This window comes from Pseudonaja textilis, chromosome 1 (assembly GCF_049901715.1).
Source record: "Pseudonaja textilis isolate UNSWEBS1 chromosome 1, rPseTex1.2, whole genome shotgun sequence".
Classification (NCBI taxonomy): Eukaryota; Metazoa; Chordata; class Lepidosauria; order Squamata; family Elapidae; genus Pseudonaja; species Pseudonaja textilis.
In genome coordinates this window covers 328,533,752-328,938,032 of record NC_141990.1, presented here as the reverse complement: position 1 = coordinate 328,938,032, position 404,281 = coordinate 328,533,752, and the positions used below count along the sequence as shown (strand labels likewise).

Here is a 404,281-nt window from a genome sequence, read left to right as displayed (position 1 = left end):
ACACACACACACACACACACACACACACACACACACACACAAAAGCAATCGATCTGCCTATCCTGCCCTCATGGTGGCTTTCTTGTAGTGTTTAATTCATGGGCACAAACACTTAGGTGGGAGAGAGAAACCAAAAACCTAAAAGTTGCAGCACTTGCTGCTTGAATTAAATTGAGAAAGTTCATCAATCAACTTATAGGAGGCAGCAGAACATGGCAAAATCTCTCGGCATTAACAGTGTGGAAAAATGGATGGCTTGCCTAACCCTAGAATAGAATAGAATAGAATAGAATAGAATAGAATAGAATAGAATAGAATAGAATAGAATTCTTTATTGGCCAAGTGTGATTGGACACACAAGAAATTTGTCTTGGTGTAAATACTCCCAGTATACATAAAGAAAATGTACATTTGTTAAGAATCAAGAATCATAACATACACACTTAATGATAGTCATAAGGTACAATCAACAATTGGATGTGATTCCGCCTAGCTTCACCTGCTGCTTCCTGTCTGTTAGGAAGCTTATGATCCACTTACAAGTGTGTTCAAGTACCGCTAGTTGGTTTAATTTGCTTAGAAGAGTGTCTGGAATGATGGTATTGAATGCTGAACTGAAGCCTACAAAGAGGACCCTTGCGTAGGTATTTGGAGATTCAAGGTGTTGTAGGATGTAATGCAGAACCATGTTAACAGCATCATCTGTCAATCTATTTGCTCGGTATGCAAACTGCATGGGATTTAACAGAGGATCCATGATGGTTTTCAGGTGGGACAGCACAAGCCTTTCAAAGATTTTCATAACTACAGAAGTTAGAGCAACTGGTCTGTAAACCCAACACCTTGGAAAACAAAGCAGTTTGCTAGTTCCTGTATCATTGGTTTTCTTTCCAATGGCAGCAGGTTTCACAATCCTGATAGTCCAGAATTGGTGTACAGGTAGGCCTCGACTTACAGCCATTCATTTAGTAACCACTCAAAGTTACAGCAAGATTGGAAAAAAAAATAATGGTCCTTGCAATTGCAACCATCACATCATCCCTATGGTTGGATCCAAATTTGAGCAGTTGGCAACCAGCATTTATTTTTTCTCCGTTGCAATGTCCCAGAGTCATGTGACTGCCACTTGTGACCATCCCAGTCAACATCCGTCGAGTAAAATCACTGAGGGAAGACAGCCTCACTTAAGACCATGTGATTCACTTAACTGCAATGATCTGCTTAACAACCATATCAAAAAAGGTTATAAAACTGGGTGGGACTCACTTCACAGCTGCTTTGCTTAACAATGGAAATTCAGGTTATAAGTTGAGGACTACCTGTTCCTTAAGCTGCAGTTTTCCAGCTTGGTGCCCCCTGCAAGCTTATCAGTACAAATAATTACTAGCTAATTCCAATTCATTGATCCACTCAGTGAATGAGTTAAAGGACATCAAGGATGAAAGAAATATTACTTGCCCACTGGGAAAGTCCAACTGTGTCAAACCTCTTTAGGTCTAGGTTTATGGAGATTCTCAGTCATCCAGGTCTAGAAGAACCTAGAACCTTAGTTCTAGGTTCTTCTTTCCTTCATTGCCATCCATTGTTTCTTGTCTTGCCTTCTGATGCTCAGGAAAATGGATTGACCACCTCTTCTTTGTGGCAGTCCTTCAAAGAAGAGGGAATCAACCTATTTTCCAAAGGACCAGAAAGTAAGACAAGAAACAATGGATGGAAACTAATCAAGGAGAGAAGAACCTAGAACTAAGGAGACATTTCCTAACAGTGAGGGAAATAAACCAGTGGAACAGCTTGCCTTCAGAAGTTGTGGATGCTCCATCCTTGGAGGCTTTTGAGAAGAGACTGGACAAGCACTTGTCTGAAATGATATTAGGTCTCCTGCTTGAGTGGGGGGTTGGACTAGAAGATCTCCAAGGTCCCTTCCAGTTCTGTCATTCTGTTAAACCCAACATTTATTTTGTCCACAGAGACCAGATAGAATTCTGGGAGTTGAAGTCTACAAGTCTTAAAGTTGCCAAGTTTGGAGACCTCCAAGCTAGATGTTTCTAAAAACTTCTAAGCTGTACACTGAGGCAAAGTCTGGTCAAAGACATATTGCTGTTCAACATGGAGATGCCTCTTTCCAATAAATTGACTTATTCTCTTCTTTAATCTAACCTGGGATCCATTGCCACATCCTGGGACTGTGAGTTCCATAAATGAATGATATTATTTGTGACAAAGGCCTTCCATCTGATCAATTCCATTTCATAATCATGAGGAGAAGCTAGGGGAATAAAATGTATGAAGGTATTATTCTACTGACATCCCATTTTTGTCAGGATCCTGCATTTTATTTTAAAAATGAATGAAAAATGAGTCCAATAAGCCACATTTTTCTTTAGTTATGGAAATGAAATGGAATTCAAATGAATGAGTTCTAAATAAAGCATTAATTCAATGGTCTTGGAATGAAATGGGTTTGAAAATCAAGAAGAACCTCCAGACCACAAAAAGACTAAAGGAAGAAGTTAAGAAAGGGTGTGAATCTGCATCTGTATAAAACTTAAAATAGAAACTCTTTGTCTAATCCACTGTTTCTCAGCCTTGGAGCTTGAAGATGGGTGGACTTCAACTCCCAGAATTCCCCAGACAGTTGTGAGGTTGAGAAGGAACATCGAATCAATGAGCCTTATTGGATTCATTTTTCACTCACTTTTAAAATAAAATGCACAATCCTGACTGGTCTATATTATATACTCAAAAAAGAGCTGGAAGGGACCTTGGAGGTCTTCTAGTCCAACCCCCTGAAAAAGTGGGAGATCCTATACCATTTCAGACAAATGACTGTCCAGTCTCTTCTTGAAAACCTCCTGTGATGAAACACTCACAACTTCTGAAGGCAAGCTGTTCCACTGGTTAATTGCTCTCACTGTTAGGAAGCTTCTCCTTAATTCTAGGTTGCTTCTAGTACTTTTCATCCATTGATTCTTGTCCTGCGCTCTCTGGTGCTTTGGAAAATAACTTTGGAAAATAACTTTTTTGTGGTTGTTCTATATTAACATTCTCCAAATCCTAAATCCTGATTGGTCCGCACGGACCGCAACCTGATTGGCTGACTAATCGACCGTGATTGGCGCGCTAAGAATCTACCACGATTGGCCGAGCCGATAGCGGGAGATTCAAGGCGATGTCATTGGCCGCTGAGCCACGCGCTAGCTCTATATGAAGAGCCGCCGCGAAGCGCAGGTCTTGTACAGAACTGTATATTCAATAAAGAGCTGACTGTTCACTTTGGTCTCGCATCTCAATGGGACCGATCTACCCGATCTAACACTGGCGACGAAGATGGGATTGTGAGACAAAGAGACCAACCAAGCACATGGCAAACGGCGCAAAACGACCACCAAGATGGCCAGCAGCACCTCACCACCCGCACCCTTCAACCTGGCCACTGAGGACTGGGAGTCTTACACCGATAGGTTCCAGATGTTCCTGGAATGCAGCAACCTCAAGGATGCCAACGGGCAGAGAAAACGGGCCGTGTTCCTGACACACTGCGGGCCCGCAGTGTTCAAGATGGCCAAGGCCCTGGCAAAGCCCGCAGATGTAAAGGAAATGGACTGGGCCAACCTCGAGCCCATCCTATGCCCCGGCCGTGCCCACCCTCATCCGACGGCATGAGTTCTACCGATGGGACCAGCGCGAGGGCGAGGGCATCAGTGACTTCGTGGCTGAGCTGAGGGACCTCGGAGGCCTGTGTGGGTTCACTGATCTGGACGAGGCTCTACGAGACCGAGTCATCCTCGGGCTCAGAGACCCCATCCTACAGAGCAGGCTGATGGCCAAGGGCGACATCTCCCTTGCCAACACCATCGCAGAAGCAACCGCGGCCGAGGCCACCCGCAAGTCAGCGGCCCGGATGCGGCAAGCGAACAGACCGCCCAGCAGCCATCGAGATGGGCCCAGCACTGGAGAAACACATGGAGACCAGCCACCGGCGACCACCACCACCCACCACGGCGACGCCGATTCCCCCTCTGACACCGACGAGGAGGAGGAAGAAATCCACCAACTCCAGGCGGAGCGCGATCGGCAAGACCGGAGAGGACGTAAGTCGGGGTTCCAGTGTGCTGGCTGCGGAGGCAATCACCCCCGCTCTGAATGCCGTTTTCTCGATGCCATTTGCCAGCATTGGGGAAAGCGGGGGCACATTGCCAAGGTATGCCAGAACAAATGGAACCACAGTCCCCGGCATCAAGGCAGCAGCCCCAGGAGACGAGACGGCACCCCCCCCAGGAACTGAGACCACCAGACAGAAAGCCGATGGAGCCGGGACGGCCGGAACAGACGACTCAGCGAGAGAGGAAACCCACCAGACGGTCGTCATCAGCCATTCCTCAACCATCGACGCCCGGAAGGTACGCGTGGAGGTAGGCATCAAGGACCAACCATGTGAGATGGAGGTGGATTCTGGGTCCTACCTCTCCATGGTCTCCTGGCGCACAATCAAACACCTGGTGCCTACCATCCGCCGCCACGAGCTGAATGACCAAAAGCTGACCCTGAAGGACTACCAGGGAAACCGTATTCCTGTAGTTGGCATCGGACATTTTAAAATAACTTTCAAAGGCCACACCAAGGCACTGCCACTCACAATCATGGACAAAGACCGTCCCAGCCTGCTCGGACTACAATGGTTCACGCCGCTGGGAATCGAGGTGACGGGCATTCACCACACTGACAAGGCGGACTGGGAGGCAACTCTCATAAGGGACTTCCAGGAGGTCTTCGACGACACCCTAGGCAAGTACAAGGGGTCCCCAATCTCCTTCAACCTTTAGCCCAAACGTTGGCCCAATCCACCTTAAGCTGCGGCAAGTGTCATTTGCGCTCAAGCCCAAAATCAATGAGCAATTAGATAAGCTCATCACGCAAGGGGTCTTAGAGACAATTGACTATGCCTGTTGGGAAACACCCATAGTCACCCCCATCAAACTGGATGGCTCCATAAGAATCTGTGGTGACTATAAGGCCACCCTCAACCATGCCCTGCAGCAAAGTGCCTACCCCGTCCCAGTGGTACAGCACCTTCTGCACTCACTGGGGGGAGGCCGGGTCTTCGCGAAGCTCAACCTGGCTCAAGCCTATCAGCAACTGCCGGTCGATGCCGAAACCGCTGAGGCACAAACAATTGTAACACACTGAGGGGCATTCCAATGCAACCAACTCCAATTCGGAGTCAGCGTCGCGCCAGGAGTCTTCCAAAGCCTCATGGAAAAATTGCTGCAGGGAATAAAGGGAGTGGTGCCTTACTTTGATGACGTACTGTGGTGGCAGCCACCAACAAAAAACAAGTGGAAACCCCCCTAAGGGCGGTACTGCAAAAATTCAAAGACTCTGGTCTTAAAGTTAAAAGGAGGAAATGCCAACTCTGCACCGAGAGGGTCAAATTCCTGGGGTATCTCCTAGACAAGCACGGAATCCACCCCACCAAGAAAAAACTCAGAGCCATCAAGGAAGCCCCTAGACCAAAAAATAAGGTGGAACTGCAGGCGTTTTGGGGACGTATTAACTTTTATAATGTTTTCTTACCCCAAAAGGCAACCGCGGCGGAACCTTTGCATAGGCTGTTGGACAAAACAGCTGCCTGGACTTGGGGGAAGCGGGAGGAAAATGCATTCCAACAGACCAAAAACCTACTAACAGCTGACACAGTCCTCATTCAATATAGCGAGACCCTGCTGCTGACAGTAACATGCAACACATCACCCTTTGGTGTCGGGGCGATCCTCAGCCACACGTTACCGGACGGAAAGGAAGCACCCATCCCCTTCTTTTCGAGAACGCTGTCCAAGCTGGAAAGAAACTACAGCCAGCTGGACAAGGAAGCCCTAGCGATCATCTCCGGAGTGAAAAGGTTCCACGAGTATCTCTACAGTAGGACCTTTTCAATCGTTACCGATCACAAACCCTTACTAGGGATACTGGCAGGGAACAAAGCCACCCCAAACATCCTGTCACCCAGGATGACAAGGTGGCCCAAGTTCCTTGCCGCCTACAGTTACCAGTTGACACACTGGCCTGGCAAGGACATCTCGCATGCAGACGCACTGAGCCGCTCCCCCTACCAGACCTGGAGGATGACCCAGCACCCACAACAACCCTGCAGATAGAGACTTTACCCAGCCCACTCCTGACCGCGCCAGACATTGCCCGAGAAACAAATAAAGACAAGCAGCTGGCGCGAGTCTTGAGCTTGAGAAAGGATGGCCAGAAAACGATGGGAACAAACACTTCAAAGCGTTCAGAAACCGACAAACTGAACTTTTCTCGCAGAAGGGGTGTATACTTTGGGGAGACCGGGTGGTAATACCAGAAACATTACAAAAAAGGGTACTAGCCATGTTGCATGAGGGACACCCGGGCATTGTCAAGATGAAAGCCCTGGCCAGAAGTTACGCTTGGTGGCCAGGGATGGACAAACAAATCGAGACGTGGGTGGCCGCATGCAAAAGGTGCCAGGAAACACGATCCACCCTCCCCCCTGCCACACCAGTCCTGGAATGGGAGACCCCTAGAGGCCCCTGGTCACGAATCCACATAGATTTCACTGGGCCCACCAAGGGACACACATTCCTGGTCACAGTAGATGCTTACTCCAACTGGCTGGAAGTAAGCACCATGAAAACCAGAACAGCAGAAGCCGTCATAAAAAAACTGAATAAACTCTTTGCCACACACGGGTTGCCAGATGTCCTAGTGTTGGACAACGGACCACAGTTTATGGCACTAGCGTTCGAAAAATACCTGGCCGAAAAGGGCATAAGGCATGCCCTAACATCACCTGCTCACCTGATGGTGAATGGGCAGGTGGAGCGAATGGTTCAGTACACAAAAAACCCATACAAAAAATAGAAACCGGCGACATACAAGAAAAAATAAATAGAATGCTGCTCATACAACACATCACACCCCACATAACTACAAATAAAAGCCCAGCAGAACTACTGATGGGTAGAAAACTAAGGTTCCCACTAGACCAATTACACCCCACGTACAACCCAGAGAAACCCCCAAGCTCGTCCAGTAAACACCGAACATTTAATGTCGGAGACACTGTCTACGCAAAAAATTTCATGGGAGACCCACTCTGGGTACCGGCACTGATAACCCAGGTAATGGGCCCCCGGTCATACCGACTGCAAACCACGACGGACGGAGCTGGAAGCGGCACATCGACCAGCTACGATCAAGATTAGCCGCTGACAGCACCAACACCCCGCAAACAACCCTGAATGAAGAAATCAGAGGGGGGGGGGGACCCAAACGCCAGACAAGGGGAAGAGGAAAGGCCTAAAACACAAGCAGAATACCCCCCAACCAGAACAAGCCAAACCCAAACAATAAACCAGCCATACTCACCAATAGACCTCGAGCCGTTGCAGATGGGAGCTTCACCTGGAAGGAGCAGCCGAGCCAGCTCAGCCAGCCCGGAGAGACCAGGCGGGAATGGTGGAGCCGACAACTCGACCGACCCAGGTAGACTGGGTGGGAATTGCAGCAATGGGCCCAGCTCACCATTCCAGGCGGTTCCATCGAAGGGTTTGAGAGCAACGCAGAGCCCGTCCGAACCGGTCGACGACAAGACACCTTGTTGGGTATATGGATACTCCAACTGGTTTGGGTTGAATAAATATGTAAACCTAGGAATAAAGTGCTATGTAGCTTTAAAGCTAGAAACTGCAATGTCATTGTGGGTGCGGTTGCAGGCAGCCATAAAGGTAGGAGGGGAAAATAATAGCCCCGGCTTCTGGATGCAACTGTCTGAGTCCGGCTTCTGGATGCACCTGGTTACTGTTCCAGGTCTGCTGTCTACTGTGTGCTGTGTTGGTCTATCTGCTTACTTTGGAGGCTACTGTGCCAGATACCAAATTCAACTGAACACAAGGACTGTTTACTGGTGAGCTGAGGATTCAGCATTGTACTTGAGAGAAAGGTATCTTAAGAAGAAGATATACAAGCAGATAAGGACATTGTATTTACTGTTTAAAAGACTTGATAACTGGATTGATAAACTGGATACTGACATATGGACTGAATGACTATTCTTAATCTCTGTATGAATTAAATACCTATTTAAAACCACAAACAGTGTATTTGTCTCAAGTGTGTGTATACTCATGGGCCCAGCCTCTCTCTCATTTGGCTGCCTGGCTTGACTGCTGCTGCACACTCTGCTAGGGGGTTTATCCCCAAATACTAACATTGGTTATGGGCCCAGCAGTGTGCACAGTCTAGCTAACCAGGATATACCACTGAGAGTTTTTGGTCAAGAGTTACACATTACTGTAAAGACAAACTGTTTGTTGAATAGTTATTTTTCTGCAGAGCTATGGCACAAGTAAATTTGCCAAGTCTGTCCATGATAGCCAGGTTAGATGGAACAAACTATGTTTCATGGTCAATGAAGTGTAGTTTACTGCTACGAAGAGAAGGTTTGTGGGACATAATTACAAACCCACCAGATGTATCAAACTTAAATCCTAATGATGAAGAGGATTATAAACTGATACAGGACTATGAAAGAAAGAATGAGCAGGCTTTGTGCATCATAGGTCTCACCCTGTCTGACCAGCAACTGATTCATATCCGTGGAGTGGAAAATGCTGCAGACTGCTGGAATAATCTTAAAAGGATTTATGTTCAAGACAGTGTAGGAGCTCATATCAATCTTACACGGAAGCTGTTTAGAACACATCTTGAGATAAATGGAGACATGTTGACTCATTTAAACTGTATGAAAAACATTTTTCAACAACTGCAAGAAAAAGAGCTTGTATTTAATGAGTTGCAACAAGTATACATCATACTGTCTTCTCTGGATCGAAGCTATGATGATTTTGTGACTGCATTAGAAGTATTGCCAAAAGACAGTTTATCAGTAACTGAGATTACTGGCCGGCTATTAGAGGAAGCCAGGAGAAGGAGTGAACGTTACCAGCTGAGGGAAGATAAGAATAAGGAAGAGAAATTATCTTCAAAGCCTGAGAGAAACCAGCTGTGTAAAGGAAAGCACCCGGAAGAAGAGAAGTTATCTTCAACGGCATACACAATTAAAAAGTGTTTTAATTGTGGAGGCAGAGGACATTTGGCAAGATTCTGCAGAAAAAGAAAAAGCCAGAATGTAAAGAAGCCAAAGAAATCCTTTGAACTGGCCATGTTTAGCAATTGTGATATGAAGAATAATAAGTGCATACTGGAGAGAGATAGCAAAAAGGTAACTGCAGCTTTAAATGGAGCATTGTATGTCTTACATGATAGTAAGAAAGGGGAGGCACAAACTGTATTTAATAATATCAAGCCTCATGATGAATGTATCCATTTATTGCATAGACGTTTGGGGCATGTAAATTTTAAAATGCTAAAACGTACAGTAGAGTTATCTGAAGGAATAAGGTTAAAGCCCTGTGATAAGTATTTGCGTTGTAATGTCTGTTGTGAAGATAAGAGTAAAATATTGCCTGCAAATAGGCTAAATGGTTTTAAAACCACAGAACCTTTAGAGGTAGTATTTGCAGACATTATAGGTCCAAAGAAACCCAGTATGGGGGGTGCTCGATATATACTGAGCATTATGGACCATTACTCTAGATATGGGTTTTGCTACCTAATGAAAAGCAAAACTGAAACATATCAACATTTCTTCAACTGGTTAAAGTTTGCAGAAAGAAAAAGCAAACGGCAACTGATAACCTTGGTGACAGATAATGGCACGGAATTTGTTAACAGCAAATTCCAGAATAGGTTAAAGGCAGCTGGAATAGCTCATAAGACATCTGCACCATACAGACCACAACACAATGCATTTATAGAAAGGCGAGGCCAAACATTGCAGGCGATGACCTGTACTATGTTAACTGATTCTGGATTACCTGATTCTTTGTGGGGGGAGGCAACAATGTGTGCTAATAATTTATTAAACAATGTGGTTAACTCAACCACTGGTGAAATACCATTCACCATGTGGCATGGCAGGAAGCCTGATTTGAGTTACCTGCACACATTTGGTGCACCAGCATGGGTGCATATCCCTACACAACTCAGGCGTAAAGGGCAACATAGAGCTAAACAATTATTCTTCGTTGGTTACCAAGCTAACCATAGGGCATACAGATTTTGGGAGAAAGGCACATCTAAGGTGTTATGTAGTGCTAATGCCCAATTTCTAGAGCACGTAGGATGGGATAAGTTAGAGCAGGATAACAATAACGAGGTGGTTATTGAATCCTACAGAAATCCCATTAAGTATCCCTGTAACTTTAAAAATAATGTAAAGGAAGAAGTACAGGAAGAAGTACAGCCCCTAGAGGAAGAAATAGCTGAGGATGAGGAACAGGTAGTAACTCAACCAAGCCCAGTAATACCCAGAAGGACTACACGTATATCTAGACCGCCTGATAGATACCAGGCTAATACAGTGTGCCAGGTAAATAGAGTGCCATCTACTGTGGATGAGATAAAAAGATATCCTTCTAAAGAGAAAGAAAAATGGTATGCAGCAATTAATAAAGAATTGAAGTCTCTGAAGGATATGCAGGTGTATGAAAATGTGAGATTACCTAGTAATGAAAAACCCATTGGCTGCAAGTGGATTTTTAAAATAAAAATAGACAAGGATGGAAACACAATCCATAAGGCAAGGTTAGTAGCCCAAGGCTTTAGACAAAGTGCAAAAGACTATGATGAAGTATTTGCACCTAGTCTGAAAGCAGCAACTTTAAGGGCAGCATTAGTGTGGGCAGCAAGCAAGCAATATATAGTTAACCATTTAGATGTGGAAACTGCTTACTTGCATGCTCCACTAAGACATACTGTTTATATGAAAAGGCCTAATGGATTTAAAGGAGACAATAATAATGATAATGATTGTTGGTTATTAAAGAAGAGCCTTTATGGTCTTAAACAATCGGGCTATGAATGGAACCAGTATATTGTAAAGGAACTGACCAATATAGGATTTAAAGCTGGTTTAGCTGACCCATGTCTATTTAAGAGAGAAAAGAATGGGAAGATATCATTATTATTGCTCTGATAACTAAGACTAATGATGAAGCAAATGAAATAATTGCATCATTAGCCAAGAAAGTAAAAATCAAGCAATTAGGTGAGATAAAGAGATATCTAGGTTTAAATATACTGAGAACACAGAAAGGGTATAAGATATCTCAGGAAGATAAGATATCTAAATTGCTAATGGATTATAAAATGGAACTTTGTAAGCCTGCAAAGACTCCAATGAGTCAGGATATTTGCAAAATTGATACTCAAAGTCCCAAATGTGATAAGGAACTGTATCAATCTTTGGTTGGTAGCTTATCATATATTAGCAATTGGTCAAGGCCAGATATTGCTTTTAGTATTAATCAGCTGGCTCGACACAATAATGACCCACTTCAATGTCACTGGAATGCATTGAAAAGAATCCTAAGATATCTTAAAGGTACATTAAACCATGCACTGTATTTAGAACCAGAAGGTGATCTCATATTGAGTGCTTATGCAGATGCTAGTTTTGCAGCAGAAAGAGATACTAGAAAGTCGACTTCAGGAACAGCCATAATGCTGGGTAAGACATTAATTGGCTGGAAGTTAATTAGACAACAGCATATAAGTTTGTCTACTATGGAGGCAGAATTCTCCTGTTTATCACTATTATGTACTGAGTTGATAATGTACAAACAAATGTTGCAGGATATGGGTATAACTGTAAATTACCCTGTAGTTGTACATGAGGATAATCAGGCAGCAATTAAAATGGCCACTAATATTGCAGTTAAAACGAGAAGTAAACATACAGATTTGAGGTATCTTAATGTAAGAGAATCTGTACAGAGTAAATTGATACAGCTGGAATACTGTATGTCGGAGGACAATGTAGCTGATCATTTTACTAAAGCCCAAGGTGCTATTAAGCATCTAGAGAATTGTGGAAAATATGGGTTAAGATTGTGAAGGCATTACATATTTATGTCACCCAAAAGGGGAGAATGTTGGGTATATGGATACTCCAACTGGTTTGGGTTGAATAAATATGTAAACCTAGGAATAAAGTGCTATGTAGCTTTAAAGCTAGAAACTGCAATGTCATTGTGGGTGCGGTTGCAGGCAGCCATAAAGGTAGGAGGGGAAACTAATAGCCCCGGCTTCTGGATGCAACTGTCTGAGTCCGGCTTCTGGATGCACCTGGTTACTGTTCCAGGTCTGCTGCCTACTGTGTGCTGTGTTGGTCTATCTGCTTACTTTGGAGGCTACTGTGCCAGATACCAAATTCAACTGAACACAAGGACTGTTTACTGGTGAGCTGAGGATTCAGCATTGTACTTGAGAGAAAGGTATCTTAAGAAGAAGATATACAAGCAGATAAGGACATTGTATTTACTGTTTAAAAGACTTGATAACTGGATTGATAAACTGGATACTGACATATGGACTGAATGACTATTCTTAATCTCTGTATGAATTAAATACCTATTTAAAACCACAAACAGTGTATTTGTCTCAAGTGTGTGTATACTCATGGGCCCAGCCTCTCTCTCATTTGGCTGCCTGGCTTGACTGCTGCTGCACACTCTGCTAGGGGGTTTATCCCCAAATACTAACACACCTACTGAAACGCGCAAGTCAACTAGGCAAGTACGAAGCCCCACCTACCTGTGCGACTACATCACCACGCTCCGTCGGGCGAAACCAAGAGGGAAGGGGTGTTCTATATTAACATTCTCCAAATCCTAAATTCTGATTGGTCCGCACGGACCGCAACCTGATTGGCCGACTAATCGACTGTGATTGGCGCGCTAAGAATCTACCACGATTGGCCGAGCCGATCACGGGAGATTCAAAGCGATGTCATTGGCCGCTGAGCCGCATGCTATCTCTATATGAAGAGCCGCCACGAAGCGCAGGTCTTGTACAGAACTGTATATTCAATAAAGAGCTGACTGTTCACTTTGGTCTCGCGTCTCAATGGGACCGATCTACTCGATCTAACAGTGGTGGCCCCTCAAATATTGCAATACTGCTATCATCTCATCCCTAGTGCTTTTTTCCTCCAGGCTAGCCATGCACAGTTCCTACAATCATTCTTCATGTGTTTCAGTCTCCAGGCCTTTAATCATCCTAGTTGCTCTTCTCTGCACTTTCTCCAAAGTCTCAATATCTTTTTTGCAATGTGGTGACCAAAATTGGATGCAATATTCCAAGTGTGGTATTGTCTAATCTGTCTTTGGCCCAACAAAGAAATTAATTAGTGCTGGTCAGAAAAATTCACCGGCATTTGTTTTTTAAATTTTCTCATTCACTTTAATGCAAGGGAGTTTAATATAAATATTAAATGTACTTTCCAAGGGAAAGAGAAGTTACAAGAAATTATTGTGGGTGAGTCTAATATTCTTTAATTTCTTTAATTATAAGGTGGTAAGGGGTGGGTGTGAATGTTTTACAGTTCATTGCACAGCCATTTCTCCAACCGTCTGCAACTTTTCCTTGTGCTGCATTAAATCCCAGGAGAAAATCTCTGGAGGTAATGCCTCCCATCGGGCTTTTTCATGGGGGAGGGAAGTTCTGTTCTTAGATGTGGTTGGAGAATTTCTCAGAACAGAACAGAATAACAGGGTTGGAAGGGATCTTGGAGGTCTTCTAGTCCAACCCCCTGTTCAAGCAGGGGACCCTTCACCATATCAGACAAATTATTGTCCTTAAAAACCTCCAGTGTTCTGGGATCACCCACAACTTCTGGTTTCCAGGTTGCCTGGAAATTTAATGGCATTTTTTCATGGCCTCTGCTCGAAGGACCTATAAATTCATCTCTAAAGATCCATGAAAAGTTCTTGTGTTGAAGATGTAACTCAATGCATCTTAGTGTTCTTCTAAGTGAGACTTATTGAGTCTTCATTAGCCTTCTTCCTGACTGTAACTTACTAACTGAAATATTCTGCCCAAATACTAGACTCAAGCCAGAAGACAGCATGTAAGTTCTGCTGGCTAGGGAACACTGGTGTCAACTAAAAAAAAATACTTCTTTGGTCTTTTTAGTTGCCAGCAGAAAGGGAGTGGGGAAAGCCGGGCATTCCTTAAATGCTTCAAATAATTGCTAGGCAGCGCAAGAATATTACTGGAGAGCATGATTGATGACTCTTGGCTATGGATGTGTCCCATTGCACAATATACATCCAGGGGTGGGGGGAAGACCAGGTCAAGGGGAAAATGAATGATGTATTTTAGTGTTGGTTGCACCCAGCAAACGCCGACATGGTCACTCCTAATAAATCAATTTTTTTACTCTGAGAGATGCGGCTAGAGACTTATGATTTGAATGGGGGTGGGTTTGTTGGAGCCCTGACAACTGGTAGTTGAAGTCTACCACCTTAAATTTGCCAATGTTGAGAAACATTGGGTTGTGGGATGACAGGAGAGATCTTCTGATTGACTGGCACCTGCTTGGACAACCCAAAACAGACAATAGGAATAAATGGGCAAGAAAGGATCTGCTTGGAGCTCAGGAGTTGATTGGGTGTTAACCTTTGCAAATAAGAATTAAAGAGGTGAAGAAACAAATGGGCTTTAATGAGTTCCAGAAGAATCTCCCCAGCCTTGGTGAGGAGGACACTAAACAGCAAATTTAAATTTTGTCAGCCAGGGTGAATGATACTCAAATGCAGAAGGAGTTGATTCTCCATTCAGGGGAATCATCTGCCTAATTTCTGTATCCCAAAACTTGGTGGTTTAAAAAGGCTTGTGTATTGATCAGTAACTTAAAATGTGGTAATTGTTTATTGTACCCTATGACTATCATTAAGTGATGTACCTTATGATTCTCGACTCTTGATGAATGTATCTTTTCTTTTATGTACACTGAGAGCATTTGCACCAAGACAAATTTCTTGTGTGTCCAATCACACTTGGCCAATAAAGAATTCTATTCTATTCTATTCTATTCTATTCTATTCTATTCTATTCTATTCTATTCTACTCTACTCTACTCTACTCTACTCTACTCTACTCTACTCTACTCTATTCTATTCTAAACCGAAGAATCATAAACAGATTTGCAAAGCGGGGACCAACAGATTGAATTACCCATGGAAAAAAATGAGAAGTTTATAAAATGAGGTTATCATTTTTTTTATCAAAGTTTTTATTTTTTTCAATAAACATACAAACAAAACATAAAAACATAAAACCCTCTTTCAATTATATACTGTATATACAGTGTGTCAGTTGGTTACAATCTTTTGTGCTATCCTTTTTTTAACCATTACTCACAAGTTATATAAATTCTCACCTTATCAATCTAGCTTGTGCTTATATACTATCAATTATTAAACACTCATTTGACTAAACTATTTTTCCATCATTTTATATGAGATATTCTAAATTTCATTATGATTTAATCTTATACATTCATCCAATTGTTATATATTTTATATTGTATTCTATATCAATCTATTGACTTTTATTGTAAGGCTTACTAATCTATTTCTTTACCATGTCTTTTTATCTAACCATTGATAAAATAAATCCCATATCATATAAAATTGTTTATCCTCTTGTTCTCTAATTTCAAATGTCAATTTACTCATTTCGGCACAGTCCATGATTTTCTTAATAATTTCCTCCTGCATAGGTATTTTTTCATTTTTCTGATTCTTAGCAAATACAATTCTAGCCGCTGTTAAAACATTTACAATCAAATATTTCAATTCTTTATGATATATTTCTGGTATGATTCCCACTAAAAATATCTCAGGTTTAAAGTCTATGTGTTGTTTTATCATTTTTTCCAACCATGTGTGGATTATAGTCCAATATCGTTTTGCATCCAATCATGTCCACCACATATGGTAATACAAACCAGGTATCTGATGATATTTCCAACATTTATCTGATTTATTCTTGAACATCCTCACAATTCTCATCGGAGGTAAGTGCTACCTGTAAAACATCTCATACAGATTTTCTTTATATGCAGTTGACATTGTCATTTTATAATTTTGAGACCACAATTTTTGCCATTTATCTAAGTCAATCCCATATCCAAAATTTTCCCCCCATGCAATCATTGTTTCTTTTATTTGTTCTTCCTCTAATTTAAAGTCCAGCAAATGTCTATAAACTTTTTAAATTATTTTTTCATCCAGTACCTGTCAAAATTTTATCTAAATCGGTCAGCATATCATAGATACCTTCTATTTTAACATCTTTATCAAATCTAGATTGTATTTGCAAATATGAAAACCAATTCATTTTTACATCTTGTTCTTCCAACGCTTGCATAGATTTAAGTTCACCCTTTTCATTCAATATCTCAACATATCTAACTGTTTGTTCCTTTTTATATACAGTATTATTGGATAGGAAAAAGCTTCAATAGTAGATAACCATAGTGGAATTTTTAAATAATATTGCTTTTTTATCTTCTCCCAGTTTAGAAACAATGTTTCTTGAATATAATGTTTTCTAAAATACCCCTGCATTTTAGTTCCCTTATACCAGAGGAAGGCATGCCACCTTAACAGCAAGTCATGTCCTTCTAAATTCAAAAGTCTAGTATTCCTTAGTGTTATCAACTCCTTTACCCACATCAAACTCATCGCCTGGTTGTATTAATTCCCAATTGGGCAAAGCGAATCCTCCTCTTATTCTTGCATCTTGTAACAATTTAAATTTTATTCTCGCTTTCTTCCACTGCCAAATGTATTTTAGCACTATTTTGTTTAAATCTTCAAAAAATTCTTTCCCTAATCTGATTGGAATTGTCTGGAATAAGTATAAGATTCTGGGCCATACATTCATCTTAATTGTAGATATTCTCCCAATCAGTGATAATTGTAATTTTTCCCATTTTATCAAGTCTGTTGCAATCTGTTGTTTGAGTTTAAGATAATTATCCTCCTTAAGCGTGCTACATCTTGGTGTTATATGTATCCCTAAATACTTAACCTTATTTGTGACCTGGATCCCCAGAACTTCCTCCAATTCTTTCTTTCGTCTTGCTAACATGTTCTTTGTTAAAATCTTTGTTTTATCTTTATTTATTTTCAAACCTGCTACTTTCCCATACTTTTCTATCTTTTCTATCAGTTCCTATAGGTGCTGACTCCAATGGATCCTCTAATATGAATACCAGGTCATCTGCAAAACCTTGTAATTTATACTCTTCTTTTTTAATTTTCATTCCTTTTATTTCTTTTTCTTCTCTGATGTTCCTATTCAGCATTTTCAGTGTTAATACAAACAGTGGTCTGCAAACCGATAACGGACGGAGTTGCGGTAACATTTGACTGGCCGCTGTTAGAGGCATAACCCTGGGCTAAGGAGGAACCTTTGATCTGAGCCCAGCACGTTCTGTTGTGGAGCAGCTCCTCCTAATGGGGAGCAGAAAACATTGCAGCAATAAAATATGGTTTCTCTAGTCAAACAATAATAAATAATTTCTTGAGTTTAGTTCCCCACTCAATGAATACTGAACTCAGAGGAACGTGGAGAAGGGGATATCACCATCCTTTCTGAAGATTATTTTTTCCCAATTTCCTAATCTAGTTGATGGTCAGACTTGATAACAAGATTGATTAAAAACCATCAAGTCAGTGTTGACACTTAGCAAGTCTATTATTTTACCCAGGAGGATCTGTCCTCAAGGCATCCAACGATGTTATATTGGTGCTATAACTGAGTCCCTTACTATCAGTCTGTAAGGCATCCAGAAAGTATCCATGATATCAATCACTCCGAGACATATTCTCTCCAATTGATTTATTTAGGAACAGATCTGGTACTCTAAGGCAATTTCCCAAAGTGAAAGTATTTTCGTGTGTTACACAGAATCCACCTTCTCTCCTCCCACTTCTACACTTCATAAATCACGAGAACCAATTAACTGCAACTGGACTTTCTTAGTACCACATACAGAATAACCTTGAACTTTTCAACTCCTCCACCTCCCTTCCATTATGTGGTAGCTGAATTTCAAAGCTGACACAGTTATTCTCTTCTGTCTCCTTCCATCAGTGATAAGACCTTTGCAGAATTTCCCAGAGGTTCAGCTTTGCACATTTAAGATACTGATATGCACAACAGGGCATATCTAGATAAGACTTGAGCTAGAGCTATTATCTAGAATCTAGATTGTAGAACCTACTAATTACCTACTGCCAACATTAGGGGTCTTCAAACTTGACAGCTTTAAGACTTGTGGACTTCAACTCCCAGAATTCCTCCTCCAGTCATGTTAGCTCAGGAATTCTGGGAGTTAAAGTCCACAAGTCTTAAAGTTGCCAAGGTTGAAGACCCTTGGTCAACATGAAAGAGCAATTCACTTTTTATATCCACTAAAATTTAATTCTGGGGTTTCCTTTCTTCAACTTCATTCCTAATTGCTTAACAGACCTTGCACTGTGATTCTCTCCTTGAAGAAGGGCACCTGTTGGTTGTTGACATAACAGACATACTGGACTTGAGACACAGTAACTCTCAACTTTTACATCTTACAGTTCCGGGATATCCCTGGGTGCAGTAATATGGTCAGCATTTGGAGGCAGGCTAGATCAAGGAACAGCCATAGCAGGAATTCCAAGAAAAAATTCCTTGTTATTGTAGGATAGAATCGGGTGGGATTCTACCGGTTCAGACCGGTTCTGGCAAATCCCTAGCTCCAAAGATCAGCTGGGAGAGAACCAGTTTGCTTTGACGATGATATTTATCATCCCAACTGATCAGCGTAGGAGAGCAGATTGCTGCTCTTCAGCTGTGTTACTCCCCCAAAGTAACATAGCAGGTAGGGATTTTTGCATTGCTGTTTACGGACATGCAGCGTGCATCAGCCAAGCATGTGTGTGTCGCGCAAAGCATGCGATCACCAAACTGGTTGTTATACCGGCAGCATCCTACCCCTGTATAGAATAACAGAATCTTGAACATCTGTCCATGTTTCTTCCACATTATTTTGAGTTTCTTTCTTATAGTCCCCTCTTTGTGAGGACTTTGTTGCCTTTTCTGCAAGTTTCCCCCTTAACTATCTCATTCCTCCCTTCCCTGCTCCCACGGCCAGCTCCAAATTCCTTTACAACAGGGGTCTTCAAACTTGACAGCTTTAAGACTTGTAGACTTCAACTCCCAGAATTCCTCCACTGGTCATGTTAGCTCAGGAATTCTGGGAGTTGAAGTCCATAAGTCTTAACGTTGCCAAGTTTGAAGACCCTTGCTTTACAAGATGCCATCTCCAACTAGTGCTGACTGTTTTTCCATGCTTTGTGGGTTCCATCTTGATTCTTTGACACCATGGAACCCCTATCTCACATCAGAATTTCAACCAGGCCTGACTATTTAGTTTATAATTTTTATCAGTCAGAGTTGGCCGGATGCTGCCGCCTATTATTTCATTTATGTAGTTCTCACTCAAGGCACAAATGGCCAGGCTCAAATTAGCCTACTTCAGACATATTATACAAAGACCTAATTCTCTCTAAAAGGCTCTAACGATGGGAAAGGTGGGAAAAAAGGGAAGAAGAAGATTCAGTTGCAGTGGTGATGGGGAAACCATATTAAGGACAAATCATAATGGAGAAAATCTATGTAGTCACTAGAAGTCAACAATAAGTTGATGATGCTCAATCAATCAATCAATCGACCAATCAGTAGGGAGATAAAAAAATGAGGTCACTTGAATGGTCTGATATTTTCAGCCTGCTTTTATATGGACATTGGAATGATGGAAAGAATAGGATGTCAAGGTCCATTTGATTACCAAATCCCCAAACATGTTGAAATATTTGGACCCTGATACTGATCAGATAGGATTTGTAAGAGCTTCATCAATCCATTTTTCCTTACGTGAACCAACTTCATTCCTGAATTTATGTTTATATGATTATATGCACTGGTTTTCTTTGGTATTATGCACTTCTAGGAATTTGGCTAATGCACCTTGTGGACCCAGAATCCTGTGCAACTTTGCAAATTGGGGAAGAAATGTGTATTTTAGCATTTTTAATATTTCAGATTTTTTAAGGGAAAGGGCTCAGAAAATGTATATTTTATTTTAAACAGATGTAGAATTTAAATGCAAATGTTCATATTTTCGAAGTATGAATATTTGCATTTAAATATTTTTTTAACCTCAAATGGATGTGAAAAAAATTAGTTATGACACAAGTTAAATCAGGATGAAGAATCTCTAAAGTATTGTTTCTCAACCTGGATGACATTAAAATGTTGGACTTCAACTCCCAGAATTCCCCAGACAGCATGGGGATATATCATGACATCACAACCCAAGACCCACCCTTTTGGATAAGTGCCCACATTTTGATGTATTCCCTTCCACCACCATCCCAGGTTTGCAGGGCTGTTCACAGAGGGGAATCAAAATATGGTGGCCCAAATGTGTGAGCACAATTGGTATCTTGACACTCTCTCTCTCTCTCCCTCCCTCCCTCTCTCTTGTATACACACGCGCGCGCACACACACACACACAGACAATCTGGGAACCAATCAAAAAATCAAGTGGAAAAAAAGAACACATCAAAGAATTGAAAGGACAAAATTAAGGAGAAAAAGATTTGTTCATGGCTAATGAAGATCTCCAGTGGAATAGTATGAATCCTATCTCTTGAACGTGGCTGTGGGAACTCAGGTGAGGCTATTATGTAAACACCTGGAGGGCACCAGGTTACAGAATATAGAATGACAGAGTTGGAAGGGAATTTATATACTTAATTTAATATATATATTTAATATGTTGTTGGAGCTTCCTTAAAACTAGATCTGAAAGACCTTTCCATACTTACGCACAGAGAATAACTGATGCTTGCTAACTGGAGCTAAAGGATTGAAAGGACTGTGTGGTTATATACAATTACAAAGGACTGGAAAATAACAGTGCAGTTGGATTAACGCTGGCAAGGAGGGGTTGTCACCTCCCACCTAACTGGAGTAAGGAAAATCTCTTGTACCAAGGTTGGTGAGGAGAAGGCAGAGCAAAGCCAGAGAGATGAGGCTCTTCCGGGCAAACATATTTCCTAAAAACTGTAAGACGAGATGCTTAGCTGCACCACCAGCCAAGGATCCCGGCAGGCTGATAGTCCTCAACCTACAACCACAATTGAGCCCAAAATTTCTGTTGTTAAGTGAGACATTTGTTAAGTGAGTTTTGCCCCATTTTACGACCTTTTTTGCCACAGTTGTTAAGTGCATCACTGCAAGTTGATAAGTTAGTAACCTGGTTGTTAAGTGAATCTGGCTTCCTCATTGACTTTGCTTGTCTGAAGGTCGCAAAAGGGGATCACGTGACCGTGGGGCACAGCAACGGTCATAAGTATGAACCAGTTGCCAAACATTTGAAATTCTGATCACATGATCACAGGGATGCTGCAAAGGTCTTAACTGTGAAAAATGATCACAAGTCACTCTTCATTGCCGTTGTAAATCTGAACAGCCACTAAATGAACTGTTGTAAGTTGAGGATTACCTGTACTAGGAATTAATACCCATCAACCAAATGCTGACTAACTAGGATTGAGAACAACAGCCCAATTTTGTACTGTCTTCCCAGAATCTGATCACTGAGCCAGGGGTCTACAAACATGGCAGCTCTAAGACTTGTAGACTTCAACTCCCAGAATTCTTCAGCCAGCCTTAAAGCTGCATGAGGAATTCTGGGACTTGAAGTCCACAAATCTTAGGTTTGCCAAGTTTGGAGACCCCCTCTCTAAGCTAGACTACTTTACAGATTAACAGAGTTGGAAGGGACCTTGTAAATCTAGTCCAACCCCCTGCCCAAGCAGGAGACCCTACACCATTTCTGATAAATGGCAGTCCAATCTCTTCTTGAAAGCTTCCAGTGATGAAGCTCCCACAACTTCCGAGGGTAAGCTGTTCCATTGGTTGATTATTCTCACTGTCAGAAAATTTCTCCTTATTTCCAGGTTGGATCTCTCCTTGTTCAATTTCCATCCATTATTCCTTGTCTGGCCTTCAGGTGCCTTGGAAAATAGTTTTACCCCTTCCTCTTTGTGGCAGCCCCTCAGATACTGGAAGACTGCTATCATGTCTCCCCTGGTTCTTCTCTTCACTAGACGAGCCAGGCCCAGTTCCTGCAACTGTTCATCGTATTTTTTAGCCTCCAGTCCCCTAATTATCTTTGTTGCTCTTCTCTGCACTCTTTCTAGAGTCTCAACATCTTTTTTATAGTATGGTGGGCAAAACCACATGCAGTAGTCTAGGTGTGGTCTTACTAAGGCTTTATAGAATGGTATTAGTACCTCACTTGAGGTTCTTCTCTATATGGCAGTTTCACTTCCTAGGTCATCTTTTTAAACTGGTGATAGATCCATTCTCTGTTAAAATTATTATCTTCTTTATCATCAGGATCATCAGGATTACAGGTTCGGGTCAGAGGTTTTACAAAATGGCCACAGAATGCACCAAATGTGGAGCGTCTGCAGTTTGGCCCCTTAGTTTTATATTCAAAGGTAGATTGTCTCTGCATTTGGAGGTTCTATTCTTGACTATAATGACTAATAAAAACATAATAAGGAGAACTTTTCTGACACTAAGAGAAATCAACCCATGGAACAGATGTTGCCTTCGGAAGTTGTGGGAGCTTCATCACTGGAAGCTTTCAAGTAGAGACTGAGCTGCCATCTGTCAGAAATGGTGTGGAGTCTCGTGCTTGGGTGGCGGGTTGGACTATATGAACTACAAGGTCCCTTCCTACTCTGTTAATCTGTTAATACTGGATTACGTGAAATTTCCATCCAGCCCCAGCATCCCTTTTCTATTCAGAGGTTGTTGGAAGAAATGTCCGACTGGGTTCAGTTCCAAGCGGGAAGAAAGACACTGGAAACATGGAGGCTGATTGAAAAGATGATTTAATGATGAAACAGAACCACCAAGTGTTGTAATGACGAGGCAGTCGAGTTGTTTGATCATGAACAACTGAATCATGATGATGATCTTTATTGGAGTATAGTCTTGTATTTATATACATTTTTAGTTATCCTCCATCATTGGTTAACTTGGGTTACTGCTTAACTTTCGTTACTGTTTAGTACAGTAATCGATACAATTTATTATCTCTAGTTAAAGTCTAACATATGTTTACTTCCCCTCTCTAATCCTCCTTTATCCATAGATTAGTGACTTTGTTTACCTGAGTTGTATTTGCTTGGAAACATTCTTTATCTGAGGTTTGCCATCCGAGATTGGAACATTCCTGCAATTACAATTCTACAACCAATCACATATGATTCTGGGAAGCTGACCACATGGGCTTGAGAGAGAGATTTATACCCTCTCTTGGGCCTTGCCCTAGAGCTTCCTGCTTCCTGCGCCTGTGCAAGAAATGTATCCTATTGGTTGTTGTAGGGGTCACTGCTAACATTGTGGGCTGTCTGAGTCAAGCTTGGTTGAAACTTGGACTGATGCAATGCAGTTCCTATTGTGGCTGAATGGCTTTGCCCTGAAGGCGAATCCCATCACCCTGAAGCTTGAAGTCTTGTAGGTAAGTTGGCACCCAAATATCTGCTGGGGGCAGGGAGCTGGGGCGGAGTTTCTGTCTCTAAGAGCATGTTTCTCAATTTCTCATCCAGGAAAATATAATATTCTGCCTTTTTAATATTTCCTAAAATATTTCATTCTTCTAGGAGAGGGGCGGGTCCTACATTTCTACAAATTGTCTTCAGCAACTGAATCTTTAGCAAGCCATCTATAGAGTATTCCCATATCTTGTAGCAATGAGTTCCATAAGCAAAGCACATATGTGCAAATGAAAGTACTGCCATTGGCCTGTTTAGTGAATGAACATTTCATTTGACACAATTTACAAGTAGTCCTCACTTAACAACTGTTCTCTTAGCGGCCATTTGAAATTACAATGGATCCCCTTCAAAGCTACATATGACCATTACCAGAATTCTGATGGCGCAATATTGCCCCCCCCCCCCAGTCACACGACTGCATTTCAGAAGGTGGGCATCCAGCTCAGCTTTATGGCCAGTTGTAGTGTTCTGTAGTCGCTTGACTGTAATTTACAAAATTTCATTGCCCATTTTCAGTCTTTCTCAGCCCATTTCCAACAAAAAAATGCCTGTAGAAATATATTAACTCGCTTTATGACCACAGGGTTCGCTTTACAACCACAACATTCATTTTATGCCCATTCCCCAAAAAGTCATTAAATTGGATTGGTTATGTGGGTGCCTTGACTTATGACCGTCATGACTTGCGATGGAAATTCTGGGCTCCATTACAATTGTAAGTCTAAGGCTATCTTTACTATGAATCAGGAACAGATCTTAGAAAATAATATCAAATATATAATAATATAAAAATAAGTGGGGGCCTCAACATTGGAGGTTTTTAAGAAGAGATTGGACAAGCATTTCTCTGAAATGTTATCGGATCTCTTGCCTGAGCAGAGGGTTAGACTAGAAGACCTCCAAAGTCCCTGTTATTCTGTTAACACATCACCCACTCCAAAAACAACCATTGCTTTTATTTTCAGTATTCATGCTGCTGCTTCTTCCTGGGAAACCCTTGTGAGCAACCAGGATATGTAGACTATTTAGCCCTGACAAAGTCATGTTACCCAGGGATGCACCCCAAAGCGGCTAGTCTACATTGCACCCATTTAATTGCCCTTCATTTAATTTTATTCATAATTTTATTCATCACTCGTACTGCGTGCTTTTAGAATAATTCACTGCTGTGGTGTTTTATATTTTGATACCCATTTTGTATGTCATTTTGTATGTTTCTGTGAACTTTACTCGCCATGCTGCATTTTGCTTTCACCCGCTCCTGCAGCCACCACCATCATCCAAGGCCGATGGCCGATAACTTAGAGGTTGTTTTTAAAGAGTTAAACAAATGATTGGCAGAGGAAAGGAATCAATAAGTGCAGGCCATATCAGTGAATGGAACCTCTCTGTTCAGGAACAGGCTATCTGAGGGCACCATTTGCCATGCATTTGGTTATTTGTCAGAAACAGGATGTCTTTGGTGTGATTTATATATTGCAAAAAGAAGCATTTGGAGACCACATCCCCCCCACCCCCTCAGGAATCCTCCATCTCAGCCTCCATCTAAAACCACATCTCATGTGCCATCCGAAACCTACTCCATACCCTCTTATTCATTCAAATATAAACAGGAGGGGAGAGAGGGAAAGACATATTCCACAAACCAGCTATTTGGTGTATGTTCCCTTGGTTATTACACCTCCTCAGAGACCCAACCACCGTGTCACACAGCCAGCCTGAAACTTTTGGCCACCCACAAACCAAGGCAACTTTGCCTCTGTCCGTTCCTGCGCGACGTCTTTTTTTATTTTGACACGGAGGTTTTGTTTTTTAAATCTGCTCCGTTACTTGTTTTGGGTTTGGTGTTTTTTTTTTTTAAAGGGGGGGAAAAAAACTAGAAACGCTCTTAAGAGACACAATCGGTTTTTGTTTTTTTTAAAATAGTTTGGAAGATTGGCCATTCAATTAAACTTCCTTGGAAGACCACTGGTTTCATTATTGGTCTAATTTTATTTTTGGTCTCTCTTTTCTTTTGATACCTTCCTGCAACGGAGGGCTTGTTTGATTCAACAAAGGATGAAAAGTGACCAGACTGTCATGAATGGAAGTTTTCTTCCCAAGGATGCTGACTAAAATTGTCCAGCTGTCCAAGGTGACCTCACGACACGGTAACCCTGGATTGGTTTGGTTCATTGGAGAAGCCATCATCCTGACCGTCATCCAGTGGAATGGAGTTCCCAAGACCCAGTGGGGCAACTGGCCAGACTGGAGAGAGCACAGTGAAATGGCAGTTGTGTTATGACATGGCAGCCAAGACTTGGTGGATGGTAAGTAGCTGGCAGTCGTCAGGTCTGGGGAGCCTCTAGGAGACTGCATATTCTTTGGGATTAAAATAGTTTCCATTTGAAAATTTTATATCGAAGAGTCTACTAACATTTCAGAATTTTAAAGAAGAATCATACTTTTTAAAAAATGCATACACTTGGGAAGAGTGCTTGGGAGAAACAAGGATAATTCTACACTAGATCCTTAGATTTTACAGCTGGGATGATGAAATGTTGTAATGTAAAATCCAGTAGACTAGCTCTGTTCTGTTGAGTTATTTTAGAATAACATGGACGCATTGATTTTGATGAGTTTTCTACATGAAAAGATCAGATCTAACTCAGCACTGACCCTTTTTCAGTTGGATTTAAAATAAGTTTTTATCTGTGGAACTGAATTTCACAGGAAATTTGAACTATATATATGGTAATTTTCATGTTTGAAGTATTTCTTTCTGTATATTTAAATCAAGGAATATACTGCATATATGCTATCTTTGGACACCTATAGAAAAGTTTGGATATTCTATCTGTTCCCTACTCCTCTCCCCCAAAATATTGGTATCTATCCGCACATTTATTTCTCAAATTTATATAGCTTCCCATCTCTTCAAAAATGACTTGGGATAGCACACAACAATGAGCTAGAACAATGTAAGAAACCACAGATGTTTTTAATCAGAAGTGTTCTTCACTTAGAGATGATATTTATTAATATGGATTCCCCATTTTATGGGAAATTCCCATAAAATGGGGAATCCATATTAATAAATATCATCTCTAAGTGAAGAACACTTCTGATTAAAAACATCTGTTTTAAAGTGAGCATTGCAAATATGGCTACAGTTTACAAAGTTTCGGGACTGTTTTACTGTTGTTAATTATTTATATATGTAATGCATACATATATATATATAGGCATATATATATATATGCATATATGTATACATGTATAGTTTGATAAATTTTAAAGGCTAGCATGAAATTGAAATTTGCTGTGCAGCTTATCAGAAAGAAACACATCTTTGATTACCCCCCATATATTTAAAACACAAAGTGGGGAAAAGGATGTCAGAGAATTTCCTTGCTACCCCCATGGGAAATAAATGCATGTTAAGTATCCATCTACAAAAAGTTGGAATATCTGATAAATAGAACCCCTTCCAAGGTATTCTAGACAGTCCTTGTTTCTTGCAAAATCATTTACCAATCTTCTCACAAAAAGGGAAGAAAACTGCATATAGAAGCAGACTTTGGCTAACTATTAGAAATCGCAACAAATACAAACAATTCAGCCGTAAAGTAGGTAGGCAGATAGGCTGGCCAAGTGAGAACAGGTTGTCTTCTGCTGAAACCACATGAAAACATGCTAGAAAGGTTGTGTTAGAATAACAAAATAATAGTATTGGAAGGAACCTTAGAGGTCTTCTAGTCAAACCTCATGCTCAAGCAGGAGAGTGTATACAATTCCAGACACATATCTATCCAATCTTTTATTGAAAACCTCCAGTAATTTTGTTGTGATTTATTTATAACAAATAGATCAATATATAATAATAAAGAGCTAGACTGGAAACACTTTTCTAACTCAGTGGTTGGGTTAGTAGATAGCTGCTCCCTTGCCATATTAACATACTTAAGTATTATGGTTTGCAAACTAAGGCTTATGACAATGATGAGCCAACCTTAAAATAAGTCACGATTTTGCAGCATGTGGGATCCCAGCCATCGGCTAACCTGGAGTTTGTTTAAGAATGATTTGTTGAAAAAGCTACAGCAGCTGGGTTTGCCCATTACGCTCAACTACAAGCCACAGTTGTGGCGGTTCGTCCAACATACAAACCATCGTTCTTGGATGAACCCAACGCTAAAAGCAAGAAAAGTGGCATTGTGGTTTCATGCAACAGCCTGTCCAGGACAGGGTCAGGTGTGTGTGTGTGTGTGTGTGTGTGTTGAGGTGGTGACTGTAACATGACTTTTTTCACCATTGCTGCCTGAGATACCGCAGGTTGGTTAAATAGAACTGGGGGGGGGGGGCACTGAGAAAATGTTTTAGGAAGCAGATTGAACATTTTAACATTTAAAGCAGCAGCTTCCCTTTTGGATTTGGATTCCCACCCACCAACCTTTTTTTGGGGGGGGGGAGGGGTAGATGATCATAGATCTCTTTCTTTCTTCTCTCTCAGCTCTGAGAAGAAAGAGGCAAGGACAAATCTCTTCCAAATATGATGAAAGAAAATTGCTTGGACATGTCCAGACATTTGCCAGGAATCAAGTCTGATTCAAACACACTAAAAACTAAAACTAAAATATTAGAGCCAATCCTATATTTTGCTCACTAAATAAGACAGGAAAAATCTGTCACACAGAGCCACTCATTTTTGTTTTCTATGGGAAATAGCATGAGATGCTCTGACTTTTCTAAAACGAAAATAAATTTTATTTTTTTCCTTTGCTTTTCCTTCAGTTCTACACCTGGCCTTTCCAGGGTAAAGGAATCAGACTGGTCCCAAACCAGTGATGCCAAAATTCTGCTTTTGAGTAAAAACAGAAACATTAAGAAATTCTGTCACAACCATTCTAGTACTGGCTTCTTAATGAACAGACCCAGCCCACCAATCTGGGGCTCTAAAGTCACTTAATCTTCCTTCCTTCCTTCCTTCCTATAAATAGCTCAAGGCAGTAAACACCCACAATTCTTCTTCCTCCTCCTATTTTTCCAACAACCCTGTGAGGTGGGTTGGGCTGAGAATGACAGACAAAAAGCCATCCAGACAATTTCCGTGCCTAAAGCAGGACTAGAACTTGCAATCTCCTGGTTTCTATCCTGGGAGAGGCCACACAGGAATATCCAGCCCAGATGTAGGCTTCCAGATGGATTTGGGACTCATGATTGGGGTTGCGGGAAAGCACCATTTGTAAAGCAAGAAAAAGTCTGGATCTGCTGTTCCAAACTGTTGATCTGTCAGTTTGCCAGGACTACAATTCCCAGGATACCTTGCTTGTATGGCTAGTTGATGAAAGGCTAGTTCCAGGCTACTTAGACTGTGTGGACCATAGTTTGTGCACCAGTTGTTGAGCAATCTGTAGAGCAGTGTTTCTCAACCTTGGCAACTTTAAGACTTGTGGACTTCAACTCCCAGAATTCCCTAGCCAGCATGGGCTAGCTGGGGAATTCTGGAAGTTGAAGTCCACCTGTCTTAAAATCATCATGGTTAAGAAACATGCTGTGGAGACAATACTTATATATACCTGCTAAAGATATATATATACCTGCTAAAGATATATTTAAATTGGTGCTGTAATCCCTTCCTATAAAAACAAACAAAGCTGGAAATGGGAGCAGGTAGCACTTTTTAAAAAACTAAGTAAAATAAATAAAGCAATTTATTTTTTTAAAAAACTTCAAACTGTCTGAGAATTGGAAAAACGTCTAAAATTCAGCAGAATGAAGGTCCCATTTCTGGAGTAAGTTTTTGGCGTGTCTGAGGTTGTGGACTGTGGGAGTGGGGCAGTTAAAGATGGAGATGATAGCTGGGATCTTTTGGGGAGACCAATGGTTAGGCTAATGTGCTAATCTAGGATAGGCCTGGTGTTTGCATTTGTTTTTATTCTGGGTCAAGGACAACCACTTTGTCTCTGACCAAAAGTTCTCTAGAAATAACTGGAAGAGTCTTGCATTTTCCATCTCGAAATTCCAATAATAATAATAATAATAATAATAATAATAATAATAATATCATCGTGGTGGTGGTGGTGGTGGTGAGGGATTTTGGGCCTGCCTCTTCCAGTCATTTCTAGAGAACTTTTGGTCAGAGACAAAGTGGTTGTCCTTGACCTTGGGGGGAAAATCCACAAAAATCAGTCCTGTGCTGGATTAGTACATTAATCTAACCATTTACTCTTTACTCTTCTCCCCCCTTTCACATTTGGTAATAGAAACAGGAACCCTGGAGGAGCCTGGGAACACCTTTTTCCGGCTAACATATTTTATTAAAAGGCCTAAGGCTTAGACCTTTTAATAAAATATATTAGCCGGAAAGGATATTCCCAGACATCCTCTGATTTTTGCCCACCATAGCTGAATAAAACTTTCCTTCCTCAGGAGGAGCAACATGGTGATTTTATCTTCCTGGCAGGCAGGAACGAAAATATCTATCTTCCTTCATGCAAAATGCTTCCCATCTCCCCAGTGCCCCAGTCAACTCTTGGGGAGGGGCTAGCCCTTGCGCAAGACCCCTCGGGGTTAGCCCGTTCCTCATTCTTATTGGTGAAAGCTTGTGCTTCCTTGAAAAAAAAAAATCTTTTCACCTTCGAGTGATAACTGAATAATAAATTGGACATTAGGGCATCTGGATGCATGCTTTCTGGTAAGTTCTTTCTGTCCAGCTCATCAATATGTTGCCTTAATGCTCCCATTAAGACAAAATAAACCATTATTTTCTTTTGGGAAATCTAATCTTCAGGAGGAACCGCCTGGCAGCTTCCCACCTCAGAAATGTACATTCCCCTTCAACCAATAAGAAAAGCTAAAAGGAGGAGAGGACCAAAAAAGTATTTGCAACTCTCTTTTCTATAATGACTTTTGGGCCTGCCTTTCTCTAATTTGTGCCTCTGAGATTTTGTTTAAACTGTGCACTTTTTAAAGGTTACAAATGATAGAATTACTGATAATTAAAAGGCAGGTGGTTTATTCGGCATAGACATTTCTTTAAATTAACAAAGCGGGTTCTTTACCCTTTTTCTCTGTTTTTCCATTGGATCTGCTCTCTCTTACACGCCTATGTGCATATGATAATGTACACACCAGATCTCAGTCTTCTAGATCTCTTAAGGAAGGGGTGTCAAACTCAAGGTGCTTAGAGCTGGCCCACGGGGCCACCCTGGAAACAGTGAAGGACCAGCCTGGACCAACCATTTCTGACTGTGATGGCTTCCTGCAACTCTCTGCCAGCGAAAACAGCCCTCCCAAGCTCCGTTTTCGCTGACAGAGGGTTGCAGGAGGCTGTCACAGCCAGAAATGGAGCGCGGGAGCCTGTTTTTGCTGGCAGAGCACTCAGGCTACCACAGGCACACACATACCCCTGACATGAGTGACATCGAGCAGGCCACACACACCCCGGGACCCCCAAGGTCAAACACAACCATGATATATGGCCCTCAACGAAATCGAGTTTGACACTGCTTAAGGCAGTGGGGGTTAACCTTTTGGGGCTTCTGTGCCAAAAATTGTGCATGCACCAGCGCACATGCACTCGCGTGCCAGCACTCAGAATGCAATGTGCACCCCCTCCCCACGCCCCCCGTGCATGCGTGCGCAATTCTCACCCCACCCCCTTACCTGCCCTTGACCTCACCACTGATTTTTCGGCTGGTTTGAGGCCTTTTTCGGCCTCCCAGAGGCTTGGGAAAAGCCTCTGCGAGGCTTTCCAGGCCAAATTATAGGCCTGTTTCGTCACTTCCAGTATTATAGGAAGTGACGAAATGGGCCTGTAATTCATCCTGAAAAGCCTTGCAGAGGCTTTTTCCAAGCCTCTGGGAGGCTGAAAAAGGCCTCAAACCAACTGAAAAAAATCAGTGGTGAGGCGTGCGCATGCTCAGTGAGGTAAGTTTGCCTGCGCCTCATGTGCCAGCACAAATGGCTCTGCGTGCCACCTGTGGCCCACGTGCCATAGGTTCGCCCTCATGGCCTTAAGGAACCACAAAGCAGTATGGTTTGGTCAGTGAACATGCTCCTCTTTTAAGAGGAAGGAGTCAACTTCAAGGAGGATATAAGAAATAATATTAAAACAATTTTATTTTTAATATTTAAAAAATGGAATGCAAATGCTTGTTTATAGATCAAGATGCCCTTTGGAATTCTGCATGACTTCCGATTAAATTTGTAAGTTGTGTCTGGCCATGGGAGGGAGAAACTTTATGTATCTTTTCTATAATTCTGCTCTGACTGCTCTTCTTGCCTTTGTGAACTTCCATGTCACAAAATTAGTCCCTTTTCTATGTTTTTTTTCCTGAATTTACCCCTTTCAGTGATTTATGAAAAAAATATACAAAGGGAGTTCAACTCCGCTCAGAATTAGCAGATTAAAAATAAGGGAAGAGCCTTTATCACATTGTCATCATCTTGATGATTTTTTTTTTTTACCATTACCCTACGGCAGGGGTGTCCAATGTTGCAATGTTAAGATTTGTGGATTTCAACTCCCAGAATTTCCCAACCAGCATAAATGGCTGGGGTACTCTGGGAGCTAAAGTCCACAAGTCTTAAAGTTGCCAGATATGGACCTTATTGTCCTATGGATACATTTGATGTAAACACAGGGCAGAAACCCCCTCCTTTTAAAAGTGAGTGGATCAAAAATGTGCAATGCATTTTATGGGGGGTGGGGGATTGATTTTAGAGAAATTTAAACTTGCAGTGGGAGGAGTTTTCAACAGATTGGAAAAAGAAAAAAAAGTGAGATGAACAAATGAATGTATTTTGGGATATTCAGTTAGTATGAATAGTATGGATATAGATTAAACATTAAAATTGCACCACAGGAATCAGAAGTAATGCTAAGATTATTTCTTGAATATTTTGCCATCTCTCCCCTTTTACTGAATTGGTTTTTTACATGTTCTTCAAAAAGACTTCTATTAATCTTAGTTCAGGCAGTCCTTCAGTTATGATCGCAATGTTGCCAAGCAAGATAGTTGTTAAATGGGTTTTGCCCCATTTTACATTCTCCACTGCAGTTGTTGAGTGACTCTTATCGTTGTTAGGAGTGAATCTGGCTTCCCACATTGACCCTGCTTGTCAGAAACCAGCTGGGAAAGTTCCAAATGGTGATCATGTGACCCTGGGACACGCCAACCATCATAAATACATGCCAGTTGCCAGGTGTCTGAATTTTGATCGCATGATCATGGGAGTTGCTGCAATGGCCATGAGTGTGAAAATGGTCATAAGCCACCTTTTTCAGTGCCGTTGTAACACTGAACAGTCACTAAATGAATGGTGATTAGTTGAGGACTACCAGTATTATAAATTTGAGCATCCATGTGTATGTTGTAGGAGAAAATATAAACAAGAGGATATAATTGTTTATATTACTATGAGAGGGATCTTGGAGTCTCAGTGGACAACAAATTAATTATGAGCCAGCAGTGTGCAGAGGCAGCCCAAAATCCCAATGCAATCCTAAATTGCATTAACAGAGGGATACAATCAAGATCAAGTGAGGTACTAAAACCACTCTATAAAGCCTTAGTAAGACCACACCTAGAGCACCGCATCCAGTTTTGGTCACCGCACTATAAAAAAAGATATTGAGAGTTTAGAAAAAGTGCAGAGAAGAGCAACCAGGATGATTAGGGGACTGGAGGCTAAAACATATGAAGAACGGTTACAGGAACTGTAACAGTACAGTTTAGTGAAGAGAAGGACCAGGGGAGACATGATAGCAGTGTTCCAATAATTGAGGGCTGCCACAGAGAGGAAGGGGTCAAGCTATTTTCCAAGGCATTTGAAGGCCAGACAAACAATAATGGATGGAAACTGAACAAGGAGAGATCCAACCTGGAAATAAGGAGAAATTTTCTGACAGTGAGAGCAATCAACCAATGTTACCTTCAGAAGTTGTGGGAGCTTCATTACTGGAGGCTTTCAAGAAGAGACTGGACAGCCATCTGTCAGAAATGGTATGATGTCTCCTGTTTGAGCAGGGGGTTGGACTGCATGACCTACAAGGCCCCTTCCAACTCTGTTATTCTGTTATTATTCTGTTAATTGAGTTCTCAGATTTTCAGAACATAGCAGCAAAGAGCTGGAGTTTCCTATATTCCATTGTTACCATCTAGCGCAGGGGTCTCAAACTTGCGGCCCGCGGGCCAATTGTGGCCCGCAGGACGATATCCTGTGGCCCCCACCGTGATATGAAAGTATAATATTAGTGCGGCCCGCAGGGGGAATGGACCTCTGAAGGAAGTCCCACCCGCTGTTCCTCGTTGTGGCTTCTTCTCCAACCTGAACTTTAACAAGTCCAAGTACAGGTCCAGACTTACTGACGATCATCTTCAAGCCATACTGAGGGTCTCAAGTGCCTCCTCTCTCAAGCCAAATGTGGCTCAGATATGTGAGAGGAAGTGCTGTCAAGTCTCTGGCAGCAAGGAGTAAGCTGGAGAAGCCATGTTCTGAGGAACTGTTCATGACCTTCATTCAATGTTCCATTCATGTGTTCAGGACAGTTCATGTATTGGAGAAATCATTAACTGTTGATGACATTTGAGGATATTTTTTTAACAACGTTTTTTGTGGAATCCCTTATGTGCCCCAGCCTCACCCAGACTCTGCCTCCAGTGGCCCCCAGGTAAATTGAGTTTAGGACCCCTGATCTAGTGGCTATCCAGATTTTTGCAACCCCAATCTGACAGCCCTAGCATCCGGGGAGCATAGGGTTAAGGTTTCCTGGGGCAGCTTCCTTTGGATGTCTGAAAGGCCAAGGGAGGGGTGGGGATTGAAATAAATAAAGAAAACTGGCAGTTCTGCCACAGAAGCTAACAATTTGCTAGGCAAGGAAGGTTTGTGTGTTCTAATTGCTGGTCTGTTTAGATCTCAGCTCTCCGGAGAGGTCTTGATGGGTGGGCTGCATGCCTTGCGCCTCACTGGTTTGAATAGAGCTGCTAAGTCCCAGCAGGGCTGGATAACCCAACCAAATTGTTGCATCCTCTGTTGGTTTTTTGAGAACATAAAATTGGCTGAGTTCAAATGAACTCCCGTCTGAACCTCCTTAAAAATTGAAGATATCAAAGCAGGGAGAATCTATGTAAAATACAAGCTACAATGATACCAAAAGGTCAGCTGGGACGTATATCATGATATCATTGTGCAAATGTTGTAAGGAGGTAATTCGTGTTGTTTGTCCAGTGACATCATTACTGGGAAATTATAGTGGGTTATTCCCAGTTTATTTTGTCCCCAGCGCATTCCCAGGCAATCCCTGTAAACATTGTTTCTCAACTTTGGCAACGTTAAGAACCCAGAGGTGGGTATTCAGCAAGTTTTGACCAGTTCTGGAGAACCGGTAGCGGAAATTTTGAGTAGTTCAGAGAACTGGCAAATCCCACCTCTGACTGGCCCCGCCTCCATCTATTCTCTGCCTCCCGAGTCCCAGCTGATCGGCTGGGTCTTCTTTGGTTGCCCTGCACAGGAGAATGGAGCTGGAAAGCAGGTTAGTGGGGTGGGGAGAGAATGGAGATTTTGCAGTATCCTTCCCCTGCCACGCCCACCACGCCACACCATGCCCACCAAGCCACTCCCACAGAACCAGTAATAAATTTTTTTGAATCCCATCACTAATTAAGAAGTATGAACTTCAACTCCCAAAATTCCCCAGTCAGACACATCACCAAGTTCAGCTAAGAAAAACAATGGTGTTTATTTATTAAAAATCAACATGAACTTGATGTTTATTTATTAAAGTTCAACAAAGCTTATGTTATCAATTGATGTTATTTAAATGTTATTTAAATTTATGTTATGAATTGAACAACTAATCATTAAGAAGCCACAGGGCTTTCCAGAGCCACTAGAAACAATACTGTGGTAAGTACAGTCCCAAAAGGAGTGGCCTTTGGTTATTCCAGCTGTATATAAAAGGAGAGTAGAGAAGGAAAGGAGGACACCAGGTGACCCCTCCTCTATTTTGCACAATTAAAAAATAATTCAATAGAGAGGGATGTATCCGCCACCAATGCATATGCCCATGACAATGGCAGGGCCCTCCATGGCAGTGTTCTGTCGATGTTCAACCTAATATGTTGCTTCAAAACTGACAAAGGAATCTGAAGGAACATCCCATCATGCCACCTGACTTGCAGTGGTAAAACTAGAAGAGGCAGATGATATGTGGGGTTTTAAAATCTCTGCCCACTTGATTGGAATTCAGCTTTCTGAGATTGCGTTATACCGGGGGTCTTCAAACTTGCCAACTTTTAAGACTTGTGGACTTGGACTCCCAGAATTACCCAGACAGCATGAGGAATTCTGGGAGCTGAAGTCCAGAAGTCTTAAAGTTGACAAGTTGGGGCTTCTGGTTTGGGCTTCTTTGGTGACGGACCGAAATCTGCGATCGTGTGTGGTTTCGACCCGTGCTCGTTGCCGGAATGCCCCAATCCTTTGGATTAGAGGCTGAAGCCACTCCATAGAGGTGACAAAGAGAGGGGAGACTGCTAGCTGAATTGTATTTGTATTTGTGGTATTTGTATACCATATATATATATTTGTAGGTTTAGGTGAGTACGGGTCTTTTCCCATGTAAAATTAAGGGTATCTTGGTGACATTTCAGTGAGGTCCCACTCGCCATCCTCAGGCTGGTGCTTTCGGCTTCGTGCCAGTGCAAGCAGTGTGTGATCGGAGCTGCCGTCTCTCTATAAATACAATTTGAATCCCACCCCTGTCTATATCTACATCTACCTCTATATATCTGTTTTCTTAAGTTTTCGCGGGTACTTACATGTATGGTATTCAGCTTTGTTCAGGTATTTTCCCACGTCATTATAGTTGTGCTTTTAAAGTTGTAGCAACGTTTCGTTCGACAAACACAATACAGAAGCCTGATGATGGCAGATGAGATTCTGCCAAAACATTGCTACAACTTTAAAAGCACAACTACAATGACGTGGGAAAATACCAGAACAAAGCTGAATGCCATACATACATACATACATACATACATACATACATACATACATATATGGATCTTTGGTTATTCAGGTTTTCTCCCGCATAAGATTGGAAGTATCTAGGCAACGTTTCGATGAAGTCTCATTCATCATCTTCAGGCTTGTGTCTTCTGCTCAGTGCTTCTCGGAGTAATGTGAGCTTGCAGCTGCTTCTTCCTTTTAACTGCTAGTGGGGGTGTGACTTGATTGGGTGGGGTCTTGGCTGTGTTCTGATTGGGTGGGGGGGTGTTCTCATTGGTTGGGGGTTTGGCTGTGTTCTGATTGGTTGGGGGGTTGGCTGTGTTCTGATTGGCTGGAGGTGTGTTCTGTTCATGTGGGGGCTTGGTTGTGTAACTAAGACTAACCTGAGCACAACCAAGACCCCACATGAACAGAACACACCCCCAGAGTAACCAGCCAGTAACTAGCTGCAAGCTCACATTACTCCAAGAAGCACAAAGCTGAAGACACAAGCCTGAAGATGATGAATGAGACTTCATCGAAACGTCGCCTAGATACTTCCAATTTTATGCGAGAAAACCCGAATAACCAAAGACCCATATACATATTTATATATATATGTATGTATGTATATATACCGTATATTTCTATTTCTTTTTAGAATTTTGTGTGTATTCCCAAGGGAAAGAACCAAGCGGAATTTGGTTGATGAGAGTTATATGATATAAAATAGATATTAGAAACTGAATGTTATAATTCCATAATGTATAAATTAAATGTTTAATGAGATTTTATATGATTATATAATTATATATATAATTATAAGATTCAAAGGTGCCACACTCTAATTGGCAATTACAGGGGGAATCTTGCTTTTCAAGGCCTGGAAGGGGAGGGAATTATTTTTTTCCCCTCTCTCTTTCGGGGTAATGATGGAAGAGAATATATGAAATTGTAAAAAGGACAGATGAAAGTATAAGTATAATGAATAGAAAGATATAAAAATCTAGGAAGAGAAATGTAATTGAATTAGAAAGAAATGAGATAATTATAAAAGAAGATTAAGCAAAGTAAGGGAAAAAATATTGAGAAATTGAAAAAAATAGTGATAAGATATGAAACTGAATATATAAGATGAATATGTATTTGAGATTATGTCCGTAAGGAGATGTGATAACCTGGAATCATGCTGTTCTCAAAAAAAGATGTTTTATTTGTTATGTTTTGTTGAAACCCAATAAAACTTTTACAAAAAAAAAGTTGCCAAGTTTGGAGGCTCCTGCTTTGTACTCTCAACAACCCTGTGAGGTAGCTAAGGCTGGAAATAACCAATCGCGTATTGTTCAGTGCACGTTATTCAGTGAATGCCAAAACTAGATGGGACTATGTATCTGTGACTCAATAATCATAAGCCACTATTAGGAACCACCACCTGGATTCATTTTGAAGTGGAGGCCTTATAACTCCATCAAATTAAATGAAATTAAATTAATCTTCAACCTGTCTCACTGCACCTTTTAATAAAACAAAGCTACCAGGAGTTTTGGAATTATCTTCTTTCAGCCTATTTGTCAAACTAGTGTTTCTCAAAGTTAACAACAGGAAGATGTGGAAACTTCAACTCCCAGAATTCCCCAGCCAGCATGGAATTCTGGGAATTGAAATCCACACATCTTCAAACTGCATAGAACATAGAATTACATGTTTGAAAGGGACTTTGGAGGTCTTCTAGTCCAATCCCCTGCCCAAGATAGGAGCCTTATACCATCCCAGTCAAATGGTCTATTCCTGAAAATCTCCACCATTTCCATTGTTTATCCATTCATGAAAAGTCAGATGGTTTAGGAGCTTTTTAACCCCATGAGATACCACATTCACAGAGTGTGATCTAATGTCTATTACCTCCACCAACCCTCCAATCCAGCTGGTCATAGTTGGGATCAGGTTGCTGGAAGTGATGGGCTCGCATTCCCTAATTCTAGAACTTCCATTCCCCATCTGCAAAGTTCTGCTGAAACACCCCCCCTTATATCCCTTTCAGAAGCGAACTGTGAACAATTCAGTTTTGCCCCGAGGCAGACAGAACCATTGAGGCTAGCAAGGCATTCATTTAATTTTCCAGCAACTTCCACGGTATAAATGCTTATTGCCTTTGTGCTTCTATTGGAGAAGCGAGGTTGCTTTCTGGAAAGCTTTAAGCTTTGCAGCATCCACAATTGAAATATCTACAACTGAAATACAAGAAAGAGATCAGATGGTTAAGATTTATATCATCCAGGGTATCCCAGGGATGGGTTAACACTACAAAAAGATATGCCTCACGGACTCAGTGGTGGGATTCAATTTTTTTTTACTGGGCGTGGCTTGGTGGGCGTGGCAGGGGAAGGATGTTATAAAATCCCCATTCCCTCCTCACCCCACTAACCTGCTTTGCAGCTCCGTTCTGCTGTGCAGGGCAACCAAAGAAGACCCAGCCGATCAACTGGGATTCGGGAGGCAGAGAATAGATGGGGGCGGGGCCAGTCAGAGGTGGGATTTGCAGGTTCTCCGAACTACTCAAAATTTCTGCTACCGGTTCTCCAGAACTGGTCAGAACCTGCTGAACACCACCCCTCCTCATGGTGTGGTTTCCATCGTACACTTAACAACTGTAGCAAGAAAGATCATAAATGGGGCAAATCTCACTTCATAAATGCCTTGCTTAACAACAGAAATGTTGGGCTCAATTGTGGTCATAAGATGAGGACGACCCGTACACAGAAAATTCCCGTATTGTGATTCAGTATTTGCAAAATTTGGTAAAGAGTTTTGATAATCATCATTAAGACCCAAAGGTTTGCTTGCATATAACAGCAAGTTTGGGTTCATTTCCAACCATCTGAAAAGTTCCCTAGTACAGGTAATCCTTCACTTACAACCTTTCGTTTAGTGACCGTTCACAGCACTGAAAAAAAGGGACATGACCATTTTCACACAACCGTTGCAGCATCCCCATGGTCATGTGATCAAAATTCATGGCTCACAATTATAACGGTTGCAGTGTCCCAACGATCACCTTTTGAGACCTTCTGACAAGCAAAGTCAAAGGGGGTTTCACTTAAATAACTGTTTTACTAATTTAACAACCGCAGTGGTTCACTTAACAACGGTGGTAAGAAAAGTGGTAAACTGGGGCAAAATTAAGTTGACAACTGTCTCAATTTGCAATGGAAATTTGGGGCTCAATTGTGGTTGCAAGTCAAGGACTACCCGTACAGTGTTTCTCAACTTCATCAACTTGATGGACTTCAACTCTCAAAATTTCCCAGCCAGCTGACTGAGGAATTCTGGGAGTTGAACTCCACACAACTTGCTGAGATTGACAAACAATGGTTTAGTGCAGTGGTCCCCAATCTTTTGGGCATCAGGATCTGGTTCCATGGAGAGAGGTTTTTCCATGGACTGGAAGGGGCATGGTTTTGTGTGCTGCCTGCAACCCACAGATGCAACTTCGCTTGTTTGCACAGACCGGTTTCTGGCATGCTGCAGCCCAGTGCTGGTCTACTGAAACAAGGCAAAGATTCCAAGTTAATATAAGATAAGGCAGAGGTCTCCAAACTTGGCAACTTTAAAACTTGTGGACTTCAACTCCCAGAATTGAAGGGGACACCTGAGATAAGTCAATGGACATCATCCTGTATCGTGTTTGTAAGCCACCCAGAATCTTATTTTGTGAAATGAGCAGCTATATAGATTTGCTAAGTAAATAAAAAATAAATGTTTTAAAAAGAATTAGTATATTCTATTATTATGGTATATTAGTATACCGATGAGAGAACTCATTGGTTGTAACTGGAACAGAGCAGTTAAAATAATGCATTTTAATCAGGAGTGGGATTCAAATTTTTTAACAACTGGTTCTGTGGTCATGGCTAGTTGGTGGATGTGACTGGTGGTCATGTGACTGGATGGACGCAGCTTGATGGTCATGTTACTGGCTGGGCGTTGCTAATTTAACATTACTCACATCGAGGCACGCATCTCCTCTCTTGGTCTGTCGTGATTGTGGGGATGCTGCAACAGTTGTAAGTGTGAAAAATGGTCATAAGTCACTTTTTTAGTGCCATTGTAACTTTGAATGGACATTCCACACAAGCAAATTACTGGCAAGGGAGGGAAAAAGACTCCAGAGAAGCTCCAGAGAAGTCTAGTCCTGCCAAGAATGTAATAAAGGTTAACAGAGAGGCAGTTTCTGTAAGCAACACCAGAATGTTTGCTTCCTGCCTTCCTTACAGGATTAGGCTAGTAATTTCTTCTAACAACCGGTTCTCCAAACTGCTTAGAATGTTAACAACTGGTTCTAGCGAATAGGTGCAAACTGGTAGAATCCCACACCTGATTTTAATCCGAGAAATAAACTTTAAACAAAATCTGTTTTTCTTACAACATGCTCCAAAATTAAATCCATACCATATAAATCCATACTAAAGTGTTTATATATCACCATTTTAATGTTATATTTTATTATTTGTATATGTTTTAGCTATTTTGTTTTTCCTTTGCCACTGTTTTTTTTCAATGTCCTTGGACTTTGGTAATGGGTGGTTTAAAACTCATATCAGTCAGACAAAATAGTTATATAATCCCAGGTTGCTATATCACAAGCACTGCCATACTCCCCTTGGTAGTGTATTGAGAAAGTGGGATATAATATTTTTAAAAGAGTGAGAATTGCTCTCTGTCTCTGGTTTGGTATAATACCACTAGGTGGCAATGCAGGAACATATAAATAATTCGAAAATAAGAGAATGCTTAAGCTGTATCAAAGAGTTCAGAGGCAGGTAGGAGTCCCACACAGGTGATATTTGCTCATCATCAACATATGGAGAGTCAGGCATGGGAGAAAATGCTACAGAATCTTAGTCAGTAGGAGGGAGCAAATCTTTTGACAGAAGAGCAAAATTCAGAAGAGATGCTGTATTTGTAAAGTGTATTAACTTATTTTTGAAAAAAATCTTTATTGAAATTCAAAATATGAAAAAGTTTACAAAAATTTCTATAATAGAAGATGTGTCAAAAAGGAAAATGTATTAACTTCAAACAGAATTGGAAGCGACCTTAGGGTTTTTCTAGTCCAATCCCCTGATGCCATTCCAGCCAAACAGGTTAATCTCAAAAACCTAGAATTGTTAGTTCTCACTGTTAGAAAATTTATCCTTAGTTCTAGGTGGCTTCTCTCCTTGATTAGTTTCCATCCATTGTTTCTTGTCTTGCCTTCTGGAGCTTTGGAAAATAAGTTTAACCCCCCTCTTCTTTGTGGCAGCCCCTCAAATATTGGAACACTGCTATCATGTCAACCCTAGTCCAGCAGTGGGATTGAACCGGTTGTTATGATTCTGTGCAGTTTAGAGAACCAGTAAATCGTACCCCTGGCTGGCCCCGCCCCTCCCTGCCAGCCCCTCCCTTCCCCAACCAGTCAGTCCTTATCGCGTATGCCTGACATCGTATGCATGCCTGACATCGCTGACTGAATTCTCCCCCGCTCAGTCACTCCTTAAAGTATTTCTTCCCCTCCTCCTGATGATCAGCTGTTCTGATGATCAGCTGTTCTGATGATCAACGGGATCCCACCTCACTATCTTACTGCTTCACCCGGGAGGCTTCCCTGAGGCCCAGAAGGCCCAAAAATGGAGGGCCCCATTTTTTGCCTTCCTGGGCCCCAGGGAAGCCTTCTGGGAGCAAAAACATCCCCCCGAGGCTTCCCTGAGGCCCAGAAGGCAAAAAGGGGGGGTTCCAAAAAAGAAGCCACACCCACCCAGTCACATGACTACACCCAACTAGCCATGCGCACAGAACCGGTTGTTAAAAAAAATGAATCTCACCCCTGCCCTAATCCTTCTATTCATTAAACTAGAGATATCCAATTCCCGTAACTGCTCTTCATGTGTTTTTATCTCCAGCTCTTTTAATCATATTTGTTGTTCTTCTCTGCACTCTTTCTAGTCTCAACATCTTTTTTTGTAATATGGTGACCAAAACTGTATTTTAAGCATGGTCTTACTAAGACTTTATAAAGAAGTACTAGTACTTTACATGATCGTGATTCTATCCCTCTGTTAATGCGACCAAGGATTGCATTGGCTTTTTTGGCTGCTGCTGGCTGACATTTAAGTGATAGTCCACTAGGACTCCAAGATCCCTCTTACAATTACTGTTTTTGAACCAGATCTGTACCTGTACATTTGTTTTTTCTTGCCTGTGTAAAACCTTTACTTTTCTCTACACTGAATTTCATTTTGTTAGATAGGGCCCAGTGTTCAAGTCTGTGGAGATCCATCTCAATCTTGAGCCTATCTTCTGGAGTGTTGACTATCCCTGCCAGTTTAGTGTGGTCTGCAAATTTTATAAGTTCCCCTTCTATTCCCTCATCTAAATTGTTTATTAAGATGTTTAAGGGCCTAAAATGGAACCTTGGGCTACCCCACTGCTTACTTCCCTCCATGTAGATGTGGTTCCATTAAGTACTACACATTGAGTGCAGTTTGTCAGCCACTTACAAATCCATTTGGTGGTGATGCTGTCTATCCCACAATTTTTTTTAGCTTACCAAGAAATAGGTTGTGGTCTACTTTGTCAAATGCCTTACTGAAATGCAAGTATATTTTATCTGCTGCATTTTGCTAGTCCGCTAATTTAGTCACTTTGTCAAAGAATGAAATAAGATTTGTTTGGCATGACTAGCAATATCACTTTGGAAGAATATCACTGATAGCAACTGATGAGTTGTCCCTTCACTACATAATTCTTAGAAAACCTCTGACCATCAAGCAAGACAATATATTTGAACTGACAGAACCCACACTTACAATTTTCACATCCAACTAAAGTCATTCTGCAACCACTTGGCTGGCCAATGCAAGAAGGTGACCTAGTCAACTTTTTCTCTGGAGCAGAAAATTTCCAGTTATTGTTCGTTTTTAGGGCAAATGGTTATTGATTAGAATAGCTAAATAGAGCCTCCATGCCCAGGAATAGTCTATACTTGATTATTTGAGGGCGATTATTAAAAAGAAACTAAAGATGTTACATACTAGTTGGTACATGGATTCTTTTTCCAGGAAGCCCATTTTGGTGGAGAGTCTGATGATCTGGTTTCATTCATAAATCTCTGTAGTTGGTAAAGTATCAAAGATCTCATCCTTCAGAAAGGAGGGAGCACAATAGGAAGCAGGGGGAACAGTAAGTCTAAAAGAGACAGTTAATGGTTAAAGCCCAGAAACTGAGAGACAGTGGGTTCTAATCCCGCCTTAGGCATGAAAGCCAGCTGGGTAGTTCTGGGCAAATCAGGAGACTGTGAGTTCTAGTACTGCCTTTCATGCCTTAGGCATGAAATCTGGCTGGGTAACTTTGGGCAAATCACCAGGACAAAGTGAGTTCCTGTCTTGCGTTAGGCATGAAAAGTGACTGGGCAACTTGGGCCAATTACCAGGAGACTGTGAGTTCTAGTCCTGCCTTAGGCACAAAAGTCAGCCAGACTTTGGGCCAGTCACTCTCTCTCTCTCTCAGCCCAACTCACCTCTCAAGGGACAATAAGAAGAGGAAGGAGTTTTAGGTATGTTTGCTGCCTTGAGATATACGTAGAATAGAATATAATTCTTTATTGGCCGAGTGTGGTTGGACACACAAGGAATTTGTCTTGGTGCAAATGCTCTCAGTGTACATAAAAGAAAAGATACATTCATCAAGAGTCGAGAATCACAAGGTACAACTCTTAATTACAGTCATAAGGTTCAATAAGCAATCAAATCATACTAGGAAACAGTCAATATAAATCGTAAGGACAAAGTTACAGTCATAGAGTTACAAGTGGAAGGGGATGGGTGATAAGGAGTGATGAGAAGATTAACAGTAATAGTAGTGTACACTTTGTAAATAGTTGAACAGTGTTGAGGGAATTATTTGTTTAGCAGAGTGATGGCGTTTGGGAAAAAAACTGTCCTTGTGTCTAGTTGTTCTGGTGTGCAGTGCTCTATAGCATCGTTTTGAGGGTAGGAGTTGAAACAGTTTATGTCTGGGATGTGAGGGGTCTGTAAGTATTTTCAAAGCCCTCATTTTGACTTGTACAGTATTTATTTATAGAGTAACAAAGGCAGGATAAAAATCTGGTAAATAAATAATGCATAGATAATAAAAGTCCTACTGGATTAGTCCCTAGGTTTCAGTAATCTGGAATTCGGTGTTTCATCCATTCAAGGAATTCACAAAGGAAAAAAAGATGGCCTTTTCGGCCATTCTGTCAAACAAGACCACAGAGGATAGGACTCAGCTACGGTAAGATAGTTCACGATCCTGTGTCTGATCAAACAGGTCTGAGGTCTTGCGATGAGCTGGAGGCATCATACGAGCTGAGCAAATTAAGCAGGTGGGCATGGAGAAGGCCAGCAAGGAAGAACAGTGCAGGAAGTAAATGCCACCGGCAGAGGTCAGAGACGTGCCACTAAGCAGCAACTAGGACATCTGCCAAAGAGGATTCCAAAAAGCAAGTTTTTGTGTGAGTTTTTTTAAAAAAAATAACTATGGGGCCTGTTGTTTCATTCAGGGGAAAGTAACCTTCTCCCTATTTAAAGAGAGCTGAGAAACCAAGAAGAGTAAGAAATACAAATGAACTTGTGTAGATGGGAGCTGATATTCCCAGATAACTTTTTATTTTTTAAAAAAATAGAGGAACAGCTCCCACCCGCTTGTACCAGGGCACATGTGAACAGTATGCAAATCCATTTGGATTTACAACATAACATCTAAAATGTTATACAAGCAACAGTCAAACTTGCAGGCAGCATCTTTGGGATTCTAAAACGCCAGAGCAAATCCAGACTCTTTTCAGATTCCAGCTGGCCTCTCAGAATATTTTTCTTCCTTTTAAGTTTCTCCCATAAGTTATCCACTTTCATTTCTACTCTACAAGCCGCTTGTGAACAAGAGGTGGGAAGTTAAGAAACTAAATAATCAAATACTCTTCGTGTCTACGGAGGTATTCAGTCATCCAGGTCATGGTTGTCCCAAAGGTGCTTTTTTAAAAGAGGCAACTGGACTTTCTGGTTTTTCTTTGAAGAAGTTTCGTTCCTCATCCAAGCAGCTTCTTCAGCTCTGACTGGATTCCATCCCCACTATCCTGTCAGAGCTATAGAAGCTTCTTGGATGAGAAGTGAAACGTCTTCAAAGAAAAACCAAAAAGTCCAGTTGGACTTTTTTTTCCTCATGGAAAAAAAAGCACCTTTGGGACAAATACTCTTAAGTGCCTAGAGTTGCAATATCTCTGTATGAATCTGTTCTCCACCCTCAGTCTCATCTGCGCCATTTGACTTTGTCTTTTTCATCAAGAACAACCAAAGCATTCATTCCTGTTAGAGAATGATGCCTGCCACATATCTGCATGAGTTCCTGCTCTGATCTTCCTTCTATCCAATTAATGTTTGCAGAATAATTTTTCTGGGTTCTGCGCACCTTTTCAAATGCACAGATGCATACAAGCCTTCCCTTCTTCCAGCATTTCCATTGTAAGTCAGTTGTAAGGCAAGGCTTGACATGGAACCAGACCCAAATTTATGACATTTTTGCACTGGTCATTAAATGAATGCCATGGTCATTAAGTCAATCAATGTATTCTTAGGTGTGATTTTTGCCGAAAGTGGTTTAAAAAGGTCAAAAACTAGCAAAAACATATAATCTGGTCACAGAAGACTGCAACCATCTTGTAAAAGCGAGCTGCTTGCCAAGCACCCGAAATGCAGAAATGTGACTGTGGTGTGTGTGTGTGTGTGTGTGTGTGCAGTCGATGTAACTCTGGAATTGGGTTATAAGTAGAATTTGTGCAGTCTGTCATAGCTTCAAATGATCATTAAGCTAATGGTTATTAAGCGAGGACTACCTGTATCATTGCATCCAACATGGTTTCAGTGGTGGGATTCAAATTTTTTTTACTACCGGTTCTGTGGGCATGGCTTGGTGGATGTGGCATGGCTTGGGGGCCTGGCAGGGGAAGGATACTGCAAAATCTCCATTCCCTCCCCACCCTACTAACCTGCTTTCCAGCTCCGTTCTCCTCTGCAGGGCAAATGAAGAAGACCCAGCCGATCAGCTGGGACTCATTGGGAGGCAGAGAATAGATTGGGGGCGGGGCCAGTCAGAGGCGGTATTTGCCGGTTCTTTGAACTACTTAAGATTTCTGCTACTGGTTCTCCAGAACTGGTCAGAACCTGCTGAATATCACTTTTGGTTTGGCTCCCTAAATATTCCAAAGAACGATCAGAACAATCTGCTTTCCAGGGGAGCCTGCCCGCGGCAACTCTGAACGCACTGCATCTCCGCATGCTTTGGCCCCCCGCCTCTTTCATTCACCCACCCTCCTTCTGAAGAAGGGGGCAACTCTGTTGATCCAGATCGTGTTGGGGGGGGGGGGGCTGTTTCTGTGTTTTTTTAATCCCCACACTCCCTTTTCATGTGCCATTTGCTTTCTGATCCATTCAGAACAGCAACTCACAAGGAGTGGGCAGCTTTTCCTAGAAGAGATTGCCTTCAATTTGGCACGTTTAAAATTATTCTCCCCACCCACCCACCCTCTTTTCCTGCCTAAGCATGAAGCCGGCCTCCAGTTTCAAAAGCGGGGCGGGGGGGAGCGAAGGAAAGAGCCAGGAGACCAATCTTTTCTTTGCTCCATTCGGTCGAATGCACAGGAATGTGTTCCTCCCCCGCTGCCCCCCCCCACTCCCCCCCATATCCTGTGCCACTGGGCACAGGCTCTGAAATCTGGCACGGGTTCAACTTCCTGATGGGAATCTACCGAACCCTCAAGCAAAGCTTGGAGTGCTTACACACACACACACACACACACACACAGGGAGAGAGAGAGACAACCTCCACAATTCAATTGACTTTCCCGCCCCCTCCATCCAAACCAAGGTTCCTTGTTAAAAAGTACTTGGCAAGATAAATAGTGATCCAATAAAATACTGGAAGTCTTTGCTCTCCATTCCCACCCCCTGGAGAAGGCGAGCTTTTGGAAAGGGACCAGCCATCCCTGGGAAGGGGGAGGGGGGGTTGGACACCACTTCTGGGAGGGGGGGTGCGCAAGGGAGGGGAGCCCGCCTGTTTAATGAGCAACAGCTGTAGCCAACCCTTTAATCCGTGCAAGAGTTTGAGGACAAGCTGTCCTGCAGATTATATAAACCGCCTCTCCTCTGTTTGTTTAATTCGGTGGCTCTCTCTCTCTCTCTCTCTCTCTCTCTCCCTTATAACATTGATTTACCGGCAGGGCCAATGGCAGAGGGGGGAGTGGCAGGGCACCAGGGGGCAGGGAAGGGCACAAGGGAGCAGGGGGTCGGCCCCTCTTCCGTGTTCCCCCCCCCTCCTGCTCCAGCTGTTTGTGACCTCTTGCTGCACCCTCTGAAGGCTTTTTCCAAGGAAACCTTGACAGCTGCCTAGAAACCTTCTCCCTGCAGACAATAAACACCGCAATGATGGGGGCCATTTGCTCTTTCTCCCGGATTGCAACATTTCCTGCTGGTGGGGAATGGATCCAGATGCAAACAAACACACAGACCGAGGCCATTTGAGGCCTGGCTTTCCGTTAATCCCAGACAGAGAATACATCTGGACAAAGCTGGCAAGAAAATCCTCACTGACCGGGCATCAGAGCCAGTTCGGTATAGTGCTGGCCTAGAAGCCAGGGGACTGTGAGCTCTAGTCCCGCCTTCGGCATGAAAGCCAGCTGGGTAGTTCTGGGCCATTCACCAGGAGACTGTGAGTTCTAGTCCCGCCTTGGGCATGAAAGCCAGCTGGGTAGTTCTGGGCCATTCACCAGGAGACTGTGAGTTCTAGTCCCGCCTTAGGCATGAAAGCCAGCTGGGTAGTTCTGGGCCATTCACCAGGAGACTGTGAGTTCTAGTCCCGCCTTGGGCATGAAAGCCAGCTGGGTAGTTCTGGGCCATTCACCAGGAGACTGTGAGTTCTAGTCCCGCCTTAGGCATGAAAGCCAGTTGGGTATTTCTGGGCCAATCACAGGAGATTGTGAGTTCTAGTCCCGCCTTGGGCATGAAAGCCAGCTGGGGTATTTCTGGGCCAATCACAGGAGGTTGTGAGTTCTAGTCCTGCCTTGGGCATGAAAGCTAGCTGGGTGACTTTGGGTTAGTTATTCTCACTCAACCCAAGTTACCTCACAGGATTGTTGTTGTGTGGAAAATGAGGAAGGAGTATTAGCAATGTTTATTGTCTTGGGTTACTTATACCAGGGTTGTCAAACTCAAGGCCCGGGGGCCAAATCCGGCCCATCTGGTGCTTAGATCTGGCCCACTGAGCCACCCTGGAAACAGCAAAGGACTAGCCCACAGTGCCTCTTCCAGCAAAAATGGAGCTTAGGAGGGCTGCAAAGCTCCATTTTCACTGGCAGAGGGTTGCAGGAGGCTGTCACAGGCTGGTTAGATCTTGGGTCTGGGTTCTGCTCCTGCTTGCAAAAAAAGGTTTCCCAGTTTACCCTCACAGTAATGGGGTCCCTCCTGGATCCTGATGTATAGCAGCAGGGCTGATTCTAACCATTGTCAACTCACAACTAAAGCCCAATCTTTACTTTCAACCTGACAGGGGTTCCTTTCAGTCAGATGGTCTTTTTCAAACTGAAAGCCAGAATAGTGGGGTATGATGTTGCCCTGGGACCCTCTCCCCTCACTTTAACTCCCTAAAAATAACCCTGTGGAGTAAACTGAGGGTGAGATTGGCAAAATTTCATCCGGAGATCTTTTTCAGCTCTACCCGGCTTCATTGATCCGTAGCCTGCCTTCCCACCCTGTCTGCCTCCAAAATGCCTCCTAACGAACCTCTATTTTTGAACTTTTGCAATCAAAGCAACTTACAAACCTATTCAGCATGAATACCTTTATGCAAATATAGAGTGCTATTCCCGTAGATTGCAGAAATACCACAGCTGTGGCTTTCAACTCTGCGTAAGTTTTGGGAGATTTTGAGGCATCTGTCTTTCTGGGAATGAAATTCTAGGGTTTCCGCCAAACCTCTCTTCTTTGAGTTAGGCTTCCTTGCCAGACTGCTTGCGTTTGTGGGACTTCCTCCTTCCTTTTTCTCAGAAAACCTTCCACTTCCACCCGTCCACGCACCAACATTCCTCCCCATCCTTGCTGAAAGCTGCTATTACAGGAAATAAAAAAATGGAGGTGGGTGAGGAGGAAGCGTCATCTGGAATTAATAAGCTACTTCCTGCTTAGTCCATTGCTGTGAGGTGTTTGCCGCTTTGTTCTCACAAGGGCTTTGTTCTCACAAGAGATATCCTCACTTCCCCTTTGACTGTATCAAAAGTATCTTCGGAAATTGCCCTTCTCTCTCTCTTCAAGGTCCTCATGACTTTGTCTTCCTCTTTTCTCCAGCTCACAACCAAAACAATTTAAAGTTGTCCTCAACTGTTCCAGTTTGAAAGGAGAATCCTTCCCTTAACCCCATCACAATGTTTGCTGGATATGCAAACAAGCACACTTCCTAATCATTGGGGTTATTGACAGGTTGAGGTTGGGTTCTGTCCAATTTCTGTTGGACACATTAGGTCATCTAGTAACTCCATCATCTCACTGGTCAATGAAGAATGATATCAGTAGCCATTTTGGCTTAAGCTGCGGGAGGGACCAGACACCCAACCAAGTCTGTTTCAAGTGTTCCATCGGCTCCCTTATAAATCTGCATTCCATATCACCAACCTTCCCATTTTAGGAAAGACTATTGAGAAGATGCTAGGATCAGAGGTGGCATTCAGCAGGTTCTGACCAGTTCTGGAGAACTGGTAGCGGAAATTTTGAGTAGTTTGGAGAACTGGCAAAATACCACCTCTGACTGGCCCCGCTGCCATCTATTCTCTGCCTCCCGAGTCCCAGGTGATCGGCTGGGTCTTCTTTTGTTGTCCTGCATAGGAGAATGGAGCTGGAAAGTAGGTTAGTGGGGTGCGGAGGGAATGGAAATTTTGCAGGTAACCAAGGTTGGGAACTGAAGTGTCATTGGTCATCCTGATGAAGATCTGGATGGAGCCTGAATCTGTCCTGATCTTATTTGATGTCTCAGTGGCCCTTGATCCTATGAACTATAGCAGTGTTTCTGAAACTCAGCAACTTTCAGATCAGTGGTGGTATTTAATTTTTTTTACTAACAGTTCTATGGGCATGTCTTGGTGGGTGTGGTGTGGCTTGGTGGGTGTGGCAGGGGAAGGATACTATAAAATCCCCATTCCCTCCCCACCCCACTTTCCAGTTCCGTTCTCCTATGCAGGGCAACAAAAGAAGACCCAGCTGATCAATTGGGACTCCAAACAGCTGGGACTCGGGAGGCAGAAAATAGATGGGGGCAGGGCCAACCAGGGGTGGTACTTACTGGTTCTCCAAACTACTCAAAATTTCTGCTACCGGTTCTCCAGAACCTGTCAGAACTGGTTGAATACCACCCCTGTTTCAGATGCGTGGACATCCATTCCTCAAATGCCCCAGCAGATTGCAAGACTCTGGGCCTGTTTGATCACATACAACTGGTGCAGGGTTGTGATGAATCCTGCAATAGCTAAGCTCTATCCTCTGTAATGATCTTCTTGGGGATGGCATTCGTAGCTACATGAAGAGAGCTTCCATAGCCCCCAAATCTCCAACCCTCATTGATTCAATATTTACATCAATGTTATATTTGTCTATCCAATTGAGACCTTTTAGCCAAGCTGCCTAAAACTGATAGGATCCATGGGGGGCAGGGGAATAAGAGCATGGAAAAGCAATTTGGGTGGAAAAGTTTGAAAGAAGCAGAGTTTCTCAACTTCAGCAACTTTAAGTTGCATTGAGTTCAATGCCCAGAATTCCTCAGCCAGTTTTCTGTCCATACATTTGAAAGTTACTGAGGTTGAGAAACGCTGGACTACAGGTAGTCCTTGACTTACAACCATTTGTTTGGCGACCTTTCAGTTACAATGGCACTGAAAAAAGTGACTTAAACACTAGTCCTTGCATTTACAACTGCTGTAGCTTTTCTATGGTCACATAGCAATAGCATTTAGACTTATATACTTGCTTCACAGGGCTTTACAGCCCTCACTTAAGCGGTTTAAAGAGTCAGCATATTGGCCCCAACAATTTGGGTCCTCCTTTTACCAACCTTGGAAGGATGGAAGGCTGAGTCAACCTTGAGCCTGCTGGGATTTGAATTACAAAACTGCAGGCAGCCAGCAGAAGTAGCCTGCAGTACTGCACTCTAACCACTGTGCCACTGTAGCTCCTGTTTGATCACATCAACGAAATTCAGGCACTTGGCAACCAACATGTATTTACAATGGTGGCAGTGTCCTGGGATCTTGTGATTGCCCTATGCAACTTTCCCAGACGCCATGTGACAAACAAAATCAATGGGCGAAACCAGATTTGCTTAACGATCATGAGATTTCCTTAATAACGAACAACCATGGCAAAAAAAAAAAGCTCACTTAACAACGATTTTGCTTAGCAATGCAAATTCTGGTTCCAATTACAGTCACAAGTTTAGGACTATCTAAATAAAATCCTTCTGGATTGCTTGTGAGCATTGCAGTCTTTTAAATTGGTCCTGTTTTTTGAAACAGTAACTGAGTGATTCAAATTTATGGTAATAGAGAAAGGTAGATCAATTGTAGGGCATCCTTCCTTCTCTGAAGATCTCCCTTTTCCCATATGCCATTTAAGGGTATGAATAAGGTGCTAGAAGGTAGTATTTTCAATATTAAGCAAATATCAAGAACACTGGGGCATAACCTCAAACTGACGGGAGGGAAGTTCAAAGTAACATTAGAAAGTATTATTTCACAGAAAGAGTAGTGGAAGCTTGGAACCAACTTCCAGTGGAGGCAGTGGGCCAGTCATCAATAACTGAATTTAAACATATCCATCTTCCAACAAAAGTTAAAAAATAAAATTAAAAAATAAAAATATAATGATCAAAAAATGATAAATACATAAACTGACCAGAAAACAAAAACAACAAACCTCAGAAGGCAGACTCTATGGATCAGGGGTCTTCAGCCTTGGCAACTTTAAGACTTGTGGACTTCAATTCCCAGAATTTCTCAGCCAGCAAAGAAAAGGAAAGGAAAGCTGGCTGAGGAACTCTGGGAGTTGAAGTCCACAAGTCTTAAAGTTGCCAAGGTTGGAGACACCTGCTGTGGACCACTAGATCTTTTCCTGCCTTCAGTTTTCTATATTTCTATTTAACACTTACAGGACATTGACTTTGCTTTTATTTAAGGCTTACATGACTTGGAACAAGTCATCCATCAATTCACAATGCAATATCCTTAGTAGACCACTGATATCCAAATGTACCATCCATGACACCTTGAGCCAAGCACGAGGCACTACAAAAGTCTCAACCATAAGAGTTGGAAGACCTTCAAAGAGAGTTGATGGCCATCAAATCCAGCCTCCTAATCAGCACAGGAATCCAGATTAAAGCTTCCAACACAGGTGGCTCCCTAACCTCTTTGTTCAACACTTAGCAAATTTCTTCAACAACAAAAACCCAAGATTCTCTCTGGGATTTCTTTAGATTGAAGAGAATAGAATAACATTTCTGAAATTTCAGCATCTGGAGAGCTTTCACATTAGAACCCCATTTATCTCCCAAGCTGCTAAGGTGAGACTTTTTCAGTTTTTTACTCACAACCTCTGTGTGAACAGCAAAGGAGGCTGTTCTGTAATTGCTAAGAGAGGGCTATTCAGATGTGTATCTCTCTTAGGATCTGAACACACCATTACAGTTTGCCTGCTCCATTGAGATACCTCTAATGAATGGAACCCACTACTTCTCTAGATAATGGACTTCACTGTTGATCACTTCTTGCTCTTAGGAAGATTTTTCTGATATTAATTCTCCTTCTCTTTCTTCCATTATTTTGTATGTGCTGTTCTGGAATCAGGGAGAATTTGGGCTCTCTTCTATGTGACATCCTGTCAGGTATTTGAGGAATGCTTTCATATCCACACCCCAGTCCTTTTTTTCCTCAGAGTTGTAGATACCCTCCTTTCTTCAATTTCTCTTTATTCAGTTTAGTCTCTAGTCTCTGATTTTCTGATAATGATAATGAAGACAATGTTCCAATTTCTCTGAATCCTGACCAGAACAGGGGACAAATACTTGATATGGGTCTCACTAAAGCAGTTAAATTGCTTCCTGTGTTTTGGAAAGCATACAATTGCATTTGCCTCTTTTGCAGCAATATTTCACTGCAGTTTGCAATCAGCTACTACTCCCCTAAATACTTCATTTTTTGAAATCCTGTTATCATGAGCCTCAGTGGTGCAGTGGTTAGAGTACAATACTGCAGACTACTTCTGCTGACTGTTGGCTGACTGCAATTTGGCAGTTCAAATCCCACCAGGCTCAAGGTTGACTCAGCCTTCCATCCTTTCGAGGTGGGTAAAATGAGGACCCAGATTGTTGGGGCCAATATGCTGACTCTGTAAACCGCTTAGAGAGGGCTGTAAAGTGGTATATAAGTTTAAATGCTATTACTATTTAATGTTTGTTTTCTAACCAAAGGCTTTCACCTTCTCATGAGGTTCACTGCAAGCCCCATTCTCCAACTTCTCAAAAGAATTTTGAATTTTATTTCTGTTTTAAAGGGGTTTAGTTACTCTACCTAACATCATACAATTTGAAAAATTGACAAATATTCCCTTTATTCCATCCACATCAAATTGGAAAGAGGTAAGGGATTGGAGGCAAGGATCCAAGACTCACTTTTATTGCATCCCGTTTGATGTGTCTCATCAGTTTGATATGGAACCATTGATGAATGTACTTTCAGTATGAACTCAGCTCAGCAATCCTTCCCTACCACAAACAATTTCATTGATTAATTTTTCCTTCTACCTCCTGTTTGATCTCCATAGCAAACTCCTGTTAGCATTCCCTGTTTACTTTCCTCAGGCATGTATTTACGAATTTTCTCTTCCTGTCACAGAACAAAACAAAATTTAATGTTTTAGAGAACTTTGAGGGCAGAACATAACATATGGGGAGGTGCATATGGTGCTTTGAGCCTTGTTTTGTGCATCAGTGTTTTAGGAAGAAGAGTGGTTGTAAATAATAAATGTGCACATAAAAAATGATAAATGTAGGCACTGACTTCTCCTTCACAACATTTCTCAGCCTCAGTACAAGGAATGCACTTTACTATTGTGGAAAGCAAGACCTTTCTTGGTGGAATCCCACCCTGGTTTTTCAGGTTTCTAAAACTTGAGAGTTAGAGGTTTCCAAAAATAACATTTGGGGGCTGTGTGTGTGTGTGTGTGTGTGTGTGTGTGTGTGTGTGAGAGAGAGAGAGAGAGAGAGAGAGAGAGAGGACAACCTAATTCACTCTTTGCAGGAATTCACTGCAACACAACTTGGTCTCAGGCTTCCTTAGATTTTGCAATGCAATTCTCAAATCAAAAATCACATTCAGAAATATGTACATCAGAGAACTTGCTAATAACAATCTATGTATCGGGGAGCTGGCTGATACAAGGTCACTATTAAAGGGAGTTGTATAGCCAAGGGCATATATAACTGGAAGTTATATATGAAAAAATGTGATTTTATCATTTAAAAAATAATAATAAATTGTGCCTATCAATGTGGAAATTTCATGGGATATGGTTTTATCTTGTATCTGGGCCTTGGACTCAGAATATTTTAAGGACCCCATTTCTTGGCCCTCCTGTTAATTGATTAATCTGCTGTTTGTTTTTATTTATTTTGTGGCTGTTTTAATGTTTTTATCATTTTAGAGTTGTACACTGCCAGAGTCACTTGGTTGAATTGTGCAGCTATAAAAATTGAATTAGAAGATGATAGATGGATGGATGGATAGATAGATAGATAGATAGATGGATGGATGGATGGATGGATGGATGGATGGATGGATGGATGGATAGATAGATAGATAGATAGATAGATAGATAGATAGATAGATAGATAGATAGACAGACAGACAGACAGACAAAAAATAAGAAATGACATAGAAGGTAGTTTAAACCACAGAACATAGGCACAGAGTTTGTTGGGAGGTGGGGGGAAAACGGTACTGTAAATCAGTCTTAGCGAAAGTATAGCTCACTATAGAAAATGAGTCAATGGATCAATACATTCTGTGCAAAACAGCAAATTATATCAATAAAAATACAGCTCCTAGTCTTATTTCAACCTAGTTCCTGGGCTAGAGGCTGTAATGAAGAAAAAGCAATGGAGAAAAATATTGTATTGACGTAAGACAGCAAAAAGCAAAAAGACAGTACAGTAAGAGGATAGTCTTCCAAATATCACACTATTCCCTAAGAACTTCCTTGTAAATCATATAGATGACTAAAATGGTGAAGGATGCTTGTAAAATAGACACTTCTTTGCAAGGAGGAATCACCTGAGAATTAAGGTTTAGGAGAGTGAAATCTGTACATCAACTGAAGCAATGGTCCTGTACGCCCTTATCTGTATCTTTTTTTTTCTTTTTCATATTACTGATATTCACAAGTGCCCTGTGGAAAACAAAGGGGGAAAATAGGATCTGGGGTGTGATGGTGAATATATGACAGCATGAAGATTCCTTTTGTGTGAGGTTTTACTTAATGCATTGCTGCACTCCTGAGCATTGGTGTCAGATCGTGCACATGAAAAAAATATGTTACAATTGTAGGTGCAATCCGATAAATTGCTTTTGGGTAGTGTTTTATTTATGGAGAGGAGAAAATACACAGAGGAAACAGATGGAAAGCTGGGGAAAAATGTACATGCCACATCCAAGTATAGAAATAAAAAATAGCATGATAGCAAAATTCTAATGCATCAGTTTCATGTTTAAAATAAGACTCTTGTATGGAAAAGAAATTTAGAATAGGATAGTATTGGAAATATAATGTATTGGATACATAAATGAATTGAAAAACACTGCATTTCTGCTGGTAAGATATTAACAATTTATTGAGAATCATTAATTTGGAATGAACATTAGTGGACGTCTTGTCAAAGTCCCTGTGGATAACAGAAAATTGCTGTTAGAGAGTCCCTATTATGGGATGAATCAACCATTGTTTAAAAACTTCTAATGAAAGAGAGTCGACAACCATCTAAACAGTTTATCCTGATTGTTAATCTACCAGCTGGTTTGGCTTCAAGTCCAGAACAAATTTGATCCGTTATTTGCACGACATATCTTCAACTATTTAAAGATGTCTAACAAATAATCTTTTAAACTGTCTTTTCTCCAAACTTTGCACAGATAGGCCTATTGTGAGTTTCTGAGCTTCTTCACACATGCAAGTGACTATTGGATCAAATCAAAACTTTTAGGCCAAAGCATAATATAATAAAAATACATAAGCGTCTAATTAATAAAACTACAAACTTGACATAAAATACACCAATACAATTTTAAAAGATAAAGTAATACACTAACTATCCTACACTTTATAGTACCACAGATTTTATAATATACAGGGAATCATCTCCGTTTGTCTTATTAAGTCATCATGTGGCCTGGAGCAGGCCCTGTTTTCTCAGTTTCCCTGATCTGTGAAATGGTCACAATGTATGGCTACTTACAAAGCTGAAAGAAAGAAAAAAGTCTGGATAGTGGACATTGTAACATCTGGAAACAGCAGACGTAAAAAGAAAGAACCGGAGAAAATAATAAAGTATAAAGACCTGAAAACAGAAATAGAATGACTATGGCAATAGAAAGCAAAGACCATACCTATAATAATAGGCTCAGAACTTCTGAAGCACCACTTGAACATTATTGGAATTGACTAAATCCCCATCAGCCAATTGCAAATAGCATCTTTACTTGGAACAGCTTATATCCTTCAATCATACAAAAATGCCAAATCTGGTCTAAACATTTGGCTGACTATGTGACCAATAATATTATATTAAATTTATATGCTGTCTGACACCCAGCAAGTCTAAGCAGCTGATCTTGTCAGAACATTTAAAAACACTACAAAAAAATACAGAATAACACAAGACAAAAGAACAACAATGGCAAAAAAAGCCCACAAAAGGACAAGAATGACAATCATCAAAATTAGTATTACAGGTAGTCCTCGACTTACAACATTTCATTTAGTGACAGTTTGAAGCTACAGTGACATTGAAACAAGTGACTTTTGACCATTTTTCACACTTATTACTGTTGCAACTTCCTTACAGTCACATGATCCAAATTCAGGTGCTTGGCTGCTGGCTCATATTTATGACAGTGTCCTGGGGTCACGTCATGTCATCTATTTTTGCAACCTTCTGACAAGCAAAGTCAATACAGAAGCCAGATTCATTAACAACCGGGTTACTAACTGATCAATTGCAGTGATTCACTTAACAACCATGGCAAAAAAGTCATAAAATGGGGCAAAACTCACTTAATAATTGTCTCGCTTAGTAACAGAAATGTTAGGCTCAATTTGGTCATAAGTTGAGGGCTACCTAACAGGCCACAGATTGGTACTGATCCATGGCCCAGGGGTCGAGGGCCCCTGGGATAGTTATCTATCAACAAAGGAGCATGTGGCATAGGGATTTTACCAAGCCATCTTTACATGTACATAAAAGCTGTCGGAAAGGAATGTTTTGATAGCTCCCCATAGGGTTACTGCGAGTAGGGCATCAACCTGGCTAAGGCCCCACAACATTTCAGAATTACAGCTGAGGAGAGAGAAGATTGTATGCAAATTGTTTAAATCGTTTATATGACCTATCTATTAAATTTAAATAATTATTTAAAAAAACAGTTTACATTTGTAAAATGTTATTTTAAATAAATTTATTTAAATGCATTTAAATTCAGGATTTGGAATGCTTCCCTTTTTATATCGATTTTATTAAAAATTACAGTTAAAAAGATAAAAAACTAATACAATTTGTAAAAAAAATAAACAAATAAAGAAAAAACAGCTGGAAAAAAACCCCTAGCTGGTATCCAGATTAGGCCTCTTCCACTGGATCAAGTGGGACGGGACAATCCTATTGGAATAAGATGGCTCCTCAGATACCTTGACACTTCCAACCATAAACCTACTTAATTAATAAATAAATAATAAACTACTAAGGGATTAAGTGGGTCAGACTTATGTTAAGTGGAGAGTTCACAATCTTGGGTAGCTGGACTAGCTGTCACCTTTGTTTTCTCTACAACAGGGGTCTCCAACCTTGGCAACTTTAAGCCTGGCGGACTTCAACTCCCAGAGGACTACCTATGCTTTGCTGGCTGGGGAATTCTGGGAGTTGAAGTCCACCAGGCTTAAAGTTGCCAAGGTTGGAGACCCCTGCTTTACAACAATTGTCCCCATTGCAGTTCTGGACAATGCTAGTATGAATTCCCCAGTAGGGAATCGTCAACCTGCTTGAAATACTGTGTCTAGTTCTAGTCACCACGACACAAAAAGAGATGCTGAGACTCTAGAAAGTTTGCAGAGACGAGCAACATTGATAATAAGGAGTCTGGAGGCTAAACTGTATGATGGACGATTGAGGGAACTAGGTATATCCAGTGTAACAAACAGAAGGACTAGAAGTGATATGATACAGTCTTCCAGTACTTGTGGGGCTGTCACAGAGAAGAGGGAGTCAACTTATGCTCCAAAGCAGCTGCGACAGGACAAGAAGTAATGGTGGAAGATCATTAAAAAGAGATCCAAGCTAGAGCTAAGGAGAAATTTACTGACAGTGAGAACAATTATTCAGAGGGACGACTTGCTTCCAGAAGTTGTGGGCCCATCACTGAAGATTTTCAAGAAGAGACACATATTTGTCTGGAATGGCATAGCCCAGGGGTGTCAAACTGAGGGGTGCTTAGATCTGACCCGTGGGACCGCCCTGGAAACAGCGAAGGGCTGGCCTGCGGTGCCTCTGACAGTGAAAACAGAGCTCAGGAAAATGGAGCTCCGTTTGCTGGCAGAGGGTTGGAGGAGGTTGTGGCAGCCATAAACTGCACAAACACACCCTGACACAAGTTTTCAGCATTCCAGAAAAACTCCATTCCACCCAATAACTCTGAGACAGACATCTCTCAAAGGTTCCTTTTATTTGGACAGTAACTGGCACAACTGTGGAATCCCGAATCTGAAAGTTCTGGGCTTCCTTACACCCATCAATCACATCGCATGGCCCAATCACCATCCGTCCCAAGTTAAGACTTCCTTTCACTATGCGCAACATGACCTGACCTTGAATCAGAAAAAGAATGTTATTATGTCTAACTAGATATATTCCAATAAATTTCCCCTTCCCACTTTCCCAGGCTCAATTGTGGCAGCGTGGGAGCATCGGATCTCAATATGGCTTCCAAAGCTGACACTAGTGACGTTATGCTGGTCCTGCCCCCTGGCCCCGCCACACCCCGCCCCGGGGTCAAATACATCCCTAATGCGGCCTTCAATGAAATCCAAGTTTGACACCCCTAGCATAGCTCTCTTGCTTGAGCAGGAGGTGAGACTGCAAGACCTCCAGAGTCCTTTCCAACCCTATCATTCTATGCTCTATGGTGCCTTACTATTAATCAGGGAGGGGCAACAGGCCTACAAGCCTGAGTTGACCGTAGATGCCTTCTACAACTTTCCACTTCCAGGCAGGGAAGAAAAAAAAAGGAAGCAGCTTTTCCCTTTATCTATTCTAGAGGATCCTGCACTAGCCAGGATCAAGAATGAGGAACATGGCAAAGGGCCGAGGAGTGGGGAAGGGAGAGGCAAGTGCTGCAGGTTGTCTAAGCTTGCTGCTCTATGTCAGATAACCTGAGGGCTCGTGCATGCCACATCATGGTCAAATTCCAGGAATTTAGTACTGATTTATAGTGCAGGTGGAGAGTTTTGTTAAATTACGATGAGATATCTTAGAACCGGGTGTAGGCTATCTTTTGGCAAGAACCGAACTCTTTTGCCTTCTATTTTTGGCAGTTACCAAGGCTGATTTGGGAGGAATGAGATGGGTGCAGTGCTGGCTTGCAGCGTATATACCTCCTGGATTCCTTCTAATAGGAGAAACTTCATTATCTCAAAAAATATTTGTGTGGTGAACAACAGGGAGATTTCCCTAATACAGTGTTTCTCAACCTTGGCAACTGAAAGGCGGGTGGATTTCAGCTCCCAGAATGGCTGGCTGAGGAATTCTGAGAGTTGAAGTCTGTACATCTTTACGTTGTCAAGGTTGAAAAACATTGCCCTAATTGAATACAGAGCTTGATGGTCTTCAAAGAGCACAAATTTGTGAAAATCTATATGTTGGGTTTAAGAGGAATATGGATCTCTATGTAGCAAGTCAAACAAACAATTGGCTTCCAATTATTTTGCAGCTTTTGGGGTGGTTCAAACGAAAGCAGTAATTTATGCAAAATAGTGCTTCCATTTCTCAATTTTTGGGTGGTGGTGATGGGGATGACAATTATCATATTATTTATTTGTGTGTTATGTTTCCAGACTGCCACTTGCCAAATGACTGCTAGTAGTTTAGACGCTCTTAAAATCAGCCCAAGCCTAACCACGTCACTAGAACAGAACTGAATATTGCTATCTTGGCACATCCTTTCTGTCAAGAATCTTAACAATTAAGATCTCTTTAAAAAGATCTCTATATATCAGTCTTTTCCTGATATTTCTCCTAAATATTAGAGGAAAGGGACCCTATGAATCTCCAGGGGAAAACTGTTTTAAGGGTGATGGAGACGAGCTGAGAAATTATTTTTTGCCCACCCCGCAAAACTCACACAGGGGAGAAACCCTCAATTTCTCTATCCAGGACATGAGGACCAGATAGTTAAGTTTTCCCTGAAGGAGATGGTCTTGAACAGGGCTCTCCAAACTTGGTAACTTTAAGACTTGTGGACTTCAACTCCCAGAATTCTTCAGCCAGGGGAATTCTGGAAATTGAAGTTACCTGGTCTTCAAGCTTTGTAGGCTTTATGAATCACACTTACAGATTACAGATTACAGATAATCAGAGTTGGAAGGGACCTTGTAGGTCATCTAGTCCAACCTCCTGCCCAAGCGGGAGACCCTACACCAGGGGTCTCAAACACAATTTACCTGGGGGCCGCTGGAGGCAGAGTCTGGGTGAGGCTGGGCCGCATAATATTATACTTTATATTTATATTATACACTAATATTATACTTTCATATCATGGTGGGGGCCACAGGATATCGTCCTGCGGGCCGCAATTGGCCCGCGGGCCGTGAGAATGAGACCTCTGCCCTACACCATTTCTGACAAATGGCAGTCCAATCTCTTCTTGAAAGTCTCAACTGATGGTGCTCCCACAATTTCCGAGGGCAAGCTGTTCCATTGGTTGATTGTTCTCACTGTCAGAAAGTTTCTCCTTATTTCCAGGTTAAATCTCTCCTTGTTCAGTTTCCATCCATTATTCCTTGTCTGGCTTATAGGAGCTCCTCTCTTCCCTGTGGCAGCCCCTCAAATATTGGAAGACCGCTATCATGTCTCCCCTGGTCCTTCTCTTTACTAGACTAGCCAAGCCCAGTTCCTGCAACCGTTCGTTGTATGTTTTAGCCTCCAGTCCCCTAATCATCCTGGTTGCTCTTCTCTGTACTATTTCTAGAGTCTCAACATCTTTTTTATAATGTGGTGAGCAAAACTGGATGCAGTACTCTAGGTGTGGTCTTACTAAGGCTTTATAGAGTGGTATTAGTACTTCCCTTGATCTTGACTGTATCCCTCTGTTAATACAATTTAGGATTGCATTAGCTTTTTTGGCTGCTGCTGCACACTGCTGGCTCATATTTAGCTGGTTGTCCACTAAGACTCCAAGATCCCTCTCACAGTTACTGCTATTGAGCCTGGTTTCACCTAGTCTATATGTGTACTTTTGGTTTTTCTTGCCTAAGTGTAGGACTTTACTTTTCTCTATATTTAATTTGAATAAAATGAATTTCATTTTATTAGATATGGCCCAGTGTTCTAGTCTGTCAAGATTCATCTGGATTTTGAGCCTATCTTCTTGGGTGTTAGCTATTCCTGCCAGCTTAGTATCTGCAAATTTGATACGTTCCCCTTCTATTCCCTCATCTGTCATTAATGAAGATATTGAAGAGTACTGGGCCTAAGATGGAACCTTGTGGCACCCCACTGCTTACTTCCCTCCATGTAGACTTAGATCCATTAAGGACTACTCGTTGAGTACGGTTTGCCAGCCAATCCATCTAGTGGTGATGCTATCTATTCCACATTTTTCTAGCTTACTAAGAAGTAGGTTGTGCTCTACTTTATCTTGCTGAAATCTAAATATATTATGTCCACAGTATTTTGCTGGTCTACTAATTTAGTCACTGTGTTGAAGAAAGAAATAAGATTGGTTTGGCATGATCTGTTTTTAACAAACCCATGCTGACTGCTAATTATTACTTTACTTGTTTCTAGATGTTGGCAGATCTGTTTTTTTATTATCTTTTCCAGTATCTTCCCGGGTATTGATGTTAGGCTGATTGGTCTATAGTTTCCTGGGTCTGGGTTTTTTTTTCCTTTTTTGAAGATGGGAACCACATCAGCTCTTTTCCAGTCCTCTGGTAGTTCCCCGGTGCTCCAGGATTTTTGAAAGATATGGTGCAGTGGTTCTGAGATGACCTCTGCTAGCTCCTTTAAAACGCTGGGATGTAATCCATCAGGCCCCGGTGATTTGTTTTCATCAAGATCAGACAGGTGTTCTCTTACTATTTTTTTTTGCTTATTTTAACTTTTATTTCTGGTCTGTTTTTTACAGTTACGTTTTTGGTGGGTTGAGCTATAGTTTCTTTTTGTGTGAAGACAGATGCAAAGAATGAGCCAAGCAGTTCTGTTTTCTCTCTGTTGCCTGTTAGTTCCTTGCCATATTCTCTCTTTAGTGGACTGACTGTTTCCTTGATTTTTTTTTCTTGTTATTTATATGTTGGAAGAAACTTTTTTTTATTATCTTTGACTTTTGTTGCAAGTCTTTGTTCGTTCTGAGCCTTTACTATCCTGACTTCGTCTTTGCAGATTCTGGCTGACTGCTGATATTCTGCCTTAGTTGTATGTCCTTCTTTCCATTTTTTGTACTTGTCCTTTTTTTCTTTCAATTTGCCAGAGAGATCTTTGTGTAGCGATTCTGGTTTCTTCTTGGATTTCTTGTTTTCTTTCTCAGTGGTATGGTGTTGGTCTGGGCTTCTATGACCATACTTTTTAGAGTTTCCCAAGATTCTTGAGTTGTTTTCCCCTTTAGGATTTTCATCTATGGAATCTTTCCCAAGTTCTCTCTTGAGTTTATTGAAATCAGCTCTTTTAAAATCCAAGACTCTGGTATTATTATGTTCTGTTGCTTGTGTTTGTGTTATGCTGAATTCTAGTATGACATGGTCACTCTCACCCAAGGTTTCTGTAGTTTCAACTCCCTCTATTACTTCTTCTCTGTTTGTAAGAATTAAGTCCAGTATGGCTGTCCCTCTAGTTTCACCCTCTACCTTTTGGACAACAAAGTTGTCAGCTAGGTTGGTTAGGAACTTATTTGATTTCTCTTTAAAATAAGGTTTAGGTTTTGGGAGGGAAATTTAAGTGAGAAAAGAAACAGGTGGCTCAAATCTTGCAGGGTCTAAAGAGAACCCCACAGACCTTTAAAATCCCTGAGAAAAACCAAAATTTTTAAAGAGCTGAATAAATTCATTTTGGCCCTTGCATCTTTTCCAAAAAAAGAAAGTTTAAAAATTTATATTCCGCAATGTGATCAGAGAACTCCAGAGAAAGTTTCAAGCAACAAGTGGTCCTTTGATTGCTCCCTGCTGCTTTAGAATGATTAATTCTGGTTTTTTTCCTATCGCGTACAATAAGACAATCTCGTGGAAAATCAGCCAGATTGTGCCAGCGGATAGATATGAGCCTTACAATTTTGATTTTTTTCATGAGAAAAGGCTGCTATACCCACCTGCTTTGGCCTCCAGCTTAAAGAAGCTGGTAATATTCTCCCTGGCAGTGGTTGACTTACCTGAGGATTTCAAGATGCCCATTGTTGCCAGCGTGCCTTTTTTCTAATCAAGCCAGAGATTTGATTTGGGAAACATCTGTACCTAACTCTGGAACAATTTGTTCTTATGCATGGGTTTTTCTGTTTCCTAAATTCCTTGTGCTAAAGAAAATGTCCCCAGAATTTGCACAACTAGAACATCTGCTAAACAACAACCTTTGGGTTGCTCAACAAAAAAAAAGCCAGGCATTATACATTTAATTACTTCATCTCGTTTAACAATGCACATCTGGGGGTGGGACTCAACTCTACATACAGCTGGAATTGCAAGTACTTGGCAAGGGTGTGAAGGAGCCTAGCATCTATCAGAGACGTTTGGCTGTTTTTGCTCCACAACTTCTCTTCGGTTTAGCAACCAGATCGGTAAAACCAGACTGGAAATGGTGAACCATCCCCGATCAGATTCAGGCTATTTGACAGATTTAGCCAATATTTTCTGTACAGACTGAGAGTAGTTTGCAAGGACACTGCAAGGCGGAGGTGCATTTTGCTACCCACAATTACCTGGATTTCTTCCCATTAGAAATGGTGGCAAAACGTGCTTTATTTGTTAGATTTATATCCCACTTTCCCTCCAAGAGCAAAGTGACACACCTAAATGAAGGCAAATGTAGGTGTCCGAAGATAATGCAGCAGGATTCAATCTGGGTCAGTCACCAGGACTAGAGGTTTAGATATACACTCTGCTAGAGAGAAGATCCCCAAGGGTGGGCTCTAGTACAAGTCTGAAAGCTCAGAAGACTAAACCTCTGGTCCCGGTATCCGACTCAGATTGGATCCTATACAGAGGTGGTATTCAGCAGGTTCTGACCAGTTCTGGAGAACCAGTAGCAGACATTTTGAGTAGTTTGGAGAACTGGCAAATCCCACCTGACTGCCCCGCCCCCATCTATTCTCTGCCTCTCAAGTCCCAGCTGATCAGCTAGGTCTTCTTTCGTTGCCCTGCACAGGAGAACGGAGCTGGAAAGCAGGTTAGTGGGGTGGGGAGGGAATGGGGATTTTGCAGTATCCTTCCCCTGGAGTGGGGAGGGAATGGAGATTTTACAATATCCCTTCCCCTGCCACACCCACCAAACCATGCCGTCAGAATTGGTATTAAAAAATTTTGAATCTCACCACTGATCCTATAACACTCTGTTTTCCAAACGTTTCCCATAACAATAGCTCTGTGAGGTGGACTGGGCTGAGAGAGAGTTTCTGGCCCAAAAACAACCAAGAAAGGTTTTATAGCTGGGGATGGAAGTGAATTTGGTTTTCTCTTAGTCCTAACCTAATATCTTAGCCATTATGCTACATTGATTTTCATGGTACTGTGTCTGAATCCTATCTCTTTTTTGATCGTCATGGCTCAGTGTAATCCTCTTGCAGCTCATTGACTTTTATCCACAATTGAGCTCATCTACTGGGGGTGGAGGTGGGAGAGAACTGCCTAGGTAAGCCAAAATCTGGAGCCAATTTGGAAATGCAGCCTAAAATCCCCCTGCAAAATGGGACTTTTTCCATGTCAGACATTTTCAGATATCTCCAAGGACAAGTGGGACAGCAAAGAAATGACATGAGATTTGCCCAAAGGCCTTAGGAAAGCAATTCTTGTTTTCAGTTAACTGCCTCAACTGTTCCCTCCTCTAAATAGGGAATATAATTCTGAGGTACTAGATCTTCTAAAGGCAGTTGTGCTTATTAGAAGGGATTGTACCTGGAGTACTTTTTAAACATTTGAGAATGCTTGTAGGTATTACTAATTTGGATATGTATTAAAAATATGATCATTTAATGATGGATCTTAAAGTGATTAAATATTAAAATAGTTCTTGGCTGCTTGTAATATTTTAGTTCCTCCCTCTTTAGAAGATGCTAATGATAAATAATTATTAAATCAAACATTTTTGAAGGTGAGAAGAAATTGTTTTGTGAAATATTTTCACAATGTGCACACATTTTATTTGGGGGATTCATTTTATCGATTATAATTTTCATATTCATTTTATTTGGGATTAAAATTCACTGGATCTGAAGAGCATTGTGCCTTATTATGCATATATAGGATGGTACAGTTAATCTGCTTTCTTCCCTTTCCTGCAGAATACATATGTGTAAAAATCTCAGGGTTTGCTTTTGAATAAAAAAAGTAGGGTGACTGTTTTGCAATTTATAATAGAATAGAATAACATTGTTGGAAGGGACCTTGGAGGTCTTCTAGTCCAACCCCCTTTCTCAGGCAGGGAACCCTTTACCATTTCAGACAAATGGCTGTCCAATCTCTTCTTAAAAACCTCCAGTGAGGGAGCCACAACCTCTGGAGGCAAGTTGTTCCACTGATTTATTGTTCTAACTGTCAGGAAATGTCTCCTTAGTTCTAAGTTGCTTCTCTCCTTGATTAGTTTCCACGATTTGCTTCTGGTCCTGCCCTCAGGTGCTTTGGGGAATAGCCTGACCCCCACTCTTCTTTGTGGCAGCCCCTCAGATATTGGAAGACTGCTATCATGTCCTTCTTTTCATTAAACTAGACATATCCAATTCCTACAATCGTTCTTCGTAATATGTTATTTTGCCAAAAACTGACAGTTCAAAACAATGCAATACATGTTTATATGAGAAAAGGGATTTTGAAATCATTACTGTCGTTTTGGGATATAATGACTGAAAAGAGAAGACACGCTTTTCAAGACACACCTTAGTTTCCCGAATCTAGAAAGAGATACCTTAAGGTAAAGAGAAAGAGAGAAGAAGGATAGATGGATGATGAACATATAGATAGAACGGATGCATCAGAGCAGTAGATAATATAATTAAAAGGTAGATTGGAAACCAGAGGCCCCTGCTGAAAATGTATGGCTTTAACAGGTTTTCATACTTAAACAAATATTGAACCCTAAACCATAGGGAGAAAATTCTGCAAAATCTCAGAACTAACCCTGGCAGGAGGAGATTTTATACTGCTAATTATTAGTCCCCGAGGCAGACTAAAAACTATTTCCAAATTTACATTCAAGAACAAAGAAAGAGGGATAATTTACACAGTGAAAGTCATGTTGTGCTCAGTAGTGAGATGTAATTGTAACTGAGGAATGCCACATTGTTCCATGTGTTGTACATCTGGCTATGGAATTCTGGGAATTGAAGTCCATGGGTGCTAAAGTTGCTGAGATTGAGAAACAGTGAGCTAAATGATCAGGGAAGTGTGCTGATTTGTACCCACTGCAAAGGTGGTTGCTAGGAATAAAAGGAAAACTGTTTGCAGGACAAGACAATAACAAAGTTGTAAGGGATGTAAGGGCTGCTATCTGGGTAAGATGCCTGGGAAAGCCAAGGGAAATAATCAAAACCATAAAAAAGGGACAGTTAGAATATTTTGGACATGTGATGTGACACCCAGAAAAATATGCCATACTTCACTTAATCCTCCAAGGAAAGATTGAAGGCAAATGAGGTCCAGGCAGAAGAAGAACATCATGGCTTCAAAATCTAAGAGACTGGTTTGGACAAAACTCAACAGCACTTTTCCGTGCAGCTGTTGATAAAAATAGGATTGCCAGCTTGATGGCCAATGTCCGATGATGGATATTGCACAAGAAGAAGAAGGGTCCTTGGAGGTCTTCTAGTCCAAACCCCTGCTCAAACAGGAGACCCTATACCATATTAGAACACTGCTATCATGTCTCCCCTAGACCTTCTTTTCACTAGACTAAACATGTCCAGTTCCTGTAACCGTTCTTCATACATTTTAGCCTCCAGGCCCTAATCATCTCTGCTGCTCTTCTCTGCACCCTTTCCAGAATTTCTGTATCTTTTTTATATTGTGGTGACCAAAACTGGATGCAATATTCCAAGTTGAAATCCACACATCTTCATGTGGTGAAAATTGGGAAACACTGGTTGTTCTATCCTTTATAATTACTGACTGAGTGTATAAAGGCAGACAGATAACTCTACAAAGGCATCCATACAAAGTTTCTTTATTGGTTCATCAGGTATCCTCATATATAACTCACGGTTACGTCGAGATTCATCTCAATGTCCAAATCTTTGCATAGCTGAATTCATAGTGTAAAAGGATAGTGATCTTTTCATCCCCATAATAAAGGAGCAAAGGGCTGAGGCACCAGCACACTGCTGGGGTCCAGGCAAGAGTGAAGGAACCCCCCCAACCCACCAAGGGTCAATTCAGTGACCAATCAGGATTATAGATGTGACCACATGATATGGACTACATTTCCCAGGATGCCTTAACTACATTTACCATGATGCATTCCCTTAAGGCGACAGTTCCCAATTCCTAACTAACTATCCCAATTCCCAATTAACTATAAACTGTCTGGACAGCACACTGGTTTAAGCCTCCTATCCCCACTCCCCCTTTCCAAATTTTCCAGCCTTGATACTGGAATGCATTTTCTTGAGGTTTACCCCACAGCTTGCTCTGGCTTGAGCAATGCTGGCATCAGCTTCAACTCTTAGCACCACTTCTAAAATTGATCAAGCCTGAGAAAACCAGGGTACTGCCTTACTCATTCCTTCTCCACAGCCATAATTTCTGATGAGAAATTAGAAGATTTTAAAAGGTGTTGCATTGTTTGAGCTGAGTTTGACTTCTGACAATTTCATAGACAAATAATGTTGATTATTTTTTAGGGGTGAGCAATCATATGAAAGTAATTTCACAGGGACTCTTTGGTGATTTTTAAAAAAACCTTCCCTATCTAGTTTATTAGTGCTGGGATCCCCTGGTGGTCTCCCGCCCAAGTGCTAACCAATCTGATGCAGTTTAGCTTTTGAATATAAGCAAGATTAGTTTGGTGCTGCCACCTAGCCATGTGCTCCACAGGTAGAGGGTAATAAAATAATGTAGCATGCAGGGATATTCCCAGCTCTGTATCTTATTCATCCAGATGTTGTTTCTTTCATGGGGCATAGAGGGAACCAAAAGAAATATTTTGGCACCCTCCCTCCCCTATTTTATCTTGTATATTGATTGCTTTAAATTGTTTCTATGCTGGGTCTAAGGGCAGAATTCTTCCAAGGTGACTTATAAGTGGATGAGAACATTAAACATTCATAAAACTCAGCATTAAAACCAAAGCAGGACAAGATTTAAAACAATCTTTTTTAAAAAAAAATACATCGGAGAGAAAGGTCTGATGGAAAAAGCCCCCATTTTAGCCATTCTAATAGCAAATAAAAAGAACATGAGAGAAAAGCCAGACATTCCCCAATTTTAAAGGACAGGCGATGTAAAACAGAAGAAGGAGAGCCTTCAAAAGGGTTAGCTGCAATCTTATAAAGAAGTGAACATCACAAAAATGGCTTGAAAACATGAAGGATCACGTAGAATAGATGCTGTAATAACACTCCCCACCCCCATCCCTTTTGCCAACATTTCCACAGTCCTCTCTGCAGCAACTGAAGTTTCTGAATAATCATGAAAAATGGCACCACACTGTACACTTTTTAAAAATAAAGTTTATTAAGATTATGAATACAGGATAAAAACTAACAAGAATGATGGGGGAAATGAAAAGAGCAAAAACAAAAATGCAGTAATCAAATCAAAGAAAAGAAAAAAGAAAGAAGAAGACAAGGGAAAGGAAGAGAAGAGGAAAGAAGGAAAGGGAAGGGAAGGGAAGAGAAAGATGACAAAAAAGTTACTTCCAATTAGGTTCTTATTCCATTACTATAGCATTGTTTACATTTTTCCATGGTCTATTATTTTTATTCTAATCCTGGTATATAATGATTTCATCCCCCCCACTTCCCAGAAAATATTAGTAAGGAGTCTCCAATCATCATTAAACTTAGGCAGGGTCCTAGCTCTAATTAAAGCAGTCAAATTAACCATCTCAGCAAGTTCCATCATTTTCACCATCCATTCCTCCACTGTGGGTGAAGTTGGATGTGTTCACCTCTATGCATATAATAATCTCACTTCTACGATCATATGTTTATCAATCCCCAAAGCAAAGTCTCTGGTTTCAATTGGATATGATGGGATCTCCAGACTCCCAGAATTCCTCAGCTAAGGCTGGCTGGGGAATTCTGGGAGTTAAAGTCCATAAGTCTTAAAGTTGTCAAATTTGGAGACTCCTGGTATGTGACACGTCAAGTGCTTCACAGTAATCTAGACCAGTGTTTCTCAATCTCGGCAACTTTAAATCAACTCTTACAATTCCCCAACTAGCCATTTCTGTGACAGCCAGAGGGATAATAGAAACTGTAGTACAAAATACTGGGCAGGCACCTAGTTGGGATGGATCTGAAAGTGAGTATTGATTGTGGATATGAGAGGAGATATGCAAGACCAAGGATTTGGTCCACAAAGTATTTTGCTCTGACGAAACCCAATAATGTAGATATGTACAATCTCTGCTTCCAGGTTCTTCACACCACACCTCATCCTCAGACATTCCTTGGGAACCAGGTTAGTCAGTTCAAGAGCAATTGTGGCATGGTTGTGAAGGTGTTGAACTAGAAACAGGAGGACTCAGTTTCCATCCCTGTTCAGTCACAGAAGCTCTCTAGGCAACTTTGAGATAGTCTCAGCCCAAGAACCACTGTGATTCAGATATGAAGGTGCTGAAATAAAACAGGTCCCATCCCAGCCACAGAATCCAGCTAAGTAATTTTGGGACAGGTCCTTCCTCCCTTTACTTTAGCTTTTACCTTCCTCCCAGCCTTAGGCTGTTGATCCAAAAATGTCCTTCTCCCAATCTGTATTGAACTAATGTGCTAGACCAGGGGTGTCAAACTCATGTTGTCACGGTGTCATCATGTGATGTATTGGGACTCTTTTCCCCTTCGCTAAACTGGGCGTGGCCAGCACATGATGCATCTAGCTCACAGGACGCGAGTTTGACAGCCCTGTGCTAGACTGTGGTCCATAACCTGCAATGGACTGGTTGGGGCTGATCATCATCACCAACCATCATCGTTGTGCTTTAGCTGGAGGAATGTATTATTTCACTGTACTTTTGTCAGAATAGAGATGGAAGGGACCTTGGAGTCTTTTAGTCCAACCCCTCTGCTCAAGCAGGGGTCCCTATACCATTTCAGACAAATGACTGTCCAGTCTTGTCTTAAAAACCTCCAGTAATGAAGCATTCACAACTCCTGAAGTCAGGCTGTTCCACTGGTTGATTGTTCTGTTAGGAAGTTTCTCCTTAATTCCAGATTGCTTCTCTCCTTGATTAGTTTCCATCCATTATTTCTTGTCCTGCCCTCTGGTGCTTTGGAAAATAAGTTGATCCCTTCTTTGTGGCAGCCTCTCAATACTGGAATATTGCTATCATGTCACCCCCTAGTCCTTCTTTTCTCTAGACTAGCCATACCCAAATCCTGCACTCGTTCTTCATATACTTTAGTCTCCAGGCTTTTAATAATCTTAGCTGCTCTTTTTCCAAAGTCTCAACATCTGTTTTATAATGTGGTGACCAAAACGTGATGCAGTATTCCAAGTGTGGTCTCACTAAGGTTTTATAAAACTTCTCCTAAGATACTTTTATTTCATATGTGGCAGGGACTAGGTGGAAGTGAAGGAATGTGCAGAATGCCTTTTGCAAAGTCTAGATTATGGTTCTGTGCAACAAATGAATACAGCCTCACATGAGCCAGACTTACTAAGGATTTTAGCATCTGGAGCTTCTGGTGTTCCAATCTCCTCTATCCTCCTTCTCTTGTTTTTTTCTACTCTGCCATTCCCCTGAGTTCTGGCCTCAGCTGGCCCCACAGCCCAAGATCTCTGCAACTCTATGTCGGTTCTTAGGAAGCTCCTCCCTAGAGAGATATAATCTGCTTGTTACTATTCTCCCAGCCAGGGGCGCGAGTGGGATTCTATGGGGCAAGAAAATGTGGCGGGGCCATATAAAGAAAAAACTTGCAGAAAAAAAAATCTAGGAGCAAAAGGTAAGGAAGAAGTCATTGTGTATGAGAAATGAAGAAAAATGTCATTTCTGGGGCTTTGGGGAAGTGATTTTAATGATCACGTTTACATAAACACCACCCAGGAATGTCCTGAGGTCATGTGATCACCATCACCCAAGACTAGGCACGCACGCCCCTAACTACCTCAATTTCAACTACTGCTGGCCGTAAATGCAAGCTACTCAATGCAAGAAGCCTTGCGAATAAAATACCCGAATTTCTCCTCTTACTAAATATGGCTAAATTCGACATCATATTTGTCTGTGAAACATGGCTCAACGCGTTTCTCCCTGACTCCATTAGCACAGTGAGAGACTATCATGTTTACCAATCAGATTGTGAAATTCGTAGAGGAGGTGGTGTTGCTATCTTCTATAAAAAGTCCTTACATCTAAAAAACATCCAAGTTACCCAGGAGCTTGCTCTTCCTGAGACCATCTTCTGTGAACTATGCTTAAATATCACATTTCAATTCTTACTATGTTACAGAGCACCTGATTATGACATCGAACATGTAAACAAGCTAAATCCACTACTAACATGGGCAGCATCCTGCCCACACACTTTTATCTTTCTTGGTGACTTCAATCTACCTCATATTGACTGGACCCTAAACGAACGTACAACTGAACCCATACACGCATCCTTCTACAATGCTGTTACAAATCTGGGACTGGAACAACTAGTAACCAACAACACTAGACTAAACAACTGCCTCAATCTCATCTTCTGCAATAGTTTGAATTTAATTAACGGAATACAAACTAAAGAACCCTTTTCCAGCAGTGACCACAATATGACCGACTTTTGTCTCAACATATGCCCACACAAAAATCATCACAATGATGTAATCCCCAATTATAACTTCAAAAAAGGCAACTATGATCTTATAGACAATGATCTCTCATCCCTTGATTGGCAATCACTGGGTGCAATACTGTTGAAGACCATTACAACATATTTTTTCTTGAAGTCAAAAGAGTCATCAAACTATATGTACCAACAACAACACCCAAAACAAAAAAAAACAGATTACCCATAACAATAAGGAAACTTCAGTCCAAAAAGAGAATGCTCTGGTGGAAAAACAAATCTGGTCACATTGCCAATTTCAAAAGCCGATACAAAAATTTATGCCACCAGATAAAGACTGAATGCACCAATTATCACATTAAACAAGAGAAAAACCTTCTACGCACCAATTCCACCCGCACTTTTTACAATGTTGTAAACAACAAACTAAAAGACTCAAGGTCCATCCCACCCCTGATAGGACCTAATGGTAAAGACTGCAATGACAACACCATTAAAGCCAACATCTTTAACACATTCTTCGGCTCAGTATTTGTAAACAGCAATGGATCATGCCCAGTATTTCCTAGCTGAACCACAGACAACTACAATGATCTAATACATATCGACAATGTTGAAAAAGCACTATGCAATCTAAAACCATCTCTATCTATTGGACCGGATGGAATATGTGCCTACTTCTTAAAAAAGCTATCCACTGCCATAGCCGAACCTCTAAGCATAATCTTGGAAAAATCTTTCAGGACCAGCTCCTTGCCTAACCTATGGTCACAAGCCACGGTCATCCCCATCTTCAAAAAGGGAGACCCCAGCCTAGTTGAAAATAACAGACCAATCTCTTTATGCTGCGTCACCTGTAAAGTCATGGAATCAATTATTAACCAATCCATTATCCTCCACTTAGAGACAAACAACCTACTCTCCAATAAACAATTTGGTTTCAGGAAAAAATTATCATGTAATCTGCAACTCTTACACTGCAAAAACATATGGACTACACAACCCGATCAGGGCAAAGCAATAGACGCAAACTACATAGACTTCTGTAAAGCCTTTGATTCAGTGGTACACGACAAACTACTCCTAAAACTAAAATCTTATGGTATCTCTGGACAACTGCATAACTGGATAGAAGCATTCCTGTCAAACAGACAACAAATGGTCCAAATTGGGAGTGTCCTATCAAATCCTGTACCTGTCAACAGTGGTGTCCTCCAAGGCAGTGTTCTAGGACCAACTCTCTTCATACTCTACATAAATGACCTCTGTGATCATATTAAGAGCAACTGCGTTCTTTTTGCTGATGATGTAAAGCTGTTCAATACCACAGACGTTGCTACCCTTCAAAAAGATCTTGACTATGTATCAGAATGGTCAAACAAATGGCAACTTCAAATCTCAACAAATAAATGCTCTGTCTTATATATTGGCAAAAAAAATCAGAAAATAAAATACAAGCTGAATAGTCAAGACCTTGTTGATGATCCAAGCTCTGTAAAGGACCTTGGAATACTCATCTCTAATGATCTAAGTGCTAGAGTCCACTGTAAATACATTAAAAAAAAGGCATTAAGAGTTGTTAACCTAATCCTACCTAGCTTTTTATCTGGTAATAAAACACTACTAACTAGAGCATACAAAACATTTGCTAGACCAAGACTCGAATACAGCTCATCAGTCTGGAACCCACATTACGTATCTGATATTAGCACAGTTGAGAAAGTCCAGAAGTATTTCACAAGAAGAGTTCTTCACTCCCCTACTCGTTGTAGAATACATTATGCCACCAGACTTGAAATTCTAGACCTAGAAAACCTTGAATTACGCCATCTTCGGTCTGATCTAAGTATGGTATATAAAATCATACATTGCAATGTCCTACCTGTCAATGAATACTTCAGCTTCAACCATAACAATACAAGAGCACACAATAGATACAAACTCAAGGTTAACCGCACCAAACTTGATTGCAGGAAATACGACTTCAGCAACAGAGTGATCAATGTCTGGAATACTCTACCTTCCCCAAACCCCAAAAACTTTAACCTTAGACTGTTTACTATTGACCTCACCCCTTTCCTAAGAGGTCTGTAGGGGGTATGCATAAGCACGACAACGTGCCTACCGTCCCTGTCCTATTGTTTCTTTTCTTTCTTTCTTTTTGTGAACTTCTGACCAGCAAAATCAATGGGGAAGCCAGTGTCATGCCCCTGGTGGAGACTGACTCTGAAGGAGAGGAGGAACAGCCGACAGGGAGTGGAAGTGTGGCTCCAAAGGTCGTGGAGGAGGCTGGGGAAGGGCAGAGGCCGGCTGAGAAGTTAGAGGAAAACCTAGGCCCATCCCGTATCCATTCTAGGGCACGCAGGGAGGAGAGGATAAGGGAGAGATGTGGTCATGGTCTTCTCGGGAGGAGAGAGGCTTGATCCTCTTCATGGGCTGCAGGTGTAAGAACTGAATAAGAGTTTGGACCTGCATACTGGCAAACGCTGGAAACAAAGTGTGTTTTATTTTGGTCTGAAGTTATTTTGGTTGGCATCCTTCTAACAGACTGTGCCTTGTTATCTCCTTGAATTTGGTAAATACTTCTCCTGTTCCATTGTGGAAATTTCATCATTGTAGTTTATTTGGTTTTTTATTTCACCTCTATCTGCTCATGAAGTTTGGACTGTATTGTTTTCTTTTGAAGATTATTTTTGAGTATGTTTTATCTCCAACTGAGTATTATTGAACAGTGGGGCCAAGTTGGAAGCATTAAAGGACATTTATTTACGTTTTGGATTTTGTTATGTTTGTGTTACATTCTGGGTCATCACAGCCGGATTCACTTTACAACGGTATTACAAACTTAACAACTGCAATGATTTACTTAACAATTGTGACAAGAAAGGTGGTAAAATGGGTCAAAACTGTCTCACTTAGCAACATAAATTTTGGGCTCAATTGTGGTCGTAAGTTGAGGACTATATTGTCCAATCACCTTCTCTGCAAACTTGTCCACAAAAGGAATGTTGGAGACTGGGCAATAATTGGCCAGAATGGAAGGATCTCACAATGGATCTTGAGGAGGCAGGGAGATCTCTTTCAAAGAGGCATGGATCTATCCCTTAGTTCAGGCCAGGCCATCTTAACAAACCAGGAGGGTCCAAGTTCTAACAAGCAGGTAGCCAAATTAATAGGAAGGACCTTAGGCACCAGAAACTCAAACTCCTTGCAGATAATTTCACAAGATTGTGCCCTGAGCCAGAATGGGACAACTTGGTGCAGCCAACTTGTCATAGACAACTCACTGTGGGGCAACTTGCTGCAAGACAATTCAATAATTCAAGTATTTAAAATAATTAAAAAATATTTTAATTTTTGTAATTAACATTTCATTTTGTCCCTCCTTTTGCATCCTTTTAAAATGATTCTATTCCACCATTTCTCCAATATTAGTGTAACTCTTGTCCTGCAGCGAGTTGGCTGCGTCGAGTTGGCTACACTGAGTAAACAAATCTTCATCCACAAGATCTGAGAATATTCCTCATGCAGCCTTGCAGATGATCCTGTGGCCTAATGACCCCTAACAGGAAGTGGGTCACTCTAAACAGATTTGTGGGTTTATTGCCATGGTACTTATTGCCATGGTGCAGCCGGTCTGAATAGAAATAACAGAGTTGGAAGAAACCTTGGAGGTTTTCTCTCCCTGCTCAGGAGGAGACCTTATACCATTGAATAGCCATTAGAATTATTTGTTACTGTGGAAAATTCTTTTGGATTACTCTCAATCTTTTCTTACCAAAGTTGTTGGTAGTGTCACTTTTATGAGGGTGATGGATCTTCTTGAGTTCAATCAGCTTTGAGTTTTTGTCTTCCTGGATCTTCCCCATTAAGTCATTCCTTATCATCATGTGAGGTGCACTTCTTTTATTTCTCTAGTATAATAACTAGCAGAGGGTGGCGTTTTATCAGCAAACTAGAATCTGTCAGTTCCTTCTGAGCCTCACTTGTTAAATCAATTGTACTCTGAATGTTTTCGAAACAATAATTTTGGAGATTTTATCATATTAGCCATCTTGAGTACAGAGTACTAATCCACATTTTAGCAGTTTATTTAGCTACTTTAAATTCTGTATGTGTTTTAGCAAAGAGAGACACAACCTAAGCATCTAAGGTTTCTCATAGCTGTTCAAAATCACGGGTACAGTTTTCAGGGACATTCCTGAGGCTGGCACCAAATTTGGTGAATGACTGTTGTAAATCCACATTCAGCAATGAGCCCCTGAGAGGGATAAAAATGTGTGGAATGCTTGTAGATATGCACATGTGGTATTTGATTGTGCAAAATGTAATGAGATACCTTTTATGCCGTGTTTCATCAATTTTGCACTGATGAAATGCAGCAGAACAACAATGGGGCTTGCATGATGCTTATAGTTGTGCAGTGATAATTATTTTGGAAGTGTTTAAAATGCAATTGTTGAAAAACTGTTAAGAGTTCTGCGCATTGTCTTTGAGAATCAGCTGTACAATGAATCTGATTCAGAGAGGAACAAGAGGGGAGGGAGGGAGGGAGAGAGGGGGGGGAAGGGGGGAGAGAGAGATACTTTAATTAGATGGGAGAAAAGACTCAATTTGATGCATTTTCAAAAACAGCAGAAGGCTCTTATTTTCTCCAATGAATGAATCCTCCATGTGCAGAGGCAGCTTACCTGTGATTATCGATGGGAAATAAGATAAACGGTTGACTTTGGGCCTTTTCTTTGGCTTTCTGGCGGCATTTATCAGAATGCGATTGGAAAATGGATGCTTGATGGACCTTTGGTCTGATCAGCATGGAAGGGGGAGGGGGGAGCCTGCATTAAAATTAGCTTGTAAAAATCTAATGTGATTGTGTTAAGATTTCTCTCTCCCAGGCGGCAGAATCGGGTGACGCTTTGAAGGATAACTGTGTGCATTTCTGCTGAGTCCAGCGATTTGAAAGTTCATGCTAAGTGGTTTGTGTCACCATAAATAAAACTGAAACTTCTACTCTCTCTCTCCATGGTTATTTTTTAAATGAAGTTTTTTACAAACTGATCTGGACCTTAGTCTTTTTTTGGTTTAAACCCAGATGCAGACTTGTTGCTGAAGGTACAAAAATACTCTGCTTGGTTTGCATTTTTGTTCTTTCTCCCTTTCTTCTAGGAGGAAGAATCAAATCATCTTGTTATTTTGCTAAGAAAAATAATTTGGGTGCTTAGGAACACCATGATCATTTGTTTTCTGTGGCATTTTTCCATTTTTTTATTTGTTTGGCTTTTTAGAGTTGTTTTGGGCTCAGTATTTACTGCATAGGTAGTCCCCAATTAAGGATTACAATGGAATCTGGAATTTTGGTCATAAGTCATTACAGTTGTAAGTCGAGGCACCACTTGACTGACCTCAATTTTATGACCATTTTTATAATGGTCATAAAACAAGGCACCTCAGTCAACAAGCAAATCACATGATTCCTAAGCAAATCATGTGGTAGCTAAGCAAATCCAGTGTATTCAATGGGCATTTTGAGACATTTTCATTGCTAGAAAATGGCAAAAAAGTTGCTAACTGCAGTCGCATGATTGCAGGGTTCTGCAACTGGTTGTAAATGTAAACGGGTTGCCAAATGTTCAAAATGCAATCACATGGTTGTTATGCAATCAGTCATAAGTCAAAGACTACCTGTAATGAGGGCTGTGGAGTAAAACTAAAACTGTTATTTTTTTCATTACTGTTTCTGGCTGTTTATTTTATTATTATATTATTTTCTTACCATATTTTATTGTGTTTTATTTTGTTCTAGGAGACAAGGGGTCTGAATAATTGGGCAGCAGTCTAAATTAATTAATTCGCTGATTTAATTGTCATTTTAATAGATACTTAATGTGTATCTTAGAGAGCACCTGGCTGATCATTCTTGCAACCAGGGAGCATGAGATGGATGTCTCATTTCATCCAGTGGACTGTAGCTCTTTTGTTCTAAGCGGAGCAACCTGATGTGTTTTATGTAGCCATTATGTTCCACAGAGGGCAATGGAGAGCAGCCATTTTGTACTTCAAGAAATTGGAGTTGATTAATCTGGTGGTTAACTAATTGTTAGAAGATATTGATAGATGAATAAATCCACATCTCTGAAGCAATAACACTGCTTCTTCTCCCCTTCATAATACACATCCCTTATGAGTTTTGATCATAACAACTCAGAACTAGCTCATAATTCTGTAATGCAGTGTTTCTCAACCTTGGCCACTTTAAAATGGTGGACATGCCAGCTGGAGAATTCTGGGAGTTGAAGTCTACTCATCTTAAATGGCAGAGGTTGAGAAACACTGGATCCAATTTGCAATGGTTGGATTCATAGCTCAGCCATTTCTAATTTCCTCATTGCAACTTTCAAACTAAACATTGCCTTCTGCACAGCAGTGAACCCCTCTTTTTTGATAGCTGAGGCATGGATAAGAACAGTGGTGGGATTCAATTTTTTTACTACTGGTTCTGTGGGCATGGCTTGGTGGGCGTGGCAGGGGAAGGATACTGTAAAATCTCCAGTCAGAGGTGGTATTTGCTGGTTCTCCAAACTACTCAAAATTTCTGCTACTGGTTCTTCAGAACTGATCAGAACCTGCTGAATACCACCTCTGGATACGATGCTTGGGGTCAGGCAAGAACCCATATTGGTCAGGCTCATGCTACATTGTGGGTAGAGATACATAATGCATGGTACTGACAACAAGATTGTCTTGCGTTTTTTTCTCTTTTAAGTTATTAACACGGTGAAGTGAATTTGGGTCCCCACCGACTTCGCTTGTCAGGTCGCAATGATCCCAGGACATTGCAACCATTCCTCCGGAGCTTCTTATCCTCTACCATCTTCTGGAGTCCATTTAAGCTCACGCCTACTGCTTCAGTGACTCCATCCAGCCACCTCATTTTCTGCCACCCCGTTCTTCTATTGCCCTCAATCTTTCCCAGCATTAGGCTCTTCTCCAGTGAGTCCTTCCTTCTCATTAGGTGGCCAAAATATTTCAGGTGTTAGGATAACAAAGCCCAAACTCTTATTATTTTTCTAAAAGTCTTCCCAATAATTATTTGGATTTCTCTAGGTGAGCAAGTAGGATGCATGGGAGTGTATGGGAAGGAAATGTATTGCTCTTGTTGGGGCATATTTAAAGGTGTTAATGCTAATTGTGACCTTGGAGTGCAACAGCACAAAGAGCTCTGCCTGAACATTATCTGATCTAAATGACCCCATCTTCTGGATTTCACTTGTGCAGCACAAATGTCTGTCTTAAGGGAGGGTTTGCACAGACGTTTTACTTGTACAAGCCTGAGTCAACTTTATGGGGATTCTGACTCATGGAGAATCCAGGGCCAAGGACCATGCGAAAAATCCTGCAGGTGCCTGTGCTTTCACAGCAGGTGTCTGGAGGACTCTGCCCCCAGTGTGAGGTGGAAACAGTGATCAACACATCGCTACCCTGCAAACATGTTGCAGGGATGTGTCAGTTGTTGTTGTTTTTCATTTAAAAAAAAAATCTGTATTCAGGTAGTCCTTGACATACGGCCACAATTGAGACCAGAATTTCCACTGCTGGATGAAGCAGTTATTAAGTGAGTCACGCCTGATTTTAATGTCCTTTTTTGCCATGGCTGTTAAGTCAATCCCTGCACTTGTTAAGTAAATCATGTGGTTGTTAAGCAAATCTGACTTCTGCCCTGAAATTTGTCAGAAACCAGCTGGAAAGGTCGCAAATGGCGATCACGTGACCCCAGGATGCTGCAAACGTCCTAAATGCATGCCAGTTGCAAGTGTCAAAATATGGATCATGTGACCATGGCAATGCTGCAACAGTTATAAGTGCAAGGATCAGTTGCAAGTCATTTTTTTTCAGAGCCATTGTAACTTCAAACAATCAGAATAACAAGAGTTGGAAGGGACATTGGAGGCCATCCAGTCCAACCCCCTGGGAGACTTTTTATCATTTCTGACAAAAGGCTGTCCACTCTCTTCTTGAAAGCCTTCAGTGATGGCACTCACAACCTCTGAAGCTGTTCCAATGGTTGATTGTTCTCCCTGTCAGAAAATTTCTTCTTATTTCCAGGTTGAATCTCTCCTTGGTCAGTTTCCATCCATTCTTTCTTGTCTGGCTTTTGGGGGGCTTTAGAAAATATGTTGACCACCTCTTCTTTGTGACAGCCCCTCAAATATTGGAGCAGTGCTATCACGTCACCCCTGGTCCTTCTCTTCCAGCCATACCCAATTCCTGCAACCGTTCTTCATATGTTTTAGCCTCCAGACCCCTAGTAATTTTGTTGCTCTCCTCTGCACTCTTTCTAAAGATTGAATCTAAAGATTTAAAGATTTAGTCATTAAATGAATGGTTATAAGCCAAAGATGGCCTGCATTGTAGAACTCCTAATCTGATGAAAATCAGAAGGTGAGAGCTTTTCATTGTTCCAGATTTTCCTCCTGGTTATGTTCTGTCCAGAAGGAAATGCTAAGATCAGTTTAACAAAACTTTTACATCATTGCTCCCATTTTAGGTATAACTTCGTGTCCTTTTTTAGAGATGATTCATTGCTGCAAATAATTAAAGGGTAGCTTAGTGATAGACAGGAAACCAAATAGTTCTAATTTTATATTTCCTCCTCCCTCCCCCTAAAGTAAGACACTAACTCTAATTTTGCATTCATTAATACAATGGGGCAACCTGTAGATACTGAGATGTTTCTGGGCACAGGGCAGAAATGCTATATGGGATAAACCTTGTATAATCTGGTATCCTGCAGATGTATTATTCAATCATCATTATTCCTGTTACTTAAGTCCATGTATTCCATATCTGACACTTTGGTATGATAGAGAATACCTCTTGGGCTTTGTCTATGAGATATATTTTCAGGTACCTGACAAAAGCTATCATATCCCCTTCCTTCCTTCCTTCCTTCCTTCCTTCCTTCCTTCCTTCCTTCCTTCCTTCCTTCCTTCCTTCCTTCCTTCCTTCCTTCCTTCCTTCCTTCCAGGGTATGGTCAAAAAAGTCAAGATAATATTTATTGCAATCTAATTGAAACGCTACCCATTTTACCTGTGTGATGCATTTTGATTTTTTTGACCATATCTTTGAACACCCGTTCCTCTTTCCTTGCATAAAAATGAATGTAAGTATGAATAACAATAAAGTATTTTAAAAAGCAGTGCTTCGGAAATGCAGGAGCACAAGGATTATCATAGAGCAGCTTCCTGCAAGCACAGTTTGAAAACTGAATCCCACAAGCTGGCAGCCATACTAACCCATCTCCCAGTTCCCTCCATCTGTCTTTGCAAGGCTTAGTTTCCAGTCTCCTGATTTTCCTTCTTGCTTTTTTCTTTTTGAACCTGTCCAAGTTTCTCTGACTCCTTCTTAAAGGGTGTGATCTGAAAACAGATGCCATATAGAATATAAATTGTGGGCAGGTTTCCATCAAACATGGAAGCCTTGCTTAGTGTTATCCATGGTAAAGAATATATACTCGTTCTGCAGCACAAGCAATCACAGAACAGAATAACAGAGTTTATTGGAAGGGACCTTGAAGGTCTTCTAGTCCAACCCACAAGTCCTCCCTGTCCACTACCAAGGCATCTTTGTATTTTAGGGCCGAATAGCACTTCCTGTTGTTGTTATCTGACAAGTATAGGTAGTTCTTGACTTATGACCACAATTGAGCCCAAAATTTCTGTTGCTAAATGAGAGTTGTTAGGTGGGTTTTGTCCCATTTGACAACCTTTCTTGACATAGTTGTTAAGTGAATCACTGCAGTTAAGCTAGTAATATGGTTGTTAAGTGAATCTGGCTTCCCCATTGACTTTGCTTGTCAGAAGATTGCAAAAGGGGAATCAGTGACCCTGGGACACTGCAATCGTCATAAATATGAGTCAGCTGCCAAGCATCTGAATTTTGATCACATGACCATAGACACGCTGCAATGGTCATGAATGTGAAAAATAATCATAAGTCATTTTTTCAGTGCTGTTGTAACTTTGAAAGGTCACTAAATGAACTGGTGTAAATTAAGGACTACCTGTGGACAGTAGGCTGATCCAGATCAGAACTACTGCCTATATGTGGTAAAAGTTAAACTTTTTAAAGTCTAGTTTCACAAATAACACCCCCCCACACACACACACAACAAGATGTGTGTCAACTTCCTCCTAGAATTCTCAGTAATGACTGCACATATGTGTTTGCGTATATCAGGTCTTAGGACCTAAAGAGAAAATTCTGCTTTGTACTATTTTTTTTGCAGTAATTTCTGCATTGTTTTCCAGGAGGACTGCTTGATACTACTGAGTAAATGTTCTCTTCCCTGCTAGCAATTCCACAAATTAAACAAAGGGATTAATTTGATTCACCAATCAGAATGAAATGTACTTGAATGGATTTGATCAACCAAGTTTCTGCATATGGACATTTGGATGGCTTGAAACTGGATCTGATTCAGACAAATGAGCCAATTGTCCACATCAAATAGAACTGATCTTCTGAATCCCTTTGAATCTAATTGGATTCAGGTGATGCACCTCTATGACTTAAACATAAATCACTATTAATCCACATTTCAGCAATATGGGAAAATAAGCTATGGTTATTGAAAGTAGCGATGGCTTGCTGCTTAGTTATCCTTTGGTTATACTATTCATTAGGGAAACACACTAACCTTATCACAATGTGACTTAAAGCAGCCTACCTCAACCTTGGCAACTTGGTGAACTTCAATTCCCAGCATGCTGGCTGGGGAATTCTGGCAATTAAAATCCACATGTCTTTAAGTTGCCAAGGTGGAAGAAGCACTGACATAGAGGATTGTACAGGTCACATTTGTGAACATTACGCATGATCCCAGCAGTTCCCTTTGCTCTCTCAATTATATACTGCAATATACCTCTTTGGCTCTGAAAACAGCGTATCAGTTCTCCAAAGGAATGGGTGGATTAAAACATAAATAATTGGTCAGAGCTGAACTTTAGTAGATCTGTCCCCCTGGTTACACAAATGCCTATTTAAATCATGCCTTTCTTGTAAGTCCTTAGCCCAACATAATAGCAACTTAGTCATATTATTCCCCATAATACAGACATTAATTTCCTGTTCCTTTCCAACACACACTGCTATTTCCATTCCATGTTTCTAAACCCCATGTATGAAATTGTCCACTGTAAAGAAAAAGAGACTAGAGAGGTATGTTTTCATAAAATGTTGAAACTCACTTTCTCGCTAGTTGCAGCATGACTCCAGTATTATTTCACATTATTAATACTGGTTCAGAGGTTAGGGGTCAAATTATGTGTAAAGCTGTGTGCTATAAATATGTTCAGGGACTACTGATAAAACCAGAGTTCACACCCCAGTGTAGAGAAAAGGGATTTTTCAAATAACAGAGTTAAGAGCCCATATTTTGTACAGGTAGTCTTCAACGTATGACCACAATTGAACCCAAATTTTTTGTTGCTAAGTGAGACAGTTGTTAAGTGAGTTTTGCCCTATATTATAACCTTTCTCACCACAGCCGTTAGTGAACCATTGAAGTTGTTAGGTTAGTAACGTGGTTGTTAAATGAATCTGGCTTCCCCTTGACTTTGCTTGTCAGAAGGTCGGGATCACATTTCCCGGGGGGGACGGACATTGCAACTGTCGTAAATATGAGTCAGTTATTGAGAGGCTGAATTATGATCATGTGACCATGGGGATATTGTGATGGTTGCAAGTGTGAAAAATGGCCATTAAAACTTCAAACGGTCACTAACCAAAGGTTGTAAAGTCGAGGACCACCTCTGCAGCAAGACACTTACCCTTTTTCTGTATTGAGAAAGGATGCGCTTATAAGAACTCCACCCTTAGGAGAAAATAACCTTGCGTATTTCAAATAGGAAGGGGCATCCTTGCAGCCTCTCTGGCTTATTCTGCTGAATGAGACCCAGTGGATTCCCTTGCCTCCCCCACCCAAATCTTCCCCTAATTGCTTCCACAGCTGTGCTCTCCTCTGGTCCCCGAGGGGTCATCTCCTGCGGTTATCTCCTGCAGTGGCGTAGCTGGGGAGGGGGGGTACAGTCCCCTTTATCCGCTGATGCTATTCTTTGAAACAAAATGTAATTTCAATCGAATCGAAAGAGCGGATGCACAGAATTTTCCAACCGGAGGGGAGATGTTATCTTTCTTCCTCTCTTCCTCCTCTCTCCCCCCCACCCTCGCTCCTTTGATCCTAAGGACTCTGGGTACCATCCCCGGTTTAGATCTTCGGGGTTGGGGGGGGTGAGCATCCTTTCTCCTGCCCCCCTACAAACCCCATCCTTGGATCACCTTTGCAAGCCAACAGGAGGCGGCAGGGGAGGTTCGCTAACCAGACCCCTTGGCTCCCCTCCTCCTTGTAATTCAAGCACCCCCACCCCCACCCCACGTTAAGGAGGAGGAGAAAGGGGCGGAGTCTAGCGACTTGGGGGAGGGCGGGGAGGAAGAGAGCAGGAGAGGTCGGTCATGGGTGCCGCGGGAGCCGTGCTAGCCCGGAGGGGGAGGGGGGAGATGATGTGAGGGTGTCCTCTCCCCCCACCCCCCATCCCCGGTATTTTATTTGCAAAGGGGAAAATGATATTGTGGTGCTTTCCCTCTCGTGCTGAACAAACCCTCATCACCTCTGCTTTGACAGGCAGCTTGGTTTCCTCTCTGCACTGGGCAGCGAAAGAAGAGATTTTTTAATATTTTTTTTGGCCATTTCCCTCTCCTTCCCCGTTGAGGGTGGGGCGTCCCAGGAAAAGTGAGGTGTCTCTGTTCTCTTTCTCTCACTCCCCCCACCCCACTACTCTTTTGCCCCGTTTCACCAGCTACCTCTTCCTTATTAAGACCTCTGTGCGTTGCTCTAGAGTTACAAGCATCCACCAACCCTCCCCAGCCCGGGAAGAATTTAATCCTCGAAGTGAGCCACCAACTACCCCCCAACTGAAGATAAAGAGGGTGGGGGCTGTACAAAAAGGACATCATCACCCCCCCCACCCCTCTCCTTAGCCCCATTTTCCATCGGGGGACGGCGCCAGCTGGGACCAAAACACGAGCCTGCCTGCCTCCCCTTTAAGATGTTAATCCCGCTGATCAAAGCGCCCGAGAGATGATCAAACGCTGCAAGGACGGAAGATTGCACTATTTTGACCCCCTTCGACTTCCATAAATACATTTTTTTTTAAAAAAAGAACTTGGTGGGACCTTAAAAAAAAAAAGCGCCCACTCTTCCTTGCCCCCAAGCTTCGCTTCCGTTGGCATCAATCCGCTCCTCCGCCCTGACCAATTTCGTTTGGGTGATGGTAAGTTTCGCCTCACTTTCCAATCTTTGGGCTTGGTTGGCGGGGCCCCAGAGAAGTTTATGGGCTTTCTTGGAGGGAGGGCGGGGAGGGGGGACGAAGAAAGTCCGCGGCAGGTGGATCGGGGCAAAGAGAGGGGAGTTCAGCCGGGAGCAAAACGAGAGGAAAAAACTCAAGATTTTACAGATCCGTAAAGCTGGGGGGGGGGATTGTACCGCCCATAGGGTGAGGAGGGGGGTTGATGGGTTCTGATTTAAGTGGGGACCCCCCCTTTCTCTTTTAAGAGTGCGCCGGAGACTCGGTGCACTTCTTAACCATTGTGCCTCCTCCCGAGGAAGACCCGTCTCTCCCCGTCCCCCCACCACCCACCCCGGTTGCCGCAAAGTGCTGCTCGTGTCGGAGTTTAATGCGGGGGAGGCGGGGGGGGAAACGAGAGATTGAGAGGGGGAGAGAGAAGCGGAGACCCAAGGCGAGCTGCGTCTGCGGAGTGTCTGGATAGCTCTCCTCTCTCCGGTGCGCTTTTACGCATGGAATTGGGGAGGGGGGGGGAAATGCGTAAGATCTGTGCAGGAGGCGGGAGGCGAGGGGCGAAAGTATGGCACACGCTCGTTCGCTCTCGGCAGCAGCCAGCTTAGCCCGGGCTCGAGGTAGCGGAAAATGGCCGCTCTGGCGAGGGGGGCGGAGAAGGAGGGCGGGCGAGCCGAGCTGAACTTGAAAATGACGCCCAGCGGGGAGGGAGAGCCACGGCGTCTGTGCAACGCCAAGGCTGCTCCGGCGGCTGCCTTTCCCTCCGGCCTCCCTTGCACCAGATAAGCCTCCAGTCTCCCCACACACACACCCCCGCCCTCGGCCCGGCCTTCCCCGCCCAGCTCAGGAAAGGCCGAGCAGGAACTCCCTCTCCAGAGCGGCTCTCCCGCCGCGCCCGGCCCCGCCTCGCCTCGCGGTGCCCCAGCCCTTCGCGCGTCAAAATTCGCTGTCTCGCGGGCGAAGCGAGTTGGGCCCTGCGGCAGGAGGCGACAGGCCGCCTCGTCAGCAGAAGCTGCGAGGTGCCGCTGCGGAGCACCGGCTGGACGAGAGTGGGGGGAGAGGCGGCGCGCAGGCCGCCCGGCACACACATACGCAGCCTCGGCTGCAGCTTTTGCGGCAACGGGCATCCCTCCCTCCTCCCCTTTACAGTTCTTGCTCTTCGACCTTTTACTTCGCGCGCGCACACGCACACGCACACCCCGATCAAAATTCATCTCCGTATATACAGATACCCATTGAGAAAGCTGCCTCATCACCCCAGCTTTAATGTTGGAGAGGGGGGTTGTATTGTGCGCGTTGCGGGTCCCGCGTCCGCCGGTTCTTCCCCAGTTGCAGCCTTTAGACCGGAGCCTCCGCACGGGGCAAGCGGGCGCCTTGTGGCCGAGGCCGACTTCTGCTGCGTCAAAGCAAAACAGGATGGCGTTTCCTTGCACGGATCTCCTTCCTTCCCTTCTGGCGGACGAATTGCGACCGCCGGACTCTGACTCTCTCTCTCTCTCTCTCTCTGTGTGTGTGTGTCCGCAAAAAAAGAGGCTCGGGGCAATTCCTGAAATTCAGAAGTAAAGTCAGTGGCGCTTTCTCCCGGCTAAGAGGTGTTTGGGATCGCCCCTTGGAAGGGCTAAAGATGATTGGGGAAAGGAAGGGGCGGTGAATTGACGGACTGGTGTAAGAAGATCTAATGTCATTCTTTCCTTATGTTAAGATCGCCGCCTTTTCTCTCGGCCGGGATTGTTTCCAATTAACTGCGTAAATCTTGTCCACCTTGGAGAAAGAGGGGGAGTCGACCCGGTTGTCAACAGTCACTGGGAGTTACTCCCAAATAAATGTGACCGGTTCCGGAATCGGCCCGAGTCCTTTTGCATGTGGAGTCTTGCTCCTCGGGAGTTTTTACGAGAAGAGAATGTGGCGCTCCGGAGAAGTGAAGAGATGCTGTGTCCGGGTTCGTTTGAACATCCCGACACGTAACTTCAAGAAAGAAATTCTGTTTTCTTGGGCCCAGTTTACGCCTTGAGGTGCGCCTCAAATCCTCTGCACAGCCTGTCTTGGCCTCATTTAAACCAGAGACAGGCTGCTTTTGTTTTACATACACACTCATTCTCACTCTCTCTTTCTGACGCGTCAGTTACTGTATAATTTCCCTCACGACTTTGCCGGGCGGCAGGAGCGACGGTGCTTTTATATAACCTTGACTCAAACCGAGCGAAAATACCTGTCAGCCAGGAGAGAGGGCATTTCTGTTTTTTTTTTTTTAATCCAGAGAGTGGAATGAGCCTTTCTGAAGGGTGGGGGGGGAGGTCGGCCGGGTGGGAGTAAAAATTTCAAGGGCATCCCAGCAGAGAAAGAGAGAGGTATACTAACTTGAGACAAGTCAGGACTCCACTGAGGCACGGCAGAGATTGAGTCTTCCAAGCATGGCTATGTCGGTAGATCAAGAAGGTGCCGAGAAGGAAACCTGCCGGGAAGCACAAAGGGCAAATCCTATAAAAGGTGAATTGGCTTGAAGAGTTCAGCCTGCCTCGGAAAATCATTGGGGTCGGCCGTGGCCGAGTTCAGACTTCTGATTACACTCTCGCCTTAGCTAGGGAGTGTGGGGAGCCCTGCGTATTAGCGGCTGTGGTTCCGGGGAAGATGCTTCTGGTCTCTTAAATATCTTGCCTCGGGTATCTTGTGACAAAAGAGCTTCTGGCCCACTTGGAAGATTAGCTGGTAGAAAGAGCGTCTGGAAGCGCCAGCTCTGCCTGGTCGAGTTTCTGCATGCAGGATGCCTCTTGGGGTTTATGTTCTTCTTTTTGTTATCCACCCCTTACCAAGATAGAAACCAAGACCTGGGCAGCCGCTTCCTCTTGAGGTCACTGACTAGGCCAATCCTTATTTTCGAATAATTTCGAACTGGTCTTTTATCTCATGCCATTTTGGTAAGGTGGGCAGGAGGTCCTTTCTAAATGGCTTAGACGAGAGAGGGCCCGTTTTCAAAAGCCACCAATTATCTCCGCGATATAGCCTTGGGGGCACTGTCAGTTATTTACCGACTTAGTTATTACTCAGTCCACTGTTAAAAAAAGAGTAACAATTATTTATGATTATTCCTCCCCCTCCCTCCCAGATTCACTTTCTATTTAAATCCTTCAAGATGCTAAATAAGTGGACGTGCGATTTGCGCGCGCACATTTTCCGTGTTTGAAGAGCGTGGTCCCGGCTCTCCCAGTTCAAAAAGTAAATCCCATTTGCTTTTAGTGACCTTAATTCCAGATTAAAGGGCCTCGAGGAGTTCCGTAACATAGATCTTGCGTGTGATTTGCTTTGTGCGTGGGTGGGTGGGTGGCTGGATGGCGGGTGATCTCCCCAAGCCCACAATTTGCTAGTCTTCATGGTGACCTCATTTTTAAAGTTCCTTTTTTGGGACAGGGGAAATCTCTAGCTGCCCAGAGATGAAGAAGGTTGAGTGCCAGGCGCGTTAATAACAGGACTTCTTAAAACTTTAGATCGTCACTAAATTTCAGCCAGTTTGCCATGAAGCGGCCTGCCTAACCGCGGGAGAGTACTTGCGGCTTTTGACGCGTAACTGGCAGCCTTGCCAGGGAAACGTTTATTTCCTCTTCTGCTACCCACCCCACCGCCTGTTCCAGAGGCGCCCGTTCTTCTTATTCCCCTAGTTTCTTTTGATTCGCTTCTCAGTCTCGATCCTACCTTTGTGGAGAAACTGGTGATGTGTCGAAAACTAGACTGGAGGGCTGCGCTTCCGAAGTTGGGAGCGCTGGGCATTTTCTTTGGGTGGGCCTGCCTGGTAAGCGGTAGAGTCGCCCCAAAGCCTCTGTTGACCAAAGAGAAGAGCTGCTCCCAGAAAGGGTGGCTAACCTTTCCCCTCCCTTTCCAGTGTGGGGAGGGCTGAAGAACCGAAGGAAAAAGAGGATTTGAGAAGGGAAGAAACTCTCGGCCTCTCTCCATTCATTCCACTGCCTGGCGCTTATGGCCTGGCTGCGTTATGAAGTGGGAGGCATAGAAACCTCATTATTTAGGAACAAACGCCGAATATCAAGGAGGAGGCTAGATTTCTCTGAGCTAAGAATTCCAGCGTCTGGAGATCTACATTAAGATTGCTTTTTCAAACTGTATTTTGGAGCAGTGACAGCCGAAGCCTGTTCCAAGATAGGAAGTTGGAAAGTCCTGGAGAAAGAAAACGCGTTGGCTCTGTTTTTATTTTAATACTACCCCACACTCATACTCACTCACTCACACTTTTCCACTTCCAGTTGCTGAGTAGATAATTGATTCAATTTGCTCTTTTTTTAAAAAAAATCTGTTTTCCTAAATTCCATAAATGCTGCATGCTGGACGTGATGAGCATTTCCCACCGAACTCACGGGGACTGGTGAATAAAGGTGCTTAGCATGGCTGGAAAAACTTCACAGTTCTCTCCCTAATATCCTTAGCATTCCAGAGAATACATGTCCAGAGAAGCAGCACCTTATGATTATTGTGAACACAATTTTTAAAATGAATTTCCCACATCAGGTAGACAGAGATAGAGTTGTACTGTAATTCCCTTGGCGAAGGAGAGGCAAACCAGGACTTAAAAGTTTTATAACATGCCCTAAAGTCGGTGGATGGCAGTGACATGCATGCCTGTACCCCCTTTTAAAAACTACATATGTTTGTTTGCAGATGGGAGATAAAAAGTGTTAATAAGGATGGTGGTTTTTTCAAAAAATAAAAAAGGGAAAAGTGTTTCTCTAAATTAGAGCCTTGTCCGCCTGTCTTCTTTGCTTGCAGAAAAACGTATGTGAAAGTTTCATACAAAAATTTGGATAGCTTCTGCTACCTTACAGAAGATGAGGTCGCCACCACCTCGTAGGCAAAAAAAGGAGAACTCGAATTGATTTTACGGGGACGGTCTCCGATCGCGTTTTTAACTCTCCTTTCACTTTTTCCCTCCTAGTCTCTTCCTGCCCGCTGGACAGGTTGTTTCTAAAATTCCACTCTTTCCTTCCTAACATTTCACTCGGGATTTTTTTTTTTAGCTTTTTCAAGGACAACTTTAGTTGGCTTTCCTCCAAATTGTCACCTCCCCAGTCTGTACACGCTTACTCGGAAGTAAGGCCCAAGAACTCTTCCTTGCGCCCCCCACCCCTCCAAAAACCAGGCCAGCCTTGGCTGCCTGCAGACTTGCTGTAGGAGCTGAGCCGCCTTTCGCTTTACCCTTCCTCCTTCTTTTAAACTGTGCTGTTTTATTTCAAATTCCCTTTTAGGCCTTTGATTGCCGTTTCTTTCCCCCCCCCTCCCCCTCCCCCTCCCGCGGGCTTCTTAGGAAAACTTTTTAAAAGGCAGACTTGTTTTTGTCCTCTGTTTCCCAACTTGTTAAGGGCTATTTCCAGCCGCTTAAAAAAAATGAAGAGTTTGGGGAGCGACTTGCAATCCTCTCTCTTCCCTCAACTCTTTAGTTGAGTAGTAGTAGTAATAATAATAAAAATTCTATCCCTTCCGGATAGGACGGATCTCTTCGGAAGAGGATGGATCCAGCGTTTCCTTCTTTTCCCGGGAGGTTGTCGGAGCAATCAAGTGTTAGTCCATCTGTTTCACCCCCATTTTGAAAACTGCGACCGTAACCGCGCGCTTCTTCGGGACTTAAAAGTCTCTTCCCAACTCCGTGGGGCACCAACCGGGTCACGCTCCCACGGCTTCGTGTGAGTCGCTGTGTTTCCCCACCACCACACCCCGTCCCGACCCGCTTGCACTGAATTAAAAGAAAATTTAAAATTATTACTTATCCCTGAGTCTATAACAGACGCCTGCGGGTAATTCTTCCGGCGGTTTGATGCGATTCTCGCGCCCTTAATTGATTTATTTTTAAACAACCCCCCACCCCCACCTCTTCCCGATGCTCTTTTAAATCCGCTCCTCTTAAATGCATTTCTCTCCCCACCCTCTTTGGTCCCACCCTCTGCTCTCTCCCTCCCTCGCCGTCTCCTCCCTTCCCTCTGCCGCCCCCCCCTCCCCGCGCTGATCCATCGCCAGGGAAAGAGAGAGTGAGAGGGTGAAAGAGAGAGAGAGAGAGAGAGAGAAGGGAGGGAGTCAAGAAAACTGTTCCAGCCGCCGCCAAAATGACTCAGTAACTTTTGCGCTTGGATCTGCTTTTTCAAACCTTCCCCCACCCCTCATCATCATCATCGCCACTTCTTCCTCCTCCGCCGTTTGTTCCGCTAAAGCTCGGAGATGTATTCTTCACCCCTCTGCCTCGCCCAGGTAATTAAAAAAGCTTTCTCAAACCCCCCCGCTCCCAAAAGGAGAACATTCTCCTTCGCACCCCCTCCTCCTTTTTCCTTCCTTCCTTCCTTCCTTCCCGCCCTGCTGCGCTTCGCTTCACTATTTTGCTTTCTCCTCGGCTTTTCCTGCTTTCTCCCCTGCAGTTTGGTCACCCCAGATCGCCTGCGTTTGGTCGCGAGGCGGCTGGGTTTACGGATCCCCGCTTCTCTCCCTTTTCTCTCCACCACGCTGACCTCCCCGCACACCCCGCCAGCAATTAATTTAAAAAAAAAAGAAGGAAAGAAAGAAAGAAACCGTAGTTCTTCCAATTGCAAAAAGTGTGTGCGCGTGCAGGTCTGTCGGCGGGTGTGTGTGTGTGTGTGTGTGTGTGTGTGGAGAACGGGGAAGGAAGGACAGGACTGGCGTTGTGTTCTGCAGCCCCTCCGGTGGAGGCTGCACTAGCCGTCAGATCTTTTTTTTTTTTTCTCCCTTCCTTTCCTTTTTCCGGCAGGTCGTTTTAATCCTTGCTAATTACTTTCTGTTCTTCGCTTGCCAGCTTCCTTCCCACCCTCCTTCCTCTACCACCCCCCCCACCCCCCGCGTGCGCCTCCCCGCTTTTACTCCGAAACAGTTATTATTTTTTTTCCTCTCTGCACGGCATTCGCGCGCGCGCGCACGCGCGCGACCGCTGGTCTTTGCCCGCCGAATGTGGCTGAGGCAAAAGGGTCGGATCGGGTACCGGGTTGAGGGAAGAGCTGGTTGAGGGTTGAGGGTGGTCTTTTGATGGACATATGTTTGTCGGTGGGGTGGGGGCGATGTTACTTCTCCCATATCCCATGTTGACAACTTGGTGGAAGGTTTGGAAAGGAAGCAGGTTTGGCTTGGTGGCTCTTTCTGTTCCAGGTGCACGTGGGAATCCCCCTGTGGGTCTACCAGCCGTTTGAGCCAGACAGGTGGTTAAACGGGAACGGGTGGAGTTTTTTTCCCCCTCCTTTTAAACCCCTTTTCTGCAACCTAAGTTTAGAGGGATTTAGGAAGAGTGAGGAAGTAGTGATTGCTTTACCTGAAAATCCAAGGTTAAGAACAAGTGCGCGCGCAAAACCCTGTGTTTTAGACAGTGTTAGAGAAGGCGAGTGCCCCCAGAAATGTGGGATAGACAGTGTTAGAGAAGATGAGCGCCCCCGCACATGTGGGAATGGGTTTCCAGTCTCTTGGGTTTTGGATCTAAGAATGCATCCAGAGGTTCTTACATTGTAGGCCCTATTGGTACCATCCAGGGTTCAGGAAAGCAGGGTTGGAGGGGTGGGGGGAAATGTGCCTGTACTAGAAAAGGTGTGTAAAAATGTGTGCAGCTGGCTGTGGAGTGCAGCTGTCAGAGTGAGAAGGTTTCTTGGAGCTGTTGAGCATATGGGTCTTTCTTGTATGCTCTTTCAGTGAGAGTGTGTGTGTGTGTGTGTGTAAAAATGTCGGAATGCATGTGTGAAAAATGGTGCTAGTGTGTAGCCAGATGGGAGGGAAGAGTGTGTGCCCTGCCGTTTGTTCAATCCCAAGTGTGCATGTGCACGTAGTTATTTGCTACAACTGTGCAGCTCCTTCATGCCTTAAAATATTCACACCTCATGCTGGGTATGTTTTATGGGAAAGTTGTCAGGCGGATTTGCTAAACTATGAATCCAGAGCGTTCATTGCTTGTGGAAAAGTTTCCAGCAAATATATTCTGTAAAATGCACACAAAATGTACAATGTCTTGGCTTAGATGCTGTCCTTTGCATTTTGAATTAATAGCAAGTGAAATGTATTAACACTCATGGGAAGTAGATAAGCCATGAATTCTACTGCAGATTGGGTCCGCTTTCACTGCGTAGAGCAAGCCAGTTGTGTTAACAAGTACATGGCCTGTATCACACCTTCCCATCAGTGGCCTTTGTTTTGCTGTGATTTGGGGACTACAGCTCCCATGTGCCACTTAGGGTACCATGCTCCTCCACCTAGGGTAGGCATTGCAACTTCTTCCCTAGTTCTATGGGTTTTCATCTTTTCCCTGTTGTAAGTTCTGTAGCAGGCATGCCTGATGTTGTGGTGGGTCAAATATTTGAGCAGGCACATTTTGCCTTGGCACAGCCTCACTCTGGACTTTCTATAGTTATGTCCCCTGGAGCGTGGCAGGCTATTCTTTCTCTCGCTCTTATCGATTCCTGATATTTTATTTAATTATTGAACACTAAGACTCCTCGTCCCAGTGTAACTCGTTCCTTACTGCAAATGAAAAGTGTATATTCTATAAAACCATTTCCCCAAAATACAGGGATCTCAGCTTGCAGCTTCTTAGTTCTGGGCAGGCCGAAGACTGGATGTGGGAAGCAAATGGGGCTGATTGCAATTTTATTTTCTTTCTTTTTTTATTGGGAAAGGCTGCATTTAGGCCATTTCAAAAGGATGGGGGCCTTCCTAAACTCTTGGCGTACCCCAGTTGCCTCCAGCTTGTACAATTGAGAGTGGCAGAGAAGCAGAATTATTTGGCGAAAGTCAATGGATACTTGATCCAGTTTCAAAGCTCAGCTGAAGTGTAAAACTTTTGAATTCCAAACAGTTCCTTTTTACAATCTACTTTCCACGGTTACCCTGAGGAAGCACTGTAATTTTCTGAATGAATACGGAAGGCCTTTTTAAAAATAACAATGTATTTCCTTAAAGTTAGTCCTTAGTTGAGAAAGGGCCTTAAACTGGAAAACAAATGACATGACGGTAGATACAATTGTGAGATCTATTTGTTTATTTATTTCAAATCAGACTGTATACAGAGGTGTATACACAGGTGTATAGAAAGTATGGTCAAACAAAGCTGAAGTTGGCAATTAAAGTTCTGCGAGCGCATTAAAAAAAGTGAGAGAGCTTTGATTCTGACTCTTCTTGCCACCATTTTGACTTTTTAAACTTTTGTCTGAAAAATTCTTTTTCTGTAAGGCTAATATTTTGAAAAGAAAAAAAAAAAGGAAAAAAACCCCAGAAGGACTGTAATCTGCCAGAATCAAATGTAAGGGTTACGGTGTTTCAGCTAGCCCAATAGTTTATCCAGCCATGCGATACAGGTGCCGTTTTTTCTGAAAAGACTCATTTTATTAAAAGTTCCTAACTGAGCTAAGGAAAGTCGTTGCTATAACTCAGAAGAGTTTACATTTACATTTCGCTCATTAGACAATGTATACAGTAGTATCTAGTACGATTGCACCTTGTAAAAAAATATTCCGATAAACAGAAAGAATGGAATTTGGAGAGGGCTGCAGAACAAGTTGAGTGCATTCTCTGAATTTAGGTGTGCTCTGCTAAGATCCAGAATGGGGTCTCTTAAGATCATGTAGCTTTTGGTCTCTGAATTATGCTTCTATCTGGAATTAAAACAATGTGGTATGTTTGTTGTTATGTTACTGTGGCTTTTAGATTTTTATCTGTTTTATGTTGGCTGTTTTATTTATTGTGCACCACCCAGAGTCCCCTTTGGGGGATATGGATGGCTATATACATTTGATTCATCAATCAATCCGTAATACACCCTGTTCTTATTATTCCCGCCAAAAGCCACCCTCTGCGGTAAGCTAGGCTAACGAAGGACTGGCCCATAGGAGTCTTCTAAGATTGAGGGGGGGGTGGTAGATTCTGGCTTCTCCAATAGCAATAGCAATAGCTGTAGAGTTATAAACTGCTTCACAGTGCTTTGCAGCTGTCTCTAAGTGGTCTACACAGTTAGCATATTGCCCCCCAAATCTGGGTCTTCATTTTACCAACCTCGGAAGGATGCAAAGCTGAGTCAACCTCAAGCTGGTCAAGATCAAACTCCTGGCAGTCCTATTTCTTTCCTTCTCCAATCCATTTCAGAATTCTAAATCCAAATGTCTGTGGCCACAGCAGACTAGAGATTGGGGAAAAAAAGTGGGGGAAAGATTTGTTCTGCTAGCCAAAATCCCTTTCTTAAGAATTCTCTCCCCCACAAATATTCACGAAGATTAAAAAATAATAATGATAAGGGATCTCCGAGCATGGGAAAAGTTTTCTTCCTTAAGAAACAGAAATGTAATTAGCCAGCGGTTTGGCTTGAGTCAGCTTTGTAAGTAACCATACATTGTGCCCATTTCACAAGTCAAGGAAACTGAGAAAACCAGGCCACTTGATGACTCGATGAGACAAATAGAGATGATTCTCTCTATATTGTATCATGCTGCTTTTTGACAGGGTGCATAATGAAATACCCCCTCCTTTTCCCTAGACCAGGGATGTCAAACTCGATTTCATTAAGGGCTGCACCAGAGTTGTGTTTGACCTTGGGGCAGGCTGGTATGTGTGTGGTTAAAGTGGGCGTGGCTTGCTCGATCTCACTCAGGTGCCTGTGGCAGCCGGGTGCTCTGCCAGCAAAAACAGGCTCCCAAGCTCTGTTTTCAGCTGCAACGGCCACCTGCATGCCTCTGCCACTCAAAATGGAGCTCGGGAGGGCCGCACGGTCGCAATTTTGCTTATGAATCTCTACAGATTTCTTCCGGAAATTGATCTAGAGCAGAGGTGTCAATCTCAAGGCCCACAGGTTAGATCCGGCCCGCGGGGCCATCCTAGAAACAATGAGAGACCGGCCCACGGTGCCTCTACCAGCAAACACGGGTCCTCCCGAGCTCTGTTTTCATTGGCAGAGGGTTGCAGGAGGCCAACGCAGCCAGAAACGGAGCTCGGTAGCCCGTTTTCACTGGCAGAGGCATCATGGGCCGGTCTCTCATTGTTTCCAGGGTGGCCCCCGTGGGCCTTGAGTTTGACACTCAAGGCTTGGAGAGGATTTCTTTTTTAAGAAATTCACGCCCAAGGGATTATAGGATGGTAAAATGGGAGTTACCTTGGAGCAAAAAAAAAAAAAAAAAAAAGCTCTGCAGGGGATACTCCCTTAATTGTATCTTCCTCTCCTTTCGTTTTCAATATTCCTCCTATTTCTGTGGAATAGACTGGGTTGAGCGATAGCACATTAAATGAAGCTTCAAGGATTATTGACCTGGGTCTTCCCAATTGCAAGCCAGGTGCCGTTCTCACTTGCTGCTTCTGTAGCAACGGTTGTGTGACAAGCTTTCTCTCCCAAAGGAAGACGTTGCATGCCCCTGTGCGATGCAATGTGTCACTTGGTTCTTCTCCTGAGCTTCGCATCCACCTTGGTCAACATCAATCTAATAAGCAAATTCAGCTTAATTTGTCCTAAGGCTGCTTCTGGCACCTAGTTTTCAAAACGCCCATGTAGAAAGAGTAGATTTAAAGCCTGTCTTTGAATAATGTCCATCATCTGGTTAGAGAAGATTGTTCGTGCCCATTTAATCACGAGAGAGTTAAGAATTCATTCATTCATTATTTGTCTGATTAATTAAAATGGGGGCCTGCTTAGTCTGTGGGGAAATAATCAAATTTTGGATTTTAGACATGATTTTACATCCTCAACTTAACAACCATTTCCGTCCAAAGTGACCGTCCAAAGTTACAACAGCACTGAAAAAAGTGGCTAATGACCATTTTTTGCATGGGCATTGCAGTATCCCTGTGGTCATGTGATCAAAATTTGGAGGCTTGGCAACTGGCATGTATTTAAGATGGTTGCAGTGTCCTGGGAGTCATGTGACCTTCTGACAAGCAAAGTCAATGGGGAAAACCAGATTCACTTAAACACTGTGTTACTAGCTTAGCATCTGCGGTGATTCACTTAACAACTGTAACAAACAAGACCATAAAATGGGGCGAAACTCACTTAACAAATATCTTGCTTAGCAGTGGAAATTTTGGGCTCAATTGTGGTTGTTAAATCTGTATGTCACTTCAGAAGTAGTCCTATTTTCTTCTTATTATACCACAACTTTTTCTTTCTAACTCTTCTAAAATACAGTGTCTTTTTTCCTTTCTTAGAGTGAAAAAAATGTTTTTTAAAGCTACTGCCTTCTTTCCATCTGCAGATAAAAAAGCAGATATTTATGCTAAAAATATGTCCTTTACACTTCAATCAAGATACATTTTTTATAAATTTAACTGTCTAACTTAATTGGAGGCATGTGCTTTTTATTTGATCAAAATGTCTATTAGTCTTACCACTTTACAAAGTAAATATAGCAATGCTGACTCTAAAGGAGGTTTTAAATGACTGGGATCACAAAAGCGTCCAAATTAAATGAAATCCCTCCCCCTAAGATAACTTTGATAAGCCAGGTATCATTTTTCCTAATGACAATAACAACAATAGCTTCAAATAAATAAGCACTAGTTTACAAATTCTCCATAAATTCTTAGGCCAGTGATGTCTGGCCAGTGACATCTGTAACAAGCCATAATACATCACAATGATGATTCAAAATGACAGGATGTCATCATGGACAAAATGCAACTTAATACTTGCCTGATGACATGTGACACCAGGTATGTAATGATATCATGGCACATATTCCTTTACTTGCCACCCTTTTCAAGATTCCCATCTATTGAGATGACTTCTTCGTTATGTTTTACATGGAGCTGCTTGAATCCATTTTGGGGGAATAAAGACTGGAGTGGATAGGATGGAGACATAGGCTGGGTGTGGCTGGGTGATATTTGTGGGAAGACTCACAATTCCTAGGATTCCTAGGTATAGAGAGAGGTTTCCAAGACATTCTTAATTATTTAAAAGGTATACTAAGCTAAGGTTTGCATTATATCTTGTCTTTCATGCATTACAAAATAGCAAGCAATTAAGCCATGGACTTCCAGAAACTGTGGGGAGGGGTAGGTTTGATAATCACAAAACCGAAACAAAAAGAACAGGTTGGAAGTGTCGTTATAGTGCTGTTGTACAGCCTTAAGGAAGGAACTCCTATAATAGGTAAACTCTAAACACATTGCAACCGCAAACTGCAAACAAACAGCGTCACAACTGCCAACTAACAAACCGCATCATGGCTTAATGTACTGGCCTCATTCACATAACTTTTGATATCAAGGGCTGGGTTTTCACAACATGCTGAATTGCCAATTTCTTGACACTTTTATTGGGTTAGTCACACTCTGTTGTTGTTGGGTGGTTAGAGTGCAGTACTGCAGGCTACTTTTGCTGCCTGCCGGCTGCCTGCAATTTGGCAGTTCAAATCTCACCAGGCTCAAGGTTGACTCAGCCTTCTATCCTTCCGAGGTGGGTAAAGCGAGGACCCAGATTGGTGGGGGCAATAGGCTGACTCTGTAAACCACTTAGAGGGGGTTGTAAAGCACTATAAAGCGGTATATAGGTCTAAGTGCTATTGCTATAAGTCCAACCAAACTGTTTGCAATTAACTTATCTGAAAGGCTGAGCTGCCCACCTTTGAGAACTGTTAGTGACACTTAGAAGGGAAATGGTTGTTTTCAGTGGGCACATCAATTTTATTTTTTACGATGCATCCTTCTCCTGAAGGCTCACTTGCTTAGCAAGAAATGGCTTTTAGCATTGTCCCAAGGATGCTTTTTCAAAAGGCAACTGGACTACTTTTGTTATTCCTTGAAGATGTTTCACTTCTCATCCAAGAAGCTTCTTTAGTTCTCACTGAATGGCAGAGAATGGAAGGATTTATGTTCCTTGCAGTCATCTGGTTGTTAGTCCTCTTTCTGAGAGTCATTGAGGCCACCTGGAAGTTTATCCGTGCCCTCAGGGTCACCTGAATAATGCAGATGGAGATGGAACTGTCTATAAAAGGACTGTCTATGGAGATTCTCAGGCATCCAAGCTGTGGTTGTTCCAAAGGTGCTTTTTCAAAAGGCAAATGGACTTCTTTTGTTTTTCCTTGAAGAGGTCTCACTTCTCATCCAAGAAGCTTCTTTAGTTCTGACTGAATGGCAGAGTGTGGAAGGATTTATGTTCCTTGCAGTCATCTGGTCATTAGCAGTCCTTCTGAAAGGGCTGCTTTGTTGAAATTGTAACTGTAAGTCCAGTTGCCTTTTGAAAAAGCACCTTTGGGGCAATCCTGACCTATCTGACTAAGAAACTCCGTAGACCTTTTAGCGCTGATTTCCATCTGTAAAATTCTGCTGATCTGAGTCCTCTTGCTTTGTTTTTATCAGTTGTTCTGTCGTTCACTGGGTTTTATTTGGAAACTAGTCACTGAATTCCTAGCAAATTCCTAACCCCAAAATTCCAAAAAACAAAGACCTGGCATACAAGGAAATGCCCAGTGTTTTTGCATTCAGGAATGAGTTGGGAGAGGTTTTCAAGAACTGGCATTATGGTTCTTTAGCTATAATTTTGCTCTATGTCTTTTATGGAAAAATATCCTTAGGGGATTTTAAATGGTTGATTTAGTTCTGAAAAGAAATCTTTGCTTCAAATTTCCCCCTTGCTGTCACCCCAAAATTGCTTCTGCTCTATTCCAGGCATGCACAGAATGTCACCATCCAGCTGAGAGATAAATCTGCTTCTCTGTGAATTCAGAGTGGCATGGAGGGGTTTCCCCCCCCCCTTCTCTTTCTTTCTCTCCCGCTTTGCAGTTCCCCAATTAAAGATTAAAACCCTGGCAAGTATTTCTCTTGGTGCTGTTGTTTGGGAGCGGGCATAGCACACAATACGGATTTGGGAACATCCGTATTCCTGGCAAGGTGGCCAAGGCAGCTGCTGGTGCCACTGTAGCTTGGAGGAGTTTCCCAATGTGATCCGAAAAGCTCAAAATAGCCCTGGCAAACTTTGTGCCACTCCTAGCCAGGACTTCAGAGTGACCTGCTTGAGTTGTATCCAGGTCCTTGACTGCTTCTCTCTCTCTCTCTCTCTCTCTCTTCCTGTCTTCCTGGCTGCTTCTCACCACTCCAGAACTTCCCTTTCTTCTCCTCTCCATTCAGAGTCGCTTTCTTGCTTCAACTGGGGACTTGCTGTCTGTTCTGCTATGGTTTCCTGGCTGCTTTTCCCTTCTGAGAACAAAACAAAACAAAAAAACCCAATTTTCTTTGCTTCACCTTTTGGTTTTGGTTTTTTTTAAAACTTATATCGAGCAGCTTCTGGGGTGTTGTGGTTGTGAGTTTGGAAGGCAAAAAATGAGGGGGGAAGGGGTCAACCTATTTTCCGAAGCACCAAAAGGCAAGAAGCAATGGATGTTAACTAATCAAGAAGGGAAGCAACCTGGAATGAAGGAGAAACTTCCTAACAGGACAATTAACCAGTGGAACAGCTCGCCACCAGACATTGTGGGTGCTTCTTCATCACTGGAGGCTTTTAAGAAGAGATTGGACAGTCCCTTGTCTGAAATAGTATAGGGTCTCCTGCTTGAGCACGGGGCTGGACTAGATGATCTACTAGATCCTTTCCAACTCTATTATTCCATGTTCTGTGTTCAAAAACGGGTGAGTTGGGAGGATTGATTGATGAAATATATACACCACCAATGCTGCCAATCTTTTTTTTTTTTTTTGCCAAAAATTGTCTCCTATAGATATAAGCCCTGAGGATATTGGGAGAAAGGTTCTCCGATCCCCAATAACTCAAGCATTGTTTCCAACTGCCCATTTTGCAGTTCTCCAAAATATTCACATTCTTTTTCTTCTGTTGCCAGGTGTTTTCATCTCTCCCTTAGGCAACGTAAATGAATCTACTTGGTAGAATATAAATTAATTTCAGGAGTGGGCATTGTGACCAGGAATTTATTTTGGCAGTAGCACCAATATATTAGAAAAAGAGTTTTTGCCATTTCCCAGACTAGAACAGTTTATTCCAGAGGCTCACAAACGGTGGTAAGTGGACTACCCTTGATGTGCAATCCTGAATTCAATGGGTTTGCAGAAAAGTTGCCAAACCGTTTAGATTAATATTGGAATTTGTCCCTGTTCTTGATCAAGCATGTGCTTTTAAGAACTCAGAGTACATTATCAAGCAGAATGTATCAAACAGGATGACAGTATCTAGGATAAAGGCCAAGGGAGCTGGTCTTCGCATTTTCTGTTCAGAAAATAGAATTTCTTTGATGCACGAATGCAGAAGCCAAAGACCCCAGCATCAAATTTATTAAATATGAATTATATCTTTACTTCTTCAAGTGAGTCCATTGAGGTTGCCCTGCTTCAATTTTCAAGGCAAAGAGATTATTGAAAACCACTGGTTCATTCAACTACAGCATCTGTGGTCGCTTTTTTTCTGAGGGTCCCATTAAACCTGGAATAAGGGTGGGATGGGGTAAGGTCTTAGCTGTAAAAATCTGGTTGAGCAATAGGAGGCAGCAAAGAATGTTTTTGGCCTCCCTTTCCTGCTGTCTAGCTGTTATTTGGATCATTTGTCCACTTCAGCATCTTTAAGATGTGTGGACTACAACTCCCAGAATTCTGGGAAATTCCAGAAATACCGGCTGGGGAATTGTAGGAGTTGAAGTCCACACATCTTAAAAGCTGCTGAGATGGTGAAGTTTTCTGCATTTTGTATCTGGTAGTCCTAACTCTGAGCATGCAAAGCCAGGAAAGGAAAGGAAAGAAGGAAAGGAGGGGAGAGGAAAGGAAAGAAAAGGAGAGGAGGAAGGAAGGGAGGACCTTTGTAGAGAAAAAGGAAAGAAAGGTTTATTGAGAAAATATCTGTAAAATGGGGAAAAAGCAGAGAAAAGAACAACAGAGATCACTGTACTAAACTGAACTCATTGAATCTTGTGCTGCAAAGCTTCAGTTAAGACCAATTGCAATTCAGACTATCCACAATTGAAATATAGGAGTTGTCACCTGACAGGTACCTTGCAGGTATATTGAGAGAGAAATATGCTGTTGGTAATGAAAATGACTATCCTACCCACCCCAGTCCTCTAATGACAAGTCTTTAAAGTCAGAAGTGAAGACACCCTAATTCAGCCCTTGATTTTCTTTGCACCAACTTGGAAGTGCCAACCTTTAATTAACTTACAGGGTTTCTTAGTGGTCTCCCATCCAATTGTTAAACTAAATCTGGCCCTGCTGGAACCAGCCAAGGTCAACTAGATGCTTCCAGCTGCTGGGACAGTGCTTGGTCAAATTAAAAGTTATTTTCTGGGTTAAGGAGACAATCTAAGTTTTACAGTATTTACTCAACCCCTGCTACAAACACGTCTTCTGAAGACACTTTGAACATCCTCGGAATCTCCTGTCAAAAGGTCAGATCTGGGAAATATTTATTTTGGGAATGATGAATCCATCTGAACTGGTCAAATCTGAAAGTAAATACAGGTAGTCCTCGATTTACAACCGTTCATTTAGTGAACATTTGAAGATACAATGGCACTGAAAAAAGTGACGACTGTTTTTCACGTTTACGACCATTGCAGCATCCCTTGATCATGAGATCAAAATTAAGATGCTTGGCAACTGATTCATATTTATGACGGTTGCAGTGTCCTGGGGTCATGCAATCACCTTTTGCAAACTTTTGACAAACAAAGTCAATGGGGAAATCAGATTCATTTAACAACCAGTTACTAACTTAACCATGGCAAGAATGGTTGTAAAATGGGGCAAAATTCACTTAAGAACTATCTCACTTAGAAACAAAATTAGGGCTCAATTGTGGTCGTAAGTCAAGGACTACCTATACAGCAGAAGACTTTACAGTACTAGTTCTCAGATCTTTTGGACAAAATATTCCTAACCTTGGCTGCCAAGTAATTCAGCTTTCATTCTCTGCAATGAAAAGCTACCATTTAAAATGGTGTTTCTCAACTTTAGCAGGTTGAAGATGTGTGGATTTCAACTCCCAGAATTCCCCAGCCAGCTGTGCTGCCCAGCTGTGAAATTCTCAGAATTGAAATCCACATATCTTCAACTTACCAAATCAGAAACACTGGCTTAAAGGGAAAATGCAACCAATGAAGAAAAACCCCATATTGATTTTGATTTGTAGTCATCAAGAGTCTCGAGAAATGTAGAACCGAGTTGGCTGAACTCTTGGTAGTCACCCTTCCCAAACTGAATGTATGTGCAAGTAAGCAGGGCAGTTTGCAAACGGAGAAGAACATATTTCTCCGTATCTGAGATAGAGAGAGAGTAGCAGAGCGTGTGCACGAGGAAGGTTACTTGCAAAGAAAGGGCCCAGTGTTTTCTTTTAACAATGCACAGTACTTGACAGGAACACTGAAAAATGTGTAATCTTATCTTCCCTCTCTCACTTTTTTCTTTTCTTTTCTGTTCTTCCCCACCCCATACACCCTGGCCAAATTTAATGCAGTGTTGGGGTTATTTTTTTTTTTCTTCTTTTCTTTGAGAACCAGCTGGGGCAACGAGAAGGGGAGATATTTTTTTACGGCAAAGAGAAAAAGAAGAAAAAGCTCTCTTGTAACCACCCACAACAAAAGTAGTCTTTGATAACTACTTCAGCCTTAAAAAGAAACCTCAACCGTATAATTCTGCCTCCTTCACCCACCTTTCAGATGTAAATGGTCAAGTTTGGTTCCTTCTGCTAGCTAGGATGGATTTAACGCTGTTGAGGCAGGCCATGTTTGTGACAAGGGACAAGAACATCCATTCAATCTTTCTCCAGTGAAAACACAAATATTTATTACATTTTGATCCCATGTTTTCTTCAACGACCTCTCTGTGGTTTCTCTACCTTCCCCTGTTATCTTCCCAAGCCACTCACTTCTTGATAGGTGAAGCTGCATAGGAGCGATTAGTCTAAGCTGAACGGGTTTTTTATTTTTAAAGAGACATTTAAACGTGAACTTAGGCGCTCCCTTTGCAGTCTAATGTGATCTTGTGTAATGTCCACTCACCCATAATGCCAAGCCAGGATCTTTTAACGAGGGTTTGCTGAGCAAGTCATAATGAATTGCTCTGCACATCACTCCTAAGGCTGAAAAGAAACAAGTGGCACCCTGGCTTAGCTTCGTTTTTCAGGCAAGCCACTTTTTCTCAGTCCTTTAATACTAGGCCAGAGGTAGAATGTTAAGGGAGAAATATAATTTTGGGGGGATTTTTGAAGCATATTTTTTTTAAAGAACATGTTTCGCTGGGTCAGATGGCATTCAACATCCTGTTTTCCACATTGGCAGTCCAAAGTAGTACCTTCCAATCTTGGACATAACTGGATTTGTGGATTTCAATTCCCAGAATTGTACTGCCAGCATGGCCATGGATAAGAATTCTGGCAGTTAAAATCTATACCCTCTAGAAAATTGTATTTATTTATTTGAATCCTGCCTTTCATATTTTTACAAATAACTTTAAGTGGCAAACACATTCGGTAAACCTTCCTTCTATTTTCCCTATAACAACCCTTTGAAATGAGTTGGACTGAGGGAGAATAACCAACCCAAGGTCACCCCAGCCGCTTTCATGCCTAAGGTGGGACTAGAACTCACAGTCTCCTGGCAGTTGACCCAAACTCACCCAGCTTGCTTTCATGCCTAAGGCAGGACTAGAACTCCATACTTGCCTAGGGGGGCTGCTGTGTTCTGTAACTGTTCCCTCCATTCAGTGGAAATGGTTGTTGACCCCGTCTCACCAGGTCCAACTGGAATCCAATATTGTTAGTCCCCTCATTTAAAGAATGCCATCTAATGGGATGAAGGAAGTGAACCCTTTCTGTCAGAGCCCCTGGAAGATCAGACTCAGCCCAATCCAGTCAGTTCTTCACAAAATACTGGAGACCTGGTTGTATTCCATGGCACAGAGATTGAACTTAAGATGGCCCAAGAAATGATACTGCTTTGTTGAATGTTTCCTGGATTTATTCTGGGTGACCATTGCAGTGTTTTAATTTCATAGATTATGGACTGTCAAGTCATTTTCAACCCCTAGCATAACAATTTTATACTTATTTTTGAAAAAATTATATGTTTATATGTTATCTTCAAACTTGTTCTTCATACATGCTTGACAAAATAAATAAATTAAATCCATTCCTAACCTCATCTTTCAAATCAGTGGTGCCTCCAACACCACTGTAAAGTCCATTCCCCTGTGCTGCTAGTCACCTCCTTTCTTCTCTTTCCTTCCATCATTCCCAACATTACGGATTTCTCTGGCGAGTTAGATCTTCTCATAATATGTCCAGAGTAGGATGATGCGAGTCTGGTCATTTGGGCTTCAAATGACAAGCGTGAGTTGAAGGGTTTTTTTTTTTTTTAAAAATGTCCTGTTAATATTGTGCTGTTGTTTTTATTGTGTATCCAGAATTGCATCTTTGAGATGGGCAGCTGTATAATCAGATCCAACAAACAAACAAATATTTGGAGATTGGCAGCCTCTTAACACAGTAGTTAGGTTTGTACTTCATGAATAACAGCCAGTTGTTGATACTATAGATGCGTGTATTACTTAACTGCACACACTTTATGTTATCTATCTGTGTAATACAATACAGGTAGTCCTTGACTTACAACCACAATTGAGCCCCAATTTTCTGTTGTTAAGTGAGACATTTGTTAAGTGAGATTTGCCCCATTTTACGACCTTTCTTTGCTTCTCAGAAGGTTGTAAAAGGTGATCACAATGACCCCTGGGACACTGCAACCGCCAAAAATATCAGTCAGTTGCCAAGCGTCCAAATTTTGATCAGGTGACTATGGGAATGCTACAATGGTCCTAAGTGTGAAAAACGGCCATAAGTCACTTTTTTCAGTGCTGTTGTAACTTTGAACAGTCACTAAATGAGGACTACCTGTAACGAATGTATCTATTTGTAAAATTTACATCCTGAGTATATTGTTGTTTTTTAAACAATCACAAAATGAAGGGTTGAATTATTATTTTTTGCCATCATTCCACATTTGTCAAGGCAGTTTTAATGCCGTTGAAGCTCCTTTTCATGTCTGCAGCTTGTGGAAGTCGGTTCCGTTCTTTTATTCCTTTTTCTTACTCCGACTGAGTGGATGGCTTTACAGGAAGGATCAGTAACACGCAGCAGCCCTAATGAGTTTACATCCACCGTGAAGGAATCTCCTGTGCCGAGAGTGTTAAGGATCCATACAGGCCTCGATGCTTTTGTACCACAAATAGATAGCTTAAGTGTTCAGTGCAGTAAAAGTGCATTAATATTGAATTGCCTCTTTCACCTCACTCTGCCTTTCACCACTCCTTTTCCTGTTCCTGAGTAAACCACATGAGCCATATAAGAAAGCAGCAGCATCTGATTCCAAAAACCTTTAGAAAATAAAAATGTGCAGGTAGTCCTCGACTTATGACGACAACTGAGCCCAAAATTGCTAAATGAGATGTTTGTTAGGTGAGCTTTGCTCCTTTTTGTGACCTTTCTTGCCACCGTTGTTAAGGGAATCGCTGCAGCTGATGAGTTAGCAAGCTGATTGTTAAGTGAATCAGGCTTCCCCATTGACTTTGCTTGTCAGACGGGTTGCAAAATGGGATTACATGTCCTTGGGACACAGCAACGGTCGTTAAGTATGAACCAGTTGCCAAGCATCTGAATTTTGATCACATGATCCCGGGGATGCTACAAAGGTCGTAATGTGAAAAATGGTCCTAAAGTCACTTTTTTCAGTGCCATGGTAATCCAGTTTTGGTCACCACACTATACAAAAAGATGTTGAGGCTCTAGAAAAAGCACAGAGAAGAACAACCAGGATGATTAGGGGACTGGAGACTAAAACATATGAAAAACAGTTACAGGAACTGGGCTTGGCTTGGCTAGTGAAGAGGAGGTCCAAGGGATACATGATAGCAGTCTTCCAATATTTGAGGGGCTGCCACAGAGAGGAGAAAGGGGTCAAGCTATTATTTCCCAAGGCCCGACAAGGAATAATGGATGGAAACTGAACAAGGAGAGATTCAACCTGGAAATAAGGAGAAATTTTCTGACGTGAGAACAATCAACCAATGGAACAGAAGTTGCCTTTGGAAGTTGTGGGAGTTTCACCACTGGAGGCTTTCAAGAAGAGACTGGACTGCCATCTGTCAGAAATGATGTAGGATCTCCCACTTGGACAGGGGGTTGGACTAGATGACCTACAAGGTCCCTTCCAACTCTGATTATCTGTTATCTGTTAACTTTGAATGTCATGAAATGAACTGTTGTTAAGTCAAGGACTACCTGTACTAATAAAGTTTGTGTTAATATATATCACAGATCAGCAACTCCAACCCTCCCCCATAAGGTATTTCTTTAAAATAAAACATCAAGCTGTGATTTCATTACGGATCTCCCTAAAATCTTTTGGAGATCCTGCCCATTATAGGAGCAAATACTTGAGTGTATAGAGTGGCACTCAAGAATCCTACTAAAGATATTTACCAAGCATATACTTTCCTATATTTAAATTTCACCTTTGTGAACTTTCTGGAGGAGGGCAGAATTCAAACCCCCGAATTATTAGAAAGGCTTTAGTAGAAAAGTCGTTGCTTTGTATACAAGGAGAGCCAGAGTTTCCTTCTCGAGGGCTCTTAGTTGAAGGAGAACTGCGAGGAAAGATAGTTTATGCAGAAACCCTGCGCATATCTTGCTCCTTAGGATCAGGGGCAAAATGGTTGAAGGAATACAGGTAATCCTCGACCTACGACCACAATTAAGCTCAAAATTTTCATTGCTAAGCATTGTGAGCTTGCCCTATTTTATAACCTTTCTTGGCACCGTTGTTGAGTGAATCACTGCAGTTGTTAAGTGAATCTGTTTTCCCTATTGATTTTGCCTATCGGAAAGTCGCAAGAGGTGATTCTATGACCCTGGGATGGTCATAAATACAGCTCGGTTGCCAAGCGTCCGAATTTTGATCACATGGGACCATGGGGATGCTGTAACAGTTGTGTTAAAAAAAAAAAGGTCACGTCACTTTTTTCGGTGCCATTTGAACTGTGAACAGTCCCTAAGTGAATGGTTGTAAGTCAAGGACTACCTGCTTATTGCCTCTGGTCCCATGCGGATCAATCAGCAGGCTTGTGTAGTTCAGGATGGCTTGCAGTTACTGGAGGCTTCTTCCCAGCCTTGCTCTTCACACGGAAGTTGGCAGGGCTCCACCTTCCTTCTTGAGTTGGCACCAAAGTGCTTGGCTTGAAGTTGTCCGTCATCCTGGCAGATCCCCACTCCAATCACTCCAGCTTCTGTCCCCAGCCACTGCCAGTTTCCTGACTTCCTTCCAAGCTGATGGATGACAACCATGAAACGATATTCTGACTTTGTGATTGTCCAGGGGTGATGTCAGAAGAAGAGAAGGCCTTGCTTTAAGCCAAAGCAGTGAAGGCAAACTTGATTAGGTCCAGGGGTGGGATTCTACCAGTTTGCACCTATTCGCTAGGGCAACAGGCTGACTTTGGAAAACAGCTTAGAGGGGGCTGAAAAGCACTGTAAAGCGATATATAAGTCTAAGTGCTACTGCTATTGCTATTGCATTCCTTGTGATTCTAAAATAGGGGTAAGGAATTTTTTAAGCCATAAGACTGAATGGGCTCGTTGCAAATACTCAACTGTCTCCATGATGTCATGCTGTCCTATCCATGCGCTTGTACAATTGATTCCCATAAGGGCATTTGTGAACACACAATATAAAATAATTGATCGATTGATTGCGTCCCAACAAGTCAGTGTCGACTCTTAGCAATCATATAGATAGATTTTTCTCCATGACAATTTATCCCTAACCTAGTCCTTCAGGTTATAAAATAAAGGGCCAATTAAAATTAAACCATAAGAATGTGCTCCCTTTTGAGTTAGTCCATTGATCCATAGAGCTGGCATTGTTTGTATTGATGGCAGGATTTCTAATATTCAGAGAACAGAGGTTGCAATCCTTTTTACAGAAATCGTTGTGTTTCTTCTACAGCAGCATGCTTATGTTAGTATATATGGTAGGCATAGGAGTAATTCTTTGTTTAGTGACCTCAATTGGAACCAGCAACTCTGTCATTAAGCGAAGCAGTTGACAAGTGAAGCTGTGACTGTGCCTTCAATCTTACTTCAGTTTTCCTTTACATGTAGTCCTCAATTTATGGCCACAATTGAGCCTAAAGTTTTATTGCTAAGTGAAGCATTTATTAAGTGAGTTTGCCCCATTTTACAATCTTTCTTGCCACAGTTGTTAAGTGAATCACTATAGTCCTTAAATTAATCAAACTGTTGTTAAGTGAATCTGACTTCCCTGTTGCTCGTCAAAAGGAATCAGGTAACTCCAGGGCACGGCCACTGTCGTACAAATGAGTCAATTGCTAAGCATCTAGATTTTGATTACACAATTGTGGGAATGCTACAATGGTCATAAGTGTGAAAAGTGGTCATAGGTCACTTTTTTCAGTGCCATTGTAATTTTGAATGGTCACTAAACGAACTGTGATAAGGTGAGGACAATCTGTACTTTACAGACCTTGTGAGGATTGTAAATGAGAAGACTGGTTGCCAAGTTACTTTCTCATCACAATTGTTACTTGGAACAGTCTCTAAATGAGGCAGTTGCTAAATGAAGACAACCTGTAATCCAAGTTCAGCCCATAACAAAGTGGTGGGATTTCCACAGTATGTTAGCCTAGACCAGAGGTCTCCAAACTTGGCAACTTTAAGACTTGTGGACTTCAACTCCCAGAATTCCTCAGCCAGCATAGCATAGCTGGCTGAAGAATTCTGGGAGTTGAAATCCACAAGTCTTAAAGTTGCCAAGTTTGAGGACCCCTGGTCTAGACCATGGGTGTCAAACTCAAATCTTAAATCTGGCCCGTGGGGTCACCCTGGAAACAGCAAAGGACCAGCCCTTGGTGCGTCTGCCAGCAAAAGTGGGCTCCTGAGCTCCGTTCCCAGCTGCGACGGCCTCCTGCAACCCTCTGCCAACGAAAACGGAGCTCGGGATCCTGTTTTTGCTGGCAGAGCACTTGGGCTGTCACAAGCACCCCTGACATGAGTGACATCGAGCAGGCCACGCCCTCTAAGGCTACACCTCCCCTCCCCTCGAGGTAAAACACAACCTTGATGTGGCCCTCAATGAAATCAAATTTGGCACCCCTGGTCTAGACTAAATTGAGGATGGCTTTCTTGTGACTCAGTCCATTTGGGGCTGATCAGAGCTGATTTGGAATCAAAGTAAGCAATTAAATAAATAAATCCGTTGTAACATTTGGGAACTAAATTAAGCTATAATAAAACATGCTTGTTGAGGGCATTACATCTTATGTGAACCAGACCACCACGCTGAGCCATCGTATGGTTGGGTTGGCCCAGTGCTTTTTGTGGTCTAATTCTTATAATTGTGTTGAGCTCACCTGGGTTAACTGTGTGTTGACATAGCCAAGGAATGAATGAAAGCCTTGTGCAGAAGCCAAAATGATCCGCATATGGAAAAGGGAGATAGTTGTAGTATCTGGATTGTCGTTGGATTGTAAGTTGAGGGTCGGGAAAAGAAAGCTGCTTTTTTCAAAGACATCCGAGATGTACAGTTAGCCCTCAACTTTCAGCCATTCGGTTAGTGACAAAGTCACAATGGAACCGAAAAAAGTGACTTTCAACCATTTCACACTTACGATGATTGCAGCATCCCTGTGGTCATATGATCAAAATTCGGAGGCTTGGCAACTGGCATGAATTTATGACAGTTGCAGTATCCCGGGGTCATCTGGTCACCTTTTGAGACCTAATGAGCAAAGTCAACAGGGGAAACCATATTCACTTTAACCACTGCAGTGATTTCTTTAACACAACTGCTGCGAGAAAGGTTGTAAAATGGGGCAAAAGTCACTTAACTGTCTTGCTTAGCAGTAGAAATTTTGGACTCCATTGCAGTCCTAAATCAAGGACTACCTGAATATATCCGTGGCTGGAATTCAGTGGTGGGATTCAAAAAGTTTTACCACCGGTTCGGTGGGTGGGCGCGCTTTGCACGCATGCGCACACTTTGCATGCATGCACCAACACTGCGCAGGCGCAGAGGTGTTTGCACAGGTGCAGAGGCATTCCAACTCACCTCCTGCAAGCCTGCACTCTCCCGGTTGCTTCAGTAGCTGCCGCGCGGCATTCTTCTGTGCCGTGCAAAGCAGCTGCTCTTCAAAAGCAGAGGGTAAAAGTGAGTATGGGAGCCCAGGTGGGCAGGTGGGCCCAACAACAGAGAGGCAGAGAGAACCGGTTTGGTCTCCACTGCTTATCGTCACTACCGGCTCGGTAGAACTGGGCCAAACTGGTAGAATACCACCACTGCTGGAATTGCTCAGGAGAACTTGTGTATTTGTAAGCAAGGCATCTCTGAAGGCCCACCCCGCTAAGGAGAAAAAGAGCAGTATTTGTGCCTTTGCTGTGACTGGACTGGTGCCTCCTTCTTTGAGAAATGGATAAGGCCCTCGTGACTCAAAGTCTTGGCCAGGCCTAGATTAAATTACAACAAGCAAGCGCCATGAGGGATGACACTACTTGGAAACGGCCATTGAGATGACGTGGAGCAGCCAGATGGATTTCCAGCAAGAGCTTTACACTGATCTTATCTCCATTCCTCTGGCTTCTGATTTGTTTCTAGGCCCAGTTCAGGCCTGGTGTTCATCTGTAAAATCCTAAAACAGAGCTGGCATAGGTGGTGGGGCCATGGGCCATTTAGCCCCTCTTAACAGGATCCTTTTTAAAATCCATCGGCTTATCGGAAGACATTAAAATATAAAGAAAGCAGGAAAGAAAAAGGCAAGTACCAAAATACAGAGAAAGTAGAAGTAAAAAAGAAGAAGAAAAGCAAGATGATGCAAAAATACAGTGCTACATTTAAAGTTTTAAAAAAGTAATTAAAAAAAGAAACAAAAGGTATTTTTTAGTGATATATCTTTCCCTTTCTTTCCATTTCTGTCTTCAACTAACCAGCTGTGGTTTAAATCGTGTTTCTCAACCTTGGCAATTTTAAGATGGTATGACTTCAACTCCCAGAATTCCCTAGCCAGCCATGCTGGCTAGGGATTTCTGGGAGTTGAAGTCCCCTCCCCCCCACATCTTAAAATTGTCAAGGTTAAGAAACACCAATTTAGCTGTTTGAACTTTGCATGAAACAGTAATTGTTGTTGGCTTCTATTTGAGTCCTAAAGGCCATGTTTCATGTTGTAGAATGTAGATATATACCTGTGATAGCGAACCTATGGCACGCATACCACAGGTGGCACGCAGAGCCATTTGTGCCAGAACGCGAGCTGCAGGCAAACTTACCTCACTGGGCATGCGCACGCCTCACAGCTGATTTTTGGCCAGTTTGAGGCCATTTTCAGCCTCCCAGAGGCTTTAGGAAGGCTTCTGCAGGCTTTTCAGGACGAAAACTAGGCCTGTTTTGTCACTTCCTGTTTTTCCAGAAATACCAAAAGTGACAAAACGGGCCTAGTTTTCGGTCTGAAAAGCCTACAGAAGATTTAAAGCCTCTGGGAGGCCGAAAAAGGCTTCAAACCGGCAGAAAATCAGTTGTGAGGCGCAGTGCAGGTAAGGGGGCAGCAGGGGAATGGGTGGGTGGAGATTACGCATGCATGCGTAGGGGGCATGGTGGCGCACGCATTGTCTTCTGGGTGCTGGCACACGAGTGCAAGCGCGTGCACAATTTTTGGCACAGGAGCCCAAAAAGGTTAGCCACCATTGATATATATATACTGTCAATTTTGCCATTGTGGGATATTCTCCAGTTTAATTCCCCCATGCTCATACCGCCAGGAAAGATATCTTTTTTTCCAATGTTGTGCTAGGCTAAACAGGATTGTTGAGATGTGACAGAATGGTTTCCCCGCAAATCTGAGACAGAGCTACTGTTATGTAAATCCTCAAATAGGCTTATGGGAGGTTTAAAATACAAAGACCTTCAGCCCTCTAAACATATTCAGCTAGGGTGTTAGGTTCTGAGCAAAAATGAGGTCAACCACTAGAGAAGAGAAAAGAAACGCAGAAAATGCATTCACTGCTGTCCTCTTGTGGTTGCCCAGATTTTGGCAGCCAAGATTTAATAGCTGAAGTCCAGGTGATTTTCAGCTTAAGACTACAATCGGAACCAGAATTTCTGTTGGTAAGTAAGGCAGCTGTTAACTGAATCACAGCCAACTTTACAACGCTTTTTGGCATGGTGGTTAAATTACCGCAATCGTTAAGTGAACAGGCAGTCGTTAAGCGAATCTGGCTTCTCCCCCTTGACTAGAGGGTAGTTAACCATGACTGGAGAGGGGTAGAAGTGTTAGTAGACCACACTGTAGGTAGTCCTTGACTTACAACCACAACTGATATCAGAATTTCCATTGTTAAATAAGTGGCTGCTTAATGAGTTGCGACTGATTTGACAACCTGATTTTTGCCATGGTTATTGAGTGGATCCTGCAGTTGTTAAGTGAATCATGTGGTCCTTAAGTGAATCCGGCTTCCCCCATGGACTTTGCTGGTTGGAAGCCAGCTAGAAAAATCACAGGTGGCAATCTTATGACCCTGGGTCACTGCAGCCATTGTAAATACATGCCGGCTGCCAAATTTCTATCATGTGAGTACAGGGATGCTGCAACGGTTGTAAGTGGGAGGATCAGTCATAACTTAAGTCATCTTTTTCAGTGTCACTGTAACTTTGAACAGTTGTTAAATGAATGGTTGTAAGTTGAGGACTTCCTGTACAGGTTTGTGACAATGATTGGGTTGGAGGCACTCGGTAGGCAGCTATAGCTATGTTAAATTGATCCTACCCTTCCTAATATTTCCCCCCTGTGCAGGGTTGAAAATAAACCAGGAGTAGCAAAGTGGTTTTGTACAACTCGGTCTATTTTGTTGCTTCTCATTTCTCACCTCTTGTTTGTGCAGTAGTGGCTTCTCTAAACCATAGACAATCAGCAGCTCTTATTCAGATGACTAGCTAAATATTGGTTAAGCCATGCTAATTGTCACTAGGAAGTACACCTTGACCACATTCTGGCCATAGTCTGGGTTGAAATTATCATTAAACCAAGCAACCATGGACTTGGTGGCTGGTCACAGAATGGGCTAGGCTAGGCTAGGCTAAAATGAGGTTGGATAGTTTGCATTTTAGCATAATGGGAAGGCAGCCAGGTAAAGCTATAGTATAATATGGCTGGTTTGTTTGGACATCCCTTGTTCTGTGGAACTAGGAATTGGGTTTACGGAGATACTCAGTCATCCAGGTCATGGTTGTCCCAAAGGTGCTTTGCCAAGAGGCAACAGGACTTTCTGTTTTTTTCTTTGAAGACGTTTTGCTTCTTGGATGAGAAGCGAAATGTCTTCAAAGAAAAACCAGAAAATCCAGTTGTGTCTTGACAAAGTACTGTTGGGATTGAAATTGGGTTGTTATCCAGGATAGGGTGCTGTGGGAACCCGGTAAACCAGGTCAGCATACAGGCCTCTTGTAGATCCACCAGAAACACTCCTTGTTCAGAGATAAAGCATCTGCTTGGGGGTTTTAAAGCAGGGGTCGCCAAACTTGGCAACTGTGGACTTCAACTCCCAGAAGTCCACAAGTCTTAAAGTTGCCAAGTTTGGAGACCTTTGTTTTAAAGGTCCTCAAACCGACAGGCCCCATAAAAACAATCTTGGCAAGCAAACAATGGGGAGATGAATTCCCATCTGTCTGGAGTGCTGCTAGTTGGAGTTCATGGGATGAACTCAGTGGAACAAGTTCAGGGTCAACCGTCTTCCTATTTCTGATCTTAATGAGGTTCTACAACAGAGGTGGTATTCAGCAGGTTCTGACCAGTTCTGGAGAACCGGTAGCGGAAATTTTGAGTTCAGAGAACCAGCAAATACCACCTCTGACTGAAGATTTTACAGTATCTTTCCCCTGCCATGCCCATCAAACCACGCCCACAGGACCGGTAGTAAAAAAATTTGAATCCCACCACTGTTCTACAGCAACCCTCAACAATTCTTTCTTGTATAATTCAAGCGTTGATCCACCACTGCCATATATGCCATACTGTAGATGTCTCAAGGAATTTTAACAATTTCTTTATTTTTTTAATTTTAAATTTTATTGGTTTTTAAAAACAAACATAAACAAACAAAACATAAAAACATCAAGCTATCTTCCATAGGTGTACATACAGTGTGCTGGTTGGTTTACAAATTGTTTTGTGCTTCCATTTCGTAGTCTTCAATTACAGTTACATTACATATGATCTCATAATTGTCAATCAAAAATTAAATACCTTAGTATCATTATTAATCAATCATTTGACTATACTTTTATTCATTCATGTTTTACAAGATAACCATAATTTACTTAGATCTTATAACAGTTCATATTACCAACCCAAATCTATCCTAAAATCATTTTGTAGATTTAATAAGAAAGAAGTACATCTTTGTATATTTATTATTTTCTAAAAGTCTATATAATTCATTACTGTACTTTATTGTCTAACCATTGATAGAAAAGATCCCAAATTTTATAAAATTGTTTATCCTCTTGTTCTCTAATTTCAAATGTCAATCTACTCATTTCAGCACATTCCAATATTTTCTTAATGATTTCCTCCTGCGATGGTATTTTCTCATTTTTCCAGGTTTTAGCAAATACAATCCTAGCCGCTGTTAATACATTTACAATCAGGTATTTCAAGTCTTTACTATATATTTCAGGTAAAATTCCCAATAAAAATATCTCTGGTTTCAAGTCTATATGATTTTTTTTTGTCATTTTTTCCAACCACATGTGGATTTTAGTCCAGTATTTTTTAGTATCCTCACAAATCCACCACATATGGTTATATGAGCCAGGTGTCTAGTGACATTTCCAACATTTTTCAGATTTATTCTTGAACATTCTTGCTATTCTTGTCGGGGGGGAAATGCCACCTGTAAAACATCTTATACAAATTTTCTTCATATGCTGTTGACATTGTCATTTTATAATTTTGAGACCACAATTTTTGCCATTTCTCTAAATCGATCCCATATCCAAAATTCTTCCCCCAAGCAATCATAGTTTCTTTAACTTCTTGTTCTTCTAGTTTAATTTCTAATAAATATCCATACAATTTTTTAATCACCTTTTCATCAGTACCTGTCAAAATCTTATCTAAGTCAGTCAGTTTATCATAGAAACGTTCTGTTTTAGAATCTTTATCATACCTTGAATGTATTTGCGCATATGAAAACCAATTCCTCTAGTTTTTGCATAGATTTAAGTTCACCCTTTTCATTCAATATTTCACCATATCTAACTGTTTGTTCCTTTTTGTATATTATAGGATACAAAAATGCTTCAATAGTCGATAACCAGACTGGAATTTTCAAATAACATTGTCTTTTAATCTTCTCCCAGTTTAACCACAGAGACTCCCGTATATGTCTCCTAAAATACCCTTGGGTTTTAGTTCCTTTGTACCATAAAAAAGCATGCCACCCCAACAACAAATCATGTCCTTCTAATGGCAAAAATCTAGTATTTCTTAGTGTTATCCATTCCTTAACCCATATCAGATTTGTAGCTTGGTAGTACAACTTCCAATTAGGCAAACCAAATCCTCCTCTAATTCTAGCATCTTGCAAAAGTTTTAACTTTATTCTCGCTTTCTTACCTTGCCATATATATTTCAACACGATTTTATTTAAATCTTCAAAGTAGTCTTTTCCAAGCCTAATTGGAATTGTTTGAAACAAATATAAAATTCTGGGTAATATATTCATCTTGATTCTTGAAATTCTCCCTATTAGTGACAGTTGTAAGTTTTCCCATTTCTCCAGATCTAGCGCTATCTGCTGTTTAAGTTTAATATAATTATTCTCTTTTAATGTACTACATCTTGCTGTCAAATATATCCCCAAGTACTTGATCTTATTTGTGACCTGAATTTTCAATAGGTCTGCCAGTTCTTCCTTTTGTCTTAATAGCATATTCTTTGTCAAAATCTTTGTCTTATCTTCATTTATTTTCAAACCAGCCACCTTTCCATATGTCTCTATTTTTTCTATCAGTTTTGATGCTGTTTCTAAACGGTCTTCTAAGATGAAAACCAGATCATCTGCAAGTGCTTGCAGCTTAAATTCTTCCTTTTTGATTTTCATTCCTTTTATATTCTTTTCATCTCTAATATTTCTGTTTAACACTTCCAAAGTTAACACAAACAACAAAGGTGATAGTGGGCACCCTTGTCTTGTTCCTTTTATTATATTAATAGAGTCTGTCAGTTCTCCCTCTATCATTACCTTTGCCGTTTGCTTATAGTATATAGCTTCTATTGCTTGAATAAATTTTCTAGCAAAACCCATCTGTTCCAACAGTAATAACATGAATCGCCAATTCACATTATCAAATGCCTTCTGTGCATCTAGAAATATCAGAGCCGTTTGTTTTTCAGGATGTGCCTCGTAGTATTCCAAGGTGTCCAAGATTACTCTCATATTATCTTTAATTTGTCTCTTTGGTAGAAATCCATTTTGATCAGGATGGATAAAATTATTTAAATATTTTTTAAGTCTTGCTGCCAATATTGAAGCAAAGATTTTATAATCTGCATTTAGTAGAGAAATGGGTCTATAGTTCTTAATTTGTAATGGGTCGGCCTCCTCTTTTGGAATTAGTGTAATGTAGGCTTCTGACCATGATTTAGGTATCTTCTTCTTTAACATAACTTCATTCATAACTTCTAGCAATGGAAGATTCAAGGATTCTTGTAATGTTTTGTAAAATTCTGCTGGAAGTCCATCTGGGCCTGGTGCCTTTCCATTATTTTGCTTCTTGAGTGCTTCAGTTAACTCCCTCATCGTTATATTGCTTTCTAACATTTTTTCAGTCTCTTTAGGTATCTGAGGTAAATTAGCATTCTGTAAGTACTGCTTAACTCTTTCCTCATCAATATTCTCTTGCATATATAATTTCCCATAGAAGTCTCGGATGATTTCCTTCTTCTCTTTACTACCATAGCAAACTTGGCCTTGGTCATCTATTAATTGCAACATTTTCCTTGATTCTTTCTCCTTTCTCAATTTGTATGCTAACCATCTACCTGGTTTGTTTGCGTCTTCAAAGTAGTTCTGTTTAGCACCTCTAATTTTCTGTGCTAATTCTTCTTTTTCAATTTGACCCATTTTGTGTTTAATTATATCCATTTTTAGCTTGATGTCCTTTTTCTGTGGCATTTTCTGTAGCTCTTTTTCAAGTCTTTTATACTCATCCTCTAAGGCCTTAGAGGCTAGTCTTTTCATAGTATTCCTTTTCCTTGTATAGTCTATTATCAAGCCTCTAACATATGCCTTCATTTATCCCATACATTCTGAATTGATGTTTCTTCTTTTTTGTTTTCTCTAAAGAAAAAAGGCAATTCTTTCTCCATCCACTGTGTGAATTCTTTTTCCTTTAAAATAGTATTATTTAATGTCCATCTAGATCTTCTTTTTTTGTCCTTTCCATTTAATTGTCATTGGATTGTGATCTGCCCAAGTACTTGTTTCAATATTTATTTCTTGAATGTTAGATATTAATTCTGTTGACATTCATGTCATATCTATTCTGGACCATGATAAGTGTCTATTTGAATAGAAGGTGTATTGTTTAGTTTTAGCATTTCTTTCTCTCCATGTATCTTTTAAGTTTATTTCATCTACCATTTTAAAAAAAGATTTAGGGAGAGTCTTTCTGTTTTGGTTTATTTTTTTCTGTGCTGTATAGCCCAATTTATTGTCTACAATTCCATTAAAATCTCCCATCATAACTATATTAGCATAGACCAGTTCAATTATTTTCATATGTAATTTTTTGTAGAATTCTTCTTGTTTGTCATTCGGAGCATAAATTGTAATCAGGAGTGTTTTCATATTATTGTCCATTATTTCCACCATTAGTATTCTTCCATCATCATCGGTATAAATCAATTTTTCTGGGGTGGTCTCTTTAATATATAAAACCACTCCTCTTTTCTTACATTGAGTCAAGGAAGTAAATATTTTCCCTAATTTTGGCTGTACCAACAATTGTTCATATTGTTTTTTAATATGTACTTCTTGTAGACAAATTATATCAAATTTTAATTTCTCTAATTTATGAAAGGTTTTCCTTCTTTTAATGGCTGAGTTAAGTCCATTTATATTCATTGTAATCAATTTTTTCTCTTCCATGGTTATATTTTATAGTTAGGTTTAGCAGCTCTCGTAGATCTTAGTTCACGTTGTTCTTTGGCTTCTACCTTTCCACCTACTGCGCCTTCTTCTTTTTCAATTGCCATTTGGCAGTCCTCTTGGAATTCAATTAGTGAGATTTCTTTTTCTGCCTCTTCCTCTTTCCTTCCAAAAAATTCTGTATAAAATAATTCTGCTTTCTCAATTGAGTCAATTCTATGTCTCTGTTCTTGCCATGTGAACATTAAACCTTCTGGAATCAGCCATCTATAATTCACCTCTTTTTAAAGTAGCATTTTAGTCAGGAATCAGTATTCTCTTCTCATCTCTCTCACTCTTCTGGGTATTTGTTTCAAGACCACAATCTCCTTGTCTTTATATTTCAATGTTTTCTCTTTTGCCACTTGCAATATTTGCAATATTAACAATTTCAATGAGCAAGGAATGCCAGAGAAGTTTATTGGATTTCACATACCTCATGGTGTTCTTACATTAAAAACAGCCTTCTGTCTCCTCATGACATGAAGAAATGAGCGCCACTGAACATGTGCAGAGTATGTCTTCCCACCAAAGCTGTCCCTTACCCCCAACGCCACTTAGGAAAAAGAATATAAAGTTAGGTTTCTAGGCTAGTATTTCTCAAACTTGCAAACTTTAAGATGTTAAGATAGTAAACCTGGAGAACCTTAATGTTGCCAAGTTTGAGAAACACTGTCCACCAGGTTGTTGTTGTTGTTCTTGATTTTTAGGAATTAGAAAAAATAGATAGGAAAAAGACAAAAATGGTTGAGTTTGATAGCCATCATAGCTAAAGGAAATCCTCCATTTTCACAAACGTTTTACCTCTGAATGCCAGATGCCGGAGAAAACACCAATTATTTCTTCATCATACAGGTAATCTTTGAATTATGCCCACAATTTCAGTTGCTACGCAAGGGAGTTGCCTTCACCTTGTGAATTTTTTGCTACAGTTGTTAAGCAAATCAGTATAGTTGTTCAATGAATTGTGCAGTGGTTAAGCAATCCGACTTTCCCCAGCTGGGAAAGCCACAAATCACATGACCTCAGGATCACATGACCCAGGGATGCTGCAACTGTCATAAATACATGCTGGTTGCCAAACATCTGAATTTTGGTCACATCACTGTGGGAATGCTGCAACGTTTGCAAGTGTGAGGACTGGTTATAAGTCCCTTTTTTCAGTGGTGTTGTAACTTTGGATGGTCACTAAATGAATGCTTATAAGTCAAGGACTATCTGTTACCTTCTTCCTTCGCAAGGCTGGATGCAAGGATATTTGGGGAGAGAGAGAGAGCCAGTTTATTATTATTATTATTGTAAAATGGAGGCTGTTAGGGATCACGATAATCTGAAGCAATGGTTTGAGCAGAGAGATCTGACGGGGGGACAGGGGGCCCTCCAGGTGATGCCGGAATGAAGGAATGGTGCCAGCGGAAAAGGATCAGAAGATCCTTCTGTGACCAGCCCTGATCATTTAATCACATTACTAAGTCTGGCTTCTTTATCATGAAAAAAAAGCAAGCGGCAGCTCAGCTCACGGCTATAGATAGCTGGCCTTCAAAAGCATTTTGCAAAGCGCCTGTAACACTCTCCCTGCCCAGATGCTTGCAGAGTGGAGTCACCACACTCTGACCATGCAGGGGTGAGGCCATGACACAGGGGTGGGGTGTGGAGCACGAAGAAACCTAAGAAAGAAACTGCAGACCACAGAGGATGGGCTCCTTTGGTGATCCTTCCTCTTCTTTCCAAGGCTGTCGGGCCCTGAGATCCTAAGGCTGTCTTAACAATCCAAGTTACAAAACAGTTTATTGGGTCTCCCTCGCGGATCCTAGAGAACCAGATTTGCAATTTTTGGGTGTGTGTGTGTGTGTATGTGTGATGGTTTTCAAGAGGATCATTTGATGTTGAAGTTCAGTTACTCCCAGGCAAGCTAGGAAGGAGGAAGGGGGATCAGCTCTGTTTACCGGCCGGGGTTTCTTTCCCTAGAACTGGGTGTCAGTTATGGATAGGGCTGGGGCGGGAGAGGGAGGCAAAACAGCCAAGTTTCGTGGGGCGTTTTTATTTATTTTCTAAACAGCTGGTCGCCTCTGAGCATGCTCAGAAATGGTTTTCCTTCCTAATTACAACCAGGTTTTTGTTCACTTGAAATCTGAGAGTTGTTTGTGCCCAATCTTACTCTCTTTAGAGCAGGCTTTCTCAACCTTAGCCAAGAGACTGGGGAATTCTGGGGGTTTGTCCACATATTTTAAAGTTGCCGAGGTTTAAAAAAAAATACTTTAAAACAGAGCTTTCCAATTTTTTTCCCTCAATACCCCAAACTGCTTATCAAAAATGATCTTGGAGGACCAGTTATGTAACTCCCTTCCTTCAGCCTTGTCATAACTTTTTATGGTTGCTGAATGAACGGTCATAACTTGAGGTCCAGTTGTAGTTTAAAAACAATATCATTGAATGATCTTTAGGTCATGTCAACAAATTACCATTGGTAATTTGATCAATTTTTATCTCAACGGGAATACTTTGGGAGATTTTCAAATATATTTTAGTACAATCTTTAAATCAATTGAAATGTCCCTATTGTGATGGGTAATGGGTTTGTGTGTCATTATGTTGGAAGAAATATCCATCTGGTTCAGTTCCAAGCCAGGAGGAAAACGCTGGAAACATGGAGGCTGATTGGAAAGATGGTTTAATGAAGCAGAGCCATGGTTCTGGTGCAGCTGACCACATGGAGTTGAGAGTGAGGGGTATTTATACCCTCTCTTGGGCTTTGCCCTTGAACTTCCTGTTCCTGTGCAAGAACATGTATTCTATTTGGCTGTTGTAGGGGTCATAGCTAACTTTGTAGGTTGTCTGCGTCCCAGATTTGGTTGAAGTTTGCTGGGTGATGCAATGTCCCCAGTGATTGTGCCATGTGGTGAGCTCTGCTGCTAGATGGGTTAATCCTATTATGTCCTGGAGGGTCATGTCTTAAATCCCTAGAGCTGGAGGTCTTTTGATAGACTGGCCCAGTCTTTCTCAATGGACACAAAATATCTGCTGGGGGCAGGGAGCTGCTTTCTGTCTTTAAAACATGTTTCTTCTTTTATCAACCAGGGAAATATAATAATCTGCCTTTTTAATATTTCCTAAAATATTTCATTCTTCTAGGAGAGGGGTGGGTGCTAACTTTCTACAATTACTCAAAGAACTTTCACTCAATTTGGGGTAATTTATTAGTATGGTTCATCACACAGTCAGCCAGATGTTTAGACTATATTTGGCACTTTGCCCAGCTACCGACTCCTTCCTGAGGACCTAGATGGGCAGATATGGATGTTAAGGGTATTACGGCAGGATGGAATCCGTTCCAAGTAATGCTGCCTTTTGCAATTGACTGATGGGGATTTTGTCAATGTCGACAGTGTTTAAGTGGCGCTCCAGGTGTTTTTGGATTGCACCCAAGCTACCTATGACTATTGGCATAACTTTTGCTCTCTCTTGCCATAGCGGTTCTATTTCTATTTACAAGTCTTTGTAGTTTATTATCACCCCCCTCCCCTTCTCAGCCTGATTTTATCTGGATCCAGATACTTTTTAGGTGGGAAAGAGGTTTGGATGTGATCTGGTTTTCGATGGCATCATGGCTTGCTTTCTTTTGTGATATATCCCCTCCCCTCCTGTCCCAATAATAATAACAACTCCCAGCTCATAAAACTACTGATCCGTTTCAGCTGACTTTCTACTAAGGCTCTGCTTTTGCCCTTGCTATGCGGACAGTTTGTTCCAGCTTTGGGGTAAAGGCTGAACTTGAATCTAAAAACATCGGTTTGCTTTTCTGTAGGGTAATCAGATTGCCAAAGTGTACCCATAGATCCCACATCAAATACCAGATCCTACAGCATTGTTCATTTATCTGGCCGGCAGTTCACTAGAATGTGTTCACACCTGCATTGCCCCATCTCAAGCAAGAACATGCTTGGGCAATAGGCATGTCGAAGGCGAAGTCCCTGGCCCAAGTAAAAATGTTTCAGTTAGTTGGAATATAATGCAGAATTCATGATTTGCTGGAACCAGGTGAGCTACCCAGTCAGCCTGCATTGAATAAATTACAAGTAGTCCTTGACTTATGACCATGTGGGACCCGAATTTCCATTGCTAAGCAAAGCAGCTGTTAAGTGAATCACACCCAGTTGTGCCGCGTTTTTTTTTTGGACATGGTTCTTAAGCAAACCACCGTAGCGAACGGAATCGTGCAGTACTTGAGTAAAAATCCAACTTCCTCCATTCACTTTGCTTGTCAGAAGTCGGTTGGGAAAGTTGCAAATGGTGATCATGTGATCCTGGGATGCGGCAACTGTCATAAATGCATGGCCGTTGCCAAACACCACACGATTTTGATCACATGACTGTGGGGATGTCGCAACGGTCATAAGTGTGTCTTTTTTTCAATGCTATTGTAACTTTGAGCAATCCCTAAGTGAAGTCGAGGACTACCTGCAGACCATCTCAGACTTTTGACTCATATTTATTTACTTTATTCTCCAGTATCAGGCCAATAAACAACAAAGTACAAGAAAAACAAACTTGAAACAATTAGTAATGAAAGGGAGGTGGTGTACCACCTGATCTGGCCAAATTATAGCTATTGCTATGAACCTGACAACCTTTTTGATGGTCGTCCATGTTTGAAGGAGATTAGCATCTTCTTGATCAGAGACACAACTGAGACAATTAGATTTATGAGTGCCAGACACCATGAGTAAGTACAAAAGACAGCTTAGTAGTACGTAAGTTACTGACTTGAGCTGTACATCCGATCACATACAAATAGAATGGGACACTGGTCCTCATTTATTGTCTCAATAATGGGCAGCGTGCCAATTTGAGCCAAGGTGAAAAAGATTTGTGTGAAATTTTATAAAGAATATCTAGGGATTTTCCTGTGGAGAACCTGCAATCCACACCTTTGTAAGATTGAGATATTTTGGAAGATCTTAATTCCAAATCTTTTGTTTCAGTCCAATTAAGGCCTTCTCTGGGCCAAAATGATGATATAGGCAGGAGTAAAAAAAACCACAGTTTACCAAATCAGATTTTGTTTGCCTCCTCTTAAAAAGTTAAATCTCTTTAATTAAGATAGATCAAGGATTCGCCCTGAAAAATCTGTTTCAATCAGAATCTGAGACAATAAGGCAAAATCTTCAGGCAAATCTTACAAATTAAGCCTAGATTTGGGTCGAGAAGTCAAAGGATGGATGCAGTGGTGGGATTCAATTTTTTTTACTACCGGTTCTGTGGGTGTGGCTTGGTGGGTGTGGCTTGGTGGGTGTGGTGTGGTGGGTATGGCAGGGGAAGGATACTGCAAAATCACCATTCTCTCCCCACCCCACTAACCTGCTTTCCAGCTCCGTTCTCCTGGGAAGGGCAATCAAAGAAGACCCAGCTGATCAGCTGGGACTCGGGAGACAGAGAAGAGATGGGGGCGGGGCCAGTCAGAGGCGGTATTTGCCGGTGCTCCAAACTACTCAAAATTTCCGCTACCGGTTCTCCAGAACTGGTCAGAACCTGGTGAATACCACCTCTGGATCGATGTATATATATATCAGCTTAGATCAAAGGGCAGAAAAATGCAGGGTTTTTAAAAGATCATAAATTCTGGAGGTGGACTGATTGGCACCGTTGACCAGTGTAAACCAGGGCTGTCAAATTCAAGGCCTGGGGGCCAGATCTGGCCTGCGGGGTACTTAGATCTGGCCCGTGGAGCCACCCTGGAAACAGCAGAGGACTGGCCCGAAGTGCCTCTGCCAGTGAAAACGGAGCTTGGGAGGACCGTGTGTGGCTTTCCCGAGCTCCATTTTCACTGGTAGAAGGTTGCAGGAGGTCCTTGCAGCCAAAAACGGAGCTTGGGAGCCCATTTTCACTGTCAGAATGCTCGGGCCGCCACAGGAGCCCCCAACACGAGTGACGGCGAACTGGCCATGCCCACCCTGGTCACGCCCACTCCAGCCCACCCTGAGGTCAAACATAACCCTGAAGCGGCCCTCAATGAGATTGAGTTTGATACCCCTGGTGTAAACTAAACCTTCTAAAGTACAATTGCCAACAACTCCAGCAAATATTGACCGTGGGAAAATGAGGAAGTTATTCCCCTAGATTTTTCCAATCAATCTACACATTCCTTCATAAACAGGAGGGACAATCTGTCCATCCCAGACTAAGAGTTTGGAAAGTTTTGTCCCTGAAAGTCTGAACCTCTCTCTGTACATTCAGCCCTATTGATGGTGTTGAGTTACTGTTCTATGCTTGCCTGTCTCTCTTTTTATGACCTTCTTCCTCCTTTTTAATAACCCTTGTTTTTGCAGATTCAACATAGCTATGTCCCAGCTACAAATAGTTGTGAATGGGAGCAGTGTACAGGTAGTCCTTGACTTATAGCTGTTTCATTTAGCGATCATTTGAAGTTACAACTCGCACTTGTAACTCACACTGCAGTATCCCCATGGTTGTGTGATCAAAATTTGGGTGCTGCTTGGCAACTGGCATGGTTGCCAGTTATGTTGGGGTCATGTGATCACCATTTGCAAGCCAACTGAATGAGGGAAGCTGGATTGACTTCCGAACTACATGATTCACTTCCCAACTGAAGCAGGTCATTTAACAACAATGGCAAAAAAAAAGAGTTTACATAAAATCGAGCGTGACTCACTTCTCTTGCTAAACTGCCTTGTTTAGCAATGGAAATTCTCATCCCCGTTGTGGCTGCAAGTCGAGGATTCCTTGTAGATCCTGAGAATTTTTCTGATTGATTGCCTGATTGGCTTCTTAAAAGATATTGACAAAGATTTGCAAATTTTGTCATATACCAGGTAGGAGTATTTTTAAATTTTAAGACTTTGACTTGCCAGAAAGGAAAAGGGTAGATGCAACCAAACCTCACTCTCCCCTCCCTTCTAAGCCAGTCTGTTCATCTATGTATGCTCAGAAATCCTTGAATCCCTCCCTCCCTCCCCCCTCCCTCCTTTCCTTCCCTCTCCCTCCCTCCCTCTCCCTCCCTCCCTCCCTATTAGATCTTTTCACTTCTCCAGCTTCGATTAGTGGTCTCCCACCAGTCTGAAGTTTGCCCATTCATCCACACCTTATGGAAGAGATCTTGCGAGTTCTGACTTTCCTAGTGGCCTGAATTTTCCCCTTGCATGGAGGCTGCTTTGGGGTGAGGGGAGTAACTGGGCGACAGATGGCTCTGCCAAGGCTGAGTAAGGGCACAAAGGGTGAGTGATGGCAGTTTTGCTGGAACTAGCCAGGCGGTGACTTTGATGCAGAACAGTAAACAGCTTGTCATGTAAATGGCGTTTCCCCATAACCTCTGTTTTCCTCTGTGACTTGGCTGACTGGTGCCAATCTGAACTTGTCTCCAACATTCCTGTCCTCTGTGTGTTTGCGCATGTGTGCACGCTGCATGTAAGAAGAACAGGCAACTGCTGCTTGACTGAACCTGATTACTAATCTCAAATACAGTAAGTCCTTGACTTACAACCACAATTGAGGCTACAATTGCAATTGCTAAGCTAAGCAGTTATTAAGTGAGTCGTGCCCCATTATAGAACCCTTTTTTGCCATGGTTGTTAAGCGAGTCACTACGTTTGTTAAATGAATTCTGCAGTCGCTAAACAAATCTGGTTTCCCCCATTGATTTTGCCTGTCAGAAGTTTCCTATGACAACCTCAGTGTCCCGGGATGCTTGCAAACCATCATAAATATCATGCTTGTTTCCAAGCACCTGAAGTCAGATCAGTGGGGACGATGCAGTGGTCATAACTGTGAAAACTGGCCGTAAGTCGCTTTCTCCAGTACTGTTGTAACGTGGAGCAGTCATTAAATGAGTTGCTGTAACTCAAGGACTATGTGTACTCATTTCAGACCTGGGGATGTTCATCCATTTCTCTGCCTTCCCCTCCCATCTCCACAAAGTTAGGAAACCTTATTATGAACTGTGGGGTGATATGTGAAACTGACCTCCAGTGTGGAAACATTATGCTTATATTCTGGATTGAATCATGTGCAGTCAAAGAATTCTTGGAGCGCGCACAAAGTGTTTTTCCTTACATCCTGCCATGATGTAAAAAAGATGCTGAGACTCTAGAAAGAGTGCAGAGAAGAGCAACAAAGATGATTAGGAGACTGGAGGCTAAAACACATATGAAGAATGTTTGCAGGAACTGGGTATGTCTAGTTTAATGAAAAGAAGGACTAGGGGAGACATGATAGCAGTGTTCCAATATCTCAGGGGCTGCCACAAAGAAGAGGGAGTCAAGCTATTCTCCAAAGCACCTGAGGGCAGGACGAGATACAATGGACTGAAACTAATCAAGGAGAGAAGAAAACTTAGAACTAAGGAGAAATTTCCTGACAGAACAATTAAGCAGTGGAAAAACTTGCCTCCAGAAATTGTAAATGCTCCAACACTGAAATTTTTTAAAAAGATGTTAGATAACCATTTGTCTGATGTGGTGTAGGGCTTCCTGCCTAGGTAGGGGGTTGGACTAGAATAGGGGTTGCCAACCAATGGGCCGCGATAAAATTTTGGTGGGCCGCAGAGAAATCTCACCCCCAGGAGCACCCCTCCAAAGCAATTAATCCAGGCGGCACAGAAACACAAGGCTGCACTGCCCACATGGCCCGCGGGAACCCTCCCCGCCCACTCGCTCCTTACCTAACAAACTTTCCTGCTAAATTGCTCTTTTTCCAACCATTGCTGTTCTGCGGTGCTGGGAGATTTAGATTAGCTAGGAAGCAGGAAATGGTTGGATTTCTTGCTTTCTAGCTAGTCTTTAGATCTTCAGCTCTGCTTTTAAGCACAGCCGAACCTCCCTTAGGACTGAAGGTTCTATTATTCAGGGCAGACTCATGGCAAGCAAATTTTATGTGACAGACTGAGCAAGCCGATGGCAGATAGATAGATCACTGAATGATTCTGTGAGCAGCTCAATCTGCCTGCCTGCTTTGCCTGATTTTGAGTAAAAGTTGCTCTTTTTTATAAAAAAAATCAATATTTACATACATGGTGTGTTGTGAGTTAATTTTGTGAGTTTGCTTGTAAGCAAATTTTATGTGACAGACTGAGCTAGCCGATGGCAGATAGATAAATCTCTGAATGAATCTGTGATTCTGTGAGCAACTCAATCTGCCTGCCTGCTTTGCCTGATTTTGGGTAAAAGTTGTTCTTTTTTTAATAAAAAATTCAATGTTTATCTAAATATTTATAATATTTACATACAAGCCATGCCCAGCCATTCACATGACCACCAAGCCACAACCACAAATTAGGCCATGCCCACAGAACCGATTAGTGGTCCCTGGGATTTAAAATTATGAGTTTGGTGGTCCCTGAGGTCCAAAAGGTTGGCGACCCCTGGACTAGAAGATCTTCAAGGTGCCTTCCAACCTCTTCCCTTCCCTTCCCTTCCCTTCCCTTCCCTTCCGTTCTGTTCCACTCCATTCCATTCCATTCCATTCCATTCCATTCCATTCCTCTTTGGCTCTTCCAAAGATGATCTTTATAGTTTGAATGTTATGAGAAAGGACCCTTCAGTGTGACTCTAGATGTGATCCACGGAACATCTTGGGAATGCAGTTACAGGTTGTCCTCGGCTTATGATCACAACTGAGCCCAAAATTTTCATTGCTAAGCCAGACAGCTGTTAAGTGGGTTTTGCCCCACTTTACGACCTTTCTTGCCACCGTAGTTAAGTGAATCACTGCAGTCGTTAAGTTAGTAACATGGTTGTTATGTGAACCCGGCTTCCCCATTGACTTTGTTTCTCAGGAAGTCGCAAGGGGTGATCACGTGGCCCCAGGACTCTGTAACCGTCATAAATGTGAGTCAGCTGCCAAGTGTCCAGATTTTTCAACCATGTGAGCATGGAGATGTTGCAGCAGTTGTAAGTCTGAAAAACGCTGATGAGTCCCTTTTTGCAGTGCCATTGGAACTCTGAAGAGTCACTAACCGAATGGTTGTAAATTGAGGACTACCTGTACTACCTGGAAGAGGTTGGTTGTACTTGTCTGAGTGACAGGACCAGATCCAGGCAGTTCAAATGGCAAAGAAGGAGGTTCTCTTGACAGAGGAACATCTTGACCAGAGCTGGCATTCAGCAGGTTCAGACCAGTTCTGGAGAACCGGTAGCGGAAATTTTGAGTTGTTCGGAGAACCAGTAAATCCCACCTCTGACTGGCTCTGCCCCCATCTATTCTCTGTCTCCTGAATCCCAGCTGATTGGCTGGGTCTTCTTGGGTTGCCCTGCACAGGAGAACAGAGCTGGAAAGCAGGTTAGTGGGGTGGGGAGGAAATGGAGATTTTGCAGTATCCCTTCCCCTGCCATACCCACCAAGCCACGCCCACAGAACTGGTAGTAAAAAAAATTGAATCCCACCACTGATCTTGATTATACAAAGGTTCTGCCAGTGGAACAGGCTGCCACTTGAAATCGGGAGTTCTCCTTCGTTAGAGGCTGGATGGCCATCTATCAGGAATGCTGTAGGGCAGCGTTTCTCAACTTTGGCAACTTGAAGATGAGTGATCTTCAATTCCCAGAATTCCCCAACCGTCAGTGTTTCTCAGCCTCAGTAGCTTGAGGATGTGTGGACTGCAACTCCCAGAATTTCCCAACCAGCAGTTGAAATTCACATAACTGCCGAGGTTGAGAAACACACTACCGTCGTGGTTCCTGCGCTGAACAGGGAGCTGGACTGGATGACCTCTGATGTTTTCCAACACATGAGGATTCTCTGGCATGCAATTACAGTCATGTTGGAGCCACGGAGCACCACCAGGATACGTCGGGTATTGGCACCTGTTGGATGACGTCGATTTCAAATGCTTTGCCTGGGGCACTCAGAAAGGCAGGTTTTGCCTACTGATCAGTGATCGGTTTGAGTCCTTGAAAGAAAGGTAAGGGTGAGGCTAGACCTGGATCAGATCCTAATATAGATTAGCAAATACAAAAACATTTTCCCTTCTGGAAAAGCCCTGGCTTGCAAGGGATTGGAGAGATTAATTGGAGAGAAATTATCCCAAGTCTCCGTGCTACTCGAAGAGAGTAAAAACGTGAGATTATCGCTGCTCTGGGAGAGGAAACTGTAGCTCAGGAGTTTAGCATCTGCTTCGTGTTTTGCACGGCAGCATCCAGGAAAGTCTTTCCTTGGCTGGAGATATGAAGATCAATTCACTAGGTAGCTTTGCATTAGATTTGTTTCATATTTTCTTGAGGACTAGTAACCAGATTGATAAAACAACTACTTTCCCTAAAGTGATGCAGGGTATCTGGGCTGACCCATCTCTCTGTACTCAAGCCTTTGAATAACTGGGACAGAAAGGCAATTATAGGAACTCCCATTAAAGTAAATGCAGGAGGGCTATAAAGTTGTGTTGTGCTTTATTCATTTCAGCATTTAACACAAAGGCTCGTAAGTCCTGATAAAGCATTTGTTCTGACCAAGGCTTCCGAGACCGTAATTATCCACACACTTAGTTTAAAAACAAGTCTTGGTTTATTGCAACACTGGGAATTATTTTCATTCCCAGCTGGTAATGAATCTCAAACAGTCCCTCAAGATAAGCACCCACCTTTCTTTCCTGTGAAGTGCTGCCAATAACAAAAGTGTCAAATAAACTAGAACAAAAACCAACCGAAGTACAAAGAGCTTCAAGAATGAATCTGAACCGAATGAACTACTTTGCTTCCTGCAAAGGTTTCATCACTTTTGCTTGTCCTTTATACCTTATGGGAGGGGCAATCACCTCCCAGCCTTACTCCTGAGTTGCTCCTTTTGTTTCAGCTGCTCTTTCCTTTTAGCAGCTCTGCGCATACGCGCACTGGGAACAGGCTCCACTTATTCCTCGGCCTCACTGCTGCCAGACTCAGGAGGCTCCGGAGGCAGCACCCCACGCCCAGATAGTCCTGGCCCCATCTCTGCATTGGACGCAGGACCCTCATCCAAGTCCTCTCCAGATTCCCTAACTGGTCCCTGTTCTTCCCCACTGTCCGATTCCGCTGCCATCTGCACAGGCTGCTGGCAAACCACAACAGCACCACAACAAACCAGTCTTGCATTCTGAGTATCACAGTTCTTTTTTTGAACATGGAGATGCCTTTCTGAGATGCCTTCAAAGTACAGGTAGTCATGAGAATTGGCACCCAACAACTCAGTCATTCAGTAAACTGGTTGCTATGTGAACCTCAACTGTGCTTACAATCTTTCTTCAGCTTTTCCTTTTGCTTTACAGAAAGCAAAGGAAAGTTGTAAAAACATGGATTGGTTGCAAAGATGCTTTTTAAAATGAGCATTGTATCTTTGAATGGTCACTAAGTGAGGCAGTTGCTAAACAAGGACTACCCTTAGAAATGAAAGGGGAGAGACCAGAATAAACTAGGAAAACTAAACTTTGTGTTAGAGCTGAACTGCTCAGCACCCTGGCTGAAACAACAAAAAGGAAAGGATTTTCAATGTATTAGCTCCATTTTGGAAATGAGAACCAATAGCAGAATAATAGAGTTGGAAGGGACCTTGGAGGTCATCTAGTCCAACCCCCTGCTCAGGCAGGAAAACCCTATACTATTTCATAGGTATAGACAACCATTTGTCCAAACTGGTTGTCCAAAATCTTCTTCTAATTGTAAGTTATCACGTTGCCAACTTCAAAAGCCGATACAAAAATTTATGCCACCAGACAAAGACTGAATGCACCAATTATCACATTAAACAAGAGAAAAACCTTCTATGCACCAATTCCACCCGCGCTTTCTACAATTTTGTAAACAACAAACTAAAAGACTCAAGTCCATCCCACCCCTGAAAGGACCTAATGGTAAAGACTGCAACGATGACACCATTAAAGCCAACCTCTTTAACACATTCTTTTGCTCAGTATTTGTAAACAGCAATGGATCATGCCCAGTATTTCCTAGTTGAACCACAGACAACTACAATGATCTAATACATATCAATTTTACAGAAGACAATGTTGAAAAAGCACTACGCAATCTAAAACCATCTCTATCTATTGGACCGGATGGAATATGTGCCTACTTCTTAAAAAAGCTATCTACTGCCATAGCAGAACCTCTAAGCATAATCTTTGAAAAATCTTTCAGGACCAGCTCCTTGCCATACCTATGGTCACTAGCCACAGTCATCCCCATCTTCAAAAAGGGAGACCCCAACCTAGTTGAAAATTATAGACCAATCTCCTTATGCTGCGACACCTGTAAAGTCATGGAATCAATTATTAACCAATCCATTATCCTCCACTTAAAGACAAACAACCTACTCTCCAATAAACAATTTGGTTTCAGGAAAAAACTATCCTGTAATCTGCAACTCTTACACTGCAAAAACATATGGACTACACAACTCGATCAGGGCAAAGCAATAGATGCAATCTACATAGACTTCTGTAAAGCCTTTGATTCAGTGGTACACGACAAACTACTCCTAAAACTAAAATCTTATGGTATCTCTGGACACCTGCATAACTGGATAGAAGCATTCCCGTTGAACAGACAACAAATGGTTAAAATTGGGAGCGTCCTATGAAATCCTGTACCTGTCAACAGTGGTATCCTCCAAGGTAGTGTTCTAGGACCAACCCTCTTCATACTCTACATAAATGACCTCGGTGATCATATTAAGAGCAACTGCGTTCTCTTTGCTGATGATGCAAAACTATTCAACACCACCAACAATACTGCTACCCTTCAAAGAGACCTCGACTATATATCAAAATGGTCAAACAAATGGCAACTTCAAATCTCAACTAATAAACTCTCTGTCTTACATATTGGCAAAAAAATCAGAAAATAAAATACAGGCTGCATAGTCAAGACCTTGTTGAGGATCCAAACTCTGTCAAGGACCTTGGAGTACTCATCTCTAATCTAAGTGCTGGAGCCCACTGTAACTACATAGTCAAAAAGGCATTAAAGAGTTGTTAACCTAATCCTGCGTAGCTTTTTCTCTGGTAATATCACACTACTAACTAAAGCTTACAAAACATTTGCTAGACCAATACTTGAATACAGCTCATCAGCCTGGAACCCGCATTACGTATCTGATATTAATATAGTTGAGAAAGTCCAGAAATATTTCACAAGAAGAGTTCTCCACTCCTCTACTTGTTGCAGAATACCTTATGCCACCAGACTTGAAATTCTAGACCTAGCAAACCTACAACTACGCCGTCTTCAGTCCAATCTAAGTATAGTATATAAATCATACATTGCAATGTCCTACCTGTCAATGAATACTTCAGCTTCAACCATAACAATACAAGAGCACACAATAGATACAAACTCAAGTTAATCGCACCAAACTTGACTGCAGGAAATACGACTTCAGCAACAGAGTGGTCAATGTCTGGAATACTCTACCTGACTCTGTAGTTTCTTCCCCAAACCCCCAAAACTTTAACCTTAGACTGTTTACTATTGACCTCACCCCTTTCCTAAGAGGTCTGTAGAGGGCATGCATAAGTGCACCAATGTGCCTACCATCCCTGTCCTATTGTTGCTTTTGTATTCATATCCATTTCATGTATTCATAACCATGCTTATACTTGTACTTGTTATCCTATAATCACTTGACAAATAAAATAAATAAATAAATAATTCAGAACTACAGGCGTTCCTTGAATTGTGACTGTAAAGGAGCCTGCTCATTTAGAATTTCGAATCTGGTTATAAGCAGTTTTTTGGGGAGTCCATTGTAACTTGAAATGGTCTTACGTCGAGGACTACTTTTACAGATTCCAAGGAAGCATCCCTGAAGCCATTGTTAATAAACAAATCAAAGTTAAGGGTCATTTTCCTTCCCCACTTCATCCAAGCTTATTTTTGATTTTTATTTATCCTTCCGAGGTGGGTAAAATGAGGACCCAGGTTGTTGGTGGCAATAGGTTGACTCTGTAAGACCACTTAAAGAGGACTATAAAGCACTGTAAAGCATAGTATTTCCTCCAGTAATTTGATCCCTACAACAACCCTGTGAAGTAGATTGTGTTGAGAAAGAGCAACTGATGCAGAGTTGCCCAATGAGGTTTTATTGCTAAGAAGGGACTTGAATCAAAGATGTTAATCTCAATGCCCTTAAAGCTAATATTTCTCAACCTTGGCAACTTTAAGATTCCCCATGGCTGTCTGGGGAATTCGGGGAGTTGAAGTCCACAGATCTTAAAGTGCTTCAGACCGAGAAATACTGCCCTAACCATTCCATCATTCCATTTTGTTTCTCTTACATTAGTTTTCATTGGATTGCAACCTATTTTGTGCTGGGGATGAATAGAGGTAAATTACAGGCTGTCAGATTATGTTATTGATCTGAGTTGGTGAGAATATGGATGGGTGAATGTGGCAACTTAGATTTCACTTGCTTCTCGTTATACCACAACTAAATCCAGTTTGGATTATTGTTTCGGCAAATTTAATTAAATAAATGCCGCAAAAAGAAAAGAAAGGCGTATGAAAATTCATACCCATTTCCATGGACTTTTTCTTGTAAGAGACATCTTTGGTTGACCTATTGTTGACTATTTTTTGTTAGCAGCTTTTCATACGGTTGTGTGAGTTCTTAGCATTTTTAGTACCACATCACTCCATTCTCTTTTTGTTGTGTATATTTTTGAGCTGTGTGCATCATTGAGAAGTTCTAGAAAAAAATGCAAAGGTAGGCGTACCAATGTTTTCTGATTTTTTTTGCATACACTTTGGACTAGATAGACTGAAAAAGTTCATATGAGAACTTGAATTCTCTAATGGAATCCATGCATGCCTGCAGATTCTTCATGTTGTAACGAAGAAACTTTGATGATACGTTCATTTTATTCTGTCAGGAATATTTTGTCTTTGACGATTTTTTTGCTTCTATTCTGTAAATCACCTAGAATTGCTTTGAAATGAGATGAGAGGCAAATAAATTTAATAAATAAGTAAATAAAAATAATTAAAATATGATCTTTTCCCTTGAATGGTGCTGGATCCCTTTTACATATAGAAGCTAAGATTTGAACCTGAGGTCTTTTGCATTCAAACAAGGTATTATTGACTTGTACAAAGATAGATAATTTTTCATAAAATGTTTGCTTTTATTTATTTTTTCTGGAGAGTAAGTTTCTCTGCTTGATAAGTATTTGAAACAGCGTACAAAATCATGTTATAAGTAATCCTTGTTTAGCGATCATTTGCAGTTTGGTCACTGATGGAAATGTAAACAGTTAACAACCTTCACAGCTTTGTAAAGCAAAAGGAAGCTGAAAGAAGATGGTCAAAGTCATGGTTTCCTTTAGTGACTTCACTTAACCGAGTTGCCAATGCCAACTGTTGTCACTAAACAAGGACTGCCTGTATTTCAACGGAGTCATAAAGCAATCAAGCCTTAAGAATTGTAGCCTTTTAAAAAGTAAAGTTCCCTAGTTAAAAAAATGGTCTGGGAGATTAGAGAACTTCATATTGGTATTATTTATTTTTATCCTCCTTTGATTTATATTTTTCCTTTTCTTCTGGAGTCCAAGGCAGCCTCCAATTTAATTCCAAAATCAGGAAATTTTTGATAGGCTAAACTAGCATTTCTCAAACTTGGCTGCTTTAAGATGAGTGGGTTTCAACTCTCCGAATTCCCCAGCCAGCCTTGGTTGGCCAGGAAATTCTAACAGCTGGGGAATTCTGGGAATTGAAGTCCACTCATCCTTAAGGCTGCCAAGATTGAGAAACATTGGGCTGAACTATAAAACAGCGTTCAATAGATCATTCAGAGGAACCTCATTGCTGAATAGTCTGCCTGTTTCTATCCTACCTCCTTATCACTAGCCCAGTGTTTCTCAACCTGGGGTGGGATTAGTACCGGTTCGGCGAGAGTGCGTTTTTTGTGTGCGCGCATGTGCATAGAGGATTTCAAAAAAACTATCAGCTGTGCCGCCCGGACTGCAGAAAAGTGCTGCGCACAGGTGCGCAGCGTTTGAAAATCCTCTTCTTTCCTGCCTTTTCAACCTCAGCTGTGCCATGCAACGCAGCTGAGGTTGAAAAAGCAGGAAATAAAGGACAGCCAAGAGCCCGGGCAGGCGGGTGGGCCAAACAGACAACCAAAAGGTTGTCACAGCGAACCAGTTCGGTGTCTGCTGCTCTTCAGAGCCACCGGTTCTATAGAACCGGGCCGAACTGGTAGTATTCCACCCCTGTTCTCAACCCTAGCAACTTTGAGATGCATGGACTCCAACTCCTAGAATTCCCCAACCAGCAGCATGGTTAAGGGAATTCTGGGAGTTGAATTCCACACATCTCAAAAGCTGATAACGTTGAGAAAAACACTGTGCTAAACAAAACTGAGGCTTTTCTTACTTTATTGAGCAGCTATCTAAAGGAGCTTGTGGAGATTCTCAGTCATCCAGGTCATAGTTACCTCAAAGGTGCTTTTTCAAAAAGCAGGTGAACTTTTTTTTTCCTCAAGGAAGATGAAGACAGCACAACATCTTCCTCAAGAAGAAAATAGTCCAGCTGCCTTTGGAAAAGCTCCTATCAAGACTAGATAGGAGCTAAAGTGGCCTTCTGGGTTGGAGAATTCTCAACTACCAATCAAAAGTTCTAAGCAATGGCTAGACTGGACTTGATATATATATATAGCCTTACAAATATAAATATTTTTTTCAAATATTCGGCCTGCTCTTTTGTGATCTCTTCTCTCCTTGAAAAAAATGGATGCAGGTGGTGAGACCTAATTAAGCAAAAGCAGTTGCCGGAGGTCAGGGCAATCCCCCGCGATAATGCAGAACAGCAACATTTAATAAAAGCTTAACCACCATATTTCTTTCCAGAACTTGAACATGAATCCGACTGAAATATTCACTGTTCAGATATTTCAGGGCTGGTTTTCACTGCGGCTCACAAATACATTGCTTTATGGTAAAAGGAGTTCATCATTTACGGTCCTGACATCTACACCTGTTGAATTATCCGGTGACACTGGGAAAAATGATCACATTAATGTACGAATTGGTGCACATACAGCTATTGTCTTGTCATTTGCATCTCCCCCGTTGCTCTTTATGACTTCTGTACATGTGCTCATAGATAATATATTATTGTGGGTGATAATCAAAAACAAAATTGTTGTTTGATTTTTCAAACAAGGCTGTTCTGTTTCAGGAGCATCTTCCTGAAGCCTCATGCATGCCTTTTTTGTGCACTGCACTACTTCTCTTGCTGCAACTGTATTTTGGCAATTGTGACATAATCAAATGAGTAATTGCATCAAAATTCACTCTGTGTAGGGTTTTGCTGGTACATGCATGCATTTTAGTAAAATTGCACAACCAGAATCTTGCATACAATCATCATAGGATTGCTTTCGCATGTGGGAGGACAGTGTGTCAATGTCAATGCAGTTACCCATATGGTAGAAAAGCTTACCCTGACCTCTGAGAATATGCTGAAAAGGGCGTTGGTACTTACCTGATATGCCCGTTCTCTATGAGCTGTGAAGAGCATCCAGAAGTGGGAGGTGCTTCAGTCTCTTCTGGAAAGGCTGGGCTTAAAACTCTGGGACAGTCCTCCTCCTCCACGGAACACCTCCTCAGCGTCCCCAGTTTTGCGAAGACTGAGTGCCAAAGTCTGGGACTCATCACCTAATCTGGATCCCTGACTGGAACGTAACCCCACCAGACGGAAAGAAATGGGTGGGGCTGGATTCTCTTCACAGCGCACAGAGAACGAGCGTATCAGGTAAGTACCAACACCCTTTCTCCCATGAGCTGTTCAGAGCATCCAGAAGTGGGACATACCAAAGCTTGGCCTGTCCTTAGGGAGGGACTCCGTCTGGATCAAAATCTACTCCTAAACTCTGTGGACCTCTGCAGGACTCTTCTGCCAAATGAAGCGTCCACTGAGGCATAGACATCAATTTTATAATTTCTGACAAACGGAGATAGATGCTTAAGGCCCTTTGAACATCAAGTCGATGCCATTGATGCTCCAGTCTATGAGATGATTTTGGACAAAAATTTGGAAGGACCAAGTCCTGCGCTCTGTGGAAGGCTGACTTTACTTTAGGAGTGAACGATGGATCCAATCGGAGAATCACTCTGTCCACATGAAACACGCACAGGTCCTTTCTCATTGATAATGCCGCCAATTCGGAAATTCTCCTAGCTGATGTGATTGCAATTAGGAAGGCCACCTTATATGTTGGGAATTTAAGACTAGTGGTTCTTAAAGGCTCAAATGGGCCAGTTGTAAGTGCGGTTAACACCTTGTTGAGGTCCCAGGTGGGATAGTGGGGAATTATAGGAGGTTGTAAGTTTGCAGCACCCTTAAGAAAGCTGCGGACATGTGGATGGTGCGCTATGGAACGGAAGTCACCCCAGGTTATCACCGAGGCTAAAGCTGCTACCTGTCTGCGTAAAGTATTTGGAGATAGGCTCTTGGTCAACGCCTCCTGTAAAAAGTCCAATAATTGTCTTATTGATGGGGCAGTTGGGTCGATCTTAGACCCCTGGCACCAGCAACAGAAGGCAGACCACGTGGCCTCGTATATATGATTTGTTGAGGACCATCTGGATGTTTGAATGGTGGCAATAGCATCTTCTGAAATCTGTCGGGCCCTTAAATGGCTCCGCTCAACCTCCATATGGCTAGACTGAGCCATTGTGGGTCCAGGTGAAGTACTGGCCCTTGGGAGAGAGAAACCTTCGACGATGGAATTTTCCAAGGTTGCTCCCTCGACAGGTCCTGTAAATCTGTGAACCACTTTCGCCTGGGCCAGTAAGGGGCGGCCAATATCAATTCCGCTCGTTCCTCCAATAACTTCTGGATCAACCTGGGTATTACCGGGAGTGGAGGAAATGCATATAGAAGTCCGGGAGGCCACTGACATTGTAGGGCATTGACGGCCTCCGCCCCCTGAGTCGGGTACCTTGAAATATACCGGGGCAATTGGGTGTTGAGAGGAGAAGCAAATATATCCATCACCAGTTGCCTAAACCTCTGCACTGCTTCCTGGAAGACAGACGGGTGTAGGCGCCACTCTGCCTGATCTATAATGGCCTTGCTGAGCCAGTCCGCTTGTGTGTTTAAGGCCCCTGCTATGTGTTCTGCCTTGAGTGAAAACAGATTGGCCTCGGCCCACTTGAACAACTTGGCCGTCTCCAGCATCAGAAGTTTGGAATGGGTACCCCCCTACCTGTTTACGTGGGCCTTGGTTGTGATATTGTCTGTCAAGACCAGAGCGTGGCGTGATTGGAAAAGGGGTAGGAAACTGCGTAAGGCCAGGTGAACTGCTCGCAGCTCCAACAGGTTGATGCTTTGTGATTGTTCGGAAATAGTCCAAATTCCCTGCGTAGTGTGAGATTGGAAGTGAGCTCCCCATCCTACCAGGCTGGCATTGGTTGTGATCGTTGCCCTGTAAGGTTCCTTGAAAGGACACCCCTTGTTTATCATTTTTTCCGACCACCAGCGGAGCGATCAGAGCACATTGTGCGATACCTTTATCCGGACGTTGGATGTGGCTTTTCCAGATCGCTGGAAAGGTAGCAGGAACCATTGCAGCTCTCAAGAATGGAATCGAGCCCAAGGCACAATGGAAATACAAAAAATCAGTTTGCCTAACAGTTGAGACAGCACTGCCAGGGAAACCCTCTTTAAGGCTCTGATCTCTCTGGCCAAAGACTGGATACTGTTTAACCTGTCCTGAGAGAGAAAGATCTTGCCTCCATGGTATCTTTCACTGCCCCTAAATGAACTAACCTAGTTGAAGGGATCAAATGGCTTTTATCCCAATTTATGGAAAAGCCATGACCCTGAAGGGTCTCCAGAGTAATCTTGGTATCCAAGTTTGCTTGGTGTCTGGAATATGACAAAATTAAAATATCATCCAGATAACATTGTAAGCGAATAGATTTGATCCTGAGTGAGGCAGCCAAAGCCACAAGGACCTTGGTAAAAGTCCTGGGGGCCGAAGCCAGACCGAATGGTAGGGCGATATATTTGTAGTGCCGATCACAATAGCAAAATCTAAGATATTTGTAGTGAGCAGGTCTAATTGGTATATATAGATAGGCCTCTGTGAGATCTATAGAGGCCAGGACATCGTTCTCTCTAACGCTGAGCAGAATGGACTGGAGAGCAGTCATCTTGAATTTTCGATAAACCAATGATCTGTTCAGACGTTTGAGGTCCAGAATTGCCCTCCAGCCCCCCGAACTCTTTGGGACCACAAACAATAGAGAGTAACAGCCTTTATCCCGCTGTTCAGATGCAACCTCTCTAATGACCTGAATATGTAGGAGATGATTGATAGCCTCCTGCATCAATGCCCTCTTAATGGGGTCCGTGGACCTAGGGCCCCTAATGAAAAAATTTTTTGGGGGGGAGGATTGAAACTCTAGTGCTAAACCAAACCTAATAGTGTCCCTGACCCACGTATCAGAGGTGGAGTTGTTCCATTGATCAGCAAACAATTTTAGCCACCCTCCAATGGGAACTGCTGTGAAAAAAAAATCAGCCTCCAGTGCTTCTGGGGTTTCGTCTGTTTTGACCTCCCCGCTGACCTCGGTCGGAAGATTCAGATCTATCCTGTCTAAAACTGGGCCTGTAACGATGTTCTCTGAGATCTGGGAAGGTATGGGCCTTGATAGTAGGGCCGAAAGGAACCCCTTCGAAACGACTGGGGCGTTCTGTTTTCAGATCTCCGAAAAAGAGGGGGAAACACTTTTTTCTTGTTTCTATTCTCTATAAGGAGGGGGTCCAAGACACTGCCAAATAATTTATCCCCCGATATTGGGGCTGATGCCAACTTGCATTTATGCTTGGTATCCGCCTGCCAATGCCTGAGCCATAGTAGTCTCCATGCTGATACGTGAGATGCTATGGCCCTAGACGAGAATTTGACTGCATTAAATGTGGCGTTGGTGGAGAATTCTGCTGCTGCAATAATTTTAGCTATGTCCTGGTGGGCTCTGACATTTGACTCTGGCAATATATCCCTCAAGTGGAAGAGCCATTGGAGGGAGGACCGTGTAAAAAAGGACGCCGCTGTAGCAGCCCTAATGGCCCAGGCGTCAGAAACGTGTGCCCTATGGAGTGCCAACTCTGCTCTCTTTTCTTCCGGTCTCAGGGCTTCCTCAGCCTTGTTGGGAAAGGTTGAAGAAGACGCCAGTGCCACAGTAGGCTCATCCACCTCCGGAGAAAATTTGAAAACTCTGGTGCCAAATTATAATATTGTTTATCATACCCTGTTGGGGCTGGGTATGATGCTGCTGATGCCCATTGATTTTGTACTAATTCAGCAAACATACTAGGGACAAGAATAGTTTCCGCCTCATTAGCTAGTTGTGAGAATATTAGATCCTCAGATTCGTCCAGAGACCCTGTTGACAATGGATGAGGGTTTGATGTGCCTAGTTTAGCGGTGTTCTTTGCCTTGAACAGTAAGGATTTAAAGAGGTGCGGGCGAAAAAGGCCAGAAAAAGTAGGTAGGTCCGGAATGAGGCCTTCGTCATCCGACATTCCCTGTTATAGTGGGTCAGTCTCTGACAATCCCAAGTCCATCTGATGCATCGAACCCCCCTCCATGGGAACATCCTGATCCTCAAAGTCCGCCTCCTCCCGAAGACCCTGGGCTGGTGTGTCGGGAATATTGGGGAATACCTGAGATTGATGTTGTCCAATATGCATAAAGGATCGAGCGGACAGGGATCCCGCATCCGAAGCGGCTGAGGAGTGTCTGGTCCTGATGGATTGTTGAACTCCAGCCTCAGTGCCCCTTTGAATTGCCATCTCCATCCATTGCCTCATTTCGATGGGGATAGTCCCAGGTAATCCCTCCTCCTGTCTTAGGCCTGCGGCCATAGGGGTGAAGGTTGCCTCTGGGATTGGCCGGGCAGTGCTCATTGGAGGAGATGTGCCTATGGAAGGTTGTCCAGAAAGAGCCTGCCTGGGCTGGGTAGATAAGTCCAAGGGCCCCATCAATGGGTTTGGGTTCTGATCAGATTGTTGTGTCATAGCCATCTTGTCTGCCTCCCTGGCTCCTTTCTGCAATTGCCTTTCCAAAGCTAGGTGCCATCTACGGGCATCCTTATTCACCGCCTTGGAGGCCTTTTTGGGGCCCACTGGCTTATCTTGGGACTTATTTGACTTGGAGCGGAAAGTGTTGTCACCTTCCATTGTGGATGACTGATTGGCCTCTGACTTTAATTTTATATTTTCTTTTTAAAAAAATTTAAATTATGATGATGATGATGATGATGATGATTGTTGTTGTTAATTTTGTACTTTGGGGTGATGCCTTCCCCTGCGGTTGAAAGTAGAACGCTCCTCCAGGAGACTAAGATTTATATATATAAACATATGCCTATATCTATATATATAACTGTGTATATGGTAAACAGTATCTAAGGGTCCCCAACAAGTGCTCCAAGTGAGAAAAACTCTGGATCCCTGGTCCCCAACAAGGGAAACCAGCTATACAGGCTCTGAGGTGAATCCTTTCCTGTCAAAACCAAACATCCCGCAATTTAAATGGCACTTGCAGTTTCAGTCCGAAGAAATGATCCAAAGGCAATTGCAAAGAAATGCTTGTTTAATGACTAGCCTGCTTTTCCAACGTTAGCCAGACAAGGGAGAGCTAAACCCAGGGAGAACAAAGTGGAAAAGTACTGCCTCGGTCCCCAGAAAGGGAAACTAGCGAGGAATGGCACCTGTGATAGTTAGGTGCGAAGTTGAGCCAGCCATTGGAAAGGGCGGGAAGCAGAATCACCATTGCTAATGTCTAAGCCGTCAAATGAGCCGCTGCTGCTGAGGCTCTAACTTGCGAGTTAAATGCTGCTGTCCGACGAAATGGCAATGCGAAGTGAGCCGTGGCTGCAAGCGCTCCGCTCCGATCGCAGAGAAAGCGATCGGAAAGTTAGATAAGAGAATTGCCTGAGGCGGTAGCCTCAAGCTGCCTGCGGAGTGGCAGGCTCCGCTATTTACAAAGGAACTGTTTGTTTTTTTAAACTAATCGAGGTAACCTAATACAGGGACAAGCCTGAAAAAGCCAAATTAAATGGTGAAGAATTTTAAACACCGAAATGACCCAAGAGCAAACCTGAATCAGAAAACCATTCCAATCAGGGAGTGCACAACCTCTTACCACGAAGGCTGAGCTAAAACTGGGGGACGCTGAGGTGGTGTCCCGTGGAGGAGGAGCGTTCCAGAGTTTTACTGCTTTGGTCCACCTGCCATCAGTTCTTCTTGCTATGTGACCAGCCCATTTCCATTTCCTTTCTTTTACTCCCCTGATGATATCCTATAATTTTGTTTCCTCTCTAATCCATGTGCAGGTCTTTCTATCTTGTCTTATGATGCCGAGCATGTATCTTTCCATGGCTCTTTGCACCACTCGTAGCTTTGTGAGGTTAGTGTCCATGTTTCACCAGCATATGTTAGAGCCGGTAGCACACTCTTCTCTCTTCAGACATAGGGGGAGGTTGTTTCTGAGCGGAAACTTACGGATGTTAAATGTGCCATATTTTTTGGACTATAAGACGCTCCAGACTGTAAGACACACCTAGATTTTGGGGAGGAAAACAAGAAAAAAAAATCTGTCTCTGCTTCCCAGCATACATCCGGTATTTATCTGGCCTGTTCGCTGCGGCCCATTCACCGTCTCCACAGCCCATTCTAAAACAGCTGATTGGTGCCACACCAACCCCCTCCCCCCACCACAATATTCACTGTATAAGACCCACAGACATTTCCACTCACTCCTTTTGCTAGGAGTGGGGAAGTGTGTCTTATACTCCAAAAATATATGGTATTTCAATGCATAAAATGAAATAGGTAGATTGCATTACAAAGGCAACCAACTGGGCTTGAATACAGTTATCAAAAATATTAGTAGCTTTTTGGCTATTTCAGAACAAAAGAACTTTTGAGGTGGAAACTGGGTTAATCATCATCGATTACAGGTAGTCCTCGAATTAAGACCTCAATTGAGCCCAAAATTTCTGTTGCTAAGTGAGACATTGGTTAAGTGAACTTTGCCCCGTTTTACGATTTTTTCTTAACACAGGTTACCAAAGGTTGTTAATTGAATCACTGCAGTTTTAAGTTAGTGGCATGGTGGTTTATGTGAATCTGGCTTCCCAATTGACTTTGCTTGTCAGAAGGTCAAAAAAGGGGATTGTGTGACACTTGGATAAAAGCAACCGTCATAAAAATGAGTCAGTTACAAAGCATCTAAATTTTTATCATGTGACCATGGGGATGTTGCAAGGGTCTTAAGTCATTTTTTTTTCAGTGCCATTGTAATTTCAAATGGTCAGTAAACAAACTGTTGTAACTCGAGGACTAGTTGTCTTGTCGCCAAGAAAACTGCACTTTTGGAGAAAAAGATACTTCGCACAACATATTTATTTTTGTTTTGCTTTTTTAGCGTATAATAATTTGTAGGTGCCTTGCTGTAATGGTAGAAGACACCAAGTTAGAAACAGGACGGTGTGTTCTAGTTCTACCATAGGCATGAAGCCATCTGGATGGATTCAGGCTTGTCACTCTTTCTCAGCCCTAGGAAAAAGAAGGCAAGGGCAAACAACTTCTGAAAAATTTGCCAAGAAAACTGCAGGGACTTGTCCAGGCAACCGCCAAAAGTCAAGATGAAGTTGAAGACACATCACACAAAATAACATTAGGTTGGAGGAATGGGAAAAGACAAGTATTATATTAATATCAAAAGTAAGAGAACAGACTTCCAGTTTGAGCTTCTTCAGGACAGACCGAAACCTTGTCTCTGCGAGGCTTCGATCTGTGCTTGCCGCTGGAGTGCCCTGAGCCGGCTGGTTTCAGGGCTAAGCCACCCTGTAGAGGTGGTGAAGAAGAGGGAGACTGCCAGCAGGGTTGAGGAGAGCTGCATCTCTTCTCCCCAGCTGGCCATTACTCCCTTTCCCAAAGGCGGTTGCAGCGGTGGTCAGAAATGGCTACCACAAAGAAGAACTCAACAGGAAAGGAATGTGCAGGAGGAAGATAAGAAGAGAAAGATTTGGTTGACCGGGTTAAACTGCAAAAGTAACAACATAAGGTACCCTGGAATTGAAACTGTTAAAAAACAATAACATTGTTCCCTAAGAAGATTTTTAAGCTGCGAAGGAGAGAGAAAAGGGAAAAGATTTGGTTTTCTCCTTTTCCTATACTGACAGCTAAGAGACTTAAGCAAGAAATTGGAAAAAAATCCACTTTGACATCAATAGGCATTTAATGCTGAAAATCAAAAATCAAAGGGATAATAAAGATTTCTGGATAATTAAAAGCTTTTGAAAACAAGAAAGGAGAGAGGAAGAATAAAAGGGCAGGAGACTGCCTGGAATTAAAAAAGGACTTACAGCAAAATCTCAACAAGACTTCCAAAAGATACATTCTAACTGAAATATTGCAACAAAAACCCCAGGAAGAGAAAGTCGAAAAAGAAATAAGAAGAAATAATTTGGGACTATCTGGATTACTTGATGATTTCTGGATTCTTGGTTATTGTTTTGAATGACTAAAATCAATCAGGTGGTTGTTTAAAACTGTTTAAAATGGCTCCACTTTAAGAAGAACTGAAAATGGAACTTAAAAAGTACAAAGAAGATGCACAAGAAGGGAGAGGTTCTTTTGGCTTCGTATTTCAGTTTTTAGAAATGGAGATTTGGAATTATGAGAAACAAAAAGAAATGCCTGCAGAACAAGAAGATTGCGAGAAAGAAGAAGCCATCTTTAATGAACAAGCAATCTTAGATGGGGGGGAAAAAAGGAAAGGGGAGAAAGAATGGAAAGTTTAAGATTGGGAAAAACAACTCCAAAAAAAAAAATAGAGTGAAAAATAAGTATAAAATCAGAAAGCAACAGAAGAGGGAAATGCAGAAGAGAGAATTAGAACTAGAGAGATAAGGGAGTAAAAGGGGGAGGGAGAAGATGAGAGGGAAGAAAGAAAGGAAAAGAAGTTATAAAGGACAGAAGCAAAATATAGAGAAACAAGGTTATTTAGAGATAATGGGTGAAAACTTAATGGAAAAAGGGATTCTGCAAAGGTACATAAGATAGTTATATGGTTATATGGTTATATTAGAAGCAGAAATAATTTTAGAAAATATGAAACAATGTATGATTAAAATGTCTGATAAAATAGCTATCGTAATTCAGTGGAATGCTTGTCAATAAATAAATGTAACAAAAGGTATATTTAATGATTTATAAACATATGAGAAGAGAAATAAGGGAAAAATTAATTATGGAGATTTCATGTGTTTTTAAGGAAGTATGATATTTAATTGAAAAGAAGTATTAAAGATGTTATGGTTTTAATGATTATTAATGATAGAACTGAACTGGAATGGAATGAGGGTTTATAATTACATATATTTACAATCTTTCTTTTTTTTGAAAGAATATAGTGTGTATTATAAGAATGTGCCAAGCAGAATTCGATTGGAAGTTATGTATTGTGTATTATATTGAAGGTCATAAACTTAAGGTATATATTGAAGTTTAAATAAGAGTTGAATGGATGTAATTAAAAGATATAAAGGTGTCATACTCCAATTAGTAACTGCAGGAGAAAATTTGTTTAATGAGAAAAGATAATATGAAATTGAAACAGAACAGACAAAAGTATAAATATAATGATTTGAATTGAGATGAGATAATCAAAATAAAATTGAGAAAATTAAAAGAGGGGAAAAACTATATCGAAAATGTAAAATAGTATAAGATATGGAATAGAATTCAAAAAGGAGCATGAAATTGAGTTTTGTGTCTGTATAAAGAAGTTCAACCTGGGGCCGTGCTATTTTCAAAAAAGATGTTTTACTTGTATTTTGTGTGTGAAAACCCAAATAAAACTTTATTTTTTAAAAAATAGTAAGAGAACAGATGTGCTTATTTTAATCGGTGCACAAAATTCCTCCTTCACCTCTCATCACCATAACTCCCTCCACAACAGTAAATATACATTTTTTTAGATCTTCAAATTAGTGCTGATCCTAAATGGTTATTATAGGGAGCTAGTAAAATTCCAGAACTGGAGAAAGAGATAGAATCTAGAGACAGAAGGAAATCTCAAAAGTGATCAACTGACAACCCTTTTAAGATAATTTATATAACATCTATTAGAATCTCTGCTTAAAACTTCTGACGGACAGCCGACTGCTTTTTTAAGCGAATTTCTTCCATTGTTTTTGCATCCATCAGCTTTCCTTAGATTTATTCCAATTTTTTTCCCCATTGCAATTTGAGTGTAGTTCTTTGCACTGATAATGTATGCCTTCTCTAGGAAAAATAATCTGTATTGTGAGAATACTCCTGTTATTCACTCTTCCTAATTTTCCCTAGACTTTTGAGTTCTGATTTTGGTTTATTTTAAAAATGAAGCATAGGAATCCTCACATGTTTTTCCTTTTGTTCCAGTTCACATTCTATGCAGTGTGTTCTACATCCGTGTTTTTCAACCTTGGAAACTTTTAAGATGTGTTGTCTTGAGCTTCCAGAATTATCCAGGCCGCACCAGCTGAGGTATTCTGTGTGTTGAAATCCACACATCTAAAAGTTACCAAGTTGAAAATGTTGTTCATGTATATTTTGCCTTCGCTTTCAGTTTCTTTGTAATTTTCCCTTCCTGTAATTAATGTTGCAGTTCTAAGATACGAAAAGAACAAAAAGTAGTCTTGATATGACTGTGTATTCAATCAGATAATCATTTTCAAATAGTATTTTTTACCTGTATTTGGGGCTCCATTTTTAGATTAGCAAACTGCAGTGCAAAAAACATTTTGACTGTGCTTCTATTTGCATCAAAGAACCACTACAACAAAATCAATGTGTATAAAAGCAAAACATGATGATTTCTTTAGACAGAAAAGTGATGAACTTGTAGGACTTCGCATGTCAGGAGTTCTGTGCAGGTATTCTTGTGACAAAGAATTAAGGTGGAATAGAAGCAAGTAATAAGTAAAACAATAATAGAAAGAAACCAGGAAAATAAGTCTAATCTTGGACTTCCGGTTTGAAAGGCTTCGGCGACAGACAGAAATCTGTGATTGTGCGCGGTTTCTGTCTGGGCTTGCCGCTGGAGCGCCCCAAGCCGGCTGGTTTGGGGGCTAAGCCACCCCGTACAGGTGGTGAAGAGTGGGGGGACCACCAGCAGGGTTGAGGAGAGCCGCATCTCTCCTCCTCAACTGGCCACTACTCCCTTTCCTGAAGGCGGTTGCAGCAGTGGTCAGAAATGGCCACCAGAAAGAAGAACTCGGCCGGAAAAGAATGTGCAGGAGGAAGATAAGAAGTGAAAGTTTTGGCTGTAAAAGCAACAACTAAGGTACCCTGGAATTTAAACTTACAAAAAATAACATCGCTCCCAAAGAAGAGTTGGAAGCAGCGAAGGAAAGTGAAAAGGGAAAGGTTTGGCTTTTTTTTCCTTCTCTCTCCTTCCCTATACTGACAACTAAGAGACTTAAATAAGAAATCAGAAAAATCCGCTTTGACATCAATAGGCAATTAAGCTGAAAATAAAACAAAATGCCAAAGGGATAATAAAGATTTCTGGACATTAAAAATTTTCTTTTTCATAAGCAGGAAGGGAGAGAAAAAGAATAAGGGCAGGATCTGGAAGAGGGAGGAGACTGCCTGGAATTAAAAAGAATCTACAGTAAAACTTCAACAAGACTTCTAAAAGATACATTTTAACTGAAACTTTGCAACTAAATAGTAACCCCAGGAAGAGAAAGTAAAAAAAAGAGCAAAAAAGAAACAGCTTGCGTGTATTTGAATTATTTGGTGATCTTTGGATTCTTGGTTATTATATTTGAATGACTAAAATCAATCGGGTGGTTGTTTAAAAATTTATACAATGGCATCACTTCTGGATGAATTGAAAATGGAACTTAAAAAGTACAAAGAAGATGCACAAGAAGGGAAGGGTTCTTTTGGCTTCATTTTTCAATTCTTAGAAATGGAGATTTGGAACTATGAGAAACAACAAGAAAAGACTGCAAAACCAGAAGACTGGGACAAAGAAGAAGCCATCTTTAATGAACAAGCAATCTTAGATGGGGGAAAAAAAGGAAAGGGGGGAAAGAGAATGGAGAATTTAAGACTTAAAAAAACAACCAAAGAAAAGAAAAATAATTCAAAAAATAAGTATAATACTGGAAAGCAACAGAAAAGGGGAATACAGAAGAGAGAAATAGAGGTAGAAAGACAAGGGGGTAAAAAGGGGAGAGAGAAGAAGAGAGGGAAGAAGGAAAGGAAAAGAAGTTACAAAGGACCGGAGCAAGATATAGAGAAACAGGACCTATTTAGAGATAATGGGTGAAAATCTAACTGAAAAAGGGATTCTGTAAAGGTACATAAGACTGTATATTAGTAATAGAAATAACTTTAGAAAATTGGAAACAACGTATGATTAAAATGAGGGATAAAATAGTGTAATTTAGTGAAATGTTTGTGAATAAAATAAGTGAAATAAAATAAATGAGAAAATTGAATTAGGAAGGAACGGGAACATTTTAATTAGTTAATGTTTTATAAAATATAAGTGAAGGGGGGGATTATAATTTTTCCCATAGAAGTATGATATTTAATTGAAAAGTAATGTTAAAGATGTTAAGACTTTAATGAATATTAATATTAATGATAGAATTGAATTGGAATGGAATGTTGTTTTAATTATATACATTTATAATTTTTTCTTTTTTTAAGAATACAGTGTGTATTTTAAGAATGTACCAAGCAGAATCTGAATGGAAGTTATGTATTATATTGAATGTTACACTTTTAGAGAAAAGATATAAAGGCGTCATACTCCAATCAGTAACTACAGGAGAAATTTTGTTTAATGAGAAAAGATAATTGATAATTGAAACAGGACAGACAAAAAATATAAATACAATGATTTGAATTGAGATGAGATAATTAAAATAAAATTGAGAAAATTAAAAGAGGGGAGAAGCTATGCAGAAAATGTAAAATAGTAATAAGATATGGAATAGAATATAAAAATGAGCATGAACCTGAATTTGTGTCTGTACGAAGAAATGTAACCTGGGATTATACTACTTGTTGAGGTAATTCCCCGTTAGGAGAATGAGCGCATACAGGGAGTCGTATAGAGAGTAGTGTTGGAATAATACACACAGAGCACACAGATACACTGTACAGTAAATGTAGGTTTTTACTTCCAGAAAGGTTTAAGCAAAGTCCAAAATAAGCAATCCAAAGTCATTCACAAGTTAAATCAGTCAGTTTTCAATCCAGGGATAATCCAAATATCAAAGTTCAGTGTCAAAAAACAGTTCAGTAACAGACATATTAAATCCAGTAATATCAGTCAATTAGGAAAAAAGGAGGAACGGCAATATTTTCCAACAGAAGGAAACAGAGATACTCACTCAGACACACTCTCTTCTCAGACTAAGACTAAGACAATCCAGGTTTCTGCCCCCATTTTATGGCCGTTTCAAAAACCACACCCAATTGCAGTTTTTGCAATCTCTTAAAGACATAGTACTAAAATGTTTATCCTGGTTTATATATTTCTAACCCAAATACCTGTTAGGTGACTTATATTCCTAACACTACTTTCAAAAAAGATGTTTTATTTGTATTTTTTTTCTCTTTGTGAAAACTCAAATAAAATTTAACCCCCCACCCCCCCAAAAAAGAAAAAGAAAATAAGTCTAATCTTTACTGCAGGGGTGTGGTTGGGACTGATGGCCCAGCTGTTAAAAAATCCTAAAATAGGGTGTGTGCTTTTTATCCCACATACATATTTGAAGCTACTTCACATTTTCGTGGCTCCTGCCTTACTCAGCTTTCTGTTTTCTTTGATCAAACACCACCAACCAGCTGCTGTGAATTATCTTTTTTACCAACATCGATTGGACTCGCCTCTCTTATTTTTGGAAAACAATGTTGGACTTTCAGCCTTTATCTTGCACTCTTTTTTAAATTATGGAAACTCTGCTTCCAGAGCCAACCTTCAGAGTATCCATTTCTAAGTACAGGTAATCTTTGACTTACAACAATTCATTTAGTGACCCTTCGAAGTTACAATGGCACTGAAAAAAAGTGACATGACTCTTTTCCCCACTTACAACTGTTGCAGCGTCTCCAAAGTCATGTGATCAAGTTTGGATGATTGGCAACCGGTTCATATTGTAATGTCTGGGGGTCATGTGATCCCCTTTTAATAAAAGTCTCGCTTAGTAGTGGAAATTTGGGGCTCATTTGTGGTCGTAAGTCAAGGACTACCTACAGAATGTCTGGATTCTAAGTCCACTTTTCTATCTACCTTTGGGTGATGGTTTTGAAACTTGGTCACTTTTGTTGTGCAGAAGACATGGCTATTAACCCTAGGAGTTTATAGATGTTAGCTGAATAGAGCTATGTTTTTCAACCTTGACACCCTGAAGAGGTGGCCACTTCAACTCCCAGAATTCCCCAGCCAGTTTACTTCTTCTTCTTCAAGATGTCAAGGTTGAGAAATATTAAAACACAGCATTGGTTTTGAATTGAGCGGGAGTTGAACTGCTTTCAAGGGGTGTTAAATCAACTGTAATTGAGTCAGTATCTATTTCCTATCTGTGTATTGAAACCTGCCTGCCAGACATATCAAAGCTCTGTATGAGCCAGTTCTTAGACATTTTCTTTTTTAAAATATTTTTATTGTACATTTTTTGTTATTATATGCCACATTTCCAGTTTTATAATGGCAGTGTACTGACCACATCTAGTCCTTTTTAAATATACATCATAGTATGCACCCTGGTTATAACCATTATTCTCATAGTCATACAGTGTAGTCTCTTTTAAATACATAGTATTGTATGTCATCATTATAATAACTATTTTTTTCATAGTTGTACCATAACACTCTATTACATTTACGTTTTAAACTATAATCACATACAGTCCGATAGTGATATTGCTTACATTGTGTATTCTTACATATTTCTTTTTAATTTTTAAAAGCTTTTATTGAAATTAAAATATTAAAATACAAATATATCTATAAAAAGAAAATAAATTGGTACAATTCACCATCGTTTTCTGAGAGTACAAAAACATGTCTTGGCTATATTCATACATTCCAAATGTTCATCCATTTCAACAGATTCTCATTAATCATATACAGGGGTGGGATTCAACCGTGGGGGATGCTGCAATGGTCGTGTGAAAAATGGTCTTAAGTCACTTTTTCCACTACCGGTCACTAAACGAACTGTTGTAAGTCGAGGACTACCTGTATGTTTTAAATCTGTACTGCCAAACTTTTGCCTTTTCTGTATAATTCAGCAAAGGACGATCGTTTAGTCTCTCTTTGCAAATTGTAAGAAAAGACAAGGAAGGAAACAAAAGATGTCAATCACAAGTACGCTCGGATGGTTTTAGACTCTGGACTTTTAATGGTCTTTCCGTCTCCCAGGTTTCCTTCCTCAAAAGTTTTTAAATCAGCTTTTTTGAGCCAGCTGCTGTCGAGTTACAATTTCTAGCATTCACACAGTCAATATATCTTTGTATGTGTGAACTGGGTGCAGACCAGGGAAGAGGGCTACAAACTTGGATGTGCTTTATTTTTATTTTGCTGAAAGTTAGTAAACCATATCTACTGCATATATCCATGATGGCGAACCTATGGCATGTGTGCCGGAAGTGGCACGCAGAGCCATTTCTCCTGGCACGCCAGCCGTCACCCGGAAGAGTTGCATTGCGCATGTGTGCGCGCCTCCCGAGAGCCAGCTAATTGTCAGGTATCTGCCACGCATGCGCGAGGAAGTGAAGCGCATGCATGAGATGCGCGCGCATGCACGGAGGCATGCAGTGCGCGTGGGGGTGTTACATGCACGTGCAAGGGGGCAGGGAGGTGTCGTGCGTGCGTTGCATTATGGGTGCAGGCACCTGCACACACTTTCAGCACGTGACAATGAAAAAGTTAGCTATCACTGGCATATACAACCAGGATTAGACTCTCCTGCTCGAGCAGGGGGTTGGACTAGATGACCTCCAAGGTCCCTTCCAACTCTGTTATTCTATTTACTAATATTAACTAATAATATCTGCTCCCAAATATTGTCCTTATGCCAAGGTTTCTCACCCTTGGCAATGTTAAGAAGGTTGGACTTCAACTCTGGGGGATTCTGGGAGTTGAAGTCCACTCGTCTTAAGATTGCCAAGGTTGGGAAACACGGCCTTATGCAGGACTGCATTTCTAATGTGAAATATCACCAGTCATTCCCTATGTATACAGCTGTTTATCCTGGAAGAGCTGGCATAGCTTTGTTGTTAATGATGGATCAGAAAGATGGCAGTTACACACTTCACTTCTACCATGGACTTAGAAAACAGTTTTAAACACGCTTCCCTCCTGCAGCTCCGTCTTGGTAATATGAAGAAAACAAGCGTAATTTATTCTTAAATGTGGTGAAGCAGCTAGTAAGCTAGTAAGTAAGTGCATGAAAGATCCAGATGAATATTAAGCAATGTTGCTTAACGAAAATATATTATTGCTTCACTTTGGATCCTGCCCTGTTACAAACTAGGATTTTTTTTGACGAAGGCCAGCTGGGATTCTTTTGGCAGCCTAGATTTTGCTCCTGTTTCTAGATTATCTGAAGTCTGGACTTTGGTACATTTTTTATTTTCTTCTATTTTTTTCTTTATTTTTTCTTTTTGCAGTGGTATATTATCAATTTACAGTTGGCCAGGATCACAGAAAGCAAGGACATTCATCGTGCTGAAACTGGGGAAAGCTTTAAAGAGGGGAAGGGAGGGGGCTAATCACAAAACTAGGGTGGGTGTGTACAGTCATGGATGGTTGAAATCCAATCAGGGATTATCCGAGACCAAACACAGATGTACACTGGGGCTAATGAATTACTCCCACAGAGACCTCACCTGGCTTGACCTCTTCTTACCTTACATGGTCCTTGTGGAATGGTGTCCTCTTCTGACTTTGCTGTGGAAATTGCAGCTTTTTGTACGGGGGGGATGGGTGGGTTCTTCTTTTAGAACATAGAATAATGTGGGGTTGGAAGGGACCCTGGATGTCATCTAGTCCAACCCCCTACTCAAATAACAATAGCAGTTGCTCTTAGATGTATATCTAGCTTTACGGTGCTTTACAGCCCTCTCTAAGCGGTTTACAAAATCAGTATATAACCGTGATGGCGAACCTATGGCACACGTGCCACAGGTGGCACACAGAGCCATTTGTGCTGGCATGCAAGCTCAGGCAAACTTACCTCACTGCACATGTGCGTGCCTCACAGCTGATTTTTGGCTGGTTTGAGGCCTTTTTCGGCCTCCCAAAGGCTTGAGGAAGGCTTCTGCAGGCTTCTGCAAGCTTTGTAGGCCGAAATCTAGCCCCGTTCCGTCACTTCCGGTATTTTCGGAAAAACAGGAAGTGATTAAATGGGGCTAGATTTCGGTCTACAAAGCTTGTAGAAGCCTGCAGAAGCCTTCCTCAAGCCTTTGGGAGGCCAAAAAAGGCCTCAAACCAGCCAAAAATCAGCTGTGAGGCGCAGTGCAGGTAAGGGGGTTGGGGGTTGGTGGGGGTGGGATTGCGTGCGCATGTGTAGGGGACATGGGTGGTGCGCGCATTGCCTTCTGGCTGCTGGCACGCGAGTGTGAGCGTGCAAGTGCATGTACAATTTTTGGCACAGGAGCCCAAAAAGGTTAGCCACCACTGGTATATAATATATAACAGTATATTAAACAGTATAATATACTGTTTAATATAATATACTATTATATTGCTATATCAGTATAACAATCTGGGTCCTCATTTTAATGGATGGAAGGCTGAATCAGCCTTGAGCCGGTGAACTGCCAAACAGCACAACTGAGCCCAAAATTTCTGTGGTTAAGTGACACTTGTTAAGTGAGTTTTGCTCCATTTTATGATTTTTCTTGTCTTCCCTAATCAATCATTGCAATTGGTAAGTTAGTAACCCGGTTGTTAAGTGAATCTGGCTTCCCCTTTGACTTTGCGTTGTAAAATGTGATCACATGACCTCAGGACACCGCAACAGTAATAGGTATGAACCAGCTGCCAAGCACCTGAATTTTGATCACACAATCATGGGGATGCGGCAACAGTCGTAACTGTGGAAAACGGTCAGAAGTCACCTTTTTCAGTGCCGTTGTAACTTTGGTCACTAAATGAACTGTTGTAAGTCGAAGACTACCTGTACATTCTAAACATTTCTCTATACTGTGGTGGCACAGTGGTCTCTAATAGCAGACCCTGTCCCTTTCCAGCACTGACCAGAGAATTTAATAGCCTGCATGAAGGGTAGGAAAGATTGCAAAGAAACGAAAAAGGTGGGATTAGCAGAGGTGGTATTCAGCAGGTTCTGACCAGTTCTGGAGAACCGGTAGCGGACATTTTGAGTAGTTTGGAGAACCGGCCAATATCACCTCTGACTGGCCCCGCTCCCATCTATTCTCTGCTTCCCAAGTCCCAGCTGATCGGCTGGGTTTTCTTTCATTACCCTGCACAGGAGAACGGAGCTGGAAAGCAGGTTAGAGGGGTGGGGAGGGAATGGGGATTTTACAGTATCCTTCCCCTGCCACGCCCACCAAACCACACCCACCAAACCAAACCACACCCACCAAACCACACCCACAGAACTGGTAGTAAAAAATTTTTAATCCTGCCACTGGGACAACAGTTTTCAAAATTAATTGGATGCTCTCCGTTGTGAGGGAGGCATGTTAGAATATTTTTGGGAGCTGCTGCTGAAAAAAACCAGGAGTTATGTAGCACCTTTTTGAGCTAACAAATTTTTATTAAAAGGCGTATGCTTTTGAGAAGCATATATAGCTCATGTGCATTTTGGAACCGAGCCTCTCTCTCCCCAGCTTAACCATTCGGAATCCATACAGTGTTTTTATGAGATTCCTTCTTGGCAACATATCTGAAATACGATCATTATTTTAAATTCAAAGAAAGCCTATGTTACCGAGTAAAATTAAATCTATTTTAGCAGCAACAGACATGCCCAAACTGGATATTTGTGCTGATTAGACAGGATGGTTTGATTATCCAATGTAACCTCAAGAAGAGAAACAGACTAAATGGTGACAGAAGAGGGAAGTGATTTCTGTTTGTTCTCCTATTTGCGAAATGGATCTAGTTCTAGCTCATATGGAGCTATCCAAATTGGTGCCGTGGGGGCTCTGCGTTGCTCCATGATTAACTACCAAATGTTTCCTAACTGTGGGATTTGGTTTTTTTAATTTTTTGTCCCCAATAAATCTGCGACAAAAATATCCTTGGAAAAAAAAAGAAGCTAATTACGATAGCTCAAAGTGAAAGGGCCAAAGCCTGTTTGGATGACACATTGGTGATTTTATGGATACTTCCATGCAGCTTTGTTGATGATAATGCAGAAGTAGCAATTAACACTTTGATCATTTAAAAAAAAAACTTTCCAGCCTAGTCAACAGCACGGATATAATCTCCCATCCAGGTCGTAATCGCTCTGACCCTGCTTAGCTTTTTGAGATAGCCAAAGATGGATAGATGCTACCTGTTTGGGAGTTATTTCTATCTTTTGGTTCTCTGGAAAGCAGAGAATTCAAGTTCTCAGCGCATACTATACATTAAGCCATAATCAGCCAAACCACTGGCTTAGTACATGTGAATACAATCAAATCTTTTCCTTTTCCCGGCTTCTATCAGTTACTTTTCACAGGCCCTTGTTCTACATTCACAGTGTGTAATATCTTGAAAACCATGTTTTTAATTGTGCCCTTTTATTTTGGCATTGTGAACTGCTCAGAAATTGCTTTCAGGCAGCTGTATATAGCTATGGAAAGTAAATAAATAATGGGCATTGATAAAACATTCAGCAGAAAAACACATTGATGCAATCATTGGTCCGAATGCATCAAGATTATTTTTGGTAGCATTTTCAGAGAGGTAACTGAGCAAAAATAACAAAATGTATTGTGTCATCTTGGTTAATGCATTGGGAGTAATTTGTGAAAGATGATACCATAATACATGTTGGGCTTTGGGGTGCTGTGAAATCCTTCATTTTGTCTATAGGTTGCTTATCTGCACGAATAGAATAGAATATAATTCTTTATTGGCCGAGTGTGGTTGGACACACATGGAATTTGTCTTGGTGCAAATACTCTCAGTATACATAAAAGAAAAGATACATGAGTGAAGAATCATCAGGTACAACACTAAATGATAGTCATAGGGTACAATAAGCAATCAAATCATACTAGGAAACAGTCAATATAAATCGTAAGGACAAAGTTACAGTCATAGAGTTACAAGTGGGAGGGGATGGGTGATAAGGAGTGATGAGAAGATTAACAGTAATAGTAGTGCAGACTTTGTAAATAGTTCAACAGTGTTGAGGGAATTATTTGTTTAGCAGAGGGATGGCATTCGGGAAAAAACTGTCCTTGTGTCAAGTTGTTCTGGTGTGCACTACTCTATAGCGTTGTTTTGAGGGTAGGAGTTGAAACAGTTTATGTCCGGGATGTGAGGGGTCTGTAAATATTTTCACAGCCCTCTTTTTGACTCGTGCAATTGAAGGCAGGTTGGTAGTAATTGTTTTTGCTGCAGTCCTAATTACTCTCTGAAGTCTGTGTCTGTCCTGTTGGGTTGCAGAACCAAACCCGACAGTTATAGAGGTGCAGATGATAAAGGACCTCATTTGGCAATCGGCATACGAAAAGAACTTTAATGCATCTCCTTAGAAGAATATGTCAAGAGTTCTTGCTGTGTTTTTTGATTATGCATTTACTATATAGGTGGTCGTTGACTTATGACCACAGTTGGGGCCAGAATTTCTGTTGCAAAGCAAGGCAGTTGTTAAGTGAATCATGCCTGATTCTCTTGCCACGGTTGTTAAGCAAATCACTGCAGTTGTTAAATGAATCATGCAGTTGTTAAGCAAATCCAGCTTCCCCCATTGACTTTGCCTGTTGGAAGTCTGTTTGGAAGGTTACAAATAACAATCACATAACCCCAGGACATTACAACTGTCCTAAATATAAGTGCCTGAACTTTGATCATGTAACCATGGAGACGCTGTGATGATTGTTAAGTGGGAGGACTGGTCATAATTTCAGTGCTGTTGTAACTTTGAATGGTCACTAAAGGAACTGTTGTAAGTTGAGGACTGCCTGTATTGTAAATATGTTGGTAAAGTTGTTTCTGGGCTGGATATAAACAAGAAAAAGACAGAAAAGTGAATGACCAATGGAAATAGAAGCTGCATCATAGCTCATATGTTTCACATCGAGTGCACGTTTCATATAATGCTAAGAGAAAGATAGGAAGAGAAGAGAATGAAGAAAAATGCATCATCAGTATGGACAATAACAGGGAATACAGACTAGCGTTGTTTTTTTCCTCATATTAATGTGTGTGTTTGTGTGAGTGTGGGTACACATAAGCCTACATGATTGCCACGTAAATAGAGATACATTAGACTTAGTGGAGCACTTAAAACTTCCCCTACTTTTTATTTGTGGGGAATAACAAATTCCTCCAAATTAGCCTCATATACAAACCAAAAGGGATTGAAAACATTTATTATTCCACTGTTAAAATCCCAGATAGTACGGAGAAGCTACGAAAAAATATGAATGCTCTTGGTTAATCAATATTTCCCAAACTTGGCAACTTTATGATGTGTGGACTTCAGCTCCCAGAATTCAATTCTGGAATTGAAGTCCATACATCTTAAAAGTGGCCACGTTTGAGAAACACTGGACTGTATGCTTTCTTCTTTCGGGTTTCCCTTCTTAAAAGAGACTATTTTAAATTGCTCAACAACCATTGCCTACATTTGGGCACAACATACTCTACATCTGGGGACTCAGAATTATGTCGTCTCTTACAGGAATTGTGAGATGAGTCTATCAGCTCTTTCCTGCCGTTTTGAATAACCGGAGATTACTGGAAATGAAAAATTCATGTTTCATTTCATTTATATAATCCAGCCCTTTTGCAAAATTCAATTTTGGTTAGTGTGGTTACATTAATATTTTAAAGTTGAAATAAGTCAGCAATGAAAAACAGCTGAGGGGCTGGTGGTTGTAACTCAGCTTCCCAAATTTTGGAAGGCAGAAGGAAACTTTCAAGCGGCAGGATTTTGGTCTCCAATTTTCAGCGACTTTCTTTTTTAGGATATTAAGGTTTGCAATGGAAGTGGGAAGTCTCCTAGATATTTCCTTCCCCACCTTTAATTTATGAAAAGCAAAACATGGTGTTCTGACTTGGCCACTTTGCAGCCCAAATTCAATGGGGCAATCTCAGGATCCTTCGGGATCTCATTCAGTCCATGGCTTGGCATTTCTATTTAAAACTGTGTTTTCAAACTGGACAACTTATATCACGTGTGTGGACTTCAACTCCCAGAATGCTCAAGGTGGCTAGGGGATTCTGGGAATTGAAGTCCCCACATCTTAAAGTTGCCAAGTTTGGAAAACACTGATCCAGAGAGTGAAATTATTTTAATAACACATTTCTTCTCCCCTGAAACAACGAAGGGAGGTTTTCTTACATTTGTACCTCTGGATGGATTCTTTTATTCGTGCTCGCTCTATCACTGCCAGTTTGTGTGTTGTTGCACAACTTAAATCAGCAGTAGATTTTTCAGTGCGGAAAGCAGGGTCATGTTGACCTTTGATTGCTATCTCCAGCTGCATGAGGAAGCCAGCCATGCCAAGTAACTTTTTGCAGAGGCCAAATCATTTTGGCACTGGGGTAGAGTAGTAATGCTGGCTGTTGGTGGAATATCTTCAAGAGTTCAAAAGGAGAACCAGATTTTAAGTAACAACATCAGGAATGTCATCTTGATCCATTGCCATTGCTTTTTGATTTATCTGTCCACACAGAGAAACCTCAAAAAAAAAAAAAAACCCTGCTTAGGCTCTGAATCCCTTGGCTTTAGAATCATTCTAAACAACCCAAGGGAGATATCATAGTAGCTTAATGGTAGGAATTGTCTACATAGCTTCTGGAAGACAAGGGTGGGACCGGCCTACCTGATCTGCAGCAACCGAAGAAAGGGTAGTGTACCAGGCCTCCGGATGATTAACCAGTGGCCAAACCACACAGTGACACTAAAGCACCCACAAATTTGTCAAATTTCAATTCCACCGGGTTAATGGGTCACAGATTTTGGTTGCATTCTGTAAGTTAGCAACCCTTTGAGGTACCTTGGTTCAAAAATGTTTGCCTCACAATTCAGAGAATACCTGTCAATGACTACTTCAGCTTCAACCACAACTATGCATGAGCACACAATAGATACAAACTCAATGTAAACCACTCCAAACTCGATTGCAGAAAGTAAGACTTCAGCAACAGAGAGGTCAATGCCTGGAATGCACTACCTGACTCCGTGGTTTCTTCCCCAAACCCCAAAAACTTTCACCTTAGACTGTCAACTGTTGACCTCACCCCATTCCTAAGAGGTCTGTAAGGGGCGTTCATAAGCGCATCAATGTGCCTACCGTCCCTGTCCTAATGTCCCCTTTTATTCGTACCCATTTTATGTAATCATAATCATGTTCTAATTATATCTGTTATCTACATGCTTGACAAATAAAATGAATGAATGAATAAATAAATAAATAAAAGTTTTGTCCAGTTAAGGGTTACAGATACAAGAGTTTTTAGTAGTATATAATGCCTTTGAGAGGAAAGTATTATATGATCAGAATGAACATTAATTTTTAGCTGGCCGTATAATTTTTTTATCATCCCAATGTAGGAGAATCCTGTGATCATCCAAGAAGAATGTATATCATCAATAGAAAAATAGTTGTAGTGGCAAGCAAATATTAGTCAGTAATATTCCGACTTCCTGCTGTCTATCCTACTGATTTTTCTTGTGGGAAACTTGCAGGAAGCATCGGAAATCGCAATCACGTGATCGCAGGGATTCCTCAATGGCCACAACTTTGTCAATAAAACTGGTCTGAACATCAATTCCACAAGAGTCATGGATCCCGGATTTTTTTGTGTTACACATTTTTTAAATTAGCTGATTTTAGGTACTTTGATTCAAAAATTACTGCAAAAAATAATGCACTGTTTGGGCTAACCAATCAGATAATCACAGATAATTACAATGAGACTGTAGTAATGTTTTATCTATTTATTTATTTATTTATTTATTTATTTATTTATTTATTTATTTATTTATGTCAATTGCTTACAAGATAATAGGTATAAGTAAAAACATAGTTATGAATACATGGATACATATAAGAAAAATAAAAAAAATTAAAAGAAACAATAGGATAGGGACGGTAGGCACATTGGTGCGCTTATGCACACCCCCTACAGACCTCTTAGGAAAGGGGTGAGGTCAATAGTAGAAAGTCTAAGGTTAAAGTTTTGGGGGTTTGGGGAAGAAACCACGGAGTCAGGTAGAGTATTCCAGACATTGACCTCTCTGTTGCTGAAGTCTTACTTTCTGCAATCGAGTTTGGTGCGGTTAACCTTGAGTTTGTATCTATTGTTTGCTCTTGTGTTGTTATGGTTGAAGCTGAAGTATTCATTGACAGGTAGGACATTGCAATGTATGATTTTATATACTATACTTAGATCAGACCGAAGGCAGCGTAGTTGTAGGTTTTCTAGATCTAGAATTTTGAGTCTGGTGGCATGAGGTATTCTGCAACGAGTAGAGGAGTGGAGAACTCTTCTTGTGAAATATTTTTGGACTTTCTCAACTGTGTTAATATCAGATACATAATGTGGGTTCCAGACTGATGAGCTGTATTTGAGTATTGGTCTAGCAAATGTTTTGTATGCTCTAGTTATTAGTGTAATATGGCACAATTTCCTACCATTATCATACCATCTTGTATGCGTTGGAAATTAATATCTTTCAGACTAAACCCACTGTAATCACATGATCTCTCACCATAATTTAAACAGAATGACCTAGTTGAAAATCATACTGGGAGCAACATAGGGCAATAAGGTTCCTGCTGTAGAAGTCTATCCTTCGCTATAGGGAGGGCAGGGCAGGGTGTGGTGCAGGAACACAAGAGAGCTCCATAGCCTGCCCTTTTAATCTTGTGAATACACTTTTAAGTGTATGACATGGTTGTATCTGAGCCAGGTAAAATTCTGAAGACAGGGCAACAGAGTTTTGCGGGGGCCTTGCTTTGCCTTACACACTGGTCCCAGATTTAATTGTTGATAGCTCTTGGTTCAGCTGGGAAAGGGCTCCAGATTGAAACCAGGTGCAGGGAGGTCAACCCAGGTGCAGGGATGCCTCAACTTAAAATAGGGGTCCCCAAACTTAGCAACTTTAAGACTTGTGGACTTCAACTCCCAGAATTCCTCAGCCATGCTGGCTGAAGAATTCTGGGAGTTGGAAGTCCACAAGTCTTAAAGTTGCCAGGTTTGGAGATCTCTGACTTAAAACCACAATTGCACCCGAAATTTCTATTGCTAAGCAAGACAGTTGTTACAACTTCTCCTCTCCCCATTGTTAAATGAATCCCTGCAGTTGTTAAGTTAGTAACACGGTTGTTAAATGATTCTGACTTCCCCATTGATTTTGCTTGTCAGAAAGTCACAAAAGGTGATCACCCTGGAACACTGCAACTGTCATAAATACATGCTGGTTGAATTTTGATCACGTGACCACGGGGATGCGGCAACAGTCATAAGTATGGGAAAAGGTCATAGGTCGCTTTTGTTAGTGCCACTGCAACTTTGAACAGTTACTAAATAAATGGATGTTAAGAGCCTTGATTGCATAGTGCAGTACTGCAGGCTACTTCTGCTGACTGCCATCTGCCTGCAATTTGGCAGTTCAAATCTCACCAGGCTCAAGGTTGACTCAGCCTTCTATCCTTCCGAGGTGGGTAAAATGAGGACCCAGATTGTTGGGGGCAAGAGGCTGACTCTGTAAACCGCTTAGAGAGGGCTGGAAAGCACCATGAAGCGGTATATAAGTTTAAGGGCTATTGCTATTGCTAGTCAAGGACTACCTGTAAACAGCCCTGGGCTATGTAGATCAAAGGTTTGATTTTTTTTTATGTGTGTAACATCTTTGAAATTGAGTTGTCTTTGTAACCTGTATAACTTGTCTATCCAATCTCCCATGAATTCTTCACTCCATCCAGCAAGGACCTTTCTGTGATAGAAATGGGGTGCAAATAACTTTTATAAATAAATAATGTCAAAGGAACACAATGAAAATAAGTACATCAATATGATAACCTAAAGGGGTGGAGAGCAGAAAGCACAGGGCATCAATCTAGCAGCCTTCTCCAATGTGGAATTTCATGCTGATCCCATGAGGCTGCCTGTGTGTGTTTGTGTGTGTGTGTGCATGTGCGTGTGTCCCTGTGCCCAGCATGAGGTGGTTCCCTTTCCTCTCATCGCTTTTGCCTGAAATCAGTTTTCTGGATAAGAGAGTATCTGTTGTTTGTCTTTTCAGCTGCTTCTTACTCAGACCTTCCAGCTCAATTTGTTGCAGCCCATTTCGTTTCCTTTCCCTTTTCCTGAAAGGAAACTCTTTAACTGTCCTCTCTCGCTGGGGTTGGAAGGCTCACTGGGGAAATCTCTGTTTCTTCAGTTGAAGCAAAGCACGTGGGACAACTGCCAAGAAGCTTGGCTGAAGCCAAAAGCTGGAGAATCCACCTCTTCCTGGGTTTCAATCTTGTGGAGATCGGAGCAGATGCTTACAGGGGCATTCCCTTTCTTTTAGACCAAGGATCTCCAACCTTGGCAACTTTTAAGACTTGTGGACTTCAGCTCCCAGAATTCCCCAGCAAGCTGGTTGAGAAATTATGGGAGTTGAAGTCCACAAGTCTTAAAATTGCCAAGGTTGGAGACCCCTGTTCTAGACCAGGGTGTCCCACCTTGGCAATTTTAGGACCTGAGGACCTCAACTCCCAGAATTCTCCAGTCAGCTGGGAATTCTGAGAGTTGAAGCCCACAGGTCTGAAAGCTGCCAAGGTGGGACACCCCTGTCTAGACCTACTTATATAGTTAGGTTGAATTTTTGCAGGTAGCCCTGAATCTGGTGCATTGTGTTTCCTCTTAGGACATAGATAACCTGGTGTCCAAGCACTGCTATCTTTGTTCCTGCAAACGGATTCCATGACCCATCGACTCCTCAGGGCATCATGGGTGACAGACAGTATCTCTGCTCAAGCTGGAGAAATGGCTGACAGGCAGTATCTGTTCAACTGTGGAGCCTCCTGAGGCAGATTTTCCTTAAAAGAAAATACAGCAATTTGTCCTCTGTGCTTGTATGAAACACAGAGTTTTAATGTACTGAATTCCGTGAATGAAAGAAAGATAGTATGGAACATCGGGTGGCTTTTATGATAAGAAAAATATTGAAAAATACTTACTATTGTACAGTATACCTGTACGCTAGACTTATAACCATTCATTTAGTGACAGTACAAAGTTTAAAAAGTGATTTATTACTGGTCCTCATACTTAGGACTATCATATCCTACCCGTGGTCATATGATCAAAATTTAGGAGCAACCGGCATGTATTTATGATGGTTGCAATGTCCTAGGGCCATGTGATCATTATTTGTGACTTTTGCAGTTGATTTCCAACAAGCAAAGTCAATGGCGGGGGGTACTGGATTCGCTTAATGACCACTTGGTTCAATTAACAACTGCAGTGATTCACTTAATAACCATGCCAAAAAAAGGTAAAATAAGAGTATGACTCACTTAACAACCAACTTGATAATGGAATTTCTGGTCCCAATTGTCATAAGTCAAGGACTAGTGTGGCTGCTGTTGCGGTTACTGTCATTCAATTACACAGGCATTCATCTAAAAAAAAATGCTCAAAAGATTTTAATCAAATATAATCAAATGCGTTAATAAGACCAAGTGAGGATAGTATTCCCAGGAATGACCTCAAGGCTGCCTGATGGTGAAAACTACTAGAGAAACATCCTTGGGCATTGACACTGCCTTCTATAAATAGGTGGGTAGGCCTGGCTTCAACCCTGAAAGAGGCCGCATATCTCTTTCAGTGCTCTGGAGAGATAGCACTAGCACTTAGACTTATACAGCGCTTCACAGTGCTTTTACAGCCCTCTCTAAGCAGTTTACAGAGTCAGCCTATTGCCCCCAACAGTCTGGCTCCTCATTTTACCCACCTCGGAAGGATGGAAGGCTGAGTCAACCAGTTAGGATCAAACTCCTGGCAGTGGGCAGAGTTAGCCTGCAATATTACATTTTATCCACTTTACCTCCAGGATCAAGTGGTTGAGCACCCAATGTCCGGTCATGTGATCATGGAGGGAGGGGTGACCATCAGAATCCACATCCTAGATACCCAATAACAGGTGGGATGCAAATAGTTTTACTACCGGTTTTGTGGGCGTGGCTAGGTGGGCCTGGCCATGTGACTGGGTGGGCATGGCTGCTTTTTTTTTTGGTGCAGCACACCATCCCCTCACACGCTCCAGGTTTTTTTTTTGTCTCCTGGGGGGCTCATTTTTGCTCCCAGAAAGCTTCCCTGAGGCCCAGGAAGATAAAAAACGGAGCGCAGGGGGGGCACAGCACTCCTCCGTGCTCTATTTTTTGCCTCCTGAGTCTCTGGGAAGCCTCCTGAGTGAAGCAGTAAGACAGCGAGGGAGATCCTGGCACAGCTGATCGTTGGGAGTGGGAAAAAAAAATACCGGTTTGGCTGAACCAGGCCAAACCGGTCGAATCCTACCACTGCCCCATAAGTAGGTTTGTCAGAACTTTAAACAGTTGTTAAGGGACCAATCACAAGTCGAGGACTATCTGTAAGTTGACAAGATGAAGAGTAGGGCCTCAGGTGTCTGATTATAAAAATCAGGCAGGTTTCTATGAACTTGGCAATCTTAACACCCGCCCTTTTGTCAGCTAGATACAATGCTCCCAAGCACAGCTTATGCCTGTGAACAATGCTCCCAAGCACAGCTTATGCCTGACCACTATTTCTTTTCTTTTTTCCTTTTTTTTTTCTTAATTTCTTACCTTCAGGATGAATTCCATCCTTTCATTGAGGCCCTCCTCCCTCATGTCCGGGCCTTCGCCTACACCTGGTTCAACCTCCAGGCCCGGAAGCGCAAGTACTTCAAGAAACACGAGAAACGGATGACGAAAGATGAGGAGCGGGCTGTCAAAGATGAGCTGCTCAACGAGAAGCCGGAAGTGAAACAGAAGTGGGCTTCGCGCTTGCTGGCCAAGCTGCGCAAGGACATCCGCCCTGAGTACCGGGAGGACTTTGTGCTCTCCATCACGGGGAAGAAGCCCTCGTGCTGCGTCCTGTCCAACCCTGATCAGAAGGGCAAAATGCGCCGCATCGACTGTCTCCGCCAGGCTGACAAAGTCTGGCGCCTCGACCTCGTCATGGTGATCCTCTTCAAAGGAATCCCCCTGGAGAGCACCGATGGGGAACGCCTTGTCAAGGCCGCACAGTGTACCAACCCTGTCCTCTGTGTCCAGCCACACCACATCAGTGTCTCGGTCAAGGAGCTTGACCTCTACCTGGCATATTTTGTCCGTGAGAGAGGTAGGCTTCCAAGCTGGTTGTCACCTAGGATTGGGACCATTCAGGGGGGAAGTTTTCTCAATAGTCCTTAGCTGTGATATTGTAGGAGACTGATGGAGGGGTCAAACGTGTCATTAGTCATGAGTCACTGCGCGCCCACAAGAGATCTAACTCCAGCCCACTTTGAATACCTTCTTAATTCCTGCTCATTTGCCTTGACTGTTAACACAGGTAGTTCTCGACTTACAACAATTCACTTAGTGACCGTTCGAAGTTGCCACGGCACTGAAATCAAGTGACTTATGACCATTTTTCATACTTATGACTTCTGTAGCATCACCATGATCATTTGGATGCTTGACCATCGGTTCATAATTATGACGGTTGCAGTATCCTGGGGTCACGTGCTCCCCTTTTGCGATCATCTGACTAGCAAAGTCAATGGGGAAGCCAGATTCACTTAACAAGCATGCTACTAATTTAACAACTGCAGAGAATCATTCAACAAATGTGGCAAAAAAAGTGGTAGAACTCACTTAACAAATGTCTCACTTAGCAACATAAATTTTGGGCTCAATTGTGGTGGTAAATTGAGGACTGCCTGTAGCTCCAATTCTTGTAGATAGCGTAAGCTTCCCATAAATCTTTATACTCATTTGAACTGCTCCAATCTCCCAATTTCCCTGGCACTTGACGGACATGGAAAGGAACTTAGGGGTTCAGAGGACAGGGCACTATGAATACGGGCAGTCCTCAACTTACAACCACAACTGAGCCCAAAATTTATGTTCGGTCATAAGTGGGAAAAGCAGTCATAAGTTACATTGTTCAGAGCTGCTGTAACTTTGAACAGTCATTAAATGAAAGGTGGCAATTCAAGGACTGCCTGTACACCAGGGCAGCTCGGTAATGTTATGTGAGGCCCAGAAGAAACGTGGTTGACATTGTGAAAAGGAAGAAGTTTGGTTGCACGATTCATGAATCAAATCTAAGTCTAGTGATCCTCCTGTCCTTATTAGGCATGACAATTGGTAATGGGGTCTCTTGGTGGAGAGGTTGTCTGCTGCTGAATAAGAAGCTAAGAAGAAGCATATCCAGACAAGATGTTTTTGCGGCCCCCTTTGAGGTCTCCATTTGATTGATCATTGTTTAGAAGCAGCAGATGGATTCAGTCGTCTAAGCCAGCAAGAAAGACAACAGCAATTAAGCCATGACTGTTACCTAAAGAACTGTCATGTTTAGTGGTTGTGTCTCTTACGTACTGAGTATGAAATACAATTGTGGCCCTTTGCTTCCTATTCAGTTGATGACCTTCTACAGCAGGGGCCTCCAACCTTGGCATCGCATAGATGGCTGGAGAATTCTCGGAGTTGAAGTCCACAAGTCTTAAAGCTGCCAAGGTTGGAGACCCCTGTTCTACAGGTAGTCCTTGACTTACAACCATTGGTGGCCTTCCCAGGTTCTGACAAGCAAAGTCAATGGGGGGAAACCAGATTCGCCTAACGATCATAGGCCTCACTTCATTGCAACGATTTGCTTAACAACCGGGGCAAAAAGGTTGTAAAATCAGACAGGGCTCACATAACAACCACCTTGCTTAGCAACAAAAATTCTGTTTATTTTTATTTATTTATTTGTCAATTGCTTACAAGATAATAAGTATAAGTAAAAACATAGTTATGAATACATGGATACATATAAGAAAAATAAAAAATAAAAGAAACAATAGGACAGGGACGGTAGGCACGTTGGTGTGCTTATGCACGCCCCCTAAAGACCTCTTAGGAAGTAGGTGAGGTAAATAGTAGAAAGTCTAAGGTTAAAGTTTTGGAGGTTTGGGGAAGAAACCACAGAGTCAGGTAGAGTATTCCAGACATTGACCACTCTCTTGCTGAAGTCGTATTTCCTGCAATCAAGTTTGGTGCGGTTAACCTTTAGCTTGTATCTATTGTGTGCTCTTGTGTTGTTATGGCTGAAGCTGAAGTATTCATTTGCAGGTAGGACATTGCAATGTATGGTTTTATATACTATACCTAGATCGGACCGAAGGCGGCATAGTTCTAGGTTTTCTAGGTCTAGAATTTCAAGTCTGGTGGCATGAGGTATTCTGCAACAAATAGAGGAGTGGAGAACTCTTCTTGTGAAATATTTCTGGACTTTCTCAACTGTGTTAATATCAGATACGTAATGTGGGTTCCAGACTGATGAGCTGTATTCGAGTCTTGGTCTAGCAAATGTTTTGTATGCTCTAGTTATTAGTGTAATATTACCAGAGAAAAAGCTACGTAAGATTAAGTTAACAACTCTTAATGTCTTTTTGGCTATGTAGTTACAGTGGGCTCTGGCAGAGTTCATTAAAGCCTTCTAAATAAAAACTGGCGTTTACTTTAGAATTTGCAAATCCATATAAAAGAAAGGGTACTCGGTCACATTTCAGCGTAGAGCCTATAGAAATTAGGACTTCTGCGTTTGCTTTCATCAAGAACTTTTCTGCCTTCTTTATAGACATAACGGGGTTGGACTAGAACAGTGGTTGCCAACCAGTGGGCCAGGGACCACTGGAAGTCTGCGATAAAATTTTGGTGGTCCTCAGAGAAATGTCATCCCCAAAGCACACACCCCCAAAGCAATTAATCCAAACTGTGTGGGAACACAAGGCTGCGCCATCCACATGGCCCACGGGAACACAAGGTTTGCGACTCTTGCGTTGCAAACAACACGAGGTAGTGAGGGGAGAGGGAAAGGGCGGAGGAGGGGAACTTGCTCCACACACCTCACCTGGCCACCGGGCTGCTTCTTTCTACTTCTTTCTTCTTCTGCTGTTGGCTGCAGGCAAGGAAAGCAGCAAAAGTCTTTCTTTCTCTCCCCCAGACTCCGCCAGAAATGAGTCTTTGGGATCTTATTTATTTATTTATTTGATTTATATTGCCGCCTATTCGTCCATGGCGACTCGAGGCGGCTTACACAATGTAAAATCACATTTAAAACAAAAAATAAAAATAAAAACAATAAAAACTAACTAAAAGAATCAAATAAATTAGTAAAGTACAATAGAACAAAATTTGGGAAAACAAAACAAAAGAAAAGAAAAAAACAACTCCCACCCTCGACCCGATGACAGCAGATCACACTAGCCATTTGATGGGTTTTGCCAGGCCCGCTGGCAAAACCAGGTCTTCAGTGCCTTTCGGAAGAGTATTAGTGAGGGGGCCATTCTAATCTCTGGGGGGATGATGTTCTAGAGAGATGGAGCCACCACAGAGAAGGCCCTTCTTCTGGGTCCCACCAGGTGTATCTCCCTCAGGTGTATGTTGCAAGGCACCCTGCTCCAAGATGCTGCACCGGCGCAACAAGTCTCACAAAGACTCATTTCTGGCGGAGTTTGGGGGAGAGAAAGAAAGACTTCTGCTGCTTCTCCCGCTTTCCTTGCATGAAGCCCAAAGTCTCTCTCTCTCTCTCTCTCTCTCTCTCCCCTTAAGAACGGAGCTGGAGATGGTATCCTGTGATCCCAAATAAAGAATGATTGATGAGTAGGAAAACGGGGTGGGGAATTTTCCTGCAGACTTTTTTGGGGTTTTCCCCAGGGTCTCTGGTCCACGGGATTTAATTATGAGCTTGGTGGTCCCTGAGGTCCAAAAGATTGGCGACCCCTGGACTAGAAGATCTCTAAGCTGCCTTCCAACTCTATTCTGTATTCTGTAGCATGAAGCAAACCAACATTTCAAGCCTTAGTGAGGTTGTTCACCAGCTGCAGGTGTTGGAGGGAGCATTGGTGGTCAGAAACAGCAAAGGGGTGAGTGGAGTGTCAAATCCCACCCCTGATGTCCATGCATCATTTAAAAGGGGGCAGAGCTTGCACTGTGATACTCTTTTTGCCATCCTGCTGAATTTAACCCTCCCAATGCCATATATATCACAATATGTGGAAAAAAACCCATCTGACTTTGTTAGTAGTTAAGATAGACGTGTCCTCTGGTTGGATAATAATGATGGTGGCTTAATTTATGTCACCCTCAAGATCTTAGGTTTGGTCCCCAGCTTCTCCAGGTGGAAAGGAGACAAGGAGAAGCCCCTTTGTATCCTGGGGAGTCAGAATAACTGAGTTGGAAGGGACCCTGGGGGTCTTCTAGTCCAACCCCCTGCTCAAGCAGCAAGCCTTGTATCATTTCAGACAGATATTTGTCCTAGTAATAAAGGAGAATATTTGTATCTCAGGGTTTACATGAGAGGTCCTGGGTGCTTGTTTTCTTGCAGATGTTTCATTACCTAAAACTAGGTAACATCATCAGTGTTAGTGAGGAGTGTAGTTTGCTGTCAGTTTATATTCTGGTCTCTTGCCTGTCAGTGTTAGTTGGGCTGTTTATTGTTGGCTGTTCGGCAGTTTCTTGATGGGGGTCTTGTTTACTTGATTCTTGGTCTGATGCTAACCTTGGAGTTAATCTATGCTGATCTGGGTGCTGATTGATGGTGGAGAGGTTCTTAGGACAGATACAGATTAACAGAGTTGGAAGGGACCTAGTCATCTAGTCCAACCCCCTACCCAAGCAGACCCTACACCATTTCTGACAGATAGCAGTCCAGTCTCTTCTTGAAAGCTTCCAGTGATGAAGCGCCTACAACTTCTGAAGGCAGCTTCTGTTCCATTGGTTGATTGCTCTCACTGTCAGAAAATTTCTCCTTATTTCTGGGTTGAATCTCTCCTTGTTCAAGTTTCCATCCATTATTCCCTGTCTGGCTTTCAGGTGCCTTGGAAAATAGTTTGACTCCCCCTCCTCTTTGTGTCAGCCCCTCAAATATTGGAAGACTGCTATCATGTTTCCCCTGGTCCTTCTCTTTGCTAGACTAGCCACGCCCTGTTTCTGCAACCGTTCATCTGCCTTTTTTGTTCCTTTTTGGGCTGGATAATAGTCTTTTTCACCCAGCCCAGGTATTTGTCCAATCTCTTCTTAAAAACCTCCAGTGTTGGAGCATCCACAACTTCTGGAGGCAAATTGTTCCACTGATTAATTGTTCTATCGGGAAATATCTCCTTAGTTCTAGGCTTGGTCTCACCTTGATTGGTTCCCACCCGTTGCTTCTTGTCCTCCTTCAGGTGCTTTGGTGAATAGGTTGACCCCCTATTCATCTTTATGGAAGCCCCTCAGATTTTGGGACGCTGCTATCATGTCACTCCTAGTCCTTCTTTTCATTAAACTAGACCAGGGGTCTCCAACCTTGGCAAACTTTAAGACTTGTGGACTTCAACTCCCAGAGTTCCTCAGCCAGCCTTGCTGGCTGAGGAACTCTGGGAGTTGAAGTCCACAAGTCCTAAAGTTTGCCAAGATTGGAAACCCCTGAACTAGACATAGCCAATTAGTGCAGCCGTTCTTTTATATGTTTCAGCTTCCAGCCCTCTAATCATCTCTGTTGCTCTTCTCTGCACACTTTTTAGAGTTTCAGTGTCTTTTTTATATCATGGCGACCAAAACTGGATCTTTTGATCCGGGTGAAAAGACAGATAGTCTCACATTGCAGGAGGAAGCGAAGTGCCTCTAAGACACGGAAAGTATAAAAACTGCTTCAACCCAGTTTAACTCCCCAAACTTCCTCCAATAATTTGGCTGGGCTACTCAATCCAACATTCCCAATCTTCTCCCGCCCATCAAAATGCTGGCTGAGACGGATGAGAGCACGTTGCTATCCAGCCTATCTGGGGAGCCGAAGGTTGGGAAAGCTTGACCTTGTGGTAGTTTGCAATGCCGCTTCCCTGCCTGCTTTCTCTTCAAATTACATTTCAGAATTCTCTGCAGTATCTGGAGGAGAGAACGGAAGGAGACAGCACCGTATTCCTTTTCTTGTTTCCCCAATTCGCACAACAGCTATAAAGGAGAGGAGCAATAACTTTTAAAAGGGAAGGAAAGGAAAAGAGGAAAATCTGCTTTATTTTTATACTGAGTTTGGGAGGACATTGGCTTGTTGGGGCCTTGCGAGCCTTCAAGGCTGCCTCCTGACCTTGATACCTTTGTGTGGGTCTACAGGCAGCCTTGAAATCACCTGATCCCTAATTGGTAGTAAATAGGCAGCTGATAAGGTTTCTAGGAGCTGTCACTTTGTCTAGGCGGAGCAGAGTTGTGGTTGAGTTTTTTCCCCCAACCTTCCCTGTTATTTAAGGTGGCTCCTTAGTATTATTTAAGATGGGCTGTGTGGGAAGTTTGCTGTGTGGATCTGTGGTGGCAAACATTTTGAGAAAGCTTCTGTCTTTTAATTAAATTGGTTAGGCGGAAAACGTGCTGCCGGATTCCTGATTTGAAGATAGAATGCAAAATTCTACCTTCAAAAGAGAAATTCTTCTGTTCTACCTCTTGTCTGCATTTTGAAATCCCAGGTAAATTGCCCCCTCCTCCTCCTCCCCCCTCTTCCTCCTTTTCCCTCTTCCATTTAATTGTGTCCAATTTTAGGACACTGCCTCCTTAGGTCCCTGCAGTTTTCTTGACCAGGTTTTTCAGAAGAGGTTTGCCTTCCTAAGGCTGATGGCCTATCTAAGGCGGAACTAGAAGTCACAGCCTGCCAGTTTCTATCTTAACTACTTAACTACTGCTCAAACTGGCTATCCATCATCTTATACTGCTTATGACATAAACTGACCAAGGTGGTTCAGCTAGGTAGCATACAAAAAAATCATGGGTGGCACTTAAAAAAATCTGGGCATTGACAAATCTGTCAATTACTAAGGGCCACATGCTTTGGGTCAGCACACGTACTATACCAATATATTACGACATTCTAAGTTGTGAGAAGAATTCCATGGGAGTGAAGGCTAGCCTGACCTAGAGCAGGGGTCTCCAACCTTGGCAACTTTAAGATTTGTGGACTTCAACTCCCAGAATTCCTCAGCCAGCAAAGCTAAGGAAGTCTGGGAGTTGAAGTCCACAAGTCTGTAAAGTTGCCAAGTTTGGAGACCCGTGACCTAGAGAACTGGCAGCTGTGATTTTATGCTGCTATGTATAAGAATTTACTGGTTAGCTATTAGGCCATGTCAGACTATGAACTATAAAATACAGAATAGTAATGAGGACATATGCTAGAAACTACAGTAAAGACATAAGTAAAAGAAAATGGGTTATCCATGAAGTTTATGGCTTGGGAGAATATGCATGTTCGGCCAATGTTGGCATAGAGTATAGTTAAGTAAGCCCTTGTTAAAGTGCCGTATGTGAAGCGAACCTGTTCACTGAGTCACTGCAGTTGTTAAGTGAATCACAGTCATTAAATGAATCAAGCTTCCTCCATTGATGATGCCATTTGTCAAGTGCCTAAATTTTGATCTCACAGAGATTCTGACGGTGATAAGTGCAAGTTACATTTTTCAATACTGGTGTAACTTTGGAACAGTCACTAGGTGAATGGTTATAAGTCGAGGACTACTTGTACAAGTAGTCCTCAACTTATGAGCGCAATTGAACCCCAAATTTAGTAAATTGGTAACACAGTTGTTCAATTAACCTGACTTTGCTCGTCAGAAGGGTCGCCAAAGGGGCACTGCAACCATCATTACCATGAGTCAGTTGTCCAGCATAACAAATATAAATCACATGACCCGGATGCTGCAGTGGTCATAAGTGTGAAAGATGATCGTAACTCACTTTTTTTCAGTGCTGTTGTAACTTTAATTAGAATTAGAATTCTTTTTTATTGGCCAAGTGTGGTTGGACACACAAGGAATTTATCTTGGTGCAAATGCTCCCAGTATACTTAAAAGAAAAGATACATTCGTCAAGAGTCGAGAATCATAAGATATGACACTTAATGATAGTCACAGGGTACAATAAGCAATCAAATCATACTAGGAAACAGTCAATATAGATTGTAAGGCTACAAGCGACAAAGTTACAGTCGTACAGTCACAAGTGGGAGGGGATGGGCAATAAGGAGTGATGAGAAGATTAATAGTAATAGTAGTGCAGACTTAGTAAATGGTTGGACAGGGTTGAGGGAATTATTTGTTTAGCAGAGTGATGGCGTTCGGGAAAAAACTGTCCTTGTGTCTAGTTGTTTTGGTGTGCAATGCTCTATGACGTTGTTTTGAGGGTAGGAGTTGAAACAGTTTATGTCCGGGATGTGAGGGGTTTGTAAATATTTTCACAGCCCTCTTTTTGACTGGTGCAGTATACAGATCACTAACGGGTCACTAAGCGAACTGTTGTAAGTCAAGAACTGCCTATACTGTTTTGGAATTCTTGGGCTCTTTACCCGAGTGTCAAAAATTTACTGCTTGGAATCGTGAATTTTCAGTCGCCTGCGAACCTTTTGCCTGATGCCTTTGCACTAACAATGCAATGATGCTCTGTGTTTAGTTCTTTTGCAATATGCTGTTCCAAAGCAGTTTTGCTTTTGACCTCAGAGCAGAATCAGTCAGCTATCTCTTCTTTTAAATAGATGTTGTGTACATTTTGCTCTGTCCCCTGACTGACTTCTGGGCATGGATGTCCACAGAGGAAAGGCACAGGCGGGGGCGGGGGTGGGGGTAGGGGGTGGGGTGGAGAAATGATTAAATATGTATCACAATGTCACGGTACAAATCATGATGACTGACGCACAAGCGTGCAATGACAAGTTACAAGTGTGTCCGGCCGAGGCTCGCGTTGTGATTCCCCTGATGCACGTGTTATGCTTTTCATGCTGTGGCTGTTTGTTAGCAGAGGCCCGTGGTAGTGTGCCATTTTTATTTTTACCACCTTTGTTTCTTTTTAAGTCATGCCAGCCAGTCAGGGATCCCCGAGTGATTGTTATTCTTACAGCAGGGATTCTCAAACTTTTTAAACAGTGGGCCAATTCACAGTCCCTCAGACTGTTTGGGGGCGGGAGTGGACAGGCTGGCTGGGTGTGGCTAGGTGATCATGTGACTGGGTGGGCGTGGCCAGTTTAACAGCCCATTAAACAATGCACACAAACGGTGGGGGCCAGTGGGTGGGCGGGGCAGCCTCGTGGTCTTGCGCGGGTCAGATTAATGGCTTTGGAGGGCCGTATGCGGCCCATGGGCTGTAGTTTGAGGACCTTTGTTCTTATAGAGATATAAAAGTCCTAACTGACATCACAGTGATGGTGCAAGGAGACTTAAAACTGGCAACACCTATGAAAGGGGCATATCAATTCATTTAGGGATAAGAAAAGCCCAATTTAGTCTGCAGGTAGTCTTCGACTTACAACCATTCATGTAGCTACGGTTCAAAGATAAAACAGCACTGGAAAAAAAAAGTCTTCTGACCAAACCTCACATTTACGACCATTGCGGTATTCTCTACAATCATGTGAATCAAAATTCAGGCACTAGGCAACTGGCATGGATTTACACTCTGGTTGCAGCATCCCAGGGTCATGTGGATTGCCCTTTGCAACCTTCCCAGTTCCCAGCTTTCAACAAGTAAATTTAAATAGGGGAAACCGGAGTGACTTAATGATTAACGGATCCACTTCAGAAGTTGTGGGTGCTCCATGCTGGAGGCTATGTGAGTTTGACACCCCAATTTAGGGTCTCCTGCTTGAGCACCAGGTTGGACTAGAAGACCTCCAAGGTCCCTTCCAGCTTTGTTATTCTGTTAACAAACACCTGCAAGGAGTCACTGCACAACCATGGTAAAAAGATCATAAAATTGGGTGTGACTCACTTAACAACTGCCTTGCTTAGCAATGGAGATTCTGGTCATAAGTCAAGGACTGCCTGTATATGGCTTTCTTGTAAAATACGGGAAATTATTTGATTTGATTTATTTGTTTGTTTGTTTGTCAAACATGTACAAGGTAACAAGTATAAGTATGAACATAAACAGGAACAAAGGAAGTAAATACAGATAAACGGGGACAGCACAGGGGCGCTACTAGGCACGCTGGTGCGCTTACACACGCCCCCTTTGAGGACCTCTTAGGAATGGGGTGAGGTCCACGGCAGACAGTTTGAGGTTGAAGCGGTGAGGGGTTGAGGCTGTAACAATGGAGTCTGGTAGGGCGTTCCAGTTGCTGAAATCGTATTTTCTGCAATCGAGTTTGTAGCGCTTTACCTTGAGTTTGTAGCGGTTGTTTGCCCGTGTATTAGGTATTGCGATTGAGGCTGGAGAAGTCGTTGACAGGCAAGATGTTATAGCAGACAATTTTATGAACTATACTTAGATCGGACCGCAGGCGGCGCAGTTCTAGATTGTCCAGGTTCTAGATTGTCTGGAATCAACCATTGCCTCCTCCTGCACAGTATGAAGTGATGCTGTTGCCGTGATCATGTATGGCCAGTAAGAACCAACATTGACTTGATGGGACATTGTCAGTCAAATCTACTCTAGCCTTCACACTGGATGCCCTGCAGATATCGTAAACTCCCCACAGCAACCAAGCTTCTGCAAAACTCTGTGTTCTGAAGCTCAGAAGAGTTAACTTTTTGGGTGACATTGAGTAATTGCTGACTCTGACCTTGGAGATAAGGCATAACCATTAGGAGTAGCAGGCCCTGAAGCCTAATCTTCCATGAATCCATTGCAAGCCTTTTTAAAGCCAACTAAATTGGTGGGCATGTGCTGATTCCACTAAAAGTAAATGAGGACCATTTTAGAGTGAGGATAATATTTGGGGGGGCGGGGGAGGAGAACACAGCCGCCCAGCTAATCAGGAATTAAACAAACCATCAGAGGAAACTTCCTAAAAATGGGCTGCTGAAGGTTTTCAGTTTTGAGCATCTGTGTAGAAAACCACGTCTGTCTTTATTAGCCTAAACTGCGCCCGGTTTCATTGCACCCAGTGGAGATAAACTTTTCTGGATTTGGAAAGAAGATGTCTGCATTAGACCAGAGTCTCAATTAGAAGGGGAGGCTGGAAAAGTTTTCGAGCCTCATGCTTGTCAGCAAGCGGACACCGAACCCCAGACTTATCACTGCAGGCAAAAAACTCCAGAGTTAGAGGGAGGCGAGCTGGCAGCCTTGCCGTTGTTAAGATGCTGCTGCCGTTTGTCTCTGACATTATCAGTCTGGAGCAGTCACAGCCTCTCCCCCCTCCCCCCCCCTCCCCCCCGTGATAATGCCTTTTTTTTCTCTAGCGTCAGCAAAAAAAAAAAAATCGTAGCCTATTCCTCTGCAACGGCCACGCTGCTGGAGCAGGCGCAAAGTCTGTGCCAGACCGAAGCCTTGTTGCTGTTTAGCATCTCAATCAGACACCATTCCTTCCTCACGGAGACCCGGATTTTTTTTTTTTTAAAAAAAAAAGCAGGGATGGGACCTCAGAAGGCCATTTAGTCAAGCCCTTGCTTTTGCCATGGGGGCAAGACTACCCCATCTCTGCCCAAGATCCCAGCTGTAATAATCTCTCTAGCGCAGGGGTGTCAAACTCAAGGCCCATCCTGGAAACAGTGAGGGACCGGCCTGCGGCTCCTCTGCCAGTGAAAACGGGCTCCCGAGCTCCGTTTCTGGCTGCGATGGCCTCCTGCCAGCGAAAATGGCTGTCATGTGGCCTCCCGAGCACCGTTTCCGGCTTTGATGGCCTCCTGCGCCCTCTGCCAGCAAAAATGGAGCTCGGGAGGGCCACATGAGGGCCGTTTTCGGTGGCAAGAGGGTTGCAGGATGCCATCGCAGCCAGAAACGGTGCTCGGGAGCCCATTTTCGCTGGCAGAGCACTCGGGCTGCGACAGGCGACCCCGACATGAGTGACACCGAGCAGGCCACGCCTACTCTGGCCATACCCACCCCAGCCCTCTGAGGTCAAACGCAACCCTGATGCTGCCCTCAATGAAGTCGAGTTTGACACCCCTGCTCTAGCCCAAGCAGATAGAGCAGGTGTAAAGAATGTGTAAAATTTGGACATCCGACCACCCTCCCCCACTCTTTGTTGTTGTTGTTTTTGGCCTCCTCAACTCTACCAGCATCCTCTGTATTTTGCACAGGACCTAAGCTGTGACTGCAGTGGGGGGAAGGGAGGAAAGGGGATGGTGGCAGCGTGTGTGTGTGGGGGGGGGTGGGGGAGGTTTCTCCCAGTTGCACAATAGGAGGTCAGTGCTGAAAGTCAAAACCATTGCAGCGTAATAGTAATCAATCTCTCGCCATCGATCAAATTGGATCTCGCCTCAGCTCAGCATTCTGGCAAGAAAATGTCCATCCGTGTTGGTGTGGGGGAGGAAAGGAGGAGGAGGAGGAGGTGGAGGTGGCTATTCTTTGTGTGTGTGTGTGTGTGTGTGGCTGGGGAGGGGCAGGTAAAACATGATTCGAAAAGTTGCTGAATTGGCACCGAAGCTGGGACTCTTGTCTTTGGCTGGACGGCTGGCTTGAGAAAAGAGAGAGCTAGAGATAAAGCTGGTTGGGAAATTGGTTCTCCAGAAGATCCTGTTGAAAGGATGGGGGCAAACTGGGTACGTGAAGCAGCCTCCTTCCACTGAGCCCCAAACTGTACCCTTTTGGGGGGAGGGGGAGGTTTCTTCAGATCTTCCCAACCCTGTAAATTGGGGGCTGAGCTTAGGTGCTGAAGTGACCATTGTCCCTTTTTACTCTGGGGTCAGCAGCATCCTGAGTCTCTGACAGAGACCAGTATTTTCCAGCTGGGGAATTCTGGGAGTTGAAGTCCACACATCTTAAAGTTTCTAAGCTTGGGAAACATTGGACTAGACTTTGGCATTATATTCATGAAAATTCAGTTCAAATGTTCACTGGGCCAAGAAATTCCCTTAGTGCCTTTTGGCCAATTATTCTTTTTTGTTTGTTTGTTTGTTTACCTGATCTACTCCACCGAATTGTTGCATGGATAAAATTGTGATTGACAGAGATTACCAACCACAGGTACTTTGAATTTATGGTACTCTGTTAAAAAAAAAGGGCGGATTATAAATGAGATTCTACTTCCCACACTAAGGTGCAAATACAAAAAAACAGTTACCATGCCACTTTGGTACTTAGAATTTCTTACCTAGTCAAAAGAATAGGCAACAAGCTGTCCTTGTTTAATAACTGCAACCGTTTGCAGTTATGACAGTGATGAAAAAGTAACTTTATGACCAATCCTCACATTTACAACCTTCACAGCTCTGTAAAGCAAAGGAAAGCTGAAATGAAATCATAAGCACAGTGGGGGGTTTCACTTAGTGACTGCTTCATATAATAACCGAGTTGCCAGTCCCAATTGTGGTGTTAAATGAGGATTACCTGCATGTTAACTTAGGGATGAATATGGTATGGTCCTCTACTTATTAAGAAGCTACAATTCTAACTGGGTCTACCCAGTTCAGCCAAGGGTGAAAGACAATAGATGTTCCAACCCAACAAATTTTGAAGAGCTAGATATGGGTTCTTTTGGGGGGGGGGCAAGGGGTGTCTATGTAATCTTGCTGCCGTCTTACCTATATACAGGTAGTCCTCAAGATAGAATCATAATTGAGTCCAAAATTTCTGTTGCTAAGTGAGACAGTTGTTAAGTGAATCTGGCTTGTCTTGTCAGAAGGTCTCACAAGATGATCACAGGACTCCAGGACACTGTAACTGTCATAAATATGAGACACTTGACAAGCGCCTGAATTTTGATCACATAACCAAGGGCCTGCTACAACAGTCAGAAGTGTGAAAAGCTGTCATAAGTCACTTTTGTCATTGCCGTTGTAACTTCAGACATTTGGCATGCGTTCATAGAAAAGTACACCTGTGTAGCCTGCATGCAAAGATGACGTCTGTGCCTGAGGATCAGGTGCAAGAGTTAATGTGAAAACTACAGGGGATTAAGTTTGTTAAGTCTGCTTAGGAATGTGTTTGGGAGAATTCCGATTGAAAAAGTGCAAAAGGTGTCCATGAGCAAAATTTGGGAGGTGCAGCATGGTTTTTATGCCAACAGAATGTGGGCAGAACAGATTTTGCTCTTCCGCAAGTCGTTGAGGAATAATCTGAATCCAAGAAAGAACGTTTTGTTGATTTAGTGGGGGGGAAAAAACTTTGCATGATGTTTTGATAGAATTCCTGAATGTGTTAAGAGAATATGTGAGGGTAATAAAGAATGTGTGAGAATAAATAGAATGCTTAGCACATGGTTTAACGTATTTATGGATGAAAGTGTAGGAATGCTTGTGGTGTAATATTGGAGGTGTGTTGGTTGAGGGGATGAATGTGCGTGTTCTTTTCTGTGCAGAGAACATTAAGTAATCGGTTGAGAACCTGAATGATTTGCAGTGAATGTTAGAAAGAGCGTGTAATGCAGCAAGAGCGTTTGGATCAGAAAATCTATGACCTTCTAGAAAGGGAAAACGGAATTAACGATAATTAGTTATACGTAGATGGTGAAAAACAGACCACGTAGATGAATGTGTGTACCTTGATGTAATATTTACTAAAAAGGGTACGATAGAGACATTCTGAAATGTAAAACTGTTCAAGAAAAGTAGGATATGTGGCCTATTATGAGGGATGAATGAACATTGAGAGAAATAAAAAAAACCAGCCTGTCTAAGAGTGTTTTCCTGCCTACTTTTTACATGGAAGTGAGAGTTGGATCTATCAACGCAGACAGAACTTGAACAGAGGGCATGGGATATTTAAGAACTGTTTAGGGCAGGGGTCTCCAACCGTGGCCACTTTAAGACTTGTGGACTTCAACTCCCAAAATTCCTCAGCTTTGCTGGCTGAGGAATTCTGGGAATTGAAGTCCACAGGTCTTAAAGGAGCCAAGGTTGGAGACCCCTGGTTTAGGGAACATAAGGTACAGGGTCAAGAACGAAGGGGTGCTAAATGAATGAATATGGAGTGTTGATGTGGTTTGGTCATGTAGAAAGAATGAAGGGGTTTTTTTTCCCCTTCTGTTCAGCCATGTCTGATTCTCCAGAGAATCTCTGGATAAGTCCCTGCAGATGTTTTTTGGCAAGGCTTTCCTAGGTTGAGAGAGAGTGATTGGTCCAAGGTTACCCAGTTAGCTTTGTGCCTAAGGCAGGACACATACAGACTGGGTGAGTCCTAGTGGATAACCAGTTAAATATGAGCCAGCAGTGTGTGGCGGCAGCCAAAAAAGCCAACACAACCCTAAATTGTATTAACAGAGGGAAATAATCAAGATCAAGTGAAGTACTAATTCCATTCTATAAAGCCTTGGTAAGACCACACCTAGAATACTGCATCCAGTTTTGGTTATCACACTATAAAAAAGATGTTGAGACTCTAGAAAAAGTGCAGAGCTGAGCAACCAGGACGATTAGGGGACTGGAGACTAAAACATATGAAGAATGGTTACAGGAACTGGGCATGGCTAGTCTAGTGAAGAGAAGGACCAGTGGAGACATGATAGCAGCCTTCCAGTATTTGAGGGGCTGCCACAGAGAGGAAGGGGTCCAGCTGTTTTCCAAGGCACCTGAAGGCCAGACAAGGTATAATGGTTGGAATCTGATCAAGGAGAGATTCAACCTGGAAATAAGGAGAAATTTTCTGACAGTGAGAGCAGTTAACCAATGGAATAGATGTTGCCTTCAGAAGTTGTGGGAGCTTCATCACTAGAGGCTTTCAAGAAGAGACTGGACTGCCAATTGGTAGAAATGGTGTAGGGTCTCCTGCTTGGGTGGGGGGCGTTGGACAATGACCTGCAAGGTCGCTTCCAATTTTGTTAATCTATAAGGACTAGAATTCATGATTTTCCAGTTTCTAGCCTGATGCCTTAACCATTACACCAGATTGGCTTTCTTAGAAATAACAACTTGAGGTTCAAATTGCAAATCAAATATATGAAGAAAGAGTGAATGGACTGAAGGAAATGGGATCACCAGAAAGTCATAGTTGAGTAGCAGTAATGAGATCCTCAAAAAGAGAGGATTTAGAGTTTCAATGAACAAAAGCAGTGCATGAAGTGGAATATGGATGTGGACACAGCAGTACGAATGGTGGTGCAAATGATGTTGGTCTAAAGCAAATTTTGTGATGTTTACTTTTCTCAAGCCTTCACTTCCTTTAGCTTATTGTTTCTTACTTCTTTTAGGCACCTTGCATTATGTTGCTTACCCTGAAATGAAAAGTGTGATGAGTAATATACCTATGTATGTTTGTAGGCGTTCCTAAGAAGAAATCCTTGCAAACATTTTCATCTGCAAAAGTGGTTCCAAAATGACAAGCAGCTGCAGGAATGAGATGGGGAAACGGTCTTCCAGAAATTTTGCCCTCTGGACACTGAAGTAGAGTCTCCCATCTCTATAAACAATGTGGAAAGGCTGAACATTTTAGATATTATGGCGAAACTTGTACTTGTTCAGGAAACTCTAACTTTGATGCCAAGAGTCATGGCTGGGAGGTAAGGAAGGTGTTCAGGTTCCTTTTCAGGTGCACAAGCATTATAAGAAATCAGTACGTGCAACCAAACCACTAGGTCAGCCTTAACTCAACATACATAAGATTTTGGGGCAGAGTTTCTCAACCTTAGCAACTCTGACATGGGTGGGCTTCCACTCCCAGAATTCCCCAACTAGCATGGCTGGCTGGGAAATTGTGGGTGTGGAAGTCCACCCATCTCATAGTTGCTAAGGTTGAGAAACTCAGCTTTGGAGAATTGCCACCTATTGTATATCATTCTCCTGCTCTTCAAATTGGCAAGAGGTCTACTCCTCCATCCCATCTCCACCCCCGGAAAGATGAAAAGCAAGCAGATGGCCACAATCTGCCGATTTCTGTTTATATGCCAGGCTTTGCGTCTGTGCCATCCTCTCGTGCCAAGCTCATGGGCAGCCTACTCTACCCCAGTGGAGGGAGGTGCCCAGTGCCAATATAGTTGGGTTTTGGGGGCTTTGCAATCTCATGAGCAGGCGAGAAAGCTACCCATTCCCTTACTTACAATTGGAGGCAAGATGGAAGTGGGAGGCTGATTGTATCAGCTACGGCCTTTGGGTGGTGAGAATTCGGCTATGGTTTCTTAAGGAGTCATTCATGTTTCTTCCAAGTTTTAGGCACTTCCCTACTTCTCTGAGTAACTTTTGTTGTTAAATGACCATAAGATTACACCCAGTTTCTCCGGCTCTCTGAAATGAGTATAGTCATAAAAGCTCATTTGGCACCTGAAATGTAATCTCCGAGTACAGCATGTCCATCACACCCAAAAAGTTATCACGTCTTTTCAAGTTCTTGAAAACTCCCCAAGATTGTTTTATCCCACGATGATTTTCCCTGCTCTTAATAGTCCATTTTGAGCTTTATTTGAAAAGACAGCCCAGAAATGTCTTACGCAAGTGGAAAATTTCTACTAAATTTCACATGTTGTAAGTTGCTCAGATTTCCTCTGAATTTGTAAGGTATTTGCTTTGCTTAAAAAAAAAATGACTGCCAGAGTTACTCTTTGAAATTTGCTAGAAGCAATCGAGAGAGTCATCCCCCAAAGCATCTGCTGGGCGAAAACATCTAAATGTTGTTGAAAGCAATAAATCAATGAGGATGCCTAAAATGTAAAAAAAATGATTTTGAATAATCAATTTTATTAATTAGATTATATTCTACTTTCCTTCAGGAGGTTAATGTAGGAGCTTAATTCAGGAACTTAATGTAATTTTTCGCTACAACAACTGTACCCTTGAGATAGGTTACGATGAGAGAAAGTGATTATTTAAACCAATAAGTGAGCTTCCAAGGCTAAGAGTAGATTTGAGTGTCTTCCTGATCCTAATCCAACAGCTTCACCACCGTGCCTCAGTGGTTCTTTAGTAGCAGAAGTGCTTTGTGATGCTATCCGGTATCCACCTTTGCTTCAGGATGGTGTCAGAGCTGTCTAAAAATGGTCCATTAGAGGATGGGCCTTTGGTGACCAGAGACCTAAAAGTAAAAACGGATAAACATTGATTTGTATACATTTACATATTTATTAAAGCTCATCTTTATATTCAGGTACTGATGCAGATGCAATTAGGACAACTGTATCTGGACTCTAAAAAATCCAGGTAACTACAGGTAGTCCTTGAGGTGCAACCATTTCTTCAGCTATCGTTGGAAGTTATGGTGGTGCCGAATGAATGGTAGTTTTGCTTAGTCTCCAGAGTTATGACATTCTCACAACCCCTTTGGGCACATGGACAAGGCCAACGGGGGCAATGAGGCCCGCGAGCACAGGGCGTTCAGGCCAGTAGAAGTGGCAGAGTGAAAGGCAGCCCAGAGCAGAGATTGGGGAGTGTGGGGAGAGAGAGAGAGAGAGAGAGAGGCAGGTATGGGGAGTGAAAGAGGAAGCAATCCCTTACTTTGTTAAGGCTGAGCTGGGAGGGACCAAGCCAGGAAACACTTGGATCACGGTGGGTCCTTGGTTAATGACCAACGGATTTGGTTAACGATAATAGGATTTCCACTGCTAAGTGATGCAGTCACATGACATCACACTTTACAACCAAATCACTTAGCAATGGAAGCTCTGGTCACAATTGCCGTTGTAACTCGAGGTCTGCTTTACTACATAGAAGCAAAGATTGATAGAATATGTGCCACCAAGTCATTGTTGACTCTTAGCAACCACAGAGATAGATTTTCTCCAGGATGATCTATCCCTAACCGGGTTCTTCAGTCCTTTCAACAATTCCCCCATTGTTACTATAACCAAATCCATCCACCTTGCTGTTAGTCATCCTTTTCTCTTTCCTTCCACCTTTTCCCAACATTATGGGCTCCCCCAGAGAGCTAGTTTTTTGCACAATGTGTTCCAAGTAGGGTAATTAGGACCTGATAGCAGCAGATATATCACCAATTCTCTTTGCTTTTGATTAGTTGGCATCCAGCATCTTGCAGCCCTGATCTTGTAGTCCTTGATGCAATCAATGGCCAATGTGATTTTTCCCCCCCCAGGCTGGTGGCAAGTTTGTTCCTGCCCTTGCTATTAAAGTTTCCTGCTTTTCACTCTGCTTTTTCCTCTGGTTAGGTGGATTGGGCTTCTGCAAACCATTTTTCTGCATTTGGATATATCTGGTCATCCTACATTAGACACCCCCCCCAAAAAAAGAACTACCATTGAGGGGAAGGGTAGAATAAGGGCAATCAGAAACTCGGGGCCATGTATGTTGCTTCTCTCTGAGCTTTGCTTTCAGCTAAAGCCACAGACTGAAATCTTAAGCCGATTACTTATTTATTGTGGTGGGCTACTGGGTGAGAAAGTAGTGACCACAAGGCTCCAGAACATTTGTATTTCTGTGTGTGTGTGTGTGTTTGTGTGTGTGAGTTTTGCTGCATTGCTGGTTTTCCACTGAAGCCTTACTGAAGCTTTGGAGGTCTGGTAGTTGAACCCGTTAGCCAGCGGCTATACCCAGGCATAATTCCTCTAAAACCTTGTAAAGGATGCCGGTGTTCATAATATTTATATTTTAATGCTGGCGATCAAGACAAACATTTCGAAAACTCTGCTCAGGTTTGGGTGCCAGATTTCAAGGAGAAAGTTGACACGATGGAGTACATCCAGGATGAGGGATGCCGAGTTTATCGTAGGCCTGGCAACCCCGTTGTGGGGAGAGAAAAGCCTGAGGCCTTTGGACAGTGAGAGGAAGCGTGGTCTCTCCTTTCCACTCCCCGAGGAGTTGTAGGAAGAAGAGAGAGAGAGCAGACTTTATTTATTTTGCTTTTGTTTTGTTTTGTTTTGTCAAACATGTACATGATAACAAATATACGTATGAACATAGACAAGAACAAAGGAAGTAAATACAGATAAATGGGGACAGTAAGACAGGGACGGTAGGTGTGCTTACGGACCTCTTAAGAATGGGGGGTGAGGTCCATGGTAGACAGTTTGAGGCTGAAGCTGTAAGGGGTTGAGGCTTGCTCTTGGTCTTTTGAAATTCAGTGGGACTGGAACAAATGGGCGGAGATTATGGGGATCTGGGTTGTATTTAAATCCAAGGAAAAACCTTCTAGTAATGCAAGGCCTTTGGTGATACAGTTGAACTGGGATTCTCCACTGGAGATAGGGAGGTGAAGCCTGCCTAGCTGTCTGTCACAGAAAGAGTATAATAGCTTCCAGTCCCGCTGCCCCGAGCTGTGAGCTTCTCTGGAACTTTGTTCTAATTATGTGATCAGCATAATGCTATGTGTTGGATTGCTATTACAGTACAACTGAATCCACCTCCTCTGAGTCAGTGGAAGAGGAAGCTCTTGAGTGTCCCAGAACTTGTCCAAAATAGGAGAAATGTGTCTGGACCCCAGGCAGCATGTGGTTTCCAGCAATGGGCAGCCTCTGAAGAGTTTACAAGCAACTTAGGAAGGCAAATTGCTTGTCCCATTCTTTGATATGTGGAGACAGGGTGCCTTGGCTTATGAGGATCTACTTGATGAAATTACGAATTTATTTACTGCATATTTACACTGCCCAGTATTCTTCTGGGTTCATAAAACATCACGGGATAAAGCCAAGAGAAAGTACAAAAAAATCTGAAAGCTACCCAAGAGCCTCCTAAAAGTCATGGTGAGGAGACATGTTTCCATCTGGCACTGAACAACAACAAAGTCATTTAGGTACAATGCAGAGCTGCAGAGAGCAATTAGGGAAGGGGTTACAGGCCCAGGGGTACCTGCAGGGGCATCAAAAAGGCAATGTGGTGGCCACAGCCCTGTTGCTGAAATCCTGCTCCTCCCTTTTCACGTTTTCAGCAGCTGCCATATTCATCCCCCCAGATTTCCCTCCCCTCCGCAGTAGCCTTCCGTTACATTGTGGGAACCCCTCATGTAGGGCTGAGATGGTAACCCTGGATTTGGTTAGGTCAACAAAGGAGAAACTGGTTTTCAAAGAGCCTGGTTCCAAGCCACTAAACCCTGCAAAGGTTAAAGTCAGCATTTCAGATCACAAGGGTCCAGACTTAAACTCCTGGAGAATTGGCATATGGATTAGTGGCAGTTGACAGTCTAATAATCTAACCCAATCTCATTTTGGATTAATGGAGTTTGCAGATCATTCCAAAGGCAGATAGTGATCTGTTAATATCTGTCAAGAGGGTTCTTTGTGAATTCTCTGTCTGACCCTTTCCTTTCCTTTATCTTTTCTTTTATATACAGTGAAAACATTTGCACCAAGACAAATTCCTTGTGTCCAACCACACTTGGCCAATAAAGAAATTCTATTCTATTCTATTCTATTCTATTCTATTCTATTCTATTCTATTCTATTCTATTCTATTCTATTCTAATTCTTTCCTTCCCTTTTCCTTCTCCTCCCTCCGTCTCTCTCTCTCTTGAAGCAAGTAGCACTTGACTTTGCTTGTGGCAGGAATTTCCTTCCGTTAACAGGGCACCAATAACACTTTGTCATTTTCGTTAGAAAAGATGGAAGAAAATACCTTCCTTTTCAGAACTGTGCCTTTGTAACTCTATAAACTCCAACTGTCATTCTTTTAGACGGGTGGAACAGATAAAAACAACAACAAAATAATAGCAACCTTAGAAGAAGTGCATCTTTTCTGATGCTCTGTTGGGGGTGTTTCGAATGCTGGAGGTGGGCTCTGAGGATTCTTGAGCTGTACTGATGGATTGTGTTCTCTGTTTTATTTTATTTTTTGTTCTCTCTATTCCCTATTCTCTCCAGGGACGCTTGGCAAGGAGTTTTTGATGCCCAATTTGTAGGCCGGAGGGCTGTTTGCCAACCATGGGTCTGAGTGTGCTAGACAGTTGTGGGCAATGACCTTTGGCAAGCCAAGGCCCGGAGCAAGGGGCGGCTGTGTCACCGGGAGACCCTTGGCTTCCAAGTTGTGTGGGAGGGAATGCCTCTCAGCTGCTCCCTCACTCTTTGTGGCTGTTGAATTAAAGATGAAATGGGAAATCTGGCACGCACCTGTTCCCCTCCCCTGCTCCTTCCCGCTTTGGCAAACTCCTTGCCCTCTAATGGGTTTGCAGTTACCCGGTTGGCAGCAGGCCTGCCTTCATTCAGTGCCACGATGGCGGCAGCTGCCAGTGCTTCCCCTCCCCTCCCCAGCCCTCCCCAGCCCTTCTCTCGCACCGAGTGTCTCTGCCAGGAACTCCATTAGAATCGCTCGGCCTATTTTGGCAGGCAGAAGGAGGCCAGCAATGATTGTCTCTGGGGACACCGCTTTCCAGCTGCGGGGGCGTTTGTGGAGGTGGGGGCCTGGGAAGGGATCTATACTTGGGAAGGGTTTGAGGAGCTGAAAAGGAGCTGGAGGCAGAGAGGGATTCCCCAGGTAGATCCAAAGGGAACGCATAAACTTATTTTCCTGGATGAGAGGAATGGCTATTTGTGCCCAGCGTTCTGTTTCTTCCAAGAGTTGACTCAAAAGATGTTGAACAATGTTGGCTTCCTTTGGGGAAGATTTATAACCTTGAAACACCCTCTCCACCCCACAAAACATATACACAGTAGAATCAATCTCCAGATGTTTGAGGATAACAGTACCTGAGACTTCTCAGTCACTATCAGGAATCTTTACAATTATTATTTTTTAGTTGACAAAATACAATTACGTTGTAATTTAGACTTCTTTATGACCCCCTTCAAATCCATTAATTTTGTTGGCCATAGGAATGATCTCCAAAATAGGTGACTTCCAGATGTGTTGACTTCAACTCCCGAAATTCTTATCAATGGCCAGACTGTCTGTAGAATTCTGGGAATTGAAGTTCGCGTCCCTGGAAATGGCAAAGGTTGGGAAACACTTCCTTTAAAATATATCCACTGCCCTTCCCAGAAAGGATAATTTAAAACATTCTTGCCCTAAACCAATTTTATGTAAACAATGTCAGTCTTTTTTGGAAAAGGTTCCTATTATTATTTTTTTCACCTTCTTTTACTCACAAAACAACTCTGCAAAGTAGATTAGGTTAAGAAAGAACAACTAACTCGGGATTGTATTTCCATGACTTTTTAAGCTAATATGTGATTGTTGTTTTCCTGTATTGAAATCCAGAACTGGTGCTCAGACTTGGAGTCTACAAAGCAGCAGTACTAGGAGAGAATGTCTCTGAGAGGAGCACTCTAAGGGAGAGGAGAACACTACCTCAGTTTGATTTAAGCATTAGCACCTCTTTCTCTTTAAAAATTGAACAGCACTGCCAAATGTTCAGATTTTGATCACATGACTATCGGGATACTGCGATGGTAGTTAAGCATGAAAAACAGTCATAAGTCACTTTTTTCAGTGCTGTTGTAACTTCAAACGGTCACTAAATGAATGGTTTTAAGTCAGAGACTACATGTATAGTATTAATAGAATTGTTATTTGTGGGACATATCAGAGAATGTTCATGAAGGATGGTTGTTAGCCCTCAGAATCAAAGTGTAAAATGGTGGAGGTCAATTTGTCCTATTTTTGCTCTGGTTTGGCTTCAGTGTCCATCAATTTGCGACTCTGGTTTTAGAAAGATTCAGTTTAAAGATGTCAGTGTGATTTTCAACTAGTAGTAGAAGAACTCCAGACTTATAAATCATAGGATATAACAAAAGAAAAAAAAAAAAGATGACAGATAGTGCTACCCCCAAGTTTTACAATCTCGGATTGATGATCTGTAGTCACTTTCTGTTTACAAACTTGGTTCTTTATTGAGATAATGGAAAGACTGATCAATATTGGTTAGTTCAAGATTTAATACTGTGTCTAAAAACTAGGTTGTTTTTCCTTTTACTGTTTTAGGGGTGCGTACGTGCATATGTGTCCTTTTTCTGCATGCTAAAGCAATTTTAAAACATGTGTTTCTCCTATTGCTTAGCTTAAATCAGCTCCCTGGTTATTTCAACTTTCTAATTCTGTCTTCTGCTACGAGGCATCTCGACTTTCCAGTAGCATCTTTCGGTTCATGTCTTTAAAGCCGAAGAACAATTTTAAAATTGTCTGAAATGATTGGATCAAATAATCATATCCAGGCATCCGCTTCTTTGTTCATTGCTACTGTAGTTTTGTCATTTTATACTAGTATTTGACCAAAATAACGATTGTTGTTGAACTCCATGGGACAAGCTTAGAATCTGGGAGCTTGTTACATCAGACTGCAATAAAGCAGAAGATATTCTAATTCCACCTCTGTCAGAAAGCTAGCACTTCAGGCAGAGATAACCTCTGAGCCATTGTTGTTTTTATACTTTTCCACTGGCAATGAGATCAGTTGTTTTCCTTGTGGAGAAAATTTGGTAGATTCAGTCTTCAGTTCGCTAGTGGTCAGAAGAAATTAGGTTTAGAATTCTACCATCTCATCCTACATAACATATAAACCTTTTAGATGGTTTAGATAGATCTGGGTTGAATAGGAAAAAAAGGCATTTGGCTTTCTTAAAGGAACATACGTTAACTTTTGAAAAATCTTAAGTTCTGGGAGATGGGGAGTCCATAGAGCTTGGAAAATGTATTTCATATCAAAATGATAAAAAAAGGAGCTGTTGACCACCATAACAAAACACAAAAGCCAACATTAAATTGGTAAACTAATTTTGCTTTGCTTTTATCATTCTGTTCATTTTATTTTTGATGTTTTTGTGTGTGTACTTTTTGTAGTAATAAAAATTTAAAGAATAAGTAAAAAGGCAGCAATTACGGTGTTACCGCTCGTTTCACAAATACTTTCTTCATATTTGGCTGCCTACACTGAATTCTTTTCGAGGCCAGGTGAAGGCTTTTTCCCATTCTCCTTCGTTTTCTTTTAAAATGACTTTCGTACAATTTTACTGTTGGCTTACTTAAATTTATTCAACAGCCATTTTGAATTGGGTTTGCGTAATAGATAATGTTAATGGATTTTATACTTTTAGCCTTATTTTGTGAATTATGTCAGGAGGTTCAGCTCTTCAGTGGTATAAAAACGAGGTTAAGAATGGAATAAGACAGCTATTTAGTACTGCAGGATGCATCAGTTTTGTTATGAATTTGTTCATTTTCATCCAATGAATAACACCCTCTTTTTTAAAAAATTGCCATTGTGTAGCAACAAATGCTTCAAATTTTAAAAAGGAATGGCATAGATGTCTGGGAGTAAAGGAATACAGAGATGACAACGGATATTTATTGGGGAGGAAGAATTTAATCTGTACTGTATTGGGCCTTTCATAATGCATAATTTATTTATTTGTTTGATTTTTGTACCCGTCCATCTCAGCAAATGACTCTGGGAAGTTCATAATTCAAAACATATATTACAATTAAAATTTTAAAAACTTTTTTAAAAGCAATAAAAACAGTAAAAAGCATTAAAACAATAAAAAAATTAAAAGATCTAATTCAAAGTACTGCACCTACAAAGCAAGATATCTTAATAATGTGAATTGCATGATCAGACTTATAGGGGTGAGATTCCAGAGTGTTACTATTTTACTTTTTTAATTTAAGGAGGCTTCATAAATAATGAAAAAAATAACATCTGAAAGGCGCGCAGTTCAGTATAGCTTGGCTTTTTAGCTCTCTGCCTTGCCCAGCCCATCACAAAGACCTCTTTGCAGTGCCCCCCTCCTGTCCCATCCCTGGCAGGACTGAAGACCCCTCCTCTCCATCTGAATAAAAGGGAATCCGTTGCTTGCCACCAACCTCTTTTCTTATACCACAAAAACAGGCAGACAGACGGCTCCTATTTGGAGCAATCCTCGGCATTGGCATCACCACCGGCCTGGGAAAACCCGACACCAGCTGTCTCCTTGGCGCTTGTGGGCACCCTGGTGATGAGGCTGAGCAGATGGCAATGCCAGCATTGGGCAGATGGGCAGGCAGGTGGCAATACGCCCCAAAGCCAGCTCTAAACAGGAAGAAATGGCCTGGGTGTTGAGAGAATAGTACGGTGCCTCATTTGAGGAGGGGGTGGTGGAAATCGGGGGTGGGGAGTGGGCTCCAGATGGCTTCTTGGCAGCTGTGGGCAACTCTGCCCACTGTTAACTGGCAAGGACTTTTGTGGCCTCCTTGGATGATAGTACTACGGTGTTGTATTTTGCTGTTGTTTTTGTCATTTCGTGCGGGAGACTCGAAACAGGATTTGAAATTGTGTGTAAAGCAGATTTGCCACAGAGTGAAGTCTCTAAGCTTCCTTACTTCAGCTTAAAAAGTCATTCCAGCTATGTAAATCCAGTCAGTGGAAAGGAATCCACTTACACTACTCTCTCAAATTAGTCTTGTGTCAATAAACACCCAGACTAATTTTTAAATCATTTCATTATCCTCCCTTCTATTTTCTCTGCATTTTTTAAAAACTTTGAACCTGACAAAGTGTTCTGGAAAACTCAAAAGCTTGCACCGAATTATAGATTAACAGAGTTGGAACTTGTAGGTCTTTAGTCCAGCTGTCACCAACTGGTGGTCCGTGGACCACTGGTGCTCTGCGAGAAAATTTGGGTGGCCTGCAGAAAAAATATTTGCATTTTTTATATTGCACTAAATCAGGGGTCCTCAATCTATGCCCCCCTGATCTGGATATGTGCAATGAACGTTTGTGTTGCTGCAGAGAGTCTCCCCCATCGGGGTCTTTTTGTATGGGTCGGAGGGGGGTAGAAATTCCAACTTGGAGTCTGTTTCAGCCTCCTGGTGCAGGCTTTGGGCGAAGGCTGGAATGCCACTGGTGGTGAAGAGCCAGAGGGCCTCGTTCCAGGCCTACTGAGCCTCCAGGTGTCGGTACCCGGCCTTGCACTCCCGCAAGTCTTCCTTCTGCTTGGAAGCCTATGCTCGTAGTCCTTGGTGAGGTGCTTCTGCTGAGCTTCTTTCTAGATCAGATCCAATTTGAACTGAGCCAGCTGTTTTGCCAACTCTTTCTCCTGGTGGCTGCTTAACCCCAATAACTGCTTTCTGTTGGGGCCCTAAGGAGCCCAGGCAGGCAGGTGAAGAGTGGCTGGGAGGGGAGGAATGAGTCGAGGCTGGTGAGGCACCCCTTCTTGACATGAGTGACATCAAGTTGGCCATGCCCACCCAGTCACATGATTATCTAGCCATGCCAACCCAGATGGTCATTAGGCAGATCATATTAGTGGTCCGCAGGATTTAAAATTATGAATTTAGTGGTCCCTGAGGTCTGAAAGGTTGGTGACCCCTGTTCTAGTCCAGCCCCCTGCCTAGGCAGGAAACCCTACACCATTTCAAACAAATGGTTGTCCAATCTCTTTTTAAAAACTTCCAGTGTTGGAGCATTTGCAACTTCTGGAGGGAAGTTGTTCTAACTGCCAGGAAATGTCTCCTTGATTAGTTTCCACTTTTTATATTAAAGAACTCATCTGAAAAAAGATAGCTCATAGGTAACTTTGGGAAGGATTTTGGATTTTTTTCCTTATCCTGTGCTACTCCAGAGAGGTGTGGAGTCCGGAGGAGAAAAATAAATAAATCAGATCCACAAAATCTTGCACTGACTGGAGAAAATTGGCAGGCAAGAGGGACCTTTTCTTTAGAAATGCTAGAACGTTGAGTCACCCAAAGGCATTCATAAACTGTAGACACAACCTGTCTTTAATTTATGACATTGGCTGGCATCAAATGGTTTGCTGGCCACTAAGGCTAATTGGCTTTGAAAGAAGTGAAGCAAACTCGGAGAAATAGGAGAAGGGGAAGGAAAGAACTGCAGATAAACAACAGGGGACAGCTGCTTGTGAGTTTTCTTGGAAACAACTGTTCTTGGCCACTGTTGCAAACAGGATGTGCAACTTATGGGCATTTGGTATGATCAAACAGGATTCAACCTCTTCCTTTCTTCCTTTCCTTTCCATTCCTTCCCCCCCATCCATCATCAAATACTGCATTCCCTTCCATTCCCTTTCAAATGATATGAAAAATAATTCAAGAGTACTGATGCAGTCCAGTATATAGGCAGGCACCTACACACTCACCCTTAAGGACCTCTTTAACTATGGGGTGACATCCACAGAAATTAAGTTGGAATTAAAACTATAGTTAGTCGTTGAGACAACTGGACCAGGTAGAATATTCCACACTTTTGACAACTTTTACTACAAAACTCAAATTTCCTTCCCAAAGTTCCTTCTAGAATTTGAAATTGCTGGTGTGTTTTTCTCATTCCCTTGCTTTGGAATTTTCCCTCCCAAAATGCCTTGAGCTTTTGCCACGTTCAGGGCGAGCAACTGGAGGAGAGAGGGAAAGTGAGATGTCCTGGTGTAGAAATAAATACCAAAAGGATTTGAGGGTGTCTCTCTCGAAACAGCCAAAGTGGCCCCCACCCACTCCCAGAACAGGGAGTCAAGCTATTCTCCAAAGCTCCTGAGGGCAGAACAAGAAGCAAAGGGTGGAAACTAATCAAGGAGAGAAGCAACTTAGAACTAAGGAGAAATTTCCTGACAGAACAATTAATCAGTGGAACAACTTGCCTCCAGAGCTTGTGAATGCTCCAACACTGGAAGTTTTTAAGAAGAGATTGGACAACCATTTGTCTGAAGTCGTGTAGGGTTTCCTGCCTAAGCAGGGGGTTGGACTAGAAGACCTCCAAGGTCCCTTCCAACTCTATAAAGGGAAGAAAAAAAAAACCTCAGGGTATCTGGGGAAGGAGAGCCTTTTTTTAAGCCAGCCTTTCTTCCCCGCTAAGTCTGCTTTGCTTCTCTTTCTGTGTTCTTGATCCCCGGGCTCATTTTTTCCACCTCCTTTCCCGCTTTGCTTCCTCGCCCTGGCCAGGAATGTGGGTCAGGCCTGCCTATGGAAGAATTGCGGTTGCTGCCATCCATGCGCCAGGGGTCAACCGAGGACGAGGCTCGGCAGACAGCGCACTTAAAGGCGCAGCACCAGCAGCAGCCGCAGTGGCGCCCCCGCCTTCCCGACTCCCCCCCCTCCTCCTCCTCTTCGCCCAGCAAGGCTCTCTCCTTCTCCCTTCCCCACTGAACATAGCCTCGTCTGGCCAACAGGATCTGCTCTCCCGTCACTGCTGCCCTGACGTGGCACTCGGTCGACTTCCCTGCAGTGGGGCCTCCGCGTTGCTTTCGCAGGCCTCGCTCCCCATCCCCCCCCCCGCACACACGAGTCTGCGCCTGCGCGCATCCCGGGACGGACACGGAGCTGTGCAGAGGAAACCGCTAGGTTTAATCAGCATGTGATTTCCAAACCCCCCCCCCGCCCCCCTTCCCGGCTTCCTCTCCCCGCCCGGCCTGACTCTAAATGAGGAGCAGAGCTTCTTCAGAGAGGAGGAAAAGTGCCCCCAGCGAACAAGCTGGGAAGAAAGATACTGGCATAAAACAGTGGCCAGGCCTTTTCGCTTAGCACCATCCATGTTTGAATTTTAGTCAAAATAAAGCGGGGAGGGACCTTGGAGGTCTTCTAGAACAGGGGTGTCCAACCTTGGCAACTTTAAGCCTGGAGGACTTCAACTCCCAGAATTCCCCAGCCAGCATTCTGGGAGTTGAAGTCCTCCAGGCTTAAAGTTGCCAAGGTTGGAGACCCCTGTTCTAGGCAAATCCCCTGCTATGCTTTACGTCAAGCATGGGACAATAATTCGTGGTTTTCTATCACTTTTTATTTTCAGGATGAGCAGACTGAGCACCCGGGTCCCCACCGTGGAATCTTGACTGGAAGTTTGATTCATGGTAACTAGACTTTTGGTTTGAAATGCAAGATAAAAAACAGCGAAAAGTCTCAAACCAAGAAGAAAAGAAAGTGCAGTTGCCATGATTCAACTTCCAGACAACTCTACCTGGATGACTGAGAATCTTCTTCAACTAAGAATCTGGCAATTGCATCTCAGGCTCTGTATTTCAGTGAATATCTTCAGGCATATTCTGTATAAATTATGCAGTCGTTAAAGCAAGTCTGGTTTCCCCCTTTGCGCATTGGAAGCTGATGGGAAGATCGCAAAGGGTGATCAAATCAGCCTGGGACAGTGCAGCTGTCAGAAATATATGCCAGTTGCCAAGCATCTGAATTTTGGTCACATAATTGTAGGGATGCAGCAACAGTCGTGTGAAAAGCAGTCATAAGTCATTTTTGTCAGTGCCATTGTAACTTTAATTAGTCACTAAACAGGTGGTTGTAAATCAAGAACATGCTTAGATTAGAGGAGATAAAGCAAAGTTCCTCTGGTAGAGAATTCTGGTATGTATATAATCGTAGCTCATTCAAATCTTCATCACTTTCTAAAAACTGTTAAGAAATGCGTCACGAATCTTGCCCTTCTCCCAAAAAGCTTAAGATAGTTTGCTTTCATTCTGTCTTCTCAACAACCTTGCCAAGTGGGCTAGAATAAGAGTATTCAATAAGCTCACTTGTGCAGGAATCTGAATTTGGTAGTGTGTATCTGTTCAGAGAGCTTTTTCACAAGCTACAGTTATTGAGTTTCTATTTGGACAATTGATAACTCTGGAATTTATTTATTTAAAGGATTTTTATGACTGCCATCTCACTCTCGCAGGTCCGATCAGCTGCTGATTCATAAAACAAAAAAGCACAACATAAGCAAGAATATGATGCAACTGAGGTTCCTAATAAACCATATTACCAGCACAACCCAATAATATCCTGGCCTTCTAGAATGCTAGTGGAATCAAGGCCATTTGAATTGTTGGGGGATCCTATGGCAGGACAGATCTGCTCTGAGTCCCTTCTGTGAAACAGTCATCTAGCTCAGGGATCTCCAACCTTGGCAACTTTTAAGACTTGTGGACTTTGCTGGCCAAGGAACTCTGGGAGTTGAAGTCCACAAGTCTTAAAGTTGCCAAGGTTGAAGACCCCTGATATAGCTGGATCCAGAACACAGGATTTCTCTGGCCTGCCAGATCTGAGGTAATCCAAGATGGGTCATCTTCCAATAATCAAGCCCTGTAGATGATAATTGGCACTTTGAATTGTATCTGAAAACCTATCAGGAGCCAGTGCAGCTCAGGAAGCCGAGATGTTACATGAGTTTACTCTGGTGCATGCTAAGATACAAATACCACAGCCTTCTGGACCAGATGCCTAATTACTTGGTTAGCATATACTGATTAGTGGACACCTTTGTTTTAAATCTGGACAGGATAAGTCGTTGCAAAATAAATGTTTATTTCATGTGGAAAAGGGCTTACAGTAGATATTAATATTATACCAATATCTGTTGAGACCTTGGGGCAACAAGTCCTGGTCAGGAGAATTTTATTATTTATTTATTCTTTTGTATAACTGCAGAATGCATGGAATTAGTTTCTTCCAAATTTCTGCTGCAAAATTCATTAGAGCATGTAAGACACATTATTAACCATCCAGAAAACTGCTCATTTCAGTTCTTTGGGTTGGTCAATACATGTTGTAAGTGTACCTGTTGATAGAAGAAAACAAGCCCAGTGCACCAATCCATTCAGATATATAACAGACATACACCAGAGAATTCCAAAACAGATTGTGTTAGTTGTTTTGTGTTTTATGTTTTCAAGGATTGAATATGACATGCCCTTCTCACTGGGAAGCATGAATGGGAGCGTGCTGTTGCCTTCTTTATTATTTATTAATATTATTTTAAACCTTGTTTTTCTACTAAAAGCATTTAAGAACAGCTTGTGGGCTTCCTGGTTGGTAGAAAACAGTGTGTTGGATGAGATAAACTACAGGCTGTCCTCAACTTACAACCACAATTGGGATCAGAATTTCTGTTGTTGAAGAAAGCGGCTCAATGAGTTGTGCCTGATTTTATGACCTTTTATGCCGTGGTTGTTAAGCGAATCACTGCAGTTGTTAAGGGAAGTAAACGTGGGAGTAACTCTGGTTTCCTCCGTTGCCTTTCTTGTCAGAAGCTAACTAGGAAGATCACAAATGGAGATCACATGACCCTGGGATACTGCAACTGTTGTAAATACATGATGGTTGCCAAGTGCCTGAATTCTGATCTTGTGACCCTTGGGATAGTGCCGCAATCGTAAGTGTGAGGGCCAAACCGTAAGCCACTTTTTTCAGTGCTGTTACAACTTCAAATGGTCACTAAATGAATGATTGTAAATCGATGCAGGGCTAGTAAACAGGGTTCTTAACATCCTTATCTCTGCTTTAAGTTGCATGAAGAGGGTGATAGCATACCGGATCTGGCAGCACATCCTTCTCTGTCCTTCCCATGTAAGAGGCAAGGTCAAAATTATAGAGTGGCGTTTTGCAACCTTGGCACCTTTAAGAGGGGTGGACTTCAATCCCCATAATTCTCCAGTCAGCTTGCTGAGAAACGTTTTGATAGAGGGATACAATGTTTAGCCTCCTGGGTTGGACAGAAGGGGACCCATTAGGGATGGTGAAAACTTTTAAAGTTTCCAGTTCAATGTGCCACCTGTTGTGGGCATCTGAGCAGTTTAGCATTGCCTGTGAAGAAATTGGATGATGTTGGACCGAGGAGCAAGGGGTGGGAAGAATTTGGCAACCTTGACTGTGCAGTGATAATATTGCCCTCTCTTTGACTCTATCAATCTTTAGGACTATTAGGCAGGTCAATTCCTGCAATTTCAGCCAGGATTTGTGGCAAGAACAAATTGTTTCATGGGGTTCTTATACATAATAGGGGATTACACAAATGAAACTATTCTATGTTTTTGGAAAAGCACCTTATTCTTCTTTGTAAATGTGTTGAAGCCTAGAATTCTTTAGCAAGGAGATTTAATTGGGGGGTATGAATTTTTGCCATGTTCCCTTCCACAAGGCACACCCCTGCTTAAATTCCTGCCCCAGTTTTGTGGAGGAAGCATTAAAACAATAAATAAAAGTGACTTTCCCCTTTTGTGCTATTTGCATCTTAAAATGGTGTTCTCTCAAATTCTACTACCAAAGTATCCAACGTTATTGGGTACCATCTGTTGTCGTCAGTGTTATGCCAAAAAATTATGTTATACTTTCTTGAGATGTTTTCTTCTCCTACAAGAGGAGATTCTCTTTTTCTTTAGAGTTAATCATTGACTTATGATCATAACTGAGCCTAAAATTTCCATTGTTAAGCAAGACAGTTGTTAAATGAGTTACTGTAATTTTAAACGGCCACTAAATGAATGATTGTAAATTGAGGACTACCTGTATTTCTGAGAAGACTGGAAAATTGTGCTCCCGTTTGGATTGGGGTGTTTCTGACCTGGTTTTATTGTTGCAAATGGTCGAAAATACAACCACAAGAGCTGTGTTTCTCAACCATAGCAAAGTTAAGATATGTGGACTTCAACTCCCAGAATTCCCGAATCAGAATATTTTAAGATTGTCTTGATTGAGAAATGCTGCACTAGAGATAACGATAGTTTTGGAGATGTACCTTGCTATCTTTTAGAAGCATCTGTGGTCACCAACATTTTCCAGCCTCGAAAAGTCCCATAGGAGGAATGGTACAACAAATGACAGAACATTTGAAATTAAAAAATTAACTCATTTTGTGACTAAATAAAGACAAAAATTAAATACTCCATCCATGGGACTTTTACCAAAATTCTTTTTTTTTTCCCTTTGAAACAAAGTTTGAAAAAGCTTAATCTGTGAGAACTGACCATTTTAAAGAATGCAAGGTTTATTTACTGCATAGCACTAGCCACCTTAAGGTTGTGAATAAAATTAGCTTATTCTTTGTCAACAGACAAGGGCAACCTGATTGTTAAATGGGGCTGGGAAATGTTCCTCACTTTCAGCAGGATGAATGAAAATTCTCCTTTGTCTCAAGAGAGGATGGGCAGGGTGTGCCTAGTGAAAACAGTAGCACACCTGCTTTTCTTAAAACTTTTATCTCTCTCTGTTGGATTTCTACAACTTTAAATTCAGTTCATTGGCTAGGGCAATGTTAGAGAATGTAAGTGCCAGTTGCGTGCATTACAAAAAGGAAATAAATAGAATCGTGTGTGTGTGTGGGGAAGACATATTGTGGGGGGCAGGCCTCATGCAATTCATTTATTTTAGTAAGTAAGTCAGCTTTATTACAGATATAAAGATATTTTCATTTGTAGTTTTAGAATTAGAAGAACTTTATTGTACAAGTACAATGAAATGGATGAACCCCAGCAACTTTTCGCAATATAATACAAGTTGTGATGTGCTTCCTCAGTGTAGAACTACATTCATGATTATAACTAAGCCCACAATTTAGGTCATAATTTGTGATGCTCATAAAGCGTATCACCATTATACAATCCTTTTTGCTGTGGTCATTAAGTGAATGCAATGGATGTTAAGCAAATGTTGTAATTGTTAAGCAAACCTATTGTTCACAATGAGGCGTTTTTTTGCCAGAAAATGGAAGTAAATGCCAGCTTTTGGCAAAACATGATAAATTGCAGTCAATGACTGCAGGACACTGCAAATGGCAGTAAAGAGCCACTTTGGTCTAGTGGTTAAGGCATTAGGCTAGAAAACGAGAGAGATCATAAGTTCAAATCCTGCCTTAGCCATGAAAGGTGACTGGGTGACTTTGGGCCAGTTACTCCCTCTCAGCCCACCCTTCCTCACAGGGTTGTTGTGGGAAAAATAGAAGTAGGAATGGATATGTTCGCCCCCCCCCCCTTGGTTTGTTGTAAAAATAATAAAGGCGGCCAGGGGGGTGGGGCATAAATAAAATAAAAATAAAATACACGCAGAGCAGTTGCTGAGTGCCCAAAATAGAGTCACATAACCACTTGGGGTGGAGCTGGATGTCAAAACTTCAGATCCAGGTCATAAATCCCATTTGGGGGTCTGTTGTTACTTCAAATGGTCGCTAAGTGACTAGTCGTAAGTCAAGGACCACCTCTATAGTACAGGTATTCCTTGACTTACAACATCTCGTTTAGTGACCATTCAAAGTTATAACAGCACTGAAGAAAAGTGACATGACCATTTTTCACATGTATGACCTTTGTAGCATCTCCATGATCATGTGATCAAAATTCAGATGCTTGGCAACTGGTTCATACTTAAGACCATTGCTGCATCCCAAGGTCACGTGATCACCTTTGCTACTTTCCGACAAGCAAAGTCAATGGGGAATCGAGATTCACTTAACAACCAGGTTACTAACTTATCAACTGCAGTGATTCACTTAACAGCTATGGCAAGAAAGGTCGTAAAATGAGGCAGAACTCACTCAACAAATGTCCCTCTTAACAACAGAAATGTTGGGCTCAATTATGGCCGTAAGTCAAGGACTACCTATACTTCATTTCTCAAACTTCCTTTAAATAGAGAGTTTGTGATGGTCATTAGAAAGATAGGGAGGTCATTAGACATCATGACATCAAAATACAAACGATGCAGATAACATTGTCAGGGTGGCGCGGTGGTTAGTACTGCAGGCTACTTCTGCTGACTGCTGGCTGCCTGCAATTTGGCAGTTCAAATCTCACCAGGCTCAAGGTTGACTCAGCCTTTCATCCTTCTGAGGTCGGTAAAATGAGGACCCAGATTGTTGGGGGCAATAGGCTGACTCTGTGAACCGCTTAGAGAGGGTGTAAAGCATTGTAAAGTGGTATATAAGTCTGAGTGCTGTTGGTAGCCACATTCCTTGTGACTTGCAAAGGCCAAGGGTGCAATCCCTGGCATCAAAAATACAAGCTGTGATGACCCAGAGTATATCAGAAATATGACAAAATCCAAAACGTAACTAAAAGTCTTTTAATGCTTTCAACTTGGCTTCACTGTTAAATTATTCCAAGTGGAGGAGTAAACTATGTTCAAATTAACATTTCAAAGGCAAGAAACACAGTTCACGGTCAAAGAGCCGATAACGAATCAAAAACCAAAAACAAACCGCATTGAATAAAGTTCCTCGACAGACCAGGATAGGTAATTGCCAGCTTCAGGAAGATAACCAGGGACAGTCCGTTGGAAGAACGCCAACCAAGATAAACCTTTAGAACTAAAACACTAATTTGTCTCCAGCATTTGTTAGCACGCAGGTCCGCACTCTTATACAAATCTCCCACCTGCAACCCATGAAGAGGATCATGGCCCTCTCCTCCTGAGTAGACCACGTTCTACCCTGATCCTCTCCTCCCTGCGTGCACTAGGATGGATAGGGGATGGGCCTGGGTCCTCCTCTGACTGCTCAGCCAGCCTCTGCCCTTCCCCTGCCTCCTCCACCAGCTCTGGAGCCACACTTCCACTCCCTGGGGGCTGTTCCTCCTCTTCCTCAGAGTTAGTCTCCACCAGAGGCATGACACAAGCCTGCTTCTGCAATATGTTCACCCACCAAAATGCTGCAGCAGCCATTTCCTCTGAATATCTACATGCGCGTAGGAGAGCGGGCACGGTCTCAGTAAGAGAAGGGTCCCTTCGCATTCCATCGCTCTGATTCCCAGCACCATCTGTTAAAAGAATCCAACTGATAGGAAGATTTCTGGGACTTACCATCAAATCAATCCTGGGTAGATTGCTTGCTTTAATAGGATCATAAACTATTTTTCTCTTACAACTGGCATTCATTCCCAGGACCAAAGTCAAGAGATCGGGGGACCTTAAAAACTGCCTCTCTCTCTATGGGCCTCTCCCATATGCGGTGTTGGTAACCGGTAATCAGTTTGTTGTAATTGCATGGGCAAAAGGCCAAATGAACAGTTGTCCCCGGTAGGGGAATCCTCTTTTTTCCCCCAGTGGCAAAACCCCGGTTTCTTTGTCTTTGCAAAAAGACACAATGACAACCTGGCAGCTTTGCTTCCTTGCTTTCCAAGCTTAAGAGCTTGTCATTCTGGACTCTGATCCGTGAGTCAGATATTAATCACAAAGCAGGTTGCTCAGAACGTATGCAGAGTGTTTCACTTTCGAAGGAGAGCTTAGAGAGGCCTGTCATCAGAAACATTTTTTTAATAAGAAAATCATCACACAACAGCAAGACATAAGTACTGGTTACCTAACAAGTTTGAAAAGAACTTAATTGCCCCTCCTATTATACAATTTAAATCTTGCTGTATACATTCAAATAGGAAACTAATGCTTGTCTGTTATCCGGTTGCTCTAAACAGTAGTCATTCATCAGCATCAAAGTTTTGGAAGTAAGAAACAAGTTTTGTTCTTAGTCAGATGTCAGATAGAATCTGACTTGCACACTCCTGTAACTTTACAGGTTAAAGGAAACCAGAGATTTAACGAAGTTAAATTTAAGAATCTGAGATTTTCTTCCCATTATAGCTATAGCCCATAGACAATTATGGGACCAAGTGTCTGGAATCCAACAATTCAAGGGACATACTTCTGCAGACAGTGTAATGCAATGTAATGGTTACAGCTGTCTGGAGAATTCTGGGAGTTGAAGTCCACATATCTGTTGCTAAGTTTGAAAAATGCTGAGTTACAGGATCAAACTTAATTCTAAGTTTAAAGACCCAACAGATAAACTTTCACCAATAGTGTTGTGTGTTCGAGCTTTCTGTCTTTTTCTTTCTATAACCTACCTGGCAGTGCTGTTGTAAAGTTAAAATTGGAGGAATGGCTTGGAAAAAAATTGGCACGTAAACCTGATGAAGAAATATTTCTTTGGCTGCCAACTTTAAGTGCCTGGTTTTCTTTTAATTTGCTTCCAGGCCCAGCAGGGTTTACCAAGCACTGGCATTTGAGATATCTCGCCAATCAGGAAACAGAGCAGCACAAACCTCTCCCCCCCCCCCCATTCCAAATGGGGCAATCAAATTTCAACAAGCCAGAGAAGAAAGAGGTGGAGATGGGCTTCAAAATGGCAGGGCAGGTCTGTGCTGGTTACGAGTTGTACTGTACAGCTCTCTCTGTTTCTAAGTGCCTGGTGTTGCCAATTGATGGATCAGGTCACAAGAAGCAGGCCTGGGCAAGCTACTATGGCCCCACCCTCCTTTCCCCTACCTCCCACTATTCCTGTTCTTATTGAAGAAACAACCTATTGATTTTGTTGGCTGGGTCATTTATATCCATTATATTCCTTTGTCCATCCCTCCCCACAACATTTAAGGTGATTTATTTTAACCCTTTTCCTGCTGTTGGGCTGGATATCTGCCAGGGGTACAGATGCCAGTTCCTTTAGAAAAAAACTAATTTGGCTCTTTGCACCTTTCACTGAAATCTTTAGCAGGAATCCAAGTGCACGTGCACACACACACACACAAAAGCCATTTTCTGTTGCAGTACTTAGGATGTGAAATTTCTTGCTTTGGCAAGACCTGTTCCAGCTTAGTGGAAAAATGCAGTATTTGTCTCCTTTTTCCTGAAATTGAGAAAAACAGTGAGATGTTCCAGAAATATTATATTTGATCCATCTATGTAGTCCTGTTTCTCCCAAGTATGGCCTTGCAGATCTATTGGACTATAGTGCTACTTTCATTAAGTGGAAGATGTGAAGTTAGGATTTGTTACTGCACAGGAAAACGGGCAGTGAACTGCTTCATTAGTGAAATAGTTATAATCTATTGCTATTAAGATAAATAATAAAACTCAACCAAGTTTGATAAAATCATGGTTCCTGCTTCTGAAATCTCATTACTTTATCTGATTTTTTTTAATTAAAGAGGCTTCACTAATCCGCAGTTCGTAATAATTTATAATCTGGTGTACTCCTTATACATGATAATTTTTACATGTATAGTTGGTGATCTTTTATTTACATGGCACTGTAGTAGATTTTTAAAGTATTTATTTTTTATATGTATCTTGGAATTATATTAATAGAGCTACCAGATATTGTAAACAGATAAATAAATGGATGAAAGAATGAAGAAAGAAAGAAAGAAAGAAAGAAAGAAAGAAAGAAAGAAAGAAAGAAAGAAAGAAAGAAAGAAAGAAAGATTGTTAGGTGACTGAATGTAAAAACCCTTTAACCATTTTTTTTAAAAAAGAGCAATAGCTTTTTTAGAATTAAAGTAATTAGGTATTTACAACAATTGCAGAGGGAAAGCATTGCAAAGCACATATTGTCCATCTTGAACTAATATTTTGCCAAGATGGCACCTATTGTGAAGTCCTATTATATTTTTTAAAAAAAACTTTTTTCAGAGTTATGGAGGTTGAGATTGCTCTTCTCTGTGAGTATAGAGTTTGGCGTGCAACACTGTTAAACTCAGCTCAGTGGGATTTACCTCTAAATAATAATGTAGAGGTTTGTTCCACTAAGGAGTTACTTAATCAGTGGATTCCTGATTAAAATTAGATCCCTCAAGCATAAATTTATCCTAAAGGACTAATAAACTTGGGAGGTCCAATAGTGTCCTGACAGGCCCACTGCTATTTCTCCCCAGAAATCCCTCAGAACAATTCTGATGAGGGTGTGTTGTTTCAAGGGAATTTCTGGTGAAATGGACTGCAATGACTGAAGGTCTGATGCTACTGTTTATGGGTGGGTAGGGATCCTGCAAACAGGTATGCCAAGATTTGGGCTCCCCCCCCCTCCGGGTTTCGGAGAGCTTTTCAGACCTTTTTAATTTAAACTATTTAAAACCTCTTACAGAGATTGCAGCCCATTTTTCCTATTTCCTGCCTAAAAATGACTGCAATCCCACTGCTGACTTGGCACAATTCTGATCCGAGGGGACTCCAGGGCTTGCAGGCTGCAGATTGCCCATCCCTCCAAAAAAGAAAAATGGCAGTTGCCAGGATGAACACCTGCTCTTTGTGCACTCGTCCACTTTTTCCTGCTGTCACTGAAGGTTGGCATATGGACTGCTTCAGCTTTATTCCAGCCAAATAGGGGTGGTGAGTTTAGAAGGGAGAAAGCATCACAGTGAAAATTAAGGAAATTTAGCAAGAGGCAATTGTCCTAGTGTAGAAATATGGTGGGGAAATTTTGCTCATGTGCTCGTTTTCTAAACTTTGTGTATAATGCTGCTTGTATACAATTAATGTACAGTAGGGAGTGATGTCCTGCCTCAAATACTGTATACAGATAGTCTTCGACTTACAACCATTTATTTAGTGATTGTTCAAAATTACAACAGCACTGAAAAAAGTTACCATTTTTCACATTTACAACCGTTGCAGCATTCTCATGATCATGTGATCAAAATTCAGGCACTTGGCATTCATATTTATGACAGTTGCATTGTCTCTGGGTTATGTGATTATCATTTGTAACCTTCCCAGCCAACTTCCAACAAGCAAAATCAATGAGGGAAGCTGCAGTGATTTGCTTAATAACTGTGGCAAAAAGGTTGTAAAGTGGGGCAAAACTCACTTAACAACTTCCTTGCTTAAGAAGAGAAATTTTGGGATGAATTGTGGTCGTAAATTGAGGATTGTCTGCAGTTCAAAAAAAAAGGCTGCTGTTTAAAGAGAGCATCAGCACCATAAAACCAACAAGTCAAATATCTGTCAACTCCAGCACAATAAAAGAATTATTTTTCCCATACAGCTTCATGAAACCTGTGCCTTCCAAATACAAACAGGTAGTCTCTGATTTATGACCATAATTGGCCCTGCAATTTTCATTGCTAAGCAAAGTGGTTCTTAAATGAGTCCGACTAGATTTTACTTTTTTTTTTTTGCCAAGGTTGAATCACATAGTCCTTAAGTAAATTCAGCTTCTCCTATTGACTTTGCTTGCCAGAAGCCAATTAGGAAAGCTGCAAACGGAGTTCATATGAATTTGGGATGCTGCACTGGTCGTAAGTATGAGGACCACTTCTAAGTCCATTTTTCAGTGCCACTGTAACTTTGAACGGTCGTTAAACAAATGGTTGAAAGTAGAGGAGTACATGTCTTTCATGAAGTCCACATATTTTACAATTAGCAAGGTTCAGAGTGTTTTTTTTCTTTTTTCTTTTAAATACATTTTGAGACTTCGGGTTGTTAAGAGTGACCCTGTGGATAAGGATATATTATGATAACCATAGTTTTATTAGGAATGGTGCAGAAGGAACATTGAATTTCTTGAATTTTATGTATTTGCTGCATTAACATCTCACGTTTGCTCATTCAGCATAGACTTGGGTCTTGCTTTGTTCTGTCCTTAAAATAACTTGCCCAAAGTCACCTAGTGATCTCCATGATCAAGGGGGAACAAATTAAAACTCAACCTTTCCAGGAAATGCAAACTTAAGTATTTATGAAACTGTCTTTTATTAACAAATTGGAGTTTAAATTAGCACCCGGTTTAAGACATAGATGATAAACTTAAACATTTCTGAGAGTATGCACAGAAAGAATCTGGCAGCTTAGCAGAGAGACTACTATCCCTGTAATACTGCAGACAGTGAAGGATTAAGAGGGTCTTAATGAATAAATTGAACATCTGTGTTGTCCAATGCTTCTTGCTGTATCAATCTAATAAGGACAGGATGATTATTTCAAACAGCAGGGATACCGTAGCAAGATGTTAGTGGTAGATAAGATCCACATTCTTTGTAACTGGTGGAATATTTATAGAGACTGGCTACTTTTGGAGTTGTATGTTTGTGAGATATCTATCTATCTATCTATCTATCTATCTATCTATCTATCTATCTATCTATCTATCTATCTATCTATACACACACACACACACACACACACACACACACACAGGGTGTGTGTTTGTGAGTGTGTATGTTTCTCATTTGAGCAAGACAGCTGAAATTTGGCACAGGCATGATTTAATACAAGCTGCTTATTAGACAGACTCTAAAATGGAACATATATTCATGTGATTTTTCTTGAAGCGGGTGATATGAAATATGTTTTAGATTAAGAGTTCTTTTTGCTAGTTAGAAAAGTGGAATTTGCTGCATACAGCCAGGAAACCTATTTAGATTAATTCTCATGTCAGAAACAAAAATGTGAATGTCAATCATTAGAAGCACTGATCCTGCAGATATAATGAAAATAATATTTTAATATATCTCGATCTATCTCTCACCTGCCCTTGGCTTTTATAATATATGATCAAGAAGGTTTATCAGGAACTTACCAGCCGCCTACCCTTTTATTCCCCAGGATCTATCTGGCAATCATAATTTGCAAAGGTAGCATTAATCCCAGGCACTGCGCCGAAAATTATTTTTACAGGCCTTTTGGATAGTTTGTCTTGCTACTCCTGTGTAATTGATTGGGGGGGTTGGGGGAGAGAGACAGAATGATTTTACTTTCTTCTGTCTCCTTTTATTCCAATTGTGAATATGAAGTTCAAACCAGAACCTTTTTAGTTTCTTTACCTTGTTTCCTTAATGTCTCTTTCTCAGATTAATTCATTTTATATATTTTTATTTATTCATTCATTTATAAGACTTGTGTGCTGCCCTTCTTACGAATGAAAAGCCAGGAAAACATTACACAATAAATAACAATAATAATAGCATGCAATGAACCGTAATAATGTATAATTAAAAGATGGGAAGGAAGAGAGCAAGATGCACATTGGGAGAGCTGGAGTGGGGAGTCTTCTCTTAATTTAATAGCCACCCCCAGAGTGATACACTCCCGTTGGGGTGCAAGAGGTAATAATAAAAATAACAATTTATTAAACGTATATGTCACCCTTCTCTCAGTGACTCAGGACACCTAACCATCAAACAAAGGAATTATAATGAAATCAATATAACATAAAAGATGAGCATAAAATGTTTAGTAAATGCCACGTGCCCTTCCGTGCAGCTGTGTGATACAGAGGAATGAATGGTAGGTGTATATAGATTTGTGTGTGTGTGTGTGTGTGCATTACTCTTTCACGCTACCCTGTAACACGTGCTAATAATACATGTCAGCATGGAGGGTTCATGCCTAATGCATGTGATCTTACTGGCCTCTTATTCATTTGTGGCCATCAGAAATGAATAAATATGTGATCCTGTCAACTTTTTTACCTATAGGAGATTTTAAAACCTCTAATCAAAGCTTGTACCCTGATCCTTAAATTGGAAATCTTCAGTTCCTGGCTTACGGTATACTCTTTTGCACCAACCCCCAGACGAGGCTGTGGGTTATGGCTGATTTCCATTGTGAACAATTTTCTGAAAATCGAGTTAGTGAAAAAACTGTTTTGAAAAGGGAAAAAAAAAAAAGCAAAACTTTTGCAAATAGCAGTAAGAGAAAGGAGGGGAAGCTACTTTGTGAGCCCGAGCAAAAATGCGCCTGTTGTGTGCCCTGAAGTACAACAGGGAAGTTTTCTAGTCTATTTTCCTCTCTTGTCTAATCCATTCCTGCTGGCTTTTCAGTTTCTCTTTGAGCTCAGACAACTCACTCCCATTTCACAGACACTTCTGGGAGGTGTGCTTTCCTTCTTTGCCAAAGATAGTGGCTCTGTGCTAAATTTAAAAATAAAAAAGGATAAGGAGGGAAGTTTCGCCACTCCTGCCCTGGCACCCTTTCCTCTCTTTGGCTGCTATGTCGCTTTTCTGCAGGACAGCTTGAGAAATTCACGGCACTTTTTCAAAAAGATGGCTGCCAAGAGGGGAAGGAGGGAAAATAAACTTTTTAAAGCAAGAGAAGCGGCACATATAATTGTGCTTTTCTGCCTTCAAAATGGCCGCCGGGGAATGGAAATGTGTGTGGAGAGGGGAAATTGGAGAAAAGGAGCAGGCGGGGAAAGTTGGGGGCCTGGAAAGAATTTATTTAAAAAACAAAACAAAACCAGCTTGCAAGAGCCAAAATTCCACTTAAGTAAACAGCCTGTGAACTGCATGTTCTTTTCTTTTCTGGTGTATTCTGTTGCAAACTTTGCGTTTTTCTCCCCGTCTCATTCCCCCCCTTATTCTCTGTTTCTTTTTAAAAACAATTATTGATTTCCAACTTGCTGTGGACACAAAAAGATTGTATTGCAAAATGTGTGTTTGTTTGGGGAGGGAGAAAAACAGAGAATATTATGCATTTATTGCTTTAAAAATGCTTTTATTATTTCAAGTGGATGCCTTATTTATTTGTTTGCTTATTTTTGTCAGGATCAATGGAAAACTAAGTTTTTAGGGGGGGGAAGTTTCCTCAAATTGTGGGAAAAATTATATGGAAGGTAGAGGATAGATTTTTTCCCCCTAGCCTTGATATAACAAGCATGTAATTTTTTAAAAACTGTATGCATATGTATTGGTGGGAGCAATACATATCTGAAGAAATATTTTCAGAGAGTTTTGGTTTTTCCTGCAAGCCTCGAGGCTCCATTTGACTGCTTTCCGCACTGGGAGTCTTGTACAAAATGGCCGCATTGGGAAAAGACTGGCATGTGGGGGGCACACAAAATGGCCGCACCTGCTTAATGACATGAACTGGGGAGGTGCTGCCTGAAATTCTTCCCTAAGATCATCCTCATCCAGTGGGTTTTAATGATCATACCCCCCAAATGAAATGAAGGATGAATTTCTTCGGCACAGACTTCTCCTCTTTTGCGTGATGGGGCAGTCTGACTGAACGCCAGCTCCTAGCTTAGCGAAAGTTTCTTTGCAGCACGGCAAAAAAGTGTGCTTCCAAATTCCTCTTTTGGAACTGTGTGCGAAAGGGGGAATGTGAAAATGCTGCCAGGCTGATTGGCAAGGCTGCAGCTTCTTGTTTTGTCTGGGGTGACTCTCGGTTTGGAAGATCGGGCAGAGGCAGCCGAGTGAAATGCCAACGGCCGAGCTGGCAGCAGGGAGAGAGAGCAATGGCCGTGCGAGGGACAGGAGGGAGCGCGTGTGTGTGTGATAGAGAAAGATGGCAGGGGAAAAGTATTTGGCATGCAGATACCTGGCTTGGACCCAGTTTCTGCAGCCAAGTATCGGCTTGGATAAAGGAAAATAGTGGGCCAGACTTTAAAGGACGGGTGAGAACAGCCGCCATTGCTAAGCTAGGCCTTTTTGGCTGGCTGAGGGACCTGGGAGTCCTTCACCTCAACAACATTTTTGAACCACCTGTTTTATTTTTTTATTTTTTTAAAAAAATGCACCAAAGGATTTTGCAGGGGGAAGCTGACAGGAGACATAGTTGGCAAGTCCAGGATTGGATTTTGTGTCTTCATACACAATGGTGTGTGTATCAGTGGCTAGGCGAGGAATTAATTCCTACAAATACTGTAGTATAAGGCAAAATGACTGTTCAGGTGATGAGGCAATGCATATAATTTTTTAAAAAATTAAGTTAACCCAATACAGAATTGCTCTCTAGTAATCTACTTTCCCCCTTTTTGATCTTCCTTCTTTCAATTTCTAGACCTATCTGTTCACCAATATCTGCAAGCAGCTTGCAATTAAAGCAGAAGAACTGTACAGTAATACATTAAAACTACAAATAAACATGGTCATTTTGTCCTTTCAAGTATAAAGTTTTTTTTTTGGTATCTTATTTCTTATTGCATTAAACTTTTAAACTAAGCCATCTAGAGAGTCTTAAACAGGACTTTTTTTTTAAAAGGACAAGCTGAAAGAATCAAATCTGAAAATGAAAGTGCCTTCCTAGACCTTGAAAGGTGGAGAGCCTTGACAGATCAGCTGCAACAAAATGATATGAACTAGTTAAATCAGAATTTAGCACAGAAAATAAAAAATATTAACGTTGTTTTGGTCTCAAAGTCAATGGAGAAGAGTTGCAATCCAACAGAAAAGACGAAGAACTTACTGGCCTTTACTGTTGAAAACTGAGAGTCACCATGGGTTCCCTGCTATTTTTACATAGACAACATTGAGAAACTAAAATCTCCTAAAACAAACATTACCCTCCAAAATTCTCTTTAAAAACAGCATTATTTGCCCATCTGACATTTTCTGGAGGTGCTAGATTACAATATGCATCACCCCCAAGAGGTAGCAAATGATACTGTAGATTTGTGCATTTTTTGATGTCTTCCAAGCTTAGCCATCATTTTTTTAAAAAGCATTTTACTTCTTTTTATTCTAGACCTAAGCAGACTCCATTAACTTTTTAAGATGCATTTATACCCTCATCCACCCCATCATATCAAATTCTGCATCAGGAATGCCAAGAAATCAGGTTGATTGATACCAGAGTCCTAAGCACAGATTTGAAGCACAGAATCTCCTCTGCACATATTGTCTCCTGCCTATGACTTATCCATGACAGGTAGTCTGGCAAAGTAGTACCCCTCCCTTTCAATATTAATGCATCACTCTTGCCCAAGTAAAATTGTAAACGCTGAGGAACCGTCTCATCCTACTGGGATTGGCTCTCCCACCTGTGTTGGCAGAGGAGGCATGCTTCAGTCCCATCAGTTTGAGCCGGTGAGCCTTCTCTGGCATTGCACCTGCCCCCTGGAACATTTTGCGCACTCCCCCCCATTGGGTTGGTCCCAACCCTCCAACCTTCATTAAGAGCCTAAAACTTGGCTGTGCAAGTTGGCTTAGGGCTCTAGTGGGGAAGCATTACAACGGAGGTGGTTAACAACAGATCCCATGTCCCCCCCATCCTGCTGCTGTCTGAATTTTTTAATTGGACCTCGGTGTTTGGCTTTTGAATTAACATATCTGTGTTTTTATTTTATATAGTTTTTATATTTTATGATTGTAAGCTGGCCCAGAGTTACCTTGAGGTAAGATGGGCAGCTTATAAAATAAATAAACAAATAAATATAAATTATCTGCTGAAGAATGTAGGGATGGTATAAGTATCATGGTACTTGGTCAACATTTTAATTACCTACAGGGCTGCTGAGATCCTATCACATCAATGCTAACTATAGTAACATGCCCCACCACAACCACACAGGTAGGAAGAGTTCAGAAACGGGGTGTCAGTGGGTTCTGCTTGACCCTTCAGCTGCGCAAGAAAACTGAATGCCCTTGCCAGTTTGGATAAGAATTTCAGAAGTATTGCTAACAGCAAAGGAATGCTTCATCCATTATTCATGCACAGAGGGAAATTGGGGTGTAAGGGACTTCCATTCTGCTTCGTCTGTTCTGAACATAATTTAGGAAACTGGGAGGCTCCTTGTATAGTTTAATATTCCAAATGCTGACATCACCATGGGGAGCATTTTCCAAATCATGAGATAGGTAGTGCTCGACTATTGAGCCCAAAATTTCTGCTGTTAAGTGAGTTTTGCCCCATTTTATGACCTTTCTTGCTGCAGATGTTAAATGAATCACTGCAGGTATTAAGTTAGTAACACAGCTGTTGAGTGATTCTGGGTTTACCATTGACTTTCCTTGTCAGACGTTCGCAAAAGGTAATCAAATATCCCCAGAACACTGCAATCATCATAAATATGAGTAAGTTGCCAGCATCTGTATTTTGATCACTTGACCATGGGGATGCTACAGTGGTCGTAAGTGTGAAAAAATTTTCATACATCACCTTTTTCAGTATCATTATAACTTAAACAGTCACTAAATGAATTGTTTTAAGTCGATGACTGACTGTATATTGCTACTATACAAGTTTTTCAATAATTTCTTCTGCCCTAATTTTTGGATCAAGGGATTGTTATCCTTCTTTGTTTTACTTATTTTATACAAGCTTATTGTTTACAATCTTGATTTTAGCATTTGCTCATCTTTTGCTTGATTGGTTGTTTAGTGCTTTCTTTAAGATCTCACTTTTACATCACTACTGTATAATGTTTATAGATTTCCACAGTAAGGGATTTAAGTGGGTTTTCAATCATGGTTGGCTTTTTTTTTCAGAGCCTTATGGACAACACTGTTGTTGTTTTCTGGCCAGGAAGAGCACTATGACGTTATTGTGGATGGGGCAGAGCAGAAAACAATTAAAAAGTAAACAGTTGCGCAAGGAGTCCCTCCTAAACTACATTAAAAGACTGATTTGCCTTTATAAATTGAGAAAAAAGAAGGGCCACTGAATTTCTGTGGTACAATGAGAAGAACTCTAAAAGCTACAATAAGGCTCATCAATGGTATAAGTCAGTCCTCATTTAGCAACTGCCTTATATAGCAACTTTTACAGTTATGATGGTGATGGAAAAATAACTTTTTGACCAGTCCTTGCATTTACAATGTTTGCAGGTTGACAAAGTCAAGGAAAACTGAAGCACATCACGGTTTCACTTAACCACTGCTTCACATAATGCACGTTGATGGTCCAAATAGTTGTCACTAAACAAGGAATACTTTAATTTCCAATTCACTAACTATATTTTTATCCAAAATCTTTATGTAACATATTGGTATGATTCTGTGGTCATTAAGCACACTTATCTCTTACTGGGTGGTGTACCTTCTCTTCCCCACCCTTTCACAACTGAATTGTGATATTCCTGATGGTGCTCTATTTGGCAAACATGCAAATCTATACAGGTAGTCCTCAACTTACAACACAGTTCATTTAGTGACAGCTAAAAGTTAAAACAGCATCTTACGACCATTGCAGCATCCCGTAGTCAAATGTTCAAAATTTGGATCCTGGGCAACTGGCTCATATTTATATGATTGCAGTGTCTTGGGGTCATATGAGTACCTTTTGCAACCTTCTGACAAGCAAAAATGTTGGGGTAGTCAAATTCACTTAATCGTGTTACTAACTTAACAACGTCAGTGATTCACTTAACAACTGTGGCAAGTAAGTCATAAAATGGAGTAAGTTTCACTCAACGATTGCTTAGCAACAGAAATTTGGGGTTCAATTGTGGTCAAAAGTCGAGGACCACCTGTGCAGATAGAATGACTTTGCTGTTATTATACCGTATGCAGACCATAAGAATAGTAATAAAACAAGTATTGGAATCTTGGAGAAATTGGCTTTGTCAGGTGAACTGGAGCAGCTCAGCATCTCTCTCACTTTACACACACACACACACACACACACACACACACACACACACACACACACACACGGGTGGGGGGTGGAATAATAAAAAAGACACTTTAAAATGTTCCTGGCTGCATCAAGGATATTCAGGGACGTGTGGATTATAGCCAAGGGTTGCTGCATAAGAAAGTGAGGGATGTGTATGCGTGTGTGTGTTTGTGCTATGGGGACAAAGTAAAAAGAGACTCGATTGAAAGGAGGAGGTGGTGGGTTGGCTAATCCAGGATGCTAGTAGGAACCTATAGTGCTGACCTCAGCGTCTGCACCGACTGCCCAAAGAGCTTGATTATTTTTAGATAAGATGAAAAGCAGAAAGAGAGAGAGAGAGAGAGAGAGAACGAGGAGTTCTGGGATGCAGCCCATGTGAGGCGTGAGTTGTATTTCTGATGAGGGAAGGGAAAGCAGGAGGTGGGAAGGGTGGAAGAAAGGAGAGTTTTGTTTCAGTGGCCTTCGCTCCTGCTGTCTGCACAAGTCCCTCCAGCTCTTTCCTCAAGTCGAGAGGTTCAGCCCTTGCCTTTGATTCAGAACTGGTCACGTTCAAAGAAACTTCCAGAGTTATCTAATCACCTCCCCTAGTCTAAGCCTGCCAATTTCTGGATGGTTTTGAAAAAGGGTCATACCTTTTGAGGGTACGACCCCGAGCATCAGCATTTCTTCCCTCTGTTTAAAAAAAGTTCTTACAAACAGAGAGCACAAAGGGCTCCTGACTGTGTGCAAAGTGCATTTCCTTGGAGAAGGGAACTAGCTGGACGTGGTAGAGTGGGACCTCTGCAAGAATGATGCAGTGCAAATGCTGCTGGAATAAGGGGGAGAATGTATGCTTTTCATTCAGAAGACTACATGCAGATTTTCCCAACCTTGGTGACTTTAAGATGTGTGGACTTCAACTCCCAGAATTCCCCAGACAGCATATTAGTCAGTTGCTACCATCTGAGTAATTGCCAAGTTTCAAACTTAAAAGAAGCTCTATTTTGTTCTTTACTACAGTCTTCTGATCTACCACCTAGATCTGGCTGCAAAACAATGGCTCAGAGAACAGACCACGGGTAGTCCTTGACTTACAACCATTCGTTTAGTGACCGTTCCAAGTTGCAACGGCATTGAAAAAAGAGACTTATGACTGTTTTTCACACTTACAAGCATGACGGCATCCCCTTGATCACATGATTAAAATTCGTCCGCTTGGTAATTGGCACGTATTTATGACAGTTGCACTCCTCTGGGATCATGAGATCACCATTTGAAACCTGCCCAGCCATCTTCTGACAAGCAAAGTCAAGGGGGAAGCAAGATTGGCTTAACGACCACGTGGTTTACTTAACAACTGCAGTGATTCCCCTAGCAACTGTGGCAAAAAAGGTCATAAAATAGGGTGAAGCTTAGTTAATTGCCTTGCTTAGCAATGGAAATTTTGGGTTCAATTGTCGTAAGTCAAGAACTACCTGTATGGGCATTTTTATACAGCCACATTCATCACCCTGCAAACCCTGCATTTATTCTCTCAACAGCTTCCAATCGTATTCACCACAGCCTTAATAACAAGGGCTAGTTACAACTTCCTCTGCCTTTAGCCACAGGTAGAAGTGTGCTAAAAAATGATCAACCCCTCATCTCTTACCATTTTTTCGCCATCTATGAGGTTTTGGAGAGGGGGCCTTGCGGCGGGAGGAAGAGGCAGAAACCACTGCAAAATCACTGGAGTGCAGTTATGAGAATTTTATGGCATTTTGGAAGCATTACAGTTTAGAGTAGGAAAAAGACACAGAACTAGGGAGGCGATTCCAAGTGGGAGTTTCCACCAATTCCATGGAATTGGGGTGTATCAAAATCCAAAATGGAAGCCCTGCAATTTGAGATTTCAGACTCTGATGCCCCAACGAAAATCAACTCAGCTGCTGAAGGGTGACACTAGGAACAGTGGGAGATGGCACCACTCCAGGAATCGCCCCAAAGTGCCCCATGGAATAGCCCATGATTTCAGCATTAAGAAAAAGAGTCTCTCAGCATGATCAGAACCAAAGAGCCCACATGAATACTTCAAACTTCAGCTCCAATCATAACAATACAAGAGCACACAATAGATGCAAACGCAAGGTTAGCCATACCAAACTTGATTGCAGGAAATACGACTTCAGCAAGAGAGTGGTCAATGTCTGGAATACTCTACCTGACTCTGTGGTTTCTTCCCCAAACCCCAAAAACTTTAACCTTAGACTGTCTACTATTGACCTCACCCCTTTCCTAAGAGATCTGTAGGAGGCGTGCATAAGCGCACCAATCGTGCCTACCGTCACTGTCCTATCGTTTCTTTTTATTTTTCTTATAAGTATCTATCTCATGTATTCAAAAGTATGTTTATTCTTATACCTGTATCTTGTAAGTGATTGACAAATCAAATAAATACTAAAATGAATTCCTTTGCACAAAAGTTATTTTCTGGTGTCTCCCTCCCTCTTTGCAAGTTCCAGTACTTGCATTCCTTTTCAGCAACTTGATTTCTCCGGGAAAGATTGCTGCTCTTGAAAGCAGAGCCAGAAACTTCATTGCTGCCCCGTATCAAATTACTTAGAGGCCCAACAGAATCTATCTCTACCCAACCTTGCAGGACGAAGAGTTAATACAGCCTAAGACCGTCCCATGCGTGTTCCCCATCTCTCCGGGGGAAGAATTGCATCAATGGGCAACGTTGATTTCATCATGCTCAAATAGACAGCACGGGGTTAGGATCCTCAGTGGCATCACATGCCTGGCTTTAGTGGCGCCAACAGAGTTCTGAGGTCAGGTGTTGCCTGCATAGCTGAGAGCCGAGGAAGGGAAGGGAGGCCGAGGAGGGAGATGCTTCATCTGCATTGGCGGCTCGTTAATCACCCACCCGGGCTGCGAAGTGAGTGCTGTCAAGGGAGGGCTGATTATGGGGAGGAGGGCAGCCGTTACTGCAAAAATTACATTACTCCAAGCGCCCATTAGTGTTTGGCGGTTGCCGTAGCAACCTAGTAGGGCCTGGACTTGTGGTCGGCCTCTGTTCATCTTTACCTTGATGAAGGAAGGCTGAGGGTCTTCGCAAAGATTGCTAGTACCAAGAGGTGTGCTTAGTGGCCTGAGGTGACCCAGCCACTGACCTTCCTTTGCCATCACTCAAGAGGGGCTCACACAGAGAAGAGGGGCTTGGCCCCAAAGCACGAGAGGACAGAAGTAATGGGTGGGAGCTTGTCAAAGAGAGATGCAATGTAGGAGTAAGGAGAAATTTTCTGACAGAACAATTAATCAATGAAATAGATTGCTTCCTGGAGTTATGGGTACTCCATCACTAGAGATTTTCAAAATTGAACTAGTCAACACTTGACTGGGATGGTATAAGGGTGCAGGGAGTTGGGCTAGATGACCTCCAAGGTCCTTTCCAGCCTTATGATTCTATGTTCTATGTTCTAAGTCAAAGTATCTAGTATGAAAATCACACAGGTTATACGAGATTTATCAGGCAGGAGACCTGACGACCCCTTCCCCAACTTTACACAAATTGTTTTCCCTTACAGCAAAAATATAACATTAAAACTAACTCCCGAATGCATGTTCTTGCCTCCCAAAATTAGTGGCTGTCTGAAAAAGCCACCCCACTTTGTCTGAAGAAATTCTGACATTGTGTTTTGGTCAGCCAGCCCTGGATGCTAGTCTAAACTTCTCAGTTATGGAAAGCAACTTTTGGGAGGACGGGGAGGGAAAACCCCAAAAGAAGACAAATATATATGTGTTGTAGGCCTTGGTTGTGTAAAGCTGTAAAATGTAATGCACAATTCTTTTCTTTTCAGATTCAGATCAAAGCAGCAGTCCCAGGACAGGAATCGGTTCTGACCAAGAGGATAGTAAACCCATAATCACACTGGGTGAGCAACAGCAAAAAAAGGACAGAGGAAAGGTGTGGGTGCATGTATGAGGCTGTCCGTCTGCGGTTCCCTGAAATTGCAATACAAATCCTGAAAGAATTAGGTGGGATGGTACCCTGGAACAGACTGATGGAAGGATCAAGGGCTGATCCAATCAGGAAATGAATTAGTAATGGAGAAGCACCTCAAGGCAGGCTTAGAAATAGGATTGGTTTGGAGTCCTCTTCTGTCTCTTCCCACCTTCTCAATTTAGTTAAAAAAAAAAACCCACCTGATTTATTCCAAACCAAATCAGACTTCACCACAGCCTTGAGGATAACGTGGAATGAACATTCTCAACCAGCCTCAGTCAGCAAATCTCTAAATCTGTGTTTCTCAACTTTGGCAACTTTAAGATGGATAGACAAACGAGAAAACCTATCAATAAAGTCAATCATGTCACTGTTAAATACAGACATTAGTAAAAGCATAAATGCGTTTCAGAAGGGGACTGACAGCCAGCTTGTAAAAATCACTTCAATTGGGTACTTTTTACATAAAGGCCTCTTCAACCTCATGCTGTTAAAACTATTATTCCGTCATCCAAAACTGACATAGCCAGTGGCTGTTATATAATGTTAAATTATTTTAGGGTCAAACTTCTTTGGCTGGCTGCTTTCATAGACTCTTGTTCTTTCTGGTCTAAAAAAATGGATAAATGATAAATGGAGAAAAGAGTTTGAAAAGTACCCAGTCTAGAATATTTAGGATTATATGCTAATTACCTGATTTATAGTATACGGAATTTCTTTCTCTAAGTCAAAACCTGACACTGAAAACATTGAACAATTGAGGGAAAAAAAACCTGATTATTGGAGCAGTTTCTGAATGAGTTCAAAATCTCTTTTGCAGATGCAGCAGATTTTCAAGAGAATTTTGTTACGTCAGGTGTGTTCAGTGTCACAGAACTTATTCAAGTTTCCCGGAGTGAGTAGCTTGTATCCTTATTAGTCTTTTTTCCCTATTTAATTCTCACTTCTGTCAGTTACATTATATTGTTTAAAATGCAGCTATGAGTAAGATTTGCTAATTTTTCCACACTGTTAATCTATTCTTTTTCATTGTAAATGTTAATAGATTTCTACCAAAATTATAATATTTTTACTTTTAATATCTATTTCCCAGCTGCTGGGAAAAGTTATCTGTTGGTTCAGACAGGGGTTACCATCAAGGTAGTGATGATGCTCAAGCTGGCTCTACTGTTGAAATTTTGTCTATAGGCTGTTGGGTTCTGGATGTGAGGAAACAAGCTGAATCTGAACCCAGGCAAGTGGAGTTACTTTCAGGCACTCGAAACCAGGAGCCAGCATAGAGTTCAAAAGCATTGTGAATTTATTCAGTGTAATCTATAGACAAGAGTCTGATGTCTATGGAGATTCTCAATCATCCAGGTTCACGGTTGTCCCAAAAGTGCCTTTTTCAAAAAGGCAACTGGACTTGTTTTTTTTTCCTTTGAAAACTTTTGCTTCTCATCTAAGAAGCATCTTCAGTTCTAATTGTTACATACATACATACGTACGTATCAGGTCACTTCATTCCATAATCCAATGTTTCTATTGACTACTTTAAGATGTGTGGACTTCAACTCCCAGAATTCCCCACTTCCACCCGACAGACTAATTCAGTGTTTCTCAAACTCAACCACTTTAAGATATATGGACTTCAATTCCCAGAATTCCCCAGCCAGTTGTATTGGCTGGGGAATTCTGGGAGTTGAAGTCCACACATCTTAAGGATGCCATAGTTGAGAAACAATGCCATCATCTCTGACAGAGCACCACTGATGGAAGCAGAAAATTCCATCCCGAATCATTGTTTTATGAATCACTTATTAGCCTTTGCTACTACTGATGGTTCTTCTGCCTCTGTCATTCACAGCACCAGTGGTGACAGGCACAGGTCCAAATTTCTCTTTGGGAGAGTTGCAAGGGCACTTAGCATATGACCTGAATCCCTCAAGTACAGGGATGAGGCGGACGCTCCCCAGCACTTCCTCCAGTGGGTAAGTCTAAACACTCTCCCTCTCTCCATCCCTTTCCTTCTTCCCCCCCCCCCTCCCTCTGTGAATATGTGTTAAACTACCTTGGTGTGTGTGTGTGTGTGTGTGTGTGTGTGTGTGTGTTTATTTATGGAATAAAACTTTTACCCTACTGAAGATGCAACAGATGGAATTGGAAGGTTGCCAGGTCACCCAAAATTGGTTGATATCCAGAAAGTGGGGGTGGGTCTTCAAGAATTAGGGGTTTTGTCCAGCTATTTCTTGTAACTAGAAATTATTTTCTAGTTATAGCAGGGGTGTCAAATTTTATTACATTGAGAGCCACATCAAGGTTGAGTTTGACCTCGGGGGTGTGTGGTTGTGTGGCCATGGTGGGCGTGGCCAGATTGACTTCAGTAGTATTGGGTACCTGTGGTGGCCCGAGTGCTCTACCAGTGAAAACAGGCTCCCAATCTCCATTTTCGGCTGGGGCGGCCTCTTGCAACCCTCTGCCAGCAAAAACCGGCCCTCCGGAGCTCTGTTTTCACTGGCAAAGGGTTGCAGGAGTCTGTCCCAGCCGAAAACGGAGATTGGGAGCCTGTTTTCGCTGGCAGAGGCACCATGGACCAGTCCTTTGTTTTTTTTCAAGGGTGGCCCTGTGGGCCAGATCTAAGCACACTGCAGGCTGGATCCAGCCTGTGGGCCTTGGATTTGACACCCGAGTTACAGGTAGTCTACGACTTACGACCACAATTGAGCCCAAAATTTCTGTTGCTAAATGAGACAATTGTCAAGGGAGTTTTGCCCCCATTTTATGACCTTTCTTGCCACAGTTGTTAATGAATTGCTACATTTGTTAAGTGAACCTGATTTCCCCATTGACTCTGATTGTCAGAAAGTCACAAAAGGCGATCACATGACCCTGGGATGCTGCAACTGTCATAAATATGAGCCAATTGCCAAGCGCCCAAATTTTGATCACATGAACATGGGGATGTTACAGTGTTTGTAAGTGTGAAAAACAGTGGCAAGTCACTTTTTTTTCAGTGCCACTGTAATTTTAAACAGTCACTAAACGAACTGTTGTAAGTCAAGGATTTCCTGTATTTGCAGACAATGTATGATTTTTACATTACACTTGTCTGGAATGGTATAGGATCTCTTGCTTGAACAGCAGGTTGGACTAGAAGACCTCCAGGGTCCCTTCCAACTCTGTTATTCTGTTTTTCTGATTTTGATGTAATGCAGTCTTTCTTCTAACTAAGGTAAAAAGTAGGGTTTCAAGCTAGGAGGCTGTAGCTTTCATGCCTCAATTTTCTCCTTCCTTTCTGACTTTTTAAACAACCTGAATCATGATCCTGACTTATTCAACCACATCACATCCACATGTCTCAAACATCTGGGATGCAAATTGCTTGAGAAAGCGGGAGGTGGAATCTTCGACAGCTCTTTCTGTATCATTGAAACAACCACTTCTCCCGTGCTCTTGGGATCAGAACTGAAATTGTAAAGGTGATCATTGGGTGACATACTCAATAAGCCCAAAATGCGACCATCTCAGCCTTTAGGAATGCTGTCACTGTTTAATTAGAAAAAAGTTTTCTTTCCTCTGTAGCTCTGACCTGCTGTGAGCACTCTTACCTTTTGTGTTCTTAATCAATTTTTATTTTATTCAGACAATTAGAATACAAAATCCAAAAGAAAAAAAAAATCAACAGAGACAAAACAAAACTAGACAAGAACATTAAAAAAGTGAATTAAAAAGAACAAATGACAAAAGCACAACTAAGGAGGGATCCTAGATGTAGACATTCTAGACCTGCTTTGCAAAGGGGGAAACTAATATTGTTGCAATAGATTAGTCATTGTTCAACTAGGGGGGATAATATGCTCTTACCTTTTGTAATGCCCTTCCTTCATTCCCTACCCTGGTTTGCTACTCACCCCCAGATCTTGTACAAACTCCTAATCCACAAACTCCCGGAGAAAAAAATGGTGTGACTTTAGTCAGTTTCCTGCCTAAGCAGGGGGCTGGACTAGAAGACCTCCAAGGTCCCTTCCAACTCTGTTATTCTATTCATTACATGATCACAGTTGCCATCTTGGCATTCTTGACCCCCTAGATGCCTCTGGAACTTTCCATGACCTTTTTCTTTTTATTACTTCACTGATATATCCCAATATGTCATTGTTCTGTCTTTTGTTCCTGTCCCTTAAAACAATTCTTTTCTTCTTTTAATTCTTGTGCCCTGGCTGTCTCCTAAAAACTCCTGTCCTTCAAAACTTCTTCCATCTTCTCTTCTCTTTTTATTTTTCCTTCCACCAAAATGCTAGGACTGTGTTAAGGGAATAATTGCAGTTTGTTTACTTTGCCTTGGTTTTCTAACCTCATTTGCCTCTCTTTGGAATCATATTTCACCATGTAAAGCTCCTCAGAGATATCCTACATTCTTGGACTTAGTGAATTATTACCCAGAGCAATGAAGTATAAAAAGGAGGAAGTTCCTTTCAAAATTTAGCTTCTTTGATAGCTATTGCCCTTCATGGTAGCTATACAGGTAGTCCTCAACTTACCAAGTTCATTTAGTGCTACAACGACACTGAAAAAAGTGGCTTCTGATCATTTTTCACACTTACGACCTTTCTAATAGCCCCATGGTCATGCTGATCAAAATTCAGATGCTTGGCAATTGGTTCATACTTATGACTGTTGCTGTCATGTGATCAACTTTTGAAATGTTTTGACAAGCAAAATCCACGGGGAAGCCAGATTAAGTCAACAACTGTGTTACTAACTTATCAACTGCAGCGATTCACTTAACAACTGTGGTGAGAAAGGTTGTAAAATGGGACATATGCAGAGGTGGCATTCAGCAGGTTCTGACCAGTTCTGAACAACCGGTAGTGGAAATTTTGAGTAGTTCGGAGAACCAGCAAATCCCACCTCTGACTGGAGATTTTACAGTCTCCTTCCCCTGCCACGCTCACCAAGCCATGCCCACAGAACCGGTAGTAAAAAAGTTTAAATCCCACCACTGGACAAACGCCTCACTTAACAGCAGAAATTTGGGTCTCAGTTATGGTTGTAAGTCGAGGACTGTCATGGTTATGCTGCTTTCGAAGAGATGTTAGATAATGATGGCTGTTATTCTTAGATTTTAAACTGCTATTAAAACCACGTCTCTCCTTTTTTTCCTCATAAGGAGTAAACGGCACAAGTCAGGATCTATGGAGGATGATCTGGATACCAGCCCTGGGGGTGAATACTATACCTCCCCCAGCTCCCCCACAAGTAGCAGCCGCAACTGGACGGAGGACATGGAAGGGAGTAAGTGTGCAGGAGATACAAGTTCAAATGCCTTTGCGGAATAAATGTCTATGGAGATTCCTCAGACATCCAGATCATAGCTGTTTCAAAGGTATTTCTTTTTTTTTCAAAAGGCAACTGGACTATTTTTTTCCCTGAAGAAGAAGACATTTTGCTTCTCATCAAAGAAGTTGTGATGGTTGTGACTGGATGATGCTAGCGGCAGGGGAGGGATGTTGGAAGGATAAGTTCTATCCTTCCTATCTTTCCATTGCCCCACCATCCAGTCACAACTGATGAACCTTCTTGGAAGAGAAGTCTTTTTTTCTATTTCCTCGAGGTGAGGGGGAGGGAAACACCAGTCCAGTTGCCTTTGGGGGGTGGGGGAAGCACCTTTGAGACATTTGCAGAATATTTAGCATTTCCATTGGCTTCCTGTTTTCCTAGTTTCAGGGCCAGGTCCCCAGGAGCTGCCATCAATCACGTGAAAAGTATAATTGGTTCCCACAAAGGAGAATATTTGGAGCTCAGGGTTCAAATGAGGGGTCCTCTCTGAACTTAGTTGTTTTCTTGCAGATGTTTCATTACCCAAACTAGGTGACACTGATGATGTTACCTAGTTTGGTAATAAAACGTCTGTAAGAAAACAACCAAGCTCAGACAGCACAAAAGACACCCAGTGTACTTGTTGAAGATCTGTCTGAAATACTGAATATAGAGATAACAACCAGAAGTACTGTATTGATAGCTAATAACTTGGAAATATTTAGCCATCAAATCAACAAATCATTCTGATTTTTACAACTTTCTCTGAAGAGTGAGGAAAATTAATTTTCTTCTAATTCCATTACCTTGTCATTTGGGAATGTGTTATCTACTGTATTTTAATCTTTATGTATTTATTTGGTAAATTTATACAGCCACCATCTCACACATGTAACTCTGAGCTGTGTACAGAATTTGAAAACATGAAACCATGCAACATAATAACCCAAAATATCTAGAATAATAGTTTAAAAACAGTAAAAGACTATTAAAGTCATTTTAAAAAACACAGTCTGCAGGAGAGCACAATCAATCTCACTAACAATATAGGATTAATTCTGAATCAAGTAGAATAATATTGAGGCTAAATTCCAGAATCAGAGGGTTACTAATTTAATGTATACAACTTCCGTTTGTTTTTTCCCCTTCTCAGCACCCACCTTTTATATACATATATAAACTATCTTTATATGATTATACATACAGTCTGATTACATCAAGATTATTTTTTAATATATAATATTTTAACTGATGCATACTGAGAAAATATTGCTGATGAACTGCTGTGCTGCTAACTAGCTTGGATGACTTCAAGAAAGGGTTGGACCAATACATGGAAATCCTGGGGATAAGCACTTATTAACTCTTTGTAGCAGGGCTGCTTCTGAAAGCTGTCTACAGTAGTCCTCGACTTATGACCACAATTGGGGCCAAAACTTCCATTGCTAAAGAAGGTAATTGTTAAGTTAATTGAGCCCAGTTTTATGGCCTTTTTTTTGCCATAGTTATTAAATGAATCACTGCAGTCATTAACTGAATCTGGCTTTTTGGTGGTTCTGTGCTCATTTGAGAAAATGTTTTCCATTTGCAGATATTATAAATTGGGTTTTTTAAAAAAATAAAAGCATTGCTGTCTAATTAGAATATTTTATTTTTCCTCTTTTAAAAGTGATTTTTTAAAAAAATAATTGATCAGTTGGCTTAACGATCAATAAACATTGCAATATTGTTGCGGTTATTATTTGCCTTCATTTAGGTAAAGAATTAAAAGGGGGGGTGTATGCCCACCTATTCTTTCCCCAAGTAGAAACATGTCTAAATGCTTTGCAAGAAGAGATTTAATTTCAATCCTGTCCTGGATGTTCTGTAAAATCCTTCCAAATGAGTGTCTGAGAAAGGACTAAACCTTTTAGTGGCGTGGACTAAACCAACTGTCCCAGATAAATCTGAGCCAGCAGATAGAGATTAACTGCATCCTGTTGCAGACATGCACCGTGGGGGGGTGGGCTTTGATATTTATAGGCAAGGATAGAAGCCCATCTGTAAGATTCACCAGACAACTTACCTAGGAGCAAACTCCATTCTATCAATGTGTCACAAATGAAAATAGAAAAAACTTCTGCAGGTAAATCTTGAACGGAATCTGCTCATAGTGGCTCAGCACCGATGAGCCGTAAGGAGAGAGCTACACAGACATGGGAAAGAATAATGCCAAGTGACAAAGAACAAGATATGCTTGATAGAACTAAGTCACATACATGAACTGTGCTGCATGAAAAACACCTGGTCCCTTTTTATAGCTGGGATGTCCAGGGCACTGCCGTAAATGATGCTAATGACTCATAAAAGCTAACATTTTTTCATTGGTTAGGTCTCTGAAGAACATGGCTGCTATATAGTTAAAGGATAGTTCCAAACTGTATAGAAAGAACAGAAATATAGTTTAAATCAGGGGTTCCCAATCTTGACAACTTTAAGATGTGTGGGCTTCAATTCCCAGAATTCCCCACCAATGGCTGGCTGGGGAATTCTGGGAGTTGAAATCCACACGTCTTAAAAGTTGCCAAGATTGGGAACCCCTGATTTATAGCTGTGTTTCTCAACCATGGCCTCTTTAAGATGGGTGGACTTTGCTGGCTGAGGAATTCTGGGAGTTGAAGTCCATCCACCTTAAAAGGACCACAGTTGAGAAATACTGGTTTGGAGGGCATATTGATGTCAGCAACCAACTGTCTCAATGACATTGTAACATGCCTCTTCCTCGCATCTCTTCTTCAGGCATCTCTCCAACTGTGAAAAAGACAGAAATGGACAAGTCTCCCTTCAACAGCCCATCTCCGCAGGACACTTCACCCCGGCTGTTCACTCAGCATCACCGTCCTGTCATTGCCGTACACAGTGGTATGTAAGCTGCTTTACAAAGGGCAAGGATGATGGTTATTATTATGCGAACCTGATACAGAATCCTTATTTTACTATTTCCAAGTGTATAGGAGGGGACTCTGATAGTTTTAATAATGTTACTTATTTTTAAATATCTCCTTGGATATTCATCAGAAATGAGCGTCTCCTCATTGTGCTTCTTTTTCTAATAATTCCTCATCCATTCAAAAATCCTCATTTTTCTTCCTTCCCATGTTCTGCCTGTTTGCCATTTTTAGAACAGCCTGTGGGTAGGCATAGGTCTCAGGGATCTAATTATAAAAAGGGTTGCTTGCTAATTCCTCCTTCCTAAGAATGGCAGTTCAGCAACATGTGGGGACGAGAGGAGAAGAAGCTGCATTGTCAGAAGTTCTCCAAGGGAGAGTTGCTATTAATCTTCCCAAGCAACAATTGCCAGAATGCTTTTAGGAGATGGGATGGAAGATTCGATAGTTCTGGAAGAGTTCAAAAATATACTAGATTCAGCAGCTAATGCTAGCATAGGTCAGCCCCCATCAAAGGAAACTGCCTGAGTTAAGATAAATATAACTTTATTAGAGGAAAAGATTGCTTTGGAAGCCTCCTTGCTGCAATCAGCAAAAACGGAGCTGTTCCTTTCAGAGATCTAACTCTGGGAAGAAATTATCCCAGAACTCTGTAACAGAATCCAGCTGTGCACACAGCCCTAACTGGTAGGTGCTTGTTATGTCTTCAGGGAACCACCCTTTTCTCAATTTCCAGAAGTATTTGCACCTAAAAAACAAAACAAAGAAATGAAAATGAAACCTCAAGGCAGTGATGAATGTGCACATAATATATGACTTTATCCATGCCACATTTCAAATAAAGAGAAAATTGCCTTTGTGAACTACAGGAAAAGGGCAAGACTGCTAACTAAACTATTCCTCCACTGCTTATAGCAATAGCACTTAGACTTATATACTGCTTCACAGTACTTTACAGCCCTCTCTAAGTGGTTTACAGAGTCAGCCTATTACGCCCAACCATCTCGTTCATTTTACCAACCTCAGAAGGATGGAAGGCTGAGTCAACCTTGAGCCTGGTGAGGTTCGAACTGCCAGATTGCAGGCAGCCAGCAGACAGCAGAAGTAGCCTGCAGTACTGCACTATAACCATTGCGCCACCGCGCTTACACAGATAGTCTTCAATTTATGACCACAATGAGGAACAGAATTTTGATAAGCGATGCAATCATGAGGCGAGACATTGTTTTACAAAATTATTTTACAATAATTTTTACCACAGTTGTTAAGCAATTCGTGTGGTGATTAAGTGAATCACATAGGAGTCAAGCAAATCTGGCTTCTGCAGCTAACTTTACTTGTCAGAAGCTGGCTTGGAAAGTTGCAAACCGCAATCAATGCAACCATCATTAAGTAGGAACCAGTGACCAAAGGCCCAAATTGTGATCAAATGACCATTGAGGTAATGTGACGGTCAGAACATTGAGAACAGGTCACTTTTGCAAAGCCATCAAACCGTGTTAAATGAAGAGTCATAAACTGAGGACTACTTGAACATGCAGCTAACATTTTAGTTGTCAAAATGAGAAGAAAACTGGATCTCTTGCAGAAATGAGTGAATTCTGGTCGTATAGTTATTTGAGGCAGGGAAGTGGACTGGAAGATCTCTAAGGTCCCTTCCAATTCTATAATTTTTGCATTATGTCCAACTTTTTCTTTTCCATCTATAATATTACATTTGTTTAGAGTCTTTTGAATTTAACCCTGTCTGCAGACCAAGTGGATAGTTTTTATTATAGAACTCAGATGAATTGCCCAAATTAATGACAGCCTTCTTCAACCTGCCCTCCAGATGTGTTGCACTACAGCTCCCATCAACATGTTAATCAAATTAGGGAATGAAGCTTTCTGGCACAGGATAGGGTGGAATAGGATTTTTGCAGATCATTTCAGCTTTTTTTTTTTCCAGAATTCTTCAGAGTGCTACTAATTGTGGAAATTAAGAAAGAAACAGTTCAGCAGTGTATCAGGCAACTTAAATTCTCTTGAAAATTTCCCAGTAAAAGTTGCATGTGAAAAGCCCCCCCTCCCCCGACCCCCCCCCAAAAGTGACTTAATTGCAAAAAGCAAACAAAAAAGTGATTAGGTTTTAAAACTTAGGCCAGCAGAGCCACACTTGTAAAGATTTAACAGAATTCTAGGAAGTTTGGGATTTAGTGCTCATGCGGTAAGTCAAAGGAGGTGCCGCTGCTGCCTTTCTGAAGCTATTAGTGAAATTTTGTGGGAACTGAGTACAGTTTTGGCTGTGTGGCCAAAGGCCAGATGTTGCCCCCCAGAGGATAGTGTTGGTGGCACTTGGGCCCCTTACCTTAACATCCAGTACATGATCTAAAGATGAATGGGAGTGAGAGAGTCCTGTAGGGTTTGTTGACTTGCCCAGGGAGGTTGGAGAGGGGGAAGGAGGTAGATGTTTGCTTGCTCCAGAAGGAGGAGGAGGAAGATGGAGGAAGGCCCTTCTAATTGTTTCTGTAGAGATGCCTGGGAGCAGAAGGGTCTGGATTGTGTGCTGTTGATGAAGGCCGCCCAGTTTCCTCTCTCTCTCTCTCTCTCTCTCTCTCTCTCTCTCACCTTCTGCAGGTATCTCTCGAAGTCCCCACCCCTCCTCTGCGCTGCACTTTCCCACCACTTCGATCCTGCCCCAGGCGGCCTCCACCTATTTCCCGCACACAGCCATAAGGTACCCGCCTCATCTGAACCCACAGGACCCTCTGAAAGACCTCGTCTCATTGGCTTGTGACCCATCCAATCAACAACCAGGACCGGTAAGGAACTGCCAGGATTATAACTCCTGTCATTTTTTATTTTTTTTTGGTCTTGTGGTAAGGATAGTCCCTTATGCTTCTCTGTTCATGGCTCCCTGGGTCCAAGGAGGAACGGCATGGCAGGTTATTTGAAATACCCATGCAACCAAGCAGTTCCCCAAGCTCTTCGGTGTTTTTGCTCAGTCATCACAAGACCTAGAAAAAAAAAAGTATATTTTCTTAAATGGTATACTTAAAACCAGATTTCTCCAACCTGGTGTTCTCCAAATGCCTTGGGATTTCCAGACTCCCTAAACAACAAAGTTTAAGCTAGTGTGTTTTTTCAAACTTGGCAATGTTAAGAAGAGTGGACTTCAACTCACAGAATTCACCAGCCACCGTGAATTCTGGTAAGTCAAGTCTACTCATTTTGAAGTTGCCAAATTTGAAACAAACAAACACAGATTTAAACCATATTGTACCATCTCAGTCTTGGACCCACAATTCCATTTTCAGACTTGATTGAAAGACTCACCATTGTTCTTATGTTCTGTTTTGTTTTGTGTTTGGTCCTGTCATCAGTTATTTTTACTTTCAAATAAGGCCCTGAAGTATTTTTAAAATGACATAGCTTTGTTCTAAGCTATTATTCTTAATGAATTAAAAATGATGACACGGCATTGGGGAGGAGGTTGGTTACCTTGCCCTCAGAAGTTGTGGCAGCTTCATCACTGGAGACTTTCAAGAAGAGATTGGACTGCTATCTGTCAGAAATGGTGTAGGGTCTCCCGCTTGGGTGGGGGGGTTGGACTAGATGGCCTACAAGGTCCCTTCCAACTCTTCTTTTTAATCTGTTATTTAATCTGTTATCTATTGGGACTGAGATTTGTCCTTCTGTTCTTGAAATCTCATTTCTAAAACAGCTAAGCCTTAGCAGGCAGCATTACTATCTGGCCTTGGCTCAACCGAGGGAATCAGTCAGATCTGTTAGTATAGAATACTACTATTGTTACTACTACTACTATTACTACCAGTACTATTACTATTACTATTACTCTTGCAGAAAGCACCTACTTCGGAACCTGTTGACCAAAGAATTTTGGCTGGCAGGGTCCAGAAGGACAGCCTTTCTGCTATGGTCTCCACCTTCTGGAACATTCTCCCATTGGAGGTGAGGTCCACCCCCACACTCCTGACCTTTGGGAAGGGCCCAAAAACGTCTCTCTGCCCTTTGGACTGGGGCCTTGAGAGGGGCTTGCTATGTTGGGGGTTGACAACCAAGGCTTAGCTGTTTTAGGAATGAAATTGCTTGCCCATCATTTTAGTTTTTGGCATTTAAGCTTTTCTATTCAATTTTTCTAATTTTAATTGTTTTCCAGTATTTTTTTTAAAACTTTTTATTACACATTGTAAGCTACCCAGAGTTGTTGTATCAGGGAAATGGGCAGCACAGAAGTTTAATGAACAAACAAACAAGCAAATAAATAATACTAGAGTTATCAGAGACCAAAGCTGTAAGTTAGATTGTGAAGTAAAAAATAAATACCCAAACCCATCATGGAGGAAGACCATATTGTCACCAAGGGGGCGGGGGGGACCCCTTCAAGGACACATACATCACCACAGTCATCAGGCATGGAGGATTTTTAAAACTGTTAAGTAGCACCTGCACGTATGTGGGTTCTGAACAGACACAAAACAATGTGTGTGCTTGAGGAGGATTAAATCCTCAGATCTTCAAAACACTGATGGTAATTATCTGTAATTTGCATAGCATGCCTTGAGCAAGTTCACAAAGCCCAATGCCATTTGTACCAAAGGCATGTAAAGGGTTTAGTGAAGGGAAAATGCAGTTTACAGTCGCAATGTACATCTTGAAACAAGATATGGTATAATCCTCCTTGGACTAGATAAATAATAATCAAAGTGAGATCGAGAAGCCCTATATTTGCATGCTGTTTTCACAGGCAGGGCCGATGCTAGTGAAGAGGTAATGAATTCACACTAATTTAGGCTTCGTGCTGAGAACTTGTGCAAGAAGGAAATAGACCTGGTTCGGGGCCTGGAGGATGTTTAGGATAAGATCAAAGGAAAGTTTTGACAAAACTGTTGAGATCCTCAGAAATCGAGTAGTAGGATCTGCCTCAACTGCTGTACAGGTAGTTCTCGACTTACAACAGTTCATTTAGTGACTGTTGGAAATTACAACAGCCCTGGAAAAAGTGACTTATGACCATTTTTCACACGTATTGCAGCATCCTCATGGTCACGTGATCAGAGGCTGGGGAACCAACTCGTCTTTATGACGGCTGCAGTGTCACTTGGTCACATGATCAGCTTTTGTGACCTTCTGACAAGCAGAGCCAATGGGGAAGCCAGATTCACTTAAGAGCCGTGTTAATAACGTAACAGCTACAGTGATTCACCAAACAAATGTTGCACGAAAGGTCTTGAAATGGGACAAAAAAAAAAGTCACATAACAAACATCTGACTTAGCAACAGAAATTTTGGGGTCTGTTGTGGTTGTAAGTCGAGGACTACCTGTATGTGCTGAAGGTGCCAGCTGCCCCTCTGAAAGAGCTATTGGGTTAACTAAGTTCACAAAAAAGGAATGAAAATTGTCAGACCTGAAGGTGCTGCAAAACCGCAGAGAGAAAGAGAGAGCTTAAATAGTAAATATTCAAATTGCCCCCCTAATCAAAGTTGCACCTAGGCCATACGTGTGCCCACATACACACAAATGTCTGCTATTGGAGGCCCAGCTTGTTTCTCTTCTCTATCTCTGCTAACTCTGCGCGTGGATGATGCCATTGAAGGGATGTTAATGTATTAGTTACATGCAGGGCAGTAAAGGAAGGAATTATTACCTTCCTTTTCTCTTTCTCACATACATGCAGGCACATACAGAACAATTGGAAGCTAGTGTTGCTTCTGAATGTCTGTGATCGCTTCCTCGGCACAATCAATCCTTTCTACTGTTGAAACCGTAGGCTGAAGATAGAGCTGAAAATGATATTACATAGGCCAGTAGTTCTCAACCTTTCCTTCACCAGGGACCCCACCCCCTTTAAATTCCTTTTGTGGCCATGGAGCTCCAAGACTTAAGATTTAAATCATAACATTTCTTCAAGCCTTCACCAACCCCCTGTGGCGACATTATGCCTCCCCCCAGAGGTCCAGGGACCACAGTTTCAGAATCACTGATATAGGCAAGACTGTACTAACTCTAGCGGGAGGACTAAAAATGCTTTTCAAATATATTCCTCTGAATTTCTTCCAAATTTTTAAGTTCTGGATTATCTGGATTTATTTTCGCTTTGATATATTAACATTCTTGCCATTCTTCCCTTTCTTTTTTTTACTTTACAAATGTTATTCAGTCCATAGTTGACAACAGTGTTCAGTATCTTCCTCTGTTTTTTTTTTTTCCTTTCCTTTTTGGCATTGTAAAATAATATGCTATAGGAGAGGGGTTTTTGTGATCACGTATGATTGTATCAGTATTCTTTTTTGTGTACTGTAATGTTTTGATAACATCCGTGAACATACACTCAGTATTCAAGTACATACGTAAAAATCATGAGAAAAAGAATTTTGATGCATCATAATAGCACCGTTACTTTTGTTGTGATATTTTATGAATGCACCCAAGCATTTTGGGTTATTTGTGTGGCTGTGGCTATAAATTCAGTTTTGGCAATCTGCACAAAAATCGCAAAATATAAACCTACATTTGCAATGCTAAAGAGTAATAAAGAGCACAGAAAATGCAGCTTGTTAGCACAGTGTCACAGTAAGCAGCTTGATAGATTTATTAGAAACCGATGTGGCCACATGAGCAGGGGTTGGGAATCTTGCTCCCTTTACCCCCTGTGGACTTCGACTCCCTGGCTGGCTCAGGAATTCTGGGAGTCGAAGTCCACCGAAGGTAAAGGCACCATTGTTCCCCACCCCTAAGCTAGACCATTTAGGTGGGATTGTGAAGAGTTTTTATACACGGAGGGCATTATGTTTTACTCTTAGCCGTGACAATTGACTAGATCTTCCATATTTGCAGTCAGGTGAGCTGGCCAAGATTCCCAGGGTCCCCAGTGAAGCCCGCCCACTGTCCCCATTTTGAGGGGGGAGGTTCCTCTGGGCGGGCAGGTGACTCCTGTGGACAGTGCTAATGGCTTGCTCTGTGTTTTTTTTTATATTGTGTCCCTAGTTAAATGGAGGTGGTCAAGTGAAGGTACCCGGGCATTACCTTCCTACCCAGATGTTGGCGCCGCCACCCCCAGGTATGCCCCGCCTGGCAATCTCACCTGACACCAAATCTACCACGACAACTTCCGAGGGAGGGACCACCTCGCCGACGTCTCCCAGTAAGCAAGCCCACTCACCCTTCCTGCACCTATCCTCTCCCAAATGGCCTTTCCACCTTGCCTGCCGTCCGTCATTAATTCTTCCCCACCCTCTGGCCATATTCACCAATTCAGACTGCTCTGCAGCCTTGTGATTTTGGGGCAAGCTGGGGGGATGGCCATTCTGAGGGAGAGGATTTTGAGATGAGATGGCAGTAGGTGGTATGAATTTAAACAGAAGTTCAAATTGCTCACTTAAATGATCAGAAAGGGCCACTGATTTAAATCAGTGATTTAAAAAATAAATAAATAAACCCAAGCAAACATGCATGCTGCCATAAAACATACCAGGTTGCAGGTAAAGACAGCCTTTGTAGCTCCCTAGAACATAATCCAATTCCTCTAATGATCTACCTTGCATGCCTGTCTTACAAAATGAAGCTCGAATTTAAGAGAGCAATTGTGGAATGAAGTTGTTCCATTTGGCTCTTTCTTTACATATTTAAGGACACCAAATAAGACCAACTCCTTGAAAATTATAGGGTATCCCAAACTTTCCAGAAGCAAAAGGTGGTAGTTACATCGCAGACATAAAAGTTTATCAGCCAGTTGGCCTTCTAATTTTGTGGTCTGTGAGAAGCAGCCTCCATGCAACATTGTGTGGCATTGCACAGATTCCAGAGCAGTGTTTTTCAAACTTGGCCATTTTAAGATGTGTAGATTCAACTCCTAGAATTCCTCAGCCAGCATAAACTTCCCTAGCCAGTTAAAACTTGACAAGTTTGAAAAAATATTGCCCTGGATCCTATTTCCCCTTACATCATTGATCAAATGGTAGATTAAAGGGGTGTACAGAACTTCTATTTTGATTTCAAAAAGATCCTTCAAAGCACATAGGGGCACTAGCATAGCTCCAGCATTTCACTTTGAGTTCTTTAAAGTAACTGCTTTTTTCCCAGGAATCTGCTGTTCAATTTTCAGAAAAAGACATAGCTGCTTCAATCCCTTGAAGAGAGAGAAAGAAAAGAACTCGGTTCCTGCCCCTCTGGGTTCTGAAGACACTTTTAGGAAATGAATTTGAAGTACTGCACATTCCTAGCATATTATGACTGGGCATAGTGTTTTCCCAAGATTTTCCTAAAGTAGAATGTTGCTTATAATTTGGGGGACATTTTGATAGGGTTTTAAGAAGCCTTAGTGTTAGGATTTTGTCCTTGTCTGTCTATTCCTGCTCTCCCATACAATATCATCTTCCATTTCCCATCCTATATAAAAGGGGCAAGTGTTTTCCTTACCTTCTGAAAATTTGTTTGCTTGTCATCTAAATATTAATGCTAGAATAGCCCACACTAAAATAATAATAATTACTGTAAAGGGAAGCCTTGCTCATTTTCAAACTTTATAATGACTTTGATTATGCAAATCCTCTCTATTTAATCACTCCGTCAAACAACATGGATATTTATTTTCCTTATCTTGAAAGGGCCGTGTTTTTCTAGTATCTACTGGTAAAATACTATTATTTTCCTCCATGCTTCACCAGTTCTTTACCTTGGCATCTTACTGGGTTTAATGGAAGCTTATAGACTTGATTGCAGTGTGTGTACATATGACTGTTGACTTCTATTGTCTAGTTGGCAGTGCAGTCAGATGTCACATCAAACCAGTTTCCTTAATATTGCTGATTGGAAAAAAATAATAATGTAAACTGAAGTGTGGAACTACCCTCCCTAATCCAATTCCTAGCACTTCCCCAATCTATCACTAATAAAATACAGAGCATGTCATTTTCTCCTTTCCAGATAATATTCCTAAATGTCTAAAAAACAATAATGCTCTGTTTGGAAACTGAGGAGTGGCGTAAACTTTTGTTTAGAGGCTTAATAGATTGGAACTCGACTGGTCATGTGCCTTGGCTCATTGTTCTTTAATTGCAGGGAAGAAGCCAAATGTCGCTTTTAAGGGCTGTGTATTTGGTATAATCTGTTTTGCCTTTTGCAGTTTGCTGAGAAAAAGTCTTGCAAATACCTCTGCTATGCTCTAATAGTTGTGTAGGAGGAGGTTCCTTAGCAAAACGTATTGTTCTTCTAATAGGAAGTGGAGGTCTTCCTAGGAGCTTATATCATCAGCTTTGATGTAACTTCTTCTTCTCATCCAGTTTACTGATGTTTCACAGTCTTTCACAAATTTATTTCTTCTTCTTCTTCTTCTTCTTCTTCTTCTTCTTCTTCTTCTTCTTCTTCTTCTTCTTCTTCTTCTTCTTCTTCTTCTTCTTCTTCTTCTTCTTCCTCTTCCTCCTCCTCCTCCTCCTCTTCCTCTTCCTCTTCCTCTTCCTCCTCTTTTCAAAGTTACCCATTCTTGATGTCTTCCTCCTCTTTCGCATGTGGTGTACTCTGAACCATTATTTCTCAACTTTGGTAATTTTAAGTCTTGTGGACTTCAATTCCCAGAATTCTGGGAGTTGAAGTGCACACATCTTAAAGTTGCCAAAGTTGAGAAACACTCTCTGAACATTCCAACAAACTGGGTAACAAAAAAGACCTGAGTTAACTTCTCCTTTCTCACTAATCTTGAGCAAATTATGTAGGTGCTGTGGTTATGCCTATTTGCAAATTGTGTGTACCTGTATATATATTTGCTTTTCATTATCAAGTACATAGAGAGGGGGAAATAATTTATGAGGTTTGTAGGGAGAGAGGCATTGTAATTGCTGCGCAATTTTATCAGTAAGATATAGTAATGCTCTAAAAAACTCCATTTTTACAGGTTTTCCCCATAGTGCTTTTTCTGAGTTATAGTGCTATCTACCCATTCTTGACTTAGCAGAAAACAATGTCAGTTGAAACTGGCTATCCCAATTGCAGCTCCTTTTTTGCCTTGATTAATTCCCTTCTCAGTCACTATTCCTTCCAGTCTCTTGACTTCCATCCAAAGTGAGAAAATCTTACAGGTTTTGTACACTTTAAGTGTCCTTGAATGATGTTGAAACAAGAGGAGAAATGCCTCTTTATCACTGGTGCAATGAAGGACATCTTAATTCTCTCTATGGAGTCCTTCGTGCACTCTGAGCTTGGTTATTGCTGGCAGATATTTCATTACCAGACTAGGTAACATAATCAGTGCTGGTGAGTGTTGCGTTTGTTTCCTGCCTATATACAATAGGTTGCCCTGCCAGGATTGGTGTGGGGGCTGCGGTTTTCTCTTTTGCAGTTCTTTGATTGTTCTCTGCTTGATGGTTCAAGGAACTACCAAAGGGAGAAGGAAAAAAAAAACCACACCCCACCAAGATTGGCAGGGCAAGCTACTCTATATAAGCAGAAAGCAAGCAGAACACTCATCAGCACTGATACTGTTATCTCGTCTGGTAATGAAATGTCTGACAGCAAACAGCCAAGCTCAGAGGGCATTGAGGACTTCGCAGTTCAACTCTGAGCTATGTGTGTATTCTCCATTAATCCTGTCTCCCATATTTTCTGGGGATGAGATAGGGGCAGTATCAATGGAATGCTAAAGGCAAAAGAGGTCTCACCGCATACATGTGGTAGGATTAGTTATCCATGGGGACATAGCCTATATCCTCTGGAATAATATTTCCAATAGCTGCCTCTAGGTATCCACATGTAGACACACACGACTTTGCAAGTAAGCATTTTCAAGTCTATTGAAAGAAAGCATTTTTATATAAGGAGCACAGCATACAGGAATAGTATTTATGTGTCTTTGGTTAAATAAAAATAATATTAGTGATGACTAGTGATGCATATATGCATGCATATATATATGTGTGTGTGTTTTTTTGTATAAACATGTATGTGTGTACGTTTACATATACAACATGTATGCCTGTGTACGCATGTACCTGCACCCATACAACAATATATAACATTTCAATTTATACAGCTCTTGATTTTAAATTAGTAAATTAGTCAATCATATAAATCATATATATGTTATTAAATAAAAGAAAAAGACACCCAGGTAAGTTTGCATCATGGGCAAAAGATATCTCTTGAATATCTTCTTTCTTAACCTCTCTGTCAAAAGAAACCTGAGCCAGATGTTGATAAACAATATATATTGGCTGTTGGCTGCAGCAAATGAGGTGTAAATTTATTCTTCCACTGCTGTGTAACATCGGGCTCTTCTGTATGCAAGAAACAAAGCAAAGGTGTGTCGATCTATTTCTTTTAACTCAGCATTGGAAATAGATTCCTTGGGAAGATTCAAAGTTCCAGTAATCACATGGGGGCAGGGCAGGGTTATGGTTTATGACCTTGAGGGCGGCAGAGTGATTTTCTTCCAGCACTGTGAGCTTGAATCCTTTTAGCTGGAGATGCTGCCACTGAACAGACCTTGGGCTTATGTCATGGATTAGCTTCCAATTGTACAGGTAGTCCTCAACTTACGACCACAATTGAGCCCAAGATTTCTGTTGCTAAGCGAGACAATTATTAAATGAGCTTCTCCCATTTTACGAACTTTCTTGCTACTGTTGTTCGGTACATCACTGCAGTTAGTAACACGGTTGCACTTTAACACAGTTGTTAAGCGAAGCCGGCTTCCCTGTTGACTTTGCTTGTCAGAAGGTCGCAAAAGAGGATCACAAGACCCCAGGATCCTGCAACCATCGTAAACACGAGTCAGCTGTCAAGTGTCTGAATGTTGATCTCGTGACCATGGGGATGACCTAGCTGTGAAAAATGGTCATAAGTCCTTTTTTTCAATGCTGTTGCAGCTGTTAAGTCAAGGGCTACTACCCACAGCTAAAGTTCAAACTTCACAGTTCTAGACTTTGCAATTTCTGTGACTTCAGACTTCTCCAGTTCTGATGTACTCCATCTTGATATTGTAGGAAGCAGCTATGATCATCCTAGATTAGTAGGAGAACACCGTTTTGGGCGGTAGAAGGTCTCAGGAGGAATTCCCGGAGTATCGAAGAGGGCTGAAAAATATTCTTCCTGAAGTTACCAATTCTGGACTGATGCTCTTGGGTTAAATATGTCAATGATCTGACTTAGTTTGAGGCAGCTTTCTATTTTTCTAATCTAATGTCAGGGAACCTACCTGTACAGCCAAAGTATCGCTGGAGGCCGTCTACTTCAACCTTTGCCTCGCTACAGGATATACAGTGTGAGCTGCAGTTAGATCATCTCTGATAATGGCCATTCTCCTGTTTGCTCTTTAGCCAGACTTGGCTGAGGCCCTGAAGGGAAGTCTTAAATTATTCCAGAATTTAAAGCAGAGGTGCAAAATGTGTGCATCCTGTCCTTTGCTGTTCCCCAAAATGTCATGCGGGTACTTAAGGAGCTTGTTGCACCCTCTAAAATTAAATGCACAACCCTCTGACTTTTGAAAAGTAGCCCTTGGTGTGTTGCTGAAGGCTCTATATTCAGAATAAGCCAACTGATGTAAAGACAGATATAGGTAGTCCTTGATTTATAACCACAATTGGGATCACAATTTTGGTCGTACCTCATTGTGGTCATAAATCGAGGCACCACATAAATGGACCTGATTTTTTTTCAACCGTCTGTTAAGCAAATCTCATGGCGTAAGTTTGAATCCACTCTCCTAAATGGGCATGCTTTTGCTGTTAAATAATTGATCGTAAGTTGAGTTCTACCTGGAATTGCAAAAGAAAGAAAGACAGGATATTTGGGGTGTGGGGCAGAGAATGGATCTCATCACGAGATGATAACTGTTGATTGGAACAGTGGATTGGTTTTAAAAAGAATATTCTCTTGTCCTCTTTCCCTTTTTTTTCCTTTACTTTCTTCTTCTTCCTTCACCTTTTCCCCAGCCTACTCCACCCCAGGCACACCCCCTGCGAACCGCTTCGTGGGATTAGGACCACGGGATCCTGGCAGCATCTATCAGGCACAGGTGAGTGTTAAGAACCTGCCTACAATAATTTACTGGCTGGGAAGGAGCGACACAGTCAAAGTTGCCTCCAGTGGCAGCCATACAGAACAAAAGGTAGCATCTTCCTAGGGAGGAGCCCTGGTGGCGCAATGGTTAAAGTGCAGTACTGCAGGCAAATTCTGCCCACAGCCAAGAGTTCAATTCTGATGGGGCTCAAAGTGAATTCAACTTTCCATCCTTCCGAGATCGATAAAACGAGGGCCCAGATTGTTGGGGACAATATGCAAATAAGGCTTCTACATTGTAAACCAACCAGAGAGTGCTATAAAACAGCAGCCCCCAACCTTTTGGGCACCAGGGGGCGGTTCTGTGGACCAGAGGGAGTGACTGCATGCTGTGGATGGGGCTTCGCTTGCTTACGGTATGGCCCGGTTTCTGGCATGCCAGTCCTCTATGCTGGTCCACAGACCGGGGTTGGGGACCCTTACTATAAAGCAATATGGGGTATATATAAGCCTAAATGCTATTATTATTGCTATTCCAGGCCCCAATAACTATTCCTCAGAGGTAAAGTGTCTAAATATCTCTGAATATAAAGATTATAGTAAAAATCTACAGAATAATTATACTTAAAATGTACAGAAAAATAAAATAAAATATAGGGAAAAAGATATAAAAGAAAAATGGGATAGATAGAAAAAAGAGTGAACAACAGTATAGATCAAGAAAAAAAAGAAAGAAAATAGTATTTAAAAAAGTGATTCCCAATCTACTTTGCAGTGGAAACAAACAGAATTAATTAATCCTGTTAATTAATCCCAAATTACAAAACGCCAGTTCCTTCTTCCCACGTTTTTAATTAGTAAATCCAGTTAATTTTTATTCATTTTCAGCAAAAAGTCCATGAATATAGTGTTTCTCCACCTTAGCAACTTTAAGATGTGTGGACTTCAACTCCCAGAATTCCACAGTCAGCCATGGCTAGCTGGGGAATTCTGGGAGTTGAAGTCCACACATCTTAAAGTTCCTAAGGTGGAGAAACACAGATCTAGGAGTTCTCTTTAAGAATGAACATTGTTAAATGCCTTTCTAGTGCAACATCCCATTTCCCCCATTGCCAGCCAGGTGCCTCTTTGAAACCTTGCAAGCGTTTACACATAATGTCCTCCCACTTGCTTGACACCCCCCCCCCGCCCCCCAAGATCCACTAGTCTAAGATACAGTATATAATGCTTGCCTTATTCTGGTAGAGTTGAGAAATATTATTTTTCTCAGTCTCCACAGGCTGCGCATACCCCAACATGGGGTTCTGCAGGTGGGTTTGAGGAAAATATTGTCAGATTTTACTTATCCTAGAACTTGGAAGTGGACTGTTTCTCAGGCTGAGGATCTATTTCTCAGTGTAATGTTTGATGGCTGCTGACTGAGTCTACTAAAAGCCTCTAAAAACAAAACAGGAAGTTTGGTGGCTCAGATTTACATGTCTGTGCAATCCAGAACTCTATTTGTGAAAGCTGGAAGACGGATTAAAAATGTCCTCTGGAAACCACGTCATGCCTTCCGTGTTGTACCGCCATTCTTGGGGGAGGGTCATTATCCTGACCTTTCAATACTTTTCACTCCCAAATTACAGTCCCTTTTCATCTCCGGTGCTGTCCTCTGTGTCTTGGCTCCCAGTCGAAGTCTACTTGGCTTCTCCGGTATCAATCCTGCCAGGATTCTGCCTGGCACTTTCCCAAGCCCCAAGGGGAAACTCTGTGGTTTTTACAATTACTTGTGCATGCCTCTGGAAAAACAACAACAAAGCGCACGCGCGCCCACATACACACACACACACACACACACACACACTCACAGCCTTGACAGGGAGCAAGTTCAGAGGCCAGAGCTAACCTCGGTCTTCCCTCCTTACCCTCCCTCTCTGCCTGGCCTCTTAAGAGACAATTGGCTGGTGTGCTTAACATGATGGCTCCTGGCCAATGGGATTCCTTTCCTTCCCCTCTGGCGTTGTTGGAGCCTGGCATCAGCCATTAGTTGCAGGTCTGGCCGAAGCCGTGACGAAGACTTCCGGGTATCACAAACAGAGCCTCTCCCCCACCCCTCCTCCCGCCTCCCTCAAGGAACAACAACTCCAGTGTGTACTTCCTTCTGCAAGTGGGTTTAAGGATTATTTTGGGATTAGCCTTTTCTTTCCTTCCTCCTCTCTGGGATCTGACCATCAAGGTGTAAGAAATATGACACCAGATTGTCAAATTCCGTGGGTGGGCGGGTGTGGGGGGTGCCCCATGGGAAAGGTTGGGTTTGCAGCTAATTTAAGGACTCTTTAATCTGGCCCTGCGAAATGTGGGGCCTGCAGAGCTGAACACAGGAACCTGTGACCAGCCTTGGCAGCTTGATAAATCTTTGGGGCTGCAAAATAGAGGAAGAGGTTGTCAAATGTCCAGCTCAGGACTTAAACAAACAGAAGGACTGAAAGGAACTTTCTTCTTGGCTTATTGTTAGTGGGTTAGTGCTTCAGTTGAAAAAGGAAGAAGGCATCACAATAATACCTCAGCAATTTCAAGCTACTCCCTTAGAATCATAGGGCTAGAATGTACTTGGAGGTCTTCTAGTCCAACCCGCTGCCCAAGGCAGGAGACTTCTACCATCTCGGACAAATGGTTGCCCAGTCTTTTCCTGAAAACCTTCAGTGCTGGAGCACCTACAACTCTTGGAGGCAACCTGTTCCAATGATTAATTGCTCTCAATGTCAGGAGATCATCTTCTTCTTCTTCTTCTTCTTCTTCTTCTTCTTCTTCTTCTTCTTCTTCTTCTTCTTCTTCTTCTTCTTCTTCTTCTTCTTCTTCTTCTTCTTCTTCTTCTTCTTCTTCTTCTTCTTCTTCTTCTCCTCCTCCTCCTCCTCCTCCTCCTCCTCCTCCTCCTCCTCCTCCTCCTCCTCCTCCTCCTCCCATGGTGTTCAAATTCAGTCAATCCAGAAGAGCAAAGTAGTCTCTTTTACTTTAAGGTAGAACTTTCAGGCATTTTAGTAATTTTCTATGTATTACCTAGGTAATTCTCATTTTTCAGTGAAAATAACCTTTTTTTTAAGAATAGGCTAGAATGATTTTTCCCCATGTTGCAGGGAAAAGACTGAGAAAAAGTGAGATAGATTGTCTATTTTTTAAAAAACCATAAATTAGAGGGGAAGGTTAAAACTTCATTTCTTAGCAGCTATCTACCAGACCCATTTTAATGTTAGAACAGGTATTAAGTCCCTTTCCCAATTGTTGCTTGGACACAACAAGCAATTGTTTAATATCACTAAGCAGGGCCAGGATCCAAATTTGGAGGAGAAACACCTCTTTGTCATCCCTGTCTCATATATATCCCCACACACTTCCCTGTGTAAGAGGAAAAGGGGGTCCCTTTTTGTCAGAAACAAACCACACTTTGCCTATGGTGGCTAAAAGAGACACACTCGCTTACCTGGTCATGCTAAAACTTCTCTGTTCAGTGATTGTTTCTCATTGAGCTTTGAACCACAAAGGCAATATTGGTTCCAGCTTTGAAGGGGTGTTAGGCCTGGGTCCATCTCTTCCTTTATTTGGACACCAGCAATTTTTAACAGAGTAACAGAGTTGGAAGGGACTTGGAAGTCTTCTAGTCCAATCTCTGCTCAGGCAAGAAACCCTGTATTATTTCAGACAAATGGTTGTCCAATCTCTTCTTAAAAACTTCCGGTGATGGAGTACCCAAAACTTCTGAAGACAAGACATTCCACTGGTTATTTTTCTCACTGTCAGGAAATGTCTCCTTAGTTCTAAGTTGCTTCTCTCCTTGATTAGGTTCCACCCATTGCTTCTTGTCCTGCCCTCAGGAGCTTTGGAGAATAGCCTGACTCCCTCTCCTTTGTGGCAGCCCCTGAGATATCGGAACACTGATATCATGTCAACAATAGTCCTTCTCTTCATCAAACTAGACATACCCAATTATTGCAATTGTTCTTCATTTCATACGTTTTAGCCAGTCTTGATGTGTTTTACCCCATCTGCATATCTTTTGCTTTTTTTCCTTTGGGCCAATCTGCCCAAAGGCTAGTTCAAGATAAATCGACCACTGCAGTGGTTCTCAATTCTTTTTCTTCATCACGGCCCCCTTTAAAATACCTTTTATGACCACAGACCGTGGGCACGGACCACCAAGACTTAACTCAAAATTTAAAGCATTAGACAGCATGAAGCCTTCACTTGATGCAATATCATCACCCCCTGTGATGATATTTCTCCACCCCCACGCCCCCCTCGGGATCCCCGGACAACAGGTTGAGAACCACTCGACTATTGTATAACTTTTATTCTCCTTGTTCACATACTTCGTCGATTGCAGGTGTAAGGTAAACCTGAAGCAACTGCATGGAGCAATAACAGGAGCCTAGTAATAAAAATAAAGCAGGAAGCTCCTTGCAGAGACATATGAAGCCTTGTGATGGAAGTTAAGTACCAAGAGGCTAAATCCATATCACCTCTTGTCCATTATTTATGAACTTCAAAACAAATTGTTTGGATAAACAAAACAGGATTTCTCAATGAAGAGAGAAGTACAATCAGTGACGCATGTGGACTTTTGCACACAAAGTCTTTATAGACAATGCCAATCATAATAATAATGGCAAGATTTTCTGTTCTGCTTTCACTAGGTAGCCACCCAGGTGCTCGCTGTCTCCCTTTGTGCATCATTTTTGTGCATGCTTAATCTGCTATGTGGTTTGAAAACTCCCCAAGGAAAGGGGTGGGTGGGAAACACCCCACTTCTGGTTGCAGAGAGAGCAAGTACAAAGCAGTGAAGGCCGCCGCATTCAGGCTGCAGTTGTGCAGTTCAGAAAGATCGGCGAGAGAAAGAATCTCACCAGCGAGGTAGTGCTGAGTCTGCAAATGCAGCCTGAGCGCTGTAAGAATTATAGCATAGTCCCCCGCCACAGCATTGTGATGGGCATCATCTAGATTTCCTGATACAGCTATCTAATAAATATGGGGATGTGTATAGTCTAGGTTAAAAATTAAAAATAATAATTACAAATTAAAAAAGATACTTTGGTTAAGGTCCTGGCTTAAAAACCAGGAGATTGTTAGTGCTGGTCCTACTTTAGGCACTGCTTTAGACACCTGGGGTTACTCTGGGCCTATCACCAGGAGATTGTGAGTTCTAGCCCCAGCTTAGGCACGAAAGCAGGCTAGGTGACCTTGGACCAGTCACTGTCTCTCAGCCCAACACACCTCACAGGGTTGTTAGGCGGGAAATAGGAGGAGGAGGGAGTGTTATATACGCTCATCTTCTTATTTATAAAAAATAATAAAGGTGGGGTTAAAAAAATCTAACAAAAAATAATTAGCTGCCCAGATAATTCACATTTTTGCAACAAGGGAAGTCTTCTGTTGTCAGTTATATTTGTTTGCAGGTCTTGTAGCTCTAGTGATGAGGGAACAAGATTTGGATTCAACTCTTTTAATCAATCCTGATGATCACTCGGCCAATCTGGAATCAATTCTCTTTATTTCTCTAAATGCAGCTAATGTTGGGGGAAAGAGACAGAAAGAAACATTATGAAAACTAATCTATTTTAATCCTATGTTTTATCCAAAAAGTACTATGGATATGTTTCTTTTCCTCATTTATTGCAGTGCAAAAACTCTTTCTGGTTGTAAGAATCCAAAAGATCAGTAGAATATACCTAGTGGGGAGAAAAAAGATTTTTCACTTAGGATGCTTGTGATTCTATATTTAAGTATTAATCAAATTTATGTAGCCACCTCTCTCATAAGAAGTGACCCTGAGTGGTACATAAAAAACAATGCATATATAAAAACAGCTATATCCCATACATTTCAAAGTATGCATCCATAATTCATCAGGGCTAGAGTCCTCATTGTTTCAAATTTAAAATGAGATTCTTAGGAAATAATGAAATGATTTGTGTTATTTTACAGAATTCTGGCTTTGGTACTGCTAGGGATGGGCTAGAAATATTTGAGGGTGTTTGACGGATTTCTTCTAACAGAAATCTTTCTTGGGATTAGTTTATTTATTCTTTTTTTTAAAAAGCCATGTGTTCTTAAGGACATGTAGTATGTGTGCCCAGAACAACAGTTCAGCACTTTAAAAAAAGTTTTATGTTTCTTCATGGCATGTGCGTGTGCAAGCAGTACTATAGTAACTTAAACCATAAACTAAATTTATAAGAGAAAATGAGAGAAGCACAAGGAGAAGCTTGTACTGCCCCCTGCTGGAAATAAGCATGCAAAAAAAAATCCCAGCGAATATTTCTTCAATTAATTCATGGAATTTTGAAATTACAACATGTATGGAACCTTCCAACCATAGTTGCTGATAGCCAGACATGAAGAGTAGCCAACATTAAATTCCTATCTGGTTTCCAGATCTAATTAAAGCCTTTTTTTAAAAGGCTGAACTGGTTACATTTCCTTGAGATCCTGTCCCTGGCTAAGCTACCTTGAGAAAATATAAAAATAGCGTACAAGCTGCCAAGATCTTATAGGAAACTATCCATAATACTACCTTGTCTCTCTTGGAGCCTCAGGGCTTGCTAGGTGTGTGTTTGATGTCCTTGGCCTTGTTACGTTAGCAAAAGACTCTTCCGAAGTCCTCTTGATACTCTACCAGGCCAACAAGGCATAGTTTTTTTTCATGAATGAAAGTGAATATACATGTTCCAGGATAATGTTGCAGGATCCGATCCGGGTTGGTCACCCAGACCAGAGGTTTTGTCTTCTGAATTTTTGGACCCATGCTGGAGCCCATCCTAAAGGAACTTCTCTGAGTGCTTTGGGCTAGTCTGTGTATGGTATTTATATGATGCCAGTTGTGTGTAGCTTTTTAGATGTAGATTTGGGTGTTGATGGCTGGATATTAAGTCTTTGGCTGTTGTTTCCTTGTGCTGCCAACTCCCCCCCTCCACACCTCCTAAGTATTTGATAAGCTCTGCACTCTTGCTGATTGGCGAGGGGAGTGTTTCCCAGGCTTTCAATCACTTTCCTGGCTGTTTTTGTGCCTGCTCGTCCAACAAACTTAGTAGCTGCAAAATTGAATGTATGTCCTTTTTTACTGTAATGTCCGAAAGCTCGGGAGACAAAACCTTTGGCCTCGTGACTGACCCGGATTGGATCCTGCATGGTTTTTTTGTCTGAAGTCTGGGCTGTTCGTTTGGAGAGCAGAATCCAGGAAGAGATGCTTGACTCAGATTCATTGTTATGAATGTTATGTTTATAATTTCAGATGAATTCAACAGCTCCTAGAATCTGCTAATGTATGATTATGGTTTCCCTTAGCCCAGTTAGAAAAATCTAATTTTCAATGGGCACCAGTCAGTTTTAAACAATTTGGTTATTTACTGAACTGAAATCTATTGAAACAAGTGCTGAACCAAGTTGTATATGGGTTTTTATGATTTTGTGAGCTTTGTAAAGTGTAGGTGGGATAGAAACATTTTACAGAAATACATCAGGCTCTTTTCATATGCTCAGAGCCTCCATTGTCTAAGCTTGGTACACTCAGAAAAAAGCACTAATTGGAAATGTAGAGATAAATCAATCTGAACAATTTGAATGTCCCCTATAGATTGAGGGAGTGTAAAATCTACTGGTCCTTCATACACTACTCCTTTCTAAAGCCATGAAAAACAAGCATCACTGGAAGGAATATATTTGTAGGGGTGCTCAATATTTTTGGTTTGAGTGATCAAACCTCAGTGATACGTTTCAGCCAGATTGGTCTAGTGGTTATGGAATCAGTTTGGAAATCAGGAGAACGTGAGATCTAGTCTCATTTTCGATATGATGCCAGCTGGGAGTTTTGGGGCCATTTCCTCTCCGTCAACCATAGGAAGTAAAAGGCAATAGCAAAACACTTCTGAAATCTTGGCAAGAAAACTGCCAAGAAAATCAGACCAGGCAGTAACCAAAACTCAAGATTGACATGAAGGCACCCCGCTCACCCAAACCAACGTATTTATTTAGGTCATGGTCTATATTACAAAATGGAAATGAGACAAGAACAGAGAACTCAGAAGGGCAAAGTCAAACATATAAACCATAATTTATAATTTAATGTAATGGTAATAAGATATCAATGTTATAATGTCTTCTTGCATGTTTTACACTGTATAGGGTATAGCCGTGGTAGCCTATCATTAAACACCACCACCCCCTTTTGAAAAAAAAAACGATCAGGATTCTCAGGAGCACTTTTTCCAATGAAAAATCTTCTAGGTCTTTTATTTAAAAGCCTAAGATTTCATATGCTGCAACAATTGGAAAAAGGTACTCCCAGATTCCCGATTACATGTATTTTAATTATTTTGTTTCCATAGGGGTTACATATTTGGGCTGCAAATATCTGGAGAACCACAGCAGCATTGAGATCCCTAATATTTCTTTCCTGCAACCTTGTGGTGGTCTGGATTTTGGTAGCTCAAATATAGTGAGCCTGTTTCTTCTGGTCCCATTAAAAGTTACAATATTGGCAATTTTATGAAGAGTTCTGAAGGCGACATCCATGGCTTTTGGATGCCCACTTTAATTTCAGGGCTTCAGGTTTTGATATCCAATGTCTACTGAATATGGAGGAATTGGGTATATCTAGTTTAATGAAAAGGGGTGGCATGATATCAGTGTTGCCATATCTCAGGGGCTGCCACAAAGAAGGAGGTCAACCTATTCTCCAAAGCACCGAAAGGCAGGACAAGAAGCAATAAACGGAGACTAATCAAGGAGAGAACCAAACTAGAATTGAGAAATTTGGACAACCGTTTGTCTGAAGTGGTATAGGGCCTCCTTCCTGAACAGAGGGTTGGACTAGAAGACCTCCAGGATCCCTTCCAACTCTGTTATTCAGTTTTTTAAAAAGTTACCCTTTGGTAGGACAGCTGATGATCACTGATTTCAGAGAGGACTCAGAGGCATCCAACCTCCCTTGTTTTTTCTTTCTCTTCCTCACACCTTCTCCAAACATCCCTCCTCTATTGTTGGATCTTTTCAACCACTCTAAAGCTGCTCTGGTTCATGGGCACACCCTCAGTGTGGCTGTTGTGGGCAGTTTCCCTCTTTGTGCGGTCATGATCTGTTGACCTCTCCTCTCTCTAGTTTCCTGCTTCCAAAGTAATCCCACAAATTATAAAGCCCCACTCAGCAAAACCGAGGAGCAAATTAGAGCTTTGGCAGCATTGAGCTGGAAGGCCAAGGGGAAGTTACAAGTATTCATCTGTTTTGTTGTTTACCAAGCAGAGATTTTTGACAGGAAACTGAGACTCTGAACCCTTTTGCTGCTTACAATACCGATAGAGAAGAGTTTTGCTCATACTTCTGCTCAGGAGATAGTAAACAGAGGAGTCTTTGGAACTGGCAGCCAGATTAAAAATCCCCAGAACAGATGGCAAATTTGTCCAGGGCCCTGCCCTCCATTTCATTCAGTGTTAAAAATTCAGCATTGAATACTCGTTTATTGCTTCACAAAATCCTGACTTGTATGTACACTCTGATTCACTCATCAGCTGTTAGTTCCTGAGCAGCCTGGCTTTCCTTTCCTTTCTTTTTTTTTTAAATGAAATAAATCCTGTCCTTGAGAGTTATGAATTATCTGACGCCAGAATTGTAAGAAAAGTCTTCCATTGACAAAATCTTGACCTGGGGTTCTGACCTACTGTATTTACTGTCCAATTTAAATGCTAGGACTCAACTGTGGCTAAATGGGAAGTTGGTCAAGAGACCCAGCTGGCTTTGGACCAGACAGATTTTTGGAAACAAGGCCACTTAATGAATGAATGTCTTAGATCCTAACCATGAGGGGGTAGTTTGCATCCAAATTCTGTTGGCTGACTGTTGGGAAAAATGAGACAACCTGGAGATCCGCTATGAAAAGAACATGGCCTGCTGGAATCATCAATAGGAATATGTTTGAACTTTGTCCAGACTCTACTTGGTACTTCTAATGAGTGTATAAATTCTGTATTCTCAGAGCAGTCTCTCTCCAAATTCCCGGAAGGAGGTGGGAGGAGGCAATGGAGTGAAGTTATATTTGTGTCCTCTTTGTGGACACTCCAAAGGTTGATATCTGGCTCTTATCCTGGACTAGATTGTTTATTTTCCCCTTTCATCCAGTCAGTGGCCAAATTTCCTTCACATTGATTTATAACTAGACTTGGCAGATTCATTTTCAAAAGCAGTAACAAAAAAAAAAGCAGTTGGAAATAGTTCTGTTTATTTTAACCTTAATTTTGGACTTCATCATATTTCACAAGACCTCCCTAGTATAATGACCCTATTGTCCCAACACCTGTTCTCCACAAAGTATGTCCAGCAAAATCCTAAGCATAAGGAACATCCTAAAATTTACTGGGAATGCAGGGGTTGCTGCATTTGGAGCAGTGGGCAAAACCACACAATCTCCTTGCCTTGTTTGCAAAATGGTCCACTAACCATTTCTGGAAATATTCTCATGAGCCATTGCCTATATCAGTGTTTACCAACCTCAGCAACTTTAAAATGAATGGACTTAAACTCCCAGAGTTCCAGGCCCACGGTTGGCTGGGGAATTCTGGGAATTGAAGTGTAGGGGAGGACATCAAAGCCAACCTGTGGGTGTGCTTATGGTCTAGTGGTTAAGGCACCACACCAGAAACTGGGAAAGTGTGAGTTCTACTCCTGCCTTAGGCATGAAGCTTGGCTGGATGACTTTGAGACAAATCACTCACAGCCAAAGGTGATGGTTGTGGGAAAAAGAAGAGGAGGAAGGAATATAATGTGTGTTTACTGCCTTTATTTATAAAAGTAATCAAGGGAGGGCATGAAGAAAAGGAAGGAAAGAAGGAGGGAAAGAGAAAGAGAAGGAAAGAAAAGTCACTACGAGCGGTCCTTGGTGCTCACTGAATTCAGTTATTTTCTTGCAGGCGTTTCATTACCCAAACTAGGTAACATCATCAGTGATGATTAGCATACTGTTAAGCTGTAGGTGATGTTACATAATTTGGGTAATGAAATCTCTGCAAGGAAACAAGCAGGCTGATAGAGCACCAAGGACCCCTCATGTCAACCCTGGGCTACAGATAGCCCCCCCCCCTTTATAAGTCGCCACGGCAGCCAGATGGAAGGAAGGGAGTTCATTATAAAAATCCAAGCAGGGAGGATGGGTCAGGGGAAAAGGTGCTCCTTTCTTACTGAAAGTGATAGTTTCGCTAAATGTTGAAGTTACTGTCAAAATGCATGTTCTGTTTAGACGTCGCTGTGAATAGAATAGCAAGCGGGTGGGTGGGTGAGGAAACCTGGAGGTCTGGGTCCCTTCCCACCTCAGTAATTTGTTTTCAATCTTCTTCCAGTCCTGGTACCTAGGCTAGTTGCAGCTTCCATCTGCGTCATCATCTTCCTTTCCTCCCCCGGGCTTTGGGCTTCCTTTGAGGAGAACAGTGCAGCCCTCCCACCCCTGGCCCAAACCTTGGGGGCAGCATGGAGAGAGAGAGAGAGAGAGAGAGAACGAAAGAAGGAAAGAAAGAAAGAAAAAAAAAAAAAAAGAAAGAGCACGGATTAACGTCATCATCACCACGAAGAGCCATCACAGAAAGACCGAAGGAAGGGAAGGGGGAAAAAAGCTCAAACTTCTTTTTAAAAGATAAAAGAAAAGAAAAAAAGACCTCGCTTTCCAAGCCATCCCGACTGCGACTTTCCTGAAATGAGCAAAATTCAAGCAGGCAGCTCTCCCAGGGGAGGCATTTTGGCCAGAAGCACTACACGCCTTTCGGGGGGGCTGGTTTATCCCCACCCTCCCTGCCAGTCCGTGGCCAGCTGGAATCCTTGTCTGTCTCCTACTCAAAAGGGATGTATATGCAAAAGTTTCTGGTTATTTTCTCCATCTCTCGTTGAGTAGGGGGAGAAAAATATATATATATATATATATATATATATTAATCTGGCCTGCTGCAGAAGCCTCCCTCCCCTCTCTTTTTTTCTACGCTCGACCCCCTCCCTGCTTCTCCTCCTTCGGGAATATGGGGGTCGGCGTGACCAAGAGACTGCACTACAAGCCATCTAGACTGGTCAAGCAGCTGAAGTCGGGCCAAGGTCAAGATGCAACGTGAGCTAATTCCCCCTCGAGAGAGAGAGAGAGAGAGAGAGAGAGAGAGAGGGGGGGGAAAAGATTTTAAAATGCTGGGCACCTTTTTCAGTGTATCGAAATTGTCCTCCTCCCTCCCCCATCCATTTCCCCACCCCCCACCCCTTCCCCCCACCCCCCACCCCCGGAAATCTACGTGTTGCTTTCAGATGGCGGGGGGGGGCGGGGGGGCTTGCTTGGTCTCCCGCACTTACTGACATGGTGTGAGCCAGGACTTCTTTGGTGGAGAAGAAGGGGACGCGTGGCTTGGTTTCTGCACTCCTCTCCCAGAATGCTTTGCCCTTTAGTGTCAAAAAAAAAAAAGGCATCCTCCCCCCCCCCCTTTTTTTTTATTTTTTGGAATGGATTTGAGTGCCAATGGGGTGGGGGTGGGGGGAGGGGATGGAGGGCGGGTTGGTTTGACCGGAGTCTGTTAATTGTGGGAGAAGGGAACAGATGCAAGCCACTTAAAATTTGACTTTGTTGATGACTTAGTGCAATCCTGAACCAGATGGTTTGGAAGGGTGGCGGGTTTGGGGGTTGTTGTTTTTTGTTTTTTTTGTCTGGGGGCTGGGGAGACATTGGAACTTGGCTGTGAATGTTGAAACCACGCATGTGTCGCTGGGTTGGGCTGGAATGAACTCGGGGGGGTGGGGTGGGTGGAGGAAAGGGGGTAGGCATTTCTTCAAGGGGGTGGTGGTGGTGGTCAGGAAAAGAACTTGCTATTACACTGTGTTTCAACAGCACCCCAACTCCCCTTGTGCAATTCTGCCATGACCATAGGTCTGTCTAACCCTTGCCTTAAAGTTGGACCAAGGCTGAGAGATGGGCTCTTTCTTCTCAGCCTGTACGGACTTTTGTCAGCCTGTTCTCTTCTACGGGGAAGGAATTGCTCTTGGAGGTGGGGGTGTGGGGGGTGGGGACATGGCACCCGCAGCCTGCAGGTACCCTTCAAGGTGTCTTTCCGCCCGGCTTTAACATCCTTTCTTCAGAAGGCGGGCAGCCAGTGCGACGAACACCAGCGGGGGACCTGTGTGACTTGTTGAATCTCTGACTTGGGGGGGGCGGGTGGTGGTGGACAGGAAGACATTGAAAGTGGGGAGGGGGGGCTGTCAGTGGATCAGCAGGGCTTCGCTTTCTCTCCTCCTCCCCACCCCCCTCCCGAGCTTCCAACCTTGTGTACAAAGAGCTATGCATGCCCTTGTAGACCAGCTTCGAGATGATTTTGATGACTGCTAATATGGATTGCACATATATTTTTTTTTGTAGGAAATGCACTTTTGAAGAGGAGGGAGAGGAGAAAAGTAGCGGGAGGGTGGAGGGAAAAGGAAGGTAAATCTAGAGTGTATCTGTAATTTGTGTGGAGAGGATTGTCGTGACTGTCCAATCCACTGTGACGGGATGGTGCAAAGTGGGACCTTACACAGAAACCTTTCAGGATATGAGGAAGAAAAAGAAAACAGGTTCGGTAGGAGCAGAGGAGGGAGATGCCCCCTTCCATCATTGCCCCTTCGTAGAGAACTCCATTCTACTTGCCCCTACCCCCGCAGACATGCAAGCCCCAAGGTGGAGCCTAGAAGCCATCTAGGACTGGTTCAAGTGCCTACATTTTAATGCTCCGGTCTTTTCTCTGAGTTATGGAAAGCGGCATTCGTAATGGAGACTCTCCCCCACCATGGGTCAGGGGCAGCACTCCGCCCACTTCACTTGCCCCCCATCCCTTCTTCCTAGCAGACACCAAAGCTTTAGAGGCCACGGATCAGACTTCCTTGAACCCAGCCAAGATTGGGGTGTCAGAGTTTGGCTCCAAGTCCTCCGTGAGGGCCAGGTGGACAACTGATGAACTGGTCAGTCCATGTTGGCTTCTGGACAATCTTCCTCCAAGGGCTGGCGCCATTCCGCCATGATTCTAAAAGCATTTGTAACATTTCCTCCTCCTTGTGCCAAACTGTCAAGATTTCAGAGGAATCTCATTGAGGCAGAGGAATCTATCCCAGATGACATCCTGCAGTGGATTTGAATTGTACAGCAGACCTCTGTCAAGAGCGAATGAGATCAATGAGTTGCAAGGGATAGTTCTTCAGAAAACCCAAGAAAACATCAGTATCTTCAAATGAAATGCTTCAACCACAAACAAATGGATTTGCAAAGCTCATCTAGCCATACGTTGGCCTAAGACAGGGTTGGAGAACTATGGCCCTTTTATGACTTCTGGACTTCAACTCCCAGAATTCCTGAGCCAGCTCAAGAATTCTGGGAACTGAAGTCCGCAAGTTATAAAAGGGCCATAGTTCCCCACCTCTGGGCTAAGACAATGGCCAACTTTTACTACTTAGACAGTGATGGGAACTTAGTGTATATCACTAATGGAGTGGTTATTCAACAGACTTAAATGATTGAATGGTAGTTCTTTATCCCAGGGAATTCGTAGGTCCTATGAGGGATTTTTAATGGAATTCCCCTCACCCCCATGTTACATGTCCCAGGATTCTCTCAGAGAGTATTCACATCTTTTCTTGTAGTTACCTTTGTACTGTATTCTATGAGATACAAAGAAGACATTTCAATCTTCTCCAGGATGGAAAGATGACAACTATTTGAACAACCAACACTAATCTTCAGTTCTTTGCACCTTGATACATTTCTCCGAACTTCCAAGAGGAATGCATATCCTATTCCATGTATCTGAACAAATACTCCAATATACAAACATATATTTATTTCCTAACTTTCAAAGTGAACCCGTTGCCATGTACAAAGGAGATCCACTTCTAGAATTGAGTGGTTTTTGTTTTTATTTTATTTTTCTGGGATGGGAGAAGTAGTTTTTTTTCCCCCTTCTGTGTCCCAACAGGCTCAGGATGTTCCAGAACTTTCCAATAAATGTCCAAAAGAATATACGGAATTGATTTTTTTTTTTAACAGAGAATAAACTATGACACCCCCTTGCTCTTTTACTGCAGCATTTGCCCTGGATTTTGGCAGAAACCAATAACTGCTGTGGCTCTACAGTCCTCTCTCAGGTGGATCTTCTGTTCCAGAATCTTCCCTCTTCAATACAACATTATAGTCGGGAAGCTACAACTTTTATGCTCTCCTTTGTGCATCTTAAGCTTCATGCAATTTGGCTCCAGCACCTACCTGGTACCCACCTGGGGCTTGCGTTCACATATGCAAAATTTCCTTCTGACCTGCTCCCTTGGATGAAGGGCAGCAAAAGACTTTCCAAGATACTCCCCCCCCCCCCACACACACACCTTGGACCTGGCATCATGGGAAGGGGGATTTTCCAGCGGCATTTGTTTACATCTGTGCACCTTTATAATAAATAGGTGATGCCATGTTTCAACCCATAGGTGGGAATTGGGCAGAATATCCATTACAGGCCCTCCGTCCCACAAAGCCCACCTCCTCAGTCTCCACGCAAGGACTGTATCATGGAGACGAGGAGGGGCTTTGTATGGGAAGTATGGGATCGGATTATTATTTTTTAAGTGAAACTGAAAGAGGAAAAAAAAAAAACCTGCAATTGATGAAGAGGCAATGTTTTAAGGCAAAAGAAAGAATTAACCCTTACAATATAGACTGCATGGTGCTTTTAAACAGGAATTTCATGTGACCTAGCTCAACCAATCAGCTGGCTGAGAATGTGCATGGCAATTATACATAAAGGCTCTTTTCCTCCCACCCTACCCTCTCCTTTCCCCTTCTTTTCCCCTTGAGTCCACATCTATGATGAGGGACAAAAGTAAGAGAAAAGAAAAGAAAAAAAAAATCGACATTTTTTTTTTCCTAATTTGCACGAGACAAAGAAAAATACGTTTTATACCACATAATGTGCCTTGCCTTCTAAAAAAAAACGTATTAACTCTAATGAGATCAATGCACAGGTGTTGCTGCATGCTATTTGATGCGTGTATGGGGGAAAATGGGGGAAAAGAAAGAAAAAAAGGGTTGGGGAGGCATAGGGGTGGGGGAATATAATGCCATTTTATACAAAACAAAAAACCACGGATGGGAGCATGGGAGGGATAGGGGATCCGAAGTGGGATTTTTTCAGTTCATTTTTCTTACAAGTTCAGATTCCTATAAAAACCGACCCCTAATGAAGGCTCCTTCAGGTGTGTTGTGAATGCTTAGAAGCTTCGTTGGCTGAGAATTCTGGGAGTTGCAGTCCCAGCAAATCCTGGCAGCCTCAGGTTGGAAGAAGCTGATGTACCCGTAGGACGGAGCCGGCCAGGAAAAAGGTTGAAATAGCACTTAGACACTGAGGATCTCAGTGAGATCGCTCCTATGGCACCGTCTCCCTTCCAGAGATCCTCCTTCAGAAGTCCTGGGCTGGGAGTCTTAGGATCAGCTTAGGATTGCTGAAAGTGAGGGATAAAACAGGGGTCTCCAACCTTGGCCACTTTAAGCCTGGCGGACTTCAGCTCCCAGAATTCTGGGAGTTAAAAGTCTGCCAGGCTTAAAGTGGCCAAGGTTGGAGACCCCTGGTGTAAAAGACACGGGGAATATCTATTTTATTTTCACCCTGGAGAAAACAGGTTGAGTAGGTTGGTTTGTTTTCCCCAAGGACCTGCCAAAACCCACTGGAGGGGAAGAAATGTGTCAGTAGCAGAGGCTTTCTCAAGCTGTGTGTTTTGTTTGTTTACGGTCTTTTGCCTGTCAGTTGCAAATCCGCGTTAAGGTTGCATGGCTCCCTGGGTCCTCCAGCTATAAGTAACCAGTACGATGCTGGCCATACCATTATGTTTCAACCCAATTTGAAAGAACCTGTTTGTTTTTAAAGGCATATATTTTGGATATCCGTACATCCAGTTGGTCATTGTACAGTACAGGTAGTCCTTGACTTACAACGATTAGTTTAATGACCGTTCAAGTTAACAATGGCTTTGAAAAAAGCGACATGACTGTTGCACCATCTCCGTTCAGATGCTTGGCAATTGACTCATATTTATGACAGCTGCAAAGTCCCAGGGTCATGTGATCCTCTTTTGCAACCTGACCAGCAAAGTCAATGGGGAAACCAGATTCATTAAACAACCTTGTTACTTCCTTAAGAACTGCACGATTCACTGTACAACTGTCATAAAGAAAGGTCATAAAATGGGGGGAAACTCACTTAACAAATGTTTTGTTTCTCAATAGAAATGTTGGGCCCAATTGTGGTTGTAAGTCAAGGACTCCCTGTAATCTTACTCTCCCAGGAATCCTGGGAAAGGGAGATCTTTTAAAACAGGAATTCAAGACTGCCTTGTTATATGAAATTTACTTTATTTAGAATTCTCCTCATAATGTAGCAAAGTGGATATCTGGAGGACTCCTACAGGCAAGACCTATTTTGTGACCCTGTATCACATCTGAGTCTGGAAGACCTATAAACATCCCAATAATTATTATTTTTGTTTGGCTTAAACAAGAGAAGCAACAGTTTTAAGCCAGGGCACAAAACCATTTCTTATCTTAAAAGTTCCACCTGATCTTCGAACAATAGATAATGCTAGAGGCTGAATTCCTTAAAAAGTCAGTGGTGTCAAAATAAAACTAAATTAGACTTCATTCAGATGTAATTAAGTGCAGTACAATCCGAATATTCCCTGTGGATTTTAACGATTTTCCTTCCTGTGTGTTTTAGTATTTTTTTTCCTGTCATATCAAAATTATAACTGGACCACAAATTGTAGAACATCACTTAAAGCATGGTAAGGCAGCAGGGAGGCTGTGTGCTTATTGTCCCTCTTTTACTGCAGAATAGATATTCTTCAAGAAATCAAGAATAGAATTTTGACCCAGCATCAGCCAAATATTTTCCAATCTGAGGTAGGAAGCAAACGTGTGTTTTTTTCCTCATAAAAACCTATCATTTATTTTCTTTCTTAGCAAGGCAATGAGGGGGATAATCTGAACTAGGAAACTTCCCATTATGGGTTTTATCACATGTCTTCCAGTTGTAAATGCAAGCAAAAATGAAGTTTCAAATGTGCAATGCCCTTCTGCACATAGTGGCTAAATCTATGGTTAGCAACATAGTTATCTTAGCTGTTAAATGTCCATGAGAGATGGATGTCTCAGTTTGGGTAGCTTCTAACTCTGGGGAGAAGAGAATTGGCTGGGGATTTCTAGTATATTTTCTTTTGCTTTGATAGCGTACGGAGGTTATGGTTGTTGAGCTTCTGTCTTGGTTTATTGAAAGTTATTGGAAAAGAATTGAATTCAGCCCTTCCCTTTTCTCTCGGAAATTGATTCGTGATACTTGGAATAGATTGGAAAAGTGGGTGAAATACAGTGAATGTAGAGGTGGCTCAAGCATGTGTAATAATGTGAGTAGCTTACATGTATGACTTGGATATTTCAGACTTGGGGAAGAGGTAGTTAGCTTAAAGGCAGATGCTTTCAATTTACAGGCGAGTCAATTCAGCTTCTTTCACAAAAGAACTGTTCAAGATTCCTATTGATTGAAAAAGTAAAACGTTTGGATCAAATTGAACGGTAACCCTATCCTATCAGTTCCATGGAATTGGGTCATCATTTGTGATTGTGATCTCTCATGCCCTCACTAAGTGTGTGGGAGTGAAGCTATCTCTTCCACTTTTTTTTTTTTTTGCCAGATATTTCGTTTAATCCTTCAATGGACTGGCCAAACAGAATTCGATTCCTTTTGAGTAGATTCCCTAAAAGACAGATGTATGGAAACCAGTAAGAATGGCAGTCTCCTTTAAAGATAGGCCCCTTTGCTTTTACAAGAAAAGTGGGATTAATTGCATCTGTAATTAAAATTTATGATACTGGTTAGTGTCTCGAAAGTTTGAGAGAAATTGCTCCAACCATAGAGGTCCTTCAGATGCGTGTTCATGTGTATGTGCTACGAGCAAGGAAGATTTGTCTGTGTACATGCCCACAACTCACCCCACTTGATATCTATTGTTCAAAATTGTATTTTATGGCAGTGAAAACCTCTCACGTTGTATGAGGACATTCTCTTGGCTTAAAAAAAATCCCCAAACTTTTTAAGACAGAAGGAAGTAGGTTGGATTTTGTTGATCTTTATCATTTTGCTTAGATTTATTTGAATTAATAAATGATGCAATGCTGGAATGAACAATTTTATAAAAAGGAAACAAATGATATAAAATATAGACATCTTTCCAGCCTGCCCATTTCCCCACACCCCATCTTCTCTCTGTTTCAGAGAGAGTTTATGTTTACTTCAAAAACTGTAAAAAAAAAAGTCCTTCCATGTAGATTTTTTTAATGTCTTGCTCAAGGGGGAGCTTTAGGATTTGCTACTCTGCTCCATGACACTGAATTTGCTTGCAAATTCTTACACACAATCATCCTGATGATTCTATTTAGTTATTCTTCAATTACTGTATTTTTTCCTTTCTGTGTTTCTGCTTGATGTTAGGGGTACACAAGGGGAAAAAATACTAATTTAGTTACTTCATTTGTTCCATTATTTAAAATTATTCACACATTTGCTTTTTCTTTAATTTTCATAACTGGTGGTGTGGTTTTTATTATTCTCATTAGTTTTACTTTTCAATCACTTTCTATGGGAGACTTAGCTTATTCTTCTGGTGCCTCTGATTTTAAGATTTTTTCCATCCAAATAGCATTATATTTCCAGCCATTTTATTATTACTTTTTGTTTTTCAAATCTGCAGTTTTGAAATAGATAATGACAAAGGGTCTCACACATATAAATATTATTAGCTTGTTGCTTATCATCTGTTTGTAACTTCTGTGTTTTCTGTTAGAATGAATCCTGGTTTAAGTTTTCAAAATATTAGAATCTGCATAATTATATATAGACCGGAGAAAGAATTTCAATTATATAGGCATTTCATTGGCTAGAAAAACCCAAACAAATAATGCTCTTTCTATCCTTCTTTCCATGACTTGTACCAAACATTACTCTGAGTAATTAATGAGGTGGCTTATTTCATATTTCAATTGTTTAAAAAAACAGAGGTGGTCCTTGAGTTACAGCTGCAGTTGAGTCTGGCAATTACTATCATAAGTCATGACACCATGTGACCAGATTCAATTTTATGAACTTTTTTGTGGTGGTCTTTAAGCAAACCCATTGTTCACCAAGGGTCAAATTTTTCTGGAAACCAGAAGTAAATGCTGGGTTCAAGCAAAACCATCATGCAGTCACATGACCCCGCAGGGCACTGCAAATGGATGTAAATGTAGGCAGGTTCTGAAGTGCCCAAAATGTGGTCATGTGACACTGAGAATGGGAACTTCAAAACTGGTTTGTAAGGCCTTTTTGGGTACTAAGTCGAGGACTACCTATATACATCCATAGCCAGCCCTCCCTTTCTTACCACCTTTAACAAAGATTTAACAACAGAAGGACCATGTAGGTAACTGGATGTTCCCCAGAGTTTTTGAGTTCCCATCAGCCCTTGCTAGCAGCTCATTGCAAAGGATTGTGGAATCTGTAGTCCAAAATAAAGAAAAGATACCAGCTTGGTTACTTCCACATTACAGGAAAGGTTCCCATCTTAACATATTCTGTAGAACAAAAATCTTGCAGCCATCTGAGCCATTGCGTGTGGAAAACAGCCTTTGTGTCAAAAGCCATTACAGTATGGATTTTCTTTTAAAACTTAAAAACAAGTTTTGAAAACTTTGAAAACAGTATTTCACATTCTGCCAGAGGACTGTAATGCTCTTGTGCTTCATGTGAATTTGATATTTTTGTCACGCCAGTTTTTTATTTAAGCTGAGTTACCAAAGCTGGATGAAAGAGAAGGCAAAAAAACCCCGGCCCCCTTTTGTCAAACAACAAAGGGTTTTCTGTACAGTAGAGGCTCTTTGTGCATGGGAAAAGATGGGGAAATACATTGATTTTTTTATTTTATTTAAAAATGTCTTGAAGCAGACATTCCCAACTTGGTGCTCCTCATACGTATTAAATTATAAATCTCATCTTACAACTAGTATAAGCATTGCAATCCAATATACCTGGACTTTGCTTGAGTGGCTTTTTTCAAGCAAACAAGCAGGCTGGGAAGCAACATTCAGAGCTAAGCAAAGCGACTGGGGCCACCTTTGGCCGTAGGCAAGCCAAGAATGTCTCCTTTTGCAAAGGCTTTCCAATTGTGGCTTTGGTGTGGAAAACAGCCAGCCTTTGAGCAAGACTGAGAAAATGGTCTTCCAGATGTGTTGAACCTCAAACACTTTCATCACTGATTACTACCATGTCCCTTGGGGCTTAGGAATTAAGCAGCAACATCTGGAAGGACAGAAGTTCCCTGCCCTTAATGGAGGGTCCGAATTTCAACAGGCTCAGGGTGCTGCACTGAAGGCCAGGTTCCTTGTATTTTCTCTGGGACTCACCCTATTGTGATGTTTCTTACTATACAGCTCCAAACTTGGCAATTTTAAGACTTCCGGACTTCAACTCCCAGAATTCCTCAACCAGCATGACTAGCTGAATAATTCTGGAAGTTAAAGCACATAAGTTTGGAATTTGCCAAGAATTTGGAGACCCTTGCTATATAGTAACCACAATTGGTGATTTGTCGGTGAAGATTCTCAGACATCTGGGTAGAGTTGCCTGCAAATTGAGTCATGGCAAATGGACTTCTTTTCAAGGGTGGGTGTTTTTGGGGTTGGTTTGAAAGTTTCGCTTCTTACCCGACAAGCTACTTGGATACACAACGAAACATTTCAAACTGAAAAAAGGAAAGTCCAGTTGCCATGATTCAACTTCTGGATGCAGTTGGTGATCTTGCATCCTTGCACTCCCCTGACTGAGCAAATCCACCCAGCCTCCTGCCTTGTCTGATTTTTAGAGGACTTGTGCTCACACCACGCCAGTATCTCACTGTCTATTCACAGTTTTAAATGTTTCTGGAAGAGGCATTTCTCCCTCTGATGTTGCTTCCAAACAGCGTGTGGGCAACTTAGATGCATTGATGCACAAGGACAGAGCAGCCCAACTGAACATATGTTGTTCAGTGTTGGTAGCCTTGTGGCTCCAATTAATTATCCTGTCTATAGAGATTCTCAATCATCCAGGTCATGGTTGTCCCAAAGATGCTTTTCCAAAAGACAACTGGACTTTCTTGCTTTTTTTTTTTCCTTGAAATCGTTTTGCTTCTCATCCAAGAAGCTTCTTCAGTTCTGACTGATTGGTGGGGAATGGAAGGAAAATCTTTTCAAGGAAAAAAGAAAGTCCGGTTGCTTTTTGGAAAAGCATCTTTGGGATAATTCTGCTGTTTTCCTAGGGGACCACTCTCTTACATCTAATCCTAATCTGTTCTTCAGTCCTTTTGGCTGTGAGGGAGAAATATAAGATATAAGTCTTTTTTATTGACACTTCCAGTTGACCGTGTTAAGTCAGAGAAAGTCCTGGCAGAAAATGTCTTTGCTAGTAGTTGCTCTTGCCCTACCTTCTCGCCATCTCACCTCTCCCCTCCTCTTGGAAAATTCTTGGGAAAATTTACAGTTCCTCCACCAGTTCCCATAGCTATTCCTCTAGTCTAGTTCCAGCTTTTCAACAGCACTTCCCCAATGGCTGCATAAATCCAGACGATCACTAGATGGCACCCAAGACATACCAAAAGTATAACTCTTTGCTGCCACCAACTGGTTTATAGATCAAACAGTTAACCAACCAACTCATAGTTTCAGTGAATCATCTGACAGTATGAATTTAACCCTTAGTTAGGCCAGACTTGCCTGTGTAATTGTTAGTAAATTCTCAAATCTTGAAAAGTTTGGGGGGTGGGGACGAAACATTCTGCCTTTGCCCCTTCAGAATCCCAAAATACATTTAAATTAAATTATGCCTCCATAGCTTCAAAAATGCTGCTTATCCTGACTGATTGGATATACTGTTTCCCCCTGCCCAAACTGAAAAACAGCCTTTCATTTGAGTCTGTTTTTTATGGATCATGAACCAATAGAGAGGAAACTCAAAAAAATGAAAACACCATTAATATCCTCCCAACAGCTCAAATTTCTCAGCTTCCATCTGCCATTTCTCAGGGCAAGACTCCTAAGGAAGCTCCTGCTTATAGCAAAGAGTAAATATTAAGTTATTTTCCAATGGAATTAGAATGGTAATTGTTTGCAGTGTAAGGAGGTTGAGCTAGAAGACCTTCAAAGCGCCTCCAATTCTGTTAATATTCTGTGGATTGGCCTATGATGAAGAAAGCAAGATGTTTTAGAGAAAAAGAAGAGAAGGAAGAGGAAGGAATCTAATCCATAAAGTGTTGGGGTTCCTTCCTAAGGGTTACAGCCTTTAGATAAGAGGCAGCATTTGACATGGCTATTTCTACATTCCCACTGATTTTTACACCTTTCTTGTCAGAAAAAAGGCTAAGGTATTGCCTCTTTTTAAGTTCTCCATTTTTCCCTTGATTTTGGAAATGCTCTAAGCCTTGTGAACTGTTAATATCCCTCGTTTACAGATGTAGGCATCTTTAACAGAAAATTCCTCTGAAGTCTCCTTGCCTACTTTTCTCTTTCAGTTTGACTTTTTTTTTTTTTGAGGGAGGGGGGTCATGCTGGAAATTATCCATGGCTTGTAAGGTTTCTTGTTTTGTTTTTAATTCTAAATATATACCAACATGACTGTTAGCCAATATATAGGATCTTAGGAAGTTGCTTTTTCATAAAATGTGATTGTTGATCCATCTAATCCAAGTTTATTTATGCTAATGGGCAACCATTCTCCATAGTTTTGGAACAAGCCCTTTCGCAGACCTGTCTGTAGCCATCGGCAGCTGAACTGGGTGACTTGCTTCTGAGCTAGAAACATTTTGATAAATCCTCTTCTGCATTATTGTGACACCTCCCAGAGACACACAAGTAGCAATGCATTTGCACAATTATTGCACCAGGGCGCAGTACCCCACGACAGATGTGCACTGCATGGACTAGTATAAATGTACAACTGTTTGCAGAAGAGATTCCTGTCTAGTTTGTTCCTTTCAGATTCAGAGGAAACATTGATGTCTCATTCAAAGAAATGAGATGGTTGAATTTACTTTTCCAAACACTGGCCCTTTTTCTCCCCTTTAAGTGCAAACTCCTTTCTCCCGAATGTGCAGTAAAGGTTTTGCAGAGGTTGTTTCTCCTTTGCAGTGTTTGAAGGGATCATGGGACTGCATAAAACTACTGCAGAATATCTCTGCAATTTCACCACAAGGGGCTGATTGTAGCAAGGTTGAGATCCAGATATAAATTTACATTGGTAACAGAACACAAGGAGCAAGCGGGCAAGTGAAGTAGAAGCTCTCACAAGTCGCACCAGCTTTAAAATTCTCATTAGGCACGTTCTTAATTTCTTTCTGGAGAGATACTTTTCTTGAGAAAAGCACATCAAAGTAGTAGCTGGGTTTGTCGATTAATTCACTTCTAAAATAGGTGCAAATTCACCATCTTTGTTGGTTACCTGGAAGCATTTTTTGAATCATCTCCAGCAATCAACAATTTGGAAGAGTATCTTAGGCAACGTAAGAAGTTAATGATAACACAGGTGGGCAGGTGTTCGTTTTCTATCAGATTATAGCCTGGGAAATATAAAAGTCATCCCAGTCTTCATGCCCTATTTGGATTTCACAGAACGCTGGTATAAAGAATCTCTAGCCTATGGCTTAATTTCTAAATTCCCCTGGCATCAGTTCAGAACTCAGATGAGATATTCTGCCCCATTCTTGAAGATATTATGGAGGCAAAGAAAACAAGATTTGAGAAAGAAAGAAAGAAAAGAAAGAAAGAAAGAAAGAAAGAAAGAAAGAAAGAAAGAAAGAAAGAGTCAGATTTTTATTAATTAGGCTTAGGCTGGTCTCGTCCAGAAATGCAGAAATGGTCTTTTTCATGTTTTCATTCCTGTCCCATTTCTTGTCTTGCTGTCAACTGCCATCGTAATGCACTACAGAAATCCCAGAGGATGAAAAAAAAACCCTGACACTTTTAATTATTAGTATTGTTGTTATTATTGCTTTTTGAAAGGCCTTGTGTTATAAATAGGAAAAATAGTATATATAATATATTTACTTATGCGGTGCTATTGGGGGATTTTTACAATTTGAGCTACTCAATTATTCCAATCTGCTGGAAGAGTAATACATCTCTACCCCCACCCCACCCCTCCCTGTCTCTTTCCCTCTGGAAAACAAAATACAATATCTGAAAAAATGAGGGCTCTTCTTGACATGATTAAAAGGGAAGGGTCAGTGGGGGGCCGGGAACATAGGATCTGACTAGACAATCCTTCCTTATAAACCAGGATAACTTTGCAAGGTGGGTTGGGAGGGAGAGAGAAGTGATATATATTTTAAAAAATACTTTTGCAATATAATTTTATTACATTGCTGCTTTTTTCTGGAAAGAAAGTTTCTTTTAACTTGCACATAATTGGTCTTTGGTTTTAGATTTGGTGGGTGGTGAAATGTTAATATCTAAAGAAGCGTTTCTCAATCTTGGCAATTTTAAGATAGAGGGTGGACTTCAACTACCACAATTCCACAGTCAGCCACACGGGCTGGGGAATTCTGGGAGTTGAAGCCCACACACCTTAAAGTTACAGTTTGGAGAACAGTGAAAAGAGGGCATTGGTTTGGAAAGTCTGGTTTCCATTCAGTGGGGGAGGAAGATGCCAGAGGCGGCACTAATGTCTGCAGGCGTGCCATAGCAAGGGTGCCAAGAGAATGCGGCGGCCCCTTGGCTATTCAAGGTAAGATTTCAAGAATGCTGAATGAGAAGAAATAGGGGTCAAGGAACAACCGGAAGCTTCTGTCCTGTAAATTTGTTCTTTTGGAAAAGGCCTTGGGAATTGAATTCCCCAATCAACCTTGACAGTGACTTTTGTTTAAATGAAAGCCGGTTGCGGTTGACTCTGTGTAAACCGTTTGCTTCTACCTACAAAAGTAGCAAATATGTTTAACTCTGGATTAAATCTTGTAGTTTTCCTGAATTGGTCCTAAAAAAAAAAAAGAGCAATTTTGCAAAAGTACCAACAATCTGAGAGCTTGTGTGTGTGTGAGAACTTGTGTGTTTGTGAAACAAGAGAGCTAACAATTAAACTGGATTCACACCCATGTACTGTAGGCTCGCCCTATTGATATAGAGTTCCTTTTACTGACCTTCTTTTGTAATTATTTGTACATTTCAAGTGGTTGCTTAGGGTTGTTCAGATCCCTCCTCAACAGGATAGGCAGTGGGACTTCGGGAAGTGTGTTTGTGTGCCCGCAGTGCATATGCTATTTGAAAAGAAGGCTTTCTGGTGATCAAAACTGTCATTGATTTTCCAGCATCTCTACCCCAAACACTTTAAATTTGGGATGTTTTCAGGTTACAGACAATAACATAAAGTGAGTAGTAAATGAATACACGCAAACACACACATACACGCACTCACAAGGGAGAGAAGCCAGCAGGAGTATGAAATACCAAAAATATAACTTTAGCTGTGCCTGTACTGCTGGTTTGCATTTCCTTGGCTGCTTCATTTTTGCTCATGTAATTCTTCCCTCCAGATTATTTATCCGTAGTCTATTTGAAGTTTTGCATTGATTTTTTTTAGGGGTGGGGTGGGGTGAAATTGGGTGTCCAAGAAACTCAGTTCCATCAAGATTGGCTGAGAATGGGGTGGGGTGGGAAGAGGTTAAAAAGATGGAGTTTGATTGCGGTCCGAAACTGGTTGATACATTCTGTGCTCGGCTCACTTTGGGTTTTTTTTGTTTTATGCTACTATTGTTCATTTAACAAAAATTTTGCAATGCAAAATCCCATGTACAGTGAAGAGAGGACTGAATCTTCTTATATCCATATGTATAGAAATAAGTTGCATTGGGACACAATTGAAGGTTGCAGCCTTGTGTGTTCAGAGGTAAACATATTGTGCACTAACCTAATCCCTGGAGTGTGCATATACAGAGAGCAGGTATATTGTCAGAATGGGAGTGGTCAACCTTTCCAGGAAAACACCTCAAGATGTCTTCTTTGCTTCTTCTTTTTTTTTTTTCAATCACCCAAAATCTCCTAGGTAATTATAATCTCCACTTTGGTTGGGAAAGTCAAGTCTCCCAGCTCAGTTTTCTCTCTTCAAATTTGGAATCTGAAATTGATGAAAAACTAAAACTGTTTCTCAACCTGATTGCTTTAAGATGGAAGGACTTCAACTCCCAGAATTCCCCAGCTAGCCATGCTGGCTGGGGAATTCTGGGAGTTGAAATCTGCCCATCTTTAAAGTGCTTGAGGCTGTTAAAAAAATGAACTAGACTGTCAGGTGGATGTCTAGTCACATGACTAGAATAAGTGGGCCTTTTTCATCTTAGTTGCCAAGCGGATTGGATTAGTCTGAGAAGGAAAGCTTGGCTGGGCCTCGGGGTTAATAACTTGGTTGAGATCCTACTTGCCTAGATTGGTAACTACAGGAGGTCTTAGACTGCCCTGCCCCAATGAGACCACACATGCTGTTTAATCCCCCCCCCCTCTTTACATCATCCTTAGCAGCCACTGTTCAACTTAAGACATTCATTGTTTATCCTTTGGGTTTGTTTTCTGCTGTTATTACATGGTCTTGAGGAGCATGACGCCTGGAAGGGAGAAATCAGCAGAAATGCTTTCCTAAAAGTTTGATGCCAAGATTTGACTGGCCATTTTCTAACGTTGTTTCTTTCCTTCTCCTGCCCTGCCATCTCTCTCTTTCGGCGTATTCTGTTGAAGAACATTTCTTCCCTGACTTTCTCGGACTCATGCACATACTGTTTGTCCATTTATATTTTACAGTGGTTAACAATAATATTTTATTCTCTGTCTTGCTTCTTGCTTGCTACATCACATTAACACACACAGACACACCGCAGCACCAGGGAAAATGAGCGAGTCCCGTCCTTGGGTAAAGGCACTCAACGGGTGGTTGAAGAAAGAGAATCAGCCTTGGAGGGCACTTTACACTACAGCCTTAAATTATTTTAATTTCTTATCTCTCAGTTCTGTAAAGAGGGAATTTTAAACAGGAAGTTCCCCACATCCTCAATTCAGGAGTTTTCTGGGGAGGGGAATCCATGACCGATTTTAGACAAGGCAAAATGCAATTCATTTCCCCAACAGGGTTTTCAGTTGGAGCTCTCCGCACGCCCCCCCCCCCCAAAAAAATGGAGCCATGTCTTTCACCCTCTTCACCTCCCTCCTCGCTCACTTCCCTGGTGTTCTCATGATATTTGATTCTAGCATTTATACGCATACTATTAGCCAACGCGCCTACTTTTATGTACCATTACCTGAAAGCCAACTCTGGTTTTCTTTTCTTTTTAATTTTTTTCCCCTATGCAAAAGGAAAAAAAAAATTCTAAAGGACAATTTAAAACTTTTAAAAAAAAGGAAAAAAGAAAAAAGAGAAAAAAAAGGAAAAATGTATAAAAAATTAAATAAGCTATGCTTTCAACAGTTGTGCCGTGTCCCGTGTCTCATTTGAAAGCCGAGAAATTGGAAAATTGCTACAGTATTGTGTAATTCATCTCAAAACACAGCGAGGATTCCTAGGAAAGATGTAGGAAAAGTCAGCCTTAGGGACGGAGAGCTGCAATGGCATCCATGCTGTGATCTTCGTAGGATTGAGAGCAAACACAGAATGAAGTGAAGCTGGATATAATTAATGTTGTGCCAAAATTTGCCTAGTAATTTCTCAACAATTTTCTACTCCTGGAATATCCTTCAGTGTCTGATCTTATTCTCACAGTATTTCTTTTGACAAAGTCTTTTCCAGTTTCTCAGAAGTGTTTTTCAGTTTACAGGTAGTCCTTGATTTATGACAAGGGCTTTACATTGCTAAGTGATAAGCACTTAGCATTGCTAAGTCATAAAGCACTGCTACATCACTTAGCGATAGTGATCTCTGCAGTGGGGTTGCCATTGGTAACAGAATCACACGGTTCTTAGACAAGGCAACTTCCTGCCAGCATTCCACAACCCAAATCAATGGGGAAACCAGCAGGAAGTTGCAAGTGTCAGGCCAGCAGGCAGGTAAGTGGCTGCTGTCAAGAAGGAGGGAGCAAGGGGTGTGTGCAGGAAGTTAGGAAAGGTCAAGGAGGGTGTGTGCGAAATGCTGTGCAGGTTGGGGAGGGAGTGCAGGGTGCTGCATGGGTCAGGGAAGGGTTGCAGGGGTGCATGAATGCCCAGCACAGTATGAGTGCAGAGAAGCCGGGAGAACATAACATGGCAAAGGAGTCTTCTCCAGTGACTTGCAACTTTCTCTGTAGGCTTCCCCAATGATTTTGTGGGAAAGATGACGAGGAAGTTTGCAAATGGTGATCGTGTAATTATGGGGTGCTTTGCAACCTGTTGCAAGTACAAACGTGTTGTCAAGCCCCCAGATCCTTATGACTGCAGAGGACCTGGAATGGCCAGAACTCCAAGGACTGACTGGTCCACCATATCCACCATTCTCTCATTGCCATCAGACTTTGAAGGGTCACTGAATGGTTGGTCTTAAGTTGAGGACTCCCTGTACTTTGTCCTTGGTAGTGGTGGAGGGCAATATTGCAAACCCGTGTTTTCCACTGCACTTCTTTTCAACACGGTGAAACCTGGCTCTCCAGTCAGAATAACCTCTGTGGCTGGCATTTCCTCCTGAGGCAGGTGCAGAGCTTCATGAGTAGCCAGGATCACTGGAGATGGCTGAAGAGAAGATTGGGGCAACGAAAGACAAGATTCGCTCACACCCCTGGCTATCTCGTAAGGAGAAGGCGGTGCTGCTCCATCCCCTGAGAGTTTCTGTTATTTATTTGTTAAAGGAAATTTGAAAGCACATTATTTTGAGATCTGTTGAAAGATTAACCTGTAAGGAAAACATGCCGTGTAAAAAGAACAAGATAGGATCTTTTGCAGGCTCAACAGACCAAGCAGGTAGGCCTCGACTGAACAGCCACAGTGAAGCCCAGAATGTATACTGCTAAGTGAGACATGTATTAAGTGAATTTAGCGCCATTTTATGGCTTTCCTTGCCACATTTGTGAAGTGGATGGCTGCGGTTGTTAAATTAGTAATACGGTTGTGAAGTAAATCTGGCTTCCGCCATTGACTTTGCTGGTCAGAAGGTCGCAAAAGGTGGGTCACACTGCAACCGTCATTAATATGAACCACTTGTTAAGTATCCAAATGTAAATCACATGACCATGGGGAATGCTGCAATGGTCGTAAGCGTAAAACACGGTTATAAGTCACTGTTTTCAGTGCCCTTGTAACATGGAACAGTCACTAAGCAAATGGTTGTAAGTTGAGGAGTATCTGTATTCCCTTGCTGGACCTTCCACTATCCTGGAAAGGGATGAAATATCCCTCCCACCGTCCATGCAGTTCGTCCAAATGACCTGCTGAGGGATTTCATTTTCTTGTTCCTTTACCTGTTTCTCAGCTTACTAGAATGCAAGGCATTGTTGGGAGAATTATCCTTCTGGGTTCAGCTCCAAGGCGAGAAGAAAGACACTGGAAACATGGTGACTGCTTGGAAAGATAGTTTAATGGTGGACAGGACCATATGGCTTGGAGCTCCAAAGAGGGAAGGGCTGAGATGCTGAAAGTGCCTGGGTTTTATGCCCTCTGTTGGGATTTGAATTTGAGCTTGTATTCTGATTGGTTGTCAGACTCCCATGGGGCTATGCAGGGGCTGTCCTGAGTCCCAGGCTTGGTTGAGCCTTGCTGGATAATGGTGTAATGAAAGGGCTTTGGGCAATTCCTATAACTACCTGGAGATCTTTGTTATGTAAAATAGGCTGGCCTAGGCCAGAGTAATGGCCCATTAGCAGGGGGCGGGGTAAGTTTCTGCTTCTGAGGTGAGTTTCTGCTTCTGAGTTTCTATTCTTTTTAGGGGAAATATTTTGCCTTTTTAATATTTCCTAGGATATTTCATTTTTCTAGGACTGGGGTGGGTGCTAACTTCCTACAGCATAGAGCGGAAAGGAAGAGCCTGCGGTGTCCAGAAACTTTACAAGGGGTTGTAAAGGAAACATCTACAGGCAGTCCTCAACCTACAACTGCCACCGAGCCCACAATTTCCATTGCCAAGCGAGGCAGCTGTTAAGGGAATTTTGCCCCATTTTACCACCCTTCTTGCCATAGCTGTTAAGTGAAACACTCTACTCATTCAATAGCTTCTGCATTGGCTTTGCTTGTCAGAAGGTCGCAAAAAACATGACCCTGGGACACTGCAACCGCCATAAATACGAGTCAAGTTGCCAAGCACCCGAATTTTGATCATGTGACCATGGGGATGCTGCGGTGGTCATAAGTGTGGAAAATGGGTAGGCTGCAACCGTTATAGGTGTAAAAAATGGTCATAAATCACGTTTTTCAGTGCTGTTGTGACTTCAGTTACTAAACTAAAGGTTGTAAGTTGAGTACAGTACTTGATTCTAGATTTTTTCTTGGTGGCAAAGGAATAACTTTGCTTTATTTGGACCAAACCTCCTGGAACAGGCTTCTTTGGTCTCCTACAGGTGGCCATTACTGGCCTCACATTCAGCAGGTATCAAGAAAGCATCAGACTCCACCTGCTCCTTTCTCTATGGAGACTCTCAATCATCCCAGTCATGGTTGTCCCAAAGGTGCTTTTTCCAAAAGGCAATTGAACTTTCTTGTTTTCGTTTCCCCTTTGAAAACATTTTGCTTCTCATCCAAGAAGTTTCTTCAGTTGCTCCTTTGTTCGGGTCTGTTTATAGCAGAGCAAACCTGTTGGCGGAGAACCAAACCAGAGGTGGTGTTCAGTCGGTTTCGGATTGGTTCTGGCGTACCGGTAGTGGAAATTTGGACCAGTTCAGAGAACTGGCAAATACTACCTCTGAATGGCCCTGCCCACCCGCACCCGCCGTTACCTCGCCTATATTTCCTTGTTTTTTTTACCTCAGCTGATTGGCGTGGCGGAGCGGATTGCTATGCCTCAGCTGAGTTAAAAAAAAAAACAGCTCAGGCAGCTCACCAGCATTGACAGAGTTGGTATTTGAGCCAGGGGTGGGATTCAAATTTTGTAACAACCGGTTCGGTGGGCATGGCCATGTGACTGGGTGGGTGTAGCTTTTTTGCAGCAGCAGCAACCCCCCACCCTGTTTTTTGGGCCTTCTGGGCCTCAGGGAAGCTTCGGGGGCGGGGGGGGCGTCTTTGCTCCCAGAAGGCTTTCCTGGAACTCAGGAAGGAAAAAAAATGGAGCCAGGGGGGCGCACAGCAACCCCCCCTGCTCCATTTTGGGGGGCCTTCTGGGCCTCAGGGAAGCCTCCTAGGGGGCATTTTTGCTCCCAGGAAGCTTCCCTAGGGCCCTGGAAGACAAAAAATGGAGTGCAGGGGCGTGGGGTTTCCCCTTGCTGTCTTACTGCTTCACCCAGGAGTTTCCTGAGGCCCAAGAAGGCAAAAAATGGAAGGTGGGCGTCCATTTTTTGCCTTCCTGGGCCTCAGGGAAGCCTCCTGGGTGAAGCAGTAAGACAGCAAGGCACAGCTGATCATAGGAACAGCTGATTGTCGGGAGGGGGGAAGAAATACCTTAAGGAGTGACGGGGCGGGGGGAAAAAAACAGTGATGTCAGATATGCGCGCATTGTTGCGCATGCATGATGAAAACAGAGGGGAGGGGAGGGAGAAGAGGGGAGGGGCCAGCCAGGGGCACGATTTGCCAGTTCTCCGAACTGCATAGAATCATAACAACCAGTTTTATAGAACCGGTCTGAACTGGTAGAATCCCAGCCCTGATTTGAGCCCTGTGCGCGCATGCATAGAACCAGTAGGAAAATATTTGGAAACCCGCCACTGAACCAAACCTATTAAGAGTATGTGGAGAGCGAGATTTAAAATCCCAAATAAAGTTAATTAGGGATGGTCCAGACTCTGACACAAAGACTGCATTTTGTTGGGGTCTGCAGACGATGGTAAGGAAATACCAAGTTGGCAGTCGCAGTGGTGTGAGAAAGCATCATCCATTTTGTGTGTGTCCAACATGCAACACACACGAAACCAAATACAGGCCATAAGCGTTTATAAGTTGTAACCAGAGTTTTTCTAGGACAAATATTCAATGTGCAAAATACAGATAGCCCTTGATTTACAGCTATTCATTTAGTGACGGTTCAAAGTTACAGTGAGATTGAAAGAAGTGACTTCAAACAGGTCCTCGGACAAACTGTTGCAGCATCCCCATGGTCACGTGATCCAAATTTGAGCGTTTGACAACTGGCCTGTATTTATGACGGTCACAGTATCCCTCAGTCATGTGGTCACCTTTTGCGACTTTGGGGAATGATTCACTTATTAAGTGATGTGTTCATCACTTAATACCTGCAGTGATTCACTTAACAACTGTGGCAAGGTAGGTCGTAAAATGGGACAAATCTCATTTAACAATTGTAAGTCGAGGACTACCTATATTGTATTTATTTTTGAAGACTTTTTCAGATTTTTGTTTTTTATAATGTTTAGCTTTCTTTGGACTTTCGTGTTCTCTCTTTGAAGACATTTTGCTTCTCCTCCAAGAAGCTTCTTCAGCTCTGACTGGATGGTGGTGAATGGAAGGATTTATATTCCTTGCAGACAGCTGGTCATTTATATTCTTTTTAGAAGGTTGCTGAAGGTTTATTTGTGTCCTCAGGGTCATTTGAGTAGTGCTCCTGGTTCCTGTAGTCTGCAATTTTTTTCCTCTGGAAATCCATTCCTACTCCCACACCATTCAAAGGGTGTTTATCCCAAATTATATAGCTAAAGGTCTGTAGAGGTTCTCAGTCATCCAGGTCATGATTGTCCTAAAGGTACTTTTTCAGAAAGCAACTGGACTTGTTTTTTCTTTGAAGACATTTCGCTTCTCATGCAAGAAGCTTCTTCAGCTCTGACTGGATGGTGGGGAATGGATGTGATCTTTTTGTTGAAATGGAACCTCTCACTTCAACAGGTCATATTTATTTTTATTCATTTATTTATTTGTCAAGCAAGTATTAGATAACAGGTATAAGTATAAACATGGTTATGAATACATGAAATGGATACGAATAAAAAAGAAACAATAGGACAGGGACAGTAGGCACGTTGGTGTGCTTATGCATGCCCCCTCAATAGCTTAATCTTGAAAATACAAATAGTCCTCAATTTACAACCAGGTCGTTTAGCAACCGCAAGAAGTTACAACAGTATTGAAAAAATGACTTACAAGTGGTTCTTGTATTTATGATTACTGCAACATCCCCATGATTACGTGATCAGAGTTTGGGAACTACTCAATTGGCAAGTATGTGTGACAGTTGCAGCATCCCGGGGATCGTGTGATTAGCATTTTTGATCTTCAATATGCAAAGTCAATGGGGGAAGCCAGATTTGCTTAACTGTGAACTGTGCGATTCACTTAACAACAGCAGTGATTTGCTTAACAACGTGGCAATAAAGGCCATCAAATTAGGCAGAACTTACAGTAACAAATGTCTCGGTCCACCAATGGAAATTTTGATCTCACTGGTGCTCTTAAATCAAGGACTACTTGAAATAGCAGAGAGAATATTATTTCTTCAGCAAGCAGGGAGCGAACGGTGTGTCTTGATCTCTAGATCCAGACCTCAGATTTTCCCAAGGTCACCCGTGAAAGTAAACAGCCCTTCCATCCATCAATTTCTAATCCCCATGTGCTTCTGTTTCAACGGAGACTTCAAAATGCTGACATGTCCTCTTCACTGTGCATTGCCCTTCCCTGCAAGCAATTTGGGTCCCTGGTTGGATGCAGTTCCACCCCCAACACCTGCATTTCCTTCCTGTCAAATCGAGGCCTGAGGCTGAACCCCAAAAGCATTCCTTTTCTCTCCTCTCTCAGAAATCTTAAAATTTTGCATATCTGTAGTCAATGCAAATCTCCCTGGAGTTGCTTGTGCAGAGTGCATGTGACTCCTTTGTTGGCAGTGTCTAACTTGCGAGGCCCTTGGTGGCTTCACCCTCGTTTAAGTAACAGAATGTAATTACAGGGAGGTTATTTGGATGAGCGATTCATGGTTTCCAGCTGCATGGCTGCTGGGGCTGGGCCTTCCCACAAGGCCTCCGATTTAGGCGGCCTGTGTTGAAAGGCAGTGTTTCATCCTCAGCCCCTCTTGCTTTCCCTCTTAAAGCATCAGCCCTCCTATGCCCACTGAGCAAGACTGCCACCCTCAGATCTGGCAGAGGACCTTGTCCTTTGTATGGCAGAGCCAAACAAAGCCTTTGGTAGCCAATTAGATGCACTGGGAAGCCCTCTATATCCCAACGAGCACAAAAGAACATGGATTTTGGGCTCTGCAAAGGCCTTGTTGTTATTATTCATGTAGGTGGTGGTGTCTGCTTGCCTCTTCTTTTATAAATAGGTTTTCTGCCCAGGGTGACCTCAATTTCCATCTGATTCTCTCCATGATGTGTATTCTCCCCCACCCCCCACCCCAATGCAGGAAAAGGTGAACAAAATCCCCCTGCTTCATGAATGGAGAAGGGTTGTTCAGGGCCTCTGCACTGAGACTTAATACCAGGGTTTGCACCCCATCGGAGAAAGCAAGCCAAGCCATACTACTTGGGGCGGAATCTCCAGCTAGACTGGATGGAGGCGTTAAGAAGAGGCCAAGCTTAGAGTCCTTGCACTGCAGGAAGTGGTACAGGCCTGTCCTCCCCCAGAATCCCTGAAGCCGTATCCGACCATTCCCAGGGGAAGGCAGAGAGCCTGGTGAAATTTTTGTAACACAAATGGCCAACAATAAAGGTTCTGCTTGAGACTATGCACTTGTGGTTTGGATTGCTTGTTCCTGACACTACTAAAGTTCAGTCCCAGATCTAATGTTTTTGCTGTTTGGCTGTCTATCCTGTTTTCCCTTCCCTTCTTTTTCCCTTCCAAAGTAAGTCGGGCCTATTTCAAGCAGCACGAAGCCCCTTCAAATGCTCTCTTTTTAAGTCTTCAACCCCTTCATTAACATATTTGTGTTATATTCTGATTCTGGATGGGAAATCTTAGTCAGTTAGACTCAACAGTTCAGAACTATGTGGCTGTTGCAGTTACAGAAGTGGGGGCAACCCCCGCCAAGGTTTATCCAGTGCGCCGCCCGCCCCCTCCCTGACTGCATCCTGTCCCACCAGCTCTCTAGAGAAATGCAGGATGTTTTCCTTTCTTGAGATGGTTATTTCCTAGCTGTTGAGGAAGCTAATTCTTAAAAATAATCTATTTCTCTAGAAAAAGGAAGGCACTTGATCCATTTCTCTAGAAAAAAGGAAGACACCTGGTAACTTAGCCAAGATTGTCTGAGCTCCAAGAACGTTCTCCTCTGTCCAACAGCTTGCAAAAGTGTTTTGATGACAACAATACACAATGAAATTAGTTGGCAAGTTGGGGACCCAAGATTAGCATCTGAAAAATTGGGAAAACAGTAGGGAGAGGACCAAGTGTTCAACCAGATGGCAGGAGAATCACAGGAGCTAGAGAAAATCAAGGATGCATGCCAAGAATACATGCAGTTATTTTACATGTTATTTATTGGAAAGGGCCCATCTGAAAATGAACTCAGTTCAGAATAGATTGCCAGCTAAATATGAATCAAAACGATAACTCTGCTGTGAAAAAGGCAAATGCTATTTTAAACTGCATCAACAAAGGTGTAAGTCCCAAATACTGGAAAGTAATACATTTAATATATTATACATACGTTGGATACAGCCTTCAGAAAGGATCCAATTCTTGTCATTGCTTTTCAAGAAGCAGACAGGAGAAATAAAATGGTCAGAAGAGGAGAAGACTGGTGGAACTGGAACTCAGGGCTTCAGAGATTGTGAAGAAAATTAGTATGTTTAGATGTCAAACAGAAGACTGACCAAGAATATGGTTAACATTTTTCAAGCTCTTGAAAATGTCCTAGAGAAGCATGCTGGGGCCTGTTTGTCTTCAGAGTACAAGTAGTCCTCGCCTTACGACCACAACTGAGCCCAAAATTTCCATTGCTAAGCAAGGTTTTTTTAATTAAATTTTAATTAATTAAAATAATTAAGTGAATTTTGCTCCATTTTACAATCTTTCTTGCTACAGTTGTTAAGTGAACCACTGCATTTGTTAGTAAAATGGTTAAGTGAACCTGTCTTCTCCATTGATTTTGCTTGTCAGAAGATTGCGAAAGGCCCTGCAATCGTCAAAAATACATGCCATTGCCAAATGTCTGAATTTTGATCACATGACCATGAGGATGCTGCAAATGGATATGTGAAAAACAGCCATAAATCACATTTTTTCAGTGCCTTTGTAACTTGAATAGTCACTATAACCTTTGTGAGTTGAGGACTATCTGTACAGGGTATGGAACAATATATTAAGTTGTCACGGGAAGGCAGATCCTGGTTAAAGGAAGGGGAAACTTTCTAATAGAAAGAGCAGTTGTACAGTGGGAGTGGTTACAGAAAGAGGTAATGAATCACCTGCCTACAACATTTGGTAGATGTGTTTAAGCAACAGGCGGGAAAAGGATGGTGGGATAGTGGAGTCTCAACCTACTGCTTCCATGGAAATGGAATTTTAGCGCCACCTCCTGGGGAAATATGAGTATTACCAACAGCATGTAAATCGTCGGTAGGATCAGATTAATCTGACTGCAGATTCTGGTAAATTAGAGGTCAGTTTTTAACTTTACTTAAGTGTACCTTGACAACCTCATATATCTTATACTTTGCCAGAAATTACTTCCCATTCTGTTTAAAATTAACAAGCGCATCTCTATTGGGGAGGGGGGATACATGATTGCAAATGCAGTAATAAAAATAGCAACTTCAGAAACTTTTTCCCACATGCATGAACCTAAGCGTGGCACAACCTCAGACTGTCCTTTTAAATAGATACCCCCATTTCTCTGAGGCAGCTTCCCTGTTAGCTATTCTGGTGTTAAACAGTGCTTTCCCCTTTAAGCAAGCAACAAGCCAAAATAGCAGATCTCTCTCCAGATCTCCGAGTTTGATCCTTAACTGGTGGTGGAGACAGAGAAGGGTGGTGTAGTAGAGAAAGAGATTGCTAGCTCTCCGTGTCCCGAGTCTCCAAAGTTTTTAACATTCCCCTGGCTGAGAAATTCTGGGAGTTGAAGTCCACCCATCTTAAACTTGTCAAGGCTGAGAAATACTACTCTAGAATAAGTGCCGAACCCTTGCTTAAAAGGAGGCCTGGTTATCAGCTGATCACAATTGCTGGTCAAGCTCACTTTAAATGCATGACTGTAAAACACCTGAGTGAGTTTGGAGGACTGGGCAGATCTGCCATTGTAGCCACCGGTCAAAGCTCGCCTCTTCCTTCCCCAGTCCTGTCTGATATTTTGCAATCTGACGGTGGTATTTGGTGGGTAGAGAGAAGGGAAACCCACAGGGAGGAGATCAAAAAAATCAAATTAGTGGCCACAGCCAAAGAAACAAAACCCCAGTCCATTTTCATGTGCATCCTTGGTTCAAGGCCTGGCAGGTGTCACTTTGACTTGGCCATAAGTGATATCCTATCTAACAAGACATTTTGTCATGAACTATCCCAGACAAGACACTGGCCTGGAAACTGCTCACCAGGTTCAGTACTACTCATTTGCATTTTCAATTTTTAAAAAAAATCTGCTCTCTTTTCACACTTTTGATCTCTGATAAAGCAGTAGGAGCAGGATAGGAAGAATATTGATGCTTTTAAATTTTGGTGTTGGGAGGAGGCTGTTGAGACTATCATGAACAACCAAGAAAACAAGCCGATGGATCATTGAACAAATCAACCCGGAGTTTTCATTGACCAGGATCAAATTATCCTACTTTTGATATGTGAATACCCAAAATCTCTGGAGAAGTCTACAGTGCTGGGAAAGGTGGAAGAAAGAGACGAGGATAACCAGCATAATTCAGGTACAGTGATGAGGGCACTGTGGGAAGACCTGAAGAACCAGGTCAGGCAGATATCATCATGAAATTTTATGTGGCTGCCAAGAGGTAAAACAACTTACTAGCACATAATTTTCATTTGTACTTGGCACTGCTATGTTATATGACTCACTACACATAACAAACTGGCTTATGATGAGGTTGGTGATTCAACATACTGTGGGAATCCCAACATTGTAAAGTAAAGGCATATGTTATGAACCAGCCCATCACTATCTCTTTGGGAAAAGGGTGTTATGTGAATAGAGAAACATATGCAACATTACTTGGGTTTGCAGGGTGTGTACATTCAGTCATGATGTCACCATCTCCCACTAGAGTTGTGAAGGTTGGTGTGAGGGCTGAAACTGCCAGCTAGAAGATGAGAGATCCAACCTAGAAGGAAGGAGGAATTTCCTGACAGAACAATTGATCAGTGGAACCAAGGGTGGTTATTCAGCAGGTTCTGACCAGTTCTGGAGAACCAGTAGTGGAAATTTTGAGTAGTTCGGAATCCCACCTCTGACTGGCCCTGCCCTCATCTCTTTTTTGCCTCCCGAGTCCCAGCTGATTGGCTGGGTCATTTGTTGCCCTGCACAGGAGAACGGAGCTGGAAAGCAGGTTAGTGGGATGGGGGAGAGAATGGAGATTTTACAGTATCCTTCCCCTGCCACGCCCACCAAGCCACGCCCCCAGAACCGGTAGTAAAAAAATTTAAATCCCACCACTGAGTGGAACAACTTGCTCCAGAAGTTGTGGGTGCTCCAACACTGGAGGCTTTCAAGAAGAGATTGGACCATTTGTATGAAATAGTATAGGGTTTCCTGCCTGTGCAGGGGGCTGGATTAGATTAGAAGACCTCCAAGGTGCCCGGTTTTTCTGTTAGAAGAGGCTCTGGCTAGATCAGACAGCTACCAAAGCACTGTGTAACTGCCCTCAACACCCAAGGTTGACCACTAGGCTGTAAAATCTTTTATTTTAACTCCCATAAGAACAGGAAAGAATTTAAAGCTTGGAGCTGGCATAAAAACTACAGGCAAGTCCCTAGTTTCTGTATGTTTTGCAGTGCCAGTACATCTCTGCTGTAAATACATCTTAGCTAAGCCACGTCCTTGAATCTTCTGCTGCCGAGTCCACAAGTACATGTTTACATTCCTTGAGAGAGATTGATTGCCACACTCAATGGAAGACTTATCTTGCACACATCCAAGCCCTCGGGATCTGACACGATCAGAGTTTGGCGTTCTTCATTTCCCTTTCATCGAACTTGCCATTCTTTCGCCCCAGAGAAATATCCCAAGTGAGTGAAAATATTTCCTCCTTTAGGACAAAAGGACTTTGTCCCTGACAAAAAAATATATGCTACAGTGAATGGAATACGGCTCTGTAGGCAAGGGGAGGATTTCGTGATTTCTAATCCCCTGATATGGCTTCTATTTTTATCTCATCCTCTGCTATTTGCCCGTAAAGATCTACCGACCTCTTTTAACCAAGAGGCCTCCATATTCAAAGTGGAAAACAAAAAGCAGGTGGTGTTTGTTTTTTTTTAGAAACAACAACAATGGTTGGCACCTGCATACAGTTCAAGTTTGAATATGCCGAAAAGTGTATTTACTTCGTAAATAGATTCATAGGGCCACCCAACTCGCCCACGGTGACTCAGGGTGGTATCCAGCCAGGGGTGGGCTTCAAAAATTTTAGCAAAGGGTCCTCTGCCTGGCGGCTCGGTGGGCATGGCCATGGTGGGCGTGGCCTAGTCGGCCTCCTGCATTACAGTGGAGGGGTGTTTTTGCCCTCCCCGGGCTCCGGAGGCTTTGCTCGAGACTCCAGGAAGGTGAAAACGGCCTCCCTGGGCTCCGGAGGCTTCCTGGAAGCCGGAAACAGGGCCATTTCCGGCCTTCCCGAACTTCCGGGAGGCCCGTTTTTTGCCCTCCCCGAGCCTCCGCATGTACCCTGCACTTACCTGCATCCAAAATGGGCCGCATGGAGACTCCGGGGAGAGGCGGGGCAGGGTAGACATTTGGGGGTTCTTCAAACTGCACAAAATCTTAGCTAGGGGCTTTCCCGAACCCCCACAAACTCCCAGCAGCACACCCCTGTGTAAAGCACTTAAATATCTACAAAATAAAAACCCCAGAAACTCCCACCGCTTGAGATTGTGACAAATGCAATCATATAAGCCATTTGATTGGCTCCAAAGCAACCTGGGTCTGCAGGCCTCCTGAGAGAACCATGTTTTTAGGGCTTTCCAAAAAGTCTAGCTAGGAGGGGCCAATCTTATTTCCCAATGAATGATGTTCTGAAGGGAAGGAGCCACTACAGAGAAGGTCCTTCTTCTAGGTTCCATCAGGTGTACTTCCTTAATAAATTGGACCCTCAATAGACCCTGGCTTCCCACTCTGGGAAGGTAGGCTGGGAAAATGCAACACGATTAGGAATAGGAATAGGAATAGAATTATAAACTTTATTGTGACTTTAAATGTACACTAATCAGCATACATTAAAACAAAATTGCATTGTATTCAGCTCTCAAAGAATAACCATTATGCATATGACATGACACATCATAGAAACATCACAGTATAGTGCAAATGTATACATATACTTGGTGAAAAAAAGAATGCTGCGAATTTACAAGACAGATGGCATAAGGAACAAAGCTGTTATGAGGTAGTGGTAATTAAATAATGGAATAAAAAAACAGGTAGGAATTGTTCCACAAACACATTATTCTCAAAAATAGGGGGAGGGGGTAAATCATGCAATAGATCCTGTCCCTTGAACAAGGTCCAGTTAGCACTGTAGCCAAAGTTTGCTGATCTCAAAAGCAGCACAGGACGTGCCTACTTCTTAGCCTTCTTAGATCAACCTGAGCAGTTAAAAAAAAAACAATTTAGAAGAAGACAACAGCAAATTACTTTCAGTGTTATAGAAAACCTCCACATATTTATTTATAAAAAATTATAGCCTGCCTATCTTACCTCAAGGTAATTCTAGACATGCCCATGAAGTCACCAGGGGAGGTACTGGATTTGAGATGTTCTTCATGACTTTTATCAGCTAATTCAACTTTTTAAGATTTATTAGAAGCAGCATATACAGGTAACCTGCAACTTACAACCACAATTGGGGCTAGAGTTTCTGTTGCTAAGCGAGGCACCTGATTTTACATCTCTTTTGCTACAATTAAGAAAACCAGCTAAGTGAATAAAGCCAGAGAGCTGCTGTAACTGTTGTGTGAAAAATAGTCACAAGTCACTTTTTCCAGTGCTATTGTAACTTTGAACGGTCACTAAACGAATGGTGTTAAGTCAAGGCCTGACTTATATCTTATACTGTACTTTTATAGTCTATATATCCTCCGGCTCTGAACACTGCATTTTTCTACCTTCACTTTCAAATTCATCTAAGTCAGTCAACAATATTTCTTGTGGCAGCAACTTTCACATTTATCCATTGCAGAAAGCAGTGGATATAAAGAGCGCCATTACCAAACTTTTGGTGCATTTTTCCTTCCTCTGAACAAAAAATGGAAGCATGAAAATTTTACTTCCAAGAACTGTAAAAAGAGTAAATATCCTTTAACAGTTATCTTGTGCATTTCTCTCTGACTCAAAAGAACACTGAAGAATCCAACACAATGACTTCTACAAGTCTATCACAAAGAATTTAACATCACGATTTCAGTCTCATAGTAAAACTATTTTCCTCAAACGCTTCATGTGTGAAGGAGAACTTTGCCCCAGACCTTGAAAAAGTCCAGTTGGAAGGAGGAAGTTTACCCAAGGCAGACTCATGAAGGGGTGCAACAGGCACTCAGCAAGAAAAGGTAGTTCTCTCAGCTTGAATCGTGTTGTTAGAGGAAATGCAAGGCACATATTTTTTTGACAGAGGACCAACATTTGCCATAAGGTTGGCAAGTTTCATGTACCTGCCTTCCCTACCATAACAACTCCTGCAAGTTAGAAGATCAGCAGAAAATCAGAATGTTGCTCTATGATTACCTGCAATGAGATCTCCCAAAGGTGTTAACAAGGAAGTCAGTGGTAGGATTCAGCCAGTTTGCACCAGTTTGGGAGAACCGGTTGTTAACTTTCTGAGCAGTTTGGTGAACTGGTTGTTGGAAGAAATCATTAGGGCAGAGAACTGGTTGTTAAATTATTTGAATCCCACCACTGAAGGAAGTCCAGTTGCCTCTTGAAAAAGCACCTTTGGGACAACTATGACCTGGATGACTGAGAAGCTCCATATATATATTCTGCAATGAGATGATAATTTGCATTTCAATATGCTGAAGATCCTTGATTCAAGCATCTAGATAACTGAGGCTGGGTTCAACCAGCACTTATTCATGACTACCCGATGTCTTAAATTACTCCATTTCCAGGATTTGTGCCACACACACTGAACTACAGAGGCTGCAGGACGTCTGAATGATGGGCTTAGATGCAGTTTGGTTGTGGCCCCTGAACACACAGCCCCTGACTCCTGCTTAATCCTAGTTATCTGGCAGTGGCTCCTTGGTTGCGTGTCTTTTTAGGTATAACGGCCTGAATGTAAATAGTGGGTTAACTAAGACATGATACCTAATCTCAGGGGCAGAGACAACCTCTGTCTGAACTTGCTGTTTACAAACTGCAATGTTTAGATCCCACTAAACCAAAACGCGACTGCTTGTGAGCATTTGAAGTCAGTCAGTTGTGGTTATTTTCTAAACCAATGTTTTCTTTTTTTTTTTTCCCCTCAGCGCTTTCTTCTTTTTTTTGTTCCTCTCAGGATCCCTTCCCACATTTTTTTAAAAAAAATATGGAGTGCCCCCCAAAAGCTTTCATTTGTATGGGCTACCTCCATCAAGATTTACCAGATTAATAATGAAAGTAGACCCATTGGCTGCCGCTTCTCACCCTTGTATGATGGGGTGCTATTTTTCAACGTAGGCTGGTAAATCGTTTTGATTTCGCGGACCCCTGAGAGGGTCGTGAGTCCTGGAGGAGCCCCCCACCCACCCAAAAGTCCTGTGGGGACCCCATTTTGAGAAACTCTGCTCTAAGCCATGGCTCTGCAAACCACACCAACAGGGTCTCCGACGCCTTTTCCTGCTCGTCCGACTGGCGCCCATGCTCAGCGCGGCTTAGGGATCTCAGCTCCCCTCGTCTCCCCTGGAGACCCTCCCCACCATTTCTGCCTCCTCAAGGCCCCACCCGGGCCGGGTGTCGTCATTTCCAGAGCTGGCGTCGCGCTGTCACATCCGCCTCCCCGGGAGGAGGGGGAGGAGGAGGAGGCAGAGACGCCAGAGGGTGGGAGGCCCGGCGCAGCAGCGGCCGCTCGTTCCAACTTGCAGGCCCGACGCGTAATGCGGAGCGCAGGGGCGCCCGGTTGGAGCACCCAAGCGGGAGCCGGGAAACAACAGATCCGGGCCGGACGACGGCTTGGCGGCTGAGCTGGGCGGCCAACAGCAGAGGGGAACGGAGGACAGCCCACCTGCCGGCCGAAGGAGAGACTCGCCAGCTGCCCTTCCAGGAGCCGGTGCGCGCCCAAGGAGACGGGGGAACCCCGCTGGCAACCGCGGAGCAGCGGGCAGGCGCGGGTGATTACGGGCGGGGACGGACGGAGGGGGAGGCAGGCTCTGGAGCCTCGCGGGGTCTGCCTGCCTTGCTGGCTGCCTGCCTTCCACGCTGGCAAAGGGAGAGTTTGGGGCGTCCGGGCGCGGATGCGCGCCGCCTCTCCATCCCTGGAGAGCATCGAGCCCGGGGCGGCGGGCGGCGGCTTCAGCGCTTGCCGGGCGGATTTCTCCCGTATTCCGGACCGGTGCGGTGGTATTTAACGTCCGGGGCTCGCGTGCGTGTTTTGGGTCTCCCCCTTTTTGCAAGGGGAGGTGTGTTACTCGGTTCTCCCGGGCTGACGACCGACCTCTTGCCTTTATTTACGCCAAAGGGAGTGGGGGGGTGGGGAATGGTCTTGCCGTGGCTGGCTGGGAAGCGTGTTTGCAGGACTGCTCGGGAGGAGATCTGGGGGGTGCCCGGCTCCCCAAAGTACCCTAGTTATTTCTCGTGTACATGTTTGTGTGTGTGTAGTGACAGCTCCGATGATGTCATATACCGCTACGACCTCCATTCTTCGCACGTTCGTTTTGTCCCTTCCGTAAAGAATCTTTCGCTGTCAATTCGGACCGTTGGAGAGAATTGCGCTCGGATTGCCACAATTCCCACCCTCCGTGGACTGGGCTCCGTTTCCAGCCACGAACAGTTTTGCGAGAGCGTCTGCTTGACCATGCTAACCGTGAAAACGCGCGGGGTTTACGCCATGGGTGCTTACTTGGGAGAAAACCTCTCTTGATCGCTGTTCAAGGTAGGGTCTGACTGACTGACAGGGGGTGGATTTTGCGGTTTGTGCATTGACACCCCCCCCGAGCCTTTTCAAAGCATCTCAACTACAGTGCCCATGATCCCCAGCAAGAAGAGTTTGGGATAATGGGATAAAGTTAGGCACGCTTGGAAAGTACCCTAGAGCAAAGGCCTGCTTGACATTCTTATAGGTAGTGCTGGCTGCAGATAATGGGTAGGATAAGGTAGTATGTGTGGAGGGGGGCTTTTGGAGTATGCAACTGAAGGGGAGGTGGTTGGGGACTTTGTGTAGAGGGAGAAGACCACTGGTTAAAATGTGCTGTGGGTCCATTTTGCTTTCCAATGACTCATGGAGTGCTGAGGGGGAGCTGTAGTGTTCTGTTAATGATGTTATTCGTGTGGCACAAGCAATGTGGGGTTTGGATTGGCTTTGGAGGCTCTGAAGCTGATGCGAGAGAGATGGGTGGATGCAGCCTTATTTTAAGCTACATGATTATAGGTAGAAGCTTCACAGTTGCAAACACTTGCAGAAATTCAGTTGCTGCTGCTATTGTTATTTTTATTTTTTTCAAAGCAAGCAGATTGGTAGTGTCCTCCTACTCCTTTTTTTTTTAAAAAAATCTTGTAGATAATTTTAGGCATTTCTCAATCTTGGCCAGGTTAAGATTAGGTGGACTTCAACTCCCAGAAGCTGGGGAATTCTGGGGGTTGAAGTCCACCCATCTTAATGTTACCAAGATTGAGAACGTTATCAATATTAATGTTACCAAGGTGATCAGGAAGGAGTGTATTGGACCTTGCCTGGGTGAAGAACAGTTGTAGTTACATTATTCATAGGAGTTGTGGGAGGGATATTCTGTGAGTTGGTTGTACCACCATCAAGGTTGCATAGAAGTCTTTGGAAAGAATTAATGATCTGCCACATGACGTCATCATGCAAATGATAATATGCTTATCATGAACATGGTGTAAAATTTGCAAGCTGTCTTGCCTTTGAGAGTGGCGTCATGATGATAATAAACCTAGTAGCTGTAGCATAAGACAAATTTTCTCTCTCCTTTACCAAAAAGTCAAGGAAGCCAAGGAAAACACTAGTGGTTTCCATATGCTGGCGTATAAAGTTCAGATTGGAAGGCCAAAGTACTTGTTGCAAGGCTTATGCTATCAACCATTTTTCTGAATGAATCATACTAAACCCAAATCATAAGGGCTTTTTCCTTGAAATATTTATTTCCAGTCCTGATTAGAGAGTTTTGATAATGACCTCTGAGTCATGATTTTGATATCATTGTTTGTAGTGGACATTGATGCAGTACTGTGATGGTTCTACATCTTACTCTTTGGCCCAGTCAGAAGTCAAAAGTAAAAAAAAAATATCTCACATTAGGAACAAATCAAGTGTAGAATTAGAGGGGTGGAAAACTTTTCTGTATTGAATGGGGTGAAAACAAAATGTTATTTATTTGGATTTATTATCAGTCTGGCACTTAGCAGGAAATTCAGCTGGAGGCCTTGATGTTTATGGAGATTTATTATCATCCAGGTCATGGTTGTCCCAAAAGTGTTTTTTTCTTGAAAAGCAACTGAACTTTGTTGATTTTTTTCTTTGAAAACATTTCTCATCCAAGAAACTTTTTTCAATTAGAAAAGGCACCTTTAGGATGGCTTGGACGGCCTCTTGCTAATTCTAAGACAAGTAACAGTAACATACCCTGGGTTATATGATGTTCATATGATTGGCCTCTGGCTGGTTGGATTCACAGTTTCCATGAAACTTGCTTTACTTCATAAAAGCTGGCTAGGTAACTTTGGGCCAGTCACTCTTGCTTAGCCCAACCCACCACAGGGGTGGTTGTTGTGAGGAAAATAGAAGGAGGAAGTTGTGTTGGATATATTCGCTACCTTGAGTTATTTATTAAAATAATAAAAGTGGGCTATTCTGTAAATAAATTTTAAAAAACCACTGTTGGCTGGGATCATACAACTAAATGTCTAACTTAAGACATTACACGAAAAGTAAACAAGGCATAGGGTCTCTTTACATGAGGTGTGAATGCTGGCAGAACAAAGGTTATTGTAAGTCTGTTAAATTTAGATTAAGCTAGATTTAATCTGGGTTGGAGATTCCACACCCCATAAATTCCTTCTAATTTAAACCCTAAGATGAAAATACAATATGGTCAATTTTGTTCTGATCAGCTTTGTATATACACCCACATTTTCAATGTAATGCTGTAAAGCACACAACAGATTTAACAGAGTTAAGAGATTAACAGAGTTGGAAGGGACCTTGTAGATAATCTAGTCCAACCTCCCGCCCAAACAGGAGACCCTACACCATTTCTGACAAATGGCAGTCTAATCTCTTCTTGAAACTCTCCAGTGATGAAGCTGCCACAACTTCTGAAGGCAAGCTGTTCTATTGGTTAACACAATGTTAACACAACACAAACAAGAACAAAGACAGAAAATAATAGAAAAGAAAACCGAAAAGAAAAAAAGAGAAGAACATACAATAATGCCTTCTGCCCTTCTATCCAGTCATTGTCATGTTAAACATTTCCTTAACTTCTTCCCCTCATTTTAATTCTCAAATCCCATAATCATCCATTCATTTTTCCTTCTTTCAGCAAAAAGTCCATACAAGGGTTCCAGGTTTTTTTTTAAAAAGTATTTTATTATTCCACGCCCCCAACCAAACTAATCAACGGTGCCATTTCTGCAAGTTCAATTAATGTTGCTATCTAATCTTCCACCTTATATTGTGTTCAGCTTTCATAGAAAAAGTCCCTTTCCTTTATGATATTTCTATTAGCGGAAATTGTATGGACATGTTCATTTGGTTAATCATTCATATGTGTGTGATAAATTAATGGCTGCAAATCAGGAATGAGTGAACACTTGTACATATTAACCCCCTCCTTGCTCTCTTGTTATGTAGGATGATCAAAATTTTGAGAAGGTTATTAATGAGGCTGATTTCTGTGTGAAAGTTTATGGGTAGGCATGTTTTAAAGGGCCAGTGAACAGTTGAGTATTCCAAGTCCTATGTTACTCCTACTGCTCTAAGCTGCTTTCTTATCACTGAATAAGAATCAGAAGGAATCTCAAGATCATATAGCCAGGGGTGGGATTCTATTGGTTCAGGCTGGTTCTATAGAACTGGTTGTTATGATTTTGCGCAGTTTGGAGACCGGCAAATCGTTCCCCTGGCTTGCCCCGCCCCTCTCTGCCCTCCCCTCCCCTCCACGCCCAGTCAGTCCTTATCGTGCATGTGCAACATTGCGCACATGCCTAACATTGCTAACTGGGTTCTTCCCTGCCCAGTCACTCCTCAAGGTATTCCCCCCCCCCAACCATCAGTTGTTCCTATAATCAGCTGTGGCAGGATTCCCTTCCTCGTCTTACTGCTTCGCCTAGGGCAGTGGTCCCCAACCTTTTTTGTACCACAGACCGGTACAATCCACAGACCGATCCACGGACCGGTACCGGCATCAGCACGCACGACCAAGGCAAGGCGAGCCAAGCGACCGGCCAGCCAGACGCTTCTTCCCGCCACCTTCAACTCCTCCTTTGTACCTTCTCGCAGTCGATGGGTTTTTCGGGCTCTTTCTTAATCTCCTCCTGAGTAACGTGATTCTCCACCGCCATCGGGACGGCTCTTCGTTAAGCCGCCCCTTTGACGAAACTAAGGTGCGAGGAGTCCTTCAGCACCCAAATGCCGCTTTCCAACCGACGATTGAAAAGCTTACCTGGAAGCACTTTCTCAAGCCCCGTCGAAACAAGATGGTGGCACCCAAGCAAAGTAGGCCCTACTTTCATTCTTTGCAGCCCGGTACAAAATGATCCACGGACTGGTACCGGTACCGGTCCCGGTGGTTGGGGACCCCTGGCCTAGGGGGCTTCCCTGAGGCCCGGAAAGCCAAAAAATGGAGGGGGGGGGCAGCACACACACACACCCTGCGCTCCATTTTTTTTGCCTTCCTGGGCCCCAGGGAAACTTCCTAGGAGCAAAAACACCCCTCCAGGAGCTTCTCCGAGGCCCAGAAGGCCCCAAAATGAAGGGGGGTGGGGTGCGTGCCTCTTCCAGGCTCCATTTTTTTTCTTCCTGAGCCCCAGAGGAGCCTTCTGGGAGCAAAAATCCCCCCGAGGCTTCCCTGAGGCCCAGAAGGCCCAAAAACCAGGGGGGAGGGTTTTGCTGCAAAAAACCCACGCCCACCCAGTGACATGGCCACGCCCAACTAGCCACGCCCACAGAACCGGTTGTTTAAAAATTTGAATCCCACCCCTGCATATAGTACAGGGGTCCCAACCCATGGGCCATGACCCACTGCCAGGCGCAAAGCTCCATTTGTGTGAGCATTGGATGCTCACACGCGTGTGCAAATGCCCCACCAAGCCAGAAAGACTGGGGACCACTGATATAGAAAACCTCTGAACTTGACTTAGAAGGAACTAGGAGGCCACAGGTGATATCAATAGATGGTTGAACTGTTTATTTGTTGCTGTTCAGTCGCTAAGTTATGTCTGACTCTTCACAACTCCATGGACCACGGCAGGCCAGGCCCTCTTGTCTTCCGCTCCCTCCCAGAGTTTGCCCAAATTCACGTTCATTGCGTTGATGACTCCATCTAACCAGCTGATCCTCTGCCGTTCCCTTCTCCTTTTACCATCAGTCTTTCCCAACCTCAGCGTCTTTGCCTATGAGTCATCTCTTCTTCTTTGGTGGCCAGGCTATTTGGGTTTCAGCTTCAGTATCTTCCCCTTCCAAAGAAAAGTCAAGATTGGTTTTCTTTAGAAAGTTTTATTGGGTTTTTTTCTTCTTCTACAGCAGGGGTTTCAAACACAATTTACCTGGGGTCCGCTGGAGGCAGAGTCTGGGTGAGGCTGGGCCGCATAATATTATACCTTATATTATACTTTATATTTATATTATACACTAATATTATACTTTCATATCACGGTGGGGGCCACAGGATATCGTCCTGCGGGCCGTAATTGGCCTGCGGGCCGCGAGAATGAGACCTCTGTTCTAGAGGTTAAGTAAAGCGTGGAATGGAAGTAGAAGGCAAACAGCTGTCATATCTTCCATTAAGACTCCAAAACTCCCAAATCATACCATTGAAATATGGCATTTTGCACCTGAATTTTGCTGGACCAATCCTGGGGCTGCTGTGACAACTGGCTGGGCTTCCACAGAGTATTTGATGACACTAGATTAGATAACGGTTTCCCAACTTTAACTATTTTAAGATGTGTGGACTTCAATTCCCAGAATATCTCAGCCAGCAACACATTTTAAAAATGCCCACAGATCTTAATAATGGCTACGGTTGGGAAATACAGCTGGTCCTCAACTTACGACTACAATTGAGCCCTAAAGGTTCCATTTTGCAACCTTTCTTGCCACAGTTGTTAAGTGAATCAATGCAGTTGTTAAATTAGTAACATGGATGTTAAGCGAAGCTGGCTTCCCCTTTGGCTTTGTTTTCAGAAGGTCACAAAAAGTGATCACGTGACCCCTGGCACATTGCCAAGCATCCGAGTTTGATCCCATGACCCCAGGAAGCTGTGACTTTGAACCGTCAGTAAATAAATGGTTGTAAGCTGAGGACTACCTGTATTGGATTAGATTTCACTATGTGAGCTTATTTTACTATGTAAGCAGCCTAAAGTTGCCTCCAGATGAAACAAGGGGCGTATCCAGTAAGAAGATCCCATGAAATCAATAAACTCCGACCATTCCCATTGTCTTTATTGGATCTCCTGGATGGGGGAAAAAATTAATTTCCTCTTTTGTTTTGTTTTTAGGATCCTGTGCAGCGAAACTCATGTGCAGAGAGAGACTTCGAGATTCTCTATGCTGGAATGCAGGACCTCTCAGATATGGCTGTTCTGAGAGGACACGTGCTAAAGACTTGCTGTATTTCACTGGAGGCTGAAATATTTCCTTAACTGGTTGGATTGCCTGGTTGTGGGACTCCTTCCCTGAATATTACCCTGTGCCCCATAGTCCCTCCCCTTGATTCCACCCGCGGCCATGAATGGGCTGACGGTCAGTGAACTCTGCTGCCTCTTCTGCTGCCCACCGTGCCCTAGTCGAATCGCTGCCAAGCTGGCCTTCCTACCTCCAGACCCCACCTATACAATTGTCCCAGAGCCAGAGCCTGCGGGCAGCACCAGCAGCGCCTCCGCCCGGGGTGGCCCCATGGCTCGCTGGAAGCTTCATTTGACAGACCGGGCCGATTTCCAATACACCCAACGAGAACTGGACACCGTCGAGGTGTTCCTTACCAAAAGCAGCCGAGGGAACCGAGTGAGTTGCATGTACGTCCGCTGCGTACCTGGCGCCAGGTGAGCACATCGGAAAAGAGGTGTGGCAGTGGCAGTGCGGTGTCTGGGATATTGGGTTTAGAGATAGTCCATGACTTAACAACCATTTGTTTAGAACAAGGCTCTCCAACTTTGGCCACTTTAAGACTTGTGGACTTCAACTCCCAGCTGAGGAATTCTGGGAGTTGAAGTCCACAAGTCTTAAAGTGGCGAAGGTTGGAGACCCCTGGTGGGGTCTCCAACCCCTTTAGTGGCGAGGGCAACTTAACAACAACTGGCATGTATTTATGACCTTACGGTGTCCCGGAGTCATGTGATCACCTTTTGCCACCTCCTGACAAAGTTAATGAGGAAGTCAGATTCGCTTATATTATTGTTACTATTTTAAAAAATGGCAGTGATTCGCTTAATAATGGTGGCAAGAAAGATTGAACAATGCAGCAAAAAGTCATTTAACAACTGTCTTGCTTAGCGATGGAAATTTGGGGCTCAGTTGTGGTTGTAAGTCAAGGACCTCCTGTATAACTGTGCAAGTCAGACTAATGGAATAACAGAATTGGAAGGGACCTTGGAGGTCTTCTAGTCCAACTCCCTGCTCAGGTAGGAAACCCTATATCATCTCAAACAAATGGTTGTCCAATCTCTTCTTTAAAACTTCCAGTGTTGGAGCATTTACAACTTCTGGAGGCAAATTGTTCCACTGATCAATTGTTCTAACTATCAGGAAATTTCTCCTTAGTTCTAAGTTGCTTCTCTCCTTGATTAGTTTCCACCCATTGTTTCTTTGTTCTGCCCTCAGGTGCTTTGGAGAATAGCTTGACTCCCTCTTCTCTGTGGCAGCCCCTGAGATATCAGAACATTGCTATCATGTCTCCCCTAGTCCTTCTCTTCATCAGACTGGACATACCCAATTCCTGTAACCGTTCTTCATATGTTTTAACCCCCAGTCTCCTAATCATCTTTGTTGCTCTTCTCTGCACTCTTTCTAGAGTCTCAACAAGTCCTTGTTAGAGGTCAGGATGCTAAATGTGAATTTTCAGGGATTCCATCTCAGTTTCCGAAGCCGTTCGCACGGAATTGTGGGAGGCCCAGCCAGCATTCCTTTGCTAGGCTGAGGGCACCAGTCCTTCTGTTATTGAAGAAACAGGCTGGCAGGTCCTCTGTTAAGGCGACAGTTTGAGCCAGCGATCATTGTTGGTGACGTTTGAGGGAGGGGGAGGGGGGGAAAAGACTGAATTGACTAAGCACAGTTAAACAACAAAGTTAAGAACATGAGCCTTGCTCAAAGCTGCTTAATTGAGTTAATCTGGGGCTGTCGTTTGGTGTATAAATTCTTGCTATGTTGCAGGTGCCTCCGGATAATCATAAGCTTGGAATTGAAAGGAGCTTGTGACCTCTCCCCCCAGTGCCCCTCCACCACCTCATTTAAAAAAAAAAAATAGAGGTTGCTCAGACAACTGGAAAGCTCAAGGAGATTGGCCCCCCTCACCTTTGTAGTCTGTTTCCATGACAGTGTAAAAAACAAAACAAACCTTCATAGGTGCAGGAATTAAGCCCCTTGAGAGCTTAACATGTCAGGCTTAATTTTGCCAAAAGAGTACCAGTGTTTATTCCGTGCGGTGAAAATTATCAAAGTTTAATTAAATAAGATTGGGGCCTGGCTGCTGGGGGTCACCAGGGCCCAGTTCTCAAGGGAATCGAGCACGGGTGACGTACTTTGAACATGTGAGCTGAAAGTGGGAAGTTTTACCCTCTGCCTCAAACTTTTGCAACTCAACTTGCTTTCCCTCCCATTTATTACCAATACAAGCATGCAAGCAACCCTCCACTTGCAACCGTTTGTTTGTTTCGTGGCAGTTCAAAGTTGCAATGGCACTGAAAAAAAAAACACAACTTATTGCCAATTGTCATTTAACCCTTGCAGTGTCCCATGATTAAAATTCAGGTGCTTGGCAACTGGCACGGATTTACAATCGTTGCAGTGTCCCGTTGCAGGCCTAGGGAGATTCTCAGTCATCCAGATCATGGTTGTCCCAAAAGTGCTTTTTTTCAAGAGGCAACTGGGCTTTCTTGTTCTTTTCTTTGAAGACATTTTGTTTCTCATCCAAGAAGCTTCTTCAGCTCTGACTGGGTGGGTGGTGGGGAATGGAAGGATTCATTTGCATCCTTTTAGAGAGCCGTTGAGGCCACCTGTGTCCTCAGGGTCACCTGAGTGGTGCAAATGGGTGTGGAGCCTTCTTGGAACTGCTGAAAAGACTTGTTGTAGACTGGAGATAGATGATGTCGTATCCTGCCCCCCATCTGTGGAGAGAAGGCTGGTCAGTTTTGACATAGATAGCCTCTTTAATCCCTCTTTCAAGCCAGAGGTCTTCTATCTCTCTATCTTCTTTCTGTCTTCTGTCTATCTCCAGTTTACAACACAGTCCTTTCAGCAGTTCCAAGAAGGCTCCACACCCATTTGCACTACTCAGGTGACCCTGCAAACCCAGATAAATCTCCAAGGGGCCTCAATGACTCTAAAAAAAGAATACAAATAACCAGCTGTCTGCAAGGAATATAAATCCTTCCATTCCCCACCATCCAGTCAGAGCTGAAGAAGCTTCTTGGGTGAGAAGTGAGACATCTTCAAAGAAAGAATAACAAAGTCCAGTTGCCTCCTGAAAAAGCACCTTTGGGACAGCTTCTGAAAAGAAAATAAATGAGGGAAACCAGACTTGCTTAGCAACCACATGATTAACTTAACAATTGTGGCAAAAAGGGGCATGAGTCACTTAATAACTATCTTGCTTAGCAACAAAAATGTTGGGCTCAATTGTGATCATAGCTGTGCAGGCTCCTCTACAGATTTACCTAGAAGTAAATTTTACTGACTCGAGGGGAAGGTGTTTCCAGGTAAGCAAAACCAGAACTGAACTGGCAAAGAGAGTTTGGATAGCTTGGCCACAGTAACTGGAAGATAAATGTATATTAAAAAAAGGTTACTATTATATTTATGATTGTTTACTTCCCATCTATTTGCTGATTTCTAGATATTATGAAACATGAAGAATGAGACACGGGGCAATAAAACCAAGAAAAATTATCAGGAGCATTAGCAAGGATTGTGATACTAATAAATAATGATTCTGAGGTCCTTGGGAAGGACTTGACAGGTAGATAAAAATGCCAAATCCATTCTGGCTAACTGTGAGACAAACCATAATAATAAATATACGATGAGGGGGGAAAACCCCCCACCATAAATCGAACCCCTGAACATGCAATATAAAGTTTCTAAAAACACTATAAATGATTTTAGAATGGAAAGAATAACATGGCCTTTAACCAGGCATCCCAGAATTCAAATTATTTTTTTTAGCAACTGTAACGTAAAATCAGAGCAATCAGAAAATATCCTCAAAAGTAGCAGCTTCTCTTTCTAAATAGGATATTTATGTTGAAGTTGCCTGCATGTGGTTAAGTTGAAATGAGGTTTAATAAACGTAGGAGGTTCTGTCCTGGGTGGGCCTTTCCTTTCCAATGTTTCTCAACTTGGCAAGTTTAAGATGTGTGGACTTCAAGTCTAGGAACTCTGGGATTTGAAGTCCACGCATCTTTTTTTCTTTATTACTTATCTTTTTGTTTAATATAAGTTTTTATTGGTTTTTAAAAACAAACATAAACAAACAAAACATAAAAACATCAAGCTATCTTCCATAGGTGTACATACAGTGTGCCGGTTGGTTTAGAAAATTGTTTTGTGCTTCTATTTCGTAGTCTTCAATTACAATTACATTGCATATAATCTCGTATTTTCAATCAAAAATTAAATACCTTAGTATCATTATTAATCAATCATTTGACTATACTTTTATTCATTCATGTTTTACAAGATAATCATAATTTACTTAGTTTGTTTTATAACAGTTCATATTATCATCCCAAATCTATACTAAAATCATTTTGTAGTTATAATAAGAAAGAAATACATCTTTATATATTTATTATTTTCTAAGAGTCTACATATTTCATTACTGTATTTTATTGTCTAACCATTGATAGAATAGATCCCAGATTTTATAAAATTGTTTATCCTCTTGTTCTCTAATTTCAAATGTCAATCTACTCATTTCAGCACATTCCAATATTTTCTTAATGATTTCCTCCTGTGATGGTGTTTTCTCATTTTTCCAGTTTTTGGCAAATACAATCCTAGCCCTGTTAATACATTTACAATCAGATATTTCAAGTCTTTACTATATATTTCAGGTAAAATTCCCAATAAAAATATCTCTGGTTTCAAGTCTATATGTTTTTTTGTCATTTTTTCCAACCACATGTGGATTTTAGTCCAGTATTTTTTAGCATCCGCACAAGTCCACCAAATATGGTAATATGAGTCAGGTGTCTGATGACATTTCCAACATTTTTCGGATTTATTCTTGAACATCCTTGCTATTCTTGTCAGGGGAAATGCCACCTGTAAAACATCTTATACAAATTTTCTTTATATGCTGTTGACATTGTCATTTTATAATTTTGAGACCACAATTTTGCCATTTCTCTAAATCGATCCCATATCCAAAATTCTTCCCCCAAGCAATCATAGTTTCTTTAACTTGTTCTTCTTCTAATTTAATTTCTAATAAATATTCATACAGTTTTTTAATCACCTTTTCATCAGTACCTGTCAAAATCTTACCTACATCAGTCAATTTATCATAGAAACCTTCCATTTTAGAATCTTTATCATACCTTGAATGTATTTGCACATATGAAAACCAATTCATCTTTATACCTTGTTCCTCTAGCTTTTGTATAGATTTGAGTTCACCCCTTTCATTCAATATTTCACCATATCTAACTGTTTGTTCCTTTTTGTATATTATAGGATAAGAAAATGCTTCAATAGTCGATAACCAGACTGGAATTTTCAAATAACATTGTCTTTTAATCTTCTCCCAGTTTAACCACAGAGACTCCCATATATAATGTCTTCTAAAATACCCCTGTGTTTTTGTTCCTTTATACCATCAAAAAGCATGCCACCCCAACAGCAAATCATGTCCTTCTAATGTCAACAATCTAGTATTTCTTAGTGTTATCCATTCCTTAACCCACATCAGATTTGTAGCTTGATAGTACAACTCGCAATTAGGCAAACCAAATCCTCCTCTAATTCTAGCATCTTGCAAAAGTTTTAACTTTATTCTCACTTTCTTACGTTGCCATATATATTTCAACACAATTTTATTTAAATCTTCAAAGTAATCTTTTCCAAACCTAATTGAAATTGTTTGAAACAAATATAAAATTCTGGGTAATATATTCATCTTGATTGTTGAAATTCTCCCTATTAGTGACAGTTGTAAATGTTCCCATTTCACCAGATCTAGCGCTATCTGCTGTTTAAGTTTGATATAATTATTCTCTTTTAATGTACTACATCTTGCTGTCAAATATATCCCCAAGTACTTAATCTTATTCGTGACCTGAATTTTCAATAGGTCTGCCAGTTCTTCCTTTTGTCTTAATAGCATATTCTTTGTCAAGATCTTTGTCTTATCTTTATTTATTTTCAAACCAGCCACCTTTCCATATGTCCCTATCTTTTCTATCAATTTTGATGCTGTTTCTAAAGGGTCTTCTAAGATGAAAACCAGATCATCTGCAAATGCTTGCAGCTTAAATTCTTCCTTTTTGATTTTTATTCCTTTTATATTCTTTTCATCTCTGATATTTCTGTTTAACACTTCCAAAGTTAACACAAACAACAAAGGTGATACTGGGCACCCTTGTCTTGTTCCTTTTCTTATATTGATAGAGTCTGTCAGTTCTCCCTCTATCATTATCTTTGCCATTTGCTTATAGTATATAGCTTCTATTGCTTGAATAAATTTTCTAGCAAAACCCATCTGTTCCAACAGTAATAACATGAATTGCCAATTCACATTATCAAATGCCTTCTGTGCATCTAGAAATATCAGAGCCATTTGTTTTTCAGGATGTGCCTCGTAGTATTCCAAGGTGTCCAAGATTACTCTCATATTATCTTTTATTTGTCTCTTTGGCAGAAATCCATTTTGATCAGCATGAATAAAATTATTTAAATATTTTTAAGTCTTTCTGCCAATATTGAAGCAAAGATTTTATAATCTGCATTTAGTAGAGAAATGGGTATATAGTTCTTAATTTGTAATGGGTCGGCCTCCTCTTTTGGAATAAGTGTAATGTAGGCTTCTGACCATGGTTTAGGTATCTTCTTCTTTAACATAACTTCATTCATAACTTCTAGCAATGGAAGATTCAATGATTCTTGTAATGTTTTGTTAAATTCTGCGCCTGGTGCCTTTCCATTATTTTGCTTTTTGAGTGCTTCAGTTAACTCCCTCATCGTTATATTGCTTTCTAACATTGTTTCAATCTCTTTAGGTATCTGAGGTAAATTAGCATTCTGTAAGTACTGTTTAACTCTTTCCTCATCAATATTCTCTTGCATATATAGTTTCCCATAGAAGTCTCGAATGATTTCCTTCTTCTCTTTACTACCATAGCAAACTTGGCCTTGGTCATCTATTAATTGCAATATTTTCCTTGATTCTTTCTCCTTTCTCAATTTATATGCTAACAATCTACCTGGTTTGTTTGCATCTTCAAGTAGTTCTGTTTAGCACCTCTAATTTTTTCTATTTGACCCATTTTATGTTTAATTATATCCATTTTTAGCTTGATATCCTTCTTCTGTGACATTTTCTGTAGCTCTTTTTCAAGTCTTTTATACTCACCCTCTAAGGCCTTAGAGGCTAGTCTTTTCATAGTATTCCTTTTCCTTGTATAGTCTATTATCAAGCCTCTAACATATGCCTTCATTGTATCCCATACATTCTGGATTGATGTATCTTCTTTTTTGTTTTCTCTAAAGAAAAAAGCCAATTCTTTCTCCATCCACTGTGTGAAGTCTTTTTCCTTTAAAATAGTATTATTTAACATCCATCTAGATCTTCTTTTTTGTCCTTTCCATTTGTCATTGGATTGTAATCTGCCCAAGTACTTGTTTCAATATTTATTTCTTGAATATTAGTTATTAATTCTGTTGACATCCATATCATATCTATTCTGGACCATGATAAGTGTCTATTTGAATAGAAGGTGTATTGTTTAGTTTTAGCATTTCTTTCTCTCCATGTATCTTTTAAGTTTATTTCATCTACCATTTTAAAAAACGATTTAGGGAGAATCTTTCTGTTTTGCTTTATTGTTTTCTGTGCTGTATAGTCCAATTTATTGTCTACAATTCCATTAAAATCTCCCATCATAACTATATTAGCATAGTCCAGTTCAATTATTTTCATATGTAATTTTTTGTAGAATTCTTCTTGTTTGTCTTTCGGAGCATAGATTGCAATCAGGAGTGTTTTCGTATTATTGTCCATTATTTCCACCATTAGTATTCTTCCATCATCATCGGTATAAATCAATTTTTCTGGGGTGGTCTCTTTAATATATAAAACCACTCCTCTTTTCTTACATTGTGTCAAGGAAGTAAATATTTTCCCTAATTTTGGCTGTATCAACAATTGTTCATATTGTTTTTTAATATGTACTTCTTGTAGACAAATTATATCAAATTTTAATTTCTCTAATTTATGAAAGGTTTTCCTTCTTGTAATGGCTGAGTTAAGTCCATTTATATTCATTGTAATCAATTTTTTCTCTTCCATGGTTATATTTTGTAGTTAAGTTTAGCAGCTCTCGTAGATCTTAGTTCAAATTCTTCTTTGGCTTCTACCTTTCCACCTACTGCACCTTCTTCTTTTTCAGTCGCCATTTGGCAGTCCTCTTGGAATTCAATTAGTGAGATCTCTTTTTCTGCTTCTTCCTCTTTCCCTCCAAAAAATTCTGTATAAAATAATTCTGCTTTCTCAATTGAGTCAATTCTATGTCTCTGTTCTTGCCATGTGAACATTAAACCTTCTGGAATCAACCATCTATAATTCACCTCTTTTTTAAGTAGCATTTTACTCAGGAATCGGTATTCTCTTCTCATCTCTCTTACTCTTCTGGGTACTTGTTTCAAGACCACAATCTCCTTGTCTTTATATTCCAATGTTTTCTCTTTTGCCACTTGCAATATTTGCGTTTTAATGGCTTTCTTTGTAAATCTAATGTGAACTTCTCTTGGTAAGCTATTTCTCATTGCATATCTTGTGAAAACTTGATAAACGTCATCTATTCCATCCATCATCTTCTCTTGAGTTATTTCCAAAGCTTCAGCCAGTATTTTTATCATTATCTCAGCTAAGTTTTGTCCTTTTTCTTCCTCTACGTTTTGGAATCTAAGATAGAATTCTGATCTATCCATCTCCCATCTCAACATACCACTTTTATCCTGTTCACCACAGTTAATCTATTATCAATATCTCCAATCTTCTTGTCTCTTTGTTTATCTTCTTCTTCAATTTTTTGGAATCTCTCATTATACTTCAACATCATTTGTTGGATGTTCTCCACTTTTTCATCGGTTTTCCCTGTTCTTTGTTCAATGTTCTCTGTTCTTTGTTCAATGTTCTCTATTCTCTTTTCAATATTCTCTGATCTTGCTTGAATATTTTGAATTCCCTGCATAATCATCTGCAGAGTCACTTTTTCTTGTTCTTTTTCTTGCTTTACATTGTCCGTATTGAACGTTGTCCTCCAGATGGTGGAGAGGAGGAAGTAGAAGTTGAAGAAACAGGAGCTGTTAGTTTCCTGCTCATTTTAAGCAATTCAAAATCTTCAGGTTCTTCTAAATCTTAATCCAATTGTGAAATAACGAATTGTAGTTTGAAGTAAAAATAGTAGAAAAAAGAAGCCAAATAGTAATGATAAAAAAGAAGAAGAAAAAAGAAAAAGAGGACAAAATTTCTTCAGGTTTTTGTATACCTTAATCCAATCAGTAGTTAGATGCAGAAAAAGGCTTGAAAAAAAAAGAAAGAAAGAAAAGGAAAAATTATTCAGGTTCTTCAACACCTTAATCCAATTGAGAGGTCTCAAATAGAAAAGAGTACATAAAAATAAACCAGAAAGGTAGATGAAAAAACAAAAATACCAGGAAAGGAGAAAAAAAGGCTATTCCCTTAAGAAAAAGGAAACATTAATACTAAAGCTTTCCCTTTAAGATAAAAAGCAAGCGTAGAGATTGGACTTCCAAAGAAAAAAAAAGAAAAACAAAGACAAGCTCCAACAAAGCCAAAGATCCAAATAGCTATTGCAAAAAAAAGAAAAGATAAAATGAAATAAAATAAAGCTAGTGAGGAGGGATAGCACAACTTAGAAAAAGTAAAAAGAGCACACTGCACTTTGTTTAATTATCCAAGGCTCTTATTATAATTCTCTTCTCCAAAAACATATCACCTTTTTCCCCCCCTAGGTTTCAACACCAGACTCCAGCTGTTGATAGAAACCCAGAAGAGCACTTGCAATAATACTCTCCCATGCTCTTCCTTCTATCTTATCAAATAAGCAGTGTCCTTGAAAAAAAAGTCTCAATTCTTTCTCAGCTTTGTCTGGTCAAAGGAAAAGTAGAGTATTTCCAAGCCTCTAGTTGGCAGTGTTACAAAGTTTCTTTAGCTTTCACTTTCCCCCTCCTTTTCTGGCAGAGTATAATAAGAATTGGTTAAAAAAGGAAGAAAATATTAAAGAAAAAAAGACTAAAAGGGAGTCTCTGGCTTAATATATTATAAAATCGAAAAGGGGAAAGAAAAGAGTAGATAAAAAAAAAGGAAAAAACCAGTCCAGTTTCGAAATATGGGATCATCAGCAATAAGAAAAAAAAATAAAAATATTACTTTGACATTCCTGTTTAAAATCGCCGCTTATTCACTTCTGTCAAAAAAACTTTTACAGATTCTTTCATTCCCTTAGGATGTCCTCTCAAATCTTTAAAGTTCTCACCAAACCGGCACCCTTTCTCTTTCGTTGTCTTTTGTTTCGGAGCTGTCCCAACTTCAGCAGCTTTAATGGCTGACTCTTTGCCGCTGGCCAAAAGAGCTTCTCCTGGATCTACCAGGGACTTTGCGATATCCCTGGGATCGACAGGATGCGCTCCTTACATTCACCGTCTCTTCGGGACGGTTTAGATCCACTTGGACCGTCCAGGAGCAAAGATATCGGCAGCGATCTCAGACCTCCAAGATCGCATGCCGTATTGTCACGACGCCAACTCCGCCCTCCATGCATCTTAAACTTGCCAAAATTTGATATACCATATATACTCGAGTATAAGGCGACCCGAATATAAGCCGAGGCACCTAATTTTGCCACAAAAACTGGGAAAACTTATTGACTCGAGTATAAGCCGAGTTTTTCAGCACATTTTTTGTGCTGAAAAAACCCCCCTCGGCTTATATTCAAGTGAGATTCCCTCTGAAAAAAAAAATGGTGTGGAGCTCCGGAGCTGGGCAGCCGCTTCCCTGCTTCCGTGTTTCCTTTGCAACTTGTAAGCATGGGGTAATCGAAAGCAGAAAAGTTCTTGCATGAGGATATATTGTTTTTCTTTATTTAACTGTTTTTAGGGGGAAAGACCCACTGTCATGTGAGAATGCTCAGACACGAAATCTATCTGCCTGAAAATAAGTGTGTGTGTGTGTGGGGGGGATTTTAACAGAGGGAAGACAGCAAAAGTGACGGAAGATCCTTCAGGGGAAACTGAGGGGAGACTCACCCTTGGTCCAGATGAGCCCCCTTCCCGCCCTAAGGAAGCAGAGGCAGCCAGCAAGGGCAGGCAAGCCCCACTTTGCGGACTCCGTCCGTCCTCGCTCCCACCCACCCACCCAAAGCCACGAAGTCCCCAATCGCGCAGCCCAGAATCGCCCTCCCTCAGGGGCAGCAACGATGCCCGGTGTTTCCTGAAACAAGAAGCTCCGCCGTGCAATGAAAGCGCCCTGGCTCTAGGCTCAGAAAACAATGCGAGCCGAGGTGGCTTCATTTCTTCAGCCCTAGCTGCTTTCAGTCCCCTCGGGAGGAGGAGGGGAGGAGGAGGGGGCGGCAGCGGCTCGCGTTGTTTTCTGAGATCGCGAGCCTAGAGCTTAGAGCTCAGAAAATAACGCGAGCCACTGCCACCCCATTCTCCTCACCCTCCTCCTCCCGAGCGGACTGAAAGCAGCTAGGGCTGAGGAAACGAGCCACCTTGGCTCGCGTTGTTTTCTGAGCGTAGAGCCAGGGCGCTTCATTGCATGGCGGAGCTTCTTGTTTCAGGAAACACCGGCGTCGTTGCTGCCCCTGAGGGGAGGGCGATTCTGGGCTGCGCGATTGGGGGACTTCGTGGCTTTGGGTGGGTGGGTGGGAGCGAGGACGGGCGGAGTCCGCAGCGGGCTTGCCTGCCCTTGCTGGCTGCCTCTGCTTCCCTAGGGGCGGGGAAGGGGGCTCATCTGGACCAAGGGTGAGTTTCCCCCTCAGTTTCCCCTGAAGGATCTTCCGTCGCTTTTGCCTTCTCCCTATGTCTTCCCTCTGTTAAAATCCCCCCCCACACACACACTTATTTTCAGGAGGATAGATTTCATGTCTGAGCATTCTCACATGACGGTGGGACTTCCCCCGCTAAAAACAGTTAAATAAAGAAAAACAATACATCCTCATGCAAGAACTTTTCTGCTTACAATTACCCCCATGCTTACAAGTTGCAAAGGAAACATGGAAGCAGGGAAGCGGCTGCCCAGCTCCAGAGCTCCACACCATTTTTTTTTCAGAGGCAGTCTGACTCGAGTATAAGCCGAGGGGGTTTTTTTCAGCATAAAAAATGTGCTGAAAAACTCAGCTTATACTCAAGTATATACGGTACATCACCCTTGAAAAGTGTTCAAGAGGAACCCTTTGAGCCTTAGGACATAATTGTGGAACAACCATAAAAAGATCATTTGCCAGAAAATCAAGGCATCTCTTCAGCCACTAAGGCCAGTTGGTTAGGCTGGAGGACTTGGTTGAGGCCTGGACATGGGGTGTGAGCAGCCTCTTTCCTTAGTTTGACAGATGGCTGGTAGTTGTATATAAGGGTGTTCCCTGGTCACAGTTTCCGGTCTTCTTTGAATGGGAATCTGTCTCTGTTCTTCTCCATTGTTGATGCAGGACTGGAGTCAAACCGTAAATTCTCAACAATGAAAAAACTAACAAACATACTTTTCATGTCCAAAACAGCCGAGTGTCTATCTTTAAACCGATTTTGCCCTATTATTCCTAGGATCTTTGGGATTTTGCATATTGAAATAATTTCCCTGTATAAGATCAAATCTCTCATTGTGTGCCAAATGATCATACAAATGCCGAGATAAATGTTTTCCTATTTTAGATGGCCTTATTTAATTTTGTCCTTTCCTTCCCATTATGTAGAATAGGGTTAGGGCAACCCTATTTTCCTGGAAAAAACAAAGAATAAATCCAAAAAGGGTGCAAATCTGGAAGAATTTCACAAAATAATATTCATAAGCACGTTTGTGTTTGTAACTTTGCTTTACAATGGAAAAGTCAAGAGCAAAACTGAGAAAAGCTTTACAAAACACACATTCTAATAAAATTATCTAAAATTGGTATACGGAAATTTATATTAAAAGGACCATTCAGTTCCCATACTTTTCACATGACTGTGAGAGACTGTGCATTAAATGAAGCCATTTGTATCGTAAATGTTAAAGGACCCAAATAAAGGACAAAAGTGAGTGCTTGCAAAAGAAATACATCCAAAAGTCAGCTTTCCGAAATAAAAACAACTGTTCTTTATAGTAAAGGATGGACGATCACTATAGTGATATAAATTTGAGAGAAGAAAATTAAATTCTTGCTTGTATTTCTTCCTGTAGCAGAAAGTGTGTGGAAAGGATGATGACAATATTTATTTTATAGACATTGGTAGGATCTGTAGAAATTCTGATACTTTAGTCTCTCATCTTCTATGTGAGGAGTAAAAACAGTAATAAATCTCCAAATGACCCCCAAGGACTGATTTATGTAAAACTGCCATTGAAGGTGAAAGTGTCATATTTAAGACTTCAACCATCTGTTTGTAATAAATTAGTGATGCTAAACTTCTCTGCGATTCTTTAGATTTCTGCAGAAAGGGAAAATTGTGCCTATGTTTTAAATTCTGGATAAGTGTTTGAAAATAGCGCCTCTGAGCTCCTCAAGGTGACATGGACTATGCTGTGTCTCATCTGATTCCACTATAGATAGTCCTCGACTTATGACCACAATTGGGATCAGAATTTCCATTGATAAGCAAAAATTGAGTTGCACTCATTTTCATTATCTTTTCTTGCCATGGTTGTTATGCAAAGCACTGCAGTTCTTATGTGAATCACGTGGTCCTTAAGCAAATCCAGCTTCCGCCATCAACTTTGCTTGTTGGAAGTCGGCTGGGAAGGGTGCAAGTGGCAATCACATGATCCCAAGACACTGTAAGCATCTAAAACCATGCCAGGTTCCAAGCGATCAGATTTTGATCTCATGACTGTTGAGATTCTGCAACAGGCATTATTACAGTACTTCAAGGACCTTAAGCCACTTTTTTCAGTGCCGTTTTAAATGGCTATTAAACAAACAATTGTGAGGCAAGGACTACCTATGTGCAGTGTTTTGACAGAGGTGGGCTACAAGAAAAAGAAGTGTGACACTGCATAATCCATTCTTCCTCTGTGTTGTTCGAAATGACCAGTCTCAGAAGTTGCCACTTGATTATATTGTGAAGTTTACAACTTTTTTTTTACAAGCATAGCAAGTCATAATCAAGCCCGATTCAGGCGAACCCTTAGCTAACCGGTAGCTAATTTTATGGCTGGTTCCGCGAACCGGCAAATCCCACCCCTGGCTGGCTCCGCCCACCCCCCCCTCCGCTCCCAGGAGTCTCCACACGGCCCGTTTTGGATGCCAGGTAAATACAGGGCCCGTATGGAGGCTCGGGGAGGGTGAAAAACACCAGAGGCCTCCAGAGCCTGGGGAGGCCATTTTCGCCCTCCCAGAGGCTCGAGAAAAGTCTCCAGAGCGCGGGGAGGGAAAAACGCCCCCACCGTGGTGCAGGAAGTTGACTAGGCCACTCCCACCCAGAAACTGGGCAGAGAACCAGTTGCTAAAATTTTTGAAGCCCACCCCCCCAATCCAAGCATATTTCACATATAGCCTAGAGTTTTAAACCTTTGCATGGAAGAGGCCATATGAAATGAGCCTGGATCCAGGGCAAAATGAGATGGTAAGGACTTAAGAAGGAAGGAGGCCGAACCACTTCTGTATTTTCAGAAACACGGAGGCGTTTAAAATGGCATCCTCATGTTAAAAAACAAAACACGGCGTTATAAATATGAGTTTCCAACTCTTATTTAATGAGGAGATGGATTCTTCACCACTCTCTTCTACCTCCCCCCCACCCCACCTCCCGACAATTGGGCTACTTTCTACTTGTAGGGAGGAGTGAGAGTTTTAATATAGGTTGAAATTAGAACATAGACGTACCCTAAATATTCGTACAGGGAGTCCTCAATTTACGACTACCAACTGAGCGCAGATGTTCTGCTGTGAAGTGAGACATTTATTAAATGGGTTTTGCAACGATTTTAGAATCTTTCTTGCCACCATAGTTAAGTGAATCATTAGTTGATAAGTTGGTAAGCCCAGTTGTTAAGTGAATCTGGCTTCCCCATTGACTTTGCTTGTCAGAAGGTCTCAAAAGGAGATCACATGACCTTGGGACAATGCAACAGTCCTAAGTAGGAACCAGCTGCCAATCATCTTGATTATGATCATGTGACCACGGGGATGTTACAAAGGTTGTAACGGTGAAAAATGGTCATAAGTTGTTTTTTTCAGTGCCTTTGTAACTTTGAATGATCACTAAGTGAACTGTTGTAAGTCAAGGACCATTTACATTCTGAAGTGATGAGCTCTGTCCTGCAAAGAAGTAGACCTTCAGTAGCCGGTTTTGGTGCACCTGAGGATCAGGTGTGATCCCACTGCTTCTGTCTGAGCCCTTCCTTCTGCTCCAGGTTCACCGTTCTCTTCTCACACGGCAACGCCGTGGATCTGGGCCAGATGTGCAGCTTCTACATCAGCCTGGGCACCCGGATTAGCTGCAACATCTTTTCTTACGACTATTCGGGCTACGGTGCCAGCACAGGGAAACCTTCAGAGAAGAACCTCTATGCTGATGTCGACGCAGCCTGGCAGGCCTTACGCACACGGTGAGGAAAAACAGCACCAGCCTTTTGTTTGTTTCAGAAGCTCCAGGATTTTTCATAACAGCGTCCGGATTGAGGGATCGATCCATCAGCTTCCAGCAACGGCATTCAGAGGCCTCCTCCTTAATGTTTGCTCAGAAATCAGATACTTCCTAAATAGAGGCTCCATTCTCAGTTTTTGAGGCCAAGAAAGATGGATAGATATGTTGTCCAGTAAGCCATAAATAGACAAAATGAAAGAAAAGCTGTACTTGTTTGTTGCCTACCGTAGTGCCCAAAATAGTCCCTGGAGCTATCAGTGTGACTGGTGACACCTGTTTTGGTTCCCACCAGGTTCCCTCTTTCATCTGTTTTTTTTTTACATAAAAACAGCAAAAACAAGAAGTTAACAGTGCTGCTAAGTGAGCAGCAGCCTCTGGTACTATACTGGCTTCTTAGAGCCCTGAAATATCTTCAGAATTATATATTTGTCCCCTCTTTTCCCAAAAATACGACCTACCCTGAAAGTAAGTCCTAGCTTGATTGTTACACATGTGCTCAATATAAGCCCTACCCCCCCCCAAATAAGTCCTAATGAAGATCCCGCCCACTCCAGAGTGCACAGGTAAAAATTAAGCTGGGGTGGGAATGGGGGAGGTAGAACTGCCCTGCTACTTACCTATGGACAGTTGTATCCAGGCACACCCCAACACCTGCCTTGCCAGCCCATTTCTTCTGCAGCCACCAAGCCTTTCCTAAAGGCCTCTGTAGTTGATAACAGAGCCCCAGATCAATCCGGAGCTCTGTTATCGGCTGCAGAGGCCTTCAGGAAAGCCTTGTTGGCCTCAGAAGAAGAAGTTCCCGAAGGCCTCTGACAGCAAAAAGGAGACCAGGGGTGATGAATGCAATCGGGGTTAGTCAGTGGATGACATCCCCCGAAAATAAGACCTGGTGCTTTTTTTGTGCCAAAAAAAAAAAAAAAAGACAGGGTCTTATTTTGGGGAAAACACGGTATGTGGGAATGACCTTGAGAGACTGGGCTTAGAGGTGCTACTTAGGGAATAATAATCAGATGAGAGACAGCCTGCAGCTGGATAGAGGGTGAGACAAGAGGCTGCAAAGGAGCTCTCAGGGTATAAAGGAGATGGTGGGAGAATTGTATTTTTACACCTGCAAGGGTCTGCTAGTATAGCTCTACAATGAAGTTGAATTAGCTCCTCTGGCTGTGTTTCCTGTCTGATCTACTTGGTAAGGCTGACAATTCTGTCTACGGTGGCTCCCTTAATGCTCTCTGAGCTTGGTTGTTTTCTTGCAGACGTTTCATTACCAAACAAGGTAACATCATCACTGCTAGTAGCTAGTAGCTCTACTGGCAGTGATGATGCTACCTGGTTTGTTAATGAAATGTCTGCAAGAAAACAACCAAGCTCAGAGAGCATCAAGAACCCCGCGGTTCAGCCCTGAGCTACAAATACTCTCTTCTATCAATTCTGTGTTTTCTTACAAAATAATTGGCAGCTGCTGCCTCGTGCGGAGTTTGAAAATGTGCCCATTTATCCAGAAAAGGACAGAGTTAAGCAGGAGGAAGCAAAATGTGGAAGCAAAATGTTTTTCAGGGCCAGGGAGATTGGGGTGGGTGGGTGGATGGATACAGAAGTGATGGGGACGAGGAAAATAAATGTTTCCCGTGGTTCAGCCAGCCGACCCTTCCACTCCTTGAGTGAGATGCTAGTGAGATGCTAGATGCCTCCTGGCAGCTCATCCTCAGGAGACATAGACAAGCTGGGGTGCCCTGTTCATTCCAGCGTCTCTTTGGGGCTGGATTGCCTTCAGGTGAGGATGTTCCTTTTCCTCAGTCATGAGGAAAAGCCCCAAATAGCATCAGCCTGTCAAGTTTCATTTGGAAACCAAGTTTGTACACCCGCAGAGAGCAAATTCCATCCCTTGTACAAACTGCACTTCTTCAAGCAGTACCTAAGGAACATAAAAGATGTAATTTACCTTGCAATGGCACCTCTGTGGGGTTTTTTCTCTCTCTCTCTCTCTGTACAGATATGGGATCAGTCCCGAGAACATCATCCTCTATGGGCAAAGCATTGGGACGGTGCCCACAGTGGACCTGGCCTCCCGCTATGAGTGCGCAGCCGTCATCTTACATTCACCTTTAACATCGGGCATGCGCGTTGCCTTCCCAGAAACCAAAAAGACCTACTGCTTTGATGCTTTCCCAAAGTAAGTCCTTGAGGAAGCGGGAATGTTGGGTGTGGAGGTCAGCCAAGGAGAGGGGCACTTGTACAATTAAAATTTTACTATTGGAGTCTGCTGGATTTTGGCTTTCCTGTCCCGCTCCCTCCAAATCTTTTAATTTCTTTTTTTTTTTGGAAGCATGATTATTGAAAAGTCTATCCTGCCATTTTAATTTTTTTGTCTATTTTTTAAATGACCTCGTAATCCCTTCCATCGGGGTGGAGTCGGGGCAACTGAATGGAGCTGAGTGTTTACTGGCCGGATGCTCTTCCTGTCACCAGTGCAGAGTTCGCAGCAGATAATTTATTACTCAATGCAACTCCAAAAAGCTTTTCAGTGAGAGCTTCCTATGTATACAATCAGGAGTCGCCAAAATTGGCAACTTTAAGACTTGTGGACTTCAATTCCCAGAGTTCTTCAGCCAGCATGGAATCCTGGGAGTTGAAATCCACAAATCTTAAAGTTGCCAAGTTTGGAGATGCCTGGTGTAGATGCTGCTCCGCTTACTTTTAGTTACACATAGAAGTAGTAGCTCAGTATTTGTTTGGTTATTTCAAATTTGGTGTACTATGCAGTACAGGGAATCCTCAAATTACAATCACAACTGGAACCAGAATTTCTGTGGTTAGGCAAGATGGTGAGTTAAGTGAGTCATGCCCAATTTTATGACCTTTTTTGCCATCCTTGTTAAGCAAATCCCTGCAGTTGTTAAGGGAATCAAGTCATTAAGCAAATTTAACTTTTCCCATTGACTTTGCATGTCAGAAGCCGTCTGGCAAGTTCACAAAAGGTGTTTAAACAGATTAAACAGATAATCAGAGTTGGAAGGGAACTTGTAGGTCATCTAGTCCAACCCCCTGCCCAAGCGGGAGACCCTACACCATTTCTGATAAATAGCAGTCCAATCTCTTCTTGAAAGTCTCAAGTGATGGCGCTCCCACAACTTCCGAGGACAAGCTGTTCCATTGGTTGATTGTTCTCACTGTCAGAAAGTTTCTCCTTATTTCCAGGTTAAATCTCTCCTTGTTCAGTTTCCATCCATTGTCCCTTGTCTGGCCTACAGGTGCTTTAGAAAATAGCTTGACCCCTTCCTCCTCCCTGTGGCAGCCCCTCAAATATTGGAATACTGCTATCATGTCTCCCCTGGTCCTTCTCTTCACTAGACTAGCCAATGCCCAGATCCTGTAACCATTCTTCATATGTTTTAGTCTGTGTCAGGGTTTGTCAGGGTTCCAAGTAATACACCCATAGCAAACAGAACTCCGAGGCAAGCAGGCTCCTCAAAGAACAGGTTTATTGGATATATCATATTGGCACAGACTGGTGAAAACTGACTCCCTGGTTGAGGTTACTGGACAGTCCCTCACTGGTTCTTGGGACGAGACTCAGCATCTGAAGTCCTCCTCTGCTCGGTACAGGTCCCCGGTGGCCAGCCACTCGCTGTGGACTTTTGGCCAGGCACCCACTTGGTGCTCGATCTCTACCACTGCTTCCACCACCCGCTGGGTTTCTGGGGGGGTCTGGCAGGATTTCCAGGACCCCACCTCTAGCACCTGCCACATCTTCTCCTTTTTTCTCCATTCTGCCAACTTCTTTGAGTTCTTCCGCTGCCTGGGGGTTCAGGACCCCAGATAGTCCTCTGGTTGGAGCAGAGAAATTAGTTTAGAGTCGGTTTGATGTCACCTAATTAAAAGTAAAGTGTTTTTCCCCCCTTTTCCCAGACAGTCAGCCACATGGTCCAATCAAGGTGCTGTCTGTCCGGTTGCTTGGAAACTTCACTCTTCCTCTTTTCAGCCACCAGTGGGAATGTCCTTGGTTCTCAGGGAAAACTATTTTGTTTTGGCGACAAAACCCCCAGCTATCTCTATTCCCCCCCCCCCTCCCTATCCCTCAGCACCAACGTGGCAACATTGAAGCCTCCAAGCTGGCTTCAGTGAGGCCAGCTTCAGCATTGACAAGGTGATCACATGACCACGGGACGTTGCAACACGCCAGTTGCCCAGAGCCTGAATTTTGATCAAGTGATTTTGGGGATGCTGCGACGGTCATAAGGCCGAAGACCGGTCATAAGTCACCTGTTAGGACTCCAACATGCACCCCCATTCAAATCATAAGTCTCTAGCCGCATTTTAAAAAGATTGATTTATTACGAGTGGCCATGTTAGTGTAAGTTGGGTGCGGCTGATACTAAAATACATCATTCATTTCTCCCTTGACCCTGGTCTTCTCCCCACCCCCTGGATGTACATTTTCCAATGAGACACATGCATAGCCAAGAGTAATCAATCATGCTCTCCAGTAATAATTTTGCAGTCAGTAGCTTTGGTTGCCAAAGCGATTATCTCAAGCATTTAAGGAATGCACTGCTTCCCCCCCGCCCCTTTCTGCTGACAACTAAAACGACCAAAGAAATATTTTTTTTTAGTTGACATCACCTTTTTCAGTGCTGCTGTAACTTTGAATAGTCACTAAATGAATGGCTGTAAAATGAAGACTACCTCTAGTCCATTTAGAATACGTTCACTTTCAAAGCACGTTGCTTGCTGTAATTCAGAAAGAGGGACTTAACATTGGAGGGACTTGTGGTCATTTGCACAGATAATCTCTTCCCTGGCAATCAGGAATCTTATGTAACCCGATTTTTCTCCCGACAAAAGGGGCCTATTTCGTGTTTTAAGCAAGAGGCTGTAACTCACCAATGGAGCGCCATTTCTGGGTCAAAAGGACACACCCTTTGCACATGTTCAGTAGAAAAAGATCTTAGGTCTTAGATTGTAATGATGTGAGTGTCCCAGCAGATGTGTGTGTGTGTCATAATGAGGGGCGGCATCATTTTGCTTTTGTTTTTTTTAAAGCAGAGAAATAGATGCCTTGAGCTTTAGCAAGACATAAGCTGCTCATTTTGCCTCTGAAAATCCCCTAAATCAACCCCAGAAAAGTTCACTTTGATTTTAAAAAAAAGACTAACGTTGCGTATCTTTCTGGTTGAAATCGACTCCTGCGTAAAACAATTGCAAACCCCACGGTATTAGCAATCTCTGATTTCAGCCATTTAATTTTTGTTTCCATATTTTAGTATGGGTTGTCTGTAAATTCCAATGAAGATTTTGGCTGTTGGGGTTTTACAGAATTGAAACTACTGATCTACCTGTTGCTCAGTGAGTAAAGCATGCAGAACTATCCAGCTCCTCTTTCAGGGTAATGCTGCAGGGCAGATCCCCTTCCTCCCTGGAGAAGAGAGGCTCTTATCAGAACAGAATAACAGAGTTGGAAGGGAACTTGTAGGTCATCTAGTCCAACCTCCGCCCTAGCAGGAGAACCTACACCAGGGGTGTCAAACTCGCGTCGTCATGGAGTCGTCACATGACGTTTCGTGACTTTTTTCTCCTTTGCTAAACCAGGCATGGGCGGGGCCAGTATGCGACACATCCAGCACACAGGCTGCGAGTTTAACACCCCTGCCCTATGCCATTTCTGACAGATGGCAGTCCGGTCTCCAGGCTCTTATTGCATGGGTGGGATGCTACTGGTTCTGCCCAGCTCCATGGAACCGGTAGCTCTGAAGAGCAGCAGTCACAGAACCGGTTCTGTGTCTGCTGCTGTTTGGCCCACTCACCCACCAGGCTGTTATCTGTCCTTTATTTCCTGCTTTTTCAACCTCAGCTCTTTTGCACAGCACAGCTGAGGTTGAAAAAGCAGTAAAAAAGCGGTTTTTCAAATGCTGCACACCCATGCTCAGCGCTTATCTGCAAAGCGCACATGTGCACGCAAAACGTGGTCATCAAACCGATAGTAACACCGGTTGAATCTCACCCCTGCTCTGTTTTGAGTGTTTCTCAACCTTGGCCACTTTTGAGATGTGTGGACTTCAACTCCCAGAATTCCCTAGCCCATAACATGTGAAACACTGCAATCATCTGCCATCACGTTTTTTTGTGTTCCTCTCTCTTCCGCAGCATAGACAAGGTGTCTCGCATCACTTCCCCCGTGCTGTTCATTCATGGCACCGAAGACGAGGTGATCGACTTCTCTCACGGCTTGGCCCTTTACGAGCGCTGCCCGAAGGCAGTGGAGCCCCTCTGGGTGGAAGGAGCTGGCCACAATGACATTGAACTCTACAGCCAGTACCTGGAGCGCTTACGCAAGTTCATCTCACAAGATCTGTCCGGTTAATGCAACTCCACCTGCCTGAGCTTCTGGCAAGGACCGCCTGCCTTGACTGGGCCTGGGGAAACAGGGGAAGCATTGGTGGCTTTCGAAGGAGAAGGCCACTGATGCTGCAAGCGCCATGTTCCCCATCTGCAAAACGGGAGTCGTTCTATTAATCCCTCCTCTCTGGCAGGGTTAGCCTGCGCAGAGCTCTTGAGTCTCTGCCGGCGGTTCTTCCCCCATCGCCGAGGGCCCTTTCCAGCTGTTCTCATTTCCAGCTGCTGTCATGGCTGAAGAGGGGCCTGAGACAATTGTACTTCCTCGCGGGACTCCAAAGGACTCGAGCGTTGCAGACTTTTCTAAACCGTGAACATCTCCATCAGGGCTATCCCCTTGTGGCCTCCATCCATCTCCTTACTTCCTGTTTCAGATCCCGTTTCCTTAACACGCCTTGTGGTGACCCATTGATAGCAATAAGCCATATAGGCAGGGTGGGGCGGGAGGCAAAGCACCTTGCATGCTGGCCAAAAACGGCTCGCTTCAGTTTGGCTGTCCAGCCCACTTGCAGCCCTTGAAGGACAATTGAATTTCATTCAGATTTCCCCAGCGGGGTGAGTATGGATAACAACCACCTGGAATTTTTCACCTGGAAGCCTGCAAAAGAACTGCGTGTGGAATGCAGCAAGGCTGTTCTACGCATCTCGGCATTTTTTGGGGGGTCGGGGGAGTCATTTACCAGCTTCATCACAACTCCTAGATACTATTGTTTTAATATTCCATATCCTGTCCCCTCCAGATGTCCCCAAGGAATGGATTACGCTTTACTTAATTCTGGGTATTCAGGCAATGGGGAGAGGTCAGGGTGGGCAGTAAGGGAAGAATTCTCCATTCATTTTGAAAGAGGAATAAACAAAAAAAAAAAAAGAAAGATCCACATGCGTTTCCCACTAAATGTTTCTGGGAGAATCGGATAGGATGAATGAGTTGGAAGTTTGTGCAAGTGTGTAGGTCAGGAAATAGACAGACCCAGAATTCCTCTAATGGTACTTCATTTTTTTTTTTTTTAGGACAGTGTTTCTCACCTTTGGTGACTTTAAGACTTGTGGACTTCAGTTCCCAGAATTCCCCAGCCAGCCATACTGCCCTTGCTTTGGGGCTGCCTTAGTGCAAGTGTGAATTACTGTGTACAAGCTTCCCTGTTAAATCCTTTTCTCTGTTTCTTTATCTCCCTCCATCTATAGCCTAATTTCAAATAGAAAGCCCCTTAAATGGCTTGATGCAATGCCCCCCACACACACCTTTTAGGTACCAGGGACCGGTTCCGTGGAGAGAATATTTTCCTTGAACCAGAGGGGATGTGCAGGGGTGGGATCCCACTGGTTTGGTCTGGTTCTGTAGAACCGGTAGCTCCGAAGAGCCGCTGACACTGAACCGGTTCGCTGAGATGAGGTTGTGATCTGCTGTTTGGCCCTCCCGCCTGCCCAGGCTCTAGGCCCATGATGGCGAACCTATGGCATGCGTGCCACAAGTGGCACACAGAGCGATTTGTGCAGGCACGCGAGCTCCAGCCAAACTTACTTGCGCTGCACATGCGCATGCCTCCCGGCTAATTTTTGGACCATTTGAGGCCATTTTCGCCCTCTGGAGGCTCGAGGGAAGCCTCTGCAGCCTCGGAAGGCCAAAAAAATGGGCCTTCCAAAAATACTGGAAGTCCCAAAACGGGCCCATTGTCAGCCTCTAGAGGCTTCCCTCGAGCCTCTAGGAAGGCGAAAATGGCCTCAAACAGGCTCCAGAGGCCCTCCGGAGGCTGAAAAATGGGCCTTCCAGAAATACCTTGAGGCTTCCCTTGAGCCTTCTGGGAAGGTGAAAACAGCCTCAAACTGGCCAAAAAATCAGCTGGGAGGTACGCGTATGCACAGTGCAGGTAAGGGGGTGGATCAGGGGTATTGCACACGCATGCGTGGGGGGGGGGCGTTGCATTGTGAGTGCCGGCACACACGTTTTCATCACACCACAACATAAAGGTTCGCCGTCACTGCTGTAGGCTGCCCTTTAGCGGCTGTGTTTTCCTTCTCGGCTGCTTTGCACAGCACAGCTGAGTGCCGCTTGTCAGCTGGAGAAGGTAAATGCTTGCCAGAGCCGGTAGCCCACACGCACATACAGTGCGCGTTTGACACACATGCGCATGCTCCCCAAACCGGTTGTTATGCCAGTTGGATCCCACCCCTGGGGGTGTGGATGGGGCTTCACTTGTTTGCATGGTCCGGTTTCTGGCATGCCATGGCCCGGTGCCTATCCACGAACCGAGGGTTGGGAACCCCTGGCTTAATGGGCTTATTTGCGTGTGCAGACTAGTGATCATCTAAGAACAGTATATATCATGAACCGGAAATCATTGTATTGGCAAATTAATGTCAATAATAATAAGTCAATATTTACTTTCCTAACTAAAGGAAGAGAATGAAAAAGGGTGAACAAAAAAAATCAGTTGGGAGCAGGAGTGACTTCTGATTTCCTGCTGGCTTCCCCATTGACTTTGCTTGTGGGAGGAGGGTAGGGAATATTGGATAACACGATCAATTGACAGTAGAGGCACTGCAACAACCACAACTTTGTCAATAAAACGGGACTGAATATCATGGAAGCTTCAATTCCACAGAAGTCATGGCTCCCGGTTTGTTTTACTCGTTCTTTCAATTCACACATTTTAGGTACCTTGATTCAAAAATTGTTCAGTATAATTGTTCACTATTTCAGCTAACTTGAGGATACAAACAGATAAAACAGAACGAGAGCTTGAATAGAATATAGATAGAGGATTTTTTTTAGTAACTTCACAATTCAAGTAATTATATTCTGCTAAGAGAGGCTCAATTACTGAACAAAGGATAAACTTTTAAAGGCAGGAAACATAACGCAATAAAGCAACATGCACCACGAACATCAGATGAAACGCATTAAATCCAGGAAGAAAATATGCTCAACTTATAACAACTCCCCCAAAATGGTGTATGGGAATTTTAATGCTTTGGCAACTAAGTGAACATGTGCTTCAGGTGGGAGTGGAAATGTGGCTGTGGTATCCACAAAACAGGGACATCCATGAGGTATCAAAAAAGAGTGAATATAAAAGGGTGAGGTACAGCCATTATCTACTTTAAAAAAAAAAAACTGTTCTATGGATGCTGTTGGCCTGAACTAACAAGAAACATCAAGAGCTTATGTGCAGAACGTTAACTGGATCAGACATAAGAAGACTTACTGGGTTTAAATATCACATTATAGTCTCAAATGGTTTTATTTGGTTTGGCGTGGGGCACCATATCAGCTTTTGTGTTTCATAAACCATTATTTATAACAGAATAACTGTTACAGAGTTGGAAGGGACCTTGGAGGTCTTCTAGTCCAGTGGTCACCAACAGGTGGGCTGGGGACCACTGGTGATCTGCCAGAAAATTTTGGTGGTTCGCAGAGAAATGTGTCCCCTCCAAAGCAATTAATCCAGGCTGTGTGGGAACACAAGGCCGCACTGCTTACCTGGCCCGCCACCCACTGGCCCCCACCCTTCGGCCGAGCGCAAACCTTACTTTGAGTAGAGCCACGCAAGCTGGAACTGGAAGGTAAGACCAATGGCGGGGGAGGGAAATCCACCCCAGGGTGGCTTGCTGATGGTGGGAAAGTTGGTCCCATATTCCAGAGCTGCAGTAGTCACAGGACTGGCCCTTTGGTCATCCCGGAGCAGCTGCTCCAGTCCATGACAGGCCGGTGCACCCAGGTGGAGGAGCAGCTGATCCGGGATAACCAGTCCTGTGACTCCTGCAGCTCTGGAATATGGGACCGACTTTTCCCACCAACGTCAGCAAGCCACCATCAGTCAAAATTCATATTAGTGGTCCGCGGGATTTAAAATTATGAGTTTGGTGGTCCCTGAGATCCAAAAGGTAGTCCAACCCCCTGGTCAGGCAGGAAATCCTATACCAGGGCTGTCAAACTCCTGGCCCATGGGCTGGATGCGTCACGTGCTGGCCACGCCCATGCCCGCTTAGTGAAGGGAGGAAAGTCCCGATAATGTCACGTGACGCCGCCATGACGACGTGAGTTTGACGACAACCCTGCCCTAAACCATTTCAGACAAGTGGGTTGTCCAGTCTTTTCTTGAAAACCTCAAGAGGCAAGTTGTTCCACTGGTTAATTGTTCTCATTGACAGGAAATGTATGGCTAAGCCTGTTGCATAAACCCAGTCTTCTGTAAGCTTGGCCAGTAAAACCATCACAAAACAAACCAAAGCTTTGTGTGTCTTGCAAATCTAGTCTGTAGCTAGAACAAGTTCACCTCTCAGTTTGATCTGTAAAGATCACAGGGTGATCTCCCTTGCAGGGCTGTGCTTATACCACAAGTTTTTGTTTTTTTTACACCAGTCAAAGGTGTAAAGAAGGAAGAAGGAAGAACAAAGAAAAAGAAGGGCAGACATTTTTATTTATTTATTTGATTTGTCAATCACAAGATAATAGGTATAAGTATAAACATAGTTATGAATACATGAAATGGATACTTATAAGAAAAATGCATGTTCCTTCCTCCTTTTTACCAGCCACTTTCAAGCCCACTTCCCCTGGGGAGTGAATGAGGATGAAAAGAATTTTTCCCTCCCTTTTGCTCTTCCTTGGGTAAGTTTCCCACTTGTCCCGGAGAGCCTCTTGATTCGCAAAGCTGATGGAACAGCCTGGAGCAACTTAATCCCGTGAGAGAAAACAAGGGTTGTGCCAAAGAGACATGTATTTTTATCCTCCTAAGAGAACCCAGCTTCCTGTTGGAAAGGAGCAGGAGGAAGGGAGAATGGCTGGCGTGAGCTTGCTGGCCACAGGAAACTGGGCTGGGGGACAATAATTTCCTTGTTTTCAAAAGGAGACTAAAAACGCAGCCGACCACTGAACAGCTTTGGAAGATTTTAAAACTGAATTCATGACTGAACAGAACAGAATGACAGAGTTGGAAGGGATTTTGGAGGCCTTCTAGTCCAACCCCCTGCTCAGACATATAGCCGCTATGACAATGTGAGTTTGACACCCCTGCCCTATGCCATTTCAGACAAGTGGTTGTCTAATCTCTTCTTAAAAACTTCCGGTGTTGGAACCTCTACATATTCACCCTTAAAATGGATGTGGTAAGGCACCAGTTTGTGACTGAGGTTTCCTAGACGTGTGGAACAGTCCCACCCACCTTGGCCTGAATGGCTGGGGAAGGGGAATACCTTAGGTAGACCAACACCCACCCACCCTGCTGTGATTAACCCATAATAGCCATCCAGTTATCAAGCAGAATCCTCTCTCTCTAATGCAGGAAATCCTTGACTTGCAATCACAATCAGGACCAAAATTTTTGTTGCTAAGCAAGGCAGTCGTTGAGTCACACCCGTGGTGGGATTCAAATAATTTAACAACCGGTTCTCTGCCCGAATGATTTCTTCCAACAACCAGTTCATAAAACTGCTCAGAAAGTTAACAACTGGTTCTCCCAAAGTGATGCGTACTGGCTGAAACCCACCACTGAGTCACACCCAGTTGAAAGAACTTCTATGCCACCATTAAGCAAATCACTGCAGTTGTTAAGTAAATCACATATTAAATAAACCAGGCCTCCACTGACTGCTTCTTGGAAGCTGGCTGGGAAGGTTGCAAAGGATAAATACATGACCCAGAAAGCAGCAATCATTGCAAACACATACTGGTTGACATGCACCCGTGATCATGTGAGCGCAGGGATGCTTCCACGGTCATAAGGTGAGGATTGGTCATACTTTACTTTTTTAGTGCTGTTGTAATTTCAGTCGGTCACTAAACGAATGGTTGTGAGTTGAGGATTACTTGTAACCCCAAATCTGCTGGATCACAAACTCGGAATGACCACACTAGTTCTGTAGGCCATAGACCTTTATGAAGAATTATTTTTCTGACGGTTATTATTCTTTCTTTTGTTTCTGGACAGGAATGAGCCTAGGGAGTCCTATTTTTATTATTTTATTAATTGGGAGGGGGTCAGGCCTCCTGTGGGAAGGATAAGAAGAGAGGGGAGCTCTCTGCCACAAAGAAAAGACTCTTTGAGTATTACAGCTGCATACTTGAGTCATGGGACCCTTTGTAGGCTGATCATGGGATCTGTAAAGGAAAAACAACCAAAAAACCTCAGCCCCAAACCCACCCTGAATTAAATCCTCTTAAGTGGAATTTGTTAAAAAAAAAAAGCTTTCTCCCCAACTGCTATTGCTTCCATCACTTGGGATTTTCACGTGCTCATCATATGAAGGGCAATGGTATAAAAGGATCACACACAAATCCGTCTTCTGCCGTCCCGAAGAAAGAAGAGCAGAGAGGAAGAAGTGAAGGGGAGCCCCAAAGCATCCAAGGCGGACCAGAAGTGCCCAGATGTTGCCAGGAGGAGCTTTCCTTGAATTCAGAGGCTTAGTAAAAGTGGTAAGCTATTCTTGATCAGGGACACCCCCGCCTTGCCCTTAGTTTTAGAATGAGGGAGCAGAAGGGAGCCACTGAAAAGCCCAACATTTTCTGTGGTGTGTAATGAGAAATTGTAGCACCTTCTTTATTTGTGCTCCTGGGTGATTACTTATTATTTGTTAAATTGGCACCCTGCCTTTCCTCCAGTGTGGCTTACATGGAAATTATCTTCTATTTTTATTTATTTTCTCTTAACAGTGATCCTTGCTAGAATAACAGAATTGGAAGGGATCTTGGAGGTCTTCTAGTCCAACCCCCTGCTCAAGCAAGAGACCCTATATCATTTCAGACAAATGGTGGTCCGGTGTCTTTTTGAAAGCCTCCAGTGATGGGGCACCCACAACCCACAAGGCAAGTTGTTCCATTGGTTGATTGCTCTCACAGTTTAGGAAAGTTCTCCTCAGTTCTAGCTTGCTTCTCTCCTTGATTAGTTTCCAACCATTGTTTCTTGTCTTGCCTGTTGGTGCTTTGAAAAATAGTTAAATCCTCCTTGTCTTTGCAGGAGCCTTTCAATTATTGGAACAGTGTTATCATGTCTCCCCTAGTCTGTCTTTTCATTAGACTAGAACAGGGGGCTCCAAACTTGGCAACTTTAAGACTTGTGGACTTCAATTCATTTCAGACAAATGGTTGTCCTATCTGTTCTTAGGACCTATTAAACAACATTTCTTCCATCTTTGAAAATCCATCTGTATCTGGCTGTATTTTTCCATCCCTCTTTTCTGTTTATTTATTTATGTCTATTCTCAATTATATCAAAATTATATTGTCTATTAACATCTCACTGCAAACTAGATAGAAAAAGAGAGTGGCTCTTTCATAGACAAACACTGTTTATGGTCTCCCTAAAAACTGAGCCACCAATTAGCCAAGCGCAGATCATGTTACATAAATCCAGAAAAGGGGGTTCGTTTCATCAATCATGGTTAACCAAACCACAGGGAAGCATGTTATGAAAACGTATCCACAGAACATCCAAAAACACATAGATTATTTTAGTTAAAAAGGGGCTGGGGAAAAGACTAAAATTCTCTATACTAGAAAAATTAAAGTTCTGAGCACCCAGACGATTTACTCTCAACTGTCAACTTACGACCACAGGTGATCCCAAAATTTATGTTGCTAGGTGAGAAATTTAAGTTTTGCCTCATTTTATGATTTTTCTCACCACATTTGTTAAGTGGATCACTGCAGCTCTTAAATTAGTAACGTGGTTGCTAAGTGAATCTGGCTTTCCCCTTTGACTTTGCAGGCATGAAGATGATTTACCTCAGATAAGGAACTCACTAACATTTTACTCTGACAGCCCTTTGGGCTTTAAAGGATTCAGGCACTGTTGGTCACCTTGAAGCAAATGCTTTCAGCTAAACGTGGACTAGAAGCTTAATGAACAAGGGAATAAAAAGGAAAGCTTAGGATCTCGGACATCTCAGGTCACGTGTTTGTAAAACAGCATTAGCGGCACCTAGCCCTGGATAAAATCCCTTTATCTTTCCTTCCTTCGCCGAATTCTCACAGACATTATCGTAGCTCAGGGTGAAAGCTGAGCACGAAGGGGACAGCCCTAGGACGGTTCCTGGGAGAGAAACAACAGGACCTTTGATCTGCAGAAGAAGAAAAGAGATGCCACAAAGCATTTAGGAAGATTAAAGAGGCACTGCAAAACTTTAAAAGACTCTTTTTAAAATGGGTCTGGAAGGCCTGCAATGAGCATTCATGAGGTAAATGTAGCTCAGTGTGTGGAACAAAATGCAAACGGAGTAAAATGCTACAGCTGGGGGCAAAAATCCTTAGTGTTGCATGTTACTTTGATTACTAATTGTTTTACTGATTATTTATTTTATTCAACAAATTTATACAGCCTCTGTATAGTGACTCTGGGCAGCTTTATCTGGGAAGTTGAGATTGTCTCTCCTAATTGTATTGCCACCCCCATAATAAGCCAATGAATAAGTTGGGTTGATGGATAGTAATTGATCCAGAATCATTGGATGCACTTAGTGGACAAAGAAAGACTTGAGACTTTCCATTCTTAGCTGTTTTTCCATCCGGGCTTATGGACATAGGAAAGAGATCTCGGAAACAAGAAAGAGATCTCGGGAAAATGGAGAATAATTGCATGAAAAGGTAGTCTCAGCCTGTAACAGTTGTGAAAAAGGCAAATTCCACTCAGGGAATTCTTAGAAAGGGCATAAAAGAAATTAATCTAACAATACTGGAATATATTTGTTGATGGGACTAATATAGCTCATACTTGACTCACGACCACAATTGGGACCAGAATTTTGATCACTAAATGGTGTGATTGATAAACAAGTCTTCCTACAGCTGGACTAGATTTTATTTACCACTTTTATTATCATCATTAAGCAAATTATTGCACTTGTTAAAGGAATCCTGTGGTCATTAAATTAATCTAGCTTCCCCAATTGACTTTGCTTTTCAGAAGTCTGAACATCTCAAATCACAATCATATGTAAGCTAAGGTCGAGGGCATAAAATTGTGTAAGATTAAGGTCATAAAATTGGGCATGCCTCAGTGACAGAGGTTCAGGACCCAATTGTGGTCATAAATCAAGGATTATCTGTAAGAAGATATTTGATTTTCTCTGGCCCAATTCTATTCTAATGATTTTAACATGGGAGAAAGGTGCCATTTGCAGGGCATCAAAGTTCCTTCGTTAGAGTTTGTGTTTATTTAAGCAAACCTTGTTTGAAAAAGCCACAGCGTTACACTGAAAGTGTCCTAGGCCACTTTCAACAAAATGAGGATGTCGAACTCCTGCAGGCTGTGCTCAGCCATGCCAAGTTCTTCTCTGTATGTCTTGTTTATTTAGAAAAGTTGTATGGCTGCCCATCTTGAATACATAATACTGGCTAGCTAACTGCAAGAAAAGCAATATAAAAAAACTATCATAACCAAACACTGGATTAAAAAAAAAAATCTAATGGAAAAGAAGAGCAAGGTGTCATATAACTAACTCACAAAATAGACATACAATTAGTCCTTGACTTACAGTACAATTGAGCCCGAGTGAGACAGTTGTTAAGTGAGCTTTGGCCCATTTTATGACCTTTTTTTTTGCCATAGCTGTTAAGTGAATCACTGCAGATGTTAAGTTAAATAAAGGTAAAGGTTCCCTTCGTGCATACGTGCTGTTCTTCCTGACTCTAGGGGGCAATGCTCATCTCCGTTACAAAGCTGAAGAGCCAGCACTGTCCGAAGACGTCTCCGTGGTCATGTGGCCACTATGACTAAACGCCAAAGGCGCATGGAACGCTGTTACCTTCCCACCAAAGTGGTCCCTATTTTTCTACTTGCATGTTTTACATGCTTTCGAACTGATAGGTTGGCAGAAGCTGGGACAAGTAATAGGAGTTCACCCTGTTAAGTGGTGCTAGGGATTCAAACCGCCAAACTGCCGACTTTTCTGATTGACAGCTGAGTGTCTTAGCCACTGAGCCATCACGTCCCCCTGGTGTTAAGTTAGGGTGTTATATAAGTCGTCCTCAATTTACAACAATTCACTTCAGGAATTGTTCAAAGTTACAATGGTACTGAAAAAAGCAACTTACGACCATTTTTCACATTTACAACCATGCACACATCCCCATGATCATGATCAAAATTGAGATCCATGGCAACTGATTCCTATTTAGGGCGGTTGCATTGTCCCTTGGTCATGTGATCCCCTTTGGCGACCTTCTGATGAGCCCAAGTCAACGGAGAACCCAGATTCACTTCACAACCGTGTTACTAAGTTATCAATCGCAGTGATTTGCTTAGCAACTGTGGCAAAAAAGGTTGTAAAATGGGGCAAAACTCACTTTACAAATGTCTCATTTAGCAACAGAAATTTTGGACTCAATTGTGGTCATAAGTCAAGGACTACCTGTAATTTTATGGATTAAATGTTCTGATTTTTCTCTCCCCACCCCTTTCCCCACCCCCCCAATGCACAGGATCCTGAAAAATTCTCTTCCCATATTTTCTAGGTCCTTAATTACCCCACTGCCACTCTCTTTCCTCTCAGCACTCATTCCTTGATTCTCTTCTCTTGTTGACACAGGTCTTCCAGTGAGATCCGGTTCCCTTGAATTATGACCCTGAAGGATACCCACCCACTACCCTGCTTGGCTCTGTAGCTTTCCCTTTGTCATCCTATGCCTGGGAAATTCAGGGAGGCTGGGATGGTGAAGGGAAGCCCACAGCGCTATAGTTCCAGCTGGAGGAGCACAATGAATGGAGTCAGCCCTGCCTCTGATCAACACGCGGTGCTATGAAAAGCTGCCATCTTGTCTTGCACGGTGTTGGCGGCATCCGGAAATAATTGTTGAACCTTCTCAGTTTCCACTCGCTTCTTACTTACGTACAGGGTGGGTCGCACGTGCATTGCATTATGGGTGCAGGTACACGTGCGTGCATTTTCGGCATGCAACGACAAAAAGGTTAGCCATCACTAAGCCGTTTAAATGGACTAGGCCATTTAACCATTGAAGCAGTGTTTATATGAAGAAAAAAAAACACAGATATTGGATCAGTATTTGCCCTCAACTTACAGCTGGTCACAATCAAACTGAGGGAAGCAGAGATGGGATTCAGCAGGTTCTGACCAGTTCTGGAGAACCGGTAGTGGAATTTTTGAGTAGTTCGGAGAACCGTCAAATACCAACCCTCTGACTGGATATTTTACAGTCTCCTTCCCCTGCCACGCCCACAGAACCGGTAGCAAAAAAAGATTTGAATCCCACCACTTGAGTGAAGGATACTTTCTCCCATTTATACAGTGAGTTCTGGCAGATGCTGTGGGTCACGTGTAAATCCCATTCAGATCCTCCACTGCCAGGGTGGTAATTCAAAGCTTGGCATCTTTTCATGGGGTCATTTTTATGTCTTCCTACATCTGTTAATCTTTGGTGAAAGTGTATTTCCTTCTTCTCCAGCCCGGATCCCCTTTTCCACTCGAGTGTGGCACATTTTATGCTGTCTAAAAAGCAGGAAATTATTTCGTTGATTGATACAGCAGAGTTCCAGCTTTTCTTTTCACATGAAATGAGAAAAATGAGGAGTTATTTGTTTGGTTTGCATAAGGTTTCCACCGCCACCTAGAGGAAAGACTGTTCAGCCCTTTGAGTTCTCCGTAAAGAAACTTGGAGCAATTTCACAGAGAAAAACAGCAGGGGAAAATGAAATAAGCACCACCCATTATTTTATTTCTTAGGCTTAAACTTTAGTGAAATTCTGTCTCTTTTTAGCCACTTATATTCCACACATATTTATCAAATTTTAACACCATCTCTCCCCTGAAGTGACTCTGGATGGTTTACAAAAAAAGAAAAAAAAAACTCATAAAGGAGACATAGTTAAAAACAATATTAAAAACAATTTGGTTAGTTAAGGAGAAATCAGGCACTTCTCCTTAAAGCAGCAGCAGTACAGATAGTCCTTGATTTCCAGTCATTTGTTTAGTCGTCAAAGTTACAACAGCATTGAAGTGACTTATGACTGGTTCTCACACTTATGACCATTTATAGCATCTCACTTGGTTACAACCAGCAGGTGTTTCTGATGGTTGCAAGAACACGGATATGTAATCACCATTAGTGACCTTCTTAGCCAGTTTCTCACAAGCAAAGACAAGCCAAAGTCAGGTTCACTTAATGACTTTGTGGTTTACTGAACAATGGTAGTGGTTTACTTAATCGTGACAAAAAACGGCCAAAAAACTGGGCATGACTCACTTAACAATCCCTATGCTTGGCACTGGAAATTCTGATGGTGGTCGTAATTCAAGGACTACTTATATCTTTTGGAAATCATGGAAATCATGATTTGGAAATCATGATTTGGTTGGAAATCATGTTTAGGTTGTGAATACTGTGATAGAGATTACACTCCAGGAATAGTGGACAATTCTAAGACAAAAACTGAATTCAGTTTTATTTCATTTTATTTAAAAACAGCTAATGGGCTTCTTCACCATATATTTTCTTCTATCACAAAAATGACAATTTGTGAATGACTTTAGATTTTGGCATACCTAAAGCTTTCACAGCTTACATTAATCAATATCTTCCCAACTCCATTTCATTTTTGCTTTCTCAGTCTGACAACTAAACACCAATGACTCTCACCAATGATTCACTCAATATGCTAGATTCATCTACAATAGTTTGCAATTAATTGTTTTATAAAAACCCAACTAATAGAAGAAGATATTTATAGCTCACGGTTGAACTATGGGGTCCTTGGTGCTCTTTGAGTTGGGTTTTTTTTTTGCAGGCATTTCATTAACCCAACTAGGTAACATCATCAGTGCTACAAGGAGTAGGGTTAGAGCAAACCCCACTTCCTTCTAGCATTGACGAAATTGCCTAGTTGAGTAATAAAGTTCTCGAGAAAAGTACTCCATTCCTCCACTCACGATAAAATCCCCTCTGCCTCCAGGCTTGACATTTTGGGCCTGGACAATCTGGAACTGCACCACCTGTGGTCCGATCTAAGCATAGTTCACAAAATTGTCTGCTATAACATCTTGCCTGTCAACAACTTCTTCAGCCTCAATCACAATAATACATGGGCAAACAACTGAGACAAACTCAAGGTAAACCGCTCCAAACTCAAAGTGGCAGAAAATACGACTTCAGCAACAGAGTGGTCAATGCCTGGAACATTCAACTCTACTCAATTCCATTGTTACAGCCTCAACCCCTCACAGCTTCAACCTCAAATTGTCTACTGTGGACCTCACCCCATTCCTAAGAGGTCCTTAACAGGGGTGTGCATAAGCGCACCAGTGTGCCTACCGTCCAGTGGTGGAATTCAATTTTTTTTACTACCGGTTCTGTGGGTGTGGCTTGGTGGGCATGGCAGCTGGGACTTAGGAGTCAGAGAATAGATGGGGGCGGGCCCAGTCAGAGGTGGTATTTGCCGCTTCTCCAAACTACTCAAAATTTCTGCTACCGGTTCTCCAGAACTGGTCAGAACCTGATGAATACCACCTCTGCTACCGTCCCTGTCTTACTGTCCCCATTTATCTGTATTTACTTCCTTTGTTCCTGTTTATGTTCATACTTATACTTGTTATCTTGTACATGTTTGACAAAAAAAATATTATGGGATTGTTAAGCAAAAAAAAAAAAAATGCCTGCAAGGAAACAACCAAGCTCAAAGAGCACCAAAGACCCCACATAAGCCCAATTGTTATCTCAGTATGTTAATATTTATTTGATTTGTCAATCACTTACAAAATACAGATATAAGAATAAATAGTTTTGAATACATGAGATAGATACTTATAAGAAAAATAATAAACAATATGATAGGGACGGTAGGCACGACTGGTGCGCAGGGTTTAAACATCACATACTATATGACCATGGAAATAGTAAACTCACTTCTATAGCCACAAGCAGGCTGCACAAATGGTCCTGTCCCACAACTGGTATCACTTTGCAAGCCCCTCCTTGTAAAGCCACTGCAGGTAGAGCTAGCACAGTGACATCACTGAACATTCTCGGTGACGGTGAAAGCATCTTTGTTTCTTGCCTACTAGCAAAAACCAGGCCAGCTTGTTTTCTGTTGTCAATCAGCAATTTCCAAATAAGAAAGCACTGCAACCAGCTATCTTCTGTCTGGGTTTTGCTAGCAAGGAGTAACTAACAAGTCAATTTGTATGAGAGTGGTTTTTGGGGGGTGGGCGTGCAGTTTTCTGCTTGGATTATTTTAATTTTCTAGGAATATTGTTCTGTCAACTGATTTAATGGCCTACAGCAGAAGTCCCCAAACTTGGCAACATTAAGACTTTGTGGACTTCAACTCCCAGAATTCTCCAGCCAGGATGACTGGCTGAGGAATTCTGTGAGTTGAAGTTCACAAAGTCTTAATGTTGCCAAGGTTGGACACCTCTATGATGAAGCATGTATGAGTCTAAGTGGATCTTGTGCAGGCTCCTTTATTTCTGATAGGATCACTGCCCACTGTCAGCTCCAACAGCACAAGCACCAAGGAAATCAATAGTGCTAGATGCCACTCTATGTCCTTTTATCCTCTTTGCAAATATGGTTTTGGAGCTTAGCATATCCAAAATTGACAACAGCAGCGATTATGTATAGCCTGCTCAATAAGGGGGTTTTCTGAAGAGGCACATGGCCCTCTAGGGACAAGGTTTCAAGACCCTTGGATATCTGGAGAGAACAGGCTTTTTTTCTGTTAAGGAACCCAAATCATAGAAAGTGAGCACCTAAACACTTTTAAACATTCTACTCAGCAATAAGATAGCAATGGAGACATACGGATCATTCTCTTACCTGCAGACCAGATAAATAGGTACCCTGGGGGTAAACAGCTGGTGGGAGACCAATGGGATGCTTGAAACTGCAGCAACAGGAAACAAGTCCACCCACCACCTGTCAAGTCCGAAGAATCAGCATGTGGATGCTGCTTAAGAGATGTTTCCTTTATTCTTCTTCACCTATAGACAGAATCTTGACAGACTAAAGCAAGCATTTACATAACTACAGCTATACTCAAAGTATTTTCCAAAGCACCAGAAGGCAAGACAAGAAACAGTGGTTGGAAACTAATCAAGGAGAGAACCAACCTAGGAGAAATGTTCTAATGGTGAGAGCAATCAACCAATGGAATAGTTTGCCTTCAAAAGTTGTGGGTGCTCCATCAGTGGAGGCTTTTAAGAAGAGACTGGAAGACCATTTGTCTGAAATGATATAGGCTCTCCTGCTTGAGCAGGGGGTTGGAGTAGAAACTTCCAACTCTAATATTCTATGTATTACTCTGGGAAAAGCTAGTGAGGAGCCGCTTAACCCTCTTTCTGCAATCAAACTTCCCAAATTCTGCTGCCTCTTTGCCCTCTGGAAAGCAGCTCCTCCCCTCTGGGACTCCAGACTACATTCCACCACATCACCTTAGTCCCTTACTGCAATATGCCCTACATAGGGCTGTCCATGAGGACTACAATTATTGGATCCAAATGCAGAGACATAATGATGGGCATTTCTTGTGATGACGCCACACTCTGTGAGTTCCACCAGCTGCCAGTTTTAGCCTCCAAGTGTAATTTAAGATTACCACCTTTAAGGCCCTTACAGGGCATAGAAATAGAAAGAGAATAACAGAGTTGGAAGGGACCTTGGAGGTCTTCTAGTCCAACCCCCTGCTTAGGCAGGAAATGCTACACCACTTCAGACAAATGGCTATCCAATCTCTTCTTTAAAACTTCCAGTGTTGGAGCAATTACAACTTCTGGAAGCAAGTTGTTCCAATGATTACCATATTTTTTGCTCCATAAGATGCACTGACGCCCCCCCCCCCAAATGGGTGGAAATTGTGCATCTTATGGAGCAAATATTGGGGGGGGGGGAGGGGTTGGTGTGGGTGTGGCATTCACCACCGCCTGTCACTGCCGCTGCTGGGAAACACTGGAGCCCTTCGTAGCCAAACAGCTGATTGGTGGTTGGATTGGCTTCCCAGAATACCACTGATCAGCTGTTCTGGGAGGTGGGGATTGCCGCTATTGCCGCCACTGCCGATTATTGATGCCAAATGGCGGCAATCGGTGGCAGCGATCAGCAGTGGTTGCAGTCAGTGGCAGCAATCCCCACTGTCTGGAACAGTTGATCGGCAGTATTCTGGGAGGCTGATCCAACTGCCTATCAGCTGCTTGTGCTGAATCAGGCCGCAATAACGTGGTGAAGCTGACCAGGCTGTTTGCTGTTTGCTGCAAGGATGTTAGCCAGATGAATACAGATGGATGCTGGGAGGCAGAGGCAGATTTTTTTTCCCCCCAAAAGTGTCTTAAGTTCCAGAGTGTCTTATACAGACGTGGCATTCAGCAGGTTCTGACCAGTTCTGGAGAACCGGTAGCGGAAATTTTGAATAGTTTAAAGAGCCGGCAAATCCCACCTCTGACTGGCCCCGCCCCATCTGCCTCCCGAGACCCAGCTGTTTGGCTGGCTCTTCTTTGGTTGCCCTGCACAGGAGAATGGAGCTGGAAAGCAGGTTAGCAGGGTGGGGAGGGAATGGCGACTTTACAGTAACCTTCCCCTGCCATACCCACCAAGCCACACCCTCAGAACCAGTAGTAAAAATTTTTGAATCCCATCACTGGTCTTATAGTGCAAAAATATGGTAATTGTTCTGTCAGGAAATTTCTCCTTAGTTCTAAGTTGGTTCTCTCCTTGATTAGTTTCTACCCATGGCTTCTTGTCCTGCCCTCAAGAGCTTTGGAGAATAGCTTGACTCCCTCTTCTTTGTGGCAGCCCCTGAGATATCGGAAGACTGCTATCATGTTTCCCCTAGTCCTCCTTTTCATAAGACTAGACATATCCAGTTTTTGCAACTGTTCTTCATACGTTTTAGTTTCCAGTTCCCAGTTAGGTAGGCTTCTCTTTGCCAGGATGTTGCCTGCTCCACATGCTCTGAGAAGGACAGAGCCCTCTGGGTCCAGGAGGCATGACAGTGGTGGCCCCTATTACATAGAATGACCTGGGTCCTGCTTGTCTTCAGAAATGCAGTCAAGATTTGGCTCTTTTTCCAGACCTTTGGGGAAAAGTTAGCACCTCAACTCTATGTTATTGCTGTTTGGGAGTTATTTATTTGTTTAATTTTCATCCAGCCTTTATTAATTTTTTAATAAACAAGAAGACGGCAAACATACCTAATACAGGTAGTCCTTGTCTTACAACTATTCCTTTAGTGACTGTTAAGTTACTACTGCACTGAAAAAAGTGACTTATGACCATTTTCCACACTTACGACATTTGCAGCGTCCCTAGATCACGTGACCCAAATTTGGACGCTTGGCAGTGGGCATGTATTTATGATGGTTGCTGAGTCCCAGGAACATTTTTTATGATCTGAAAAACAACATCAATGGGGAACCTACCATGTTACTAAGAACAGCTGCAGTGATTAACTTAACATCTGTGGCAAAACAGGATGTAAAATGGGACAAAATTCACTTAAAAACTGTCTTACTTAGCAACAGACATGTTGGGCTCAATTGTGGTTGTAACTTGAGGGTGATCTGTACTCCTTTCTCCTCCTATTTTCTGCACCACAGCCAGATTAGTTTCAATTCTTTCACTATTGTGGAGGTTTTTGTATTGTGGTTTTATATTTGATTCCTTATCTTTTGTTAGATGTGTCTTGTAAGCTGCTCAAGATCGGTTTGATTTGAGTTGGGTGGCCATATACATATTTTAAGTAAATAAATAACCCAGAGAAATCATTCTCAGAGTCCACAAATGAATGGGTGTTACTGAGTTCTCTTGTTCCAGAGATATGCAAAGTGGGATTGTGCTCTTATTTCATTACTTACAATACACACCTTGTTTTCTCAGAAAGGAATTCAACCTTTCCATCTTCTGTAAGCATCTTACTTCAAAATAAAACAGCCACATCGCAGATGAACACCCAGCTACAACAACATGGTTAGAATTGCAATTAATATTGCCTGATTCTATTAAATAGAGATAATCCTGTAGGCAATGCAATATTTTTCAACCCTGGCAACTTTAAGATGGGTGAACTTCAACTTGCAGAAGTCCCTAGCCGGCACTCTTGCTAGGGAATTCTGGGAGTTAAAAGTCCACCCATCTTTAAAGTTTCCAAGGTGAAAAACACTATTGTACGACAATTCATTTCTAATTCATTTCTCTCTCCCAGATGATCTCTGGAGTACCTTCCAACTCACTTTTTGATAACCCCACGTCGATAGGCAGCAAACAAATTTAATAAATAAATTCTATGACACGTGTCCCTTTGCAATCCAACCAAATTATTCACTAAAGCATTTACAATTGCAAACATTCTCCTGCTTGAGCAGGGGGCTGGACTAGAAGACCTCCAGGGTCCCTTCCAGCTCCATTGTATTATAATTTCGTGACGCCACCATTCCAATTTTGAAGACCACCTGCAAGCCTTAAAGAGGAATTATTTTAGCCAATTAGGAAAATATAACAACCTTGAATGGGGATTTTCGCTTCCACCAAGCAACCCCAGAGCGCATCTCCAGCGCCCTCCTGCGCTCGTCCGGATTTTTTATTTTTATTTTTTAATGTTTGCAGCCCAGGCTGAGCAGCCTTAAACCGACGTTCTCCTCCCCCGAAGCCACCCGCTCGGCTCTTCCCCCCCGCTCAGGAAGGTGGAGACTCGGCGGGGAGGAGGGTCACAGCCTCGGCTGCCCTCCAACCTGACGCTCCTCGGCTGGGCGGAGACCAGGCAGGCGTCTCTCTTTCCCCCACCCTTCCTTCCGTCTCCACGTTGCGCCAGGGCGAGGCAGTCGCGTCCGTGTAGCCAGCCGCGGTATCGGGAGGCCGGGCGTCCGATCTTGGTTTGGGAAGCCGGCCGGAGCCGTTTTTTCCAAAGAGGCGCCTCCCGACGACGTCTTCCCCGCTTCTGGAGACGCGTCATGTCAGGCTTGGATTATCTGGCCGCCGAGTGCCTGATGTCCATCTCCAGCGGGGCCTTGATCCACCCGGCCTCCGGCCTCATCAGCGTCAAAGAAGAGCGAGGAGGGCGTCCCCCTTCCCTCCCCAGCGCCTGTCACCCGGGCCGCCCGGGCTCTGCGCTTTCGGACAGCAGCGGGAGCTGCTCCTCATCGCCCGGAGGGAGCGAGCTGCGAAGCGGCGTCCCGGTCCTGCCGCAGGCGGGGGAGCTTCCCCGAAGAGCCGGCGCTGACAGCCCCGCCAGCCTCTCGGCCATCTCCCCGGCCAAAAGGCACCAGTGCCCTTTCCAAGGCTGCATTAAGGTCTACGGCAAATCCTCGCATCTGAAGGCGCATCTCAGGACGCACACCGGTAAGAGCCTAACCTAGCCAAGCCAAACCGTGCCCGGGATTGGATCCGGCGTCCCTCCCCTGTTGCTCCCGGTGGAGACCCCCCGACGGGGGTACCTTGAAGTCCTCCAGGACCGCTTCCCCCCCCCCACCCAACGCCTCTCAGTCCTCATCCTTCGAGCCCTCGCGGCCACCCCACCCCCCCATTCCCGCTTCCTCACCCCCTCCCCGCTCGGTCTCCACCCACGTGGTGACCGCGCCTCTCTCGGCTTTGGCGCACGGATTTCCTCTCGGTCCGGGAGGGAAGCGTTTCGCAGGGCTGGTCGCTTGCCTAACCACCCTTGCTTCTCAAGCTCGGGGGACGTGGCGGGGAGGACGGGGACCTACAAGCTTTCGCCTCCCAACCCTCTCTTGATTCCTCTTCCCCCTCCCACCCCCGGCAAGGAAAGAAAGATGCCGTCCCCCGCCCCATGGGGATCCTTGCTGGCCCCACGTGCTTGGCCGGGCAGCTCGAAAGCGAAAGTGGATTGGGAGGAGGGAGGCAGGGGAGACTTTGGCCGCCCCCTCCTGATCGGCGCGGGTCTTTAGCCGGAGGGCGCTCGCAGGTGATGGCGCTGCCGATGGCGCAGTAGAGCCTCTGCGTTCCAAAGCAGGCTACCCTAGAAGGAATTACAGGCGCGCCCTGGAGGTGTTGCTTTTACTAGGGCGCTTCCAATTGCATACTCTGCCTTCCTGGTGCGCCCCGCTTCCCGGCAAGGAAACGGGGAGGGTCTTTCTGGCTGGCTTAGAGCCCCCGCCTCTTCGGAAAGGTTCCCTTGGAGATGGCTGCTCAAATCTCGCCCACTCTTGTTGGCAGAGCCTGGTCTCTGCTGCCTACGCCGGACGGTCGGAGAGAGAAAGAGAAGGAGGAGTGGCCATCCGGGGTGGCCTGATGGAATGGGGGCCTCCCCGTTGGAATTTAATCCCGGGGCGGGGAGGGAGATCTAGCTCTGGATTGTTCCCCGTGGATCCAGAGCCTCTTCTCCCTGCACGGCTTCCCCACCTCCCAATTTAAGAGGGTCACAAAAGGTGGTGCAATTGTCGCTGCAGCCGGGGTGGGTGGAGCAAAGCGCGAGCGCAAGAAGCCGCGTGGGTGTGTCTGCCAAAGGATCGCGCCTCTGCCTTGCCGATGCCAGCGCAAAGCAGATCGTAAAAGGGAGCAGATAAAAAGCATAAAAAGAGTTGCAATTGTGCCAAGAAGAGCAAGCGATCTGCCAGCTAGATTATTATTTGGAGCCACCTCTTTGCGGTGTTCTTGGCAACTCACTCCCAAGAAAAACATCCATCTTGGCTAAGCCGGGCCCTGAATAAAGGCCCACTGTAACCTGAAGTGTGGATTTGGGGCTGGGAAGAGGAGTTGGTTCAAACTACCCCTCAAGGTGGAAATCCACTGATGACCTTCAGAAGACCTTGCTCAAAGTTGCCCTACTTTTGCAGGGGGCGGTGGGAGGGCCAGCAAATGAATTGATGCCATCTTGTAGAGGATGCTAACTTGGTGGGGTTTATTTCTCAGGGATCACACCTTCCAAAACCTGGTACAGTGCAGAAGTGTTAAATGCCTGTGGCCTGAGTGAGTTCATGAGAGGCTACTATTTACTGCTTTGTCTCCCCACCACACTTCTGGAGTTGTGCAGGAGGCAAGCTGGCTGGTGAGACCCTTCACTAATGGGGTGGGTTTAAAGGAGGACTCTCTAGGGCCATTCTTCCCAACCTGGCCCTGTTTGCCACTCTGCAACTACAACTCCCAAGATGCCTCGCTGTGATCTTCCTATATTTCTAATGTGGGCAGTGTTTATCCATCTGTGGGTGTAAAAGGAGATGGGGTGGGGGGGAGGGAAAGGATGAATTTTGATAGCAGGGATCCTTTTAATGTGCCAGGAGAAACCTCGGCTGCTTGTTTTGTGTCAAGTATGTTTGGTGCCCTTAATCCTCTGGTGGGCGGATAGCTGGGTTAAGCAGCTGGCAGGATTGTGTAGGCAAAGGCATAAAAGCTTGATTTAAAAAAAAAAAAAACCAGTGTGGGAGAGGCTTTCTTTGCCCAGATGCTATCGTGTTTAAAGTTGGTGGTTTCTCTGAACTTGCTGAAGCTGGCACATGAATACATTTACAAGCTGTTAAGCATACAGGGTCTTGCAGCAGCCTGCCACTTGTACAGACCTGTTCCTCGTGCAAAGATTTGGACAGGATTTTTTCCCCCTAACTTTTAGAAGAAAGCCAAAGGACAGTACTGTGGAGACATAAAGACCCTGGGCAGTAGAGTACTGGGTATAAATGGAAGAATGTTAAGTGGAGAAAGTCAAATCCTCTGAAGCTTGCAGTGAGCAGTAAAGCCAGCAAAAATATATTATTCCAGCTGTTTCAAGGTTGCTGGCATGCAGTAGAGTCATAGATGTGTGTGCCTGTCATGCCTACATTTATTTGATTATTATCCTACCTTTATTGCTTTAGAAGTAACTCAAGGCAACAAACATACTTAATACTCATTCCTCCTCTTATTTTCCCCTCAACAAACCTATGAAATGGATTGGGTTGAGAGAGATTGATTGAGGTACCCAGCCAGCTGTCATGCCTAAGGCAGCACTAGAACTCAGTCTCCTGGGTAATTGATCCAAATTGGCTCGATTACCCAGGAGACTTTCATGGCTAAGGCAAGCCTAGAACTAGAAACCCAGTTTGGTGTAATGGTTAAGGTACCAGGCCAGAAAGTGAGACACTGAGAGTCATGTTTGGCATAAAAGCCAGCTGGGTGACTTTCGGCCTGTCATTCTCTCTCAGCCCAACCCTCCTCACAGGATTGTTATTGTAGGGCAAATAGGAGGAGGAAGATGTGTTGGATGTTTGCTGCCTTCAGTTATTTGTAAAAATAATAAAGGTAGGATTCAAATAAAAAAATCAAATCAAATCACAGTCGCCTGGGCTTAAAGTCACCCAGCCAGCTTTCATGCCTAAAACAGGACTAGAACTCACAATCCTTACCTCAAGCTGGTTCTCATGTAACATAATTGAAGGCTGTGAAGTCATCTGGTACTTTGGTCTTTGTAACTATATCCTGTTGTTCAAATTTAAAACTGATCTTGTCCCCTAGTGAAATTGTCTTCGGTTGGAGATTGAAACGAGGTCTTTGCAGATGTAATTTGGGCAGAAGGCAAGGAGCAGGAAGAAAATGTGCTCCCTGTGATTTAATAACAGCAATCAGGACCAGGCAAGGGGCCTCCCTTCTTTACATTAAACTGCTGAGTTGCAGAAAGTTTAGTGGAAAAGTGGATTTCTATGTGTAAGAAATAGAGGTTTAGTTCCAGGACTGAAAGAATGCCAGTTTGATCTAGTGGTTAAGACACCAGGCTAGAAAGCAGGAGACTCTGAGTTCAAGTCCTGCCTTAACCATGAAAGGTGGCTGGGTGACTTCGGGCCAGTCACTCTCATACTCTCTCTTTCAGCCCAGCCCACCTCACAGCATTGTTGTTTTGGGGAAAATAGCATGAGAAAGGTATGCTGGATATGTTCAGGGCCTTGAGTTATTTGTACAAAATAATAAGGGTGGGATAGAAACAAACAAATGAAAAAATAATTAAAAAAACAACTATTGGGGCCAAATGTGGGCTTTGCTTTGCTCTTCCTTCATCCTCTGCTATTGATTTCCACAGAGTTTTTTTTACATCTGTAAAGTTAAGCAGAATTTTCATGCTCTATCCACCAAAATCCTCTTTCTTCTCCTTCAAAAGAAAACTTCAAAAAGCAATTTTCTTTCAGTGGGTTGTACAATAAATGAAGGTTAACTTATTTTCATGGTGCTGGTCTTTTTCTTAATCGTCCCAAAAACTTGCAATCCTACTTTTCAACTTTTTCCACATATTGTGTTACATTATAAAACACGTTTTTGTTTCCCCAGCTTCCTTCCTTGTGTTAGGAAATCTCTATCTGATTGATGATAATCTGGGAGGGTTTCTTTTCATTCATTATTTTATAAGAGGATAAAATATAGGCAAAATAGCTGTTTACACCACAATAACAAAGTTTTGTTAAGCAATCCTTTACAAATATAAAACCAGAAAAAGAAAAGCGAGAGAGAAACAAACAAAAAAGGTGTGTCTTATATATTAAGCTTACAGTTACTGGTTTACTCAAGTACCACATAATATTATAGTAATCAGTAACAAAATGTTACTTTAAAATTATCCTAAAGTCTAAACCATGGAAGAATTTGCTTAATCTTTTGATTAGTGGAAAATGCTGCCTTTCTCCAGAATGGATAAATTACATATTTCAAAAGCCAATCTTTAACATCTGGAATAATACTGGAAAATACCCAATTTCTCAACATTATTCTTTTAGCTTCCACCCATGTGTGGTAAATCCTTATTTCTTACAGTCAAATTCCAGAGTTTTGTTACATCCTTCAACATCACACATCTTTAATCTTTAAAGATTTCTCCATACATCTATTTAGATATGGGTAGACCAGGGGTGGGATTCAAAATTTTTTACTATCAGTTCTGTGGGCATGGCAGAGGAAGGATACTGTAAAATCTCCAGTCAGAGATGGTATTAGCCAGTTCTCCAAACTACTCAGAATTTCCGCTACCAGTTCTCGAGAACTGGTCAGAACCTGCTGAATACCACCTCTGGGGTAGTCCTTAACCTATGACCACAATTAGGACCAGAATTTCCATTGCTAAGCAAGACAGTTGTTAAATGAGTAACATCTATTTTATGATCTTATTTGCCACAGTTGTTAACTGGATCGCTTCAATTGTTAAGCGAATCATGTAGTTGTTAAGCAAATCCAGCTTCACTTTGTCGAAAGCTGGGTTGCAAATAGTGATAACTTGACACTGGGAATCTGCAACCATTGTGAATACATGCTACAGTAGTTACCAAGCACCTGAATTTTGATCAAATGACCATGGGGTGCTGCAACAGTTGTAAATATGAGGACAAGTCACTTTTTTCAGTGCCATGGTAATCTCAAATGGTTGTAAATTGAAGACTTAACTGCTACCTGCTATGCCTAAAAAGTGTCAGATGTTTACTGGATGGGTCAATAAACCGTTCTCCATATCTGAGAGCTTGAATTTTTATTCAATGCACGGTTTCTCCAATTGCCACTTATTCATTTATATTAAGGCAAGGCAAACTGACTGACTAGATTAATGGTGACAATTGGTGTTGACCCTTTGGCAAATCAAACCCAACTAGGATTGTATTGTAGGCAACTTCTGATGTTGCAGCCATGTTCACGAGGTAAGCCAGGAGACACCATTGGTATAAAGCCAGTTTGGTGTAATGGCTAAGGCACCAAGATGGAAATGGCTAAGGCATCAAGATGGAAATCAGAAGATAGCAATCCCAAAGGTCCTTTTTTCAGGAGGCAACTGGACTCCCTTGTTTTTTCTTTCAAAGATGTTTCACTTCTCATCCAAGAAGCTTCTTCAGCTCTGACAAGATAGTGGGGAATCCCTAATATCCTGTCAGAAGAAGCTCCTTGGATGAGAGGCGAAATGTCTTCAAAAGAAAAAACAAGGGAGTCCAGTTGCCTTCTGAAAAAAGCACCTTTGGGACAACCATGATCTGGATGTCTGAAAATCTCTACAGAGAGAAAATAGCAAGTTTTAGTCCAGTCTTAGGCATAAAAGACAGTTTGGGCCAAACACCAGGAGACTGTGAGTTCTAGTTCCACCTTAGGCATGAAAGCTAGCTGGTGACTTTAGACCAATCATTCACTCAACCCATGTCACCTCACAGGGTTGCTATGAGGAAAATAGGAGAAGGAAGGAGTATTTTGCACGTTTGTTGCCTTGAGTTATTTATAAAAATAATAAAGGCTGGCTAAAAAAATCTAAAATAAATAAACGAGAGGACGAAGAACTCCCATTCCTGCATAGCGTAGGCCCAGCTTGGATGAACTTTCTTTGCCTTTTTTCCCCCTTGAAGCACAAGGACCATCAAATACAAACAACTGTTAAATTGTTAAAAGTTTAAGAAAAAAAAAATGAGAAAAAAAAATCCTCAAAGCTAGGAAGAGTCACTTTGATGGATGGAGGGCATATTAATTTATTAAATAAATAAAATAAATAAGTACGCAAATGGAAGCCAGGAACTGCTTTTTGAAAATTAAAACTAAGGCATGTAATCAAAGGAATTCTATGTAGAGATCTCCTTATTTAGGAACCCATCTTTTTCACTGAGAAAAATTTACTTGCATTGCATTTCCACATTAGCAGATGCTTCTTTTCCTTTTATTCTGATCATCCTTCTCCATTGCTCTGTCTTTCTTTTCTTTTTTTCCTTTTGGTGCTCAAATTTTTTTTAAAAAAGTCCTGTCTAGTCACATAAGATCCACCATCTGCTGTTTGAGGCCAGCCTTCTCCCATAGGGACCCCCCTGCAAAACCTCCCACAAGCATAATTAAAGGGAGCTGTGTCTCTTTATGTTCTCTTTATGTCACTGCTTTTGGTGCCCATCAAATCTTTCATTAAAAGCTAACATTAAACCTTTAACAAGCACAGTGTTTCAAGCTACCCCCTATTTTTCTTAGGTTTGACTATTGACTACCACTACTTAACGAATCTGAAAGGAATAATAACCAGTTACACAATCTGCTAAATCTTCCAGGGAGGGCTTCCTGTCTTCTCCTTGGATATCTTGAAGTCAGGAGTTTCCATTTTTCAGTGGTTTACACAGTCTTTCTCAACCTTGGTGACTAAGATGTTTGGACTTCAACTCCCCAAATCCCCAGATATTACATCGGGTCCCAACCCCGGGTCCATGGACCACCACCAGCCCATGGAATGCCAGCAACTGGTCCATGCAAACAAGCGAAGCCCCATCCACCGGATGCAGGCAGCATGCAAAACCATGCCCCCTCTGATCCATGGACTTTCTCTATGGTACCAGTACATTTATGAATATATTTGTGCTATAATTTAAAAAGAACTTTTTAAAAATGATGTACCAATGCTAGGTAATACAGTAGCCCCCAACTATTTGGGCACCACTGTATTGCATAGCCTTGGTACATCATTTTATAAAAGTTCTCTTTTAAATTACAGCACAACAAAAATGTAATCCTAGTTCCCCACAGTTTTTGCCACAGATCCATGTTTGTATTGAACCAAAATTTGTAGCCCATTTCACCATACAGCCTTTCATCTGTTCAAATCTTAGTGACAGTTTGTACGTTGGCTATTATATAATCATCGTTCGTACATAATTCTATTTCAGATTCAGTTCTTTTGTTCTCAAGTCTGATTTTCCCTTTATCCATAATATTTCCTTTTGCAATAGTGATGAATATCTGTAGCTTGGGTGTAGGATGAGGGTGAAGGTTCGTTCTCTGAACTTGTGTCTTGGTTTTCGAGTGTCTTCAGCTGAGTCCCAAAGGTGCTTTTTCAATTGGACTTTCTTGTTTTTTTCTGTTGAAGACATTTTGCTTCTCATTCAAGAAGCTTCTTCAGCTCAGACAGGATGGTGAGGAATGGAAAGATTTATATTCCTTGCAGACAGCTGGTCATAAGCATCCTTTTAGAGGGTCCTTGAAGCACTCGGAGGTTTATCTGTGTCCTCAGGGTCACCTGAGTAGAGCTCTTGGTTCCTGTAGTCTGCCATTTTCCCTCTGGAAATCCATTCCTACTCCCACACCATTCAAAGGGTGTTCATCCCAAATTGTGTAGTTAAAAGTCTATAGAGATTCTCATTCATCGAGATTCTTCTTTATTCTTCCAATCCTTCCATTCCCCACTGTCCTGTCACAGCTGAAGAAGCTTCTTAGATGAGAAGTGAAATGTCTTCAAAAACTAAAAACAAGAAAGTCCAGTCATTTCCTAAAAAAGCACCTTTGGGACAACCATGACCTGGATGACTGAGAATCTCTACAGATATTCAGCAAAGTTTAAGGGCTGTTTATTTTTATTTATTTTATTAAATTTGTTTGCTGACCATCCTACCATAAGGTAACTAATAAATCTCTCCTTCATTTGATGTCAGCCTTACCAGGTAGACTAAACATGACCAGATGAGCTAATTCTGCTTTATTGCAAGGCTACATTAATAGAATCTTTTAAGTCTGAAGGTACATATCTTTCCCATCTCCTTTGCAGCCTGAGAAACTAGGGCAAGTTTCTTCTTAATTCTTTTTCCACCCATTATACAGCCATGGGCTATTCCATCTCTTATCTCACTGTTCTCTAAGCAGCTTCTCTTCCTGTCTCCGAAAGTCTGCCACATATTATTACAACTGATTGTAGGAAAACCATTGAAGAGTGTCCATCTTGTTTCTAATAGTTCTTTTATTTTTATCTTAATTTCTTCCTTATCTTGTATTAATAAATCCTCATATGTTAACCATAGTTCTTCATCTGCTGTTTCTCTTCTATAGAAAGCTGGATGTCAACAATGATCCTCTACTTACAGCAGTTCGTTTAGTGACCATTCGAAGTTACAATGGCCCTGAAAAAGTGACTTATGATCATTTTTCACTCTTATGACTGTTCCAGCAAACCCTTGGACACGTGATCAAAATTCAGATGCTTGGCTACTGAGCCACATTTATGACGGTTGCAGTGTCCCTGGGTCATGTGATCACCTTTTGTGACAACTGACAAGCAAATTCAATGGGGAAACCAGATTCACTTTATAATTGTATTACTAATTAAATAACTGTAGTGATTCACTTAACAAATTTGTTAAGAAAAGTGGTAAAATGGGGCAAAACTCACTTAACAAATTTCTTGCTTAACAACATACATTTTGGGCTCAATTGTAGTCGTAATTTGAGGACTACCTGTATTTGCTCCATATTCTTAGATAATAATTATTCAAACCTATATGCTTTCATTTTATTATTCCATTAAAAAACACCACTCAAGGCTGTTTTCTTCTTTCAAAGTTCAGATTTCTGCCATTATAATAGAAACCATTTTCACTTAGTTCAGTGCCGTTTCCAGTATGCATGGCAACATGTATTGTTGATTCACTGCAAGCATGATCTACATTCTTAACCATATTGTGATTTTCAAGACTGCCTTCTTGTCTTTGGTACATATAATAATGTTGGGAATAATGATGTCGGTATGAATATGCTACTGAATTCTTATGATAACATAAGAATTTGGAGCCCACTACGTGCCTGATAACATGGCAGAACATCTTAATGAAAATGGTAGCTTGATTTGATAGCTTTTGGGATTATGATACAGCTGTCTCAGTGTGGGAGCACTTTAGTTATTTGGGTTATAAATAATCGTTCTGTTTCTGTTGATTAGCATCATAAATAATTTTCCTTTTTTTGTCCCTCTCCCTCCAGTGGCAATAAAAACAAATATTTATCTCTGGAAGGAAACTCCCTATAAGTAGGCATTTAGTCTCTTACCTTTGGAGCCTAAAGTTGATTTAGAGCAGGGGTGGAGAACTATGCCCCTCTTATGACCTGTGAACTTCAACTCCCAGAATTCCTGAGCCAAGGTCATAAAGGGTCCGTAGATCACACCCCTGGTTTGGAGGAAGAAGAAAATTTAGCATCACTGCCATCATAATCATAGCCAGTACTCCAGGTACCCGTTTGCCTCTGGGGCTGTGGCCCATGAATTTTTGTGCAAACTTCTCTACCAGTATGGATCCCTAGACATTTAAAATCCACTGTGAATTTCACTCCTTGAACATATCAGAGATGGAAGGGAACTTGGAGGTCTTCTAGTCCAACCCACTACTCAAGCAGAAAATCCTATATCATTTCAGACAGGTGGCTGCCAAACCAGAAAGGTTGTGTATCTAGCAAAGCTGCCATCAATGTCTTCCAAACTGAACCAACCATATACAGTAGAAGGAAACCTTTAAAAATATTTCGGGTATCTCATTGAAGAAGGGAAACCAGAAATGGAAGACTAGGCGGCATCAGCCAAGACACTGTTGTGGATGATACTAATCCCTGAAGACAACCATGTGGACATAATGAAAGAAGCCAGATGCAATTTTATTTCATTTATCTATGAAGTTCAAGACCCGTCCACCTGCTCCCTGCCCCCCAAGATTTTATTAAAAGCCTAAAATGACAAGAGTATATATGTATGAAGTTAAGGGATCCATGGCCCCATGTCAAATTTTGCTTACAACTTTAAAAAGATTTATTACGGTTCGTCATACAGCTAGCCAGATGTTAAGACTGGATTTGTCCACCTAATGAGGCCTTCGCAAGGACATGCGATAGGCAAGTGGAGATGTTTGATGCTATTAAAGACATTGTGGCAGAATGTAAGCTATTCTTGAGTAAAGATGCCTTTTGTAATTGATGGTGGTTTTGTCAATGCCGATGATGTTCAAGTGGTGCTCCAGTTGTTTTGGGATTGCACCCAAGCCGTGCCTATGACCGTTGGTACCACCTTTGGTTTCTTTTGCCACTGTCTTTCTACTTCTATTTGCAGGTCTTTCTGTTTTGTTATCTTCTCCAGTTCTTTCTTATTATCAATTATTATCAAATTGTGAGTGGTAGGCAAGTGTTTGCGTGTGCACACAGCTCTATTTGTGTGAGGGGAGCTTCGCATGCAAGGCCAAGCAGCTGCTATTCGTGTGAGGGGAGCGCAAGATGGCAGCCTGCTCGCGTGAGGGGAGATTTGCGCATGAATGCAAGCGGCTGCTGCTCGCATGAAGAGCTTTGCATGCACATGCTCACCTGCTCCCTGTGGAGACTGGTTCCGAACAGGCTGCGGCCTGGAGATTGGGGACCTCCTGTACGTTACTCCTTGTATTCACTATATTCTCTATTTTTGTCCTGTCTTTTTAGCAAGTTTCTTCTAATTATCTCAAGTTCCTTTTGCAATTCATCCATTGTATCCTGGTCATGGGCACTTACAAATGAAAAACAGCAATCTCTTTCCTTAAGAACCAGATTTCTGGGATTGAGAAATGAAATATATTGCAATTCTCACGTGTAGCCTTTGCTTCAGTGGTCTTTAATGTTTACTGCTCAAAAAATGGTCAGAAAATGATCAGAAAAGATCCATCACCTGCTGCTTCTGGTAACTCACATCTGAGGACCTGTCTGCAAAACCAAACAACTAAAGGGACCACACTTGTATTAATTTGTTGTTTACTAGATTTTTATCCCATCTTTATTACTTTTTAAGTAACTTGAGATGGCAAACATACTTAATATTCCTTATTCATCCTATTTTCCATACAACAAACCTGTGAGGTTAGTTGGGCTGAGAGCAGAAGTGGTATTCAGCAGGTATTGTCCAGTTCTGGGGAACCGGTAGCAGAAATTTTGAGTAGTTCGGAGAACCGGAAAATACACCTCTGACTGGAGATTTTACAGCATCTGGCTTTTACACCCAGCTGGCTTTTCATGCCTGACATGGGACTAGAACTCACAGTCTCCTAGTAATTGGCCTAAAGTCATATAGGCGGTTTTAGTACTCGTAGTTTTAGAACCTATGGCAGGACTAGAACTCACCATCTCCTGGTGATTTGCCAAAAGTCACCTAGCTAGCATTCAAGCAGGACTAGAACCCACCGTCTCCTGTTCCTAGGTCGGTGCCTTAATCACTATAGCGAAGAAACTTTTACATACACACAGACATACATACATACAATTTAAATTTTTTATTGTTTTTTAATTAATAACAAAAAGACCTTAAGGAAAAATGCAAACTTTTAAGCATACACACTCAGCACTACTCATCAGAAAGGTATTTATTTAGATGTTAGTACATTATTAAGACATGGTAACGCTGTGAAGCTAACAGTGAGGAGCAGATTTGAAAGATTCTCCATTTTTCAAAACACACTTCATAGGGTTGTTGTTTTAGAGCCATGTTTCTCAATCTCAGCAATCCTAACACATGTGGGCTTCAGTGCCCAGAATTCCCTAGCCAGTTGGAGAATTCTGGGAGTCCATACATCTTAAATTGCAAAGGTTGAAAAACACTGTTTAGAGAAATAGAAGACGAGACCATTAGCTACACTGCCTTGAATTGTACAAAGAAAAGTGTGATACAAAGCTTACAATATATAGGAATAAGCTCCACTGAAATGCGTTAGGGCTCAAAGAACCTCTTCTTTTAAAGGGCTAAGATTAGGGGCCAGTGGAAGGTTGTGCTGAGTTACTGCCAGCTTGCCTTTTAATCATGTTAATACCGTAACAGGAACAGTAATAAAGCTGTGCCTTGGATAATTGGACACTTTTCTTTTTTATCCTGGATTCCTCCAGAGATCCAAAGGAGGGCAAACCGAGACTTAGATAAATTAATGCTGATTTGCAGGTTATTATTGGAACAGTGATGTGCTGTAGTGATAATAATGAAGGACCGGTGCAAGCATGTTAGAAAGGGATCTAGGCATTTAAATAAAACTGTTTCTCCCCATTACAATGAATCCTTGAGTTACAACAGGTCCTTTCAAAGTTACAACAGCACTGAAAAAAGTGAGTTACAACTAGTCCTTGTTTTTATGACCATTGCAGCATCCTCACAGAACAGGATCAAAATTTGAGAGCTTGGCAACGGACATGTATATAAAATGGTTGCAACATCCTGGGGTCATTTCAGTCTTCTCAACTGGCTTCCAACAAACAAAGGCAACGGGGGAAAGCTGAATCTCTTCACAAGTGGCTAATTCACTGAACTGCAGTGATTAACTGAACAACTGTGGCTAAAAAGTCATAAAATTGGGTGCAATTCACTTCAAACTACCTTGCTTAGCAGTGGAAATTGTGATCAAAATTGTGGTCATAAGTTGAGGACTACATGTATGTGAAAAGGAGTAATATTGCAGCTAGGACACAAAATTCAAAGCATTTAAGTTGTGGCAAAGTTCTCCGATATTGTTCTGTATCGTCTGAAAAGTTCAATATACTTCTGTGCCCTGAAGAAAGGAAAATTTCATCTTTTAATTGTGACTGCTTGCTATCTCGCAATTTTGCCGTTTTTCTGATGTCAGACTTGCATCTCACAGTGTAGAACAGGGGTGTCAAACTCATGATGACATGTAGCCACATGACATGTCACAAATTTTTCTCCCTTCGCTAAACCGGGGGTGGGCGTGGCCAGTGCGTGTTGCATCTGCCCGTGGGCGGCGAGTTTGACACCCCTGGTGTGGAATCTCTCTTGAGGCCCCAAACTTTTCTGTGAACTTATGCCTGTGCTGACTTGATTCTTGAAACCAGTGTTTCTCAACCTTAGGAACCGTAAGGTGAGTGGACTTCAACTCCCAGAATTGAAGGTGCAGGCTGGGGAATTCTAGAAGTTGAAGTCCAATCATCCCCAAGTTGCCAAATTTGAGAAAGGCTGTTCTGAGTGACAGCATCTCAGTTACAGAACTGTCCTTTCATCCTCACCCCTAATCATCTTTCTTCAAAGTCCCCCATGACGTACATAAGTGCACAATGGTGCCTACCGTCCCTGTCCTATTGTCCCCATTCATACCTATTTCCTGTACTCTTACTAATACCTATTATCTTGTAAGCGATTGACAAATCAAATCAATAAATAAACAAATAAATGTTCAGCCAACTACCGTGTTTCTCACTAAATAAGGCCGAGCCTTTTTTTTTTTTTTAACCCCCGAAAAAACAGCTAGGCCATCTTTTTGGGGGTGACTTAATTCCCTCCCCCTTGCATCCTCGGGCGGGCAGCAATGGCTTGGATGTTGACCTCAGCGTTGGGGCACTTCATATCGGGAGACCTTCCGCCACCATTGCTTTCCCTTCTCCCTGTGCTGCTGCGTTTAGAGCAACACCGCGGCGTTTGGCGCAGCCACGCGGCATTTGGTGCAGCCACACGGGGCCAGCTAGGGCTTCTCCCTTCAACTGGAGCCCAGCAGAGACACCCGGCTTCAGGCACTCCTGTCACCGCCTTCCCATCGTTCGAAAGCAAAGCCCATTCTTTTAAAAATGATGCCCTACTACCGGTACGACAAAGTCTCCCCTGCCCGAGAGGGCAGCCCAACCCCATGTAGGGAGGCAAATCTCCTGGGGCCGCAACGCAGGATCGGCCCACCTCGGGAGAAGCGCCCAGCCACCATCCCTGCCTGGCGCCGGGCAGAGCGCGAAGAGCTTCGCCTGGGGAGCCCAGCGCAGCTGACAGGTGGGCCCTCCTGCCTGGCGGCAGAGCTCTTGCCAAGGCAGCAAGCGCCTCCCCGCTGGGCCCTCCACTCATCCCGCCAGGGCTGCGCCAGAACTGGGTGGGCTGGGCAGAGCCAGGAAAGTAAGCTGGGGGTGTGCGCCCGCCTGCCAAGCAAAAGAGCCGGGCCGACCTGAGCTTGGCTTCCTTCCCAAGTCCCTCGAGCCCAACTGCGCAGGAGGGCCCACCTGTCAGCCGCACTGGGTACCCCAGGTGAAGCTCTTCACGCTCTGCCCATCGCCAGGCAGGGATGGCGGCTGGGCGCTTCTCCCGGGGTAGGCCGATCCTGCGTTGCAGCCCCGGAAGATTCGCCTCCCCACATGGGGTTGGGCTGCCCTCTCGGGCAGGGGAGGCTTTGTCGTACCGGTAGTAGGGCGTCGTTTTTAAAAGAATGGGCTTTGCCTTCGAACGATGTCCGGGAAGGCGGTGACAGGAGCTCCTGAAGCCGAGTGTCTCTGCCTGTCTCTGTTGCAGGGAGGAGCCCTGACTGGCCACGTGTGGCTGTGCCAAATGCTGCATGGCTGAGCCAAACACTGCGTGGCTGCGCCAAACGCCACGGCATTGCTCTAAATGTCCTGGCAGCACAGGGAGAAGGGAAAGCAATGGTGGCGGAAGGTCTCCCATACGAAGTGTCCCACCAACGCCGAGGTCAATGCAGGCAGCACCATATCCGAGTATCCCACAAAAGTACTTCCTAACGGCAAGCTCCCCCCCCCCCGCCATTCCCTCCCATTTCGCATGTTTAATATAGGCCTTAATTTGGGGTGAGGGACTTAATTTTATTTTATGCCTATAAAACATGCTGGGACTTCCTATTGGGGGAGGCCATATTGTTGGTGAAACACGGTACTTCAGGGCATAAGTTCTTTAATAAGCTTTCTTGATACAGATAATACTCATGTTAACGACTATAATGAAGCCGGCCCATCTCAACAGTAACACATGACAGTCATTAAGCAGGTCTGTCATGTGACCAACCAGATTTTATGACCTTTTTGCAGTTCTGGTTAAGCGAATCTATGGTTGCTAAGCAATCCAGTGGTTTGCTAGGGCATGGTTTTGCTGAAAACTGAAGACATAAATGTTGCTTTTTGGCAAAACCATCATAAAACACAATCATGCCACTATAGGATGGATACTAGAAGCAGCCGTATTAGGCCAGTCACTCTCAGGCCAACTCACCTCAGAGGGCTGCTGTTGAGGGGAAAAAGGGAGGAGGATTGTATGTTGGATCTATTCACTTCCTTAAATTGTTTGTGAAAGCATTAAAGGCAGAATACAAACAAACAAACAAACAAATAGATAGATAAATAATAAAGAGGCTCTTTTGCCAAAGCCCCAAAGTATAGTCACATGACTGACAGGGAATGTAGGTGCATCTCTTGGGATTTTGAATTTGGGTTGTAAATACTACCCAGGTCGGTCCGTTGGAACTTCAGATGATCACTAAGTGACCAGGACTCTCTGTGCTGATATTGGTTTTTTAAAGTGATTTTTTAAAGTGAAGTTTGTAATTCCTGCTTGGGATGTTTAATTTGCTTCCCTCCCTGTAAATTCCTCTGGGTTCTATTAGGATGAAGAGGAAATAAAGAATTAAGGGCTTATGTGGCAGCAAACTTATTAACTGAAGCTTTTCATTGTCATTTAGGATTTCTGTTTGGATTGTATTATAATTATTCGCCTTCGGGATGATGCTTCCATTTAACTTGTTAAGCATTATTACCTTAGGGGGTTTCTTCTAGTGTCTTGTTTCCAGCCACAGCTAGGCAGAGGCATCGGGGACTGTTGCCTATTTAAAAATTGGGTCTTCGGAGATAGATTGCTTCTGCATATGGAGGCTCTATTACCACCAGCTCCTGAGAGTGACCAAAATAACCATCTCTCTCCCTCCCCCTCTTCCCGCCTTCTTTTCTCCTTGCAGGTGAGCGTCCATTCCCATGCAGTTGGGCTGGCTGCCAGAAGAGATTTGCACGCTCTGATGAGTTAGCCCGCCACTTCCGCACCCATACCGGCGAGAAGCGCTTTGCCTGCCCACTCTGCGAGAAGCGATTTATGCGGAGCGACCACCTGACCAAGCATGCCCGCCGCCACCCAGCTTTCCAGCCTGGCATGGTCCGACGATCTGACTGCTACAGAGCCTCTCCTACTGACTCAGCTGGCAGCAGCTTGGCCGGAAGCCCCGCCCCTGGCAGCCCCGCCTCTGACAGCCCCGCCCCTTAAAGGGGGCATGCCACCTTATTTTTTGTCCTTCCCAGACCTGGCCTCTAGGGAGAGATCGGGTACAATTTCAGAGGCATTTTTTTGATTCAGAAACTTGGTTTTCCCATCACTTCCGGTTATAGTTTAATATGCCTTATTTCAGAAAAAAAAGCTCCTTCTTGTGCTTGGTGGGCATTTTGATTACTGTACCAATCCCTCTCCCTGCTTGCTTCCAAGCTGTAGCCTCTATGCACATTCCCATTCCACCCAGGCTGAGGGTGGCAGGATTTGTGGAAACCAGTCGAGCAGACGTGATTAAACTTTGTTGATGTTCCTTTGGAAAAAAAGGCCCCCATGTGGCTCTCAGTCAGGGGCTAACCGATGATTTCCTAGCCCTTGGTCAAAGAGATAGTCCCGCCATCACTTTGCCTCGGTTTCCCAGCTGCAAAGAGACTTTATTCCAGGGGTGTGCAACCTTGGCAACTTTTAAGACCCGTAGTTCAGTTTCTTCAGCCTGGAGAATTCTGGGAGTTGAAGTCCACAGGTCTTAAAATTGCCCAGATTGGACACCTCTGCTTTATTCCAAGGTCTATGTTTGATATTGTTGGAACTGTTCAGCCCAACTCTTCCCTATTATAATGAGAATGCTGATTTCCTCGTTCATTGTAGCCCTCAGGAAAAGAAAGTACTTTGTTCAAGTTTCACTTAGCTTTAAGCCTCTCTTTTTGGCCAACCTATTGGTAAAGAAGAAACTATTGACTCTTCGTATTTAGAAAGAGAGCCTGGTGGGAACTCTTCTCTATGCCTTTGGCCTCTTTGCATTTGATAATCAGAATTAACTTGCCTCTGAATAAGGAGGATCCCTCTTTAGCTATCAAGGCTAACGACAAACCGTACGAAATCATGGCTTTCCATCTCCCCATCCTAAATTGATCGTTTGCAAACTATTTTGGGGGGAAATGTTCAGGTTGACATAGGCCCTTTGACACTAGAACTGCAGCAAAAGTGGGAGGTGATTGTTTTTTTTCCCCCAGAGGGAAATTGGGTGTCGGTAACTAACTTTTTGACCTGATATTGTATGTAAATATATATTTTTTTTCTCCCAGGTCAACTTTACGTAAGGTTAAAAAAAAAAAAAAAGATGAGGACCTGTTTCTACGGGTGTATCTGTTTCAGGGTGTGAGCGTGTGTATGTGTTTATGGTTTTTATAAAATATGTATTTATTCCTTTTACGATAGAATGTAGGAGACCAGTGGTAAAGTTTTATTGTATGACTGGTTGGCACATGGATGAATTAAAGCTGAAAAAAAGAATGGGATTTTTAGTACGACTCAGGACACCTAAAAGCACTTTTTCTCACTTTCATGGGGCTGTGGCAACTGCTCTGCACAGCTGTACACCAGGCAAGCGTGTGTGTGTGTGTGTGTGTGTGTGTGTGTGTGTGTGTTCCTTGTTTAAAAATGGAAGCTTTGATGCTTTGGGTGATGATGGTTCTTTGCAAGCTGTCAGGTGTCTCAACAATGCTAGGCAGGAAGCAGGCCTGAGCAGGCATTCGAGGACACAAAGCTCCAGATTTACGGTGGGAAAAAAATGGAATGCAGCCATTATGAAAGAATTTCAGCGATGGCTCTGTATTAAATGCAAAGTAGATGTATTGTGAAATCAGGGTTGATTTTTCTGGCGGCTTCTGGCACCCGTAAGGCGTAGCTGGTGTGAAGCTGCTGTTCCAGAATCAGGCTATCTGCTTTTGACTTGGTGAGAATTGGCTCTTATATAAAAGCATCTTTGATTTGCTTCGGTGCTCTGCTGCTTCTTGAAAACGTAAATCCATTTATGCAGACAAGGCTGTCTTGGCACTTGCATTTTGAGAACAAGCCATGCAGTCACCATTCTCTGCCTTGCAAATAAGGAATAGAATAATGAGATATGGGGAGAAGTAACATTTAGCTTTGCTGGCTGGGGAATTCTGGGAGTTGAAGTCTTGCCAGGCTTAAAGTTGCCAAGCTTGGAGACCCCTGATTTAGCTATTTCAAGGGATAGCAATAGAAGGAACTGGGAAGCAGAAGGGAAGAGATGTTGCCATATTAACAGGTCTTATCCTTGGCAGTACAGGGAGTTCTCGACTTAACAACGGTTCATTTAGTGACTGTTCAAAGTTAAAACAACCCTGAGAGAAGCGGCTTGTGACCGTTTTTCCCCACTGACAACTGTTGCAGCATCCCCATGGTTATGTGATCAAAATTCAGATGCTTGGCAACTGAAATCATATTTATGACGGTTGCAGAGTCCCAGGGTCATGGGGTCTCCCTGTTGCGACCTTCTGACAACTAAAATCAATGGGGAAGCCAGATTCAATTAACAGTTGTGTTACTAATTTAACAACTGCAACGATTCACTTAACAACGGTGGTGAGAAAGGTGGTAAAATGGACCAAAATTCACTTAAGAATCGCCTCATTTAGCAACATAAATTTTGGGCTGAATTGTGGTTGTAAGTCAAGGACTGTACTGTTCAGGTAGGCCTCCACTTACAACCACAATTGGAACGGGATAATTCTTCGTTGAGTGGTGTGGACATTTAAGTGAGGCGCCCTTTAAACGGACACTTTACCATTTTGGGGGGCCATGGTTATTAAGAGAATCACTGGGTTCAGCTAGACACCACATGGTCCCTTGTGAGCATGCCTGCTGGCTTCCCCATTGACTTTGCTCATCAGAACCCAGCTAGGAAGGTGGCAAATGAGGATCACATGACCCAGGGATGCTGCAATGCTCATAAATTCAAGCCAATTGCCAAGCACCCAGATGGTGATTACATGACCGCCTGGAATGCTGCAGTGATTATAATTGTAAGGACCGATCATAAGCCATTTTTTTCAATACAATTGTAAACTTAAACAGTTACTAGAGAAATGGTTGTAAGTTGAGGACTACTTGTAACTTAGGCCAGGGGTCTCCAACCTTGGGCACTTTAAGACTTGTGGACTTCAAATCCCAGAATTCCTCAGCCAGATTTGCTTGGTAGCAATCTTTCACTTGGGTTGGACTCCAGCTTCTAAACTTCTCAGTCTAGGAAGGGAGGAAGTGGTTGAGAATTGTTGGATTGAGACAGATTGGGGTAACAAAGCAGTTGAGGTAAGTGAAATGGTAACTGGGGAGAGAAGAATGTATACAAAGTAGCCTAGGAAATAACATTCAGCCGCTTCAACTTGAAATAGGAATCCACCTGGAGGAGCATTAAATCTTGTGTCTTCAAATGCTGTTCCCTGGACTGATTCCAGGATGCACTGCCCCCCCCCCCCTTATTTATTTGAACTCAGGGCCCCATTGATCCTAGGCCTTATAGATTTCCAGTGGTCAAAAGCAATGGCAGAATTTATAGTATTGGAAAGAGGCACTGTAGCCAATGAAGTTAATCCAACTGTCCATTGCAGGAAACCAAATGAAAGCAATCTGGATATCCAGCATAGAGTTCACCAATGTGTTTGATAATTGGTTCCAGATTGCTCTTGACATAAGGAAGGCTTTCCTATTATTGAAGAAGAATATGCATTTGCATAACTTTTTAAAACCATTGTTTTTGTGTCCTGGTACTGTAGGAAAATAAAAATGAGATTAATGTCGTCTTTTGCTTGAATAACTTCTGCTCTAGAAGTTTTGGGTGCCTATATAGATTTCTGATGTGCTCCAGGAGTGAAGTGGAGTAAATACCTTATCCCATACATGTCCATAGGCAATTGATTTTTTTGTTTTATAGATAGAGAAATTGATATATTTAAAAAGGATCCAACCTTCCTCTTTTACAATATGTAATCAGACTGGTATTTTATTAAAGGAAAGTACAGTATATTTTCTTTCTTTTGAAATAATAATGAAAGCTTGCGCTTATTGCTGGAACATGGGTATTTTTGTAGGAAGAAATCAAATCATGTTGCACTTCCAAAGTTTTAGAGGAGAATTCTGATTTTGGTGGAGATGCTACAGTATTTTTTTATTAGAACAAAAGAGACCCCACTTCATTCTTTCCCCCATGCATTTATAATTGATAGTCTCCTCTGCCAAGACACTGGCTACAGGAAGAGGGAAAATAATATATGTAGGAAATAAACTTCTTGCCAAGAACCCCCACCTCTGCCAGAATGCCATGATTTTTAAAGGTTTACAATCCCAGAACCTCTATGGTGATTGCTAATGGAAAGTGATGAAAACCGTTTTTCAGATGCATTTATTTTACATGATTATGTACACATTTATGCTGTAGTGGACCCTCTGCTTTAAAACCCATCTCTGTATTTTGATCAGTGTATCTGTTGCATGCTGTTGTGTGCTGTGTTTGAGTTGAGAAGGAGTTATTTTCATTTTCTCCAAATCTGTATTTTTAATAATAAGCACTGAAATTTGGTGCACCATCTTTGCGTGTATTTTCTCTGTTCTATTTTTAAATAAAATGAACAAAAACTTTAACCTGTGTGTGAGAAGAGATTTAACATGCTTGTGTGTTTGAAGAGATAATATATGTGACTTATTTGCTGAGTTGATGTGGTAGCCTAATTTGTGAAGATGCTCTCCTCCCACTTGGAAGCTGAGAATTCAGTCCTAGGTAGCAGCAGATGTTTCTCAGGATGTAGAGAAAATTGCTGCTGTGAACTCCATGTAGGCATCAGGAAGGGCATCCGGCCAATAAACGCTCAGTTCCACCCAGTCACCCCAACTCTGCGCTGAATTAAGGGATTATAGGGTTGTAAAAAAAGGGGGAGTTTTATATGTGAATCTATTCACTGCCTCAATCCTAGGGGATTGCTAATAATAAATACATTACATCGAAACATTAAAATGAAAATTTTCAAATCATAGAGGTAGTTGTAGGGTTTTTTTTTTTTTGCTTATAAGGCAAGGGGCACTTTACCAAAAACTCACTTCTAGTTGTTATTTTATTATTTACTAAAATGGGCCAATGAGCATCATTTTAAAGAGCCCAAGTTACCTATCAGAATTGGCATGTCTCAACTTTTTCTAATCTGGTGTCTTCTAGATACATCGGGATCATATCCTAGAATTCAAAAGTAACAATCCCATTGGCATTTCCATGTTGAATAATCCAAGAAGCTGTATCTGAACAATCGAATATGCCAGATCTAGAAAAAGCAGTTCGAATCACAGCTGCAGCCTCTGTGGTTATCTACAGTAGTAGTCTTTAAATCTTGTTATCCTGGGCATAGGTTTCATTGGACAAAATTCCTGGGGGGAAAAAAGACGACGATTCTCATGTAAGTAGGAAATGTCTACAAGGTGGTCAGAAAAGTCAAGGTGGCAGCCACAACTATGTGGTCAAAGCTTTGTCTTTAATGTAATATGCATCATATATTGCTGCATATATCTTTTTTGAACATAACCTGTATATAAATTATATTTTGTAAGATTCTCCAGTGAGCTAACGGAAGCAAATTGATCGATTTGTCTCCTTTAGCTCACTGGAGAATATAACAAAATATAACCCTTTTTTACAATAATTATTTTTAAATAACTGTCCTAAGATTGATGGTTTTACACAACTTGCAGCTAAATAATAATTGAAGCTGCACAGAACACTATCCACATACAAAGCAAACTACATCACAGCTCAGCATATTGCATGAAAATGCGTATTTAAATCCACATTCTATGTAAATTGCCCATTCAATTTCAGCAGACTGTACATGTAATACTGCAAGGGGGTTCCTGTTAGATGTTCCTTTTGCAATAATAAAAACAGGAAAATCAATCTTGATGTTCTCAGTGGGCTTTCAGCTTTTGCTACCAGTTGTAAGGATCAAATGAATCCAATTTCCATATCTTCCTTATATGCTTAACAGCATCTATCTACTTTCCTAATTGCTTGTGAGTTGGACTGTCTCCTGGGCCAAGTTTCTCCTGGGGAAAAATCCCATTTAACAATGCACAACCATGGCAATTTTAAGACGTAAACTCTCAGAATTCCCAAGCCGGCATTTATCTAAGGATGCAGCGATGGAAGTTCAAATTCAGCTTTGCCAACTTTATTATTTGGGCCTTTTGTCTTGACTATAAGGAAAGGTGCTAAATTTTGACTTCTTGCTTTATTCTAAAATCTGTATATCAATGCATTTCTTTTTATAGTCTACACTACAGACATTTTTGAGCAGGCACCTTCATGGCCATCTTAAAGCAAGCCAGCTGTGTTGCCATGCGAAACCCGGAAGGGACCTGCCCTATTTTATCCAATGGCGAACGCGCATTCCTTCTGTTGTCCTTAACTAAGATGGCGGCGAAACTTTCAGCGTCTATCCAGTGGCGCACACCTTTGACCTCTGCCCATAAAGTCACAGCCGACGTCTTCGCAGATCATGCGCTTTTGGGACTTGGCTTCTTTTCCTTTAAGTAAGATGGCTACCTTGTTCCTTTCTCCCTACGTCTTGCCCTTAGTGGAGACGGCAGGGCTGGCTTCTTTCGTCGATCTGACTCTGCGCATGCGCCAATAACTTTGGAACGATACTTTCTTGCCCGAAAGGAAGATGGCCGCAGCCTGAAGCTGCGAAAAATCAGCTGAGGAGAAGCGACGGTTGGGGTATTCCGCGACCTGCTTTTCTTCTCCTCATGCAACGCCGGGATGCTCTGCTCGAGCGGCTTCTTCCGCGGCATCGAATGTCCCTACGGGCAGGCCTGCGGGAGGCCCTACTGTCACTTCAGACACCCGCCCGGGGCCCAACACACCACCGATGGCCCTATACCGCCTCGACGCCTTTTGGCTCTGTCTGGTCCCAGCAGGCGCCCCGCCACAGTCGGAGGTAATCGGACAGCGTGGTGACCTCCCGTCCAACCGCGGAAAAGGCCCTACTATCCGTGCTCCGTAGCGCTTTTGAACTCGGGAGAAGGGGACGAAAAGCGTCGGCGTCCCTGTCTCGCGTGGGATAAAGGCGGCATGGACGTGACTGGCTTTTCTTACATTAAAGAAATCCCCTGTTCTCTCTGTTACAGTAACCGCCGGCTTTAGAACCCCACCCTGTTTCGTGGGATGGGCTGCGGTCGGTGGGTATCCCTGAGGCGAGGCTTCTTCCTCTCCCTGATCTGGAGAAGGAGAAGAAGCCCTGTTAAGGGTGTGAGGGAATTTCCCGAGAGGGCTTGGGATGGGAGGAAAGCAACGGAGAGCCTTCCTTTTTCCCCCCCCCCCCCGGAGCAAAGTCGATCATACCCCATTGGGGGGGGGAGGTAGTCGGGAGCAGCCATTGACACGCGTGGAGCAGCTCTCCTGAACGGGGGTGGGCGGAACGAAGCCTCCCCCAGGGGAATTACGCCTTCTCCTCTTCCTCCTCCTCCTCCCTAACTCCCATATCGCATCTGCGGGAAGAAGAAGAAAAATAATAATGTGTACGTTCGTAAGTTATTGTAACCAATTCAAGAGGGTTTTTCTTTTTTAAAAAAAGGTTGTCCTGGTGTGTGTGTTTGTGTGTGTGTCGCTTGCCGCCTGTCACCGGCGCCTTCTGGATCCTCGGTTGCTTTGTTTGTACCAGGCTGTTTCCTAGCAAGGCCCTAATATGTAGGAATCCGGTGTCACGAAATGTGGGCGTGGTCATTTGTACAGTTAGCTTTGGGAATGGCCTGGTAAATTTAAAGGAAGCCTCTCTGCATTTGGGGAAAGGTTCGTCCCCTGGCTGCGTGTTGCCTGATGCAGATGGGCAAAAGTAAAAAAAAGGCCACTCTCCTTCCCTGGCCTGCTTCGGTTTAAGCCAGTGATCGTGCAAGATTTTGAAAATTTGGCTAGTCTAGAGCAGGGGTCTCAAACCTTGGCAACTTTAAGCCTGGAGGACTTCCAAGTCCCAGAATTCCTCAGCCAGCAAACCTGGCTGGGGAATTCTGGGAGTTGAAGTCCATCAGGCTTAAAGTTGCTAAGGTTGGAAACCCCTGGTCTAGAGAACAGAAGAATTAGGGGTGGTAGCAGTCTTCCAGTATTTGAGGGGCTGCCACAAAGAAGAGGGGGTGACATTATGCTCCAAAGCACCAGAGGACAAGAAACAATGGTTGGAAACTAATCAAGGGGAGAAGCAACCTAGAACTAAGCAGGAATTTCCTTACTAGACAATTAACCAGTGGAACGACTTGCCTTCAAAAATCATGGGCATTCTATCACTGGAGGTTTTTAAGAAGAGACTAGACCAGGGGTGTCACATGTCACGGTGCCATCTTGTTACATGTCGGGATGTTTTTCCCCTTCACTTAAACCAGGCGTGGCTGTGGGCAGTGTGTGATGCATCCAGGCCGGGAGTTTGACAGCCCTGGACTAGACAGTCACTTATCTGAAATGCTTGAGGAGGGGGCTGGACTAGAAGACCTCCAAGGTCCCTTCCAGCTCTATTATAGTCTAAAAGAAGTTGCCAGCTTGCTTGCTAGATGGCTGCCACAGAGGCTTGTTTTTTTCCATGAAATTGCTGCTGTGTTATACGTGGCCAGTTACCAAACACCAGTTTCCAAGAAGATGAATTGATAAGATATTCCTTACACCTTTGGTTTTATTTTAAACAGTTTTTAAAATTAAATTGGTGGGGAAAGAACTTCGTAGGTAATAGTTATGGGCAGAGTAGAGTGTATATCATGTTTGTTTCTTCAAACTATGCAGATGTAATCTGGCTATAAGATTCTTCCTGCGAGATTATACAGGTAATCCTTGATTTATGACTACAACTGAGTCCAAAATCTCCACTGCTAAGCAAGATAGTTAAGTGAGTTGCACTCCATTTTACAACATTTTTTGGCACCGTAGGTAAGCAAATCTCTTCAGTTGTTAAGTGAATCATATGGTTAAGTAAATGGAGAATTGTAGTGGCGCAGTGGTTAGAATGCAGTACTGCAGGCAAACTCCCTGCTCACTCCAGGAGTTTAATTCTGAGCAGCTCAAGGTTGTCTCAGCTTTCCATTGTTCCAAGGTCGGTAAAATGAGAACCCAGATTGTTGAGGGGCAATATACTGACTCTGTAAACAGCTTAGAGTTGTAAAGCACTGTGAAGCAGTATATAAGTCTAAATGCTATTGCTATTGCTAAATCTGGATTTTCCCATTGACTTTGCTTGTTGAAAACCAGCTGGGAAGGTTACAAATGGTGATCATATGAATTTAGGACTTCACAAATACATGCCAGTTGCCAATTGCATGAATTTTGGTCATGTGACCATGGGGATGCTATAAGTGTGAAAATGGTCATAAACCATTTTTGTGAGCGCTATTGTAAATCCAAATGGTCACTAAATAAATGGTTGTAAGTTGAGACTACCTATATGATGTATTTCTTTTTAATTCAATATGTGCATTGCCTTAATTGTTGTGCATCATAATATATTTGTTGATATTGTACATTGCCATTAAGTACTTTATATCCTCAAAGATTTATTTTAAAAATATTAGAGAAGAGGAGGAAGCTTTTCTGGACAAGACTGAGACTAAGCTGAATGTGTATTTAAAAATGACAGACTCCAAGAATGATATGGAAAAATGTTACATTGAATATACCAGTGAAAGTGGCTGATGCCTTAAAAGGGATATACAAATAACAAACCAAAAATACAACCTGGATGACTTCTCTTTATTGGACTTAGAAAGGGACTTGTTAAAATTTTGAAGGATTTTGCGAGAAGGAAGAAAGAAAAATGAAAAGTTCTAGGACAGTACTGTATTTGCAAGGATTATAGATCAAGTTTGTTAAAAATAAAATAAAGGAATATAAAATTGTTATATTTGATTGAGGTTAACTATTAAAACTGGAGAATTTGGTAGTGCATGACATCAAGCTAGAAACTGGGAGACCATGAGTTCTAGGCCCAGCTTAGACCAAATACCAAGAAATGGAAATTATTATCATTGTATTTCCATAGCCAGTGACATCATAAACAAGAAAGCCCTTATTAGGGGACAATCCTTTGGACATTTTGCATCAGCAACAGAGTGAGCAAGACCTCAATTGAAGATCTTAGGGGTTGAGCTGGTATTGTTGAGAGGCCAGTTGCTTTGGTTCTCCTCAGCTTTCATCTAGCTCAGGGGTCCCCAAACTTGGCGACTTGTGCACTCCAACTCTCAGAATTCTCCAGCAGCATAGCTGAAGTCCACAAGTCTTAAAGTTGCCAAATTTGGAGACCTCTGATCTAGCTGGTAGCCATTTTGTTAAGCTATTTGAGTGGTTTCTATTTCCAATTGATCACTTTATGATCTATTCTTTGTTGTCCCAGGTATCAGTATCAGACTGACTGCTGATGTCTGGTGCTTTCCCCTTTCCAAAGATGTGTATAGTGGTCACATTTTAGTAATTGGGTAATTCATAAATACATGCTAACCTAAGTTATACTCAGTGAGTCTTGCTATTCTATTTATATGCCACTGCTATTCAAATATAACTCTCAGTGGTTAACATAAGAATACAAAAGAATACAAAAAAAATACTCATGGTAAATTATAAAATAACCATAAACTCAGTTAAAACAATGCAAATAAGCCAATAACCATGCATAAATGCCTTCAGTTAATTATTCCCAACCAGTCAGCTCAATGCGTTTAACACACATGATGCCATCTTAAAGCACAAACACACTTAGAAAGAATTCAGTTTTCAACATTTTCCTAAATGAAAACAAGGAGGTGGTATTCCAAAAAATGGGTGATGTCATTGAGAAATAGCAGTTTCTATGTTCAGTCCCCTCCCTTTCTGGAAAATTGGGGCTATTTGTTTGTCCTGAAATGCAGCATTGGCTGGAGCTATCTTGGTTGGAGTATGCAGTCCTGGAGGTATCTAGATGCCATGCTTCTTTTTATATCAAACCAGCACTTTAAATTGCTTCTATAAGCCTATAAGGGTCTAGTTGTAGGGCCTTTCACAAAGGCGTAATGTGCTTCTGATAGCAGGTGCTAGGATATACATAGTTGCTGCGTTATGAATCAGGTTCAACTTCCATGTAGTTTTAAACTATATAGTTTATAATGTGAAAATTTATCTACTATACATTTGGAGATTTAGTGTATGTGAGATGCTTGTTCTGAATGTGAACTACTTAAAAAAAAACACTGGGGCCGTTTAAGAGGGAAGTACCTTTTTAACAGCGGTGTATGGGAAGGTGGGACTAACAAGCTTCCTGTCTGCTGTCCTGCAGCCTTGAACAATCTTTGCTGTTCAAGACTTGGCAGTTGTACAGTAGGGCGTATTTTGATAGCTTGGTGTGTTAGGATGGCTGTAGAGTGCAAAGAAGACATTTAAAAGGGGAAGAGACCTTTGGATGAAAGTATGAACAAGTACCTCCATTGTCTGTCTGTGCATGAGAACCCAGGTAAAAAGAGAAAAGAAAACTTTTGTCCAATGATTATTTTGCCTTTTATATGTCAGAAAGAAATAACTGTGGCAGTCTTTTTACATACTGGCTGAAACCGTCTTACCAAAGAGCTGCTTAGTTTTATACATTGGTGGGCTATTTAGCTCTTTTTTGCCACCTGTGTCCAAAACATTGGTTAACGTGTTGCCTTTTAAGTCATTCTGGACTTATATATTAAAATATTTAGGAAGAGTTTAGAAATCAATTAAATAGCATCATCTAGTTGTATATAGTCTTAGGTAGAAAAGGAAATATTACTTATATTCTTCAGTCTTCCCCTTACAGCTTTTAATAGCAGAACAGTATTTATTGTCTGAGCAATTAAAATTGCATTAAGTGGTTAAAATGTTACATGGCAAATGTGGTATGGAAGGAAATGATCCGAGTTGTGAAATGTTTATGCATTTTGGGTCTTGGTAGGTATTTATTCAATGAACGAATGTATCCAGAATTTAAAGTGACATTTGTACAGATAGTATTATTTTCCTGAGCTTTTCCCAATGACACTGACTAACTTTAGGAACACGAAAAGCTTCCTTATATGAAGTCTATTCTTATAGATTTGATCTATTGTCAGTGATGGCAGTTTTTCAGAAATTCAGACAGAAAATGGACTTTTCCAATACTTGTTAATCTGAAACTTTTAACTGCTTAAGAAATGCTTAAGTTTTTTAAAAAAATAGGCTACTAAAATAACACATTTGTAGGTTTTGAGATCTGGTTTGACCAACGTTCAAGTACTCTTGTGCATATAAAGGTCTTTCTTTACTAATTATAGACATGTTAAATTTTGAACTGCAGATGTTCAAGAATGATTCAAAGCCTTACCATGTGTTTAAATGCAGATTTTGGAGGAGTGAAACTTGCAAGGGTTTCTAAAGTAATTTTTGAGTTGCAGTTTCAATAAAATCTTTCTGAGGTTCTACAGAGCATGAGGTAGCCATAAATGTATTTCTGTGCACATTTCAGTCTGTTTTTGACTCCTGATGACTGCCTAAAAAAGGCTGTGTAGTTTTTCTGGGAAAGTGTTTGCCATTGTCTTCTTCTCAGGGCTGAGAGATAATGATCTTCATAAGGTCATCCAGCTGGCTTCATGCCTAAAGCAGGACTAGAACTCATAGTCTCGTGGCTCCTAACCTGGTGCCTTAACCATTTAAACTGGCTCTCACAAATGCTTAGACCTGCTCAAAACAACATTTTAAGTTTTGAAGTTTGAATAACTTCCATGTGTAGATTTATTCATAAATATGGTCTGGAGGAAGAGTAGAAGAAGATTGTGCTTTTAGGTGTGGAGGTACATTTGTCTACAGTGGTCTTACCTTTAGTTTTCAAGAGGGGAAGAAAAAGTGACAAACAAGAAGCTGATTTTTTTAAGAAAGGAGTTGGATATAGCTTTTTTTAAGCAATATTTTTCCCCCTAGAACTTTTCTTGTAATAGATGCCCTATTTCAGCTTGTTCTGGGGAGTCTTTGCTAATATTTCCAAAGACATTAGTTAGATGAGATGGAGCTCAATTCCTATTGCTAAGCTATTCCTTTCTCACAATGCAAGGTCGATCTGTTCCTGTCTCCTAGAGTCCTGAACATTTTTAAACAATTTAGCAACAGTGCTGCTCATATGGTGGTGGCATGTATCAGAGGGCGTTGTGCAACTTTCTTCCCAGTCTTATCTTTTCTCTTTGCACATGTGGCTAAGGAAGAGGGTCTGAGATGATAGTGAGACTTCTGAACTATCATGGCTAATGGCTGTAGGTGAACTTTCTCTGTGAATGTTTATGAAACCTCTCTTAACTCTTATCAAAGCAGTCTCCTTAAGCTAAATACAGAACTCATCTGCATTGTGTGAATCTACGTTTTTCTTTCTACTGTAAAATATTGGAATTATCAGGTAGAAATATGATATGAAAGAGATGGTAGAACTCTCCTATATTTCCCCCCACATCGGGTATTCAGTTAGAAATTAAAACACACTTCTTCTTTAAAAAAAAGTTCATGACGCTCGTTTACTACGAACTGGAAGTGAACATGACTTTTGCGTGTCTCCTTTTCATTTGTGCTCCAAATGAAACATGCTCTTCCAGTCCTTGTTTGCTGACTGTTTTTTGTTGGCTAACATTCCTTCAGCTTTCTTGCAATAGTCCTGTGGTTTTCTCTCTCATTTTGGACCATAGCCTCATTATTGGTGTGTGCTAATTCATGTCCTGCTTTTGAGTGCAGTTCTTCTGTTACTGTTTGGAGGACTAGTTTCTCTGTAATAGATTTATCTTCTATCACTGTTAGTTATGTTAGTATTAGGATCTCCCATAGGAACCTGATAATCCGATTAGCTGAGATTTACTCCTGGATCCTGTTAGAAACAAGGTATACCTAGTTACAATTCCTCACTTTCTTCAAGATCAAGTAGTTGAAACTTTCCATTATTTTCACAAGCCAATGTGAAATACTAGTCAGTGCTAACCCATCCTAAGTTCTTTGCTTGAGACCAAAGACTTTGCATAAGACTGTCTTATATATGGGGTGTTGAAGTTGCATATTATCAATTTTAGATAGGAGGAAAGATAGGAGGAAAGATCTGAAAAGTTGTTCATTTATAAAATGTACATGCCGCCCATCTCACTGTTGAAGCAATTTCAAATTTAGATAAGAAATTCCAGCATCTTCATGTTACAGCAGGGATTTGTGTCCCAAGTCTAAAGAAAAGAGGGAGAAAACACAAACGTGTCTTCAGCCATACCTTTATGCAGTGAGGCTGGCTGGCCTAACAGGAATGGTTGCTGATGCAGACCGTTCTGAGGGCCATATGGCAGTTGATTCTTTTCCTTCTCATTTTTTATAATCGAATGCATTTTTATAATTGGGATTTGATGGGTATTCTGGGAATGATTGATGCTAACCTTGTTTTTCTTCCTTTTCCAGGGTCTGGTTATGACCCCTACAACCCAGAACTTCCCAAACCTGTGGCACAAGACAGCAATGGCACTTTGGAAAATATTGTCTCGTCAGCTTCTGGAATTCTGGAGCTTGAGCTGTTTGACAAGGCAATTGAAGCTGCCAAGAATGAAGTTGAACGTGAGCAAAAGAAGTATGAGGAGCTGCTGGAGACAACTAAAGAGTATGGTTCATCTGAACCCCCTTTACTTGCTTCTAAGGCTGCTGGATTAGCAACATCCAATCCATTCAGTTCTCTGGAGTATAGTCCAGGCAGTTATAATGCAAACAGTGGTAATGATTACAATCCTACTCCTCTTGCAGTGGCTGCTTCTAGTCAGTCTAACAAATATACTTTGGACTCCTTCAACAATACGAAATTCAAGGGTAGCTCACTGGAATATGTTCCCACTGTGGTCACTCAGCCGAAGAAGTACAGCAGCCCTGTTGTAAATAGAAAATACATAATTGACAACTCCAAGCCTTCAACAGATTTAGAATATGATCCTCTTTCAAATTATTCTGCCAGACTGTTGAGCAAAGCTAAAGAACAGAAGGGGACCAAGCGGAAGAGAGAAGTTGATCACGAGGAGGCATATTCTCCTTCATTCAAGAAATATTGTGACGAAACAAGCAACGATGAGCCCATCGCCCGGTTCTCTGACTCGGAGGATGAATGCTACGAAGCTTCTACCATCCCCCTTAAATCTAAAGGAGGTTCAGAAAGCAAACTGGGTGCAGCCAAAGAAAAGGGAGCCCCACAAATAGATGCCAGTTCCCGACAAATGAAAGAGACTGCCGTGCAGTATGACATGGGAGACATTGAGAGCCCTCAGAGAACTGCTGTCAAAGATTTAGTGGAGAAAAATGCCAAGTTGGTCAAAGTGCCTTCTAACCGAGATGCGAAAGCAAAGGAAAAGAACAAAGTGGCATCAAAGGATAAGTTGAAAAAGAAAAAGGAGGATGACCGCAAGGTGCACGGTAAGAAAAATCAAGATAAAATAGGGGACAAGGAGAAGATGAATGTGAAGGCACAGCACAAAAATGGGGAAAGGAGTAAGGAGAAACCATGCAAGTCCCATGTTGATAGGCATGCACTGAAGCTCAATAAGCCAAAATCTGTGATTTCACCTGGAATTAAGGAGGAGAACTCTGGCAAGAACAAAAATGTCAGCAAAGCTACTGCTACTGAAAAATCAGGGACTAGTAGGAAAGATGGCAAGTTCCAGCCTGTAGAGTTGAAAAGGAAGCCCCAAATCTCTAGTGGAACTGAACACAATAAGAGAAAAGACAAACAACCTGCCTTGAAAAGGTCTAAGGAAACATTGATCAACTCTCAGGCCAAGAAGGAGGTTAAGCGCAAGGTTAAACAGCGGTCCCTGAGCCATGTTGATCTCTTTGGTGATGAGAGTGGAGAGGAGGAGCAGGTGAGCCAGCGTCCTCTTCCATTCCCTGATGTGAGTTCAGACTCGGACAGAGATGATGCTGATTTCTCTTTGCCCTGTGACAATGGGATGGCAAATGTTAAGAAACTCAAGTTATCCCAGGCTCCTCCTGCTGCTTCCTCTTCCTCCTCTTCTGATGATGAGATTGATTATTCTGGCCTAGAGAAGGATTTGGATTTTGAGACTGACCCGATGGAGGAGTGCCTTCGGATATTTAATGAATCCACCGATGTCAAAACGGAAGACAAAGGCAGACTAGGAAAACAGGTAAAGATCTAAGAAGGCTGGGATGGGCTGATGAGTTAACAGGCTCTGCAACCTGTTTAATTAAAAACATACCTCTTGATCGAATCATTTCTGAACGTGATGTCACTGGGCCTACCCTTGAATTTTAAGGTTTACTGAAAATATAAATGATTTGACATATTGAGTGTGTTATGAAAGGAACATCTTCAGGTAGTCCTCGATTTAGAACAGTTGTTTTAGTGACCGCTTGAAGTTACAATGGCACTGAAAAATGTGACTTATTGGCGATTTTTCACACTGATGACCGCTGCAGCCTCCCCGTGGTCACATGATCAAAATTCATAACTGACTCATATGATAGTTGCAGTGTCCCAGGGTCAGGTGATCACCTTTTGAAACCTTCTGATAAACAAACTCAAGGGTCTGCAAACTTGACAAGTTTAAGACTTGTGGACTTCAACTCCCAAAATTCCTGAGCTAACATGACTGGAGGAGGAATTCTGGGAGTTGAAGTCCACAAGTCTTAAACTTGCAAAGTTTGAAGACCCCTGAGCAAACTCAATGGGGAAACGAGATTCGCTTAAAAACCGTGTTACTAACTTAACAGCTGCATTGATTCACTTCACAATTGTGGCAAGAAAGGTCGTAAAATGAGGCAAAACTCACTTAACAAATGTCTCACTGAGCAACAGAAATTTTGGGCTCAATTGTGCTTGTATGTCAAGGACTAGCTGTAGAACACTTTTAAGTGATGGTAGTTTCTTTAGAGTAGATGATGATGACGGCCTCTTTCATTCCATACATTCTGTGAGTTTGGATTTTCTGGCAGTAATGTGTTATAGGTTCCCACAGGGGGAAAAAAAAGGTAGCCAAAGGTGTCATGAAAGGAACTGTAATATATAGAAACATATTTTAGTATATAAAAACAGTAGAAATTGGGTCATAAAACAATTTTGCATTTCAAGGATGGTTGGCCCTTGGCTTGCAAAGTAATTCGTGTAGCAAGCAAGATATTGACTGAATTAGAGATAAATTTGCAAAGACCCTTGGAATTGCTTAGGGGTTTGGAGCAGTTTTGTTGCTTGATGCCTAGTATACTTCATGCTTTAGGAATTATATTTTCACTGTGTAATTATAGAGGAAGACATTGAGTGAGAGAAGCCTGTTGACTCAAGCAACAGAGCTGCTTCACTGTTTCCTTTCCTGAAAAAGCCTGTAGCTCAGACGGCAGAGAACTTAATGCTCCTTGTGGAAAGACGTAAGATTCATATCCTAGCATTTTTAATTGGCAGTTGATGGGGAAGGGCCTTCCTCTGCTGGAGGTTCTGGAAAATCACTGCTAGTCAGAATAAAAACTGGGCCAGACCATTGGACCACCTAGGGAAGTCATTTCCCAAGTTCATGTGGCTTCTGTAATCTCTTCCAATATGTGATACAGGTACTCCTCCATTTACAACCATTTGTTTAGTGAACATTTGACGTTAACAAGGGTACTGAAAAAAGTGACCTATGACTGTTTTTCACACTTATGACTGTTGCAGCATGCCCATGGTCACCTGATCAAAATTCAGATGCTTGGCATATTTATGACGTTTGCCTTTTGCGACCTTCTGAAGAAGCAAAGTCAATGGGGGAGTCAGATTCACTTTACAATTGCAGCTACTCACTTAACTGCAGTAATTCACTTAACTGTGGCAAGATAGGTTGTAAAATGGAGCAAAACTCACTTAAAAAATGTCTCACTCGGCAATGGAAATTTTGGGCTCAGTTATGGTCGTAAGTTGAGGGCTACCTGTATTGGTGAAATTATGGGTGTGTCAATTATGTACATCACGTATTCAAGTACAGTGGACCGAACATGAATTGTTTTTTAAAAGTATCCTTCTTTTAAAAATTGCTATCCTACAGTAGCAATTCTTTTTTAAAATGTACAAAGTTTCTTGGATTAAGAGGTTACAGATCCATAAGGTGCAAGGGAAGACCAAATAAAGTTATTTGCTTGTCTGTAAAAGTACTGTAGAAAATTCAGCAATAAATTTTCCCCAGTCCTCCAAATGGGTCCACAGCAGGTGCAGAAGTCCCTGCCAGTTTCAATCTCAATGTATCTGGAAGGTGGTTACCAAAGAATATAAGAGACCATTTCTTCTTCTTTGCCCTATGAAAATGAGCATATCTTCCCCCTCCCCAAACACTGTAAGCTGTTGCTGGCAGTGCTGACCTGTTCTGTTTTTCAAAATAAGCTTTGTGATTTTGTTGTTTTGAAAAGTACCCAATATCAAATCTACAACTAATTTGGAAATTTACTTTTTCTCTCTCTCTTCCCTTTCCTTTAGCTATCAAAAGAGGAAGGGGTTGAAGAAAAGTTGACAGAAGACAGTTTAACCACACTCTTTCCTGGACAGAAAAGAAGGATTTCTCATGTAATGAAGCAAGGACATGTAAGTAGATCTTGTAATGGCATCCGAAGCTTGTCTGTGATGCAGTCTTGCCAATCTCTATTCTTATTGATGAGATTTTGGGGGCATATTCCCATGTCCAGCCAAGTAATGTGAGGTTGTGAATGTAGTGTTGAAACCTAGTACCTGTGGATTCCCACAGGCCTTGATGATGTACACTTCTGCGTTTGTGGTTTTTAGACACGTGGTACAATAGCACTCAGGACATCTTTGAGCTGTCTAACTTAACACTGTTTCTAGTATGTGATATTCTAGAAATAGCTTTGCAATTTTCAGGGTGATCCTAAACGTGTAGCCTTTCGTTTTGTTTGTATTCCTGTTGCTGTAAGATATGAAGAACGTTAAAGAGAATCTAAGTTTTTATAGGTAACATTCACATATAAATATTGAGGATCCCAGCTAATTTAGAAGTGGGGAATTCCCTTCTTCCTTAATAGCTGCTTCACCCATAAACTTTGGAGGCCTTGCTGCATGCTTCTGTACCACCAGCTGTTTAGGAGAAGGTGCAGTAAGAGGCCTTCTTTGCCGTGGCAGCTAAGAATTTAGAAAGGCAATAAAGCCACATATAAAATAACAGATCTTTCCCTGGGCTTTATTTTTTTTAAGGCATGCTTGGTTTTATGCTGTTGCCCAGTTAAAGTTTTGATTGTAGCTGTTCGTCAATTTGAGTTAGTTGTATTGTATGTGATAGGTTTTAATTTTCGTGTTTGCTTATTTGAAGCACATTCTTGCCGATTTGGCATTCTATTGGCTGAATTCAGTTACGTTATAAAATTGCAGGATTTAGATGTGTTCTAAAACAACAAAAAAGCCCCCTTTCAATGAAGTGAATTCAGAACAAATCAGTCATTTGTTTTCTTCTGTTGGGATTAAATAGTAGCGAAGAACAGTAGTTTAGGTAACCACCAGTATTTTTCAGAGTATTTACCTCATTTCTGAGATTGATAATGTGATCTGCAGATGTTCCATTTATTTAAACTATTCTTTCTTTGCAGAAATTATTTCTAGCTTCCTTGCCCTTGAAAATGTGTTCTCTATATTTGTTGATTTGCAGGTTGAAAACAAACCTTTTTTTAAAAAAGTGAAGTAAGGAGATTTTAGTTGCTGGGTCTTAGTTGTGTGCGTGTGTATATGCAAACCTTGATTAGCCTCTTTTCTGGAACATCAATGGGCTCTTTGTTTTCACAAGTCAGGCCTTTTTGGTCACCGCACACAACATTCCAGCCGATTGTACATGTTCCTTCCATTTGTCCATTAAGCACTGTTGCAGAGTAAGAGAGAAAAAAGTGCTCTTGTGAAATGGATTGGAAATTCTGAAATTCAAATATTTGCAAGTTCTTAGCACATCTGCTGTTCCCAAACCCCTTTTGCCAAGGTGTATCGAGGTTCAGCACCTGTCTTCAGTATGAAAACATCGCAGGTGGACAAATATGTCCCTGAAATGTGTAGATGGAACATTGTTTGCACTGTCTTCAAATCCTCTTTGCTTCTGTTCTGTCTCGTATGAGTGAATCATATACTCATGATTGGTAAGGCCAATCTGTCAGGGTTCCAAGTAATGACTCCGTAGAAAGCAGAACTCCAAGGCGTACAAGTTCCTCAAAGAACAATTTTATTGGAGATATGCTGGCACAAGCTGGTGAAAACCGACTCTGAAAGTTCCCGTGCTTTTCACCTGATTAAAAAGTGAAACTTCCCCCTTTCCCCAAACCATCAGTCACATTGTCCATTCGAGGGGCTGGCTGGTTGCCTGGATACTGTGCTCCTCCTTTGTCCAGCCACCTCTTAGAATGTCCTTGGTTCCCATAGGAAACTATTTTGTTTTGGCTACAAACCCTCATCTAACTATGTTCCCTCTCCGTATCCCTTCTTCACCCTGTGGGAAGCCTCCAAAATGGCCCCAGCCAGGTTCGCTTTAGAGTTGACGCAATCATTCTGATCCAATTCGAAATACATGGATCCAGATTCCACACATGGCAAGCTTCTCCTTTATCACGCAAACCAATGTCCCTCCATTTCCTTTTCAGGTGGAAGTCCCAAGCAAGCCAGTGATCCGGCCTTACCGGCCCCCAACTGCCCAAGAGGTCTGTTACCAGAGGATTCAGCTAGCGCAGAAGCAGGCAGCACAGCTGGCCCAGCAGCGGCCACAGCGGCCCCTGCCGAACGCAAACTTTCCTGTGGCACCCCAAAGAACCTCCATTGTTATGCAGAAAGGAGAAAGGAAGCGAGTTGCTCATGTGCCCAGTGTGGCTCTTTCAGCAGTCTCCAAGTTGGGCAAGTGAATGTTTCTGGTTTATTTTTTTTCTTGCAGAATTCTTCATTCTTTTAGGAGAAGCAAGGCAGAGGATCCTCATCTTTTGACCTGCTGAGGGGGACCTTGAGTCAACTGAGCGGTCTGAGGGGAAAGAGGAGGAAGGCCATGAGGATGGCTACACCTCTCTCCGTAAAGACTCCCCAAAGGCATGTTGCTCCCATAATCAGAGTTTTGCAGTTCAGTCATGAAAAAGGAATGAAGCTAACTTCTACTCCTGTGCTGTCTGTAGATGTCTCTTTATATTCATGTATTTTAATTCTGTTTTGAGTCCAGTATACAGTCTCTAGTTGTACGTTCCCCAGGTAGCAAGTCCCTTGCAGGGAAAACCAGGTTCTTTGTATCAGTTTGGCAAGAATATTAACCCATGGCTAGATAAGTACACCTTTTATCGTTCCGTTTGTGCCTTTAGTCTGGTGTATCCTTTTTTGTTTTGTCTCTCTTTCCCCCACTCTCTCTAATCCAGCAATAAGTAGCAAATGTGCAAGCTGGGAACTTTTTTACTTATTTATGTTTTTACATGTTCACACCTTATCAATGCTGAGACCTTTTTCAGACTTCGTACATTTCACTAAACAGAGTGAAAGGATAACAAGAACATGTAAAACAGGAAGTAAAGTAATAACCTACTTGGGATACCCGAAGAGCTAGAGCAGAACAAATCTCACTAAATGATAATGATTATTGTACCCTTGATTGAGTGGCAGCTGCATGTGAATAAGGTGTGACTAGTTCAGCCGGCATTAACATGGCCCCTTACAGATGACTTAGAACTTCAGCTACCAGATTTAGTAGCAAAGATGAGCAAAGGCTGGCAGAGAATTCTGGGAAATGCAGGAGTGGGTGTCAGGACTCCATGTACTTGGCCCAACAGCATCAAAATTCCAAGGCAGGCAAGTTCCTGAAAGAATAGATTTATTAGGCACATCATATTGGCACATCTGGGGAAACCTGACTCTGAGCCCCCTTTGGCTTTCCCTTTAATTCAAAGTAAAGTTTTCCCTCCCCTGCCCAGGCAGTTCATCACATGGTCCAATCTGGTCATTCAGTCTGAGACCCCACCTCTTTGCACCTGGTGGGAAAACTCTTGGTTCTCAGGAGAAAGAATTTTATTATGGCTACAATCCCCCAGCCCATCTCTTCTTCCCCCCTCCCATTCCCACAGCTTGACTTTCTTCGCTGTGGCAGCCCTGAAGAGCCAAGGGGGAAAATGAATCCTGGGCTGGCAGAGGTTTTCGACACTTATTTCAGTCTTCTTTTCAACTCTCCCTAAATCAGGTGTGTCCATCCTTGACAACTGTAAGACTTGTAGACTGCAACTCCCAGAATTCTGGGAGTTGAAGGCCACAAGCCTTAAAATCACCAAGGTTGGACACCTCTGCCCTAAATGGTCCACCAGAAGTCGGCAGGTCAGTCCTCATCCTTTCCATAACTTACATAATTCTAAGACTTTGTAACACGTTTCAGAATTTTGCCCTACTTCTGAATATTGTCCTTTTCTGCCCACACCCTTTCAGTTCCTGGAAATCTTAAGAAGATCATCCCACCTGCACGTGTGGCATCTTCCAATGGTCTTGATGCTTCAGCATTGAAAGCTCGAACGCTGACTGGGATGGCATCTAAAACAACTACCACAGGTGTCCCAAAAAGGATAGCACATACTCCCACTCTGCAGGTGATGAATTGCCAGTATATGGTTCATAGCTAATTTTTCAAATTGAACACATTGCCCTGCATGCTGTTTTAGCCTTTAACTATTTTATATTTTAGGCTTTAACTTTAACGTTTGGAAGTCAAAGACTATTGAAGATAAGCACTTGTTCAAGATTGTGCTTCCTTTTGTCTCCTCTAGGATTTATCGTCCAGCTTTGCGTGTAAAAGATATTTGAGTCATTCCTAAGCAGAATTTTGGATCATTTGGGAAGTTTCAATAAAGGAGAGAATATAGTTCAGGGTTGAAATGAGGGATCCTTGGTGCTCTCTGAGTTTGGTTGTTTTCTTGCAGACGTTTCATTACCCAAACTACATCAGCAGTGCTAGCAGATGTAATGAAAGATCTGCAAGAAAACGAGAGAGAACACCAAGGACCCCTATTTTGAGAAGTTTTATTCCGATGGTTTTGAATGTTGTTTGAAAAAAAAAAAACCACATGAAATTTGATTGACTCACCAATGAACCTCGGCAGTATGATCTTGTGGGCTGTGGGATACTGCAGAAGGTTGACCATTGGACCACATGTGGCTCATAGCTCATATATAGCTTAGTAGAAGAACCAGTCAGAGACAGGAAAGGCATTGTAGTAACTGTGCTACCAAAATAGCTTATTTTCTTTTCCCTTTTCCATGTTCTCTAGAGCACCGCCTTGAAAAGGCCAGTTATTCCCACAGAATACGGTGCCAAAGTTCCCACAAACATCCGTCAGAGGTACCTCAACCTCTTCATTGATGAGTGCATGAAGTTCTGCCCCTCCCAGCAGGGAGCATTTGACAAGGTTTGTGTTTTTGTAATGGTCATGATAGCAATGGCAATAAGACTTCTGTACCGCTTCACAGTGATCTTATAGCCCTCTCTAAGTGGTTACAGAGTCAGCCTATTGCCCCCAACAATCAGGCTCCTCATTTTACCCATCTCGGAAGGATGAAGAGTTGAGTCCACCTTGAACCTGGTGAGATTCAAACTGCTGGCAGCCGGCAGTCAGTAGAAGTAGCCCGCAATACTGCATTCTAACCATTGCACCACTGCGGGTCTTAGGAGGGATGCTTGAGCATTCTTATAGTTTGCACTTCTTTAACTGTAGGCCTAAATCACAGAGGAATTGAATCACTTTTAAAAAAAATTGGAAGTTCACTGAGCAAACATATTTGCAAGTTCAAATTTAGGACAGCCAGCCCAATGTTGAGCTTCTTTTTTTGAATAGTAAGAGAATCACAGGTCTACATTTCTTACCTTGTTTTTAGAAGTACTGTTCTCTGTGTTACAAACACAGGTAGTCCTCAAATTATGACTGCAATTGAATCCAAAATTTCCATTGCTAAGCAAGACAGTTTTAAGGGAGTTTTGCCCCATGGTATGACACTTCTTGCCCAGTTGTTAAGCGAATCACTGCCATTGATAATAACACAGTTGTTAAGTGAATCTGGCTTGCCCCTTGATTTTGTCAGAAGGTTGCAAAGACCCCAGGACACGGCAATTGCCAAGCGGCTGAATTTTGATCACGTGACCATGGGCGTGCTGCAGTGATCTTAAGTGTGAAGAATGGTCATAAGCCGCTCTTTTCAGTGCCATTGTAACTTTGAACAGTCACTAAACAAATGGTTGTAAATTGAGGACTACTTGTAGAAACTTTTTCTTCCTGCTTCTCCTTGTTGATGAATATGTGGCCATTCTCCTTGACATTGGAAGCCACCCAATCTATATATTATATATATATTCTCCCTAGCCTGGGAACTGCTCCTTCCCCCCTTAGCAACTTCATTTTGTATTTTAAAACTAAAAAAAAAATGCTGATGGTGGGAATGCTGTTCACAGGCTCTTGCTGAGGAGAAGGTGGTGTATGAGCGCAGCACCAGCCGCAACATCTACCTGAATGTGGCAGTAAACACTTTGAAGAAGCTGAGGACTCTGTTGCCCAGCCCTTCTCAGGAAGTTCAGAGTATGTACTTAGACTTTACTTCTTTCTTAACAGGCTGAAGTTTCTCTGCTACTTTACATTTCATTTTATTCTTTCCTTATAGTCTCAAACCTCCATTTCTAGACATTTGGAGCTTCTTAACAAAACACACTTCAGGCTTGCACAATAGACTGGGCAAAAGACTGCCTACCAATCCAACAGGACATAATTCTGTGGGCAAAACTTTCATAATGCATCTCTTGGCCAGCCCCATAACGTCTGTACAAATAGACACAGGTTTAGCTGGTTGCACTGTAGTATTATGCCATACATTGTCTTGCCCACAAACTGCTGCTATTACAAATCTTATTTAACACATTGGCAAAGGGGGTATGTGATGTTAAATCCTAAAATAATTATGGTACTCATTATCACTTCTTCCTGAGCTTAATATTCGCAGTGTGTGTGCCTTTGACTTTTAAAGCAGCAGCCAGTGAATAGAGATCTGTATAGCACTTTCTTTGACTCAGAAATTTTATTTGTAGTTGTCCCAGGATGTTTGCTGATGTTCTAGTTTGACATCTGCCTTTTTCTTCCAGAGGCCAGCAATAGGAAAGTGGTTTCTCATGAAGCTATGCTAGGAGGGAAACTGGCAGCCAGGACCAGTTATACACTTAATCGTTCTACAAGCTTACGGCTAGAAGACCTGACAGGTAGGTTTCCCCCTTTTTTTCATCGCACACAGTGATTGTGGTGGGGGTGGGGGGTGGGGGGTGTAACTCTATTCCTTTCTGTCTGTTTTAAAGGCCTTCAGATTGATTTTAGAAGTAGGCTGATTGTTTTTCAGTATCAGAGAACTGATAGGATCAGTGTTGAAAGCCAATTCAGAGCTATTTAAAACTATAAAAAGCACAGAAAAGCTGTGGAGAAGAATGGGCTGAGGTCACTTTTTAGAGGCTCGTTGATGCATGGTATGTGTGATTCTTCTAAATGTCCCCCTTCAGTTAGACCAGATTTTATCCTGTAGGCAGGGCATTTCATGATAAAAATGCAATTAACCCCAAGTAAACCTGTTGTTCTGTTAACACCTTCCATGATACATTGCAGAAATTGTAAATAATCTAATCTGTATCAGTTTTGTATGTGGATAAAGCATTAGCTTTGAAGCAAAACAAGTTGCTTTTTTTAATCAATCACATAAACGGTTGGTAGATATTCCAAGTCTGTGTGGGGATAAAAATAATCCTTCAAGTTGCGTGGTCCTAAGTTCTGAATGTGGTGTCTTTGCAAATGCATTCTGTCTTGCTGAGAGAATTGGTATCAGCAGTCAGAACTTCATGATTCTTCACTTACATAATGGATTGTGTAAAACCATGAAGGTTTGGTACGGAACCCAAACATCCACCGACACATTGATGGGATCTAAGATGTCTCGTAACTAAATGAGAAAAAAGCTCAGTTCAAAGTGGATAACTCAGTGGTTTTAAAAAGGAAAATTCTCTGCTAAGGATCATTAGGAAACAGATTGAACAATCTGAAACCTTGAATACCACCTTCCTTACAAGAAAAGGCAAGAATACGGGTAGTCCTCAAGTTATGACCACAATTGAGCCCAAAATTTATGTTGCCATAGCATTATGTGCTCTTCGTATATACTGTTATCTATGTGTTCTATGTCACATGCTAAATAAATAAATAAATAAATAAATAAATAAATAAATAAATAAATAAGCAGCTAAAACTGCTGAGAATTATGGCCACATGACCGTGGGATATTGCAGACATAAAGCCGTAAAGGTGAGCTGGTTGCCAAGCACCCAAGATTGGCCACTGGGCGGAGGGGGGAAGGGGTGGTCATCAGAACTTCATCAGAACTTCAAAACAGGTCATAAATAGCACTGTCCATCAAACAATTGCTAAGCAACCAGTTGGTAGGGAAGGACTACCTGTAACTTTAAATTCATGAAGGACAGATCTACCAGGATTACTTATTTCTGTCTTGGAATCCATGTATTGGACGAACAAAGTTACAAGAGGGATATGTCTTTTTTTTTCCAATTTTTTTTTAAATTTTTTACACATCTCTTCATGTGAGCAATGTGATTCCAGATTACAATATTTATACACAGTCATAGTTACACTTTCAACTTTCTTAATATCACTTCAAATTATTATCCATTCGACTAATCTTTAGATCAATTTCCCTGTCATATTTCAATTCATTAATTCAATATCAAAATCATTTCATTCTCGCATATATTTTCAATTCTTTATCCCCTATTATTTCCATTTTCAGCTTACCACCTATTTTATGTTACCTTATGTATTGTTATCATCCATAACTTTCTCAAGACCAATATATAATTAGACAGTCAGGGAAAGAAAAAATGAGTAAAAGTAAAGTAAGATTAATACGTTTAGGAACCACATGGTATATCCCCCCATCTACAATATATCTTATATCTATTCCAGAGATATTCATATAATCATTTCATATTTTTTCTTTGTTTCCAAAATTTACCTATGTAATTTTAATAAATTTTCATTCCCCTGCTTTTGATTATAATTCATTCATTATAAATATTTTACATTCCCACATAATCCCTTCTAGTTCATCATCTTTTCTATGTTCTCATATCCTTTGTATAATCAATTGTATTTTCTATTTCATGTATACCACAAAGAAAAAAAAATAAAAACAGAGTTAATTTCCCCTTTTACTTCCCTTTGAACAATTTCAACCTATAGCATTTATATAACCCTAATTTACACTTTTTAAACATAATTAATACCAGATTTTCACCCGTCATCATATTCTCTGTTTTCCTAGTATCATTTAAATAGTCATTAGCATATTTTAGAATATGTATGTATATGTATGTGTGTGTGTGTGTGTGTGTGTGTGTGTATATATATATATATATCTCAAAAAGAAAGGATTAATAACAATAGAACCTCTTCATATCACTCACTCCATTTTCATTTTTCTCATCTATAATTATCTAATAATCTTAAGGTAATTCCCAGTAAGTTATAAACTTCAAATCTCCCCAGTCTACATTTCTAATAGAAAACACAAAGATACATTTCCCGTGTGGTGTCCCCCTTTTATGCTATATCTAACCCTTATCTCTAAATCTCTCGGCCTTGTTTTAGCCAGCTTTCCCTTTGCTAAGTTTTCCTGGCCTTTTCTCTTTATCCCTCTTTTTTCCTCTAATATTACATTTATTTCCATCTGCCAGTCCCCCATCTTTCCTCCCCCCCCCCTTTCCTTTTCTCTTTTTTGAAATTTCTTCTTGTACAGCTTCTTCTTCTTTTGTTTACTCTTGGGAGCTTTTTCTCTTTTATTTATTATCTCTGTCGCCAATGTCTTAGTTTTAGTTCCTTTTGTGCCTTTTGGCAATGTCTGAATTTTCATGTCCATCTTGGCTGTTTTCCTCTTCCTTTGGCTCCTCCTCTCTAGAATTCCTTTGTTTTGCTGTAAATTGCATTACTTTTTCTGCCAGTGTGTCCAATAGACCCCTTATTTCTTTTATCATTTCTTTTACAGTTCCAACTTAAATTTTTTGCTTGCTTCTTCCATTTTTTAATCAATTGTGTTTTTCTTTACTTTATTAAAATTAATTGTAATCCATGCCAAGAGACTCCATTTATATCTCTCTTCCTTATTGGTCCTTCTGTTTCCTTTGCACAGTCAACCCCCAACAGTCCCAAGATGTTGCCTTCCTTTGTCCTCTTGCTGAAATCTCCCCCCTTTCCTTTTAAGCTTCCGGGGGTTCTTGTTATGTTAAAGTCTTTTATTTCATGTCTTTTCTCATTCATACATTTAACAGACCAGTAATTTTCCATAAAGTCATCCAAGAAAAAATGCCTTGTACCATTAGGTGGCGCTCTATATCACTTCCATTTTTCAAAGTTCTTTTTTCCCCCTTTTTTCCCAATTATATCAATGTTAATTTTCAAGCATTTCAACCATTGCCTTAAAAAAAAAAGTATAATCAATTCCAAGCAAGTTCAGCATTTTATTCAATGCCTTATTAATGCCAGGTGCTGTATATTATTCCCAATTCCGTCCTTAATTTCATTATAGCTCTTTTGTAATCCAGATTTTTATTTACCTTATATTGTCCTCTTATTTTCTGTTCTCTGCTGTTGTACTCTCAAGTGAGGAATCTTTCTTTCTGCTTTTCAGGGTTATTAAAACAAAAGGTTCAGCTTCTCTTGTCTGGATAAACACCGTTCACCACGTAACCCCTCTAGCACACACTTAGGTCCCGGTAGCTTCCTGTCTTCAGGGCAGCCATTAAAACTGCCACTTCTCCGTTTATATTGATGGAGAGCAACTTCTTCCCCTCCACCATTTATCTACGTCTGCTTAGATTTTTGCCTAGTAATGATTCGGTTCTGTTGTTGTTGTTGTTGTGGGATTTGCTCTTCTCTCCCAGGTTGTGGGTTATCACTTCCTGAAATTAGAGAAAGTCGTTCCTTTTGGGTTCTGTGATGATATCGGTCCTCCTGTGGTCTCCTTTTAGGTTCTTCTTTAGTGGATTGACCATTCGTATCTGTGAGCTGTTGATGAAAATCTTGGGCCTGTTCTATCGATTCTATTTTGATTTTCCTCTCTTTCCACGTAATTAACATCCCTTCCGGGATTAACCATTTAAATTGGATTCCTTTTTTATTTAAATCATTAGCTAAAAATTTATAATCTTGTCTTATCATCCTCACTTTCTTTGGAATTTGTTTTAAAATCCTAATTTCTCTGCCTTTATATGATATTGTTTCCTCCCTAGACATTTTCAAAATTAAATCCCTCAGACATCTCCCAGAGAAGCGGATATGAATTTCTCTTGGACAGTTGTTACGCCTGGCGTAGCTTGTGCTAACCCTATATACCTCATCAAACTCTTTAATTAGATCATCTTTTTCCTTTCCTAACCATTCAGCCAATATTTCTGCCATCAAATGTTCCAATTCTTCATTTTTTGCTTCCGCCACATTCTGGAACCTTAAATACGCCATTGCTTTGTCCATCTCGAGGTGGACCAGAGAGTCTTCCGTTTCTCTAAGTACATTTTTAAATTCCTCATCCATCCTTTCAAAGTTAGCCTCCATGCGTGTTGTTCTACTCTCTATATCTTTTATTTTCACTTCATTTCTCTCCCCTCAACCCAGCTGGCGGTCTCCCCCTCTTCCCCCACCCCTCCGAGGTGGGTCTGATGGTTTAGTCCCATAGGGACCCCTCCAACAGGGTAAACAAAGATTGAAGCCGCGCACGGTCTCTGTCCGTCCTCGACAGAAATGCCACCGGAAGTCCAAGAAGGTTATGTCTTTATCACCCCAGAGGAAATGACCACCATAAGAAATAAAATACTGAACTAGCATAGGCCTTGGCCTAGTCCAGCTGGATTATTCTTATAATGGTCTTTGTGGAAAGAACTGCCTGGCATTTCTTCTCAGTGTTTCCCCTACTTCTCGCCCCTTCCCCTACACCCCCCCCCCCAGTGCTTAGATCTGCCTTTGCTTTGGTTTTATGCTGCTTTAACTGCAATTATCATTTTGTTGCTGCGTAAGCTACCCTGAATATTTCCGTGTGTGTGTGTGTGTGTGTGTGTGTGTGTGTGTGTGTGTGGTATTGGTCTGAAAATAGCTGGGGAAAATGGCTAGATAAACATTTCCTAACCTTTGTCGTTCTCAGGAGCTACCTTGTACCGAAGGCTCAAAGAATATGTGCTGACAGAGGATGAGTTGAAGGAGCATGGCTATCCGTTACCCTCTCCCGAGAGACCTGGGCGGGCTTTTGTCTTTGCTGCGGAAGAGAAGAAATTGACAGATGGTGAGTTCTGCTGGACCGGAGAATTTCTGACTCTGAGAACCATTCAAATGTTCTGTTTAATGGGGGGAAAAAATGGAGGCCAGAAAAGGAACCCACAGCCAGCTTGTTCCCTTCAAAACAGACATCTACTCTGAGATGCTTGTGGAGGGGGATCTTTAATGAGCTTTTAAACATATTGTCAAATTTCTGACTAATGAACCCAAGCAAATCAGTTGGCAGATATTCTGAAGCTTCCTACTATAGATATTATTTTATTTTTTTGGCACGTAGGCCCTCTCTTCCTGTGCTAAACCGTGAGAATATTTTAATCCTTTTGTCATTTGTGACTTATATAACAGAAGTCATATTTGAATGGGTTCATGTAGAACTGCAGCACCAAACTGGGATGAGCAGTGTGTTCCCCTTTGCACCAAATATGATTGAAAAATGCAGAGTAATGCTAGTGATGAACATGTTGTGCTGTCCATTGTGGTCCAGTGGATCCTTGTCTGGAGTGTTGTGTGTCCATGCAAATCCTCTGGACCTAATGAGGAGTATGGTGGTTGGAATACATAGGAGGGAAAAGCAGGAGGAGATTACAGATGCCTGTCCTGTTTGTAAGTTTGCTTCCCTGGCTAGGCTTCGAGATGTTTAGACTAGTCCTGCAGTTCTTCTCTTGAATTGCTAAGCAATTCCAGAGGTGCAGTCAAAGGAACTATAAGAAGTCCTCAACTTACAACCATAACTGAGCCTAGAATTATGGTTGTAAGTCATTGAAGTCAAAAGTAGAGGTTATCATGTGATTGCACTCAATATTTTTATACAGGTAATCCTTGGCTTATGAACATAATTGAGCCCAAAATTTCTGTTGTCAAGCAAGACATTTGTTAAGTGCATTTTGCCCCATTTTATGACCTTTCTTTTGCTACGGTTAAGTGAATCACCGCAGTTGTTAAGTTAATAACACTATTGTTAAGGGAATCTGGCTTCCCCAATGACTTTGTTTATCAGAAGATCTCAAAAGATGATTGTGTGACTCCAGAACACAGCAACCACCAGAAGTACATGCTAGTTGTCAAGCATTCAGATTTTGATCACATGACTGTGGGGCTGCTGCAACAGCCATAAGTGTGAAAAATGGTCATAAGTCACTTTTTCTGGTGCCATAGTAACTGAACGGTTACAAAATGAACAGTTGTAAGTTGAGGCCTACCTGTATAGTTTTTGCGGCGGCCGTTAAATGAATGCTGTGGGCATGAAGTGCATGCCACATTCATTAAGCAAATCAGTTTTCCCCAATGAGTGTTTTTTTCACAGAAACCAGCAAAAATATCACAAATCATAGTTGCTGCAAAATAAAGGTGAGTTGGTTGCCAACACCCAAAATACAGTCATGTGAATGTAGGGATGGGTGCAGCTGCTGTAACTCCGAAAACAGGTCATAAATGGCTTTGGGGGAGTACATTGTAACTTTGAGCAATTGTTAAGCCATAAGTCCCTTTAGTGAAGAAGAGATGGGTGATCTATGGTGTCCTTTGTCCAAGGACACATTTCGGAGGTAGTGGTCTGTCTCTCTGTCTGTTTAACAATCATAAAATGCCACCTCAGTGTCTAGTAGATTGATTACCCCAGAAGGCCTTCAAGGTTGGTACTTGGATCTTGGGAGCAAATCCATCTGATGGAGGCCCAAGGACCCCGGCGAGGTTGCAGCTGCTACTCATTAAAGATCTGAAGTAGGCGACAGAATAGGCTTCTCCCAAATACCACAAAAAGCCGCTGTGAGTCATAATAGCAGATGTCAGTAGACCAAGTGAACAGATCCAGCTCCCAAACCTATAGCAGTTCCCTCAGTTCATGGCATCAGGTCAGAGAAAGGTGGTGTTGAGTTGTTCAAGCTTGTAAAAAGCTGAACTGTAATTGGTGTGTGTGTGTGTGTGTGTGTGTGTGTGTGTGTGTGTGTGTGTGTTTTCAGAAAGAATGTTCCAGTCATTGGGGAGCCGGTATGGTAGGCTTAGGTTTATAGCACAGATACCTAATTCAGGGAAGGGGATAATGTTGGTGTTGGGGTGATAAGGTGGCAAGTACAGTCTTAAGAGTAACCATGGTCAGAACAAACAAGGATGAAGGTCAGGGGGTGAATTGATGAAATACAGCAATGCGATTACTCGCTGGGTATTTAATAATCTTCCCCTTCTTTCATGTTAAAAATCATGCTTTTGCAGCAGTTAAAATTACCCCAGGAGCCATAGCCAAAGCTTACGGGGCCATATGTGACTCTGAGGCTTCAGTTTGTATATCCTGCGGGGACAAAACAGAACTGTCTTGTTTTCATAGATTTCAGTCTTTTGGGTAGACCTTTTTATATTAGGGTTACCCTGATTGAGGTAATACCCGCTTGGGTCTTCCTAAGCTAAATTACTGCAAACCTTTTCTGCCAAGAAAAACAAAACTTTAATCCAGAATAAAAGTAGATGTTGATGTCGAAAGTGTGTTTTAATTATTCAGTTAAGGTGTGAACAACAGGTAGTTCTCGACTTACAACCGTTCATTTAATGACTATTCAAACAGTCACATGAACTAAATTCAGGCACTTGGCAATAGGCATGTATTTATGAAGATTGCCGCATCCTGGGATCATTTGTAACTTTCCCAGCCAGCTTCCAACTTGTGGCATCAGAGGGGGAAGCTGGATTGTTTAATGACCACATAATTCACTTAACTACAGTAATTTGCTTAACATGGTAAAAAAGGTAGGAAAAAGAGGTGCAGCTCACTTAACAAATAATTTGCTTAACAATGTATATTCAGTCCCAATTGTAGTTGCAAGTTAAGGACTACCTGTACTTGATTTCTTTTGTTATTTCTCAGTCCTTGATACAATTGTTCCTCATACCACAAGGTGGCAAGTGGCTGAATCTCTTTAACATACCTACTCTTTCCCTATCAATAACCTCAATGATTACAGACCAGTGGCACTCACTCCTATCATCATGAAGTGCTTTGAGAAATTGGTCTAGAACCGGGAGGGGGGGGCGCTATGTGAGGATACTTTTTGTGGATTTTAGTTCTGTATTTAACACAATTCTTCCACATAGATTAGTGTCTAAACTTCTGGACCTTGGCCTTTCTTATTCAATCTGCCTTATGGATTATGGATTTCCTGTCTGGCCGCTCACAGAGGGTCAGATTAGGTAATCATACCTCTTCAGCCCTTATTCTTAACACTGGTACACCACAGGGTTGTGTATTGAGTCCCTTACTCTGTACTCTTTATGTGCCTGACTGCATTCCCACCCACTCTAGTAATACTATTGCTAAATTTGCAGATGATACAACAGTGGTGGGACTTATCTCCCAGGGGGATGAGTCTGCCTACCGAGATGAGGTAGACCGGTTGCTTTCGTGGTGTGGAGACAATAACTTGGTCCTCAACACCAATAAGACCAAGGAGCTTATAGTGGATTATAGAAAGAACAGATCAGACATCCAGCCCTTGCTTATCAATGGACACTGAGTGGAGCAAGTGGCCAGTTTTAAGTTTCTGAGTGTTACCCTAAAAGAGGACCTGACCTGGGGTGCCCACATTGCAGCCCTGGTCAAAAGGGCCCAGCAGCGATTATACTACCTGAGACTTCTCAGAAGACATCAACTGAATGAAAAAACGTTGGTGACCTTCTACCACTGCACCATAGAGAACATTTTAACATGCTGTACCTCTGTATGGTTTGCCAGTTGCACCGTGGCATATAGGAAAGCACTCCAGAGGGTTAATGTCATTGTAATGTAATGTAATGCCAGAAGATCATTGGTTGCCCTCTCCCCTCTTTGGAAGAGCTTTACAGCTCCCGCTGCCTTAAGAAAGCTCAAAACATTCTCAAAGATCCATCTCATCCTGGGAACCCTTTTTTTGAACTATTACCATCTGGCAGATGGCACAGAATAATAAAAACAAGGACAAATGGCTGAAAAACAGCTTCTATCCCAGGGCAGTAGCTCTTTTGAATTCTGCTGTATAGTGCAGTGTTGATGTGGTGTCGAGGGTTTCTGGTTCAATGTGTGAAGGGTGAAGGATGTGTGTTTGTGTTTATTTTCATGGTCATGGTCATGATCTGCATTGAAGATGGTGTTTGATTTTGTTGTATGAGGTGCAATAAAGTAAACTAATACTAACAGCTTGTCTAATGAGAGTCTTGCATTTTTGATGGGTTGGAAAAAAAACCAACCAATGCAATGTTTGAGTATTGGTTAGAAACAGTTCATAGATGAGAGGAAAATAGCCATTGGCCCTTCAGATATCATTTCATACAATCAGTACAGTCACCCTTGCAGATGAGTTTGAGGGGATCCTGTTCTGATGAACTCCCAAACAGCATGATCCATTTATCTCATTGGGAGAAACTAGAAGAATTTTTTAAAAAATAGTATTTTAGGTAGGTATATGAGAATGGACTGAGTCCCAAAAATCTATGTTTTTAACACACTCCTTTTTCTTCTGTAAGGTTCTTGCAGGATTTGTTGTCGTTGTGGCACAGAATACATGGTGTCACCTTCTGGAAATTGTGTCCGTAAAGAAGAATGCATCCATCACTGGGGGAGATTGCGCAAGCAAAGAGGTAATAGTTTACATTTTTTTAAAAAAAGTATATTCTTTTTCCAATGGAATTCAAAGTGCACAACATTGATTTTTATTCTCACAAGAAACCTGTGAGGTTATGCACAGATAACATTTTGCAATGTGCTTTGAGAGGTCAGACAACTATGTTTTAGATCTCTGCTCATGGCCATGAGTTTATCCTCTAGTAGTAATGTCACATAATCAGGTTGCGTGTTGGATATTGGAGGCCAATGAAAAAATGAGAGAAGCATCACGTTTTGGCTCAAAGGTGCTTTTTCAAAAGGCAGGTGGACTGTTTTTTGAGAAAGAAGACGACATTTCGCTTCTCATCCAAGAAGCTTCATCCATTGTGACTGAATGATGATGGAGATGGAAGGATAAGATGGAAGGATAGGATTCCACCCCCCACCCCGCCAGTCCAGGCACCATTGATGAAGTTTCTTGGATGAGAAGTAAAATGTAAAAAGTAAAATCCTCAAAAAACAGTCCAGTTACTCAAAGCACCTTTGAGACAATTATGACCTGGTTGAAGGGAATCTCCACAGACATCACATTTTGGCATTATTTGTTCCCTCAGACTGTTTATATCAAGGGGGCTTCCATGAAGCTCAAATAACAAGTAGCAAATATTTGCAAACATTTAGAAACCCCCCCAAATAAATAAATTTTCATTCAGAGCACTTTAAAACATGCAAGGTTATTGTTGTCTTACATAAGAAGCATCGGGACACAATTGAAAGACAATAAACATAATTATGTTTGTGGTGGAGACAAAGTGGGATTCAGTTCATCAGAATCACCTTGGACCAATTGTCGTTGAACCCCACTCCACCAAGAACTAGTCTGTAATCCTTTTAGGGATTATTTAAATGATATAGCTCACAAATATTTCAGAAGTAAGTCTATCTTAGCTTTCTGTGTTTGCTATGTAATTGTTCATATTACTGTTTGCTTTCTTTTTCCTTTAGCATCATTTTCCTAGCCTGCATCTTCATTATAAGTAATAATTTTAAACATAACCTTCCCCAAGTAGTTTGATAGAAAGGAATTGTATTAGTATTAAAATCAAGAATATGTCAATCAGACTAGTTTTTGCTTAATTTTTGGTGGTTGTGTGCAGTGAGGATTTCCCACTTAGCAGTTTTCTCTTTTGCAGTGCCAGGTGGCTGGGAAACACATTACAGCTGTTGTTCGGGAGCCGTAGGTTCACTCGGATGCCAAGTTGCAAAAGTATGTAACCGTGTTTGGTCAAACCATGAAGTATAAGGTGAAGTGGAACACCTTCTCTCTGAGTACAGTGACAGCTTTGCCACTTTGATCCCCTGTTTCCTGGAAGGTGCTTTGGAGATGCTTTTCAATCTTACTTTGGCTCGGAAAAAAACATGGCCCCTTCTGTCAGCCATTCTCTGTAGGAATAGGACAAAAATATTTAATTTATTATTAAATTTGTGATAGCGGTCGAATCCATTAGACCAGGGACGTTCAACCTTGGCAGTTTTGAAGATTTGTGGATTCAACTCCCAGAATTCCTCAGCCAGCATGGGAGTTAAAATCTACAAGTCTGAAAGCTGCCAAGGTTGGATACCCCCGAATTAGACTTGGGGTGGCCTACAAAATCCAGCAAACAAGCGGCCCAAACGAAAACCATCCGAATGTCAACAGATAACAACGGGACCCCACAAGTACATCAATACACACATTAAATCCAGGCCCACGAACAAATGCTGCTTTTAAGGGCTTTCCAGGAGAGGGTGCCATCCATGTCACTCTGGGAATGCTGTTCCGTGGGCAGAGGCAGAGAAGGCACACTGCTTCAGTCCCACAAGATGGCAGCATTTAATAGAGAGGAGCTGCTCAAACATACTGGGTTGCTAGAAACAATTGGAGATATGCAGGCCCATTATATCAAAACTATTTCCTGTTTTTCCACCATGAATATTAATTTCATCCAATTAGTCATTGTGACTTGTTAATCTTCAGCACACTGATCACCCATGAATTTTTTTTTTTGTAAGAGCTTGAGATAGGAGCTCAGAACGGGGCGCTGACTACCGAGGACAATGCTGCAGTCTCAATCAAGTTAATACTCTCCCCAAAATAGAAGGGATGGGAATAGAAAGAATCACACTATATAAGGTCTGGGAGGGATCTTTGAGGTTATCTAATCCAACCATGTGCTCAGTGCAAGAGTCGAGACAAGGCATATTCAACACCACCTCGTAAGCTTTTTTTCTTCCAGGGCTGGTATTATCTAAGTTCCTCTGACCTGAACATATTCCAAGTTAACAAAGCCCTTCCTACAATATCAACCTGGTGCTCTAAGTGTGATCTAAACGAAGGCTTCTCTTCATCTTAATACTAGGCTTTGGTTGATGGATCCTAGGACTGTGGGTGCTTTTCTTCAGCTGGATCATGCTGCTAGCACGTGTTCTTCCCACCACCATCCCATCCCAAAGTGATCATTCAGAGTATATCGTAATTACATAGTAACCCTGGTCCCAGTATGATTACCCCAACAGGACTTTCCATGACAGAGAACAAGAGAAACTGGTGGTGGGAGGAGGATTCTGTTCAGGCCCGAGGCTGCTGCATTCCTTGAGGATATGGGTTTCTCCGCCATCTGTGAGAAAGACTGTGGCTCAGTGCCTTTAGAGCGACCTAGTAATTGAGTTGTGAGGAAACTAAACGGGATCAAATCTTTTTCCTCTCCAGAGATTTTAGTCCACACTTCTTTAGGGATGTGTGAAATGTTTTTGTGCTCAAACTGACGCTTCTGTAAAGCTGTCCATTTTCAAGATAGCCTTTTCCACTGTAAAGATAATGGAATATTAGGCCTACCATCAAGGTTCCTTTTCTGCATCATACCAATGAAACAAAATGTGAAAAAAGTACGATATTTATGTAGTTACTGACCAAGCACGTCTAAATTATATTAAAGTAACCAAAATATCTTTACAATCCCCAAGGCGTGTCATAACTTTTGAGACCCCTAATGTTTGGAAATTGAAAGTTGAAAATTTTGACATGCCCTAAATGGTAGAATACATCCTATTCTCCCCTGAGACATTACAGTTTTGCTGTTCAGTAATCTTTTCAGATTACTGTCCAAATGCATTTTTTATTTTCTGTGTTGTTCCTTTGGATGTTCTTGAAAACTTCTGTCAAGTTTTTTTTTTAACTCTATAACAAAGTACAGGTATTCTCTTTCACTCTTGTAATTGTTATTCATCTTTTGATTCTGTGTTATGGAGCAAGTCACTTTTCAGTCTTCTGTCCATCCACCATAAAAAAGGGAACCTTTATATACAATATTATATTTACTCAGGTTGGCATTTTGCAAGACCACCAGTCTGCTAGCTAAAAGTGGGCAAGATTGGAGACCTGATCAAATTTGTCCAGGAATTGCTTTTTAACACCTCTTTAATTCTCCCCCATTCTTACCTTAAGCAACATGTCCATGATGGCCGGAAGGAAAGTCTGGAAGGTTTTGTGAAGACATTTGAAAAGTTGCCAAGGGCAGATGGTCATCCTGGCATCTACGCCTTGGATTGTGAAATGGTAGGTTGGCTGTGCATACAGAATAATGTTCATCTTTCATCGGGAATGCGTATTTAATCCAATATACTGTATTCGTATGGAAATAACTTTGATCACTTTAATGAAGAGTTTGGGTAATGTAGAAAGGGTTTTCTAAGTAAAACAAGGCTGTTGAGATTTCTTTTGTGACTCTCGTATCTCATCTTCTGCAGTGTTACACTAAGCAAGGTTTAGAGCTGACGCGTGTCACTGTGATCAACTCAGACCTGAAAGTGATCTACGATACCTTTGTCAAGCCAGACTCCAGAATTGTGGATTACAACACTCGGTGAGGGCCCACAAAGTATGAAAAAGCATGAGGATCGTTAACAAAAATCCGTGGGTTTGGTGACAGTGACAGCAGTTGAGTGGCCAGAGTACCTGCTAAGTATCTGCATCTTTAGAGTTGCCTGCTGAAACTGCAAAGAAAGCCACATGGAGGAAGTTAGGCTAACAGCGGGAGTCAGTCCCACCCACTCATCTAGGCTAACTTCCTATAACTTCCTCCCTGTGGCTTTCTTTTCAGAGTTTTAGCAGGTGACTTTTATGTTTGAATTTCAGACTCATTGCCTTGTTCTCTACTTGTCCTGATTTGTGAATCAGAAAAAAAATTTTTTTTTTACTCCCAAACCATTGGATCTGTTGAGATCACATTGCCCCAAGAAATGTGGGCTGAGTATTTTTCCTATGGAGGAACCTGCTTTTCGTGTTTCTTTCTGAGTTACTGCTCTGAACTTTGTTCTTTCCAATAAGGAAAGGGGTGGGAGCACTTTTTGTGGCGACATTTGCAAACATGTAACATTGAGATATGCCAGAGGGCCTTGTGACACATACGGGTAATGCAGTGCTGGATTTCAGGGGGAAGTTGAATTTGTGTTGTTTCTACCTTCCTGCCCTTGTTACAGTTTTTATCTATTTCCCAAAAGAAAATGGCGGGGAACCATGGCTTCTGTTTTTAGCCATCCTCAGAGTGCTGCCAAAAAAGAAACCAGGGTCCATTTCGGTCAAGAGATTTTGCGAAAGAAAAGGGAGGTGGTTCCCTGAGCAGGAGTTAGCCTACAATTGCACATGTGAAGGGTGGTAACCATATGTCTGAAAAGCAGCAGATTTTTTTTTTAAAAAAACCCCCACTATATGATACCAACTTTTCCTTGGCAGGTTTTCTGGTGTCACAGAGGCAGATCTGGAAAATGCATCGATAACTCTTCGGGATGTCCAGGCGGTTCTCTTGAGTATGTTCAGCACAGAAACTATCCTGATAGGCCATAGTTTAGAAAGTGACTTGTTTGCACTAAAGGTAAATGTTGCACGGAAACACACACCTGTTTTATGTACGCCCTTCACCCGAAATGATGGCCGTGGCTAGTTTATGGGCAATTTCCCCCTTCAAACCCACTGCCTTCTCTGTCCGATCTTTTTAAGATGCACTTCTTTGAACCATAATTAAAAGTCCGAAAGGAAAGGAAGAATATAAAGAAGAATTCAGTAGATGTTCTCCTTCCTTCCCCTCCTAGCTTATCCACACTATGGTGGTGGACACAGCCGTTGTCTTCCCTCACCGCCTGGGTTTGCCTTACAAGCGGGCATTGCGCACTTTGATGGCGGATTACCTCAAGCGCATCATCCAGGATAGTGGTAAGATCTGGGGGCACAAAATGAGGACCCAGATTGTTGGGGCCATATGCTGACTCTGTGAACCACTTAGAGAGGGCTGTAAAGCACCATGAAAGTAGTATATAGGTCTATGTGCTGTTGCTGTTGCTAGTCGTTTGCAGCAATCACCTGACTGCAACTTTCAGTGGTTTTTTTTTTTTTTTTTTTGCTGGAAACCAGTGTTTGTTTCCAGTTTCCAACAAAAAAATGCCCATTGTGGACAATGGATATGCTTAACGATCAGTGTGTTCTCTTAATAACCATGCAGTTCACTTAACAACTTTGGTAACTCACTTAACGACCACTGCAATAAAATTTGCTTCATTTTGAAAAACAAAAGGTTTTTGAAGTCTACCTAATGTATTGGTCTTCTTAACTTGGAGACAATTGGGCAGTTTAAAAGCTAATTCCCCCTCCCTCCCCTATGGCAGAGCCCCAAAGTCCTCACCCTTTTAGAAAAGTTGTTTAAAATCTGTGTCCCTCCCCGGGTATTTGAGTTCGGTTGAATGGAGTTCTCTTTTGCTCCTTTTATGATCAAGTCTGGTGCCATTTTATATATTGGGTGTGCCTTTTAGTGTCATGTGTTTATTTTGGGGGTTTTCCTTCTTTTTCTGCTGTACGCTAACCAGAGTCCCAGGTGGACCTCTAAGCCCACGAAACAAATAAATGAATGGCTTCTTCTTTTTCTGTTTGCTCACAGTGGAAGGCCATGACTCCAGTGAGGACGCCCGAGCCTGCATGGAGTTGATGATCTGGAAGATCAAGGAAGACGCTAAAGTGAAGCGATGATCCACCTTTATGCTGCTGCTGTTCTCCTTTGCATTTTGGTCACAGGACAATAATGAAGCCTGCAGAGACACGCCTGTAGCCAGCAGCAGACCTTCCCCAGACTGTTCCCCTCTCGGTTCACAGGTGTCCCGAGGAATTGGGAGCAAGCAACTCCTTTCGCTGGCAAAGTGACGGGCCGCGCCTGCATGCCAGGCATTGTAGTCGAGGCAAAATGCATTGTGACCCAAGAAGGTCAGCCATCCCTGTGGTGGGGAAAGGTTTGGAGATAGTCTCATCATAGAAGATGGGAGTGACTTCAAAAGGCACTGAGTTCCACTATTCCCTCTTCTTCCCCTCTCCTATTTATGGACTTTGAAAGCTAGCTTTAATTTACTTTTTTTAAAAAAAATTAATTTGGGGTCTTGCGGTTGGTCTTGGGCTATACAAGAATGGCAGAGAAGGTGATCACGGACCCTGCTGTGTCAAGAAAGCAAGCTGAAGAGACGATGAAGAGATGCTGGCTTCAGTTGAGGGAGGGAAGGTAGGATCAGGGTTGCCCAGGTGGAAGGAACCTGGCTCAAAGAAGCTGTATCCTTACACAGGCAAGGGAGAGGTGTGCATTGCAGAGGAGATCACTGGCAGAAAAATAAAGCTATAGAAAGTTAGGGATTTCAGGCCTCGGGCCGTGACTCCAGCAGCGCTTTCCTGCTTGGGTCTTGAGACCAGAGATGCTCCCAAGTGACAAGCTGCTACCAAACTGCAGGAAACAGTCCAGGTGTCTTGGTCTGGGCTGCTGATAGCATTTCATTGAAACTACTGAGGGGGCAAAACTGCCCCCTGACCCCACATCCCTCCCTGCTCAGGAGTTATTCAAACTAGCTGCTTCTGCCTTTGGCTGGGGTAGGACTTTAGCCTTTCTGGCTCGAAAACTAGGTTCTGTTTCCTGCAAACAAAGGGCTGTTACTCAAATTGGGAGGGAGAAGCGATGAGGAAAATTCCTAACTTGCTCCCCAATTCTTCCTCTGGTTAAACTTGAATATTTCGTAGTAAGACCTTCCGGGGGCTTTTTTTTTTTCCTTTTCATCTCCAATGGCTTTTTGTAGTTGCCAGTTGAGCCAGTTGTGTACAAAATCTCTCACTTTGGCCACTGAGTTGTTAAAATATAAAGATGTGGAATAAATTCTGTTGTCCTGCGGAGAGCTCTCACGCCTGCCTCACCCGTTTTCTCACAAGCAATGGGGATGTGAGAGGATCCTGCTAATAACAGTGCAGGCTTTTCTGTGCTTCTCAGCATTGGAAGCAGCCCTTCCCCCCCCCCCCACCCCCCAAAAAAGATAATGTTCATTTGCTGGGATTGCTGTCGCGCTTTGTAAACAGCTTCCCACAGGTAGGCATTAGGCAACTCTGGTTGTGAAGGAAGAGTGCCCGCAATGGACATTTTCATTATACGATGACTAGCAAGCCGGTTCCTTTGTTTTGTCAAAGGTCTCCTCTTTTTATTCAACTGGCGCCTAAGGAGCACTCTTGTTCCAAGAGTCCAAAGCCCATTGCTGGAGTTTGTGGAAGACATCCCTTGGGAGGGATTTGGCTCCAACTTAAGTATTGTGCAGTGTATGTTGGGTACCTATGTTGGTGGCCGAGTTAGGGCTATTGGGTGCTGTGTGGGTAGCCAATTCTCAACAGGGACTGGCCTCTAGAAGGGCTACATGTTTCAGGCATGTCTGCACAAAGGCTCCGTTGGGCCTTAGCTGTCAATTTTTACATCATGCTAATCTTTTCTGACGTGGCAGTCAGTGAAAATGAGGCGCCTCATTTAACCACCCTTCAGATTGGTGGTGTATGAATCCTGCCTGATGGAAGGTGGGAAACTATACATTTCTTTTTTTGACAGCACTGGTGCATTTTAAGCCCCAGTGGGTTTGGAAAGCAAGACATGCACAAACCTGTCAAAACTTTTCCTGGGAAAAAGTAGGCAAGAGTTTCCCTGCAAGAGTACATTACACTCTGAAGGCTGGTGGGAGCATTTTAAAATGCCAGGAAATTCATGTTCCTATTGGATCTGGGCCAGTGTTTTTCCAACCTTGACGACTATAAAACTTGTGGACTTCCACTCCCAGAATTCCCCACAAGTTGAAATCCACAATTCTTAAAAGTAGTCAAGGTTGGACAGCCTTGGTCCAGGCAGTGAATCCTACCTTGAGATCTGGTTGAACACTACCAGAGATCCCATAAACACAGAGAACAGGCAGCACAACTTTGTAATGAGTATGTTTTATAGATGTGACAGATAAATAAATACGACAAATACATGGGAAAAGCAGAACTTCTAAACAATCCTTGCTTTGGTACTTTAAAAGATGGTGGTTGAATCCATCTTCTTGCTCAGATATGCATGTGTTTACTTGGCATAAGAATAAAGGTAATGGTTTAAGGAAAGGAAGACCCTTGGGGTGAGCGGATGATCTGTTTAACCAAAGGAACGTATTTGCACTACAAGCTTGTACCAGGATTAATACAGATTCATCCATCATTATTAGAGAGCTCAAAAGCTCCCTAACCTCCAAGAATGGAAGTTCCCTAGACAATGATGGTTAATCTCCTTTCCCCCCCACTTTCTGCTATCATTTTGATGTTTGCTGCTCACCAACCAGAGCCTGCCCTTTGCTCTTCCTTCACAGGCAAGATTTGAAATGACTCCTGAGTAGTTTAGACTTAAGAAAAATGGGATATCTCCCCCCCCCCGACCCTCCAACCCAGCCATTCGGGGCTGCAACTCTTCTCTGATTGTAACACTGTACAGTAATAAAACTGTAGACTTTGTATAAGTACAACTGTATACCTGTTAATACTGTTTTTTATTTTTTTTTAATAAAGCAAAATATGACATCCCTACATAGCGTGATTGTGAGGGTTGCAGGGCTAGGATTTGGGTGGACTCTTTCAAAAGGGGGTAACTTTTAAAATTATCGTTAATCAGATGTTTGTGCTCCAAACCCAAGTGGTTATTTTCACCGAATGTTTGGGATTTGTTCATCTACGGAAGCTGCTTCTCCCCGTGAGTGTTAAGTCACAGTGAATTATGGTTGTACAGAGCAACTCCACAATTAGAAATTAAACGTGGTTTTGTGTGATGGGGAAATAGAGTGGACAAGTGCAATTTGTGTATGCGTATCTATATAGATAAAAATCTAGCAGATGGATAGATAGGCGGGAGAACGTTTGTTAAAGAAAATAGATTTGAGAAATGTTAAGGTGTGCAAATATAGATAGATACTGGGTGAATTTCTATGTCTCATGTGAGGGATCCTCCATTTTATTCAACTTTGAAGAAAACATGATTATAATGATACCCAACGTTTCAAGTACACGTAGTCCTTGACTTAACAATGGTTGTTTTAGTGACCATTCAGAGTTACAATGGCACTGAAAAATGTGACTTATGACTGTTTTTCACAGTTACCACCGTCGTAGCATCCCCGTGATCATGTGATCAAAATTCAGAGGCTTGACAACTGGTTCATACTTACGACTGTTGCTGTGTCCCAGGGTCATGTGATCACCTTTTGCAATCTTCTCACAAGCAAACTCAATGGGGTCGCCAGATTCATTTAACAACTGTGTTACTAGCTTGTCAACTACAGTGATTTACTTAACAAACTCTGGCAAGGAAGGTAGTAGAAATGGGGCAACACTCACTTAACAAATGTATCCGCTCTGGCAGCCGAAAACTGTAATCCGCTGCCCCGAATGGGGAATGTTGTAGACATCGAGCCAGAGGATGCTGAAAAGAAGGGAGGGATCGTGAGAAAAAGGTTTGGAGGGAGGGAGGGAGGGAAGTGAGAGGGAGGAAGAGAGAGGAAGGAAGGAAGGGAGGGAGGGAGGGAGGGAGGAAGAAAGGAAGGAGAGAAAGAGGGAGGGAGGGAAAGCAGAAGGGAGGGAGGGAAGGAAAGGGGAGGGAAGGAAGTGAGGGGAGGAAGAGAGGAAGGAAGGAAGGAAGGGAAGGAAGAAAGGAAGGAGAGAAGAGGGAGGGAGGGAAAGACAGGAAGGAGGAGGAAGGAAGGAAAGGAAAGGGAGGGAGAAAGGCAGGAGGGAAAGAAGGGAGGGAAGGAAGGAAGGAAAGGGGAGGGAGGGAGGGAAGGGAAAGAAGAAAGGAGGGAGGGAAGGACGGAAGGAAGGAAGGAAAATGGGAAGGAGAAGGAAGGAAGGAAACAAGGAAGGAAAAAGAGAAAAGGAAGGAAGGAAGGGTTAGGATGAGAGATTTTGGGCTCAATTGTGGTCATAAGTTCGAGGACTACCTATACCTGAACAGAGTTACAGAACTTTCTCCTCATTCACACTGAGATCTTGAACAAGAGGTTGAAACAGTCTCTACCGCAGCAGCCTGGGAGATAAATTGGGCTTGAATGTGAAAGCAATCCAGCGGCTGATGTTTCTGTAATGTTCTCCTATCCTCTTCCGGTACATCTTTTTGAAATAAACTTTGGGATGATCTTGCTTTCTATTGGCAAGAGCTTGACAGTGGTATTTGGGAGGTGTATATATGTGTTTTAAAGGGTTTACACAACTATTAGTATTGAGTTTCCCATTTAACAGCAAGAGGAGACCGCATCACATTTTTTAGCTCTTGTGCCTGTGAAATTTGGCAGCGTATTTGAGGGGATTCTCAAGTGTTGGCCACAAAGTCCCTGTCTCTCAATAGTAAACAGGATCTCTGTTAACTTCCAAATACAAGGTTTGTCTGTTCCTCCTGCATTTGTGAGCCCGCCTGCTCCTAAGGGCCTTTAATTTCTCGGGGTCTGGTCCTGCAGGCATTCCTGAATATTCTAGCAAAATAATTCTAGAAGATTGAATGTCGTGATCCAATTGATGTGGGTTTGAGAAGCAACTAGGAACTGTCATTCTTACTGGTAATGAATCTTTCATGGATTCATTATATCCCAAGATATCACAGAAAATAGATCTCTGCTGTAAAAGTGCACCCAGCTTTGATCTCAAAGTAGAGAGTATGATTGGCATCTGACAATGTTGCAACAAACGAGGTGGAGTGTGTCTAATAGTCCTGCTGGACCACACCAAAAAGCTGTTGAATGTAGCATTATGTGGATTCTCACAGTGTCTAATTAGCTATTCTCAGGAAAGTCCTTGGCCACTGGTATATAAAATAATAATATGATTCTAGCGATTGATTGGTTGGAAAGAGCCAGCAAAATTATCCATCAGCAATGGCCCAATCCTCCATGAACTGCGCCTATCTATTTCAAAATAAATGGGTGGCTATTGCCATATTTGGTGGCTGCGAATTCAAAAGCTTTGACAATACAATGAACTAAACTCTGATTAGCTAATCAGTGTTTTTTATTTATATTTGTTTATCAAATTTAGACGTTGCCCCACTGTCCAAGTGGGCTGTTTATAGATAACAAATTATAAAATTATATGAAAAAGAGAATGAGAAACAGAATTAAAACAAAGTGAAGAATAAAATAAGAATAAAAAAGGTAAGTTGAATGCTGGAGAGAGCACCCTCAAGCCACCAAGTCACCCCAGGATTGTGTGCCACTCCTCAGTTCTCACTAGTTGGCAAAGCTAAGTCTTCACACTCTTCCAAAATGGAGGACAAGATATTTGTAGGGTGGGGACAATAGCAAAGAAAGCTCTCTTATGCTTTAATACAGGGGTCCCTACAGTCTGTGGATCATTACTGGGCCCTACCATGCCAGAATGGGCCACATAAACAAGCCCCATCCATGGGATTCAGGCAGCAGATGAAACACCCCACCGCAGTCGGCAGGAAAACTCTATGGAACTGCCCAGGAGTGGGATTCAATTTTTTTAACAACCGGTTCTGTGGGCGTGGCTTAGTTGGTGGGCGTGGCTTGGTGGTCATGTTATTGGCTGGGCATGGCCAACTCAATATCACTCGCATCGAGGCACCATCTCTTCAAATGGCCTCTCATGACTGTGGGAATGCTGCAACATGAAAACTCCAGAGAAGTTCCAGAGACAGGAAGTCTAGTCCTGCCAAGAATGTAATAAGGGTTAACTGAGAGGCAGTTTCTGTAAGCAACACCAGAATGTTTCCTTCCTGCCTTCTTTACAGGATTAGGCCAGTAATTTCTTCTAACAACTGGTTCTCCGAACTGCTTAGAATGTTAACAACAGGTTCTAGCGAATAGGTGCAAACTGGTAGAATCCCACCCCTGGAACCACCCCAAAAAGTTGAGGGCCCCTGCTTTAATAGATAACTCCTTGCTTCTGAAACATAACCATTTATCTCATTTATCCCACCTTTATTGTTTTCATAAATAAGGCAGTGAACTTATCTAATTCTCCTCCCTTGTAGTTTCCCCACAACAACAACCCTGTGAGGTACTGGCACAAAACCACCCAGCCAGGTGCTGAGGTGGGACTAAAACTCAACATCTGGTTTCTAGGCCAACACCGTAACCATTACGCTAACTAATTTAGTGAACAGTCCCGGGCTCTGGTGTTTGTGTTTGTGTGCGGGGTGGGATTGCCACTGTTCACCCTGACCATGGTGTCCGTCCTGCTTCCCCTAACTGCCATGAAGCTAATATGCAGGCTGGTGTGCTACTTGGGTGACAGTTGTTGCCTGCACTGACTTTGTGGGCGAAGGTCAGAGGTGAGGCAATGCTGCTTGATCCTCACAACGAAGAAGCTGTTGCTTTAACTCGCTTTAACATGTTTTTTTTTGTGTCCAAGTGCCTTCTCAGTTCTCTGCAGGGGTCAGGGCCTGATTGCCCCCACCCCTCCCTAAACCTTATTGTCCCAGTTATTGATCAAGGTGCTGAGCTTCATTCAGGACAAATTTGGGAAGGGTGAAGGATGTGTGACTGTTTGGGTGCCCTGCTGAGCTATTGACAGATGTGTCAAAAGCAATTTGTACTTTGGTGATGTCCGTGATGTTGCTAGGCCTTGTCCCTGAGTAAAAAGCTTAACTACTAAATAGACAGAAGGTGCTTATTTTATCTATAGGGTATATTGGTCCAACTCGCCTCCATAAACTTGTCATGGGATTACCAAGAAAGGACAAATAGTCCCATTTTTCTGGTCTTCATGGCTGCATTAAAGTTTGGTCTCGGTCACTCTCATCAGGCAAACTGAAACTTTGGACTAGTGTTGTGAAAGGGTTCCCGTTCTGGTTATACAGTCGAAAGATGGAGGGTGTGGGAAGGCAAGATAATCCTGCCACTTGTCCATATCAAGTTTGATCGGCAAACTCAATTACAGTTTGTGAACCCTTTTGAATTGTCAATATTTCTGCATAAATATGATCTAACATGTGATTTGCGCTCCACACAAGTCCTAAAACTAGATGAAACCCCAATTAAATGAGTGTCATTGATTATACTTGTTTATTTATTGAGGAAAATCCAAATCCAAATCCAAAAATACATAGTTCTGTATGGCAAAAATATGGATCTTGGATTATCAGTTTCAACCAGTGGGTCTCTCCTGAGACAAGCAGCCCATTATATTATGCCTCTGGATGAGTTCCCGCTTTAGACTCAGTTATCTGAATTGCCACCTCATGCCTGCGCTTTGCATTCACTTGATGCCAGTCTGCCAGGAATTTGGGGGCGAAGAAGCTGGATGGGAGCGGGAAAGTTCTGCCTTCTGGATATATCATTTAAAGGTTATAGACAGCTGGGAATGGCATGCAGGTAGCCCACAATTGAAGAGACCATTCCCAAAACTTTTCATTTGAATATGATTAGACAATGGGAGACCAGCAATGGGAAGCGACTTAGGAGAGAAGGTTAAACTTGGAGATTTTGGCATGCAAACTTAAGTTTTGCTTTATTGTATTCTGCTTGCAAACCCTTTCTCACTAAATGGAGTCAAGGATCATTCTTACTTAAAGGCTCAAGCTGAGGCAGGGCTGACCCTCGCCCATTTTGCTGAGGTAAACCCAGTGGTGGGATTCAGCTGGTTTGCACCACTTTGGCAAACCGGTTAAATTACCTCCCCCCATCAAAGTAGATCTTGGGCACTGCACTGCAGTGGAGAAAAGCAGAGGTAGTGTTCAGCCAGTTCTGACAGGTTCTGGAGAACCGGTAGCAGAAATTTTGAGTAGTTCAGGGAACTGACAAATACCAACCTTGGTTGCCCCCCCGCCATCTATTTGTTGCCTCCCGAGTCCCAGCTGATTGGCTGGATCTTCTTTGGTTGCCCTGCACAAGAGAAAGGAGCTGGAAAGTAGGTTAGTGGGATGGGGAGGGAATGGGGATTTTACAGTATCCTTCCCTTGCCACGCCCACTAAGCCACACTTAAAGTTTTTTTTTTTTTTGTCCAGGTGCCTTGGACAAGCCACACCACACCCACCAAGCCACACCCACAGAACCAGTAGTAAAGAAAATTTGAATACCACCACTGGAGAAAAGGGTAGTGGAGTGGCCGGCACAGTCATAAGATGAGGAATACCTGTACCTGATTAACTATCCTTATCAGCAATTAAAGAACATACAGGTTGGTTTAACACAGAGATCTCCAAACTTGGCAACTTTAAGACTTGTGGACTACAACTCACAGCTGGCTGGAGAATTCTGGGAGTTGAAGTCCACAAGTCTTGAAGTTGCCAAGTTTGGAGATCTCTGTGTTTAACAAATGCTAACTTCTTAGGTAGTTTGGCTAGTTCATCTGGATCTGATGTGTGAATCTGGCCATTAAGATTTGTGAACCATGGGCACTGAGGCCATTGTGGCTGGCTCAATAAACTCTGATTAAGCAAGCCATGTCTTCACCAGTCACTAATCTGATCTCCTCATTCTGTTGGTCCTTGCTTTGTGTCCAGTAAAGATTTTGGTAACAAGTCACCAATCTTGACTTTGTTCTTCCAGTGAAGAGGCGTTTTGTTGACTTAATCTTTTTCCCCCCTGAGAATGGGGATCAAGTAAGAATGGAGGGGTAAAAAGACCTGGGTGACATCTCCCCCCACCCTCAGCCCCGTATTTTGTACAAAGGCAAAGAATGATGCCCCATCACTGGAGTCTGCTTAGCATTGCCTGTCCAGCAGCTCCCCAATTCCTGATCAATACTTGGGCCACAAAGACCCCCATTCCTTTGACTGTCCATTATCCCCTCCTCTCATTTGCTTCGGCTGTCAAAAGGTGGGAACTCAGTGGAGTTGAAGTGACCTTTCAAAAGGCTGCATCGATCATCTGCCGTCACCTCTGACCCCGGGGGCTCCAGAGCTCTTGGGAGAGCAGTAAACCACACAGACGTCCCGTGAATGCTGCCTGGCAGGGGCTCTTCAGCCCCACACTGGGGTGGGTCTCCTAGTGGAGGAGGAGGAGGAGGAGGAGGAGGAGGCGGCAGCGGCTGGGGAGCAAGGGTAGAGCTAATGAGCCCTGGATGATGCTTCTCATGTAAGAGCATCTCCCAATCATGAATCAAATGAGCGGAACTGAGGAAGATGTTGACTTGGTAAATGTGGGCAGTAGGAGATCAGTTTTGATTCCCTCCAAAGATGGGAGTGAACATTATTTACCTCCAGAACAGTGTGGGATTCAATTTTTTTTTACTAGCGGTTCTGTGGGCGTGGCTTGGTGGGCGTGGCTGAGGAAGGTTACTGGAAGAAAAAGGGAAAGGGCAGCGTGTAGCAGAGTTTAATGTGTGGCTAAAGGAGTGGTGTAAAAGGGAAGGCTTTGGTTTTATTAGTCATGATGTCTGCAGCTGGTCCAATGAAAAACTGTACAAAAGAGACGGTTTGCATCCATCAAAGAAAGGGACTGAGTTACTTGGCATTGAATTCACAGATTTCCTGGATAAACATTTAAACTGAACAGCGGGGATAGAGAATTAATGGATTCAGAACATCTCTGTCCCCAGCAACCTAAAACTGATAAGGATACCAGTGCATGCAAAATAGATGTTTGTGCAGGTAAGGTTATCAACCTTGATGCCAACCAAAACAAAGCACTTAATAGTGAGTACCATACCATGTGCACTAATCAAACAGGTGGCAAGAAAGTAGGGGCAGGAAGGCACAACACAGGTTATGTAGACAGGAAACACAGTGTCAGACATAAAGATCTCAAGTGCCTATATACAAATGCACAAAGTCTGGGGAACAAGCAGGGTGAACTCGAACTACGAATACATGAAGGTAAATATGATATAGTTGGAATAACAGAAACTTGGTGGGATGAAACCCATGACTGGAATATACTGGTAGAAGGATACAAACTATTCAAAAAAAATACAGACCCCATAAAAGAGGAGGTGGAGTTGCACTGTATGTAAAGGACCACTATATTGCTACAAAAATGCATGAAACCAAAGATGAAAACCACCTAGAATGCATATGGGTCAATATAAAAGAAAAAAAGAATGACATGGCCATAGGCGTACATTATAGGTCACCCAATCAAGCAGAAAAAATAGGTGTCCTTTTTGCCAGCCAACTAACAAACATATGCAGGAAACACAACAATAGTAATGGAAGACTTCAATTATCCTGATATCAATTGGAAAACTAATTCTGTACCAAGTGAGAAATCAAATAAGTTCCTAACCAACCTAGCTGACAACTTTGTTGTCCAAAAGGTAGAAGGTGAAACTAGAGGGACAGCCATACTGGACTTAATTCTTACAAACAGAGAAGAAGTGATAGAGGGAGTTGAAACTGCAGGAACCTTGGGTGAGAGTGACCATGTCATACTAGAATTCAACATAACACAAACACAAGCAACAGAACATAATGACACCAGAATCTTGGATTTAAAAAGAGCTGATTTCAGTAAACTCAGAGAGAACTTGGGAAAGATTCCATGGATGAAAATCCTAAAAGGGAAAACAACTCAAGAATCTTGGGAAACTCTAAAAAGTATGATCATAGAAGCCCAGACCAGCACAATACCACTGAGAAAGAAAAACAAGAAATCCAAGAAGAAACCAGCATGACTACACAAAGATCTCTTTGGCAAATTGAAAGAAAAAAAAAGGACAAGTACAAAAAATGGAAAGAAGGACATACAACTAAGGCAGAATATCAGCAGATAGCCAGAATCTGCAAAGACGAAGTCAGGATAGCAAAGGCTCAGAACGAACAAAGACTTGCAACAAAAGTCAAAAAGTTTCTTCCAACATATAAATAACAAGAAAAAAAATCAAGGAAACAGTCAGTCCACTAAAGAGAGAAGATGGCAAGGAACTAACAGGCAGCAGAGAGAAAGCAGAACTGCTTAACTCATTCTTTGCATCTGTCTTCACACAAAAAAAACTATAGCTCAACACACCAAAAACATAACTGTAAAAGACAGACCAGAAATAAAAGTTAAAATAAGCAAAAAAAATAGTAAGAGAACACCTGTCTGATCTTGATGAAAACAAATCACCGGGGCCTGATGGATTACATCCCAGAGTTTTAAAGGAGCTAGCAGAGGTCATCTCAGAACCACTGCACCATATCTTTCAAAAATCCTGGAGCACTGGGGAATTACCAGAGGACTGGAAAAGAGCTGATGTGGTTCCCATCTTCAAAAAAGGAAAAAAAAACCCAGACCCAGGAAACTATAGACCAATCAGCCTAACATCAATACCCGGGAAGATACTGGAAAAGATAATAAAAAAACAGATCTGCCAACATCTAGAAACAAGTAAAGTAATAATTAGCAGTCAGCATGGGTTTGTTAAAAACAGATCATGCCAAACCAATCTTATTTCTTTCTTCAACACAGTGACTAAATTAGTAGACCAGCAAAATACTGTGGACGTAATATACTTAGATTTCAGCAAGGCATTCGATAAAGTAGACCACAACCTACTTCTTAGTAAGCTAGAAAAAAGTGGAATAGATAGTATCACCACTAGATGGATCCGCAACTGGCTAGCAAACCGTACTCAACGAGTAGTCCTTAATGGGTCTAAGTCTACATGGAGGGAAGAAAGCAGTGGGGTGCCACAAGGTTCCTTCTTAGGCCAAGTACTCTTCAATATCTTCATTAACGACTTAGATGAGGGAATAGAAAGGGAACTTACCAAATTTGTAGATGATACTAAGCTGGCAGGAATCGCTAACACCCAAGAAGATAGGCTCAAGATCCAGATGGATCTTGACAGACTAGAACACTGGGCCATATCTTATAAATGAAATTCAGTATAGAGAAATGTAAAGTCTACACTTAGGCAAGAAAAGCCAAAAGTACATATATAGACTGGGTGAAACCAGGCTCAATAGCAGTAATTGTGAGAGGGATCTTGGAGTCTTAGTGGACAACCAGCTAAATATGAGCCAGCAGTGTGCAGCAGCAGCCCAAAAAGCTAATGCAATCCTAAATTGTATTAACAGAGGGATACAATCAAGATCAAGGGAAGTACTAATACCACTCTATAAAGCCTTAATAAGACCACACCTAGAGTACTGCATCCAGTTTTGGTCACCACATTATAAAAAAGATGTTGAGACTCTAGAAATAGTACAGAGAAGAGCAACCAGGATGATTAGGGGAATGGAGGCTAAAACATACAATGAACGGTTGCAGGAACTGGGCTTGGCTAGTCTAGGAAAGAGAAGGAGCAGCGGAGACATGATAGCGGGGAGACATCAATATTTGAGGGGCTGCCACAGGGAGGAAGGGCTCAAGCTATTTTCTAAAGCGCCTGTAGGCCAGACAAGGAATAATGGGTAGAAACTGAACAAGGAGAGATTTAACCTGGAAACAAGGAGAAACTTTCTGACAGTGAGAACAATCAACCAAT

The 404,281-nt window shown here is 42.2% G+C and overlaps 4 protein-coding genes and 3 long non-coding RNA genes across 24 annotated transcripts; 6 read left to right on the top strand and 1 right to left on the bottom strand.

Annotated features, from left to right (window-relative positions):
- Window positions 1-83,975: 83,975 nt before the first annotated feature.
- Window positions 83,976-355,239, top strand: LOC148128400 (uncharacterized). The gene is made up of 2 exons (XR_015741328.1): window positions 83,976-84,136; window positions 352,781-355,239. It is a non-coding gene; the product is annotated as an uncharacterized LOC148128400 (long non-coding RNA).
- Window positions 85,793-270,455, top strand: NFIC (nuclear factor I C). Of its 13 annotated transcripts, none has more exons than XM_087922789.1 (13): window positions 85,793-86,647; window positions 167,873-168,404; window positions 220,548-220,622; window positions 221,514-221,588; window positions 222,540-222,663; window positions 225,843-225,967; window positions 227,365-227,445; window positions 228,770-228,892; window positions 231,535-231,719; window positions 232,762-232,869; window positions 235,907-236,063; window positions 241,843-241,925; window positions 253,267-270,455. In XM_087922789.1, exons 1-13 carry the CDS (start codon window positions 86,645-86,647, stop codon window positions 253,282-253,284), a joined length of 1,689 nt encoding a protein of 562 aa, XP_087778915.1. In that variant the 5' UTR covers window positions 85,793-86,644; the 3' UTR covers window positions 253,285-270,455. The 13 variants fall into 13 exon arrangements, with proteins under 13 accessions (XP_087778915.1, XP_026554733.1, XP_087778919.1 ...); XM_087922788.1 differs by lacking the exon at window positions 85,793-86,647 and adding an exon at window positions 92,655-92,911 and having other exon boundaries at window positions 227,368-227,445; XM_087922787.1 differs by lacking the exon at window positions 85,793-86,647 and adding an exon at window positions 92,655-92,911.
- Window positions 87,891-92,520, bottom strand: LOC148128402 (uncharacterized). The gene is made up of 3 exons (XR_015741325.1): window positions 92,433-92,520; window positions 89,030-89,123; window positions 87,891-88,217 (listed from the first exon to the last, which is right to left on the bottom strand). It is a non-coding gene; the product is annotated as an uncharacterized LOC148128402 (long non-coding RNA).
- Window positions 286,128-316,049, top strand: ABHD17A (abhydrolase domain containing 17A, depalmitoylase). 5 transcript variants are annotated; one of them, XM_026698952.2, is made up of 5 exons: window positions 286,128-286,420; window positions 293,050-293,592; window positions 308,553-308,747; window positions 310,776-310,955; window positions 314,927-316,049. In XM_026698952.2, the coding sequence occupies exons 2-5, from the start codon at window positions 293,279-293,281 to the stop codon at window positions 315,141-315,143; spliced, it is 906 nt and encodes a 301-aa protein (XP_026554737.1). In that variant the 5' UTR covers window positions 286,128-286,420; window positions 293,050-293,278; the 3' UTR covers window positions 315,144-316,049. The 5 variants fall into 5 exon arrangements, with proteins under 5 accessions (XP_026554737.1, XP_026554736.1, XP_087778927.1 ...); XM_026698951.2 differs by having other exon boundaries at window positions 286,142-286,481; XM_087922801.1 differs by having other exon boundaries at window positions 286,142-286,702.
- On the top strand, window positions 321,442-326,173 carry LOC148128401 (uncharacterized). The gene is made up of 3 exons (XR_015741324.1): window positions 321,442-321,590; window positions 321,828-323,350; window positions 325,700-326,173. It is a non-coding gene; the product is annotated as an uncharacterized LOC148128401 (long non-coding RNA).
- Window positions 333,870-355,239, top strand: KLF16 (KLF transcription factor 16). The gene is made up of 2 exons (XM_026698956.2): window positions 333,870-334,448; window positions 350,498-355,239. Exons 1-2 carry the CDS (start codon window positions 334,061-334,063, stop codon window positions 350,794-350,796), a joined length of 687 nt encoding a protein of 228 aa, XP_026554741.1. The 5' UTR covers window positions 333,870-334,060; the 3' UTR covers window positions 350,797-355,239.
- Window positions 355,240-357,263: 2,024 nt separating this feature from the next.
- REXO1 (RNA exonuclease 1 homolog) lies at window positions 357,264-394,449 on the top strand. 2 transcript variants are annotated; one of them, XM_026698954.2, is made up of 16 exons: window positions 357,264-357,578; window positions 365,051-366,774; window positions 369,087-369,191; window positions 371,237-371,483; window positions 373,038-373,195; window positions 373,874-374,011; window positions 375,049-375,172; window positions 375,730-375,843; window positions 380,829-380,966; window positions 385,445-385,558; window positions 386,717-386,790; window positions 389,008-389,118; window positions 389,310-389,425; window positions 390,295-390,433; window positions 390,651-390,771; window positions 391,490-394,449. In XM_026698954.2, exons 1-16 carry the CDS (start codon window positions 357,401-357,403, stop codon window positions 391,576-391,578), a joined length of 3,690 nt encoding a protein of 1,229 aa, XP_026554739.1. In that variant the 5' UTR covers window positions 357,264-357,400; the 3' UTR covers window positions 391,579-394,449. The 2 variants fall into 2 exon arrangements, with proteins under 2 accessions (XP_026554739.1, XP_026554740.1); XM_026698955.2 differs by lacking the exon at window positions 357,264-357,578 and adding an exon at window positions 361,952-362,093.
- The last annotated feature ends 9,832 nt before the right edge of the window (window positions 394,450-404,281 follow it).

Bases quoted from the DNA above. Each gene is read 5' to 3' on its own strand.
- KLF16 (XM_026698956.2), top strand. From the start codon at position 334,061: ATGTCAGGCTTGGATTATCTGGCCGCCGAGTGCCTGATGTCCATCTCC. The intron at 334,449-350,497 runs GTAAGAGCCTAA...TTCTCCTTGCAG, and splicing joins GCATCTCAGGACGCACACCG to GTGAGCGTCCATTCCCATGC.
- REXO1 (XM_026698954.2), top strand. From the start codon at position 357,401: ATGCTCTGCTCGAGCGGCTTCTTCCGCGGCATCGAATGTCCCTACGGG. The intron at 357,579-365,050 runs GTAATCGGACAG...TTCCTTTTCCAG, and splicing joins GCGCCCCGCCACAGTCGGAG to GGTCTGGTTATGACCCCTAC. The intron at 375,173-375,729 runs GTATGTACTTAG...TTTTTCTTCCAG, and splicing joins CCCTTCTCAGGAAGTTCAGA to AGGCCAGCAATAGGAAAGTG.
- NFIC (XM_087922787.1), top strand. From the start codon at position 92,882: ATGTATTCTTCACCCCTCTGCCTCGCCCAG. The intron at 225,968-227,364 runs GTAAGTGTGCAG...AACTCTTTGTAG, and splicing joins GACGGAGGACATGGAAGGGA to CAGGGCTGCTTCTGAAAGCT. The intron at 228,893-231,534 runs GTATGTAAGCTG...CACCTTCTGCAG, and splicing joins TGTCATTGCCGTACACAGTG to GTATCTCTCGAAGTCCCCAC.
- ABHD17A (XM_026698952.2), top strand. From the start codon at position 293,279: ATGAATGGGCTGACGGTCAGTGAACTCTGCTGCCTCTTCTGCTGCCCA. The intron at 293,593-308,552 runs GTGAGCACATCG...CTTCTGCTCCAG, and splicing joins CGCTGCGTACCTGGCGCCAG to GTTCACCGTTCTCTTCTCAC. The intron at 310,956-314,926 runs GTAAGTCCTTGA...TCTCTTCCGCAG, and splicing joins TGCTTTGATGCTTTCCCAAA to CATAGACAAGGTGTCTCGCA.